At 46.0% G+C, this 467,055-nt stretch overlaps 2 protein-coding genes and 1 long non-coding RNA gene across 11 annotated transcripts; all 3 read left to right on the forward strand.

The window, feature by feature from the left end:
* Nucleotides 1-22,540: 22,540 nt before the first annotated feature.
* On the forward strand, nt 22,541-46,714 carry RNASET2 (ribonuclease T2). Its single transcript, XM_070602929.1, has 10 exons — nt 22,541-22,727; nt 22,977-23,076; nt 25,589-25,649; nt 28,892-28,947; nt 30,559-30,616; nt 34,323-34,390; nt 38,068-38,181; nt 42,164-42,209; nt 43,624-43,698; nt 45,449-46,714. The coding sequence occupies exons 2-10, from the start codon at nt 22,988-22,990 to the stop codon at nt 45,650-45,652; spliced, it is 771 nt and encodes a 256-aa protein (XP_070459030.1). The 5' UTR covers nt 22,541-22,727; nt 22,977-22,987; the 3' UTR covers nt 45,653-46,714.
* Nucleotides 46,715-61,895: 15,181 nt separating this feature from the next.
* On the forward strand, nt 61,896-69,418 carry LOC139080758 (uncharacterized). Its single transcript, XR_011535499.1, has 2 exons — nt 61,896-66,094; nt 67,164-69,418. It is a non-coding gene; the product is annotated as an uncharacterized lncRNA (long non-coding RNA).
* Nucleotides 69,419-83,887: 14,469 nt separating this feature from the next.
* RPS6KA2 (ribosomal protein S6 kinase A2) lies at nt 83,888-452,490 on the forward strand. 9 transcript variants are annotated; one of them, XR_011535604.1, is made up of 24 exons: nt 83,888-84,331; nt 88,027-88,086; nt 143,168-143,218; nt 348,878-348,994; nt 357,249-357,330; nt 372,970-373,050; nt 375,891-375,970; nt 378,981-379,087; nt 382,253-382,290; nt 384,970-385,112; nt 392,662-392,732; nt 394,422-394,510; nt 405,103-405,167; nt 415,974-416,076; nt 422,330-422,460; nt 423,766-423,891; nt 436,765-436,854; nt 438,737-438,895; nt 440,555-440,716; nt 443,556-443,632; nt 445,213-445,330; nt 448,658-448,795; nt 450,880-452,127; nt 452,231-452,490. XR_011535604.1 is itself a non-coding variant. In XM_070603175.1 (23 exons), the coding sequence occupies exons 1-23, from the start codon at nt 84,269-84,271 to the stop codon at nt 451,003-451,005; spliced, it is 2,277 nt and encodes a 758-aa protein (XP_070459276.1). In that variant the 5' UTR covers nt 83,888-84,268; the 3' UTR covers nt 451,006-452,490. The 9 variants fall into 9 exon arrangements, 7 of the variants coding, with proteins under 7 accessions (XP_070459276.1, XP_008514020.1, XP_070459277.1 ...); XM_070603175.1 differs by having other exon boundaries at nt 450,880-452,490; XM_008515798.2 differs by lacking the exons at nt 83,888-84,331; nt 88,027-88,086 and adding an exon at nt 142,908-143,075 and having other exon boundaries at nt 450,880-452,490.
* Nucleotides 452,491-467,055: the final 14,565 nt, after the last annotated feature.

Consider the following 467,055-nt stretch of genomic DNA (forward strand, 5'->3'; position numbering starts at 1 on the left):
AAAATAATAAAGAACATAAGTTTCTAAAAGTCGGTCAGAGACTGTAAGACATTTCTTTTGTAAAACTGTTATTCCCCAGTATGATATTATGTATACAGAGGGTCTTCAATAAAAGTGTCATTTACCATCCACAATGAGCCACGATTTAAGCTCCATACATTAAACCATTCAATTTTATCTGCATAATAACCATGAACATTGTATATTATTATTACTATTATTATCGTTATTAAGATGAGTCAGCTGGGACTTAGAAAGGTGTATCTAAGATCAAATAATTACTCCGAAAATGAAGGGATAAAATGATACAGCCCACGTCGTATAACAAGTTGACATAAATTAGGGAAAGATGAGAACTTTGCCAAATACTCTGAATGAACAGCAGGAGCTGAATGTTACATAATCAACATAAACATGCTAAGTAATGAGAAGTGAAACTCTGGCCGCAGTAAGAGGAATGTGCGTCCAGCATGTGGCAGGGGCTCCGTGAATATGTTCATAAGGAATGAAAAATGGAAGAATGAGGGACGGAGGGGGCGGGGATGCTGGGGAAGGGATGGAGGGAGGGAAGGGCCAACCAAGAGGGGAAGGAAGGAACTAAGTGGGCAGGCAGGCCCGTCACCTTGGTTTTTATTTAGTGGTTCCTAAGTCTGCAACTAGAGTTCCTTTTTCAGCTAAGCTACAATCCTCCATTTCATTTCTTTTAGCAGCTTAAGAAGGTAACTCCTTCTAAGTCACTAGGGTATAATTTCAATTACTAATTCCTCAAAAGAGGTAATGTAACTCCTTATTTACTGCCAGCGAGTAGTTTTACACTGTGAGGGAATTGGCCCTAAAATTCATGTGTTTTTTCCTATCATAAAATCAATAAAATAGAAGCTCAGTCCAAAAACATTCATTTCCTTGAGGAATTTAAGGCTGAAGATATCACTCCTTATACACTTGTCAACGTGGGATTTTTAATACTGTGGCTTACAATTCATTTTAATAATGGAAGGAAAACACTATTAAATTCAAAGAACCCCCCAAATAAATTAAATTAAAGAGACACTCATAGGAGGGAGAAACGGGGAGTGAATCACTGATGAGCTTGGGAGGTAGAGAGCTATTAATTTATTAATCTTCATATCTCACCAAAACTGATGGATTGAAGTTAAACTATATTTAAAATAAAACAATGAAAAGATGCCCTTAAATACGTTACTAATTTTGGGGTTCATTAACCAATTTAGTCTCCATATATTATTTAAGAATGTTATAAAGAAGAAACAACTGCACAATTGACAGTTTTACATTGTTAACTCATCTCCTTATCCAAGCCGTTTGATGTGTTGCTCTCTTTTTCACAGCTTTATTGAGAAATAACTTACATACCATGCATTCATCCACCGAAGGTGTACAATTCAATGATTTTAGTATATTTACAGAGTTGTGCAACATGACCACATTCTAATTTTAGAATATTTTTGCCCCTCCTAAAACAAATCCCACACCCATTAGCAGTCACTCTCCACCCTACCCCTCAGTCCTATGCAACCGATAATCTACTCAGGTCTCTGCCATTTTGCGTATTCCAGTAAATATCTATAAATGAAATCTGTAACATGTGGCCTTTGTGACCGGCTTCTTTCACTTGGCATAATGTTTTCAAGGTTCATCCATGTTGTAGCCTGTATCCGTCCTTCACCTCCTATTAATGCCGAGTAATATTCTGTTGTATGTATGTACCATATTTTATTTATCTATTCATCAGTGGATGGACATCTGGTTTATTTCCTAGTCTGAGCTATAACGAATAATGCTTCTATGAATACGCGTACAAGTTCTTGTGTGAACATATGTGTATTCAATATATTTCTGATTGGCACCTAGAAATAATGAAAATTTGCCTTCAGGAAAAAAAAAGGCAGGGAGCCTAGACTCATGCTGCAGAAGTGAAGGTTCAGAGAAGAGGATGGATTTGAGAAATATGAATGTGTTATAGAAACAAACTCTTTAAATAGCTAGATTCTGATAATAAACTCAGGAAGTTAGAATAAAGAAATGCCTGTGAATTCCCACCTGTATATTCTTGGCATAGAAAGTTCCTGATTCCTTAATATTAAAAAATTGAAAATGTAGATTGAACCACACAGATAGTCTTTCAGTCTACCCTCAGGAGCATGAATGCTTTCTCTCTTGAGGTCAGCCATCCTTTGCTTGCAAGGGTCAGGATAGTTCAAATAGAGGTGGAGAATGAGTAAGGTTCTTAATAGCCAATGAGTCTCCATAAATATTTTATAGATTGTGCAAAAGACAGTAACATGCTGGGAAATTTCCTCTGTTGGGATATTCATCATACCTTATTGAAATTACTTAGTTCCTTATTTTAACAAGGATTTATCCATAACCGGATTTGTGTGGTGGTTGCAAGTATTGGCTTCTGAGCCACATTGCATGGGTTCAAATCCACTTACTGGTTGTATTGACTGTAGCAAGCTTCTTAATCTCTTAGTTTCCCATTTCTAAATGGGGTCAAAGTCTTCGTGTGTGTGTGTGGGGCGAAAGGTGAATATGTACAGTTAGAAAGACTGCTAAATAGTCTTCAAGTTCTGAAACATAGAAAACACGATACGAATATTAGCTATGATTATTTTTTTAGTCATTAGCTGTTTACTAGCTATTAGTTATTTTGTATACACAGCCTCACTTCATTTTCCCCATGACACACTGAGCTAGTTTTTTTTTGTTTTTTGTTTTTTAACTCCATTTTCTAATGAGATGGCTAATGCTCAGAAAAGCTAGGTATTTTACCTGCAGTCACACAGCTTGGTAACAGCCAAGATTAACCATCCAAGTCTATTTTGTTCCCAGCCCATTTTCTTTCCATATTTTGCTTCTCTCAATATTTATAGAATGTAACTTCATCAAATCAAGTCGAATTAAATAAAATAGAAGAAAATGATTGAATGAGGGAGATATGGAATGCAAGAGATAGGAACGGTGAGTCTATCTTGCCAAGACACGTTCAGTGCCACCAGGGGACAGTGTGCACCAGGACAACAGCAGGGATCCCCTTTCTCATTATTTTTCGTTAACTGCTCAAAGATGTGACATGGAAGTGGACAGCTATTACCATCAGTTAGTGGGCTCTCCGTTTAACGGACACCTTTAAATTAGACACGCCTCGATGCTGAGAACAATATGAAAGTGGTTTTCTTCTACTCTGCTGCTTCTCTGAGGTTTTATTTATTTAGTTGGCTTTGCAATGCCTAGCTCTCTTTATGAATTTAATTCTCTTCTTGCTAAGTGCATGTCTGTGCATAATCCATTGGTACAAACACCATAGCTATCATACCAGACTATGGCGCATTCAAACTTTGGAAATGCATATCCTCAGTGTGTCCAGAAATTGTGTACTACTCAAACTTGAAGAATGGGGACTTTAAAAATTACTTTGAATTGCTGTTACTATTTTGACGTACTCTTTTAATGCATTAATTAAATATCTTCAACATCGAAGCTCAGAATTTGACCAATATACCAGGGCTAAGACAAATTAATTAAAACCATTAGATGCCAGTACTATTTTAATTCCAAAATGGATGTGAATTCATTCTCTAAAACATGGGTGAAATAGAAAATTAGGCCGATTTAATTGGTGAATCAAAAAAATACACGGGAAGATTAAAATACACACAGCACACAAAGATTGGGATATGTCCACCAACAGAGACCCTGAGCCTCTTAAAACGTCTTTCACTTATATATGTCTATGTACGTACACCAGCTTCCTCTTTTTGCTCTGACTTTTCTATAGCACTGACTGCAACAGTGGTTCTCAGTTGGGGCCATTTTGCTCCCCCAGGGGTCATCGGGCAATGTCTGAGACATTTTAGTTATTGGGGAGGAGGGGTCCCTGCTACTGGCATCCAATGGATAGAGGCTGGGGATGCTGCAATGCCCAGAGCCGCTCACAACAAAGGATTATCAGGCCCCAAATATCAGTCAAATCAATGTCGAGAAACCCCACTGTAGAACAGTACCCTAATTATTAGCATGATGTAAGTACAAGTTATCTACCAACTTTGTGGCCTTTGAGTAAATTTTTTGGTCTAGGTTAAATTCCCTTTGCCTCCTAATATAAGTCCTCTCTTTCCCACCCTGTCAAGTGACTGCCAGCTCTTCTTAGCACCTCTGAATTCAGAACCCAATGAAACTTGGCAACTTTAATTCCAAAAGGAAACAAAATGACAACTTAGTTTTTAACAGAAAAATTTACGTGTAACCGATTATTTTTAAAATATAGAAAGTATTCACAAGGGGGCCGGCCCCGTGACAGAGTGGTTAAGTTGTCTCGCTCTGCCTCGGTGGCCCGGGTTTTCGTCAGTTTGGATCCTGGGCACCGACATGGCACGGCTCATCAAGCCATGCTGAGGTGGCATCCCACATGCCACAACTAGAAGGACCCACAACTAAAATTACACAACTGTGTTCTGGGGGGCTTTGGGAGAAAAAGGAAAAATAAAATCTTTTAAAAAAAAGTATTCACACATTAATTTTATCATAAGAAATTTTAAAGAAATTTTTAAATTTTTAAGAAAAAGCCACTTCAAGCCATCACGAGAGCTTTGGATCAGAGATCTACATTCCGTGTGACTTTGAGCAAGTCAGTCCTATTTCCCGGACTTAATAACCTATGAACATTAAGTGTTACAAGTTTTTTGCTTGACTTTTTACTTTGAAAAAATTTAAAACTTACAGAAAGTGGCAAGAATAGTACAAAGAACTGTTTCCCCTGATTTACCAATGCTCACTATTTTATCATATTAGGTTTATCATTATCTATCATCTATCGATCGATCTATTGATCTCTCCTGAACCATTTGAGAGTCAGTTGCAGACACTGAGTCCCTTTACCGTTAAATACTTCACTGTGTATTCCCCAAGAACAAGAACGTTGCCCTCCACAGTATGATGATCAAAATCAGGAAATAAACATTGTTACAATACAACTGTCGACTGGCATTGCTGGTACCCCGGAGGAGGAGGAAGCTGATTCACAATATTTGCCAGTTTCCATGGTAAATGGCTCCTCATGGCTGATTTCAGGTTACCAACAGTTTAACATCAAGTTTTCAAAAATCCTGAATATTTAACAATCAGCTCTGATATAACTGGGCACACCACTACGGACATCTAATCGACCGTTCAGATTCAAATTTTGCCACTTGCTCCAATAACGTTCTTAATAGCAGATGTTTTTCCCAGTTCAGGATTCAATCCACAATCATCACTTGTCAAGTCTCCTTAAATCTGGAGTGTCTCCAGCCTTTCTTTGTCATCAAGACATTGTCATTTTTGAAGAGTACAAATCAGATATTTTATAGAATGTCCTTCAGTTGGGGTTCATCTGATGTCTTCTCATGATTAGATTACATTATACATTTGGGGCAGGAGTATCACATAAGTGATGTGTCCTCAATTCATGAGATAAGAAGCACGTGATGTCAGTTTGTCCCATTATTGGTGAGGCAAATTTTGATCGCTTAATGCAATGGACTGAATATTTGGGTCCCCCCAAAATTCATATGTTGTCTTAACTCCTAATGCGATGGTGTTAGGTGGTGGGTCTGTAGGAGGTGACTAGATCGTGAGGGTGGAGCCCTCATGAATGGGATCACCCCAGAGAGCTCTCTAGGTCTCTTCCCACTGTGTGAGGATGCTAGGAGAAGTTGTCAGTCTGCAACCCTTGGAAGCAGGTTCTCACCAGAACCTGACCATGCTGTGCCCTGATTTGGACTTCCAGCCTCCAGAACTGTGAGAACATCAATGTCTGTGGTTCATAAGCCACCCTATCTGTGCTAGCAGCCCAAAGTGACTACGACTCTTGGTTAAGTGATATTTGTCAGGTTCCTCCATGGTAAAATTATTGTTTTCCTCTTTGATTAATAAGCATTTTATGAGCAACATAGTGCAAATATCTTCTCCCCCATTAAACTTTTACTGACTAATTTTAGCATCTGGTAGCCATCCTCCAAGATGGCCCCAAGGATCTCAATTCCTGGCACTCACATCCTTGTGTGATCCCTTCCCACACCGAATAGGGATGACTTGTGCAACCGGTAAGATGTGGAGGAAATAACGAAGTTTGACTTCTGAGGCTAGGTCCTAAAGAAAGACCCTCTGCCTTCTACCTTGCTCCCTTAAATCGCTTGCTCTAGAGAAGCCAGCTGTCATGCCCTGAGGACACTCAAGCAGCCCTAAGGAGAGTGCACATGGTGAGGAATTGAGACCTCCTGCCAGTAGCCATGTAAGGGCACCATCTTGGAACTAATCCCCAAGTCAAACCTTCAGGGAAATGCAGCCTCGGCCACCATCTTGCTGCAACCTCATGAGCCCTGAGCCAGAACCACCCAGCAAAGCTTTCCCCAGCCCTAGCCCCACAAAAACTGTTAGGTATCCCCTTATCCTTTCTCTACCATGGAGGGAAATACTGTTCCATATTTTGAGTTTATTAATCCCTTCTTTTTTTTCTTTATGTAGCTTTGTCACATATGTTTGTACACCTACACGATAGTTTTGAGCCTTATAAAAGTTATATCAGGGTATAAATTCTCCTCTTGGAGTTGCTTTTTTCACTCAACCTGTGTCTCTGATCTCAGTCCACGCTGTTGTGTATAATAATATGCTCCTCGCTGCGTATTATTCTGTTATTGAATGGATACGCCCCAACATTGTTATCCATTCCCATGGACTGTTTTTCTTTTCTTGCTCTTTTGAGCACTTTGACAATTGTAGCAGAGGAGAAGACTTTGTTCTAGGTTCTGGGTGGTCTACAAACTAAAATTGACATAAGACAGATTAACAGCCAAAAAAAACTATTTTCATTACCTATGCACAAGAGTTTCACAAAATATGAGACTCAATGAGACAATGATGCTTATCCTGCTAATACTTAGTATTTTCAGAATGGCTTAATTTTTGCCAAACTGGCGGGTATAAAATGATCTCTCATTGTGTTTTACATTTTCATTTCCTGATGAATTGAGATCGTGTGTCTGTCCATCTGTTTATTAGCTGTACACGTTTTGTCTTCTGTGAGATTCTCATTTGCCCATTCTCCTATTAGGTTGTTTGTCTTTTGCTTATTGATTTCTAGAAGTTCTTTATATATTATGGGTACTAATCCTTTGTTGGTAATGAGTGTTGCAAAGATTGTGGCTTTCTCTTCAATTTCTTTGTGTTGTCAGGAATTTTAAATTTTAACATAGTCATATTTACCCATCTTTTTATGGTTAGTACTTTACAGGTTTTGTTTTTTAAAAAAATCCTTGCATAGCTCAAGATTAGAAATGTATTATTCTGGGCCAGCCTGGGTGCCCTAATGGTTATGTTTGTGGCTCTCTGCTTTGGCAGCCCGGGTTCAGTTCTCTGGTGTGGACCTACACAACTCATCTGTCAGTGGCCATGCTGTGGTGGAGGCTCACATACAAAAAGTGGAAGATTTACAGCAGTTGTTAACTCAGGGGAATCTTCCTCAGCACACACAAAAAAAGAAATATATTTTTGTATGTATCCTTCTAAAAGTTTTAAATTTTTCTTTTCCTATTTAAATCCTTAATCTCTCTGAAATGGATTTTTGGGTATGGAGTAAGGGGCTCTGACTTCATTTTTCCACATGCATAACCAGTTAACGCAGCATTATTTGTATTAAACAGTCCCTTCTTTACCACCTGCTGCGATGCTGTCTCTGACACAAATCACAGCTCTGTACATATATGAGTTTTTTCCTGGGCTCTCCATTCTGCTCCATTTATATGTTGGTCTATAATGGCACTGGTAACCCACTGTAAAATTACCATGGATGCTTTTTCCTGGCTGTGGTGAGAAAGAGATACAACTACAGCAGGGTGAGGAGTGAATGCAAGTCCTTAGAGGACAGGTGTCCAGAAAGGTGACGGAGAAACCTGTTTCACCTGCATCAGAATGATAGGATGATCCTGGAAAGAGCCTAAAATAATAATAATGGCCAGCTGATATGCTGATAGACTTGGTCATTTGGAAGGTAGTAGTTAGGTTTTTTTTTACACAATTCTTTTGGAGAGCCTATGAGGAAATGATAGAAGACTAATAAATATTTTAAAATTGTTAACTCTAGGAAAAGCAAAAACTGTACAAGAAAGAAATAAGAACTTGTCTCAACAGGCAAAACGACTTACATTTTCATATAAGGTAAATAATTAATACTGTTTAACTCCTACTGCGTGAAAAGAAAGTGGAGAATTTGGGGAGATGATTACATAGCCGTTAAATCCTTGTCTTCCATCATTGGAAGACAATGGGGATGTCTTAAAGTGATCTATGAATAGACGTAAGTGTGAACACATTTAGAATGAGGGAGATAAATATTTGTAGACACAAAAGGAAGAAGTCGAAAGAGGCTGCCTCTGGGAATAGTAATATACAATTGGGAACTATTCATAAATCACTTGGGTAAAAAATAAAAGATAACTTTAAAGGGTAATAAAATAAATGAATATTTTTTATATTAGACACAAAATAGGCTCCACTTTTCTCTCTCTATGTAAGATTTTGTTTTTCTTTAAAAATATTTCTTCAGAAAGTGAAAATACTGTAACAAGTGATATAAATGTTATACTTACACTTTTTAATTTGCTAACTTCTTGTGTTTAATGTGTCTTTTATAGTAATTTTCATGTGGCAACATCACTGACGTCTAAATGTCATGACACAGAGAGTAACATTACAGCTAATTAAAGTATTATTTGGATAGATAATCAGTCATTTCACGCAACTCAAAACATTTTCATTTTGGGGTTTGATTTAAAATTTTTTAATATACTTTTGTCCATTTGGGGTCATAATTCTGTGCCTGATTTTCCGTTAGAAACCAAAGTTTATCTTTTAACATGCCCAGCATTCTAGAACAGCTAAGATGTGTGAATTTAATTGGACTGACATGAAGAAATCAGAAGAAGTAGTTTTGCACTTGTAGATTTAAATTTTTAAAAATGCTATTTCTGTTTACAAAAGTAGCTTGTCGTCATCATAAAACATTTGAAAACAAAAAAAGTGAAGAAAATTTTTTTCAGAGTATTTCTCTGGCCTTTTCTTCTATACACATATATCATGGGTACACATACATGTTCACATCAGCTATTTAAGATGAAACAAGCATTCATAAGAACAGCACCTCCAACATGTCACTTACATTCAGTCAACCCCACTATAAGTCACGTACATCTATAGTCTAGCTGTTTGCCAGAATTGCTTCTTACCTCTCTGCAAAAGGATAATGGCTTGAATTTTGCACTAAAAGAAACTGAAACTAAGAGAAATGCAGCAATGCTGAAAATATGTTATGTTTCCAGTTACGTGTGTCCAGGAACTTCCTTTTATTTAAAATGAGAATATCATGTAAAGTAGTGTATACTGAGTCAGCCTCATATTCTGAACACGTTGTACGGAGTCATAAGTTATGTAATACTAGCGGCCAAGAGTCCTAAAAATGCAATTGACCAAATTGTTGAGCACTAAATTGAGGGTGAAAAGGGTCAATCATTTCCTTAGAAGGTTCTTTCGTAACTGACTAATGAGCAAGTACAATCTTGCCTTAGAATATTTTTAATTTTTTCTAATGAAATTAACTATAGAGATTAACCGCTAAACAGGACATATCCTTCTGTGTTTTCATCATTTTTTTTTGGTTAAATTTCAGGAAACTACAATTATATAGTTCAGTTTGGAAGTTATGTGAATCTTCACGAGAAGCGTATACACACTCACACACACACAAACACAATAATGTGTTTGACAGCATCTGAATGCTTCTGTCCATATCTGCTCCTTAATCTCAGAAGTGATTTTCTTTGAAAGAGCAGCCTTATATAAGCTTTAAAACCCTAATTATAAGCGGAGAAATTCAGCTTTGAATGACTTAAAATACATAAAATTGATACAAATCATAAGGTGCGGAGAACTCAATTTTCCTGTTCTGTTTGTTGGCCTAGGCAACTGTCTAAAGTGCTGCTCAAATGTGTAAGGAAACCGCAATAGAAACAGGAAGGAAAGCTGTAAAAATGGTGACGAATGAAAAATTTTCTATTTGTCGTCTGGTTTGTGTTGCGAAACATTGCCTGTGAGATATACACACACACACATACATATACACACACCATGGGTGTCTGTGTGTGTGTGCTGATTGAAAAAAAATCTTTTCTAAACATTATGACAGTGAAGTCATTTCACTTATCTCTTCAGTCAACGAATTTATTTCCTGCTCTATGTCAGGCATCCATTTTGGGGAAATAAATAAGAAAAAAAAAAGATGGTCTCTTTCCTAAAATGGTCTGTGATCTATTAAGAGACAAACACTTGAAAGCATTTAGAAGAAATAAATAATTGTAGCCACATGGTAAATGTTATAATAGAACTATGAATTCACTGCTTTGTGGACGCAGAAGAAATGGCTGAGTTGTGGGACAATGGAAGGTTTCACAGAGTGACAGCCTTTGAGCTGGATCTTAAAGGATGGGGAGGGTTTTTGGGTGGACTACATGAGGAAGCATGGTCAAGGTGGAGGGGATGGAGGGTTCCCAAAGATCATCCTGTGTTCGGGGCACTGGAACGATAACTCAGCATGGCTGGGAGCAGAATTCACACAGGGCATGGGGGGGAACTAGATTGAACAGGTGGTCATCATGAAGGAATCGCCAGACCAAGAAATCTAGAATTTACTCAGCAGTTGACGGGAAACTGATGGCGGTAGGAAGGGAAGTCATAGGGTTACATTGAGAAACATACTCCCAACTCTGGTGGGAGTTGGTTTAAGGATGCTCAGGATTTGTTTTAATCACGTACAGTAAGTCACGGAGACACGAAAAGGAGGGTCACGAAGGAAGAAGTTTATCCTCACTGAGGGCTAGAAGCAGGGGGCAGGCGGCACCATGCCATGCCATTTGTGCCACGCAGGGAAGCATGGGGTCAGTCAGGAAGCGGAGAGAGCTGAACAAACATGGGAAAGAGCCTTTCCTGTGGTTTCCATGGGAAGGAACAGGCGAGGCAGGGTGAGCAGCCTCAAGACTGGCTAGTTTGAATAATCTCAGTGGGCTCTGGGACACACTGGCTGTCCCTGGTTGTCTGGTACCTGGCCCAGGGGTGAATAGGGCAGGAGGACAGTGGTCCTGAGCGTGAGAGCCCCACGGAGGAGGTGGTCACGGTTCTGGCTCTGGATTGGTTGGTTTGCAAATGAAAGCCATGCTAGAAGGTGAGCTGTCTATCTCTAGAATTTGGCTACCCTGGGAGGGGCAGTCTCTCCAGGTCACCAATGCCCCAGACATCAAAGCCTCAAAAAAAGAAGATAAAAAGACACGGCTAACACAGGAATGTGGATGAATTGGGAGAGGAACGGACCGGAGCACAAGGACCAATTAAGAGGCTCAATCAGTAATCTAAGCAAGTATTGATGGAAGCTTTAGCTCAGTGTGGCGGTTTTAAAGTAAGGCCCTCAATTCTTTGATACTGCTGCTGTTCAGACATGGGATCTATGTCTCTTTCTCTTGAGTCTGGGCCCATGGGGACCACTTCAGCCAAAGGAACAAGGCTCAGTAATGCTGTGTGACGTCCGAGGTTGGCTGGAAAAGCTTGCAGCTTCCATCTAGTTCTCCTTGAGCCCCTATTCCCTGGAGGCCCTTCCCAGAAGAATTCCTCTTGGAAGGGGCTGCCACACTGGGAGGAGCCCAACGGTGAGTAGAGGCCACCTGTAGGGGCTCTGGTGGATGTCCCAGCCTAGCTGAGCCATTCTTCAGCCATCCCAGTCCAGGTGCACAGCTCGGAAGTGCATCCTCCAGCCTCAGCTCTCCCAGGATCCAGCCGTGGGAACAGATTGAAACAGAATGAGTCTTCCCAGCAGAGGCCCCAAATACCATGAAGCAAGGACAACCCTCCCTCCCAACTCGCCTTTTTCACCCGATTGTGTGGGCAAAATAAAATCATTGTTGGTTTATGCTACAAAGTGTGGGGTGGTTTCGTAAGCGGCAAAAGTAACAAGAACCCTCAGACGTTGGTCCTGAGCCTGGAAGGGAGAGTACAGAACCCAGGGACATTTCTTAGCTGAAATCGACAGGATGCATGTGACTAGTTCAGAGCAGGAGTTAGGGAGGGGGCTTGGGTATGTCCAGCTTAGCAGATTTTGCCTTAGGAAAACAGTGGTGCCTATGACTGAGACAGTCTTTTACTTACAACTTGCATTTACCTAGTGCTTTTCCACGCATGATTTTGTGCATTCCAACCCACAGATCTGGGGAAGCCACAGGGCGGGCTGCCACCACGGGGATCAGGCTCCTGGACTAAGTGACCTGCTCCAGAACACAGTCAGAGGCAAAGCTGGGTCTAGAAGTTCGACCTCTTTTCAGGCCACACACTACTCACTTTTAGGTTTGCATACAATTCAGTATGACATGTATGGATTCATATCTCATAACGATAAATCTTTACTTAATATTTCTATATATGGACCCCTCAAGCTGGAGAAAGGAGATTTGCAAAGATGTGAAAACAATGCCACTCTTCTCACTAAATTGTTTTTGTTTTGGAAAACATAGTAATATTTATTGACAATAGGTTACTTATGTTAATACATAATGGGTTTATCATTACTTTTAAATTCTTTTAAGTGTTCTCAGTTTTAATTTCAAATAAGGTAAATATTGTTAAATACACCATATTTAAACAAAAGTTCTTGGTAGTCCTCAATAACTGTTTTCTCTCCCCCAAACCCCCCAGTATATGGTTGCATATCCTAGTCGTAGGTCCTTCTAGTTGTGGCATGTGTGACACCACCTCAGCATGGCTCGATGAGCGGTGCCTTGTCCGTGCCCAGGATCCGAACCGGCAAAACCCTGGGCCACGAAGCAGAACACGTAAACTTATCCACTCGGCCTGGGGGCAGGCCCCCTGGAGTCCTCAATAATTTTAAGGGTATAAGGGATCCCAAGACCAAAAAGTCTGAGAACTGCTGTCATAAAGAATAAAGTCACCCTTAGGTGTACCTGAGAAATGATGTTCTGGGATGACAGTGGAAGGACCTGTAATTATCTTTTGGCATTATTCCCAAGTTTTGGGTAACATTTCTTAAGTATTTTCTAGAACCACTAGGATCTAGGAGAAAGTAAAGTCTATGAGGATTCAGGACACCGGGCTCACCCACCGATGAGCTGGCTCCTTCAACACACGCTAAACTTCTCAAGGCCTCACCCTCCTCTGGGAAATGGGCATAAACACCTGTTTTGTCTACCTACAGTGTTGTTAGAAGCCTAAATAAGAAAATTAAAATAAAATGCTTTCTAATCCAGAAATTGCTATGTAAATGTAAGTTGGGATTTTTTTATTTTTAGCATATATAGGAGGATATCTGTGGACAAATTGCTTTTGGTTGAGTGAAAGAAGAGGTGCTAAAACAAGAAATTAGCAGGTATCTGTCAAATTTGTACCCTAGTCACAGCGCAGGGGTGGCATGCCAGAATTATAAGACACAGCTCTGTCCTGAGGAGTTTATAATTTTGTGTTAGAGTCATAAAATCAATATATAAGAGTACGTTTTCAATGGCTTTAGGCTACAAGAGAAATTAGAGTTTAGATAAGGAACTGGAGGGATTAGATGAAGACAGTCAAGTTTCCAGAAAAAGCTGAAACCTGAGTTGTGTTTTGACAAATAAATAGGATTTGTTTTTTTTAATTGAGATATGATTAATTGCCATGTAACATAATATTAGTTTCAGGCGTACAACATAGTGATTTGATATTCGTACACATTTGGAAGTGATCACCACAATACATCTAGTTAACATCCATCACCATACATAGTTACAATTTCTTTTCTTATGATAAGAACTTTTAAGATCTACTCTCTTAGCAACTTTCAAATATACAATGCTGTATTATTAACTATGGTCCCCAGGCTGTACATTTTCCATGGGTAGGATCTGACACACAGGAGGAGCAGCAGCTGCTGGCAGAGATGCTAAAACGAAATGCTAGCATATCAGTAGGAACAGATAAAGACTGAGTAGGAAAAAGCACGATTTCTGGTATTCCTTTTTTTAAAAAATTATTCTATTGAGGTCATATTGGCTTATAACATTGTGCAAATTTCAGGTGTACATTATTATATATCAGTTTCTGTGCATACTGCATCGTGGTCACCACCAATAGTCTAGTTTTTATCCATCATCCTACACATGTGCCCCTTTACCCCTTTTGCCTTCCCCCCACCCCTTTCCCCTCTGGTGACTACTAATCTGTTCTCTTTGTCCATGTGTTAGCTTATCTTCCTCATATGAGTGAAATCATATGGTGTTTGTCTTTCTCTGCCTGGCTTATTTTGCTCAACATAATACCTTCAAGGTCCATCCATGTTGTTGCAAATGGCACAGCTTTGTCTTTTTTATGGCTGAGAAGTATTCCATTGTGTGTGTGTATATATATATATATATATATATATATATATATATATATATATATATATCCATTCATCTGTTGATGGGCAGTTGGGTTGCTTCCACGTCTTGGCTATTGTGAATAATGCTGCAATGAACAAAAGGATGCATAAATCTCTTTGAATTGTTGATTTCAAGTTATTTGGATAAATACCCAGTAGTGGGATAGCTGGATCCTATGGTATTTCTATTTTTAACTTTTTGGGAAATCTCCATACTGTTTTCCGTAGTGGCTGCACCAGTTTGCAATCCCACCAGCAGTGTATAAGGGTTCCCTTTTCTCCACATCCTCTCCAACATTTGTTATTTCTTATCTTGTTAATTATAGCCATTCTGACAGGTATAAGGTAATATCTCGATTGTAGATTTGAAATGCCTTTCCCTAATAATAAGTGGTGTTGAACACCTTTTCATGTGCCTGTTGACCATCTGTATATCTTCTTTGGAAAAATGTCTGTTCATATCCTCTGCCCATTTTTTGATCAGGTTGTTTGTTTTATTGTTGTTGAGATGTTTGAGTTCTTCATATATTTTGAAAGTTAACCCCTTGTCAGATATATTGTTTGCAAATATTTTCTCCCAGTTGGTGGGTCATGTTTTCATTTTGTTCATGGTTTCCTTTGCCTTGCAGAAGAAATAAAACCACACATCTATGGACAACTAATCTTTGACAAAGAAGTCAAGAACATATAATAGAGAAGGGAAAGTCTCTTCAATAAATGGTGTTGGGAAAACTGGACAGCCACATGCAAAAGAATGAAAGTAGACCATTATCTTACACCATACATGAAATTAACTCAAAATGGATTAAAGACGTGAATGTAAGATCTGAAACCATAAAACTCCTAGAAGAAAATATAGGCAGTACATTCTTTGACATCATTCTTAGCAGCGTCTTTTCGAATACTGTGTCTACCTAGGCATGGGAAACAAAAGAAAAAATAGACAAATGGGACTTTATTGGATTTCTGGTATCCTGAGCCCAGATGGCTGCCTTCACACTCGGGGCGCTCCTAGGCTCTAGTCCTGCTGGTCTAGCAGGAGGCAGCCTTCACTCTCTTCTCCAGGACCTACTTTTAACTTTTATCCCTCTGCTGTGTTTGATGTTGTATTAACAGACATATACAGAGGGTTACTATTAACGATGAGACACATGACTCCCCCACAACACAGACTTCTTCGGACAATGAGGAAAGCCAAATTATGATAAAATCTTGTTTACCTTAAGCTAGTTAAGACAAGCTATGAGTAGTTATTTTAACCAGGTCTAGGTAAACTCTTTTGTGGTTTTATCAGCTTCCCAGGCCAAAATCAGCCCCAGGGATGGGGAAAATTACTTTAATGACGAGCTATATTTTGAAGAAGGAGCAGGATAGCATTTAGACTAAATAGAGTCCCCTCTTTAATCTGTGGCCAAATAAATGCTTGAAAGAGATCAAAAGGGGAGGCAGAGACACATCAAAATAGGAAAACAAAAGAGCAAAATAAGAAAGCCCCTTTCATCCTAAATTTAATTCATAAATGCCAGTATGAACTCATGATGTGTTTCCTTCAAAACAAAAAAAAACCAAACAAATGGATGAACACAACTTATTTCCTGTCTCTGTCCACTGAAAAGGCCTAGAAACACTAACCCAGTAGCAATAAGCACAGGGACAACAGTCTTGAAATACAAATTTCCTCTTAAAGGAACTAGGGTTCCTGTTAACAAAATAAGGCAGGAATAGCAATATATATATTAACAGATGCAGAATTTGAGGCAACTATGTCATAAAACAAAAAGGGACATTTTTTAATGATAAAAGGGAAATTTTATAAAGAAAACCTGAAGCTATAGCACCAAACAAAAGCACAGCACCCACAAGTATAAGATCATGGCACACCTAGTCCACAGGTGATGCTGTGTTTCCTGTTGCCTGCAGTCGGGAGGACATCATGTCTGGTTGTCTCTCTATGATGTCAATGCTGATTGTGGCTCCAGGTCTCGTTAGACTGATCTGCCCATTGTAAATTTCCCTCTCGGCTCTTTCTCTAATGGTTCAGCTTCTGTTGATGATCATCACCCAGATTCATTATTTTATTTTGGGTGGCAAAATAGTAACATGGTAATACTATTATTCCTTCTTCATGTTTTAGCTGGAATTCTATAAAGAAGAACCTTCCTCATCAATTATTCGATTAACTTGAGGTGTCCTTCATAGAGGAAGGGAAGAATAAAGGAATGATTCTTATTCTTTATTCACAAGTTTTCAGAATAAGGAATTGGTTCCCTGGCAGTCCCTAAAGGTGACCATTGAGGATTTTTTTCTGGGGGTTGTCATTAAACATTCATGGATTTTAACATATTTGATGAGTTTCAACCCATTGCAGTTACTATTCTTTTGATGCTCAAAAATTATTCCATTTTGCCAATGGGAGCCCCTCAAGTCAGCTTCTGAATGCATTTGGCTCAGCCCCAGCAGTGTTTGACAGCGTCCTTGCTCTCAGATGTGACAATGGATCCCTGGCTCATGTTGAATGTTTCCTTCTCCAGACCTGGAAGCAGCCATTTCTCCAGGGAGCCCTGGTTTCTTTCAGGGAACATGTGCATTTAGACACCACAGTCCCGGTGCTTCTTGGTCCTGGGCTGGTCAATGCTACTAGGACTTTTCAGTGGACAGAGCTGGGTAATAAGGTTTCTTGTTTGTCTGTTTGCCGGAGTCTAGCTCCAGCAGAGTCCAGGTTCCTGAGGGAGAGACGGAGTCGGCGCAGTGAAGGAGGGGACGTGAGACTTGAGTCGGTGCAATCAAGTCTGTCTTTACTGTGCACAAGTGTCATTTTCATATTTTTCAGGATTAGTACAGAAATAGCTCTACAAATATTCTCAGAGAGATAAGGAAGTACAAAGCAAGTCTGTCTTTACTGGTTTTTACAGCATTTTTATATCTTTTTTAGCAGGGGATAAATATAGCAGTACAGATGTTCTTGCAGAGTAAACCAAAAACCAATCATTGATAAGTATAATCTTACAGGGAACAGAGTTAACTTTTAGGGGGGCAGAGGTTAACTATCTTTTCCTGCACAAAAGCGACTTCAGCAATAAGAAAAGACTTCTATAATGTTTTGCCAAACACATGCAGGGGAATAATATATTTTTCAATAACTAACATATGGAGGAATATTCTAATTAACTACAGAGGAAGAGGTATATCTATTCTTATCAGGGAAACTGGGGGAAGAGCAAAACGTCAACCAGAAGGAGGCAGCTGCTTTGATCTAAATACTCTCTTCAGTACGAACCCCTCATTAGGGACAAAAGTTCTCCCATTATCTATGTGCGTCAGGGGGAACTTGCCCCTTGCGATATCCTGAAGGTTACGTGCAGGTGGTCACATATTTTTCTCAGTACCAACTCCGCGGGGTGAGCATGCCCTTTTCTCTAAAGCGGCCATCTGGAAAAATTACAGCATGAGTAGGAAAATGGGGTATAAGACAAAGAGAAGAAAAACAAGTTTTTAAAGTTCAGTGTAGCTTGGGGGAAGGCCGGCTTTTCATTTTCTTGCGGAGGGGCGCCCTGCACCCCTCGGCTCTTCTCAATTGGCTGGACCCTGTCAAACAGCCGATCAAATGCTGCCTCAGCTCCCGGCAGCTGTTTTTGTTTTTTCTTTTTTCCCTTTACAGAACACATCTCATGAGTTCATACCAAAATTAGCAAGACAGAACTTTTACTTAATTTGTAATACATTTTTAAATTTCTTTAGTTTTTATTTTTGCATTTTCTTTCTCTTATGCTTAAAACATCCCTAGTGGTGTTAATATCACTCCTTATTTGCTTTGTTTATTTTATTTATTTAGTGTCACAGTAACAATACTCTGTACTTACTAACAAAATGGAAACAAAAGACATTTTAAGCCTTAGCATACGTCTCCCTAGGAACCACAGTCAAATTGCTGTTTTTTTAAAGTTACTTGAAATAATTCTTCTCTGTGTGTTTAAGCAACCTACTCAACACCTCATTACATACATTTCTGCCACTTTGCTTTCAATTATTAGGGGTTGTCTTTTTAAGAATTAGCTTGTGTTTCGGAATTATGTAAAACATTTATACTGTTCTAAAGTTAAATCTACAAAATCTTTGAGAATTCTGGCTACCATCCTTGTCCCCTTGTTAGTTCCCTCCACGGACAAGCATTTGTTCCCGATACTAAGGCTGGGGGACAAATTACCCAAAACTTAGTGGCATGCACAACCATTTATTATACTCAGCAATTTTGTGGGTCATCAGTTCAGACAAGCTACAGCAGGATGAGTTAACTGCTCGTGATGTCGGGGCCTCAGCTGGAAGAGTCCAGGCTGGGTGCTGGGTCATCTGAAGGCGGTTGCTTGGGACTCTCACTTCCTTTCCAGGAAGGCCTTTCCATGTGTCTCTTTGTACTGGCAAGTTTGCGCTTCCTCACAGCCTGCTGGCTGGTTTCCTCACAGGGACCACCCAAAGAGGGACAGAAAGAAAGCCAGCGGAGGCTGTATGATCTCAGAAGCCCCACAGCATCCCTCTGCTGCATTCTACCTGGCAGGGCTCAGCAATCCCACCCACGGTCACGGGGAGGAGGCATCTCCATATTTCGATGGAGTAGGACAAAGTTCTGGAAGAGTCTCTGGGCTGGAAAGAATGCCATGGCCACTTTTGGAAAATACAACGTGCCACAACATTTTAATTAGGTTTTGGTTTGTCTTTCCATTTTAAATGCCTAAAGACAGCAGGAGCATTCCATGAGGCAGTGGGTCCGGGGAGAGACTTGGAAAGATGGATGGGTGGTGGTGGGGAGAAGGGTCAGGAGCCCTCAGAAAGAGGAAGTGTGGCATGAGCAAGGAGCCCAGAACTGAGCTGTGTAGGAGGCCCACTTTTCTCCATTTTCTTTGGAGGAAAGAGGAAGCTTATTCCTGTTTGAATGAGCTGACTTTTTTTTTAAAATTGACTTGTAAACACTTCTATATAAGGGATAGTTATTATTATGGGACTTTTTCAAAGCACAAGCTTTTCTTTGCAGGCAGGCCAGCCTCCTATAGAATACACACGGGCTCCCACAGCCCATCTCTCTCAGAGGAACTCTCTCTAGGGAGAAGGCGGAGAATGAGTAGAATGGGTGCGATGTGCCAGGCCCTCTCCTAGTTGCTCATGGGCACATCTCAAAACCTCACGTGAACTTGTCTAAGGCCATGCAGTAGGTAACGAAGACGGTCTTAGTACCACCAGGTGGTTGGCTTGAGAGATAGACCCTTTCCAGTAGGTTTGAGCATTAGTTACTTGCATTTCTATTAGCTACAAAAACTATTAATCAAGACTCAGTGTTTACAGAATACCCACTACATGGGTGATTAATGAAATATTCATCTATTATTTGTAATGCAGAAATGCTTCTCTGAAGGAAAACAGCTCAGTTACGGAGTAAAACCTCAGAAGTCTACAGTAGCTTGCTTGTTTTCTTAAGATGAATAATTTTTAAAAACAGTGTAAGTAAACAGTCTTTTCTAATGTCCATATAGGAGTGTATATGAGTGTGGGAGTGTGTGTGAGTGATCTCATGTTTTTCTTTTCCTTTTTGGGAACCTTTTACGATAGGAGTCAGAAATATCACAAATAATAGACTGTTTAGGTAAAAATTTGTTGCTGGTTTCTTGGCCTTGAGGTCTAAAATTTGTCATCAATGAATGAAGGTAGCACCTTCCTTTATTTCACATTTCAGAACATCACGCTGTTGAATTTGATTTAGTCTCATTCTCTGTTCCAGAAAGTTTCTTCCTGTGGTTCTGACTATTGAAGGAAATCTTCAAGAAAAATGAGACTGTGAGAAACACTCAGCTGGGCTTTTTCTGTTCCTTTCCTGTCCCTGTTTTTTCATAGCCACAGCTCAAAATAAAACAGTTCCACAAAAAGGATACCACGGGAGCCAGGCTGGCGGGGCAAGGCCGCAGGTGCTAGCGTTATAAGAAAGGTCAGAGGGAAACACCCAGACAGTGTCCTTTCTCAGTATATAAATAATTTAGAACGCAAAGGAGTTTTTAAGGAAAGGTTCCCCAAAGCATGACAAAGCTGGTTAGAGCTTGAGGATCCTAAATGGATGTAACAGAGCCTGGGGACAAAGTCACTCTTCTTATACTGTTAACACACAAGGTCTGAAACCAACGCCCCAACGCCAGGCGCAGGCCTAAAGCAGAACCTCCAAGTTCCCACCCGGGGCCCCATGCTGTCCTTCCCTCCCTGCTGAGGGTCCAGAGGTCCCATAACAAGAGAGAAAGCAGCCCTGAGCTCCTAACATGCATCGGGCCCAACGGGCTAAACCACAACTGACATTTTGTCCTTTAATCATCACGACAGCTATTAGAGAGCATTGCTTTCCTATTTTACAAGCGAGGATGCTAGGTTTAGAGCAGCCGGTTAGCTTACCAAGTTTACACAGGGAACAAGTGGGAAAATCTGAGCCTAGACCCAGACAATCTACTGTCGGAGCACGTGCTCACCCCCTGCGCTCTAACAAGACGATTGACCCAAAGCCCGCGTTGGCCTGAGCCTCCGCTGGCCAGGACAGGGCTGTATGTTCGGAAGACATCTAAATGCGAGCTTTGAACCTAGTTAGCAAGAACCCTCCCTGGGCTCTTGCCGGCCATGACCCCGAAAACTCCCGGCGTCTGTTTCCTCGAGAGCACATACAGACACTGAGGAATGTAATGTTTTACAGCTTTGCACTCTGACATTTGGACGGCCAGCTGTTCCACAACCGAGTGTCCTTGTTTATCAGTTTGCATCTGACAAATTCCCCACCAACAGATGCTGCTCGCCCACACAGAGCTTCTCAGTCAAGCTGGTGCTTCTGCCGTGGTTCCTGTTACTCTGCCCCACGAGGCTGTCTCTCCCTGGGCAATGCAAAGGGCACCTCTACCCAGAAAATACAGGCAGTCTACCTTGATTCTCACCCCTCATTTTTCCGCTTGATTTCCGTAAGGTCTCAGTTCTGCCTCCTCATTTATGGTCGACCACATTCCCCTTCCCACTGATTTACTGCATTTCCCATCTGTCCTCAATGTTTGCCCTGTGGCTGCGATGCCCCCACTTGTGGGAGGATGATATTCTCTACTCCACTGATGCCAAGCTGGACCACGTGACCCATTTTGACCAAAATAATTGGAGTGGAAGATCAGACGTCAGACCGCAAGCCTTCAGAGCCACCCTGTGGTTCTGCCACCGCTCAGCCGCCAGAATGGCAGGTGCCAGCTAGGCCTGTTCCTCCAGCGAAAAAGACCACGGAGACGGCAGCTGCGCCTGACCCGCAGCCGGTATCGAACGCGAGCAAGAACCACCTCTGCTGGTGTAGTCAGTAAGCCACTGAGATTTGGGGCTTTTTGTTATTACAGCGTAACCTGGCAAGAGCTGACTCCGGAGTGGGAAACCAAGAGGAGTCAAACCCACAAGAAGTTGCACGATAAACAGGCTTAGTCTCCGAGGCATCCGCTTTAAGGATGATCTGTTCGTAAGGACACTGCTACCATCTCTGCCCCGCCTCTGTGGACACGGTTCTGTACAAGCTAAGACTGTGCATCTCTCACTCCTCACAACTCACCCTCTCTACACCGCGGTGTGGGAGCCAATAAATCACCCTCAGGTTCCTCCCGCCTCCTGCCTGCTGGAGCCATCCCCTCGCGTCCCTGGGACAGCGGGCCAGGCTCCAGAGGCTTTACTCAGCGTAAAGGAAAACTCAGTTGTCTCCTTCCCACGTAAGAAGAACTCAGCTCTTCTCTACTGTATATTCCCTCCCGAGGAGGGTCCTGGTCGTCCAGGGGCGTGTCCGGGGCCGGGAGCAGATGCGTCGCCCTGGTGCGCGTTCGAGCCAGGAGCGTGCCCGGGGCGGGGGCGTGTCCTGGGTGGGGGCGTGTCCTGGGTGGGGCCTGTCTGGGGCCAGGGGCGTGTCCAGGGCACCGCACGGATCTGTGGCCCAGGAAAGGGGGGCGGGGTGTCCGGGCTTGGGGGGGCGTGTCCTTGGCTGGGGGCGTGCCGAAGGGGCGTCAGGGGGCGTGTCCGCCGGCCAGGCGCGGATCGGTCGCCCTGGGGCGCGTTCGAGCCGGGGGCGTGCCCCGGGGCAGGGGCGTGCCCGGGCCGGGGGCGTGGCGTCGGGCGCCGCAGCCCTGAAACGCACCGCGCCTGCGGAGGGCGGGGTCGGCGCAGGCTGGGACTCAGCTGCACCTGGAAGGCCCGGGTAAGGCGGCGGGTCCCCTGGTGCTCTGGTTGTCGGCGGGGCTGGGGGCTGGGGTCCGGGGCTCCCACGGGACGGCGGGCTCGGGCCTGTGCGCGCACACCCGCCGCGCCCCGCCGCCCGACCAGGTGCAGAGACGGGCTTCAGGAAATCCGTCGGTTTCCAGGGAGATGCAGGGCCTGGCGCTGGCCGTTCTGTGCCCCGCGTCCTCGGAGAGCTGAGCGTTGTGCGCTTTCGTCTTCTCTCTTGCAGAAGTCGGCGCGATGAGGCCTCGGGCACCGCGGGGCGTCCTCCCGGGCGCGCTCGGCCTGGCGCTCTGCTGCCTGTGCGGCGCGCTGGGACCCTGGAGGAGGTGAGGCCCACCCCGCTCTGCGCGCGGCCCCGTGCGCCCTGGGGTCTCTGCCTGCCGCCGGGGCGCGGGGGCGCGCGGGCGGGAACTGCAGGGCGGAGGCGGGTGCCCGGTGGACCGAGCGTGTCCGTGCTCTGAGATTCTCCCCCGGCTCGTGGACGCGCACTGTGTTTGGGGTCGAGTGGCACTGGTGCAGTGGTGGTGGTTCCTCTTTTGAAGTTTCTTCTTCTGGCCCTTCCTCTCCCTCCCCCTTTTCCATCCTTTCTGTCGCAGCTGACGAATTAGGGGTGAACAGGCTGTGTTATAGAGGACTCTCATTTTACTTTTGTAGAAGACACCAAAATTTGAGTACCAAATTTTAATTTTTCTCTTTTATTTTATTTGGGTAATGATCGCGTTCATAGAAGGATTTCATACTTATATAGCACGTGTGGGAAGAAGTGAGTTTTACTTCTTTTTTTTTTTTTGCTGAGGAAGATTTGTCCTGAGCTAACATCTGTGCCAGTCTTCCTCTATTTTGTATGTGGGTTGCTGAGGAGTGATGTAGGTCCCGGCTGGGAAGTAACTCGGGCAGCCAAATGGAAGGGTGCCAAACTTAATCACTAGGCCACTGGCCGGCCCCTGGTTTTGCATTTTAATTAAGCTCCATTGCTGTTTTATCATATACTTTAGAAAGTGACATTATTTTTCAGTTTTCCCAGAAAGTGTTTCCTGAAAAAGAGCTACATTCATTCGTTAATTAGTTTTTGCCATCACGTTAAGAGCATATCACGGGAGAGGTATAGTGTGGGGTACTGGCTGAAGACCAGCCGCTAGTTCACATTCAGGTGTGAGACCTTGGAGCTCTCTGTGCTGTAATTGGCTTGTCTGTGAAGTGGAAATAATATTGACCCCTGCCTCCTCAAGGTGACGCAGGGAGAAATCAGTGAATGGACAGAAGGTGCTTAGAACCACACCTGGCCAATAGTAATCAATAAATGTCGGCTTGAGACCATAGGCTGTAATATGTGGCCACTCCCTTCTCTTGTAATTCATGCAGCTGGTGTAGTTGGACGGCCGCCCTGAGCAAGGCCTGGTTTGGGGAACCCAAAGTCGATCGAGGCCCATGAGGTCTTTGCAGGTCAACGGGCATTTTCCCAAGTACTGGCTGGGCTGAGAACTTTGTGATTCTCTTCTCTTCCTCTGCGTAGGGGGCCTTTCGCTTTACAGCACCTTCAGCTTCTCCATTGCTTTCGGGGGTTTCTCTATACTCACATCACTCTTTGGCCTGGATTGTAGGTCGAGAATCCTCATAGTTTTATTGTAAACAGTACACTGATGGTCAAGTCCTGCTGGCCGTTGCTTCACCTTCCAGCCTCAGGTTCCACCTACGTAAAGGAAGGTTTTTGCGCCCAGGGGAAGCTTCTAAAAAGCTTCTAAAACCAGCTGTAATTTTCACACTGCTCTCCATCTCTCTTTCCTTTTATCCCGGGCGCTTGCATCATTAGTTCAGACTTAAAACTCTGTTTTCATAACATTGTGAATCCTATACTTATTCAGCAGGTCTCACTTATCTGCAAAAGCTAACGTGTAAGAACTTAATTCTGCTGTACGCTTGAACCTTCCCTTCTAAAATTTATCCCGAATTAAGTGTCTGCTTGAATTATGTTCCCCTGTTGCTGGTGATGTTTTCTGTCTATAGAGTGAGTATTTTCGCAAGCTGCCCTTTTCGCCCCAGTCTCTTTGCACGCTAAGCCTTGCACACGTGGTTGGGGGCTTCCTGCTGAGAGTTCTGAGTGTGAACACAGCGCTACAATCCCTGATGTGACGGTCTGAGGGTCGGGTGAGTTTCACACGTGCAGGTAACACGGTGCGCGTGCCGCGTTCTGGACGGCGCCCCCGGGCGTCTGAAGGAGCACCTGTCATCAAACGTCACTAGCTCTGCAGAGAACACATGAAGCTTCACAGTGAGCAGGGCGGTGACCACATAGCCTGAGCTAGTCCAGATCATGTTTTGTTGCCAAATGAACTACAGGACAATTCAGTTTTCAGGGCCTGATGGGTTTCACAAGTGCAGCTAAGGGATAAGGGTCTGTGGCTGAACTGGGTGAACATCCTCAGGACGAAGGCGTTTGCTGGCTTCTTCCCTCCCTCCAGGTCTCTACTGCCCGTCAGTGAGGCCTTTGCTTACTGTCTTCCTCTGCTTAGAATTATAATCTGTAATTTCAACTCCCCTCCCCACCCCTGCATGCCTGTCCCCTTTCTTAGGGACATTCTTTATGACTTTTCGCTACATGACACCATCTGTGCTTTCTTACTCACCATGGCCATTGTCTCCCTCACTGGCGTGTGTGCTTCTGGAGGATGGGGACTCATTCCCTCCCTCCCAGCAGCATCCCTGTCCCACCGTAGTGCCTGGCCTGCAACAGGCACTCAGTGCTTCTTGAATGAATGATGGCGTGAATGGATGGACAGGTGAATTTTTCTGTAACTTTACAAAAGTTCTTGAAAAACAAGTTCCTTTGGTTTTCAACAGTGGCGACCACGGATGGAAAAAACTCATTATGGTTCACCACTGGCCTACAACAGTGTGCAAGGTGAGTTTCTCTGCCTCGACTGGCCCCTTTGGTCCAGTGAAACCTGGTGAAGTGTTGGCTTATGTGCCTGTTTCTGCCCCGAGTACCTCTGGCTGACAGAGCCTTCCAGCCTCTCCCTGCCCTGTGAGGTGCTGGTGGCTGGAGCTGCTCCAGCATCGCTGTGCCTTCGAGGCACGACACTGGTCCTCCAGGAGGGCCGTGCGCCAGGTTCCTCGGGTTCGTGACACAGGACCACAAACTGGGTGGCTCAGAGCATCACAAATTCATTCTCTCTCAGTTCTGGAGGCTGGAAGTCTGAAGCCAAGATGTCGGCAGGGTTGGTCCCTTCTGGAAATTTGGAAGGAGAAAGTGTTCCATGTCTCTTCTGAGCTTCTAGTGTTGCCTGCAATCCTTGGCGTGGCTTGTCTTGTAGACACAGCACTCCAGTCTCCGCTGTGTCTTTGCACGGTGGTCCCCATTCTGTGTCTCTCTGTTTCTTATAAGAACCCCAGTGATTGGATGTGGGCCCACCCCGGTCCAGTCTGGCCTTGCCTTCACTTGATGCCTCTGCAAAGACCCTATTCCAGATAAGGTCACATTCAGAGGTCCCGAGGTGAGACTTCAGCATGTATTTTTGGGGGACACAATTCAGCTCATCATAGGCCCCAACGTGTCTCCTCTCTTGTTATTGGAAATCTTATTAAAACGTCTCCTGTGAGAGGAAGGGAGCTCACGGCCATTCCCTGCTTGCCTTGCTGTGCTCAGTACCTTCGGCCCCCTTCTCCCCTTTGAGTTTGTCTCTGTGGCTCTGTCTCGCCCTGTGTCCCTTGAGCGTGTCATTTACTGAAGTTCTCGTGCGAGCCGAGCTGTCAGCTGGAGGGGGCCTCGCCTTAGCCTGTCCCCCACAAACCCCGTTTCCGCTCTTCCATCCTGTGGGCGGTTTGTAGAGCTGACCCTAGCACAAGTTGCACAGTTGTTTGAAGGCATTTCCTCATATTCATCATCTAAAAGCTGAGCTATGCCTAATTTTATTGACAGTGTTTCTGAAACTTTGCCTGGAGAATTCTAAATTTTGATGCCTTTCTTTTATCCCTGCGAGATGGAAGTCACCCATAATTGCTGTCTCGTTTGGGCATCTCCTGCCGTGTTAGGAGCACTCAGGCTTTTGTTTCTGCCTCCGGCATTTGGTGACGATGACATTCTTTTCCATTTCCTCGCTGGTTTATCCTTCTGTTGACAAATGAAAATGAAATTTCACTTGTACCCTCGCCAAATCATGCTCTTGATCCGGAAACTCATTTCTAACCGTGCATCTCTTGTGATATTAGACTGCTCACTCTGTTTTTGCTTTTCCAAACTTCATGTGTACTGTCTCTCCCCCCAGTGCCAGTTCTTTGCTCTGGGGGAGAGAGTGGAACACAGCTGCCCGGGACCAGCTGTCAGTGTCGTTGGAGATCCAGTTCTCTCCCTTGCACTCAGGGGTTGCGGGAGCCATTGGGTCATTGGGGAAGGACCTGTGCCTACAGAGCTCATATCTTGGGTAATGCCAGAGACAATGCCTTCAGGGCGTGGGACAAGGTCGACTGGTGGGGGAGGCATTTATATGATGAAATGTGAGTGTGTTCCTGGGCCTTGGCTATAAATATGCATGGAAGTGCATTTCTGCCTTGAGGCTTTAGAAAAGAGATATATTTTTTTAAAAAAACAGCTATACTAGCAAAATGGCATTATTGGGGAATTAACTTCAAACCAGGATAGCCGTGATGAGGGTTCTGTTAGTCTGGTCCAGGTGTCAGCCTGGGCAGCAGGGCACCTCTGGGCTCCTTCCCCACGAGTGATGGGGACATTACAGGTGCGGGGACAAGGCCACTGGCTGCACTAGTCCTCAGTGCTTAGCAGAGCCCCTCAGGCTCACGCCGGGGGCTGATGATGAAAGCAAGCTGCACCTTGGCCTCAGTCCCCCTGCCCCCACCATACAGGCTCGTCCTCCGAGACCCTGGATGTAGAGGTGGCAAAGACCCATCCTTGGGTCCTGGCATTGCTCTTCACCAGCCAGGCACCCCTGGGAAGTGAGCCCCCTGCTTTGGACTGTGGTTTCCTTGGGGGTGAATCTGGGGTGTGGGTGGCAGTGAGGTTATGCCCCTCACTCTGATCCCATGCTTGTCCTCTGCTGTCTGCCATTCTGTGGGTCCCTTTCAGCCCCCTCAGACCCTCCCTAATTTCCAGACCAGCCACAAAAAGACGCTGCCTCCCCTGAAAGGCAATTCAGAGAGGAAAGGCTTGAAAACATGAGCAGACGCCTCTCCTGTTCCTCCTGGACCCGACATCTATTTTTTATTTGCTTTTTCACTGTTGGGGCATGGGCACGAGTTCTGTCTCATCCGGCCTCATCGTGGAGATCTATTCTGGATGGTTGTTTGTTTTGGAAAAACTCTGTTTTAGCTAAGCCATTTGGAGGTCCCCAAAGGGTGTTACACTGGGATTTTTATCTCCATGGGTTGATCTTTATTATTAAGGATATGCTCTTATCCTTACCCTGGAATTTTTTTAATTTTTATTATTTTTTTTGTTGAGGAAGATTAGCCCTGAGCTAACATCCGCCACCAATCTTCCTCTTTTTGCTGAAGAAGACTGGCCCTGAGCTAACATCTGTGCCCATCTTCCTCTACTTTATTTGTGGGATGCCTGCCACAGTGTGGCCTGACAAGCAGTGCATAGGTCCGTGCTCGGGATCGAACCGGTGAACCCCAGGCCACCAACGCAGACTGTGCAAACTTAACCGCTGTGCCACCGGACCAGCTCCCCTTACCCTGGCATTTTTGTTGGCTCCAAATTCTCAGTACTTATTATTTCACTAGTGTGTCTGGTCCTGGTGCCTGAGCAAACTTGAGTTTAGCAGAGTATTATCAGCCTTTTGTTCTCAAATATTGACTTTTGATTATCTGACAAGAAAATTCTGGGCAAATGTGAATGATTCCATCCGCTTGACTTCATTGGAGAGCACATAAAAACAGCAAAAATGAGTTTTTAATTCTGTTATCTAAATTGTTGGAGGATTGTTCCACTCATTTCAGACGCAACATCCTGCCCCCTTGTAGTTTCCTCGTGCGTGTGTTGCTGCAATGAACTTTTTGTAAATTATCATGGAATTTATTTTGTGTTCATGCTGCACGACATCTCGTTGATGTTTGTCTCAAGGAAGGAAGGTTGCAAAATGTATTTAAATAAACAGTGAACCAATTGCCTGTGTTTTTTCTCCGCAGGAAATTGAAAATGCCTGCAGTGACCCTCCGGATTACTGGACGATACATGGATTATGGCAAGCGCTTAATGCAATTAAACCTTAAACACTCAAGGGAAGCTGGCTAATGAGAAACTCTAGTTTGGTGTGATCCTAATATTTATACTTCCGGTTTTTGTTAGGAGGTTATTTAATAGTGCAGATCCTTGTTTAGAAATATCTTTAGTCTTTCTAACATGACCCCGATTCTGTTGTCATTAGTTCTGTTTTGAGTAACGGTCCAGTTTAAATATGTATTTAGGGATTTTGGGTACATTTTAGGATCACTAAATTTTAATTTTCTCATTCCTCTCTTGGGGCAATAAGCAAATGTATAAAAATAAATAAATGTGTGTATATTACATACATATTGTAGGTATCTATGTTATACACACAGCACAGATACTGAAATTCGTTTTTCTGATTTTGCCTGCATTTTGTGTCCTTTTTTTCTTTTGCTCTTTGTGTGTATGTTTGTGGCGTTCAACTGTTCATGTCCCTTTCCCCATCAGAGGGATCCGTCTTGTCCCGCTGCTCCCATAAGAGGAGGTGTCATTCTGGCTTTTGCTGGCACACGCATGTTCCTCAGGCACAGGGGTTCCTAGGAAGCCAATTACGCTGGGGCCTGGGGACCGGCCTCTAGTCCCACCTTTGCCCCAGGCTTCTCGGGGACCTCACCACTTTTGTCTCTGGGACCTTGGCTTTCTCGGGTTTTACCGCTGTCCTCTGCTGCTGCATTTCCGAGCTGGGGTGCCAGTGCACAGCGCTGCTTTCGTCCCCGTGGGGGAATTGCTCTGGTTTCAGGTGGCTGGGCCAGCCTTTGACCCTGGAGACATGACTGGGGTGTAGAAGGTAGATTTGGTGACCTCGTGAACTAAGCTGCTTCTGAAGACTGAGGACTGACATGCCCAGAGTTAGATGTGTGAGGACAGACTGACGGTACAGACCAGGGGAGGGTGAACGGGCTTGGTATTTAAAAAACTCATACCAGCTGATCTGAAGGGGTTACTTTCCCAGCACGTCGTGCGTGTGGTCTCATTAACTCTCATCGCCATGGAGAGATGGAAACTTGCCGTTCTAGAGTGGAGATCTGCAGAGGGCAGATAACTTAGAGCCCCGGCTGGGAAACCCCCGTCAGACCTGGCTCCAGAGCTCCCCATACTGCGTTCTTTGTTTTGCTTCCTCTTCCAGAAAGTCAGCCTGTTTGTATTATGCCTGAACTATTTGTTTTTGTGTGTGTGAGGAAGATTGGCCCTGAGCTAACATCTGTGTCAGTCTTCCTCTATTTTATGTGGGATGCTCCCACAGCGTGGCTTGATGAGTGGTGTGTAGGTCCGTGCCCGGGATCCGAACCTGCAAAACCTGGGCGCTAAAGCAGAGTGTGCGAACTTAACCACTACGCCACCGAGCTGGCCCCTGCCTGCATGTTTTGAACACAACCCTTCCCGCTTTGAAAGAAACCCAAACTGTGACTGCTTGTACCTGAGCATCCTTTATTAAACAATTCCCGTGGCGTAAGGAATTCCCGGTTAGAATTTCTCTTCCTTTTGTCCTCTGCTGACCTTAGCAGAAGTGTTTTCTTGTGTCATTTGGAACCCATGCCAACCAAGACTAATTTCTCTTTATTTTTTTTTTTATTTTAATTTCAAGGCCTGATAAAAGTGAAGAATGTAACCGGTCGTGGCACTTTAATTTAGAAGAGATCAAGGTATTAACTTTTCATTCCACTCCCACTGCAGAGTCTGGCCCTAGACTCACGCTTGTCTTCACGGGTGTCTCCTCCAAGTCAGGTTGTAAAGCGAGCAGGTCAGGAATGTGCTCACCAGGATGGAATTCCTGGGGCGTTTTTTTAGTGTTTATTGATATCTAAGATAGTCTCACAAATTAAATATGACCACACCTTTCTCCTCCTCTGCGCTGAGCCCAAACCGTGTAAGTGAACCGTGTAAGTGAAGTCAGTCTGAGCCGAGCCGACCCGGCTCTCTCCTGCCAGCCCCGTCAGTGCCCTGTGAGTCCTGTGGGCTGGGCACAGGTTAGGTGTGTCTAGACAGCGCGGGCTTGGAGAAGAGGCCCGTGGTGGCCGTGCTGTCCTTTCCGGTGAGGCTGGGTTAGGTTTCTAAGGAGGGCCCGTGAGCAGGGGAAAGTGAAGGGTTTTTCCGGGACGAAGGCTCACATTACAGAATGACTCATGGCCCTGGAATTTATGAGAGTCTTGGCAGAAGGGATCTTTGGAGGCGCTCCTCCCTCATGTTCACACGCCCACATGTGCGTGCACACACACACACACACACACAAACACACATGCAGGCTCACCTTTCCTCGGGGTGCCGACAGCCCCTGTGTGTAACCAGTCCTTCGTCAGGGTAACTAGGACCTGGATTCACAGGGCTGGTGTGCGAGGTCGCCCTGGCCTCCTGGAAACGTGGGGCAGAATCAGGATTTGCTAGAGTTATGGGTCCTCCCCGGTAATCTACGGCCCCCAGAAGGACAAGGTGGTTAGTTCCAAACCCATCTCAGGTTCTAGTCCAAATGGAATTATTTCCTCCCTCCTCCTTCCTGTGAGGATGTTCAGGGGTGTGAGCCGGGAGTCCTGGGAGGCTGGGGACCCTCTGTAAGAATTATTAGTACACCCCGAAGTCTGGTGACATCTCTTGTTCCTCAGACCTACTTTCCTCTTCCTGGACTCGCTTCAGCTTCCCCTAATACCACGGGGACATTCCTGGTTAGAATCTTGTGATCCTAAAGGGGAACTAGAGATTAACTTATTCAGTGATGAGGTACTGAGCGCCTACAGTGTGCCAGGCACTGTGCCGGGGGGCTGGAGGCATGTGGGAGCAGAAGCACAAGTGGTCTCCGGCCCACATTGCTTATTTGGGGAGATAGGTGCTAATGAAGTCATCATCCACATACAGAATTACAAACTGGGTGCCTGGAGAGAAAAGTACTTAGAGCTTAGCACAGTGGACCTGAGCTAGGCTCCTCCGTAGAGGTGATATTTGAGCTGGAATCTGACTTGACTAGGTGAAGGGCGAGGAAGGCTGCAGAAGCAGCATGTGCAAAGGCCCTGGGGTAGAAAGTACAGAGACTTTGAGAAGCTGGGAGGAAGCCAGTGTCTCTGGGGTGTGAGCCATGAGCCTAGATAGTGTTCAGAGCCAGCTCATACAGAACCTTGTGTCCTGGTTAAGAATTGTTTCTTTGACTTAAGATCCAATGGGAAGTCATTGGAAGCATTCAAGCTGGAGAGTGAAGTAACCCAATGTGTCTTTTGTAATGGTCATCCTGCTGCCATGTTGGTGGTGAGAGTCATGTGGGGAGACGAGTGAGGAGGCTCCTGCAGGGTCCCACAAGGCGGCAAAGAGCTTGAATAAATGGAGGCCATGGAATTGCAGAGGGGAGAGGATATCCTGGAAGTAGGATGCACAGGCTCAAGGATTGACTGGCTTGGAGAGGAAGCATCAGGCAGGACCCGGGGCTTGTTGACGAGGTGGGCGTCAGTCTCCTTCCCTGGTGTGGGGGACACTGGCGGGGGCCCGGGCTTTGGCGGAGGTATGATGGAGAGTCAGCTGTGGCCACGTGGAGTTTGAATTACCCTGGAATGTCCAGGCAGGTTCAGTGTGTCAGAACAGAGGTCTGGGCTGGAGGTGAACTTGGGGCGTAGACGGCACACAGAGGGTAAACTGAGGCCGGCAGCATGCATGTGGGTGGAGTGGAGAAGGCGGGAGCAAGCCTCGAGGAGCCCCAGTGTTGACACGAGCGGGAGAGACAGGGCGTCTGAAGAAGGCATCTGAGGAGAAGGAGGACCAGAGGGGAGGTCCAGGAAGGAGCGCCAAATGGGCCCCAGAAAGGCAGGCGGCCACTGCCCTGGGGGTGGGTCCCTTAGAGGTGCAGGGAGGGAGGGGACCGTAAACCACTGTGTTCAGACCGTGCTGCTCTCCTTGTTTTTAGCACAGTGTCCAGTTTAGCTTTGATCCCAAACAAAAGCAGCCTGTTGGTCACCCTCCATTGTCACCCTGCCTCGTCCCCCAAGGGCTGGTGGGGGCTGAAGCCGGACTGTGGCAGGTGGAGGATAGGTGGACGTGGAGACAGCGAGGTGGACAGCTTCCTGAGAGAAGGGCAGCCATGGGAAGATGAAGACAGGGCTGTCTGGGTGGGGAGGGGGAGGGGAGTTAAGTTGTTTAATTACCGATGGCTTGATGGGGAGGATCCGTAACAAGGGCAGTGGGGGCGAGTATGAGGAAGAGAGGTCATCCTGCATCCCGTTGCACACCTTTTTTTTTTTTTTTTTTTTTTTGCTGAGGAAGATTGTTGCTGAGCTAACATCTGTGCCAGTCTTCCTCTACTTATGTGGGATGCCACCACAGCATGGCTTAAGGGGCAGTGATAGGTCCGTGCCCGGGATCTGAACCTGCGAACCCCAGGCCGCCAAAGCAGAGCATGCAAACTTAACGACTACACCACCAGGCTGGCCTCTGTACACCTGCTTGACACAACCTTTTTTTGGCCACATGGGTGTGCAGAAACTCAAAAGTAAACCCGAAGTCCGTTCCGTTTAGGGAGAGTCTGCAGCGTATGGAAGGGCTCAGAGTGCCCACCCAGACCCGCTCATCTCGAGCAAGAACTTGTGTGTTTGTTGTTTGTTTTAATTAGTAGACGTGATTTTTCAGTTTTAGAAACCCAAAACAGGAAAGTGAAATGGAGAGTACAGAGTTCCCATACACTCCCTGCCCTTCCCGGTGGCCCCGTTACAAACGTCTTGCATCAGTGTGATACATTTGTTACAAGTGATGAGTGAGTATCCGATACTTATTACCAGTTAAAGGTCACAGTTTACATTACGTTCCCAAAAGCCATAGTATTATGGATTTTGACAAATGTATCATATCATTGTATCCACTGTGATGGCATCCCACAGAGCATTTCACTGCCCTAAAAACCCTCTGTGCTCCCCCATCCCTCCCTTCCAACCCCTGGCAACCCTGACCTTTTTACTGTCTCCATAGCTTTACCCTTTCCTGAAGGTCATATAATGAGGATACAATATGTAGCCTTTTCACATTGGCTTCTTTCGCTTAGTAATATGCATTTAAGTTTCCTCCGTGTTTTTTCATAGCTTGATAGTTCTTTTTTTATTTTGTTAGCCCTGAATAACACTCCCTTGTCTGGATAGACCGCAGTTTATTTATCCACTCACCTGTGAAAGCTTGTATTTTCAAATGCAGTTTTATCATTACTCAAATTCTCCTTTTAGATGTGTCTTAAGAAGTACTTCGTGCAGAACGAGCACAGAATCATTTTACTCTCCTGAGCGTTATTAACAGAGCTCAGTTCTTTCCATGTATTTGTTTATGCAATTTACCTGCTAGGTTTTGAGCTGTTGGGTCCTACATAGATTTTTTTTTTTCAATCATACACAGGACCTTTTGCCAGACATGAAGATATACTGGCCTGATGTCACCCATCCACCGAATCACAGCCACTTCTGGTGAGTCTGAGTTCTAACGGCCATCGCGGGTCTCGACCCACAAGTGTGAGAGCTCCCTGGATGTGTTCTCAGACGAACTGTGGGAAGACAGGGAACAGATGGTATGCCATTTTTGGTGCCTTTGGGTAAAAGGCATAAATGGCCTTTTCTGGATAAAAAAATGAGGGCAAATGGAATTCACTTTACAAACCTCTTTTTAATCTGTTATTTCATTTGTTACTTCCTTTTAAAAATTTCCTCTACTGAGGTTTAACCAAACCAGATACTTGCCTATCTAAGAGGCCATCCCTCCAAATCAGACAGGAGGGACTATTTCTCAAAGAAATTGTGCTGTCTTGAAATACATCAGGGAAAAAGCAGATATAGTTAAGAAAAGAATTATCCCTTCATAGGAGAGATTAGGGAAGAGAGAAAGTGGGATTTTCACTCGAGGCCCCATCCATAGTCTGTTCCAGTGAAGCATCTGTAAGTTTAGCAGGAAATGCTGTTTAAGCCAAAACGGCTTTTAAAGTCACTTCTTTTACAGAAGACAAGATGAATATTCCTTTTATTTACATTATATTAACCCAAAATAATTCTTTATTTTCTCCATGTCATTCCGATATGGCGATTTATAATTTACATTACAACTAATCTGATTGTGTCCAAAATGATTAACTTAGCTTGGAAGTATTTTTGTGTAGAATTTTTAGGAAAAGAAGTTTAGAGAAAAGCTTTTTTAAACATAATGGAAAGAAGGTGATGCATCTTCCTGGTTCACGAGCGGTCAGTTTGCAGTTTCGTTCTTGGGTGTGTGACGGGGCGGTGGCCTTAGAATTCACAAAGCCTGGATCTGTAGGTAGAAATCATTCCATCGATGGAGAAGAGAGCCACTCAATGAAAACCGGGGAAATGCATGGTTCAGGCATCCAGGCTTATTCTGCACAGCCTGTATCGTATAGCTAATGGCCTTAGTGAGTTGAAATGGGGGCAAACAATGAAACCTTTCTATAGCACTTCACAGTATGCTTCGGAATAATGAATCTATGGCAACTAAGGATGCAAAACATAATTGTTCTAGTTGTTACAATGTTCCATGATGAGTCAATCAAATTGTTGCCAAGTGGCTTAGAAACAAATCAACAAACACACTTAAGCCTTCTGTGCGTTGGGGCCTTGAACATTTAATCAGAATAGTGTGGGCAGAGTTGAATTTCTTTTTGGGCTCTAGTAAAGGCAAGATGATTTACTTTTCTGGGTTGGACAGTTAAGGTACACACTTGAAAACTTTGGTTCTAAGTGGAAAAGGTAAACTACGCATGTTTTTCAGTATGTCTAGTTTCTAAAGCGCCTCAGTACGGAAGGGCAGACACGGGGACTGCCGATGTGGCACTGTCATCTCTGTCTCCCTAGTTAGTGGCCTTGGGCCACTGGTGCCCAGATTGCCTGTTTTGTGAGAGTTTCTAAGGTGCCCACAGAGGCGCCCCCAGCCTCTCCACCTCGGCTTTGTCATCAGAGCGGGAGGCTTCTGTCAGAAAACTTTTCTCTTTAAACCCAAATATGAATCCCGTAAGCAGAGTAGGGAGTCTTGGCAGTACTTGGTGCTCAAAGGATACCCCAAGATTAAATCTGTTAATAACTAAAACCACTACGTACACAGCCGTGTGCAAAGTAGGACTTTGGTTTGGTTTTTTTTGATTCTTGTAAGAAAAAGAACAGATTTGGGTCATGCCCAGTGTGGGGATGCAGCCTCGCTGTGGAGGTGTCCCTGGGCCTCAGCTGTCCCTGGGGAGCAGGCCAGGCAGTCACGGGAGGGTGACCCCGACACCTGCTCGTGTGCCCTGGTCCCTCCGTTTCTAGTAAAACAGGAATCATGATTCCAGGACCTACTGCACAGAGGAATCGGAGGGGTAATGAGCTGGAACACGCAGAACACTTTACATGACCCCAAATACTTCCTAGGTCATAATAAATATTCAACGAATGTCGACTGTCGTTTATTTCTGGAGCAAGCTTAACTCAATGGATGTTAGGGATCTGGATATTGAAAGTATTGATATGAACGTAGTTCAAGACATTTAATCACACATCATGTGGAATTGGACATTTTTCATTTAACACAAAACTGTCATGATTCCTGTTTTACAAGAAACGGAGGCACCTATAATTCAAGTTCCATTTTCAATTAGTCCGAAAGAGCCTCCTGTTTCTACTCTATAGAATGCAGAAAGTTATCAAATACTTCGCTCGGGGAACTATTCCAGAAGAAGAAAGTTAGTTGTTCGCCCATTTTTACCCTTCCTCAGAGTTTCCGCGGATCTGAGAGTCTCATGACTCATGGCCACCGCTGTTGCCTGGACCTGGCGCCCTGGAAAGAATTAACCTGAGTTAGGGCACATTTCGATTATATTTTTGAGAGATGGCAGATGAGTGCTTTATGATGGTGCATGAATGTTATTTAGTGAAACTTCGTGAATTAATCACGGGTCAAGCTGAGGAAACCTGACACCCGTTGTTTTCTGTGCTAACAGGCAGTAGCATCTGAATTGACAGGTCCTCGGTCAGTCGGAAGGTGGGTGTCAGTTACCTTTAGCATCCATGGGACGGCAGCGAGGCACACCCTGAACGGCCCTGAACATGGAGTCGAGAGCCGGGTTCAGGTGCGGGCTCTGGGATTGCCTGGCTGGGTGGCCTCCCACAGGGGGCCTCGCTAGCCCCTCGGAGGCTCAGTTTCCCCATTTCTAATCTAGCAACAGTACTCTTGCCTTGCAGAGTTGTGAGAACCAAATGAAGAATGTGGAAACATTTTGTAAAACTTTAATTTGCAATAAAATGTAGAGAATTTTTCTCTTGGGGCCAGCCCGTGGTGCAGCGGTTGAGTTCGCACGTTCCACTTTGGCGGCCCTGGGTTCGCCAGTTCAGATCCCAGGTGCGGACATGGCACTGCTTGGCATACCATGCTGTGGCCGGCGTCCCACGTATAAAGTAGAGGAAGATGGGCATGGATGTTAGCTCAGGGCCAGTCTTCCTCAGCAAAAAGAGGAGGATTGGCAGCAGATGTTAGCTCAGGGCTAATCTTTCTCAATAGCAGTATTTCTTTTGAATACAAATTGCCATTTGTTGGCAGACGTGGTGGGGCTCTGTTGTATTCCAGGCGTCTGTGTGGATGGACCTAGATGCTATCATAACGCTGTGATAATGTGCAGAGGCTGTCACAGGGAAGGGCCCCAGGTGTTCTCAGGAACAATAATTCTGCCTTTTCTTTGCTGGTTGCTTAGAAATGGCTGTGTGGCCTCTCTGTGAAACTCCCCGGCTGTCAAGCATGAGCCCGGCTGAACCCCCAGCGCTATGTGACTTTGTGGGTGCTTGAACGATGGCGTGTTCCTCGTTCTCAGCTTTGATGGGTTGTTAATCGTAGAAGTGAACTGGAATTGCTTAGCAGTGGAAACCTGAAGAGAAGATCAGAGGGCTCTTTGAAGATTGTCCTGTGCCCAGGGGGCCTTGTTTCTGAGCGTGGGGGACTCAAATGATTGCTGTGTTGCAAATAAGGAATTTCATCCTTCTGACTTTGTATAAGAAACAGCGCACGTCCCGCTCATGAAGCTGCTGCACTGGGAAAGAACCTGTGCGCGTCTTTTTACTGTGAATAGGTTTTGTTACTTTTTAACTAGAGATTTTTTTAAAAAACCTTCTTGCAGGAAGCATGAGTGGGAGAAGCATGGGACCTGTGCAGCCCAGTTGGACGTCCTCAATTCCCAGAAGAAATACTTCGGCAAAAGTCTGGATCTGTATAAGGAGCTGTCCCTGAACAGGTAGGGCACCCCTCTTGGTCCGGCCACTCCTCACGGGCGGTTTGTGTGTGTTGCAGCCTCGCCGTCTGCACCTCGACTCTCGAGTTTGACGGTCCCAACCCCAGGGAATCAGCATAGAGCCACACTGCCTGGGGCAGCAGCCCCTGCCTCGTGCACTGTGGACCCTGGTGAACCAGCAGTGGGATTGTTCCTAAGAATACTTGCGTCCCCTGCAGAGCCTTCCCAAATCTCTGTGGGTGATGACCATGCAGAGTGGACGCGAAGACTCAGGCCCCCTCTCTGGACACGGACACATGAGTAAACTGCGTTATCAGGGCAGCTTCTCTAAAGTCTGAATATCGGGAGTCTCTGGATCTTTGTTGCAGTGGTCCTGGGACAAGCAGGAGGAGGTGGTGGACAAAGACCCCTGAACCCTAGAAATTACCCAGACCCATGTCATCCCGCCGCTGCCCACCCCTCGCCTCCGCTCTGGAGACCGGGGGGACAGGTCACTGCTTGTGAACCGCCAAACTCATAAAAACCAATGGAGGGGCCTGCTGAGGACCGGGGCCCCACCTGCTCAGGGCCTGGCCCACCACCAGGGGAGCAGGGGCAAGGCCGGCCTTCCACTGTCTGGATGTTTCTGGTGTGCCAAGTGTGTGAGGAATTCTCACTCTCCTTCATCTGAGGGTCATAATAAACCAGTGAACTAGTATTAAAAACCGTGACAGATCGTACAGCTTGCGTTAGTCAGAGCCAGCCAGAAGACTATCGAGAAGCTTTGCTAATCCATGGTGTTTAAGCTGCATGGATCTAATCTGCTTACAAGATGAACAGGCCTCCCTCGGTTCTCTACACGCGCGCTCCCCTCCCTCAGTGTACAGACGCGTCCACAGGCCACGTGTCGCCCTCCCACACAGATGCCCTCCCGTTTCACTGTGATCAGAAGCAACCAGGGGGCCGGCCCCGTACCCGAGTGGTTAAGTTCACGCGCCCCACTTTGGCAGCGTGGGGTTCGCCGGTTCAGATCCTGGGCATGGACATGACACCACTCATCAAGCCATGCTGAGGAGACATCCCACATGCCCCAACTAGAAGGACCCACAACTAGGATGTACAACTATGTACTGGGGCTTTGGGGGAGAAGAAAAAAAAAAGAGGAAGATTGGCAGCAGATGTTAGCTCAGGGCCAATCTTCCTCATGAAAAAACAAAAACATACTTTAAAAAAAAAAACAAAACCGGATCTAATTGGGCCACTTCTTTGCTCAAAACCCCACTCAGAAAAGGGGCTTTAGTCATCTTAAAAAAAAAACAAAAGGGGCTGGCCTGGTGGCACAGTGATTAAGTGCGCACGTTCCACTTCAGAGGCCCGGGGTTCGCCCATTTGGATCCCAGGTGCGGATATTGCACTGCTTGACAAGCCATGCTATGGTAGGCGTCCCACATATAAAGTAGAGGAAGATGGGCATGGATGTTAGCTCAGGGCCAGTCTTTCTCAGCAAGAAGAGGAGGATTGGCAGCAGATGTTAGCTCAGGGCTAATCTTCCTCAAAAAAAAAAAGAAAAGAAAAAAAGGAAAAAGCAGTCCAACAGCTGGGATTAGATGGGGTGGGTCACATGCCAGAACAGGAGGGGCGAGCACCTTTGGGGACCAAGATTACGTGAAGAACACCCTGCAAATAAGGGTTACAGTCATCGGCTCACAGAGGTCATGCTTTCAAGTGTGCCTTTAACCCCACTTCTGACACTAACCAGTTGTCCAGTTTGGGTACCCGCCTCTTTGGGTCTTATTTCCCAGCTGTAGGATGAAGGGAGGGGTTTCCCTCAGCCTCTGAAGTCTCTTCTGGAAATCTGCAGAACTGGGCACCTACGCCAAGGAGGAGACGTGAACAGCAGCGTGTTCCGCATCCTGTGTGACGTGATTATCTGCAGGTTTTCTTGCAGTAAGAGCAAGGCCTTTGGAAACATTTCCTCAACCAAAAAATGTAGATAAGACCCACTTCAAAAATCCTCAAGAGAATTAACTGAGAGAATGGCTGTAGCACAGCTCCTGGGGCCAGGAGCGGTGCCGTGGAAGAGAAGCAAGACTGGCGGGACAGCATCCACGTGGGAGCCTTCGGAAGACAGGAAAGATGCCCTCTATTTCCAGATAAGACCTCACGGTGCTGAAGCTGCCACAAGCTATGAGTGTTGTGAGGTCGGGCTAACTCGACAGCCCAGCTTTTGTTGAATCAAACAGGAAAAGGAGCATAAATGATGCTGTTGGCACTTTTTAAATAAAATATCTAAACAATTCATCCCTTTCTCCCACAACTGCTTATTAAGTACCTCCTGTTTACACTTTCTGAATCTCAGTAGCTTTATGTATATACACACGTGCAAAGTCATCGCATCCCACCATTGCTGGAGTCTCAGCTGGCCCTTGTGATCGATGGGCGCTGATTCTCTTAGTGGTCCAGGCTGGTAAATGTTTACCGAGCCTGCGGGTGAGAGCACTGCTGGCAATAGGATGTTTGTTAGAAACTCTGTAGAACGATTATAGAGCGATTACCTTCTTTCCCGTTTTCCCCAAGGAAAATCTAAAATCTTAGGACTCACCAAATTGAACTTAAGAAGTCAAAACTTGAAATCCCTTGTATTTTTTCTCCGTATTGTAAACCATTACTGCAGGTTCTCTTTTTCCTTAAGCCTGTCCAATGAGCATAAACTAGCAGGCTGTTACTCACTTTATGATATGAAGGTGGCAAATCCCCCCAAAAAATGCAGACCATCTTGAACCAAAGTTCTCGGATTACCCACAGATGTGGGGATTAATGCCAAACTCATCTTAACTCAGTAGAAAATGGTGTAGACTCTGTTCTGGGCCAGATGTCAAGTCTCCCCACAGGTGTCTCTCCCTCCCTCCCTCTCTCTCTGCCTAATTTCCTTGATGACCTAACTCAGGAGGGCCCTAAAGCAGCCCTGCCCCATAGAAACAGAACACAAGCCACATGCGTGATTTTAAATTTTCTAGTAGCCTCATTAAAAAGAGCAAAAAGAGACAGACTAGTTACCTAATATATTTTGTGCAATCCAATGTATCCAAAATCTTATTGTTGTAAAAAATTATGGAGAAATTTTGCGTTTGGAGGGCCCAGAGCGAGCCTTTGAAATCTGGCCTTCCTCCTGCGCTGACGGCACAAGGGCAGGCGACGGGCAAGTTTATCTCTAGGGTTTTGGGGACCTTGCCCGCTGCCACCTCCTGCGTGGTCCAGGAGCATCAGCAAAGATCCGGACACTCCTGACGTTGGGTGTTCATAACGCAATACGCCTTTGTCAGAAATGGGGGCTGGAGGAGGCTCGTCCTGCTCGGAGCCGTGTTTTCCTCCGGCCAACTCACATCTGTTGATGTCAGGGCCCCCAGAGGTGGCCTGAGTCTGCGCGTTCCCTCTGATGGGTTGTAACCCGGATAATTCAGAGAGCTGTGATGGGGGCTACAGGGCATATTTTTGGAATTATCAATCTGAGAAATTTCATATCGTATTCCATAATTTAATAGGTAAGGTCATCACATGGTACTTTGATTAGGATTCATTATTGTTGGTTAAAACCATGCGCTGTAGGTGTCGAATGTATTTAAAGATTTGACCAAGTGCAGTTTCTTAGGATAAGGCTAGAATCCAAAATCCATTGCTGACTATCTTTTAGGATAGACGTGGCATACACGTGGCATTGTGTGTGCCAACTCCGGCTGGTAGTGGCCGTCTGGACACGTTGAGAAGGCTCCAGATGCTGGAAGGAGAACGTGGGTCAGCAGTGTGCGCTGAGGGTGAGGGGAGGTCGGGACGGCCTCCGTGCCACTTATTGGCTGTCTTTGTTAACTGCTTGATTGCCCAAAATAATAGAAAATAAGCACTGTCCTTTAAGAGCATCTTGATTTTTACTGTGAAATATGATGTTCTAGAACAAGAAAGGAAAATGGACCTTCATTATACAGCTAATTTTTTTCCCTTTAAATTTCAGTATGCTCCAAAAATTGGGGATAAAACCGTCTATCAATTACTACCAGGTGAGTGTTGCTTTCAGCCTCTTGTCAGATGTGTGTGTGCTGAGGACACCCAGCAGCATCAGTGTCACTTCACCCGTGAGCCACAGTTGGGTTCTAAAAGACCCAAACCAGCCACGCTCCTACTTGGCTATGTTTCTAAATAGATTTATTTAAGTTTTGTTTCCCTGTGCATATTGAGTATAAACTGAAGGCCACTTAAACCAATGACTTTGAAGCCCAGAGTCATGGTCCTTGTGGAGAAGTGTGTTCCAGGCTTGGACAGGGAAGGTGGAATATGCAGTTTGAAAAGTATATTCAGTTTTATAATATTTTGTTTGAGGAAGAAACATACAATTTGTTTGTTTTTGTTTTCATGATCAAAGTATAGAAATTTAGGCACGACCAGATCTTTCTGGCTGGTAAGCATATGTAAAAGGTCATTGTGTTCAAGCCACACCCACTCGTGTCACTGGTGGTTGTCCCACAGAGAGAGTGCGTGACCCCCCGAGAGCTGAAAGTATTTATCTTTGGCCCTTTACAGAGTAAGTTTGCTGGCTCTCACTTTAGAGAAACGTATCGAACTCTTTGAGAGAGTTTTTATATTTATTATAGGTATGGATTGAAAAAAGGTTTGAAGTCACTGATCTTAGCAGTTCCGAGGTTCCGGTCTCGTGGCTGGACACTGAACTGCTATTTCGGTCTCTCGTCAGTCTGTAGGATCAATGGCTCTCCCGTTTTTGCTCTCTGTGATGGGTATGCTGTGGCTCTGCGGCCGGTTTCCAGCTGATCCGTTTTCTTCCTGCCTGGAGAGCAGGGAGGGAGGGAGCAGTGACCTTGGTGAGGGGGTCAGTTCACCATCTTCCAGGAACCCGAGAGAAAGTGTGTTTGCAGGGCCCCTCCGGTCCTCGTCTGGTTTCCTGGTAGGGAAATGTATTTCACATTTTTGCCCAGAACTTGTTCAGAGAACTGGTTTCATTTATAATAAAGGCAATGATGAGCACCAATGTTCTCTGAGCTCCTTCTCTGTGCTGGGGGCCCTTGTTAGGGATCTGAATAGCATGACGCCTTGCTCAGACGGAGGTCCCCACCTATGCAAGTGGGTTTGATTGACTGTCTGGAGATTTCCTGCTTTTGCATCCAGCATCCAGGTGCTGGGTGTAGACAGAAGCGGGCAGAGAGGAGAACGGAAACCGTGTGGAGCAATGGGGGTGCCATTATGGTCTGGTCGGTGGAGGCTGAGGGGGCAACATCCCCAGCGGGGGCTTCTTTCTGGAGCATCTTCGAGTCCTGCGTGTGAGCCCGGCAGCGCTCAGGGAAGCGATTACACTGTTGTCAGCTGTGTGAGAGCGTAGACCAGCGTGTCAGGTCTGAATAGAACAGAACTGTTAAGTTGACTCTGTTGAAGTTTCATTTCTAATGCACTATTTAATTTCAGATTTCAGATATTAAAGATGCCCTCGCCAGTGTCTACGGAGTCATACCGAAAGTCCAGTGTCTTCCGCCAAGACAGGTCAGATGTGCTATGTTGTGTCGGTCTTTCTGTCTTTATCGGGAAGACAAATTCAACTCTGCCAACAGCTTTTTTCTCGCCAGGAGTTCCCAGGGTCGGAGTTGTGTGTGGGTGTGCATGTGTGTATGCATGCGTGGGTGTGCATACAGCACGTGTTGTGTGTGCGCAGGCCTGTGCGCATGTATTGAAATAACAGACTGCTCTTTGACATCAAGCTACGATGGGGTTTCTTTTCTTGACACTTAACCCTAACGAGAAGGTGCCTATTCTGGAAGGGAGGGTGGAGAAGGGAGCAGAAGGGAGTGTGGGTGTGTTCCTATCATTAAACATTTCTAAATTAGAAAATTTCTAAGTGTTTACAGTGTTAGTAATTTTAGTTGTAGTTGTCTGTCCACTTTATAGGTGAATTATAGTTTCTTTCATCAGCTGCGATACTGTGATTTATAAGAAATACATATTTGGTCATTCAGGTGACCAAAATATGTTTTTCATATATATTTGGTCTTTGTCTTCAGTTCCTTTCTTGCAGCTCCCAAAGCATTCTGAATTTCCCAAGTGTTGAGCGACAGAGGTGTCTTTTGTTATGTAAATGAGGTGACTTTTTGGGGCTGGTTGAAGTCAACCATGTGATGGAGGGTTGGAACTTCCAGTCTCACCCCTGACCTCTGGAGCAGGCAGAGGGCTGGAGGTTGAGTTCAATCACCAATGGCCAATGAGTTAATCAGTCGTGTCTTTGTAATGAAGCCTCTATAAAAACCCAAAAGGATGGGGTTCAGAGAGCGTCCGGGTTGGTGAACACGTGGATGTTTGGGGAGAGTGTCATGCTCAGAGAACATGGAAGCTCCGTGCCCTGTCCCCATACCTTGCCCTGCACATCTCTTCCATCTGGCCATTCCTGAGTTGCATCCTTTATAATAAAGGATAAGGGTGATGTAGTGAGTAAAATGTTTCTCTGAGTCCTGTGAGCTGCTCTAGCAAATCCATCTAACAGGGGCAAGAGGTCGTGGGAACCTCTGATCTACAGCCAGTCGGTCAAAAGTGCAGGTGGCAACCTGGGCTTGCCGTTGGCATCTGAAGTGGGGTGGGGGACAGTCTCATAGGACCGAACCCTCAACCTGTGGAATCTGATGCTGGCTCCAGGTAGACAGTGTCAGAATCGAGTTGAATTCAGGACACCCAGCTGGTGTCTGAGAATTGCTTGCTGGTGTGGGGAAGCCTAGACACACACACACACACACACACACACACACACACGTTGGAATAGAGTCCAGGAACCCTTTTATGAGCTGATAAAGACTTAAATTTGTTTAGCAATTCTGTTGACCTATTTATCTGCAAAAGCCATTTCTTCCCCTGATACTGTGATACATGTGCTATGTGCACACCTGTGCCAAGGCTGGACCCCCGGCACACCTGTGTCTGCATGTATCTGTGTGAGTGTGTAAATTTATAAGACGGAAACACCTCCCTTCACACATGGCTGCCAGGCTGGCGCAGGGAGGCATCTGGGTGTTGACTTGGAGCCTCCAGCCTCAGCCTGAGCCCACTGCCCACAGCCGGTCACTTCGGGCCCCTGGCCCCAGTTCAGCATTAGAGGAGGGGCTTGTTCTGGAGCCTGGAATCCTAGGTCTGGAGACGCTTCTTTTATTTTCTTCAAATTCTAAACCTTGATGATCCTAGATGATCCTTGATGATCCATGATGATAATTCAAGATCTGAGTTCTAGAACGTCTCTCGTTTTACATTTTAGGGTGAGGAGGTGCAAACCATCGGACAGATAGAGCTGTGCCTCACCAAGGACCTGCAGCTGCGAAACTGTACGGAGCACGGGGAGCCGCGGTCCCGCAGGTGGGGGGACGCCTGGCCGGCCAGGGCCACCGCCGAGGGCCCAGGGCTGGAGGTCTGTGAGGACGGCCCCGCCTTTTACCCCCCACCCAAAGAGACCAATCACTGATGCGTGAATTTTGGAAATATTCTGTGTTTTGAAAAGCAAGTGAAATCCACACACCACTGCTTTTTAAGAAGCATCTTTCAAGTGAAATCTCACCCCTTTTGGGGGCAGCTTCCTTTAATGTAAGCCTGTCAGTTTTGCTTTTCACTTTGTGTCTGTGAGTTGATTTTTGTGGCACATGTAAAGGGGGATGAGCATCGGGTGCATTGAAAGGAAGAAAAGCTCCCACGCCCGAGTAGCTGCTTTGTAGTTGGAATAAAGCGCACGGTTTTCCCTTTTTTCTCCTTTATTAAGCTCTTTGGCATCTTAGACCAGGCAGGTGCCCTTGGGGTTTCAGCAAGCAGTACAGATTCAGGAAGTTCTGGCCTGCGTCCCCCTCAGAGCGGCTGCTGTCTTGGCCTGGGGGTCGCGCTGGGAGCTGATCTCACGGGGAGCCAGGCCAACGTGGGGACGGTGGCAGGCATCTCCACCTCCCACCTCAGGGTTGATGGTTCTTGTTCCACGAGGGCCCCAGAACACGTTCACCTGCCAGCATCTCCCTCGGTGGCCTGGCGTGGGCATAGGTGTGTCCCCTGCAGGCCCCGGTGCTGGTGGCAGGCGAGATGCTCTGAGAAAGGGCTGTGAGTATCTTCTCTCTTCCTGCCAGAGGAAATCTGGGTGCATTTACTCAGTGCCTGGCAGCTGCCCCGGCTGGTCCGTGGGAGCTCTGCGTGCAAATTAAAACCTGCACGTCGGTTTAGGTCAGGTCTCAATTCCTTTCTATGGGAAGGTAGCTCGGGACCTGGGAAAGATTCGGGCCATCAATAAATCAGTACTTAGAAATACTGTGATTAAATGCAGCCCCTGGTGCCATGTTCCACCCTCAGATCCGCGCTCTCTTTCCTTGTGACGACAGACAACATGGTTTCTCTTGCCAGTGGTGGGAGAGCGCCAGGCTCAGGTGGGCGGCTGCAGCCTTACCTGCTGTCTGGGACTTGGTTTGTAAAATGAGGTTTACATTTTCACATTTCACCTAATAGTTTGTGAAATGACTTCCCGTGCTTTATTAAAACTACTTTACCATTATTTCTTCCTGGTCTCTGCCCTGTTTTAATGTTTCTAGCTGTGTGGGTTAAAATGTGACCCATCTACGTGTCTTAATCAGGTTGATAGTGTCCTATTTGTTTTATTTAACAAACACTTAAAAATAGAACTTTCTATTTGCCAGGGATGGGTTGAGCACTTTAAAAGATTAGCTTACTTTAATCCTAAGAACAGCCATATTTTCAAAGTAATCCTATCTTTAAAAAAAAAAAGAAAAGAAATTGGATGACTGTGAAAGGTGAGACTGTGAGGAATGAAGTTTCCTTTTTCAGTTTTTAGGATAATTGTTAGTGATGGGCTCCAGGTGGGCCACCCCAGAATGGGCCTCTTTGGTGTGTGGAAGATTTCAAGCTGAAGACAGTCAAGCCCTAGTAGACTCAGGGAGGAGCTTGTTACGTCTCCCTTAACTGTCTAAAAGAACTTAGATGGGAGCCTGGACCAGGAAGAAATCTTTTATCAGAGAGAACTTTTTACATCTGAGAGACTTCTATGCACGGCATGGCAAGCATTTGTTTACCTAACATTTTCACCTCCCATTGCCCCGTGAATTGTCTTCCTTCCTTTGAAGACCCAGACCCCTACCCCCTTTTCCTTAGCTCAGGAGGGGCATATAAGCCTCAGTTGCCTGACATGATGCCTCAGATCTTTGGGGTTCCCGTACATGCAAAATTAAATTTGTTTTTTCCCCTCCTGTTAATCTGTCTTATGTCAATTTAATTATCAGGCCAGACAAAGAACCTAGAAAGGAAGAAGGGAAAAGGTTTCCTCCCGACATTAGCTAACGAGTAGGTATGACTGACTCCAATAGCATAAAGATGAAAGAAAAATGCTGAATTTCTCATCAGAGGAAATCCTAATTTTGCTTTCCTGCAGGGTGACTCTCTAAGCCTTTTTGTGTGTTCCTGGGGCTGCCATAACAAATCACCACAAAGGGTGCTTAAAACAGCAGAAATTTGTTCTCTCACCATTCTGGAGTTCCTGCAGTCAGATCAAGGTGTGGGCAGGGCCGCGGCTCCCTCTGAAGGCTCCAGGGGAGAGTCCTTCATTGTCCCTTGCAGCTTCTGGAGATCCTCAGCTTGTAGATGCATCGCTCTGTCTATGCAGATAACCTATAACCATGCTACAGATGAGGAAAACAAGGTGACCTTAACTTGAGCCGAGCTTGATGACTATAATTGGGGACCAATAGCCGCTCTACAGATAAGAGAGAGAAGGTGAACTTTCCCAGAGCCGAGCCGAGGATTATAACCTGGGAAGACAGTTTCCACAAAGGAAGAAAGCATTCCAGAGAAGCATGGTTTTCAATACAGTTTTATACCTTTTTAGAACAAAGAACATACATTAAACACGCCCAGGATAAAATTCATCAGTTTCAAAGAGGGGTTCAATAGCAGATTAGCACGTCAACATGACCCTGAGGTCCAGGAAAGGATCTTACCTTCAGGAGCACTAACGGGCATTACCGATCCTGGTGAGCTACTGGTGGCCGTAGGAGGGGAAGTCTGCATTCTTATCTTCAAAGAGTGCATTCTTGTACTTTGAGATAACGTTTAAAGCACTCTCTAATGGCTAAAGCAGCTATACAGTGTATGTTTGATAAGCCACAACTCAGGCTTTTTAGTTCAGGCTGAATCAGTTTTGAACCAGAATAGCTACCCCATACACTTCAAGATATAAGAATCTCTTCTCAACTCAAATCTCTGCCTCCATCATCCCATGGCTTCTCCCTCCGTGTTTGTCTGTCTCGGTACCTAAATCTCCCTCTTCTTTCTCTTAAAAGGACACTAGTCCTATTGGATTAGGACCCACCCTAACGACCTCATTTTAACTTGATTATATCTGCCAAGACTTGATTTCCGACTAAGGTCCTGGGGTTGGGATGTGCACTTGTGTATGGAGGACACAATTCACGCATGACACCTACCAACAGGCAAGACCCATTGGCTGCTTGTCTTTGTGTTGATCCATCTTTACTGCTCATGATGTCTGATTGCCCCAAAGAGGAGCCCACGGACAACTTATCCTCGTAAGAAAATAAGGAACCTGGCAATCATTGAAGGAGGAGATCGTCGAAGAATCTCAACACAGGTGAAACCCATGCAATAAAGTTGGCTTTACTTGGTTGGGGTTGAAGGGATGTTTTGAACAAGATGAAAGTTATTCTTGGTAACTTTTGCCTTTCTGATAATGCACAAGAAATAAAATGAGATAAGACCTAATACATTCTTGACAGTTACATTGAGGATGTGTGTAGTTCGGTTACAGCCACCTGGAACTTCAGGTGAGCTCTGATAGATGCATAAAGAAACTTCTGGGAGAAAGAGAAGGGAGCAAATAGCCTAATGCTAGCAATGGAAGGTCGGGGAGGACGGAATGGTTGACAAGGGCCAGGAAGGTTAGTTCTGTGGAGAAGTTTTACTAGGATGTGTTTCACCGGATCATTCGGGATCGGTGTCTCCTGGTACCCACCAGGTCCTTTCAAATATGTAGATTTACATCGTTTACCTCTGGAATGTTTTCCAGGATGATAGTTTTAAATGTTAGTTCTGTTACGTCGTTATAATTTTCTTCTTTAGGGACACCAATTATACACACTGTGAAGGAGATACAACTTCCCTGAGGACCAAAATGAATTTTTAACAAAGCAAGGACACAGCAGAGGGGAAACAGCAAACGTAACATAGGCACACAGTAAGTGTAACCTGATCTAAATGACAGGATTGAGACCAAACGTAGCAGCCACATAAATATGTGTGAATGGGCTTCACTGGCCCGTTTAAAAAGAAGAGATTTTCAAATTGGCTCAAAAGCAAAACTTTACTCCACGGTGCATAAAAGAGACATGCCAGAAATGCAGTGATCAAAAAGGCAGAAAATACAGAGAGGGACCGAGATTGACCAGGTGGATGGGGACATTAGGAAAGCAGGTGTTGCAATCCTGACGCCACACTCAGTGGAATACAAGTCTCCCCACGGCAGTCAAGGAGGCGCAGGAGGGTGCTTGATAACGTGTACAAATGAGCACTGGTTTCCTGAGACAAAGATGCTACATGATAAGTGGCAGCATCCTTCAGATGGATCATCAAGCGACAGTATCAGGACGTTGATCAAAAGCGGTGCCTTTATTATTTTTTTTTTCTGTAACAGAGCAAGGAACTCAGCCCTGCGTCCCGTGTGCTGGGGGTGGGGGCCAAGTCCAGCCTTTTAGGAAGGCAGCTGTCAGGGTGGGCTCAGGGACCTTGTCCCCTCGTCCTTTTCTGAGCTCACTGCAGCTGTATGACCCCCACCTCTGTTTCCTGTGTTTTCTCCTGGTTTGCCGGCCCACAGTGCGTTTGTTCCTCTTCTGCTCTGATCATCTGTGTTCGGCTGTTAGAAAAGGGAAGAGGTGACAACATAAATAAGGGACTTTATCCTGTCTAAACTGGCACGATGTCCCCATTACCTTGTTGCCCTCTGCAGTGTCCTTGCTCAACGTGGAACCTTTATACCTCGGAGTCATTGAAAAGACGGCTGTTGTTTCTCTTGAGTCGTTCTGCAAACACATGGCTCAAGGCCAGTGTTGCAACTTCGTTATTCCCAGACGAGCTGGTGGATTTAAACAAACTTAATGTTTGGGTTGCATTTATGTTCCAGCCCTGGAGAACAGGGAGCGTGTCTGGTGGTGTCCTCAGACACTGGTCTGTCTAAAGCTACCTTCTTGGTTTTTAATTAGCTATTATTTTTTTAAATGAGATATATTTATTATGATACTAGTCTGAGCATTTCTTGAGGGCAGACGGGGACTTGGGATGGCGTGATGGTGAGAGGAGCGGTGTGGAGTGAAACGTGGATACATAAAATGGCGATGATCATGCTGGTTCCAGAGCTGTTAAGTGGACTAAATGGAACAGAACACACGAGAAGGCCTAGTGGTTCATGACACGAGCTTTGCTCAGTGAATGCCTGTGACGTCTTATTAATCGGCAGGGGTGCTCCAGGCCCAGGGCAGCCCACCAGGGAGTGCTGATGACTCAGAAAAGGGGACATAGTTTTTCCTGGGAGCATCTCGGGAAAGAGGACCCTTGACCTAGACCGAGACAGAAGTGTGCAGACCGTGGAAAGACACTGAACCGAAAGTGAGAAAAGAGACACCAAGAAAGCCTTTGAGACCACCAGCCCCTGTCAGCAGCAGTGCCACTTGATGCCTGCTCTGTGTCCTTAGAAGGTGGCTGGCTCCCGGCAGGGTGCATATCCAGCCCGACGGCAGGACATCACAGAGAAGCAGAGCCTCCCATCCAGCTACCAACCTGTGACCATCGTGACCGATGATCATCGTCACTAGCAGTTGTATCGCCTTCGACACTGGGGACTTATCTTCTCATGGAAACCTCTTCCCGCTCTGTCTCAGTCACTGACATCCTCGCCCCTCTCTTATTACACGTGGATCCTCGAGGTTGACTTGGAACTTCTCCTCTTCTTCATTCCATTTTCCCTCAATCACGAAAAGTATTTCCTAATGATATGCATTTTCTCCTTTCCATTACTGACTTAGTTCAGAGCCTCAGAGTTTCTCACGTGGACGGTGCGTTGACCCCAGACCAATCTCTTGTCACACTGCGCATCAGCGCCTGTGTTTCCATCGCTCTCCTGACCTCAGCCGTTGCTTCTCTGCCGTAGGATCAGCCCTCCAGTCCTGAGAAGGCTCTGGATAGGAAGCTGCTGTCCGCTTATCTCCGTGCCCAGAAAACGGACGCACATGAATCGTCGAATTATCTGTCTGTCTTCTCTCGCTGTGGTATTTTTGTGAACTCTGGATCAAGAACACAAAGATTTTAATCCAGGTCCTCAGGCCATTGGAAATTGTACTGTAAATATTTTCTCCAAATTCAACTCTGTTGGCTGTATCCGTGCCTGCAGAGGGCTGAAAGCACTCAGGGGAAGTTAAGAAAGCTGGTTTCCTCACAAGATCTGGTTCATGAAATGAAATTGGTGGGACACAATCCCAGATTCTTTTTTTTTTTTTTTTTTGCTGAGGAAGACTGGCCCTGAGCTAATATCCATGCCCATCTTCTTCTACTTTCTATGTGGGATGCCTGCCACAGCATGGCTTGCCACGTGGTGCCGTGTTCACACCCAGGATCTGAACTGGTGAAGCCTGGGCCGCTGAAGCAGAACGTGTGAACTTAACCACTGCGCCACTGGGCTGGCCCCCACCATCTCAGACTTTAAATCAATATTTGTACTTCTGTGAGAAGATGAGCCTGTTGCATTGTTTATGGGATGAGCTACGTTTCCCATAGAAGTGGGGGCAGTAGCTCGGATATCCTTATCCCAAGCAAAACCTTTGCCAGACAATGAGAAATGCTGCAATTTTATATAATTTTTGTGATGGGAATTCTATGTTTTCTTCTGAGCAACTGTAATGAATCTCCCGTTTATTTTCGATAGAAAGGACACAATGAGCGTTTCGGGCTGGGACGATACTAGGTTATGCAAGAGCTGGAGATGGATGAGGTTGAGCTCTATTCAATGCCATGCTGGCTTTCCGTGGACTCGCCTCGAACATCTCAGCCCTGTGCAGCTTCCACACACTCGCCATCCCTTTTTTTCTCAGGGAGCAAGAATCATGCAATAACTTTTCCTGTTCATTTTGGATGTTGGGAAGTCTGCAGAGTCGCACGGGCCCATTGTTACCAGCAGACATTGACCCTGGCTGGTACAGCTTTGGTGGGCCAGTCACCACCTGCTCTACCTGATACCAAACTTCTTAATCTCAAGTTCTTGTGCCTAATGTATAGCAAGCCAAACGCTGAGACCTCGGTGCCTGGAGATGGAGAAAGCTTTATTCAAATTGGCCAAAATGGGAAGGAGGGAGCCTGTGTTCGCTCAAATCTGCCTCCCCAAGGACAGAAAGCAGAGAGGTTAATGGGGCTAAGGGGCTTGGCGGGAGGAGTTTTGAGGAAACAGAGGGGTCACTCCTGAGAAGCCCCTGGGCAGTGTGATTTCTGGGCATCAATGGCTGCTGAGGGCTGGCCATCCAGATTATCACAACCTCCCCAAAAGTATTCTCTTTATTCTGCAAATCAAGCTCACACATCCTCTGGAAAACAAGCTTACAAATCCTGGAGAGTGCTGAGTCACCCCTCAAGTTAGGAAAACAGCAAATTGGTTTCATATCCACAGTGCCCCTCAGGTACCCGGCTTCGCGTTCTCTTGATGACTGGGATACCTTCTGGGCTCCAGCACGGGATGTGAGCTCCCGGCAAAGCCACGTGCCCGTGCCCTGCCTGCTGTATGGACATGGGAGGAGCTTAGTAAACGGTTAAGTGGATTTGGGGAAAGACAGTCAGCAACTCCCAGAGATGGCCATGTTCATCACTAGCCACCGAGTAGCTAAAAATGTAAGATCCAGCCAATCACCAACATGCTCCCAATATTCAGGTGTGTGGCACCCCATTATCACAGACTTGAATGTCTCCTGAATGGTTTTTCTCTGGGTGTTTTAGAGCAGAACAGACCCAGGCATAGCAAGAAATATGTGAACGGTCCCATCCAGGGCCTGGGAATCTTGCCCAGGTGGACCGCTCCATGTAAATCAATGAATATAATTTAGCATTGCTACAAATGAGGATCTAATCTATGACAATCCCTAGAAACTAAGCGGTTTGGGATGTGGGGTCCAGTGGGGTGCCACTTACTGATGGCAAGAGACCTGTGGTGTAGGAAATTATCAGGCAGGCACCAGGGAAAGAGGATTTACTAGAACTAGGAGATCCTTGACTTTTGAGTGAGTTAGTGATCCATGATCGCATTTCCAGACATTTCTTTCACATTTATAATATATATCACCAACATAAAGATAACATATATTCATGGAAACATGACATACATATATGCTTATCAGTTAGGACCTTTACAGTTATAAATAATAAAAAATGAAAGCTATCTTTAAAAATGAAGGGAATTAATTGGCTGAAGTAATTGGAAACTTCAGCCTTCAGGTACAGTTTGATCAAGGGTCCAACTCAATTACTACCCTGTTTGCTGAGCTCTGTCCTCCTCCACATGGTAGCCTTTCCCTCAGCCTTGCTTCCTTCCACATGGAACAAAAAGGCTGCAGCTGTGCCCGCCTGTTCAGGAGAAGGTTCCGAGTCATTCTCTTTGTAAAGCAAAGCGACTTTCCCCTAAACCAAGTCTCCCTAAACTCCTCGCTCTCATTTTTTCTGTACAGGACTCAGAAGAACAACTGATCTTCTCACAGGAACTATTCAGAGCTGGTGGGGAAGGAAATTAATCACTGAGCAATTTCTTTCACATTCGGTCAAATTTGGTTTGTGGTGATGCTTTTTTCTCCACCATTTTGTCTCAGAACAGGAAGCAGGTGGTGACTCCGGCCTGTAGTATCTGCTCGGGCCCCTCACAGGCCCCCAGCCTCGAAGTCACTGAGTCGCAGTGAGTGAGAATCGAAGGGAATTAGGACCACTGACATTGTGTTCTGGGGACAAGAGCCCTGAAGCCAATTTGAGACTTTCTTGAAACAAAAGAGCATCCTGATTGTATCCTCTTTGCCTCATGCCACAGTCCAGTTTTCTTATATCTGAATTATACAGAGTTTTTGACAAAGAGGACCCTGACTCCAGTGAGTTGGCTTGAGTTTGAGAAACCAGGTTTGGACTTGGACCACAGGCCCTTGTCTTGTCTCCCTTCATCACAGATGCTTGGGAGCAGAGTACCACTCGTGAGGTTGTTCAGGGTTCATTTTCCCATATTGTAGATTAGAAATCACAGATGATAATTTCCTAAGGTTACGACCAGGAGGCAGATGGCAGTTAGAGTTTCACTTAGGTGAGTGTGGCTTGTTGCGTATAGAATTAGGAGGCCTTAATTCCTCCTCCCTAAGCTTTATTGTGGCTGTTACTTCTCTCTGTCTTTAGTTTGAAGATTTTGGACTTGTTAGCTGCCATGATCATGTGAGCCAATCCTTAAACCAAATCAGTCTCTCTCTCTCTATATATACACACATATACATATATATATGTATACACACAAATACTACAAATACAGGCTGTGATTGGAAAAATTAATTCTGAACAACCACATGAGTGGTGCATACATATATCTATTGCTATCTATCTATCTATGTATCTCTGTACCCATCCATCCATCCATCCATCCATCCATCACACATCCTATTGGTTCTGTTTCTCTGGAGAACCCTGGCTAATAAACCCACTTTGAGTGAGGGCAGCATCATCTGTTGGCACAGGCAAGGCTCCCACCCAGCTGAGCTCCTTGGTCCCTCTGTAAGCTGGTTGTTTTTCTGGTGTCCTCCTTTTTTGGGGCAAATGAAGAGGCAACATCATCCCTGCATGCACTGCTTCCTGGAGAGTTTCTATCTCGGAGAAAGAATGAGTGTGCACGGATACAGATTGTCACTGGGCTAAGGGACGCCCAGATAGCTGGTAACACGTGATTTCTGGGTCTGCCTGTGAGGGTGCTTCTGGAGAGATGAGCATGTGTTTCAGGAGACGGAGTAGAGAGACCTGCCTTCACCACTGTGGGTGGGCATCGCCAGATCCAATGGGGGCCCGAATGGAACAAGTAGGTGAAGAAAGTTCCAATTCCTCTTTCTCTTCTTGAACTAGGACGTCCATCTTTTCCTGCTCTCAGACATTGGGTCCCCCAGTTCTCAGGCCCTCAGTCTTGGACTGAATCATAGCACCAGCTCTCCTGTGTCTCCAGCTTGCAGACGGCAGATTGCAGGACTTCTCGGCCTCCATAACCGTATGAGCCAATCCCTATTATAAATTCTCTCTTCTATGTATCCATATCTATCCTATAAACCTCCAGGTTTCTCTGGAGCCCCCTGGCTAATACACAGATGTTACTACCAACAGGAACAGAATAGGTGGAAACGGGCAGAATTTGGAGCCAAAGCACGTGGTGAGCACCAGACCTCCCTCCCAATTCTGTCCCTTCGTCACTCAGAGACCCTCAGCCACCTGATCCATGTCTCTTTCCTTTTTAAAGAGTTTTAGGTTACAGGAAAGTTGTAGGAATGGTGTAAAGAGTGCTTTTCTCCCAAAGCCTTTGAGAGTAACTTGCCACCATGATGGCCATCCCCCCCAAACATTAAGGGAATGTTGTCTATAAAGGACAGCCTTTTACATATTCCAGGCCCTGACACTCCACTGCCGCCCAATCCATAGACCTCATTCTGTCTTCACCAATTGCTCCAGCATCACTCTGAAAACAAAACCATCTACCCAGGCTACCTCCTACATTTAGTGGCCATTCCCCTTATTTCCTTCAAGGTGGAAGCTGCCTCAGGACTTCTGTGACCTCAGGTCCTCAGCACTTATAAAGTTACAGGTGGGTGATTTTGTAGACGGTTCTTCCACTTGGCTTCACCTGACGTTTCCTCAGACCGTGCCTCGTTGTCAAGTCCACCGCAGAAGTGATGGCAGGAGTGTGTCCTGTTGGGTGGCGCCTGATCTCCGTATGTCCTGTTAAGCTGGTGTCTGTTAGCTTCCCCACTGTTGGGTTTCTCCTTTCTTCTTTGTAATTAATAACTATTTTGTGTGTAGATGGACTCCGAAGTTATGTAAATATCCCATTCTTCATCATACTTTGAATTTATTCATTCAGGAATTTAAGTCCGTAGGGACCCAAGGCTTCCTATTTCATTCCATGAGTTATAATCCATTACTTTCATTATTTATATCAATGCTCAAATAGCCCCCGATTTGGCCAGCAGAACCCTTCAGGCTGGCTTCCGGGTCCTTTCACGTGTGCGCATCATTGCTTGAGCATTTCCTCACTTTCCCACCCCAAAGCGGGCCCCAAGTTCCTGTCGCACTTTCCAATGCTGGAATCAGCCATTTCTCCCCGGAGAAAACTGCCTTTCTACTAGTGACATCTACATTCATTCCTACGTCGATCATTCCTACGTCGACATATTGCAAACCATAAGTTCACAGCGACACTTGCAACTCCGATGAATAACGCCGAGATTACGCTCATCTTCTCCTTTCCGTATTTGTAACGTGCTCTAATATCGGTAAACCTGGCTCCCGTTACCCTCAATATCTTTGCTTATTTGACCCATCTGTCTCTTGTCCCTGCTGCTGTCCCCGACGTGGACGGGGATGCCTCCTCACCCCGCAGGAGCTCCAACCTCCAAGGAGGAAGGAGGGAAAAAAGGAGGGAGAGGGAGGGAATCTTCCCACCTTTCAGAGCATCACAGTGTTGCCTTTTTAGAGTGTATAAAGTCGATGCATGTGCGTGTTTGTGTGCTAAAATTCTTACGGAGGATGTAAAATATAAGTGAGATGAAAGAAAATGATGTACGTTCAGGAATAAAAGCGTTCGAACAACTAACGCTCAAATAATTATACCCCAATTATCCGCTGTGCGAATCCCTGTAGAGGACTGGCAAGGGCCTCAGCCAAGGATTAAATGAACACAGAAGGCTGCCGCAGACGTCTCCCCGCCAGGCAGAGGTCCAGCCCACTGCAGCCTCTGAGGCCATGAAGTTGCCTCCTCCTGCGGAGTGAGAGGTCATTTCTAGTTCCCTCCGTGCTGGATTTTTTTGTGATGCTACGATCACACCTTTTAAAAATAATTTGTTTTGCCACATCTCCTGCTTTTCGTGCTGATGCAGCCGGAAGACCCAGGACGCTGCCCCGGGATGTGTCGGCCTCCGGCAGGAGAGTGTGTGTCTGCTGCAAGGCTGCGAGGCAGCTGAGCAGAGTGGGGAGCTTGTTGCCCAGAGGAGCTGGGAGGAAAATGGTTCAGGGAAGGTGGCATGACAGGTGACGATGTTCCTTCTTGAAGAGCTGGCATGAGAGGACCGCCCTTGAGCTCCTGGGAGAGATCTCATTGCAGCACTTACACGTGGGCTTCAAGGCACTCCGAGGCTGCCAGCAAAGCTAGCGAGGTGGCTGTGCCCTGAATACAGCTTTCTGTGTCTGGCTGAGGACCACATCTTTTATTCAGCATCCTAGCTTCCCGGGACGAGTTCCCAGGGGCCGTCCATCTCTTCTCAGAGTTCACATAGCAGATTAGTGTAGCAGGCAGTTTTCATTTTGAAAACATTTTCTTCTCCCTCTCTGCTTTGCCCCAGAAATCCCCATGGGCAGGAGACCAAGAAAGCAGAATTTCTGAGTATGAAAAATTCCATAGCTCGACACGATAGACCCTTGGTACATGACAGCTCTACTGTTTATATGACATCTTCTGTTGGTTTCACCCCCAATGAGATGCCGGCAAGGGGCAGACTGTCATTCCTTTGTGAGTCATGAGAGGGCAAGGCAGACTCTCAGACTGACCCTGGATCTCAGCCAGCGCTCCCCCCACTGTCAGGTCAACAGCTGCTCCGTGGTCAAGAGCAGACACAGAAAGTGGCCACCAGAAACTGCCACTTCACCACCCCCGGGGTTCCTATGACTGTGCTTTATTCCTCTTAGATGAGGGTCCCACATGCTCCACGTTGGTGCTTGTTGAACAACAGGTCAAACTGAGGCGGAGGAGACCCCCAAACAGACAGGATTGTCTCTGAAATTTTCAGTCCACACTGATCAATAACGATGTTCTTTACTGGAAATAGAGAAGCACCCAAGGGCTATTCTAAAATTAAGACTCCTAAATCGATTGTTTATTAACCTTTGGGAGTGATGCTTAGCTAGCACCCCAAGTAGGGAAGGCCGTTTGCGGGGTGGAAGGATAGCATATGCGCTAGGGAGCAGAGGATGAAGACCCCCAGCAGAGAGGGACATTCAGGAAATTAGTGAGCAAAGTCCTCTTTTAAATTTTTTATATTATGAATAATAGTCTTTTAGTTTAAGAGAGATGTCCATGGGGGGCCAGCCCCGTGCCTGAGTGGTTAAGTTTGTGTGCTCCACTTCAGCGGCCCAGGGATTCACCAGTTTGGATCCTAGGTATGGACCTAGCACCGCTCATCAAGCCATGCTGGGGCGGTGTCCCACACAGCACAACCAGAAGGACCTACAGCTAGAATGTACAACTATGTACTGGGGGGCTTTGGGGACAAAGGGAAAAAAAAAAGAAAGATGTCCATCTTGATTTTCATGTTGACCATGAGAATCTATTGACAGCACTAGCAAAGTGCAAGATGTGTTAAATTAAGATAAACTCACAGAAAGTCGATCCGTTAGGATTCACTTAAGCTGTATTAAAGAAAAGCATTCAGGAAGAATTACACCCAAGCAAAGTGACAAGAGGCAATAGGGGTATTAACCAGACTCCATAAATTTGAAGCTAGTGTGTAGCCGGCCTCAGTCCATGTGTTTAGTGGCTCTGACACGCTCTCTGCTTGTCATCTGCTGGGTCAGTGCTGCGAGGGGACAAGGGCACACAGCCACCTGCAAGGGCACAATGGTTTCACCCGAGCTGGAACGAACATCCCTTCTCAGCCTCTGCTTCTGGAAGCAGGCAGATGCAGGAGACCAGCATCTTCACTTAGTTCTAGTCAGAGACTCTAAGGAGCTGTCATCATGGCCCCTCCTCTCTCAGGGGACCTCAGACTCTATCCTTGTGGAGGGTGTGCTTCCCAGAGCCTCCAGTTCCGGCCTTCCCAGAGCTTCCCTGGTCCCTACGCCAACCAGGGCCTTAGCCCCTCTTCCCATTTCTTCCATATCCTTCATTATGCACACTGCCCCCTTGGTCTTCTAATCCTGTTGCTATAACTTTTTATCTGCCTTTTTGGTATGGATTCTGTGATTTTTATTATTAATGTGTTACTGGCACTCATTGAGCGCTCGTGGTGTAGAAGACACCTTGTCTTACCCCTGATTTCGCAACACACAGGGTGTCTGTATGTATGTCTAAGTAGGTGTTATGACAGGTGAGGCAACAGCAGCTCGGGAAGGTGAGGGGATCTGACCCAGGCCACATGGATGGTAAGTGCCAGACCAGGAATTCAAGCTCAGGTCTGTCCGAGCCTGGAGTTCAGCCACCGCTTGTCCCATCTCAATGACAATTTTCATCTCTCCACTTACGTAACCACACATGCTCATTTTTACCGACTTGTTGTGGATGAATCAGTGGCTGGACATGTTCAGAAATTATGGGCATAGATTCAGTCAGAAGTGAGGCCACTGAGAAAGCATCGCCGTGCAGTGGACGCACCACCCAAACCCTGTGGTTGGGAGCTGCCTCAGTCCGTTCAGGTTGCTATCACAAGACACCACAGACGGGGTGGCTTATAAACAACAGCCATGTATGCCTCACCGTTCTGGAGGCTGGGCGTTCAAGATCAGGGTGCCAGCAGATTCAGTCTCTGGTGAGGACGTGCTTCCTGGTTCATAGACATCCATCTTCTCTCTGTGTCCTCACATGGTGGAAGGGAGGAGGGGATCCTCTGGGGTCCCTGTTATAAGGGCACTAATCCCATTTATGAGGGCTCCACCCTCACCATCTAATCAACTCCCACAGGCCCACCTTCTAACTCCATCACATTGGGGGTTAGGATTCAACCTGTGAATTTTTGGTGACACAAACATTCAATCCATACCAGGAACCGAATCCAGCTGAGTCTCCGAGTCCAGATAAAAGTCATCTTGGGGGAATCTAATCCCTTAATCTAAAGAAAGTTTTTTCCATCTAGAAATCTCAGAGCCTCCTGTGAGGTATTTGGAGGGTGCCGGTGGCCCCAAGGGCGTTTCACCAGGGAATGCTGTCGGCGGTGTCCCCACCCCATACGCCCCACTCACCAGAAGAGCTGGAAGGTTGCAGTTTTCCCATTTTCAACAAAAGTGTTGAGTTGCTCTTCGTGTTCCCCTTCTTGTAGAGGGACACACATCTCTGCACAAGAAGAAAAGGATCCTGAGTATTACTATTAATAGTCAGCAATCATAACTTCATTAATTTGGGCTTAGTTGAGTCAGGATTGAGATGTAATCGTTTCTTGAGTAATCACTCAATGAGAAAGGTAGGTCCAGCTCATGAGCTCTAGTTTCTGTAAATGACAGGGCCAAGAAACGTGGCTATAATTAACTCATTCATGCTTACTATGATGGAGTATAGTTTGCTGAAGTGTACGTAACTCAGACTTTTTGCTGCCTCCGAGAGGGACTTCTCTGCTCCCTCCCTTATTGTGTCCCCATATTCTTCTGAGTGAATGACATTTTGGGCCTGATATGCCCAGGGAATGCTTAACTGTATCTTCACAATGAATTAATGTAATAGGCCATTGTCTTAAGGAATTGGAAAGACTACAAAGAAAAACAAGACATGGTCCCAGCCTGCTAGGAGCTTAATATACAGTTGGGCAAATAGTACGTTCAGAAGAAATTATGGTCTGTACAAGGAAGGAAACGAGAAATGCCCCATAAATGGTGCAGACGGTGAGGAAGGAAAGATTATATCCGATAAGGGTCTGAGCTGGCTGTGGAGGATGTTGACAGGTGGGAAAGCAAGGCAGGGGCTCCCAGGATGGCTGAACGGTATGAGCAACCACCCAGAGCAGGAAATGAAAAGGGCATGCAGAGGGTTTAGAGCATTGGGCTGGAATGGTGACTTTGTAAACAAGAGGGTAAGCCTGGCAAAGGAGCTTAGAGGCCTTGACTGAACACAACCAGTTACTAGAAGTTTAGCAGGAAGCAACATTTTCAAAACCAGGTTTCCAGAATGAGAATCTAGAACGCAAGGCTGAGACCTCTAGTGATTGCTAAGTAGCAGGTGGAAATATACCAGCCAGAGGTCGGGCACTGGCTGGTGTATTTTTTATTTAAGCTTTTAAAAACCCAATATTTATTCCTTTTAAAATTCTCAAGAGGCTTTAAAAGGGTCCAAAGGCCTAAAGATACCTAGGTTTCGGATAAGATTATAGGCAGGCGCTGCTTGTTGCTTTCTCCGTTGCTAAAACCTAAATTTCGACCTGTTCAACTCTATACCTCTATGATTCTTCTAGTTGAGAGTGGTGAGTTCCTCTGACTTTTGGCGTACTTCCTCAAAGCTTACCACTCCAATAGCAGTGAGAAAAACAGTCACGGTAGCCATCATTGTCATTGCAAGGGAGGAAGTTTTAGGATTCGAGGAGAAAGCTGCCACAGCAATTCCAAAAGTCAAAATTATTAATCCAGTAAAGAAGAAAAAGAACCACTTGCAGAATCTATAAGAATACTTTTCTTGGATTATTCTCTGCACTGAGGTCCGCTGACCATAAGCTTGAGGTGCCGAGATCATGTTGCATCTTAGCTGGTATTAAATGTCAGAACGGAACCATGGAGGAAAGACGGTGAAGAAGGAAGAAACGGGACTGAGGCCTGATGATGTGGGAGGCACAGACAAGGCAAAGAGGGACCTAGTGCTGGAGTGGACTATTATCCACTGCAGAAGTTCAGAACTTGCTCAAGCGGCTGGTTGAGTGGAGGGAGAAAGTGGGACAGTGGCTATGCTGAGTGTCAGGGGCCTTCGGAAGGTCTGTTGGGAATGATTGAAAGGCCATGAAAAAGGTCTTTCTAGAGGGCTCAGAGCTGAAGACATGGATCTGAGAGTCGCCAGGATTCCTAGATGACAACTATTTCACTCGTGTCCTATATGTCCTAAAGAAAAAAGTACATAGATGCTCAGGGGGAAAGTGTGTATCAGATACACACGGGGTTATGCTTTAAGTTTCTATGATGGGAAGAAACACATGCATGTGTTGTGGGTGTATTATTTATGGTAATAGAAAATCTCCCAGTGAAAGAGTCTGGTGCTACTGCTGTCCTCTGCCACTCTTGTACGTCCCATTCAGTTTCTCCTCTATTTATTGATCGATTTATTCAACAATTACTCAGGGAGTGCCTGCTCTGGGTTGAGGATACCATGGTGAAGAGGAGCAATGTAGTCCCTCCCTCCTCCTGCCTATCAAAGGCAGATGCTTAAATGATCCATTGAGATGGGGCAGCAAAATGCAAGACCAGGGGTGCTGTGGAGCATAGGAGGCCATTGAAGACATTGCAGGTCATTCTTCATGGTCCACCTTCCCCCATGCGTCTCCCTTCTCTCCGCTTCTGCATTCGATTTCATTTCATGAGTAGAGAATTTACCCCGCCCGTGTTTCTGCAGTTTCCAGAACAGAAAAAAATGAAATCTCCTCACACTAAACCCCCCAAAGAGTCTCAGAAGGTCAAGACCCCGGGATGTCCTTGGTCTTCTGCGGTGGATGTTACACCGCTTGCTTTTGTGTGCGTCCAGAGCAGAGCGCTGTGTGAGTGCGCTGGGGACCGCGCTGTGTGTCACACCTCCGCGGAAACCCAGCTCGCTCAGCCGCCTGGTACCCCGCCCGCCCGCTACAGTCAAGGCTGCGGGCAGAGGGAGGGAGGAGGCAGGCCAGTAAAAGAGAATGTTCTGTATTGTGGCATGCAACACAGAGAGCCACACGCTGTACTTTTTAATCTCGGTGCTGGGAACTGTGACCTGAGGGTTTGACGCCTACGTCTAGTTAGGATCAGGCTAGAATCCCCGCGTTTAGAGCCCGAGACAGTAACTCCATTAGAATGCCCCCATGTTCCTTCTGTTGAGTCCTGTCTTCCGTGTTATCTGCCAGCTGTGTGGTTAGCTTGGAGCTGTGTTATCGGGTAGACCAGAAAGCCCAAGTGACTCCAATTTCCTCTTCAACTGGAATTCACAGGGAGGTGTTCGGCGGCTCTTTCATTTAAAGTTATAACCTTCAAGGAGCAAGGAAGAGACAACAAGCATCACACCTTTTGCATCCTTAAATTACATCCCAGCTGAGATGCTCACCAGGATTCCCCGGCATCCTTTTGTCCCTGGCACTGTAGCGTGCTGTGCTGCTCTGAGCCCATTTCACCCATGTGGAGAGCCAGGCAGGGAACCGTCAATGTCTTTCTGGGGCTCGTGTCCTGCTGTGGCGCCTGCTGTCTTCGTCCTTTTCCTCTTGGGCCGGACAGCCAGCCAGCCTCTGCTGTGGGCACCTGTGAGCTCAGATCTCCCCTCTGGTTCCACAGGGACCAACAGCAGGAACCCAAAATGTCCCCAGGCAATAAGTCCCTTGGTGTGAGCTATGCTTTATTGGTCAGTGTCTCCTCCTGCTGTTCCTCCCTTGGCCCTGGGGAGGTGAGCTGAGCAGTATTTCACGCTTATGTTAAAGGTCACGAAAATCAGTTCCCACAGGTCCGTTTTACCCCAGCACGGACCTGGCTAGCAGCATCAGTGTCACCGGGAGCTGGTCAGAAGCACAGAGTCTCTGGCCCTTCCTAGACCTGTGGATCAGTCTGCATTTTACTAGGGTCCCAGGTAATTACTGTGTTCCATGAAGTGTGACAACTGTGGTTTCAGGTGATACACTGAGGGCCACAGAGCTGGGCAGTCCCCTGGCCCATGTAACACCCTCCCCCTGTCCTTCTGGAAGGAAGGCCCAGAAATTTCTTTACTGCTGTACACGTCTCCAGTCAGACAGATCAGGACTAGGGTCTATATCTGGGACACAGACCCAGGTATATTCAGAAGCCCTGCAACGGCAGCCGAAAGGCTGAGTCTGACCAGTAGGGACAGACGGGGCGGGGTGGGTGAGACCAGCCACGAACCCACAGGCCAGGGTGTCAGGGTACCAGCAGAGAATGCAGAGTCCTGGGTTCGAATCCCAGCCCTGTGGCACCCTGATTTCCTGACCGTGCCTCACTGCCCTCACCTGTGGCAGGCGAGCCAATGCATACGAAGGGCTTAGAAGTATGTCTGGCACGCTTGAAGGTCTCCAAGGTCTAGCAGCTGTCACTCGCTGAGAAGCCCCTGAGGCAGGTGAGATGCCTTCGGGCCTGGTCAGGGAAGCAGCTGACTCGCTGGCTGGCCCAGGGGCCATTCTCCCTGACTCGTCCTTCCTTATGGCCTCCTATTCCGAGCTCCCCTTGGATCCAACATTCCTAGTACGTGGCTGCGTTCCCTGGGTTTGGCTGCCTGTGAGCTGCTGGGGGAAGAGAGACCCTGGTTAAACAGCACTGGATTCCCTCGCATGAGAGGGAATCACCCTACAAGCATTTTCAGCTGTTGTACAGCCCTTGCAAAGCTAGCAGACAACATGACCCATGGCCTCCTTTCCAAGGCCAGGACGATAATGACAAAAAATGTTTGGCATTGAGTCTCACTGAGAGAAAGGTTAGATGGGGTTGAGGAAGGGGCAGGAGAGCTCTGCGGACCTGCAGGAGGAACCCTCAACTCTGCCTGACTCAGACTCCCGGCCTGGAACTCCCTCCAGGATGGCCCCGGATGGCCCTGCGATGCAGAGGAGGCCAGCGAAGAGAATGGGAGATCGGGCCTCCACGATGCTGCCTGGACCACGTTGGTCTATTCTGCAGAGACTCATGCTCTCCTCGGTTGTCCCATATGTTTCTGTACCAGCTGGGGTGATGCTAGCCACTATAACGAATAGACCACAGCATTGCAGCCCCTTACCACACTACAAGTCTATCCATCACTTGAGGATGTAGCGATGTCCCTTCTCATCGGGCAGCATTCCACACGATGATTCGGGGATCCAGGGCCCCATGGGTGGTGGCCCTGTTGTCCCCCTGGCCCCTTATTGCTGGGCTTCATCATTTTGGGTGCCATGGACCTCTTTGGGTGGTCTGATGAATGGGCTTTTTCTCAGAATAATGTCTTTAAACTAAACATAAACTAAAACACACAGGATAACGAAGAAGGCAACATGAAAACGTGATTTCGAGGAGTAGCAAAATCACCGATCCTGACACAGCCACCATGTTTTTCCACCTGCATTCATAATTGAAGGAAATACTGAAAATCAGAGAGAGGTTGGTTAGTACAAATAAAGACATAATTTTTTTTTCCCATTCGAGTTCACGGGCCCCTCCTTGAACTCTGACCCCAGGTTTAGACGTCCAACCAAGAGTCACGGGAGAAGGGCAGGTGAAAGGCTCAGCCACTTCTTGACGCCTCTGCTGGAAAGGACAGCCACCCGTTCACATGCATCGGCCAGAACCATGGACAGGGCCCGGTCTACCATGTGGGCGTGAGGAACGCTCTCTGTCTAGAGAGTCTCTGGTTTCAGCATCTCGTGTCTGTTGTGTCCCCAAAACATGGGTGTTGAGTGACGGACCCAGCCTATCCCCTCTAAACTCTGGAAGGAAAAATTAAATTTGGGGGCCTGCTCATGTTGGCCCATAAACCCACCAAAAGCTGTTCTCAGTAATATCTGTTGATGCAAATAATCAATAACCCGTTTATAGATTAGAAAGATAGAGCGATGTTTTCATCAGAATTGAACAGTTTCTGGGCCTTTTCAGAACTGCAGCCGCTCTGTGCTCCCTCTGCCACCACCTCTGTCCCCTGTCCCTCTGCACGGGAAGTGACACTGGGACGAGACTTCCTAGTATGCAGGAATCGCTGGCGATGAATCAGGTTGGTACTCCAGGCATCAGGCCAGCTTCCACCCACGTTATGTGTTAGACGAACATTCTTGGAGGCATTAAGCTCTGCCTGCGAGGGGAGAAGCTCCTGTCAAAGGGAGGAAGATGCAGGGGTGGTTGTAAGAACACACCCCAGGGGGCTGATGCTTTAACTCTCACTCCCTGTTTCTTTGCATGCCGAGACTGCAAATCTGTCTGTCAACACGGAGAACAGGAGCTGGGAGCTGTAGCTTGAACACAAGGTCTCATTTGGATTAATTTCCTGGGGCTGTACTAACAAATTACCACAAACTGGGTGCCTTAGAATAATGGGAATTTATTCTCTTCCAGTTCTGGAGGCCAAAAGTCCAAAATCAAGGTGTGGGCAGAGCTGGGCTCTCTCTGAACGCTCCAGGGGAGAATCCTTCCTGCCCCTTCCAGCTTCTGGTGGCTCCAGGCATTCCTTAGCTCGTGGCTGCATGAGTCTAGTCTCTGCCTCTGTCTTCACATGGCTTCTCCTCTGTGTGTCTGTGTCCAGAGTTCTCTCTTCTTATAAGGACATCAGTCATTGGAGAAAGGCCCACCCTCATCCAGTATGACCCATTTTATGACATCTGCAAAGACCGTATTTCCAAATAAAGTCAGCTTCATAGGTTCCAGGTGAACCTGAATTTGGGGGAGGGTACCCTTCCACCCAGCACTCAACACCAACACCGGTTTTCAGTTATTCTTACGTGGGGGTGGGCATGCACGTGTGTACCTGTGTGCACTGTGTTTATCTCCTACTAACTGAGCTGAACATGCCCATGCCTTTAAAAGATAAAATATGAGCTCTATTTCTCTTTGGGCTGCTTCAGTTGCCCATTTCCCCCTCCAAGCGGAGGTCATACTTTCAGAAGAAAGTGAGCAATAGTGATAATAACAGAAGGATGCTATTTTAGCAATCGTGTTTTCCTGTGCTTTCAGAACAGACAGGTCTTCAGCCAACGCTTTCTTAGGACCAATTCTTTTACAGGAGGGTGTTTGCTGGAAAGTAGAATGGAAGGATCTCAATTAATTTTACCCTTATTTTCTCTCTTCAGAAAAGAGCAGAGGGTCTCTTGTTTCCATGTTCTTCAGCTGGGACCACAGGCATGAAGAAATATTCTGGATGAGAGACAGATGATTTGAGTTTTCGTTCTGCCACAGACATGAGTGATCCTGGGCAAGTCGCGGAACCATCCTGAATGTGGAAGTGAAATTGGTAAAGCAGGGCTAAAATCCAGACAAGTGGGGCTCAATAAAGTAATGCTGAGTTGGAACGGGCTTTGTGAGGTACAAAGTTTCACCTGACGCCCCGCCAGGCTAGAAGGCAGGAGCTCAGTCTCTGCTTGTTCAACATTTCTGAGGACCTACTGAGTTGTCCTTCCCTGGGCCCTGGGCATGCAGAAAGAAGAAGGCATATCTCCCGCCTTGAGGGGATCACAGCCACATGCGGAGGACAGCCATGCAAACAAGCAAACCCAGTGCTGCTTCCCGCCCTCCCGACTCCTTACTGCAGGGTGTCCTCGTCAAGTGACATTTCTTCTGCGACTGTATGTCTCCGCTCAGAGACCCCATGCAACGCTTCAGATGAAAAGCCTTTAAATTCCAGCGTCACGTTATCAATCCTTATGCCTGTATCATACTATGTTGATTACTGCTGTTTTATGGCAAATCCTCAAGTCAGATAGTTTAAGCCCTTCAACTTGGTTTTTCTCTTAAGGGATTTCTTTGGATATTCTAGATCCTTTGAATTTCCATATAAACTTTAGAATCTGCTTACCAATTTTTTTTTTAAAGATTTTATTTTTCCTTTTTCTCCCAAAGCCCCCCGGTACACAGTTGTGTATTTTTAGTTGTGGGTCCTTCTAGTTGTGGCATGTGGGATGCCGCCTCAGAATGACTTGACCAGCAGTGCCGTGTCCACACCCAGGATTCGAACCGGTGAAATCCTGGGCTGCTGAAGCAGAGCGCTCAAACTTAACCACTCAGCCGTGGGGCTGGCCCCACCAATTCTTATTTTAAAAATCTGCTGAGATTTTGATTGTGACTGAGTTACTGAGCTGAATGTATAGATCAATTTGAGAAGAACTGGCATCTTAACAATATTGTCTTCCAATCAACGAATATGATGTATCTCTTCATTTACCTGGATTTTCTTTAATTTCTCTTAACAATGTTTTATAGTTTTCAGTGTAGACGTCTTTTACATCTTTTACTAAATTTATGCTTAAATATTTTACGTTTTTGAGGGGATTGTAAATGGACTTGTTTTAAATTTAATTTTTCAATTATTTGCTACAAATATATACGTATGGATTTGTTTATTAACCTGATAAACTACCACTATTTTAAATTCACTTATTAGTTATAGTAATTATTTCATAGATTCTTTAGGGTTTTCTACATACACAGTCATGTCACCTGCAAATAGAGACAGCGTTTTTTCTTCTCTTGTATCCTTGTGCCTTTTATTTCTTTATCTTACCCTACCGCACTGCCTGGAACCACCAGGACAATGTTGAAGACAAGTGGTAAGATAAGGCATCCTTGTCTTTTTTTTTTTATCTTAAAGGGAAAACACATAACAATTTATCATTAAGAATAGTATTAGCTATAGATCTTACACAGATGCTTCTATCAGATTGAAGAAGTTTCCATTAATTTCCAAGATTTTTCTTAAAAATCATGAACAAACATTGAACTTTGTCAAATGGTTCTTCAGAAGCTATTAAAACAATTATGTGTTTTCTTTTTTTTTTAAATTAACTTAGAAATTACTTTTTTTACGTCTTGTTTGCTAACGTGGTGATTGATTTTAAAATGCTAACCCAACCTTGCATTCCTTAGACAAACCGTACTTGATAAGTATATATTCTTCTTTTCATATATGTTTAATTTATACTTGCTAGTATTTTGTTAAGAAAATTTGTGTTTATGAGGGTTATTGATCTGTGCTTTTCTTCTTATTTTGTTTTTGTTTTTATAACGTCTTTGTCAGGTTTTAGTATTAATGTTAGACAGGACTCATACAGTAATTGGAGTGGTTTTTCCTCCTCTGCTTTCTGAAAGAATTTAGGTGAAATTCATATTATTTTTTTCTAGAATATTTGACTGAATTCACTTGGAAACCATCTGGGCCAAATATCAAAAACCTTTTTGATATTAATTCTGTTACTTTAATAGATATAGGGTTATTCAGATTTTCTGTTCGTCTGTGCCAATTTTGAAAGTTGGTTTTTTTTTTTGGACATTTGTCTATTTCATCTAGGTTGTAGAATTTGTTGGAATAAAGTTGTTCATACGACTCTTATTATCCTTTTAATGTCTATAGGATCTGTTGTGATAACCCCTCTGTGTTTCATTTTGGATAATTTCTATTGATATATCTTCAAAGTTCATAGATATTTTCTTCTGCAGTGTCTAATCTGTTTTTAATCCCATTCAATGTGTTTTTCATTTCAGATATTTTATTTTTTCATCTACAGAAGTCCCCTTCAATCTTTTTTATAACTTTTGTTTTTCTCCTCATTACATTCATGCTTTTTTCTCCTTTTTAAACATATCCTATATATTTACAATAGCTGTTTTTATATCTTTTTTATTATTACTATCATCTCTGTCATTTTTCTTTTTAAGATTGGCACCTGAGCTAACAACTGTTGCCAATCTTCTTTTCTTGCTTCTCTCCAAAGCCCCATAGTATATATAGTTGTATATTCTAGCTGTGAGTGCCTCTGGTTGTGCTATGTGGGACGCCACCTCAGCACAGCCTGACGAGCGGTGCCATGTCTGTGCCCGGGATCCAAACCAGCAAAACCCTGGGCCACTGAAGCAGAGTGCACAAACATAACCACTCAGCCATGGGGCCGGCCCATCTCTGTCATTTCTGACTCTATTTCTTCAATGATTTTTCTATTGATTATGGGTCATATTTTTCTGTTTCTTTGCATGGCTGACAATTTTTGGTTGGATGGTGGACATTTTAAATTTAACATTGTTGGATGCTGAATTTTGTTGTATTAATGTTGTTGAGTGTTGTTTTGGGATGCAGTGTATGGTTTCTTATAATCAATTTAATCTCTTTAAAGCTTACTTCAAAACACCGAACATGGGTTCAGGTCAGCCTTCAGTCTATGGCTAATTTATGCCCATCACTAAGGCCTTTCTTGAGGACTTTACTGATGCCCGTGCATTAGGAGGCCTTTCTACTCAGCTCATGAAAACATGAACTATTCTCCGCCCTGTGCATGCTCCACGGATTGTCCCACCTGCTTCTTTACGACGGTCCTTTCTCTGGCCTCTGATACTTTCCTTATATACATGCACAGATCAGTATCAGCCACATTTTCAGGGTGCTTCTTTTCATATTTCTGGAGCTCCATCTTCAGTGACTTGAAAACCAGAAACTCTAGCTGCCTTGCTCTTCCCAAATTCCAAATTCTGTCTCCTCAATTCAAGGAGGATCACAAGGCTCTGTCTGGACCGCTTCCTGCTCTGTCACCCAGAAACTCTCTCCAGGCAGGAATGTGGGATGTCACCTTATCTGTTTCACTTCTCTCAAACAAATGGTCAATGGGATCTCTGTCCTGAGCTGAAATTTAAAATGTCCAGCATCCAATCAAAATGATCAGCCATGCAAAGAATCAGGAAAATATGACACATAGCCATTGTTTCACATATTTTGAAAAATATATTTGCTTCATAAATCTTCTCCTTTAAGATAGGAGGGTAAATCCCACCTCTGTTACTCCATCATGGCTGGAAACAGAAGTCTCTGTGGGTTTTCAATCAGAGTTTTTAGCTGTACCATACCGTGGCTGACTAGAAATAGTAAAACAAGAAACTCACCATGTGGTATTTCTTTCTTCCAAATTTTGTCTTCCTTCCAAAATCTGCCTGATTTTGTTTACTCAGAGCCTTGGGTAGTTGTTTTTGTACTTTGTACATAGTCCATGATTGTTACTTTCAGGAGGCTGGTCCGTTAAGAGATGAAACCAAACTTTATCTTTTCTTTAAAAAAGATGCAGTTTACTTAATCCCTAACATTATCCCTATCAATACTGTCAACCAACGTAAAAATCCCTCTGGTCCATGCTCTGGTTCTTTTAGGCTGGACCCAGTCTAGCTCCAGCCTGCAGACTCTCCCAGTAAACCCATGATACTATCCTTCTCACCATCCGGTCCAGATGCATGTCTGTTTCCCGACCTTTGCTAGCCCTTGGATCACTTGGCACACAGTCCCACCTGAAAGGAGGTTTGATCGTTCTCTGATGGAAGCAGCCTTCAAGTTATAACACAATGATAATTCACATTATTAATTCATTATGCAAATTCCCAGGCACTCTGTAGGTGTTAGAGATAAAGTCAAAAAGTCAAGGTCTCTGTTCTCAAATCATTTGATTCTAGGTTAGAAGAGTGAACAGATGGGTATAAAGCATCCAGGAACAGGTGTGAAAGTAAGTGGAATGCACTTAGGTAATTGTTATAAAGGTCCTGATGAAGTCCAGTGTGGATTTAAGAGAAGTATCGTACGAATCAGCATAGGGGGGTAGGGGCTACAGACAGTTGTGTAGGCACAGGACAGTGCCAGAGGCTCCCCTGATATAACAGCCCCTCAGAGTTGTGCAGTGTAACACCCGCACAACAGCACACAACGGACTTGGAAGAATACAAAAAAGCCTCAAGGAGAAGAAAATTTTGAAGGAAGACTTGAGGGCTGAATACCCCTTTGCCAACAATGATAGAATAAATTAATCTTTGTACAGTTGGTTGTGATTTATAAAAACCCTCCGCTCTTTCACAAACATTGGCATCTATGATCCCCATGACAACATGGTGAGGCTGATAGAGGTGGAAAGATTCCCATCACTACACGCCCAACTGGGGCTCCCATTCACGAGGAAGGCCCATCATTGAGAACACCACTCTCTCAACCCAATAGGACTCATCTCCCCCAGTTATTCCAAACATTCCATGTGCTTAGCTCCCTCACCTTCTGATCCACAGCCAGCTTTCAGGGGGAGGGGGCTCTTTTGCCTCCTTCCATTTGGCATGCCCTTCCTTGCTGGGTTCCAAGTTTATACCATTTCGTGGTGTTTTGGCTGCTTGCAGAACAAGCAGGAGCTGCTCCTTCTGCAGGTCCTGGAGTTGGGGAAGCTCACGCATCACCCTGGGGCAGTGGTATTCAGACAGGTGTGGTTGTTATTGCTGTTGATGAGAATGCCAAGATTCTCATTTTTGTGGAGGAAACTGAAGCTCAGAGAAGGGAAGCCATCAACCCAGGTCACGAGATGATTAAGTAAAGCAGCCAGAGCGTGGACAGTGGGTCTTTTTACCCAAAGCCCCATGTTCTTTCCATAAGTGGATTTCACACCTTGTCCTTGTCCACACTCAGGTGGCCTGCTGAGTCATCTGCTCCGGTGGTGGTCACTGATTTCCCCCATCTTCCTGATTCTGTGTGTTGTTCTGTGAGTATCCTGAACAAGTGTGCTCTTGCCCTGATCTGGCTTAAGTGAATCTAAGCCACTTGAAAATCTTCCTCAAGGCCACACGGTAAGGTACGTTTCTGTTCTCTCAAAGATCTCTGTGAATGTTAGCACACACTTGTACACTGAGCCTGATTATCTTGAGTTGCCTGCGTTGGGTATTATTTCCAAGCCCGTCATTGCCTCCTCGTTTCTTGGAACATTTAGCTCAGATGCTAACCGTTAAAACACAACCAATAACATAAGCATAAACAAGTCTATAATTTACCCAATTACTAATTTCTCAGTTTGGGGAAATAAGTTTTGGACAGATGGTTCATTAAAATGTAGTAGAAAACATCAAAAGTGATACAGACACATAATGAAATATATGGATAATGCTTCGATTTCATGTTTAGAAAGACTCCCTCCCCCCAAGTAGGGAGAAAGGTGGAAATTTTTGTTTCTAATCAGAAAAGAAAGGGAATATTTCATAAATATGTTCACGGTAATGAAGATCTGGATTTGTCTATTTCAAATCTTGTAATAACGTGAGTTATGAAAAAGTGGTTGTTGCAAACCTTTATTGTTCACTTTACAACATTAAGTACAGTCTTTAAATTTTATGTTGTCTATTATTCCATTCCTTTGTGATTCATTCCATTATTTATGCTTAAAAAGTTATTCCCCAACCACGTCAGACAAATACTCACCTATATTTTCTTTTTTGTTGTGATTTCATATTTTACAATGAAGATTTTAATTATCCCTAACTAATTTTGTATATTTGGGAAGAGAGACTTTGAACTATTTTTTTTTTCCAAATGGTCCATTTCCCCACAATAGTCATTAAATGATCTTTTTCTTTGTAATTGCTGCTCAGTATTTTTTCTATCTAGTTTTTGTAGAATATACATTTACCTTTTTCAGCTTTTCTAGCAAGAAACATGAATATTATTTAATTTACATCAATAAATCGATCCTTTTAATGCTCTTATATTTGCTTTCATGAAAATGTGACAAAATGGAAAGTATGTTTGAGTCACGAGGATCTTTCAGGCCACTTTTAAAATCACCCACATAAGCAAAGCTCATTTTTCTTATTTGTAAGATGAACCTCGCCTTGAAAATGTTTTATTGTTGCATATAACAAGAGGCATGAGACTGTCTGGACCCATTTGCCCAGCAAGCCCACATTTGGGAATTTTCCCTAATCACACTGCTAAGCTCCGGGCACAGAGATGCTCACCCAGGCAAAGATGTGCTTCTGTGGGGAGTGACTCCAGGAACCGCAGGGAACCCTACACAGAAATTCAAAATGATTTTGAGGAGGTAATAACGTTGGAGAACATTTTTAATATGCTGTGTGCTCAAAGATGACTGCAAGAGGGGATATTCTGGGTGAGCGTTTCTTCTTAAGCTTCCTACTGCCTTCATTTTTGCTCCCGCTTCACCAGCCAAACCCACCTCCTTGCTGTCTTTCCTCCTCGACAATGCAACTGGGTACGTGCCCGAGCACATGTCTGAATGCATGCCTGAACATAGGCCTCAGTACATGCTTGAATACACACCTGAGTACAGGCCTGAACATAGGCCTCAGTACACGCCCGAGTACACACCTGAATACACACCTGAGTACACCCCTTAGTACACCTCCGAGGACACCCCTGACATCACCTCCGAGGACACGCCGAGCACACTGCCGCCTCCAGGTGCTGCGCTGGCTGGCCTGCCAGGGCTGCCCCCATGCACACAGCCACTGGGCCAGCTCCCTCGTGGTCTCCAAGTGCTGGTGGGGATCGTCTCGGGTGTGGCCCTCCCTGACTGCTCTGTCTAGAGCGTCCCCTGCCTGGCGTTGCCTGTCCACATGCCACACTATGCAGGACTCATTTGTGTGTTTCTTGTCAGTCTCCTCCAACCAAAATGGGACCCGGACAGGGAATTCTGTCTACTTCCTTTGGGTTTTACGCCCAGGACATATGGAACAGTTCCTGGCACACTGACAAGCACTGTAAACAAATCTGACATGTCAGAGGGCCCAGGGACATCACTTTATTAATTTCCTTTTCTTTTGGCTGTAGCTGCTTGTCAATAATGATGGAAAAGGGCTATCTGGGCTCCTGCTGGAAACAGCTTTGCCCTCCTATCTCGGTTAGTTAGTTAGTGAGGAAATCTAATAGATAAGAAGAAAAGTTGGGTGAAGGGACGGGGCTAACCAAGAGAGGCTACAGTTCAGACCGGTTTCTTGAGGGCAGTCTCAGAAGAGCTGGGAGGGCACTGGTTTCCCGGGTGGGGTTGAGATGGGCCTAAGTCCTGCCCTCTCCTGGTCCCTCCCCGCCCTCACTCTGCCTTGGGATGGAGAAGTTCTGGGGCCTCAGGCAAGTGTGGCTCCTCTTGGTGTCACTTCCCTGCTCAGTCACACTCCACGCCCCCAGGGTCTGATGACGCTGCATTGGTCAGGGGAGGGAGAAGGCACATACGGAGTGAGGGGGTCAGGGCCCCCCACGTTCTGTGTTCACTTGTATCCCGCTGGCCTCAGACTCCAGCCGACCTCTCAGTCCCCTCCGCTGCCCTTCCCAAGGAAGGCGAGGTCGACAGACTAGGCACATGTCTTAACCACCGTCCCCGGGGTCCCATCTACCAGCTAATCAATGACACAAGACCTAGAGGACAGGAAAAAATTCTCTTCCCTCTCTTCTGGCTGTTCAAAAGTTCATTTAGAAAACATCTCTGAAGAGAGAGCAAAGCTTTATATTGATGAGGGACAAGCATGTGACAATGCAGAGAAAATTCCATAAGCTCCAATCAGAAAACATCTATTTTTACTGAAGAAGAAAAAAAGAGTCCAGCCAAGCCTTCTCAGCTGACAGAAGCGCCATCTAAAAGGCTGTGGTAATCAGCTGTGTGGAAGAAAAACATATTCAGAACAGGAGACAAAAGGCTGTTTTTAAAGAAAATCAAGCCAGAGAACCAAAAAGCTGCACGCAATAAACAAATCAGAAGGTTGCTGAGATTGGTTTAAATAGCTGAGAACTCAGTATTTTTATAGGAAAGAAATCCAGGTCTATGAAAACACACAAAGAAATGAGATTGCTGGCAGAAAGAGCAAATGTTCTTGTTCCCCCATCCAGAGCTCCAGGCGGGCCCCACTCAGGCGGCAGGTGCACAGAGAGGTGGGACGTCGATCTGAATTACCATGTTGATTTTGACTACGTTGTGGACACTACCCGCTGAGGATCAAATATTACAGCTGGGGACAACAGCACAAAGTCATTTGCTTTCATTGTCAAGCTGGCCCAGCTCCACATGCAATGTTATTCTTCAGGAAGCCCCTGAAACTTCACGGCTGTAAGATCACGTCCAGGGCAAGCATGACCCCCCGTCCGTGGTGAGGAAAACCTAACTTGTGTTACTTCCTTGTAGGAAGAAACTCAGCCCATCGATGCAGTTGTGCAGAAACTGTCACATTTCTTCTCTTCAAATCTAATAAATTCTGAGACCCAGTTCCAGTCACCCCAGACTCCTGGGGAGCCCTCAGAGGCCTCCCTCAGTTATGCAATGACTGTATAACATTGGGGGCCACTCTGGCCACCCGCTGCCCCATCTGCCTGCTCCTTCCGGGTCCAGGTGTTTCTCTGAACATCTGTGTTCATCCATGGGCAACCTGCACAGAGGTGGGAGGTGCAGAAGGGTCTGGCTGGGGACTCGGGGCTGTTAGGAGAAGGCAATGGGGGGCTCCTAATGCCGTGAGTCCCTGACACACGCTCCTGTGTAGGCTGAGGGGGCCACTCACAGTGGCTGGCTGCCCCAGCACGACCCAGGAGCTCCCTCTGCCCTATCTGGGACCAGGGCCACACACTTTCCATCATAGTGTGGGGAGAAGTCCCATTGGGGATTTAGGGGAGGAACCAGAATCGATTTTTCCCAAGACCTTTTTGACCCTTCCAAGAAATACATCCTACTTCATTCCTTGCACGAGTCTGAGAACACAAGGTTAGGTTGAACTGTTCTCAAGAAATAACCTAGTCATACAAAAGGGACATTTGCTTTTTAAGATAGTGTCCTGCTCTGAAGATTCCTGACCATTGTTCACATGGACATACTCCAGATTCATGTTAAAGAGTTTGCATTTAAAACCAGGAAAAAAAATCACCAATCTTCTACCCCTACAGCACGTTGGCAAAATCAATAATCAATATGCTCATAGTGGGAGGTAGATTTCTTTGGGTCCTGTCCATCGTTTTTATGTACGCCCTCTACCACCCCCAACCTCCGGCACCTCAAATATTCCTTTATTTAGCAAAACCTTGTCCAGAGACTCAATGTGAACCGAGCGCTCTGCCACACCGCTGAGACAGCAGGGACGGAGCAGGAGGCCTGCCCTTGTGGCGGGAACCATGCAGGACTCAGAGCGCACGTGAGGTTTTTGCTTGCACGAGCAAAGAATCAAGTCAAACGGGGTAGGGAGTACTGGACAATTCTGTACTCTTTACTTTTTCCAGGAAATCAATGTGTTCCATGTACACACACACACAAACACGGACATACACAGTTTTGTTGAAACCTTAAAAAATTCCCATAGCAACGAATCAGTTATCATCTCTTAAGCACTAAAGCGAGTCCAGTGCTGCCTTGGGTGTTTGATGAATACAGAGTAACTTATCTTCTAGGATTGCATCAGTGCTTTGCTTTATGTGAATAAATAGAAACACTGTTCACGAAAGAGTGACAGAGTCACCCGCCTGTGGAAGCGAGGCTGTAGTCTGGTACCCGCCCACGGGATGCCTCCATCCTTGACTTGTGGAGGACTGTCATTTGGTTCATCGTCTTACAAACTTCCTGATGTCCCAGCCTGAAAAGGATATCTCTCTGGTTCTACTCACTACCTAGACAGGCTAGTTTCTGTTCACTGACATTCTGCATCTGTGACTCCCAATTCACCTTTTAAAGAAAAGGAATTTTAATGCACTGATGGAGATTAATCAGGGGAAATGCTAGTACAGTATCTGGTTTGTTGGCGCCAACAACAAAGACTGTATTTAGTTTTGTTAGTTTATTGTCTTAAGGGGTATCTTCCCATGTGTTTCCTCTGATAATTCTTCTCATATCTCAAACATTGATACAGAAAGGGTTATACATTTCATTTTTATTGCTGTAGTTATTTTTTAAGCTAAACACTTCATGAAACACTATTTCTTCTTACAAGATCATTTGTCAAGGTTAGCTCGTCCGTCCTGTACTTACATTTTCCTAACAAGATAAACAAGCATTCGTCTTTTTTTTTCTTTCTCAAACAGATGTAGAAATTAAAGTCAAGGGCACGAAGAAAACTAGTCCATGGAAGGAGAAGAACCAGAATTGGGGCTTCTGGTACTTGGAATTTGGTTGTGTTCTTGCAACTGGAAATTTGCATTTCACATAGTAAATTCTCCTGTCCTCAATTTCGTCTTCTCAAGGAGCCTCGTTCACTTCTGGATTCTAATGACACACCACATGTCAAATTTCTCTTCTTTTATAAAAGAGAATTCCATACCACGATAGTCATTATTCTGTAATTATGAATACTGTGATGTACTTCAAAAGCTTTTGCCAGGAGAAGGCATTTGATTCTGTAGGATTTTTTGAAATTTCCTATAAATATCATGTTTTTAGTGACTGTTTATATTCTAAGAAAATAACTACCATGGTTTTAAGAATTTGCCACATGTCACCCATGCATATGCTTGATTTTCTCAAGTCAGTACAGATTATGACTGGTTCCAATTCCTTCCAAAGCCTAGTGTGGAGTCTAGGAGAGAACGATCTTCTAAGTTTTACCCCTTATAGTCTTTGGTCGTTTTTATGGATTTATTTCTTGCCTTCTTCCTTTCTTAACCTGATAACGGGTGGTCATTTCTTTCTCAGTAAAGAGACTCAACTATTATTCAAACTTAAGGAAATAATAGTAATGATTATACACTGTATGCCAGTGACCTCGGGAAGGATGGAAACGAAAGAGCATCTCGGGCATTTCCTGGGTCATCGCTCTGTGCTGGGCCCCCGATGCCCTTCGCGTCTCCACAAGGCCACGGGTTGCGTGTACAGTTTCCATAGATTTCACACTGTTTTCCTTAAAAAGGCATTTTATGTTGTCAGCTTAGATATCAACATTAATATTTTGTCTTCAAAAGGAACTTGAGTTGGCCCAACAGGGAATGCTTTTTATTTATTTATTTATTTATTTTTTGAGGAAGACCAGCCCTGAGCTAACAACCTCCGCCAATCCTCCTCTTCTTTTTGCTGAGGAAGATTGGCCCTGAGCTAACATCCGTGCCCATCTTCCTCTACTGTATATGTAGGATACATATACTGTATATGTAGGTCCACGTCTGGGATCCAAACTGGTGAACTTAACCAAAGCAAAGTGTGTGAATTTAACTGTTATGCCACTGGGCTGTCCCTAGGGAGCACATTTTTAAGAAAATCTAGAAATATATTTATTTTCCTTTAAAAATCTATTCATGTGAATCCAATAGAAACAACACCTGGTACACACGTGCTACCCTCTTTCAGGTGAGGTGTGGCTTAGGGGAAATGGCAGTGGCCACATCTTCTAAGTGACATTTTGTTCCTGTGGTATTCACTGAACTGCTGTATGATTAGCCTTATGAAAGCTGAAATAAATTTTGGAACAAATATGTTTGGCTTGAGACTACATTAAATAATTTCCTGGACATTCCTTAATTGACAATTACTGCAGAGTATGGCCAATCAGAAAAGAGTTCAGCTTTTGTCTTCCCATCTCTGCAGGACCAGCAAGTTAGAAAGACTCAGCCAAGAAGCCTGGTGAACCCCATTCAGTTTTTTTTTTACAAGATTGTGCTAACTTCTGGGAAGTATTATATGTGGGCAAAGAAGATGAGTGAATCGAAAAGGTGGACGTAGATGTTTCGTCATTTTGACTCCTTCTGTTCTGTGTGTTTGTGTTCTTCTGGTCTTAAGTACGAGATCCATGCACCTGGAACCAAGAAGTATTTACCCAGGGCTGTGTTTCTACCCCAGAGATGAGATGCCATCAAACACAGAAAGACCCGGGGCCCAGCTGGAGGCGACTTGAGGACTCACTGGCCAGGTCACATTGCCTTTTCTCACCAGAGAGACGAAAAATTGATTGGGAAGACTGCAAGAAAAGCTTCTCCCTTAAACTGTCCTCCTAGCATATAATTTACTTTTCATAACAAAGAGAGGCTGTTTACTCTGTACTCAGCCTTTTTTTCTTCCTTGTGAATAATTTCTTTTGGAAAAAATCTGCTGCTAGGGTTCAGTGTGTCACGACTCTGTTGTGTTGGAAAGAAGGCTTGGAGTAGATCCTGTAAAAGGGGCTGGTTTGGACTCCAATGACCTTTTGTGTCTTTCTGGACCAAACTGCAAAATGTTAGGACACAAAGTGGTTTCTGGAAGCCTCTGTTAGCTTCTCTGGAGCTTAAAAGTTGGCAACTAAAATGATGCCCCCTGTACCCTGGCTGGTCCCTGTAGAAAGATGTGAACAAGGGTCTTTAAACACCAGTCTTTTCTGGATCTCTGGTTTCTGATCGTTGTGGAACTTCAGCCTTCTAGAGCTTTCTGATTTACGGTTATATTTTCTCCTCGTCCCCCAGTGGGTGTTTGCTTGGGCCGCCATAACAAAGTACCACCAACTGGGTGCCTGAAACAACAGAAATTTGTTGTCTCACAGTTCTGGAGGCTGAAAGGCTGGGATCAAAGTGTTGGCAGGGCCCCGCTTCCTCTGAAGGCTCTGGAAGAGTCTGTTCCAGGCCTCTCTCCAGCTGCTGCTAGTTCCTTGACTTGTTTTTGAGGTTTTTGGAGAATTTTATGAAACTCTGGAGAGTGAAAATCCCAAGGCTGGTGATGACACCAGTAGAAAGGAGCAATTCTCTTCACTTTACCAAATCCTTTGGACGTATCAACTTGCAAAATGGAAAAGCCCAGGATACACCATTTGGGTCATTTAAAAACACCAATGGCGTGGATTTCAAGCCCGTCTTATCACTTCAAGCACCAGACAATTCCGATTTGGCTGAGGTCTCTTTCCTTAGATCACAGAACACATTGACACACACGATTTTATTGTCGTGTCATCTGACAGCTCATAGAAGCCATTGTTCTCTCAATTATGTGGATGAGAAGATGCTCTGCAGAGAATTTGGTCTTAGTGGCAGAATTGGGGCCAGGATCAGATTTCCTGATTCCCACTTTGGTTCTTGGGAAGACTCAGCTTTCCTTGGGTCACGGGAAATCACAGGGTGAAGGGGCTCCCTCCCTCCCTCCTCCCCTCCCCTTCTCCATCCTTCCCTTCTTTCTAAGAGAAGAGACGCTTATTAAGACTTAAGGGGCCATGTGCACGCAGAGTCCTCAGATTTTCATTTCAGGAGAAGAACAAGTTTTACTGGGGGCCAGGTTTCAATGAATTTGATGCCAACTCACACATCTCATTTCACAAGGATTTTGTGACCAGGGACTCTTGAAACATTTCCCACTGCTTTTAGCCTGCAGGATTCTCTTCATTAAAGACTCATTTCAACAAGTAGGCTTCAGCCGCTATTTCTTCTTGGAAATCGATGATTGTGTGGGGAGGTTCCTGGAAACTGACTTTTTTAGGTGTTGTTCCTGTTGAAAAAGCTGTTCGAGTTTTCTTGGGATTCAGTTGAACACTCTTATCCCAACGCACACAATTTCTTCGGTCCTTTATTTGAAGCTTTATCCTGCTAGGGATTTAGATGTAATCATTATTTTCTTTCAGGGCAATTGTCCTTCTCTTCTCTAATTGTTCATGGTTCCTAACGCAAGCTTTATACGTGGGGCTAATATTCTCCTGGATCGATATGCCTTTTTGAAAGTTGTTTTATTTTTGGGTTTCCTAGGCAGTCTGGCTTCATGTCCTTCTCCCCTCTCTGTCCTGCATGCCTGGGACTGTGTCTTCCCAGATGTTACCCATGGAAGTGGTGGAGAGATAACTCACTGAGGTGGTTGTTTGCTTTTAAACAAAGATCTTAGGTATTTCAAAAGGCAGAGTTAATCAAGCATGGAAGTATGAATCCAGAGCTCCTGGTTATGTTAAATCTCTCGGCTGCCTCCTTATGGGGTCACTTCATTGCTCCAGGCTCCTCTGCTCACCTGTGAAACGACTCTGTGACGTTCCATCCCTTTATTAGTGTCACATTTGCATAGTTTGAAAAAGAGACATTATGCTAAATTATGAACCATATTTTCAGCAATTCCTAAGATATGCCTTATAAGAATAGCTCTTTTGTGTTTGATGACAGCTGATTCTGTAAGGTTCTAGCCATCACCCCAGAGGCTGGGCTCCATCAACTCTCTCAGCAGAGGTCATGTCTCCCACCTCAGCCAAAGGCAGGAGGCACAGCCAGTCCCAGGAGGTCCCGTCCAACATTCTTTTCCTCCATGTTCCTTCCCTAAATGAAAGGACCAATGTTTCCCTTCAGTCTGCCCCATCTCAGAGTGCTTGCAGAAAATTCTAGAAAGTGGAAGTTTTATAAACACACAGAAAGGAGTCCTGTTTCATTCTCCTCCTCCCTGCCTTCAGGAGCTCTGTGGTTTCCAGTCCTTCAGACTAAAGAATCTTGACATCTCTTCAGTACAGTTTTTATATCAGTGATTTCTCTATCTTCATTACAAAAAGAATTTCATTTTATCTGTTATTAATCTGTGACCTTTTGCGTGGTGCTCCAAATTACCTTATTATGGTGAACACATTGGACTCCTTCACTCTGCTCTGTCAGTCAGGTCAACCGGTGAATGTCCACTTGGAAAACAAACAATACTGGTATCATTTTTATTTTGAATGGAATTAATTTTCAAGATCCTCCTGGCTTCATTTTGCGGAAAGATAAAATGATTCTCTTAAATCAACACTAAGAAGGGAACCCCTTCTGTCAACTCTGACTCTACTCTTTTTGCTCTGAAATATGAACTATCTGGGATTTCGGCTAGTTGAGTTTCGTTTGTTTGTTTGCCTTTTTGCTAATGAACTGGATTTCTTGGTGATTTGATAAAGATGAAAAAGACAAAGGGATACTAATAATTTGGGGGAGCAGTAAGCCTTTTTTCTGAGATATTTTTCTCGAAGATAAAAGAACTTGCTGCAGAAATGAATACACTTACTCCAGAAGCAACATTAAATTGTACTAGACTTTAACACTATTTCCTAAAAGAGAGAACCAAAAATGCTGTCAGACTGGCTGTCAGAGGCCTGCGGAGATGAAAGTATTTTCATACACATATGTCTTTTATTCTAAGATAGAAATGAAGTAAGAAGAGACCAAAAAAAATGGAAATAAAGGATGGAAATTTTCCTCTAGAAAATTGTACTCACAGTGTTTCCTCTTGTAAGAAACTGAGCTCATCAGTCCTCAGTTTGAGTCAGCCACACCAGGACTTCATTTCCCGTTCTGCCACTCGGGTGTGTGGCTTTGGGCAAGTTCCTCCTCCCTGAGCCTCAGGTTTTCTCCTCTATGAAATGGAATTGTAAAATCCACATTAGATGGGAAATTAAAGGAGAAAATGTGAGTGATGCACATGGCATCATTCCCGGAACTTGATAAACGATTGATGTTATGTTGTTGGAATGACTACTGCTCTGCCCTAAATCCCCATCCTGACTTCAACAGATCCTATAATTTGGGAGATTAAAAAGCCCACTTCCTTTTCACTCTCTCCCAGTAGCAACAGTGCTGCCATATTCCCAATACCCCGAGGTCGGAGTTCTGCCTCAAAACAGCTCCAGCTGGAGCAGGTCAACTCAAAGACTGTAGTGAGAGGCAGCAGGGTGCCCAGAGAAGCCAGCCAGGTCTTGACTTTTCTCCTAGGGTGCAGTCCTAACGCTTGTGGGAGGTTGCGGGGGTGGGGAGGCTGCTGCTTCTGCTGCCTGGTCAGCAGAGTTCCTTAAATATTAAAGCAGGAAAAACAGCTCCACTGCACCTGGCTTCTTGCCTTGTCCCGTAATATTCTAGTGGCTAAAGGTGGTTGTGTGGGCTTTCAGGAGTCGTTGGCAAAGGATGGGAGGGGGTGTGTGTGTATATGTGTGTGCGCGCACGGGGAGGGAGAAGGGCAGAACCTGCCACCCCGCCCCCCCTCCCCGCCCCCTCTCCTCCCCTCTTCCCCAGCCCTTGGTTGCTATGCAGTTTCTATGGCAGCAGCATCCTCAGACCCAACTTTCACCCATCATTTAGAGCCAATTAAGGTAAAATGGTGGGGGAGGGGGAGGGAGGGAGTGGCCACGTAAGGGGGAGGGGGCGAGGGAGGGAATCCAATCTGATGCCGCAAGGGAAGCGTTCACTCTGCTCAAGTCGCAGCACAGATTCTTAAGCTGCAATTTTGTCTCCTTGCCTCCTCGCAGCCCGAGCGGGAAGCAGCAGCAGCTCCTTGCGGAGTCCTGGGGTTGGCGGGGAGAGGACACGCTGAGCAGCCATATTGAAGACCCCTGGGGTTTCTCCCCAGACCCCAAGGACCTGAGCGCCGGTGCCTGCTGTCCTCCGGGCGCAGACTCCATCCTCCCCATCTCGCCTCCTCCCAGCACGCCTGCTTCTGCCTCCGGGGCTCTGACATTCCCGTCTGGCCATCTCTCCGTCCTCTTTGGCGCCTCTGATTATTTTCTTTCTTACTATCAATACTTGATCAGAGGGAGAGGAAAGTTTTTAAAAATGCCAATTGCACACTTGCTGGAGCTATGGAAAAAGATAGAAGTGGAGCCGATGGAAATAGAGGTGAGTACAGACGAGAGAAGAATGTACTTTTTCACTGTATCCTGGAAAATCCTAACTCTGTAGCAAACCGGATGTTTATTTACCATAATGAATTCATATTTACTGAGTGACTACTGTGTGACAAACTTGAGTATTTAATGTATCTAGATGTATGTATTGTTATATATGTGTATGTGTATATATATACATAACACACATCCACACACATATGGTGTTGTGTGTGGTGTAAATCTCTAAAAAGAAATGAATGAATTGCAGAAAAAAATTGTTGCTCTTAAGCCAAGCTTCAGGATGCTTCTCAAAGTATGTGTACATCTTCAAAGTATTCATGTCTCCAAAGTAATCGGCCTCAGTTTAATTCTCCTTCAACAAGTGGCTTTAATTATAAGAATTGCCTTTGCCACAGCGAAGGATGAAGCCAGGAGGCAAAACGCCTGACGAATTCTTTTTTAAAAAACAGAAGGCGTAAAGATAAGGCAGTCTTAATAGGGTATATATTCAAATAAAGAGGCGCGGCTAAAGAGGAAGAAAAGATAACGAAATGAAAGTGTCAGTGGCCCATCCCCAGGGCTGGCTGGAGTATAGGAGACACTTCCGATATTAACTGTCTGCTTCCCAAGGGCTATGGAACTCTCTGGTCCATGGAATTGGATTTGCTTAATTTCAATTATACATGGTCAACGTATTTCCTAGAAAGGAAAGTTCCCCAAAGTTATTAACACTTCCTGAATTACTAGCTATACCTGTGCTGTGTTTATACGGACTCCCATTGCATTTGAAAATGGCTAATTTTAATAACTTACTCCATCTTCACAAAATCCAAGCTTTGATTTTTGCCTTATCTCCTATGCCCAGCATCCTGTCTATAAATTCAATTCTCCCTATTTTAAATGTTATTTATGTTTATATAGACATACTATATATTGAGACCTTCACATATCATAATTTTAAATTGAAGGAGAGATTCTGTTTTAGAAGAGAATTTACTTAATATTTTATATTTAATACTTTTTTTTGGAAGCCAAACGAACTTAATAATGCTGGGGATGTAGATTGGTGTTCAATAGAGATTGATGAACATAGCGTAGCTATTCAGCCCATTTTTCAGTTGGAACAACATAGACACAGGTCCCTATGAGAAGCCCCTAAGCAGAGACAGAGATGACACCACAGCTCTTTATTGCTATTGATTATCCAGTTTGTACCTCATGTTGTTCTTGGCGTTGAAGGCAGTGCCTTAGAAAGAGCTTCTCACTTACGAGGGTTGCCAATTCAAGTTTATTTTTTCTAATTGAATTAATGAATTGAATTAATGATTGGCCAGAGTCCTTTTCCTATTTCCCTGTGCTTTCTGAAGCCCCCATGCTTATCTGAACTCTGTTTGTGGTGGAGACTCAGCTGTCAGCCCCTCAAGAAGTGGGCCCCACGAAGGAAGCCCTTCTGTTGTGGGCAGGGGAGGGCGGGTTTGGCTGTGGACTGAGAAAGAAGGACGAGAGAGAAGAAGTGAAGGGGGCCTTGTGAATTTCTCATGGGACTCTGGCCTTTCTGTTCCTGCCACTGCCCAAAGCTCGGAGGAGCAGCTTGTGTTTTCAGTGTTTCTAAAATTGATTGAAAATGAACCAGCAATGAATATACTCATGTTATTTAAAAAATACGTCATGATCCCGGGAAGAATTTGCAAATTGAGGGAATTTGAAGCAGAGTTGACTGATGGACCGTGCTGCCCTGCCACCCCATTGAGAGGGCAAATTATAAAAGTGTTGAGGTCAATGCATATGTAACAACAAATAATGAAAATTGGATAATCTGGATGGTCCTGAAGCAAAAGAAATTTTCTTCAGGCTTCCTGGGTAAATGTTTTAGAATAGTACACCCTCTGGAGTGCGTATATTCAGATAGATAGATGGTTAAGATACCCTATTTATTTGGAACCCGGAAAATCAGAGCTCTTTCTACAGAAAGAATAAACCTGAAATATTTGATCCTGAGGTTCTTCGAGTCCTGAGGAAACTCCGGAACCCACAAAGATGTGGAGTCTTATCTGTTTTGGAGCTCAGAGGCTGAATGTACTTTCCAGTTTTGCCTGTGTTTTCTGTGGTATGATGTTAAAAATAACTCACATAAGAAATTGGGCAAAACCACGTGGAGTACCTCTGGCCTCTGAACTCCAGATTGAACATCGTGAAACCCTTGCGTGAAAGCACGCATGGTGTTCTCATGGGGAAATCTGCTATGCGAGGTCAGTGCTTACATTATGTGCTTTTACGCAAATTAAACTTGACGGAGGATTGGGTTTCCGGGGACTGGCAGCCGGTACTCTCAGATTCTCGTTTTATTTTGTCTTTGTGAGTTGCTTCCCCTCTGTCGTCTGAGGGAACCGGACCAAGTTGTGTTTGAGGTTCCTACAATAGAGAACAGTTTCTCCTTTATAAAAACCGTCTTTGCTTCAGCACGTTGACCAGGGGCAACTCGCTTGACTGTCTGGGGAAAGAATTTGTGGTTTTAGGAATTCTTTTGAGATCTTTTGGATGGTATATTGTACCCATTAACGAAGCATGTTGACGAGGAATCGTACGCTGATTAAAAACGGAGACCTGTGTAAAATCCCGGATGAATCTGGCTTTAAAAAGCAGCACGCAGTCTTGTGTGAATTACGTTTTAGCACGTTAAACGCACGACTCAAAAGCAAGACTTTGCAGGCATGGCTTTCAGCAGAGTTACAATGGCCAAGGGTGTGCTTCAAGGGGAAGGTGAGAAAATGAGAGATGCAATGAGCGAGGCCAGTGGTACGCCAGCCCACAGGTCCGGCTGACCCATTTTCTCTGTGCTCTTTCGGAGGAGTAAGCATGATTGTTCTTTCTGCGATGTCATCATGCATTAGAGAAAAGAAGAGCCCCCAGTTTTAAACCACGCAGCTCAGACATGACTCCCTGAAGTCTCACAGTCTAGCTTGTATAATGATGATGATTTTACGGACGCTGGGCTAGAGGACGGGACTGGAAATAGTAATGACAGCAGCTCACTTGAGCGTCTGCCACATGACGGAGCCCCAGCTGAGTGCTCTGCTGGCATGATTTCACTGAATTCCCTCATCTCCAGCCTCCGGTTGATACTACATGTTCCTGATATTATATATGGGGAAACTGAGGCCCAGGTTAAGCCATTTGCCTGAAGTCAGTAGCAAAGACTCAGACCCAGCCCCTCCTGGTTAAGCTTATGTTACGGAAACATTCTGCTTTATGTTTTAACGGGCCCAGGACTTCGCTCTCTCTGATTTCATTCATTCTCTGAGCGAAGCCCGAGACTGATTTGTTCCATTCAAACCGGGATGGTTAGAACTGCCTTCCCTATCTCTTCTCTGTTTCCATCTTATCAGCATTAGTCTTTGAGCCCCATGTAAATCCACCCAGCATCTTTCTGGCCAGGGGATTACATAAATCACCTTGCTTCTCCTTTCACTTGTGGTCTACGTTACACACAATTGGTTTAGTATCTTGTAATTGCAGATGTAAACACCCACTGCCTTATTGGCCGCCTGTTGTATAGACGATCCGGCTCTGGCATGAAACTTCCTAGGGTTACAAGTAAATTCAGGAGGAAGGGGACCTTGGTGCAGCCCCCCGTCCTCCTGTGCTAATGCTGAGTACAAGGACGTTGTCGTGCTAACACTATTTGATATGTACCTTTCTTATCAGACCACCGAGGAGGATCTTAACCTGGATGCAGAGCCTGCCATTGAAGACACCGCGGAAGAAGTAACTATACTTGTTTTATTTTAGCCCGATTGTCTGGGGAGGAAGGTGGGGCGGAGGGTGAAATTATTGAAAGATTGAAATTACTAACCCATGAGTGGTTATTTTAGTGAAATATGTCTGTATACACACACACGCAAACACACATATGCGCACGTCTATGTTGTGTGCATATTATGGTCAAGAATTTCCCTCAAAAGGATACTTAGAACGTAGGAAGAAAAATTACAAACCATGATAAAATTGACAGTCTTCTGGACTTTTTTAAGCACGTTATAATCAATAGACAGCCGTGAAGACTAAGCAGCTGGGGCAGCGAAGTGATGGATCATTCTACCTGCTGGAAGTTAGGTTGTGTGGGCTCTTGAAGTGTGTGGGAGCGTGTTATCAGAGCTGTGGGAGAGGAGCAGATTCCCTTTGTGGCAAGTCAGGGTCCGTCTGCAATATGACAGGTCGAGCGGAAGTGCTGAGGCCACTTGGATGGGGAGAGTGACATTGGCTTCTTGCTGGGAGGGTAACATCCTGAAGTGGGCATAAAATGAGCTGTCGCTGACTGTGTATTTCTCCATTTTCATGCCACGTAGGAGTGCGTTTCTGACCCGGGCAACAGAAAACTGGGTTAGACTTTCACAGAGTGGAAAGGTCCAGGCAACATTGAGATCCTAGAGGAGATTGTGGTAACCACAAGCGTTCCATGAGGGGGCCTGGATATTACAAAGCTAAATTCCACAGATGAGTTGAAGCTACTGTAGTAAAGGGATTCTATTTAAGCAGCCCTATTTCTATCACTGATAAAGAAATTTTCTCAAAGGCAGCTGGAGCCAGGGAAAGCTGACAAGCAATTAAGAAGAAGACATAGCAACCTCCTGAGCTGCTCAGCCGTGCACCACTTGGAACCATGAAGGTTATAAAATCTGCAACTCTGTGGACTTTTAAAAATAGCCGGCGAGCGGCGGTAGGCTGGGAGGGGTGGATCCACGAACACTGCTGGCTTTACAAAATGGTCTGGTCAGATCCTGAAAACTGCATTTCACATCCATACACCAGCCAATGCACATTTTAAGCCCCGTGCCACCGGATCTTATGATGGCGTGAAATAAATGTTGGTTAAATAAAGAAAAAGGGGACGAAGCTGCCTCGTCTTTAGCTGGCTGCCGTTCAGTCTGTGCCTTTGTCGCTGATTGGGGAGTGTGGAGCCCAGCTCCATTCCTGGCTTTGCAGTGATCTTCTTGCTTTCTTGAACAAAATGTTTGTCCTGGCTGTGTACCTTTTGCGTTCCCTGGGAGAGGAGCGGTTGCCTGGCTTTTGCCAATTCCACAGAAGTCAAGGGTAAAGAGACACGTGAGCCAGTGACTCTCCTGAAAAGATGGATATTCCACTTGGTACCTGCCCAGTAGCAGAGGTAAATGAGCAAGGAGGATGCTCCATGCAAATTAACAAGGTCGGAGACCCAGGGTCTCAGAGAAACTGAGCCACCCATGGGCCCACCACTTTTCATAACACTTTGCTATGTGCTTGTGGGAACTTTGATTTCCAGGGATCCTTCGGTGCATTTCTTGCAGGCAAATTAATCTGGTACTTTTGCAGTTAGGCTGAGGAAGCGGACTGTCTAACACTGAGCCAACACAGGTGTGCAGACTGTCCGCTTTGACAGGCCACACTGAGCATCTGGACTGTAACAAGACAGGCTCACGGGTGCTCACGCAACTAACAGAGTATCATTTAGTTCACTGACAATATTTATTTCCTAAGACCTCCTCGTCTCAAGTGGGTCATCCTCAGCATTGTTGATGGACACGCGGATGTTCATTTGTTGCAGGAGTGCAGTAAAACCCACCCACCTCTTTAAAGTTATTTTTGATAATGGAAAATCAGGTGGAGGAAGTGATCATTACTTTTTGATGTTGCCTTATCTGAATGATAGGAAATCAGCATACCTTTGGCTCTTAATAAATGAAGGAAGAGAGTGCCAAACAGATTTTAGGAGTATTTTGCAGGACCTGGTGTTAATACATGGAAACATTTGTAGTGTTTATGGGAACATTGAAAAATACCGGGGCAAACCAGTTGTGTACTGATGTTTCTGAGAAAGGAGCTGAAAACTCAGCTTGCGGATTTTCAGTGTGGCAGCCGATGACTGTCTTCCCCATGTTGTATGTGGTCTGATTTTTCAGTGGGGCCAAGCTTTCCCCTGTACGTCCTCCTTGGCCTTCAGAGTGGTAATTGACAGAGCTGTCTATAACTGAAGGATTTATGGCTCGGATAAATGAGGGAAATGAGATGGTAACTGAGCTGAGTATAGAAAGTTTCACGCCCTTCACCGGTCTGAATGTGTATGATGACTAAGAAATCTTTTTTTTAAGGTATGCTTTTGGTGAGGAAGATTGGCCCTGAGCTAATGTCTGTTGCCAAACTTCCTCTTCTTTTTTTTTTTCTCCCCAAAGACCCAGGACATAGCTGTGCATCCTAGTTGTAAGTCCTTCTAGTTCTTCTATGTGGGATGCCGCCACAGGGTGGCTTGATGAGCGGCGTGTGGGTCCACGCCAAGAGTCCAAACCAGCGAACCCCAGGCCGCCAAAGCAGACGTGTGAACTTAACCACTTGACCATGGGGCCGGCCCCTAAAAAATCTCATTTAGGAAAAAAAGTCATTCAAATCAACAGTGCTGCTTTTTGTGTGTGGGGAATGTTATTCATTGATATATATGTGAAGTATAAACACATTTGGGAATTTGGGATACTTTATGTGTAAACATCTCAGTGTGTGATTCTCGTCCCATTGTGTCTCATGTCGTGGCTCTGTCCGACTTCTGAACAGAGAACCCTAGTGCAGGTCTAGAATAAAGATTGAAAAAAGACAGGAAGTCGGTGTCGGAACCTGGGTGTCAATGCAACATATCGTTTCTTCTCCACCATGGAGAGAAGAGAAGGACTGACTCTCCGGAAGTCAGTGTCAGCACAGGGAGTTCGTGTCAGAAATGCACAGCGGGGCTGACCCTTAATCTAATTTTACATAACACTTCAGAGGTGGGCACCCTTTATATTCTAGAAAAGAACCTCAAAAAACCCTCATCCCATCATAAAATATTTCCCCAACTTGGTCTTTAATGGATTATTGGAAGGGGCTCGGCAGAGAGACAGGTCACAGTCGTGGAAGGAAAATCTGGAGCAAAGTTTACCCCGTGAGCACGTCTGGGGCGCCTGCTTTGTGAGGTTTTGTGGTTCTATTTCCTGCCTCCTTTTTGCAGGTTACACATAGCAAAGCCAATCGAAATGCTGGGAAATTGGGACACCTAACAGAGTTTGCAGTTTAAGGCAGAAACACAGCCTCCTTTGGCTGGGACACTGCGGTGTCCACAGGTGACCGCGGCCTTGGTTGGTGTCTGGGTAGCTCCTTGGGACCGATCTCACGGCATAAGAGCCCGTTCATTAATCTCTGGGGGAAATGGTGTGGTTCGGGGAGCAGGGTCAGAGCAGCGAGTGTCCGCAACACAGATGTTAAATCTCTAAATAACAGTCACCCCCAAACTCCGGCATCTCTGCACCATCATTTAGCCCTCCATCTCTGTGTATTCTAGACACATGGGTGATTTTTAGGTGAGTTTCTCATTTCACAGAACCACCTGTGAAAAATATCAGCATCATTGTATGTGTTTTTCAAAGTGCTTGGATTTCAGGGTTATCTTTATTAATAGAGACCCTTTTCTTGTCTGGTCAACCTTAGAAACCAGATCCAGAGAAGCTAGTCACGACATTAGCATGGCTTTACTTTATTTCCTCGTGACCACTGGGTGTTTCCCTCTACCCCTGCCTAGAATTCTACTCTTGGTTTTGATATCAGAGATGCTGGCATCTCTAAGGCAGAACAGAGCAGAGAGGGTGGCACCCCTTGACCAGCCATCGGTTGGTGGGAGAGCTGCAGGCAGATCACAGGAGACCTGTCCCCAGGGGGTTGGCAGAGGGAAGTCCAGTCCCTGTGGCCGTGTGAGATGCTAGAAGATGTAGTCCCAGCTGCCTGGCCCCTGGCTTCTTCTCGGGGGTCATGTGGACCAGTGGGCGGGGCCTCGGGTCAGAATGTTCTGTGATTCCTGAGCATCTGTCAGCATGACCTTCAATGACCAGCAACATGACTTTGGAGTGGCAGCTGCTTGGACCTCTCCATTTCTTTGCTTGGGGAGAGAGGCGTGGAGCAAGGCCGGGGAAGAGATTTGGGGGAGCGTGAAGAACCCTTCACGCTTGCAGGAGAGAACAACCCAAGATTATTCCATTTCTCTGGATCAGAGTCAAGGTGACAGCGGGCTGTTACCCAGTTCAAGCCTGGGGCACCTGAACCCAGATCATCTGTAGATTCCAATGTGTTACCTCTTACCTGTGTCGCCCCAGGAATCTAGAAAGAGGGTTTCATCGTTCCTTTAAAAAAAGTAAGAAAAAACAATCGGAACGGGTTTGAATAGAAATGAGACAAGAAGAATAATGAAGCCTGGGAATTAATAAAGCCATTAAGAGCAATGCAATTACAGTTTAAAGAGATAGTTAACAGTTTTGCAAAGAGATTGATGAAACAATCTTTTAAGTCCTGCTTATTATCTGCTATCCATCTGCCTTCAAAACATCCACCGTGTCTCTAAGCTGGTGTCATCTAAGTCATGTCGACTCTGTCAACCCGTTTAAATTTGTGTTTCTTATTGTTTTTCTGTCCAAAAGACAGGAATTACTTTAATTCTTAACAGAAATTCTAGAAAAGGGTAGTGTAAACATAGCACATTTTGGAGAAAGGGCAATGTGGCTAAACCGTTGAAAACCCCATCCGTGTTTAAACACACTGCAGGGTGGGTGACAGTAACATTGGCTTCACCACCTGTTAGCGTTTACTGAGGCAGAAATGAAGGAAAATGTACAATTTTGTGATGAAAATCGGTACAGCACATTACTTGATGTGTCAGTGGTGATTATTTGCAGGAATCAACGCGAGATGAGACGTCTGGCTCTTATCTGCAGACATCTGTTGTTCTGGTTATCTCATTATTGTTTAAGCGCCGGCCGTTTATCACCACTGAACGCTGAATATGGCTATTTTCGGTTTCTGGGATCCTCATCTTTGCTTCTGTAACAAAGTCATCAGTGAGTTTCCAACAGTGCTTTCTCTCTGGAAAAAAAGAAAAAAAGGATTACTCAGTTAGTGCCAAGGGGACATTCTCTAGAACCCTGGGCACAGTTGGTGACCTGTCCCACTGTCTTAGAACTCCACATCAGGAGGCGACATTGTCCCACATTTGGGCGAGCAGAGCAAACTGTTCGCGTCTTACTATGTGCTGGCTCTAGCCGTGCGAACAGGCAAGCGGCCGGCATCAGCTTTGTCACAGCATCTGTCCGGTGCAGCACAGTGATTTCAGGGGTGGTCTCCTAAAGAAAGCTCTGGCTCTGTGGAAAATGTGCTTACCCCATCACAGCTGAGAATAACCTTCGGTTTTGAGATCGTTGCTGAACCACAAAGCAAACACCTCATTAAAGCTGAATTTCCCTGTTCTTTAACACAGAGCCGTGGGCTGGAGAAAGCCCTCAGATCAAGTTTGGGGTGTCTTTTAGGGCCTCCTAAAAGGAGTTTGCACCCCTTAGGAATGACGGTGCACCAGTCCTGCCTGCAGAGGAAACCCAATAACGGGAGGAAATAAGAACCCTACCTTTTAACGCACTTGTTTTATAGTTTCTTTCATCCTTCCTGAACTCTGGGGGGCAGCTGGGAGGTCTGTTACTCTCCCTCTGTGTTTCAAGTGGTGAAATCGAGGCATCAAAGATGCTGTAATCTAAGTATAGCAGAGAACCAACAAATAAGGGAATTTCAAACCAAAGCTTTTTCTACTGACATATTTTCTCTTTCTAGAATCTCTGATTCCCCGCTGACGTACCTGATGTGGGGTGGTGGATTTTTGGCTGATAGAATCAGGGCTCTCGGACTCAGAGCCATTTCCCTGGGCCATCGGCCCTGTGGAGCTCACGGACCCTTCGCTGTCACACTGTGATCCTCTCCCCTAATCTCTTTTGACAGTTCTCTCTCCTTTCTTCAGATTGGGAAAGTACAAGAATTGTTGTTTTTTGTTTATGTGTACAAAAAAACCCAGGGGAGCTTTAGCTGGAGATGCTTTTGAAGATTATAATTCCCCTACTTTTTTTGTTTTTTTTTTTCGCCTAATATCTCTGTCATCGGTGGGACGAAACAAAACAAACTTGCTCTCGTAAGATAGATGCAGCTCGGAGCTGGGCGTAGAGAAATAGACTTTGCAATTTCTGTGAGTCATAAAAATCTCTAGGGAATCATTGAAACATATTTTTTTCCCAAGATGTAGTACCAAAACACCCACAGTGCCAAGTGCATCGTGAGTAACCAACCAGCCCTGTGTGGGCGATGCCTCCTCTCCCTTCCTCCCTTGTTGGGGCTTCCATGGGAACACCAACGAGGGGCCAGGTTCCCTCCATCCCTGAACTCGGTCCTCCCCTTCTGTCTCAGATAGGATGAACGGAGCCAACAGTTTGTAACTTGTATACAAAGAAAACAAAGGTGAGGATTCAAGTCTCTTTGAGGAAAGTTCTAGAAACATTTGCGCATCTGTGTTAGGCTTGACGCTGTATTGGGCACATGAGACAGAAACCCTGTTCTGCAGGAAGTCACAGTCTGTTTGAGACTGCAGACACATAATTGCATATTTCCAAAGTAGTAGGATAAATCCCACAAGAGGGCAACTTCTAGTGTCCTTGAAATGATGGAAGGTCTCGTGTGCATCCTCTGGTGGGGGTGGCAGATTGCCTTGCGCATCACTGCTCCCAAACGACACCTCTGGCTCAGGTCATTTTCCCCTTCCTTCCTTCCTCCTTCCTCCTTCTGCCTCCCTTCTCCTTCTTAATTCTGTCAGCTAATGTCTACCGAGTGATTGCTCTGTGCGGGGCACTGTGCCAGGCTCCAGTGAGTCAGTGATTCAGATAAAGGAGACAGACAGAGTCTCCGCAACCTCACATTTCAGTCTTCTTGCAAATAAACAGCTAACTAAACAGGAACATTCTGTATCGTGATAAGCGCTATGGAGATAGAGAATAGGGTCCTAGAGAGCGACCTGGGGTGGGGGCTGTTGTGGCAGAGCGGTGGTCCCGGAAGGCTTCTCCAACCAGTTGGGGTGGAGGCTGGGACTTGAATGATGGAAGAGACCAACCACCGACTCCTGGGGGAAGATGGTTCAAGGCAGAGGCAGCCTGGGGATCACCAAGCTTGCACGCTGCAGGGACACTGAAGAGCCCTGTGTCTGCAGCAGGCTGCGGGAGCTGAGGGTGGAGAAGAAGGCGTGGTGTAGAGATGTGGCCACCAGGGGTGGGTCTCTGGGTCCTATTTTAGTTTTCCTGGGAAGCTACTGGCGACTTGTAAGTGGGAAGCTGGTGTGGTCTCATTGATGTTTTTTAAGGCCAGTCCCTCTGGTGGTTGGATTAAGAAGCGTGGAGTTTGCGGGAAAGTCTGGTTAGGAGGCTGCTGTGGTTGTCCAGGCGAGAGGCGGTGGTGGTCCAAGCCAAAGGGAGCAGGTCCTTCTGGCAGTTACTGATACAACATGGTCTAACTTCTGTACTGCATTCCCTTCCTAGGCTGCCGGAACGAAGTTCCACAGACCAGGCAGCTTAAACAACAGAAATTCATTCTCTTGCAGTTCTGGAGTCTGGATGGCTGAGATGGGGGTGTCAGAGTGTTAGTTCCTTCTGGGGTTGGGGAGGACACTCCGCCCCACACCTCTCCCCTAGACTCTCGTGGTTTCCGGTCATCTTTGATGTTCCTTAACTTGAAGATGGTCAGGCGGTCTCTGCCTCCATCTTCACATGGCCATCTCCCTGTGTGTGTGTCTTCCCCTGGCTGTCTTCTTACACAGACATCAGTTATGCTGGATGTCCTATATAATGACTACCCTAATGTCCCACCCTAATGACTTTCATCTTTAACTAATTATTCCTACAATAATCCTCTTTCCAAATAAGGTCACATTCTGAGGTACTGGGGTTGGCACCTCAACATATCTTTTGGTGGCATCCTTCAACCCATTGCAATCTGATGCTTGGGGAACTTAGTTTTGTTGGTTTCATGGGTCTACGTCTCAAAGTCTGCCAGAGACCCTGCTTTTTAGGCCATGAACTAAAATCCTTGCATCCGATGCTGACTGGAGTTTTATAGCAATTTCTGCTTCTTCCACCCTGGCCGGGCAGCGTGTGAGGTTCCCTTCTCCTGCGCTCTGCTCGGCACTTGCTTTAGCTCAGGAGATTGCAGGTCCTTTGAGACTTGGCCAAGGGCACCAGAGCACAGGTGAGCCCTATGGGGGACTTTGAGCCATGCCAAACTCCCCATGGTGGGGATGCCCAGTTTGGGACCAGAGAACTCTTTTGGGGTGCTTTTGCATCAGCCCACCTGTTCTCTACCTGCACAACCCTCGCCGCTGGTCAGTCCTTGTCCTTTTCAGAGGGTGGGCATGGGGTGTCACACTTACACCGTGTCAAAGGGAAGGCATATAACACAAGTCGTATGACTGCAAGAGAACCCTCTCACCTTTTCTCAGCAAAGAAGCCCCTCTCTCCGGTCCTCTTCTGACTTAACCACTGTGCGCCTCTGGGAGGCGGATCAGTCCTTGCGTTGTCTAGATTACGCACATCTCAAGAGCCACAGCCTCACACCTTTTTATTTTCTATCTTTTCTTGCCTCTGCAATTAGATTCCATTCTTGTGCTCTCATCTTGCCTTCCTGTAATTTGAAAAACCGTTATCTTCTGCAGCTGTCCTGACGCCTGACTTGCTCATCCTCTGCCTTCGCTGGCTGTTCATTGTGAACCTGGAGACTGCTGCCTCCCGAGGAGCTGGGGGCAGCCCGTGCCTCCTGCCTCAACGACAAGAAGCAGGTGTCAAGAGTCTGGACTTCCAGACATCAAGCTCCTTCTTCCACAAATAAGACAGTATGGAACGGGAATATTCAGGAATACTCAGATTACTTTTTCAACGACAGGAGACGATGCATTTCCTGATTGGTGATTAGTGAAGACAAGGCTCATAAAGCAACTCCTTGGCATATTTATTGTAATAAGTGCATGTGGTCACTACAGGAATCAGAACACATTTAGTATTATGTATCATGAGTGATACTGATGAAGATGAGGAGCATTGGAGGTCCCATACATTTGTGTTACTGTTGGGTTCCAGCGGCACATTTAGAACTCAACTTCCAAACCACCCTTTGCTCAGCCCTGGCATAGGCTTTGCTGCTCAGGCTTTCTGTGTTTTTTGGGTCTGGGCTGCACCACAGAGGGTCCCCAGGCAACTCCAGCTGTGCTCGGCCTTAGAGAGGGGCCAAGAAGGAGGAACCTCCTGCTCCCTGGTGGGGCACTCTCACAAGGAAGTCTGATTCCCTTTGCTGGGCTCGGGGACCACCTGGAGATTTTGATAAAGCTGCAGATCTGGTTCAGTGGGTCTCGGTGGGCCTGAGATGCTGCATTTCTAATTGGCTACCTTCCCAGAGATGTGGTGCTTCTGGTCCTCAGGTCGCACTTTGAGTCCCAACAATGAGGAACCCTCAGAACAAGGGCATGATGCTCAGTGCTAGAGAAGTCTGTTCTGGAAGCAAGGGAGCACACTGGCGCAGTCTTTGAGAAGACTGTCTGTCATTGGCTTACAAATCCTATTTTTCTCCAAGCAAGTGCCATCTATTTTTTTTGTTAGTATTTACATTTATTGTTATGTCAGAAATATTTTCCTATATATATGGATAAAACTAATTTTGTTCAATAGTCCAACTCATTATCTATTGGGGAGGTAGATTTTTGTCTTTTTAAATTTTAATTATTATTATTTTTAAATGACACAAATTTATCATCTTAGAGTTCTCAAGAGCAGACATCCGAAATCAGTTTCACTGGGATAAAATCAAGGCGTCGGCAGGCTGGCGTTCTTTGTGCAAACTCCAGGGGAGAATCCATTTTCTCGTATCTTCCCACTGCTAGAAGCTGCCCACGTTCTTTGGCTCCATGTTCCCTGCCTCCATCTTCGAAGCCAACAGTGTGGCATCTTCTCTCCTCTCTGACTTCTGTTCCAATCCTCACATCTCTCTGACCATGCTCCTTCTTCCTCCTTCTAATAAGGACCCTGTGATTGCACTGGGATGGCATTTGTTTCTAAATTGGTAAATTGTACCACTCGAAAGTCTCCATTATATGACAAGAGATCAATTTAGTTTTGCATTTAGAAAATAGTAATAAATAAAAAGTAAATAGACTCTCGGATGTGGCATATTTCCCCATTCCTCCTCACTCCATCTTCTTTTACTTTCCTTAAAAGTTACTATGTGAATAGTAAACATTTATCCACGTATTTATCTAAAAAATACTTTTTCAGCATCTATCCTAAAAGAGACAATTTAGAAGACGTAGTGATGAGTGACACATGTCGCCTGGCTTCAAGTGTTTGTTGTATAGAGTGATAACTAAAGTACAAAGTATACAGTGATAAATTCATAAAACAATGCAGAAAGTTACTTCAAACATAACCAGCAAGTTCTAGGGAAAAGTGAATAGAGAAAGAAGAGGAGGAACACCATGACTTAGCACTCCTATAACCAAGCAGGTGATTGTATTAGTTTATGATCGCTGCTGTAACAAATAAGTGCAAACTTAGTAGCTTAAAGCCACACAAATTTATTATCTTACAGTTCTGGAGGTCAGAAGTCCTAAAGTCTAGGTGTTGGCAGGGTGGCGTTCCATTCCAGAATCAGATTCCTTGCTTTTGCCAGCCTCTAGAGGTGCCTGAATTCCTTGTTCCTTGCCCCTTCAGCCATGGTGCCATTCTGACTTGTGCTTCCATCCTTACTTCTCCTTTTCTACCTCTGACCCTTCTGCTACCCTCTTATAAGGATACTTGTGATGACATTATACCCATACGTGTAATCCAGGAAAATCTCCCCATCTCGAGATCCTTGACTTAAACACATCTGCAATTCCCCTTTGTCATGGAAGGTGACATACTCACGGGTTCTGGTGCTAACCATGGGGACATCTTTGAGTGCCATGAATCTGTCTACCACAGAGGTACCGTCTATGGGACAGCTGGTCTGGTCTCTTCATGAATCTGAAGCAAAAGATTAGGGAAGGGATGCTGTGAGCCAGAAGAGACATAACAACAAATGTTATGCATACTTCTTGGTTGAGTCTTGATTTATAGAAACCAACTATAAAATATATTTCTCAGGACAACTGGAGGATTTTGAACATGGACTAGGTAACATTTTTCTTGATATTTTTGCTTAAGTATTTTTGGGTAAAGTATGTAAACCATGCATTTCACTCCTAAATATTTCAACGTACCTCTCTCAAAAATAAGAACATTTTCTTACATAAGCATAATGCCCATTATGACTGACAGGTCGATGCTTTCATTCTGCCTTCCCCAAACCATTGAATCAGGAAGGTCAAAAGCATGTCGCATTATAAGTTAAAAGCTACCCACCCTTCTCTCCATGTTATTTTACTTCCTTGAAAAAAATCAATTATGGCTAAATTGTGCCTTTGTTGGACAGGGCATTGATTTCTAGCTGTTAATTTTAACAAAGAGCATTAGCTGCTGACATCCTCCTACTAGGCTTTAAAAGACTGAGGTACTCAGCCCGTGACTCAGGCATCCCTCGTTTACCAGGCAGGGATTTTGGGTTTGTGACCCAGAGCTTTGGCAAGCAGTGCTTGCTCCTGCACAGAGGCAACGTTATTTTTGTGTGCCTTGAAAGTAGGAAGAAAAACGAGCTCTTAAGCTATTTGAGAATTAGGACAAGTTCTGCTTCCTGATTGTCATTTCACATGTGAAAGCTTTGTTTAATTCTGAAGGGAAAAATACTTGGATGGGTAATTGGCAAAAAGCAAGTGAGCAAACACACAACAACAAAAAAACTTGGGTGTTCTGGTTCTGCTTAGGCTGTAGAAAGCCATAGAGAACATGGTCAACATTGAGAAAAAGCCAGATAACATATAGAGTCACAACTTTCCTTGAACCCATCAGAGAGCAAGAAAGACAGGTGAACTTTATCCTAAGGGATGCTAAGCCCCTTCGAGGAAGGCTGGGACGCGTTCTGTTTCACCTGTGGCAAAGAAGAGGTGGAAGACACAGTCACTGTGAAAGTGGGTAAAAAGAAGACAGCTGAGTATGGGCTTGTGTACCAGCTTAGAATCTGGGGACCACAGACACAGGGAAGCCCACACTCCCTCACATCTCCTCTCCACGAGCCTTTACTGGATGTATGTGATAAAGATTGGGGGCAGGGCACGACTTGAGAGGGGCCCCTCAGTGGTGCACAGCCACAAAACCCCACCCAGCTCCCAGCACTTCCCTCATATGCTGCAAAAACCTAAGCCACTGGTTGGTGGTGGGAGGGGGGGAGGGGAGGAAAACCTGTACACTCTGGACCCTGGCAGGACCCTGCCTGTGGGGAAGGTGTAGAAGCTAAAGCCAACTGCTCTGAGAGAGGGTCAGGAATCCCTCTCTGCTCCAACTGCACTTTTAAATATGAGCAGTAAGAATTGGAAATTGAAATTAAAATGATCTACAATAGCATCCCAACATTATAACACGTAGGGATAAATCTAACAAAGTAAATGCAAGATCTGCATATACTGAAAGCTATAAAAACACTGCTGAGGAACTAAAGGAGACTTACATTAATGAGAAGATATACTATGTTCTTGGATGAGAAGACTCAATATTATTCAGGTCTTCATATTCCGAACTGATTTTGTGACTCCATGCAACGCCAATTGAAATCCCAGTAGATTTTCTTTTCTTTTTAAGTAGACTTTATTTTTTAGAGCAGTTTTAGGATCACAGAAAATGGAGCAGAAAGTACAGAGATTTCCCAAATACCCCTTGCCCCCACATATGCATGGCTTCCCGCATTATCAACATCCCCCACCAGAAGGTACATTTGTTACAATTGATGAACCTGTATTGACACATCATAATCACCCAAAGTCCACAGTTTTCATTAGGTGTTGTTTGGTGTTCCTTGGGCAATGTATAATAACATATATCTATCTTATGGTATCATACAGAGTAGTTTCACTGCCCTAAAAATTCTTTGTGCTCCTCTGTGAATTTGTTTTACCTTCCTAGCTGTGTGACCATCTCTGTGGTTCAGGTTCATCATTTGTAAGTGAGGACAGTATTCATATCTACTTCAGAGGTGTGAGGATTAAATGAGCTAATACTGTGCAGGTGTTTGGCTGACTGTCTACACACAGTAAGCGCCCAGTAAATGTCCACTATTATGATTATTTGCATTATCGTGGAAGGAAAAATCTTGCCAAACATCCTAATTAGGCAAGTTAAATTGCTCTTACATAAGGGAGCAAGCTGTTTTCAAATACGTTGGCAAGATCTATTTACAATGAGACATTTTAATGTGAAAATTATAATTCTGCTCTTTAATGCATCGCAGACAAAGCTTTGGCTCAATGATGCTTTCCCGGCATTTAATTCCTTTAATTATGAGTGCTTGAAAGTAATAAATGTACTTTTAGAGAATATTTCATGTGATTTACAATTTCCATTAATTCAGACTCCATTTCTCCAGTTAGTTCAAATGAATGACAGTGAACATCAAAAGAAAAAAAGTTTGATAACACGTCTGTCAATTTTCTGGTCTTTATACATTTTTTAACATTTAAATTGTGGGACACTTCAACTTTCCTGGCATACTTCTTGAGATAGATCCAGGAAAATTTGTTTTCAAGATGAAATTAGTTTCTCTTCAGGTGAGTTGACCGGCCATAGAGAAAACGCCAACTTAATTCCCACTTTTGGGCTATTGTATTTAAGAGCTGTGTGTTTCCTGTGCACTGTGTTTTTGTTTCTAGAGGCAGTAATGGTGTATGAGGGAGTATTGCCCAGGGGTTCTGAGCCTGGATTGTGGGGTCAGTCAGAACTAGATTCAAACTGAATTCAAATCCTGGCCTGGCCTCTACAATCTGTGTGTCTTGAGTAAATCCAAATATGTGTCAACAGTGTAGATCTCAATCCCAGCTCCACCGGATGATGCTCGAGCATCACCGTCAACACGTGAAATCTGACTCATCTTGGCTCCAACTCTGCTTCTCTTCCTGTCTTCCCTAGGCTTGGCAATGCCCTCACCACGAACTATTTTCTTCCTGTTTACTCTCTTCCATTTAATCACTAAAAATATTCCAAAGTCTCTCTCAAGGCCAAACCAGAAATCTGGTATTCATCTTATATTCTACCTCTGTCATACCATGTACGTAACCCATTACTGTGTGCACAGCTTCTCTCTCTCTCTCTCTCTGTCTAATCTATCTACCTATCTATCTATTACTGCCTATCTATTATCTATCTATCTATCTATCTATCTATCTATCTATCTATCTATCTAACCTACCTAACTACCTACCTATGGTATGTAATTATGAGATTGTATATACATATGTATATGTGATGGGATATAGTTTGTTAAAAATATTTCCGGTTGCATTTTCTAGTCTCCACTTTGGAATTTCTCTCCATAACCTTTTGCTACTGTGACCAGGCACGGGGAAGGTGAGGATGAATATTGCCAGGGAAAGAGGGAAGAGAACATATGCCCTAAGGGAACTCTACCAGGAAGTGTAAAGGCCTTCTTCTGTAGGAAGAACATGCCTGTCAAGAGATGCAGAAAAAGACAAGAGAATAAACTCAAGGGTCTTTGTTCTTCTTTTCCTTAGAGCTGAGTTTTTTTTGGCTGGGGGGGGGGAGGAGCGCAGGGAAGGAAGAGGTGTGATGGTTGTGTAGAAACACATAAAGAGATTTAAGGATAAGTTTGAGAGGGAGGCGTATTCTTCGCTTCTCCTCGCCAGGCCTAGAGAGTTCGTTGCTTCTTGAGAGAAGTTCTGTGGTCATGATCTCTGCGGGTCCAACATGGCGGAGGAAGGATGCTGAGGGAGTGGATCTGTGACGGGGCCTCTGGTTTCAGCTGCCTGGCACTCAGATGCTGAGATGAAGAATTGCCATCAAGCGAGTTTCACAGGAGTGCTCTGGGGATCCAGACTTGTGGGGAGTGAAGGGAGAGATTGGGCAGATGGGGGAGTTGTGCACACACACAGCCACAAGAGTGTGGGGGAGTCCTAGTCTAGAAGAGAAGGGGAAAGTGGAAAGCATATTATGAATCTCAAATAAAAGGTCTTACAATTCAACACAGGAGTCAGGATGGAAGGCTGTGGTTCTAGGGTCCCATCCCAGGCCTGGAGAAGGAGTTAAGATAGCAACACAAATTCCAGACCTGCTTGGTGGATGGAAAGCGTCAGATCCCACAACAAAAGCACACCTTAGGAATGCGCACTAGTGTGAATTTACTACACTATGTCTCTAAGACAAGAATCCTTGTTTCGCTCACCTTGAGAAAGACTTCCATGAACTTGGTATATATTATTTCTTGTCTATGTATAGAGAGAGATGTTTTATACTCTGAATCTATGATGTCATTTGGCGGGGTATTTTTAAAATTGTGGTAAAATTACACATAAAATTTATCTTAACCATTTTTAAGTGTATAGTTCAGTGGCATTAAGTACACTCACATTGTTGTGCAACCATCGCCACCAACCAGCCAGAGAACATTTTTATTTTGCAAAACTGAAACTCTGATCCCATTAAACAATAACTCTCCATCCCTGCTTCCTTAAGGCCCTCCTTGGCACCCATGGAGATAGACACCATTCCCCTTTCTGTCTCTATGAATTTGACTACTCTAGATGCCTCCTGTAAGTGGAATCATAAAGTAGTTGACCTTTTGTCACTGGCTTATTTGACTCAGCATAATGTCCTCAAGGTTCATCCATGTTGTAGCATGTGTCAAATTTCCTTCCTTTTTATGGCTGAATAATATTCCATTATATGTATACATCACATATCATTTATCCATTAATCTGTTGATAGACACTTGGGTTGCTAGCATCTTTTGGCTATTATGAATAATACTGCTATGACTATGAGTGTACAAATAATTGTTTGAATCTCTGCTTTCACTTCTTTTGTGTATTCACCCAGAATTAGAATTGCTAGACCATATGATAATTCTATGTTTAATTTTTTTGAGGAACCTCTATACTGTTTTCCACAGCAGCTGCACCATTTTACATTCCCGCCAACAATGCGCAAGAGTTCTAATTTCTCTACATCCTTACCAACATTAGTTATTTTCTGTTTTTTTGATAGTTACCTTCCTAATGGTTATGAGGTGGTATCTCAGTGGGGTTTGATTTGCATTTCTGTAATGATTGGTGATGTTGGGCATCTTTTCATGTGCTTATTGACCATTCGAATGTCTTTCATTGAGAAATGTCTATTCAAGTCCTTTGCCCCTTTTTTAATTGGGTTATTTTGTTGTTGTTGAGTTGTAGGAATTCTTTACACATTCCATTATTAACCTCTTATCTGATGTATGATTTGCTAATGTTTTCTCCCATTCCATGGGTTGCCTTTTCACTCTGTTGTGTCCTTTGATACTCAGAAGTTTTAAATTTTGAAGTAGTTCAATTTGTCTGTTTTTTCTTTGTTGCTGTTCTTGTGTCATATCCAAGAAATCATTGCCAGATCTAATGTCATGAAGCTTTCCCATTTTCTTCTAAGAGTTTTATAGTTTTAGGTTTTATGTTTAGGTTGTTGATCTATTTTGAGTCAATTTTGGTGTATCGTGGTAGGTATGGGCCAAGATTCTTTCTTTTGCACATGCTTATCCAGTTTCCCCAACACCATTTGTTGAATCAATGATGTCACTTTTTACAGCACATTGAATCCATTTTGTCTCTTCCTAAGCTTTTATGTGATAAAGTTGTTCTCCTGAGTGAAGCACTCCCTCCACTTCTACCACGGAAATGGAAGAGCACAAAGAATTTTGGAAGGGAGGGTCAGGAAAGGCAGAGTATGGGGTGAGTCCAGATGATTTGTCACGTAGCCCTGGGGACCGTGGAATGGCAGCATCTTGCTTGAAGTCTGTCCCAGGAGGAGGGTTGGGGCGTGGAGTTCTGGAGGGAGGGCGGTGGAAGGCAGGCTGGTGGGTATCACCTTCCATGCCATTCTGGCTCCCGGGCATGGATTCTGCTTGCACACCCTGTGGCAATCGGTGGCCTGGGCTAAGGCTGGAGCGGGCAGGGTAGGCACTCAGCATCATGTGCCAGCTCCCAGGTGCTGATCTTCTCCAGCATGAGATTTTATCTGTGGGGGTTTATTTGTTTGTTCCCCTGGCATGTTTCTGCAGTTTGAGGTACCAAATTCTCCTAGGTAGACCAGCAGGATGACATCTCTTCTATAAAACATGCATTTTTATGGCTCTTAAATATATTTGTATGTAACCTACATTCCAGGAGGAATTTGAGGCACCTCATTAAAAATGCTCCCAATGCAATAGACTAAAACTAAAAACCTGATCAAGGTGACGGGAAATAAAGGCAGAAAAGTGAGAAAAAAAGATAAATATGTACCAGCCCATCCTCCCAATTGTTAAAGGTGGGCTTAGAATTCAGCTCTGAGCTCCCTAGAGGTCAGAGTAAAAAGGGAAACATGATCAGTTACTCAATTCCCAGCATCTATGCATTTAAACACGAGAGTCACCCAGAATATAGCCTTTCTTAGTACTGTAGTCGGAGGTTAATTTTTCCTTTATATTTCCATCAAGGGCATCCTGTGCAATCCAGTGAACGTTGGTCTCGGAAATAAATCCCCATAATAAATATAGTATTGAATTTCCTATACATCCTCTTACAGGACCTACAGATGTAATCTGGGATTATAATGGCAAAACGGAGGTCAATGAAAATAGTTTTATGGGAGACTAAGCAATGGAGGTGGAGCCTGTGATAACTACAGCTTAATTCAGGGGTCAGTTTTATAGTTTGCAGAAAAGTGCATGGGTAGAAGATTTTTCTGGCAATCTCTAATGAAAATGGTGTACCCCCTAAGCTTTTGTAAGACCTGAATCACAGAGTTCTTTGTGCAGGAAGAGGGAGAGTCCTCCTTGAGTTGTGCATGTGTGAAATGCTGCGCGCTACTGTGCACCTGGTCAGATCCTTGATCCTCTTTCACCGAGCAAGTCCCCGTGGTGTTAGCTAGGTTCCCGGTACACAACAGGAGCTGGACAGATGCTCTTCAAGTTGATTGTATACAATAGAATTTAACATTTGAAACATAGCTGCAATATGGAAATAATCATCATATATCACTTCTTTTCCATTTCCTCAGAACCAACAAAAAACATCATTATCTATTTTTAGATTAAAAATATAAACTACCTATTCACTTAGAAAGAGTTGATTTGAAGGACGAAGAGAAAAATGTGGGAAAACATTTTCTCTGCTCCAATTATTCCGGCCACTTAATAAAATTTACATCTGTTTTCCTCTCTAAAACTTAAAATACCCACCAACCTAGAAAATTTGCCAAAAGAGAACTTCTTTTTAAGTCCAAAGTGTTATTTAATGACTCATTGTTGTTATTTGCCCTGATTCATTCTTTCAGGTTAATTTAATCCTGTTTTCTTTATTTTCTACTCAAGATTGTTGATGTTAAAGGCAGAACGCTAGGGTGATGGTCACACCGAGGGACCTGGTCTTTCCAGCTGGGAGATCTCATTGGCAGGGTCCAGATCCCCCGTGCCCCCCACCACCAGGGTGAAGTCCGGTCTAGTCCAGGGGCTCTCTTGGTTCACAGCATTAGCTAAATATAAGAATTCCAAGTTACTTCTTTTCGGGGTCATCCCCTCCCCACAGCCCCGGCTCCCTGGACTCAGCCGTCACAGGCTGCGCAGAGAAGTGGTGCGTCCAGCCTTTGCTTCTGCCCTCTGAGGTTTGGTCCTCTCCCCGCTTCCCCACCTGGTCAGCAGGCTGCACATCCTCTTTTTCCTTGTCCGATTGGCATCCTCCAGCCCAGCCTCCTCCAGCCCAGCCTCCTCCGCTCACCTGGAGGCCCCCGTCACTGCTCTCACGTGGAAATGGATTCCTGATCATGATGTCAGCTGAAGTTTTTCAAAGGATTTCAAAGGCTCCTTTTATTCATTTGTGGAAAAACAGCACTCTGAAATGTTGCCGTGTGGGTGGAACTGGAAGGGTGTTCACTTCCCATTAGAGGCCACGCAGGAGGAAGGCAAACACACAGCCACAGACACGGGCCGGCCTGCTGGGGGTGTGAGGTTCTGGTCCAGGTGCTCCCTGGACAGCAGGCTTGGACAGTGGGGGTGCCGGGACCGGCAGGCAGCATGGCTTGATAAGTGGTACGTAGATCCATGCCAGGGATCCAAACGTGTGAACCCCAGGTTGCTGAAGCAGAGCACATGAACTTAACCACTAATGCCATTGGACCAGCCCTTGATTTTTTGTTGTTGTTAAGAATACCTCGCAGGTGGGGCTGCGTGCTGTCATCAGGATGTGCATGATGTCTGGCTGACTCTTTCTGCGATGTTGTCTGCCGTTGTTGGGCTTTACCTGGGTCCCTGCATCCATTAGGAGTTGTGAAATAGTGATACCCTCATGCCAGCACTTTTTCTTCATTTGCTAGCTGGTACACTTTCTTAAAAGAAACTTAAAAGTCTTGCAAGAAAAATTTGTGATTTAGGAACCATACAATTTTATAGAAATACATGGTTCCTTTTGGAAAGTTGTAAGATCTGGTAACAATGGGGCCCACATTCATTCATCCATTCCTCTATTCATTTATTCTTTAATTTAAAAATACTTCCTGAGGCACCGGCCCTGTGGCCCAGTGGTTAAGTTGGGTGCACTCTGCTTCAGTGGCCTGGGTTTGGTTCCCGGGTACAGACCTATACCACTTGTCAGTGGCCAGGCTGTGGCAGTGACCCACATACAATATAGAGGAAAAGTGGCACAGATGTTAGCTCAGAGCAAATCTTCCTCAGCAAAAGAAATACTTCCTGAGTCGTGTGTGACCAGGTTCTCTCTGTGTACACCTGTGTGAGGTCCAAGCAGAGGAGGGCGTAGGTGTGTCCAGGGAAGTTTGGACACAAAGACATAGACATGCACCCAGGAAGAATGCCTTATGAAGACACAGAGATACAGTTGTGTGGGGGACTGTGCAGGTGTTTCTCCGTGACATCGAGTCTCATGACCAGCATGGCCCCTGGAGTGGAAGGTCACCAGCGCTGGCACAGGGCCTGCACACCAAGTGTGGCTCTCCACCCCAACTCAGCTCCCCTGCCTTTTCTCAGGATCCAGCCGAACTGCCCCACAGCTCTCCTCCCAGCTCTCTTCCGCTGTCACCAAGGACCATGTTGCTACCCTGTATCACACAGATGCTGCCCTCCCTCAGAATTCCTCAATTATCAACATGCACTGGGCACATGGCAGATAACCCTCATGCCTTAATGGCCAAACAAGGGGACCTGCAGGCCGCCTAAGGAGGTTATCCCCCAGCAGAGTCTCATGACGAACAGTTTGGGCTGCATGATTCTGTGCGGCCGTTCTGTGCACTGGGGGCCACTGAGCAGCATCCCCAGCCTCCTCCTGCTTGATGCCATCCCTCAGTCATGACAGCCCCAAATGCCTCCAGGCATTTGGCAAATGTCCCTGGAGAACAAAACCACCATCCCTGCCCCAGTTTAGAACCAGAGTTACAGCAGAAGAGATGTGTGCTCAGTGTGGAGGTTTTGTGTTATGTTTAGTGTGTAATATAATTTTTAACAGACTTTATTTTTTAGAGCACTTTTAGGTTCATAGCAAAATTGAGTGGAAAGTACAGAGATTTCCCATATGTCCCCTGTCCCCACACATGCACATCTTCCTTCCTTATCAACATCCCCGACCAGAGTGGGACGTTGGTTCCGTTGATGAGCCTGCATTGACGCATCATAGTCATCCAGAGTCCACGGGTGACATTAGGGTTCACTCTTGGTGTTGTACGCTCTATGGGTTTGGACAACTGTGTGATGACGTGGATCCACCATTATGGCATCGTGCAGAGTGTTTGCCGTGTGCTGGAATCCTCTGTGCTCCATTTATTCATCCCACCTCTCCGGCAACCACTGATCTTTTACTGTCTCCATGGTTTTGCCTTTTCCAGAACATCATATAGTTGGAATCATACAGCGTGTAGCCTTTTCAGATTGACTTCTTTCACTTGGTAATATTCATTTAAGTTTCCTCCATGTCTTTGCATCACTTGATAGCTCTGTTTTTTTAGCGTTGAATCATGTTCCATTGTCTGGACATAATATGTAACATTTTTTAAAGGTGTTTTGCATTTTGGCGTGTGTGTGGGTTTTGATATCCTCACTGAGTAACTAAGAGGAGAGAAGGGAATTGTGATAAGGGAGGAGGGAGTGAGGTGTCAGGATGTAAAGGAGGCTGGACACGACCCTGAATCTCCACCCTGAGCCCAGCTCTCCTTCCTCCAGGCCACCCTGCCCCTCCATCCCATCCCCCCGACCTCCCACCTGCGAGAACCACACCTATGGCCCGAGCAGCTCAAAGGCCCCAACGTGGACAGTGAGAGCCTCCGCCTGAGGGAATCAAGCTATTGATTCAGGCTCAGGGCCCAGCAGAGTTTTCCCATCTCACTTGGCCTCAACTGTCCAAATTACCAAAGAATATGGAGAAAAGTGGAAAGAAACATAAGCTGAGTCTTGGTTTTTCTCAACTTCTGCCTAAGTGTGTATGTCACACTATTAATGAGGAAAAGACAGTTTATTGATTGTCCTGCAGGAGCACAATGATCATGGCCATCAATTCCCTCATCACGACAGTGGGCCCACCCCTCAGGTGCCCATCTGCAGACCTCCCTGGAAAGTTGGAAATTTCAGAGACCACAGGGCCCCAACATCCCTTCCCATTAACTAGGGGTTGGTATGACATAAACTTTCTCAGTTTGCAAGAAAAAAAAAGAGGGAGAGACAACTTTCAAAAACGTTAAATATAGCAAATCATTTGGAGGCTTTATGAGACTTGGTGTCATTTATTTGCTCATTGCCCATAAGGCCGGCCTGGGTGGGCAGCCCACACCCAGACACACAGTTCACTATCAACACGGCTGATCTTCAACAACTGAGAGGTGAGGTCTTGTTGCTAACGTAGAATTTGTAAATGATTTCCTTCACTTTTCAAATGAGGGGGGATTCAATCTCATCTGCATAATAGAAGACATTCCTGGATTATGCCAATTCAGTTCTCTTTGCGGTGTGCACCAGGGAGGTGCACAGGTCGTGTGAATATCACCTGTCATTCCTGGGGTGTATTGATGGAAAAAGAGCTTAAGAAATGCTTGTCTATGTGGTGTGTGGCCACTTCTATATTTTAAAAATAAAACCACTAAACAATTTGAAACAACACTTCAATTGTGCCTAATTTACACTATTTTATCCTAATCAATGCATGTAATTCATTTGTCCTAGCTCAGCTCACCATCAGTCCTCAAACCTCAATGGCCCTGGGCCAGCAGCTCCCTCTGTGATAAAATACTATTTTGTGCTCTGTCTAAAAATTCATCTGTTAGAAATGCTTATGATTTTTGCTTGCATAGAATTTAAGCAAAAAGGAGTGATTTCAAATACTCTTCCAAAACTGGTAATTAACAGTGCACTTTTAACTTAGTAATTGGTTCATTATAGTTAAACCAAAAAATTTGAGGCTATCATAAGTGGGTTAGTTCTTTTCTGTTTAGGAGGCAATTTGCTCTCTTATGACAAATGTAGTTTAAAATTTCACAAGCACAATTCTTTACAACAGATCTTCTGAGATACGTGGTTGCCTGTAACATACGTATATAATTCAAGGTTACAAGCCAACGCTTCTTGAAATCGTTGGAACAAACCTTTCAACATTGTAAGGAAGGCTTTTGGTCTTCACAGCAAAGAGACATACAGTTACTCAACTTCACGGTAACAAAATAGAACATTTGACTTAAATCGTATGCTAACAGGAATGTAAATGCTAAGGGGTTTTCTGACCTGTTTTCTATCTTTTTGACCAGCCCAGGGCTTCACATTCCCAAGGCAGTGCCCTTTGGTTGCTTAAGGCTTTTCTTTAAATTCCATTAACACAGCCTACGAGTCTAAACATGATTTTACCCAAGGTTGAATCAGATCATTTGGGACTCAAAGGAGAGGCACTTGAATCAGTCTCAGGTTGAGGTGGGGGAAGGAAATCGGGAAAATCTTTAAGGATAAAGGGGCATCAGAGTGAGGGTCTGCAGGAGGGCTAGGAGTTGGCCAGGCACGAGGGTGGTGGTCGGAGGGTGGGTGGGGGCCGGCCAGAGGTGGGGTACGGTGGGCAATTTTACAGACAAAAGCAACGGCACATGAAGAGGTCTAGAAGCGAGGAGGCTCAGACTTTCAGGGGCAAGTAGAAGAGGAGGATTTGTTCAATTATGTGGATATGCCCCATAGGAAGAAGGACAAAGAAACCTACAGATGACACCTAGAAAACAGTAAACAAATGACCCTTAAACATATTCATGGGATGAAAGATGCAGCTAAAACTACCCTGATATGCGTCTTTTCGTCTGTCATATTTGCAAAAGTTCAAAAGGTTGAATCTTACTCTGTTGACATTCTCATACATCACTGGTGGGATGCGAAATGGGGCCACTCTGGTAGAGGGAAATTGACATTATCCAGCACAATTGTAAATGCATTGACTCTTTGGCCCAGAAGTCCCACTTCTAATAATTTATCCTGAAGACACCCTCTACAAATACAGCATACAAGATTACTCCTGGTGGCATTATTTGTATAGCTGGTTATTAGCAACAACCTACATGCCATTCCTAGGAGCCTGTGTGAATAAACCGTGGTACCTCTATGGAGCCTTGAACAGCCCTGAAAAAGAATAGGAAGGATCTCTAGGAAACATTTTAGGATGGTTTTCAGGATTTACTTTTCAGTTTTTCACTAAAAGGCTTTGCAAAGTATAAGCAAATAGATACCACCTCCACACAGAGGGGATACACCAAAAGCAAATATAGGGTGAGTAGGAATGGGGTAGAAAGGATAAAATTGAGACTTCTCAGAGTATACTTTTAAAAATATATTTTTGGCTTTTGAACAATGTGTTTATATATTAACCACCATACATTTCTAGCTTTGTCCAGTGAAGGGGCTTTCGAGGGTGACACTCCAGTAGTCATCAGGAAACCTGTGCCCAGATCTTGGTTTCTAAGTCACATTCTCCATAAAAGGAACCAAGGATCCCTGGATTAGGGGCCAATTCCAGGTCTGAAGCAGGCAAAGTATAAGATGAGCCTGGAGAATTTTGTCAACATGCTCAAAGATTGGTGGGAACATGTAGGAAGGACACGTTTCTTTCAAAGCACATTTCAAAGCTGGTTTGAAGAAGATCCTATTGAGAAAATTTTGAAAAATTGTCAACTAAAATGAATAATGGCAACGGATTGTAAAATGAATAAAAAAAAAATCATTGATGAATCTATTGTGATAATAGAAGAGAAAAAGAATGGGGGCATGGAAAAGAATGTCAGTTAATAAATGATGCAGGAATGACAGTCAATGGATGTAAAAACCATCCGTGAACTGTTACAAGGGAGCAGGACAGTCACACAGTCTCCATGTGTCACCACACAACTTTTTACTGAGAAGTAGAAAGGGGGGACCATTGCAATGAGAGGTCTGATCAAACACAACATCATCAGTAATGTTGCTCTGGCTGTGCTACAGAGAAAGATACATGGCACCTCCTCTGTAGTGTTCTCATCAAAAAATTTTAATCTCCCTCTCATATGAGGAAAAAAATGGAAAAATTCAGATTGTGGAAGATTCTATAAAGCAACTAACCTGGACTCTTCAGAGTTAAAAAGTTGGTGGGAGGTATTTTAGATTAAATGCAGTATAACCCATGATTTGATTCTGGCTTAAAAAAAAAAGCTACACAGACATTTTAGGAACAATCGGAGAAATGTAAATATAAACTGTACCTATTATAATATTATTAGTTTTAAATGTCTTAGGCATAATAATATTATTGTGACCAGGGAAAATATCCTGGATCTTAGGAGAAACAGGCTGAAATATTCAGAAGTGAAGTGTCAAGATGTTTGCAAGTTACTTTCAAGAGGTTTGGCCCCCCCCCCCAAAAAAAATCATACAATATTATATATGGAGAGATAAAAGAAATATTGCAAAATAGTAGCAATTAGTGAACCAAAGTGAAGAACACATGGGTGTTCATTGTACTAATCTTTCAAGCTTTCTGTAGGTTTATAGTTGTTGAAAGTAAAACATTTGGAGAAAGGGTGATTGCATGCTAGAATTTCAACAGATCTCAAAGGAGATCATGATAGCTAGCTGGCAGGTTTTTAGTTTTACGTGTAGAGATCTGTGTGGGATTCTGCTCTGCTGTTTGTGGTTCATGGTGTGTGTGTGTGTGTGTGTGTGTGTGTGTGTGTGCTCTTCTCCCTTATTCAGCTCATGAGGATTTGTGTTCCTTGTCTGATTACTGTGGTCCATGCATAATGTATATCATGGCCAGTGAGCCATCAGGAGTAGTCCTGAATTTTGTGGCTTGGTGATATCACTGGCTCCTGTTAACATTTTCAAATTCAGTCCTTAAATCGTGGTGCTTTGGGAGAGGGACAGGAAAGGGAAGAGCTGTGTTTTGGGGCATTCAGGTCTGATTTCTGACTGGTATTAGATGCTATAAAAGTGAAATATATATTTTCTCTATTCCTTTTCACCCTTATGAAATGTGTGAAAGGCTCACACATTTCATCCCATTTGTGTACAAAATAAGAATCATCTTCTCCATGGGATTCATGGTTTTAAGTCACCACAGCTCCATTCAGAGGAAGCCTGTGCATTTGTGTTTTGGATGTGGACTCTGTATGTGAGGCCCGGGTGATTCTGCTCCACATTCAACCCCAGTATTTGTCAGCAGATTGCTGCTCCACTGAACAGCAATAACCTTGTAGGTTTTTTTTTTTTTAATTTAAGTATGTTTGAAATTAAAAGGTTGCTTTCTCCCCCGACCTGAACATTTGATAACCTCCTGAGAGATATTTTGACTTTAATTTTTTAATACTTCCTGTGGAATAACATATACAAGAAGTTCCGTTTAAAATATTTTGCAATAAGGCTGAGTCATTTTATATCCACTTATCATTAACTTTCCTCAAAGAACAAGTAATGGGGAAGGTGTTACCACCATCTTACAGTTCGGTTCAGTTCAATAATTTTTTAAAGTAAACACTATATGCGTGTTATGAAAACATAAACCCTGCAAGAACCTTGCGCTGTGCTATGTGTGTTTATGAAGGCAATGTTGAGGAGAACTAAGCAGGCTTTTGCCATCTAAGGTTATAGAAGAATTCTTCCTTTATTTTAAAATTTCAGTGTAAGTCTTTCAGTCATCCATAATCCACATTAGTGTTTTAAAAATTAGCGTACATCTTTTGCATGTCTTCATTTTTGACGTCTTCCGAAGAGGCATCAATATCCACAGCATTATTTTAAAAAATTACCAAAAGCTCTCTGATAGGCTTGCTGCTGTGTAGAAATAAATAGTACAGCTACTACCCCTTATGAGCTACACTTTGGTTTGAATTCACTCCTTTTATTTATAGAATGGATTAGTATCGATGAAAAACCAAGAGAAAGCAGATAAACGCGAGACCTCTGTCCATGGTACTGAAAGCTCTCGCTCAGGCTAAAAACTTCTGTGATCATTCCGTATGTATTCAATCAGCAATTCTTCTGAATTTCTCTTTTTACCGCCTCTTCCTCTCCAATTCTGTTGCCATGGATATATCTCAGGCCCACACTGCCTTCCTGAAAGGCTGTCCCATTAGTTGATCCCTGTATACTGGGGAGAAGAGACGCGAATGGAACCTCCAAGCCAACACTACTTCTCAGTGAGAATTTCTCCTTTTGTGCACTGGACTATTTCCTAAGTCACTTGGTATCTGCAGGCCTGTAAGTTACAGGCTAGATGATACAACTTTGGTAGCGTGCATTGCTTTGAATTTAGGTCTCAATAGTGTCTGAATCGTAAGGGTGTTATTGTATGTTAGCAACTAGAAAGCAAAGTATGCTAAAAACAGCTACAAAACTATCCCCATAGCTCAGCAGTTTGATGAAATAAATGTTGACTCCTTCCCCACATCATATTCAATAAAATATCTGGTGGGCAGCCTTCACGTGTAGTGAGGTGGCGGTCCTTTGCTCTGGTAGACCCACCATGCCCACCTTGCAGGTCTCCATGGGTCCCCACATCACTTGGAGGGGAAATGAAAGAGATGAACATTTTTCTAGACCATGTAGAATGGTGACTGCAGAATAAATTTTAAATTCACATTTCGTGTTCATAAAAAGTAATTTTTGATCATTGTTTCTTTAATAGACTGTGCATGAGAAACAGCACTTCCCTCAGAGTTCTCTTTTATTCTTTGTCGTGCCACAGAAGACCATCTCTCAAATGGTAGGGTAAGATATTTCTAGCTTAAATCAGTCATGTAAAGCATTAGCACATATTGCCAAGATATTTTCCTTTAGCTTCAGCGAACAATAATGAGCAATTTAAAAGAAAGATATTTTTCTTTGCTCTGCTATGCCTTTAAAGGAAAGGGCTCATATGATTTTTAGATTAGATTTTAAAAATATTTTCTCCTTGTTCTTCGCTTGTTAATATAGCCGACATTTAAAAATGGTTCTTGATTATAATTGGTTTTACAAAACAATCCTTTTTAAAAAACATGATGTCTTCTATGTGGTGACCCAGTAAAATGATCCAGCAATTAAAAGTTTTAAGCATAAAGCCATTCAGACTTTTGAAAAACTTCAAATATATTTTGTGTTTATTATTGCAAAATGTATGTACAGTAGTCACATGGAGTTGATCAATTACTATCAACCAATCCATTAATATTTATTTAATGCCTGCTGTGTGCTAGCTATAATACTGGGTGCCAGGCATCACTACAAGACAATCTGACCTAAATATCCAACATAAATGTGTTGGAAAGTAATAGAAGTAAAAATCTAGCTATTTCTCATGTTATTATCCTATAATGTACTCTAAATTCAATTATAATTTTAATATGCTTCCTTCAGAAAAAAACAAGAATGTTCAAAGAGTTTTCTTTATAGTGAAGCAAAAGTTCCTATACCATCTGTTATAGGTTGACTTGAGAGCCCCCAAAAGACGTGTTGTAGTCCTAACCTCCAATACCTGTGAATGGGACCCTATTTGGAAATAGAGATTTTACAGATTTAAACAAGTTAAGATGAGGTCATGAGGGTGGGCTTTAATCAAATGTGAATGGTGTCCTTATAAGAAGAGAAGAGACACAGACACAAAGACATGAAGAGAGGGCCGTGTGAGGATGGAGGCAGAGATTGGAGTGATGCATCTACAAGCCAAGGATCATCAGCAACCACCAGGAGCTGGAAGAAACAAGGAAGGATTCTGCCCTACAGGTTTCTGAGGGAGCACAGCCGTATCTATACCTTGATTTCGCATGTCTGGCCTCCAGAACTGTAAGAGAAGAGTTTCTGTTGTTTTAAGCTACCCAATTTGTGGTACTTTGTTATGGCAGCCCTAGGCTATTAGTACAATGTATTATAAATGAACTTGGAAAACAAATTATAAAATATAGAATAAATTCCTTTCAATCTTAGTAGAGTTAAACATAATCAAATCTAGAATTTTAGCAGAATCACTTCATAGAGTCAGCTGGTTCTAGGAAGCTGGCTGTGCAGGTAACACTGTGAGGTTTGATTAGAAAGAGTAGCGAGGGGCATTTGTCAGATGTGGCTCCTCATTCCTGCTGTGGGACCTTCCACTTCACCTCGACCCCTTGAACTCCGAACAGGATCAAGAGAACATACAGATGCAGGAGGGTCTCATGATTTAGTTTGAGTTATTTGAAAATAAAACCCATGAGACTATTTTTCCTCTGAATTGTCTTAAAATGATGTTCAGTTAGAGAGGGAGAGTTTTCTGACTTTTATAAAAAATAGTCTGCATCTGGGCACTGTTTCATTTTGAATGGGATCGTTGTCATTTATAACCTATCAAACATTCCTTGGCGTATTTCTCAGAGAAGCTAAAAGATGAAAAATGCCTGAAGCTGTTGAATTGATTGGCTCATTAGATGGCTTGAAAGCATGCAAATGAGTAAGGTCTTTTAAGGTATTTGAAGTTTTTAGTTTAAAATTATTCATGAAACGAGGTGTGAAGTCACAGGGAACAGGGACTGGGACCTGCCTGAGAAAACGCTGGAAGCGGACCATCTGAGCTTTTCCCTACTGACAGTTGAGTGGGGACGGAGGAAGGCCAGGCATTAAATGCACAGGGCATTGAAGATTTCCGTGTGTTAAATGCCTTGAGAGACAAGCAGAGCTTCGGCAGACTCCAAGAGAACTGCTAAAGGGGGCATCTCTCCACATTGAGTACCCGGGAGGGCCTCTCAGAGGAAGTGACATTTAGGCTAAGAACTGAAGAGAGGGCAAAGGGTCTGTGGGTTGGGGGCAGGAGTTGGGGGTGGGTTGCAAACATCTATGAGGCTCTGACACTTGCTTTCATGCCCTGGTCTTCCAAGATGAGATGATGACAACAAGGTTCTATAAGAAGTTCCCTCTACACAACTCAAAGTCTACAGTGAGCCAGTAACTATTGTTCAGCTTCGTAATTAACATCCTGAACGAGGTACTGAAATATCCGTGGATGACTTTGGAATCGCTAGAGAAAGAACGCATTGTGTTCAGTGTAATTTTCTTGTTAATTAAATTTTAATTTTTGAGAGCTATTTATTCCAGGAATTATATATATGATAACTTGATTAAGAGGAACAGGTGATTAACGGATACCACAGAAATACAACTGATTATAAGAGAATACTAAGAAAGACTATCTGCCAACAAATTGGATAACCTAGAAGAAATGGGTAAATTCTTAGATTCATCCAACCTCCCTAAAGTGAACGGAGAAGAAATAGAGAATCTGAAGACACCAATAAAAAGTAAAGAGACGGAAACAGTAATCAAAGACCTCCCCAAACACAAAAGTCCAGAGCCAGATAGCTTCTCTAGTGAATTCTACCAAATAGCCAAAGAAGATTTAATACCAGTTCTTCTCAAACTATTCCAAAAAATTGAAGAAGACAGAATGATTCCTTACTCATTCTATGAGGCCAACATCACTCTGATCCCAAATTCAGACAAAGACAATACAAAGAAGGAAAATCACAGGCCAATATTGCAGATGAACATAGATGCAAAAATCCTTAACAAAATATTGGCAAACCGGATATAGCAATACATTGAAAGGATCATACACCATGATCAAGTGGGATTTATACTAGGGACATAGGGATGATTCAACATCCACAAATCAATCAATGTGATACGCCACCTCAACAAAATGAGGAATAGTAATCACACAATCATCTCAATAGATGCAGAGAAAGCATTTGATGAGATCCGACATGCATTTATGATAAAAACTCTCAATAAAATGGATATAGAAGGAAAGTACCTCAACATAATAAAAGCCACATGTGACAAACCCACAGCCAACATCATACTCTACAGTGAAAAACTCAAAACCATCTCTCTGCTAACAGGAGCAAGACAAGGGTGCCCACTCTCACCACTCTTATTCATATTATATTGGTTTTGGCCAGAGCGATTAGGCAAGAAAAAGAAAGAAAAGTTATCCACATTAGAAAGGAAGAAGTGAAACTCTTGTTGTTTGCGAGTGACATGATTGTGTATATAGAAAACCCTAAAGAATCCATCAGAAAACTATTAGAAATAATCAACAACCACAGCAAAGTTGCAGAGTCCAAAATCAACTTACAAAAATCAGCTGCATTTCTATACTCAGAGAAAGACAAACACCGTATGATTTCACTCATATGTGGAAGATAAACTAACACGTGGACAAAGAGACAGTTTAGTCCTTACCAGAGGCTAAGGGGGTTAGGGGGTCGGCAAAAGGGGTAAAGAGGCACATATGTATGGTGACGGATAAAAACTGGACTATTGGGGTGAGCATGAATCAGTCTATACAGAAACTGATAGATAATAATGTGCACCTGAAATTATACAATGTTATAAACCACTACGACCTCAATAAAATAATTGAAAAAGGAATTTTTTAAAAAGTTAAAAAAAAAAAGATGAACAAGTGATTAACCAAGATGTCTCATTCCCTGATGATGCTAGTGTGGCAGAAACCAGAGCAGATTCACCTTCACAAAGACGCTGTTTTGGACTTAACTTTAAAAGGTCGGGATGACTTCCTTTGATCAAAGGATTAAAAAGAATTTTTGAAAATATAAATTATCTTTTTAAATTAGTAAATATTGGCTCTAGAGTTGTTGTTTTAATTTGTCCCTGTCTAGTTAATCACAGTTTTAACTACCTCTCCATAGGCTTGGTATCCACTCGGGTTTTCTCCTCTGAGAATCACCTGTCCATATCCTTCGCCCATTTCTGTTTGAATTCTTGCCCTTTTCTTTGGATTCATAGGCTGTCCTTATTTATTTGTGATGTTAGTCCCTTGTTAGTTTTAAAAATTGTAAATATCAAGCCAGCCCTGGTGGTCTAATGGTTAAAATTCCGCGCTCTCCTCTTTAGCGGCCTGGGTTTGTTTCCTGGTTGGGGAACCACACCACCCGTCTGTCAGCAGCCATGCTGTGGTGGTGGCTCACACAGAAGAACTAGAAGGACTTACAACTACAATATACAACTATGGACTGGGGCTTTGGGGAGGAAAAGAAATAAAAGAGGAAGATTGGCAACAGATTTTAGCTCAGGGTGAATCTTTCCCTGCCAAAAAAAAAAAAAAAGGGATAATCTAAAAAAATAAAATAGTAGAGTCCCGCCCAGGGGTGCAGCAGTTAAGTTCGCACGCTCTGCTTCAGCAGCCTAGGGCTTGCCAGTACGAATCCCATGTGCAGACCTATGCACCGCTCATCAAGCCATGCTGTGGCAGGCATCACAGATGTAAAGTAGAGGAAGATGGGCCTGGATGTTAGCTCAGGGCCAGTCTACCTCAGCAAAAAGTGGAGGATTGGCAGCAGTTGTTAGCTCAGGGCTAATCTTCCTCAAAATAAATAAATAAATTAATTTAATTTAATAGTAAATATCATCTCCTAATATATCTCCTGTAAGGTAATTTTGTCCTTCAGTGAATAAAAATTCTCAAGTTAATAGTATCAAATCCACTTCTTTTTTTCCCCTTATGGTTTGAACTTTGGGAATTTTTTTTGTTTAAACATCTTTTTCCATGCTTGAGTCACAAAGGTATACTGCTCTTCTGTGGAAGATATACTCTTTCATCTTCCGTGAGTTTTATGGCTGAATTTTCCACTTGGAGTTCTTTTGTCTTCCGGGACCCCATCATTAACACATAGTGATCCTAGGAATCTGACTTCACCTTTCTTTATGTGCTGATCCAGTTTTCCCGAAACCACTGTTTAAAGATGAGATTCAAGCAGACACCAAGACAGGGCTAGACTTACAAGAGATTGATTGGGGCGGGAGCACAGAGACCACCAAGCAGGTCTGACACCTGGGCGGGAGAGAAGGAAGGAAAAGATCACGATAATGGTAGGGAGAGTCTCTGATGGCAGCAGCCAGGTCATCAGCCCATTGTGCCCCATAGAGGAGATCTGAGCCCTGCATTAAGGTGGCCGCCACGTCAATGAAATTGTACAGTGTATTGGAAGGTGCCAAGTGTTGTGGAAGAAGGGAGTGCAGCAGGGGGAGGGGAACTGGGAAGATGGGAGCGGAGCAGTTGTCATTTTACACAATTGTATTCACTGTTTAAGACGCCATCTGAATAAAGACTGGAGGTGGTGAGAGTGAACCCTCAGGTCTAATGGAAGAGCATTCCAGGCAGAGGCAGGACAGCACTGGCCCGTGTGAGGACAGTAAGACTGAGGATGCGACGTGGCTGGTGCAGAGCGAGTGTGCGGGGTGCACTGGGGTGGGGCCATGGAGGTAACAGGACTGGATCGTGTGGGGCCTTCTAGACCACTGTGAGGTCAGGGCTGTGACTCAGTGAATGGAGCCTATGGGTTTGCATGATATCCAGCTTACATTCTCACGGTGTCACCCAGGCCACCACGTTGGGAAGAGACTGAGAGGGACAAGAGGAGAAGCAGGAGCCTTCTGCAATAATCCAGCAAGAGGCTGTGATCGCTCAGACCAGAGGGGTAGCTAGCTAGGGAAGTAGTAAGGGCATACGTGGGACGTAGAGCCAGCAGCATTTTCTGAAAGATTGGGGGTGGTCATGGGGACGAGTTTATGGTGCCAAAGGCCAAATGTTTTGAAGAAGTTTCGAAGAGTTTCGAGAAGGAGGGAATGATCTGGGTGCTGAGCAAGGTGGGGACGGAGAAGGGACCGCTGGATTCCGCAACGTGGAGAGCGGCTGTGGTTGAGGGGTGACTTCCAGAGAGATGGGGAGCAGAGGAGGTGGAGATGCAGAAGGGGAAAAAGGCGCCTGGGAATGGAACACAGGCAGCAGAGGAAGCCAAATTCCATCGCCAGTTCTCCAGCGGGAAGGTGGAGGCACAGGGACCTCAGTAAACCATCCAGGTGCACATAGCCAGGACCCACACTCAGCATGCCTGGGTTCCTAACCCGTGCCCCGTGGCCTCTGAAGGGCCTGTGCACCCTCTGGTAAGTCAGTGCCTGGAGGTTGTACAGCTTTGGTCATTGTGAGTGGTGCATTCTTTTTTATCGTATTTCTGGTTGGGTTTGGCTGGGATGGAGACATGTTACTGATTTTCATAAAGTGAACTTGTCTCAGACAACCCCACTTACCTGTCATTAGGCCCCCAGCCTTGTCTGTGGGTCCCTTAGTGTTTGTATGTGAAAGGTCATATCATGTGCAAGTGACACGCTATCCTTTCAAGACCGACCTCCTGTTGGGTGGGGGGGGGCCCCGTGGGCACTGGGTCCAGGGAGACGGCCTCACACCATGTGAAAATTCTGTGATTTCTCCTCTAAAGTTTTAATTTCTTCCTTGGGACTACTCGTGCGCTCTGAGGGTGACGGGCACGAGTTATGTGGACTCGCTGACTTGCCGATGCCTGGCCCGAGGTGGCCCCGTTGCTGCGGTGGGAATGGGCTCCATGGGGCCGGAGATACGTCGGCCCCCGCAGCTCACGACCCTCTGTAACGAGGCTGATTCGGCTCTTTTGGAAGAAGAGGCTTCGACGGAACCAGGAAAAAATGAAATTCCTGGACACGACTTAGGTACGTTTCCAGGAGCAATGGAATGAAACTCACTTTTAAGTTCAGGAAAGGGTCCAAGGTGCTGGTTCTTGGATGTAATTGCCTTGACACGTTTTCCTTCCGTATAAACTGTGCAGACTTCAGACGGTAGAGTCCTGAGCAGCGTGGATGGAATTTGGGACAAGCCACCGTTTCTGAGGCCAATTTATCACCCTCTATTGTGTGGTCCGAGGGCCCGAGGAGACCAGCGGGTGCTGTGCACAGCTGACCTGGGGCCCAAGAACTTGCAAGAATGCAACTTGGCCCCATTGCAGTGGGAGCAGTGGGGGAGGTGTATTTCCTGTTAATAATAATAATAATGTCTCAGGAGGACAGAGGGAAGCGTTTAGCCTGCCGCCTTGTCTCCTGGACCTGCTGGTGTATTTCCTTTTGCGATATCACAAAAGTCCTTCTTTTTTTTTTGATTAAAATCTATTTTGGGGGCCATGCTTTTTATCTTGTAGCTCCGGATCATGCTTCCTGTTAGTGTGGGCACACAGATCACTTATGTTCAAAGAGAGGATGACTTTTCATCTTCCCCCAGGGGGGTAGCAGAGAATATGAATGCACAGGATGCTTAATATCTTTGGTAGAATTTTTAAAAGTGATGGATAACAAGAAAAGGCATAAAACACACAGATATAGAATACTTATATATAGACAAACATGTTCTATTTAATGCCTAGAACCTTTTATCAAACTCTCTGTTTTTATGGGTCTGAGGGTCATTATTTATCTTGTAATAGGAAACTTTAGTCTTAACTCCAGCTTGATTAACTAACTTATTTCTAAGTCTATGTAGCATTTTAGTCATATTTCTTATTTCACACAGTAGTGTTTAACTTTTGAAAGCCATTACAGAAATCAGCAGTTGTAATCAAGTCAACAGCCAGAATCGTCAGAGACTTCAGACCCTGATGGAAATTTCCAGGGGAGAGTTTTTCAGAGGCTCACCCTTTCCCCATAGGGCGTCCACAGGAACAGACTGAAGGTGACATCAGCATTACGTTTAGCCGTCCTCTAACATCTGAAAGGCAATTTTCAGCCATTTTTGCTCATCCCCAAGGGAGTTTCCGTTTTTGAATTTTAGAAAATGGCTTAGAAACTCAGCTATGGGAAATTTCAGGGCAATTTTCTAGATTTTACATAAATTAAAACATCACATGCTTCCCAGCTGTTCACTCCGTGGTGACTATGAGTAACTCAGAGGAGAAGTACGGAGTCTCTCTTGAGGGTTTACTAGTCACAGATCCTGTGACGAGGGTCCCAAGTGTGGAATACGGTTTTGCCAAACCCCAAAAACATCAGCCAAGCATTTGGCATCCCCGAGGATGGGGCCTACAGTTGATGTCTCAATGCCTGGGCTTGTCAGGATAATTCCTGCCATGTGTTGCCAGGACTCAGATCTTTAGATTAATTTGATGCTCATAACACGGGAGTCATTCGGTTTGGTGTCCCCTTAGCACCTGCTTTCATGCAAGGGGATAGTATGACTCGCTTATGACCCCCTGGGTCTTTTTGCTGCAGGTCTCAGGAACGGCCACAGTCCCTGGGGGAGGAGGCAGGACCCTCGCCTGGGCCCCTCTTTCTCTCCCACGAGGCTTTTTACACTCAGCAGATTTTGACCTGCGCTTCCTTCTCCCACGCTGGTTTCTCCCCGTCTCTCTGAGCTCCTTCAGCGCGGCCAGGTCCAGGGTGAAGGGCAGGGACACCTGGCTGGGGTCCGCACCTCACTGATGGACCCGGTGAGGGGGGCTTGAGGGCTGTGATGTTTCACCTGGGACCAGCCTCTGTTCACCCAAACAGGACCACGTTGGGGTGGCAAGAGCAGTGAGTTAACACTGTAGCCTGCATCTCAGCATCACGTCGTGGTGGAATATTCAGGAACTGTGGGTAATGATGAAACTTGATGGTGAAACTTAGCAACTTTGGTGCACTTTGGCTGCAAATGTGAACACAGTTTACACATCCAGGTAACACCTAGCGGGCTTTAAAAAACGAGTTGCTCATCGTACGCTACACCCTCGGAAGCTTCATAGATCTCCCCTTTTGGGGGGCATTGAATCAAAGCGCATGATAATTTCTGCATCTCTGTTTCTGGATATTCTTTATTTTTCAGACCTCTGTTACTCTCTACAAAGTATCAGGACCAAAGAGACAGATTTTAGTACCCAGTATCTAAGGAGTATTGGTTAAAAGAAATGACATAAAATCAGTGTAGGTTTAAAAAATTATTCTAATTGGTCTCTTGTCATCATTTTATATACATAGCATCTCCCGTTTATCACTTGATCACAGACATTATCATTTTTAAAATGGTAACTATAATTTACGTAGCACAGTTTAACATTGTGGTTACATACTAGAAAATTATTTTGTCTTTATTAATACGGTAGCTTGTATAATTTTCTTTTCTTGTCTTTTTTTGCTGAGGAAGATTTGCCTTGAGCTAACATCTGTTGCCAGTCTTCCTCTATTTTGTATGTGGGTTACCATCACGGCATGGATACTGACATACGAGTGGTGTGGGTCTGCACCCAGGAACCGAACCTGGGCCGCTGAAGTGGAGCACACTGAACTTGACCACTAGGCCACAGGGGCTGGCCCTTTATCTCTTAATAAATGATAAGCTTCCAACCACTGGCTAAACTTCCTCTGATGTAATTTAGTCCAGGGAATTGGCTGGGCCACTGGCTGTCTGGTTGCCCCTGGACAGACCATCCAATTCTCCTGTCCAGTTTCTGCATCTGCAAGTTGGGGACGGGGTGCCTGCTGTACTCCCCTCAGAGGGACGCTCCCAAAACCCAGTGAGTCGACCTGAAGAACATCCTCTTGAGTGCCTGGTGCACAGCATCACCCAGCGGGGGCAGCGGCCATGGGACCGTCCCTATCTCCTTTTGTCAGAATTCTACCTTATTTTGAGGATCTAAGACCTTCCAAAATCCCAGACTGGTCTTATTTAAAAATCTTTTTTTGCATTGTCTATTTTCCTTGTATTTTTTCTTTTGTGAACAAGTTAAAACAAAGGATCACTACAACTCACTGGAAGCAATCCACTTTTACTGTTCTCTGATGTCTAAGGAGGGATTTTAAAAAACATTTGCTGAAATTTTCCCTCCAGCTTTTGGAAATTACACACCTTTGAGACTGATGAATAATCATTCCTCCAACTCCTTTTCCTCTAATCAGTTATAAGCTATTCACACAACTAATAAGTAATACAGCATAAATTTAACTAATTCAACTTCTCAAATACTGAATATTTTCTGCAATCAAATATACTCATTGATTTAAAATTATATGTGTGAGTATATGTATGCAGAACATATAAAAAATTAAATTTGGGGGGCCCAGCCCAGTGGCATAGTGGTTAAGTTTGCATGTTCCACTTCAGAGGCCTGGGGTTTGCTGGATCGGATCCTGGGCACAGACCCACACACCGCTCATCACGCCATACTGTGGCAGCGTCCCACATGCAAAGTAGAGGAGGATTGCACAGATGTTAGCTCAGGGCCAATCTTCCTCAGCAAAAAAAAAAATAATAAAAAAATAAAATCTTTAGCATTTAAAAGTTGAAAATAATAAGAAGCATAAAATTAGATTCATTAAAAATCATGTAAACCTTCTCTTCCCTCTGCTTTCTCCGTCTCACCCACTTCTATTTCAATGTCCTTCTCTCTGGCTGCTCTATTTATGTTTTGTCTTTAGATCACAAATTTTATCCATTACCTTTTTCAGAAGTCTACACATCATGTCCTTTTAAATGCTTTAAATTTCTTTAAGAGTAGACACACAGTTGAATTATTACAAAACTGATGACAACACTTTCAGCAAAACTACCTACAAAAGTTGTAATGCTCTGGGTTAAGTTATTTGCTTTATCTTCTTACTTCCACAGAGACCATGAGTCCATGAGAGCCTAGAGTTTCTCAGTTTCACTCTCATTTCCATTATATCGAAAACCTTGTCATTTATCCCATTCCTTTCGTAGAGTAGAAGTCGTGTTCCTTTTAGATTCTTCCTGTTTTAAAAGCTGAATTGTGGGATCCCATTTCAGTTATTCTATGTTGTAAATATTCTTTGCACTCATGGGGAAAACTGAAAGCTTGTATCCAGTGCCTGTTATGAAATAAAATATTTTCCCTGGGACAAATGATCCAGTTAAGGGCAATGAAATTTGAAATTATCCCGGGTAAAGAATTGTCAAATACACACATTCGTGCCAGTGCAATTTGGCTGATAGCTCATTCTTATGGCTTATATTTCCCTCCTGCATCCCCATCTTTTTAAAAATTGTGACCAGCCCCAGCTCCCGATTTAGCAGGAGACCAGAATGTAGAGATGGGCTGTGCCCGGAAACTGCCGGGAGCTGGGCTGCCCGTGTTCTGGGAGGGCAGAGGGCAGACATTGCCACAAATGAGTCAAAATCAGTGAAAACCTTTTCTGGGAACTCCCACTGTGTCGGCCTAATTGCACCAGAGTGTGCTCACATCTAGAACTCAAATGAGTCATTGACTTACAATATTTTTCTAGAACTCCTATGAAGTTGGCCTAATTGAAGCAGCGATCTGTTTCCCAGGGTTTAAATGAGTTTATTCCATCAGAGATTGCCAGAACCGCTACAAACAAACCTAGTACCTGATTTTTAAGGAGGGACCCCCATCGTCCCGATGAAGCTGCTGCTGAGCAAATGCCCCCACCAGACAGACCAAGGGGTCTCCTTAGCTGGGGTTCGAGGAAGAGGAGCTGCCGGGATGACACCTTCTAAAATCTTCATCTAAAAGTAAGTTCTGTTAGTTACAAAAGAGACATCTTCTGCCATTTAAAAAATATTGATATTTCAAGATGAAGCTATGGCAACCTTCTTAAATATTTCCCCTGGAATCTGAAAGTTATAGTGATTTCATAACCCCCACCATTATTTTAAAAATACATGGAAATGCTTTCCTTTGAGCAGGCAAAAATTTTTTATGACTCCTTTTGCTCCTTCAATCAGGATTTCCATCCACCGCCCCGCTTAGAATATTATCCTAGGGTGATATATACGAATATTCGCTAAAAACTCTTTTTGTCATCCTCTTACTTTTTGCAGTAAAAATCTGTGCGTAAATTGAAATTGATTTTTAAATTTAATTTTCTGTAACCACAACACTCTGTGTTATTTCTTTTGAATTGTTATTATGATTATTATTAGTATACAATTGGTTAAAATAAAATATTTTTAAAAATTGATAATTATTAAATATAACAATTACAATCTTGGAATTCAGAGGATATGAATGATAAGGATAGTCCCCCCCCCCCCCAGGTCCATGCATCCGTGGAGGGCTGCTACCATGAGAAGTACTCAGCATCAATATTTTCTCTAATTTTCATTCTTATGAGCTGAGGCAACCTGCTCATATAAATAGGAATGAAAGATGGAAATGGAAAAAGATTTGTTGTAATAACGTCACTACATTTTTTTTTTTTAGCTCCTTCTGAGCTGTATGCCAAAAATCACTTTGTGATTGTTATTAAGGTTATTTTTCATGCGCTGTTGGCTGACAGTTGGAATAGCTTCTCTCAATTTGTTGAAAGCAAAGAGTCGGAAACTGTCAGACTTACTGGAGGACTAGTTCCTTGGTCTTTCCAGTACAATTAGCTGCTAATACATCAAACAGGAGTCTGCCTGCAGCTCAGGACGTTTCCATCTCCCAGAATATTGCACTGGAGGGAGATTCGACGATGGGGGGCAGGGGGAGGTGTGCCTTTCTTTTGAAAAGGGGAAGCAGAGACCATGAATGGGGAGGTGGAAAAGGGCAACTGGCTAGAGGAGCTCTCGCATCACTTTTATGAAGGAGTTGAGGGTCTGGAAATTATAAACCATTGCTTTTAAAACATTTATGCCCGCATACCCCTGGGAAGGTCTTTGCACATACTCTGAGGACCGCTGAGATGGGATCTCAGCCCAAGTGCAGAGCCAGCGCACAGTAGGTCTGAGCACAGCCACCAGGAGAAGTGGCAGTCTGCGTCAGATCGGCAGAGGTCGTTTGGGGCTTTCTGGGGGAAGCTCGGTGATGCCTTCACTTGGCCCCACGAGTCCAAAGAGCTTTGCCCACATAAACTGCTGGTGGGTGCAAGTCTTAATCCTGGAGTTGTCTCTTTTCAGAGTGAAGGGCTCAGCCACGCCCTCCCAGATGTTTTGTGCCAGGTGTCACGGCTTGACGTTTAGGTGGTGGCAGATGGCATAAGTGTCGGGAGGTGACCTCTCTCTCGCTCTTGCACCAGGCCCTCCTCATTCTCCACCAGGACCCGTGAGCAGAACGAAACACAGCGGCACACGTCCATCCGTGAGATGACTGTTTACTCCAGGAGGCCAGGGAAAGAGTGAAGAAGCTGGCGGGCACGTTTCACTGTTCAACAGACACAGAGGTTTTAATTACTGTGCGATAAAGACGGGAGGGAAATTCACAAAACACGCGAATTTCTATTTGGCCAATAGTTTGATCTTCGCTCTGCTCGCACAGCCTAGATGGTGAGGTTGGCAATTCAGATGCTATTTCCTTCTGCCTCTTCTCACGTGGAACAACAAATCGGGGATTCTTTTTTGTCTCTTGCCTGCCTTTTACCCCAACATCCACTGGTCCGCAAGTCTTGATAGCTGTACCTCCCACTCTCTCGACCTTTCTCCTCTTCTCAGTCCAAGCACAGCTGGGATTCAAGCTCTGGTCCCGTGTTAACCAGGCGATTACGACTGTCCATCATTTCTCTGCTTAAAATCCTTCAAGGGCTTGGCCACAATGATATTTTTTTTCTAAAAGGAAATAATTATACCATGCCACTGATTTAAAAAACTTAATGAATAAAGTTTAATCTCCTTAGATGGCATCTACAGCATCTGTGAGCTCTGCCCTGCCCATATCATCCTCCAAAATACACAGATCTGCAGGCACTCCCTCCCCTGGGACACAGAGTGCACCTGAGGAAGGAGACACAGGGACACCGCGGCAGAATCTGTGATCAGAGAAGCTGATTTTTTCCAACTCATGGATGATTCTGCCTTCATCATCAGCTTTGTTCAGACCAGCAAAACAGTGGTGTGACTGGTTAGCCTGAGTTTAAGACCCACCCTTTACAAACTGCTCTCAGAGCTGCCCTGGAGAATGGAATGGCGTGTAGAGGAAGAAAAACTTTGCTCTATCCTCTTATGTGAAATGACTGGGGGCCTGTGAATTAAATTGACAAAAGACAGATTGGCAAGAGAAAAGAAAGAGTTTATTTATGAATGCAACAAGCATACACACGGGAGTGCTCAAGGATGAGTAACTCCAAGGGGTAATTAGAATTTGGGGATTTTATACATCACTTAGTAGGGAAAGGGAGGAGCAAGAAAAGGCTCCTGTGGGAAGAACAAATAGGTTTCTTTAGGAAAGATAAATGGGTTTTTTAGGAGAAAGTTCATGGACAACCATCTTCCTGCTGTGTCCTCACGTGGCAGAAAGAGGAAGAGGGAACTCCCTGGCACTAATCCCATTACTGAGGGCTCCAGCTTTATGACCCGATTGCCTCCCTAAGGCCTCACATCCTGACACCATCACATCGGGATTAGGGTTTCACCATATGGATTTGGAGGGACACACACACTGATAAGTGGATTATAGTCATCATGATGCACGGCCCAGTTTCTTCAAATCATAAAAAATGCCCATCAATGACTATTGGGAAAGGAACACTGACTTTTCTATTTTTCTCTGTCACATTTGTCAAAATCCCTTTGGTCTGAGAGTTAAAAAAAACAAAGCCAAATTTTATGTGCTCGATTATTGTTATCGGCTCCTATTATTATTTCGTTAGATTATTATTGACATTTTAGGACAAAAAGGAAGGTATTGGCAATACCTTATCTTTATACTAACATGTTCTAAAAATACACTTGAGTGCCTGAAATGTCATACAGACAAGACTAATGCAGTAAAATCATGATACTTTAGAAAGAAAAATGCCGGGAAGCAAACGACAATGGTTAAGGATACAGGCTTGGGGACTCTCTGGATTTTGGTTCAAATCCTCGCTCTGTGACTACTAGCTGTGTGACTGGGAAAATTGCTTACCCTCTGCCCGTCTTGGAGTTGCATCATCAGAATCTCGGAGCCGGCATCCTGTGGACTCACCGTGAGGACTGAGTGAGGGAGTTCTGAGGTCACAGCACGTGCCAGGTGTGTGTGGGCATCTAACCTGCTTGCTGTCCTTCAGGTGTTTCCTGGAACATAGTCTAGAGAAAGCAATTACTTTAGAAACAATCAACCTTCCGGTAAAGAGAAGAAAAGGGCAGTAGCTCTCATAAACCGAAAGAGCAAATAATATGTTTTTCTAAACCTCTGCAGGCCGACAGGCTGAAAACTCCAGCAGGAATTGATGCTGTAGTCTGAGGGCCGTCTGGAGGCAGAATTCCTTCTTTCTTGGGGAACTTCAGTCTTTTTCTCTTAGTGTCTTCAACTGATTGGATGCGGCTCACCCACATTATGAAAGGTCATCTGCTTTACTCAGAGGTTATTGATTTAAATGTTAATCATATCTTAAAAAATAGCTTTACAGCAACACCTAGACTGGTGTTGGACCAAACAACTGGTCACTGTAGCCTGGCCACGTCGACAGATAAGTTAAGCCTCCCGGGAACCAAGGGGCTATCATGGCTATGGGTGAGCAGACAGGTCTTGGGAGGGTCTCGATGTTCCATCTAGGGCAGAGGAAGAAGAACTCTGCTGAAAAAAGTCACAAATGAGCTAGGACTTATGAGTACGTTTATGAATGTGCGCTCCCGGCCTTGCACGCATTCTGCATTGACATTGAACGTCAGGCTGAGGGGGGTGGGGGACAGACCCTGAGGTCAGGGAGGCCAAGTCAAGCCTGGCCGGCCACTTCCCCTGGAGCACAGAGGCTTCCCCGCTGCAGGTCAGGCTTCGAGGCAATCCTGCCTGTGCCGAGGGCGGTCTGGGGAGGCTGACCTGCTCTCTGGGCCTCGGAGCCACGTCCCGTCTTTTCCTGGTGGCTCTAACCCTGAGCTGCAGTCTTGGCCCTGGGGCTTCTGAACTGTTCTTGAGAGCACGGCCTTGTTGAATAGTCCACCGTGTGCATGTGTGTCTTCTCCATACCTGGGTCCCCTGCCTTTAAAACCTGCCGGGACCCCCGAGGGGCTGGAGTCTTGCTCCCAAAGACACGGCCGATTCTCTGCCAGGGGTGACCTTGCCTCCCAAGGACATTCAGTGATGTGTGGAGACATTGTTGGTTGTCGTAACTGGGGGTGGTGGTGCTCTTGGCATCTATCTGGTAGAGGGCAGGGATGCTGCTAAACATCCTACAGTGCACAGCACGGCCCCCATGACAAAGAGCTATCCACCCCTAACGTCTGTAGTGCTGAGGTTCCACACACGGGACCCCAAACGCTGGCTCCAAGGAGGAGCCTACCTCTGGAACCTCCGATCCATGCGTGCTCCTGGATCGGCCGGTTGCACTGTTCTGCACATCTCTTGGCTCACGGCTCAGCTCCCCACCGACCTCTAGATGCCATCTTCACCCCTGGACCGCTCTGTCCTGTGATGCAGGAAGGTTGCCATTTGGCTCCTCCATCATTTGCTGCTGGGCCTGTTCACCAAGCGCCCACCCAGCCCAGTGTGTGCATGCAATTCCCGGGAGTTATGACCCGGATGGAGTTTGTGTCTCTATGTAGGGTCAAATCAGGACACACTCCAGTGATGAGGAGAAGCCCCTCATATTCATATTATCTCAAAAAATACCAAAGTGCATAGTCAATTTATGGATTATTGAGAATGAAAAATAGTTTCTAGTTTCTTTGGGAAAGTAGCTAGTGATGACCCTACTTGGTCTTAAATGCACTTCCTGGGAACTTTTTTTTTTTTTTGAGGAAGATTAGCCCTGAGCTAACATCTGCTACCAATCCTCCTCTTTTTGCTGGGGAAGACTGGCCCTGAGCTAACATCCATGCCCGTCTTCCTCTACTTTATACATGGGACGCCTGCCACAGCATGGCTTGCCAAGCAGTGCCATGTCCGCACCTGGGATCCGAACTGGCTAACCCTGGGCCGCCGAAGCTGAACGTGCGAACTTAACCACTGTGCCACCAGGCCGGCCCCTTCCTGGGAACTTTCTGTGTTGCTGGATCTTCTGAAGGGGTGGCCTTCACACGTGGAGGTGAAGAGGAGGTGACGCTGGTTTGAGTTTCTGCGGGAGGAGAGAGTTCCGATCTACAGTCCTGCAGTACTGTTTCTTTAGAGCGATTTCTCCTCCTCAAAGGCTGGGAGAGGAGCTTGACGTTCCAGGGCACTTCATAATGAGGAGTTATAGTAACACGATACATCTGAGTGGTTGTGATCTGAGTCACGTGGGCTGCTGTGACCGAGCGCTGTTGACTGCTTGGCTCAGGGAGTTACTGAATCGTTGAAAAATGCCTGGCCCCGTCTACATGACCCAGCCAGGCTGGTTTGCAAAGCAAGGTTGTGGACGCACCGTTTAGCCCGTGTCTCTGTTTAAGATGAGTATGTATTTTCTACAGGTGCAGAGAAAGGCTATAAAGATCATGTTAAATGCCCATGAAACAACCCCAGTAGACCCTTCAATGTCTGGGATTGGCTCATATTTCAAGTCCAGTTACTGCAACTGTTGAAGTACTCAGTGGCTATTTTGACCCGGTTCTCTGGCTATTCTGGAGTGGCCTGCAAAGGCACCCTCTGTCCTCTGTGGCTGTATTAGTCAGCTGGAGCGGCTGGAAGTCCCCTGTCAAGGTGTCGGCAGGGTTGGTGCCTCCTGAGACCTCCCTCCTTGGTTTGCAGGTGGCCGTTTCCCCCCGGTGTCGTCACACGGTCGTCCCTCTGTGTGCGTCTGTGTTCTCATTTAACTTAATCATCTCCATAAAGACCCAGTCTCTAATCTGGTCCCTGAGGTACTGGGAGTTAGAACGTCAACATATGAAAATTCGAGGGGACACAATTCAGCCCCTAACAGTCTCTGCCTACAAATGACAGGTGTGTTTTAAATTTTTACACAGATGGAATCGTAGTCCACGTTTCCTTTTGAAACTTACTTTACAAAAAACGCTCCATGATGCTTTTGAGATGTATCCATGGCCATCACATGGTTTGGCCTCATTTGTTTTCAGTTCTGTGTTGTCACGGGATGAGGAATGCCAGCTTTTTTTGCCATTTTCCCAACCCAGGAACCAAGTTAGATGATGTCCACTTTTTTTTTTGCTCTTTTAAGCAGTGCCCAATGGAAAACTTTGTCTGCGTCTCCCTGTGAACGTATGTTAGAGCTTTTCTCCTTGGTCTACATACTTTAGAGTAAAATTGTTGGGCTGTAAGGTACATGCATCTTCATATTAACTTGGTATTAACAAATTGCTCTCCAAAACAGTTAATTCACTTATTCTCCCTCTGGCTGTGTATCAGAATTCTTGTTTCTCCAAATACCCGCCAACTCCCCTTGTGCCAATACTGTTGGCCACACACACAGCGCTGTTTGTAGGAGCAAAGAATTTGCCTGTCTGATGAAGATGAAAGGCATCTCTCTTTTGCATGTATTCATCGTAACATATCTGAACGTGTCTCTGATGCTAATCCTTTTTGAATCTTGTGGTTTACAAGCATATTCTTCCAGTCTGTGGGCTATTTTGAATTTGTGGTATCTTTTGTCGTGCTAAATATTTTTTATTTAAATGTAGTCAAATCTAATGATCTTTTTAAAAAATGTATTTTTTTAATTGTTCGAAAAATCCTTTAGTAGTACAAGTAAAAACATAGTCTCCTGAAGGTCCTTTTAAAAATTTTGTAGTTCGGGGTCTGACCTGGTGGCATAGTGGTCAAGTTCGTGTGCTCCACTTCGGTGGCCCAGGGTTCGCACGTTTGGATCCTGGGCACAGACCTGTGCACTGCTCATCAGGCCATGCTGTGGCAGTGTCCCATATACAAAGTGGAGGAAGATTGGCATGGATGTTAGCTCAGGGACCATCTTCCTCAAGCAAAAAGGTGAAGATTAGCAATGGATGTTAGCTCAGGGCCAGTCTTCCTCACCAAAAAAAAAAAAGTTCAGCTTTTCCCCATTTTGGTCTTGAATTTCTTTTTGTCCATGGTATGCGGTTGATTAGTCAATTGGCAGCACCCTTCATTAAAGAGACCTGTTTCCCCAACTGTCCTTCAGTGTCAAGTCTGCCCATTACTGGGCTCTCATGGTTGGGTGGGTCTCCCAGGCTCTGTTTTGCTCCTTGCACAAATTTAATTACTCTGCCACTGGCGCAAGTGCTGATATCTGTCAGGCAGTGTGTGCCTCCTCCTTGCTCTTCTTCAAAACAGTGTTGTCTGTTCTTCAACCCTCGTGCTTTGGTTTGAATTCCAGGAAAAAATAATCCTGCTTGGATTCCAATGTTATTACATTAAATTTATAGATTGATTTTAGGAAAATTGGCATTTTTTTTTACCATATTAAGATTTCTATTCTTGAATATCATATTTACCTTCATTTATTTTGGTTTTCTTTTATTTCTTTCAATAAAGGTTATCATCTTTTCTGTAACGTCCTTGCACATTTTTGTTCGATTTATTACTTTCTACCATACAGGATTCTTTTCTTCTTTTGTCTTTTCCCTGCACGTTTCATCTCCTTCTTTTTCACAATGGCCATCCCTTTAAATTGTTTCCTGCTGATGTGCAAAACCACTATTAATTTTTTACTATTACTCTCGTATCCGGTAACCTTTTTAGACTCTCTGATTAGAACTAATAAATTGTCAGTGTATTCTCTTAGATTTTGTACAACATTACATTATTTGTAAGCCACAACAGTTTTATTTTATCCCTCTCAACTTGTTTAAATTTACCTTTGTTCCTATGTCTTTGATGAGTTTAAAAATACTCATTTTGTATTCTCTTGAACATTGTCCTTCTGCTCGCTGGAGTTCTCGGCTTAACTCTTGCTTCTTTGTGTGTCTGCTGTCTTTTCCTCAGGGTGGGTTGTTTCCTGGGGTTTTTGAAATTTTTGATTGGGATTATACTTAAAGTGCTTGCTCCTCCTGTGTGAATTCCCCATGTCCTGGTTTCAGATCGTGTCCCTTCAGAGGAGTCTGTGTTTGCATCGGCCAGGCAACTTTATTCCTGGCATAAGACCAGCCTTCATGTTAAACTTAACTTGAGCCATGCTGTCATTGCAGATCCACACTCAAACTCATGGAAGGCCCAGGCCTGGCGTTCTCAGTTATCAGGATGACTTAAAAAAAAATATTGCCCTGAACCCAGGACAAGTTAGATACCTTTCCTTATTCCTTTCTTATGCTGATTGGCAGATTTTTTTTCCTAGTCTCCCCTTTCACTAAGGTGCACCCCTTTGAGAGTTCCAGCTCCTCGCCTCCCAGGGGCCACGTTCTTCGTTCCTCTACCTCCATGGGTGTTAAAACCTAAGTCTGAACAACAAGAAGACAAACAACCCAATCAAAAACTGGGCAAAGGACTTGAATAGACATTTCTCCAAAGAAGACATACAAATGGGCAACAAGCACATGAAATGCTGCTCAACATCACTAATCGTTAGGGAAATGCATGTCAAAACCACAGTGGGGGCCGGCCCAGTGGCGTAGTGATTAAGTTCATGAGCTCCTGCTTTGGCAGCCCGGGGTTCACTGGCTCGGATCCTGGGTGTGGACCTACACACTGCTTGTCAAGCCCTGTTGTGGCAGCTTCCCACATATAAAGTGGAGGAAGATGGGCACAGATGTTAGCTCAGTGACAATCTTCCTCAGCAAAAAGAGGAGGATTGGCAGTGGATGTTAGCTCAGTGCCAATCTTCCTCACACGTGCAAAAAAAGAAAACACAGTGAGATACCACTTTGCACCCACTAGGATGGCTATAATAATAATAATAATAATAATTATAGAAAAATGGAAAACAAGTTTCGTGTGAAAACGTGGAGAAATTGGAACCCTTTTATATTGCTGGTGGGAATGTGAAATCATTCCGTTGCTGTGGAAAAAATCTGGCAGTTCCTCAAAAAAGTTAAACATAGGGGCCGGTCCTATGGCCAAGTGGTTAAGTTCGAGTGCTCTGCTTTGATGGCCCAGGGCTTCGTTGGTTCGGATCCTGGGCACAGACCTACTATCGCCCAGCAAGCCATGCTGAGGTGGCATCCCACACAGCACAACCAGAAGGACCTACAACTATAATATACAACTATGTAGTGGGGGGCTTTTGGGAGGAGGAAAAAAAAGAAGATTGGCAACATATGTTAGTGCAGGTACTAGTCTTTAAAAAAATTAAAAATAGTTAAACACAGAGTTACTGCAGGAACTAGAAAGTCTACCGCTAGATATATACCCAAGATTGTTGAAAATGGGAACTCCAATGTGTACTTGTACATGTGTGTTCATAGCAGCACAGTTCACAACCACCAAAAGGTGGGAAAAACCCAGTGTCCATCAACGGGGGAATGGATAAACAAGGTGTGGTCCATCCATACGATGGAGCATTATTCAGCCATGAAAAGGAATGAAGAACTGAAACATGCTACAGTGGAGATGAACCTCAAAAAGGATCATGCTAAGTGAAAGAAGCCAGACACGAAAGGCCAGCTATCATTTGATTCCACTTACGTGGAATTCCGGGGTGGGTAGATCCACAGAGACGGAAAGCAGATTGCCCGTTGCCCGGGACCGGGGTGGAGGGGAATAGAGACCGCCTAGTGCGCACAGGGTTTTCTTTGGGTGTGATGAAAATAATTCTGGAATTAGACAGAGTCTGAGGGTGACACAACGTCATGAGCGTACTAAGTGCCACTGAATTGTTGACTTCAAAATGGTTAATTTTACATTATGTGAAGTTCACCTCAATGATAAAAATATTTTTTAAAAATCGGAGCTCAAAGATTGCAGAAACTGAACCCCTCAGGGCGGCCTCCGTGGTAGTCCAGCCTCTTGGTCCCTGTCTTCCAGCCCCTGTGGATTCACTCCTCCTTCCTTCTTACCACTGGCTACTCACGAAGCCGCTTCTTTTCTTTTTCCGTCGTCTCTAAGCGCACAAGTGAGACAGTTCTCCATTGTTCTCATAGGCCATCTTGCTGGGGGTAGAAGTCCTCCCAGCAGCTCTCTCTGGGTCTGCTTCATCGTGGACCTGGCCCAGGAGAACCCAGGGGAACGGGGATGGAGCAGTGAGCTGCAATCAGGAACACGCTCGTCTGTCTAGTGGTGGCTTGGCCATCAACTGTGACTAGTCACACCCCGCCCTTGACCTGTTTTATCTAGAAGACACTCAGGTCACTACCCAGGAATCTGCAAATGGATGAAAAGGGCTGATTTCTTTGTTGATGCTGTAACATCACCTACCTAACGCTTTATGGTCCATAAAAATCCTAATACAGCTGATGGATCTACGGAGCTTCGGGTCCGCAGGGGCAGGAAGGGGAGGACCTTGGAAGGAGAGGCCGGGCTATGGAGAGCAAGCCCCGCCTTCCTCACCATTGGTCAGCGTGTGAAGTTAGCATTTTATTCCTGGGGGAGCACATCAGTCAGACCTCACGGAACAGAGACCCCTCTGCCCCTGTGCCAAGTGTCCAGGACGTCCCGGTGGCGCAGTCCTGGAGGGTCCCCTCTGTGTCGTGGCTGCTGATGCAGGTTGGGAGGGAGATGCCGCTGTGACTAGGGAACGACTAGGACACGTGGACCCTTAGACTCTCCCCAAACAGCCAGCCAAGCTGGGGGGCTGTGAGCCCTCTCAATATGAGTGTGAGGTGGGGATGGACGTGGATACGGAAACCACCCACCATCGGTAGGCGTTTGAGAAGCAATACTGCGGAGAAAGGGCTGGATAAACCCAGCATCTTTATTTTATTTTATTTTATTGCAGTAACATTGGATTATAACGTTATATAGCTTTCAGATGTATATCGTAATATATTTTGAATTCTGTGTAGATTACATCATGTTCACCACCCAGAAACTAATTATAGTGCATCCCCTCACATGTGAGCCTAATCAACCCTTGTGCCCTCCCCCTTCCCCTATGGTAACCACCAATCCAATCTCCATTGCTATGTGTTTGTTTGTCATTGTTTTTATCTTCTACTTATGAATGAGATCATATGGTATTTGACTTTCTCCCTCTGACTTATTTCACTCAGCGTAATACCCTCAAGGACCATCCATGTTGTCACAAATGGCCGGATTTCATCATTTCTTATGGCTGAGTAGTATTCCATTGTGTATATACACCATATCTTCTTTATCCATTCGTCCCTTGATGGGCACCTAGGTTGCTTCCAAGTCTTGGCTATTGTGAATAATGCTGCGGTGAACATAGGGGTGCATGTATCTTTATGCATTTGTGTTTTCAAGTTCTTTGGATAAATACCCAGCAGTGGGATAGCTGGATCATATGGTAGATCTATTCTTAATTTTCTGAGGATATCTCCATACTGTTTTCCATAGTGGCTGCACCAGTTTGCATTCCCACCAGCAGTGTACGAGATTTCCCTTCTCTCCACATCCTCTCCAACACTTGTTGTTTCCTGTCTTGTTAATTATAGCCATTCTGACCAGAGTGAGGTGATACCTCATTGCAGTTTTGATTTGCATTTCCCTGATAGCTAATGATGTTGAGCATCTTTTCATATGCCTGTTGGCCATCCATATATCTTCTTTGGAGAAATCTCTGTTCAGATCTTTTGCCCATTTTTTAATTGGGTTGTTGGTTTTTTTGTTGTTGAGCTGTATGAGTTCTTTGTATATTTTGGATATTAACCCCTTATCTGATATGTGGTCTGCAAATATCTTCTCCCAATTGTTAGGTTGTGTTTTTGGTTTTTTGATGGTTTCCTTTGCTGTGCAGAAGCTTTTTAGTTTGATGTAGTCCCATTTGTTTATTTTTTCTCTTGTTTCCCTTGCCCGGTCAGACATGGTGCTTGAAAATATGGTGCTAAGACTGATGTCAAAGAGTGTACTGCCTAAGTTTTCTTCTAGAAATTTCATGATTTGGGGTCTTACATTCAAGTCTTTAATCCATTTTGAGTTGATTTTTGCGCATGGTGTAAACCCAGCATCTTAAGTGAACTGTATTGGTAATTTCTAAGTGATTCCGAGATGACAGACTCTTTCATTGATTTATGGCCTAATTGTTTACAAGAAGGAGAATTCAAGTGGTGTGGAGCCCGGTCTCTGGTAAGTCATGCGTCCTGTACAAAGGTCTCTGGTGCCACCTGCTGTTTCTCATTTGCTGTTCCACCCTCATGAGCCGGAAGTTGGATCTGAGTCAGAAATAAAGGACAGTTCAGTCTATTTAGACACCTCGTCAATACCTAAGCAATCACAGATGGGAAACACAGATGCCAGTGTTCTCAAGGAAGGGCTGGATGTCTTGGGGGCCCTCTATCCTGCTCCAGCTTGGGGAACCCCTTCATGATCCTACATCATCGGCATGGCCAACATCAGCTGAGGGCTACTGCATGCTGGGTGCCTAACACGAAGCAGCTGGTTTCTCCCAGCTCCCCAGTAATACAGGTACCACCTTGCTTCAACTTTTCAAATGAGGAAATCGAGGTCGAGTGGTTAAGTGACTTGCCCAACATCTGGGGCCCGGAAACGAACTCTGGTCAGCTGCTCGAGAGCCTGAGCTCGGCCTTCGTTGCTGTCGAATCTCCTGAGAGTTCATCAGCCTCGGCTCGGGGGTGGGAACGAGGGAGGAGCGTGAGCCACAGCTCTCTCCAGGACCAACAGTGAGCAGTTCTGAGCACATTTGTTGATTAAACACAATAGCAATACTCCAACCAAATCAGGGCTGGAAAGTATCAAGTATTTGTAGATTTTCAAGTAGTGCTGACCTATCTAGATGTGGCTTTCGAGGACTGTGCACAAAGTCTGCAAGATTCCCCTTGGTCCAGTAAACAGAGACTCTGGGAGCTAGCCAGACCCCTTTTGCATCATAAAATTGGATTGTCAGCTTTATAGACATAAAGGCTAATATTAAAGCACCCACAAGCAGCAAATAAAGCTTGGTCACCCAGACTAGAAATCCCAGACGCCATCAACACTGCGGCGTGTGCCTTTCGCATTAGTCCTGTGGCTCGTGATGGCTTTCTAGAGCTTTACAAAAATACTCAATCTGCATTTTTTTCCCCAAAATGGTGACTGGTGATTTGTCTAGAAATTTCTGATGTTTTATTTCAAATCTATAAAACAGAAAAATATTTCCTTGCCTGTGCGCGTTTATTTTCCACAGCGAGTTGGACAAGTTTCGTTCCTCAGAATACACCTGGAGAACCATCCGTTTGTGCCAAGTGTGTTAGGTCATCTCCACTTTGGTTTGTTCCCTGGAGGAGCTAGCCACGATGGTACCAAAATCGGGTTGGATGTATTTTGATAAGAATGTGGTCGCAGGTATCCAACAGGATGGGGACAGGGGACAGGATGGGGCTACAAGTGCACTGATGCAGAGTCAGGATTTCCTGCTGGGCCTGGGTCCCCCTGTGATGGAAAACCTGTGTGAGGGTGTCCCCGGGAAGCATCAGCATCCTTTCTGTTATCCTCTTCCTCCCTCACTGTCTTCTCCATCCTCTTCCCCACCTGCCAGAATCCCGTGCTCCGGGATCCAGAAGGGGAATCCTCTCCACTCACGCCCAGGGTTGGAATGGAATCGTAAGGACCTGGGACTTCACCCTAGGAGCTGAAAGATCCTGGCTCCCTGCCCGCCCACATTTGGCTGGGTTGCTGAACCCCACCGCTGACCCCGAAGTAGAGGGCATGGTGGTGAAGGACAGTTAGGAGGGAGAGAAGGGGCGGCGTGGGGTGGAGAGAATGGCAGGTGACAGGACGGTGGGCGAATCATCATTTCATGTCTAAGGGATTTCCGATTCCTCTGTTTAATTCCCTGAATCTTATTTGCAAAGTGGGAGGCCCAGAAAATGAGAAGAGGGTTTGTGATTCTAAATGAGAGAATATGCAAAATATCACCCCCTGTCTTTTTCAGGGAGGGCCCCCGAATGCTGACTACCCTGTGTGTATAGTCTTGGGGGTTTGAGAAGGCTAGGGTGAGGACCACCACGTGTGGTGCATCCCTCGTTAGAAGGTGGTCAGGGGCTGGCTCCGCGACGTAGTGATTAATTTGAGGTGCTCCACTTCAGCGGCCTGGGGTTAGCAGGTTCAGATCTCGGGCACGGACCTACACACCTCCCATCAAGCCACACTGTGGCAGCGTCCCATATAGAACTAGAAGGACCTGTAACTAGGACATACAACTGTGTACTGGAGTTTTAGGGAGAAAAAAAGAAAAGAAGATTGGCAACAGATGTTAGCTCAGGGCCAATCTTCCTCACCAAAAAAGTGAGGGAAAATAAAGAGGGTGGTTGGTTGGTGGGTTGGTCATGGGGTTGAATGGGATCATGGGTGAATGCGTGACGTTGTGGCATTTAAGGATTTCCATTTCATGCTATTAGGCATTTATTTGTAAACACGTCATTTATGTTGCATGAAGTCTCACCCTCTTTTTCAAGTGACAGAAACCTAATCAAACTGGCTTAAGCAAGACGGGCAATTCATAGGCTCCTATCCTTGAAAAGAGATGGCTTCTGGCAGGTTTGAAGGCAAAGGTTCGAACACTGTCCATCTGACACTGACTCTCCATCTCTGATTCTGTCCTCAGGCAGGCACATTTCTGAGGCATACACCCCAGGCTCAGAGCAGCTGCAAAGCTGGCCATGGGTCCAGAGAGGGCCGCTGGGTCAGCCCCGGGCAGGCCTCACCTGCTGTGAGTTTCATGCCCTCTCTGAGCGGGCACTGGGCCCAGAGAGTGAGTCACGCCCCTGCCTGGGGTGATGGGGGATCGTGGCCCGGCCATCCTCACCTGGACCCCGTGGAATTCACTTCCCACAGAACGAAACGTACTATTCGCCAAGAAGGGAGAGGGTGTTAGGGACAAAGACCCACGGATGCTCGCTGTATGTCTGGAATTCTTTCTCTCTTCTGACCCTTGAACCACAAATGTTAGTAAGAGGAGAAAGAGATTAATTTGACGTATGGCCTCTTTCTTCATCTCTGACTTTTCAGTGGAGATGAGCCAAGGAGCAGAGAACAGAAGAGAAATGAGGAGGAATAAAGCAGAAAATGAAAAGTTAGCCCCTACAATATTGGGTGTGCGGAAATAAGGGGCAGCCATGCTTTCTGTGCTTGAGATCTTAACACCACATTGCTAAGTAAAATCGTCAAGTTACTTCAAAATCTTATTCTGGCCAAAGAGAGGCAGACAAAGAAAAAGGGAGTCCTAGATGGGGGCGTTTCTGGGCTCAAGCTCCTCGAGCTGAAGATGACCGGACGTTTAATGAGGTGGATGTCAGTGTGTTTACCCGTTAACTTCTTTGCTCTCCTATAGCTGGAATGAATATCTTCTGTATCATGGGGAGCCTAGAAGTCACCTTAAAACATTTGCCCAGCGCCATTAGTGATAAGCACAGCTAATTCGTTAAATACTGTGCATCTGAAGATAAAACAAGTGTCTTTTTTTTTTTTTTTCTGGTTGCATTTTGAGGTTGGTAAAGGGAACACCATCACTTCCTTTGGCTGAATTGTAAAAGTTGCACAAAAGTTTGCAAGTTCCCTTCTTCGGGCGTTTACCAAAGGGCTTCCTGAAAGCTAGAGAAACTCCTCAAAGTGTTTAAAACCATGTGGAGATTAATGTTTAGAAGCAAAAAATTCCAAGTCTTGGTGAGTGTCTGTGTAACCGTCCTCCTGATGACGCTGCTCACCATCGATGACGTCCTGACGCTTACAGAGATTCCTTCTTTCTGCTTCCACAGGGCAAGAGTGACGTGACCTCGTCTGAGACAAAACCCGCCGCTCCCATAGAGGTAAGAAATCCTCGCATCGGTTTATTTTTCTCTATGCGAAGATGAGTTTCATTTTTAAAACCATGTCAAACGTGAAGTCTTTTCTCGGTTTCTTCGGTTGTTTCATGCCGCCTACGGTCCAGCAGGGCCAGCCGTGGCGTGCGTTTAGAAGCTTGGAGCCCGACACAGTGAAATTGAAATTATCTGACGTTCTGGGTGAAACAGAGAAATGCCTTGAGTTGTGCAATACCGTCTGTGTACAGCAGGGGTCGCCCTTGTGCGCTAAACTGAGAAAGTCCTGCTGCTTGCCATTAAGATTGTTTTATTCTGCATTTGCGGCTCTTTGGGGATATAATATATATGATTCTACGTGCAATATTCCTTTCAAAACTCTCTCAAGTGCCTTCACAGTTAGCTGGAGCTGCAAACGGCAGATGAGAACTCCAAGTGAGACAAGGTCGGGAGTGGGGCTGGCCCCGGCTGTGTCTGCCTGTGGGATTTGCAAGTTGGTGGCCAGGCGGCTCTGAGAACCTACTGCAGGCAGAGTTCAGGTTCTCCTCGGAAGCTTTGCTCAGAATTAGGCCTAAAATGCATCATTACAGATGGAGGTAGAGTTCTCGTAATATTCCAAGCAGCTATGTGGTTTGACTTGCAATAGAAATAAGACATTTCATAAGGTAGTTTTATGGGTGTTTTGTTTCTTCCGGCTCCCGCAAGTCATGATGCTACGTGTCCTCGGGAAGCCATGGCATCTGTCATTATCGGGGCTAACTGTTCAGAGCACGCACAGCAGGTGCAGTGGGGCTGTTCCATAGAGATACCAAACAGGTCGTTTGAAACCTTGGTTCTGCTCAGGCTTCTTTAGTTTATGTGAATGTGTCAAAGTACATTCTGGTTGCTACTAACCTGTGCAGGTGGGGAGCTGCACAGAGAAGTGATGTCTCCTCAGTACTCCTCAGGGGGTCTGTAAATTCTGGGAGCTATGCAGAGTCTCTGCTGGTTCCAGGAGGCTGCAGTCCCAGAGGGAAGGAAGCCACTTCCGAGAATGTCCGTCTTGCTCTTGTAATGGTTGATTGCTGACATCCATGCAAACAATGCTTATCACAGAATTCCACTGTTTTACTTTTTACATACTTGCGGAACTCCTGTCTGGATCTGAATTTTTTTTTTTTTTTTTTTTTTTTTGGTGAGGAAGATTGGCCCTGAGCTAACATCTGTGCTAATCTTCCTCTATTTTATGTGGAATGCCACCACAGCATGGCTTGCAAGTGGGCTAGGGCTACGCCCAGGATCCGAATCTGCGAACCCTGGGCTGCCGAAGCAGAGCACACAAACTTAACCACTATGCCACCGGGCTGGCCCCTGGGTCTGAATATATTTTTATTAACAGCCGAACAGTAATTTGGTTGAAAAAAAGAGTTTCTCGATACCATTATCTTGTATGAATTTGATTTCCTTATTAGACATAAAAATTGTGTCAGTAGAAATGAAGGTTAATGATAACTGACTTATCGTCATACAACATCTCCAGGTGGTTCCAATTATTTTAGCTAAGTGACTAGATGAATGTCTGAATGCTATTTTGAATTTCTCCCTAATTTAAATAAACTCAGAGAGCAAAGCATCTTGTGGTGGCAGGAAATCGTCTTTTCACTCTTTTCTCATAACTTCTTTCAGTCTGGTTTATAAACTGTTCAAGAAAAAATAGGTAAGCTCTAGTCGGTGATTCTCAGCAAAACTTTATTTGGCTTTATACACCGAGAGGAACTGTGTCTCCTGGAAAGATAAAAAGTTTCATTATTCTATATGTCGTCATAATCCACGTTTAGACTGGCCGCTTGGAACAAGAATGCAGAGTTTCAATACTGCGTACGTTTCTCTTTTCTTGGTGGTAGAAGTGAACGTAGGCAAATGGAACAAGTACGTGCCCGGTGGGTGATGGGAACTGAGTACTGGGTGTGTGATACACGTGCGGTTGTCATTTGTGAATCACCCCTCAGAAATCGATGACCAGTCCTACAAGGGTGTTACCAATAAGAGCCATGGTGGGAGCCGGAAAGCCTTCCAAGGAGAGCGGTCGTTTCTATCAGGTCCTGCTTCCCCATCTAATCCTCGGTCCAGGGTCCGGGAGAGCCCCAGAACAATATGCAGCAGCTACCGCCAGCCTAGTCACCTCTGGTCCCCAGCTGTGTTTTCAGATTCACCTTGAATTTGATGGCAGGAGCCCCTTCATATGTTCAGGATGAAGAAAACACAAATCAGACCTCACAGAGCATCACCTGGGAACTCTCTGAAAGTATGGAAACGCAGTAAGATAGCAGCGAGTTCCAAGTCCCCCTTTTCCTCTGCAGTGCTCTCCCTCTCTGTGCACAGGTCTGTGCTAAACAGGTTGTGATACCAAGTGAGAGGATTACAGAGTCTTCTGTTTAAAATCCTAATGCAGATATAGCTGCTGGGGCATAAGCAGGTGCTACTCCAACTTTGATAAGAAATGTTGTAATATCTTACTGGCAATGTCACAGAGGCTGCCGAGACGGCAAGCCCAGCCATAAGCCGTCTTTTATACATTTGATATCTACAAGATGCTTCCAGTTGGACAGCTAATTGAATTCCCTCTTTCTCTGTTATGGTTTCACTCTTTATTTAATTTTATAAAAAGTAATTTAAAAAGGAAACAAAGGAGCTTGAAAATCCAAGGCAGGGATGTTTTCTTTCATCCAAGGCCCGGACCTTGACAGAACAGTGGGGGCAGCCGACTTAGAGCCATTACTGCCCCATTAAGGGCTGTTGTGTTTCCTCTTTTCTTACTGCATCAGAATGAACACACATGACCGTCTCTATGCAGTTGCGTTGCTTGGTGATCTGTTGATTCCGTGGGACTCTAATAAACAAAAAACTGTTTCTCCCTCAGACATCCAGCTGTGTGGGGCAGAGGAGTGTGGCCGCTCCTGATCACTGTGGTGTGGTGCCAGAGGGCAGGGTTGCATGCAGCTTTAAGTGGAGAAGCAAAGACAGACCATACAGTCCTGGTAAAGAGCGAAAAATAGCTCTCAGTCTTGAGCCCAGAGCGCGAGAACATGGGATGTGTCCGACAGGCGCTTGTCGACTGCCTGCCTGACGTCGGGGCGTCTGTGCGTGTTTATTTGTGTTGGGTGTGTTTTGGAGTTGTTTTAATTCTTAGTTTGTGAAACAATCTGTTCTTTTGTAAGATACATTGATATGCAAATAAAATAACGTGATGACTCAAACTTTATCATTTGAAAAGAAACTTAGAGAGTTAAAATGCTGATGTGCGTGGAACGTGAAGGCCACTCCCCAAAACTGGTTGACTGCTAACCCTGTCCAGCTTCTTTTTGCAAATTCTTGGCGAGTGGCGGCCCAGCCCAGAGGCTGCCTTGTAACACGCGGCCCCTGGTGGAGTCACAGAACTGGCTTTCAGATTAGAGTTTTGAAATTGAAACACGAGCTAGTTCTCCTTTCTGTTTTGCTTTCTTCTAACTGAGCTGCAATCTCCCCAACCCTGGACCAGCTTGATTCTGAACCTTTGGCGCCTCTGAACAAGGCTGACTTTTCTGTTTTCCTTTGTCTTTTTCATCAGATCTTTCCTGGCCTCTGCTTTGACTCCTGAAGCATATGAAGTGGTATTCACAGACGTAGTTTTCTCTTTGATGGTGTTGATAATGTGAAGGCGATAGGTGACATTGAAAAAGGCGTGAAGCATAGAGAATAAAATAAGGAACTCTGGCTTATCCGTCTGTTTTCAGGGATGAAAATTCTCCCATGGAGCTGGGTTTCTATGCAGAGTAGCTGAGCTGTCCCCACCTGCCGCCTGGGCTCCCAGTTAAGGCCTCTTCATCCATTCTCCCCACAATGACTTACTGTAGACACCTGTGTGGTGCCCAGATATGCAGAGGAAGCACTCCCACCCCTCAGAGACCTCGGCCTGGGAAACAAGGCATAGAGGGGTCCCGGGGTGGTGGGGAAAGTCACATCAGGACTGCAGAGGGCCACAAGGGTGGGTGGACTTCCACGGGGAAGGTTCTGGGACAGACAGGGCAGCTTATAACTAAAAGGAGCACAACTGCAAGCTCTGTGCCTTTTTAAAAAATTCCCTCTTTGAATAATCACAAAAAAGACAAACACAGTCTTCTAACATTTAACGATTGGACAGGCGCTGCAAGGCTGTGGAGCGCTTCAGGAAAAACTGGTTGAGTGTTCAGCGGCAAGTTTTGAGCTAAGAAAATCCTTTGATTGAGGTCGTACTTTTAAATTTCCTTTCAGGAGAGCTGGAGAAAAGCCAAACATTAACTTTTGGGGGGAAAAAATTGACCCTAAATTTTGCATATTTAGCTATAACCTACTTCCCAATTCTCAAACAAAAAGAGACAAGATTTATACAAAAAAAACCCCAAAATTCCCAAGGCTTTTCATTAAGTTCTGGGATCACAGGTGATTTTCTTTTTCTTCTTTTTCACACTTTACTACAACTCCTAAAGAAATCTAAGCTACCTGTACCATAATTGTTTTTAAGAAATTAAAATTAGTTAGGGCTCAACTCATCCTAAAAATATTAAAAATAACTATAATTATTGAGTGATGATTTATTACAGATGTCTTGGGTTTAGTAATATATAAATAACTCTCATATCTTGAGTAATTTTGCCAATTAAAGATGAAATCTGGTGGCATTTAGTGACAAATAGCACAAAAGGAAGTACTGAGTTCCTTAATTGACAAGTCATTGCAATTTACTATGCAGCATGAAAGATGTCATCATCATCATTATACACCCAAGCAGCCCAAAGGGAACTTTCTGTTTGAAATTTGTAATTCACCTTGTGAGTTTCTTATATCATAATGAGAGCCATGATGACATTGACCTCCAGTGAACCCAAAGAAGGAGGAAGCACTTTGCTTATTTTTAACAGGCATTCAGAACTGTGTCACTGGGAAGGGACAGCCGACTGACTTCCCATCAGCTCCTTTCACTTCTCAGGAGAAGAACTGATGATTGCTGGGGACCTGCCGTTGTCCCAGTTGACTTTATTACGTGGTAACTATTTCTTTATTGTTGTTCCCGCCTTTCCCAGACGAGAAAATGAAGGTCAGAAAAGTGAGGTAATTCACCCGGAGTCGTGCTAGAACGAGAAGGGGTGCTTACTTAGCTCCTGTCTGTCAAACAAGTAGGATGTTCTCTAAATTCTCTTTTATAAATGCCGGCTCAACATCTCACACCCTCTGTTCCAACTCAGGCCAGCATTTTCCAAGTTATGGTCTCAGGAAAAAAGAAAAAGAGCTATAGAAAATTATGGCTATCTTTTATGATCTACTAAAAGTTAAACACAGCTGTTTTTTTTTTCTTACCTATGAAGTAGGCACTATCATTGCTACTATCCCCATCTTACAGTTGAGGACACTGAGGCGGTAACCATTCAAGGTCACACAGCTAAGGGATGGAGCTGGACCTGAATCCTGGGCAGCCTGGGTCTGGGGTCTTAGTGCAATTATGATGCTGTGATATAGACATTTGCTGAAATCAAAGATAGTTTTCTCCTGTAATTTCTTTGGCGGGAGTAAATAACATTTTTACGTTCTCTGTCTTTTTTTTCCCCTAAAGATTGGCCCTGAGCTAACATCTGTTGCCAATCCTTTTTAAATTATTTTTTCTTCTTTCCCCTAAAGCCCCCAGTAAGTAGTTGTGGGTCCTTCTGGTTGTGCTACGTGGGATGCTGCCTCAGCGTGGCTGATGAGTGGTGCTAGGTCCACACCCAGGATCTGAACCAGCAAAACCCTGGGCCAAAGTGGAGCACGCAAACTTAACCACTTGGCCATGGGGCTGACCCCACGTTCTCTTCATATAACCCTTTGATGACTTAAAAAGAATTTAAAGTTACTCTTGGTCTTGCTTTTCCATACTAAGAAAATAGCATCAAACAGGGCTCAGCTGAGCCTGGAAATCAGTTTCTTCCTATGATCCTGTTCCTGTTCCTGGGATTTGTAAGTGAGTGAATCTCAAAGGTTTTTTAATATGAGACTCCTGGTTTAAAATAATAATCATAATAATAAATCAGAGATCCCACATCATAGTAGTTGTATTTTTGTTATCCATGCATCGAGGAAAGCTGCATGAATCCTGCAATTCTAAAGGTAAGTTTTATTCATCACGATGGTTTTCATATTTGCAAGCATCACACGTGCATGGGACACAACATTTGTGTGCCGTGTGCTCTCCAGCAATTCACAGTATCCTCTGTGTCCTCCGGTCTGCAATTCACAGCCCGGGGGCTGGTGTCCCCCGAGAAAAGCTTGGGGGGGGTCATGATTGCTCCATTTTCCTGTTTGTGCCTGGAAGTCACAGGAGCGGATGGAACAGCAAAGAGCTGCTTTTCCTCTGTGGAAGCTGATGGATTTTTACTAGAGGCTGAGCAAGTTTCTCAGGACAGGAGTAGATGGAGGACCCCAATACCAGCTCCTAGTCCTGGTGCGTGATACCTGAGTGATGGAGACCAGCTGTAATGTGGGGAGAGGAGGCAGCTTCCCCAAGGATGCTTTCCTTTCAAAAAATGTCTTGGGGCCGGCCCAGTGGTGTAATGGTTAAGTTCACATGCTCTGCTTTGGCAGCTCAGGGTACACAGGTTCAGCTCCTGGCCACGGACCTGCATACCTCTCATCAAGCCATGCTGTGGCAGTGTCCCACATACAAATAGTGGAGGAAGATTGGCACAGATGTCAGCTCAGTGACATCTTCCTCACCAAAAAAAAAAAAAAAAAAAGTCTTTACATATACCATGTGCTGGGTGCTAGGAGAGGTCTATGGGGGAATTTAGGACCTATTGTGACCCCCACCCCCCCCCCATTCTCATATGCACACACATGCACACCTATTACCTTTGGAGCACTCAGAGATTAGGCCAACATGGTAAAGTGATCAAGAACAATGACTGTAACACACATCTGGGGCTGCGCAGGTGGGCTGTGGGAATGAGGGGAGTCTGAGGGGGCAGTGTGGGGGACGTAACTCTCCTGGCACTCTGCTGCGTGGCCTCTTTGGCCCTCGCTTGCCTTCTGTGAAGCCGGACGATCCATCTGTAAGGTTCCCACCACTTGTCTTAGTCCAGATGGGACAGACGACCTCGTTTTATGCCACTGATAAACACCCGATGGCAGGGCCTTCCCACAGCAGGGCTCACTTTTTCCTCCCAAGGTCACCAAGCTAGGTGGCTGTCCTCGACAGCCACCCTCAGAAGTCCAGGGGGCTGGGAGCTCCGGGCTGTTTCTGTCTGGTGAGGCCACCATCCTGGGGCTCTTTGTTCCAAACACAGGGCTGGCACCGGGGCTGCATAACCTGTGCTCTCCTCATGTCCCTTCCCCTCCTGTTCCCAGCAGCGAGGACTCAGCCAGGCGGTACCAAGCTAACCACACCCGGCCTCCTTGCTTGGGCCCGGGAAGAGGAAGAACGTAGTGAACACATCGTGTTGTCCTGGACACCGCAGGTCCAAGATGCTGTCTCTGATGCTATGGGATGCAGAGACATGGAATTCTAGGTTCTACAGAGGAAGATGTGTTAGCGCTTCGAGGTTGGCGTTACGATATCAGACAGAAACACGAAACGGATGCTTTCTGCCGTGGCGGTGGTTGTTCATTTCTTGGGCCCAACTGTGCGGGCATTTTGGTTCGGCTGCTGGAGGACAGGAGCCCGACATGGGACAAGAGCAGTTCCTTTAAATCAGTGGCCGATACATCGTGATAGCTGTTTTTCAAAATCATTTCTTTTTAATGCATATTTGGAAGATGAGTAAGCCAGGGTGGTCATAACGATGTTCCATGGCACAAAATAAAAGGCAATTTCTTGCCACGGTCACCATGACAACATTCAGTTCATATACTTACATACACCTGCATTTGAATCCCACTAAAAATGAGAGGTTTCTATGGCAAGGCCAGCAGATCTAACATGGCGGCTTATTTAGCCAAAGAACAAAGACCGGATCTATTTTACTAATGTGTTTTCAAGAGCGCTAAGCCTTAGATAATTGCTTTTTGATTCCTGTGGAACTTTGAATTGAGTCACAGTTAGAAGAACTCAAAATACTGCTGCAAAAGGCCTGATAACGTTAGGTCAGGGTGATCCAGACTCGCTGCGTCTGTTTCTCTCGTTCTGTACTGACGCACACTGCCGCCCGATGATGACAGGGAACAAGAATGGTCAGTGGACTGTTTCAAGCGATTTGACAAAATGCGTGGTGCAGGAAAGATGACATTTTTGGCTGAACTGTTTTTGAGGGTTCCTGTGGCTTGTGTTAACCTAACCCAGGCTAGTGTCCTATTGCCAAGAAAGACAGAGCACCCCTCATGTGCCTCATTATTACAGCCAGACCAGCTGCTGGAGGCTCTATTCTGAGCAATCATCTTATCGCCCTGATGTTCAACACAACGCTTTGGGGAAGCTTGTTTTTTGTTTCTGTTTTTTTGGTGGGGAAGATTGGCCCTGAGCTAACATCTGTTGCCAATCTTCCTCTTTGTGCTTGAGGAAGATTGTTGCTGAGCTAACATCTGTGCCCATCTTCCTCTATTTTATGTGGGATGTTGCCACAGCATGGCTTGACAAGCAATGTGTAGGTCCATGCCCGGGATCCGAACTTGCAAACCCTGGGCTGCCAAAGTGGAGTGCATGAACCCAACCACTATGCCACTGGGCTGGCCCCTGGGGGGGCTCTTGCTTTTTTTTTTTTTTTTTTTTGAGGAAGATTAGCCCTGAGCTAACATCTGCTGCCAATCCTCCTCTTTTTGCTGAGGAAGACTGGCCCTGAGCTAATATCCGTGCCCATTTTCCTCTACTTTATATGTGGGACACCTGCCACAGCATGGCTTAACAAATGGCACCATGTCCGCACCCGGGATCCGAACTGGCAAACCCTGGGCCGCTGAAGCAGAACATGTACACTTAACCGCTGTACCACCCGGCCGGCCCCGGGGTTTGTTTTTGAGATTGCTCTGATGCTTCTTGTTTAATTCTTGGGCTTTCTTCTTTTAGGTGGTAGACCAGCTAGATGCACCCTTAGAAGTAAATGTTTAAGCAATTTCTCAAGAAGCCTTTAATTTTATTCTTCGTGGAAAATAGTCTAAGAAAATGTTTGTTCCCCTGAGTAAGCCCACTCTCCTCTCTCGAAATAACCATTCCCGAGTTGAACGGATGTTGGTTGTGCTGTGAAAATTCCCCACATGAGATAAGCATCTTTTTCAAGGGGTTAAATAGGTTACAGATGGTGAAAATAAGTAAGCTTTCCATTTGTATTCCTGTGTATTTGAGATAATACCAGAGCCCCAACATCCGCCTTTCAGACAAAAGCTCAGTAAAAAATTCTAAGTTTCAATCAAGCGCAGATACTGTAGTCTTTTGCTAAAGCGAAGGACTATTAAAATAATAAAAACAAAATACCCAGGAAGGACCATAAGAGCCCAGGTTTTAAGGAAAATATTTTATATCGTCCTCCTTCAATAACTCAGAAATACCATGGAGTAGGATTTGCAGCAGCATAAACTTCTCTTTTTACAATGTTCTCAATGCCCATGACAGCAGCCCCTACGAGAGGACAGGATGGGGTCCCGGCCGTGTCCATAGTGCCAGCTGAGTCCTCTGTTAGTGGCGAAGGGTGTTCCCAAGAGGGATTGCTTATTTCTGTGAAAGACTGCATACAGATTTTGAGATCCAGAACTTTTCAAAGGGGTGAGACGGATTAATTTTACGGAAAAGGAATAGCACTGGAATTCTTTTTAAGCTTCCAGTGCTTTGGCAAAGGGAGAATTTAAGACTGAAATGTGCAGGGACCGCCTAGACCGAAACAAAAGAAGCCATAAGAAGTTCAGTGAGAATAGGGAGAATATTAGTTCTATTAATTTCTCTATGTTACTATTTTGTGCCAGCTTTCAGGAGCAAAAAGTAATTGGGAGAGTTTTAACAACAGAGGTATATTCCCCTGTGGCCATAATTTGGTCTCTGAATGATCGTTCTGCTTTAGAATGTATTAATTACCAGTGGCTCCGGAATAGAAAAAAAATGCGTATATAATGGCCGATGTATGGCGCATGTTTTTAAAAGTCCTATGTTATAGGTTCCTAAAAAAGTTTTTCTCATGGAAAGTATGGTTAATAAAAATTCTACCTTAGGATGCCCTCCCACAAAGGGCTGACCTACTAATTACTCTGCCCAAAACCCTCTTATGTGCTGTTTGTCTGAAACACGTGTGTATGTGTATATGCATACACGCACACTTACACACAAATACGACATTTACATGGATAAATGCGTATTAACCAATTCTGCCATTCGAGAATGAGAACCCGCAGCATATGTGCTCCAGAAGCCACTCAGCGAATGGAAGTTGTTTTGGTAGAAAATACTTCCTGGAATAGCAGCCACTTGAGAAATGACAACGATCCTTCAACTACTTTCATTTGATTGGAAAAGACATACTCTTTATTTTTACATTTTAGCACGAGGAAGAGACGGACGGGGCCCTCCCTCTGTCACATGCACTGCCCTAAATCAGGGCAATTTCTCTCCATTTCAGTCTTGAATTTCCTCTTTGTCTTTTGTTTTTTTAAAGATTGGCACCTGAGCTAACATCTGTTGCCAATCTATTTCTTTTTTCTTCTTCTACCCTAAGCTCCCCAGTACATAGTTGTATATCCTAGGTAGGTCCTTCTAGCTGTGGGATGCCGGACGCCACCTCAGCATGGCTTGATGAGTGGTGCCAGGTCTGCACCCAGGATCCAAACCAGCAAAACCCTGGGCCGCCGAAGCAGAGCATACGAACTTAACCACTCGGCCACGGGGCCAGCCCCTTCTCTTTGTCTTTGATTCCTTCTTTTCATGTCCTATATTTTTATACCAACTTATTTCCACACCCACATCCATAACCACGACTTCCATTATCCGCCACCTAAAAGCTGACTATTAGGTGGTAGACTTTTCATGTTGCCTCTTTAGGTCTTCAGAGGAGAATCCTATTTATATACTAACAAGGAGCTTGAAATAAAATAAAAAGGGAAACTTTTGACCAGTGTCACAGGTCCCGCTCTGACCTCCTGCTCTACCCTCAAAGGTTGCTTTCCTGCTAAACTTAGCATGCTTCTGGCTGCACCAAGGCAAGGCTGGATGCAAGTGACAGCCAGAAAGAGGCCGATTGTTCTGGAGGAAACATGCGAGCTCAGTTTTCACAAGGAAGGCAATGCAGGTGTTTCGATTACCCACATGGGACATACTCCAAGTTAGCCTGTAGTGGTTAGTTGGAGAGAAGAAGCGTGTCTGTGTAGGAGAGTGTGTACCTGCGTGTGCACATGTGCATGCATAAGAGTTGTGTGTATGCATGTGCATGTACAGGTGTGTGCATGTGTGTCTGTGGTGGAGGCATTTTTCAAAGCAGTAATACAATGGATAATGCGATCCTATAATCGGTGTGCGTTAGTTGACCCAGTGCCACCTAAATAAAAAGCAACCATTTTTATTTATTCACCTCCTGTTGTCCCCTCCTCTCAGTGTACACGACAGGTAAGAAGAATGAGGGAGGGTGCCTTTTCCTGCTCTGGCGGTTGGCAGGTTTGCCCCCCACCCTCCTTGGAGTGTCTCCCAGTTTTGAACATTTGACTTGTTCCACATGACAGATTCGGAAGTCTGTTAGGACTCAGAGCCGTGTCTGTAACTTTGCATTTAGATCAGGAGGAGCGGACAACCTGAAGGCTGGGTTTTCCCCTTCTTTTCCCTTTCCACAGTGGCGAGTTTGCAGGGCTCAGGTTCTGTCTGCAGCCGGACATCTGCTGGCGCGGGTGCGCGGGAAGCGGAGTGCAGACTCCTTTGCCGGGATCTGTTGCTGCCGCTGAGCAGAAAGGGGCGCGACCAGGGCGGGAAGATGCGCGGGCAGGAAGATGCGCCGGGAGATGCTGCCGGTGACGCCCGCGGGTGCCGGCTGCTGGGAGCTGATAACAGAAGGGGCGGCGCGCCATGGCTCAAACGCCAGCGCACCCGGCCCCCGGGCTGCCGCGGATAAACGATGATCAAGCTGCCGCGCAGGAAACTGCAGAAACTGTTCCTTAGGAAGGTAGGGGAGAGCTCTGGCGCTTGAAGTGGGGATCCTGGGGAAGTTTTGATCATTTTTATTTATTGCTGGGAAGCTGCAAACGTGATGGGTCTTGGCCAGTGAGGGGCAAGTTCACAAGTTGTTTTCTGGGGTGAGGTGAGATTCTGTGCATCCTTAGATGTTAAAGTGTCACAGGTCACAGGTGGATGCAAAGAGCAGGTCACCAACTCCAGTTAAAGCTGTCGTTGTTTTTAATCTGTCCTGTTTTTGAGGGTGTGTTACAGCCGAGATGAATCTAATGTTATTGCTCTCACGTGTATTTTCACAATCAAGGAGAATGGGGCCACTCGGGTCATTTTCCTGCAATTTTAGAAGCAAAGGGAAGAAAATGTGACATAGTTGATTATTGAAACTTTTGCCGAAAGATGAAGTTTTAGGCGAAGGGAATCATATTTAGCAGTTTGCCGTTAAAAATTCTGTTTTGCTTTTTAAAAACTTTTTCATTGTATTAAAAATATATACAACATAAAATTGACCATTGTAACCATTTTCAAGGGTAAGTTCAGTGGCGTTAAGGACATCACATTGCTGTGCAGCCATCACCACCATCCATCTCCAGAACGCTTTCATTTCCCCAAACAGAAATCTATACCCATTAAAGTGTAACTGTCCCATTTCTCTCGCCCCCCTCCCCCAGTTTGGTCAATTTTAAGTTAAATCATTCTAACACATTATTTTCATATGCAGTAAGTATGTATCAGATTACGGTCCAAACCAGGTCATGCAGAATAGCTCCTACCATCTGTTTGTTGGGTGTGTTAGAGAAATTACTTTGAATTATATCTCACATAACTCTCCTTAAAAAGGAGAACTATGAAATACAGGGATTTAAAAATCACTGACATACCCATGAGTATAGGATTTGTGAGTCTTATATTTTTTGAAGAAAATCTGTGACTTTCCAGTTACGTGCATATAATTTTTTTTTTTAGGTAAAGCAAGAAGTGTTCTGATTCTCTTGTTTAGTAAATGTCTCTAAGGGTGTATGTGCTTAGTTATATGCAGGTTTGTGGTTAATAAATATTCCTATATTTGTAGATCTTTATGCATAAAGTATAATTTTAAGGTAAATTTATGTTTCCCCTTAAAGTAACCCCTAAAATAATATTTCCAATGATTTTATAGAGTAAGTGAAAGTTGTTTCCTTCTACTTTTCGGGTTAAGAAAACTGAGGTATTCAGAAACAAGGGGCATGTTCGCTTCTAGAAGCACAGACAGATTGACACGTAGAAATCCCACCCCCTGAATCCCGGCCCTTACCTGCCCAGTGCTTGAGTCTGCCAAGGTGCCCACGGTGGTCCTCGTGTAAATGATGTAAGTGAACATCACATCCGTGGACTGTGTCCTTCGGGATCCTCCTTCCTACTCCTACAGACTTCAGTAAAGTTAACAAATGGTTTCAGTGTGAGATTAAGAAATAAGTAAGAGGGGCCAGCCCTGTGGCCGAGTGGTTAAGTTCACGCGCTCCGCTTCGGTGGCCCAGCGTGTCTTGGGTTTGAATCCTGGGTGCAGACATGGCATCACTCATCAGGCCATGCTAAGGTGGCGTCCCACACAGCACAACCAGAAGGACCCACAACTAGAATATACAACTAAGTACTGAGGGGTTTGGGGAGAAGAAGGAGGAAAAACAAAGAAGATTGGCAACAGATGTTAGCTCAGGTTGCAATCTTTAAAAAAAAGAAAAAGAATTAAGAGATTAAAAACAAGTAAGTGCATGTGTTGAGGTGAAGGAAAAAAGGTAGAAAACGTGAATCTGAAGCTGTGCATGACATCAGTACCCCGAGTGGAGGTGAGAAGGTCCAGCGTGCTTGCAGATGGCGGGCCACGGGTCTGATCCTGAGATTGCTGGCTTCCCAAGGAGTGGGTCAGCGTAAGATTAAAAAAAAGCAAAACTCACAAAAACCAAAAAGCAGTTGTTCAGATGAACACGTCTCTTTCTGTCCCTGAGCCCAGAAAGAAAGGTCTCCCGCGGGTCCTCCCAAAGAGGGCACCGTGTAAAAAGCAATGGACAATATCCCCAACAGTGGCCTCCGGTGAGTATAGCGCATTTCTTAGTAGCATTTTTTTGTGATGTCCTGAATTGTGGGCTTGAGGGGACAACACCAAAGTACAAAGCAGAAAAGCAGATCCATGAGAACTCTGCTCTCTGTGGTCCACGCAGACAGCTGTCTGCAGGGCGGACTTCACCCAAGGACCTTTGAAGCCATCTTCAATATTCAAATATTCAAAATTCAATATTCAAATATTCAAATATTCGGGGATGCCACCCCCTCAGGCAGCTCTCTCACTTTGGAGAGGGAATCCATACCTTTGGTTAGAATTTCGTGGCCCTGAGTTTGGGTTCCTTGACAAGTACAGGAACACAGATTTTCTGCGTTGCAGGTTACCAAGAGGCGCTCATACGATTTGGGAACTGGAGGGGGTCTTAGGAATCACACAGCCCATCCGCTTCATTTTCTAGATGAAGAGACTGAGGGTCTGAGAAGTTGGAATGCCTTGCCCAAGGTCAGAGGAGGAGTGAGTGGCAGAGCGGGGACCAGGCCTGTGGTTACAGCTACCTGCTTCTGAGCTGTTTCCTTCATACTGTGATGGGCAAACATCCATTGGAGAGGATTCAGGACAACGGCCAGAGAATTGAGAAAGTGGCCTGCGCCTGCCTTCCTTTCAACGGTCGTGGTGTGCTCAGACTTGCAACCCGGAGGCCGTCTCCTCTGCATGAAGTTTCCATCCTGTTAACCCACGACCTTGGGTGGTGGCCCTACTGCCCAGTTTGCTAGGCTGGCCCCTGTCTGGAGGATCACAGGTTATCAGTAACTAAACTAGTTAGAAACAAAGTCGTTATTTAAAATAATAGACATTGATTTTATGTAACTTCTAATAAATGCACCTGAGCCATTGATGTAGGCTTTGCAGCAGGATTTTAAAGACATCGACACCCTGGTCCAGATTAAATACTCTTTAGACTGGATGGGAAGAAAGAGATGAATCAGAAAATCCACAGACCCTGCCTGGTCTTGCCCGTCTCTGATCTTCAGGGTCCCTTTCTCATGGGAACACTGGCTTCTGCCTTTCAAGATTTTCTTTGACTAGTCATGAAGAATGTTCTGTTTGTTCTGAAGATTTCCAGGAGCGTGTGTGTCTGTTTGATTTTGCATAAAATCTCAAAACTGACTAAGCGTTAGAATCCACTAGTGATACAAATTTCGATCCTACTGCCTTGAGCAAAAAAATGGGAATCTGTAAGTTCACAAACTCAAAATTCAGAAAGACCTTGATTCAGAGCTCAGAGATGCTCGCTCAGACCCTTCTCTGCAGACTCCCTGCCTGGGTGGGGTTGTTCCCGGGCTCCACATGGTGGCCCCTGGCTGTTCCCATGGACTCAGGTTGCCACAACATCTAGTCCAGCAGGAGAGAGGATCCTTGTCCCTGTGCCCCTGTCATCATCTATCTGTCACTGAAGGGCAGTTCTCCCCGGGGACAGGCCCTGAAGCAGGCGGGCCCGTCCTGTCTACAGGCTTCCCCTTTGAGAGTTACAGGCAGGGGCTTGACGATCTCCTGCATCGGAAGAGACCGCAGCCAGCAAACCTAGAGAAAACGTCCCCATGACTGGTGTGGCCGACACGGGGACCAGGCACTTCTCTTCCCTGCAATTCATCAGGCCCTTAGCCTGTGGGACCCTCCAGAACTCAGAGGCCAGAGGGGGCCGGTCTCTGCACACCTCAGAAGGATAACAGGCAGCTCTGAAGTCACATCTCTCAAGTTTTCAGGGCAGCGTGGGGTTAGCAAAGCCACCTGCTGACTTGCAGAAACGCTGCTGTCACATCTCAGCTCTCTGTTGTGTCCCCGCTGACCCCAGGGGGCCGCCATAACCCTGGCTGCAGCAGCTGTGTGAGTATTAACGTGCAGCCTTTGGCAGGGGTAGGCAGGACCGTTCCCATTTTTACGTGTGGCCAGGCTGTGGCCCTGCCTTTTAAGGCAAATAGACTTTGTCCCCGACAGAGCTGTGCTTTTCTCTCTGAAGATGCTCCGTCCACACAGCATGAGGGAGGTCTCAAAGAGGAAGGGCTTAGATTTTCCGCATTCCAGCTTCTGTTGCTTCACACCAATTCACAGCTCGAGGCACAACGCGACAGGAAATGCGCATCGTCCACGCCCTTCCTAAAGACCAGGAATGAGGCCGTCGTGGCAAGGCCCAGTCAGCGAAGCTCTCCATTACGCTGTTGACTGGCTTGTTCCGGGCCCGAGGACACGCTGGGAACACAGCAGGGTGGCTGCCTCATCTGCTGACCGTCTAGACAGGGAGACAACCGTATATGCGAACCTGTGTCACAGCGCATGGGGACAGCGAAGGGACAAAGAGAAGCGATGTGGTCAGGAGGAGGCTGTGCTGGGAGGACAGAGCCCCGATGAAGCCACAAGTCGGGGTGTCTGGGGAAGAGGAGGGAACCATGCACGTGTGGGGCGTGGAGAGAGTGAATGCGGGTGGGGAGGTCACAGGTGTGTGCGTGTGTGTGCACGCATGTGTGTGCACATAGGAGTGGGGGAAGGAAGGTGGGGCCTCAAAGTCCGTGGCAAGAACAGGTGGGTCCCAGGTCCTGGAGGGAGGGGCCCCTGGCCAGCATTTACCTGCCAGGAAAGAGGCTGCAGAGGGGATGGCAGGGAAGGTGGCCAGCGTTTTGGAGCCCTACATGCCCACCCACCGACGTCTCCCCAGAACAGGCAAAAAGCCTGTGGTGGATGGAGTCATGGTCTCTGGTTGAAGAGAGGGGCTCGGGGGAGTTGCCTCGTCTGGTCACCACTCAGGGTTGCTGGGCCTGGGCGGGGCCACCGCCGCCCCTCGGCTCCTGAAGCCGGACTCGGAACCCTCTGGCCCTTCTGCTCTCAACACTGCTGTGTCCCAGCCTCTGTACCTGCCTCTTCGTTTTTCTTCCTGCCTTTACCTGCAAAGCCTAGAATGGAGAGAGAAGCAAGTCATAGATGCAACTCCAGGCAGGCCAGGCGGCAGCTGAAAATCGGCAAAATGCAGGGGAGGGAGGTGGCCCAGGCCGCCCAGGCAGACCACACCTCTGCCGCAGGCTGGGCTCCACCGGCTGGAACGCCTCACCATCTTCCTGGGTGAAAGGTCCCTTCCTCTCGGGGTGTGGCCAGGTTCTGATGGGGTCACGTGTGCAAGCTGCTGACACGGCTTCTGGCGTAGGGTAAATGCTGCGGGAATATTAGTTAGCGATTATTCAAAATTTAGCCTTTTCTCATCTCACGACTTTGTGCTAGTGCTGGTGGGTGCAAGGATGAGCATCTGGAAGATCTGAAGACCCCGTGCCCACCGGGGACCCCTGGCTTTATTGCTGAGGCTTCTTCTAAGAAAGGAGTGGCCGGGTTATGCAGCTCTTCATCTAAAGAGCTCCTGCCGTGTTAAGGTAACTCTCTCCCGCCCCGTCCACCAGCACCGCGGCCTCCCGTCAACAAACGGCCATGCCTCCACTTTCCCGTGTCTCTTTAGGGACAGTTCCTGCATTGACAAGAGTCCATAAGTCGCGGTAGCACCCCATGCATGCTTTTCTGCATAACGCCTTTTCCCGTCAACGATACACTCTGGGCATCACCCCGCATCAGGACACCAGTGCTCTCCTCCTTGCATGTGGCTGCAGAGTGCCGAGAGCCTCTTTAAGGCTGCCAGAGGAGGCTGCCTGCCACCCTTGATTAGGGAGCCTGTGTTTGCAACAAAGAACCCCAGCCAGATGGGAATTCTAACCTCGGGTGGAGCCAATGTGAGCTTGCACCTGGGCATCTGCCCTGTCTACCCTGTGATGAAGCGGTCCAGCAATTAGAGCGGCTCAGGATTGTCATTCTGAAGAGACGGGCTCCCATCCCTAGGAGCTCAAGGACACACGGATGTGCATCGGTGAGGGATGTTGTGGAACATTCTCAGTGTGCAAGCGCGTGAACTAGACAGCCCCTAAGAGGTCTTCAACTTCATCATTTTGCGATTATTGTTGAGCGCTCCTCACAGTCTCGTGCCTGGAGTCAGGCGGTACCCTCGATTTAAAGATGGGAATTAGACTCAAAGATGCCTTTGGATCTGGTCACTACTGGCTGGCAAAGGAGCTCTGAGAACCCACACTTTTTGGCTCCCAGACCATTGCTCTTCTTGTCCTATGGTTGCCTCTCCCGCTGAGGGGAGCAGCATCTTCGGGCTGGCCTGCACATGTTCAGAGCCACATGCCACTTACAGGTCACTGTCTTCTTTACTGAAATGAGCATCCAAAGAAAAGTTGTGGAGGCAGGAGGTCAGCAAAGGCAAGAAGAAATGTGTACCGATAGCCACGGTATCAGCAATCAGTAGAGACGCAAAGTGGACTGCTGGCTCTGAGCCTGAGGGATGGAGGGAGGGGAGAGGGCGCCCCGAGCCGTGGTGTGTGACATTCTGCACTTGGTTCTCAGCATACTTCCTGGACAATTGCAGTGACACCGTAAACATGCCCTCAGACCCGACGGCTCCTTTGCAAATTACTCTCTATTTTCTGAGTCGTCAGTTGCTGTAGAGATGATGGATTATAACCCCCACATTTTGATAATCCTGTTATACAGTGATGTGCTAGAGGGTTTTTGGCAGACGTGAAAGTCCCCTGGGCCTTGAAAAAGCCAAGGTAGATAGAAAAGTGCTGTCCACACAGGGCTGGGAGCTTGTTGTACTTCCACCGGCAGTCCTGGGCCTGTCACTGTGCCCCCTTGTTCTCTGAAGGATGCTGGTAGAAACCCAGCGTTTGGGATTCAGTCATTGGTAGGGGCTGAACGGTGTCCTCCAAAATTCACATGCTGGAGTCCTAACCCCCAAGGACTTCAGATTGTGACCGTATTTGGAGATGAGGACCTTTAAAGAAGTGGTTAAATTTAAATGACATCATTAGGGTGGGCCTTGATCCCATATGACTGGTGTCCTTGTAAGAAGAGGAGACGAGGACACAGACATGTGAGGACACAGGGAGAAGGCCAAGGAGAGAGGCCTGAGGAGAAACCAACCCTGACAACACCTGGATCTCAGACTTCCTGCCTCCAGGACTGTGAGGGGATACATGTCTGCTGTCTGAGCATCACACCCGGTCTACGGTATTTGTTACGCAGCCCTAGCTGACTCATACAGCAACGTGCACTGAGGAGGAAGGCAGAGGGCAGACAGCACTCCCTGTGCCGGGAGGATGCTGTGGCCTCAGGGGTTTAGGAGGGATGGCCTCAGTCCTGCAGCTCCTGAGTCCACGGTCTCCAGCTGGAGCCACAGTGCAGGCTCCTGTCACTGAGTGAATCGGGGTGACCACTCCTGCTTCCTTCTGCAAGTGGGCGTGGAGCACAGCCCACAGGATTAATAAAGAGCTGGACCTCTCCCAGCACTCTCCCCAGGTGTTCGCTTGTGTCTTGCCTTTAAGGAGACACAGTCATGTCTGAGCCAGGCAGGAGGATGCCACTGTCCCCAAGGCTCTCTGGGCCGGTCTTCCACCCTGAGGGCCATGATGTGAGCCCTGGTGTGCGCCTCTCTGCCCTCTGGCCCTGCTCCACTTGACCTGCTGCTTCAGCCCTCCACGGGGGCAGAAGACCCAGCACTATTCTTTCAGCATCCTGTCGCCATAGACGCCGTGTTTTGAAAGGAGGAAGATTCCCCTGGGATCCTAATTACACCAGAGGGCCCTCTCTGGGCCGTGTGGCTCCTCTCCCAGGCTGGTGGCAGCAGTTGCCAAGCTTCCCAGCATTCCCATCGGTGGCCACCATGGCCCACGACCGGCCGGCAGTGCAGCAGGCAGGGCGGTGGCCGTGATCAGAGGCCTTCGCCCCCCCCTGGCCGAGGGTGAGAGACCCCGCCGTGGGGCTCAGGAAGCCGCCGCATCTGCAGGGGTGCGTGTCCTCAGAGACTTTATAAAAAGGAAGATGCAGGTTGGTGATGGCATTTCGTGATTGTGAGGTGCTGTGTGAGAGGGAGCAGCCGTGCCCGGTGCTGTAGTGTTTATTCCTGGATGGAGGGTTACGGGACCACCTCCAGAAATTCAGGCACTCAGGGGACCTGGAGAGAGATGCAGACTTGCAATCGCGGTGATGTCTCCGGGCCCCAGTGCCACACTTGGTGGGTGATGGGGAAGATGGACCTTCGGAGAGTGCCAGAAGCTGGTAGGAAAAGGGAAATAGTCAAAACTCTAACGTCCCTCTCAATCTCCCATTTTCTCACCCTGTATTTCTGCTGTGAAGGAAGAGGGGCCGTGCACCGAGTGGGAGGCCAAGGCCTGCCTGATGTCGGTCTGGTGTGTAGTTTGGGTCATATGAGTGAAAAAGGTAAGGAGGGGAGACGGAGAACCGCTTGCAGCATCTGGGTGCAGAGGACGGTGTACAAATCAGCCAGATGTGTAAGGATGTCGTCAAATCCTCGTGCATGTCTCGATATTCCAAGGGTCCCCAGGGAGCCGTGGTGGCTCCCCTGGGTGCAGGATGGCAGTAATGAGCTCTCTGTAGAGTAAGCAGCCCTGTTGTTACAGCAACACAAGGCCACAGCCTTCTGCTGGATGTTCGAGTATGTGCGCTTCGCGCGTCTGCCCATCTCCTCTTTTATATGACGCCCTCATTAAGCAGTGTGACACGGCTAACCAGCTGGAATTTGGAAGGAATACGCTCTGCTGGGCTGAGTGTCTGCGTCTGTGCGTTTACCCAGGGTGGCGTTTTCAACAAGTCCTTCCCGGCCAGAGCTGATGTTGCAGTGAGCTGCTGTTGGCCATGCGGGGTATGCCACGAGGGTCCTCATCCACTGCCCGGGTACGGGGAGCCTGAGGTCCTGCAAAGTCAGTTTTTTTGGGCAGCGTCCCTCATGGTGGTGGCTCAGCCCTCGCCAAGGAGAGCGTGCCTCGAGTTTTCCTTGTGAGTCCTGTTCTGGGGTTGGCAGTTCAGACCCAGTGCAGGAGTCTGGTGCTGGCTGGTTGCCCTGACTCCAGGAGCTTGAGTGTGTTGCTAGAGAAATAAGCAGAAATGAAGTACAGAAAAGCCAGTTTAGGTGGCAGTGGAAACAGCTCTTTCTTGTCCTTTTTTTGTTATCAGAATAATCTTTGGGGAAATACATTAGCATTTTTCATGCCAGGTCTTTAGCTCCATGGTAAACATCTTGGGAAGAATTCTGGCTCTCTGCTGGGCGGATGCTCATGGTCTTATTCCAGCACCTTCAGCCAGAGCAACTCCTGCTTCATTGTGGGAACTACCCTGTTGTATTGGCTCCTGTGTGTGTGTCCAGCCCGTTTCGTGTTGGCACAGGCACGACCTGGGAGGTGGTCCACCTTTGTCCTCTCATCCGCAGGGTTTGTCCAACAGTCATTGAAATAATGACAAACCCCTGCCCGCATGGAGCTTACATTTGGTTAAACAATTAAGTAAACAGTATAAGTAATTAAGTAAAAACAGATGATGTGGGACAGTGATGCATGCCATAAAGAAAGATAAGGTGCAGAAAAGGAACAGAGCGCTAGGAGGGAGGGCGAAGGGATGACGGAAGGAGTGAGTGGTCCATGGTACGAGTATAGCTTAGCAGACGCTTCTCACCGCGCACATGTGGCACGGGAGGGCTGGGTCTGCTGGGTTTGGCTGTTCCTCGCTTGCACACTTAGGGCGTGTGTAAGCAGCCACTGGGTCATCAGCACGCTATTAATGACACGAGGCTTCTAATTATCCTAGTTCAATTAGGTGGTGTGCGAATTGGGGGCTGTGAAGTTATCCACTCAAGTGTCAGCTTATATTTATGTTTGTGCTTTTCCTTTTTCAATTGGAAGGAAATTAAATTTAGGAAAGTACAAAGGACGATTTGACATTCAACATCCAAAACTTAGATATAACACTTGGGTACCCGCCATGCGAGAATAACATTTGCTTCACATGTGAGCACATTTGTTTCAGATGGTGTTAAAATCAACTTCTTTGACAACCGCCCCAATCCCACCTGCCACCCCTCGCCCCTCCCGCCAAAGGCAGCCACTAGCATGAGTCTGGTGTGTGGTCCTTCTTGTCCACATCTTCCTGTTTTACAGCACGTGTGTAAGCAGCGTGTGTATAAACAGCAGTGGGATTACAGCACACGTGTTATATGCAACCGCCATTTTCCTTCGACGTGTTGCTGACTTTCCTTGTCTTACCCCTTCTGGCGGACATTCACTTTATCTCCAAATTTTGGCTATTAGATGTCACAGCAATGGTGGTCTGAGTTTCTCGAGGTCATTCACATCCAATGGAATTGCGTTGTAATGTATGTACATTTTCAATTTTATTCGGTACTACCGATTTCTCTCTATTTTGATTTCTACAGAGTGGGAGACTGGATGTTTTCAGACGTTTTAAACATTTTGCCAACCTTTGTGTGACATATTTTAATTCGTGTTTCTCTGTTACTGGTGGGGTTCAGCATTTATCGAAATATTTTGTCGGCTATTTTGATTTCCTTGTTTGCTATTCACCTGTTCACATCCTTTGTTCATTTTTCTCTTGGGTTATCTGTCTGCTTGTTAATGATTCTTGACATTCTTTATAAATCCTAGGCATTAATACCTTGTCACAATGCTGCAAATATCTTCAAGCGGTTCGTTGACTTTCATTTTGTCTATGTATAGGGTCTTTTGTAATAAGGACGTTTTAAGCTTCTTAAGCCAATCAATATTTTTGTTCCTTCTTTTGTTTTGTTGTTTAAGAAGTTCTTCCTACTTAAAAACACAAACACTGTCTCTCTTTTCTTCTGATACTATTATACTAAATTTGATTTTGTGTATGGTGCATACAGGAACACAAATTTATTTTTCCTGTAGAAAGACAGCTATTCTCTGTGGATCAATCTAACAGCTCACCTTTGAGTAGTCTATCTTTTTCTCTTTGCTACTTGTATATATAGACATTTTGTACTGCTTGTAAATGTACATTTTAGGTGCTATGAGCCCCTTAGCCACCAGTAAACAGATTATTAGACTGAAAATTATTTCTGAAATAAGCATTGGGACAACTTGTTCCTTGTGAATCACAGTTTTCAACAATGCTGGACTTCAGGTCAAATTGTTTCTTAGCCCACTGCAGAGGAGGCATTGGATCTGGACCACAAGAAAGGTCAGCCCACACCCGATTGCTGTGTTTAGCTCCCACCCTGCGCTCTACAAGGAACAGAAATGAGCGGGAGCATTTTCCCAGAAGAGGTTTTAGGGACCCCCTTCCCCATCCACTGGAAGGTAAGGATCATAGACATGGATCTCTGCGCCTGGAGCAGGGCTTGGCCCTGGTAGGTGTTCCGTAAATATTTAGTGGATAAGTTATCATAAAGCATGTCCTGGAGGAAACAATGAAGCAGCTGGTGTCATTCACATGAGAGGAAGAACAGAGTAGAAATAGGGTAGCTTTCCAAATACTTGACCATCCTGTGGAGAGGGGCCTCCCAGTACTGTGGGACCAGTGGGTGGAGGCTGAGAGGACGCAGATCGCTTCACACGTAGCTCTTCTCACATTCAGAACCTTCCAAGGATGCCGTGGCTTGCCTGAGTGGACATGTGTGTGTCCTGTCATTGGGGGTCTCATATGGGGCTGCGGCCAGAGGGAGGGCTATGTGGAAGTGTGATTGTCCTCCATGACTGTGGGGTCCCCGTAACCTTTGGCTCCTGATTTGGTGACGACAAGCTCTTTGTGTGTCCCTTATGGGATTAGTAGTATCTGTGCTATAGTTTCAATTGCCTGACTCAGGCAGGGGCAAAATCACGGCAAATGAAACCTACAGTCTCAATGGCAGGGCCCAGTCTTTAGAAAAAGCTCTGAGAAGGATTTCCTCAATAGGAAGCTAGAGTGTTTCCACAAAGGTTTAGGGTTATGCTTTTGAGCTGACAGCTGTGTTCAAGTAATTCATTGGGGGATCCTTGTACATACTGAGTAGGTTTCTTGGAGTTCATATTTCTAAGTTTACCTGCTTCAAGTTTTTTGTGTTATAGCTTTAAGTGACTTAAAGATTTAGAAATATTTAAATATGGAATAGAACCAGGAAAAACATCAAGGAAAAGAGGAAATGTTAAAATCATTGAAGGCATGAGTTTAGACAAGTTAAGTATGGATGACTCACGCAGACACTAAGCTTGTCATGACTTTTAGAAATATCTGCTAACTCTTGTAAATTTTATTTCTGATGTTAAGGTATGTTTTCCCCCCCTCTCTCTGTTTAAAAACAACTCTTGATTTTTTTCTGCAATCTTCGTTGAAGCAGGTAATGCCGGCATTTGCATGACACTCTTCACATTTCCAAACCTAAAATGTGTTTTCACAAACTCTCGTCTTGCAAACATACAAAGCGATGTGCCCGGGCTCTCACTGTGTACCTGTTGTGGGAACGTCTTGTGGGACTGTCTCGTGGGAACCATTGGCGGGAAAAGGATGAATAACCTCTGTCACCTTTGGATGTTTTCTTGGAGCTGGATCCCATTGCTGGAATTAAACATTTCTCCATCAAGGACTCCATGGATGGGTACCTCCCACGTTCTGTGTAGAAGTTTGCTGTCCCCCTGCAGATTGCATTGTATCAATCAGATAGTTTTTTTTTTAACTCAAGAAAACCATATTCTCTTTCATCTGTAAAATGGGACCAATACTGGTAACTATGCCTAGGGCTACAGGGACAATGGAATTAGTCAGCTTGAAAGATAATTAAATATGCCAAGTTGTAAGGCGGCGCCTGGCTCAAAGGCACCACGAGAGACTGTAAGTGTTGGCTGTGGCCGGGCTGGTCTCTGGTGGCCGTGTGACCTTCATAGTGGATCCTTCTGCGTCTAAGGTCTGTCTTGGTCCTAATGCTGCTCCGTCTCTGGCTCTGCTCTCGAATGGCCCTCATGTCTGGCCCTTCCCTCCTCCCTGCACCTGTTCCTCTTAAGTCTTCCTCCAAAGCCGGCATTCCCACCCTGTCTGCTCTGCCGCCTTCCAGCAGTCAATAATGGTTTGCAACATAATGTGACTGGGGGACTAGGGAATTTTCTGGAAGAGTTTCTAAAATGTTGAGGGTCTTCCTCCCAAAATAGTGGCTTTTAGGATTATTGAATTATAACTTCCCTTTCTGTCATTTTATTTATTATAATAATAATGAACTGGAAACAACCTAAATATACATTAATGCAGGATTGGAATATTCAACAATAAAATAGGTGTTCAAATATTATTGATAAGAAAAATATCCACATGTATGAATGCAAAAGGCAGGTTATGAGACAGTGATAGAGCAAAAATTATATTTTAGTTAAAAATGAGTATGTTATGTATGCATATAACTTCCAAAAGGACATAAAAGATAACGTCAAAAGTGATTCTCTATGAGTGATGACATTATGAACTATTTTTATTTTACTTGGCATACTTTTCTGTATTTTCCATTTCTTTTGCAATGAGAAACACTGGGGTTTTTTTAATAATCAGAAAAATAAAGTTATTTCTCTTTACAGAAACATTAATATAAAAATTTTTTAAAAATTTAAAAAATTAATAAATAGGGCATAAAAAATGGGATTTGAGGTTAACTTAGGGTTCATCTAAATAAGGAATACATTATTTTCAGAGTTTTTCTAACCAGTGAGAATGGTGATGGCTGCCCCTGGTCCTGTGGATGGGCTCTTGTGTACTCTAACTGCCATGTGCCTCCTGCCCTAAATTTTCCAACAGTAGAGGAACATTTTTTTATCTCTAAGTTAAATCAGCTGATATTTGAGCTTTTATAGTGTGCATAACCACATTGGGGCTAGAAGAATGTTGGGATTGATGCCCTTGGCTAATATAATGTAGCTGGAGCCATAAGCTCAAAAATTTTAAGATAGAGCAGAAAAAAGAACAAGTGTGGTGATGACGAGAAGATGGACGTCATTGTGTGAAAGCACAGAGGAAGGAAACATTATTTCCAGTAGGGGCATGGGGAGAAGGTGTGTAGACCAAGACATTTCCAGGGAGAAGGTGGTATTTGGACAACGCAATAAAAGATAGATGTATTAGTTATCTACTGCTGTGTAACAAATTACCCCAAAACTTAGTGACTTAAAATAACACACATTTATTGTTTCATAGTTTCTGTGGGTCAGGAATCTGGGTCCTAAGCTTCAAGGTCTCTCACAGGCTGTGATCTGGGGGTTGGTCAGGGCTGGTCTCATCTGGAGACTCAGCTGGGGAAAGACCCACTTCCAAGCTCAGTGGTTGTGGGCAGGATTCAGTTCCCAATGGGCTGTTGACTCTAAGACCACCATTCCTTGCTAGCTGTTGGCTGGAGGCTGCCCTCAGTTCCTTGGCATTCGAGAGTCTCCAATGCAGCAACTTGCTTTGTCAAAGCAGAGAAGCTGAGAAAGCAATAGATTGCTAGCAAGACGGAAGTTACAATCTCTTGTAACCTAATTGCAAAAGTGACATTTCATCATCTTTGCCATATTCTGTTGATTAGAAGCAAGATCCTAGGTCCAACCCACACTTGGGGGAGGGGATGTCACAAGGCGATGCATCCTGGGAGATGTGCTCACTGGGTGCCACCTCAAAGGCTGCCTGCCACATGGGGAGTTGTATGTGCAGATTTGGGGGTGGAGACCCAGGAATAAGCTTAAACAAAAGCAAGTAACAGTGAATAAAACGGTGAGCCTAATTTTAGAAATATGACCCTCTTCACAGTCCTTTTGAAGAAAGTGTATCCATTTTCAGTCCTTTGTTCTTCCTTCCTCAGAAGAGAATGACAGATTTTCTCTATTCTTCGGCCCTGATTTTCCAATGTCAAGGTCATTCTATGAAGGGAGAAAGAATGATGAAATGCTGAGCTTTTGGATAACATTTAAAGTTAGAGCCTCTCTTTCCCAACATGCTCCTGGGGAGCTTTCTGTTCCCCGGATGCAGCATTTGTCAAGTTCACGACCCTCAGTGGATCCATTAGACCAAGAGTCAGACCAGGGACCCCCACACCTGAGGGCAACTGTCCTGGCATTGGGGTCCACAGTTGAGGGGACATCCCTCCCTCAGTGTTTGTCTCAGTAGCTTTACAGGAGTAAATAGTTTCCTATGCGAGAAAACTCCTTCTGTTTTTGAATTAATCATTTGCAAAGAGGAAGTTTGGAATTCTCTTTAATACCTCTGGACTGTACGGTTCTCTCTAATTTACAGATTTTTCACTGTCTGCGTGATGCTGATGATAAATGAGATGGATAAGGTATGAGTCATTTCACAAGGTGTCTGGATGCACAAGCCTAGGAATCTAAGGGAGACAATTAAGCACTTTTTGGAGTAAAAAGCAGACTGTGAGTACACACCACTTATTACACCAGGCTGCTCGAGCTGGAGCAAAGGGTCATGGCCAAGCGCCATTTATCAGGTAATGAGAAGTTGACAGCTTTGCAGATCTATTTGTTTCTAAATAATTTTACAAGTGCAATCCATTTCTTTGTAAATTAAGCACAGAATAATCACTAGCTGGCAACTGACAAGGAAGGACAGTTTGAAAATTTTTTATCTTAGGATTTTGATAAATTCAAGATCTAGAACCTTCTTTGCAATAGGTGACAAAAGAATGTCAGACCTTTATGTCTGTCCGTCCTTTCTCCTCTGTCCCATTCCCCTCCTTCCTTTGTCCCCCCTCTTCCTCTCCTCCTCTTCCCCTGAGCCCACACTCCTGTCTCCCCTCCCTTCGGTCAGTCATGCTTCTGGGAGTACCAGTCGTTAGGGATTTTCCAGTTTTGTCAAATTGGCCTGGAGATATTTTTCATTTCCTCTTGCTGTTATCACCCTGTCAGCTAGGCAGTGGTTCGGTTCATGAACTTTATAACTGGAAGAAGGTTTCGTCTCCTCCCTCTGAAATTCCCAGCATCAGTTATCCACCCTGCCCCCTCTGTGCTTCCAGAGAGAGCCCGCTTCCTAATAAGCTCATGAGCCACAGAAGTTGTTACAGAGCTTGGGGGTGGCCAGGGGGACGAGCCTGGGTGAGCGTCGGAGAAACGAGACTGCTGTTTAGACGGGATAAACTGTTGATGGTATTTTAAAGTTTTCAGGGTTTTGAAGATTTTGGAATGGGTTTTCTGGTGGCCAGGAAAAAGTTTTGAGAGGTCTTGACCTTCCCCACTACGTACAACCTTGATATTTTGTGCCTCTTTCTTGAGTTTGGATAAATTTTCCTGGAGAAATGAAAAAGAATTGGAAGAAAAGGACAGGAAAAACAGGACAGAATCCAGTCCGTTGATGCCACTGAAATGGCAGGTGGCAAGGGTGGCGGAAATAAAATTTTAATGTGTGGGAATCAGCTGAGAATAGCGTGCAGGCAATGCATGATGATGATGTGCTCTTCTGACACTCGATCATGTCACGTGACTCTTGAGAAAAATCGCAACAGATCACTTCTTTGAAGTAACATCCAAAAAAACCCCGGAACAGAATGACTCAGTGGATTAAATATGTTTAGAGACAAATAACTTTAATGTGAAATAACTTTCACATCTTGTAAGATGTGAAATATGGATGCCTTTGGCTCCACAAGCTTCCAGAATTTTCTGGCAGTAAAATAGAGGTAATATTACACATGTAGATTTAATATCTCAAATTATTTGCATGTGTTCTGTCTTCTTTCAGTGATAAACAACCGAAACATCAGTGGTTCAGCGTTTTTTGATGGGTCTGGCTGTTCTGGGGAGTTTTACCATGAACTTTGTCATTTGGGAACCTACGTGTTTTTAACAAAACAATCAGTACTTTATTCAATTGGGTTCAATTTGTACTCATAAATCGTACATTATCCTGCCTCTTTCTTACTAAGTTTTCCAGGGCTGTCTGTTATAGAGTTCCCTGAAGTGTGGAGTAGTCCGTGATGAGAGCATTTTTATCAGTTCTCTTACCTGTAGGCATTCATGTTTTCCCCCTTTTTTGTGTGTTATTATTTTGCTTTGCAAATCATTGCCATGGACATATTTTCCTGTGCATCAGTGGCGTGTGCCAGGAAGTGGAATGGCTGGGGAAGAAAGAACCATCATTTCCAGCTTTGCTTATGCTGCCAAATGGTTCTCCCACATGGATAAGTGAAGTGACTTCTCGAAGTTCTTGCAGGTCTGTTGGGAATTTAATCTGAGCTCATCTTACCGTGAACCAGGGCTCAGAAACTGGATCTGAAGGAGCGCAATTGACGCGGGCGCAGAGTTTTACAGTTTGTGAACTGAGGCTCCGTTCTGTCTGAGTGATGTCTCACTGATGTCGATGATGAGGGGCGATGAACTTTCCGAATCCGTGGTAATTTATCACTCTGCGTATGAAGACTGTCATGAGAAAGGTGAGGTTGTTTAATATTTCATGAGACAAACTTATAAAATATTTAAATGCCTCTGAAGGAGAAATCGCTTCATAAATAAAACATGGCATTGCTTAGCCCCGGCTCAGCATCCGTCCGCTCGGCTGTGCCAAACCCTGGCAGCATGCGAGCCCATTCACGGTGGACATGGCAGCTTCGCAGGAATAATAAACCTGCCAGCGGTTACTCTCGCTGTGCTGTCAGGCCTCATGTACTTGTGCTTACATTCATTAGGCTTCTTAATGCTCTTAACGAATAATGGCTGAGTGTTTTAATTGGTGTATAAAAGAACTGATAGCTCCAACCTCCTAATTACTTTACAACTATCAGCCACGGCTTGCGAGCCCGGAGTAATTACATCCTCCCGAAGTGTCAGATGCTGATGCGATCGCTGCTAACTTCTGTTTATTTCCTAGAGTCTCAATTCAGAAAGGAAAACCCATTTATCTTCCGTTTGGGTAGGTGGCCCTAAGGGAGAAAACCTCTGTTTGTAATCCATCTCAGTTTAAACTCTCACTCCCAAGGGTCCATCTTGAAACAGACCTCTGCTAAAGAGAGGAAGAAAACTCGGTGGCGAGGGTGTTGAGGTTCTGTTAAAGGGTATGGTAACATAGCAGTCAGGAGAAGGAACAAATATCTGTCATCTGTAAGCTCGAGCTGGGCACCACTCTCTTCCTTGCTTGTCAGTGGCCATCCTGAACTTTCAACTCTCTCCTTAAGGCCCTTCCAACTTCTGAATGGGTGAGCTCATCTCCACTTGTTTGAGAAAACGGAAGGGATCCATCAGATGATGTCAACTTCCTGTCTCCCTCTCACAGAAGTATCTTTGCCTGGACCCACGTTCACTGACTCTCTGCAGCCCCTGAGGACCAGAGATTCTCTTCCTCTTGGAGGTCGACCCTCCCTAATGTGGCAACTCCATGTCTACCCCCACAGCATCCTCTGAAATCTTAGTTTCTTCATTTTGCCACCTCTCCTCTGTCATCACATTGCTCTCTTTTTATTGGTGCACCCTGTTCATCCTAGAAGCTGGCTTAAATCCTTTCTCACAAACAAAGAAACCCAGAAACTTTCCTAGGACCATACACTTCCCTCTGGCTGTCACCTTCCCAGCTTCTCTCCTAAGCAGCTCGGGGATGACACCTCCAGGGGCACCCTCTACTTCCCCCATTGGCTCCAGAGGTAGCTGGGAACCCGCAGAGTTAGCTCCAGAACCCAGTGATCTGTAAGCTGGGCCACAGCTGTTCCTCAGAAACCATGCCACAAGGGAACTAGCGACATCTGTGTCTCCCAACAACTGTCCATGTTTCCCCACCTTGTTCCCCAAAAGAGTGACATTGGGTTACACAAGTCCACGCTTCAAGATAAAATCAGAAGCATTGTATGAAGACGAGACCAGGAGGATGAGTGTGCGCGATCAGATGAGAAAAGATCAGGTAATACATCTGTGAGGTCAATGCGCACGGTTCCTACCATCAGGGTCTCTGTCCTTCAGGAAGAGATATACACTCACCCTTGTTTGCCTCCAGATTTCCTAGATGACAATGCAAAGAGAACATCTCAATTAATTGGGCGGTTCATAATCTCCAAGCGATACGGGGATGGAGGTAACTCAGACTACTCTTGTTACTGACTGGGTAAACTTCACTCCTTCGGGTCTATAAAGAACGTAATCTGTGCCTTTAGGAACAGCCCAATTAAGAATACCCCTGCAGCCTGATGGCAGCAGACTTTTTCTTTAATATCCTTTCCCGTGTAGGCTGAGAATGTCGCATCCAAATGTAACTCCACAGAGTCCTCAAGGCACAGAGTGATGTGGGTGGTCTGGTTCGGCCAGGGGTGCTGACTCACCCCTCTCCAAGTCAGGGCTTCCCGCATTCAGGCTCGTGGAGACAGATGCAACATTTGGTGAATGCGTAGGGTGCATTTTCTGGGGAAAGAAGACAGAAAGTGTTCATGGGACTCTCTGATCTGTCCGTGATGGATTTTGAGGAGTGTTAAGTGACTGGGTTTGAGGTTATGCATCCTGAGAAATCCCAGATAAGCAGAACTTCTGGGTTACGCACTAAAACCAGAGTCACATGTCCATAACCCCTCCCACCCCACGGTAGGACTGACCTGAGATGCGAGGGTCCAACCAGGGATGTGTGTCTAAACAGAGGGTGTACTCTCCAGGTCTGTTGCCACCTGTCTGTGTGTGCCCTGTGTGTCCTACCTCATGCCTGTGCTCCAGACACCTCCAGGATTCCTCCACCCTTTGTTTCGGCCAATCGCTGCCCCTTCCTTGGCCAGGCTCACCCTCCCGATGGCCTCAGAGCTCACCCCCTCCATTGCCTCTCCAGGAAGAGGTTCTGCTGGGCCTCCCATGTCCTCTTGGCCCTGAACACAGTTTGATGGGGCCCCTGTGATTTGCACACCCCAGATAGCATTTCCCCCGAAGGCGGCCCCGTCCTTAATTACTACTGAATATTCATCGGCCTGGAATGTAAAACAGTACTGTTTGCTGAATGGAACTGAGATAGGTATGTGTTTTCAAACCATGTTAACTCCCACAATGGTCCTAAGACAAGGTGTCATGATTTCTGGTTCACCGAGCCACGGCTGACGGCGCTCGATGGGGTCACGGCCTGCCGAAGACTGGTGGGGGTCAAGCTTGGTCTGTGAGGTCCCAGGAGTGACTGGCTGTCTCCCATATGGTCAGTGGTCTCGGAGGATTAGATCCCACAGCAACTGGCTTTGGGGTGGACTTTGGATATTTCTGAGAGCTACTTTATCCCAGTGGAGGGAAATATTCCTAAGAATTTTTCATACTTTTTTTTGGTGAGGAAGATTGGGCCTGAGCTAACATCTGCTGCCAATCTTCCTCTTTTTCCCTTGAGGAAGATTGTCCATGAGCTAACATCTGTGCCAATATTCTTCTATTTTATGTGGGATCCCACCACAGCATGGCCTGACAAGCAGTGCTAGGTCCACGCCCAGGATCCGAACCTGCAACCCTAGGCCACTGAAGCAGAGTGCATGAACTTAACCACTATGCCACCAGCCTGGCCCAGATTTTTTCTTTTAATTTGGATGTTTTGGAGGGAACCATACAAATATAGAGAAGTTCAGGAAACTTTTAACAGATACGAGGATCCCAGCATCCAGTTAATATTTTGGCATATTTTCTCAGTCTTTCTTTTTCAGTAAAACAAAAAGGGAAAGGAAAAATTAATTAAAATCTTGGCAAAAAAGTATTTTAACTGTATTATTTCTTCCCAATTTCACTCCCTCTCTGTCTCCTCACAGCCACAGCCAGCAAGAATGTGGTATGACACCTTCCAATCCATTTCTGTACTTTTTGTTAAGAATATGTATGTATTTAAAAATACTGTAGAGAATAGTTTTATGTAGTTTAAAATTTATGTAGATAAAATCATGATGTATGTTATTCTGGAGGTTGTATACTTCACTCCACCTTACATTTCTAAGACTTACCTATAGCTGTAGTTTGTTCCTTTTTTGTTGTTGTTTTGAGGAAGATTGGCCCTGAACTAACATCTGCTGCCAATCTTCCTCTTTTTGCTGAGGAAGACTGGCCCTGAGCTCACATCCATGCCCATCTTCCTCTACTTTATATGTGGGACGCCTGCCGCAGCATGGCTTTTGTCAAGCAAGGCCATGTCCGCACCCGGGATCGGAACCGGCAAACCCCGGGCCACCAAAGCAGAGTAGGTGAACTTAACCACTGTGCCACCAGCCTGTAGTTCATTCCTTTTAAGTGCCACACGGTATTCCACCCTGGGAATGTTTCTGATTTTTTATGATAAGAAGTGCTGCAAAGACCATTCGGTGCACATTGGCAAGGGTCTTTCTCTTCCCTTCTCTCTCCCCACGTGCCCAGAAGAGGAATCTCTGAGTAACAGAGCAAAGATATTTTTGATGTTATTAGGTGTGGTCAAACTTCTCTCTAAAAGTTTCTTAATAGAACTGTCTCCTGTGCCCAGACCCGTTATCTATTGATTGGCCCCAAACAGAGTTTAGAAACAGACAGTGGGTTTGTTTGGAGGGTACCTCACCGTCCAGATCTCCTTAGTGAGGCCTTGGAGCTGGGAAAGCACCATCGTGTGGCCATCCTCCGTCCCTCGGCTCAGGCAGGTGGGCCTGTCCCTGCCTGTTGGACAGTGTAGCCCTGGGGCTGTGGACCCATAAACAAGAGTAGGATGGAGGCGATGCTTAGCCCAGCTGGAGCCAGACTATTCAAGGTCAGTCTAAACACCAAGGGTTGGGAGAGAGGCCTGGCCAGTGGCAGCCCATTGGCTTGAGAACCCTCAGGCTCTGACTTAGTCCACAGTGCTGTGTTTAGGCTCTGTGGACGTGAGTAGGAATGTCTGCACGCAGGAAAGGGAGGCGGAGGTGGAGAGAGAGGAGCAAAGAAAGCCTGGACTGCCAGAACTTTTTTAAAGTCAGGTTTCAAACACGATTATTTCATTTTTGTACTACTTTGCTGAGCCGTAACAGCACCCCAGACAGCGTGGCTTAAACCACAGAAGTATACTGCCTCACACTTCTGGAGGCTGGAAGTCAGCGATCAGGGTGTCAGCAGGGTTGGTTCCTTCTGAGGCCGTGAGGGAGAATCTGTTCCAGGGCTCTCTCCAGCTTCTGGTTTGCTGGCCATCCTTGGTGTTCCCGGGCTCGTGGAGCATCATCCTAATTTCTGCCTTTGATAGTGTTCTCCCTGTGCGTGTCTGCATCCAGATTTCCCCTTCTGATAAGGACACAGTGACACTGGATGAGGGCCCACCCTAATGACCTCATTTTAACTTGATCATGTCCAAATAAGGTCACATTCTGAGGTTATGGGGATTAGGACTTCAGCATCCTTTGGGGCGGGTACACAACTCAACAATTTTCTTCCCCTTGGAAGCTGGCTTCTAGGCCCTTGGCCGGGTTAAGACAGGAGAGTTCTGCTCTGTCCTCTGTGTTTTCCTCTCTGATCATCCTACAGCCTGACAGGCTCAGAATGCTCTTCTCCCAGGCTATATCGATTCTGAGTAGCTTGTCACACTAGTCAGTCAAGAGGGAAGGATTAGAAAGTTCTAGGAACTTTTTTTTTTAATTTCTAATAAATGTATTAGAAATAACGTGCAAAGCTTGTTTTCTTTCTGGAAATTTTGGATGTGTAACTAGGTTTGTTTATGTCCTCAGCATTTGATGATTTTCCATGCCAAATATTTATATTTGAGAAGCTAATCTTGTCCGCAATTTACTTTGAATTTTATTTAGCATGTTAAGAAAGACACTTATTCCAGATAACAAGCAAACGCTGTGTTTATATTATGTTGTATCTACCCCCCTAGGTAGGCTTTAGAAAGAAGAGCAAGCTACAGTTATGCCCCAACAAGTTAAATATTTAGGGAATGACGCATCCTGTGAAGTTCATCAAGGTCATCGTCATGTATTTGACGCCTGTGTTAGAAAGCTTAGCATCATTTTTTAAGTGGAGAGCTTTTTCTTTACAATAAAAAAGTGCTTTTCTTGGTTTATAAACGTGCAAGTGGAACCTGCTCAAGAAAGGAGAGGTGGTTCTCTTTGCTGCTAACTCATCTGGGTCCTTCTTGGCCAAGACCTTGCAGTCTAAATGTGAACCAGACAGCCTGCCCACCGTCAGGGTGTCTGCCTGGTGGTGATGGGGTCGGCTGATGGGGGCAGAGTTGGCGGAAGTGACAGAGAAGCCACTGGGAAGGGTCGGCTTGGACAGACTTTCATTTCCTGAGCGCTTGGAGGTTGAGTAGAGTTAGATGCAGATCGGAATTTATTATCCCTGAATTTCACACCCATTCAGTTCATTCATTTGGCCATTATTGATTGAGCACTTGCCTATTCCAGGCAGGAAGGAGTCTGGACTCCACCCTCTGGTCAGTGGAAAGTGGGTGAGCCCAGCCGAGATGAGGGGCTTGGAGGAATCCATGGCTGGGAGATGGAAGGGTGATCCGTGTGAGAGAGACTTGGCAGGTGGACTTGATAAGGGTTTATGACTAGTTGAATACGACAGTGAAAAAGAAAGGCGAGTCAGAAATTATACTCAGATCTCAGCCAGAGCGAGTGGGAAAATGGATGCTCTTTAAGATAGGAAATCTATTTTGGGGGGAAAGGTGGTGAATTTAGCGTCAGGCGTGTTGCTTTTGAGGTCTCGGAGGTACCTTCTTCTTGTCTGAGTCTCCAGGTGACATTTCGAAATACAGATTCTAGAACTTGGGACTTAGGTTAGGGCTTGAGGCGAAAAGATGAATTTTTAACATGCAGTGGTGGTAAAAGCCACACCCTGAATGGATGTTACCAGGAGAGCAACAGGTAGACTCTGGGGATGGGGGGACCGTAAAGGACTGAGATGGTGACGGACATGGTGAGGCTGAAGGACGAGGCCGAGGAGCGGGTGACAAAAAGGTCAAAAGGATGAGGCTCAGGAGAGCCGTGGGAATTGATGGTGGGGATGCCATGGGAGCGCTGAGTGAGGGCTTTCAGGAAAGGTGGGATTAGAAGTCACATCCTGCAGGGTGTGAGGGGTGAATGGGCAGTGAGATGGGGAAACAAACGTGGTCCAGTAAAGCCACCACATAGGGATGCAGAACTCAGGAGAATTATAACATGAGGGGATGTCAGTGGATTACAGTCGCAGGCATGGGACAGAACAGAATTAGGAGTGGCCAGAGTGGTACAGCACAGGCAGAGATGGGGATAGAAGAGTCTGGAAGAGTCTAGAAGAGTCTACCGTGCAGAATGAGCAAGATGATGAAGGTCATGCCTGCTGGCTTCTATTTTCTCTGTGAAGCAGGAGTCTTGGTCAGCAGGTGAGAGCGAGCAAAGGATGCTGGTTAAGTCAGTTTTACTCTGGCCACCTGTCAGCACTTCTGGGTCAACATACTTTATTTAGTAGAGGATTGACTTCTCCGATTCTGGTCTACCTATCACTCTTAGACTAATTCTGTGATGCTATTTTAAAAGTGATTGCAAATATTTTGCTTTCATTAACATAGTCAGACATAAAGGCAATTTGAACATCTCACAAGATCTAGGTCTTAGGAAAGCTAAAATGATTTTTGTTCATAATAGGACATTGAAACAAGCTGAGAATTGATCATATTCACCATGAACGTTTAAAATTAAATGCAAGTTGGAATATTTTTCTTTTGATGTGTGAGATTCTTAAACTGTTATCTAAATTTTGAGATTATCTCAGATGATTTTTGGTCATAAGTTTCAACAAATGATAGTCGTTCATCTTAATATATTATAAACAAGCATAAAAAATAAGTTCTGGAATTTAGGGCGTTGAGATACATACAGTTTTTCCAAATATGTTTAAAAGAGAAAACGTCATGTGGCATAGAACTGAAGAATTTAATACTGAGCCAAGATTGTCTTCGAGGACAAAGAACATTGAGACATTTCTAAATATAGGTGAAATCAGATAATGGAGCAATAGTAAGCCTTTTTTTCCAAAACAATTTTTTTAAGTGAGTCTAGCAAACCAAGAGATTATTGGAAAAGCCATGGGAAAAAGGAAACATTGAGTCTATTTAAATATTTAACCAAAGCCAGAGAACTGTAGGGACTTGGTTACAGAGGAGAATGTAAATTTCATCAACTGTAAACACATAGAATAATAATAAGAAAACACTATGATGGTAGAAAACGAGGTGAGAAAGTGTGTATCTATTTCCTCAACTCTCAAAGCAATGAGTCAGGAGGGAGTATTTCAGCTTGATAAACCAAGCGTAAAGATATTGAATTACTAAGAGAATTAAATATTGTAATTTAATGGGGCCAAACAAAGGGAGTGGGGGAGGTAAGTGAGCATATTTGTCTTTCATACGGAGTTATGAAGGGAGTCTGCATAAAGTTGCTGTATCAAGGGATAGATGTTTCCATTTATCATAAGGCATTTTAATTAAAACAAGCTATAGATGGTCCAAGCTAAGAGAATAGAAACAGACGCAAAACTAAGAAAACAGACCACATGGAAAAGATAGAAAATAAGGAAGCAGAAAAGCCAAGAAATATAGGTGAAGTATGACAGCAAAATGGAGGTTCAGGATTATGGTCATTTCAAACAATATGAATGGGGTAAACGCAGATTAAAAATAATTCTCAGACTGAGTTAAAAGACAAAATTCTTTGTCTGTATAAAAAATTGCATCCTAAATACCATATCCATAGAAAGATGGACTCTAAAAGTGTGGACTAAAAGGATTTGAAATAGACAAGGAAGCAAAGTTTGCCATGTGAATAGCAAGCAAGGTTAAATTCAAATAAAAAGCATTCAGGGACCCTATTGGGATGATAAAAGCATAGTGCACAGTGGAGGTCTGACCGTCATGATGCTGTCCATCACATGGCATCAAATCTCACGAAGCAAAAGCTGCAGAAAATAGGAGAAGAAAAAGAATCCCAAAGTTAGGAAATTGATCTCACCTCCCTTAAGGTAAATTTGCCTCCACACCGCCCTTCTCACCCCAGAGTCAGAGCTGCGTGCGCAGCGGGGGTCTGGAATCAAGTAACAGCAGGAAACTAAACAAAAGACCGTTATTTCTCAGTTATTGCACTGTGGTCAGAGACTATGGCCTGAGAAATGATAGAGAAAAAAACTAGAGTACATGTTTGTATGCTTTATGGATACCTGAAAGGCAGGTATAGTCTATTTCAGGGTGTGGATTTCTCTCTCTTCATGGATGTATCGTACGCATGGATGTGTGCAGGTGATGTATGTATGCTCCCACATGGCACCTCGCTTGGTTCTGAGGAGCTAGCACTTCATTCTTCCAGAAGGGGAACGCAAAGATTCTGCAAGCAAGCCAGGGCTAAGAAGCTACAGAAGCAAGCTTGAACCCGGGATGCTGGGCCATGGCCGGGCTCTTTCCTCTGGGCTGGGTCCAAGTTAAGACACATCTGCCCTAATTCAGCCCTGGTCTTTTGGACAGCCCTGTTCATCTTCATAGAACATTTATGTAATTTCCCATGGGGGTATAGGCCCCGAATACCGCAGTCAGCTCAAAGACCTTCATGAGGAGCCAAGCACAGGGACGGGCAACGTTGGAGGTGTTGGTGTCACGTGAACTCACGAGGAGTCATGTGAACACACGGAAGTGGGGTTGCTCAAAGAAGAGTAAATGAAATTATTCCAGAAATAAACTGAAAATAAAGAGGTTGATCCTGTAGGAACTGGAGAGTCATTGGAAGGAAAATCAGAATAGACCAAAAAAAGTCACATCTCCAAAAGGGATGCTATGCGTCGCTCAGAGAAGCACAGAGTGTCAAACGCTTCAGAGGATGAGATGGCAGAAAATGAAAAAGCTCCCCGTCTACCACACAATTCAGGCAGCCCCCACTGAAAGGCGTGACAGCGTTTTTCTTCTAGAACTCCAGAGAAAGAATAATAAAAGGGTAAAGGATGAACTCAAAGTCGAATGAGCGTTCTGCCCCGTCTGCTGGTGGAGAGGTGATGCTGAGTTCAAAATTGTGACCCCAGTAGTCTGCCGGTCCCTCGTGATGCGGGCGATGGTATTTTTAGAAGCATGACCTGTTTGTCCTCATGACCAAATGAGGGAAAATCAAACGAGGTGAGGCCTCCTCCCAGCTCTGCCTTTCCCGTGTTTCATAACTAGGATCTATGAAGACTTAGCCCCTATGATTTATTATGCTTATATTTTCTGGGTTTTGTTTTTTTCCTGATTCTATTCTATTTTGATTATATTTTTGTCGTGATTATATTTGCCTCCTCTATTTTATATTTACTCCTCCATGACATTCTGAATAAAACTGACTGTTCTAGTGACTCTGTCTGTGCGAAATGGGGAGCTCGTGTTTCGCAGAAATGGTGGCACCCTCGCAGGCAGTCGTGTAATAGGAGTAGGGCTATTTTTGAGTTGAAGGACCTGGCTCTGAGAGTCAGCCTCAGCACTTAGCTTTGCCCTCTGAGTTGGTAGTTCCTGAAGCCAGGTGGCTCAGCTGATGGACAGAGGTTGCAAGACAGAGCAGGGGCTTCAACTAAACTTCTGGTAATTCTGTTCCCGTCCAACGAAACATTCCCAGAGCAGCTCAGTGCGTCTGGCCTTTCCATGGGGTTCTGCCTTGGGATGAAAGGGCTTAACTGCAAATCCACCGTGATCAGCCACCATTGCCAAGAAAACATCCTATTGTTCTGTTCTTAAGAAGCTCTAGCACGTTCTTCTGTGATTTTTGCTCAGAAAACTAGAATTGTTCTTTTTTTTTTTTTGCATTATCTTTTGGCTTAAATTTTGTTTATATCAAAATAATGCAAACATAGTTTTTCTGTAATTTTACTATTTTATTGAGGTCCTATTGGCTTATAACATTGTGTAATTTCAGATGTGCATTATTATATTTCAGTTTCTGTGTGGACTGCATCGTGCTCACCACCAAGAGTCTAACTCTTATCTGTCACCGTACATATGTGCTGCTTTATCCCTTTCTCCCTCCTCCCACCCCCTTCCCCTCTGACAACCACTAATCTGTTCTCTTCATCCTTGTGTTTGTTTATCCTCCACATATGAGTGAAATCATCTGGTATTTGTCTTTCTCTGTCTGACTTATTTCACTTAGCCTAATACCCTCAAGGTCCATCCATGCTGTCCCAAATAGCATGATTTTGTCTTTTTTATGGCTGAGTAGTATTCCATTGTGTGTGTGTGTGTGTGTGTGTGTGTGTGTGTGTATACATATTTATATATATACCACATCTTCTTTATCCATTCATCTGTTGATGGGCACTTGGGTTGCTTCCACATTTTGGCTATTGTGAATAATGTTTGATGAACGTAGGGGTGCATAAATCTCTTCGAATTGTTGATTTCATGTTCTTTGGATAAACACCCAGGAGTGGGATAGCTGAAGCATATGGTACTTCTATTTTTAGTTTTTTGAGGACTCTCCATACTGTTTTCCATAGTAGCTGTACCAGTTTGCACTCTCACTAGCAGTATATGAGGGTTCCTTTTTCTCCACAACCTCTCCAACACTTGTTATTTCTTGCCTTGTTTTAAGAAAGAGCCGTTGAAAAAGCTAGATCTTCTAGGAGCTTTTTTTTTAAACAACAAACCCCCTCTAGGGAAATCCCTGGTGAGGGAGAGATGGAGAATGGAGTGATGCTATGGCCACATATGCCTCCTGCCTGGAAGGGGTGGGAAACTGACTAGAGGTACAGCTCCCTTTGTGGTCGTCTTCACTGGATGATGAAAGACAGAGTTGGAAATTAGAATGACAAGCTATAGCCAACTGCACAAATAGCAAATTCTCTCCAGAAAGGGGCAGAAAGATTTGACAATGGGCCCTATAATATTGATATCAGCCCGAGGACATATCTCCTTTCTTCATTGCTCTCCATGAGAGCAAAGACTGCATCTTCCATGGCTTTCTGACCTCTACAGTTCTCAGCAAAGAACCTTGCAATGTTGGAATAACTGAATGAATGAATGAAGTTCTCGCAGGTCCTTTAAAACCTAGCCTTCCCAAGTACCCACCAACCAATGCAGCAAGTGGTAAGCAGCAGGAATCTACGAGAGGAACAAGGCGACCCGTGGACTTCCCATGTGCTGAATTAATCACAAAGCATCTTGGAAATGTACAAGAAAGTCCCAATAGTCTCAGTAGTGTGTGTCCTTATAGTAGGTGTGAAGACCAAGGTTATGTTCTCTTTCTTTATGATAGCTATACAGCACTTGCTATGCGCCAGGCACTGTTCCAAGTAGTTTATAAGTATTAACTCATTTAGTCCTCGTAACAACTTACGAGGTGATGACATCGCTATATTTTACAGAGAAGGAAACTAAAGAGCAGAGAGGTTAAGTAACATGCCCTAAGGTCACCCAGCTAGTAATAGATGGACATGAAATTTGAATCTGAACGATCTTGGCTCCAGAGTCTGGCCTCCCAACCAGGACTTGCCTTCCCGTAGTGACTGATAACATGTGAGTTTCTCATTTATTGCAAGACTGTTGGTTTAATCCATTGATAAACTGGCCAACTTCACCAGTATTTCCTTTTCATCCTGCCTGCCCTATGAGGGCATTGGTATCATACAGCCAACTCTTTCCTGTTGACTTCCCATTACTCTGGAATGAGAGTGGTAGCTTTACAACGTTTTCAATGCTTTTAGGAAGTCGGTGTTTGGTTGCAGATGCATAAAGAGCTGTAGAGTCTATGGCTGGCGTTCCTGTACGTTATCTCATTGATTTCTAAATCTACCGCGTGAACTATAAATGTGGTCATGATGACTCACATTTTCCAGACGAGGAAACTGAAGCTCAGAGAATCTACCCCATGTCCCCGAGTGCCCACGCTAGTCCAGTGCACAGCTCAAACTCAGATGCCTGCTCTGTAGTTTCTTCTTCATTAAACACAAGAGTGGGGTTGTCAGGGCCCCAAAATCCTCTAGGCGCCCCCATGCCTCCATTTAGTATACTTCTTCCACCTCTCAAGGTCCCTCAACTTCCCAAGCCCAACTGACCGTGACCCGGGCTCTGTCTATCTCCAGGGTCTCCCAGCTGGACCACGGTGGGGTCCTGCAGGCCGGTCCCAGGGTCTGGGCTGTGCATCCTCACCCTGACTCCACATCTGCTCAGCGAAGCTGCTCTAGAGGGATGTGCTGGCACAGACAGAGCCTGAGGGTGTTGTGGGTCCTATGGAGAGGCTAGTTTCATAGGACCAGGTTCCCAAATAAACCTGAACCACTGCAGCCTGAGGGGGGTACACGCGTGTAATGAACACCCCAATGCCATTTATTTGTCATTATTATTTGAATATTATGTTCTTCTAAAAAATATAAACATACATCAGGCAAAAGTCTGCTAAGACCATAAAGGATCTCCCATCCCAATTCTTGTCCTACCAAAGGCACCTATCTTGAGAGTGGTCTTCTTCTTACATGCAGAAACTTATATTTGCTCATATAAAATATGCAGTAGCATTTTGAAAGGGTTCATTACAAGCTGCAGCTTGTTTTTCCGCTCAGCAGCGTGTCTTGGAGGTAAATCATTTTTCTTTTAAACAGCAGCGGGAATGTGCCACAGCGTATTAAGTCATTTCCTTAGAGATGGGCATTTGAGGTTTTGTTTTTCTTTTTTCTGTTATAAACAGTGATGCGTGAGTATCTTAGAACCATTGTTCTGCTAACTGCCTTCCTAGCGCCAGCCCTAACTTGCCCAGACAAGTCTCCTGCCTTCGTTTTAGCCTTTAGAGCTCCGGGATGTCAGAGCTGGAGAGGAACCCCAGCAATCGTGGGCTCTAACTTCCTCGTTTTAAAGATGAGCAAAGTCAGACATGGAGAAGTGACTGTTTACATCCACCCGGAAGCAGACGGACTTCTGCCAGCTCCATTGAGCCCCAACTGAAACCCGTGGCGTTGGTTCAGCCTCCCCGGGAACATAATCTCCTTTCCTGCCAGATCCAGAATATCCATGGTGGGGCTTAAGAAAATAATTCAAAACAGAAGTGGATACACAGAGAAGTCACTACAGACAAGCTGTGTTGTTCAAGCGACAGACAGTGTGAAACGGGAGAGATGGCACAGTGTGGCAGCACACACTTGACTTTGAAACAAGCGTAGATTCATTTATGGTTCTTACTGGCATCAGACCTGGCATCCACTGGGGTTATGTGAGATGTGGAGAAGGAAGAAGATTCTGTGAGTGCCTGGGGCCATTTTAGGAAGTGGTACTTAAGGACTAGGCAGAAACAGAGAACAGACCAGGAAGGGAAGAGCATTAGTACCCACCGCCCCCAGCAGTGGGGGGACCACGGTGGGGGGCCGGCTCTCTGGCCCCAACACCTCTCTCCAGGAAGGAGCTGGTACCCTCCCCTTGGTCTCTCTAGAATTACTTCCACAGGTTGTCCGTGCTTCAGCCTCGATTTCACCATAGAAATGGTCCCCCTTTGTTGACCCTCAAAGGATGCAGACGCCATGGTCCAACCCCATCAAACCACAGCCCACCACCTGTCTTTGTACGGTCCTTGAGTGATTTTTAAGAATGATTTTTACATATTTGTATGGCTGGGAAAAAATTCAAAAGAAGAGTATTGCATGACACATGATAATTGTATGAACTTCAAATTTCAGTGTCCATAAGTGAAGTACAATGAGAACCCAGCCACACTCATTCATTTCCCTGTTGTGTACGGCTGTTTTCCCGCTGCAGTGACAGTCGAGTGGTTGTGACAGAAGCTTGGTGTCCCTTAAAGCATTTACCATCTGGCCCTCTACAGGAAAATTTTGCTCACTGCTGCCATAATCTGTTAGCTTTGTTTTCAGTGTCAGCCTCTGGTCAAAATCTTGAGGATTTCTTCCCTCAAAGTCTGTGGCTTCCTGCAATTCTTAGTAACTTTCAAATGTCCAATTATTCGTGCATACGCATATGCACATGTCCACAGACACACACACAAGAAAGGAAAAATCTGATTGGCTGGATTTTTAACCTGATCAACCTTTTTTCTCCTCTAATTTTGTTGACGAGTGAAGGACCTATTCAGTGTGTTTAGAAATATTGGGATCTCACCCTTCATGAGCTCAAGGTCGGTTGTTGAGACATAACTGCCCTCAAAGTGTTTGCCGAGCTAATGTCACTTGTGTGTGTGTCAGCGTGCAAGTATCTCACAACCATGGGTGAGATTGTGAGAAATCTCTGGACTGAAATATTTGCTAGTTACTTTCTTGGAAACGTATCGTCATTAATCCACATTTTGGGGTCAAGCTATTGTGCCCATTTTGAAAGGAATGTATGCACAGACAGATGTATTTGTATTTTATTGTATGATTAAAAAGTCACTACATATTGGTTTAAGTTTTGATATGGCCGTAAGATTATTAATTTTCTTCAAACAGGAAATGCTTAGTCTTTTTTTTTTCTTTTGAGGAAGATTAGCCCTGAGCTAACATCTGCTGCCAATCCTCCTCTTTTCGCTGAGGAAGACTGGCCCTGAGCTCACATCTGTGCCCATCTTCCTCCACTTTATATGTGGGATGCCCACCACAGCATGGCGTGCCAAGCAGTGCCATGTCTGCACCCGGAATCTGAACCAGCGAACCCTGGGCTGCCGAGAAGCGGAAGGTGCGAACTTAACACCCCACCACCGGGTGCTTAGTCTTTTTAAAGGGAAAATTATTTTCAAAGGCTTTTAGTTTTTCCTGATGGGTTGGTTTAGGTGTCCTCTTGGAGACTGAAATACAGCCCCGTGAAGAAGGCTGAGGACTGTTTTCTGTGGAACGGCTGGGCTTCCTCCCCAGGCTGCAGGTCTGAGTGGCAGCCTGTGGCAGATAAGATCTCTGTGCTAGCTCCCTTTGTGCCTGTGACTAAGGAAGCTCTGAAGGGGAAGTGCAGGCTGACTCACAAAGCTGTTTTTGTCTTTGTAGAAAAATCACAAATAAATCAATGAAACAACCACCAGTGAAAAATCTCTATCAAACGTACCGGCCCCGAGTACAAGTTAATTATGAAAAGTGCTACTGGTGAAATTCCTGGGGCGTCTCCAGCATGCAAATTTGTATTATTGGAACATTCTGAAACTTAGGCAAGCTCTATATGTTCAGAGCTCCCACTCCCCTCCCATACCCCACTGTTCTTGAACTTCCACCCTTGTCCTCTTTCTGTCTCTCCTCCCAGAATTTGTCCATCCGCCCATTCTCCATCCTGGAATTTCAGGCCCTCCCACTCCCTGGGTCCTTCTGCTCAGCTTGTAAACAGCTTCATTGTTCTCTTACTAATTTGTATAAGCTCTTTATGTGGCACATTAACCCTTTGTTATACATGGGGCAAATTTTTTTTTTTTGCAGTTTACTTAAATTTTGGTTATAGTGTTTTGACATGCAAAAGTTTTCAGTTTAGTCTGGATTTCAGGCTTAGAAAAGTTGCATCCATCAAAAGATGACATGAACATCCAGCCTTATTTTATTCTAGTACTTTCGTGTTTATTTTTCATATTTAGACTGTTAATTTTTCTGGCGTTTTGCGTTGTAAGAAGTATCCCAGGAATTTAACTGTTTTTTCCAAATTGTTCACGTTTTCTTCTCTAATCACTTATTATAACCTTTCCTTTCTGTTCTGACTTCAAATATCCCTATGTCCTAAACTCTTACATATACCTGGATCTGTTTTGGGATTTTTCTCTTCTCTTAATCTGCCTTTTCGTTCTATTTTCCCCAGATGTATTCAGATGTAATTGACATATAACATTGTGTAAGTTTAAAGTGTACAGTGTGTTGATATGATACACTGATATATTGCAAAATGGTTAGTTAGTTACCACCTCCATTGCATTACATAATTACCATTTCTTTTCCATGGTGAGAAAATTTAAGATCTACTCTCTTAGCAATTTTAAAGTATATAATACAGCATTAACTATAATCACCATGCTATACATGATATCCTCAGAATTTATAACTTATAACTGGAAGTTTGTACCCTTGGACCAACATCTCTCCATTTCCCCCACTCCCCGGCCCCTGGTCACCGCCATTCTACCCTCTGTTTCTGTGAGTTTGGTTTTTTAGATCCCACACGTAAGTGATGTCATACAGTATTTGTCTTTCTCTATCTGACTTATCCGACTTAGCCTAAGGCCCTCAAGGTTCATCCTTGTTGTTGCAAATGGCAGGATTTCCTTCTTCCTCATGGATGAATAATGTTCCATTGTGTGTGTGTATATATATACCACATCTTCTTTATCCATTCTTCCTTTGAAGGACACTTAGGTTGTTTCCCTTTCTTGGCTATTGTGACTAATGCTGCAATGAACATGGGGTACAGATATCTTTTTGAAATCCCGATTTTACTTCCTTGGTGGCTAAACCAGTTTGTATTCCCACCAACAGTGCACCAGGGTCCCCTTTTCTCCACATCCATGCCGATACTTTTCTCTTGTCTTTTTGACCACAGCCATTCTAACAGGTGTGAGGTGACATCTCATTGTGGTTTGATTTGCATTTCCCTGGTGATTAGTGATGTTGAGTACCTTTTAAAATGCCTGTTGGCCATTTAGATATTTTCTTTAAAAAAACTATCTATTTGATTTCTCACCCATTTTTTAATCAGATTGTTATTGTTTGTTTGTTTGTTTGCAGTTGAGTTGTATGAATTCTTTGTATATTTTGGATATTCCCCCTTTTTTAGGTATATGGTTTGCAAATATTTTCTCCCATTTGCTAGGTTGCCTTTTCATTTGTTGAGGATTTCTTTTGCTGTGCAGAACCTTGTTAGTTTCATGTAGTCCCATTTATTAATTTTTTGCTCTTGTTGCTTGTGCTTTTGGTGTCATACCCAAAAATTTGTTGCCAATTTTCCTACTATTTTTAATATTACATTTTAATATTTACTAGGATAAGCTGCCTCTCATTCCTCTTCTTTTCCAGCCATTCTGGGCTATTCTCACAGATTTAGTCTCCTGAATAAATATAATCCTTTTTATTTTTTAAATTATTTTAAATTGAGATTTCATTGACGTAACATTGTACCAATTTCAGGTGTACAGCAGAATGATTTGATATTTGTATACATTGCAAAAGAATCACCACAATAAGTCTGTCACGACACGTAGTTACATTCTTTTTCTTGTGATAACTTTTAAGATCTGCTCTCTTAGCAACTTTCAAATATGTTACAAAATGTTATTAACTGTAGTCACCATGCTGCACATTCCATCCCCAGGACTTATGTGTTTGATAACTGGAAGTTTGCAATTTTGCCCACCCCCTACTCAAGTATACTTCTATTCATTTATTTATTTTGGTGAGGAGGATTGGCCCTGAGCTGACATGTGTGCCAGTCTTCCTCTATTTTGTATATGGGATGCTGCCACAGCATGGCTTGATGAGTGGTATGTTCGTCCACACCCGGGATCTGAACCCATGAACCCCAGGCCACGGAAGCAGAGTGTGTGGACTCAACCACTGCACCACCAGGCCGGCCCTAGTAAACTCCTTTTTAAAAGGCAGCTGTCGAGGGCCGGTCTGGCTTCCTTAGCCGTCTTCACGTGTCTGCCTGGTCTGATGGGGAGAGCTCCTCATGTGTTGCCCTCAAAGAACTGTGATTCAGGAGGGGAGTATCAGTTTCCTCCTTCGGAAGTAGAGTTTGCCTGCCTTCTCTGAGCCAAGGTGGCGAGAAGGGCGAGGACGAAGGATCCCACTGGATTCTCGTTTGCAGCTTCAGGTGTGGCCGAGGGGACCTGGAGAAGGCGTTCTGTCGTATGTTGTGTACCTCCTTCTTGAGGTGCATTGTCCTTTCCTTTCTCGCTGTCACAATGCAGAAGGCTGTGTCCAGGGCTGTCATTAGACCACTGTGTTTGATGTGGTTGGGTGTTTTTGTTATCAGGTCACTTGGCTGGATGCAAAGAAAGAAAACCACATGACAGGACACGAGGCCTGGTCTGGGACAGCCACTATGCAAGTGCCAAGGGCAGCATGCGACCTGGGCTTTCAGCCCGAAGAGAACAATCTAGAACACAGGGTTCAACACAGGGTGCTGAAGCCAAACTGCGCCTTCTGACAAAAATTTTATGTGGGCCAAGCATTAGCTTCCCAGGGCTTTCTGGAACAAAGTACCGCAAACGGGGTGACTTAAACAACAGACATTTATTCTCTGACAGTCTGGAAGCCGGAAGTCTGAAATTGAGGTGCCAGCAGAGTTGGTTCCTTCTCAGAACCCTGAAGAAGAACCTGTTCCATGCTTTTCTCTTAGCTTCCAGGGCAGAGGGCAGTCCTTGGTGCTCCTTGACTTGTAGACGCGTCACCCCCATCCCTGCCTCCTCTTCACGCAGCCCTCTCTCTGTGTATCTCTATCTTCTCATCTTATAAGGACACCAGTCATGTTAGATTAGGGCCCACCCTAATGAGCTCATCCTAGCTTAGGACATCTGCAAAACAGGTCTTGATGACCTTTTTCCAAATAAAGTTGCATTCACTGCTTCTGGAGGTTCGGGCTTGAACATATCTTTTATTTTGGGGGTGAGGGGGCTGGACACAATTCAACCCATAACAGACTAATAAATAAACGATTTTCTTTCTCCTCCTATATCTTCCATCTCATGGCTGTGTCTCCCCAAGACCTGAACCTAGAGTACCAGGGCTCACTTGACTATCATGAGAATCAAGTGTGCTTCAGCATGAGAATGCATTCCGTGTGTCAAGCCAGTAGCACACACGCAAACTTGAGTGCAAGACCCACCCCAGCCTGCCCACCGCAGGATGTTGAGGATAACCTTATAGTGTCGTGGGGACTGGAATTAGACTTGAGGTGAGGGGAGGGAGGGATCCATCATGGATGACTGACCAGGGAATTGACATGGTTGGAGCAGGATGTCAGGAAAACTAGCCCAATAGAGTTCTTGAAATAAACCGGAAGGGAGAGGCAGGGTCTGACAGACTCTGTGGGAGTTGAGGCAGGAAACTGTGGCTTTGAACTGGGCAGTGCCACAGTGATGGGTTAATGTGGGTGACAACAGAGAGTGACTTTGTAGAAAAAATTGCCAGGATATGGTGACTGGCTGTGATTGGCGCACAAATGAGCTGGTCAATGTTTTCTATTTTTAGAACATCACACCACGACTCCAATCACCTCTACAAAGAACACGGCCCAAACTGACCGGGATATGCCAGGCAAGATGCATTTGTTCTTTGCCGCTGGTTCCACTCTGAATATTTCACAAAACTCAGTTTTGTGGTTTGTTCTTGCTCGTCTAGTCAATCTGAACACATCGCTGCATTGGATCAGGAACGATTTTGCTTCTAGGACTCCTAATCCATTCGCTGGTAGTTCTTTTTATGTTTTCAGCCCTTCCCGGATATTTCCATCCTTTGTTCTCCCTCCACATCATGCATGGATGTTTCTGTATTTCTGCCCAGGGCAATGACCCAGATTGCTAGACATTGGTCATTTAAAAGAACAGGGAAAAAGCAGTAGCTGTTTCCAGTATTTTTCCTTGCGCAGTCCATCTGCACAGATATATCACCCGTTTTTCATAAAAGTCTGCTCTTTCCACACACTGTATGATTTCACTCATATGTGGAAGGTAAATAAACACATGGACAAAAAGAACTACTTAGTGGTTACCAGGGGGAAGGGGGTGTGGGGTGGCCACAAAGCTTGAAGGGGCACCCCTATATGGTGACTGGCAAATAATAATGTACAACTGAAATTTCACAATGTTGTAAACTATCATAACCTCAATAAAATAAAAAAAATTTTTTAAAAGTCTGCTCATTCATTCCCCTCAGTATCCCTTAGATTTCTTTTTCTCCTCATTTTATCCAATCAAGTATGATTTTCAAAAGCTTCACATTTTCTCAGGTGTGAAAACCAGCCATGGGTTTGTTCTATTCTTCTGGTTTATGGGAATCCAACTGGCCACAAGGTCAACTATGGAGCCAGAGTCACGCGATTTGAAAAGAAACAAAATGTAAGATGTTTTCCTGGCCTGGGGCCGTGAGTAAAACTCAGTGGTGGGAAAGCGAGGCTGGTGCCACAGAGGAAGCCTGAGTGTGTGATGAGGAGGGGGGGATGGCCTCGGGTCGTAGGGGGATGATGGAAGCTTGGGAAAACCGAGATGGGGAATGAGCCCTAGAGAACATGGCAGATGAGGCAGCTTCGGGAGAAGGATGGGTCATTTCAGGCGATCATATGACTCTGTTTTCTTGAACTGTGCCTGTGATTTTTGGCTTAGTTTCTAAATCAGCTGTCAGGAAGCCAAACCTCCTCCGTTGAGCAATCTCCCTCCGCTGACAGCAGAACCTTGACTCCCACCTGGGAGTAGACGAGCAAGGAATTCAACATAAACAGCTGTTGCAGAAATAACCGCCAGGTGGAAAATCCCTGATGGTCAGCTCCCAACCCTGTACTGGGATGTTCTAATTAACCCACCTCTGTGAGACACCGACCAGCTTACCTCCCTGCCAATAAAAAAAGGAAACTCGGGGTAAACTTTATGTCGTAGTAGTTGATACGGGCTCCATGAGTCGAGGAGTCGAAAGAAAGATTTCTTGGACTCTCAAGGTCTTGTACTAGTGCTCTTTTATTCAGAGAATAGTATGGGGACAGGACCCAGGGGCAGTGAAGAGCCTCAATGTGTTGAGGGGTAGAGCTAAATTTATAAGACATAGGTATGTGAGTTATTTCTTTACAAGACAAAGGAAAGATCATGAGAAAAATCGCTAATATGGTATCAGTGCAGGTGGGGTCTGGTTATTGGGTGGTCCTATAACTTTGGATAGAAATCAGGTCAGATCAGGTCAGGATGTCCTGTGCTTCCGGGAGGACGATATAGATCGGCATGTAGGGCAGGATGCCTTGGATTTCTCTCCCTGGGGCAGGGGCAGCCTTGATCCTCATCAGTAGTTATGCAGGTAATGTTTGTCTATACATAGAACACGTGGCAACATATATGATGAGGAATTGACGATGCAGAGCCTGCTGGCTTCAGGACATTTTCTAGACATCTAGGGACACAGCAAACCTGTGGGCCTTAGTGGGACCACGTGGAGACAGTGTGGCAGAGCAGTGACCTCCCTAGGGTGTATCCTGCAGGCAGGTGGCACCTCTCTCCCCAGGCTGTCACAGCCGGTCTTGTGTGTCTTTCGACCACCAGACTCTAAGCTTAGCCCAGCTCCTGCTCATTGCAAGCACCCCATAAATACATGTTAAATAGCGACTGGTACACCTGCAAAGCCTCATATAAACGTATGCAGTGGGTGTTAACTCTGGCCCCAAGAACCTAGTAGTCCTCTGTATCCGTGAGTGTCATCCTCTCATCAGTAGCCAGAAAAAGAAATCTTTAATCAGTACAATATTTAGACCAGGACAAGTGGGGTCTTGTGCTGGGCCCTGAGCATTAGAAGCCGCCTCTGGCCTGTTTCTGGCCTTGGCTCTCACTAGGGGATGTGCTCATCCAGGTTCTGCGTCCCTACTTTCTAGACCATGCTCCAGGTGCCAGGATCCATGATTTCCTGCCCCAGTGACCCTGAGCCTCCTTCTGGAGTCCCTGTGGCCTCTTACTGAGGTCCATCCACCCAGATGGGATTGCTTACTACACACCTAGCCTGTATGGTACTAATGAATGGGACCACCATCACATACACAGCTCATCACTGACCGAGACGTTGTTATGTGACATATGACTATCATTCTTGGTTGAAGCATCTTTTTCATGGCTGTTTTGAAATCTTTGTCGCATAATTCTAACGTCTCTGTCATCGTTCTTTGGCATCTGTTGGTTGGCTTTTTAAATTCTGATTGAGATCTTCCTGGTTCTTGGTGTGATGAGTGATTTTTTTTATTGAAACCTGGACTTTTTGTGTATCATGCCATGAGACCCTGAATCTTTCCTTCGCCTCTGGATTAACAGGCCTGCTCTGACACCCCTGCAACAGAGTGAGTGGGGGTCCACCTCATTACTACAGGGAGGGTGGAAGAGATCCAGGTTTCCACGGCCCCAGTTGACTGTCTAGTGGTGGAGTCCTCACTGCTTGGCAAAGGGGGTGGTTCCTACTCCTTGGTGGGACATACCCCAGCCCCCTACATGGCCTCCACTGATACCAGAGGGGTGGCCTTGTTACCAGTTAGCAGTGTTTGGAGCCCTTGTGTCCACTGGGCAGTGGACAGCACTTCTCTGAGGGTGCTGGGGTGCCTCATTACTGCCTAACGAGGGGTCTCTTGGCTCCCCACATGAGAGAGCAGGATTTTGTTGAGGCTTCCTTCTTTTTGGCTGTGCCTGTTGGCATTTCTGGGTTGGTGGCTTCTTCATCTCCAAGTCTGAGATGTACAAGGCCAAAGGAAAACCCAGGGAACTCTCACCGTGTCTGTGCTTGGCTCCGGATGTCTTTAGCCAGCCTGCCTTCTCTCCACCTTTCAGAGTCTTATGTTCGTTTTAAATGAAATATTCAGGGGTTTTAGTTGTGCTTAATGAGAGGAATAGGGAAAAGAACATGCGCTCCATGTGCCTTCTTTACTTCCTGGAAGTGGAAAATGGATACCTGCAGGATGCAATACAAAGAGACGGTGTTTGACCCCACACACACACACACACACACGAGTGTGTGCATGTACACAAGAATATATTGAAGAGTGTAGAACAAAGTGTATTGTGCTGGGGAAACAATCACAGTGCTGAGAGCAGCGTTGGAAGGTATCTGTCGGATCTAACTGATTGAAAGTGCCAGCGTGCTACAGGCATGATGGCTAACGTTTCGTCTTTAGTACTCCAGATCTGAAATAAGGCTTAACCTAAAAAGCAAAATTGAACTGAATCTTTCAGATGCTCAGAGAGTCAAGCTACACGTTCTTTAGTTGACATGCCCATGAGGATACCATAAGAGTATTTTCACAGCAGTGAACCAGGAGATTCGTAAGGAAAGGACAAAAAGACATTGTGTGATGATTTAAGACATAAACAGGATTAAACTTAGGTTTCGTTGATTTGATTAGTATTCCATTGGGATATTTCATATTGCAGATTCTGGTTAAATATAGAATATGGCATATATGAAAATTGAAGCCCTCTCAGATTTTTAAAGATGTCCTTCTATTTTGAAAATGAGTTCTTCTGTGCACGATATGGACCTTTTCAACCCCGTGATGAGTCAGACGCAGATGCAGAAACTGAAGTGTTTATTTGAAAAATACTTCTCGATGATAATTAAATCCATCCTGGGGAACAGAGGGTACATTTTTGCACCTACAAATCCAGGAGATGGCGGAGACCAGAAGGATTAAATACAGCTAAGTAAAGAAGGCACCAGGATTTCATTTCATCGCTTTCTCCTTCTTTTTTGTTATTTGACATTTACTAATCCTCTCCACATCAGGTTCTTCACCAATTTCATTTGAGACTCTGACTTTCTTGAGAAGCTAGTGGTGTTAAGAATAACAATGATTAGAAATGGAATGTGAGTTGAGATTAAGGTAAACACATAGCAATCTGAAACAGTTGCCTCTTTTCTGTCGTGTATTTATCTTTAAGCACATGTCCTATTTTTATTTCTGGCTTCGGATGCTATTGTCCTTATTCCTTCATTAATAAAAGTAATGACTTGTTACGTTTGTACTCAGCTTAAAGAGCACCCCACGTGCATCATCTCTGTGACAAGAACAATCTTGACAAGGAGCCCGTGAAGTAAGCGGTATGAATTACTGCTCAGTTTTAAGGAAGGGGTAACTGAGCTCCAGTCAGGATGAGTGACATCCCAAGGGCAGGAGATGGTAAGTGGCAGAGTCAGGAATGACCGCTGTCCAGGCTCATGGCTTGGTGTGCATGTGTAATCCTGCTTCTATTTCTTCTTTGAATATTGATGCACTGAGCAGCATGTTATCTCTTATGTCTCCCAGTTGTCTACGTAATTAGCTCAACTCAATCCACAGAACTTAATAAATTTTAATTTGGGGGTACAATTGTTTCTATCATCTTTTGCCCGTGAAAATCCATGGTGGAGACTTCAATACAGAAGTCACCTATTCTGAGAAGGTAATTAAAGGTGACAAGGAAAAGATTTCAATTATTTTGGAAAGTAAGCCATTGTGGTAAAACTTCAGAGTAGATTACCACGTGATGATTTAAGTGGTAGTAAGGGTCTGCCTGTTTTACCGGAGCGCACAACCCTTGATTACGTGGGCTTCTGTTTGGTGCATTAAAAAGTTCCATCTGTAAGACGTCCTGGAACACCTTCTGTATTCCTAGTTTTATGCCCAAAGCAGAAAAAAAGGGGGAGTTTCAAAGGAGAGAGAGTCTTCGTTTACTCTGAAATTAGTTTTTTAGCATCCTACCTCTTTACAACATCCTAACAAAGGAGATTGTTGGATGCGGCTGAACTTTTTGACAGATGGAAATTTTCTGTGTGGAATCCAAGTCATTCTTCTTAAAAAAAGTGATTTAAGTCTATTTGGTATCAAGCGCAATCCTATTACGTTTCCAACAGAATTAGTCATCATGACAAAAATGTACTGAGTTAAATTAGTTTTTTCCCAGAGGCAATTAGAACACAAACATTTTAATGAACTCAATATGAATTTAAATGGAAATACGTAAACTTAATTAAACTAGAGAATATTTTCCCTTTTTTTGTGCTTGTATAATATTAGCAAGAAAAATTCTCTTCTTAAAAGATAAGCAATAATTATGATAAAGGAAATAATTAGATAATTCTTTAGTCAACTTTTCAATCCAGTTCCCCTTGTCCTCTCTGGAATTGCTCCCTCATAATTGTCCTTTATCTTGTTAGCATCTTTATTCTGTATTTCTTCCATCATTTAAAAAATGCCCAGATAATCACTATCTTTAAATATAAGCCAAGATGTTATAATTCTTCTAACTCCCCACTGCATTCCACCTGTAATCTGGCTTCGCCCCTCACCGCTCCACTGAATTGTTTCTAGAAGGTTCCTGTCTACCTTTTTCTTAATAAATCAGCAATATTTTCTCATGAAGAATAATGCTACATTTTGGAAACTGATCATTCTCTTATCTTGAAAGTCTTTCTGCCGTAAACTTCTAAACTCTATCTGGATGAGACAGAGCTGGATTCTAATCCTGCTGTGTGATTTAAGGGATGTCACCCCTCCATTTATATAAGGAGGTGGTACTGCCTACTTTAATATTATTGAGAACATTCCATATGTCAAGCTCCTGCTACAAGGTAGATATGTCGTAGATGCTGGTTTTCTTTCCCTTGTCCTACTCTCTCTCTTCTCTGAGCTTCCTTGACTCTCAACTTTTCCAGATAATTTTCTTCTTCCTGAAACTATTTATAGATATCTTGGGCCTTGTTCTATTTTTTTTTTTAATTATTCTTGGTGAGGAAGATTGGCCCTGAGCTAAAATCTGTTGCCAATCTTCCTCTTTCTTTTCTCCCCAAAGCCCCAGTACATAGTTGTATATGCTAGTTGTAGGTCATTCTAGTTCTTCTGTGTGGGACGCTGCCACAGCCTGGCCTGATGAGTGGTGTGTGGGTCTGTGCCAAAGATCCAAACCAGCAAACCCCAGGCCACCAAGCAGAGCACACAAACGTAACCACTCAGCCACAGGGCTGGCCCACTTGTTCTTTTTTAAGTAATACTCATTCCCTAAATTGAACATGTCCATTTGAGTGGCTATCACTACTCTGCCAATAATTCTAAAGTTCACCATTTAATCTTTTAGCGTTTTTTTTTTAAAACTTCACATACAGAGTTTCATTATTACTCTTCAAGGCACTCTATCACAGTTGTCCAAAACAAGGTCCCTCTCATTTAATTTGATTTTGTTTTCACCCTGACCTGCCCCCTCCTGGCCATGGGAGCATTCTGCTGTGCTCCCTCTATGTTCATAGATATGGATGGACCCTTTTGCAATGCAGAGTAATGGGCCACGTGTGTGATGTTTTAATTTACACTTACAGTTGTCCAGGGTTTTTCTTTTCCCCCAATGCTGTCTTTAAATTCTTCCTAAGTAGCTGTCCTCTTGTCCAGGTGCCCTTCCCATCACAGAGGAGGATCCCTTGGCCATATAATATGGGATGGACAGATCACAGATTAATACTCAATTTTTATCACTGCTGGGATGTTCCCCAGAGCTGTTCCAGCAGTTCACATTCCCAGAAGAGATGCATGAGGGTCCTTATTTGTCCCCATGCTCACCAACTCTTGGTTCTATCGTATATTTAGAATTTTATAAGTACGATGGTTGTAAAGTGGCATCTCCTCACTTTATTTTCTTTTTGATTATGTTTAGTGAGTTGAGGATATCTTCATATACTTGCCCATCATGTAAATTTCTCTTGCTCCAAGCTGTTTTCATAATTTGCCTATTTTTTGGTCAGGTTCCCCTCTTTTCTCATGGATAACCACATTAACCGTATGAGTACCTCTTGATACAGAAAAGGCATTTGATAACATTTCATCACATAAGCTTGATAAAAACTTTAATTGGTCACTGTCGGCAAAGAGAAATGCTATTAATTTTTAAGCTCATATCCATTAGCAATGCTGAACTCTCATTAGTTTTAATTTCCTCTCTTCTGTTGGGATTTCTGTGTATAAGATCGTGTCATCTGCTCTTAAGGATGTTTTTTCATTTTCCCGTTTCCAAACTTACACCACTAATTTCTTTTCTTTTTCTCCTTCCCCTCCTCCTTTGTCTCATCACATTGGTAAGGAACTATGTTAAATAGTTGTGATGTTAATGGGCATCCTTGCTCCTGATTTTAAAGGTTCTCCACTAAGTGTGATGTTCACTAAATATTTTGGGAAAAAAGCCTTTGCCAAGTTGAAGGTGATTTCCTCTAATCCTAGAGTTTGGGCAGGGTTAATGCAGAGGGTTGCAGTGTGGTCAGATCTGTGTTTCATAGGATCCCTTTTCCACTGTAAGGGGAGGAGCAAGGGAGGGGCTCCTGCAGTGGTCCACGTCCAAGATGATGGCAGCTTGAGTCAGGAGGGTGGTGGTAGAATCAAAGAGAAGTGGATAATTTGAACACTGCTTAAAATTGATGGGTCTTGTTGATGGACTGGGTGTGGGAAAAGAGGGAGAGGGAAATGTCAGAGGTGACTGCCAGTTCTTGGCCTCCATAGCTGGATGGATACCGTTTGTTGAGTTAGGGAATATTGCAAGAGGTATTGACTTTGCACTCATTGAGATTGGCATGTGTTTGAGATGTTCAAAGTAAGATGTTGAGTGGATATTGGATAGAGGGACTTGGAGCACAGAAGAGTAGTCAGTTCAGTCTAGATTTGGACATCATTGAAAGCTGATGGATATGGAACACCGGGAAATCAGGATGAACCTAGGAATTTTAGGTGTTACAGAAAAACAAAATGGAACAGCAAAAAACCCAAAAATAATAATCAGAAACATGGTTGAAAATAACTTCTTTGATCTAGGAAAAGATCGGAAGGACTAAATCAAGGAGGTCATTATGTTGTAGGCAAGTTGAAGAGGGTCAGCTCCAGGCAGAAAGTTTTGTTCATAAGACCAAAATGTTACATCACGAATTATAGCAATTGTACCTAAACGTCTGGATAAACAAATAGTTATCAACTCCCCAAAGTTTCAATAATAAACATGAAATATTAAGTAGCTAATGTATAATGTATTTTCTTGGTATGAATTATAACTCCATACATCACTACCATAACTAGAATAAAAGTTAGTGGGCCACTGAATGCAATGAAATGTTTTACCTCTGAAGTGTTCTCTAAGGGATTGGCAGGATTAAGTGAAATAATACGTGTGTTTCTGAGAAAGCTTGCATTGTGCAAAATCATCCACTGAAAATAGCGAGGGCTTGGGAAAATACTGGGCTGGGATAGAACACCCCAAACCTTGCGAATTTTGTAACCAGAGCATTAACAAAAAAAATAGCAATCCCAATTAAAAATCCTTACTTAGAAAAAACATATTAAATTCCTAAAATGAAATATGCTGCTGTAAATACAGAACTTTGCTGTAATAAAGAGCAAAATGAGGGCAGCTTGGTGAAAAAGCAAGTAAGGATGGATGGGGGTGGCTGACCTTGGAGACAAGAACAGAGATGGACGGTTGCAGGCTTTGCATGAAACGCAGTAATGGGTGTTGTGGACCATTGTCTGTGCTTGTCTGGCAAAGATGCAGCAGAGTCATGCAACGTAGACACTTTCAAGACTGAACATGCGGCCCAGAAGGACCCAGAGGAAAAGTGTGGGGCCAGAGGGCATCGTTTATAGACAAGTACTCATCTGTGTCTTGCCTGGTCACTTGTTTAGAGTCCTTTGTGTTCATTGTGGAGGCTTAAAACTTCCATGTGCCAGAGAAATTTGCCTACACCCCCTGCAGCCTTTACATGATACTCATACCTTGTCGGTTCCGACTCCATCAGTTACAAATGCATTTTACAAAACATACTCCTGTAGCAAACTAGGCTACGTTTCATCAGTAGCTTGCAAATGTCTGGGCATTGTTTATGTAAGGGGCCAGGTGGGTGATGGGGAGATGCCCACCATCTGCAGCTGCTTCCAGAAGAAACTGACCTTGACTCACCTTGGCGACATACTGTATGTTATCAACTCCCATCTTATTACTGTTTTAAGACCTTCTTGTAAATGTGAGGGGTATTTATGATCAGGTTGAATTTATCCTAATTATTTGGAGGATGGGGCTGTTCTTTTCCGAATGTAACCCTCACCTCTTATGCAAAATCAAGTTCTAACTCCTGTCGTGTCTGGGAGAAATGTGAGCCAATTTCTTCCAAAAAATGAAAAGAATATCTAGAATCAATTCAAGTTCTTCTGAAGGCAGCAGTTAGAAGAATCAAAGATAGATTCATGGAACAAATGTTACCTGAGGAAGATATGCCAGACTCTTCCATTTCTTTATCAGTTACCATTTCATTTCATAGTCTCCTAATTTCTCCCCTTCTCCTTTTCTTTTTCTTGAGTGGAAAAAGTTAACACCTTGAAGCAGAAAGGTACACATAAAGTTAATTGAATTGCAGAAAAGGAATCGGAAGCTGCCAGCTTTTCTGAATTGTAATCACAGTAGATACAGCTCTGAATTCTTCTAAACAAAACCCCAGCTCTTTGATTTCACCTGCTATGTATCACTTTTTTTTCTTCTTCATATTTCTTCCGCAAAGAAATTTTGAGCAACCAAGAGGAAGAGTTGAGAAGAAAAAATGATGTATTTTTGAAGACGTGGAGTGTGGAAGACCTGACACACTGCTAGATGTCTGCCTTTTTCGTGTAACCCGCTGCTGATCTGCTTTAGCTGTGATTATAAATGAACTCCTTTTCCAGGCTGTGTGTCTATTTGGTTAACATGACAACTTGGTAAAATCATATTCTCTGCCTCCTTATGAAGTTAATATGTATATTCTTGGAACTTAAAAATGGGTCTCAGCTAATGTGAATTGAACCCTGTCTATAAGATAGAATGTGGAGCTGGCCCCATGGCCCAAAGGTTAAGTTTGCACACTCTGCTTCAGCAGCCCAGGGTTTCCCCGGTTCACATCCTGGGCACAGACCTAGCCCCACTCATCAGGCCATGCTGAGGTGGCGTTCCACATAGCACAACTAAAAGCGTCTAAACTAGAATAATGACTATGTACTGGAGGGCTTTGGGGAGAAGAAAAAAAAAGAAGATTGGCAACAGATGTTAGCCCAGGGCCAATCATTAAAAAAAAAGTCATTTAAAAAAAAAGATACAATGTCAGTCTTGACCAAGGACTTAAGTCATAGAGAAACTTACCTGTCATATGACTTAAGGTATAACACAAAAAGATAATTAACATCTGAAATGTGTTTGTCATTCCCATAATTGCATAATTAGGAAAGGGAATTTTAATCAGTATGCATAACCGTTGACATCCATCTATGAATAAGCATTCCGTGTGGGTAGTGACATAACTCAAAGCTATAACATAGGTGATAATATGACTTTACCCATTTTGCTTGGTGAGGTGAGTCATAATTAGAAAATGGCTGTGGAAAGTCACACCAACCCAAAGAGACAGATATATTTGGGGATGAGACCAAATAATGCTGTATGTGCTGCCCTGCTACAAAAAAATGGCATGTGGTTGCAGGCAAATCCATGAGTCATAGAGTGGAGACCTATAAGAAAGGCAATGGGAGAGGTTCATCAGAGGGAGAGTCCGAAAGGAGAGCTGGAGGAGGCGGTCATGTCAAGGAAGAAGAGCCGGGTAGGTTGGATGTGTCCCAAGCTTTTGGGCGAGTTTGGAACCCATCTCAGCCTTCTTGGCCATTATGGTGATGCTGTCATGCTAGGTGTCCCCACATCCACATGAAGAATGCCTCTAATGACATTGCCTCTTAGCTCCTTTGTCTCCTCATCTCCAGTGACTTCTCCTACTCCACATGTGCCACCTCCTCTAACCTTTGTCATCCCGGAAACATAATCACTTCAATTTACACCACCATTCGACACATTCTCTTGCCTCCGTTTCCTGGCCTTCTAACTGGCTGGTTACAGAAGCCGCATTACAGATGCCTGTCTTCTTATTAGAACGTCTAGTCCATTGATGGGTCCACCCACGTGGCTCACCAGCCCATCACTTCCTTTCTGTCCAACAAAGACTAATTAATTGCTCTGCCGCTGTACCCTGAAATGTCGCGCCTTCAGCCTTCTAATTCTGGTCATCTGGGGAAAACACAACTCTGGAGGAATCAGTCATTTCCTGTTCTCCGTGTCTGTGTCTGTGTCTGAACTCTGACAACTGCTGGGGAAAACACACACTGGTAGATGTTACCCTAAAAATGCGTGGTACCCAACCCCATCAGCCGAGCCTTTAAGAGCTTCCCTATATTCTTAGTGTAGTCCTACATCCACTCTGCTTTCTGTTTCCCCACCATGGCTATCTCTAGCTTTCACCATTCCCTTCAACCTGACCCCCATTCTGACCAGCATTCTCTCCGCTGGTTGACCTTGCCTCCTACTCCATAGAAAAAAGAAGAAGCTATCATACAGAAACATCCTCAAATTCCTTCTTTCTGACCCTTCTGGTTATGCTTACACACACCCAACCCCTCCTTCTTCCCTTCTAGTAATATTAAGAAAGTATCTTACCTCCTACTAACGGTGATCAGGAGATTCACAAGGCTATTTAATCTATTTCCTTAGTGTGTCAATCCTTTCTCTTGTTGTATTCTTTCTCTTTTTGCTTAACTTAAAGGCCCCAGCCTTTCCTGTGTTACACAAACACACACACACACACACACACATATGCATCCATGCACATGCACACGCACACGGACCCTGGTTCCTTAGAGTCACTCTCATATCCCCGTCAGTAAATCTCTGTAACAGAGATGTGACCAGATAATCTTGGCCACTTCTTCCCTTTCCTTTCAAGTCCCACATGGCATTTACCTCCACTCTTCCTTCCTTCAGCACACATTCACTGAGTGCCTACTGTGCGCAGATACTGTTCAGTCTTCTGGGGCCACAGCCATGAACAAAGCAGACAAATGACACTTCTCTCCCCATTGGAGGGAACTGCCAGCAGTGACCCCCATGTTCTTAATCCAATGGATGTGTTTCAGCGGCAATTAGGATACAGGTGAAACTGCTCCAACAGAGAGACTCCAAACACTGTGACTGAGATGAGGGAACGTGATCCCTCTCATAGGAAACAGTCCAGACAGGACAGTCCAGGCTGCTGTGGAAGCTCTGCTCCAGGACGTCATTCAGGCACCTAGATTTTCTCCATCTTCTCGCTCCACCATCGTCTAGGGTGTGGTTCTTGTCCGTGGGGTTCAAGAAAACTGGATCATTTCCAAATCGGGTTCCCAGCCTTCAGAAAACAGAAAAAGAGGAAGTCTAGGATGGTGACTCTGTCTTTAACGAGATGTCCTGGAGTTACAGCAGTTGCTCTCATGTTCCGCTGATCTCAGCTTAGCCACATGGCCACACTTAGCAGGATGTGAGTCTGGAAGACAGGGCCTCTAGCTGGGTGGCTGTGCACCCTGGTGAAACTTGGCCACAGTGCCAGCCGACTTGATTTGAAGTCAGCTCTGCTCTCATTTCTGTTTCTGTTTACTCTAGAGCTTATTTAGAACATTGGGGTACCCATAGCTTATGTTATTTTTTGTGTGTGTATTTTGCTGTATACTTTATCTTCTTCTTAGACAGTATCATCCCTTCTTTGGCTGATATATTAGTCAGGATTCTCCAGAAAAAGAGAACCAGTAGGATATCTATGTATCTATCTATCTATCTACAGAGAGAGAGAGAAATTTATTGTAAGGAATCGGCTCATGCAATTACTGAGGCTGACAAGTTCCAATATCTATAGTCAGCAAGCTGGAGACCCAGGAGACCCTCTGGTGTAAGTTTTGGTCTGAAAGTTGGCAGGCTCAAGACCCAGAAAGAGCTGATGTTTCCATTCTGGTCCAAAGGCAGGGAAAGAGTGATGTCACAGCTCAAAGGCAGTCAGGCTGGTGGAATTCCCCCTTCCTTGAGGGAGGGTCAGCCTTTTTGTTCTCTTTAGGACTTTGACTGATTGGGTGAGGCCCACCCACATTAGGGAGGGCAGTCTGCTTTACTCTGTCTGCCAATTCAGATGCTAATCTCATGCAAAAACACCCTCACAGACACACCCAGAAAAGCTTGACTGAATATCTGGGCTCCCCGTGGCCCAGTCAAGTTGACACATAAAATGAACCATCACAGATGATTGCCAAGTGCTAGGAACACTTGCTATGATAAGGAAAAGTGGAGAAGGAGCTGTTAGTGGGTGGTTCAGGGGGGAAATGATGAGGAGCTCAGTTAGTTGAGTTTCCTGGGAAATTGTGGAGTTAAGGTTTCCAGCAGAGAGTGGATATGTTAGTCTGAAGGTAAAAGATAAGTCTGGAATGGAGATAAAAGTGGAGATGTCATCTGAACATGACTGATGCATCAGGTTTCCGACTATCGTTTCAACCTCTCAGTTTTCTTCACCCTACCTCTAATCAATCACCAACTGAGTGGATGGATATTCCCACCAACGGCAATCTCAGAGGGGTCTGTTGGTCACCACACCCTTGGTCCAAGCCACACCCATCTGTTTCCTCGGGGAATTACCAGCCCTTTTACTGCTCCTCTCACTTCGACTCTTTCTGGATCGGTGTCAGTTTTTACAGAATCTAAAATCAGAGAAACACATTCTTATTAAAACCCTTTTGTGGCCTTATTGCACTTAGGACAAAACCTGAACTTTTCAAGAGGAAGCCAGCCACTTTCCTCGCTGGATTCAGCCACATGGCTCTTCTCCTGGGTCTTTGAGCACACCAAGCTGATCTCGGGTCAGGCTCTGCTCATGTGGGGTCGGCTGTGTTTGTGTCTTGTCTGGCACTCTGTATTCTCTGTGTACGTGGCTCTCTTTTCATTTTTCTTTACCGAGATAATTCCTAACACACCTTGTGGGTTTCAGCTTTGATGATGCTTTCTCTGGGGAGCTCTCTGTGTCTCCAGCCTAGGTTAAGGTCTTCCCGCTATCCATTCTCATAGCAGCTCCTGCTTAGCAGTCTAAACAACTCTCTTTGCCTATTTAACCAGGTAGTTGTTTGTTGACTGACTGTGCCCCCACCAGAACCTTAGCTCCAGGATGCCCCCATCTTTCTTATCCCCCACTGCTTTTCCAGAGTTTATTTCACAGCCTACATGATTAATACATGTTTCTTGAATAAGTAGATGTTGCAAGCAGAACTGTGTAGACACACACCATGCTGATCACATTGGTACCTAAAATCAAGCTGGGAGGAATGGTAAATTCGTTAGGTGATGAAACCAGCATCCAAAACATTTTCTGCCGGTGACCAAGTGTTTACTTGTTGACGGGAAACATACCCTGAAGCTAAGATTTTCTGAGCAACTTGACATGTTAGTGATTGAATTTACTGTATCATCTTGATAGAGAAAGGGAGTCATTCATTCATTTCAGAAATTTTACTGCAATATTAAACAATTCACATTACTCTTAAATTTCTACGTGGGTCCCTAGGCATGTATACACATGCATTTCATTTCAGAAATGTCTGTTGAGCACGCAGACCAGCCAGTGGGGATGTGCAATCACAATTACCACTATCGTCAAGAGGACCCAGTAAGCGTATAAATGGAAGCCTTTGTATCATATATTTTAAAACATTTAAAAGTTATAAATGAAATATGTTATCTAGTCCTACCTCAACAAATGTAGTTGCTGAATACCAAAATTTAAAAAAAATAAGTGTAAAACCATGGTTTTTCTATGATTGAAAATCCATAAAATGTCAAAGACAACTAAATTTATTTATTCTTGCTCACATCTGGATGTTTATGAGTGAGTGATATTTGGATGAGTAATAAAATTAAAATGTACATAACTTCCAAAATATTATATGTTATTCTGTACATTTTATTTTTCTTGCCTTAAATTCAGCGAAATTATGTTGTTATAATCGTTTTTCATATACATTGTGTTTTATGAACAGCTGTGCCAAATCAGATAACCTTTCTTGAGTCAGTACAATTAGCTTATTATTAATTTAATTTAGAGAACTCTGCCAAAAGCAACTGAAATTGTCAATAAAATTCTTTAAGGAATACTTGGATTCAGATATAAACTGTGAATTTTGCATATCGTGCTCAAACTTTGTAATGAGTTGCTAATTGTTAGTCACAAGTTAACAGTAACTTGTTATCGAGAAAAATATTATGAAACATTTTATTTCATCATATAGATTGATATCACTCATGTTACTGTCTTCACCATTTGTTAAAGCAGCATCTGGTTAGATACAGTAAAGAGTCAGTAGCCTGCGCATGTGTGTATGTATATGTTTAGGGCCACCTGTGCAAATTTAAGAGGAATGTGAATTGTTTTATATTGCAAAACGTTACTCAGCTGCCGTGCACCAGTTTTGCCAGTCCCACAGTAGTTCCTGAGTACTTCTTAAATCATGAATTGGAGCATGAAGAGAGGCAAGAAAACGTGCCCGTGTCACTATTGGGAATGGACACTGATGTGCAAGACTCGGTTGCATCCACACTGAGAGAATGGATTTGATGATTAATTTACCTTTCTCTGACCTAAATGCTTCTGCTTCTCAAAGCCTGCCTGACTTCCAGACCAGCCCCCGCCTCCAAGGTTCCATGCACTCGCCTTCACAGCATTCGCCTCCCTGGGTTTCGAGGATGCAGGGTGGGAATTTGGAACAGCATTTCCTGGATCCCAAATAGTGCTGATCAGGACAGTGACCCTTCAGGGTTGTGGGTTGTGCTGTGCACATACATGCTTGAATAATTTGTTGTATGTTTGTGAAATGCGAAGCTCTCTAAAGCACAGAGCACAGGGCACCAGGCGGGGGCTCCTCCTTCCTGGGTCTGGGGGGTGCTATGGTAACGATGGTATGATACTCATCCTGGCCTCCAGGGTCCTAAAGACCAGAGCTGGCACAGAGAGAGACATAGCTGTTTCCAGACGGGGTAAACCGGGTGTCTGGAAGCATACGGGACGGAGACCTCGCCCCATCCTGGCCGGTCAGTGAAGGCCCATGGAGGAAGGGATGTCGCTGGAGTAAAGGAGCAGTGTTCCAAGACGAGGCATTGGCTTGCTGTGGAAGTCCCGGCTGTGGGAGAGAGTGAAGGCAAGGACGGGCTGGGGAGGGGCGAGTGAGAAGGTACACACTCCGGCCAAAACAGGTCAGGGAGCTCGTGAGCCCATTTTTTTTTTAAGATTTTATTTTTTTCCTTTTTCTCCCCAAGCCCCCCGGTACATAGTTGTATATATTCTTCATTGTGGGTCCTTCTAGTTGTGGCATGTGGGACGCTGCCTCAGCGTGCCATGTCCGTGCCCAGGATTCGAACCAACGAAACACTGGGCCGCCTGCAGCAGAGCGCCTGAACTTAACCACTCAGCCACGGGGCCAGCCCCTCGTGAGCCCTTTTAAGGTATTTGGGCTTTTTCCTGAGGATGACAGGGGTCCTGAAGGATTTTTAAGATTTTGGTTTTACAGTTGGTCTGGCTGCACCGTGGAGAATGGATCGAGATGGGGAGACTGGAAACAGAAGGGCCGGGTTGGGGTAGATGGTGCTGAAGAAATCTAGAAGAGACAGGAGAGTGCTCAGAAGCTTTGCAAGCAGCAGGCAGAGAGGAGGAGTTCACTGGGGGCTGTTTGGGATCGCGTTGCCCACTGGACACCCAGAGGATCTATTCCGCAGGTGGCTGGTGCTGCTGTCAAGAGGTCAGGAATAGTTGTCAGCTAGAGACTCAGTTTCCCTGCGTGTGGGTGGAAGCAAGCCCCACCTTCTTGGATCTTGGAATTGCAGCTTCAGTGACACCTGCCAGTGTCACCTGCCAGTCTGCCCAGCTGGGCACATCCTCAGAAAATGGGAGATGAACCCCTCTGAGGCCAGACTTTGGACCTGGCAGTTTCAAATATTTTTTTCCGTTAGATCAGGAGCTCCACCTTCAGCTCTTCGACATTACTAGAAATCTCTCTGCAATCTAACCAGTTAATGAATCCACAGTTGCCATGAGGTGATTTCATCCTTGAGTGGACAGAGGGGGATTTCGAAAGATGTGGGAAAATCTGAGCACATCCCCTGGGGGCGAAATTCTCCCGCTCCTCTGTGACCCAGGTGATCGCTTCAACATGGAACAAAGCCAACGGTTTCTGTGTAGGTCACATGAGCTGCCAAATGAAATTCTTTTGCAGATCTCTAGGTTTCCATGAGGCAAATGAACTGGGTGTGGGTGGTAAACAGCATTTGGGTGGGCTACCCCCTTGTAGAGATTTATGGACATAAAGATAGTTTGTGTCTTCTTGTTACAACTAACACATGAATTCCCAGTGAACAGTAATGTCAGGTAACGCATGATAGAGATGTTTATTAATTTTGTCATTCACTGGGATGGTGAGGCTCACCATTAAGTGAGAGAGGAATTTCCTAGCAGGAAGGACAGAGGGATGCCTATAACTAAGAGGTGTTGTAAACTGAAGTTCTGGGCTCTTCACTCGGCAGTCCGGGCCAGTGACTTTTGGCTAAGAGGCGTGTCTGAGCAAAAGCGTGGTGAGTGGGACTTCTTTTTTATGAATTGCTTTTATTTTTGTTGGCTTTCTCCCCAAAACTGCTAACACCAATTAAGCTGCTATTTGGGAAAGCACAGAACAGGAACCCAGTGGGTATGGATTTCAAACTGGTGGGCATGCTGTATTAACAGGGAATGCAAAAACAGTGTGTCAAATTAGCCAACCACGTCCCTTCCAGGAGCCTGGGGGGGGGGGGGGCATGTTAATGGTATAGACTTCTCTTTTTAAACTGCATCATTATAAAACCACTGGGGACATTTTATGGACTATTTGAGTCTACTTCAGATATTTGTGGCCCCGGATTTGGAGAGTGGTTCTGATTTAGGAGACTAGGAAATGCAGCCTGGACACCAGGAACAGTGACTCTGCGGCTTTGCAGTGGAGCTCTGTGGCCTCTGGTGTACGTATGGCTTACACTCTCCCGGTTTTGTTTCTTTAGGAGAGGCCCCACCAATGGTACAAGGAGGTCGGAGTTTTTAAATGACAAAGATAGAGCCTCCAGAAAAAAATGCATGAAAGCAGTGTTAACAACAAGAGCTACTTTCTTAGCGACCTGATTTGCAGGCTTCCAGGCGTGTCGATGGGACAGAACATCTGCATGTGGCCAGTAGGGTCTGGGGTGTGGTCCCATTGCCGCAGCGCCCGCCCGCCTGCATCCTGCACCCGGGGCTTCACTTTAGTGGCTCGCTCTGATTTGGGCTTTGCTGGAGACAGGCAGGCTCACAGCAGAACAGGTGGCCAACCTTGCTCAACTTGCCACCCAGTGGAAATAGCAGTCCCTATATTAAGTAAATGACCCCGAGGTGTTTGATTATGTCAGTTGCTAAAAGTGGGTCTGACTTGTCCCCGAGGCAAGGAAACGCTTCTTGCCCTCCACCGCTTTCGTGATGCCCGGTGAGAATGCCCGCATGTTTACAAACTTGCCCTGGAGGTTTGCTCTCTGACACGTGGAGGAGCAAGATTCTCGATGCTTGAAGAGGAAGGCGGTGTGGTTCCCTGGCCATAATTTCTAGCTTTGGCGATATGCTTTCTCGCTTCCGCCAAGCCTTCTCGAAATTCTATGGGGCACTGTTAGTAAGTACCTTCCTCTGTGTTTTTCAAAAGTGCTTTGAAATGTGTGGTTTTTGTTTTTTTTTTTTAAGATGGTCCCCAATCCTATTTGGAAGCCAAACTGGCCAGTCGGTTATGCAATTAATTTTTCACAGTCATGCATGACATTTGTCACCTTTTGGTCCTCACTTAACATTTTCCTTAATGCGAAACTGAGAGTAAGGTTTTCTGAAACGTTCGCTTTTCTCGTTTTTCCTTTGTTTAGGTACAAATTTGTTCTCCTATATTTCTCTGTGTCTTTAAACTTTGGCTTGCAAAAGTTCCCTGTTGTGTATCGCGTCCGTTCTCTGCAGCTGTCATTTGATCTCGGTCTTGGGTTTTCGGAATTTCAGTTACTGTCGTGTGTCATTCTGCCAGTGTTGGTCACCAGGTCGAGTGCCTACAGGGAACTTCCCCCGGGGTTTCTCTTTAGGAAGGGGTCATCTTAGTTCATCTGAAGCTTGAAGCACGAGGTAGACAGAGGCGCTGTGCTCACTTCTTTTGTGTTTTCCTTGTAGTTCTCTCCCACACTTTTCTTGGTCTTTTTCTCCTTTTTTTAATCCCACTTTTCTCCTCCCTATTCTTCCCTCCTTAAGGCAGCAGGTGCTAGGCGGGGTGACAGTCAGCTAGGAGGCGGGATCCGCACTCTACGCCCCGTCTATGGGGCTTTGTCACAAGGACTCTCATGCCCATCTCTCTGGTTGTTCCTCTTGAATGCCATTTAATTTAATTAAATCTTTGCAATTTGTCGGTCTTCTCCGGCAATGCAGGCTACCCCGTCCTCTTACTGATCCCGAATAAAGGGGGTGATTTTTAACTCATCAGCGGCTGTTCACTGAGCATCAGGAATAGCTGCACAGGAGCCTGTGGCCTGGCTAGCTTTCTTCTAGCCTTCCTTGATTCTGGATCGTCTGTTGTAATCTTTGGATAAATGCATACGTACATAAATAATGCCTGAAAACTACTTAGCCCTCTTCTTTGGAACGTTCCTTTGCCTCAAAGCCAAGGAGCATCCAATCCTTTTGAAGATGTTAAGATAACTATTTAGATGGGGATTCCTAGAAAAAGTCACCTACCTTGTATGTCATGCACATAACGGTACTAATGGTGGGGTGCAGACAAAATCTGGGGTGAAGTGGGTTTGGTGGTTGAGTAAGCATCCTGGAGAGGGCCAGACAGACCTCACTGGACTCTGCGGGGACAAAGACTCCCAATGGGGACATGCAGCTGAGAGTTCCATGGAGGTGAGAAATACAGAGGCCACCGAGCAGGGCAGGAGTGAGTAGTGGGTGGTGTGTGGGGGTGGGAGGTGCTTGCTCAGGGAGCCACAGAGGAGCAGAGTTACCGTGGGACCGTCAGCCGGGCAGGGCTCATGCCAGACTGGGGAGGAGATTGGAACCAGGACATCTTTTGGGAGGTGGTTATGGCGAGGGGGTCGTAAGGTGAGCAAGGCCTGAGCTGGCGTGGGAGCGGCGAAAGGAGAAAGGAAGGGAGGGATCCAAAAGAGCTGCTGAGGTCGAGTCCTGACAATTGGTTCTTCTCTCGCACAGCTTCCCTGTTCATGATTTCCATAACTGTCGCACATCACAGCCATCTATATATGTGCGTAAAAAAATGTATATATATATGTACATGTATATATAAATAAATACAACACAACAGAAGGCAGGTTTCCCAAAATGAATTGGTGACGCCTGAATCTTCTAGAATGTGAAGTTTTGTATTTTTTACTTTCATTATCATATTGTAAAACCATAAAGAATATATTACCTAGACTGTAGGCCGTTGGTTATCATAGATACTGTACACGGTTTATGACCAAGTTGACCGATTGTTTATTTAACATTTTCATTTGATTAATGTTCTTTATAAAACATTAGAATAGAGATGTTCTTGCCAAGTAGTAAGCTTCATAAACATCTCTCCATTGCAGGAATGTTCAGAGATCTCCATTAAAAAGTGAAAAGAACACTGGGGCCAGCCTGGTGGCATAGAGGTTAAATTTACGCACTCCACTTTGGTGGCCCAGGGTTTGTGGGTCCGGATCCCAGGCACAGACCAACATAAAACTCATCAAGCCATGCAATGGCAGTAACCCACATACAAAATAGAGGAAGATTGGCACAGATATTAGCTCAGTGACATCTTCCTCAAGCAAAAAGAGGACGATTGGCAATGGATGCTAGCTCAAGGCCAATCTTCCTCACCAAAAAAAAAAAAGAAACAAAGGAAAGAACAGAACTGTGTCTTCAATGCAAACACATGGTAGTTGTATTTATGCATATGGACATGTAAATCTGAAAGAAGTCGCTTCTAGGACTTACCATAGAGAGGAGCTGTGCCTACTAAATAAAATGTTTGTGTCCATTTTATAGATGAGGAAACTGAGGCTTATCTGGATGAAGTAACTGGCTCAGTTAGTTAGTGGTGAAATTTGGGGTACAGTCCAGTCACACCTACTGCAGAACAGAGGTGCCCATGCTGTCCTGCCCCAGTGAGTGACCTCACGCCTCACAGACAAGGAAGAGCAGAGCTCAGGGAGTCACACTGATGTGCAGGAAGACACTTGCCTCGCACGTGGCAGAGCTGGGGTGATGGTGTGCGTCTTCTAATCCCCAGCAGGGGTTCTCTCTCTTAAGAATCTTGAGGACTGTGTAAAGCTCTTTCTGGCCATCAAGACATAATTCCGGTGGCAAAGACCCATCAGTGTCTGATTTCACGGCAGATACTTGATGGGGACCCTGTTTGGCTTCCTAGTTGACGTGTCTGTATTCTGCATTAGCTCTGGGGCCGGGACGCTCTGGGTCCAGCAATCGTCGGAGTTCACCCTGATTCTGTGGAATGGAAAGCTTTGATTAGTGGTCTCATGGGCTCACTCTGGAGATAAGGACCATCATTGGCACACTATCCCACAGGAGTGGATTTAAGTAAAAACCACAGGAGAAAGGCCTCCATGGCTCCCAGAATAGACCATAACAATGGACCTGAGAGCTGTGACATGACCAATTCCATGAGTCCCAATTCCTGACCTGGGACTGTCGCATCCATGTTGCAGAGATGTGCGTCTTCTCGTCTTTACCCTCCATCCCTCCATCCCTCACTATGAACCTTCCCCACACAGGTCACATCCTGGGGCCCCCGAGGCCCCCACATCTCCCACCCTGCCCCCTCCATGGGGCGGGACGTAGTCAGGACTCCTGGGCCCCACCACCAAGATCAGGGGCCTTGGAGATGCTACTGGTTCCACCTCAACTTCTTGTCCGTCAACCTGGATGCTGAATATACACAGCGATGTGCCCTCCTCCTGCGCGTGAGGCGTCCTTCAGAGCAGGTGGACATTCATTGTCCTGGCAAACTGCTCTGGGATGCTGGGCTCAGCCCCGCGCGGGGAAGATGCGATGCCATCACGCCAGCTTCATGGTCGGTTTTGTTCAGAGGCCCCAAATATTTGTCTAAGAACTACAGGACAGTTTACTAAAATGCACAAGGCTTCTCGAAGCTATTCTGATGGCTGTGCTCAGTTACCCACACCTGTCCTACGCGGTCCCTCTGGCCAGCCTCGGGGGTGTTACACCCACAGGACCAGCAGAGCTTGCAGGTCTGAGGGTACAGCCTCGGCAATCTGATCCGGGAAATGTGCGGGAAACTTTAAAAAGTGGAATTGACCGTGCTCAATTTTGCCTCCACTCTTCTCGGTCCCCTTGTTCATTTGTTCATTCCGGTACATATTTATTGCTTTTTAATATGATGTGCCTTTTTACACTCTTTTCCTTGACAGACTGAGGGAACACACATATGTGTTTATGGCAGGCACACTCAGAGGTCTGTCGTCTGAGGTTCCACAGGAAACGTTACAGGGGCCATCGCCATCTAGGTTCTCTACCTGGTCTTGAGTTTCCCTTCATGTGGATTCAGATGCGAATTCTGTTTGAGGAAAGGGAGCCCGTGCTTCTGCCGAAGTAAAGAAACCGTGGCAATTCGTGTGGAAGTGCGAGGCACACAGGGTTGGGGAACCTGGTGTTCATAGTGGGAGGGATGTTTTTAGGGCAGCGGCCTTACAGACACAGAGCGGCTTCCGGGGTGGCCCCGATCTTGTAATAAATGAAAAGGAAGATCGCTTCAGGGTGAGTTGCCTTTGGTTGGGGGTCCTTGTTGTGTTTAAATGGCTTCAAAGCTGTTATTCAAAGTCATCGCTGAAGAAAGTGAATTGTATTTTCACTCCACGAAAGCATTTTGCTTCCATCCTGACGACGACATGGAGGAGAGAGCCCATGGGCAGACCCCCTTTCTCGGGAAATGTGGGTCATTGGACAGAAAGCTCTGAGGTTAAAAGCTGGCCAGCTGAGCGAGGCCCATTGGGGCGGTTGCATCTTTTAGGAACAGATGTTCTCTGTGGCCCAGAGGCACAAGGACCCTTTTTCCTCCAAGGGAGCTGAGCACCATGCATGTCCGGGAGTCACCGTGGCTGCGATATCGTGATGTGAAGTGACAGAACATTGTATTGTCACAGATGGAGAAACACGCTCCCTTGGCCGTGTCTGGGTACCAGGCGCTGCCGAAACACTCTCTTTATTTCCAAAAATAGACCCAGCCACTTCTTGGATCAGTGAGCTTCTCTGAGCAGGGGAGGACGGTGCAATGAGGAGGAAGGGAAGGTTCTGGAGCTTCGTGCAGGGGTCTGTGGGGCCGACCAGGGGATGCTCTGCAGCTAGAGGGACAGCACGCTGTCAGGGCACCCAGCTGGCACCCGGGAGGCGTGGATGCACACTCCCCGAGATTCGTTCCTTCTTGTTTCCCGCAGTCACACTTACTCTCTGATAATTCCCATGGATTCCATGTCTGCCTGTCTGCAGCCTGCACCTTGAAGGTGTTCCCTCCACTCAAGAGCCCACTTGCTTGCTCCAGGTTACACCCAGGTTCTCCTGCAGGTTGTGACTTCCTGGGACCTCAGGTGTGGGTGTATGTGCATGTGTCTGCGTGCATGCATGTGTATGTGTGCCTGCATATGTGTGCATGAGTGTGTGTGTGCATGTGTGTGCATGCATGTGTGCACACGTGTACAGGGGGCTGAATCCTGTCTCGAGCTCCCAGAACCCCCTGCACTGGTCAGTTTCCTCTCAACCTTCCAGCTCCGACCTTCTCTCCTGCAGCTGCCATGACAGATCTGTCGTCATCCCAGGTTGCTCCCTAATTAGCCGACTCAGGGACGTTAGCAAAGCCGGTTAAGCTCTTTGGGCCTCGGGTTTTAAATCTGGACAGTGAAGGCATTGGGATGAAATTCAAGCTTCTTTAACGATCTGAAATTCTGATTCCTCGTTTAAAAAATGGCTGTTTGGGGGCTGGCCCCGTGGCCGAGCGGTTAAGTTCACGCGCTCCGCTGCAGGCGGCCCAGTGTTTCGTTGGTTCGAATCCTGGGCTCGGACATGACACTGCTCATCAAACCACGCTGAGGCAGCGTCCCACATGCCACAACTAGATGGACATACAACGAAGAATATACAACTATGTACCGGGGGCTTTGGGGAGAAAAAGGAAAAAATAAAATCTTTAAAAAAAAAAAAAATAGCTGTTTGCCATGTGCCAGGCGCTGTTCCGTGTGCATTCCACGTATTGATTCATTTACTCCACGTAATTCTTAGGAGGGCAGTATAATTATTACCCCACGTTACAGATGAGGAAACTGAGGAACGAGGAGGTCGAGTGTTCATATGGGAGCAGGTTGGTGGGTCTAAAGCCCTTCTGAGCCCACCTCTCATGGAGGATTCATGTCGTGTCGCTCACCTGGGGCGTTTCCTGGACCCTGAACAAAATCACGATTACCCCGATGTTTTGTTTCTCTGTCAGCCCGCCTCCCCTCCCACCTGCCCGGGCTCCACTTCGGTGGCTGGAGCCACACTGCGTGCCCCTTTTGAGCCTCATCCCACAGGTGATGTGTCGCTTCTTGGTCCTGCTCTTTGCTAAGTGGCCCTGGTGAAAATAGCTTAGTGTGGGATTGTGGACAGTGCCTCCTTATCACGGCGCCTTCGGGAGTTACCGTCCTCCTCAGAGGTGAGGCTCTGCGGACCACTGTTCTCCCCTAGCAGGCGGGGAGCCACGCTGGGGCTGGGTGGGGCAAGCGGTCGGAGAAACCTTGTGAGATGCAGCTCACGGCCTCCGCGTCCCTGTGATCACAGTGCGGCTGCCAGCTGCTGACTCAGCACCTTTTCAAATCCCCCCGGAGACCCACTGAGACACAAACTATAGTGAATAGGAGAGACGTGCCTGGAGGTTTTCAAGGGCAGGCAGAGAGGGAGAAAGCTTACACCCACCCTCTCACAGGAAACCGAGCAATTCCCACCAGACCTCCCATCGTCCGGAGACCCCCATAAGCTGGTACCCCAACCAGGGCTTCCCCACCCCCCAGCACACACCCTCCCGCCTTGATGTCCAGAGCCTGGCTGCCTCCTTTCTCCTTTTGAATACTCCCTCCCTCTCCCTTCCGTCAGATTCCTCTCCCACGATGGTATGCAGAACAATTCTGCTCTGAGCTCTTGTCCCCAAACTGGAAAATCCCAACCAGCAATGAAACAAACCCCTCCCCAGTGGCACTTGCTGTCGCTGAGTTTATGTTCCAGGTCTCATTCCTCCCTGGCTTGGAAGTGTTTCTTTGAAGCACGTGCCATTCGAGAATAATTCTGGTGAACAACGATTTCGCATTTCTGTGCTCAACCTTGGGGCAAACCCTGATAACGGTCCTCACAGACCCATGAGCCCCTTCAGCTCGCGCCTAGGCGAGGCTGTGCCTTATTTCAACATTTCCACCTTGGATTTGTGTGGACATTCTGGATTTGCTATTCAGCACAGAAAATCAGAGTTTAGCAAGCCACATCTGAGCCAATAAAAATTACTGGATTCCTACAATCCGAATAATCCAGTGAACTAGCTTAAGAGGACGATAAATATGGTGAAGTCAGATGCGCACCGATAGTTTTATAGAATTAACAAACTCTTTTTCCTCCAAACCACCTCCTCCTTTTTCTTTAGTGGCAGGAGATCCTGCTGGCCTCTCTGAGGCTCCCCCGACTCTAAGGGCCACAAGACGGATGCAGATGCTGATGCTCAGTGAGGAAGGTGCCCTCTGTTCTTTCAGCAATGACTATTTCAATGGCACCAATTTCCACTGAATAACAGTGGGCCGTCCTCTCAAGCCCTGGAGCATATAGCTCTCCAGAGCAGTTTGCAACTTCATTTTCCTTGTCCGAAACTGGGCATAATGAGAGTGCCTGCCCCGTGGCCCGTCGTGAAGCTCTCGTGAGAGCCGGCAGGGGAAGCATTTGTTCCTGGCGCACAGTAGGCTCTCAACACATGGATGGCTGCTGCTGTTGTGATTATCATACTGTCATTATTATCAGAGATGCTGGTGGCGGGGGAGCTGAAGAATTGCTGTGCATGCATTTCTGTGGCCTGGGTCGGTTGTGGGCAGAAATACAAGAGATGCAGAACTCTCGCTCATTTTCTCTGTTCCATGTGGGTTGTAATAACAGCACAGGGTAGGGCTGTTGTGAGCGTGTCCTATGCTGTCTCTCATGCTGGAATCAGTCCTTCCCTGCTCATACTTGGACTTGATTTTTCCACTTTCCTGTCTCCTTCAAATCACTGATAGAGGAAAGGGAGTGTCATCCTGGAGTGTGTGCCTGCCGCCCCATGGCACCAGCGTTAGCAGTTGTCAGTCCAACAAGTATGTTTATATCTTTGCCTCCTGCAAAGATACAAAGATGAAAACACACATGCTGCCTGCATGGGGCTCTCCACTCGGTGAGGAGACAGCCTTATGAACAGAGCATCCTCATGCATTGGGGTCCAAGGCACTGACATAGTTGGTGTGGAAATGCAGACAAGAGGAATGGAATCCAGGGCAGTCAAGGTGGGCTTCCTGGAAGAAGTGAGAGGTCTCGCAGGACAAACAGGCTGGGCCAAGTGAGGGGAACGGAGGGCGCAAGTCAAAGCCACATTGGCTGAGGCATAAAATGCCGTGGATGAGGCTGAATCTGTAAGCAGAGGGCAGGCTGCGGTGGGTGTGGTGTGTGTGCTGGGGTGAATTGACCCGGCAGGGGCTGGTCTTGCACTGGAAGTGGTCGGCAGTGACACGTCGTGCTTCCATCTCAGAGTTCATTCCGAAGCATCTCATCAGCCTGCACCTGGAGTGTCAAGGATGCTCAGGAGTCTACCAAGTGACACGGATGTCAGCCTTCCCAGGTGTTGCCACGCGGGAGAGGTGGAAGGTGGTTTGTGGGGTCTTCACACATCCCTACTCCTAGTGACCAACACCAGCTCTGACTTCTCTTGCTGCCAACGATGGACCCTCCTGTCTCCTCTGAGTAGGGTTGGCGTCTCCACCCTATTCCCTCCACTTCTGTAGGGTCTGGAAAGGCACCGAGTTCCTCCAGTAGTTTGTTCGCTTGAGTCCCCTGACCTCAGATTTCAGATGTGGAGGCTTCGAGGCTCCTTCATCTCCCCTCCCACCTTAGCCCCTTGTCACCCCTTTCACAGCAGCAGCCATCCTGTGTCGCCGTGTTTGTTCTTGTCTGTCTCACTCCCTGGATTTCAGGAGGTGGCATGTTGTGATAGAAAAAACATCTGGAGCGTGTCCTCTGGACCTGGCTTTGAGCCTCACTCCTGCCACAGCCCAGCTCATAATTTCTCAATCTCAGATTTCTCCTCTTTGCTATAAGCAACAAAATGTCCATAGAAATATTGTGAGGATCAAAAGGGATGATATATGGGAGGCAATTTTTACGAAAGCTGGTACACCCGAGGAGCTCAAAAGATGCATATTGATTTGAGCTCGCGATCTTCCCTACCCCTGGATGAAGTTGCACTCCCAAAGATGCGCAGCCTGTGAGTCTGTCAGAAATCCTGAATCAGCTTAAGGTGGGAAGGAAGCCAGGGGTTGGGGCTCTGCCTCTGGTAGCCGAGGGTTGAGGGGGCAAAAAGGACAGTGATGGAAATGCCTGATGGATCATCGTGAGCACAGTGCTCCAGGCCTTTCCGTCCTGCCAGCCTGTGCACTCATTCCAGGTGCACGAAGTCCTCTCTGAGTGTCTTCGCAGTGCTCACTGCTGCCCGCTGCATAGGGACTTAGCACCTTAGCATCCTCTGTGTGAAGCAAGAGGCCCTGGCAGGGCTGGGAGCCACTGTCCCTGCATGGACATCAAGGGTGTCCCTGTGACGCTTACCTCTATGAGCTTCTTCTTGTCCCGGCTCTGTTACAATGTTTCTTAGACACCCAGCTGTGGATATTCAGACTGTTACAGCATTCTGTTCCTACAAAGTATAAAGAGGTAGAAAAAAATATTACACTCTTAACAATTAGGTCCAGAATTCCTCTTGTTTTGGAGGAAAATGCTTGATTAATGTTTGTGTTGGGAGGTAAAACTGATGAGGGCTGGAGGTGAGGCTTCCTGGCGGGCGGAACAGCACCGCGGATGCATCCTGGGGGGGCCCTGGTGGGGTTCCCGGGCTCTCTGGGCCAGGGAGCAGGAGCCAAGGGCGGAGGGTGGCAGCACCCAGCAAGACCCCACATCTGCCTGAGGGAACATTGAGCCAGGTCACCTGGACCTCAGACCCCGCTACAGCTAGGTGACAAGATCTCCTAGTAGATTCAGTTCATTTCATTAGGTTCTTACAGGACGTGTGAGGGGATTATGGTCCAAGATGGAATCTGGGTTTCGTAATCCTTTGCTATAAACTTTGGTGGATTCTGGGCCACGATGCAGGAGAAGCTCATGAGAAGAAGACTGGAACATTCTGCCACTGGATGCCTCGGCCAATCTGAGGGGCCAGGTGCCTTAGAGGCTAGGCACCCCCAAAGGACCAGCCACCCAGATGCTCCCTTTCCACGCTCTCCTCCAGCCTCCCACTTTTCATCTGAGTGCCAGCTTGCTCACAGTCTCACAGGTGGGAATTGTCTATGACCGTGTAAGCTGTAGATTTTGGTCCCTGAAGTTTTAAAGCTCCCGGATTGCATTCTCCTCTGTGGTGCTCAATCTGATATGCTCTGGCGGCATTTATGTGTGTATAGCGATCTGGGGGCATTGATTCCCTGACATGAGGCACTGCTGCGAAATAAGGGGTTATTGATTAATGGAGAGAAATACTTTAGTCCTAGATTGTCCTTAGATGAATCATTGATTTATTACAAATGAAATCTGACATGACATGACCACATGAGTAATTAATTAGGGAAGATCAAAACTAATAATTTAAACTGACAGATAAATTTAAACATTTCAGATCTCTAGAAATGAGAGACTGTTGTCTATAGATTGTAACGGACTCCTAGAAACAAACATTTTGTTTCTTGTTTACTCATTGCTCAATTTGGAATACATTGTTCCATTTCTTGCCTTTTCAAGGTCTTCTCCTGATTAAGAGAACATAAGTGCATAGAATTTATAAAATTAAAACCTTTTGAGGTTTTAGACATCTGCAATCTGCAATACTGTATACATACAGAGACACCTGCTATTAATTGTCTTTGAAAGTGCGTTTACTTCTGTTTCAAGCGTTGCCTCTGCCGCTGTGCGCAGCGGGGACCCTCCTGGGAGCTCCGTTGCTGTTAGTGAAACTGGACTCCTGGATGCAATGTGAGACTGCACAGTCCCTTCCTGTGGACACGCAGCTGGCTGGAGTGGCCTCAGGGTTGACTTAACCAAAGGCAAGCGATTGGTCCCGATGTCCACCCGCGGCCAGACCTTCCCATCATCTCTCATTTAATTTTCTCCTTGATTTTTTCACTTTGGAAACCTAGAGTGATTTCACTCCAAAGACTATATAAAAGTTAGGACTCGAATTACTAAAGGCCTCATAGAAGCAACAGTTAAAGAAGGGAATCAACGTCTTAGGATGCAGTAAAACTCGTAGCTGTATTTTTTCTTGCAGTAGGATGGCGAGAGAGCATTCTGAGGACAGACAAGGCAGTTGTCTAACTGGGAGTGGGGGCTTACTTTTGGTTCACGATTCCGTCTCAGAGTTTCTGAAGAATCCTCTTGCTCTGGGTGTGAAAAGATCCTTGTCTTCTTTGGTCCGAGTCATTGGTATTTATCTCAGGGCTCTCACTCAGTTTTCTTCTTGGGATCCCATTCATCCGACAGCTAATTACTGAGCTGCTACTTGCTGTCCCACTGTGACAGACTCTGGGGGCTCCACGGGAACCCCACAGCTTCAGCCTCTGCCCTCTGGAGCTCGCCCTCCTGCCCCACTTCCCTTGTGGGGTTTCCTTGCTCTGCCCTTTCACCCTCACCTCTGCACTGCTGACACTTTCAATGGCCTGCGGGAGCTCTGGGCTCTGAACAGAGCAGGGCGAGCAGATGGCATTTATAATGTGAGCAATAATACTCAATTTTGCATGATGGCATTTCAATGCCAGTGTTTTATTAAATTAACAGGACTGAAAGAAGAACATTATTTTAGTGCCTTTATTTCTAATCGAGCTTTTATGTTTCCCAATTCGTTAATGGAGAAAAAAGGAGCAAGCTGGTACATTTTATTGCCTGTAATTATTCCATGGAAGTTTGTTTTGAAACCTATTCCTGGCATAAATTGCCAGTAGGTTAAACATAAAAGCAACATCTGAAAACCCTTAGAACTCTGCTTAAGGATGAGCAAAATTTTATAATTAAACAATATACTGTGTAGGCCGTTTTTCTTTTATATTCTTGCTTATCACCTTGAGATTTAAACCTAAGCCCACCATCCTGGGAGACAATGGCATGGTGGTGGGTCGAGAGACACCTAGGAGGATCTGAGTATGGGGTCCCCTCTCAGGAGGGCTGAGGGACAAGGCATGCCCAGCCGGGGACCCCAGAGCATCAGTGGCATTAGCATCCTGGGAGGTCTGTTGGGGGTGTCAGGGCACCAGCTCCTAGAGGTCAGGACAGGGCTTTTGTCTCTGGGAGAGAGGCCACCACAGTAATTCCTACCTGTCATATTTGGGACGAAAATCTGGTGCAGAAACCAAGGAGAAACACAGTCCTGGGACCTAGAATCTCAGGAGGAGGGAGAAACTGAGACTGGGAGCCACCCAGGCACAGCTTTCCCCTATGAAGGCCCAAAAAGAAGGTTTAGCTTTCCTAGGGTCTGGGTCAGCAGTGGATGGCAGGTGTGAGAGAAGAATTGAGGACAGTCCTACAGGTGGAAGGTGCTGAGGGGGGTTGCTGATGAGAGACAAGCTTGGAACTGGGGCTGTCTTCCAGTGGGGCAGTGACTGGGTTTATAATATGGCCTCCCCAGCCATCCATTGTGCCTCATTTTGCTCAGGAAATGAGGGTCATTTGTATCAGAAATAGTGAAAGTCAGACGTGCAGTCCACTGGCTCTTTTCGTTCTGGAGAACAGCATCTATTTCTTATACTCAGATGGTCCTTCAAAAGTGTCGTGTTTTAAGTTGTAGAGTTTTGTTTATCCTTCATATTTTTCCTGATGTTTAAGGGTTGATACATATGGAATAGATCCATTTGCTCCTGGTCGAATTTCACCCCTTTTTCTTTCTGGTTTTTCTTTTTCTTTCCGTCTCCTCCTGTCTTTGTTCTTAACGGCAGAAAACAGACTTAGAGCAGAAGCAGATGAGGAGAGACAGGGAGACAAGTACTGATAGGAAAGAAGAGAGCTTCTGAGTCAGGGCTGCTAAACCTCGTCCCTCGTCAGCCTTCCCAGGATTAAAGATGAGAGCAAACTGTCATTGAGGCTGCAGCATCTTCTGGTTTTACCTCGGGCTGAAGCTTAAACTGTGTCGCTGGTTGTACCATGTCTTGTTCTACTTTTAGTCCTCTTTTTGGCTACGTCCTACGTGTTGTCTCTTATTTTCTGCATTTGTATTGTCTTACTTAAGTGGCAAATATAGGTGGAAATAATTATTATTTGTTATTGCGTCATGGCTTAAAAAGCGACGTCTCTCACTTCATTGTCTTCCTGTTTGTAGCTTTATTCTCCAGATTGACTATTTTCTTACCTATTTGTGCAGGTAGATGGTCAGCCAGGTTTTGTAAATGTGAATGAAATCCTAAAGAATTAATATTTATAGTAAACGAATATGGTTTCATCTACCAATGACCGTGATCAAAAAAAAATTTATTCAAATAAGTAATAAATTCAGTTGGGGAGTAGACATCTAAATATGCACAGTTCCTAGAGTGTTTAATCCTTTGACACACTTCAGAAATTCACTTGCAGTCAACAAACACCTGCTATGCATCTGAGCATTTGATATTGCTGGGCACGGGGGGGGGGGGGGGGTGGGCTGGGGGAGGAGCAGAAGATACAAGGAATTTAGAATTAAAAGACTAAATTTTGAGCCCCCTCTTGGCCACTTACTAGCTATAGTCTGATCAAGGTCTCCTGGCCACTTTGAAGCCCCATCTCTCTGGTTCTTTCTCACCTTGCTCCTCCCTCCTCTCCCCCCGGGTATGAATCATAAATCACAGTAATTTCTAGCTATCAGGGTGATGCATGAGAACACACTATAAACTGGAAAGTCTGCAGAAATGTTCCTACATGTTGGGAAAGACATTAAAACATTATCTCACCTTGTAGAGCTTAAGTCTTAGCTAGAAGAACCAAAATTTCTTATATGAAATAAAGGAGAGAAGAATTGAGGGCAGAAAATCAGATTTTTTATTTATATTGCATTTAAGTAAATTAAACTCAGAGAAGCGAACACTTCGGGCTAAATGATTGTGGAATAAAACTTCTGCTGTCAGCAAATTTGCCATGCATCTTAAAGAAGGCAGCTGTGGAGGGACGTGATTCCCCGGTGGAAGGCTGGAGACACATGAAGGGGGATAAGGAGACGTTTGAACAATGGAATGGACTTTGTAAGGAGCAGAGAGGAGTTAAGCCGGCCAAGAGTAGAATGAGTGCTGGAAAGTGGAGAGATGTAAGGTGACAAGGTGGGGGAGACCCGGGGCTTGACCCCCCAGTGAAGTCTGGGCAGGGGCAGGAGACGGCAGTGACATTTTACAGAGCATGTCAGCGGCATGTATTCCCGAGCTGGGCTGACAGTGTGAACATGGCACAAGTGTGAATCGATGGATGGGGTGCGTTTCATATTTGCTCAGAGTCACAGCGACATCTTAGCCCACCTGCTTTGAAAATACCTTATTTCCTGCTGCTCTGGGAGTAATTTTGTTGTCAGAAGCATTTTAAAAGTCATATTCTCTACAAATAATCAAGAACCACACTCAGTTGCTTGAGAGGTTAAATCCTTTCTTAAGGAAATAAATTTTATTGTAAAAATTGCAAGCACACAGAGAAGAAAAAAATTATAATAAGCCTCCATAGACCTGTCACAGATAGATAATTTCAAAGATTATCAGGGCTAGCCCCATGGCCGAGTGGTTAAATTTCTGCATGCTCCACTTGAGCAGCCTGTGTTTGCGGGCTTGGATCCCAGGCACAGACCTGCTCCACTCATCAGCCATGCTGCGGAGGCATCCCACATACAAAGTAGAGGAAGGTTGGCACAGATGTTAGCTCAGGGCTGGTCTTCCTCAAGCAAAAACAAAGAGAGGAATGTTGGCAATGGATGTTAGCTGAGGGTGAATCTTCCTCACCAAAAAAAAAATAAAATTATTGAGTAAAGGCAAGTATTGTTTTATTTATGTATCTACCCTCTCTGTATACCCAACCCCCCAGCTCCAGATTTTTGAGGCAAATCCCAGTCATCACATAATTTAATCCAGGGGCCAGCCCAGTGGCTCAGCGGTTAAGTTCGCATGTTCCACTTTGGCGGCCCAGGGTTCACCAGTTTAGATCCCGGGTGTGGACATGGCACCGCTTGTCAAGTCATGCTGTGGCAGGCATCCCACATATAAAGTAGAGGAAGATGGGCACAGATGTTAGCTCAGGGCCAATCTTTCACAGCAAAAAGAGGAAGATTGGCAGCAGATGTTAGCTCAGGCCTAATCTTCCTCAAAAAATAAAAAAAGATAATTTAATCCAAAAATATCCTCCCCCTCCCTTTTTTTTTAGGGAAATTGGCCCTGAGCTAACCTTCGTACCCATCTTCCCCTATCTTACATGTGGGACGCCTGCCACAGCATGGCTTGAAAGGCGGTGCATAGGTCCATGCCCAGGATCCAAATTGGCAACCCCTGGGCTGCCAAAGCGGAGCATGCAAACTTCACTGCTGCACCACTGGGCCGGCCCCAGCCTCCTCCCTTTTTTAAAGGGTAAAAACTGAGTAGCACCAACACCCACTGAAGGTTGGTAAATAAAATTGATACGAACAAGTTTATTTTTCAATTCTCTGTAGCGAGATTGCCTGCCTCCTTGTATGTGTCTGACTTAATGTTCTCCATTTCTCAGTACCATGAGGTCCTGCCTCCTAGTATAAAAACTAGCCCTTTGCCAGTGCCCAGGTCCTTTGGTTTGGTCCCCCTGGAGGACAGCAGCACTGACCGCCTCCCAGTCAGCACCAGCCCGGCTCCCTGGGGGCAGCTGTCGAGATATCCATAAGTCCTTTCTCTGCCAGGTTATGAAGTCTCAAAATATGCAAGCCACTATGTGGAAATACACGTATGTTTTGTAGAACTGTGTACATTTGTAACAGGAGATTTTTTCCAAGTTAACTAAGACCATGTCCAAGAGAAAATCCCTTCTTCCCAGCACAGCGAGCTTATATGTTGGGTTATGAGAGAAATCTTCCCAGAGTTCCAGTGTCTACAACTGATTAGTCAAAATGTGATGAGGACAAGAGAAATAGTTCAGTCGTAACGAGTAGATAAACTTCTATGTGCGATCATCCGTGCTCGATATTGCAGGGTATGCGCAAAGGTGTAAATTGACGGGAGTTTGAATCCAGCTGTGTGTAATGTGTAGACATAGACGTGTTCACACCACCGTAGGATATGTGCTGTGCAAATATGCATCACAGATCACTACGGAGTTAAAAAGGGAAAAGTCTTAGCAGCTGGGGGTCCAAGAAGTTGGCTCCACGTGGGCACACGCAGACACTCTCAGAGTGGTCAGAGCCAGAGGGAAAGCCGGGTGAGGTGGGAGTAGAACAGTCTGGAATCTAAGTTCTGCAAGGGATCAGGTGAGATCTTATTGCAGATAACTTTATTTGATAGAGTGAGGAATTAAAAACGTAATAGGGACGGGCTGGCCTGCTGGCATAGTGGTTAAGTTCGAGCCCTCTGCTTCAGCGGCCTGGGGGTTCACGGGTTTGGATCCCAGGCGTGGACCTACACACCGCTCATCAAGCCATGCCATGGAGACATCCCATGTGCAAAATAGAGGAAGATTGACAGAGATGTTAGCTCAGGGACAATATTCCTCAAGCAAAAAAAAAAGAGGGAAAGATTGGCAATGGATGATGGCTCAGGGCTAATCTTCTTCACCAAAAAAAAAAAAAAGTAATAAGGAAGAGGAGCCACTGAGGATTGGAGAAGCCAAATGACAAGGATGGAACAGCACTTTGGGTCACTCTGCTGCATTTTATAGGGAGACCAGAGAAGGACCGTTTCAAAACTTCAGGAGCAAAACAATGGATGAGGCAGCCTCTCAAGCTGGTCTGTCATTTGTGAGGCAATAAATTCGCTTATGGTGGCTAAACCAGTTTGCACACAGCTCCATTATTACCGTGACAGCTTCCTTTCCTAAAGAGAAAAAAGCTAACGAGTAGTGACCTCAGAGAAGCAGATAGAGCTCAGGGCACAGATGCCACTTTAAAAGCCTGAGAGATGTGAGAAAATATGGCACTAGAGCCATCCATCATGAATGAAATGAATAAAGAATGAGGACGAAATGAATAAGGAATAATCGAGGAAGAAGAAAGCACTCTTACAGATTTAAAATGACTGTCAAAAAACAACCAAACAGAAAAATTGGAAAAAATGTTGAGGAATTCTTCTAGTAAGAAGAACTGGAAAACAGACACAGAAAATACGATTGAAAAGAGAAGAAACTCCGTTAGATCCTCATCTCTTGTGTTGGTGAGTCCATCATATTCTTGACGCACCAAGAAGGAAGGTGTCTTCGTTGTGCCTATCCTTGGAGGCACCCGCCCAGGGTGCTGAATCTGGATCGGGGCAAAGGCAGGGGCCTTTCTTTGTGTCTCAAGCCTTTCGGGCTTAGTTAAGTCGGTGACCTTTTGCATTTAGGACCTGCCATGCATATTTTTAAAGGTAGCTTATGAACAGAGAGGAGAATGACAGGATGACAACTGGGGCAGGGAGCAGCGCTGGGAGAAGGTGAAAGTAAAAGAGGGAGTGAAGGCGTGTGATGGGGAAATGGGATCACCAGGGTTGGTCCTCACTGGTCGGGATGCTGTGAAGACGAAGTGAACCGTGCCTGCCCAGAGGCTCTTTGCTGTGTCTCTCTTCCTTTATCCTTTTAAAATAAAGAGTTAGGGGGCCAGCCCCGGTGGCATAGTGATTAAGTTCATGTGCTCTACTTCGGCAGCCCGGGGTTTACAGGATCAGATCCCAGGTATGGACCTACACACCGTTCATCAATCATGCTGTGGTGGCATCCCACATACAAAAAACAGAGGAAGATTGGCACAGATGTTAGCTTAGGGCCAGTCTTCCTCACCAAAAAATAAAGTAAAATAAATAAAATAAAATAAAGAGTTGGGTGCTGACACTGACCTTGGGTGCCTCTCAGTGAGCTGGGTGAGGCCATGGGCGGACAGCCCAGGCCGTGGGCTCAGAAGGAGAGAGGAGAAACTCTAGAACTGCAGGACCTGATTCATTTGTTTGCCACGGTTCGCTTTCCCTGTATCTGTAATGATGTCAGAAATATTTTGTAGAAACAAGAATTTAAACAATTTTCTTTGTGATCCTGATGCTTATTTCTGGTTCACTTCCCACTTCTTTCAAGTAGGAGTTTTGTTACTTCCATAAATAACCTCTGAGCGCCTTCCTAGATTTCTTACTCAGTTCTTCCTTGTTCCCAAGTGCTCTCCTCATCGAAGACACCAGCCCATTGTCCTGGGTGCCTCCTGGGCTGCACACCTGGCAGTCCCCTCAGACTCAAGGTGTTACAGCTGGGCCATCTCCCTCCCTCCTCAGGGTCAGCTGCCCCACCCAAGGCCTCCAGGACCTGATGGAAATTGCCAGCATATTTATCTTCCTCACCCTGTCCCTGCCAGGCAGTGGTCCCCACTGAGAGCCCACCTGCCAGGTTCAAAGCATCTTTATCCCTAATCAAAATCAACAAGTCTTTCAAATAAGAGCTTTCCTGTTTCCCATAAATAACTTCCTGAATGTGTCCCATTGCTTTCTTTTTTAAAAATAATCTATTTATTGACATGAATGACCGTCAAGGCTCATCTTGGTGAGGAACTCTTGACGTTTCCTGTTTTCAGACTCTGCAGCGATGTCAGACCACTGGTACGTGATTTTCTTTCTCAGAAAGAGGAGTCGCCAGTGTCATCCAGAACTCTTTCCCCGAGGATGCGGCTCTGATCAGTGCCCACTGGCACACCATGGAGACAGAACGCTTCACTGAGGAGAAAGATTATCATGGCTCTTTGTGTTTATTTGATGGCCACTTTTTAGAACAAGCGCATTAGGTCTGGGTGACAGATCAAAGCTATTTTTAGCAACAAATGGTAAAGAAATTGTGAACGCCTCGGAGTGTCTGATGGCAAGCGGAGTCGAGAGTTTGCAAACTCTTTTCTGCTGTTCCGTCGTGTGCCTTCCGAGCCAGCGTGGAGCAGCTGCCCATCACACAGAGCTCTGTGTCACTGCCAGGTGCTCGGGAGGTGGGGCCGGCGGACCCGTGCAGAGCCGCGAAAGAGCTCGGGGAGCCTCTGCAAGCCTGAGTCTCCATCATCTCTACTCCAGGGCCCTTGTGGGATGCCCAGGCAGCCCGAACGCAGCACAGCCTGGTCCATGGGCTCCCTTCTCACCACCCACCTCGCTTGGATGTAAGCTCGGGGCTGATGAGGCTGTTCTGCTCCTGGGTTGGGCATTTCCTTCCCACAGGCTTTTCCCAGCAGAGTCCCAGCTCTGAGGCCCACTCCCTCACACCCTAACAGCAGGAGGGGGAGGCTGAGCATGCAGGGGCGCAGAGAGGGGCTCTGTGTCCCCTGGCCAAGGGAACCAGCACTGCATGTGATCACAGTTCAACATTTAGCTTTACAATAAATGTGCATAGAATTGATGTGGTTTTGGCGAGCTGAGGAGTCAAAAGAAAGATTTCTTGGACTCTCAAGTTCTTGTACTAGTGCCCCTTTATTCAGAGAATAGCATGGGGACAGGACCCGTGGGCAGTAAGAGCTGCAGCATCGAGACAGGACCCATGGGCAGTGAAGGGCTGCAGGCATGGGGACAGGACCCATGGGCAGTGGAGGGCTGCAGGCATGGGGACAGGACCCATGGGCAGTAAGAGCTGCAATGTGTTGAGGGTTAGGGCTAAATTTATAAGGCATGGGAACATGACATTTTTACTAGACAAAGGAAAGATGATGTGAAAAGTCGTTAAAATGGTTATCAGTGCAGGTGGGGTCTGGTTATTGGGTGATCGCATAAATTTAGATGAATCCGGTGGTATAGATCGGCATGTAGGCCAGGACGCCTTGGGCTTCTGTCCCTGGGGCAGCCTTGATCCACATCAGAATGACTGATGGGGAGGCTGGAGGAAGTCCGGAGGGAGATGACAGCTGGGAAAGGACCGGAGAAGGGCTTGGAGGGCTCACCCTGGGCGTGGCTCTGTGCAGCTCCCTCTCCAGCACTGTGCAAAGGGCTCTTAAAGCCGGGCCACAGAAGAATGTGGGAGCCTGCTTCCGTGAAGGCGTGGCTCAAGGCAAGCGTTTCCCTCTCGGGCAGGAAGAAGGCTGCCCTCTTGAGAGCCAGGAATTTCCTGCCCCTCCAGGTGCAAAGGCTGAGGGCTTCCCGGAACAGAATGGGGACCGCGTGTCCTTAGATGCTCTGGAGCCCGGTGAGCTGACACTCTCTGAGATGTCCTGGAGCATCGTTAAATAGACGCTCCCATCATCATCACCACAGATGTTTTGGAGGAGTAGGCAACTTTTAGATTTTTCTTAACTGAAATCAAGCAAATGATTTGGAAATACCCACTTGGAATTACTGTCCACAGGTGAAGTGGTGGTTACCGCCTCCCCCGCACTCACGGAACCCAGATAACGATCTGAAAAGTTTCTGGGTACTAATAGCTTAGTGCTCTAAGAGGGGGAATTCAGGAAAGAATAGGATTTAGGTCTTGTTATTAGCATCTGTGGGCTAACAGATTAATTATGCTTATTAGCTGGTGTTAAACTAACAGCTGAATATAATCAGCTGGCTTTCCTTTTCTTCCCTGAGTTTTGGCCGTTTCAGTGAGATGTCACTTGTGGTTCAGGATTGAGGCAGCGCTGACACTGGACACCCCGTTCTCAATCCTCATTTCCCGATTGTGGCAGGAGCTTCCTTGTAATCCCTCTGTGTTTCTTTAATCTCCACTGGCAACATTTTTTTTCTCAATAGAGCCCATTTTATTTTACTAAAAATATTTTTTATTGAGATAACATTGGTTTATAATATTATGCAAATTTCAGGTGTACATCATTATATTTCAGTTTCTATATAGACTACGTCATGTTCACCACCCAAAATCTAATCACCATCCGTCACTGTACTCGTGTGCCCTTTAACCCTTGTCTCCTCCTCCTTTTGCCCTTCCCCTCTGGTCACCACCAGTCTGATCTCTGTGTCTGTGTGTTTGTTTGTTGTTGTTTTTATCTTCCGCTTATGAGTTATCCTGATCTGGATAACTACCGAGTTCTCATATCGCCAAGACACGTTTTCGTAATTAATCTGGATTCCCAACCTACCAGCTCCGGCTATATCACATAACTCTCCAAAACCCAGTGGCTTCAAGTAACAATTTTGGCTCCCCAGTTGCGAGGCTGGGTCTGCTTATGCACTCGAGGAGTGGCTGGAGTACCTTAGCTCAGACGGCAGCTCTGCTCCTCACGTCTCCCATCCTCCTGCTGGGGGCAGTGGCCAGCCCAGGCGTGTCCTTCTCTTGGTGATGGCAGATGTGCGAGAGATAAGCCCTATTCTGCAAGTGTCACATGGGCCAACGTCCCACTGGCCAAAGCAAGTCATGAGGCTGAACTCAGCATCAAGGGGTAGAGTTGCTTACCTGGCAGAGGGCATGGCTGCGTGGACGGGTGATAACCGGGAGCTTTAGTGTCATTACCCTCCCCATCAATTTGACATTGGGAGGGCTGCCCTGAGTGTGGGACTTGAGCAACAGGAATCACTGGACGTGTATATTCTCTGTTTTAAATTCAGCTAGCCTGTGAGTTACTTCTCTTGAAGTGCTCGTCTCTGGGGGGGCCCTGGAAAGGCTGGGGTCCCAAGCCTGCAAGTGTGAGGGCAGCCCTCAGACTGTGGGGACCGCTCCCGGGGGACGCCTGGGCCCGGCCGGCCACTCCTTCCTAAGGCACCTGCCTCGTGGTTGCTGCTTTCAAACCTTCACAGATGTCTTGTGTTCCCACGTGGCACGCCCTTCAGCTCAGCGAGAATCACCTGTGAACAATGAGAGAGGAGTCAGAGATCAGCCAGAGTCTTGTCCTCCATCCGCCCAGGGCCGCCGGGGCCTCAGGGCGTGGACCCACGGGCTGAGTGAATGCAGCAGGCCAGCTGTGGGAGCAAGGGGCTTCCAAGAGATGCAAAGAGCTGCTGTGTGGGGACGAGGACCAGCAGAGGAAGCAGGGAGGCACCCTGACGCAGGCTGTGACAGCAGCGTTTCTCCGAAATCCAGCAGGTGGACATCCTCAGGGAGGACCTGGCCGTGGCAAGTCGGGCCCCTTTATCAATGATGCCTGTTCTCGTGCAAGGTGCTTTGCCATCATGAACCACAGCAGGGCTTCCCATCGTGGTAAAGACAGGCAGGAGCCAGGCCGTATCCTGGGATGTGAACTTAGGACCGGATTATCCAGCTCCCGTCTCAGCTCACTGCCCTCTGGACTCCCCTCCCCTGGCTGGGACATGATCCGCTGCTCCGTGCCAGCTGCTCCCATGGGCCCTGCCCAGAGGGTGCCGTGGAGGCAGATGCTGGAGAAGGGAAAGTCACCGGCTCCTCCAGTTCTGCTTTTCACTCTTGTTGCTGTCACCCCATTGCAGCCTCTATTCTGATAAGAGCCATTGGAACCAGTCTCTGGTTTTTATTTATTTGTCACACCCCCAGAGCTGGCCTCACGGTGCCCTTCAGAGACGCTAACCCCAGCCGGGCAGGACTCCTTCCTGGGTCTCAGCTGTCCCCTGAGCTCCTGAGCTCCTGGCACCAGCCAGGCAGCACGTCCTCCTGGCTGAGTCCCGTCCCGAGGTTGTAATAACTCCAGGTTCTCTCTTATTTCCCTTCCCAAGGGGAATCGCTTCCTTGCACTCGCCTTCTCTGGTGGGCTCAGGTTCCCCTTCTAGGACTTATTCAACCAAGTCCTTATGATAAGCGCTTTCGGTTCAAATAACCAGTGTGGCTTCTATTATTCCAGTGGGCCCTGAGTCACTCAGATGCCAAGGCCGTGCCAGGCTGCTGCGGAGGCCACGTGCTGATGCTCTGTGACCTGGGCATGACAATGGCCACAGTCAGGCTGGAAGCCTGAACTGCCCTGTGAACTGAGGGGTGAAGTTCAAAGTTCCCCTCCCTATGCGGGGGAAGTGTGGATGGATTTGTAGCTTGAAGTTTTTCTCTTCTGGAGCCTAGAACGCCTCCTCACTTTGTGTTTTCTGCAGTTCTCCCAAATGCGCCAATAAACCTCACTTTCGTTGCTTGGTGGCGTCACGTTTGTTTCTGGATCAGTTTCCCAAATTCTTCATTGTCGCTCTGACTTTCCAGAGCCTTCGGTGTTTGTCTTTCTGTGTGAGCCCCATGCTGCTGCGTGCCGTCCAAGAATTTTGCTCTGTAGGCTGGTCAGTGGTCCCCAAACATCTCATGGGCTCCTACTCCTGCCACTGCTGCGTCCTCTGCCTCTAGCATCTGTGACGTCGTACTCTGTACATGGGCATCCGAGGACAGAGATCCATCTTTTCTTTGCACCTTCAGGGTCCGGGGGGCTTCAGAGTCTGACAGACACTCACTGCGGGTTGAGACTCTGGCAAGCTTCCAAGATGCCCTGTTACCTGGACCAGGTCCTCTGGGTCTCATCACCCAGATCTTCCAGATTTTCTCTCCTTTGAAATATGGAATCCATGTGCTAAAGGTGTGATCGCCGAGGAGCCGTTTCTTATGTACTGTGTATTCTGGTTTCTTCCTTTGGCATGTGGTTCTGCATTTCACAATAGTTGGGAAGGGGGTACAATATGCTCTTTTTGACCTATCCAAGGGGTCCACAGGTGTGGAAATTGTGAAAGCTGCTATTATAAATGTGACTTTTTTTTTTAATCAATGACGTGAAATCTGGCCTGTCTGTCTGTTCTGTGGAGACATCAGAAGGGTTTACATTGTATGCAAATGCACGCACCACCAAAAAGCTTGATATATATCATAAATTCAACTTATGGTTCAAGCATCTTAAAGCCAAATAGCAGAAAAATAAATCTTTTTTATAGAGTGTATCTTCTGTAGTTTTTAATCTTCACATTAAAAAATGTTTAATTGTGGTAAAATACGCATAACATAAAATTTACTGTCAACCGTTTTTTGAGTGTGCAGTTCGGTAATGTTAAGTACGTTCATATCATTGTGCAACTTTCACCCCATCCATCTCCAGATCTCTTTTCCTCTTGCAAAACTGAAACTCTGCATCCATTAAACAGTAACTCTCCATTCTCGCCTCGCCCACCCCTGGCACCTGCCATTCTATTTTCTGTCTCAATGAACTTGACGACTCCAGGAATCTCATTTAAGTGGAACCATACAGTATTTGTCCCTTTGAAAAGGGCGTATTTCACTAACATAAACCCTCAAGGTTCACCCATGCTGTAGCCCGTGTCAGAATTTCCTTCCTTTTTAAGGCTGAGAAATGTCCCATTGTGTGTACAGACCCCATTTTTTTATTCACCTGTTGATGGCTACCTGGGTTGCTTCCGCCTCCTGGCTATTGTGAATAATGCTGCTACGAACATGGGTGAGCAAATACCTCTTCGAGACTTTGCTTTCAGTTCTTTTGGGTGTATGACCAGGAGTGGAATTGCTGGATCATATGGTAATTCTATGTTCAATTTTTTGAGTAACTGCCAAACTATTTTCCACAGCGGCTGCACCATTCTACATTCCTGCCAACAATGCACAAGTGTTCCAGTTTCTCCACATCCTTGCCAACACTTGTTTTCTGGGGTACTTTTTTCTTTATCATGGCCAGCCTAGTGGGTGTGAGGTGGTATCTCACTGTGGGTTCGACTTGCCTTTCCCTAATGCTTAGTGATGTTGAACATTTTTTCATGTGCTTCTTGGCCATTTGTATATCTTCTTTGGGGAAATTATCCTCATGTTTTATAAACAAAAACAATTATTGGCATTTTAGAATGGTACTTTCTAGCATTTCTACAGAACACACAAATGTCAGGATTTGGGCACCTGACCAACCACATAACTAAGTGGAATATTATTGACGATACCGGAGGATGGATTGGTTTAGAAACCGTCGACAACTTTTAGAGAGAATTCCCTGGGCCCCTGCTCCCTGGGGAAGATGCCACATGATATCCCCTCTCTGATGTACAGGAGAACATCCGAGCTCTGTGGACGTGGACCACCCAGGCATGCCCTTCAGGGCAAATCTCCAATTTTAGACATGGTGAGAGTGCAGCTTTTGTCTTCCATGTTGTCATTTCTGGATCAATCAGCTGGAAGAAAATTGCCTTTCCATAACTTTTCTATTTTGAGATCACCCCACCACTGCTCTTTTCAGGTCACAAACCCACGGGAAGAGGAAGTGGACAATGAGTTCTCTAGACGTTTTCCGCTTCGATTTAAGTTATAAAGGTGTAATCGGGTTCATCATTATGATGGAAGGTGGACCCTCAGGACCGTCAATTTCCTTTCTGAATTTCTCACCCAGAGGCAGGGCGACACCGTGAGCTAAGTAACTTCATTGAATATTTTTACACAGATAGTTGGGATATTGGGAAGAAGGAGAGAGTTCATCTTCAAATCCTTGGAAAGGTCTCCTCGAACCTCCAACAGCAGCTTCAGGCATGAAAACTCTAGCCAGTCTTAGGTGAAATACTGATTTGCAGGACTTGGCATGACTTGCTTGAGTTGGTTGATCTACCGGCGATCATTAAGAGATTTTTAGCATCCATTTGATCTTTGCCATTGTTTTCTTTATTGATCCAATGCTGGCCTTGGACCTTCTGGCTCTGTCCAGGGCTGATTCCAGAGCAAACATCTGGCCTACAAGATCTGCGTGAGGCCAGTTGCTTAGGTTGTTGCTGCCATCACTCAGTCAAGGGGGTGTCCGTCAGCTGGTGGCCTTTTGCCCTAACCTTCCTCTGCTGAGCATGGCCAACTCAGTGTGTGCAGCCCAAAAGAAGTGGAAATCCCAAGATGAGACCAGGTACCACCTCGCACACCGTGACCACCGGGGCAGCCAGGTGCTCGGGAAAGCAAGGGCCACTGTGTTCTAGGTTATCCCAGACCCAGCTGGGAGCCCAGAGACCTCACCCTCCCATCTGCACAGGACAGTCACTCACGTGACCTCCTACACTTTTTCCACCCCAGTGTTGCGTGGCGAGATGGCGAGAGCACAGCAAGGAGTGAGGTCAAAGAAAGGTGACTGCAATGTTGTTGACCCACAACTTAGTACAGTGCAGCTGAGAGGAAAGCTTGAAATGATAAGCATGAAGTGAAATGAATGGCCCGCCCACTGACACATCTAGGAATCATGTCACTCATACCTGTCGGCAAAATGGACTTCCAAACGGGCAAGTTGTGTCCTAATGCCTCCCACACAGGGAACATCCAGGGTGTAGACAAGGACATCAGTATGTGCAGGTGAAAATGTGGTGAGTTTGAAGACCTGAGAGAATCCAGACTCTCCGGAGCATACAGAATGAAGAGAGACGAGTCTGGAGAGGAAGATGGAGCCCAGATTTTGGAGGGCCTCATCCATGGCAAATCAGTGAAGGCTTCAAGTGTGGATCTTTCTGACCACATGTGGAGAAGAGATGGGGAGAGCGGTAAGACCAGATTCAGGCTGCTGCTGTCAAGTCAGGAGAGCAGTGGGACCTGCCTTAAGGCGGCGACAGCGGGAAGACGAGAAATAGCGGATTCACGCATATTCAGTAGGAGATGTGGTTTATTGGAGAGGGGGAGGAGGAAACAGCCACAACTATGCTGAGATCGCTGGCGTGGTCAAGGTGGGTGGGGTACCACTGGTGAGGGAGGGAGAGCTGGAGAGGTGGAAAGAGAGGACAGGAACCGCTCCGTGTGGTCTACTGGGATCTGGGTGTGGAAAGTGTCCAGGGCTGGGTAACTGTTTTGTAGGTAAGGTTCGGAGACTTTCCTACAGAGTTGCTTTTCCTTAAATACCAAGATAAGATAAGGAAGGTTCTGGCCTGCAGTGGATAGCTAAAACTAGATATTAACAGCTGAAGCAGTGTTGCACCAGTGCAGGCCATGCAGAGGCCCGAATGCAGTCACACTGCTTGTCCACACTGCACTCTATTCGAAGAGCTTAACGATGCCACATTAGCAAGTAGCTTTCCATCTCCTGTACTTCTTCCATCTGGCAGGAAGTATGTCCTATTAAAAACAACAACAGGCTTGGGGCCAGCCTGGTGGTGCGGTGGTTAAGTTTGTGTGCTCCGCTTCAGCAGCCCAGGGTTCGCGGGTTTGGATCCTGGGCACAGACCTACACACCGCTTGTCAAGCCATGCTGTGGCAGCATCCCACATACAAAATAGAGGAAGATGGACACAGATGTTAGCTCAGGGACAATCTTCCTCACCAAAAAAATGAAAGAGAAACCAAAACACGCTTCTCAGAGAGAGGAAAGGGCAATGAAGTGACTTACGTCAGATCTCGAGAAGGGAAGTCACAGATAGAACCCAGGGTTCTCTCTGTCATTCCTCATGCGTTCATGTAAGGAGCGTGATTGAGTCCCAACCATGTGACAGGCACTTCAGCAAGGGCTGGGGAGGGTTGAACACAGGTCACCAAAGTCCCAACCTCAAGGTCTCCCTGTCTGTTTCGGATGCAGACACCAACCCACCAACGCTGAAAAAAATCACCTTTCCAGGGTGGTTCCAGGACCAAAACCCTCTGTGCGTTCTCCCTTTCCTGACGACCCTCCCAATCCCGCTAGTTCAAAGTCTTCGATGTTCTATTGAAATTTTGGCTTTAAAATCAGATCAAGATTTGAATTCTGGCTTTATGTTTACTAACTATGAAATGACTTGTGTTCTCTTCATCTCAGTGCCCAAATCTGTCACGTGGAGTTTCCACCCCCCAGGCTGGTCATGGGGATTATCTGAGTCAAGGAGAGAGAAAGCCTGCCATTGGCACGCCAAATCTAGGAGATGTTCTGTCAGTTGTCATTTCTCCTCTTTCTAATCCATCCCCCAGGAGAATAACCTCTCACAAATACCATTTAGCAAACTGGTTTCTCGTTCTTTAGGTTCTAATATATGATATATAAAATTGTCACCTTTATTGAAAAACGGTCAAAATTTCATGTGGCTCAGAGTCATAATTTATCATTCGAGAGTCTTTACCTGTAGCTTTTCAATTCCAATTCTTAAACAAACAAGTAAAACAATGAAACAAAATAAAACAGAAGTGTGTGTGTCTATAAATGCGTGTGTATGCTTCTGTTCCTCCAGGAGAGGCACAATTGCATCTTCTTGACGTGGCCCTTAAAATACGTGCTGACGTTCACATCTGGTACTGAATATACATTTTGGTGAGTGGTTCTAAGAAAATTTCATTGTAAAGTCAATACCCCAGACATTGGCCGTGACCAACGACTGCCCGGGTCACATACACTGTGTTTATTTCCCATTTATTTGGAGCTCTGGTCCCGTTGTGCATGCACTGGACTCTGTGGGAGGAGGGACGATGCCCTCTTTGTTGCTAAGGTTTACGCAGAGTGAAGGCCGAGGGGAGATGAAAGCAGAAGCATCTCGGTGATGTTACTGTGGTCTGGGAGGCTGAAGAGAACAAGGGAAATGAGATCAAGGACAAGTGGAATGCTGAAGGGGGCCTGCACTGTTTGCAACGTACGGATGGTCAAATACATTAACAACGGTTCTAACAAACTTCCTCCCTAAATTTAAAGTTTACAAAGCATTTTCAACCATTGTTGAACTTTCCGGAAACCTGTGAGATGGGTAGTCCTAGTCCAGATTTACCCGGTAATAAAACGGAGACATCACAAGTCTCAGTAGTTTGTTTAAAGTCCCACAGTTAACAGGGAACAACTTCAGAGCTTGAACTCAGGCCTTGCCGTGCACTCTAGTGCTGTTTCTCTGATACCGTATCCCTCCTTTTTTTAGCAATGAATAAGTGTGGCGCCTGCAGGCCTGTTTCCCGGGCACTCGAGCCAGTGGCCGTGGCCATGCTCCCTGCTCCCTGCTCCCTGTCTGCATGGCCCCTCCTTCCCCTGGAGCGCCCTTCCTCCGAAGCCCTCCGGGGAGGAGGGTGAGAACCTCGGGCACCTGCTTCTCCACAAGGGGCCGGGCCATCCTAGGTTCTTTGAGGGTTGGCAGGAATAATTATTCTCACCACCCGAAAGGCACACTGCAGAAAAGAAGGTACACCTTTTGGAGAAGGGGCAAAACCAAGCAGCTGAAGAGGGGAGGACCCTTCTGGTGCCCCCATCCTTCCGTGCATCCCTGAAGAACTCTCGGCATGGTGGGGAAGCCACTCTGAGTGGTGAAATGTCACCAAGCTTTCTGCTTCTTGAGTGGGAATCTGGGCTCTGGGGCGAGGCCAGCGACAGCGGGCTGCAGACAGGAGTAGCTGCAGACCCCAGGGTTCTGTCCTTCCTTCCTGCGCCGTCTTTTCAAAGTGCGTCTGATAGCTGTGTGTTGCAGCAAAGCTGCCCTGAGAGAAGAGTCCATTCTTGCGTCCAGAGTCCAGAGTGGGATGATCTCTGGGGAGGCAGCAGTAGAGACGTGCTCAGTTTTCTCTTATTCTATCAGTCTGCTGGAGCTGCCGTAACAAAGCCCCCAGACGGAGAGGCTTAAGCAATAGAAATTTATTTTCTCACCGTTCTGGAGGCGGGAAGTCCAAGATGAGGATGTGGGCAGGTTTGGTTTCTCCCAAAGCATCTCCTTGGCTTGTGGATGGCTGTCTTCTTGTTGCCTCTTCACGTGGTCTTTTCTCTGTGCGTGTGCATCCCTGCGGTCTCTCCGTAGGTCCAAATTCCTTCTTCTTATAGGACAGATTGGGCTAGAGCCCACGCTGATGGCTCATTTTAACTTAATCACCTCTTTAAAGGCCCTGTCTCCAAATACAGTCACATTCGGAGGTCCTGGGTGTTAGGGCTTCATTGTGTAATTTTGGATGGTGGGGACAAATAAGCCCACCACAGTTAATTTGGTTTAAAGGGTTAAGATGAAAAATTAGATTTATAAGCAAAATCAGTCCAGGTATATGCTACACAAGTCGGATTTATATGCCCCCAACATGGTGTCTGATTCCGTTCTCGTGCGTTAAAGTATGTCACCGTGTTAGGCTTATTTTTCGGTTTGTTTCCACATTTATGCTGAGTGCGGTGGCCAGGCGGGCACAGGTGGTTCTGCATGAGGCTGGGCTGGTTCCAGAGGAAATATTTGTTCACCTGTCGTGCTTAAATTAAGAAGTCAGCCTTCTCTTCTGTGTTTCATTTTTGATCTCTTTCCATATTCCCGCACCCCTGGGGCTGATACTGATGGATGGGTGTTGAATCCTAAATGACCCCTCGCAATGCTAAATGACGCTTCCCAAATGTGAACACGTGTGGCTGTAATGTGGGGGTGGTCTTGCAGGCGGGGCTGTCTTTATATCCCCTCAAAGTGGGCATTTAACTCGTGGGTAATTTGGAACCTGGTAAGTCTCTGTATCTCCTGGGCCAACAGTCTTTTACCAACCCTGCATCAAATGTGTCCCTTACCTGCCAATTGATGGCTAAATTACCTTACCGAAAAGGCTGCCGCTGCGCTATCGCAGCCACTCCTAGAATGACAATATCCCAGAAACGAGAGGACGTGTGAATCAAATTCCCATAAGGCTGTGCGTTCTACACTTAACGATAATCCTAAAAGAGAAAAAAGGAATTTTATAAAATCTAAGACCATTTCTGATTTTAAGATGTTAAATAGTTAGAAATAAAGAAATATTCATAAGATGATAAAGAAAAGCCATCTTCACTCACTTAATTCACAACCCCGTTAAATCAGGAACAAAGCAAGGATTCCCACTAGACCCTTAAGAAGCCGTGTTAGTGAGGTACCGCACAGGAGTAAAACAGCCTGAAATAGTTCTTTTTTTTTTTTTATTTTAAAAGATTTTATTTTTCCTTTTTCTCCCCAAAGCCCCCCGGTACATAGTTGTATATTCTTCATTGTGGGTCCTTCTAGTTGTGGCATGTGGGATGCTGCCTCAGCGTGGTCTGATGAGCAGTGCCATGTCCGCGCCCAGGATTCGAACCAACGAAACACTGGGCTGCCTGCAGCGGAGCGCGCGAACTTAACCACTCGGCCACGGGGCCAGCCCCCTGAAATAGTTCTTAATACTTAGCATGCTATAAAAGATGCATCAAAATTGGGGGAGATGTATATGATTCGATAAATCACGTTGGAAAATGGAGTATGGATAAAGAAGATCCTCACTTTCTCTTGTATCCCAAAACAAACTCTAGATGGATCAGAGTTAAATAAAAATAGCTAAATCATAAAGAAATGAAAGAAAATATAGTCGAATATTTAGCTCCTCTCAAAATGGGTCAGGGCTTTCTAAGCATACACGCAAAGGAAAGAAAAATCTCACAGAAATAGTTCATTTGATTTCACTTACTCAAATATTGAAAACTGTTTATCCAGTTGGCCCTCTATATCTGTGGGTTCCGCATCCACGGGTTCAATAGTGTGGTTGGTTGAATACACAGATGCAGAACTCAAGGACTGGGAGGGCCAGCAAAGGGACTTGAGCATCCACAGGTTTAGTATCCTCAGAGAGCTGGACCAATCCCTTGAGGATATGAAGGGATGACTGTATGTCAGAATGTATAGATAAAATGATAAAGCAATTGACTAGGAAAATATATATACATAAACTTTGATAAAGGCTTTGGTCCTTAATATATAAAGAGCTCTTAGAAAATAATAATCAAAATACTAACTCTGCAAAAGAAAAAACATGAGTCAAGGACATGGGCATATGTTTCAAAATAGAAAAATAATACAAACAACCACGAAATATTTTTAAACACTACTGATAATCAAATAAATGCAAATTAAAGTAGTAAATAATTTTTGGTCATGCAAAGTGACACTTTTTTAAGGACAATACTTAATACTAGTAGGTGTTCTTTGAGCGACGTGCTTTAACTCTGCTGGGGGAGTAAGAATTGATTCAACCTTTTGGAAAACAAGGTGACATATGTATTATTAACCTCAAAATTTTTGTGACTTTCAGTCAGTGTTCCAATTTGTGGGAATGTGTTCTAAGGAGATAATAAGATATTAATTAATGATTTATGTTCAAGAATGCTCCTTACAGTACTGTTTTTTACTTAAAAAAATCTAACAATGGTGGAATATCAAACTCTATTCCCCCAACTAATGAGGATATTATATAGCCATCAGAAAGCTTGTTGGGGGGCTGGCCCAGTAGCTGAGTGGTTGAATTTACACACTCCACTTTGGCAGCCCAGGGTTTACAGGTTTGGATCCTGGGCACGGACCTTTGCACCGCTCATCAAGCCACGCTGTGGCGGCATCCCACATACAAAATAGAGGAAGATCGGCACAGATCTTAGCTCAGGGACAATCTTCCTCAAGAAAAAAAAGAGGAAGATTGGCAACAGATGTTAGCTCAGGGCCAATCTTCCTCACCAAAACAAAAGAAAAGAAAACTTGTGGGAATGCCTGTTACATGATGTGAAGTGGAGACAGCAGGCTTAAATACTGTATGGACTTTGAAGTCTGGTGGTTTGGTGGGTGTTCTCCTGTTACACATTCTCTTGTCACCCAAATTATTCTTTGTACTACTTACCCTTTTGTGATTAAACCATTAATTGTGTAAATAATTGTTTGTGTTTCTCCAAATAGATTTATGCTCATGAGGTGGGAACCCTACCACTAGTGAGGGTATTCCCAGCATGCTCTGTTGTGGGTTAGGCAGGCACTCAAATGTTCGTTCAATAATCTCCCTCTTTCTTTCTCTCTGACACACACACACACACAGAGTGAGATGCGGGCGGACTCACAATCACTCATTGAAGGTGAATACACCAAAATAGTAGCACTGATTATCTGTAGACAGCAAAATTCTTTACTTTTAAACAATGGCATTGTGTTTCCATCTGATTTGTAAAACACTGATCTGTTAGAAGTACTATAAAGAAATTAAAACAAAGTTTAAGATTCCTCAGTTCTCCTACCAGGACTATTAATGCCTTGTACTAATCTAGTGTTTTCCAGTTTACAAAGTTTAATTTTGAATATTCTTAATTTCCTTTGAGTCACCCAGTATGATAAGAGCAGACATTCCCATCTTCCCCCTAAACGGATGGGGTCCAGGAAGTGCTGTCCCTGGTCACACGGCTGGTCCTGGAGCCAGAGGGCAGTAGGAGCAGGGCTGGGGTGTGAGGACCCCAAGTCTCAACCCTCACCCCCAACATAGCTCCCATCACCACCTCCGGGCACCGAGTCACCCTCCTGCTCCCTTTGTCGGAATCCCTGGCATTAATAACCTACTGCATTTGCAGGAAGCAGACCTTTAATAAGATGCAAATTTAAGACTCTAGCCCCCGTTAGGAAAAAAGAAAACGAAATTTGGAAGCAAATACTTTCTTTCCAGGGTGGTGCAGAAGAAGCAACAAACCCATGACCTCTGAATCGCTTGAGCTCTGTCCTTCTGCAGACAGGCCTCGGTGCAGAGCGCAGATCTTTCTGTGGCCGGCACACCCCCTCGGTGCCATCACCGGGAGTCCTGCCAGGACTGTGCAACGGCCAGCAGGAAACAGCTGGGGGAAATTTTTAGTGCAATTAGTTTTGTCAGCCTGTGTTTAAATGAAAGACTTAATTAGTGATCCTACATAATTTTAATTTCGGTTTTTAATTAATAGGGCTGAAATTGGGACATGGCACTTTTCTTCTTAATATAGTTAGCACATTTGACTTGTTTTTCTTCCTGCCTCATTAGTGCTACGTTTGGGACATCTGTTCAATTTGTATTTCGGCTGATGACTCTGTGGCCCCCACTTGAGTGCCACGAAAGGCCTTCGAGAAGTGAAATTGGTTTATCCATCACGTGCAGTGAGGGTGAGGAAGAAGAGATGAGTCACGTGAAAGGAGAGAGTTTGCAGGAGAAGCATATGTAATTCTGGAAGGGACGTGGAGACCTCTATGATATGGCAAGGGGGAGAATTGGCGTGTCTTTGTTGCCTGGTATTTAGTTATTGAGTCAAACGCCAGTGCTGTGATGTTGGGGCTACGAGGTGTGTTCCGGCGTGTTCTGGTCTTCTCCCCAAGTGCTCACGCATCGCACACCAGCACCTGTCTGCACACGGCAGATGAGGAAACGGAAGAGGGTTAAGCTGATCTTCGTGTGACGGAGTTTGCTCAGCTGACCGATGCCTTCACTGATTCCCTGTTTCCGGGCGCAGCCTCCACTCCAGAAACCCACACGGCTAGCCCACTTCCAAGGTCTTAGGAGGCCAGAGTTTGTCCACTCCAGACCCCCAAGGACAAGTTCCAGCCACGACTTTATACTCTAGTATCTTCTCTAATGGTGTTGAGGGACATGGAAGTTAGGGCCTTGGGTTGCTGGGGACGTAAGTAGTTCAGCAAGTTCCCTCGAGATGGGTGGAGGTCAGAATTGCCAACGTGAAAGCCACAGCCGCTCCTGAACCACGTGGGAACACCGGGAGCTCCCACTTGGCAGGCTTTCTTTGCTGTCACCGGCTCCTCCATTCCCAGGCCCTTGGATGATTCTGCCAGGGTTTCATAGCCCATCCTCAGATGGATGATGGCTCTTACTGAGTAGTTTGGCCTCTTTCTCTGAAAAACTTTGAGTGCATGATTTTCAAGTAACCTCTGACCCACGGATGCTGACCTGCCCCTGCTGCGTGTCATTCACGGTGTCTGCACCCAATGAGGGGTCAGGGAATGCAGGAACCAAGTGGTATGGAGAGATGCTAACGAGGCAGCCGCTGATTCGGTGACTGGCCCCTGTGAGATCTCCAGTGCTTTAACTCTCCCAGCTTCAGGCACCTGTGTACTATGGGCTGTTAGAAGAATAAAGTGAGAATCCACGGGAACTCATCACAGAGTTGTGGACACAGCAAGCAGTCAGTAATTGCTAACTCTTGTGATTAATCTGGGGCATCCTGCTTTACTGCTCCCACGTCCCTCACAAATTATGCTTGGTCAGGAATCAACCCTTGCTTCAGAACAGTAAATTAATCCCAACTCGCCTCTTTGCTGAAAGGCATCCACAGTTTCGGTTTTCTGTCATAAGATAAATATGTGCATGCCTGCTTGTCTCAGAAGCTGCATTTCCCCCTTGCCCTTTAGCAGACAAGATCTGCTTAAACACCTAGACAAATGAGCATCAACTCTTTGCCCCTTCCTGTTTCTTCTCTCCTGATCTCTTGGCTGCAGATGCCTTCTTTAGAAACCACACAGCTCTGGGTTTCATTCCTGTCCTTGTGGTCATTTGCTGAATGCTCTGTGGAACCTCCTACAACTCCCCAAAGTTTTGTGTCATTTGTTACAGGTCGTGAGGAATATTATTGTTATGCCTACGTGAGCCTCATCTATGCCATCTTTTGGTGAATTTAATTTTTGTTGTCGAAATATCATTTTTTTTCTCTCCTGGTGTCTATTGAAAGCTTCCTTGAAGTTTTTTTTTAGAAAATCAGCAATATTGGGGCAAATAATTATTTATCGTGTAACAGTTACCCAGCATGAGGACACTTGTACAGCTTTGCTCATTGATCTGTGAGTTTTCAAACCAGAATTGGTGCCCCTGCGCATGCAGTGGGTGTTGTGTCCTCTGTGACATTCAGATTTGCATCGTGGGGCTCCTGGAGCCCAGGACCTGATGGCAGTCCATTCCTGTATATATATATGGTGCTTTACAGCTTCAAGTCTGCTTTCCATCTGTTATCTTGCTAGCTTATCACCTCACCCTGTGAGACAGTGACTCCCATTTTGCAGGTGAGGAAACCGAAATTCTTAGAGGTCTTGCCAAACATCATGCAGTGAATTAGTGACTCAGATCCTGGGCTTTGGGCACCAAGAACACAGCGGCTGTCTTTTCCACTTTTCCTTAGTCAGACAAGGCCTAACAAAACCCAAATGCTGGCGAGAGTAGCTCTGTAATTGAGCACCATCTGTTTACAAGGGCATTTACTTCACCATCATGCATCCGGTCAACAGCCCTGAGAGAGGCCACATCTTCTTGGATAAAGAGGGTTGAGAGGTTCCAGAACATTCTGGCCTGTGCCAGAACCTGTGTTCTGGATCAAGGCTGCTGCCCTGCACATCCTGCCTTGCTCCACACTGAATTTTGGCCAGTGACTAGCAGAGATTACGTCTCTCTGTAGGCCTGTCATCTGCAACACAGGTGCTAGGCTTATGCTTCGTGTGTGAATGAATTGTTCTCCTGTCAACCTAAATTGAGAGTTCCTTGAAATCAGGAACCACATCGTATTGTCTTTTTGTCTTTCTCAGAGCACAGAACTGCATGCTGGCGATGGAGGAAACTCTACGCAAGCACTTATCGAACGGCTCCATAGTGTGCCAATCAATATACATTTGCTAAGTACATCCCACTGGTGAGCAGCTCTGTTTTAGGTGTCTTGCAGCCCCTAATTCAGGAAGTACACAATGTGGGGAAACATACACAATGTGGCTGAGTCATTCTTCGTAAGGCATGACAGATGAGCGCCAACTGCGATGAGCAAAGTCCTACCCATGTTCATGGCCTGGACAAGGCGCCATTTGAGCTGGGCTGGGGTGAAGAGCATTTCTGGTTAGTCTGAAATCACTTCACATACACAAAGTCTTCTGAAGGATAAATGCCTGACTTGAAAACCAGGGGGGCCAGCTTGACTGGAGCTCATCCCAAGAATGAGCCTGATGGGGCTACAAGAATTATTTGCATCCTCACTTAGGATGAAAAATGTGCAATGATGAACAACACAGTGGCAGGTTCTGCAGTTCAGGGCTACTCTGGGAAGGCAGAACCTCTGCAGCCTGGTGTTGGGGCCAAATCCAGGCTGTGCAGAGCCGGGGGTGATGGAAACAGCTTGGAGGGCCGGTGCAGCCCGGGGAGGAAGACACCGCACGCTGCAGTGTGCTCTGGTGTAGCTGATGACAAGGAGTGTTGAATTATGCTGCTTGCCTGTGTTAATTTAGCCTCAGAATGAGTTTATTTGGGAATAGCCAAAAGAATTGCAATTTGGGATGGGGACATGATGGCAAACCACAAGCAAATCCAGCAAACAACGCAGGGGAGCTGTTTTTATAGAGAAAAAGAGGAAGTAGGAGGGGCCATTATAAAGGAAAGTCCATTGCGGGAAAGTAACAGTTCAGTGTGGCAATGGCTCCTCATTGGCTGAGCTGCGGTGTTTCTCATTGACTGAGCCGTGGAAGCTTCTCATTGGCTGAGGTGTGGTGTTTCTCATTGGCTGAGCTGTGGAGGCTTCTCATTGGCTGAGGTGTGGTGTTTCTCATTGGCTGAGCTGCGGTGTTTCTCATTGGCTGAGCTGTGGTGTTTCTCATTGGCTGAGCTGTGGAGACTTCTCATTGGCTGAGCTGTGGAGGCTTCTCATTGGCTGGGCTGTTGCTAGGTGGGGAGAGAAATCTTCCTTCAGTAGCAATGTAGTTGTACTTCCTGTCCAAGATGCATGCATCTGTCTCTTCCTGTTTGGAGTAATTGATGGTGTGTGATGGGGTGAGAGATCTCCTTACAGGCCTTCTGCCTCCACTTTAGTTGAGGTTTCTTTTAGTAATTTCCATACCTGTTTAATTAAAGCAAGGTCCCTTTACTCTACGCTGATCAAGACTGGGCTTGAAAACCTCAGTACAACTCATAGCGACCAACAATTCTTCCAAGCCACCTGCCCCATCTGAGATTAAGAAGATGCTCGATGTCTTCTAATCCTGGGAACCCAAGTGGGGGCTCTAGGATTTTAGCAACAAGGTAAAATCATGTAGCATTTGATTATTTCATCCTCTGCCAAGTGTGTGAGTTGTTTTTCAATGACATAAAGAAGCTCGTTATGAGCAAAAATAGAATATAACTTGGTTAAGTCAAGAAATGTGTTGGGTTCGAGGTTGCACATGAAAGCGACCTCGGTGTGCCTTTTGCTAAATTCCTCAAAGAGAGCAAAGTGAAAATGATCAAACTTCTCATGGGATACACTTAAAGGAAAGTGGGCTAATTTCTTTCATATTGAAGACTAAGCAGTTTTAACCATCCTTTGGGTAAAACCAGTTGGTGTAAATTTCCCAAGAAAAGTGAGTTCAAGATGCTGAATAAAATTTTTAAAGTGAGGAGGAAAATTGGATGAAAATGCACGTAGAAATAAGTTCCTAGTGAGAGATTTTTTTTAAAAGTTTCAAAGAGAGATGAGAGGATGTAATACCCCAAAATGGCCATTGCTACGTGGAATTTGGAGATATTTTCTTTCTGAAACAATCCTCAGCTCTGGCTGGCCCTCTGACTTTGACTTTTTACATAGTAAAGATGCTCAGAGAACAAATATTCTCATGGAGTCTCTATTTTAACATTCTTTAATGTTCTTAAATTCTTTTAGCATCAGTAGTTGTCAAAACCGAAAAGCAGAAATGAACGAAGGTTAGTGAAAGTGTAGCAGTAATAAGAACGAGCTTTGAAAAGGTGGGTCTCCTGACCTTGAAATCTGACTGTGTGCATTGTCAGCATTTGGGGCGGTACAAAGAGTGAGGGACTGGTCTGGCCCACAACAGTGAGGGCACCTGAAATAGTAATGAGCAACAGCTTAAATGTGGATCCTCGGGAGCTATGTAGCTTTCCAAATGGACTCAGGAAAGATGCTCTTATGATGTATTAAACTGAATAGTCGGCTAACAGCATGATATATACCTACCTCATAAACCATACGTCCCTCTGTAAGTGCCGTCATCATCATTAACCAGCCAGTCAGACATAATATTTGAGAATCCTGCAAAGAGGTTGTTGTCATCCACATGGTCTCTAAGCAAGCTTAGTAAATGGTGGTATATTCGATCACTGTCACCAGTGTTTCAAAGTGACGGTGTAAAGTGCTTCAAGGAAATATTTTCTCCTTCTTAAGATAAAAGCATTCATGGATTTCCTTGGGTTTCCTTAGTCTTTCTGTGCAGAATTGTCTACTATTGATAAAATGTTAAGCTAAGCAAGAAAATAGCCTGGTGGGTGTTAGAAATCCTTTGCAAAGTTCAGAAACATGAAAGAGGTGAATCAACTACAAATCTCTGGTTTTATTGCCTGTAATAACCTGCTTTTGAGGTATACTTACATACTGCAGTGCGTTGACATAATTGCATAATCTAGTAGAGAAAAATCTTTGGAGGTTGGCACCAGGGTTGAGTGGTTAAGTTCACACCCTCTGCTTCGGCAGCCCAGGGTTTTGCTGGTTTGGGTCCTGGGTGCGGACCTGGCACCGCTCATCAAGCCATGCTAAGGTGGCGTCCCACATAGCACAACCAGAAGCACTCACAACTAGAATATACAACTATGTACTGGGGGCTTTGGGGAGAAGAAGAAGAAGAAAAATCTTTGAATTGCTGCCCACATGATACCACACTTTTCTGTACTTGCTGAGTTGTACGGATGGTTGCAGATGGTCAGTTAGAAGTAGAAGATATGTTCTGTTTTTCACTAAAAAAAAAAAAAAATTAAGATGTAACTATGAGATAAAGTAGAAAAGGTACCAATGTCAATCCAGGAGATGTGCGTTCTAGTCTAAAATGTGATTCTCATTTTGCTGGTGATCCTGAGCGAAGCACTGACATTTTCTGGTGGACAGTGTCCGCAGGTATAAAATGAGGCACTGGATGAGGGTGTAACGTGATCACGTCAGGTGCTTGTCCCAGTAGCCAGGGGACTTTTGCATGGGCCATAATTTTAGGTGCTGAAAACAAAAGCACGGCCTGCCAGGGTGTTAGACCCAAACCAACTTTAGCCTCCCCAGCTCGGTGCACTCCCCTCAAATTCCACTGAGCTGCCCAGATGCAGACGAGTCCTGTGGTCTTGACCGTGGTCCCTGAGGAAACCTTTCTGCAGACTGGTCCACGAGGGGAAATCATGTCGAATTTCAGCTGGGATATCAGAGAAAGAGAGAGAGAGAAAGAGGAAAGGGAGAGATAGAGAATTGGGTGAGGTTGAAGCCAACAAATTGAGCTTTCTGAACCCATAGAATGTGGACTATGCTTCTGTGCCTGACTCAGTTTACCTTTATGCACAATATTACAAGAATATGATGCTGCTCGACTATGTGTCTGAGGGAAGCTGTAGTGAATGCAGGACACAAGCCTGAAAACAAATCATCATTTCTTGACCCTCAAGTGATGGTAGGAAAAGAGGGAGATGAAAATGGACTCCTCTTCCCTCCCCTCACCCCCGTGCGACCAGGCAGCCAGAGAATATGCCCTCTTCTCAGTCTCCTGGTTCCTGAGGCAGATCGGATGCTTGTACTGCTTCAACATCTATGAGTAAAAACGTGGTGATGAAAGACTTCCCGCAGAGACCCCAAAATAGAAACCCCAGGGGAAGCCTCGTCTCGTTCCCGCCGAGGTAGAAAGAGAATCTTGCTCAGCAGCTCGGGGTGGGAGTAAATTGAGCATATTTCGTAGTTCTCAACAAAACAAACGAGCCTGATGCTGAGGGAATCCTCGTTGGAGCGTATACTGTAAATCTCCGATTTTAAGGAATGAGAGCCTGCCACATTACCCCGTCTAACGTTTCAGCCTTGAGGCCAACAGGATTTTTTTTTCTAATAAGAATAATTTAGAGACTGCCATCTTTCTACCCTCCGTGGTGGGTAGACCTTACAGCACTCCCCGTTGATGGAAGGTTTGACACACAATTCTGAAGTCTGTGCCAATGAGTCCCGCTTATGAAAGTGAGCAACAAGACAAGGCTTCAGACAATCCTGCTGTCCCGGTAGCACCAAGAATCCTGCTGGATGCTGGGTGCTCTCCTAGGAAGTCGCCGTGAACCCGCTTCCCATCACACAGGCTCGCTTGCCTGATGAAGTCCAAGGAGTGCCCTAACATCGCGTTTTTCCTCATCAGTCCACCACGGTGTCTGCAATCCAACCCAATTCCGTGATCCCTTACTGAACACCTACTATGTGCAAGATGCTGTCCTGGAAGTGGAGGCTGCAGAGATGAGTGGGGTGAATTCCTCCTCCCTAAGAGGCCGAGGATTTAACAAGAAGGGTAAAACACGGACGAATAAGCAAAGTACAAGTTAAAATATTATGGTCAATATTGTAGCTACAAAGTGCCATGGGTTTTACAGAAGAAAGAAGTTTTCTCCTACTGGGAAAAATGGAATGCATGAATAAAACGTCCTATTTGAGTTTGGCCTTAAAAGATGGAGATGCACAAAGATGGCGCCACTTTGCAAGGCTTCAATTTCTAATTCTGCTGGGTGAGAAGATGAATTCTCAACTGTGTTTTGAGAGTTTTCCTAGAGGCAAAAGGAGTTCGTTATTATATTTTAAGCATGTAAATGTAAAACAAAGGAAGAAATATCGATACACACATAGAAACACGCATGTACATATATATACACATGTATGAATGAATGGTTTGCAGTGATTTTGTAAAATGTTGAACTTGACCAATAAAATATACCAACACTGAAAAAAAAAGCATGGAGAGAATGCCCATAGGCAGAGACTGGGAGGAAGGAAGAGTGAGCAGGCCCTGGAGGCAGGAATGTGAAGGGCTGGTGTGGATACCTGGTCTGGTCCAACTGGGCTGGAGCCAAGAACACAGGCTGTGGGTAGTGGGAGATGAGCTTGGGGGCAGATGGGGATGAATGATGGGTGTTTGGAATGGCAGCTTGAATTTAGTTGAGTTAGCACTGGGTGGCACAGAGGCTGAGGGCTGAGCAGTGTAGAGGCACGAATCCACTGGTGATGTCTTGACTGGAGTGGAGTAAGGTCGATGGAAGGATATCAGCAAGGAGGGCCTAGATCTGGGGGCAGAAGCAGCACAGGCGAATTCCTTGGGGTCTGGCAATTGAAGGAATGCGTATTGGTGTGAAGTGGGAAGGGTGAACATATCTCATACGCCAGGCACCCACGTTCTGATGTATGGCTAAGTGGTCACGAGTTGGATGGTGCCATTACAAAGGTAAAGGCCGTGGAAGAGATGCAGGTGTTGGAGTAAACATTACAAGTACAGTTGGAATGACATCCAGATGGAGCCGTCCAGCAGACAGTTATAACTATGAGGCTCCAACCATTGAGAGCTACGGGAGCTGGAGACACAGATTTAGACGTTCTCTGTGTGAAAGTGATAGATGAAAATACTCAAGTCCTGAGTCCGTGCATGAGAATCACGGGGTTGCTGTACGTGAATTCGTTCCTTTGTTCAATCGAGAACATTGATTCGATGGGTCTGCCATGCCAGTTGCCTTCTTGTGAAATGAGATACGGCATCTGCTCTCAAGTGGCTCTTTGCCCAGTCAAGGACACAAAGGCACAGGTGCGATTGTGGTTATTGTAAGGTAAGTAAGGGAGGTGGTCCATCATGCTATAGGTGCTCAGGAAAAGAGCATGAAATCGGCAGTGGGGCCATATGCGTGTGTGTGATGGAGTCGGTATGTGTGCATATGTGTGTAGCAATGTGCACACATTGTGTGCAATCACATATGACTGGGTGTGTGATGAGTGTGTGTGTGTGTATGTGTAGGAAAGTTTCCCAGAGAAAATGGTTCTTAAATGAAGCTTTGAAGGATGAGAGGAAATTGGTTAAATGAACGTGCTATTTTAAAAAAATAATAACAAAAACACTACATTTGGGTAATTTAAAGTAAGTCAGAACAGCTACAGTAAAGAAGTCCTTTTGTCGAGTAGCATAGAAAGAGGTTGAAGAGGCATGTGGGGACCTCGTGGGGTCTCTAAAGGACCTAAACTTCAGCCTAAAACGTATGGGAAATGGTTGAAGTTGTCGATAGGAGGGGCTTGACCAGACCTGAGATGCACACTGGGCTGTGGACAGAAGGAAAAGCGGCTCCAACAGGGAAAGATTGAATGCCGGAAGCATGGATGCATGTCCTGACCCTCAGGGCTGGACCATCCCAAGATCATGCATTCCAAGAGGCCCTAAAAACAAAACAAAACAAAAACTCCTACCCGAAGAAGAGCTGTAGGAATCAAAGTAGAAAATTAAGCTGTGGCAACGACTGTCGGCAACATTGATCCTTTAATGGAGAAGTCCTAGGCAAGGGAGGAGGAAAACCCAAGCCGGAGTGGGTCTGATTTTGTTCCAGATGTTGTGTTTGTGCAGAGGGAGAACCCCCTGCTGGGACAGCCTACTGGGGGCTCACGTCTCTGCCTGGGGCTTCTCACACCAGTGCTTACCCCAAGGAAATTACCCTTGTAAGGCCCCACCACCACCCCTGGCTCTAACGGTCTCCTCCTGCCAGGATTCCAAAATCAAGATGTGGGCAGGGCCAGGGCCAAGCTCTCTCTGAAGGTTCGAGAGAATCTGACCCTACCTCTCTCCAGCTTTTGGTGTTGCTCGGATCCTTAGCATCCTTGGCATATAGAGGCATCACTCCAGTCTCTGTCTCCATTTTCACGTTGGGTTCTTCTGTGTGTGTGTCTTATGAAGACACCAGTCGTATTGGATTCAGGGCTCGCCCTAATCCAATTATGACCTCTTCGTCACTTGGTTACATTTGCAAAGACCCTAGTATTTCCAAATAAGGTCCCATTCACAGGTTTGGGGACGGGGACTTCAATATATCTTTTTGGGGGACATGAAACACAGCACCAGTCCTGTTAATACTACATGGAAATGACAAATTCCCAGAGCTTAATTTCTTTTGGGTTTTTTTATATTTTCAGGCTGTTATTTAAAATATTTCCAAGCTAAAATGCTTTTGCAATATACTTTCCTTTTTGCAACTTAAGTCTAATCCTCGCCTGAGAAGACGGGGAGATTTAGCTAAAGCAGCTGGTCCCCGGCAAACGATGACAGGGTTGGAGTCTCAGACTTCCTGAAAAGTCAGCAGACTCCCCAGCCAGTTGTCCCGGGAAGGAAGCAGAGTCACAAGAATAACCGGAAGCAGTGATGTCATGGGCTGGGGGAGCAGGCATCCTAAGTGGGACACACATTGGTTCAGAAACATGGGCTGGACACAAGGTTGACCTTCAGGATGTACCACTGTGAGTCCAACATCTGTTCTCTACTAAAGAATTCTATTTTCTTTTTAAATAGTGTATGGCGTATGTCCTTAGCGAACCTAAAAATATTACTCAGGGTTCCTAACTTGGCCCCTCAGTTAGGTGATGTGCTAATTACTGGCTGAATGAGAGGAAGAGGGAAGAGGGGGAGAAAGGGGGGAGGAGCTAGGCTTTCCAAGTCAATCCTCATTCTACACTCTGCCCCATGTCACAAAGCACGTTGTGCCGCAAAACCAACGGTGGCTATCTGGCTACCAGTTCACTGCCTGATTCACTCATCTGTCCTTTTAGCAAATATTTGTTTTGCATGTACCAGCCGTCATAACTGTGTGCAGTGGCTGGCAAAATAGACACAATTCCTGTCCTCACAGAGTCTGCAGTCCAGTGGGGGTAAAAGCATTAATTAAATGATCCCGCAAGTATACGTAAGTGTTCCAACTTAAGTAATTCCTGTTACCTTAAGAGGATCTATGTGGGGGCTTGGCTGATTCTGGGGGGTCATGGATAGCATCCCTGAAGGACCGGGATTGGCGTGAGGGCTGGAGGCGGGTTCTAGTCTCGGAGAGTGAGAGATGGGGTACAGCATGGTCCAGATGGGGGGAATTGGATCTACAGTGGCTCAAGACAGGGAGGAGTGTGGTGTATCTGAACAGCTGAGAGCGGGCCAGTGGGCTGGAGCACAGGTAGCAAGAGGAAGAGGGCAGTGAGGTGAGCTTGGAGAGCAGAGGTCAGTTTAGGTGTTTATATTGAGTCGGTTCCGTAGAATGGGGTGAGGGCTGGCAGCCTTGCTTGGGATTATAGGAAAAGGAGCATATCCCAAGGCATTGATCTGGAAATAGGTCCGAGATTTGTGTCAAAACATCATGGCTGTTTTGGGGCCTGCCTGGTGCCACGGTTGTAAAGTTTGCATGCTCTGCTTCGGTGGCCTTGGGTTTGTGGGTTTGGATCCCAGGCATGGACTTATACACTGCTCATCAAGTCATGCTGTGGCAGCATCCCACATACAAAATAGAGGAAGATGGACACAGATGGTAGCTCAGGGCCAATCTTCCTCAAGCAAAAAGAGGAAGATTGGCAACAGATGTTAGCTCAGGGCCAATCTTCCTCACCAAAAACAAAAACAAAACAAACAAACGTGGTGGCTGTTTTGTGAATCCTCTCATAGAACACCAGCTTCAATACATGGGAGCACTATTAAAATTATATTTTAAAATTTTCCAATCATATGAGGTTATTAATAATGAAATAAAAGTGATCTTTATGGTATGGAAGAAAAATCACTCTATATGGTAACAATTATTTGTGTTATTATTTTTTAGGTAATTTACTGATCTGTGCTTGTGGCCTAGATTACAACATGGTCAATTTTTGTAAATATTTTGTGTATACTTGGAAAGAATGCACAAGCTAGGTGATCGGATGTTGTGTATTATATGTGTTCTTAAGTCAACTTTCTTAAATTATTGTTTAATTATCGAAATACTTACTGATTTTTGTTTTTCTGCTTGATTTATCATTTACTGAAAGATACGTCAAGCATTTCCCCAAATGATAATGGATTTGTCAATTTCTCCCCTTGGTTCTGTCAATTTTTGATTAAGATATTTTGAAGCTATATTATTTGGTGTACACAAGTTTAGAATTATTGTATCTTTTGGCAAATTGAAACATTCATCAATATGTAGTGTTTTTTTATATCTTTGAATGCTTATGCTGTAACATATGACATTAATATTGCTTCATCAGCTCTCTTTTCGTTAGTATTTGCTTGATATATCTTTTAAAATTCTTTTATTTGAAAAGTTCTTTCTCTCTTGTTTTAGACATGGTTTTATAATTAAATTTATTTTAAACAAGTTTGACACTCGTCTTTTAACTGGAGAGCTTAGACCACTAACATTAACTGTAATTCTTGATATATTTTGATTTGTTTCTACCCTTTTAGTTTGTAGAGGCCCTAGGACTTGATTTTGCCTTACTTACAAAGTAATAATCAGCCTGTTACTGTTTCCTGGATGCTGGAAGAAGACATAAGCTCCCGGGATCAGAAAGAAGGGACTTCATCGCTCACGGCATGACTACCATATTTGCATTGGTTTCCTTTGCACCCAAGGCTCAAGGTGGCAGTGCAGGGGGCCCCAGATGGATGCTATGCTCACAGTGAAATTGAATCCCGATTGAACAACACTGAGTATGGGGATCCTGGTGTTTGTTAACAAGGGGTAAGCAAGCCTGCTGTTTGTTTTGGAGGAAAATATTACTTCATCCTTCAAAGTTCCTCATTGCAATCACAACCCTGAGAAGTGGCCTCAATTAAGATCAGGCAGTGCCTTGTGCTCTCCCTGTACTCAGCAATAAATAAATGAAGAATGCAGAGACACTCAGATTGCCACTCCCCACAGTTTGCCTATTCTACTTATGCCACTTTTTCTAAATTTCTTTCTTCCCTTCTTTCTTGCCCTCTTTTAGATTGCTTTTCCTGTTCTATGCTTTTGCCTCTATTTGTTTAGCAATTACACACAGGATTTCTATTTTTTTATGGGTTACTCTAGAAATATTAGCATGTACTCTTAACTCAGCCTAAAATTAATCCACATCTTTATCGACTTCCAGGAAAATTCTAGGACATCAGAAAATTGTAACTGATTCCCCTTCCTTCTGTATATGCTATTTTTTAAATCAAGATTTCATCTCTAACTGATGTACATCCACAAATCATGCAAGACTTTTATTTCTTTTTATTTAGATATGGGTGTTTAGCTTTACTCATAAATTTTCATTAGAAGTGGATTATCTCAGGTTGTTTATCTGGAAGTGTCTTCGTTTTGCCCTCATTCTTGAAAGATTTTCAAAGGTAGAGAATTTGAGGTTGAAATTATTTTCTCTTAGCAATTTGCAGACAGTATTCCACTCTCTTTTGGCTTCCGATATTGCTGTTTGGATCTTAGTTGACATTCTAACATTCATTTGTGGAAAATCTGTCTTTTCTTCCGGTTGCTTTGGAGAGATTTTCTTTTTCTGTTTTTGGCATTCTGCAGATTTAATATGAGGTATGTAGGTATGGATTTATTTCATTCTCCTTAGGATTTGGAGGCCTTTATAAATATGAAGATTGGTGTATTTTATCAACTCTGAGAAATTCTCATTATTATCTCATCTCTTTGAATAATGCGTGCCTACTTTCCTTTCCTCGCTCTCATTTTAAGACTCAGACGCAGGCTGGAGTTATCTCCATCTGTCTTCCATGTCTCTTAGCCTGCCTTTCATATTTCCCATCTTTTTGACTTTCTCATTTGCATTCTGTCAATTTTTGTCAGATCTAACTTCTCCATTATTGACTCTTTTTTTGGACTTGGTCTAAACTGCTGTTTAATCTACCTATTGAGTTTCTAATTGAAATTATTATAGTTTAATTTTTAAAGTTATGCTTACATTTCCAAATCTGCTCGATCATTTATAGTCTATAACTTCCTTGTAATGCTCTCCATCCCCCTTTTTGTTTTTTGAAACATATTGAACATATTTTATATTATTTATACAAAAATTTGAACGTCTTCAGTCTTTACAAGTCTGATTCTGCTAATTGTTATTTCTACTGACTCTTGCTTGTGGTAGCTTATTTCCTTGTGTATTCAACAATTTATGATTGTGGGCTCACGTCCCTTAGAATTTTCTATGTGTTTAAGCTTTGCGACATGTTTAAAGTATGTTCTTCCACACGACTTATATTTTCTTCTGCCTGATCCTCAGGTTACTACAGTCTAGGACCTTCAAATGGTAGATTTTTGGCTTGAAGTTTTTCAGGCCACACTAGGAGTGTGAATTTTGCCCTCGAACTGGAATGAGCATGAACTTCAGAAATCCAAGAAGAGAATTCTTTTTTTTTTTTTTTTTTTTGCTGGGAAGGATTTGCCCTGAGCTAACATCTGTTGCCAATCTTCCTCTTTTTTCCCCCCACCCAAAGCCCCAGTACATAGTTGTATATTCTAGTTGTGAGTCCTAGTTCTTCTATGTGAGCTGCCACCACAGCATGGCTGCTGACAGAGGAGTGCTGTGGTTCCATGACCAGGAACTGAACCCGCGCTGCCGGAGTGGAGCGCTCTGACCTTTAACCATGAGGCCATCAGGGCTGGTTCATGGGAATTCTCTCACCTTCTCTTTCTGGTGCTCACATCTGAATAGCAACTCTCCTCCTGCAGGGTGAGATTTTCCTTGCTCACCCATCAGAGTTTGCTCTCTAGGGATCCTGACCTGAAGCAGAGTGGCTGTGACCCCAGGCTTTCTCCAGTTTCCCCCTTTCCCCAAACCTTGTTAAAACCTCAGGTCTAGATTACAGGATTGACATAGCCTCCAGGACAAATTCTGCTCATAACACTGCTTGATCTTGGGAAATGTCTTCTTATCCTCATTTTTGGCCTAAAAATTTATTTTCCCCCACTTACTATTGGATCGGCCATAAAAAAGGTTTTCACTTTGTTTTATCCAGCATTTTTGCGTGTCTCAGGAATGCTCCTCTACATATGTAACCCATCATAGTCCCAAGCATGGTCCCCCCACCCCAGACTCCCCCTGTGCCCCTCTGATGAGAAAGATTAGGAGGATGGACCACAAGCACCATATTCCATGGGGCTTACACCCTGTTGTTTTGGTGTCCCTGAGTATTTCCTTAACGTGTTCATCTAGTTTCCATCTCTAGTATAAGTACTTAGTGCCTGAAATGCTCTAGATGTCTATGAAATCTTTTTTACAAGATGAACATTTCTTGCTAAAAAATTCTGGCAAGGATTTCACCTTCTCCTTTGTACTCATTCCAAGTCTTCAGAGAATGTTCTGTTAGAAGGGGTTTTTTTTTTTTCCTTTTTAAGTTACAGAAATCCTTCCTGCTATAGTTTTAACCTGTTTCCTCTTTCCTGCTAACTCCCTTCCTTTAAAAGTTCCCCTATAATTTAGATATAGGCTTGGGTTGACGAGGAAAAGCCCCTTATTTCTCTCTTCACAGCTAAGTTGCCTTGTACACTGTTAGATCAAGTGCTCCCTTCACCTGTGAGCCTTGTTATTGGTCATCCTCATCACGAAGGTTCACGGTAACCTTTGTGGAGTGACAAGTGTGTGTCGGTCCCTGGAGCTGCCATAACAAAGCACCACAAGCTGAGTGGCTTCAGACAGCAGAAATTTATTGTCTCACAGTTGCATTTCTGGAGGCGAAAAGTCTGAAATTAAGGTGTTGTCAGGGCCATGCTCCTCTGAAACATGTAGGGGAATTCTTCCTTGCCTCTTCTGGCTTCTCCAGTGGCCTTGACATTCTTTGGTGTGTGATTGCATTACTCCAATCTCTGCCTTTGTTGTCACATGGCCTTCTTCCCTTGCCTCTGCCCTCACATGGCCTTCCTATGAGGACATGGTCATGTTGAATTAGGGCCCACTCTACTCCACTGTAATCTCATCTTGTCTAATGACACCTGCAACAACTTTATTTCCAAACAAGGTCACATTCCGAGGTACTGGGGCTCAGGACTTCAACATATCTTTTGAGCGGGGGCACAATTCAACCCATCACGACGTGGGAACCACAGTAAAGCTCGAACCCAGACGTTCTGCAGACACTGTCGCCTCCCAACGAAAGAATGGTTCTTTTGCCCCTCTGTCTTTAAAAATATAGATGATTAGAAAAGACCAGAGGTAGGTTATAGCATCTACATTACATGTTTCTCAAATTTCTTACCCTGCACACATGCACTGGGGTGCCTTTTTCTCTTGATGCTTTTGCGTAGAAAAAGCCTCATTTTGGTGTCCCTCTTCTGTCTCATGAGTAAACTAACCTTGAACAAGAAAACACCACAGCATTCCTGCTGCCAAAGGCACTCACAGTGTCTGACCCCAAGGCCATAATGAAGCCGGCAGAGGCCGCCACCTGGGACTTCTGTCTGTGAGATGCGGTGTCCGCAGGATCTTGGCTTTATAGCATTTCTTGACCAAGCGTAATTATCTAGGGAAATGAGGATCCTGGCCTCTGGCCCTCTTGATTGCTACTCCCTCTTGGGATTTCTTTTGACACACAGCTAGTGCAGTGCTTGACACATTGAGAATTTGTGAACTCATTGACATGCAGACCTTGTAGGATCCCTTTTCATCTTGCTGTGTAAATGTAGATGGTCGGTTCACCTCCCTGGGCTTCAGTCTCTTCACCTCATTACATGGGGTTTACCATGTCTGTTTCATAGATTTCATGTGTATTACAGACATGAAATACTAATGTAGGACCAGCTCTTCATAACCAGCAAATCTCTGAAAATAGTCATCATAACATCCCTTTAAACAAACACATATGGCATGCCCTGGACAGTGGGTATCCTGAGTATTTCCAAATTGATGGGAGGGGCAGAGAGAAAAGGCAAGAGCTGTAATCCAGTGTGATTAGTAAAACGGGGACCCCAGGGAAGGACTCCCTGAGACAGCCTGTGGTGTGGATGGATTTTGCTGGGCTTTCCGGGGAGCAATACTGAATCTAGAAAGAGGGATGGCCAGTGGGTGGAGGCAGGAGGGCAGGAAGGATGTCCCAGCAGTGACCAGCACACACAGCATCATGGGGGCTGGAAGTTCATCTTCACACAGCATGTCGGCATGGCAGGCATAGCCCGAGTCCTGGGGTAGAGGTGGGTGAGGCAAATAGTGAAGCAGAGGGAGACGTGATCAAGAAGAATACAGCCTCCAAGCTCTGGAGTTTGCACTTTATCCTGGCAGACATGGGGAGCTATGGTGCATTGGGGGTGACACGACCTGATTTGCTTCTAGAAAGATCAGTTTGGGAGCAGGATTGCAGACAGGTTGTGGGGATGGCATTTAGCCAGTAATTGCTATGAATTACTGATGAGGGCCCCAACTGTGTTACTTGGAAAGAAGGGGAGAAATGGACAATATTTAGAGAGGATCACAGACAAGTCTAAGTAAGTCGTTAAACATAAGGAATAAAGAAGCGACAGAAGCGAATGGGAATTCTCACCTTCTGATTTGGGCAACAGGTCATGCCCTGCATAAGACAATATAGTTTAATAGAGACAGCTTTCAGATACAAATTCTAGAATTTGGGGTCTACGCCTTTCCTAGTCCTGTCATTCATTTTCTGTGTGAAACTCTGGGATTTTTAACAAATAACCTTGCTGAGCACTTTACAATTTGCAGAGCATTTGCGTATATTGGTTTAGCTGCATGAAATTGCCATTTTTGTAGGTAACAACCTTGTGAGAAAGGTGCCACAGGTTTCTTCTCCTCCTCTTCTCTCTCTGTCTCCCCTCCTCCCTCTGCATCGCACAGAGTGGGTTCTCTCAACCTCAGCAGGATGGCCTGCGGGACGGGATCATTCTTTGCTGAGGGGCGGTCCGGTGCACTGTAGGACGTTCATCAGCGTCCCTGGCCTCTGCCCACTAGATGCCAGTAGCTTCCCTCCTGTCGCCCCCAGTTGTGGGCGCCCCAGACATTGCCAAATGTCCCCTTGGGGGACAAAGTCACCTCCAGTTGAGAACCCCTGTTCTAGAGGCTCAGAGAGCTACAGCAAAGATCAAGTCGCAATCAGAACAGTGGGTAGAAATTTAATTCTAGATATTTCACTCTCCAGGGTACACTCCATCACGCAATACTTTGTAGCACTGTGCACTTAAGAGCCTCCACCTGTGCTCAGCTGTATCAAACGCACTCTCTCATAAAGAATACTTTTCTGTTCAGCTGTATCTAATCTGTGTCCAGTACTGCATTGTTTCAATTGCAGAAGGATTTTGTTCGTTTTTCTATTTCTTTGGTGGCTCTGAGAGTCTCTTGCTCTTCAGTCATGTTTTCATTTCTTCCTTGTATTTACTTAAAGATATTAGAGGTGATAATTTTATACACTACATCCGGTAAGTCCAGGAGTGAAGTCCACGTGTCTGATTCCGCCGTCGTTTGTCTTGCTGGCTTTGCCGATCCCTGTGTCCTTGTGGTCTGTGTGTTCAGTGACTGTGATCTCACCCTCCCTGGAACCATATCGCAGGGAGTTCTCTGAATCCTGGGTTTAATGTGGTTTCTGTAGAGAGCATTTCTGTTCACTTCTGCTAGGACCTGGGGTAAGAACCCTTCGAGACTGCATGCAATTCTCAAGTTGAGGTTTTGCTGTTTTTAGATTACATAGGAGTGAATTCAGGCCACAGGCTGCTTATACTCACCAATTCTCAGGAGGTAGTTCTTGCTCTGCCCTGCCCCTACTCCCTTTAGTACCAATGTTCAATCATGTATGGGGGGTGGGGGCGGTATTTTAATCCATCCTCACCCTGAGGGCAGAGCCTTGCTGAACCCCCACACTAGGTGGGTGTGCTTCTGTCCTCAATGACCCTCACGGCTGTCAGAATGGAATCTCAGAGTGGACATCATTCTTGACTCCTCCTTCTCCTCACTCACCACATCCAGTTGTGACTGGTTGTTGAATAAACTTGGCCTGTGATTGGATCAAAACACATCAATATTTGTCAGTAGCACGGACAACGGGAGGACCCTGTCGATTTCCAGGGCTTTTCTTCCCACCCTCGGACGACAGACAACCATATCTGCTTTAAAACACTCAATTAAGAAATTAGTATTTCCAGTCCTAAGGACTGGTCAAATGCAGACTCTCTGTTTGCCTGGCTTGAGTCCCCATCAGGCTGGAAGTCTGCAGTGTCCCTTGAAGGGTCAGTGCTGGGAGGAGAGGAGAGAGAAAGGGATAGTAAAGTCTTACTTGAACTGGGCCTGACCCAGCTGGCCTCACTCACGGGGCCCGGTCCTGGCTTTTCTCTCATGGAGAGCTGTCTCATCTTCTTCGGAGGTTACTGTACCTGGAGACCCCCTCCCCGCCAGCCTGCAGCCCACTTACAGGACAAAGGCTTCTCCGTTTGGGGGTTATTTAGAATTCTTTCCTCAGCCTGGGCCTGATGCCACAAGCGTCTGCTCCACGCAGGGTCTCAGAGACCTCCAAACTGCCCCCTGTCCTGCATGGCCACATCTGATCTGTAGGGAACTTCCGTATGTCTTTTCCCCACAAGCCCTGCATATACGGGTCCACTCAATGAACAGCCCCTCCTGGTGCCTCCCCAGAGTAATGGCCAGCCCTTCTCTCCTCTAGAAGGCACACCTCAGCTGCTCTGTCCCCAGCAAATCACAGTTCTTATAGGGCAGGAAATAAAGGAGGTAGCACTACCCCGCCCCATCCCCCCCATCTTTTGGGTGGAAGGCAAGGAAGGAGGTGACAGCACAGATTTTGCCCAAGTCACCTGCCTGACAAAAGCCCCCTCTCTTTCCTGGCCAGGGCTTTTTGTGTTATCAAAGATGGGGGGAGGGGCCAGCCTAGTGGCACAGTGATTAAGTTCGCACCTTCTGCTTTGGTGGCCCAGGGTTCACCAGTTCAGATCCCGGGTGTGGACCTACGCACTGCTTATCAAGCCATGCTGTGGCAGCATCCCACATATAAAATAGAGGAAGATGGGCATGGATGTTAGCTCAGGGCCAGTCTTCTTCAGCAAAAAAGAGGAGGATTGGTGGCAGATGTTAGCTCAGGGCTAATCTTCCTCAAAAAAATAAATAAATAAATAAAGATGGAGGGAGTCCCAGAGTATGGAACAGGCTCTCAGTTACTGTCTTTGAAGTTTAGAAATTTTGTAGCTCATGTGTCTTGAAGACGTGGTAGGAATTTAATTTTCATTAATCAATCATGAAATCCTGTTTGTCCTAAGTTCTCAACAGCCCTGTTCTTCCACAGCCTGGGGGCCCTCCTCCTCTGTCTGCCCAGGAAAAGTCTCCTTATCCCCAGGGGTCACCTCCTCCTTGGCTTCTCCCCTTGGGGTAGACTGCTCATTTATCTCTCTTCACGTAGCATCCTCTTACACGTTTCTTTCACAGTACACAAAAACTGTGTCGTATTTGTCTATTCACTTTCCTTCTCTTCCACACGACTGTAAACTTCTGGAGGTCAGGATCTATGTCATCACCATTTTTGCATCCCTGATGCAGAGAGCATAGTGCTGGGTGCTAGGAGGTGTGCCATGATCATTTGTTGAACAGAACTGAATGCACCCTGGCCAATCTGATGCTCTCTTAGAAGCAGCAGTGCCCACAGAATTCAGTCCAAGACTTACCACCGTGCGAAGTCAGGGAGAAAGTTGAGATAACCAGGGGGCTGCTGAGCAATCTTTCTTCTCTGCAGGCCCACTCACCCCTCTCTGGGCACGAACCTTTATTAACCTCACCTTTTCTCCTCCGGTATTTGGTAAAGATCATTTGGACCCAGGATAAAGTGGGCCCTCACACACATCCCAGTTCTGGTGGTCTGGAGGGTTTCCTTGTATAAGCACATGAAGTGGTGGTCAATGATTGCTAGAGATTTCAATACACTTTTATTTTACCAGGACAAAAACAAAGGCAAACAGATTTGTTCTACAAATGAAGTGAACTGCACGATTGACAAATGAAAGCTGATTTTTCTTTGGAGATTTCCAAGTTCAATAGAACTGTTTCATTGCACTCCAATTTGGGGAATCATGAATGTCCCATAAGATGCTTCCTTTCCAGTTCTGTTACACCAGGTCATCAAAATGCTTTTAGTGCTAAAACACCACCTTGACTTAGGGCTGCCCCAGGGCTTTGTCTGGAACAGGATGCCCCTGAGCTGGCATAGTTGTCATACTGCATTCCTGTCTCTGACCGGTTGTACCCGCTCTCCACAGTGAAGCTCCGTCGAATTGGAGTTGGTGACCAGCCTGATGTCCAACATCTGTCAGCTGCTGTCTTTGTCAGAGCAGCAACATGGCATAGCCCAAGCCTGTGTTTGCATTTGCTTAGAGCTGGCATGCCTGAGTGGTGGCAGGGGGCGACACAGGGTGGCAAAAAGCTGGCTCCCAGAGTATGAATACTCGCCCTCCAGCACAACCCTTGAGGGAAGCAGGAACTGGTTTTGATGGGTGTATTTTCCTCTTAGAGATTCAGAGTGGGAACACAAAACATGCCAGTGTGCTCAAGCTCACCAAACAAGGAAGTGGCAGTGCCCACTTCCTGATGCCAGACTCTCTGTGCTTGCCACTGCCGAGCCCGCAGCTTCCATTAATCCCCAGAGAGCATATCTGACCTCACCTTGTGACCCAGATGCGGCACGAACTTACCAGTTCTTATTTGGGGGCATAAACCCTCTTTACTCACTTTACAAAGATGGCCTATCACAGGTAGGGGGATGACAGGACACGTGGATTTCCACAATCTGCCAGCAAAAGAGCAGCACCTGTCACACAGCACTGAAGCATGGATGCTTCTGGACTTGTCAGGGGATGGCGAATAAAATCGTTTGACCCTATCTTAAACATAAACTCAACACGTGGACATTGCACAGGGGTAAAACAGAAAAAGGCTGCACAGAGTCCTGAGCTCACAGATCTGGAACTGCCTGCAGCCCTCTGGTGAGCATTTCTAGAAAAAACAAAACAAAACAAAACAGTATGTTCTCCTTTAAGGCAACTCCTCTGCAGCCTTCCAGCCAGCAGCTGGCCTGTGAGAGCCCTGCCTCAGGACGCTGTCTGTGCAGGCCCTGGTAGGGCATCCCTTTGGATAATTTTCTATATATGGAGGCGGAGGTCATGGAGAACGGATGTGTGCCTTTGTTCTCCAAAAACAGCCAAGGGAGGCTTCCGTTGCTGCCGGCGTCCCCGACCTCGTGGGGATGCGTTCATCCCCCGGGGCGTAATGAGTGGACCCCCAGGTCGGGGCGCCCGGGCTGCGGGGCCGGGGTCGAGGAGAGGGTCCCGGGGCCGGGAGCGGGTGCGAGGAGAGGGTCCCCGGGGCCGCGAGCGAGGAGAGAGTCAAGCGGCCGGGTCGAGGAGAGGTGCAAAGCGCACCTGCGAGGGCTCACGGTGCCCCCTGGATTTTGTTCCATTTTCTAGAAGTGTTTGCTAATCAACAAAGTTTTGTTCGGCCCAGGAGAGCATTGTGCCAAAGCGTCTATATGGATGTTTTAAGGAAAGAAAACCTAATGACACCCCCGAGCTAGAGAAAAGCCCGGCAGGCCAGCGGAACAGAACAGAGAGCCAGAGCAGGCACAGATGAGCGCCCGCCCAGCGCAGCGGTCCTCCGCGGGGCTCATTAGGCATGCGCCGCCGCGGGCGCTGATTGGCGGTGGAGGCGGTGGGCGGGACGGGGCCGCACCCAGCGGCCAATAGGAGGAAGGGAGGAGAAGGAGGCGGAGTGAGCGCCTGGGGCGGTGGGCGCTGATTGGTGGTAGTGGCGAGGGGCGGGGCCTCTGTGGGGCGGGGCTGCTCGGGGCGGGTCCTCGGAGGACAGGAGGAGGAGGAGGGAGCGCCTGGGGCGTCGCTGATTGACATTAGTGGCAGAGGGCGTGGCGAGCAGGCGGGAGCTGATTGGTGGCAGTGGCTGTAGGCGGGGCGGGGGCGGGGCTGGTCCTCGCCCGGCCGGAGCGGGAGGAGGGAGCGCCTGGGGCGGCGAGCATTGATTGGCGGTAGTGGCGGAGGGCGGGGCGGGGCGAGGCTGCCCGGGGCTGGTCCTCGCTGGGCAGCAGCAGGAGGAGGAGGAAAAGGAGGAGGGAGCGCTGGGGCCCGGCCGCTGGGGCCGGCTCGGCCTGCCCTTTGTGCCCGCAGCCCGCGCCCCGCGCCGATGGCCGCTGCGCTGGGCTCTCCAGCCTCGCACGCCCGCCCGCGGACCTAACCCCGCGCGCCTGGGATGCGCCGGGGATGCGCGTCCTCCAGCCCTGCGGCTCCTCCCGGCTGGGCGCGGGGCGATGGAGCTGAGCATGAAGAAGTTCACCGTGCGGAGGTTCTTCTCGGTGTACCTGCGCAAGAAGTCGCGCTCCAAGAGCTCCAGTCTGAGTCGGCTCGAGGTAAATGCCATCGCCTGTGTGCGCGCAGGTTCCCGGGTCCCCGCCGCGCCCTGGACGATGCTGCAGGTCTTGGGGCCGTCCCGAGCCCTTTCCCATTGTCACATGCACGGTTACCCTGAGACCCATGTCAGGGAGTTAAAGTTATTGGAGAGCTGGTCCGGTTTTTCTAAAATCGAACGTTATTGTTGGGACTTGGTAATAATTGGACCGGTTTTGCGGTCTTCAGCGGGGACTAAACTCTGCCGCTATTGAATTTCTAACTAATTTGGTTTCACGGTCTCTGTGCAGGATTTGGGGTAGGCACCCTGGGTGCGCCCCCATGTGTGCCTGGTTGAGGAGGGCGTTTCAGTCCGTGCAGCTGGACTGCCTAGTGTGGGTGGCAGCTCAGAAGTGCCAGTGCAGAACCTCCCCAGCCCTGCCCTCGGCTGGTGTTGATCGGGTTTATTTTACTGTGGCCCAGAGCCACGCAAGTACTACCGTATAGTGCAGATCGTTCGTGCGTTTAAATTCAGTGTAGAATTAACAAAAAAGGATGGGGGGGGGGGTGGGGAAGCAACAACAGTATCTACTCTGGCCAGTCAGAAACAGTGCTCAGTAGTGAAGTGCCTGATGCAACTCGGATTTGATATAGATTCATCTACATAGGATCAGAGGACCCTGAAAATCATGTCCTTTTCTCCTGTCCCTCATCTTGTCATCTTCAGGTTTCCGAAGTGGTCTGTGGCTGCTTCTCTCGTGTTTTTTATTTCAACAGCCAAATCTTATTCTCTTCATCCCAGTGTGTAAATTACATTGTTGAATCTATAGATGACCAAATGGTGAAACATGTTTAAATAAAAAAGAGACATGGGGATGGGGGTGGGGAGACTGATGACACAACCTAGAGATTTCCTTTGACTTTGGCCTCGCCTTTGCCACAAGGCTGGCACCTAGTGAGGTTTTGATTTGTTTGTTTCTAAAGAAGTCAAATCAATTGGAACAATGTCACATCTTTCATCTCGGTTTTCTTTGTCCCAGCTGCCATGATATTAGCTACAGGCGTGGGTTCTGTAACGATTAAAAGATCTTTAAGCAAAGCTCAGGAATAGACACGAAGGCAGCAGGGAATTAGGTGTTTTAAAAGTTTCTGTTACGGTTTCACCAAATCGGAATTTGAGGTACTAGGTAGGCTCTTGGTGGCGGGCTTCTGAGGGTAAAACGTCTTTTCAAACAAATAGAACTATTAATCAAATAATGGAGGAGGGTTTGCTCTAAACCTGATGTTGGCAGAAATCAAACCCAAGTTCATCGAGATAAGTCATTTTCCTGGGTCTCAGGCACTTTAAACAGCTAAAATCGACAAGGACAGAAACTCAGAACAGGATTTACCTTCATGCCCGATAAGTTTTTATTCATCAAAATGCCAAGTTTATTTTCCAGCTCCTTGTCTCCTTCCCTGTATTGTCTTTTCCAAGGGAGGGCACACGTGTGAGCAAATGCTCAATGTTGTTCAGGAAGACACCGGGCTAGACCCATGGAGGGTCACCCTCCTGTCACCACCATTCACTCCCCTCCGGTGTTATGGTTCAACAAGGAGAACTGGGTTGTGGAAGTGCCTCAAAACAAAATATAGTGGGAACCCAGCAGGGGGGATAGAAATGAGATTTCTTCAGTGTGAAAATTGAATTTCTAAAAACCATAAATAAACCATCAGATATGCAGAAGGTCAAACTGACTAGAGAGAAATGTAATCTGTCAGCACATAATCAATGAGGCTTCATATGACCCGGATGCCCGTGCTAGAGAGAAGTACCAGTGATGACAGCCCCATTGATTCATCGCTCTGTTCTCTACAGATGCATTCACCAGCTTCTATCCATGGCTACTTGTGAACATCTAGGCAGGCATGTTATACTATTCTCATTCTATTGCTAGGGGGAAAAATCCCTGGGAAAATGAGGGTCTTGCTAAAAGCTTACCAACTGGTTCATTCTGCACGTGTTTATTGAGAACCTGCTCTGTGGTCAGTCCTTGTCTAGGCATTGTGGGTCCAAGAGATATGAGACACTGAGGTCCTGGCCTCATGGTGCCTCCACTCAGTGGGGGATCTAGTGAGTGGCTGGCCCTGTGCTTCGTCCAGTAAATTCCATATTCTTGCCCAGCTACCTTCCCAGCTTTTTCCAGAGATGCCTGCGTATTCATTTGTATATTCCCAGCAGATGATAGGCCAAGAATCACTCCTCACAACATGTAAAATTCAGGAGGGGAGGTCCATCAGTAGTTTGAGGTTGAATAATAGGACATATAAAGTACTTAATGCCAATGTACATTTCTTCTGTTTGGAGTGATGAAAAAGGTTACTCATTTTATAAAAAGAAACATGGTTTTTTAAATTGTTTCTGTGAAATCTATATTTTAAAATGTGCATGGAGACTTTGGAAAAAAAATTTTGTTTTGAAATTCACAAGTTAGTGATATAAACAGGAAGGCAGCAAGTTTAAAACAATATCATCCTTATTTAAAAGGCTTTCAGGGAGAGAATTAGTCTTAATGTTTTCATACTTGCTGTTAAATTTAACTTTACGTCTGGAACCCAACATTGGGTAAACTCTAACCAACAGAGAAGCCAGGACACTTAATCAGATTTGGAAACAATTTATGAGTTACAGCTTAAATATTTTTATAGTGTATCAGCATTACAGCAACTAAGATGGCTGGGTAACTGACTCTGGCAAGAATGATTTTGGGGCTTCCCAAAGGGAAATTAGATGTCTTGCATTGACTTCTGTGTGCGTGTTCTAGAAAGGTATCAGAGCTCAGCGTCTGCCAGACTCTCACTCCCACAAAAGCTCTGATTTCAGGGCATTAACAACACTGCCTAAGAACCACAGCACTTAGCTGGAAGGTGTAACCATCGCCTCATTCAACCATCCATTTTATAGATGAGAAAATGGAGCCCAGGGAAGCAGAATGACTTCCTTATGCTCCTGCTCCTAAAATCTTTTACAGGAAGTTCCCACTGGAAGAGCATGTGCTGTCTATTATTAATTTTAGCCATTTCAGTCATGTGGTTATTGGAGTCCACCATGTATGAGATGAGGCGTGAAGGAGGGCTTGTGGGATTTTTAGAAGGACATCTCTCTGTAGGATATTTTGTAATGCACTCCAGAACCTAAAATATTTCTGGGGAACCTTTTCTGGAAGTTAGAAAGTTCCAGCTGAATTTTGGGGGCTTTGTCTGGGATGGACTGAAATTGGATTCTCACTTCTGCCTTTCACAGCAGGGCGGTTCCTTAAACTCTCTGATCTTTATTTTTCTCCCCGGTAAAATGGGGAGATAAGAGATCGTGCCTCAGAGGGTTAATATAACGATTATGAGCTACCATAGGTAAACTACCATATGGTGTCTGGACGATACAATTGCGAGTCAATAATAGTTAGCTGTGGATATTGATCAAATGTTTCCTCGGTTTACTGATGTTTTTCATATTGTTCAATGTCTACTGGTTCTGTCTGAACCTGAGATTGCCCCTATGGCCCACAGAACCCATGCCTTCTGCTATTGCAGTCAGCTCTCAGCCTGGTAATTAATTGTTTGGATGCCCTTCCTGAGCGCCTAGGGGAAGAGAAGGCTGAAGATCAATTCTCCCAGGCTGTGTTCCAGACTGTTCCATTCGATAGCACTGGCCCGGTTTGCTAAGATGAAATTTCTGTCATCTGGCCGGGATGGCGATATCCTTCTTCCTTATCTTGTGTGTCCCTCTGTGAGTCAGCTGCCCTGATCTGTGAATGCAGGTCCCCTTGCCATGGCATCGTGAGCTGAGGCGGCTTCTACAGCCAGAAAATGCCCTAGCATCAGCATCTCAACTTAGCAGAGCTTCCAGAAGGAACCCTGCCCCACTCAACCTTCCGGCACCCAGGAGAGTCTTCCACAGATGTGACATGAGAGTTCCAAAGCCCGACTTGGGGCTGTGGGAGGTTGAGGGGGGTGGCTAGGAGGGGTTTGGGAGGCAATATAGGTTTTAAATGAATGAGAAATGATATTATCTACTCAGAGTAAGATTTATCAACCAATTTGCTAAAGATTTCAATACTCAAAAAGTCAGGTCATTTAGGGAATGGTTATTTTGTTTGGGGCTGGTTCCCTTTGCCTATCATTTGGGACCTTTCATCTGTCTTGACATCGCTACAGAAAGACCATGGGGGTTAGTGAGAAGGGCAACTACAAGCCCTTGAACTGGGATATTGTTAACGGTAAACTATGGAGTGGAAGAAAAATTTCATTTATTTGCTTGATTGTTTACATAATTGAAAAATTTTGAACACGTGTTACGTGCATTGTGCTAAGCAGCTGGACTAAGGATGTGATCTTTATATGATCAGTGAACTCAGTAAAGTTAACATCTATTGAGAGAGGCAAACACGTAAACAGAAGCCTGCTGGGTGGGATGCAAGTCCTTGGAACTTCTTGGCATCACTGGACTTAAATGGTCTAATTATATCAATTGTCAATTCATTTCGATTTCCCATGGTGGCAGATAACCACGCGTTATCTGTGTGCACATATGTATATATTTTAATTGTTTACCCCTTTTTAAGGGAAACGTGGTGTCCTGATAAAGTAAAAGTTAAGAGACTCTCAGTAAATATTGTGAGCAATGTTGGCTCCCGTCATTGGAACAAAAGCAAGCTTCCTGGAAAGTTAAACGTTAGGGCTTGTTCTTGATGCTTGATAGGTAAGCTCTTCTTCTAGGTCTTGGATGGTTTCCAGGAAAACCATTTCTAATTAAAACAGTTTTCAGGTACTTTCCATAAATGTGTCCCAAGAAATTCCACGTTAATCCTGATTTTATTTGGCTTTTGGACAACAACAACAAAAAAATCAGAGAACACCACGATAAATTATCCATATTAGTGAATACTTAATTTGCTTTTTATTTTGCTTATTTATGCTTCATTCTCTTTTAAAGACACTAAATGTAATTCCTTATTTGTGGTCACTGTTTCTGTGATATGCCTTATCTTTGAGTTTCATGACACGCTTTCTCTCCTTACATCCAAGAAAACTCCCCAAAGTATTGTTGCTCATTCAAAAATACGTGAAAAGGCAACCCAAAATATTGAGATTCCACCTCTTTTTCTTTCTTCACCTCCTTTACCCATTCTTTCAAGAAACCCAGGTGCCTATACACCCCCAATGCAGCAAAGAGTATTTCAGTATATTTTTCATGCATTCAGAAGCAGAGGAATGAAATGAAAGGCCACTAAGTAAAAAATGGCTTATCTGTCCACATCATCTGGCTTACTGATTACGCAGGATTTCACCGTGTTTCTTGCATGCTTGGTGAATGATTTCTTAGATATGGCAACTTAGTAAGTGGGTAGGAGATGCCTGAACTCTCTGAGGCAGGGAGAGAGGTGGGGAGAGAGACTGTGGGGCGGGGGCAGAAAGATGAAGAGAATCCTGTTAACTAACATTGTGTGGATGATTCAGTACGTTCGGGGTGCTCCCACGGAAAGTGCTCCTTTGAAATGTGGAGAAACGAAGGATCAGTTCTTTTTGCCTGAAGTAGGATTGGCAGTCGTTTAGCCCAAAATGCTCTTTATCTTTTGCTCCAAAGTTCTGTGCTTGTCAAATAAATAAAGCTAGTCTAGCACTAGAAGCATTCTCTAGAATGCTCTGCTTTTATTTCTGATTGTGCTGGTTTACGTTTTGTTGTCTTTTTTCCCCCAGCATTCTGTGTTTGCTGATGTATTTTCGTGGGTCAAGCTATTAAATTAAACTCAAATAAATAAGAATTTTCAACAGATAGTCTGTGAAGCTACAGTGTGATTTAATCAAGCAAATGGATCCGACACAAATATATTCAGTATAAAGTATTGTTCATCTTACCTGATTTGCAGCGGTGTCCAAAGCCTTTCCTGCTGTTGAGTTAGCTAAGGGGACGTCGTGATGGTGCAGCTGTAATTAAACACGAGGAACCTGCACACCAGGGTGTGGAGGGTGAATTTGCAGTGACCACCTTCCTGTGGTTTATCACTAACCAGGCGCCAGTGGCTGGAGCCGCCTGAGATGTTCACTGACAAAGACTCTCCTTGACCAGACTTCAGTCAGGCTCTCCCCATCCTCCTGCTCAACCAGGCCCTGACCTTGGCCTTCCAGGTCGTCCTTGTCAGGCCCACAGCACCCAGTTTTATCAAGAATCCTGCTGAGTCTATTTAGAGAGAACCCCCGCCCTCCATATGTGATCACTCTCAACATCTGGTCAAATTCCTCATCCCCGCCATCCTCCGGGTGATGTCTGATGACCTTGACATGCCATCAGCAGGAAGCCTCTTAGTCATTTCCATCCACTGGCACCCCACCCTCCCACCTGCTCCTTGGCTGTAAATCCCCTCTTTCCTTTAGTATTGGAGTTAGCTCATTCTTTCTGCCCTACTGCAAAATCCCATTGCAGTGGTCCCTTGAGTAAAGTCTTCCTTACCGTCGTTAACAAGTGTCAGAGTCATTTTTCTTGAACAGCACCTGTTGTTATTGGTAATTTGCATATATTTCTTGAGATCCGTTAAAGGGCATCTCAGGAACATCACTGAGCAGAGAGCCTTACTTGATTCCAACCAGCAAATACACAGCAGCCGCTCTTTCTCCATGAGCTCCGGTTTGCCAAAGTCCCTGGGATTCACAGGCAGTGTTCCTGTCCCCCTGTGCCCCGCACTGAGCCCCCTGGAAGGGTCCTCCTCTCCCCGCCACCAGATATGCCCCGGCCTTGCTGGCTGCCCCCTCTCCTGGCCACCTCGCATTCCCTTCTTCCCCTGCCGTCTGCCTCCCCGGGCCATTGCATCCTTATGAGCTCCTATCTCAGCTAGAAAACAGGGAGAACCATATCATAATGCTATCCTCCAGTTATTAAATGCTTGGAAAGTGAAATGTGCCTTGTCAAGGAAGGGTTTGCGCTTGGCGTTCTATGGTGTTACTCACAGCTGGCTTTGGTTGGATGCTATCTCTAAAGGGTTTTGCACTACATTATGGGAGAATAAAAGCTTTTCCTGTCTTGCCAACCTCCTCTCCCTCGCCCTTCTGAGAGCACATCTGTTTCAAGTTAGTGTTATCACCATGAACTAGCTTTCCCTCGGTTGTAGCCATGTTAGGGTTACCGAGGGTGACGGGTTAATCAGCATTGCTGTGATTTTAAGTATCCGTCATGGAAATCACAGGTCTTGTGAAACAGAGACGCAAGTTCACGCTGTTCCGGTGTCAGCCCTTTAGCTCACAGGCCGACACAGAGTGGCCGAGGCTGGGAGTGTTGGGGGAGGCGGTGGGTAAGGAGCTGCTAGAAATTTCCTAGTTTCTTACAGAAAAGAATTGTTTTTTCTCTTGACTGTTCTGTTCTCCTATGTGGAATTAGTAAGATTCAAAAAAGTGAATCAGAGAGTGAGTGTTAAGGCTATTGGCCGGCGTGTTTCCTTCTGTTGCCAGAGAAAAGAAGGTTCTGAGTAAGATTGACAAGCTAAGAAAAGTATGCTTCACTCTCCTGGCATGATACGTGTGCCATATTTTCACAGTCTTGGGATTTTCAAATGGACGTTAACCAGAACACAAGTGTGGGACCTGCCTTGACTTGTCTTGCTGTCAACATGAGCTGTGACATTCTTTGCAGCTAGAGGTCCTGGCCACACCATCCCACCCAAAGCCCATGGGCTTGTAGATTTTCCTCGTTACCACATGCAGCCAAATTTATAAGGCAAAGGGATGGAGAGATTTTATTTTGGAAGACTCTGTTTTGGAATGGTTATGGTAGAAATGTTCTAGTAACTACTTAAGAAGTTGCTCATTTGGGTCCCAATTTTAACACTTTTGGCCCAGAATCATTGCCAACTTTCTAGAACTAAGGTTAGATATAATATTAACTACTAAATGTATTTTTACATCCAAAATATAGTGTGGACAACCCCTTTCTAAGGATGAAAAAATAAGAAAGCTCTTTACTCTGAAGTGTGAGTAAAACCCAAGGGGAGTGGAGAGGGTGCCTTGAGAGCCTTTGTGCGTGGGAAGACGGGAGTGAGGCTGGAAAAGCGGAAGCCAGGCCACGAGGAGGCTGCAGCAGCTGGTGCAATGGGCAGGCTCTGCAGCGCCCGTGCGCCTCCCCATCGCATCGTATGGCTATCAGCTCGCTTGGGCACTATCAACCGGTGAAATGCTGGACAGACAGCGGTGTGTCACATCCCACAGCCGCACACGAACGTGCAGAGGGACCACAAGAGATGCTCCTGTCCTGTGACTTGCCAAAGTGACTCCGTTTGGTTGACTTTGAAGATAAAGGAAAGAAAACCAGACACACAAAGCAGAAAAGAGCGCTTATTTTTAGAACAGCTTTGGCTCCTTGCATTCGCTTGGTTTGAACTCACGTTGGGGACCGGGGCAGACGGGCCGTGGGAATAGAGTGGCAGTTACAGCTAACTGCCTTCCTCCCAGAGAACCCCATGGAGCAGCAGGAGGTTAAGCAGCACGTTTCTATTTCTAGACCTTAGCAAAAAGAGAATGCATGCATTTCATTGTCAGACTCAACCAAGACTTCGTAGAAACCACCCGGGTAATGAAGTGAATAAAAATCTCCAGGCTGATGGGACCTGCTGGAGCTCGTGGGCACAGGGCTCCCGTGCCCTTCGACGGCCATAAATGTTTAGACATCGTCTCACAATCTTCATCAGCGCATCTCACTCTTTTCTTTGACACCCTGTATTGTTGAGGCTCCTGACAAGAACTCCAGGAATTGATGTGAAAAAGTGAGTGATTTGTTAACGTGAATGGCTGTAGTCGTTTTGGTGTGTGCCTGAGGGAGGGAGAAGAGCCATAAATTTGAGACGCTATCTCTACCCTGATGGAGCTTCTGCTTAATAGTGGGGATGGACATTTGCCCAAATTATCGTGGGAGTTCTGGAGCAGGCCTGTGTTTTCATGTTGGTATCTCCACATAGCGCCTCTTACCATCTGTGAGGCCTGTCTTCTACTGTTACTCCTTATCCTTCACTGCAGCCCATCCCGTCTGTGGACCCTCCCTTGGTGTCACCTTTCTGCCCTACTAGTCATCCCTTCCCCTGACCGTTTGTCACTCGGGCCCACTTCACCCACGCCCATCCACTCAGCTCTCCCTCCACGCCCAGGCCTCCTGCTTTGCTCTGAGCTCATCTGTGACTTGAATTTAGGGGACCCTGGCCCTGGAACACTCGGATTTGGACAGAGAAGATGCATGGGAGTTATGGAGGAGAAGTGTTCGTTGCTGTGTGACCGAGGATGGGGTGGAGCGTGCTACCTGAGTCCTAGCCTAGAGGGGTGGTTTGTATTCAAAATCACATCCCATCAGAGAGAGGAGTGTGAGTTCCCTGTGCTGTGGGCTCGGTCTCCCATTTCTTTAATGTTCTGGATTTTTAGAAAGTTCCTTGAATCACATATCCTCCTGCACGGTCAGCTCAGGTCTTGGGAGCTCAGTGCTCCCTCAGCTGCTGGGGAGGATGCTTGTCCCCCGTGATGGTGTTAGCAGCATGCACCTGACTCCTCTGTGCTAGCTCAGTCCTTTGTGGCCATGTGTGCACCTGTATAGAACCTTCTTGAGCCAACTTGTTGCTGACCTGGAGCACATCAGGCTCTTCTCTGGGTGGCTTGTGTCCAGGGACAGCCATAGGCAGCCATCAGGACTGCTGCCCTGCTGTGTCACACAGCCATTCTCTGCGAAGTATGTGTCTTCTGGATCAATGTGTGGGAAGGCCCTGGAGGTTCTTTGAAACTTCTCTCTTAGGTATTAACTCAGTGTTGACCCTGTGCCTGGAAATTATCTACAGAGCTTATGTTTGGGGGGTTAAAATGTAGGAAAAAGTGGTTGTGACCTAAGATGAATGTGGGGAGATTGAAAGCACTGTGTGAGTGAAATAACGGAGAAACTGTTACAAAACCTTACACATCAGCTTGAGGTGGTCCTGGCATCGGGCAGCTTACAGACTGTAAGTGTACTGTTTGGAGTTCAAAAATGTTCCATGGAAATGCTGTCTAATCTCCCTATACGATATAGCTGATGTAGCGTCATCTTGCGGTAAATATTGTGGAAAAAACAAAAACAGATCATTATTATCACTTAAAAACTTTAAAAGCCATAAACTCTCTTAAGGAGCTGAAAAACGTTCAACATTTTAAAAGCAAATTCAGAAATTTCAAAATGTATTAAGGCAAGCCACTTCTGAAAACTGAGAAACGGTGGAAGTCAATAGGATTTTTATTTTAAAAGCTGGTGCTTATGGAAGAATAGGTTTAATTCTGAGAAGATGCATTTGTGACTTCTCTGAAGGCAATTTCCAATGAAATTGAAAAGGTTTTGCACTCCTAACATGGATCTTTTGCGATAAATAATTTCACTCTAAAGCTTACAAGCCCAGGACTGCTTTCTGGCTCATCGGGGTGTGGGTCACACACACCCTCGCGGGAGGAGAAGGGTTGGGCCAAGGATTCCCTCTGTGCATGTGGCCGAGGACCTTCCTGGCTCAGTTCTTTCTCAAATGCTCATTTTCTTCCTCTTCTCAAGTGCAGCGCACCTTCAGTCAGGGACCCTGGGCACCTTTGCATAGGGACCATGGAGCATCTTACCTCGATATCAAATTCTCGAGCCTCCATCCGCCCCTTCTTCACATCCCTACCCTGATCTAGTTCAAGCAGAGGCAGCCCTTTGTGGGTGAGGATGTTTATGCCATTACTTCATGTTTTGGGCAGGAAAGTCACAGTTTCCCTAAAGTTCCAGGTGGTCAGCAGTTCATTCCGACACGACCTGAAATCTCATCCTCACCTGCATCCAGGACTTTCCTTAGGTAAAAAGAAAAAAGGCATCATGTCCGATATCTTCAAAAGTCTTAAAGCGCTGTTCTCTCTCCTCCCTCCATCTGGATCCACTCCCTACTCGTTTCCCTCTTCCTTTCCCCATCTCTGGCCCACGTGATGTGCGTGATAAGTAATGGCGCCCCGGGAAGCAGCCTGTGAGCGTGCGAACGTTGTGTTCTTTACAGCTGACAGCGGGCTGGTGGCTCGACACCCAGGGGAACGGGCAGGATTGTTTTCCAGTCAGGTGAGCCGACCGAGATGGAGCATTCATTTATTAGAACTGAAGATCTGAAAAAAGGTGCTAATGAACAATGCCACCGTGTCCTGCTGGGATTCCAATGGCCGGAGATAAAGATAAAGTAAGAAGAGTTGGGGTCTGGGCCACAGGGCTCAGGGCTGCCCACTGATACCCCACATCCAGCCCGTGGAGTTTCCAAGGGCCCAGCTGCAGTGTCCATGTGATGAGCTCCAGCCAGGTGCACTGGTGTGGGCCAACAGCATCCTCTGTGGTTTGGGCCAACAGCATCCTCTGGTTTGGGCCAATGGTATCCTTGATGGGTTGGAAGGCTGAATAATGGTCCTGAAGGAGATCCATCCTAATCCTGGGAACCTGTGAATGTTACTGTATATGGCAAAAAGCACTTCACAGATTTGATTAAATTAATGATCTTGATATTATCCGGATGGGCCCTAAATATAATCACAAGTGTCCTTACAAGATGGAGGCAGAGCGACACTTGACTCCAGAAGTGCAGCAGATGTTGTGATGACGGAAGCAGACACTGGTGATGAGGAAGGGGCCACTGGAAGCTCAAGAAGCGAGGGCCAGATTCTCCCTGGGAACCTCCAGAAGGCACCAGCCCTGCCGACCCTGGTGACACTGATTTCGGACTCCTGACATCCATGACTAAGAGAAAAGTCTGTGTTGTTTCAAGCTGCTAAGTTCGTGGTGATCTGTCAGAGCAGCAAGAGGGAACTGACACAGCCAGTGGGTCAGTCTGGTTTTAAGGAAGATCCCAGTTTGTGGAAGAGGCGGGGCCAGGTGAGGGGCTGACCTCTGGTCTCCAGTGGGATAGGGCGCGTCAGAGAACAGTGGCAGGGCTTCAGGCTCAGACCATGAACATCTCATGGGGGTGTCGCTGGGCCCATGGGGGTCAGCACGGGCCTGGAGGTGTTACAGTTTGTGCTGGACCCCACCGTGAGCATCTCCGTGGGATTCTAGGAATCTTGCCTGGTATCCAGCCCCCTATAGTTACAGGAAACTGAGCTGCAGTCAGCATTCATTCTGTAAACATCTCTCAAGCACCCTCTCAGGGGTGAAGGGCCTGTCCTCCTGGAGTTTGCCTTCTAGTGGGGAAGAGAAAAAAGCCAGCATCACATAGAAAAATGTACCAATTTCAGTAGCGACAAGTGTTGGGGAGAGAAACCATATAGAGCGGGTGGGCGTCATGGGGGAACACAGGAGAACAAGTTTTGATAGTCTGGTCCAGGAAAACGTCTGGGGGTCGTATTAACAGAGCTGGATGAAAAGGGGGCGTGGCTCGCAGCATTTCTGAGGGAGAAGGCGTGAGTGCCTGGGTCCTGCGTGGTAATAGCTGGAAAGCTGGTGTGCCCGGAGAGCAGGAGGAGGGGACGGGTGCGAGGGCACAGGATCCAGAGCCGCTGAGCCTTGGGAGCGTCGTACTGCAGCCTAAAGGCAATGGAAACCCTGAAAGCTTTCATACGGGGCCCCTTCTGGGTGGAGTGTGGGAACTGGGCCACAGGGCAGCAGGAGATGAGCCGGAAAGCTCCCGGAGGTGCCGTTTGCCAAGAGGATTGGCAGATCTTGCAGCTGACCCGGACCTGGACCCCAGCATAAATGAGAGAGGAATTGTGGTGATCCCCGGGCCTTTGAGGATGAGACAGCTACCCCATAAAGGCTGTGCCTGAAGCGGGTGAACGGCGGGGGGAGTAGGTGAGAGAGGCGTATGGGGAACTGCCCATCGTAGGTGCTCTGTGCAAGTCCTTCAGACAGCGATTTGCTTTGCAAGTTAAAGCAGTGGACACGTTTATTTTTAAAAAGCTCCATGTGTCCCTTACTCTGCGATCTGTTCACTCATTGAGTCCTAACTTCTCTCAACACCATTTCTAGTCCTGTGCCCCAGCTGCGGGCTTGGCAGCAGCCTGACGTGCTAGAAATCGGTGGATTTGCTAAATACGTCAGAAGCATGAGTACAAAATTGCAAATGCCGCTTAAAGCAAAGAGCTCCAGGCAGAGGCAGTCATGTTTCAGGGCTGGGATTTTTCCTGGTTACTAGGTCAACCTTCCCTTCCAGCTTAGAAAATTCAGACACACGCTTTTCCACTAAAGGCGTGAAATATAAGGAGAGGTCTGAAAATGTGATACCAATGGATGGCTCCTCTTCCTCTGGCTGAGCCTTCTCTGAGTCCTGATAACACCCAGCAACTACTTATTTTTAAAAAGAAATGAGGAGTGGGAGTAGAGAGGGAAAACAAAGGGAAGGGAAAGGAGGGCAGAAGAAGCCAAAAGGAAGCAGGACAGGGGGACCAAGAGACAAAGAGAAAGTTGCCTAAAAAGAAGATGGGAGACTGACATTAAGAAGAGTTGGTAGTGGCCACTTCAGAAGAAACATCAAATATGGGAAGGAATTAACATCTAAACTATAGAGTCATGCTACCCTGACTCCCTGAGCATGAGAGCAGCATCGCCTGGCACCGTGGCAGAGAGGGGGTGTCACCTGTGGGCTCTGCAGAGTCATTTCTAACCTAGATTAGAGTTGCAGGATTAGGGGCAGTTGAGAGGAAGAGGACAGTGGGCATCGATCAGGGATCCAGGATGAGCTCCTCGTTTCGGGTCTCCTCACCCTGGTTTATAACCGGGCACAGAGGAGAGTTCCAGGACTCGAGCCTGCAGTGAATTCAGCATGTCTACAGGTGTGTTCTCCTTTTCCATAGGGAACCCAGCGGTGCGTGAAATCTTCCTCCAAAAGAAGAGCTAGGAATTCAGGAGTCCACCAAGGCGCTGGTTATAAGGAGGATAAACCTCTGTTAGCAGACTGCTGAGATGCCAGAAATACTGGAATCATGGTTTCTTTTCTTCTTTCACACCTGGTGGACACAGGATGCTGGGGAGGTGGTGAGCCCTGAGCATCCTAACTGGACCCCCGGATCTCCTCCAAGCTCCTCTTAGGAGGAGGGCAGAGTTGCTTCCTGCTGCCCTGAGCCTACACCCTGAGACAGGTGGGCAGGGCCCTGGCGTCCAGGGGCGGGAATGCCAAAGAGAAATTGGAGAGAAATAAACCAAAATGGGACTTGGAGAGGGACCCTGAGGGGAGGTCGCCTGCTTAGCTACTTGGCAGGGTTTCTTCTGAAGTTGGAGAATGGGGCAGGCAGGCAGAGAAAGCCAAGGATACCAGGCTTTCAGAGAACGGTTTTGTATTTAAGCAACTGGCTGCCCGTATGCCCCCAGGGAGATCGGTGCCTGAGGCTTCCCTCACACCCAGTGGGGGTGTCCTTGACCGCTGGTGGGGGCCAGAGGAGTTTTGAAAACTATTTAAAGCATTATGGAAATGTGAGAAGTTTTTGTCATCCACGAGATAGTGGAAAATATCTGTTAGGCTCTCACAGGGCTGACATCATAGCATCTTTTTACAACATTTTCGCGATGTCTGTGATGGAAGATTCCAGAATGGCAACTTACAAGATCTTGTTTTACTTCCCCAAATTCTTCACAACCGATGGACTATGAATTTCACTCCTGGACAATAGCGTGTCATCATTGGCAGCTCACCTTTGCGTTTGAAAAGACGTGGTTATCCGTAATGACTGTTCAAGTGAGTTTCATGTTTCTAAATACGCATCTGTCACTGAAATAGTGACAGATATGGCACGCTCCCAGAGCTCCTCCATCTGGGGGGAAAAAAGTAGAGACAAAACCAGGATTAAAACGACTATTATTTTTCCCGTCAACAAGTCCTTCATGCATTTCCTAGTTTTTAAGATGAAGGGGGTTGAGCCATTTGAAAATTAAATAACACAAGTTTTCTAGCTCAGCAAAGATAAGTATGAAATATTCCCTTTGACAGTCTGGGGAATAAGATAAAATGAGCAGCTCTCCATAAATATGTAAGTTTATGTGTGTATTTTTTTGTAAGTATATGCATGTGTATATGTCTGTGTGTGTATGTATGTGTGTGTGTATGTATATATATATGTGTGTGTGTGTATGTTTGTGTGTGTATGTATATGTGTGCAGGCACATTAGCTTAGAGTTGAGCATGGCCTGAGACAGTCAAGATAGTATTTAACTTGGGACCTTGGTTCATTGGCTGTGGAGGAATGAGGAGGCATGGGACCAGGCAGCTTTCTATGACCACAAGATAACCCAGCCTACAGATGGAACCAACATACAGAGGAGGGCAGAGCCAAGAAAACCATAGAGATTGGAGCCCTGATCAGCCCAAGCCTGAAGTCCATGTTCCCTTGGGACATTTAGTAAAAACCAATTCCTTCCATTGTTTAAGCCAGTTTGATTTGGGTTTTCTCTTATGCAAATAAAACCATCCTGACACACATATATGTTCTTTACAAGAACCCTGAAAAGTAAGTACAATTATACCCTTTTCATAGGTGAGGAAATTGAATATAAAAACGTCAAATAGCTTACTGAGGTCACACTGAGAGTAAGTGGGGAATCAAAAATCAGAGTCAGTTCTCTTTGCCCCCAAAGCTTGTGCGCTTTCCCTGCTGTGATGTATATTAGACCCAAAACAACTAGCCTAGACCAGATTACCTGTTCTGTTCACACTGGCCAAGAAAATGCCTTCCTAAAGAAGTTTTCTATCGTGAGGGGATTTGCTTATGAGTCATGCATTGTGTTTAAGTTTTGGGCTCCCTCGTAGCAGATGCCTGGGACACATACGTGCTCAGGTAATACTCCGCGAAGGAACGAATGCGAGGATGCTTCTCAGTCCTCCCCCAGGGGGACCTGAGAGGTGAGCGGGTCCAGCTCCTTCCTGAATCCAGGATTTCAGACCCCAGAGAACGGATCATGCCATTAAACCGCAGTGCCTTTGATGCCATTGTAATTACAGAAGAAACCTCATTTTCCCTTTTTCACTTGTGTTTTGTGAATACATTATGCTGAAAACTACAAGTAAGGCTGAGCGGATTCCCAGAGGTAATGACAGCCCCTTAGGATTCTCTGAGAGGGGGGCAAGGGCCTGCTAATGCCTTCACATTATCAGTTCATTGAGATAAATAGACATAGGTGGTATATCCATTTTGGAAATATTGGTAGAATTCTGCCCAATGGCTCCCTATGCAGAATAGGGACATGTCTTAATAGGATGTGTATTTGGAAAATGTAGTTGTACTTTTAAATTTATGTTTCAAAACATAGTAGAAACACTTCTTCAGATTTTCCAGTTCAATTGAAATGGTATATTGAGAAAATTACGATTAGATTTTTTTCATTGAAAAAAATGAAATGTGTTATTTTTTGTTTGCAATTGTTATATATGTATGTATTTTTTCGGAAGTTTAGCCTACCCCATCAATCCTCCTCTTTTTTGCTGAGGAAGATTGGCCCTGAGTTAATATCTGTGTCCATCCTCCTCTGTTTTGTATATGGGATGCTGCCACAGCATGGCTTGATGAGCAGTGTGTAGGTCCATGCCCGGGATCCAAACTGGCAAACCCTGGGCTGCCGAATCGGAATGTGAACTTAACTGCTATGCCATCAGCTGGCCCCATTGTTTTATTCTTTGGTGTGTTTAGTGGGTCTAAGGATACTTTCGTTCCTTTTCTGTCTACTTTTCTTTCTCATGATAATCTCCAATCTAAAGTCTAGACGATGTAAATAATAATTTAAAGACAGAAGGATTCAAACAAGTTAGAAATAGGTATCGATTCTAGAAAAAGTATTTTATTTATTATACTTAGCTTCCCTTTCTTAAAAGTATTCAGAGTTTTAACTCTATATCATAAATGGAAATGCATGTATTCATTTTATGGAACAAATTTTATGAAAACATTGCAATATTGTTTTCTTGACTATTACATCTCATGTGCTTTTATGGCCAAATTTTTGCCAGCACCACCTCTTCACTGTAGTGATCATATTTTGGGAAATTACTAGAAGGAATTTGTTATATAAAACAATGTACAAAACTATGACGTCCAAGATAAAGACTCTGAGCGAGCAGGTTTTTCTACCCTAAGGTATGCGCAAACTTTGTCCTAAATGCATTTTTAAGTGCTTGGCATCATGAAGTGTGTAACCTAATTGCTCAGGGTTTTATGTGTGTTAATGATTGAGTTCTTTCCTTTGTACTGTGTCCTTGACTTTTGCTTCTATGTGGTGGACGGCTAATTCTTTCAGAATTCAGGACATTCGCACGAATTTGCTGCCCCTCCCTCTGCCACCATTGTCTGTGTTGGCTGGATTATCTTTTATTCACAGGGAAGAAACAGCCATTTGCATTTACCTTCCGTGATACTGTCACGCTGCTTGAGTGTGAAAAAATGACTCGCTTTTTATACACTTTTTAAATGATGTGTCACACATTGTAGTAATGCCTGGCATTCTTCTATAACCATTTCAGAGTACTTCTTTTACGTGATATTTACCATTAAGTATTGCTGTTTCTAGCAAGCTGCTTGGTAGTAAAAGATATTGTGTTGAAATAAATAGGAAGAGGTATAACAAGGAGGTAGGAGAGGAGAAAAAAATCAAAACGAGCACAAAAGCGTAAGAATGATTAGAAAAATATATCGTCATGCGTCACTTAATGACAGGAATGTATTCCGAGAAATTCATCGTTTGGCAATTTTGTCATTGTGCGAACATTGTAGAATGTACTTACACAAACCTAGATGGTACAGCCTGCTACGTACCTAGGCTCTGTGGTACTAATCTTATGGGACCACCATGATATATGTGGTCTGTCATTGACCGAAATGTTACGGGGCCCAGCACTGTATAAAAGAGAACAGGAATAAGCAATTCAAAGCTAATAAATTCTCTTATCTTGGAATAAGTGCAGAAAGCTGTTTTCTGATTACCTGAATATTCTAGTTTGTGAATTCTCCATTTTCAAATAATTACAGATTAATGAGATACATTAGACACTAAAACTTTTCTAAATAAAATTAAGCTTTCGATAAATCAGATATACTTTACAATGTTTCAGTGTTCCTAGGTCATCAATATAAATATCAAACATTGTGGTCACCACGGTAGCTATAAAAATATTGTATCATAGAAAAATGATGGGGTCATCTCATCCAACTGCTGAACAGCCCAGCGGTTCTTTCTGTAATAACCCTGAAAGTTTATTTACGTTAACGTTTTTCCGTTCGTTTCATACGCTGGAATCCTGTTTTTAAACATCTTGCGCAGAACTACAGTATATGAAACAAATTTTGAAGAAGAGCCACTCTGGCTGTGTGAGGATGGGAGGGTCTTGCTCTCCCTGTGGCCTCGCCTCTCCCCCACTGAGGCTGAGGTCCGGCCACGGAACCCCAGGGTTCCAGAGAACCCAGTTTGAAAACCGCCAATCTAAACAAAAACTTGTCTCTGGGAGAGAGACTAAATAGCAGCCTCTTTATCATCTCCACCCGTTAGTCCTAGAGCAGAGGAAGCAAAACACCGCTGCCCGCCCTCCTGCCTGACAATTTTCCAATTGTCCACAGAGAACAGGTAGAATTTGGCTTCATCCTATTATGTATTCCAGAAGTTGCTCTTCAGAGTAAATCCCCGTCTTAAATTATTTTGTTATTCATGTGTAGCTCATTTTTCTCTTTCATAAAAATTCTACTTTTACACAATGTCCTTAGCTTCCTGGTTGCTTGGATTTGGAAATAAACGTGATTTGGTGTCTAAATATGTATCAACTGTGATAGAATAAACCCTGAAGAATAATTCCACATCACGAGGGGCCAAGGTCAAAGGCTAACAAAGCTGAGACGGTCTTTCCTCGAAGAAGAACAGAACCAGAAAACGAAGGACGGAAAGTTCTTTAAGGCTCATAGGAACAGAGCATTAGACTCTCTTCCCGATTTCTAGAATGTTACTTCGAGCTGTGTTGTTGGCAGAAACATTTCCTTTAATATGCCTTTTAGGTCCAAACAAGAGTCAAAATGTTACATTTTCCCTGAGACTCAAAAATCACTCCTCGTTTTCTCTCCCTCACAGATGGAAATAATCTGGAATCTGTAACTGGAAATTCTTGGATGGGGATTTTTTTTCTCCCATGTACCGATAGATGGTTAAATTAGATGTGAGAAGTTTGAGCCAAGCATTTTTCATTTTTTGTAGCACCGAATTGGATTAAGTTTATGTGGACATAGAGATACCTGTTAGCATCGTACAAATAAAGTGGTCCAACTTCTAAACTGTCAGTAGCTGTTCATACGGTGGCTAAGAGAGCATGGTTTAGACCCCATGGGACTCCATTTCTGAAATCTGTTATGGGTCCCATCCTAAATTCTCTTGCATTGTTGGCAAGCAAATATCCTGTGGAGAGTGCCTTCTGGAGGTCTTTGTGAAAAATTCCAAAAATTTTCCCTGAGAATTGACTCAGAATTAAAGTTAGATTTAGAGAAGAATGTACCCTGCTCCTTCGTTAGGTTGCACCGTCGTAAAAGGCACAAAGAAAGATTCTTCTCTGAATCACCTCAATAGCTGTTTTGTTCTAAATTCCCCTGAATGCCATGACTTTTTTCTTGTTTTTGTGAACAGCTTTATGAGATCTAATTCACATACAATACAATTCACCCATTTAAAGTGTGCAAGCCCAGGTTTTTCGTGTGTTCACAAAGCTGTGAACACACCACAATCTAGAACTTTTTCATCAGCCCAAGAAGAACTCTGTACCTGTTAGCTGTGACCCCTCCTTTTCTCCTTCCATGGCAGTCCTCATTAACTACCCACCACTCTCTGTCTCTAGATTGACCTGTTCTGGACCTTTCATATAAATGGAACCATCCAAAATGTGGTGTTTCAGAACTAGCTTCATTCATTTATCATAATGTTTTCAAGGTTCGCCCATGTTGTAGAAGGTTTCTCTTTGCTGTCAAATACTCCATTGTATGGCCATAGCATATATGATTTATCCAAGGATCCATTGATAAACATTGAGGTTGTTTCCGCTTTTTGGCTCTCGTGACTAATGCTGCTATGAACATTTGTGTACAAGATTTTGTGTGGACATATGTTTTCCTATGTCTTGGGTATATGCCTAGAACTGGAATTGCTGGATCAGATGGTAACTCCATGTTCAAGCTTTTGAGGAACCGCCAGACTGTTTTCCAAAGTGGCTGCAGCCTTTTACGTTCCCACCAGCACTAATAGATGCTCCAGTTTCTCACCAACACTTGTTGCTGTTCCCCTTTTTGGCGACAGCCATCCTAGTGGGTGTGAAGTGGTGTCTCATTGTGGTTTTGAGTTGTGTTTCCCTAATGACTAGTGGTATTCAGCATCTTTTCATGAGTTTGTTGGCCATGTCTTCCTTGGAGAAAAGACTGTCCAGATCATTTCACCGTTTTTAAATATCAGGTGATTTATTTTTTTATTGTTGAGTTGTAAGAGTTGTTATATATTCTGGATCCAAGTCCCTGGTCAGATACATTATTTGCAAACATTTTTCCCCATTTTTTGGGTTGTCTTTTTGCTTTCTTGATCGTATTGTTTGTGGCATAAGTGCCATAACTTTTTTGTTGACCATATTATTCCATCATGTTATGCAGTCATTTTGAAGGACCTTTGCAACCCGGCTTAGACATCCAGATTTCCAGTAGGGTGTTGTGTTCAGGATATATTTGTGCCGAATTAAATTCCCAGTGCCACTGACTTCTGTTGTATAATAAACCCAGCAAGGTGAGGGGTCTCTTTAGTCCGATTCCCCCACAATGAGCAGGTAGGCGTATTTCAAAGGAATCAACCTTAATTCTCTGCAAGCACTCACGTCTGTGGGTCTCAAAAGAAATAGTACAGATGGCTGAAGTCTGGTCTATTTAAGTATTCTTGTACTGGTTCACCATTTTATTTTCGTATGGGCAGGATTTGCAGGGAACCACAACCCCGGGCTGTAGCTATAACAAAATGTATTGGAAAATCTAACGTGGGGAGTCCACCTCGCTCCCATCCGTGGGGTCACCTTGTGCTGGCATTGCTGTCTTGTAGATATTTAAAGTTCTGAACCTGCAGTAAGGAGTCGGGACCCCATTTAAAGTTCTGAACCTGCAGTAAGGAGTCGGGACCCAGGGGCCAAGGATCTGATAACAAGCGGTGATTTCGTGCCTTAGGCTAAATTCCCATCAGCATGCCAAGGAAATAGCTTTCTATTTGGGTTGTCACGTCTTGGGCAGGATGATGTCTTTCTATCTCAGCTATTGATCACAGGTTTTCATTTCAGGTCTTGTTACCACAGAAAGCAATCTTTTGGTTTGCTCTTTTCAATAAAATTGGGATGCTATTTTTATTTTTATATCACCTTTGAAACATCTCAGTTGGATGCATAAAGGCGAGGCTATGAGTGTGCCTGCATGCATTTCTATCTGAAATGCCACCCCCACACAGCCCTTTTACAGTCAGAATCATAGTCTATATGTTAATTTTTTGCTATAATGTCATGTCAAATTTTAAGTGCTTAGCTAGAAAGTGTGATATTTTAAAACTTAAATAGGAATATCTACTCGAGACTTATAAATTCTGATTTCTAATCGGATTAAGACATTACAAGCAATGTTAAATTCCAAGCCAGAACTCTAGGACCCCGTATTTAATCTCATCTTTTAGGCCAAGTGATGACCTCACAGTCACCTTTAAAGGAACTTATAATCTAATTAAGAAGACAAGAGTAATAGTCTTGAAGTAATTGTGAATGCTGTAGGATTTTATGTCACATGCGTGGCATAGATGACAGTAGGACTCGACTGTAAAACCATAGGGTTTTAGAAGAAAGGAAAGTCTCAGATGGCTGGAATCCTCATTGATATAATGAACAGATGTCCAATGACCACGTCCCTGGGCCTTAGGAACCAGGACCCAAAGGCAGATGACTTGGTTGCAAATTGCAGCTTCTACCCAGCCAGAATCGTAGGAGAAAGTCTGATTTGGGGCCATTCCCCAGACCTCACATGCACCAGGCTCTAACCGCTCTCCACATTTACATTTGATTTTCATGACAACCCCATCATGTAAGTACTTTTATTAACTTGGCCTTGCAGAGGCAATGAAGGCACCGAATTACACGACCTCCAGATGATCCACAGGACCAAGCATGCAGGCCAGCCTGCATCCTAGTCTCACCTCCATCTTAGGTAGCCCCAGCCCAGAAGGGCCTTCCCATCCTCTCCGACACAAGTCTACTGTTTAACGCACTAGTTGAATTAGCTCAAGACTGTTTCAGTCACCGCTGTCAGGAGCCACGGGCCACACTGGACAATATTAAATGTAGAAATGAAGAGTTCATTCCTTTATTTGCCTCTGGCTTTTTTCTTTTCTTTTTTTTTTTTAAGTTTTCCATAAGCCCACTCCAAACCCCCCAAAAGGTCACAGAAGCAAATTCGTGTTAGGAGAAAGTTTTAAAAAGAAAGAAAGACATTTTTCTTACTTTCTATTAATGAACTGTGATGTTCCCATTTAAGTAAACTCTGAAACTTCCAAACACTGATTGTAATTATTTCCTAGACCGTTTGTGCAAATCAAATCTCAATGCCAGAGCTGTCTGCACGGGGGAAGTATTCGCATACACGTCTTTTAAAAGAGCAGGGCTCACAGTTAACAGCTTTCGCTTGGACAGTCTCCTCCTTGGGGATGTTTTCGTGGAGGGTTGGTAAGAACAGAGCTTTTCTTTGTGTGATTATTATTGCGTCTTTTTGCCATTCAGTTTGGGCATTTGATTCCTCTTGTTTTGTGGTCCCTCCCCTTTTTCCTTAGTGACCTTTAGAAGGAGGGGTGCGTGGGGACGGTTGGAGAAGTTCTTAGCTACAGCCTCACCCCTTCCGACATGTAAACGTGGCAGTGATCCAGTTTCTGCCTACAGCGGCACCGACTGCTAGGTTGGCGGGTGCCGTGGGGGAGGGGTCTTTGGCTCCTCCACCATTCCTGACGTTCCGTCCTGAGCAGTAGGGTGAGGGCGTTCATGTGGTCCACGTGGGCCACAGCCGCCTCCCAGACCACCCCACCTGGGGCTTCACCACGCTGAAGGTCCTTGGTGATGCTGTGACTGGCTAACTTGCATCTTAGATCAGCTTGAACTTGCCTGCCGTCTTTCACGGTGCCCTTCCAAGCTTCCAAGCAGGTGTAGGGCAGTGGGAACACCCACTGATGAAACCCTCCTGGCAGCCTCTCATGCTGGAGCTCTTTACCCAGCGTCCTCCACTCCCCAAGGGAACTCAGACAGTGGCCGTCTCAATGCTGATCCCATTCTGAGCCAAATGAAGCACTGAGGATCCTACGTTGGACACCAACCCCAGTGTTTTTGGTGGCTGATGAGTTGGAAGCTGGCACAAGCCCCTCTCTTAGCTGTGCCTTCAACCCCCCCATGCTCTAAGATTTCATTAAGTTCCTGAGTAATTATACTAAGGGACACTATCTTTTTTGGAAGTGCCATGGACCATATGAGGCAAGAACGGATACAGTGCATCTCGGCATAGCTTCCTTTGTCCCTCAGAAACCAGAATGTGGTTGTACAGAGAGCTCTCAGAGAGAGAGGGAGTTGGCAGAAGGAAAGCTCTTTCTGGATCTGGAATGTTCCATTTTGATATCCCGGTACCTTTTATACTAAGAGCTTATCCCATCATTTCGGAGAAACTTAACATTAACCACCTGTGTAGATTGCAGTGCATGTTTACATTTACAAACATTGAGATCTCTTAGTCTCTGAACAAACTCGTTCAGGGTGAAAGCTGGATGAGTTTCAGGGTGCCCCTGAGCATCTTTCTGTCTGCATTTCCATACTCTAGGTAGCCCATTGTGCTGCAGAAAACTTCCTCAATTCAATAAGCAGACTTGACTCCTCTTCAGATTTTTATTATGAAATATTTCAGACACATATATAAATTTAAAAAAAAACGATAACAAACACCTATGTACCTATAATTCAGCTTAAGAAAAAAAATGTTATCAATACGGTGGAACACCCATTTACAATTTCCCACCTCATTCCTGTCTTTCTCACCCGGAGGTTATTGTTGTCCTGGATTTGATATCACCATCCCTATTTATTTCCTCACGTTTTTGTTGTATATAACCTAAACACTATATAATATTGTCTTTTATGGTTTACACATTATATAAATGGAATCACATTGCATTGTTCTAATAATAATTAGAATAATTATTGCTCAGTATTATATCGATGAGATATATCCATGTTGATCACTATGGCTTAATTCCTTGCATTGCATCTGTGTGGTATTTGCTATCTACTATATGAATATTCCTTTATCACTTCTCTTGGGGATGGGCTCTTGTGGATTCCTTCTATTTTTATTTTCAGTGATGCTGCTCTGATGATCTTGCCCATCACTGCTTGTGCACATGTGGGAGGGAGTTTTCTCAGGTGTAATGCCTGGGAGTGAAATTGCTGGGTTGTGGAGCACATGGTCTTCAATTTCACTAAATATTACCCAATTTCCCTCCAAATTGGTTGTACAATACACGCTTCCACCAGCAATAGAGGCAAGGCCCGGTCTCCTCATCCTTGCCTTCAGCAGGGCCTCAGCAGTGAGGTTTCTGCCCTCTGAGGCATGTGGGGTGGTGTCTCATTGTGGCTGTAACTCACACGGCCCAGTGACCTGTGTGGCTGCCACCTTTCACACTCCATTGATCATTTGTATTTCTAGTTGCATCGCCCACTCGTGTAATTTTCCTACTCTCTTTTTCTCTGTGTCTTTTAATTGATTTATGGGAGCTTTTAATATATCCTGGATAATAATTCTTCATCAGTTATATGTATTGTAAGTGGCAAAGTGTGTGGCTCTTTGTATTTTTATGTAGCTGAATTTATTTCTTTTCCTTATGGTTTGTGCGCTCTGTGTTAACATCTGTCCTTACTCTGAAGTCCCAAAGATAACCTGTTTCCATCTAAAAGTTTTAAAGGTTTATTTCTTAACATTTTGGCCTTTAACTACTTGAAAGGAGTTCTTTGTGTAGTGTAAGATATGGAACTAATTTTGTTTTCTGTCTTTTTAAATAAGATAACCAATGTTCTTAGCCCCACTTATTGAATTGTCCATCCTTCCTCCACTGCCTTGCGTGGCCACTCTGTCACAGTGCAAAATTGTCTAAAAGGACTGGGCTATTTCTGTTCTGTTTGTCTAACCTATTCCAAAACCCACAGTCTTATTTACTATTGATTTGAAATAAGTCTTGATATCAAAAGTCTTCCTGCCTTTCCATGGCTCTTCCTCAGTATTAGCTTTACACTGTCAATAGCTTTTAGAGACAGTTTGTCATTGGCATAACTCTTTCACATAACAGGGTTAACTTACTTTCAAATTAAATAAGATGTTTTATTTGGAAGTGTTTTTAAGCAGTGGAGTGCTATATAGATTTAAGTCGCGCATATTCACATCACGAAAATGTTGTGATTTATATGGATTTAAGAGCAGTTTATGCATTCCATATCTCTATCGTATATAACTTGCTTACAAGTAAAGAAATACGGCTTGATTTTTATTACTTTCTCTTTATAATGTCGTGTAGCCTCTGGGTGCTCAGTAAATAGTATCTGAATGGAATCATCAGTCAGTCAGGCTCAAGGTAGACCAGTTAGCTGTTTTTGCTTTTTATTTCCAACTCTTTCTTCATTTATCACCATCTTTTTGAGGTGAGGACAAGAGATTTTCTGCTCTCTTTTTCTTTTAAGAAGCACTGGATACACAGGGTATTTTAATAAATTGCTCCCTATGTCTACTAGGCAAAAGCAAGACAGATTTCAATAGGAATAATATAATAAAAATGACTTCAATTTAAAGTTTAATTTCCTACTGATTTTGATAAGACCGTTTTCCAAATGCACGGGTATTCCATTTACCATTTCTATTACTTTGTGAAATAGAGATTTTTTTCACTGGTTTCTACACATTTGAAATTTCGTTTCACTCTAGACAGGCTACATGCAGCTTTATTATGCAGCTTTAGTCCTGAAAATGGGATGAGTACGCAACTTTTATGTTAAAGGAATTATCATTTTGTTCGCCCATTCATTTATTCAACTAACCTGTGGGCATGATACTCTTGTAGGAGCTTATTCAAAGATTAATTAGGCATGCTCCCTGCCATAAAGGATCTTAACTGCATCAAGAGGAAGAGATGTCCCTGAATTTCTAAGGCAGTGTGTCCAAGACGAAAAGTTAGATGAGTTCAGATAGGAAAATACACATCTGACTGGAGTGACTCATTCATTTCTTCATCGAACAAGGCTTTATTGAGTTTCTACAACATGCCTTGAAAAAACTCCAAGAATGAGACAGAAACAGTCTCTTCCCTTGGAGCCCATGGTCTACGTGGGAAGACAGACATTAAACCAGCAATTTTAGTGTCACGAGTGGACAAAGGAGGTGTAGGGATTGCCGTGGCGCATGTCACAGAGGGACCTAATTGAACAAGTGGATCAGGAAAGGCCTCCTGGAGGAGATGCCGTGTGCCCCAGGTCTTGACAAGAGAGTGACTTGTCAATGGGTGGAAATCATAGGGAGGAGAGGACTGTGAGACCAAAACAAGCCGAAGTCGAAGGACTGTGCCTGGGAGGAAGAATGGCAGTGACTTATTAGAAATGATCTGACCTGCGCAGAAAAGACTTCGGCTGTCATCTCCTTTGTTTCACATCATATTCATACTTATTATGATCACAATGTTGAACTCATGTTGGGTTAAAACCCCTCGCTCGTCTGGCTCTTCATTCTGCAAATTATTTGTTTAACAAGAGTAAGACCTTACATTTATTTTTGTTATTTTAGTTGGTTTTGTTATTAAATTCACGATTCCAGCGTGTCACTATTTTTAGAGATGGGTATTCCGTCTTCCTGCAAGCCCGCTGCCCCTTCAGAAACCTCCTTACTGGTTGACGTGGATTGATTAATTACTCCGCTTTAGTTGAGTCAGTCAGGCAACTATTAACCCACCAATCATTAGTTCTTCATTTTATTCAATGTAGCTGTGAGAAAGCCTTATTAAATGTCTTCCCAAAGACCAGAGACACCGTTTGCCCTATCTCCCCCATCTACGCGTCTGGAAACCTCATCAAAGAAGAAAACGAAATCAGCTTACTTTTAGTATAATTCTCTGGTCACCGTTGATCCCAGCTTCCTATCTAACATATTCTCAACTGCCCTCAAGTCTCCTGGCCTGTAGTTTACAGAATCCCCCTTTCTAGAAGCCTTTGCCCGTGTTCAGTCATTGGTGTCAATTCAGCTTCTTCAAAAGTCACCAAGAGTGGGTCGTCAAGTACTGGTCACTGAGCCGTGACACTGTATAATCCTGGCTGGGCAGTTACAATGCCGTAGGTGTGCAGGTGACGTTGGCCATGGCCTCACACCTGCTCCCCAACCATCCGTCCGCTGCCTGGGCCATGAGAGACTAGACATCCTGTCATCTGAGAGCGGTAGAAGTGGAGTCTGTGGGGCTGAGTCTTGGTCAGCTGGGAGCAAGGATGAGGATGGAGAGAAGAGAGAAGGGAGACGGAAAAGAGTAATGCTGGGTGCTTAGACAAAGAAACCCCCTTTTTGCCTCTGGACTGCTACAGAGTCCAGTAGAGTCGGACATGATTCTTCTTCCCTGCCTCCCTTCTCCCAAAGAAAACAGGCTTCCTTTTCCTGACGCAAGAGGAAAGAATGTGTATAAACAGAGACACTTAGAACCAAAATGTTTAGAGCTTTTACCTACACAAACCACCCATGATTTAGTTCATGAGCGGCAGACTCCAGGTTGTTTAACCACAGGTCTTCAAGTTCAAAGGGTCATCTGCTTCCAACTTCTCCATCCAGAACTGGCTTTGAAATTGCATTCGCTCCGCCTGTAGCCTGACTCTTCATTCCTTTGTTTTCCTGTCTACATTGTGGAGAATCCATCCTTTAGTCTCTCTAAATTGTTCCTGTAAGCGCATAAATGCCTACAAGAAAATAAAAACGTGGTCTGTCTGCCCCCATTGACTTCTGGAGGGAGCCCTTCGCATCAAGCTGAGGAGGAGGAAGGAATGGTCTGCACAGCGGGGAGGTGAGGCTCCAGCGGAAGTCAGAGCCTGCAACAAAGGCAGCTCCTGGGCTGGGCTTCAGCCTCACCGATGCTTTCTCTTCCCTCCCTCTTGAGAAGTATTTTGTTTACTTTCTGCACGAGAGATGAACCATGAGGGGAAATAATGGCAACAGTACTGATAGGTGCCCATGTGACAGCAGACTGTGCCCCAGTGCGACTCGAGATGTCTCTGGGACCGCTCCTGAACCCACTTAGATGGGAACAGAGTGGAACACTTTAGCGGAGGAAGAAAAATACCCTTCTCACCAAAGCTCTGTCTGCTGTGTGAGTGTGGTGGACCTATTAGGTAGGACAAGTGCTCCGCATCAAGCAAGAGGAGCTGGGGATGAAAGCCAAGGACACAGCCAGGCGGACACACTAGAGCAGAGCTGGGCACACCGGACCGTTGCCACCAGCTGCTGCCTCTGCAGGTCTGTCTCTCTCCTTGCCAGAGGCCGTGCCCACTTGGGTATTTCCTGGCTCTTTAGGTTTAATCATTTGAAAGGGTCATTTTGATGCTACTGGTTAAATCCAGAGAAAACTCCGTGAACATTTTGGTTTTGCCCAAATTATCTGTTAGAGCTACACCCCTGCGTATCATCAAGATCATTGCATTATCTTTCTAAAGTCACTGACATTTTAATTTAACTTTCCCTTATGTATTGAGCATTTTTGTCTGTGCACCAATATTTCCTCTTTTTTTTTTTCCAGAGGAAGAGAAATTCTTCCTTCTTTCTTTACCCATTTCCCTTCACCTCCAGCCCGCTTGTCTACACTGGCTCTGAGTACTCACTTCCCAATCAGTGTTCCCCTTCTGCATTGCCAGCTGGTCCTCACCTGGGTTCCATGTCCAGGCTGGAAAGAGACTCAGGTCGCCATGTAGGAGCTTGTTTCCATCTGTCTTCTGTGCCCCCCTCCTCCTTTCACTGCCAGCCTCTCAGACCAGCCACCTGCACCTGCTGGTCTCCATCATTCCCTCACCTGCACGCTCTGGAATCACACGTGGTGATCCTGACTCTCTTGTGGTCTTTACCTGGAACCACCTTTGCTCCCCAACTCCCTCCCTTTACTGGCGTGTTGCAAACTGTCTTGTTTCTCCCCCTTTCTCGCTGAGATCTCACTCTGTCTAGTTTTTCACTGATTTTTCCTTTCCCTCCATGAAGGTGGGCAAACTCCATAGCTATGTCCTCAGATCCTGGTTTTCCACACTCTCTGCCTTCTTGCCCTTCCCCAGCTCATCTACTTCCACGGCTTTGCTACCACCTCCAAGGGGCCGTCACCCAGTCCTCTCTCTTGAGCTTCTGCTCAACATGTCCATGGAGAGTTACCACATTCCTCTCAAAATCTCCCCTCCTCCTACATCGCTCCGTCTGTTGGTGGTGTGACCATTCTCCCGGTCAGAGTGAGAGCCTCAGTGTTGGAAATCCTCCCCCTGTTCTTTCCCATATCCGGGTCCAGTGTTAGTTCACATGGTGTGTACCATCAACCTCAAATATGGTCCTCACTTTATTACCTTTCCCACGGCCCGCGACCCAGCCTTGAGGTTGTTCCATCTTCCAAACCATCCTGCACATCAACTCCGGAGCATCATGGTGCAGTTCACATATTTTAAACCCACCAAAAGCCTTTCTCTTCATAAGGTCAGATACCAATTGCTATTCAAGGATTTCTATGTCCAGACCCTGGTCCACACTTCCACACTTATCTTCACTGAAGCTTTTCAAAATTGGTTGAATACCATTCCAGTAAATTCTAAGAGACATTCCACTTCTAGAGGTCTTGATCTGCGATTGGCTTGGATTTGTCTGCCTCATCAGACCGGCCAATAAGATCCCGTTCATTGATTTGGTAATAATCAGTTGAAAGGAATTCCCTCCAATTATATTATAAGCTCCCCCATCCTTCCTTCTTCTTTTATATCTTTCTACCTGCCTTCACCAAATAGTAGATTGCGTAAGTACAGAATGGCCCCCTCAAGATCGTTTTACATTAGATCTAAAACATATGGGATAGGTCGTCCTAAGGAGACTTCTTAGAGGTGTGGGTCTCAGTGTAGTTAGTCAGACAGTTTTTTCTGAGGTTATTAAGATTTCTAGCTATTGCTCACGTATAAAAATATGTGCCTACATATCAATGGCAAAATAAAACCAGCTATGGCTGCCCACTTTTCCAGATTTCAGAGTGGAAGAGGGGTTTACAATTAAGATTATTTGGGAGGGGGGCTGGCCCCGTGGCCGAGTGGTTGGGTTCGCGCACTCTGCTGCAGGCAGCCCAGTGTTTCGTTGGTTCGAATCCTGGGTGCGGACATGGCACTGCTCATCAAACCACGCTGAGGCAGCATCCCACATGCCACAACTAGAAGGACCCACAACGAAGAATATACAGCTATGTACTGGGGGGCTTTGGGGAGAAAAAGGAAAAAATAAAATCTTTAAAAAAAAAAAAAAAAGATTATTTGGGAAGCAAAGTCCCAATGGACAGGCCTTTTCTCTGAGGACCCAGGATACAACCCACCCCCAGCCCCCAGGCAGCTTTCTCATTGTTGAGCCCAAGCTTTTCGGAATTATGACGCAGCATCATAGAATTTTAGAGTACACAATTGTGTGAGAAATTACCCATTTCAACCTCTTCATTTCCCGGGTGAGGAAACCAAGACCCATGACTTTTTGGCTGAGGTAATTTTTTTTTTTTTTTTTTTTTGCTTGAGGGAGATTCACCCTGAGCTAACATCTGTGCCAATCTTCCTCTATTTTGTATATGGGTCACCCCCACAGCATGGCCGCCAATGAGTGGTGTAGGTCTGCACCCAGGAGCTGAACCCAGACCACTGAAACAGAGCACACCAAACTGAACCACTAGGCCAGGGGCCAGCCCCGGAACTAGTCAATTTTAAAACTAACGCTTCAATCCCGAACACAATGACTAGATTTCTTTCTATTATATTATTTTTCCCCTTTTATCTTTGTGCTGCTTTTATTTGTCTGTATCTCAATAAATATTTTATAGGAATAACTTTGGGGCTCTGAGAGCTAAGTGCTATTCTTGCAACAGAAAAGCAATATAAAAGTGATATTTTAGGACAGTTCTTTCAAAAATTCATGTGCCTGCCATGGAATTGTTTTTAATATTTGACACAATTTTTTATAAGATATTTTTGTTCTGTTTTCTAAAATAACATATTTATTGTAAAACATTATAAGGGGAATAAATAAGAGAAAAACTAAAATAATCTAAAATCTCCTACTCCAAAATAATGGCTGTTAAATTTTTGGTGTGGTTTCACTGGTCTTTTCCTCCTATTCACATATGTGCAGTTCTTACAAAATTGAATCACTCTATAGACACTGCCCCATAATCTGCTTTTGTCCCTTACTGCTATCTTTTTAGGATTTTATCTGTGTCATCAAATATTCCAGACACTCAAAAATAGTAGTCACACATCAAATAAAGTAGGTAGGCTTCATTTAATTTTCCATCTTTAATATTAAATTTATTTCAATTTTCATATTGTTAAAAATGCTATGGGGAACAGTCTTATACACGAGTTGACCATATGTCTTTCATATTCTTAGGATAAATTCTCAGAAGTGGATTCTGAGAATTCTGAAGTCAGGTCAGTGGCACAAACAGGAGCTCTTCTACCCATTTACATTTGTATGTGTTTTCTGAGATTTTTACCTTTCCATACTCTCAGAACCCTTCATATTCTCATTTTATTACTTGCAGTTGGATACATTAAAAATGATATTGTTTTGTTCTTTAAGTATCAGTGAGTTTGAAATTTGTTCATATGTTTATTGATTGTTTATCTGTTTGTGTTAATCATCTGTTTGGATCCTTTGCCATTTTTAATAAAGCTGTTTGTCTTTTTCTTAATAGTTTGTAAGAGCTCTTTACATATGAAGAATGTCAGCAGTTTGCCTTTTGCAAGCAATTTTTTTTATCCAGTTTGCCTTTTTTCCCTCTTTTATGGAATGTTTCGACATGAGTATGTTTCAAATTTTAATGTAGCCAAATCCATAAATCATTTCCTTCATAACTTCTGCCTTTGTTCTTGTACTTAAATAAGAAAGTTTTATATCACTGTGAGATTTAAGGAACTAGTCACCTCTATTTATGCTAGTTATGTTACCATTTCACTCTTTTAACACTTTATCACAATGATTCCAAATGCTTGTATAGTGTGAGACAGCATCTCTTTTTGTAACTAGCTGTCTATTTACCCACAATTTTAAATGTTCCTTTTGTCCTACGCTTCTTATAGATAGTCTCAGATTCACTTCAATTTCTATTCTTTTCTATTCTGCTCCATTCTGTTCTATGGATCTTCCTTTCTCTTTTAGCACCAGTCTAACCTTTAAAGTATTTTTCTTCCAAACACTTGGAATTCATTTTCAGGGTCCAAAAATACACATTGGGATTTGGTTGGAATTAAAATAAGGGCGTCAGTTATTTGGGAAAATTAACTGTTAAGGCTCAGAGAAGTCTCTTCTGATTCCTCATCGCTGTCTTTGGCTCTCCCATCGAATGCTGCAGCTTCTCTGTGTCACTCACGTCCCACTTCTCCTCTGTTCTTTCGCTCAGCACTTCTTTCACAGAGGCTGTATGAGTGATCAGCCCTGAGGCCTCGGATGACTGAAATGTCTTTGTTGTGCCCTCCCATGTGATTCCTATTGCAGCTTGACGTTGACTTAGAAGGTCTAACTATTTCCCCTCAAGATTTCATGCAGATCTTGTTTCTGTTCTCGGATATCTAATGATCCTTTGTTATGGGTTCATACTTCTGGATAAATGAATATAATTAGGGTAGGCTGCTGGTGTGGTCTGTTCTCTCAACAAGCCTATTCTTTAAGTAAGGAGGACACGTCCAAGGTCAGTGTTCCCGCAGAATGCAAGGTCAGGTGGCAGGTGGGCGGGGACCCTCCCCACCCCGCGTTGCCCAATAAAAAGGCTTCATTGACAGCAAAGTGCTTTGTGCAGTTCCCTCCTGAGGGGCTGCCTGCCTGCTCTCCATCACCCCCTCTCTCCTTCCCTTTCTGTGCCTCTGTCCTCTCCCTCGGGGTCTGATGTAGCGACAGGCATTAACTCACATCCTGATTTGTATCAGGCATCGGAGTCGACTGGGCAAAAGCACTGACTCTGGCTCCTGGATTCAAATTCCAGCTCCTCACTTACTAGTTAGATGAGGAACTAGTCACTTACTTCAATTCCCTGGTATAAAGTGAGGTTAACAAACACTGCCCAACTCGTAGGCTTGTGTTAACTGGTTAGTGCATGCAAAGCTCTGAGAACAGGGTCTGGCGCATAGTAGGTCATCAGGGCCAGCTGTTACTGTCAGCATGCCGCAGCTTCCTTCTTTCCTGAGATACCAGTTGTCTGCTCTTTTTTTGTTTTTGTTGTTAGGAAGATCAGCCCTGAGCTAACATCTGCTGCCAACCCTCCTCTTTTTGCTGAGGAAGACTGGCCCTGAGCTAATATCCGTGCCCATCTTCCTCTACTTTATATGTGGGACGCCTGCCACACACAGCATGGCTTGCCAAGCGGTGCCATGTCTGCACCCGGGATCCAAACCTGCGAACCCCAGGCTGTCGAAGTAGAATGTGCGCATTTAACCGCTGCACCACCGGGCCAGCCCCAGTTCTCTGCTTTTAATTGGAGGCAGCACCCAGCTGCTGCTCTCTGCAGCCAGTTCTTCCAAATGCAGTTGCTAATCAATTATCCTGTTGATTTCCCCATGACCCACGCCTGCTGTTTCTAAGTTTTGACCTTGCCGATTCTTGGGGAAATAGTTCTCTTTCTGCTAATTTGGAACATCAGTTTCCCTGAGCAGCCCATCCCATCTCTCTTCCACCTCTCAGGATTTCTGCAGACTTTGGTCCACAGCTGCATCCCAGCTGGTTGTCCAGCAAGGTTGTGGCGTCATTATTTTTTTGTAAGTCTCCCATCATTTTCTCATTTTCTATGCTCTGAACCATTGCAGATGCTCTGTCCCTTGAAGGTATGAAAGGTTCCTGAGACCTTTCAGGTGGGCTGGTTTGGGTTTGGTGGCTGTTATTATCTTTTGTGGTACTAATTGTACCATATAGACAAATTTGCGGGTGTCACAGTGGGTCGCTGTGGGGTGTTGGTGAGCTGGTGATGTTTCAGTGAAAGTCACACTGTTTGCTACGTGCTGGAGTAGTTTCCTGTGGCAGTGGTAACAAACCAGTGCAAACAGGAAGGCTTAACCAACAGAAATGCATGCTGTCGCGGCTCTGGAGGCCAGGAGGCTGGAATCAAGGTGTCGACAGGGCCGTGCTCTCTTCAGTCCCCAGAGGAGGTGCCTTCCTTGCCTCCTCCAGCTTCTGGTGGCCCCAGGCATTCCTTGGCTTCCAGAAGTATCACTCCCATCTCTGCCTCTGTCGTCACATGGCGCCGTCCTCTGTGTGTCTCTGCCTTCACGTGGCTTTCTTACAAGGACACCGGTGGTGTTGGATTAGGGCCCACACTCCTACAGCGTGACCTCATCTTAACTAATTACATTTGCAGTGACCCTATTTCCAAATAAGGTCACGTTCTCGGAGACTGGGGGCTGGGGCTTCAACATCCATTTTTTGAGGGGACACAATTCAACCCCTAACACACACCAATTACCGTTTTGACTGAAGCAGCCCCACCACTGCCCGTCTAAAAACATTCTGCGAGGGGCCAGCCCTGTGGTGTAGTGGTTAAGTTTGCGTGCTCCACTTTGGCAGCCTGGGCTTCATGGGTTCAGATCCTGGGCGTGGACCTGCACACAGCTCATCGAGCCATGCTGTGGAGGCATCCTACATACAAAATAGAGGAAGATTGGCATGCGTGTTAGCTCAGGGACAATCTTCCTCAAGCAAAAAAGGGGAAGATTGGCAGAAGATGTTAGCTCAAGGGCCGGTCTTCCTCACCAAAAAAAAATTAAAAATAAAAATAAAAACGTTCTACTAAAACAGCATAGAACTTTTCCACTGTGGAGCTTTTTGCTTTGCTCTGTGTCTCGATGACATTCAGATATGCCTTCAGTGCTTCTGGAAGAAGAGGGCACGGTCAGTATCTTTGCTGAGCCCTTGATATTAGCTTTCCTTCCATTGCCTCCATCTATTAAAGATTAAAGCGATCCATTTTGGGTGCTCCGTGCCCTGAAATAGGATCTTTTCTCTCCCAAATGTGAGGAAGATTTGAGGGCACATCTGAGCATCTGTCATCTTAAATTGATGTTTTGTCTGCTAGACCCTAATGGCTGTCATTCCTATCCATTCTCGGGTGGTCCTTGCTCCTTCAAGCCCATTGATGTGGGATGGATGTGGAAACTAGTAACTTACTATTCTGATCTTATTTCCCACTGTTTCCAAGTTTTGTGCAAAAAGTAAAAGCAAAAAAAAGAGAGAGAAGCAGCCCGCTCTAGTCGGACACTGTCTTTGTTGTCCAGTTGATGCCAACTCCAGCCCCTCCATCTTTGTCTTGAGGTGCTTTGTCCCACTGGAATGTCCTCTCCCCACTGCAGTCTTTGATTCCTCAAACTACCCCACTTCCTCCTGGAAGCATGTCCTAATCCAGCCAGCCCCGCCCCACCCTCCTCAGACCTCCCTCCCCTGGCCTCGCCTCTCATCGTCCACGCATCCCAGGTTGTGTGCCTATGACCTTGGATGTCTGTGTTTGGGGATATGAGTCCTTGTCTCCCCAATTCGATTGCAAGTTTCTCTCCATTCCATTCGCATTACAAGAGTTCAGTTTATATTGTGTAGAAAGTAAGGGAGTGAGATGTCTTGAAAATTTTCTAACAAATACAATTTGTACGGACCTAAACCTTCCAGGAAAGTCTTTCCTGAGACTGCTGTCGCATGCTCTGCTTTTAGTGAAGAGATGATGGAGACGTGAGTGATGTGTCTCTGAAACACAGCATTGCTTTCCACTACATTTCTATTAAAGTCAGCATTAGGGCCAGGATTGAAGCTGCCGGCCTCCTAATGTACCTTTAGGCACGTATCGTCCGTGACTTTGAAAAAAAGTAAGGATAAAACAAAAGGCCTGGGGCTGGCCCAGTGGCATTGTGGTTAAGTTCACACACTCTGCTTCAGCAACCAGAGAGTTAACAGGTTTAGATCCTGGGCACAGACCTAGCACTGCTCGTCAAGCCGTGGTGTGGCGGCATCTCACATAAAATAGACGAAGATTGACACAAATGTTAGCTCAGTGACAATCTTCCTCAAGGAAATAGAGGAAGATTGGGGGCTGGCCTGGTGGCATAGTGGTTAAGTTCGTGTGCTCTGCTTTGGTGGCCTGGGGTTCACCAGTTCGGATCCCAGGTGCAGACCTATGCATAGCTTGTCAGGCCATGCTGTGGCAGGCGTCCCACATATAAAATAGAGGAAGATGGGCACAGATGTTAACTCAGGGCCAATCTTCCTCAGCAAAAAGAGGAGGATTGGCAGCAAATGTGAGCTCAGGGCCAATCTTCCTCAAATAAATAAATAAATAAATAAATAAAAAGAGGAAGATTGGCAACAGATGTTAGCTCAGGGCCAACCTTATTCACAAAAGAAAAAAAAAGGCCTAAGGCTAGAATGGCATTGTTAATACAACTTTTCCTTCAAACATGACGCATTTCAACTGATTTCTAGTCTCCGGACACAGCCCCTCCTGTAGGAGCAGAGTCGACTCTGATGGTGGAGGCTGGGTCATTGGCCCAGTGAGTCAAGCTGGCCGACTTTGCAATTCCAGTGTGAGTGTGTAATGGTAATAACTTAGAACACGTGTTCACAAAACCACACACTTGGGCGAGGAGTTCGGCAGACTAGTCCTGGCCGTTCCTTTGCTTTCTTCGTGTGAAAATGAGCAAAGGAGGGCCGAGCAGGGGCCTGGAAAGCCCTCAGCTCCTTGTTGAGACGTTGAGCTGATTGTTTCCCGCACGGGCTGTTAAACCTTCCTGCCTTTTACCTTTGCTGGTGGTAGGAGGCGGTTGGCCTCGTGGCCTGTGTTTTCTTTTCAATCTGCCCATCTGTTTCCAGAAAGCCTGGGCTCTCTTTTAAGGCACTTAACTTTTGAAAGTGGTGACAACTCAGCGTCCTTGGGAGGTACGTTGCTAATTTTGGTTGTGATTCATCAAAGACTTAGAGCTGTTTTCCTCCTGTTCTGTGTAACGGCCCCTCCCTGGCCACCCACCTCCTAGATTCCACCCACTTAACCACCCACTCCTCCTCCTCCCAATTTGGAAATAAGCGCCGAGAATGCGACTGTATTCCTTTCGCCGTGACTTGTGCATAACGGAAGTAGTCGCCCCTAGGCCTCTGTGGACAGCCTGCGGCAGTCATGTTGACAGTGAGCAAGGACACGGTTCCCAGCCCTGTGCTGGGTATGCAGCATCATTTCTACCAAGGCGCTGGCGCCTCACCTGCTCTCCCAGGGCTCTCCTGGGCTTCCGGGAACCCCTGTGTCCATTGTCAGGGCCTCAATGGAAAGCCCAGGCTATGGGGTGTTCCTCAGTCACCCCAGCAACAAAGTCAACAGTCATGAGACTTGAGATCTCAGGACCCACTCTGCCCTTGATTGTCTTTCTGGAAGGATATGAATCATGTACGTGCAGAGTGACAAGTCCCCAGATGGAAGGCTGCTCACAGGCCAGGCACCACCAGCCTGGCCAGGGCGAGAAAGAGGAGACAGAACCTCCCCAGAACTACAGCATCCCAGCCACATGCTGGGGGTCCGCACGTTGGGGCCCTCCCTGCAGAAGGGCTGTGAGGGCGTCTGTGTCAGCAGGGAGAGGCGTCCTCGGAGCCCCGGAGGTCTGGGAGCGAGATGCCCCAGATCCACCAGCGCCTGGCTGACTCAGTTCCCCCACCCAAGACTGCAGTGACTCGCTCTTCCCTCGCCTGGGAATAGTAACGCGTTGTTTTGAGCAACTACCTTGGGGCAAGTCTTATAAATGGCGCTTTGGCTTTAAAGCTTTGATTTTTTATCTAATCCTCAAAAGCATCATACTGTAAATATCATCGTCCTCACTGTCCTGATGAGGAAGAAAGTCAGTTCAGGGAAGGTAACCGGTTTACTCAAGGTTCCACGCTGGTAAGTAGTGGAGGCGATGAAATTTAGCTTAGATGCGTTTGATCCAAAGACTGGGTGTTCTCCACAAAGTGAAAATGCCGCCTGGTCTGGTCTCAGTGCCCTGAGTGGTGTCAGGGAAAGTGGTGCACATGCACGCACACACATGAGCGCGCACACATGCACACGTGTGTACACACCATCACACATATGCGCATGCATGTGTGCATACCCTCACACGTGTGCACGTGCTCCCACATGCATACATACCTGCACACATATGCACATGCGCATACACACACATGCATGCTATTTCCATGAGAGGATTTGATTCTGTGCTCCCCCTCTGAATGTGGAGCAAACTTTTTGGAGGTCTCTGTCCCTCTTTTCAAATCTCACCCCCAAACTGGGGCGAGGCTGAGTTCCTGCCTTCTTCATGGGGGCACGTGGGTCGCTTCAGATCTCGACTGAAGGTTTTAAATTGGGGAGCAAAATTAAGGTACCTCCTGTTTCTTTTGAAGTCCAAATGTAGTTCATGGCACTAAAGTTCTCTGACCATCCAGAATGAGGAGGGGCGCAGCAGGCAGAAGGTTTTCCCTCTCACCTCCTCAGGAACCCCACAAGGGCAGGGAGTGGGGTCTTCCCGACACTGCAGGGAGACAAGTTTCATGAAATCCTGCCCTATATGACACTGTCACCACCATAAGAACCAGGAGAAAGTCAGACTATTGAAAATTCCAGTGAAACCAAACCTCTAATTTTTTTTTTTGAGGAAGATTAGCCCTAAGCTAACAGCCACCACCAATCTTCTTCTTTTTTTGCTGAGGAAGACTGGCCCTGAGCTAACATCTGTGCCCATCTTCCTCTGCTTTCTATGTGGGACGCCTGCCAGAGCATGGCTTGATGAGCAGTACATAGGTCCACACCCAGGATCAGAACTGGCGAACCCTAGGCAGCCGAAGCAGAGCATGCAAACTTAACCACTGCGCCACTGGGCCTGCCCCTTTTTTGCTTTTTTTTGTTGAGGAAGATTAGCCCTGAGCTAACATCCATGCTAATCCTCCTCCACTCTATATGTGGGATGCTGCCACAGCATGACTGACAAGTGGTATTGGTCCGTGCCCAGGATTTGAACCGGTGAACCCAGGCCACGGAAGCAGAGTGTGCCAAACTTAACCACTAGGCCACCCGGCAGGTGCCCCAAACCTCTAGTTTTAGCATCTCAAGATTCAGTTTTTTTCTGAGATCCAAACCCTCCATCTTATTCTTCCAAATTTGTTTTTATATTATGTTTATTTTACGATGATTTGCTTTCTTGATCTTTTATTACAGAAGCACAAACTTTTTCAAGGAAGATGTTATATCACCATATCATTATATATCAGATATTCAGGGACAATAATAACAATGTTTATTACGACGAGTACTATTTTGAGGGCCTACATGTGCCAGGTGCTGTGACGAGTGTTTACATCTGTTAGTTCGTCTATTTCCCACAGCAACCAATTAAGGTGGGATCGCCCCATTCTGTCGAGGAGGGACGGGAAGAGAAGTAGTGAAGTGGTTGCCTACTGTCTCATGATTACGACGATGATAATTAGAATGGATTTTGATGACACTGTTCTCCTGCAGAAGCAGATACAAACTCTAGTTTGTTACTTATTCTTTAGTCGCTTCTCGCTGCCCTGCTCAGTTGTGAGCTTAGAAGATGCCAGGCTAACCCATCATTTCTTGGGCCTGCAGAGGTCCCCAGAGGCTCTGAGCTTTGTTGGCATTATAGAGCAATGCCATATATGATATTGCAATGAGTTAATAAAAGGAAAATTCATTTCTTGCTCAAGTCTCAGTCTAATGTCAGGTCAGCGGCCAGTTTTCTTCTGCATGGTGAGTGGGGGCTCCAGGCTCCTTCATCTTATAGCTCCACACGCCCCCCCCCACACCCCCCACAGCCCCCCCACCCCCCCACCCCCCCACCCCCCCCCCGCCCCCGCCCAGGGCCTGGAAGGGCTCTGAATCCCCATAGAGGGGGAAAGACTGAAGAAGGAGGCAGCTGCTGCTTACAGACACACCACCCACTCTCTTTCCATTGGTCAGAACTAGTCACATGACCACACCTGGCCTCAAGGAAGGCTGGGAAATGTAGTCCTGGGCTGGGAGGCCCTCACAGTGCAGCCCACATATGGTGGGAGAAGATGGATTATTATTCACAGTGATAACGAGGAAATTTGACTTCATGTGTACTGATTTTCTTCAAATCTGTCATTACTTTGGAATAAACCTTGGTAATTCTGTGGAGTAGTTCATAGGCCTTATTAATAAATATTTTGGTACCATGTTCGAGTTTTTCTCTTTAATGTTAAAAAGTCAGCCTGGGCAATTGCACACATTTATAAATAAATTTCAGAGTTAGGTTCTGTACTTAGATTGACAGGTAGACGTAGTGGAGAACTGGAACTGGTCAATCCAGATACATGAGCAAGTCTCAATTCCTCATTCTCCAAAGGAGAAAAGTCCTAAGTAAGAAGCGACAGTTGCTGGATGTGTGAGAATGAAATGCCATCCTGGTGGGGATGCTCTCGATTTCTCATCCCCTTGTAGCCAGGTCTGTATCTACTTTTACCTACTTTGGCACATTCTGGGTGGAAAGAAAAATGTGTTTGTGATGATCTTCTTTTGGGACTGAAGCTCCCAGAGCCCCACCTCTTGTAGACATTCATCCACGTGCGTGCACACGGCATTCAGTGGGGCAGAGACAGCCGGGGAGCCCACAGTTGTCGCACATCAGTTGCCATAGTAGAGCTCTGCTGTGTTTCTAAGACACTGTGACGGGCCACCCCCTCCCAGGGTCTTAAAATATCCCCAGATTGAATCTTTAGTCACTGTTGTTCCTGCAAACCCTCAGTTCTGCCAAATGTGTCTGAGTTTCTGGACCAATATCCCGTTTCAAATGGATCGTTCACGATCCACTCAGTGGGAAGCGAATCCTGTTGGAACGATTTCTGGGTTCCCAGCTCTTCGAAGAATTTACTTACTGAAAGCTTGGCATGGCCGCGTAGTGCCTTCATTGCATTGAAACTTCCAGTGGTAACTACTGTACAATAAGGTGGAAAAGAGTGACAGGTATACTCACAATCACATCTGAAAATGAGCACATTGGGGTGCACTGAGTGACACGGTATGTCATTTACATACTGGAGGGCTATGTGGTGTCCATGGGATACCCGGATATTTATCATTTATTAACAGTATTTCATGGCATAACTGGATAGTATATCCTGGCCGTAAAATAAACTTCAAGATGTAAATTGTTATTGGCCTGTAATTGGGGTGTCTCTGTCACCACTGGGTGAGCTTATGAAATTATAAATAAAACAAATATATTGACTGCGTTTCTCTGTGAGCTATGTCACCATTAAGCAGGACCTGCAGTACATTATTAAAATGCTGTAGGGAAACATGAGAACCAGCACATTTGCACATTTCTTCTTGGACAGATTCGTTCTTCGTTTTGCACTGTGCTTCCTGGACAGAAATGAGCCTGGACGAGCATCCTGGCCGCCCAGAGCGGGAAGCTGGGAATCTTGTGATATTTGGTGTCTCTTTTGGCTTTTAATAAGAATCTCAAAGGAATTTGATGGGCTTAGCTTGGGTTTTTTATGACAGATTGTCACATGCAAACATTTCTCGGGGTTGCAAAATGTCTAGTTACTAAGGTATATGAGAGGAAAAGTGGGGGGAGTCATTTTTGCAGGTTTAAGTTAACGATGTGATGGTCCTGCCAGGACGCAGGTGTGTAGACCCTGGTTGCTGATGCTGGGCATCAGGCCCACGGACAAAGTCCTCATGCTTTCTAAACAAACACAGTTCCTACACGTTTAGCCCACAAATAGCAATTTGGTAGTTTCCAGGAACTAATTACTATGCGTAATATGATGCTTTGAAAAAATGCAGATTTAGAGTAAAACTTATCAAATTGCTTTGTCTTCCTTAGAATGGATGTTGAAATAATTATTTTGTTTTTCCAAGTTCAATATATGTGTGTATGCTTTAATTCTGTTTTTCCCAAGTGAATTTTCTTATCAAGTCAACAGTCAGATTAAGATAAGTTGAGTGAATTTAAAGCAGGAGAAAGCAAGGAGGAGAAAAATAGAAAATAAAGGTATTTTTCCTTCAAACTATTATCTACATCAAATTGCAAAAAGTATTTGTATTAAAACCAGCTTATAATTACACTGCTGTATTTTGTAGTTTTTAGTATTGAAGAGGTTCTTTGCCTACTCTGTAAATTGAATGCATAATGGCATTCATTACATAAGAACCTTGATTCTTTCAAAGTAGTCTGGCTTTTTCAGTTAAGATGCAAATCACCTCTAATTTGTGTGTGTGTGAGGAAGATTGGCCCTGAGCTAACATCTGTTGCCAATCTTTCTCTTTTTGCTTGAGGAAGATTGTCTGTGAGCTAACATCTGTGCCAATCTTCCCGTATTTTGTATGTGGGATGCTGCCACAGCATGGCTGATGAGCAGTGTCTAGGGCCACGCCCAAGATCCAAACCTGCAAATCCCACACCACTGAAGCGGTGAACACAAACCTAACCACTACACCACCGGGCCAGCCTCACATCTTACATTTTTAATAACAGAAATTTTATTACTCTCTGTTTATTTTTTGGCTCTTTTTTCCATAGAGAAGATAAGTGCCTATTAAATTTTGTATGTGTTTATGTTATGATTTGAATTTGGTAAAAATTAATTGCTGGGGCCGGCCCTGTGGCCAAGTGGTTACGTTCGCACGCTCAGCTTCCCGTGGCCCAGGGTTTTGCTGGTTGAGATCCTGGACACAGACATGGCACCACTCGTCAGGCCATGTTGAGGTGGCGTCCCACATGCCACAACTAGGGGGACCTACAACTGAAAATACACAACTGTGTGCTAGGGGGACTTGAGAGAAAAAAGCATAAAAAAAAAAAAAAGATTGGCAACAGTTGTTAGCTCAGGTGCCAATCTTTAAGAAAAAAATATTAATTGCACACTATAAAACTTGTGATAAAAGAATAAGTCTCTCAGATTCATGACACATTGAAGTTGTGAAATGTAATTTGTGCTTGAAAGATTGCTGCATGGTCGTCGACACCTGATCAGTGAGGTCCCTCGTGCCAGGCTGCTGTGAATAAACTCTGCAAAGGATTATTAGATGGTAATTTAAAAATCTTCCACTCTCCCTAGAAGTTTGGGTTTATTGGACATGTCCCTGTTCAAATAAAAAAGCTTCATTTCAAAAAGTTCGTGCCCTTAGAAGCCAGGCTAACAGATCTGAATAACCATGATGGCTCAGTAGTTAAGATGGGCAGTGAACTCGCATTCTCCTGTGTCCTGTTGTCTGTGCCCTCCTGCTCCAGGCTGCACCTGCTCAGCTGAGATTCAAGGGATCGTTTCTAGGAGCTTTTAAAATCTGAACGAGTACGCATCTAAAGCCCACTTCTACGTAATTCAAACTGAAACGTTATGTAGAGGCCTTTACAGTGACAGACGCGACTGCGCCACCAACCGGAAGCCCGCCTCTCCATGGCCTGAGGTTCTGCTTCTGTCTCTTCCTGGGTTTGTGGGGAATACTGAATCCCACCCTGGGGACTAAAAACTCCTGAGAGGGGACATCAGCTCCCTCCTCAGGGGGCAAGGTGGATCCACGCTTCTCCATGGGTTTTGGGCTGGGGCAGAAGGTGGGGAAGTCTGGGGGTCAGAGGCCAGAGGGCGCATCCGGCTGGGCACACGGGAAAGGCGAAGGCTCCTCCATCCTCATTCCTGGTAGCTGTCCCCGAGGGCAGGTTTTCGTAGTGAGAAAAGTAAATAATGTCAAAAGTAGAATGGCTATATTTGAACGAATTTTCAGATAGAGAATCGAGGCAGGATGAACGCACGTGAGGATGTTTTCATTGCTGTGGGATTTGTGGCTTTAGCCATTTGAAAGTCTAATGTCTCCTTCTCCCCACACCAGATGCAACATCCATCCGATGCTCGCTGATGCTAGGCGCGGTCATTGCCCAGGACAGGGAGCCAAGAGGGCGCCCGGCCCGGTGGAGAGGGAGCTGGGGGTGTTGTCTCACGGGGGATGGAAAGTGCCTGCCGCCCTGGACCTGTGCTGGCCCCCTCAGTGGGAATATTACTCAGGAGCAAGGGGTGGGAATGTGGGGGCAGAGCTGGTCACTGGAGCTTATCAACTCATCTTAACTTCATTTTGTAAGACACCTCAGGGTTTAGAATGCTCTGGAGTGCCCAGCCTATTCCCAGGCCCGGGGAACCCCTATTCCAGGTGCTTCTCTCTTTCCTGACACCAAACCCTCCAGGAGGGGCTGCCTGTCTCGTAGGAAAGATACCTGGTCTAGCCACTCCCCCCACCCTGGGGCCCCGCAGCCACTCTCCTGAGGCTCCCAGTCCAGGAGACACGGGAAAGGCCTGGATTGTAGGAGATGCACTTTCAGCCATGTTTACTGTGGGGGAGGAGTAAGGATGGGGACAAGGGGACGTCAGGAATAGACTGGAAACCATCACGTATGTTCAGTGACCACGTCAGATCTTCCTGCTTCGGTTAAGTCGCGCACAGTGACATGCGTGGACTTGGTGAAACCTCAGGTGTTTTCAGACCTGTGGGCACCCACAGGCACGTTAACCAAGGTGTGTTGGAGCGGGGGCTTTGAGGCCCATCTCAGGCCAGGCACAGTGGGCACCTGATTGCCATGGTCCACTCCCACTTTCCTGAGGACCCTGGGCCCTTTCACCTCCAGCTCCTCTAGATGCTTCGTTCTGGGTGGGCCCGCCTCTGGCCCGGGGGTTTGGCGACCGGCTAAGTGAGGACGTCCTTGGTCATCAGAGCCAAGGGGCAGGACCACTGTGGTGATGAGAGAAAAATCCAGAACCACTGGTGGTAAATCAATAGAAAAACAACTCTTTTAAACACTTTAAATGCTACAAGTTGATAAAGTGCCTTCATCCTAAAGGTTACAATTAGGAATACCTTATAATTACGCATTCCCCAATCTTTTTAGCTGGGACATCAGAGAAATTGTCCTCAAATTATTTGTCTATTTTTTCCTTCTTAAAACAGTATTTGAGTTATTTGCATCATCATACAAGTGGACTTTTTAAAAGGCCCCTTCTTAATCTAGAAAGGAGATTATCATGTGACCTTCCACATCGCAGAAAAAGAAAAAACGTAGAGAATGTTAAATCGTGAAATGTAGTAGCATTCAATACCACAGAACTGGTGTTTTTATGCCTAATGAGTTGCCTCAAATTTACAGGCCTGTTCCCTCTCATAACGTGCGTCTGTTTCCTAGTGGCCTGATCGTAAATATGCCAGTTTCACGGTGACACCGGGGTTCATCTCCTCCAAAAATGATTTTGTACTTAGCAACATTTTCAGTGAAATTTTTTCTCTAAATTTTCTTTGAAGACAGTCCTCTTGTAACAAGCCAATGCAAAGATAATGTATTTTTAATAATCACAGTAGCATTGCTGTCACCAAAACCCTCTGAAGCATAGGATTCTCACAGACGTTTCTTCCTCTCCCTGGGAGGTCAGCAAACTGTAGGGTGAAAACCAATGTGTGAAGGGCAGGAGGAACCAGCCCTGTTCTGGGAGAAACTCTGCTTCCCTCCCATTCTGTGTGGAAGACAGTTATCGTTTCTTGTGCCCATTGCAACCTGGGTTTTGTAATAACTTTAAAAGACAATATAAATGTTACTCAAAAAAGGGTGAAGCCGGAAAACAGAACACAACTACACACAGTTTACTAAACCACAAAAACAAATACTTATAAATGTTCACAGAACCCTCACGCAGACATGGCCTAGGTCCACGGCTCGGGATAGGTCTGGCTAACCCGGCTTCTCGTGGCATCTTCTTGTTTGACACGTTTCACAATCTTCTCTATTCGATGCCGCTCGACGTCAGAATTATTGTTTCTTTCTGCCTGGGCTTTCCCACTAAATGCTGAATGTGATATGCAGAGGGGTTTTTTGTGTCTCTGCATGCACTTGAATCAAGTTTGAATTTTAAGTCTAGAATTTCTTAAGTCGCATTTCCAACCTGTCGCACGGCTGTGTCTCACTTGTCTCTGTGTGGACCCTTGCAATAGCCTGCATCTGTGGTTTTACACTTTTGTCTGTATAAAAACATGAGGTGTGAGGCACCTGGCGAAAATTCACGCAGCTGAGCCCAGAGGACCTGGTTTAGCCGGCCGGGGCCCAGTACCCTGCATTTCAGGAAGCTCCCCTGCAGCTTCAGGCGCGGGCCATACCCTGAGGACCAGCTTTGCAAAGCCTCACCCCTACCTTGGAGTCTGATGGTCAAGAGGGAATTTTTGAGCCATGACCTTTTAAGAGAGAAGAGAGAGCTGTAGGACAGTAATAGCCAAGATTCTTCAAATGCTTGCTTTCCTCCACATCATCTCACACTGTTCAACTTCCCTGTTGAAACATTCATCTCTGCTTTGCAGAAGAGGAAATAAGGTACTCGCTGGCGTCACACAGCTCCTAATACTGGCGTCAGGATTTTAATCCAGGCACCCCCCCCACCCCCCGCAGTGTCCACAGGTCTAAGTGCTTGCAGGCTGCCTCGCTCTCTTAAGGGGAATCTTTCGGACTCGCTGTTTTAGGAGCTTTCTGTTTCCTGATTGCTAAATTATAAACTCTTCCTATCAAATTATGGTACCTCTGTGTGTGTGGCGGCCACATATTCAGGACAGAGATGAAGGGTCCATGGCACATCCTTTCTGATAGAAGGAGCCCTAGGTGGAGCATTTTGGGGTTCGGGAGTCTGGGTTCCAACCCTACCTGGTCCTATTGGTGACTTCAAGTCATTTCCTCTCATCTTTGGGATCCATTTCTACATCTGAAATGAATGGATTGATTTCCCGGCGAGCTCCCTTCCATCTGAAAACTTTATTCTTCCAAGTCAATTGATGGAGGGAATTCTACTTATAAAGAGAGATGGTGATCCTTATTTATAAAGAGGCAAGAGACCCATTAATTTTTTTCGGTTCATCTGGTGGTGGGAGTTGTTCTGAGCGCTTAGTTGTCCTCAGGTAAGCTGTTTCATAGTGAGAGCATTCCACTTCTGTGAAGTCAAAATGGTGGGATATTTCCAGATGTAGAGAGAATAAACAAAATGCTAGACTCACTGGCCAATCAGTGCATTTTCGTTAAAAACAAATTGATTTTTCTCTGAAAAGCCCCACTTCTCACAGTAAACAAAATAAACAGGAAATAAACAACCTTGCCATCATGAAGTGCTGTCCGTCTTGGCCATAAGATGTCTGCTCTCTCTGGATTTGTCAAGTCTGGACCCTTGCAGAAGCCAGTGCTGAAGATAGCTCTTCTCGGTCCATTCCAGAGAGTTCTCCACCAAGTCCTGACCAGACACATAACCAGGGGTTATGCTTCTGACTTTTTAATGTAGAGACCAAAAAAAAAATCATGTAAGCCATTACAGTTCTGCAAAGTTTCACTTCATTTTATATTATTAAAATCATCCCAACCATGTGCTATGAGAAGCCTTTTTTTTTTTTTTTTTTTTTTGCTGAGGAAGATTTGCCCTGAGCCAACATCCACTGCCAATCTTCCTCTTTTCGTATGTGAGCTGCCACCACAGCATGGCCACTGACAGATGAGTAGTGTAGGTCTGCGCCCAGCAACTAAACCCAGGCCGCCGAAGCAGAATGCACTGATCTTAACCACTAGGCCACCAGGGCTGGCCCAGAAGCTGTATATCTTTTATCAACACTTAGCTTGTAGAAGCAGAAGCCATGTTTCAGAGAGCCGGTGGTTTACGTTTATAGTTTTGATGGTGGCAACACCTGTGGTTGTTGGGGAACTCACTTCCCACTCAGCCAGCGATGGTTAGTTAGTATAGAAACAGTGGGGCAGACAAGGGGAATTTCTAAGTCTTTGCTCCATCTTTATTTGCCAGTTTAAAACCGTTCTTATCTGTTGGCAAAAGTAGGACCTCAACATGGAGCTCTTCCTTGTTCTCAGCATGTTAATAAGACTTTTCTATTTTAAAGTTAAAAAAGTTTTATTTTTATAAAGTCTGTTATTTAGATATTTTACTACTTAAGAAAGTCCTGCTTTTCAAGCCACCTGATGGGTTAACGTGGTTTTCCTGTAATTATTTGTATGCTTCCTATTTCCTTTTGACCCTTATGTTTATATAAGGTTGTACCTAAAATACTCTTGTGGTCAGCCATGGGTCAGTATGTTAGGACTTATGAAAAGAGTGAGGAGTCTATGCTTTACTAGTGTGAGCGAGAGATGTACAGTAACCTGGGCTGTTGCAAGTGCATCTTCATTGGCCTGAGTAGAAATGGTTTTATTTTGATTTGATTAGAACTGAAAATCTTTTGCCTTTGAACTCTTTAAGTTTTTTTTGTTATATTTTTCTTTATCTCAAAATTGGCAACATCCCAGACTATTTCACTACCCGGCTGCTTGATTCTAGCTTGGATTTTTCACCCTCTCTGGCTCTCCGAGAGAACTCCAGTATTTATGAGAACAACCATGGGAATCTTAAGAAGTAATTGCACCAGGACAGTCAGCAGCTCCAAAATGTCAATGTCATAAAACCTATACAGGCTTTAGAGAGTCGAGCCTGCTTTGTAAACAGTCAACCATGCAGGACGGTTCAGGGTCACGTTCTGCACAGAGACAGCTGGACTCCCTCCCCGGTGGGTTTTCTGTTGCTCCACAATTTAAATGAGGAGCAATCTATCTCCCAGCCCTGGTGTGGGATATGCAGGTGATATGCCGCCCTTGACACAGAAAAAGACAAGTTCACCCCGTAAGCCTTGCCGTTCTCCGCAGCGAGCATCCATCCCCTCCGAGACTGCAGAGGGATGTTCTGCGTCCGTGCGCACGGAGCATACCGTGCAAGAGGAACTGAGCAGAAGTAAGGTGGTTCTTCTGCAGTGGAGCGTAATTCCCTTAAGAGGTCATACGCAGCCTGGCTTTACAGGGTCGGCCTTGTCTCTGAAATGGACTTTCTGCTTCTGGAGCAGCTTTAGAGATGAAGGGTAAGGAGGCACGCTGCCCTCCTTCTCTCCCCGGGCAGCCAGCGAGGGACACTTCCCACGTGGCTCCTGACAGTCCCTGGGCACCCGTGGGTACTGCTGTCTCCTGGTTGGGGGGAAGGGGCTCTGCGTGCAGAGGCAGCCTGTCTGCCCCCACCCTGGCCTCTGTCCCCTGACCCCTAGTGGACTCCTTTCCCCTTGCTCTTGCCTCCAGTGGGCAGTGGTAAGACCCCCACGATGCGATTCTAGGAGTCCAGGGGGTCTGGGAGCTCTGAGCTCCCTGCTAGATGAGGATAGGGGGCCCCGAGCAGTTATCAGTGACGGGACCCCATGTGAGCACAGCTCTTCCTCTGGAACTCGGTGGCGGGAGGAACAGGAGCGCTGGCAGGTCCACACCCCACGTCCCCTAGCATGGAGCACAGTCCAGTGGTGCGAGGACAGGGCCATGAGGCTTTACCAGAGGGGTCGGCCACCAGCACAGTGGTTCAGGGAAGTGCTCGGCCGCATGCGCCCCGACAGCAGTGGTTTCACACGTGATCTGTAAAACTCATCTCAGAATCTTCTAGAGAGCTCAGAGGAAAAAGCTGAATGTGTGCCCTGTCGCTGTGTCCTTTCTGTGAAATCTGGCAAAATGGAGCGTCCCCCTACACTCAGGAGGACGGCGAGGTGACAGGCCACCAGCCCTCCGTTTTCTGGGGGTAGGGGGAGGAGAGCAGGGGAGTGCCCTCTTACGCCAGTAATTTTTAAATAAATTTTTGTTTTATAACATGTTTTCGTTCCTTTCTTAATGTAAAGTTAGTAATTGTATATGTTTGTCAGAAATTTGACATACTTTCCTTCTTTTCACCGATATTTATGAGCTGATGTGTGGAAGACAGAGGACCAGAATGCAGAAAACTATCAAGAATGTTAGAATTTGGGGCTGGCCCCGTGGCCCAGTGGTGAAGTTTGGTGCACTTGGCTTCAGTGGCCCGGGGTTCACCAGTTTGGATCCCAGGCACAAACCTACTCCGCTCATCAGCCATGCTGTGGAGGCAGCCCACATACAAAGCAGAGGAAGACTGGTGCAGTTGTTCACTCATGGTTAATCTTCCTCAAGTTAAAAAAAAGAAAGAGAGAGATGGAGATTGTTAGCTCAGGGCAAATCTTCCTCACCAAAAAAAAAAAAAAGAAAGAAACAAAGTTAGAATCCCTCATAAATCCCACCATTCACTAAATATATAATATTTGGGGACATTTTCATTCTTTCTGAAGTGTCTACCTACATAGGAATTTTGTTATAATTCTGAACATAGAATTTTGTGTCCTTTAAAAAAATTTTATAAGTATGTTCCCATATCATTAAATATTATTGTAAATGAATTGCATTTTATATATAATGGTGTGTTGTATGTCTTTATTTGAATGATACAGAATATGTAGGGTTCTTTTTCCCTGGTTTTTTTTACTATAAGTAATGCTAAGATGGCATCTTTACACATAAATATTTGTCCTTACTCTTGGTTATTTCCAAAAATCCTGAAACTGGAGTCATTTGTTTCGAGATTAAGGTTTTTGGTACAAAGATGCCAAATTGCTTTCCAGAACGAGTTTTTCATCTGTGTTTGCACCGCCCGTTGCCAGCACTCCCTACACTTCAATTTGGCAAACATTGGATATTTTTATTTTCAGCATGCTGGTTAGCTAGATAGACAAAAAAAGTGTCTCATCTATTTAATTTTGTCTCTGTGGTAACTGGTGGGACTATTTCAAGAAATACATTTCTTGGGGGCCAGCCGGTGGTGCAGTGGTTAAGTGCGCACACTCTGCTTTGGTGGCCCAAGGTTCGCCAGTTCGGATCCCAGGTGTGGACCTACCCACTGCTCATCAAGCCATGCTGTGGCAGGCGCCCCACATATAAAGCAGAGGAAGATGGGCATGGATGTTAGCTCAGGGCCAGTATTCCTCAGCAAAAAGAGGAGGATTGGCAGAAAGTCTTAGCTCAGGGCTAATCTTCCTCAAAAAAAGTACATTTCTTGGATTTTTAATTTCCTTACGTGTAAACTGTCTGCTCATTCCATTGACCACTTTTTCTTTTCGGTGCCGGAACACACACACACACACAAACTATTATTTTAATTCTGAATATTTTCCCCATTTGTCATTGGCCTTTTCATTTTGTTAATGAGCTTTCAAAGCCTGGAACGTTTTATGTAGTTAAATATTTGTCTTTCTGTGTTACCACTGCTTTTAGACTTTCCCTCTTCAGAAGGCAGTGACGTCTTCACTTACTTTTCTCTGGGTTTTCCATGTTGTGCGTGTGTGCATGTAACATTAAACCGCCTGGAAGGTACCTTGGTATCTGATGTCAGTGGAGATGGACGGGATGGTCCCAGATACTCAGACGATCCTCCCCTTGCACTTGCTGGCGGACCCAGCCCTTCCCCCATCTGTGTGCTGCTCCTGCCTCGTGTCTTAAGTTCCTGTGTCCTCAGAGTCCACTCACAGCCTCAGACCTGACCCATTAACCTGGCGGTTATTGCATCTGTACATACTGTTGTGACTGCTGTAGACTTACAACATAGTTTAAAACCAAGAGGGCAATTCCTCTTGGAATGCTTTTTATATTCCCCAAATCTCTATGCTACTCTTTATTGTTTCATGTAAAGCTTAGAAAAATTTTGTCAGTTTTGAATTCCTAAAGATGCCACTTAAACTTTGGATTTGAACTGGGCGAAACATCTATTACATTGGAAAGAATTAACCACACTCCATCTTCCCAGCACTTCTTTCTACGTATTCAAATCCACCTTTGCGTCTCTGTAAGGCTTTAGGCTACTTTTCTACACACCGTTTGTTGTTATTGTTCATATTTATGACTCGTTTGAGTGTTATCTGGTTTCCCTGTTGTAGTCACTGTCTCACTAATTTTGATTTACCAGAATTGAACAATTGAGTCATGTATTTTGTTTTGCATCCAAATCCTCTATTCTCAGATCTAATGTATTTATTTTAGTTTACGCTCTTAGGATGCTAAATATACATGCATACTGCTTTCAAGCTACCTTGGTAGTTCTTATTTCTATTTCTGTGCTTATTGCATTTTCTAGAATTTCCATGGGGACTGTTAAGTGATGGTGGTGATTATGTGTGTCTTTCTAAGTCCTATAGTTTCGAGGGGTGTTTTGTCTTTGTCTTTTGCAGATAAAATACAGGACACAAAATCGCATCATTGTCGCTGCGACGTTAATTTCTGACTGTGGAACAGTTGTAGCTGTCCGTCCTGTCATGTGGGTGGGTCGCAAGCGACGGAGACCATGGTGAATGACCCCTTCTGTGCCTCTTAATGAGGAGACAGTCATGGCCTGTGCTGAGACACCCCTGCCCTCTCTTTGCACGGTCGTTGTCCCCAAGGGTTTGGGGGCTTTTTCGGTGTCTCCTTTGGGGACAGACACCAGATCAACCCTCAGCTCTGTCCCTAGTGGTTGGCACAGCATGGAGCAGAGGTGTCAGTAGATATTGAAAGAACAAAGCACAGAGGCTCCATCTGGGTAGCATGTAAACATGTTCTCAGGTCATCCCCTTCCTCAAGTCTCTGAATATGATTTCCTGAACTTTCTTCCACATGATAACTGTCAAACCAACACTTGTCTCATGAGCTTTAGGACCCCCAAGTAAAACCTAAGAAAAAATATCTCCTGTGAATCTTGTCACTCTGGGTGCAATAATAGAGTTGAAAGTACAGACAAGGCTTTTCTCCTGGGGTGGAAGAATTCGAATATAAGCCACAGCTCCCGCTCAGCAGCTGTGGGACGAGGCGAAGATGCTTTTCAAGGAAATCGCGCCAACTCAACACCAAGGAAATGTGTCATTTCTGAAGGGAAGTCTTTTCAGAAACGTTTCACCAGTGCTTCCTCTCCTGAATCATAGTGGCGGGATAAATATCAGTGCCGAGAGGGATCGTAAAGACCTGAGAGTCGAGAAAACAGCCTGGGAGGTACGTTCCTTCTAGTTTATGCAGCTGCTGACACATGTGACTGGTGTTGATAGAGGAATCGTAGGAGTAGGCCCCTCACAAAAGAGTGTACCCACTGAGGGCGCCACCCCCGGAGGACCAGGGCACCTGAGAGCTTCCGCGGGAGGCCAGAGAGAAAGCTTGGCCTCAGAAAGTTGCCCAGGCAGCTCAGACGGGAAAACCAGTGACAAAGCACAGAAGGGACCTCCCAGGCGACCCTGAGCAGGTGCAGCTGATGAAAGGATGGCCCTGCCTTCTCCAGACTGCCCAGGTCCTTCTGTGTGAAAAGACACCACATACCAAGATACGAGATGCGTCACGAAGAGGAATGGTCTGAAAAGTATGACATTTGGAAGCAGCCCCCATAACTAAGGCTGGGACGTCTTACAAAGCTCCAGGCCTTGCCCCTTCCCAGAAGGGACATCTTCAGGTGGGACGTGGAGAGGGCGGCCCAGTCCAGGACCAGCCCCAAGCTTCTGAGTTACAACTTCTTGGTGCCTGCGGATCAAGGATTGTGTTGCCCTTTGGGGAGAAATTCACCTTGAAAGAAAAGAAAAATGCATGATGCCCTTATGTCTGTGCTCCCTGATTTCTAGTAAACTTATATTTATCTTACTGACGGACTTTCCTGTTTCTTGTCAATGAATTTCTTTGTTAATTCATCCAGAATATAATATGTTTACATATATTTATTAAAGTAAGTTTAATTTTTTGATATACTTTTAGCATTCATTATTTGGTAAATGAGATTAAGAAACTTACTTGTCCAAAATCGTAAAACCAGGAGGAAGGAGAATCGAGAGTGAAACCGAGATTTTCTGATTTGAAATATCATGTTCTTTGCACAAAGCACGCTTGTGATTTGCTTGTTTTCCAGTATCTTGACTTTGGCCAAAAACCTTCAGCAGCCCCCCTCAGAGAGGACTTGAGGTCTGTGCTGTTGTCACCAGCAACCCAGAGACTTGTGACCATCAGACGCCATGTCCAGACTCTAGGTTGAGTGAATTCTCTAAGTCTGATGTTTCAGAGACCCTGAAATGAATTCAGCCCTAAAATATAATAGTCAATAATAGACTCTGGATTCAATTTTCTTTTAACGGGATCCTCTCCGAACAGGCATTCTTAACTTGGGGTCCTATGGCTGGGTCTCAGGAATGCTGGGCATTCTGTGGCACATTTCATGTGCAAGTGCACTTCTGTGGTTTTCTGGGAAGAAGATGCTACGATTTCATCATGTTCTAAGGATTTCTCTCACTCCAGGAAAATCGAGGTGTGTTACATGCAACCAAATTCCCTTTGGTGGTTGCAGAGAATGGGGAGCAGTGGCTAGGGGACAACAACTGGGCCAGCAGGTGGGGCACTCTCGGCAGTGGGTGTCTGTCCTCCGTCCTCCTAGACTCAAGATGTGGTCCTGCCCTTGGGTTCCCAGGAGGCGTGTCTACACTGGCATGGATGCCGCAGTATGGAGTAATTCCATTTTGGTGGTGTGCTCATTCCCCAATGAGTTGGCTCTTAGATTAAGAAGAAGGGAATAGATTTCTCTCAGCCTTTATTTCTAACAGACTCCTGGCAAATTTAAGTTTATCTTAGCTACCCTGAGAGAGGTGTGCTCTCCTGTGCACCACCGGTCTGAGAAATTCTGCACCTTCCATTGCAACACCGTGGGTTTCCTCTGAGCAGACTCTCCAGTTCAGGCTGGGCATCGAGCATGCGTCGTGTTATCTCAGGCTCAGCCACAGTTTTAGCACAGGCTCCATTCAGTGGTCAGATAATAATTGCATAATTATTGCAGTAAATGACATGCCATCTTATAAGCACATCAACCTACTGCCAATGTTCTATTCTCTCGGATTTAGTTTCGTGGTCAAAAATGATTTTCCTAGAAACCTAGTATTGTTAACATGTCAGCATTTCTCCCTAGTTGGTCGGTCCGAGTCTGCATTCTTACATTAAATTGGAGCCCTGGGAAATGGACCGAAATTAGTCATCCTTTTCCTATTTCCCCTTTGAGTGTTTGCTCGTCTCTTATGGTCTCTAACGCGGCCACCCATTTTTCCTTCTGGTTTTTGGGTCGCTGGTGTGAATCTTCTGGTTACATCCTTGTTAATCATTCATGCCGAGGGCCACGTGTGGAAAGTGGATACCAGGAGTATGTCAAGACATGGGGTTTGCAGTGGGGAGCGGGGCAGTGCTGCAGGCAATGGCAGAGGACCTGGTAGGGACATCTTGTCGCATGACTTCTCAAATCATCCTTCAGAAAGAACCTCAGATTTGCTGCAATGGATGTGACCCATAGGCAGTTCAACCCGGAGTCTGTTTTTACAGGTAGCAAAGCAGGTGTTTGTGGAAGAGGACCACTGATGTTGCCATGTCTTTCTAACTTACTTCAATAGCTCATCATAGATGTTTTTTATCCATGAGTTCTTCTGACCCATTCTGGAAGCTCTTTTCAGCATCTTCCCCACTTTTTGGACTAATAAGTTCCTTCAGTTTACATTTGCCATCTGCTACATGCAAAGGACTTTTCTTCTGTAAGCCATTGAAACCTGAGGGAGCATTCCTTTTGTTCGGTCTACCCTCTGTGACGTGACAAGCCTGTGCTCTCTCTAGCCCCTGCACTACTTCTAGTCGGCTGTGTGACCTTGAGCTGTCACTGAGCTGCTCTGGGCTCAGTGGGTGCAGCGGTGAGGAAGAAGGCTCGCCACTGATGAGGGGAGGCTGACCGGTGTCCATCTGTCCCCCTCCAGCCTCTAATGTGGTGGAGCCCCTTGTCCAGAGGCTGAGGGCTGGAAGTGAACAGAACTCCTTTTCTTGAAAGGCTTGGTGAGATTCCAGACAGGGGTGGGGTGATGTTCAGAAACTGATGAGACTGGACACAAGTGAGGACTTGGGGCGGATGATAAAATATTGCACAGAGATAAGGAGAAAGCCATTGTCCCCGTCTGGTGGAGTTCTGCTTCCCCAGAGATCCCCAACGGCTGACGCTTCTGAATCATCCAGAGACAGGACCTCTGTCTCTCCTTCTGGAGGCAGGATCTGTGACACCAAACAGTGAGGCTGTCGAGGCGATGGAAGTGTGGTAGCCGTCGGCTCCTCCATCAGTGGCCCTGGGTAGGCAGGGCCGGGAAGTGGGGGAGAGCTAAGCCCTTGGATGCTCACACTTGTCAGACTGGTACACCAGTGTGTGTGGGTCCCTTTGGAGATGCCAGGAAATAGCCCGTGAACACATCTCGGGGGGACGTTCTGGAAATCACGCTGATGTAGGCTCCTCCCAGTGTTGTACGATTGTAAAAAGGAGAGTGGCCTTATCCTACAATCACGGGCAGCAATAAGGCCCAGAACACTGGGTTCCAGGAGTGGAGGAACAGTCTGTTCTCATCTTGTGCACACCCTGATGAGACAATAAGTTGTCACAAAGCTCAGACTTAACTTTGCGGGTTAATTCCTAAATTCTAGTCTGGATTTAGGTGAAAACCTTCTTGTTCTTTCTCCCTACCCCAAGCCCCAAGTTCCATGTGTCTCTCCTGAGAGGTGGTTATCAGAACTGCATGGTAGTTTTATGCCCGGACAGGAAAATGTCCCTCGTGGTGATGTCTCAGCCTGACATCCTTGGCTGCAGGAGCTCACAGACAGTGTCTCCTGAAATGCTCCGAGGTGACTCCCAAGTAGATCAGAGCACACCATCCTCAAGGACGTTGCCTGGGGGCGTGACTTCACAGGGTCCTGCTGGTTCTCCCACGGCTGTCATACCACCTGTCTGGTCTGGCACTGGCCTCCTCCGGCCGGTAGTTTCCTGGCTCATGGCGTCAACTTTGGATTAAAGTCTAAAGCGTCTGGGACAGGCTCTTCTCTCCTGCAAGATCCCAGCACAGCTGAGGAGTGGAGAATTGGCCTCAGGCGTGCTGTTCAGCACTCGGGGATGGGCCAGGACGGATCTGCGGGAGCACAGTTCCTGTGGCCTGCATACCCAGGGAAGCCCTTCCGACAGGCAGGGCCCACGGTGACACTGAGACCATCAGTGATGTCACCAAGGCGACTGCTGGACAGGTGCTTGGAATCCTGGGGACTGATGAGCCAGAATCAGGCACGCATTGCATGCCCCCTGTGGGAATCTGGAAAAAAAGACAAAAGGACAATGCAAAAGAGAGAATTCAGGACTTCAGTTTTCAAAGCCGATTCCTTCTCGTCGTCATGACTGTCTTTCAACTTAAACAATGAAGCTCTCTCTCCCAGTCTGAGTTTAATGACTTGGAATTGGTTATAAATTAAATTATTTGGAGGGAGGAGGTTGGAGGAGCCAGGAATCCCTCAGGAGGTGGCTGAGCACCGTGTCATTCTGCACCTGCTCCAGTCTCACAGCCCCGTGTGCCGGGGCCGGTCTTAGGATTTGTCTGCTCTTAGAAGCCTCCCCGCTAAGATTCGCCGCTTAGGTTCATTTTAGCATTAGAATAAAATTGGCTTCTCCTAAGCACATCACCATCGTTTAAAACAATTTTGTGCCATAGAACATCAAGCGTGGCTTTTGGTGAGATTTTTGTAGAACGCTCATTTTCCTTGTCTCTTTTTAATGTGAGGGATTTACTGCAGGAGCGTTTGAGAGGAAGAAACCCGATTCCATTGATTCACAAGAGGCAGTTTCTATTTCTTAAAACCCCGTAATATTGAAGTCCTGATGGATAAGGAGGTGCTGCCGACCTGATATGAACTTCAAGCGGGATTCAACCCATAAGAGAGTTTAGGATTTAGAATAAATCCTAAAAACAGCCCTCTCCCGCCTTATCCAATAGCCTTTGGTTGTCTTTGTTCCTGCCAGAGCCTCTTAATGGGTCACTCAATAAAGGCCTCTTGACAGGTCATTAAAATGATCATCTTGAAAAGATTTTCACCACCCACACGTGGATGTGGACAGCTCAGACACGAAAAGGGGGTCATTTACCCCACAGCGTCTACCCTCTCCTTGACACTTGGGTCTGTTGAAAACACGAGCTGGCCACTTAGGGCCACTCAGGAAGGTGGCACGAATCAGAAGAAAAGCGATCCTCGGTCACAGTGAACGGACGCACTAGTGGCGACCTTGATCAGGTGACCTTGAGGAGATCATGCAAAGCTTTCCTCCGTGGAAAGTTCCCCAGTTCTGTTTTCATCTCTCTAGACTGTGTCATCCGTATATCAGAAAAACACCCATTTTGATAGTGTCAGATGAGAACTCCTGCAACAGAAAGGAAATATTCAAAACACTGCATAGTAAAGAACTGATGTGAGATAGACGCCTAAAAGGTGGCCCTAATGAAGAAAAATTCCTCTAGAAATTTGTCAGCTCTTATTTGCGTTTCCTTCAGAAACTCTTTAAAATTGGAGATGAGACAGAGAAAAAGAAGAAAGGGAACACGTGGGACAGACAGCAAATATCTTAAGTGATAAAATGAATAAAAGGAACAAAAGCTGCTTATAACTTGTCAGGGGCTCTGCCAGTGGGAGGTATAAGGCTTACTGGGTTTGGCTGTGAGGGGATGGGTGCTTGAGAGAACTGAGGGAGAAAGGGAGGACGGACACAAGGCCCTTGGTGACACTGGGTCCCTCCAAATTCAGCCTGAGATGCGTCACCAGAAAACCCACAGTGGCTGGAAGCTGGAAGTGCTCATGAGCAAGAGGGTGACAGTGGTAAATGTGAGACATTATAGCCGAGCTCTGATTATGTTGAGACAGTTTCAGGCGACATAGACACCTGGAGGGGGAAAGTGCAAAAAAGTGGGCCTGATTGCTTCGTAAAATGAATTTTGCACTCTTCCTTGGGAAATGTTAATCGGCTGCTTCTCTGAGTCAATCAGTGTCCTTAGGGCACAAAGCATAAGGCAGAGGCCCACGTGGTTAATTACTCCAGCAGGGCGCCAATGGTCTGCAAACTGACCTAGTCATAAGCACAGACCCCTGGTGTGGAAGCATTTGCAGAACTGAAATTTGTCATTTCTTCATGTCGAGAAGCAGAAAGTAATTGTTTCTTCTTTCTCCCCATCGCTGTCATGTGTTGGCAGCATGTAATTTACAAATAGGCAAAGGTCATTGGTAAATTGGGTGTCAAACATGGGAAACACTCTTTTCGTGGAAACATTATACATGCTATTATAAATATTAAAATAATATGCTGGCGTCTGGCCCTGTGGCCGAGTGGTTAAGTTTGTGCGCTCTCCTTTGGCAGCCTGGGGTTTGCAGGTTTGGATCCTGGGCAAGGACCTAGCACCGCTCATCAAGCCATGCTCTGGCAGCATGCCACATAGAGGAACTAGAATGACTTACAACTAGGATATACAGCTATGTCCTGGGGCTTTGGGGAGAAAAAAAAAAAAAAGAGGAAGACTGGCAACAGATATTAGCTCAGGGCCAATCTTCTTCACCAAAAAGCATACCTTAAAAAAATAAATAATAGTATGCTTATTGTAAACAATGTTCTAAAAGTCCAGCTCGTAAAAGCTGAGCCCACTCATCACATTGCTGAAGATTCAAGTTGGTTTGAAGGTTTTCTTCGAAAGTAGGGTCATCGCCTTTTAGCCGGACAGATACCCACCAGATCTGAGCAGGGCTGGGGATCTTGACCCTTTGGGCTGATGAGCCAGGGGCACCTGATCTGTAGGGGGAGACGGAAGGCGGGGACTCAGGGTCAGTCTTAGTGACCAGTCAGCCTGCTGACCAAGGCAGGGAGGAGAAGCAGAGGAGCCTGTGGCCCATGGGGGGCCCCTGGTGACTATGAGGAAGGAAGAGCAGCTCGTGAAGGAGAAGGAATTCCACAGACTGGGCAGCCCAGGTGAGGAAAATGGAAGGAAAGGCGAACCTGAGCACAGAGAAAGGAATTGTTCCAAGCAGGAACAGGGGTCATCCCACTAGCCTTGGCCAGGTCGGGTCATTGTGCACCCCTCTCCAGATCTGTAATGTGAGCAGCCATGTCTCCCCCGTGAGCTCGCTCTGCAGCCTCTTGCTACTGCAGAACGGGAGTCAGTCACTTCCTTGACTTCCCAGAACCTCCCTTTCCAGAAATATGTGTGTAAGCAGACTTTGCTGAAGTGTCGGGGCAAGGTAGGGGCTATGTCACAGCTATGACAACAACTTGAAAACAAGTAGGAGGCAGCCCCATTCTTAAAGTCCTTCAGCCATCTCACCACTTGGAAATTCCCACTGGATGGCTTTTCCGGGAACTCAGCCTCCTGCTGGGTGAGTGAATGAAAGAGCCAGGACGACTCCTAGGTATGAGCTCCACCAGTGGCAGACAGGTGCCAACCATGAGGCGGGAGCACAGGAGGAGTCCCCAGGCCCAGAGCCAGGCAGGGGCTCAGAAAGTGGGTGTGGACCAAAGTCAAGATGGCAAAGGACCAAGGCAGAAACTTCGCTGAAAGAGAGAGAGCAAATGTGCAGCTGATTGATGAGGAAACAAGCACACTGATCTTGTTGGTACCTGGGAGGGAAGCGACCTGTTTGCAGGTGGGAAGAGCCGGGGAAAGTGGGCAGGGTTGAAGACCGATGAAGGGGAGGGTGGGGGGAGACCTTGAGTGTCAGAAGGTCTTCGTTCTCTGAGGCAGGGGCGAATGTCTTGAGAACGGGTGAAGATGAAAATGTTTTCAGGCTGGGGTAAGCATCCACCTCGTGTCTGATTGCTTCCCAGGATCTCCTGAATGAGAGAGTGTGTGTGCACGTGTATATACTTGTGTGCACGTATATGCACTTGTGTGCACACCTTCAGCTTGGAGGAAAATCCACTTACATTATGATTACTGCCACTGAAAACAACAGTACTGGGTTTCTTTTAAAATGGTCAACAAGATGAACCACTTCTCTGATTGATGTCTCCCTCAGGGTCATAGTGGGGGCATGAATCACGGATGCGTACGCTGATGAAAGGGCAGTTTCCTGGGGGAAAAACACCATGTTGGGCTAAGAAATGCCCCCAAGGACCAGAGAACAGACCCCCTGCATGGGAGTGAATGACCTTGATGGCATTTCTTTGGGCGTATGCTTGGCGAAGGTCAGGGAAGGAGAAAAACAAATGAAATAAGACAGTTGTAAGAGTGGTGCAGACTTGGGGCCTGGAGGCTGGTCTTCCCGTTCCCAGGGTGGGTGGGTGGGGGACCCGTGAGCCCATCCCCCCACGGCACCGGGCAGGCCACACTGGGCACCCTGGATGTTGGTGACTGCTCCATTCTCGTTTACTTCTGCTACTGCTCCCCTGCCACCGTGCACGTGCGTTTGTGATTTTTTTCCCCCAACAAATGTCCCTTGGGAGTATCAAGGCCCTGGGCCCCGTCTGAATCCTGGTCACATGTTTCAAGGGACATGCATGTAAGTCGTGGTGGGTCCTTGTGCCACCTTCTGACACAGTGTCTCAGAGTATTTACTTCTTCCCGGAAGACAATGGTACCTCTCTCCATGGAATGATGAGGTCTTAAAGTATCTTTTCATCTTCCTTCTTTGTGTTTGGTTGTTATTTATCATGCTGTACAGTACTTGTAAAGACCTTAAAAGAAATGCTAAGACTAGTTTTTCTCTAAAATAAAAATCTGTTATTTCGTTTAAGCGCATTGAAATATGTGCTGAAATCCCAGGAATCAGACAATCTGTAGTGACCCTTCCCCCGGATATCTAGGGTAGGAGTGTGTGGTCACAACATGTCAGCGTCCTCGTGCGTTCAAATCATGCGAATATGACGATGGGTGTGAAAGTGTCGGTGGTCCGAACTGAGCATTAATCTCCGTCTCAGTAACTCTGTTGCATGCTTGGCTAACGGATACACATTTGGAAAATGAGGCAGTGCCAGTAAAATTCATCTGTCATATACACCTGCCCGTGTGTTTTCTCCTAAGTTGTGTGCCTCCAACCCCGCGTGTTGAGAAAGAAAATACAAAACTTTTTCCTCAACTGAACCCCTACACTCCCTGCCCCACTGCACCATGAGATCGTAGCACTCATTCCCAAGGCCTCCGTCTTTACCCAAATCTAACCCTTCATGAAGAGATGGGGGATAAGTTTTTGAATATCAAGAGCCTATATTCCTTTATTTTCAATGGCAAAAATTATAATATGTTCCCAGCTCAAACAACTCAAAACCACAATCCTTTTCCCCAAATATCACTAAACTGGCTGACACTCCAATAGGATAATTGCCTAAGGATTTCTGCCTCACGCAAAGCACTTGAAACACCCGATGTCTCTTTAGTTCACACATCCATGAACTCACCAGTGGTGCGTTGACACGCAGGGTCTGTCTTGGGGGCATGCGCATGGCCAACATTCCGTCTTTCTTGAGCTTCCCTCTTGCAGGACTTTAAATTTCTCTACTGTGCCAGCTTCTCTGGGCCTCTCGGGCTCACCCACTTTCTCATGGGGTATCCCATTCTCTTAGATAACATTTTCCTTTAACAGGATGGGGGGGAATGGCAGCAATGTCCCACAACACGTTTAAACACCCAAGCATGGCCTCCATCCCGTCTGGAGACTACCTGAGACACCGTGGGTCTCACACCCTTCGTCCCTGTGCTCCATCCCGTCTTGGGTGTTCTCATGGGTGCCCATCTGTGGTCCAGGCTTGGACTGGGTTTTCTGCTTGGTTAGTGAATTGGGGGTAAAACATTCTACAGGTGAAATAGGAAATGTTAGAGAAGAGAGGGCTCAGAGGGGAGGAACCTTGTATATAAATTGGAGACTGGAATGATGTCAAGCTTTATTCTGATCTCTTGATATTTGCCTGGGAGTAACTTGACATGCGTATAATTTATCTCTATTATTTTCCTTACACATAGAAAGCCCTAGTTGCTTTAGTAGATGGTGTTAGATCTTTATTAACAACACTTTTTTTTTCTTTGCTAACACAGATACACAAACCCCAAAGCGGATTTTTTTTCCCATTCAACTTGGGTGACAGAAAAACTCTCAGGTGCGATTGTATTACTCAAAGAGGATGCTGGGTAGAGGAGATATTGGCATAACTCAGTCCATGCTTTTCTCCCCAACCTCTATAAACAAATCTTCAAGTTGATTTGAATGAGTCGTGACCAGGTATTAGGGGCCGTGGTTCGGTGTGAGGACCATCCAGTTCCAGAGAGACCCAAGCTGCCTGACCATTGAAAGTCTATGGGGGCGTGGCCACCAGCACTCTGTCTGTGTCAGTCAGAGAGCTTTCAGGAATTCGTCTCTGCAGGCCAAACCTGGAGAGAGCCCTCTGCACCTGAACTGTGCACTCGCAGAAGTGTGCCCTCGCACGCTCAGGCTCCAGATGTGTGTGGAAGGGAAGGAGCCGCCCTGCCCACTGCCCAAGCGTGGACTGCATGGCCCACTCGCTCTGGACTCTTCTGTTTGGCGTGATCAGCACCTCTGGGCAACTGAAAAAGAATGCATAGGGTGAGAAAGGATGTAATTCGTAGGCGCTGGTTAATGCACCAGGCGATCTGGGTATTGGCTTATAAGCTTCTTGGTATTTGCCTAACTGGGAACACATGGAGTGGCTAGGACGCAGGACTGGAATTATACACCGAGTTCACACTGGTCACCCTGAGCCTCCAGCAGGCTCCTGAGTCGGCCTTGGTGAAAGAGTAGAGAATGTCTATTAGAGCTGTGTGCTTTTACCAAGAGTGGCCATGACACGTGTTTTGGTTTGGTTTGGTTTGGTTTCTGGTGGAACTTCTCAGAAGACTGTAGATCCCCTGCCTAGAATAACGATGCTCAGTTCAGACAGCTGGATGCAGAAGTGTTCCATTCCACACGAAAACAGTAACTTCAGATCCTCTCTTGAATTTTGTTATTCTGGTTATAAAGGAAGGTGTCGTTTATGTGTCCATTTGGGTGCCCGCCTCTCCACCCATGAGTCTGTTCCAGAACAAACCTGTCAGTCCTCACTCCTGTGGGCCAGTGATGGGTTCTGCTGGCCTCTCAATAGACAAGTGACCTTCAGCCACAGCTCCCTGTGGAACGTCACTTTCTTCCGAGATGAAGGTTAGCTTGTTGAAAAGACGGATTCACTCAGAGGTGGAGGTGAACATGGTTAGGTATTTTTCATGACTGTAGGAATGGCTTTTCCTGTAATGCCAAGTAGTAAGAGGAAAGTCAAGGACTCACAAGACAAGAAAAGTGAAAATGCAATAGCAGTGGCATCAAGAGTCAGGAATCTATGACGCTGAGGAGCCAGGATAGATGAATTCAGCACCTAGTGAGTAGGATTGTGCCTCCAATCTGAGTCCCTAGACAGCTGTTCAGATGAAGCCAGGGCAGTGACAGGCACTTAGGAGCTGGAGAGGAGAGCCCCTCTGATTTCCTGTTGACCTAGAACTTGAGAGAAGGACAAGGATGGCCCAGCAACAGGCTGTTCCCTGAATCCCCAGAAGCAAGCCCTGGATGGAGAATATATTAATCATTCCTGGATTACAGGAGAAAGAGAAGCAGAAATCGCCTTCTTTTTCAAGATTTCCACACACAGCCCTTCTATCTTAGTCCCTGCTCTCACTGTCCCCACACGGTTGGACCCTCCAGAGCCCCATCTACCAACTCTCGTGTCTGTCTTAGTCCCTTAGTGCTGCTGTAACAAAAATACCAGGGACTGGGTGGCTTGTAAGCAACAGACATTTACTTCTCACAGTTCTGGAGGCTGGAAGCCCAAGATCAAGGTACCGGCAGAGGCAGTGTCTGGTGGGGTCCACTTCCTGGTTCATCGACGGCCGTCTTCTCACCTTGTCCTTGCATGGTAGAAGGGATGAGGGAGCTCTCTGAGGCCCTTTTATAAGGGCACTAATCCCATTCATGAGGGCTCCACAGTCCTGTCACCTCCCATGGCCCCACCTCCTAATGCCATCACCTTGGGGGTTAGTGGTTCAACATGTGAGTTTTGGGGGACACAAACATCCAGTCCACAGCAATGTCCTAGGACTTCTCCCATCACCTTCACTCTTAGTGGTCCCTATCTGGAGGCCAGCATTCCTCAATCTCTCTCTTTTCTTTGAAAAGGATGCTCTCGCTCCATGATGCCTTTGTCCTCTATCAGAATAAAGAAATCTCAGATATTAAAGGCGCTGAGGGGGAATATTTTATAAAGAGATGCATAAATGACTAAGATTGGAGAAGATGCCCTTTTCCCGTTGTAAGACCCACTGGGTACCTGTGAGGAAAACAATTCTGCTCAAGCTGAATGTTCCTGGTTCAAGCTATTTTAGTATATTTGAGTCCAAATTGATAGAGAAATCGATAATTTTTACATGGTGTTTGTTGAATGGATGTTTTCTGCCGTCCGTGGAACAGTATTCTAGCTACACAGGAAAAACTTCCGGGAGCCGTAAATCCCTAAACTCATTTCAAAATCAGGTTTTCTAAAGTACCAATTTATCTTTGTGAAACTCACAACTGCTTTTCATTTGGTGGGTCCTGAGTATACGGGAAGTTTGTGTATTTTTAAGACGCAGTAAAGTTGCTGGTGGATTTGTAGAGTCAGAGCATCTCCTCAGTGGTCCGTCAGAATTCCATCATAGGGGGCCGGTCCCGTGGCCGAGTGGTTAAGTTCACACGCTCTGCTTCAGTGGTCCAGGGTTTCACCGGTTCGGATCCTGGGCGCCGACATGGCACCACTCATCAGGCCATGCTGAGGAGGCGTCCCACATAGCACAACCAGAGGCACTCACGACTAGAATATACAACTATGTACTGGGGGGCTAACATCTGTTGCCAATCTTCTTTTTTCCTTCTTCGTCTCCCCAAAGCCCCCCAGGGAGATCAAGCAAGCAAACCAACATGCTGCCTGAAACAGTTGTTGTTTTTAAGAAAACAAGGGTGATCTCCCATCTGGAGTAAAGCCAACTTACAAAAAAAGAGAATTCTATCATAAGTTGGCTTTACTCAGTTGTTGTTCTTGACCATCTCTCCGCTCCCCCGCACAGGATGCACACCCAGAGCCGAGAAGAGCAATGGCAGTGGAACAGAAACTCCTGTGGGGTTTTTATTCAGTCGGCAGCTCCTAGTCCAGTTGATCATTCTTTGCATGCAATTTTCACAAAAGAAAAAGGCAGGTGAAGCTTTGTATCATATGCAGCTTTAGAAAGCTGGCCCAGTGATCGGGGAATACCGTGGTCATGAGACGTGAAGCAGAAGTTAAAATTTGCGGGAACTAGTGAAAATCTTCAGAGCTCTTACTTATGGAAAAGGGGCAGTAGTAATTTCCTGGTAACTATTATTTGAAAAGTTTGAGGGGTAAGAAGAAAAATATTTCAGTCTGTGGGAAAAAGTAGCTGAGGACTGAACTTAGGAAATGCATCAGCTGCTTCAATGATGGCAACTCCAAGGACACAGATCATTCCATCCACTCCCCTTACACACCCACTCACACATATACGCACACACGCACACACACAGGATTTGGTACAATTTCAGCCACTGCTTCCCGGCAGCCTGTGGTGAGAGCTCCTTCTGAGACGTGGACACTTGTTCCCGTGAGCAGACTCCGACCTGCCCATGTGTATTTTTCAGTGGGGCTCAGTTCTGGGCAAGATCCAAGAACCCCATGTAAATCTCAATGGGATTTGCACGAATGTTCCAAAGCTGTCATTTTCAGAGAGAAGAGCCATTTGGAAACATTCCAAAACAGATGACAGTAGACTGGTCTTCTTTTTATAATTGCCGCAGAAATCAGCCAAGTCCACTTAAAACGGTACCCTGTGTTTGGCTCAGTAATAGTGTCATCAATAGTGGCATGAACCAGACGTGTGATAATGTAACGGCTGAGTCAGGGCGGGCCACAGCAGAGTGGGTGGGGAGGGGGTACTGTGCACTGGGAGGGAGGGCTGGCTAGCTGAGTGTCCCCGAGGGTCCTTCCTGCTCTGCCCAGGATGCTTGCTACTCATGGACACCACCAGTGGTTGCTGTTCCATTTAAGCAAGTCCTATTCCTTCTGTTGTCTTGTAGCCACGATTTTAACCAAAAAAAAAAAGAGTTTGAATAAACATGAGTAAGTGACCTACTTGATACCTACAGCTTGTGAGTTCAGCCTACTGTGAGAATTTTAAATTCAGCAATGTTATATTAGTGTGCTCATATGCTAATGATTAGGGAACTATTCTGATTTTAAACTGCTGATATAGCCTGGAAGTTTGCATATCAAATCTTGACTGCAAAATTAACGGAGAGAGCCGTTGAGTGCCTGCAGCTGTGGCCAGGACCCCAGCCTGCATCCCAAGTTCAGGGATGATGAGTAGTCCTGCGTCCATCACTGATATACCGCCGAAAGAACTGGTCTTCTCTGTGCATAGGAAGCAATAGGACTTCTCCTCATCAATTCAGAATATCCTTGACTGACGACATTTTCTAACCCAGTTTTCAAATCATTTGTTCTAGTATAAATAGTTAACTTTTTGGCATATGACTACCAGAGCTTCAGAAAAGTTGTAGGATTTTCCCCACCATCACTTAAGTCTGTTACGGACAAAGTGCACAATCTCGATGGCCCATAAGATACTTGAAATTGTTGAACGTGGCTGAAGCCTTTTAGCAAAACCCCCAAGTTAGGATAGACTTTTAAAAACTTTTGTAATTTGATTTCTTTAAATTTAGAACTATATATAATGCGGGGCCATCCCAGTGGCACAGCGGTTAAGTGCGCACGTTCCGCTTCGGTGGCCCGGGGTTCGCCAGTTCGAATCCTGGGTGCAGACATGGCACCACTTGTCAAGCCGTGCTGTGGTAGGCGTCCCACATATAAAGTAGAGGAAGATGGGCATGGATGTTAGCTCAGAGCCAGTCTTCCTCAGAAAAAAGAGGAAGATTGGTGTCAGACGTTAGCTCAGGGCTAATCTTCCTCAAAAAAAAAAAAATATATATATATATATATAATGCAAATAATGACTCAGAGTGTGAAATGTTCCCAAGCTTGTATCTCACACCGTAAATAGCATCAGCTCGCATCGTGTTGGCGTGGTCACGGTGCACGTGTGGTTCTGCAGCCTGATGCCTTGAGCAGAGAGAGCATCCCATGGAATGCCACACATGGGGACGTTTAATACGCCTTCTTAAACCACCCACAAGGTATTCCATGATTCCTGCACAAACACTTATTGAGTAAATACTGTGTGTCAGGCGCTTTGCAAGGTAGGAGAGTACAACCACAAACAAAACAGGTATTCGCACCAAGGGGCCAGGCTGATGGGGATTCAACTGATAATGGAATTGACACTGTATTTACCTTGCACATGACCTCTAATTTTTCCCGGAAGCTTTTGCCAAGTCCGCTGCTTCTTTCAAACCAGCATGGCAGGTTGTTGGTTAACAAGGAGCTTTAGGCAGATGAAATCCATCGATTGTGGAGTAAAATTTTAATTGTCCGGATTCCTCAGTGGGCTCTACAGTGGATCTCTAGAGTCTCAGTTTTTGGTGTTTTGTGAACAATGGCAATGCTGCAATGAGCTGCATTATAAGAGACAGTCAAAAAGGACGCTCTGCTGTGTAAACCAATTCAGTTTGTCATCTTGCTTGAAATCCGTCATCTGTGCTCATGACTGCTTGGAAGTCTATGGTCTGGAGCTCAAACTTGCCGAAACTGACGTCTGTGTAGATTTCAACGGTTAGCTTAGTTCCGTTTGAGTTGATCATTTTTCGAGAGTTCTCCCACTTCTGACAGTTCTGCAGGCTCAAGGGTGGAGGGCAATGGGATATGGGTGGGCTGGCTGGGGCACTTGAAAACTTTAAGCCGTATCTGATTTTTTTTTAGTGGAGTGTTTCATAATCCTTTAAGTTGGTTTAGAAAAAACACGAAAGGGACAGTTATTCAGCTAACTTCCTGGAATGAGCTTTTTGTCCAAAAGTTTCATCTTTTCTACAATTTTGGAAACTGGTAAAAAATTGTCTGCACATTACCACTGATATTATTTAAACTTAATTCTGAAGTTTGCGATTGTTTTCTGTCTGGATTCTCTTTGTTAGAATCATTGGGATGGGAAAGATAGCATATACATTGGCCTTGTATAGGGGAACACTGCATGTGAACTTAAAGATTAAGGAATTATATATTAATGCAACACACACACATCACAAACGTGACTACAATTGATTTTCCTTAGATTACTACTCATGACTATTCAAGAAAAAAATATAAACCCTTCATATTTATATCTACAAAACTATTTAAGAGAAAGAAATTTAAAACACTCAACTTGGTTGTCTAATTCACTATAGCTGTCATCTCTAATTTCACTTTTAAGCCATTTTTTTGTTTGCCAGTTTCCTGTAAATTTATACCACCCAGCCCCAAACACCCCACCCCCCAGGAAAAAAAATCTATAAACTGACTGGCCACCTGCCAGGCCGCAAAGTTTGTGTTGGTCGCCATATTGCACGTCTTTGTACTGACCATCTGTACCTTGATTGGAAATTCTGTGTTAATCTACAAGATGAATCTTGCATGTTGAGTATAAAAATTTTAATAGCTTTAAAAATATTGCGGCTTTCTTTTTCACCAAAGAGTAGGTTTATTCTTCGCATCCAGAAATGGTATCCAAGTTATTTAGTGTTGGCCTCCATCTTTTTGTTTTCTTCCAGCAAGTTATTTGATCTTATTTGCTTTTCAGAACTCGCAATTAATTTTGCCTAAACTTTCCATTATATTTCAGTGTAGCTGGATGTGACAGCAATGGGTAAACATAGGAATCCCACATAGACAGTTAGTGAGGTGACTTTATTGTATTAAGTTTCCTTATATAGAAGCCCGGGTCTTCTTGATCATTTTTACATTTCTATATGAAAAATTTAGAAAACAGAGGAAGGAAAATTATCATTTATATTCCTCTTTTACTATCACTGTTAATATCTCGATATATTTCCCATGAATATTTTTCCTACAAATCTTTTAAATGTCATGGTAATCATCATTACATAAAATTTATTTGCTGCCTTTTTAAATTTAACATCTTATAAGAAGCCTCTTTCAATGTTGACAAATAGACTTCAAAATCACTTAATTTTTTTTTTTTTTTTTGGAAATACCTATACAGAGCTCCTATCTGCCCTTCACCCACTTTCCCCCATGGGTACTAGCTTGCATAACTATACTACAATATTAAAACTAGGAATTTGACATTTGATATAATCAACAGACCTCATTCAGATTTCGCCAGTTTTACATGAACTCATTTGTGAGTGTGTATGTGGGGGAATCTTTGCGAGTTCATCTCACGCGTAGGTTCGTGTAACCACCACCACAATCAAAACACAGAATTGTCCCATCTCCACAAAGATCCCTCCTGCTACTTTTTTTTTGGTTTTTTTGTGAGGAAGATTCACTCTGAGCTAACATCCATTGCCAACCTTCCTCTTTTTTTGCTTGAGGAAGATTCGCCCTGAGCTAACATCTGTACCATTCTTCCTCTATTTTGTATGTGGGATGCCTCCACAGCATGGCTGATGAGTAGGGTAGATCTGTGCCCAGGATCCAAACCCGTGAACCCGGGCTGCCGAAGCTGAGCGCACAGAACCCTAACCACTTAGCCCCAGGGCTGGCCCTCTTCCTGCTATGTTTTTATGGACACACACACAAACCATCCCTTACTCTGGCAACCACTAATCTGTTCTTTTTCTCTATAATTTTGTCATTTCAAGAATGTTATACAAATGGAATCATATAAATACAATCTTCTGAGGTTGGCTTTTTTTACTCAGCATAATTCTCTGGAGATTCACCCAAGTTGTGTGTAGCAAGAGTTTGTTTCTTTTTATTGCTGTGGGATGGTGATCTCAGTTTGCTTAACCACTCACCCGGTGGAGGATGTCTGGGTTGTTTCCAGTTTGGGTATTATGAATAAAGCCACTGTGAACTATCATGTATAAGTTTTTCTGTGGCTGGAGTCTTCATTTATCTGGGATAAGTGCCCAAGAATCCAAATGCTGGATTATATGGTAAATGCATGTTTCATTTTATAAGAAACTACCCGGCTGTTTTCCAGTGGTTGTACCATATTCCATTCCCACCTACAATGTATGAGAGATCCAGTTTCTCTGCGTCTTTGCCAGCATTTGATGTTATCACTATTCTATTTTTTTATTTTAGTCATTGATAGGCATGTAATGATATCTTACTGTGGTTTTGCATTTCTCTACTGGATAATGGCAGTGAATCTATTTTCATGTGCTTATTTACCATCTATATGTATTCTTTTGTGAAATGACTGTTTCTTTTGCTTGCTTTCTCGTTGGATTATTTATTTTACTGTTGAGTTTTGAGAATTCTTTATATGTTATAGGTACAAGACCTTTGTAGGATAAGTGATTTGCAGATATTTTTTCCCACTCTATAGCTTTTCTTTTCATCTTAGCAGAGTCTTTGCAGGGGCAAAAGTTTTAAATTTTGATTAAATTCAGTTTATCAATTTTTCCTTTTATGGACCATGCTTTTGGGGTCATGTCTAAGAATTTTTCCCCTAGCCCTGCATCCTGAAGCTTTTCTCATAAAATTTTTATGTTTTACTTTTAAGTCTGTGATCCATTTTCGGTTCATTGTTCTATAACGTATGGAATTTAGGTTAAATGTCTTTCTTTTCTTGCCTTTGGAGGTCCAATGCTCTGGTACCATTTGTTGAAAAGACTCTCCTCCGTTGAATTCCTTTTTCCTCCTTATTGGAGATCCATTGGTACATTTGAATGAGTCCCTTCCAGGGCTCTTTGCTCTGTTCCATTGGTCCAGGTGCCTGTCCTTCCACCAGAACCACACTGTCTTGATTACTGTAGCTACCCCGTAAGCCTTAACATCGGTAGAGTGACTCCTCCCATTTTGTTATTCTTTTTCAAATTTGTTTTTAGCTATTCTAGGTCTTTTGCATTTCCATATAAATTTTAGAGTAAGCTTGTCTATATCTACAGAAAGCCTGATCAGATTTGAACAGGAATTGTGTTACACCTGTAGATCAATTTTTGGAGAATTAAACTCTGCTATCTTGAGTCTTCCAATCTATAAACACGTCTCTCCATTTAGCTCTCCTTTGATTTCTTTAAGTAGTGTTCTGTAATTTTCAGCACACAGATACTATATGTGTTTTGTTTGTTTTTCCCTACGTATTTCATTATTCTGGGAGCAATTGTAAATGGTGCAGTCATTTTTAATGCCTGTGTAAAATTTCATTTAGTGGATGTGTCATTTACTTAGTTTTTCCGTGTTTGCTGGCCATTTCCATTGTTTCTCATTTCTTCCCTCTTATAAAAAACATTGTAACAAACTGCTTCCCGTATTTAATTTTTTTTTATAAAGCCTGAGGCGTGCGATCCCCGGGTCAGATGGTATGAACATGTTTTGGCTCTTGCTAGACCATGGAATTTATGGATGGAGTAAAAGCATCTGTTCCGCTCAGTGCCCAGGAGTCTACCCAGTAAGACAGGGTGCTTTTCAATTCATAGCGGCGTTTATTTTTCTAAACATGGACTCAGTGGCTCTGTTAGATCTTTTCCTGTCTTATGGCTGATTACTCTCTATTATAATATAAAATTCTTTATAGGGCACAATTATTGGTTTCCCAAAAATATGACCTCCTCCTGCACACTTGCCCCTATGTTAAATGATGCTGCCATCATTCTGCTCACCCCAGTGGTCTCTTATGATCCTTTTGCAAATTATTCCCATTTACCAAGATGTTATCAGTTTGGATAATTCATTCCTTATCTGCACCCTACAGATTCTGCTTTTCCTGCCCTCATGCAAATCGCAAACATATGCCTTCTGTTTGAGTGGCATGCCCAGTACCACTTCTGGGAAAGGCACTTTCCATCCCTACTTTCAGAGCAAGAGCTATGAATGTAGAATTCATAAAACATATGATTTTCCCAAATCATAGCAATCAGTTTCAATAGTTATTGCTGTGTATTTGTGGGGTGATTAAAAAAAATCTGTTACTTAAGCCACTTTTACTTTGTAGAACCTTATGGCCTTTCTCTGTGGAGATGTTGCTGAGACACGCTCAGCCCGTGTCCCTGTGCACACTCCTTTCTCTGCTCTCTAGATAGGAGCGGGCATTGCACCCATCTGTCGTCCGTGAGACAGGTGTCTTCTAATGGGCTCCTGATTGATTGGATGAATACAGCCCATAGGTTTTGCCCAATACTTTGATATTCACCCTTGAGTCACTTTTTAGGTCTTCTTGCCTGTGAATGCGGGAGAATCTGTACTTTCATTACAGTTTGTCTCTTTGGCTTAAATGTCCCCAAGGACAAATTTACAGCGATGGTCTTCCCAGTATAGCAGAAAAATACAAACAATCCATGTTGACTTTGAATATGCACATTATCTTCAAGAACATTCTTTGCCCTTTTGAAGATTCGAACCTGCGACCTGCCCACTAGCCTCGAATGTAAAGTCATTCCTCTTGATGGTTCTGGAGAACTTTGGTTGCATACCTCAGCTTCTCTTTTGATGAGAAAAATCAGTAACACCTCCATAATGACATTCACAGATTTGTCTTCTGCTCTGGTTATTAGTCCTGCCGAGAGTCTGTTAACTTTTATCAGAGAGGGAACAAGAGCTGGCCATGTGCAACCACGAGAATTGACGTCTGGCTATCAGTACAGTTGGCTCAGCACATCAGCATTTCCTAATTCTGCTCTATCAGAAACATCACAGTTGGGGACAACTTATTCTGGTAGAGGCATTTATCAAATATTTGCTAAAATGTTGATTTTGAAACAATACTGGAATATCAAGTCAGAAACATAAATAAGTCTCAGAGAAGATGATACTCAGACAAATGCAGTTTTCCCTTTTCTGGAAAAAACGTGAAGCCAGTCCCAGGAGACCTCACTGGGATGTGATTGTAATTTCTCTAATGATACTGATCTTGAGCTTTATCATAATGCGGGTTTTTCGTTTGGGGTTTTAAAGCCTGCATTGTTCGTTTTCTCCCACCTCTTGGTGTATCCTCTCTTTCATACACACATCTCAAAGCCAGAGTGAAAATGTTCCAAGTGTGAGGAGGGGACAGAGAAAAGTGTGGTCACTGCCTGTTCATGCACAGCAGGTGTGCAGCCTCGTACTATTATATCACACTCTGCAGGTTTTTACCCGGCGCTATTTTAAAGTCTGCTAAAGATAAAGATTTATTTAGCCCCCATTAGGCACACGTCCCACTACCCTGGAACAGAGATTGTCCCATACAGAGCTGTTCGTTCCATAAGGAAACTCCTCTGTGGCTGGACCTAACAGTGTGCATTTTCCATCCACTCTCAGTTTTGAGGTTCTTTAGACATTCTTCTGTGCATCTTAACAAATTCACATCGGTAGATAGATAACGACTTTCTCATCCCCTCGGGTTAGAAATGACTCCTCATAAAGCACATCCTCGAAGGTCGCTTTGGAGATGAGATGGAAATGGTCAACAGGCCATATTTAGAGCCGATGCCTTCAATACCACATCGATACCAGAATCTCGCGCCCGTCGTTGTCACTTCACAGCTAGTATTTCACTGGTGCTTTCTCGGGGAGCTCAGGTTTGATGGAACTTACTAGAATTAACCCACCCTGAAGGATGATGAGTTATTAGGAGTCGGGAGCCTGCAACCCATGTGTTTGTGGGACGCCTGCATCCTCCACTCTTTGCAAGTCTTTTCTGGGTGAAGGAGGCCCCTGCAAAGATGCTGCTCCATCTGTCAGTCACCATTTATAATCACAGCCTTCAGGGAGTCCGATTTGCATAGACCGTGATTTGTAAAAATACCAGCAGATCCACAGGCTTTCAGAAGGATGGAAGGGAAAATAATTAAATCGGACAAAGCACAATGGGGTGAAAAAGACAGAACCAGTGAAGGGGTGGAGCTTCCATTTAAAGGCCACTCCTTGCTGATTGCCACTGGGTGTGAGTTACTTTGGTGACGTCTCTGTATGCTGAATCGCTGCTTTCTTTCTCAAGAAAAAGGAAAAGAGTATTCCAGGATGGATGAGAAAAGAGTGCCCTGCATGTTATCCACACTTCCGTCCTCCGGGAATTCTGCTGCATCCAGTTGAGCATCTTGTCAAAAATATCTGTAGGTCAAGCGCTGAAAATTACCAGGGGTCAGAAACAGATCTCGAGAGCCAAGCAGGGCTCCTCCCCCCGAGTCAGGTGTAGCGTATCATGCTCCTGAAATTTCAGACCTCCCACCTCCCATCTCGACATTTCATCCAACATTTTCCTTTTCCTCCCCCATCCTTTATCCTTCCTGCTTCCCTCACTCCTGTGACTTCATGGAGGATTTATTCTTCTTTGATAAAGCCATCCTCGTTTTGGCTAGATTCCAGCTAGTGCCCCTCGAACCAGCTTGATTTCCACTCTCGTTGGGAGTGATGCCACTGTCCTAAATGGCTCGGCTTATATTTAGCCCTTTAGAGATGGAGAGGAAAGTTTTTATAGAAGTAGTTTCCTGGGAAATTGATTGGACAAATGCAGCTGGTCCTATAATTTTACTTTGCGTTTGCTCACACCAGCGAAAGCAGACACATTTGCTGAGATGCGTAAAGGGCGATTTAAAGAGCAGAAAAGACGCCAGAATTCACCAGCCACTGCTTCTCAAAAACTGCCTGAGGCCCGGTCAGGAGGGAAGTGGGGCTGTGTGGAGGGTGGATCCAGGCTCAGGACGTAGGGATCTGTTTATGGCTCAGCTCCCTGGGCTCCCTTGAAGAAGCCGCCAGCCTGTCTGAAAGGCGGAGGTTCCTTCTGTTCTTAGAGTCTGTGGTTTATTTGTCCAGCCATTCTCACTTTAAATTCGTAATATGTGCAAAAACCACCCACGCTAGGATCTTTGTAGTACACTGCATGTTTATTGGTGCAGTAAGCTTTACTGGTAACAAGAGACCCAAAACCTAGCAACACTGTAGACTAGGTGTGGTGAGCCCTCGTGCTAAAAACAATTAAAAGTACTGGATAAAATATCTTGTTATTTATTTTTTAAATTTTTTTTGCTGAGGAAGATTCACCCTGAGCTAACATCCGCTGCCAATCTTCCTCTTTTTGTATGTGAGCGGCTGCCACAGCATGGCCACTGACAGATGAGTGGTGTAGGTCTGTGCCTGGGGAACTGGGGCTGGCCCTAAAATATCTTTTGAAAAATAGTTAAATGCAGGCTCTGGCCTGGTGGAGCAGTGGTTGAGTTCACGCGCTCCACTTCAGCAGCCCAGGCTTGGTTCATGGGTTCAGATCCCAGGCGCGGACCTACATACCACTTTTCAAGCCACGCTGTGGCAGGCATCCCACATATAAAGTAGAGGAAGATGGACATAAATGTTAGCTCAGGACCAGTCTTTCTCAGCAAAAAAAAGAGGAGGATTGGCAGTGGATGTTAGCTCAGGGCTAATCTTCCTCAAAAAAAAAAAAAATAGTTAAAGGCATTCATAAGTTGAGAAGTTAGCAGGAAATAATCAGAGACCAAAACCTGTGTTAGAGCAAGAACCCAGAGGAAGAAGACAGGTGAAGTTGACTGCCTCCTTGAGGGCAGTCGACAAAGTGAACTGAGGTTGGTGAAGTCATATCCTCACAGGGCAGGGGGACCGGTGACAAATTCTAGCACTTGCCCCATGGAGACCTCTTACCCACCCCTGCATAAAGCTGAGGCCTCAAGGAGATCCACCTGTCCCTGGCCCCTTCAGATCTCTCGCCCACACACACGTGTGCACACACACAGGACAGTTGTCTGTGATGAGCCTCTGGGACTGGAGTTCTGGGGAACGGTCCGGCTGCAGATCCAGACTTGGGAGTCATCAATGTTGAGATGCTAACATAAAGCCTGAGGTCCCAAGGAGGGTGATTACACGGGGCAAGAGGCCAGGGACCGAGCCCAGGCGTGAGGGGACATTGGGAGGCTGGGAGATGAGGACAGAACCTGCAAGAGACAGAGGAATGGGCAGGTGGGGGTACCGGTAGCACAATGTCCTGGAGTCCAAGTGAGGAACAGGGAGTGATGGCGCGTCCCCAGGGCCAGGAGCACTGAGATTTGACCACTGAATTTAGCAACGTGGAAGCGTCTGATGAGTCGACAAGAGCAGTTTTGGTGAAATGGTGAAAGCCGGACAGCGGTAGGTTCAGGAAAGGAGAGAAGGACTGAAAAGAGTGAGTATGGAAAATCCCTTCAGAGAGTTGTCAGGAAGGGGACACGGTGGTGGCTGGTGACGGGGTAAGGGAGCAAAGAAGTTTTCATTTTTACTGAGAAGAGCATTGACCGCCTGTTTGTAAGCTGGGAATCATCCAGTAGGAGAGAGAAAGGAGTGGGAGTGTGAACGGGACGCCACCTGAAGCCGTGTTCTGAGCTGGGACCCCGTCCTTCCCAGACATTCCAGACTCAACAGCCCTCATCCAGGGCCTGGAGTCTGCATTTTTAGCAAACTCTCAGGTGGTTCTGATGCAGAGGGGCACCATGGCCACGTGGAGAGCCTCCGGAACAGGATGTTGTTCCTGGGCAAACCCATCATGTTTCTGTGTCTAGAAGACCAGCTGGTGGTGCTGTGATGTGAAACGGTGATGTCAGCGTCTTGCTGCCCTGAGCTTCTGCAGGACTGTCAGAGCTCTGAAACCCAGAGTACGGGTTACCTGTCGCTGCTGCACGACCCACATCAGAACTGGACCAGGTTCACTTCGCAGCACTTGTTCCTAGCAAATCAGAGTTTAGGAAATTTCTTTGTTCTTTTCTACATTTTGATAAACCACCTGTTTCATCACTTATTCTATAACCTTCCTGGGAATTGATATATCCTACATGTGAATTGGCGATTTCTAGAATGATCTCTCCCCTTTTTTGGAGATAAAGCTGACACTTGCCCAGTTTTTATTTTCTACGTCTTCATCGGTAATATTTCACAACCTTTACCTTGCGTTTACTTTTTATAAATACTCGCCTTTTACTGATGTCAAAAGCAGAGGATTCAGAACAGAGGGATTCTGTGATGTTAGCTCAGGGATAATCTTCCTAAAAAAAAACAAAACACCCAGATGGAAGCAAGAGGGGAACCTGTCCAGGCAGATCTGCTTCTAAGTGTCTCCAGACAGGACAGTCCTATTTTCTGGGTCATTTCATGATTATTGAGCAACTAGAATTAAAATATTAGCCATGCCTCATTTTGAAATAAATGCCTTTTCTCATTTATGGGGCGGGTCTTTTTATGTAGGACTCTGTGGATTTTAATGCCATTCCCATAAGAAAGAGAAGCTGGTGAGTTGGAGAGACTCACACAGTAGGACACATCACCCTGTCTCTTCGCTGCACCAAAGTTGCACCACAGCAAGAATCCACACGAAACTTGAAATGTTAGGAGAGATTTGTGTCCACACCTTTGATTTGAAATGTTAAGGTGATGACTCAAGAAGGTGAAATACTGACCTGGCAAGGGAGTGGGGTGGACTGGGCAAGAGAAGGCAGCCTGGGATGCTGACTGGATGTTCTTAGAAAGGTGTGAAGCTACCTTCAGCTATTGACATACAGGTGCAGGGACCATGGATGCAGAGCAGATCCTAAGGTTCTAGGGGTGAGATGCTGGATGCTGGACGCTGCGGGCTCCCGCTGTAGGAAAACTGGCCGCCTGCTGGGCAAACCTGTGTGATGATGGGTCCACAGAGGCGGAGAGGGGCCCACTGGTGCCCTGGCAGGTGGATCGGCCTCATTTACCACAGTGGCAGGTGTCTACCCTCTTAACAGAGCTGCTGAAGAATAGGCATGATCTGGAAATCCTCAAGAAATGCACACAGGTGCCGTCAAATGGGCTCAGGGATGAGACCTTCAGATTCAGAGTCCACGCCCCCGTTGTCACCTGCCTCCTTGGCCGTTTCATTGATGCCGCATTCTCTCTCCCACCCTGCATCTTGGGATGCTGTCAAATTTTACTTTCTATTGGGCAGTGTGACCCTGAATGTGTTCATGTTACCAAAATGACGTCACAGAAAAGTGTGATTTGGTGAACTATTACCTTTCTCATAACATGGGAGTGGCCTTAACACAGCTGCATGATTGAAGTTATTATAGGAGTGAATTCGGGATTCTGGGTGACTCACACAGTGCGGTCCTGAAGGTAGAGGATGGTAACCAGCCCATTGCCAGGAAGGTGCTTCATTAACAAGAAAGGGGCATTTTCTTCTTATTTAAGGGACAAATAAGCTTCCATTTCTTGCTTCAATTGCTAAGTCAATGGCAGAAAAGCATAGCATCTATGTTTCTGTGGGGACTTGGGGAATTTTTTTGAACTTCAGCTTTTGGCCTTGTTTTCTAAGTGGGAAATCAGAGTCTGCCAAATGCAGTTCTGGAAAATGCAGGTGACACAGTGAACCCTGAGGTTCCCATTTTCCTCTTTCTCTCCCTGTTACAAATAGAGATTTCCCTATAAATACTGCACAGTCTCCTGGAGCTGAAAGGGTCCCTCAGTTCCAGAAAGCCTGGTGTAAAGCTGAAATGTCTTCAAATGCGATCTCCGCCCATAACTATGATCTAAATACAAGCCCATTCGTTGGCTTCTGCCCCCAGCATCCTTACTTATTTATTCGAGAAGTAATTACAAAGCAATGACATAATTCTTTGTCTTTTAACTGAGCTCACATAAGCCTCATGAACTGACCAAAGGGAATCCATCTTGGCTGTATTCGCTGTTTGTTTTCACAAATAGAGAAAACATTGCTTTTACAAAAATGGCAAATAATTCTTGAAGATGTAAATATTGAAGTGTTTCCTTTAACCATCAGAATAAAAAAGCAAAAGATAACTGCAGAGGCCACTGACGTGCCCAGGGAGGTCTTACAGAGGGTCCAATGTTGGTTCCATGGAGATAAAATAATAAAATGTATAACTGGGGAAACTGAGTTTTTCATCCATTTTAGCGAGAGCCCACTGTAAGGCAAATTATTGCTATTATGATTTCGTTCCAAAATATTTGCTCTTCGACTAAAATAGAGAGAGGAAGTGTGTGGCTTTAAAGGAGTCCTTCACTGGAAACTGAACTCTGGCACTTTTCTAGCTGTGTAACCTTGGTCAGAATGAAATCTCCGCTTCCTAGGGTTTTTTAAGGAATAAAAGAAATAATGTATGAAAAGTCCTGAGTGCCCGGTACACAATATGCCTGCAGTTACTGGTAGCTATTTTTGGATGAACTTTTTAGCCAGCCCATTCTGATGTTCTCCATTACTCTGCCCAATGCCAAAACTTTAGCAAGGGACCAAGGGTCAGATCGGTGGCTGGAGTGGGAAGGGAATCTCAGAGATGCACAGAGAAAAATGCAAGGAACGGTTGGGCTCTGACGTCAGGAAAAACACCTCCTTTTCAGTTTTTCTATTTCAAATTTCTGGCGTTGGGTGGATAGCCTGCCCCTCTACAACTGAAGTAATGCATCTTTGGGGGCAGGAAGCTCTCTGATGAACATTTGTAGTGATTTCGGCCAACGTTTTCATTTAAAGATCATTGGCTTTTTTACCAGCTGGGAAATCTTGCTTCTGGACTGGCAGAAAATTTTATCCAAATGCTTCTTTGGAAATACAATCTCTAGAGTGGCAATGAAACATTCTTTGTGTTAGCTGTGGCAAAAAAAAATAAAACAAAAAAAAAATCAGAAATAGTATAAGAAAAAGAAGGAGGAGGAAAAAAATCCTCATTTCACAAACTACATCCACATATGGAAACTCTCTGACCTTTCTGAGCACGGCAGTGTAGACATTAAAACAGCCATTCTCAGAGGGTCATTTTGTTCCACAGTTTCCATTTTCATCCCTGTCCAGACGCAGCATAGATTTCAGTGACAGTCCCTTTAGATTTCCTTGAGATGCTGGTGCGAACAAATGACAAAAATCCATGGAGAAAAGAAACAAATTTGCCGTTTGCCTGCAAAGGGGGTAATTGGCACAAATAGGCAAGTTAAGTAAAATTAAGTGGCATCACAACTTTTAAACTCCAATCCTAAAAATCTGTAAAATACCCAACTAGTCAGAACTTCCATGTAGGATGAGACTGTGATCAATTCAAAGGAACCTCGTGATTTGTGTTTTTATTGTGTGTTACGCTGTCTTGTAGGAGGAAGGCATTGTGAAGGAAATTGACATCAGCCATCATGTGAAAGAAGGATTTGAAAAGGCCGACCCTTCCCAGTTTGAACTGTTGAAAGTTTTAGGACAAGGATCCTATGGAAAGGTAAGTTAGATCTTGGGTTCCCTCTGGGTGAGTCCCATTGCCCTGTGGCCAGCCCCCATCTCAAGGAGGCAGCCCTTGAGTGTCCGGTGACCAGAGAGACGGTCAAGATGCCTCCTGAACACAAAGGAAGCTGGCCCTGTGGCTCGTGGAATGAAAATGACAGGCGGTCCTCCCATTGCAGCGTCCTGAGTTGACTGGAATGCATGTCAGAACCGTGACCTCACTTTGCACGGCTAGAACTTCGTTACCGCGGAGCCGTGCAAAGCGAGGACTGTCTGCACCCTTGCAAATACCACCCACGCTTTCCCTCTTCTTACAGCTTCCCTCGGCTCTTAGTTTATCCCCATGGAGAGTAGGCTTGTTGAACGTGAGCCAGTGCATCTCTGGAAGCACATACTCAACAGGTATTTTTGAAAAAGGAAAAAAAAAAAGAAAAGAACAAGAAAGAGTGAAAAGGAGAAAATAAGCCCTTCAGGACTGGTCCCCGTGACTGTCACTCAGGAGTCAGGAAGGCGGGACTTGCAGTCCGGCTCCTCCCCTTCTCCGCCACATCAATTCCACAGTTACTTTGCCTCTCCAAGCCTCAGTTTCCCCATCTGTTGATCTATTTTATTAAATGGGGATAATATAAACTATGTAATTATTCTATGGTTTAAATACGACCTGAATCGCATCTAGCACTTGCCTCAGATGTATCTGTGCGTAGAATTCTTAGTTTTCTTTTTCACCTTCAAGTTACAATAAAAGCTAATTCTCAGGAAATGAGAAACAGTTGGCTCTTCATTTAGGGTCACATCCGTATACAACAGAACGTCAGTAAATCTTTTCAGTTGTGATGGTGCGTGAGTTATCCCAGTGCACTGCTCATTTCTTTACATCCTTGCTGTAACTTCAGGAAAATACAGACTCTGATAACAGGATTTCCAGAACATAAGGGCCGGAGAGAAACCTTGAAGCCGACCTTTCCTAGAGGGTAAGCAGATGGGTCCTGGCCTTTAGTGTAACTATTTTATACGGGATGTGGACATTCACCACGTCTCTCCATGCCTCACAGGACTCGTGCCAAGACGCACTGTGGCTCCTGTTGATTTCATGTAGGATTAATAGTACGTTAATGATGTTCTGGAAAATCTCTTACAGACCATGAAAATTTGATTGTTTGCAAAATTTATCTTTTGGCGTTCTTATAAGGTAGAATATCTTTTTCTTTTCCTTTTTTCTCTTCCACGTGCTAATATGATAAGGAACATGTGTTTATAATGAGGTATGTACATAAACATCTCAGTTTGAACCATTTGAAATTTCCAGTGTTCAAACTTTTGTGGCCTCTAAAAATGGCTATTTCATATGGTTCCTAAGGTATTTTTAGAAGTAGGGAGATGAAAATTGAGTCTCTCACTGGGTAAATAGCCGTGACTAAAGAGAGAAGCAGGACCTGTTTCTGTGGTAGGGGAATGTCCTGCCGTTAATTAGAAATGTTGGAAAAAGGGAGAGTGGCACGTTCTTTCCCTAAGAATCATGATCTGGAAATAGAGACAAGCAAAGGTGTTTCCCTTTTCTACCTTCAAAGATGCTGCCCTCGTGTTGTTCCTTGAGAACGAATTCAGCCTATGTGAGCACACGGTCTGCTGAGCCCTCTTGGTCTACACTGAAGGCGATCGGGGTGTGCCTCACACACAGGCCCAGGACGCGTTGGCCAGGCATTGGTGGACGCGCTCCCTTGTTGAGGGGCTCATTTCTTTGTGGATCCCTCCATCTCAAGGTGTCTGGAAACACCAGAGATGGGAAAATGCTTTCTGAGCTCTATGGAACCATAGCTCTGAGGCTCCGGGTGTCCATTCAGAGTCTCCACTGAACAAAAGCCACCCTTGGAAACGTCCTCCTCCGAGACCTGAGGGCTTAAAAATAAAAGGAGAAAAGGCTTTTTCAAATTCCATACAAATTTCAAATTTTGAATTTCAATTTTGCTTTGAAAAAACATTCTTTAGGGAGCCAGCCCTGCGGCCGAGTGGTTAAGTTCGCGCACTCCGCTGGGTTTTGCTGGTTCGGATCCTGGGTGCCGACACGGCACCGCTCATCAGGCCACATTGAGGCAGCGTCCCACATGCCACAACTAGAAGGACCACAGCTAGATATATAACTATGTACTGGGGGGATTTGGGGAGAAAAAGCAGGAAAAAAAAAAGATTGGCAACAGTTGTTAGCTCGGGTGCCGACCTTTAAAAATAAACAAAGAACCAAAAACCATTCTTTGGAAAGCAAGTGAAGTAATGGTGTTTGGCAGAATCCGTTTGGAATGATAATCTTCATCACGTTCCATCCTTTTCCTTCCCAGTCCTTCTCACAACTTCTCATTTATTATTCCATGAGGGATAAAAAAGCAAAGTGCAGAAGGTAAAAAAGGGCAAGAGAATTCAAAGGACAAAGCAGTGGTAACGCCTTCGGATATGTATCCTCCATCAACTGCTTAACTCACCAACTCAAGCACTGCTTGTGTGTTGGCTGGGTCAGCCAGGTCAGAGCCATCGTTGACCTTAGAAGTGAAGTTTGGGGGCCGGCCCGGTGGCTCAATGGTTAAGTTCGCACATTCCTCTTTGGTGGCCCCAGGTTCACCAGTTGGGATCCCGGGTGGGGACATGGCACCGCTTGTCAAGCATGCTGTGGCAGGCGTCCCACATGTAAAGTAGAGGAAAATGGGCATGGATGTTAGCTCAGGGCCAGTCTTCCTCAGCAAAAAGAGGAGGATTGGCAGCAGATGTTAGCTCAGGGCTAATCTTCCTTAAAAAAAAAAAAAAGAAGTGAAGTTCAGGGTTCCCGGTGGACCAGGGGTGCTGTGTTAACACAACAGGAGCCTGGAAAGAAGAGGCATTATTCTGGAAAGCTTAACTCAGAAGTCCCCTGGGAATGGCTCAGAGCCAACATTAGGCACTAGAGAGCCACAAATAGAAATTATAGGGGCCGGCGCCGGTGGTGCAGCGGTTAAGTTCGCATGTTCTGCTTCTTGGCGGGCCAGGGTTCGCCATTTCTGATCCCGGGTGCAGACATGGCACCGCTTAGCAAGCCATGCTGTGGTGAGCATCCCACATATAAAGTGGAGGAAGATGGGCATGGATGTTAGCTCAGGGCCAGTCTTCCTCAGCAAAAAGAGGAGGACTGGTAGTAGTTAGCTCGGGGCTAATCTTGCTTAAAAAAAAAAGAAGTGAAGTTTAGGGCTCCCAGTCTACCAAGGGTGCTGTGTTAACACGACAGGACTCTTGAAAGAAGAGGCATTATTCTGGAAAGCTTAACTCAGAAACTCAGAAGTCCCCTGGGAATGGCTCAGAGCCAACATTAGGCACTAGAGATCCACAAATAGAAATTATATTTGTCCACACAGGGCTGTTTGTTATGAATTTTTTATAAAAGCAAAACTAATGACAAGAAAGGGAAATGCCATATGTTCTAATGCCCCGTTTATTTTCTTCTTCATCTCTTAATAAAAATTGTATGTCCTATGCAGGAGTAATCTTCATTTTGCTGTCTATAAGGGAAAGACAGGCAAAGCTACATGTTTTCCTCCTGCAGGAAGCTCCTGTTAAACAGCTTTCCACCTCCTGTCTCTGCTCCGAAGAGTAAAGAGCTGGTGTCAATCTGGACTCCAGCCCCCCCGGGGTCATATTCACCTGTCACTGGGTTTCTCATTCTTTCATGCATTCAGTGACTGCTGATGCTGGAGATGCAGAAATGAATGAAATGCAGTCTCTGCCACTTAGACCTTTGAGCTAGTGCCTGCTTCTGATCCCAAACTGGTCCCTGACCTTGACCAGTCTTCTCCGCGTCCACCACTCTCTGCTTGTTCAGCCATAGGACTGTTCCTCACACAGAAGCAACACTAAACCCCAGAGGAATGAGTCACTGGAGGAGCATCTCTTACAGGCACAGCTGAGGCTGGGAGCCTCAGGGTTACCCCCTGTACTGGACCACACTAACGGTGACATGCACTGTCATCTCCAAAGTCAGTCCTGCAAAGCAGTGGGAGCCTAGAAACCAGTGTGCGGGAGCAATTTGCTGGAAGTAATAGATACAATCTCTGGTCATTGGTAATTTGTTCAAACCATCATGATTTCAGTGCTATCCAGAGAGCATGGGGGAGCAGTCGTACAAAGGACAAGAGACACACAGCCTTACCCTCACACCGAAAGGCGATCTGAACGTTGAATTGAGAAAGCAATGAAACGCTTTGGAAAATCTGGCAAAGTGCTTTCAAGCGTTGAAATGAGTGATCCAGACCCGATGTTCCCGTGAGTTTAGAAGAAGGAGAGATCGGGGAGCTGCCCCCCCCCAAAAAAGCGATGTGCCTTGGCCCTCTCCCCATCTGCTCGCATGCTCCTGTGCTCCCTTATCTGGATAATCAACAGGGGTCAGTATGGAAACATTCTTAAAAACGTTCTGGAGAATGGTCCATACATTATGATTCCACATTCTGAGAAGGGATCAAACCCAAATCAAAAAATGTCCTTGCCTTCCTGTGACTTAATTGGTGGCATCGTAAGAATGTGTCTTTAAGTGTCTTTCTTTGGGGGAACATTATTACCCCAAGGTCCCTATAGGGTGCACAGCTGCCATCCACTTGTCTCGTGTGTTAGAGGCCATTGCAGACCGATGGCGATGTTCCAGATCTGAGAGAGAGCTGAAAATTCTGCTCAGAGAAGCGGGTAGTGGTTTTCCTGATGACAGTGACGCATGAAGATTTGGGGCAATTTAGAATGCCATAGCATCGATCTCCACGTGCGTTCTCCCGTCACGTCTTTGCAGCGTCGCGGGCTGAGCTGCTGAAGAAGCAGTTCCAAAAATGAAACGAGGGCGCATAGAAAAAGCCAACTAGATTAAGTATCAAAGATTCAGTGACTGTATCTGCTGAAATTGTCAGAGTCGTTTGGGAACTTATTTCACTGCATCCAAATGTATTCCTAAATTGCGTAAGGATGACGGAAGAAGAGCAGAGAGAAATGCTAGATGCAGCCGTCCAGGCGTGCCATCCCTGTGGCTGGTAGAGCAAGTCTCTTCACTCATCGTTCAATTCACTTTTGAAATTGACTTTTGCCATATGTTGTTGTTTTGCAAGATGTTCCGTATCTCCTGTTGGACACTCTGCTTCTTAACACTGTCCTTCCTGCTCCACTACTTGTGGTAACTTGCAGGACCTGACGCATGGTAGGAGCTTGACAGATATTGACAGAATGGAATTTTGTCCTGTTCTTTTCAAAAGGAAGAGTAGAACTCTTTTTTAAAAACGCGTAAGTGTAAACAGCCATGACTGTCAATCGTCTCGCGTTTAAAGCTGGAAACACAATAGAGAAAAGAAGTTTTATATGCAACTATCTATGTGAAATTTGACATCATTTAAACTACATCTTAGCTGATGGCTGTGTGAACTCGGCTTCCAGCGTAGACGTACGTGGACTAGGGTTTCCCTTCTCCTTGAGTTCATGTACGTGCCCTCATCTGTATTCGCACATGCATGCACTTGGATCCTCCTTGTATTGTTGGGGAAGGTCCTGCAGGGGGAAAAGGTAGAGAACGGAATGAAAAAGGAGACAGAAAAGATGGTTCTGGATATTCCAAAGGCTGGACCTTCCAAACACAAATCCTTCCTATTCTTTTCTTGCTTTTCTTCAGCATTCCCCATGAAAGGGGAGTTTATCATTGTTGCTAGTTCTCTGATTATAAGAACGCCTCATCTGGGGGCTAATAAGTCGGTTTCACTGTGATAGAATGGGGAGATGAGTCTGCCCCCCAACCCAAGCCCTCTGTGGGTTTCAGCAATGATCCACGGCACCTTCTCCACTCGGTGACTCAGGGACCCAGGCTGCTTTGCCTGTGCAGCCCCGCACATCTGTCCTCATCGCCACATCAGGGAAAGCAGCAGCTGGAATGTTCTGTGCCAGCTCTTCAGTTCTCTGGCCCACAGGGTCACGCTCACCCCCTCACCTAATGCAAGATGACTGGCCAGCAGCCACAAACACAACCATCCCTCACCCCCATCCCTTTCAAGGAGCAGCTTCCATTCCCATGTGCTGAGACACTGGTGCTCTCATCCGCGTCCCCGCAGTAGGGCCCCCAGCCTCTCCCACCTGCTCACTGGGCTGTGCTCATCACCCGGACTCCTGGCTGCTCGCCTCCTCCCACCTGCCTGCACTGGCCCAGGAGGGACAGGGCCGGCCACACCTCCCTGCTGACCCCAGTTCCCCACAACACTACCAATCAGGTTGACATCAGGTGCCACGGAAGGGCTGGAGAAATGAGAGGACTTACAACATCATTTTCTGTGTGCACAGCCTGTGACGTCCCATAATTCAAAGAAGGGCTCAAAAGTCAAACGCGAACGTTTCTCTCTGTATCCTACTTCTGACCACTGCTGTCACAGCTCTACCTGCCTGTCGGGAAGCTCATTCTCAGCAGGATATTCCCCAGACAAAGCAACTCCCGGGGCTGCAGGAGGCCTGTTGGCGACAGAAGGGCTTGTGCCCCACGTCCTGTGCCTGGTGAGGGAGAGGCCCAGACTCTCTCCCCAGGAGTCTGCGCCACAGGCTTATTTATCCGGACGACAAGCAAAAACCCGTGGACACACACGTACACACAGACACACCACGCATCTCCCAAAGATAAATACTAATTCTCAGCAACAGTGTAGTCCAAAACCCAAGAGAGAAAGGGGAAACCTATTTCTAATTGCACAGGATTTTCTGGGACCCTCACTCCTGGAGGCAGTGTCTGTCCTAGGAGCCCTGCCGCCCTGTCCTCCTTTGCCCCCACTGGTGTCTGGGCAGAGGGGAGGGTGTTTCCGTTGACACAGGATATTCCCGTCTCAGGAGGGAACTGTGATTTGAGTGGTGACAGCGATCAGGAAGGAGCAGCGGGAGCAGTTCCAGGTCAGGAGGCAGCTGGATGTCTCCAGGGCACGCACTGCAGCCGTGAACTGATATGGTGCCCCCGTTAGCCCCCGTCCATGTGCTGGGAGTCCGTGTCTTCCAGGTCCGCCTTCCCTGTGTCTCCAGAACAGACACTGCGGTCTCTGTGTGGAAGGCAGGTTCAGTTTGCACCAGCGGACACTGTTCTTGGAGCTGCTGCCCTCGGTCACTTTCTTCCCATCCTCTCTCTCTCTCTCTCTTTGTCGTCTACGGTGGGAAGCTGAGAGTGCAGAAATCCACCTGCTGTATCTCTCTCTGCACAAGTGGAACTGAAGCCTCTTCCACTCATTGCACACTTAGTCTTAGTTGGCGTGGCTCCCAGGGCTGGAATCCCTGGGTGTGTCTATACTGGCAGGTCTTCCTGGCTTTAGAGGCTCGGTGAGGAGGCGTTCTGGGAAGAAGTGAGTCATCATCACTCAGGCGGCACCTCTGTCTCCCGGACACAACTCCATCTGCGCGTGTGGTCTCCAACAGGCCAGCTGATTTTTGCATCTACTGGGAAATATTGTTAGGGAAAGCAAATAACTATATTTTTTTCATTTTCATGGAAGTTATATATATATATATATATATATATATATATATATATATATATATATAAAGGATATCCCAGGTTTGTTTTTGGGGTTTTGGGGCTTTTTTACTAATTTTGTTTAAAAGTCATTAATATGATTTTAAGCTCGGCCCCTCTCGATTATCTTTTCTTTTTGGTTTTCCTCCATGATACGCCTCAGAAAGTGTTTAGAAAGTGTCGTGTCCACATGAGTATATTTAACAGCCATTTGGAAACTAACTCTATCTTTAAGCTGAAGCTACTTGAAGCTAAAGTTTGGGTGAGGAAAGCTCAAAATAAGCAAAACTCTTTTATCTTGGGAATCGGAGTCAGTTCTGTGTGATCGGCAGTAATTCTCACAGTGGGGACTTCACCTTAAACCAAATGACCTCCCTTAAAGCTTGTGAATATTGTCTGTTTTTCTAAACAACTGGTCTTTTTTTGAAAAAGGAAGGTGGTGTTCTTCCTGATAGAACATGTTGAATAGAAAGATAACGGTACCAAAAACAGATAATTCTTCTCACAAACACGTCCTGATGTTCATCAGAGAGCCGTAGTAAATTACATGAAACTAATGAAACTAACCCGTCAGCCTAAGTGTCGCAGAAAATTGTAAATGTAACATTTCCCTACAGCGTATTTGTTTGATTGGAACTTTCTAGACTTCCTGGCGTATCTCCTTGTCAAATCAAATAAGGAAAATGAGTTTGAAGTTTTATCAACTTCGGATGTTGTGTCTTCTCTTTCGAAGGTGTTCCTGGTGAGGAAGGTAAAGGGATCCGACGCTGGACAGCTCTATGCAATGAAGGTTCTTAAGAAAGCGACCTTAAAAGGTGAGAATTTCCCAGAGGGGCTGGCTGCGTTTGAGACCTGCAACTGTGGCTTATGCTCTGCTCGTTATTGGGGAAAATATCCATGCTATTGAGTGTTGTGTGATTTGTGAGGGTGTCTCTACAGGAGAATATCAGGCACATACCCTCTATTTGATAATAAACAGTGTAAACATTTCCCTGAATATTTAACATACCCTGCTCAGTTCCACAGTCTTCAGAGAGAAAAGCCATATTGCGTAAGTACCATCCTTCCACACATGCTCTGCGCTGAGCATTGAGAAGGAGAGCATCAAGCAGGCTGGACGGCCGTCTGTGGACAACAAGTCAGCTTAAATATCATCCATCAGACTGGATTGCTCAGTTTTAAACAAAATGTGATTAACGGCTGCATTCTTTCCCTTTTGTCCCGGTGACTGGGTTTCAGGAACACAGTCCAATAGCGCATCCCCACTCCTCTGTGCTCGTACCCTCTGGTAAAGTATATGCACTAAACACATGGTCAAAATAAAGCTGTTACGTAAAATCTGTATTCCAAGCTCATGGTCATTTGGCCAACAGTACATACGAACTGAGCGCCCACTACATCTGTTCTGATCACTTCCTCTTCACCCGTTGGTGAGGAAGGGATCCCACGCCCTAAATAGTGTGAGATGGCCGAACCCATGATACGTGGCACTGGGCAGGTAAGGCGATGGAGCTCGTTAGTCACATATACCAATCATCCCCTGGGGAGGAGGGCACATGCACCACACTGGGCCCTGTGGGGCTGCACTCAGGAGCATAGTGAACAAGCAGAGACTGTGGGAGGCAGGCTTTGTAGCACCAAGAAGATGGGGTGGTCCCTGGTTCCACAGACGATGCAGTGGGCTTATTTGAATAATCTGAGGGCTGACAGGGAACTGAAGCCTGTTAGGTTGAGGACAAGGTGGGCTGTAGCTGGTCTGGCTTATGGGGGAACCAGCAGGGTCAGGTGCCTTTCCTGCCAGGTGGGGGGCACACCTGTAAAGGGCGGGGGAACTCACGGTTCCTTCCGAGATGTCAAGGCAACATGTGAAGTTTTAGGTCTTGTAACACAGTATCCTCAGCAAGTGTTAGGGGGGACAGTGCAAAGAATATGTCATTCTCGGTGCTCAAGTCACTTGCCGTCTAGCTAGGGAAATAAGATATATATTTTTTGAACCACATGTAATCCACAATGTAGGGCAATGAATGAATAGACCAAAGATGTGCAGACGTAAACATCTTAGATAGACGAAGAAAAAAAAAGAGGTCCTCCAAATGAGGTCGTTCAAGAAGGACTGAGAAGGTGAGTGAGACTCAAGACTGAAAGGATGGAGGAGTAAGAGACAGGAGTCGGGTTGACATTGTCAGCACAGCCAACAGTAACCGCTTTGGCCAGGCTGGAGCCGGTACCAGATTCACCTCTGTGTGTGTTTGGGGAAAGTTGTTAAAAATCGATTCCCAGGCTTCTCTCCTGATCTGGTGAATCATGATCTCTTAGGGGTGGAGCCTAGAATTTGACTTTTTTCCGAGTTGTCCCAGTAATTCTTACGTTCACCAAAGTTTCAGGTTCTCTGATCTGGGCCTTCTGCTTTATTAGCAGACGCCTGAGTTTTTAACTCAGTGTTATCAATAGCAGCATAATTTAAACCGTGCTCTTTATAATCAACCTTTTTATTGTAGCCGTGATAACATTTCTAAACCTGTTTGTCTGTCAGACTTGGCCAAATATTCCAAGATTCTCATAATAATGTAATTTTAAAGAACTGTTCTTTAAAAATATATAGGAGACAAAGTGACGTATGGGAAAATGTACAGGAAACAAAGCAGATTTTGACTCTCTATCCCCAACTTTTAGCAAAATAATCTCTTAACAGTAGTTCCGTGGAAATAGAAAATTAAATTAGACATTTGTTAGTTCAGGGTCATCTGAATGTCTGAAAAATGAACAGCTGCTCTGGCACCTGCTCAAAAGGTTAAACACCAAGTCACCATATGACCCAGCTATCCTGCCCCTAGGGACGTGACCAAGAGAAATGAAAACACACGTCTGCACGAAAACTTGTATGTGGGTGTTCACAGCAGCACTGGCCACTTCACAACAGCCAGAGAGGGCAAAAAACCCAAATGTCCATCAACTGATGGATAAATAAAGTGTGGTGTAGCTATACAATGTTCCACTGTTTGGCAATAAAAGAAACGAAATACTGATAGATGCTACAATGTAGATGATCCTTGAAAACATTAAGCCAGTCACGAAGTTCCCCATTGTATGATTCCATTTATGGAATGTCCAGAACAGGCAAATCCATAGAGACAGAAAGTAGATTAGTAGTAGCCTGGGGCCAGGAGGTTAGGGAGAAAGGGAATGATGGTTAATGCGTATGAGGTTTCTTTTTATAGTGATGGAAAATGCTTTAAAATTGAGTGTGACGATGGTTACGTAACTCTGCGAATATTCTAAAAAACCGTTGAATTGTGCCCTTTGAGTGAATTGAATGGTATACAAATTATCTCTCAGTCAAGCTATTATTTTTAAAAATGAACAGCTGCTAAATAACATGGCTATTTGCTTAAACCCACTCTTTCATCCTCAAAGCATTGAAATTTACTCTCAAACACAGAGCAGGCAGCTTCCTGTGGTTGAAGAGAAAAACAGGTAGAAACGGGAAGCTGTGATGGTTCAATCTTATAATCAGATCGTGCCCGGTGATCGCAGACCATCTGACTTTCCATCTGAAGATTCTGTTTTTACCTCATCAGCGTGTGTGCGGTGACCTTAAACGGTTCCTTTACTCCTTGAGTCACAACTGTTCCCTCTTTCCCCTCAAAAATGACCTCACCCTCTCCTGGGCCTGAAAGGAGAAGAAGGAAAAAGTAGGACTGAAATTGGAAGCACTAGGAGAGACCCTATGGCTGCCTAGCCTGCTCTGGAGGAATGGAAGAAAATCCGGGCGCTGGAGAGTTGTTGTTTGTTTAACCTGTTGCTAAGCCTGCGCTCCGTCAGCATTGACCTTGACCTCTGAGCTCACGTGCGAAGCTCTCCCTCTCCATGCCTTCACACTCCGTGGGCACATGAGCCTCCACGTTTGTTTCTTGTTCAATCCAGTGCCCGTGAGAAAGTGTTCCTGCTACAATGTTACACAGACTGGGCAGAATATTTATATATATGAAACTGTGTATACAGAGCCATCATACTGTTGTTAAATACACGAGTTTCTCCATCGGCACAGGTAGAGGCATATATATGAACACACATTCAATATATGTCCTGCTAGTCGGAAATATGCCAAAATGAAAACGGTTCTAAGCTTATTGGTAGCTTTTATTTTCTTCTCTATACTCTATATTAAAGTTTTCAACAGAAATCAAACATAGTTGACTTTTTATCATGTCAAGTTATTTGTGAAATATTCCAGAACAATATGCTTGACTATGTAAACTCCTTTTTACATTGTGAGAATGAGCCATGGAAGCATACAAGAATAGAAAATTTTCCCATTGCCCTATGCTCCTTTTAAACCAGCTTTAAAACCAAACATTGTTGTACATCATAGACTTTTTAAGTTTTCCATAACGGTCCATCACGAAAGAATATTGTTTTCCAAAAATGCAGTTGGAGTTCATTTTTTTAAGAGAAAATTAAAAATCTTTACAAAACAGTCCTCTCCGCGAGGTGGCTCTTGGAGGCATCATAGGAGGACCGAGTATGTACAGAAAGGAGGCCAGGTCTCTATGTACATCACTGACCAGACTTCCCCTCGGAAAGGATGCCTGCCCTCTCTAAACCTTCATTTCTCCTCACTCGCGAAAGAAGAGGGTTGGTTCAAAGGATTATTTCAAGTTGCTTTAGCTCCAACGCCTCTGCATTCCATCAGCCTGAGTTACTCAAATATTCCATAACTCATTCTCCATCTTAGACCATCACCAGTTTGCAAACGAGTTAGTAATCCTGAAGGATGTGGAAGGAAGAGGAGTGCACTGTGACAACGGCGGTGACAATCGCCACTCCCAGACAATGGAACCTGGAGTTACAGCCAGCCACTCAAAGGAAAATGCAAGGAGTTTGAATAGTGAAATTATTTTGAAAAGGGAAAATGAACAGGGGGGCGGAGGGCTTGTGGGAATAATTGTAAAACTCCAGATTGTTTCTCAAAAACACGGATGCCTGTCATGTATGCAGAAGTGAGAATTGTTGTCAGTGGGATTCCAAATACTTGACATAAAAGATAATAGTTTCTGACAGCTCTATTTTATCCTTAAATAAGTTAGGAGTTGTCAGGCGCCTGCCCCCTCCTTTCTTTAAGGAGGTTGCACATCATTTCTAAGGGAAATGTCAACTGCTCCAGCAGCTGAAGGTGCGAGAAGCTGGCAGGCGAGTGCTCGCTCCCCCCGGTTCCCGGCCCCCTCATCTCAGCGCATCCTCCCCGCCTCGCGTGGATGGTGTTGCTGTTCTCCTAGCTGTTTAACAACCCTTTGAAAATGTTCAACTTCTCTAATTGACAAAGTTTCTGCATTGGTGACTCAACATTGAGTTATTAGAAGTAACAATTCTAGGTAATGTATTCCAAAGAGAATGAATTCCAAAGGGGGATGTCCCGCTTTGAGTTGTAAGGAAGTTTGGTTTAAAAGACTGCGAACGTATTCCCAAGCATGAGACCAGAGAGGAAGCATTGCCATTCCCTATGTGGTGAGTTGGCAAGTGGGCACTGTCACCCACGTGGATGACAAGGGTTCCCAATCTTGGCTGCAAGCTGGAAATGCCTTCGGGACTTTCACAAAATGCTGACGCTCGGGGGCCACTCCCCGGGTTCTACATTAGTTGGTGTGGGTGTGGGCTGGACGTGAGAATTTGGAAACCTCCCTCTTGTGCACTGCCAATGAGGGGACACCCCCATGCAGTGGTTCGGAGCACAAACTGGACCCTGGGGCCTCATGGAGTTTAAACTCTACTGGCTGTGTCACCTTGGGGAACCTCTACTGCACTCCTTTTCCTTCTACTTAGAATGGAACGATGTCAATAATAGTACCTACCCTACAGTGTTGTTGATGTGAGGATTAAGTTTCTTATTGCATGTAGAGTACTGCCGGCTCAGCAAAGGCTGGGTAAGTGTCACCTGTGTTCATGTTTGCTCCTTTTCTCCATGAAAATTGGCCTTGGAGTTGTTAGGACTTTTCTTGTCTGGGTTTTGTTTAGGTCCAATTGAGTGGGGGAGTGAGAAGGAAGGTTGAACGTTAATTACCATCTGGTTAGAAAGAATGATGCCTTAGTTCAGCCCTATCCCCTCCAGCTACACCCTGAAGAGCCTACGATTGTGTCAGTTACTAAGGATGACAGCAAGACCTATAGGAGATCCTGAGCAAACAGATTTCTTTTTTTTTTTTTCTTTATTGAGTTATTGATAGGTTACAATCTTGTGAAATTTCAGTTGTACATTAATGCTGAGCAAACAGATTTCTTGATGGACACAGGCACCTTCATAGAGACCACAGACACCTACCCACAGGAGGGTCCCTAAGTACAATTCTCTTGTTTCCATGGACCATTCTCCACAACGCGCAGAGAGTTCCTGCTATGAATATTTTTTGCAATGATAATTTTCTCGTAGGACTTCACCTGTGTTTTCATGCCTGATTAATTTTTCAACCATTTTCCCTGTAAATCAACTTTCTAAGCCCAAAGGGGAGACACTCCCTGCTTTGAAGGAAATCAGTTATATCCTGTTGATTCTAAAGGAAAAAAAGGTACTCTGGCATAATCTCTTTTGTTTAGCAAGTTAAGTAACTACTAGGCACTTATGGTCATTTCGCATATGTTTCTTGTCAGCAGTGGGTGGGTTACTGTGGTGGCCTGGCCCGCGAGGAAGGAGGCAAACGGACCAGAACAACGCATTCTGAGCTTGTGGGATTCAGTCGGAGCCCCGTTTCTGTTAATCCTCATCCTTTCTTTAAAAGCAGAGCTCTGATGACATCACTGGGAATGTCAACAGATGTGCTGGGGGATGCAGAAGTGTCTGTGGTGACGAGGATGGAAATGCATGGATTACATTCACTTTGATTACAACATCTTGAAATAGTCCCCAGTCGGAGTTAGCCCGGTTGCTTTCAAACCTCAGGATGTTATTTTCAGCACCATTTTATTTATTTCCTTTTCTCTTACGCTGAGATGCTTCGTTTAAAAACACTGACTTACTCAGAAACTCAGCTTCCATCAGTGCCTTAGTTTGAACAGATCTTTTTTCTACCCTAATGGATTTATGTCATTTGATTCACCTTTGGATGACTGCAGATTCCTGGGGGCGGCGGGGGAGAGGGGAAGGAAGGTGCATTCCAAGCACACGTTTTAAGCGCTCCTATTGGTATTATTATTAACCTTACTTTACAAGTGGGGAAACTGAGGCACAGAGCAGCGAAGCCATGCACTCAGAGTCACATGACTTGGAGGTGGGGGAGTCAGAATCCCGTGCTCTTCCCATGATAACAGGCACCTGGGACCCAGCCCCTCCCTGCCACACCAGGGCGTCATTTCCTCATCAGAAAGCCACATCCTGGTTAATTATACTTAGGATATTTACGTACTTAGAGGATATTTACTATTCAGGGGATTTATTCTCTAAACAGATGGTCAAGACGAAAAGTAAAATGGAAATGACTCCCCTTAACATCTTTGACTTCTCTCTTTCTCCCGCCCTCTGGGAGATGCCTGTACTGTAGGTAAACATCATCCTCATGTAAGAGGCACTCCAGTTCATTATTATACGCCACCTGTGTGCCCTGGGGTCCTTTATATGTTTGTTTCTACCGGAATTGCATTTCTTGAATTGTATGTAGGTAAAAAGCAGGAAATCCATTTTTTTTTCACTACTTGTCATCTTTAATGCCTGTGCAGTATAAATACAGAGGAGAAATGGGCTGAGGATTTATCCAAGGAAAGATTCTCTGGTCAAGAAGTTAGTTACATAACCACGTCAGTCTTGTTTTAAATAATTTAGTATAGAGAAATAGACAAATCTTGGGGAGTTATGCCTGATATGGTCATCAACGTGGTTAACATTTTTTGTTATTTATGGTTTTCTCCCTTTCTTTTTTCTCTGGAGTTGTGGACAATACAAAGTTCTGGCCACCCCATGTTTAGCAATACAACTTCTCACAAGAGGCCCCTTTTTGGTCTGAATTAGACCTTTGGAGGCTAACAGATGTCAGGTGAAGGTGGATTTTTATTTTGCATCTGGGAGACTTCTCAGGATGTAATTTCCGACCTGGTAGGTTCTTGTGGGCAAAGGAAGGAAGTGGCTAGCAGTGGTCACTCAGCCAGGCAGAGCCTGCGTTCGTCACCCACCTGGTATACGGACTCCACTTCTAAGTCTCAGGCCCACACTTTGTGTATCTGCTCAGTCTTCCGAATCCTTACAGCTGTGCTGCCTCGAGCACCAAGATGTCCTATGTCATCGCCGAGCTTGCCTGTGACCGAAGCAGTCCACAGAGCGCTGTGTGCAGCTGCCCACAGCAGTGTGTGCAGAAGCCTGTCCCCTGTCGTCCCTAAGGGCTGCACATCCAGCATCCCTTCCCACGACCCCATGCTTTCCTAGGTGTACTTACTAGCTGCTCACTTCTCATCTTCACAGTGACTCAGAGTTGCATTTATTCTTATCTTACCCTTAATTTTTCTGGAAATACCATCTCTATGTAATATTATGTAATGTAATGTAATACGGTATATAATGTAATATAAAGGTAATGTATCTTGATGGAAGTAATTTAAAAATCAGACAAATTCAGGCAATGGTGTCCAACTCTAAGGAGAGGGTTTCGGGCCCACCCTCGTTACTGATGGAGCCTTCCTAGGTAAATCCATCCTCCAGAATAAGTTCATTGTTCTTGCCAGGGATTCTTGTGAAGCTGGCAGTTGCCAAGTCTTCCGAGATCGATTTCATGAGCATTTGCCCGCCTGGCTTTATAAGATGTGTTGGCCCTTTTACAGGGAGTTTTGGTGGCTCACATGGTGGGGGGGATGCAGCTGCTCAGAGGCAGCCCCGAGGTTTACAGCTGCTCAGCCCCAGTGTGCGGATCACCAGCTGGCTGGCAAAATGGGGCCTGCTTGCATTTTGGTTTCTCCCTTGCCAGGAGATCTCAAAGGGCTATGGATATTGAGATATTTTGTTAGGACTGAAAAGAACATCAACCAACTTTTTAACTCCTAAAACTGCAGAACAGGCCAAGTAGTTAAGGAAGTGAAATCAAAAGGATGGAGCGTCTTGAACCCTAAATTCCTCATGAGCACAAAGGAGTAGGTGCACCTGACATTGGCTGAGGGAGTGTGGGGCTTGGAAGTTGTGAAGACGCGGGTCTGACCCCAAAAACAAAAGGGCTTCCAGAAAGTAGCTCTAGTTTTGTGCTGTGTGGTGTCCGGTGGGATCATCTCACCATGTGCTTCCTCCCCGATTTTCCTGGGGAGGAAACCATGCCCTTCCCAGAAGGATGAATTTATAGATTCCTCCGCCTTCATCTCAGCCCCAGGGGTGGCCATGGACTATGATGACTGAAGGACGCATGAAGGTCACTGCTGGCACCAGGAGGTGCAGATTGCCCTACAGAACAGAGCAAATTGTCAAAACCACATCACCCTAATCCTGTATGTCACAGGTCAGCCAGAATTACGGGGTTGGTTCGAAGTACAAAACAATTTTAATTTATCCCCAATGTCTACAGTTTTATAGTGAATCTCAAAATGGCCTAGAACATTTTTCGTTTTACATCCATAGTAGCAAGCCCCACTCAATTCCAGACTCACGTGTCAAATACCAGAGAATAAATACCACAGAGAGGCCACGGCCTGGCTCCAGATTCTGCATGAACTCCCCAACAGGAGATTGCTGGCGACGTTCTGCTTCAGGCTGACATGGGTGGTCTTTGACTCCCGCCTTCCTACAACTCTCACAATTTCTACAATTCGTTGACTCAGTAGCAATGGAAGGATGAAGGAAGCATCTCTCTGGGCTTTCGTTTTCACGCGTCTAGATCTTAGGACTCCAAACCCATCGGGAACCCTAGCTGTCCACGAGGCAGCTTCAACATACTCAGCATCAGAAAATGAAGCATTTGCTCTCAATGGCTGTTTCTGTTGGTGGAAGGACCACTCCGTGGTTACCAGTCAAAAGCCAGGCGTTTCCCTCCATCTCTGGATCTGGCCCACCAGTGACTGCCGCCATGAAGAGCAGGCAGTGGTGAGGTCAGCGTGTGGAGCTCTGCCCGGCAGAGCCAGAATTTGCACAGACCTGGAGATCTCCCCCATAACCTCTGGAGAGCCAGTCTCACACGAATTGTTTCACATATGAGGGGCACTGCCTGGGGTGATGACTATCCTTTGACATCTTGTTGGCTTGTTCCTGCCTTGGTCTATGGAAGCTAGGCACGCTCAGTTCTGTAGCTGGTTATCAGCAGCGATAAAATCCTGCCCTGGAGGGAACACAGCCTTTCCCCGTCTCCTCCTCCCTGGACCCCATATATGCTTGGGTTTGGCCAATTTATGCCTGGGGAGTCAGTCTTACAAAACACGTTTGTGAAATGTCTTCCCCGAAATGATGTGTTTAATCTGCATTACATGACGTTCACTGTCAGGGCTGGATTCTTGATTTATTTCTCTATTATTTCAGATATGATAAGAGTATTTAAATATTGTGTTTATTTAGGCTCCTGGCCCTTTTTTCTGTTTGTTTCAGATAATCTCTAAATTGTTTGCCTTTTAATTTTATGATCTTTTTGGATGGGCAATTTGTAGATGTTTTGTAACTCAACCTATCACTCTTTCCTATGTTATTTCTTCCATTGCTTTTATTAAAACAAGATTCCCACCCAGGCCTCAGATAGGTATTCATCTTTGTTATCACTTTTATGGCTTGATTTATTTTTTAACACTTAACTCTTTAAGCGATCTGGGATTTATTTTTGTTTAAAACGTAGGGAGGAAATGTATATTTATTTTTCCACTATAACTAGACAGCCCCTTGGAAATTTGAATGTAGGACATCTTTTTCTAATTTTTTCACCAGGCTTACTGTGGCCTTTTTGGTTTCCATTACAAATACTATAATCAGATATGTGGCTAAACGGTTTTCATCATTCCAGATAGACCTGAACTCAAAGATAATAACTTCAATCTTATTTAGAGAATTTTTAGAGTATCTTAAGCAGAGTCAAAGACTAAGCCTTGTAAGGAGTTGGCAAGATGGGTGTAGGAACACAATGTCCCCTTTCCTCTGCCACCTGCTTCACCAGATCACGTCATAGGGCAAGCAGGGGACAGGCTGGTGGAATAGGGACTTCTCTCTAGAACAGGATGCACCTTAGGGCGACAGGAGACTGCTCCCCATGGGTCCTGTCAGCCTGGTCTGCTCTCACGAGATAAAGGGCACGGCCCTAGGAGCCTGGCCAGGTGCATTGGATGAGGTTCTCACCATAAGGATGCAGCCCAAGTCCGGAGCGTGGCAGAGCCCATGGGTCCACACAGCAGGTTGCTCAAAGAGGCTTCTTGTCTAACAGCATTAGAAGGGGCAGTCCCACGGCCCCACTGTCACTGACACTCTGCCCTTCGCTTCCTGTAAGCCTGCCAACCGTTCCATCCAAGGTCTCCTTCTCAGCCTGTGCATTTGTTGTGAGAGCTGTCTTTCTGATTCCACTGCTTCACATGTCCGTTCCGCCTTCGGGTCCTCAGCTGGCTCCTCTATATCTTTTATTGAATGAGGGGATTTCCGTTTTTGCTTCAGTTAACTCTCCTGAAACCCTTTCTTTGGTGTTCACACTGGCAGTCGCCATCGGAACCTTTAACTAGGGATGGGCAGAAAGTGGAGAGATTCCTTGTACCCTTCTCCCTGTGAACCCTTTTGCTTCTCCCCCTTGGTTCCTCCTCCTAAGCGGCAAAGCCAGGGTGGTAGATACGAGAGACGTCCGGGAGTCTACAGCATTTCTAATCCAAGGGAACGAGCTGAGTTGGGAGAGCATCCTGATGAAGTCACACAGCCGCTGCCATAGAATTTTCTCTCTGGTGTGTAACTGCGGTCATGTTTAATATCAAACTCTCTTATTTCTATCTATGTCATAAACTACTTTTTTCAAGAATCAGTGGATGAAATATGTTTTCATTAAGAAGTATATCAAAACTTCTAAAAGTCACACCGAGAGAATCACCCAGAGATGTGACATCTTCTCCGGTTTTATTCACCCCACTGCATCCCAGACCCAGCTTCCTGCATCTCTCCAGGGACAGACGTGGCCACAGCAGCATCATTCCCTGACAGATGACTCGCTGCTCTCACAAGGCCAGCCGCGACCGCCTGAAGGAGGGGTCTTACCCACAGACAGTCTCTCGGGCATTTGCTGCCGCCGGACTCGCTTTCTTTCACGTTTCTGGAGGTCTCTACCTCCATCTTCTCCTGATCATCCACACTGCTGACCAGAGAATGGTGAACCACCCCCCCACAATGAGCCACACCCCCCATGAGATCCTTGCATGGACCTCTTCCCATCCTGTGCGTCTCCTGGGCTGGCCCCTGGAAGCCCACAGTGCTAGCTGGGAGATGAGGCCTGTGAGCCCACGTTGCAGCACAGCTCCAGGCCGACCTGTCTTACTGACCCTTGCACGTCCCTGTCACCCTAACACGACCAGCCTGCAGGTGGCCCTCTTCTCTCCCCACCTAGAGCTTCTTCCCTACCCATTGCCCAGGCTGGAGGGCCAGAATGATACAACTCTCTCCTAGTCCAAGCGGCTAAGAGGTCACTAGGTCTCTGTGTTCTAACCCCCTGGACTCTGGCCCCAGGTCCCACATGCATGCAGAGGTGATCAACCCTCCAGGGGCCTCCCCTGCTGCCTTCTTTACAATCTAGCCCCCAGATTCTTACTTCCTGGGGTCAGAGCCTGCAGCTTTGTGGGCCTCATGTCGCACGAGAAAGACTGATAAATAGTGGTGGAAAAGGCACAGGATGAAAGAAGAGAGGCGGGAGGAAAAGGAAATCCAAGGCCAGGTTGCAAGAATTTTGACTTCACCGTTCAGTTGTCCAGTTTCTAAAGGAGCTGGGAAGACCCACCCCATCTCTGGATCCGTGTCTTCTCACCTTACAAGGATCCCTTGCTCTGCCTTCAACACCTCCACCAAATTTGCTGTTGTAGGACTATTTTCTGGTTACTTTACATAGAAAAGAAAAGGTCCACTGACCAAAACTCGAATGCAGATCACTAAGATATTAACGCACAAATGATAAACAGGAAAGGCGAGATTAATTCTACGACAGAGCCCCCTGAAAAGGTTTTCACGCAATTACTGTGATCAGAGAGAGAAAAGGAATCTCTGAGCTCAGGGAGCATTGCTCCAGAGACAAAACCAGCGATATGAAATTGCATTCAGTAAAAGCGCTCAGCAACCATCTGAACCCCAAACGCCGGCTCCACTTCCGTCACTTGAGTAACAGTTTCCATTCACAACCGTTGCTCATGAGACCTTTCCAGCCGAGATTGCTTTGTTTCTCTGTGGTCCTCCCCGAGTATCTTGTCTTCTGTGCTGGCATCTGCTCCGAGTGGTGACAGTGCTCTGCCACCTGGTGGGTGCACCCAGTGGAAAGGTGACTGGCAGGGATCTGCTCCCTGCTGCGCCAGCCAGCTGTCTGGCTTTGAGCACCCGCTTTTCTCTACCACGAGCCTCAGTCTGCTCTCCTGTGAAACAGCAGGCTTGCATTATGTGCTCCCCGAGGTCTTTCCAGCAACAAAGTTCTATTCCATTAGTCTAGCCAAAAGGAGGACCCACCATGTGTCACCCTGGGCGTGGACGATGATAAGCTGGACCCCACACCCCTCTGCCTGGTGCTTTGGTCCTGGGGGATCATAGCTGCATGGGACACAGAGCAGGCTGGCGATGGGCTGTGGAGATGCTGCTGGGTGACCTGCAGATCTGCCCACAGCTTCGCCTCCTGTGTGCCAACTCTCAGCCCTTCCAGATTCTGAGGGATTTGGGGCCACTGTGATTACAAGGGTCTGGTGTTACTACAGGAACAGACGAGCAGTGGGGCAGAACGGAAAGACCAGAGCAAGCCGTGGAATCTTATCATACAGTGAAGCTAACTCCACCAATGACAATAGATGGAGCACAGCACTTGCTGTGGGGCCAGCACGGTTGTAAGTGTTTCACACACGTTAATTCATTCCCTTCTCACAGTATTCCTGTGAGATGGGTACCCTATCATCCCCATTTCACAGATGAGGAAACTGAGCAGAGAGCAGCCCACAATGTGTGAGTGACAGACACAGGATGTAAACCCAGGCTGGAAGCTCAAGAGTCACCCTCCACCACCAGGCTACTCTGTCATAGACTGTCGGGGAGCGTACCATGGTCATGGCACCAAAGCTCAGCTGGACTCCGGAAAGCCTGGACACCTGAATGCAAATGGTGAAACTAGAGTTAACAGAGCAAAATGTAGCAGGCTGTCCTTGTGACCCGGGAGTGAGGCAGGACTTCTTTTCTCTTTAATTGTGATAAAATATGTATAATATAATATTGGTCCTTTTAACCATTTGTAAGTGGCATTAAAAACATTCTCAATATTGTGTAACCGTCACTACTATCTATACCCAAAACTTTTCATCTTCCCAAACAGAAACTCTGTCACTATTAAACAGCAACTCCCCATTCCCCCTCCCCCAGCCCCAGCACCCACTGTTCTGCTTTCTGTGTCTATGAATTTGATGACTCTAAGTACCTCATCTAAGCAGAATCATATAATATTTCTCCTTTTGTGTCTGCCTTCTTTCATTTAGCGTAATGTTTTCAAGGTTCATCCATATTGTAGTGTGTATCAGAATTTTATCCCTTTTTAAGGCTGAATAATATTCCATTGTATGGAAGCACCACATTTTGTTTATCCATTCACTCACTGACGGACACTTGGGTTGCCTCCATCTTTTGGTGGTTGTGAATAATGCTGCTGTGAACACGGGAGTACAAGTATCTGTTAAAGTCTCCATTTTCAGTCCTTTTACATAAATACTTAGGAGTGGAATTGCTAGGTCCTATAGTAGTTGTATGTTTAACCTTTTGAGGAACCGCCAAGCTGTTTCCCACAGCAGCTGCACCATCTTGCATTCCCACCAACGGCTCCACAGTGTTCCCACCGCTCCATGTCCTTGCCAACGCTTATTTTCTTTCTTTCTTTCTTTTTTTTTTTTTTATTATAGCCATCCTTAGACAAGGACTTCTTAAATAAAACTTTAAAAGTATATATCACAAGACCAAAAAAAGGGTGAATGTAAATGCCTGGCCCAGTGGTGCATTACTTACCATACTTGTCTCACTTGTGAATGCTTAAGGAAGTTTCTGCCAGCACTTACATGGGCCCGTGTGAGGTCACTGGATGCTGCCCTGGGTGGACCAGTTCACTTGTGGGAATTTGCAATTGTTCTTATTCTCAAATGGTAATCCTTCTTTGTTTATTTTTGCCTCAAAACTAATTGCATCTGTATTGCCAGATGGCTAAGCTTGGGACCATGTGAGGACCAAAAAGAATCATGTTGTAGCTGGTTATAACACACTAAATTTTAAAAAGTCTACATAGTTATCCTCAGGGAGAGAGAAAAAGAAGGACTCTTCCTCTTGATTTCCAGTTCCATCAGAAATGAGAAAAATGCATTTTGCAGCCCTAAATGACTCAAGCAAGGATCACATGAGTATGCTGACACTCCCGGATGAAGGACTGTTAGGAACCCACAGCCATTGGAGGCCAAAATGTCATGCTGCAGGTGACATTACTTACAAAGGGCCATGTGGGTCTTTACAATGAAAGATCCGTGACTTGTCGCCTTAACCACGTCATCCAGTTCAGCTTCACTTAGCAAGCTAACACAGCATCGTCACCGCGGCTGCTGCAAGCTTAGGTGCACAGCATCTCCTGGCAGGTATTTTTGCCAAAAATGTTTAGCCTCAATCTTATACAGCCTCTGGACCTAACCTTGGTCTACAGGAAATAAAGGATTAGAGCAACAGTAAAGCAACAATTGGACAAACCCAGTGGACCAGTCTGCAGGAGAGCTCGCCTGCACTTATTGAAAAGTCTACGAAAAAGCACAGGGAGAAGAAAAGAAGTGCAACTCTTCTATCCTAGCAGCAAAAAGAATAGAGAAAGATAACAACCGAATATAATGTGTGAACCTTTTCTGGATCCTAGGTTAGAAAAAATTATAGCAGCTGTCAATGACATGGGCCGGGGGTGGAATATGGATTGGATATTGGGTGATATTATGGAATGATTGCTCATTTCCTTAGAGGTGGCAGTCATGTTAGTTATGTGAGAGATTGTCCTTATTCTTAGGAAATGCTGTGTGCAAATGCACCCAAGGATCGAGTGGCATTGTGTGGACAATTTATTGTCAGATTTTTTACCAAAATGTGTGTATGTGTGGAGACAGCACAAATGTATTAACACAATTCTTGAGTCTAGTGGAGGATTTAGGGATAATCATCATTATTTCTGCTTTTGTACGTGTTTGAAAATTTTTGTAACAATCAGTTGGGGGAATTGTTTATATCTGATGTTTTGTATTCCATGTTCTCCAGAACTCTCATTCCTCCTCTTGAAAGCCTTCGTTTTCCTGTTTTGCAGTTCGGGACCGAGTGAGATCAAAGATGGAGAGAGACATTTTGGCAGAAGTGAATCACCCTTTCATTGTCAAGCTTCATTATGGTAAATAGCGTAAAAAATAACCTACTTTTGAGAGAACCTAGGGCAGCGTTCCCCAAAACAAAGGAAATTGAGGAAAAAGAATAATCAGATGAAAACCCTCCCTATGTCAGAACGTCAGTCCTGTCTGGGGAGGGTTATCTCCTCTCCTACTTCCTTAATCTCTTGCCTTCTTCTTCTCTGAGGGAGCAAGACACGTGATTTTCATCTCAAAGACCTACTCCGAGGGGCTCTATGTTATCATTAATTAAATTATCGTCATTGATAAAGTGCTAAAATAAAAAAAAAACGGTCTCTTGACCTACATGGGAATGAATCTGTGACACATTTTTGTATTGTTTCAGAATAAAATGCTTTATCACCCAATAATTTCTCTCAACCAGAACGGTAACACGCCCTACATTTTAAGCAAATCCCATATTTCAAGCATTTTAAAGACCATAGCTCATTGAACCCTCAAAACTTCCTTTCCGGGTAGATAAGTGTTTCCATTTTCCCAAAGAGAAAACTGAGGCTCAGATCACATAATGGACCCCAGGCCACATGTCTGTGGTGCCACACAAATCCTCTTAGCTTGCTTTCTGCCTTGTTTTTTTTTTTTTTTTTTTTTGAGGAAGATTAGCCCTGAGCTGACACCTGCTGCCAATCCTCCTCTTTTTGCTGAGGAAGACTGGCCCTGAGCTAACATCCATGCCCATCTTCCTCTACTTTATATATGGGACACCTACCGTAGCATGACTTTTGCCAAGCCGTGCCATGTCCACACCCGGGATCCGAACTGGCAAACCCCGGGCCACTGAGAAGGGGAGCATGCACACTTAACTGCTGCGCCACCGGGCCAGCCCCCTGCTTTCTGCCTTTTTATGTCCTCAGAGAAGCAATAGTGAAATCTTCAAATTAAAAATGATTAATGAAATGGCAACTCCAGCGTCGTGCCAGACTGCCTTAAAGTTTACTACCCAGTTGAGTAAGGGATGTGAGTCCAGTACAGAAAGAACAGAAGGAAACTGTGCCTGTTGTTTCAAAGGCACCAGGGGAGGGTGGAATGGTGGGAGATTGTCGTGGGACATACACAGATCGGCAGCAAAGGCATAAACACGCGCCCGAAGGTAGGAGAGCGGAGACTTCTAGCTCTTTGCTGGCTAATTTCTGATATTACTAAGACAACTGTTCAGTCTTGTGGGGAAGTTCTGTGGCCTCTGGTTTCACAAATAATAAAAGCAAATATGGATGTGAGCTTGCCGGAAGCCGGGTGGTGACCGTTACCCCCAGGCCTGTGCGCAGGTGTCCTGGGATCTGGTCCCACGGCGGACGGCTGGGAGGCTGCCCCCCCCCCATTACATTGCTGCCTCCACCGCTGCTGACTCACAGGTGTCAGATCCAATCCCGGGTGTCATTTCAGTTGGTTTCCAGGGTGTTTTGCTAAAGAAGTTAAGAACTGGGCATCTTACAAAGATGTTTATAGGCATCCCCTCTGTTGCCTCTGTGGTTGATCAGAAGACACTTCTTCTCCTTCTGCCCTTCAAGGCTCTGATAGAGCATGTAATCCAGGCTTCAGTTCTCACCATTCTGACAAAGAGTTTTCTGGTTAGAAGCCAAACGTTTCTAAAACTCCAACATTGATAATGCTTCTAGGACTTACTTTTAGAAAACTAAAAGTTTTCAAGGACCAAGGGATATTAGGACCCCTTCCAGCCATCCTCCCTACGTATATAAAGTAGACGGCAGATGATAAGTCATCAAAACATTGAACTACCATCCAGTAGTAAGAGCGAGTGGTTTCTCTTGACCCTCACATGGCGTGCAGCCCCCTCTTGACGCAGGCATGCCCTTGCTGAGTGGTGGGCGAGAGCTGAAACAAGCAACGCACTATCACTGTGGCACACAGCCGTCAAACCCAGACCCCAGGGCCATGAAGTACGAGTAGCCGTGCCAGCCGGTCACCAATGCCGCCGTCCAAGAAGGAATCAGATGACTGATGCCTGAACCCTGAGTCCTACAGAATGCAGTTCTGTTGAAAGGAGAGGAGACTGTCCAGACATGGTCAGGGCTGTCATCCTGCGCCTCACCAAGCACCCACAGCAAAAGCCGACTCTGCAGTGAGACCCAGCTGAACCCAAAGCCCTGTATTAATAGTGGCGATAGTGAGAGCAAGTGGGAACATCCAAATACTTCTCTCTTCTGTATCTTTCAATCCCCTTTGTGATTCAAAAAGGAAAAAGGGAAGGAAGGGAGGAAGGAAGGAAAGAAAGAAGGGAGGGAGGGAGGAAGGCAGGATAGGAGAGAGGGAGGGAGGGAAGGACGGGAGAAAAAAGAAAGAAAGGAGAAAAAAATCTCCAGACTCTTTAATAAAAGTGAGCAAGACAGATGGGGGCTGGCCCCGTGGCCGAGTGGTTAAGTTCGCGCGCTCCACTCCAGGCGGCCCAGTGTTTCGTTGGTTCGAATCCTGGGCGCGGACATGGCACTGCTCATCAAGCCACGCTGAGGCAGCGTCCCACATGCCACAACTAGAAGGACCCACAACGAAGAATATACAACTATGTACTGGGGGGCTTTGGGGAGAAAAAGGAAAAAAATAAAATCTTTAAAAAAAAAAAAAAGTGAGCGAGACAGAGCTCATTACCGTCCGCTCCCTTTCCCTGGTTTCTGCCCGGGAAGCTGTCTCCAACCGGTTTGGGTCCCGTTTCTGAAATGACCCCGCATCACAGACTACACAGTATTATTTGAGTCACAGAGAGACAGAGACAAGCTTTTTGCGCTGCAAAGAGACGGAACCCAAGGGAACATGTCCCCCAGGGGACCTCCTTAACGGCCGAGACGCTCAACTCTTTCTCCTTCCGCAGCCTTTCAGACGGAAGGAAAGCTCTACCTGATTCTGGACTTCCTGCGGGGTGGGGACCTCTTCACCAGGCTCTCCAAAGAGGTGAGCAGCCCTCCAGGAGGCGGCAGGCTGTGGGTTTCTGTCTAGAACCCGAGGGACAAAGAGGGATAGAGAGCGCTGAGGGGAGGAGGGTATGTGGTGTGTGCGTACGTGGGGTATGTGGGGTGCGTGGGAATCGTGTGTATGTCTGCATTTGCCTCTGGGTGTACTGTGTGATATGTTTGAGAGTGTATGTGTGTACACACATGCATGTATATGTGTGGTGTGTGTGTGCAGTGTGTGTGTTTGGTGTGGGAGGTGTTGGGGGGTGTGTGTGTGTATTCGTTTTAAAGAAGTCACACGAGTTGCACAAAGAAGAAATCCGTTGTCCTTGAAAGGTCTTGAGAAAACTGACTCTTCCGAAGACCCCTGTGAAGCTCTAGAACCTTCCGTTGCACTCTGTTCACTGCCCTTGTAGAGCAGATGGCAATGGAAACTCAGTTATGAAACACTGGGAAAGACTTTATTTCACAGTATCTTGCTTGCCGTGTAGGAAGATGCTGTTGACACGCTGACCGCGCCTCCTGGGAGCTGCTCCGGAAGCCTCTAATCGGGTCTTCAGACATGAGGTCTCCATGACCACCAGCCGCTTCACAACCCTAGAGTTTATCCTTGACCTTACCCTACCTAACATGGAACTTTCCAGAATGTTAGGCAGCGCAACATGAAAGCTGTCTGGCCCATAATTGACTTGAAGAGCTCTCTGCTTCATGGGATGGAAAAAACTAGCATTCTGCCCATGGCAACTCGAATACTGGGCTTTAGTCCTGATGATTCTGTGCAGGATGGCGGGATGTCCCTTCATCCAGAACAGAGGGTGGTGGGGGTGTCCCTTTATCCAGAACAGAGGGTGATGAAGACAGCACGTGTTACTACCACGCACAGGACAGGTTCCAGTCCTTCTGGCCCTCACCCCAGCATGGCAGTTTTCACTGGACTCTTAACAGTGGGTTCCAACTGTCCTCTCCCCTTTCTCCCCCTCCCACCTTTTTAGCAGGTGATCCCTCCATTCTGCAGGAAATTCTGAAGTGACCAGTAGATTGAGGTGGAGCCGGGTGGGTGTCCCAGAGACCTCGGGCTGCCCTCGCCCTGTTTTCAGACACTCCCTTTGGCAATGGCACAGCTGATATATTGGGCTCCTCGCAATATAGGTTGAAAGCTTGGGGCTGGAAAGATCAGATCCAAGTTCTACACAAGTCCCTGTGGGAGCAGGTGTCTGCTCGTTTAACGTGCCTCCTGCCTGTGCTCACACTTCCAAAGATGCCGAGTCCTTGACACCTGCCAGTTGTCATCCGATATCTACTGATCTGACGCCTGCCCCTCTCATCTACAAGAAGTCAGCCCTTGGGTTTGGTGTTGTCCAGCATCCAGTATGACACAGTTATTGGGCTTCTTGACCAAAAGGCTACAATAATTAGCAAAAAGCCCTGTCACGCCTCACAACGGAGATATGGGTCTCCCATCAAACCCTTATTTCAGAGGAAAAGGAAAGTTATCAGGCATGGGCGCCCCAGATTCTTGGAGTTCATGGAAACACGTGGAAAGGATTTTCCTTTCGTTCTCTCTTTCAGTGAGTCCATTGGACAACATCCTTCCACATGTCGGTCACTATACTAACTGCCTTCAAGAACTCACATCAGTGGGTGTTTCATTTCTATGGAGACAGTATTTGTCAGCTGTACTTGGGGACACACTGAGAAGTCCCCTAAGACATGGACAAGTGGACAATTACAGTTGCACCAGAGCAGTAAACTGCAGACACGCCCATGTTGGTTATATAGATAGATAAATCAGATGAAAGAGAATTTGCCAGCCAGCAGAATTTGACTCTAAGTAAGCCCACCCAATAAATTAACCAATTGAGAAAAGAAACACCCAACCAGGAAAGGTGCTGGTTGAGTGTGGAAGATGGAACAGGAGATCCCAGTGGCCGGAGGGGCAGCGAGGGTCGGCAGCACCCAAATGTCTCCGTCCAGGACCATGGGGCATATGTCCCTGCCCCGTGGGGAAGCATCCTTTTTGTGGAATGGATGCACTCCCTCTGCATCAGTCTGACGTATTCATCCTTCAATTCTCTGAACTGCCATCATCCCAATTCCATGCTACCAGGCAGCCTTCTGATTAGGCAGTGAGTTTTCATGTGTCCGCCTTCAGAGAGAATTCAGTGATGATATGGGCTTCTGGTCTCTGTGAAGCTGATTTCTCATGATGAATGTCAAAAATGGTTTCTGATCACCATCTGCCTTCCTAGAAGGTGACTGTAAAAAATGATGTGCTGGTTCTGACACCCCTGGGGAAAGGCAAATGTCACTATGAGACGATGACCGTGACGTCTGCCGGGCACTGTGGCCTTGTGTATGATTAGCTTCCTTGAATCAGAGTGTCCAACCCGTGGACCCTGACACCCCACGTGCCCTCTCCAACCAGCCTCCCCCAACTTGGGGCGCTCCCGCTGAATCTACACCATCTGTGTGTTGTATTTAGTAGAACTAATCCCACTTTGGGTGACCAGCAGTTACTGGTTTGCATCAGCCAAGGAGATGTCAAATTGGAGGGAGAAGGAATGAGATTTGAGATGCATTTTCCACGGCTCCTCATTGGGCCTTCACAGTGCGGTTTAGGTATTTGTATTAAAATGTGGTGAATTCACATCGGAAGCACTCATATTAAAATATAAACCCAGAAAGCACTCCAGAGCTGCATGATCTGTGGGGGCGAGAGGGATGGGGTGGAGAGGACTCTATCTAAGGGCTCCGCTCACAAGGCTAATTAAGGCATCTTTGCAAAGAAGGGCTCGTCTTCCTTTGCTGGTCTTAAAACTGTATAGAGAACACATGTTTCCAGGAGAGGAGGCAGCAGAGGATGGTTGGGGGGCCCCACGATCTTCTTCAGAGCAAAACCGACCCGAGGGTGTACTTAGAGGGGCTGAGTCGTGCTCTCTCTCTGGCAGAGTTCTTTAAAACAAGCCAATCGCAGGATGAGCTCAACAGCCTTGTTCTCTCTCACTCGCCAGGTCATGTTTACTGAGGAGGATGTCAAGTTCTACTTGGCTGAGCTGGCCTTAGCTTTAGATCACCTCCACGGGCTGGGCATCATCTACAGAGACCTGAAACCTGAGAAGTAAGTGAGAAAACAGGAGGGCGCGGTCCTCAACACCCCCCTTTCTTGCTGGCCCACATCGGTGGCCATTGCTCTGTATTTATGTCCCACGTCAGTGCACATCAGGAAGTTGGCTGGAGACATCCTCAGGCTGGCACGTCCCACGCAGGGATTCCAAAGCGGGTGAGCAGATCCACCTGCCTGTCCCTGAAAAGGTGCTCAGACACAGGTGTGGCTTACACTCATTTGTAGGGGATGGTCCCACCCCATTCTTACCTAATGCCCATGACAACTGTGAGGGAGGCAGGGCCAGGGCCCATGTCCCTCCTGTTCATGTAAGGCTGGGCACGTAGGAAGCCTGTCCACTACTCCCCCTTCTATATTCACTGCCCCTCCCTGCCATGAGGCTGCCTCCCTCTTGTAGGTTGGGCTCACCCTGCCACTGGGAACATCTCAGACATGGCGACCTCCAAGCTACTTTCTCTCTTCCCTTTCTGTCTCTTCTGCATCATCCTCTAGATTTAGGAAACCCTTTCAACTGTTTCAACAGGCCCATTTCTAGCTGACAAGTCAGATGAGCTTTTCTGAGAGCTTTTCTGAAAGACAGTGGCACCAGATTCCTAAGCGAGATTCTTGTATCTTTAGCAATGATCATCTGTAATGTTATTTCTAGGATATTTTGCTAATCTACTCTAAATTAAAGAAATAAAGTCCCTCCAAAAGAATAGATTTCCCATTTCAGGTTTTTTCTTGTATTTTCTGAGTGGAGCTGATACAAAAACTAGGAGTTTATCCACTTGAAAAAGTAGAAATCTAGTGGATGCGATTTTAGGTCCAGTTGGCTGACCTAAACAGGGTCCCTGATTTCCTCACTCACTATTCACTGTCCTGGGAGGCGCATCATACCACCCACTGAGCCTGAGGTCTACACCTGCCCCTGGAACAGGCAGGACCTGGTGGGACCCAAGCCACACTAAGACCTCATGGCCGAGGGCTCAGAAGTGGGATTCACCCATGCTCCAGATCCTTACTCTCACCCACACTGAACTGAGGAAAACACAAACTCTCTCTCCAGCCATTTGTATTAGATGTGGAGTCATTTATGGGAAGCATCTGGGTTTGCCCAGAAACCAGGTCATGTTATGTACATGCGTGATGCAAAGTGTGTGTCCGCCTGTGACCAGAGGGAAGAGCGTACCACACGTGGCTTTGACATAACCACCAGCATGATAGAACATCACCAGCTGAACATGTAAATAAACTTCTTAAAATTTTTTTTGGTGAGGAAGATTGGCCCTGAGCTAACATCTATGCTGGTCTTCCTCTACTTTGTTGGTGGGATGGCACCACAGCTTGGCTTGATGAGCAGTGCATAGGTCCGTGCCTGGGATCTGAACCTGCAAACCCCAGGCCGCTGAAGCAGAGCGCACGAACTTAACCACTACTCCACTGGGCTGGCCCCTAAATAAACATTTAAATCATCATAAAAGGCCCTCTCTTGAGTGTCCCCACAGAGAGAACAGTATCCTATTAACTACAGCATCTCCTTAAGAGAGCGGGAGCATGAGGCAGATTTCAGATCCAACTCAGCCACATGCTCATGGGTGAGCCCTGGGCCCCCTGGGTCTCTCTCTTGTTAAAGGTCAAAAGGATCTTTACAGCTAAAAATAGTAATATGCAATTGCAGCGTTGAAGGGCAAAGATTTTGTTAATTTGGACTCATAAGGAATTAATTTTGAAAGTTGCTCATTTCTGGGCAAAGATTAGGTATGACTGAAAAGTGAAGATAAGAACATTTGCCACTTTCATTACAAATTGTCATCTTAATTATAAGCTGTAACTCTCTCCTTCCCATTTCCATTAAATTGTAGGTATCTTTTTTCATCCCATGGCAGATTTTTTAAGCCATGGTGAGATAAACGTAAAATTTAGCATCTTAACCATTCTGAAGCGTCCAGTTTAGCAGTGTGGAGAGTGTTCACATTGCTGTGTAGCCGTCCCCACCATCCATCTCCCCGGCTCTCTTCTTCCTGCAAAATTGAAACTCTGTCCCATTGAACGCTAACTTCCCGCTGCCCCCTTCTCCAGCCCCTGCACCCGCCTCTGCTTTCTGTCTCTGTGAACTGCACTGCGCTAGGAGCCTCGTGTAAGTGAAATCCTACATCCTTTGGCTTCTTTCACTCAGCATAATGTCCTCCAGGTCCATCCACGGGGTCGCAGGTGTCAGCGCTTCCTTCCTCTCCTAGGGTTTTTGGGGTATCACATATTAATCCTGAAAGCCTTGCTTTGGTTTTGCTCCAGTCCACTCCCTGGGCTCTTTAGGGCTGGGCTGCTGCCTCCCAGGAGCTGGGGCAGTGGGACTTAATTACAGCAAACAGAGAAACCGGGGCGTTAGGAGCCCCAGGCCCTGAGGGTTGATAGCGTCTTGGGGTGCTCGCCGGTATCCGCCCCTTGCACACTCTCCCTGCTCCCTCCAGTGAAGAGTGTGCTGTGCCCTACCACAGGTGGGCGGAGCAAGGCCACCGCTCCCTGCCCGGGCATCTGGAGTCAGACGCTGGCGTGAGTAGGGCTTGGACCAGCGAGCAAGGCAGGGACTCCGTGGGACCAGATCTTATAACAAGATGAAGGCGGCAGAGCCCCAAGGCTCCTTGGTGCTGAGGCCTAAGGGGTCACAGGCCTCCCCAGAGGTCAGGTTGGTCCCAAGAGCCAGGGCAGGGCTCACAGAAAGATCGGGGGAGAAGGAGCCAGGCCTCTGGCCAGCAAGGGCCTGCCTGGGTACAGAAAAATCCCCTCCAAGAGGCTCCAGGTCTCCACAGGCCAGGGCAATCCTGGACCCTCCCAGTCCTGTTCTTCACGCAGGACCGTCTAGAAGATTCCTGAACCTTCTCGGTGGGTGTAAGAAGGTCTCAAATGTGCTGTCCCCTGCGTTTGCCTGGTTAACCAGACACAAGAACATAGGGAGCCCCTCTGCCTCCCCAGACACCGTGGATCTGAATACGCTCCTGACTCAGCAGGAGCTGCAGACGAGGGAAACAGTAGTCTGAAAGCCCACCTCTGTGAGCTCGAGGAACCCCCGGCTGGGGACTGCGGCCCTAGTGGCCCTGGGTGTGTCCCCCTGAGGTCCACGTACCCCCCCAGCATGTCTCGTCTCTTTTAAATCATCTCTTTTCTTCCTCTTTCTTTCAGCATCCTCCTGGATGAAGAGGGACATATTAAGATCACAGGTTTGTAAAAGACGACAGTCTCCCTCGGTGACCTCATTTCAGCCCTGGTCATTCCAGGGACCCACTCAAAGCCAAAGGTGTTATCACACCGGCCTTCTAGATGCATGTCTCTGAGTTGGCTGATTTCTCCTAACTATGGACTAGTTATGTTGGTGTGTGTCCTCACAGCATCTCGAAATGCTCAGACTTCCCAGGTGGGCCCTCCTTTCCTTCTCTCCTCTGACCTAAGACCCTTCTAGTACCTTCCCTGCAGACTCTCAGCATCACTGGATGTTGTGTCCAAGAATCTCGACGCACAGCCCTGATCTTAGGGCAAATATCCGTGATCTCACTTTAGCACTTTCCAGCCCCATGGTCCTTGTCACCGCCATACCCTTCCTGCCTTCATCATTTCCGAGGGACCAGTCTCCCTACTGAAACCCCAGGTGCCTCCCATCACCACCAAATTCAACCAGACTGAGAGCTTACCCTCCAGTTCCATGACGCCTACTTGGCATTGGTTTCCTCTTGCTGCTGTCACAAATTACCACACACTTGGTGGCTTCAAACAACACACTTATCTTATCTTTGTTTTGTTATCTTATCTTATGGTTCTGGAAGCCGGAAGTCCAAAGTCAGTCTCTCAGGGCTGAGATCCAGGTGTCAGCAGGGCTGCGTCCCTTTCCGGAGGCTCCAGGGGAGAATTCTTTCTCCTTCTCCAGGCCCTAGGAACTGCCCGCATCCCTCGGCTCACAGCCGCATCCTCCACATAAGAGCCTTGTGCTTCATGGGCCCACCTGGTCGTCCAGGATAACCTCCCCATCTCACGGTTCTTGACTTCATCACACCTGCAGGGCCCTCTTTGTCACGTGAGGTGACCTATTCACAGGTTCTGCAGGTTGGAATGTGGATGTCTCTCGGAGCCCTTCTGCCGGCCACCCCGCTGACCTGATCCTGGCCCCATCTCTGCACTCACCCGCTCCCGCATGTCCATCCCTGAATGAACACTGTCTCCTCACCTCTGTCAGGAAGCCATCCCTGCTTGGGGCACCTGGTCGACCTCCGTTCTACCTTCACTGCTTACCCCGGTGGCCACTTCTTCCCCAGGCCTCCCCATCTCTGCTCCGCGTCCCCCACACAGTCTCACAGCTGCTCGGTTACTTAGCTGCATGTCACCACACCCTCTCTTTTCAAGAGCAGGTTTCCCGGTCCTCCTGGGTCCCCAGTGTCTTGCGGAGTCCACAGAGTAGCTGACAGTAAATGTCAGTAAATATTTTTAAGTGCTTGTTAATGTTGCAAAGCCAGACTCTTCAAATTTCTCGTGAATTCGGACACAAGATTGTGGCTCTCCGTTTAACAGAGCCTCGAGACCACACGCTCCTGACAGGTGAAGGACAGCTTCTGGGACACCTGCAGTGTCACTTGATCAACAGTTGTGGCCTCTTCAGCAGCTCTTGGGAGCTGCGCCCCCGTGCTGATTCTGGTTTGCTCTGTTGTTGATGTCTCTGTGCCTTCCCACACCTATGACAGCAGAAGAAACTAAACCCTTCAGGCTGAGAAAGTAAAATTAACTTCTGCACCTGGTCGAGCTGTTTCGGGAAGTGTCCCTGTGGCATTTTGTGGAGATTTCACATTCTGCTAATTCTTTACAAGTTTTCTCTGCTGACTGAGGGTCTGTGCGTGATTCTCTAAATCACGCGTGTGCAGCCGTAGCTGGAATAAGTATGGAGCTGCCATGTCAAATTTATCTGTAGTATTATAGAATTTTGGCTTTCTCTGACCTAATTATCATGGTCTCTGTTGCTTATGCATGACCTCAAGTTAATAATATGCAATAATTTGTCATTTGGGCCAGGCACAAATTACAAACAAACTCCCAAGACCCTAATGTGCAAACAAGTCACTTAAGCAACGAGTGAGCAACACCTCCGAGGGTGTTTGCTGTTCTCAGTCAGCCTGCGATCATGCTTCATCCTCACATGGCCTGGAAGGAAGTGACATCATCCTTATTTTCACAGAGAGGTGCTGGAATCGTAGAACCCATGCGTTCACTGTGTCCGTCATCCACAAAGTGCGTTAACGCACAGGCACTGAAGGAGGGGAGAGCTGACTGAAGATTTCAGGAGGGAGTAGATGGGACGATGCTCATTGCATGCCCCCCCAAATGCTCTAAGATCCTTATCAGACTTGTCTTCTTCCCCTTTGTGCCTCACCAACCAGGGACCTCTTTCCCAAGTAGCCTTCTGCCCATAACACCTTTCCAGTCCTTTTCTTCAGAGCCAGCACCTTTCTTCCTATCACCACATGCTTCTCTCCATCCCGGGCCCGCTGACCTGCAGCGTCAGAGCTCCACATTCCACCTGAGTGTCTCTATTAACAAACGGATCTCCCGGGGGATCCACGTGGTCACTAAGACATACAACTTCTTGATATTGTTACAAGGCAGTCCTGAATTTGCAGGTTCCTAAAGGATTTTGACTTGGGGAACTTACCAGGCTTTGCCCAGCGTGCGTGGGCATGATGACGCCTGCATGCCAGGAGGGTTCTGTTGCTCCCAAACAGAGTGGGTAGGAGAAGGATGCCCAGTCAGGCAGAGTTCACGTCAGTGACGCTGAAGCTCATTGGTTAGGGGTCAGCGTGGGAATGGTCCTGAAGGCCACTCTAAGACTGATGAGTGCTGTGTGCTGTGTTCACCTTTAGACTTCGGGCTGAGTAAGGAGGCCATCGACCACGACAAGAGAGCCTATTCATTCTGTGGGACGATAGAATACATGGCTCCCGAGGTGGTGAACCGGCGAGGACACACGCAGAGCGCAGACTGGTGGTCCTTCGGTGTGCTGATGGTAATGGCCCCCCCTCCTCTTCAGTGCCGCTTGTCCTGGTTCCCCGTGAACTTTCCCATCCCCGGGTTGGTTCAGAGGTCAGGAATGACCCGAGGAAAACAAGGCTTGAAATGTAGACAACCAGTGCCCGTTAATGTGACTCAGGACACGGAGGAGGCCCCCAAATTCCTGACGCTTGCACTTCCTGGCAGCCTCCTTCGCTGTCCGTCCCAAACTTCCATCATCGGGAAACGGAACTGGGATTCAAATAAGGATGCCAATGTGTGAAGAGTCAAACCTTTTTTATACTTAGTGCTCTTACTGATTTAACGTGAGGATTTTAAGGCATACAACCATTTCCATATGAAAGATATTTTTCTTGTTTCAAACACAAAATCTTCCCTCTGAGTCATAAAAATTAACATGAGCCAAAATATACATGAAATTAAGTATTTTTACATCGACATCTAGAAACATGAATTTTTAGATCATGTGTTCAAAAAGATAGGGCATAGAACGGAACACCGTCTAGACAGGGTATTCTGTAGTCATAAGAGAAATGGTGTGGGCTCCGTTTCCCCAATCCCCACATGGCCCCTCCTCTCCTCCCTTCCTTGCGCCCTCTCACTCTGCCCATCCTCCCAGCCGGGCACTGTGCTCACGGCCCCTCCGTGCTCACCAAGCCCTCAGCATAGACCAGACTTCTGACACCATGGAATCTGACACTGGGTGAGCAGCATCGTGACTCTTTAGGGTTGTCCAAAGCCCTCCATTGTGGGCATTTAACAAGGAAACTGGAGCCACAAGAGTTTCAGTAGATTTGATGAAGGTCACTCAGCTAGCACTGGGCACAGCCATGTGCATTCCATACCCAGCTTCCATCAGTGTCCAGGCCAGCTCTCTTCCCACCACACCACACGCCTCATCCCCGGACTGTGGTACCACTGGGCTGCGTCCTGTACCCACGGTCCAGAGGTGTTGCCTAGAGAATTAGCCTGGTACCCAGGAGGACTCGTGGAGCAGTGGTCACTTGGTCTCTAGGTTCTGGTCCCGGCCCTGTGGGCTCAGAAATGTTGGCTGTGGTCGACTCGTCAGCACACAGACCGCTAACCTCTCTCTGCGGGGGCAGATGTACATTAACCAGCTCGGGAGGCCGGCTTGCAGGGCTTGAACCAGAAGGCCAGTTCACAGATTTATGACAAGAGATGTCTTCATCACGTTGGTGGGAGTGCCCCTGTCTCCGGGGTCAGCACATTCTCTCCTGTGTCAGCCACCTACAAGGAAAGTCAAATTATAATGAGAAGGCTGCTCCGTAAAACGGAATCACAGCAAATTGAACAAGTTAATACAAGCGAAGTGATTGAAACAAGTCTGCAACATTATAAGGGCTCCATAAATGTTAGCAAAGAGGATGATGGGGACGTCTATTGTGTTGATGATCATTCAGGCATTTGATGGCATCTGCTCAGAGACAGTCCATCTCCATGCTGGAGACCACCGAGATAAGCCCCCCACAGCTGTCGCTAGACTCTTTCCTGCTCTGCTCACCTTCTGGTTGAATGGTCCTTCTTTAGATATGTTAATGAGACAATTCATTAGCTTTGCTCTCTACAAGTTGATTTTTGCATCACAGCCCTGCCGATCCATATGTGTGGTTTCCTGTGTTTCCCTGTCTGGAGGGTGTTTGGTGGGGGTGGGGGTGGTCCGCCTCATGGTACCTGCTGCAGCCTATACTGGAAGTTTGATGTCACCTTCCTGACACTGGGTTATAGGTCCAAGGTTCCAGGTCTGCCTCTTCAGGAGCAATTCCACCTCTTAAGCCCCCACCTTGCTGAAAAGCACATTCCTCTGGAGGGCAAGGTGGGCTCCCTTAGGGGACCCCAGGCTTCATCTTGTTGCTGCCTCCCATCTCTACACTCCCTCTGTCCTTCCCTGGGTGACCTCCAGCTGTTATCGCTTCCTCTTGAATCCAACCCAAAGCCCGTAAAGATGACAGGTAGCGGATAAACTGGGGTTGAGAATGACCACACAGCCTTTCTCCAGGTCACCCTTTTTCTGATGAACTAAAGTCACAAATTGCTGCCACGTGTATCTCGGTGTAACCAGTGTTTAAAAGAACAAGAGGCCAGCCTGAGACTGGAGAGAAGGGCTGTCTTGGCCAGCCGACACAGCAGAGAAAACTGCACCCAAAACCGCACACCCGTCAAAGGTCGCCTGATTTAGTTTTGTGAGGTTTCTAAGGGAAAGGAGAAGATGATATGCCTCTAATCTGTTTCTGTATATAAGATGATGGACCATAAAATCTATCCCACATATATACAATATACATATATACAAATATAAAATATATATACACGTATATAGAAATATAAAATATACCTTAAAATTTTTTTTCTGGTCAAAATCATTGGATACTAAAGAAATAAGTGGAAAAGCTGAAAGGAAAAAAAGAACAGCAAAGACATATAAAAAAAAAAGATTGTAAGAAAAACAACTACACACACCCACACAAGAGAGAGACAGAGAGAGAGAGACATTGAGAGAAGAAATCCAGAGATAGAGAAACAAAGAGGGACAAGAAAAGAAGAAATAGGACTTATTTTGAGCTGATCTCCTTTCCTCAAGCTTCTCCCCAATTTTCTCCCTCCACATCCTCCCTGACGAGAGCACAGTCAGTTCTGGAACCTTCTCTAATTCTGCCCCCGGCCGAGCTGATGGGTCTGTGTTTCATGTCTGCTTGGCACTTTAATGTGTTGCTGTTACAACGTCTGGCCTCTTATGCTGTGAACATCCATCTCTGCCAGCATCTCCCAGGCACAGGGCGGTTCCTAAGTACCAGGTGACCGTCACTGTGGTCCCCAGCACAGATGCAGTGCCCGTGCCCAGGAAGGTCTGTGCCCCGCATGCAGGGCTGACACGACTGTGAAAGCAGAGAGGCGCCTGGGCTCCCCTGCCCTCACCTCTTCCCTGGGTCCCCTGTCCTTCCCATCACAGCGCTCTGGGAAGGCTCTGAAGATTGGTGTTGACGTGGTGAGATGGCTCCATGCTTTACTGAAGGGGGGCCTGCTGCGGCTGCTGTCCGGCACGGTTGACACACGGGAATTGTCCAGCCACCTTTCTCTCTGGGCACAGGGCACTTCTCACTTGTTTGCTGAAATAGTCCAGTCATTTTAGTCTAAAGGACTCCACGTTCAGTGTCTCGTGACAGCTGAGGAAGTGGATGGCGCCAGTTCCAGGACTGTTATCTCACTCACTAGCGTGAAGGAGGAGTAAGTGGGTGTCCCAGTGATGACAGATTGAGTCTGTACAACACACAGTTAGAAAGCACCTTCACATTTGATTGAACCAAAAAATCTTTAAGTTACAGAGGAAAGATATTCTTTCTGTTTACAGAAGTGGAAACAAGGCTCAAAGAGCATAAGAGATTGCTTTAAAATCACCTCATTGCTCTAAAAACCCCTTCTCCCTGAGTCCTTGCCCACCTGACCCTCTTGACAGCACGCGGTAACCAGCTTGCAGGCAGATGTCGAGACTGTTGCTTGCGACACGTCCTTGGGCAGCACCAGGAGTGACTTCCAAATTCCCATTTGCCATAGAGAGGGGTCCAGTGGGGCCTTTAGTGCGGCATCTTAGCTAAGCCTTGGGAGGAGATGAGGTTAGAGCATGCTGTCTTTATAAGGATCCCTCCACTGGCTTTTTTGAAGAAGGTGTAGACCATGAAGGGAACGTATCCACAACTGAGGGGTCACGCCCATCCTTTCCTTGAATGTCTTCATCGAGGAACTAAACCCGTGTCATCTGCGAATCCACGGATGGAATCTCAATCCATCTGAGAATCCCTCCACAGAGCTCGAAAGAAGACACCTCACACTGAGGGAGGAAATCTCTGTCCTTGAACAAAATTGAATATCCAGGGGCTGGCCTGGTGGCACAGCAGTTAAGTTTGCACATTCCGCTTCGGCAGCCCAGGGTTGGCTGGTTCGGATCCCAGGTGCGGACATGGCACTGCTTGTCAAGCCATGCTGTGGTAGACGTCCCACATATAAAGTAGAGGAAGATGGGCACAGATGTTAGCTCAGGGCCAGTCTTCCTCAGCAAAAAGAAGAAAGATTGGCAGCAGATGTTAGCTCAGGGCTAATCTTCTTCAAAAAAAATTGAATATCTGAAGTTAGGTACTTATAATGGGAAAAGAACTTAAACAGATAAGACTGGGCTCCATGTGATAGTGAATTACCAGCCCATCTCCCCCCTTGTCTGGAAGTCAGTTTTTGGGGGGGGGGGTTGTTTTTTGAGGAAGATTGACCCTGAGCTAACATCTGTGCCCATCTTCCTCTATTGTATGTGGGATGCTGCCACAATGTGGCTTGATGAGCAGTGCTAGATCCACACCAGGGATCTGAACCAGCAAACCCCGGGCTGCCAGAGCAGAGCGCTTGATCTTAACCACTTGGCCACAGGGCCGGCCCCTGAAAATCAGTTTTTAGAAGGATATTTGGGTTGTGTTTTGTAGATTTTTGTAAACATCTCCTGATCGCTCTTGTTTCATACGTGAGACCACCTCACGTTCTCCTTGCCTTTCTTAACCACTGGTGCTGCATGTGTGGGCGTTCACACGCAGGTGACTGGCCAGTCGTTCTTACAGTGCTGTGACAAATGTGGCTGGGTCAGGGCTCAGGGGCCACCCCCGTGAAAGGGTCTGAAAACCACACGTTCCTCCTGAGGCTGTTGGAGGATCAGGTCGGCGTAGACATCTAACCCACTCCGAGTATGCGTGGCACATGGTGAGTGCTCAAGAGGTGTGAACTGGCTAGTCTGTCCCGTACGCTCCAACACCCCCCAACGCCCTCAGTCCTGACCATCGAAGCTCTCCCCAGACATTGGGTAATGTCTCAGAATTGTCCCCAGTTGAGAACCACTGCTTTAAATTCATCAAGTTATTCATCTTCCTGGAAGCATCGTAACTGCTCACAGTGAAGCTGCACCCGCACCTCATCTGGTCCCCTCTGTACGTTTCTGAGGCCTGCCCTGTTGCTGATTTGTGAATGTATTACTTGGGGTGCCCCCCAGCACGTGTATTTGAATGTGGGACCCCACAATGAGCTATGACTTTTATCAGTTTGCCCTGGAAATGTTGGTCAGTCTCGGGATTGTTCAACACTTGAGCAAAAAAACACGTATTATATGTAATGTCCCAGGGATGCTCATCAGTAATACACTGATTTAATGAAATACCTAAATACAGAGAAATTCCTGAGCGGCTTTGTTCAAAACAGAAATGCTGAAATGATCTTTCTCCACATCTGACAGAAGGGGAACTCTTAAGGGGGCTGGAAGTGAAGCCAAAGTACCATGAGTGGGGTAGGCTGAAAAAATAAATAGCTTCATCGTCATCACCACCACCACCATCGTCATCTTCATCATCGAGAAGCATTTATTGAACACCCATGTATGCCATTGCGTTGGATGTTAATAAATGGTTCAGGACCTCCCACTGTGTAGCTAATTGCATGGGATGAAACAATGTGGACGCAAAAAGGGGATGGAGAGAGAAAAGCACAAAGGATTTGTACCCTGATCGTTAGAGAGCCACAGTCAAAGCTTAAAGTAATCACTGAATGGATACATGCAAGATATTGGTTGATCTATAATAAATAATTAGATAATATACAGATGGCAGGTTGGGCACCATCTTTATAGCAAAGATAAATGGCCAGAGTCGAGTAATAGCTTTCTCATGTCACGTGGCCAGAAAGCATTTTTGTTGAAATGGAATTTCATTCATAGTAGACTCAAGAAAGAAAGAAGAGAAGAGAGAAAGAGAGAAGAGAAGAACCAAAATGGTCAGGGAATTTTCTTTGCTAATATGAACCTACTTTAAGAGATATTTTAATTTGTATGATCAACATACAAACTTTCGTCCTATTTTATCAGCTGAACAGCTCATCTGTAGTCAACATTCTAGCCTTGCAATTTAGTTATGTTTGTCTATTTTTAGATTCTCGTCTGGACTCTCTTACTCTCGATTTTTATTGCTTATATATTGATTGATTGCCTGCGGCCTGTCTGCTCTGTGAGTCTTCACTTAATGGGCGCACATGGGATGGTCAGCGAATGTTAACCTGATAGGGCGGCATTTCAACATCTGAACGGGCAGGAATTTCTAAATTTCTTTTAAAATCTGCTTTCAGAAAGTAGACCAATTAATACTAATAAAGCCTTAAATCCATTCATTTATTTAATCTTGTAATTTCCTTCCTAGTTTTATCATTAGGATAACTCCACATCTTAGGAAAACTTTATGTACATTTCAGTATTATTTATAATTGTGGAAAATTGGAAACATCATAAGTGTCCAGTGATAGGTAAACTATTATATTTTGGCATATCCACACATGAAGTGATATTACAAAGATTTTGTAATAATCATTTGAAGTTTTTATATTATTCTGTGAAAAGTTAGTATATAAAACCTTATTTATGTTTGAAAGATACACTTGAAGAAAGTACTAGAAGGAAATAAATGCTAATTGCGATTATCTTTGGGTAATGGAATAATGGGTGATTATTTTGGTCTCTCTGTTTTGATGTATTTCCCAAGATTTTCACAATGCAGAGGAAAAATACTGGAAGATAAGTTTAAAAGGGGCAGAGACATATGCAGTCAAGAATCAGGACCAGGGAAATTGAATAAGACCATATAAACTCCTGCACTGAGGCTGCTTTCTTATCATGTAACTGACATGAGGACCCTGGGAGGATGCGCACTTTAGCGCATTTCAGTTAGATGCAGCATCTTCTGCGGAAGAAAAGGATTTGCTGTGGCTGCCGCCCCAGTTCCTTTCCTCAGAAGTGGTCCGATGTGCACGTTGTTCGGTAAATTCTGTGATTCCAGGCCACTGCTTCCAGAGCCCTGTAATCAGGGCTGTTTGGGTGGGAAGGAAATCCCTGCTCAGGAAAGTCTACTCCCCAATCCTGCCTTTATCGCAAGCTCCATCCTGGCCGACGTCCACCTAGTATTTTTGGTGTGTGGCAGCCTGTATTGGAGAAGTTCTTGGTGCCATATTGTTTTTGCCAGATGTTGGTAATGGACTGAAGTCAGGGGCCGTTCCGCCCTGGTGAGCAGACGGCTCTCCACCCTGTCCTGATACATATGAGCATTTAGTACAGGTCAGCTCTCCTCCTCCTCGCTCAGCCCCTCCCAACAACCCACCAGAGAAGGACAGGGTCCTCAACCAGCACCCGTGAAGATGTGTGGCCCAAACTGCCGTCCCCTCCCATCCATCAGCATCCTGCGTATTTCTTCTCTCCGCAGCACCTAGCACCTTCTCACCTTCCATGGAGATGAATTATTTACTGTGTTTATCGTGTGTCCATCTCCCCAGTGAACTTGGAGCTCCTTGAGGCATTTCAGTTCACGGATGTGCATCAGGCACGTCGGCCAACGCCTACACTGAATTGATCAGGATTTTGAATGGATAAATGACTTCTGTGGCATTTTGATTCTGGGGCTCTCTACTGTTGAATCCGGTCAGTCTGAACACTCGCTCTCCCTGTCTGTGTTGCTCTGCAGTTTGAGATGCTCACGGGGTCTCTGCCGTTCCAGGGGAAGGACAGGAAGGAGACCATGGCCCTCATCCTCAAGTGAGTAGGAGACACCCACCCTTGGGGATCCACCCCAGTGCTTGTTAGCACCTTTGGATTTGAAGAGCTTCAGTCTTGAGAACTAGGATTGTTAAGTAGGCATTAGCAATAATGATAATAAGCATTCTTGGCCTTTTAATTAGAGTGGGCAAAGTAAATGGCCAACTGTGAATGGGTTCACCAAGTGACTCTGATGAACTCCTCTACCATAGATAAAGGTTTCCATCAGTAAAAATTAAGTTGTCCAATGGCAGGTTTTTAGATGCGATGATTGGTGACCTTCAGAAGCAAATTAACAGATTCAGAAGTGCAGAGGCCTTAGGGGCTCCAGGGAGAAGGCAGGGGCAGCGGTTTCCATCCCTTCTCTTCCTGTGACCCCATTCGTGCAGGTACCTGAGCTCTCCTGCCTGGTGTCGGCAGGAATCACATTGCCCATGTGACTGAATGCAAACATAATTTTCTGATTAATTCTCATGAAGAATCACTTACCCCGCAAATGGGTTTTGTTCTTAGAATCCTCGAAAGAAGTCTAAACCCAGTGCAGGTCTTGCTATAATGTCTTAAATGTGAGCAGACTCCATCTGAGCAAGAGGTCAGAAGGGAGAGATCTGGGAGGGAAGAAGGAGAGAGGAGAATGGACGGGAGTGGGGAAGTGGCCCCAGAAACAGGTAGACGGTGAACTCCAAGTCGAGGGAGAGAACTTACTGCAGCAGAAGGAGAAACCGTAAAGCTGCTTGTCCTCATGACCAGCTCTCTCAAACCCTGCAAATGGACAGGTGACTTTTATAAAATCAAGAGGCACATAAGAAGTTATAAATTAAGTTTTTGTAAATTTCATCATTCTGTTAATGGAAGGAGAGATTAGTGGAGGAAGCCCCGTGGCGAGGATTTAATCGGTGTCTTTCTGTATCAAGTGACCTTACATTGTGGGCGACATCTGTAGTTTGTCTTATTTTTGTACTGATTAACTCTGTTTCTTTTCATTTTAAGGGGGAACAAGATCTTTGCTTTTTCTCAAGCTGGAATAATTCCCTCCAGCTAGAATAGTCCCTAAGTCCCAGGTGTGGACTCGTGACTGGTCACTTGGGAGTGACAGTGTTTTCTGAGGGAGCAGCATCCAGTTGTGGTCCCATGGTTCCCAAAGGGTGGTCTGAGGACCCCTGGGGGCCTGAGCCCCTCCAGGCGCTTGCAAGGTCCTCCCTTCCCAGATTTTTTTCATAGTATTGCAGCTGACTGAATGCAAAGGCAGATAAGAGAATCCAGCAGTCTCCTATCAGACCAGGGAGAGATTCCTAAGTGAGAACAATGCCACTCTCCTTGGGAAAGACTGCTGTTGATGTCTTGGAAAACATAGTTTCCATTAAAAATATTATGTGAGTGGGATTGTTATTGTTTATTTTTTAGTGGCTTTATTATTTTTAAATGAATTATTAAATAGCCATTGTAAAAATTTCTCAGTTTCAATTTCTCATACGGTCAACATCACAGATACAACCCACATAAACCAAAGCCCTTCGGTAACTTTTAAGGCATGAAAGGGCCCTAAGAGCCAAAAGTTTGGGTGCTCCTGTTCTGGGTCACTTAGATTTGTCTGTTGATGCTGACTGAGCAGGATTGCAAAGGACTGAAGAAACTCTGGTCATTTTAGGGCTCGTCCTTCTCATCCTAAAAGCCACCTCTGTTTTTCAGAGCCAAGCTGGGCATGCCACAGTTCCTCAGCCTGGAGGCCCAGAGTTTGCTCAGAGCCCTCTTCAAACGGAACCCGTGCAACCGACTGGGTAAGACCCCCGTGAGCCCCACGCCACATGGGGATGCGCGGCCCCCTCCCTTCTCCACCAGGCTCCAGTCTGGCTATGTGGTTTCCTAAATTCACCTACAGTGAAAGGTCCTGAAGCAGGGGTGGAAATACTCTCACATGTTGTGCGAGCTCCAGGGCTTTCCAGAACACAAAGTCACTGCCCGAGTACTGTAAGCTATTTTCTAAAAGCCCCTGTTTTTACACAAAACAGTGGCACTTTCTTCTACCACTTTTCCTTCCCTTGATTTTGGGGGGAAACTACAGACAGAACAGTTGAAAATCTGCTTCTCATTTAATCCTTCTCTAGTTAAGAAATCTCAAGATATATGTTAGAATTGAGATTTCCGTGAATGTTCGCTAAGTATTAATTCACTTTCAAAATAACTCTTTACAAAGTGATTTCCCACGGTTGCCTTTCACTGGTTATTCTCCTACAAGGTAATCAGATACTTAAAAATTCCACAGGTGAGGAACTGGCCCGGTGGCACAGTGGTTAAGTTTGCACGTTCTGCTTCGGCGGCCCAGGGTTCGCCGGTTCGGATCCCGGGTGCAGACATGGCACTGCTTGTCAAGCCATGCTGTGCTAGGCATCCCACATATAAAGTAGAGATTTACTATAAAGTAGAGGAAGATGGGCACAGATGTTAGCTCATGGCCAGTCTTCCTCAGCAAAAAGAAGGATTGGCAGCAGATGTTAGCTCATGGCCAGTCTTCCTCAGCAAAAAGAAGGATTGGCAGCAGATGTTAGCTCAGGGCTAATCTTCCTCAATAAAAAATAAATAAAAATTCCACAGGTGAGCCAGCCCTGACAGCCTAGTGGTTAAAGTTTGGCACTCACTGCTTCGGCAGCCCAGGTTTGTTTCCTGGTCGCAGAACCACACCATCTATCTGTCAGTTGCCATGCTGTGCAGTGGCTCATATAGAAGAACCAGAAGGACTAACAGCTAGGATATACAACCGTGCACTGGGGCTTTGGGGAGGAAAAAAAAAATTCCACAGGTAACGCATCTACTGAAATCTTTGTCCGCTTGCCCAGTTTTCTTTCCTCCCACAGTCCGGTAGAATAATCCATCATTGTCACTAGTACTTCTGTATGTGCTGAGCATAGATGAGGGTGGTAGGTAATGACATGAATTCATCGGAGGCCGGGAAGAGGTGTCCCGACATGGCGCCACCTGTGTGAGAAGCTGGAAATGCAATTAAAACACAAGGCACCATTTTTCTGCCCATGATGGTGGCAAATAGTATAGATATCAGTAATGTCCAGGGTCGTACAGGTGTGGGCCCTCCTATGCACTGTTGTCCACAGAGCAGTTGGTGCAATATGTTGTCACTTTGGCAAAATCCGTCAACATTTTAATTGTGTATACCCTTTTACCGAGAAATTTTACTTCCAGAAGTCTATCCAGCAGAAATACCCATGCCATCATATGTTATATATATTAAAAAAAAATGCAAGTTGATGCTGTTTCTGTTTAGCAAATACCCAGAGACAAAGTTAATGTCAATTAATAACGAAACCTTTAAATGAACTGTGACACATTCTCACCAGGCGTACAGGGCAGCCATTGAACTGGGATGGGCTGTAGCCGGGTGCCTCTACCGTGGTACTGTTGACCTCTTGGCTGGATGACTCTTTCTCGTGGGGGACCATCTTGAGCATTGTAGGATGTTTAACAGCATCCCTGGTCTCTACCCCCAGAGGCCAGTAGCACCTCCCTCTCCCAGCTGTAGCAACCAGAACTCTCCAGACTTGCCCGTGGGTTCAAAATCCCCAGATGAGACCACTACTCTGTAGACACTGATCTGAGTGATGCCCAGGGTCTATCTGAGTTGCAGAGATGAGTTGCTGCCGAGTCTGAATGCATCCCGTGGTGGAACTTGTAGTCAATTCACACCAGAGTCTGTCCTGGGTAGGTCCCCACAAAGGTGGCCTGGAGAGACCCACGTGGGCCCCAGCCCCTAACACCAGCCTGGCGCTCGCCCCATGGTAGGGTCTGTTCAAACGACTGTTGTTGAGTGAGTTCGATTAAAATCAGTCAGCATGGTAACCACGCACGTCTTATGGGGCTGCCCCGAATAGAGGTCCCCAGAGGCCCGGCCCCGAGGGCAGAGACTGCTGTGTGGCTAGAGGCGGCTTTCCTGGAGGGAAACTCGGGCCGGTCAGAGAGGAAGGCTGAGGCCCTCCCGGGAGAGCAGCCCTGGGCACCAGGCTGCTGACAACGTCCGGGACACCGGTGGGGTGGCAATGAGCCCAGAGGTCCGGGGATGGGGCGCACAGCTGGTCTCCACAGTGGGGCTTCTGCTGGGGCCGATGGACATAGTGTGTGTGGGTTGGGTTCATGATTTGCAGGAACCTTGAGATCTAAACAGAATTTCGTCCACATTGTGGTTACTGGGGCTCCTCAGCAAAGCCCCGGATGGCACCTGAGGCCTCCTCACGGTTCTGACCTAGGCAAAGCCAAGGCCCTCGATTCTACGAGACGCAGCTCCTAAAGATGCTTGCACCACACCCCGTCTGTAGAAACTCCGCTGGCCTGTTCTTTGGACATTGTGCCTCCATAAACAAGCATCAGTTCAGGGGAGCAGCGAAAGGCTCACCTGAGGGTGGGGGTCCTGGAGACGGTGGGAGACCTCAGCCTCAGGTGGAGGGACAGCGCGGAGCTGGCGGGACGTGGACAAGGAGTAAAGGACACGAGGACCTTTGGGTCTGACCCTTTGTCCTGAAATTGCAATGTTGTCAAATGCGGTGTGGGCCAGCCCAGGGGCCTCCCCAGGTGTGCAGACCCTCAGCTCATCGCTGTGCTTTCTGAGCAGGTGAAGCGGCGTTTCTTAATCGTGAAAGCGCATTTTGAGACATAGAACCAAGTTAAGATAATAGACGTGGCCCTCAATTAAGTCTATTCGTTGCAGTTCCCTCTAATTTGTCTCTAAATGTCACACAAAGATCACCCTTGTTTGCCCATTTCTGATCTTTCCTGGGTCAGGAATTAATTGATTGCCTTTCTTCAATGTCTCCATCAGTGTCGGAGTGACGCTGAAATGACCCCTTCCCGGTCCAAAATGGACTCGCCGTGCAGCTCAGCAGATCTGAACCCGCTTCAGAACACAGCTGCCTCCGAGTCTGGAGTGCAGCACTGTGAACCGCCCAAGGAGACGGGACACCTTGGCCTATCCCTTCCCCTCATTGCGGAGCCCTCTCGAGACCCTTCTCCAAGCCTGTCTTCACACTTTCCTCCAAAAAGAGAGGTTTCGCTTTTTGAAACCGGACGAGTCCATGAAGTTCATTTTTCTAATTTTGCTTTTTCTTTCTCCTCTAGTGACTGAAACCTATTTTTCCCCTGCGGGATCAGCCTGAGGGATACACATCCCTTCCTATTTGTTCACTGATGCCCAAAACATTATATGATCAGCGCCATGATCATGCAGGGCCACCTAAAATGAACCTGGGAGTTCTCTAACCTGCCTCTCGTTTTCAAAGATAAAAAAAATACATAAATTATTTAGAAAGTGATTTCTTCCCTCCATGTCTTAGGAGAGCGTAAATATTATAGTTCCCACGCGTCCACTCTCCAGACTTCATCCTATTTACTGGGACAACCCCACCACCACCAGCGAGTGCAGTGACATTGTAAAGGAAAGAGCAGCATCTCTGGAAAAATCACTGATGACACTAGATCTGGAGATCCACCCTTTATCTAGTCAGAGCACATTTGGCGCTGGGACCACAAGAGCTGGCACAGAATGTCCTGCTAGAAACTGGTGACAACCCAAACAGCATAAGAAGGCACTGTATCAATGTGCATGTGCACACACACAAAACAAAGGCAGGTTATGTGTATATAATATAGAAAGTCTCCATTTATGACCTCCTCCAGGAAACGCAATCCCAGCCTTCCACTCTGGAGCAAATATCGTAAGATCCATCCGTTCAGGTTCAAAGGGGCTTTGACTTGTTCCTAGAACAATGTCAGACATCAGTATCCAGTTAAAAGCCATAAATTAGAGCTAAGCATTCATAGATTGTTTATTTCTAATCTTTGCCACAACAAAGGCCATGTTCAGCTTTTCTGAGTCTTAGTTAGAAATTGAAAAGATGTTTCGGGAAAATTCCCTGTAACGCTGCTTATATTTCTAAGAGAAGCACTCTCATGGGACCTGTCAGACTTGAGAAATGAACTGTCTTCAGCTCACAACTTGATTCTTTTTCGCTCTAATTTGGGCTGGGGACATGATTTTTCTCCTTTCCTCTGCAGAGAACTCCCTGGAATTTCACTGTAATTGGATTTGATGAATTGTGCACAGTCTCAACTTGTCTTCATTGAATTTGATACAGAATTTTCATTCAGTAGAAAAACTGGACAGAAAGTATCAAGATTTAGAAGGAGAAAGATAATTATATAAAATCACAGTCTTAAGGAATAGAAAATTGTCTTTATCAGACCCAAACGTGGTGAGGGTTTCCATTTTTACCTAAAGACCTCCCTATGTCGTGAAGGGGCCATTCAGAGCCGTTATTTTTTTGCCTTCCATAAGTATTTTTGTGCTTTTTAAGCAGTCAATGCCTATACACTTCTTTGTGGTATTTTATCCCCTTCCTATCTTTTTAAATTTTGGTAAAATACACGTATGTAAAGTTTACATCTTAACCACTTTTAAGTGTACAATTCAGTGGCATTAAGTACATTCACACTGTTACACAGCTGTCACCTCCATCCATCTCCAGAGCTCTTTAATTTTCCCAGACTGAAACTCTGTCCCCATTACACAATAACTCCCCATTCTCCTCTTTCGCAGGCCCTGGCAACTACCATTCTACTTTCTGTCTCTATATTTTGACTACTCTTGGTGCCTCATATAAACAGAATCATACAGTATTTACCTTTTTTATGACTAGCTTATTTCACTTAGCGTAGTGTCCACAAGCTTCATCCATATTGTAGCAAATGTCAGAATTTCCTTCCTTTTTAAGGCTGGATAATAGTCCACTGAATGGATATACCACATTTTGCTTATTCGTTCATCCAACAATGGACACGTGCTGTTTCCCCCTTTTGACTATTGTGGATAATGCTACCATGAACGTGGGTGTACTGTTATCCCTTCAACCTTGAATTCTTCTGGGTATATACCCAGAAGTGGAATTGCTAGATCATATGGTAATTCTGGTTTTAAGTTTTTGAGGAACCTCCTTACGATTTTCCATAGTGGTTGCACCATCTTCCTATCTACAGGAAGAGTCCTGGACCATTTTTATCTCTGGAATGAGCAAGGAGGCAAACGTTTGTACTGTCCAGTGTCGGTGAGGATGTGATGGAAGTGGATCTCTTCTGGTAAAGATGTGCCTTTGTCCCACTTTTCCATAAGTCAACTTGAAAATGTCTATCAGAATATTTAAAGCACATACTCTTCACCCAAGTAGCTTCACTTCGGGGAATGTTTCCTCCAGATGTATTCGCACAAGTGCAGACATATGTGGGATGCCAATGTAGGAGGGAAGAGAAGAAAGAAACCCATGTTCCCATCACAGATAGATGGTTTCTAGAAATGCGGTTGGTCTACAGGGGCACTAAGCAGCTCAGAAAGGGAGGCAGTTCCACACCCACTAACATGGGAAGGTCTTGCAGCTGGAAGAGAAGAGTTCAGTGAAAACAGCCAATTCCAGAACGATCCTATTTTTAGACAAGAGGGGGGAGGTAAGTAAAGAAAATTTCTGGAAACATTTATTTGGACAAACAAATACATAAAAAAGTGGAGATCATTGGTGTGCAAAGACCTGAAGTAGGGGAGCATTGCTTTCTACCGGTTGGACCCTTTTCTCTCTCTGCCTCTTGGCTGCTGGACAGACCAAAGGAAAGTTATCTGATGCACAATTACTGGTAAACCATGATTCTGTAAGGAAAACTATCATTTTGCGGGATACGTTTTAACAGATATTGTTAAACCCTCTCCCGAGAACATTACAAAAAGGTAGAATTGTTTGACCCGCCTCTGGAAAGTGCTACATTACTTGACAGGAAGCATTAAGACCTGAATTTGTCCTAGAAGGAGAACAAGTCCTCTCCGGTCTTACAGGAAAGAGGGGCCTCCTGGGTCTACCCCCGTCAGGATTCTCTACACATTTGCCACCAGTAACATTGCTGATGGTGGAAACTCTTCTGTCAATACCAAGTTTTTGATATGAAAATCTGTCCAGTCTCTGCCTTGTCATTCTTGAGTGCCAGAATAAAGTCCAAACACGTATTAGGAATGGGGGAGCATATGTGAAAATTGCACACTTCCTAAGGTAGCAGGCATTGCCACTCACTCCATTATCGCATCCTCTTGGTAACTCCCGGGGGAACCTCCCCCAGGCCTTCAGGAAGCCGCCAGTCACTGCCTGTGGGAGCCAAGTGTGTGAGGGTTTGCAACGCCCTCGGGGCGGAAACTGGAATCAGGAAGGAGAAATTAAGACATAGGACGCGTTTATTCATTTAAACACACACCTGAGAACAATTCTGGCTCATCTTTTGCAGCGATTGAAGAGAGAAGAATTTTGTCTTGGGAGTCACTTATTTCAGTCAAATATCGTTGTTTGATGGGGAGGATTTGTCACAGCGAGCCGAACGAATGAGACTCGGGGGGCCGTGTTCGTTCTCCATTTATCCTGGAGGAAGGAAACAATTTTCTAAATGATCTATATATTTTTTGTCTTGAGATTTCACATCGCAAAAATCATAGTTCTCCGGCCCAAAATATTGTTTTATTATTTAGTTGAAATAACTGATGAGAGAGAAAGATGGACTCATCTCATTGGGAGGCTGGGGCCTCGAAGCACAGACGTGGTGCAAATTCTCACTACAGCGGAAGAAAGAAGGTGCAGATTAAAATGTGCCGATGGAGTGTCTGTAAAGAGCCAGCATGTGCTAGCAAAGAATTTGTAGTCACACGAACACCTGATTCCCTTTGCATCTCACTTTGTTTTAATTCTTGCAGACTGTATTTGGAAATGATGGGTACAAATGGGTACAATGTAGTGAATACAAAATGCAAAGTATATTCTTCAAAGAGATAGAGCCAATGAGTGACTCTGCAGGTGCGTGACTCCCGTGTCTGCTGTCCATAGTGCTTCTGACCACAGCGTATCAGCAGTCACCAAAAAAAGAGCTGGGGCCAGGTACAAATTGGAGGTGGTTTTTCATTTTATTTAAATACTTATGCTCAGAAGGATTTTTCAATCTAGAGTTCTGGTCTTCATCAAAGGAGGCCAGCGCGCAGGACGGACATGGAGGGAGGGCGGCATCGGAAGGCAGACCGTTCGTTTGTTCTCGAAGTTTAACACAGCAGCTGTTTGGGCACCCATCAAGAACTGCTGGGCACTGGGGCTGGGATCAGATCTCGGGGCTCAGGTCAGGATTTATAGAACAAGGAAGACAGACACGTGAATCCAGGGGGTCGTCATGGTGAGGTCCTCGAAGAATGAAAGCTGTTTCTCTCTAGTCTCACCAAGACCCCTAGACACGATGTGTGGGTTTTTCCACACCAACAAATTCTCCAGTTCTCAGCAGACACCAGCTTGGTGTCTTAGGATTCAGTTCAGTTCTGGCTCTAACCACCAGAGTCAGCTCAGAACCCACAGGTTAGGGGCTCAGTCCCACAAGACGCCCCCACTTCAGATGGCAGACTCAAGTCCCAGGTTGTCACCTGTGCTTCCAGCTGACCAGCTGCGAGCCAATCCGGGGTTCCCAAGACCCCCTCGTCCGGTTCTGTAATTTGCTAGAACAGCTCACAGAACTCAGGAAGGCACTTTACTTACTATTGCCAATTTATTACAAAGGATATTTTAAAGGATGCAGATGAACAGCCAGATGACGAGGTGCACAGGGGGAGGTTCAGAAGAGTCCAGGTGCTTCTCTCCCCTTGGGGTTTTGGATGTCCCATCCTCCCAGCACATGATACGTTCACCAACCCAGAAACTCTCGGAACACTGTTGTTTAGGGTTTTTATGGAGGTTCCAGTACATAACACGATTGATTAAATCATTGGCCCCTGGGGATTGCCTGCCTCCAGCCTCTCTCCCCTGCCTGGAGCTGGGAGGTGAGGCTCAAAGTTCCAAACCCCTCATCTCCTGATTGGTTCCCCTGGTGACCAGCCCCCATTCTTAGGGGCTTTCCCATAGTCCCTTAATTCACATAAATTCAGGGGTGGTTAAGAAGGGCTTGTTATGAATTCCAAAAGATGCTCTTTTCACCTCTGGAGCTGTTTCTGGACCTGGTGACAAAACCTAAATACAGAAGTTGCTTCTCTCTCTCTCATCCCTTAGGAAATTCCAAGGTTTTGGGAGCTCTGGCCTGGAGCCAGAGACGAAGACCAAAATATGTATTTCTTAGTATACCATAATATCACAAGTCCTCAGAAGAAAGATCCAAATTGGATCTGAGGGTCACGGTGGAGTCCCAGCCCAGGGGACACGTTCACTAAGTTTGATGGATGCACCTCAAATCCCAGCTCGGCTCCCAACTCTGGTTCGACCTTGAGCAGATTCCCCAGCCTCCACCGGCCTGTTTCCTCGTCTTTAAAGTAGGAAGAATAACCCTAGGCACTTGGTGTGGTGGCATTAAGGGGGAGAGCCCGTGTGACGTGTCCGCCCCACGGTGGCCTCCCCGTGTCCTCACGGAGGAGAAGCCCCGAGTCCGCGACCTTCCTCCCTGCCTTTACATGTTCATTTCCGCATCAAAGTGCGATAACCACCCCCAATCACACCAGGAGTAATAACGGTGTGAGAATGCCAGCCGATGTTCCCTCCAAGCATGTGGGCCTGGCCAGGCTTCCGGGCAGGCGTGGCAGCTGGCCCTGGGCCTTGGTCCACCTGGAGACATCCCTGACCAAGGGCAGCTCTCCAGCCTCCTTTTCTGCCCGTGTCACCGTCAAGACCAGAGTCAAATGATGGCGACATGAGAGTATCCAGCCCATAACGGGCTTTATCTCCTGGGACCCCTGTGTCCTGTGGGGAGGGTCCCCCTCCCTTACCTCTCAGGCCAGGGCTGGCAGGGGATACCACAGTGACCACAGCAGTCACAAGGCCTCGTGCTGTCCTCCACATCTTCCCGCTCCCACGTTTCTTCGGCATCACCCAGCCGCTACCCGGCCGCCTGCCTTCCTGGGCAAGAACTGAGATGGGAGGGGGGCTCAGCCCCGTGGGGACGGAGGGACGTGAGATGGATGGGGCTTTGATCTGGAGCAGGGCTGCACCTGGAAGCTCAGGTGCAGAAAGGGGAAGGCCGTGCCTCTCACACCCGGTGGATGTTTGAGATGCAGAACCCCTTGGCCCAGACTTGGGACAGGAGCTGGCTGGAGTCCCCAGTCCATGGCTGCCACCTCCCTTCCCAAGTCTGGGCCCCCCCGGGGCTGGGCTCCTGCTCCCTCCCCGACTCCCCAAGGGACAGAACTTGCTCCTCTCCCACCTTCCCGTCCTGGAGAAGATGCAGAGCTCTTAAGGCCTTAGGGTTTTGTTGTTTTAATTAATAGACATTTTTAGAGCAGTTTTAAGTTTACAGAAAAATTGAACAGACGGTACAGCGAGTTGCCTTATACTCCCTCACAGCCTCCCCTGTCCCCAATCCCCACCGCCCTCAGGCATGTGCACACATGCTCACAGTTTCCTTTAATATTAACTCTGCATTAGTGTAGGGCATTTGTTACAATCGATGAACAGGATTGCAACATTGTTATGCACTGCATGCCCTCCACAGCTCTCATTAGATTCTCTCTCTGTGATATACTAGGCAATGTACAGCCATGGGTTTTGGCAAGTGTTTAATGACATTACAGTTATCAGAACAGCGTCACTGCCCTAAACGTCCGCTGTGCTGCGCTGCCACTCCCGACCCCCAGGGCCTTGGGATCTAATGTCAGGAACAAAGAAAGGAGAGAGGAAAGGTGGAAATAAGAGACAAAGCAGGAATATTGGGAACGGTCTGGGGCTGAAAGTGAGCGTCCGCCGAGCAGGCCCAGGTGCTCGCCAGTGTGGACACCGGCCAACTCCAGGCTTTCTGCGGGTTTCTGTCCTGCTGCGTTTGCCTCTTGAGGTCCTGGCTTTCTTCCCTTCCCTGTAAACCCCAGCACAGCCTTACAAGGCGCCCTGCACTGCAGCCTCCCCTCTGGCCCTCGCCTGTACTTTCTCATCCTTCTGGAAGGCCCCACCTGATGCTAGCATTAGCGAGCATCTGAAGTACAGCCGGGGTGTGAGGGGCCCCCAGCTTCCTCTCCCGGATTCCCAAGCATCCCCACACCTGCAGAAGGAAGCTTCCAGCACCTCCCACCTTAATCCTTCCCCGCTCCGACCCCACCCCTGCCCCAGGCCTCTCCCGTCACAGCCCTGCAGGGCTGAAAGGCGGCCACTCTGGGCTATGAGGCAGGGAGCAGGGGCCACTGGGCAGGACCAGGGGACAGTTAGGGTGCCTTCCCGCAGGAGGAATGCATCAGGACCCATCTAAACGTGCCCTCGCCCCTCCCCACTACATCAGAAACTGTCAGGGGTCGCATCCTGGTGGATGCGCGCTGATGCTTGTCTCTGCTTTGTTGTGACGACAGGTGCTGGCATCGATGGAGTGGAGGAGATCAAGCGCCATCCTTTCTTTGTTACCATAGACTGGAATGTAAGTTGCCCACCCTGGTCCCCGACTGCACAGGAATGCAGGGAGGTGGGGTGGAGGGCACGGCAGCTGCTTGTTACCAACCAGAGGTAAGTGTGGACCTGTCACCTGGAAGACACACTCTCTCAGGAGCCTTCTGAGCCGGCTGGCATTTCACAGCACAGACCAGAGACCACCGCTTCCCTGCAGCTCAAGGCCTGAAATTCCTTCAACTCTTTGCCCTTTAGAGACAGGTTTAGATGGCAAGGTTTAGATGGGTTTAAACAGAGACAGGTTTAGCTGGCCTTTAGCCACTCCCAACCCACTGAGGACAGCGCAGAGATCACCTTCAATGCAGCAAGAGGCTGCAGGAGCCCTTTGGGGTCCCTAGATCAGGCTGCAAATGCCGTTTTAGTACGAGGGCCTCTGGGCACCCTAGATTCTGAATCAGATTCCCAATCTCCTTTTGGGTTCAGCCTCATACACTTAGCACTCTTGTAGAAGTCGATAGAAAAAAAGAACTATCCAGACTGTGAAAGTATTAGTGCCAATTGTTAAAGGTGAAAGGAAGATCTCATTCAAGGGGGCCGTCTCCGTGGTTGCAGGGACCACTGTGGTGGGGTCCTGTAGATGATGAGAGAGGTGGGGCTCAACTCTGAACACAGCAGGGCCAAGTGGGGTGTATAGCCAGGGAGTGGGGTGGGGGTCGGCGGATGGACAGTCACTAAACGGAAGCATCCAGGCGAGGCGGGCTTTGGCGAAACTGACCTGCAGGACTCTTGAAGGCAGGCCAGGTGGCCAGACATCACCTGGGGCGAGGGGGCGGGCATGAGGAACCCATCAGATATCGAAGTCATCAGATAGCAAGGGTGGGGCTTCTGGCTAACCTGACTTAGGATTCTTGCTAAAATTGGACAATGCAGAGATGGACTGAGAAATCCGAAAGTCAGGCCTGGTGGAAAAAGAGCTCAGGGAGCCAAGTAGTTTGGTCAAAGTCACATACAAACACCAGCTCAGGGGCTGACCCTGTGGCTGAATGGTTAAGTTCACGTGCTCCACTTTGGTGGCCTGGGGTTCGCCGGTTTGGATCCTAGGTTCAGACCTACACACGGCTCATCAAGCCGTGCTGAGGCAGCATCCCGCACAGAAGAACTAGACTGACTTGCAACTCGGATATACAGCTATGTACTGGGGCTTTGGAGAGAAAAAAAAAAGAGGAAGATTGGCAACAGATGTTAGCTCAGGGCCAATCTTCCTCACCAAAAAAGCATACAAAAAAACCCCCAGCTTTGCATTGTTAGATGATAAACTGGAGCTCCCCTGAGGGGGTGACGACGATGCCTGTGTCTCCAGTTGTCCGAGCCACCGGACTTGATGCCACCTGGAGCTGGACACCAAGAAGTTCCCAACTCTCACTTCCCACAACCCCTCTGTTCTAGCTCTCTTGGGTAGGATTAATGCGGTCAGCTCTCGATGCATCAGCGACTACAGGGCTGCAGAATGCAGTGTGTCTGGACAGCTGGGGCCGATCTTCAATCTTTGAATCTGAAAGAAGGAAGACCTCCTTTGATCTCAGTTCTTTTAGTCCTTTCCTTGCAGTTAACACAACAACAATTACATTAGGGGTTTTCTTTCCCTGAGCCAAAAATTAACCTCGGGGGATTTTAACGGAAAGTAAAAAAAAAAAAGAAAAACTTAAATATTCTTGATAGTACAAAGGATATTATCTATATTTGGCTTCCCCTCCGTCGTCTTCATGTCCCGGTGGAGTCTGGTACCTCCCGTGAATTTCAGGCAGGTGTGGCTGAGACAGGTGGGCGGCCCCACTCCGGCCCCCGTGGCAGCTGTGTGCAGCCAGCTGTTGACATAGCTTCCCAACCTCACTCCCTCGCTGCTCCCGGACTCCCCTCCTCTCTCATCCTGCGCCCCAGGAAAGCGTTCAAGCTGCGAGAATATGGGGATTTTTTAAAACTTAGTCTTATAGTTCTGATTCTAGAACTTCTGTGAGATTAGACTTCTTTTTGAAGGTAAGATTAGAGAGAAGCAAGTGGAGGTTCAGCGTATCCATGACCTCCCAGCCAGCTACAAAAAGCCTTGTTCAGAGATCAAATAGACGTCAGATTGCATCCAAAAAAGATGGAGAAGAGAGGATCTCAAGGAAGTGAAGCCACTGCCTCCCTTTGAAATCTCTTTTCACTTAGCTTTCCTGAAAATCTAGGCTCCCAAGGAGCTGTGGGCATCCTCAACTCACAGATGGGCACCTAAAGATCAAGTTTGGTCGATTGTGTATGAGTTGGAATCATTTTCTAGGGAAACGAGGCTGCGTGTGGTAATTAGGTCTCAGCCAAGCCTGTTTGGTTGACGGGCGGCCTGTGTGTTACCCCACAGGATGCTAGTGCAGGGTAGAGAGCCCCAGAAGCTGACCCCTAAGGGGACAGCACCTCCTGTGAGTACGTGCACTGGTGACTTTGGTGACGGGATGGGGGCCCCGCCATGTTGCGTCCCCTCCTCCTACCACAGGCAATCAGAGTAGAACCATGCAGCCATCCAGTTATTCCTCATTGATCCATTGATCCAGCCCTGCTCGTTGACCATGTATCAGGCATGGGGACAGAGCAGAGGACGAGGCCAGTGACGTCCTACACCCGGGGGCTTATGATCTGGTTGGCAGAGAGGCAATAGACTAAGGGGTATGCACTTTGTTACAAAGAGAAGGCCACACCAGGAGGAGCTGTGAGCCAGGAGGACGCAGAAGCGAAGAGCTGGGGAGAGCCGAGGCCCCCCCCCCACCGCCCCCCCCACCCCCCCCACCATGCTCCAGGCCTTGCAGCTGCTCTGTCCTCCTGGAACCGGAGTCCCCAGGACCCTAATAGCTCACTTTCCCTCCTTCAGGTCTCCTCTTAACTGCCCTCTTCCCCCTGAGACCTGTCCTGCCGGCCCCTCCAACACTGCCACGCCTCGCCCTGTGCCCCTGACTCTGCTGGCCTTGCTCTGTCTGTTTCCCACGTCCTTTGTCCCCTTCCAGCACGCTACCGAATGTCGTTTATGATGGTGATTATTATTTCCCATCTCCTGCCTCTGGGATGTGAGCTCCAGGAATCTCTGTCAGTTTGACTCAGGGATGTGTCCCACGCCTCTGAAACAGGGCCCAGCTCAGAGGGGGCCCCTGGTAAATATCGAGTGAGTGAATGAGTGAATGAATGAGGGAGTGAGTGACGGAGTGAGTGAGTGACTAAGTGAATGAATGAATGACTGAGCGAGTGAGCAAATGTAAGGGCCAGGGCTCTCAGGGTGTGAGTGTCAGGTGTGGCGGCATTCTGACTCCCTTCCCTCTCTCCGTGGCCCCACCAGCCCTTCCAGCAAAGCCCATGCCTGGGGAAAAGAGAACGGGGTTGCTGGGGTGGGGTCAGACGGCTGCAGCTGGGAGGAAGGGAAGTCCCTTCCACGCTGCTTCAGGGGACCCTCAACACCAGGACTCAGCTCTGGCTGTTGGCAGGTGCTGCCGACGGACACTTATCTCAGCCGAGAAGGGGCGCCCCTGAAGAAGTGGGCGTGTTGCAGGGGGAACTAAGACAACTTTGTGAAATGCATGGAATTTTAACAGCACAGTGGCCTTAACACTCTCCAAGCTTGGGTTGACATGCATTCCAGAAAGCCCAGGTGTATGTGAGCTCTGCGCAGAAGCCTGTTTTCTTTCTCCAGCCATGAGAGCAGGGCAGTGAGGGCCAGCAACCAGCCCAGCTCCTTCAGGGGTGCATGGCTTGTCCTGGTTCTCTGTAGCTGGGACAGAGTCTCTGTACAGGCAGACGTGGTCATTGGGTTTCTGCACCAAGAAGGTGGCATTTCTGCATTACTTCAAAGCAATCAGACTGAAATTAAGGTTGGGAAGTTTCTTGTGTCGCTTTTAGCATTTAATTTCATTTAATCTTGTTTTGCTTGGTTTTTGAGAGAGGCCTTTCAGATTCCTTAGGACCAAGCATCTTTACTGTCATTTCTGTATTTGCCAGAGGATGACAGGGAGGGGCTGGGGAAATGGCAGAATCATGTTCTATCCCGCGTTCTGAATGAAAGCAGCCAGTGGCTGGTAAAGGAGCGCCACGTGCCACGTTTGTGCAAATTCACTTATTTAATAAATAATACTCAGCGCTTGCCCGTGTCAAGATGAGCAAGGTGTTCCTGCTTTAATGATCGAAAGAAACAGCTGTCCTCAAGCTGCTGGCCGTCTGAACACTGCACAATCATGTCACCATCCGGCCACAGAGGAGGGGTGCAGTGTGGGTGTCCGGTCAGAGAGAGAGGAGATGCTGCAAAGAATGGAATTGGCAAGGAGACGGACCCGGAGGAGAGGAGAGAGATTCCCAGCGAGGATGTACTGGGGACCACAATCTTATTTAGCCACTGTGGTCTTTCCTGGGGACTAGATGAGTCCCCCGTCTCAGCCAGTCCTCTCCCTGCATCAGCCGTTGAGCCCATTCACGCTCCTCAAGTCTGTCAGCCACATAGGAGCTGCTGTGTTATCGTGGCCAAGCTGGGCCCCCAGTCACACATGCAGGCAAGCGACCGACCATTGCTTTAGAAAGCAGACACGACAATGGGAGACGTTTAAAGGTGTCTAATAGGTATTGATACTCAGTGGTGTATTTGTCCAGATGTGCCCATTCTGTTTTCAGCAGCTCAGATAACTGAAAATCACAGTAGAGTGGCATTTGCAAAAACTGTTAACCAGGAGGCAGCCCCTCTGCCTCGAAGATGCTCAGAATGACGATGAGAAGGCGTTTCTCCAACCACTCTGTCTCTGCTGTGTGCTCTCCCCCAGTGCCTGCCTCAGGATCCAATCTGGAAAGTAGAAGGATGTTTATTTCACTTTATGCTTCCTTCTACAACCAAAACTGCCAGCAGAAGTTTTTTGTGTTTTTTTTAAGTAAACACCTATCATGCAATATTTCTCTCTGGGGCCTTTGGGTGACCTCCAGGAACAGAAGCCCGCTGACAACAGGAGTGAGGGGTGCTGCCCCAGTCTGTCCTGCTCTGTCATCTAACTTGCCTATTTAACGAGCCCAGCAAATGAACGCCTGCTCAGGAGGCATTCTTCCTGAAAGCTTGCTTGGTTTGACCAGCTGAATGAAAAACTACAAGTTCATTATAGACGGAAAGCCTCAGTGGAGGGTTCCGGGGGAGTCCAGTCCTCATAGCTGCATTTGCTTCTCCCCTGTGGCTGCAGCGGAGAACGTAGAATTAGCACAAACCCAAAATAAGCTTCATGAAAGTTAATCACCGCAGGCCACAGGAGCCGGTCCCAGGATGCCCTCCAGTGGGAATATGCCCGCCTAGACGCACAGGCACCGGTGAGGGACATCTGCTGATCAGCATCCTCATTTCCTGGCCAAAGCCAAGTCCTTCATTGTGACCATTTAGTACTCATTATTGTGACAACTCTTATTAATGCTAATAGCTTCTGCTTGCATTATCCTTTTTATGTTTCCAAACCCTTCCAAACATATCATCAATCACTATGCTGTGAGGTGGGAGGGACTCCTGGGAGAAACCGAGGCACGGGGCAGTGAAAAGAGTCCTCAAGGTCACTGAGAGACCTAGCAGCATGTGCCAGAGGCTCCTGACCTTGCCTGTTGTGTGTCCCGAAGGAGCAGTGTGAAGGCCCCAGATCTGCGGGGTGCTTCTTGCCCACAGGTGGAGTTTGCACAGGCTGCATGGAGAATGGATTTTAGGGGTCTGCCTCCCAGGAGCTGTCAGCTGCTGGTTGGTATCTCCCAGCACCCATGTCAGCAGCACGAAGCACTTCCTTCCACTGCCCGTGAGAGAGACTTCTGTCATTTTATTCCCATGTTACATACACCAGGAGAGCTTCTTTTCAGGGAACCCAACAGGACTCTGGCCAATAATCCCTTGGGTTCAGCAGTTTTGTAAATCCAGACACTTTTCTTGGCATCGCTTACACTGGCAGTAACCTATGTGTCAGAGCTCCGCTCTGTGGACCACCAACGCATCAGAGCCACCCATGGTGCACTGCAATCATTTAAATTCTTCCTGCTACTCCTTCCATCTTGTCGTCACTCAGCGTCTTGCTCTGCCTGATTTCTGCATCGCTATTTTGGGAATAATCTATAACTGTGCCCTTTGGCCAATTGGAGAGGGTTCATTCTGAAATGCCTGGAGCCAAACCTGCCTGCAGAAAACGGATGTCAAGTGTGTGACCCTGAGCTAGGATCAGTTTCATGTTCCATCATCCAGTCACTGTTTTTGTTTGACCCCCTGTGTCCTTCTCTTAGTCATCTGAAGGGCTTTTATGTATAAATAGAACCCTAATGTTCCAGCTCAGAGCTTCCTAGTGGATACTTGTACACTGTGAAATCCATCCCAACGTTGCTACAACTGTGTGATCCCAATCTCCTGGGACAAATGAGATGATTTAAAGTGATGCCCGGTGAATATGATCACGAGACCCCATTCTCTTTCGTCAGCAAGGGATGGATGGTTCCAGGGACTCAGAGAGGGAAATGCAGGTCAGAATCATAATGCATCTCATCAAGCTCAGAATCCTACGCACACGGCTGCCGCCACCTCATTCTCGATTCAACCCTGTGTGCAGCAGGGCACATGACAAAATGAGAAGCAAGATGTTTTTTCCCCGAAAACCTCAAACCCACTCCTAGGTTTGGACACAGAGAAAGAAAAGCATGTATAATAAGAACACATGTTAGCACTTTCCAAAATGTTTATCCAGTAACAGGAAGGAATTGACTGGCTCTTAGCATTGCACCGAGCATAAGGGAGCCGTCCAAAGGGCAGGGGGACCAGCTCCAAATGCCCCAGGTGGCTGTGTGGTCCTTTGCTATCTGCTTGAAACCACAGCAACCTCTGGGGGACAAAGAGGGCAGTGTTCTGGGGCTGCCCCTGGACAGATTATGCCCATAGGCATGATGGGGACCAGTGTTACCAGGGCAGAGGGGCCCACGTGGAAGTTTACCATTGCACAGACGACGCCCCCGCCCTCCAGCAAGCCCCCGGTGGGCTCACACACACTCTCCCTTCTGGTCGGTTAGGAACTCCTTAGCTGAAGCACAGGCTTACCGAGGACGTTTGGCAAGCACTAGAAAAAGCAGACATGTGCTTGCACAAGCTATCATGTAAAGCTGGAGGTTTTACATCCTATACATGTGTTGGGTGATTGCCCGGTTCTGTGACTGGCTCAGTGGGTGTGCACTGAGTGGCTTCCAGCAGCACAGGGCTGGGCATGCAGTGGGGAGAGGAAGGAACGGAACAGTGCACAGGGCCAAGCAGGGCAAGCATGAGCTGAGCCATATGGTGCAGGGTCCTGGGACGGGGGGCACCAGGGTCCCTGTCGTCTCTCGCTCCCTGAGTTATTGCTAAATACTTCAGTTAACAGGATGCACAGCTGTCCACCCAAAGGAAGTTTGCAGCAGCCCCATTGTTTTTTTGTTTTTGGGGGGTTTTTTTGAGGAAGATTGGCCCTGAGCTAACTACTGCCAATCCTCCTCTTTTTGCTGAGGAAGACTGGCCCTGAGCTAACATCCGTGCCCATCTTCCTCTGCTTTATACGTGGGACACCTACCACAGCATGGCTTTTGCCAAGCGGTGCCGTGTCTGCACCCGGGATCCGAACTGGCGAACCCCAGGCCGCCGGGAAGCAGAACATGCGAACTTCACCGCTGCGCCACCAGGCCAGCCCCAGTCCCATTGTTGGTTACAAATCTGATTCTGATGAATTCTTTTTCCTCATGGGTATACACTTGGAAAGAGGGAAGCTGCGTCTCCCAGCAAGGGGTCAGCCTCCCAGCCTGGACCGCCAAGCTGCTCTCGGGCAACGGCGTGGAGAATGTGGCCCCTGGAGTCTGCTTGGTGGGAGGTGAAACCTTTGCTTTCTTGGGCAGCTTGAATTCTCAAGGCATCGATTTCCTCATGGGAGGGAGGGGTGGAGGCGATGGCAGAGAACGAGCAGGGCTGAGTGGGTTTTCACAGGGAGGAGAACAGGTCCCAGGAAAGTGCCAGTGACCTCAACATCCCAGCTGTGCTTCTTAACGAGTATAACTGGTGTTCAGTTAGACTGTTGATGGTCGGAGGGGAAACAAGGCAGTGGGTCATCCTGAGCATGCAGGACGGCGAGCAGCATCCCTGGCCGCTACCCACTGGACGCCAGTAGCATTCACACAGTTGAGACGACCCCAGGTGCTGCCAGATGTCCTCTGGTGGGCAGAAACGCCCCCAGTTGAGAAGCACCAGGTTAAGGGGATTATTTCGTACCCCGCTGTGAAGCTGGGGGCAGGCATGGGAGATGGCCCTGCGCTCCCTCCTGCTCCCATGGGTCCCTTTGGCGGTGGAGTTGGGGCGAGGAGAAGAACTGAAATGTGTGAGCTTCAGCTTTCCAGATGCAAAACAGCTCTCGCTTGGATTAAGCCAGCTCTGTGTGTGTGCTTTTGGTGAATGGAAACCTCTTGTGTAAATTCATTCCCCCTTCATAATGACGGTAGGATTCCCGGCCCTGTGTGTGCATGGCAGAGACGCCACTCGCTCTGCTCTCTGTCTCCTTCTCCTCCCTCCCTCCAACCTCCCTCCCCAAGCAGCAAGAGAACACATGCACGCAGAGGGAGAGGAGGTGCATTTCACTTGAGCAGGACAGACATGTGTTCAAAAATCCAGCTCGAATATCGCAGAAGGAGACTCGTGGGTGCGAGGGGAAGGGCTCTGAGCCCCACCGGGCAGCACCGGGCGACCAACGGTCTCCGTGATGCCCAGCATTTTAATCAGGGCATGGAGCTCACGTCTGCCTTTTAGCTTTCCTCTGACAAGTGCATGTGTCAGGGAAGTTCATATCCCACCCCACCCCACCCCCAGTGAGCGCGTCACCACTGAGAGCAGCATCTGTCTGTTTCTGGAAAGGGCTAACTCAATTCCTAATGCAATCTATTCACCCAGGGCAGGAAATCACCAAATAATTCAGGGCTGAATTAACTCGTTTCTTCTCCTCTGATGGCTCCCGATTGCGCACCCTGAGACCCCACGGAGGCACACGCGGCTGTGCTGCTCGTTAAATCAAGTGGGAGCCATGGCCTCCTGGGCGCTCTATCCCTGGACGTGGCTGTTGTGCTGACAGCCACACGTGCGGTTTCCAAAGCATCTATGGTTTCTGGAAGGGTGTGCTCCAGGCAGGGGTGGGGACGTCTGGGGCCCTCCTGCCTCTGGACTGGACCTTCCCTTCCGAGAGCTGTTGTAATATGAGACTCAGGTCCCCCTCCCATCTGCCCCTTAGTCACTCTTGACCTTGGACAACTTACCTAACCTGTCTTAGCCTCAGTTTCCTCGTCTGTAAGAGCAAGGTGACAAAATCTGCATTTGGGCGCTATTGAGAGATTTAGAGCAGCTCTCAGTGAGAGTGACTGTGTCCGTTTCCCAGACTTGCCCGTCCACTGGGGGCCCTGACTCCAGAGCAGAGCTCCAGACCTATTGAATCAGAGCACCAGGAAAGGGCCTGGAAATTGGTGTTTTCAGCCAACACCTGGCAGACCCTTCTGATCAGGCAGGATTGGGACAACTCATGCTAAATAGTTACAGCAAGACCCTCTGCCTGGTTCCAAGTCTTGCTGCTGGCATGCCAGCCTGCCAAGTGGACGGCCTCTTGGCACGTTGGCCATCGCCCATGACTTATGTTTCCAAGGTGATTTAAATAAACCCAGATCCTCCATGTCCTGAAATCTACCTGGACGGAAACCCCTCTCAGCCTGCATCTGAGGTGGCGTCGCTGTAGGTCCTGCCCCCCACGATGCCCCACAGCCACTCTGCTCTGGAGCCCACCTCCACAGACTGGCACCCCAAACCTCTCGGGGTACCCCAACTTCCTTCCTTCCGACCACACTCGCTCCTGCACCATCTGCCACGCTGTCCACCTCATTGCCAAGCCTGATCCCAATGCCTTCGTGTTGCTCCTTGAATTGAATCATGGAATCAAGGAATGAGTTGTTGCCCTGCCGAAGAGGATGGAAAATAACCTCCATTGGGTTAGGAAGGCATTTTCAAGAAGGCAGCTGTAAGACCCGAGCGATGAGGGGTGTGGATCCTCTGTGCTTTCTGGGAGGGGTAGCCCCAGGGAAATAAGTTTGGGACCCCCACATGTAGCCCGTTCTCCAACTAGATGCTGGTATTCCCATGGGTTCGTTAGCATTCACAGGAGTGTGTTAGTGTGTTGCAGTGCACAGATGTGTGTAAAGGAACATGACCCAACCCACCTGCGCAGAGGGGTCTGGATGCTGACAGCCAGAGTCAGTGTCCAAGGGAAGTGCCATGGTCCCCCAGAGCACACACAGATCCCGGGATGTGTGGGCGAGAAAGGACCTACGTGGGCATTTCCACAGTGTCCCCACAGAGCTGAAGGGTCCAGGGTGCTGGCTCCCAGGTCACCGGGGAGGGAAGGAGGCACCCAGGAGCAGGGCTCCCCACTGGGGTTGCCGGGGGTGAGGGGGAGATGTGGCTGTCCTCTCAGGTTTTAGCTGAAGATGAAAATTCTACTGCCCAAAAACTCAGTTGGAAACCATTGCCCTAAAATGAAGAATACTTGGCATGTCCCTGAACCCTTAGACCTTGAACTATGACTCTTATATATTTTCATAAATTAATTATATATCATCTATATCAATATAAGATGTATTTTACCTATGTACTCACAAGTATGTCAGGGTGTTGAGCGGGGCTGCTGTCAGATGGAACCTGAGACAGTGCGTGTACAGATATTTCTGCTGCTCCTCGGCGTTCTCCGGTGTCTCAGTGGCTCCTCACTGCCCTTTCTTGCTCTCCCTGCAGAAGCTGTACCGGAAGGAGGTCAAGCCACCCTTCAAACCTGCAGTGGGCCGGCCCGAGGACACCTTCCACTTTGACCCTGAGTTCACCGCACGGACGCCCACAGGTGTGTTCCTACAGGGAGCATTCTTTCTAAGGGGCCGTCCTACCCGGCCAGGGAGGGGCAGATACTAGGAACCAGAGAGTTATGTGCAAGAACACTTTCATGGAAAATCACAGTCAGTTCTGTTTGATTTTCTTGTTTCCTTTGCCCAATCATAAAGACGTAAGTCATGGAATCAGTTCTTGGTTATCCCCCACGTGACAACCAGTTTGGAAATATCCAGGTGTTCTATAGACACTAGCCCCTCCTGCCTCTTGGTCTGCGTGGCCAACCCAGTGACCACCTCTTTCAGAGGGACACACACGGGCTAGCACGGGAAAAGAAGCTGGAGACACTGGAAATCTCTCATTTAGAGAGTTTTTGTGGAAAGAGGAAGGCCATCAGTTAGGTCTATAGATTTGGAAAGTATAGATCTTGTTCGTGCTAAAAGCAAAGACTTGTTTGAAAAGTTGTATCAAAACTGCTGGATCCCAGAAAAGCAGATGGACACGTAAATTTAGATTTCATGGTTTGTCTAAAATTACTCTTAGGGTCTGCCAAATTTAATCCAAACCGGTCGGCTCCTTTTAAAAGTTATCCTTTTGTGATATTAATGAATTAATATTAATGAATTATATTAATAACAGCTTTTTTAAAGATATGATCCTTGTCTTAGGCTGCTCAGGCCTCCATAACAAAATACCGCAGACGGGGCGGGTTGAACAGCAGACGTATATTTTGGCTCCTGGTGAGGGCTCTCTGCCTGCCTTGCAGACGACCACCTTCTCTCTGTATCCTCACTTGACCTTATTCTGCACAAGGAGAGGGCAAGCTCTGGGGTCTCCTCCTCTTTTTATAAGGCACCAATCCTGTCAAATCAGAGCCCCCCTCTCATGACCTCATTTAATCATAATTATGACCCTAAAGGCCCCCTCTCCAAATACAGTCACATTGGGGGTTAGGGTGTCAACATGTGAGTTTTGGGGGACACAGTTCAGTCATAACAGTAATGGTAGGGTGTCAAGCCCCTTCTGGAGATTTGGGTGAGGCAAGTTCAGCCAGTTGGGGGTTATTGGGCTGTGTGATGTTTATCCAGGGGGGGTCTTTTCTTACTACTTTTGAATACGAAATTTTCTATGATTTTTAATCATGAAACAAATAAAGCATCAAATACAAGATATCAGGTAGTTGAAGCTGGAACAGAGAATCTACCTTGCTCTCTGTGGGCGTAGGGTGTCGGGGGAAAGCCCATTTCCCAGACCACGAATGAGCTGTGTGCCAATGGAGAGCATAGCAAGCCTTTCGTGGGGCTTCTAATGTACCCGGAGCAGCTCCTGACCTAAGCAACATTGGCTCCAAGAAGAGGCAGGAAGCTGATTCTGGGCGCTATCAGTCAGGGAGCCATGAGACAGACTGTTCACTAATTTCTTTTGGGTCCTCCTGCAGTGCCCAGATAAAACCAAGACTGGCATCAGTGACAAAGCTTGAGTGATGCCGGCCATCAAAATTTTGGGTAGTTGCTGCTGCCATGTTTGATGAGGCTGCCCAGGAGGAGGAAACATCTAGTCTGTTCTCTCTAATAGAGGTGATGGGACTTCCGTCCAGTTGTCATCTTCCTTAGAAAGTATTCGTGTGTCGGGGTTGGTCCTTATTGTTGACAGTTGACCCAGTTCACGGAATCGGGTTACTTTTTGGCTTCAGAGGTTGGAAGAAGAGGGCGGGATTTGGGGATCCCATCTTGGCTCTGCCCACAGCTCACCTGAACAGGTCATTTTATTTCTCCTCCTGTGAATGTGAAAGGAACACAAAAGCAACCGGCTCAAAGGACACCTCCTATGAATGCTTATGCAAACCTCCCCGTCCTTAATGAAATGTGCAGTGTTTTATCACAAGCCTCCATCCTTTGGAGCTAGGCGTTTAAAATACTGAAATAAGGACCATCCTTGTGCCGCCTGTTAAGGAAATGCTAATACAGCCAACTCTGAATTATTCACACATGCCCCCTTTTTATATGATCCACGAAGAATTTAAACTCCAACCTAGTCGGCCAGTGTGACCCGCAAGCTGTTTTTTGAGCACCTTGTAAGTCTTTTGTGCACATAGAGAATTCAATTTTATTTTAATATTAGCCTAAGGGAAACATAATTAGACACAAGTCATTCTAATGGCTTTTTTATTCCTTACTATTTTGAATTCTCCAATCAATTTTACTTAAAGTTAATTTATTACGCCATATGGTTTGCCTTTGAGGTAGGTAGTAATTGAAGTGCTAAGGACACAGAAAAATCATTCACTCTGTGTTGACATATTTATAAGAGGGTAGGATTTTCTAAGCACATGAGCTGGGTGCAGAGCTGGGTTAATGGGAAGTGGGAGCGATGCGATTCTGAAATGGCAGATACGCCACATCCGTATGTTAGGCTTGGACGCACAGTGGGAATTTCTTATAGGAATCTTACTATCTTTTTTTTTTTTCAACATAAGCCAACGCTAAAGTTAGTTGATGTCCCCGATCACACATCCACTGCCCATTAGAGCACGCTGACTGCCGAGAGATGCCCGTTTAAGATTTAAAAACCCATAAAACATATCACACAAGTCAATCAACAAATGTTGATCGTACTATGTTTAAAATTTCCTTTTGTCCAACCCATATTTTTGCTCTTCTTTAAGTACTGTGCTAAAAATCAGCATCCCCTGGGTGATTATCAAACATTTTAAATCCTATTTATGCCACCCATCATTTAGTCACCTTCTGGCCACATCGATCAAACGTTAGCTGATTTAACCTTGTGTAAAGATCCGTCTGAACTTCAGGAGATTGCTGAGCCTGTCAGCCACCTCTCCTCTGTCTGTTCAGGGAGAGCAGCCCTGGGCAATGGAAGGCGTGGCCCTGCACTTCACGCCTCCTTATAGTTAAAAGTCATTGCTTATTTGATCTACAGATTTTCCACTCAATAATGAAAGTGTATCAGTTCAAGTTAACAGGGCTGTACCCTCCCCCCACACACACTCTGAGATGCTGAAAATGAGCCTTCAGATCTACTCGCCCTTGACATTCGCACGCTAATTCCCTAGAACGGGCTCAAATTCTTCAACCTAAAACCCTAGGAGAGGACACCAAACCATCTCTGGGGGTTGATGATTGACTTATGATGTACCCATTGTGCTTGGAGGTCACTGCATGAAGCACGTGGTAGCTTAGGGGATTTTTAAGAACAGGCAGACCTCCAAGCCAGAATTCTGTGCGGGGTGGGAGAAGAAGACACAGCACAAAGCGAAGCTGTGAGCCAGAGCCCACCGCCTGGAGCTCCCGGAGCCGCTGCAACCCAGCAGTCTTCAGACGGCACGTGCATTGCCTCTGCTGTCTCTGAGTGTGTAATTTCCAGATTCTAAAAACTACTCAGGTGAGCCTTCTGTTTTTTAATCAGCTTCCCTCATCTTGCACATTGGCAGTTTCTTTCCTAGCAGAGTTGACTCTGATCACATTAGTGACTGTGAAGTCCCTTGTGATGTGACAGGTCAAGGGCTGAGTTTTGTGGTCCATGGTGAATTTGAGCCCAGGCACACGGAGCCTCCCCCACACACACAGGGAGGCGAGGGCTCCCTGGAGGGACAGTGTGGGTGCTCACTCCTTCATCTGTAGGGAGGGCACAGGGCTGAGCTTTGGGGCATGGAAGGAGCCACTTATCGCCTTTCTCCCCAAAACACTATGCTCAGGAATAAAAGCCGCGTTCTCTGCGACAGCCCACCCCCTCACCCACCTGCTCCACCGGGCAGGGATAAAACTAGAAACTGGACTGTACTGTTTCCATGTCAAAATAAAGTCTCAAAACAAAGAAAAAAGATAAGAAGTAGAAAAGCAAAGACCCACTCAGAGGGCCTCTCCAGGGCTGTATATATAAGATGTACTTAGAATTCTTTGCATTTATACGTTGTCGGAAAAAATTTGAATACGTATATACTTTATATATTGTTCTACATTTATATATTTACAATGTATACATTATAGGAGTTATGTTATATTGTTTTATATTGTTTATTATTTTACTGTAATATATATATTAAAATATATTTTTTTTTAATTTTTCTTACAACGTGGATGTTCTCCAGCTTGGTTTGTCTCTTTGGACCTGACAAACTGTTGGGACTATCCTCCCATGACAGCGTGTCTCATTCCAGTTAGGGTAGACTTCCTGGCCTTGCATCCTTTCCCAACAGAGCATCCGGATATGGATGCACCATTGCTGGTCATGCCCATGATTTTTTTTTTTTTTCATTTTTTTTTTATTGAGTTAATGATAGGTTACAATCTTGTGAAATTTCAGTTGTACATTAATGTTTGTCAGTCATGTTGTAGGTGCACCACTTCCCCCTTTGTGCCCACCCCCCACCCCACCTTTCCCCTGGTATCCACTAAACTGTTCTTAGTCCACATTTTTAAATTCCTCATATGAGTGGAGTCATACACAGATTATCCTTCTCTAACTGGCTTATTTCACTTAACATAATTCCCTCAAGGTCCATCCATGGTATTGCAAATGGAATGATTTTGTTCTGTTTTGCAGCTGAGTAGTATTCCATTGTATATATGCACCACATCTTCTTTATCCATTCGTCTGTTGCTGGGCACTTAGGTTGCTTCCATGTCTTGGCTATTGTAAATAATGCTGCAGTGAACATTGGGGTGCACAGGACTTTTGGGATTGCTGGCTTCAAGCTCTTTGGATAAATACCCAGTAGTGGGATGGCTGGATCGTATGGTAGTTCTATTTTTAATTTTTTTAGGAATCTCCATACTGTTTTCCTCAGTGGCTGCACCAGTTTGCATTCCCACCAGCAGTGCATGAGGGTTCCTTTTTCTCCGCAACCTCTCCAACATTTGTTACTATTAGTTTTAGATATTTTTGTCATTCTAACGGGTGTAAGGTGATATCTTAGTGTAGTTTTGATTTGCATTTCCCTGATGATCAGCGATGATGAGCATCTTTTCATGTCATGCCCATGATTTTCTAATGGTAAATATTTACACTGTCTCCAATTTTTTTTGCTGTGTCAGATATTCCTAACACAAACATTTGTAAGCACTTTTGAAAGTAGTTCTGTAGGATAAATTCCTGGATGTAAGAGTTGCTTTTCAAAGGACACGTGAATTGTAAATTTTGATAATTTTGAAACTTCCATACTACCAAATCAACCCTCCTAAAGTTCATGCCAGCTTCTGCTCCCGCCTACCGTTATGACAGCCACCCTCTTGCCAAACTGGGATGTGACTGATGGCTTTCATTTTTGCTAATTGGTTGGGCAAAGTGGCGTCTCAGTTGAAAGCGTACACACCTGCTCATCAGAAAGTACTGTTTTTCTTCCCTATCGTAGCAATCAGCACCCCATGCTTTCCCCGTTTTTCTGATGGGCACTTTGCTCTTTTCTCATTGATCTCTGGGAGCTCTTTGCATAAGAGAGAATTTAGCCCCTTGCCTGTTATATTTGATGCATATATTTTCTCCCTGTCAGTGATTTATCCTTCTCTTTTTTTTCACTTATTGATAACTTGAAATGGGACCAGTGTCGCAGCAGTCAAGCTTTCAGACAAATCATACAGAGCTTAGAGAAGTCATAATCGAAGTAAATCCCTCGGTTCACACTCCTGTCCACTGTGGACAGGAGCGGCTTTCCCCGAATCTCCCTGAAGAGCAGAGCGCCGACTCGTGCTGCACACAGAGCTGTGCAGGCTGTGGGACAGATAGGGCAGGAAGAGTCATTTATGCCCCCAGTTCTGTCCCGGCACACAGTTCCTGTTGAACCTAGAAACCCGGAAGGCGGCCTCCATGTTCATTGGTCCAGGAGCTGACAGCTCCACCCTGAGGTTCCTAGTGGCCTCTGTCTCAGTGTGGAGTGGGGAGGGGCAGAGGGTTGTGGTTAAGAATACTAAGTTTGATTTGTAATTATCCTAAAGTGTTTGTTCTAGGCATTTTTGCCATTTAAAAATCAAATTGCTGAAACCACCCAAAATAAAGTGTCGTTTCATATGGTTCAGCATTTCTAAACCTTTGTTTTATCTCCTGTTCCAACACACGCATACTAAACAAATGCACACCACGTGCTCATATGCGGGCACACACACAGCACACGTTGTACACTTGCACATATATCCACACAGCACACAAACTCCCTACACACACAAACACACACTCACACCGCACACTCACAGTGTTACTGCACCACACAGTCACTCAGCTCCTCCTGGAAGGCTGAACTCTCTCATTGTCACTTGCAGACTCACCTGGCGTCCCCCCCAGTGCCAACGCTCATCATCTGTTTAGAGGATTCAGTTTCGTGGCCTCAAGCCTGGTCCAGGAGCCTTCGCAGCAAGATCAGCACAAAACCACGGTTCCCCCCATCGTGCAGGTAATCCCGTGGGGCTGGACTCGTTTGTCTCCTGCAGCAGGTTGGGGTGAGGAGGCACCAGCCCCGATGCTGCAGGTGGACTGAGAGCCGTCTCAGCCGAGGCGGGGGCACTTTCCATCACAGACTCTTTCCTCAGCCTCCCAGGTGCTAGTGTGTGTCTGCCGTGTGATGTGAACCTGGCCCTTAGCCCTGCTCCACATTCTTCCTAAGGAGGGGAAAGAGTCTCAAGACGGGTGTGACCAGGGTCGGTCTGTGGCCGGAGCCCCCAGGGGGTCAGACTTGGGCATCTTCACTGTGCAGAGTCAAGGCGGTACCCCAAAAGAGTGGTTCAGTTTGTGGGTGCCATTTCTCTGTTGTGAAATGTGCTCTTTGGGAGGTCAAAGATGACATTTTTATAAGGAGAAATGTAATCAGAAATAGGGAATTCTAAGAAGGAAATATGATATATTTTACTTAAGAACCAAGTCGAGGGGCCCGCCCAGTGGCGCAGTGGTTAAGTTCGCACGTTCCACTTCGGCGGCCGGGGGTTCACTGGTTTGGATCCCGGGTACGGACATGGCACCGCTTGGCACGCCATGCTATGGTAGGCATCCCACATATAAAGTAGAGGAAGATGGGCACAGATGTTGGCTCAGGGCCAGTCTTCCTCAGCAAAAATATTGGCGGCAGTTAGCTCAGGGCTAATCTTCCTCAAAAAAAAAAAAAAAGAACCGAGTTGAGGTAAATTGGATGGCTTTGGAGTTCCAAGGCATTTCTCTCCCTGAGGCCTTTTGGAAACACACAGCATCTGTAAAGGGGACACTTGGTGTGACGGTGAATACCCTTCTTGGTGGCTTTGTGTCTACACTCAGAGCAGATAGGATGGAGGATTGTATGTATGGGCAGATGTGGGTGGTGAGTGGGACATCATGGGGTCAGATTTCCAATTAGATGTTGACATCTAGATACCCACTCTGGACACAAGGGTGAGCCCCACACGCCCTATATCTACCACAGCTTCTGTCCTTTCTCCAGATTCTCGGTCTCTCAGATCTTTGGGGAAACATGGCCGGTCAGCTGACACAGTGTATATGGTGTCTAAAAATTCAGTCACAACCCAAGAGGTCAGGGAAGTTGGGATTTCGATCTGAGACCATCATTCACTAGCTCCGTGCCCTTGGTCAGAGGACTGTAGTAACTCCTGGCCTCGGTGTCCTCGAGTGCACAATCTGGAACCTTCCTTTGTACTGCATTCTCTGTGCTGGGCTTGTACCTGGGCATGAGAGAGCTCTGACCACGCTCTCTGCCCTTGGTCTCTCTCTGCAGCAGTTACACGGGAACAACATCCACTTCACCGATGGCTATGAGATCAAGGAGGACATCGGGGTGGGCTCCTACTCCGTGTGCAAGCGGTGTGTGCATAAAGCTACTGATGCAGAGTATGCCGTGAAGGTAAGGCCGAGCGCGTGCCGTGGGCAAGGGTGTGTGTGGGTACGATGTGCACCTGTCGCCACTCAGGGTGCCCTGACCCCAGCAGGCGCGACTGAACCCTGGCCAACATCCTCTCTGGTCACCATTTTCCAAGCTCTGATGCGATGGAGTTCAGTTTGCTCTGATCGCAGGCCGCCTGTTAAAATTATCGTGCAAATCATGAATATTTTCAGTTCTATCCAACATATAGGTACTGATCACCTTTAGTAGCTTTATATATATATAATATACACTGGAATAAAAGCTTTGGACACTAGAGTTGGGGACAGGCATTGCATTTGACAAAGCAAGGGCAGGAAAGAGGAAAGGAGGGAGGGAGGAAGCTGTAGTCACCAAAAATTAAAGACAGAAATAGAAGCACAAATTGGTGGTATTTGCAAACACTTAAGCAGAGAGCTGGCATTTTTAGTATCAATCTTCAAGAACAGTAAATAGTAACCATGATCCATAATCCGACTTGGCAATCTCTGCTTAGTACCTTTAGCTTCCGTAATTGTTGCTAGATTCAATATTTGATCGGGAATCCAAAATCTCAGTTTCTTGAGTTTTCTGGTTGGTAAAATGTGGGTTGAAGCTCAAACTTCCTGCTAAAATTGGAATCTAATTTATGTAAAAAGCATAAGTGGTACCTTCTCTCTACAAGAAAGTGAGAGACCCTCTGACTTCACCGCTCTCCTGCTAAGCTGAACTCGAGGCTCTTGAGGAACCGGGTCCAGCCCTTGGGGTCATCGTGACCAGACACACTCTGGCTTATCCCAGACATGTCTGTGGCACACGGCACTGCTCCTGCTCTGCGAAGAGCATTTGGGGAAAGATGGAACCTGCGTATCAGGCAGTGGTGTAAAAGGAGTAGTCCCATCCATTGTGATTTTCCTAACCTTTGAAGAAATTGTTCAAAATGCAGACTACAGTAGGATGGCCGCATTCCATTGTAGCTCACCCACAGCTCCACTGGCGTTTTGTGAAAAAGGGTTTTTGAAAAAGGTAGACCCTCAAGAATAGCATGCATATCCACGGGGGACGTCTACCTGGTGTTTCTTGCACTGAGAAAATGCTGGGCCCTGTCACAAACAACACCAGCCCAGAAAACAGGCCCCTTGGTTTAGTTTGGGTTGGAAATATGTGACGTTTTGGCAAGTTTATCTTGAAATCCTCAAACACAAAAGAACGTTTAAATACGGAAGAACAATTAATTTGTTGAGTTCCGCTGATAGATTCTCCATGTTCAGCCTGCCCAGCGTCTTGAACACACGGAGGGGAGGTTGAAGGAAGGTAATACAGCATGATTTACAATTCCCGCGAGAACTGGGTGGGGGTGACACTGAGGGTTACCGTCTAACGGTGGATTCATGCACAAGGGAAAACTAGGTTGTGTCATGAAGTGGTTCCCTCTACAGCCTGGGCACGTGGGTTTGATATATTTCCAGGATGTGGACTGTTGTGGAGTTTTATTTTTCCTCATCCTTGGAAGGGTTTAAAGGAGAGCTTGGATGGACGCCCACCGTTTTCACATCCAGATGCTGTTTCCATGTACGGCTGTGAGGATGGTGGAGGGTAGAGACCTGCATTCTGCCTCAGACGAGAGAATTTCATTTGTACTTCGAAATATATTGCACATACGCTTCATAAGCATGCATGAGCTTCTTAGAATTTTTTTCCACATGAGTCACTTCTCATGGAATTTCTTTAGTTTATCGGGTGACCAGCAGCAATCCTAGAAAAAATGGCTGCTTCCAGGGAGCGCAAAGAAACAAATCTATTGTTTGGCCGGCTGAGGGACCACAGTGCCTTCCAGAAAACAGCCTGCTATTATGAGGCTGATCAGCTAGTGTTTTGTGCTTCTGAAAATAAATCTCCTGTTAACAAAGGCAGTGGTATGTTTTCCACTAACGTTCTCATATCCAGCTCTCGTAAAGAGACACCATCTGAATTCGGCTTTGTTAAATGGCTTATAACTCAGTCCTCAAAGATGCGGTTGAAGCCAAACCCCGTGATGGCAATTTCTGAGGAATTTCAGCTACAGTTCTGTCCAGGCAGAGAAGCCAGGCACTGTAGCTGCAGCCGATGGTAGAAGAACCAGGTCCTCCTGCTTTTGGACAAGCCTCAAGCTCCTTGGACAAATCAAGCTGGTGGACGTTACAGGGATTTCCCTCATCCTCTCTGAGACTACAGTGGCTCATTGTTTACTGTCTGGAAGATGCTTCAATTAACCAAGCACAGGAGGGCACGGGACTGCGCGAACACCAGCGAGTTTCCAGTGAGGTGAAGCTCCTTGCGCAGCACGACCCCAGGACCTGGAGCTGTTTCAGAAGCACGTTTAAGCTGCTTATTGGAAAGATCCATTTATCCAAGGACAGACACCCAGGTTTAGATTTCCCTCAAAGGTGAAAGAGCTGGCAGGAATTTTGTGGCAAAGAACTCATCATTTCAGATGGCCCATTTGTTACCCAAACTGCCCACATGCCACAGATCGCTATGCTGTTTGGTGTTCAGCATTTTCCGGGTAGAATGTAACTGAAATATTTTTCTGCTTTTTTCTGCATCCGCTGACCTGTTGATAAGTAGCAGTATTCTCTCTTAAGATTGGAGCAACTAGGAAACAGCAAAATGAAGTGTGTTTTCTAATGTAACACAGACGGAAGAACGTGGCGCTCAACGGCTTTGGCCCCTGAGTCAGATTTCCGTTTGACAAACGCCCTGGAATTTGGCGGCCCCTCTCTCCGCGACCACGTGAACAATTTGCAAACCCAGCTATCCAAATGCTTGGATGGAAAAGGGTGTCTGTTTCATTTGGAGAAGCAGTCCATTCGGAGCCCGTCAGGGCCTCCTCATGCAAGGATGTGGGTGATTCAGAAACTCCCCCACTGAGTAACGAGCAGAAAAAAAAGTCTGCAATCTTGATTGAACAATAGAACTGAGGCCAGAATACGGTGGTTTTTGCCTGGGGCAGTCATGATCAGTCAGGGTGATATGGCCCCCCCTGCAGACACTGGGCAGTGTCTGGAGACATTCTGGTTGTCACAACTGGGGTGTGAGTCACTGCTGGTGTCTAGTGTACAGAGGCCAGGGCTGCTGCCTCATATCCTGCAGTGCACAGGATAGCCCCCCAGTGCTCCCACAAAGAATTCTCCAGCCCAAAATGTCAGTGGTGCTGAGGTTGAGAACCCAGCCTAGAGCATCCTTCTGGGAGTCAGGGGATGGGTAGCTCAAGCAGATAAAGTCCGGCAGGCTGATATGGGGGAGATGAGAGGGAGGTTTTCCTTCTCTGTTCAGCCTCTGCTTATTGTTTGATAGCAGAATGACAGTCTCACCAACAGCTTAGCACTTCCCACCCTCTATGCAGGGGCAGGGCAGCCCCTCACTGTGACGGAGCCGGGAATCCAAGTGTGGGTCCTTCTGAGAAGGGGTCAGGGCCAGCTCTTAACTCCACGAAGATCAGACCAGCAGCCTCAGAGCAAGTATGGGATGCAATACTTTTCCTGTTCTTGGAAATATCATTGTGTTTTGCTTTGTCTATTTCTGTATCTTATCGGTACCTAATTTTGCCACTCTAATTACTGTCGTCCTATTGACCACGTTTAAGGCTCCATTTAAACCAATCTTCCCAAGTTGATTCCCAGTGAACTCGACTGCTGGTTGGCCGTTATTCTCAGCTGCATTTTTATACAAGGGCCTAGAGTGAGTGAGACCAGTTGTAGCTACCGCTTAACAGAACTTTTAGCCCACGGAGAGTAGGGACTCAATCAGAGTTGGTTCAATCAGAGTCTGAACCCTCAGGATTGTTCCTCCCTACGAGCTATGGCAAACAACACGACAACTCTTCTTTTGGCAGAATCTGGCCTCAGACGGTGGAGATGGGGTACTGACCCTCACTTCTTCACAAACACCCCTCAGGTCGGACATGGTGTGGGACCTCCCGCCAGCGCACCCGCCTCGTGCATTCTGTGCTCTCAGTGCCTCCTCTTCCCTTTGTCAGACACGCTACAGTTGAACGATGTGCCCTCCTTTCTAAGAACTCAGAGCTATTTCCTCGGGACAAAACAGCTCGGTGGTCTAATGTAGGTTTTCATAACCAGCCACGTAAGGCTCATGGTGGGAGATGAAATTGGACCCGACTTAGAAATAACATGACATAAAACTGCATAGATGCCCAGGCGTGAATGCACCTTTCATTTAAAATAGCATTAAAATGGAGTCAGTTCTTGAGTGCAGAAGGAAACTACGACTGCATAGGATTCAAAGGAAGGAGAGAGGTGCATCTGAAAGGAAACAATCGTTGCTTTTCTTATTCAATCAAGGGTGCTGGACTCACTTTGCGAGAATTGAGTGAGAAGATTGCTTTTATTTTGTTTTTGAGTCTTTGTGGCTTAATTTGATCAGGCATATATTGTAGACAGTGCCAATCTGTGTAAAAGGAAGGGCTCCTGGCATTGTGTTGGCTGGGGGAAGTACATAGAAATATGTAAACGTATATACACATGTCGGAGCTGACTGACTACACGAAAGTTGCCTTGTGTTGCTTATGTCTCAACTTCTCCTAAGCTTACGTGGGTGTACCTCGAGAGAGTGCTGGACAGTGTCTGCTAATGACTCAAGTTTTTATATAGTGCAGGGTGTAGCATCAGAGGCATAGTGCTAACTTACATACCTGAGGTACCAATTTTGCCACCTTGATCCTCTTTTGCAAAACACGAACCTCATAAACTTATAGGCAGCAAAAGGATCCAATGACTGAAGCTCATGAGACCAGGAGCAGCTGACGTTAGATAGAATTCAGATGTCGCAAATTGTATTACGTTGTGTATTGCATCGTATAACAATGATGAGGAAGAGAGTAAATAGCGCTCACTGTATGCTACATGCCGTTCTAAATGCTCTGTATGTGTTAAGTCATTGACTCCTCAGAACCCCGTGATGTAATTATTTTCATCGTCCGCTTGAGGGAACGGAGACCCAGAGGCTAACAACATACGCAAGGACACCAGCTAGTAAATGGGAGAGCCTGGTTCCCATCCAAGCAGTCAGATGCAAGCGCATGCCCTTCACCTCCACAGGGCACCGCCTCTCTGCTTCTGAGGAGCGGGAGCCCTAATGCACCACATCAGCGACCAGCTACTCTCTCATGCATCTTGCAATGCCCAAATCACGAAAGAATGAGACAGCCATGCAGATCAGATGGGCTGAGATTGTAAAGTCGGGCTTCAGAATAAATTCAAAGCATACATCATGGGACCTGCAAGAAAAATTCATTGTTTTTATAAACATCTAAGTTCCTTAAACTTGAAGGTGAAGTTGTACCTGGTAGAAGTGGAAGTCTGTGTGAAATCAGATCTGAGTTCCTTTGCTTGCAAGCTCCCTGCTGGTGGGGTGGTGGCATGGCTGCGTAAGAGCTGAGTGACAGCAAGGCCGCCCCCTCAGCTTTACCTGCAAGCCCACTGTGTGCCGTGGGCTTCTCACCAGCACCGTGTAAGGCCCTCCATCCAGGGCCTCCACCCCAGTCAGCTGCTCCAGCCTGTTCCCCACAGCCTTTTGGATGGTCTGAGTCCCTTCTGACCTATGTTTCAGTTCTTTGCTCCAAGGTCGTAGGCATCGCTAGGCCCGGCTCCTATCTGTATCCACCTGCTCATCCTCTGGGCAACTTTTCAGAAGCTGCATCCTGAAAACCCCAATGACAAAGTTGGGAATTCAACCTGAGACTGATGGGGGACACCTCAGGGGAACCTTCCCTCAAGGCGACTCCAGGATATCAGGCTCCAAGAAGAATGTTAAGTCGTCGAGAAAGCAGAGGGTCACCCCAACCTGAGACTTAAGAAATAACATCTACTTTAAGGGAGAGGGTTGTTCTGCTGGAGAGTGAAGGACGATACTGATCCTCACATCAGGATCTGAAAACACATTTATTTTATAGAAATCATGTGGAAATGTGAAGCAGTGAGGAATAGTGGTTGAAGGTTTGGAGAGCAGGTCCTACAAAAGAAGTCACATCCACCAGCTGAAGAAGCATGCATTCGAGGAGACGAGATCAGAGCCATAAATACCTTCCCAGCCCAGCGCAAACCAAGAGAAAGAATATTACACGGCACAGAGGCCGGACGAGGGGCGGCAGGTTCCAAATAAAATAGAAAAGGAAGAAGGCAACATTTAGACTGACAAGGAAGGAAGAGAAGGGGCAGTTTTGTTGGCAAAGTGCAGGATTGAGGAAAATAGCAGGGACAGACTTCTCTCCCAGCAGAAGAAAGGGATTCAGAAAAGATGGGGAAATAGTGGTGTTTCCACCCTGTCCCAGCGGAAGGCGGCTCTGCCGTGCTCGTGTATCAGCACAGCCGTTTTTCTCTGATCACAGTTCCTGGGTGGAATCAGGCGGGGATGTGCATTCTCCGGGAAACACGTATATTTAAATTAATATATTTAAATTAATGGTTCAGAAGATGTCTCAAAGGTGGTGGCTGATACATGGATTTCTCCACATTGAGCACCTCCTCACGGGCTTGCTGCTTAGGAAGGTTCTTCGGGTCATGAGTAATAAACATCCATTGCGTCTGCCTAATTACTCACGATGCCCCCATGTGTCTAACTGCATCTCAGCTCATTGTGGCCCAAACGTGATTCCTGATCTCGCACCACAACGTCTCCCTCCGTCTTCCTCCAAGTATTAGTTTCCCATCGTTGATGTTGCAGGTTATCATGAATGTCGTGGCTTAAAACAACATGCATGTATGTCTTGCAGTCCTGGAGGTCAGAAGTCCAAAATTGGCCTCCCTGGGCCGATGTCAGGTGTCAATGGGGCTTGTTCCTTCTGGAGGCTCCAGGGAATGAGAGACTGAGCACACGCACAGACAATGGTCAGACATCTGTACAGATGGAGCTGTCACCACAACCTGCAGCCACCTGCCTAGGAAAACAACCCCTCGTCTACAGTGAACATCCCAGGAAGCCAGCTGCCTGCGTCAGACTTGCAGGAAGCCAGGCTGCTGTCTCTGGTCACGGTCCAGGAGGCTGCACAGTCACTTTTGTAACAATCAGCCCCAAATAGCTGGAACTTGATCAACAACTGACAGCTGCCCTAATTTTCTTCCCTGCTTCTAACTCAGGACCAACCAGTGAAAGCCGATTGTGCTCTCCTCGCCAGCCACATCAGAGCCCCACTTCTAGAATGCCCTCCCCACCTCCCCCAGGCCCACGGCCTCCATCAGGGTGCTCCTGAGCCCCCCTCTCCACTAGGAGGCTCCCCCACTCCTCTGCCTGCCTGGGGTCTCTGCCACACGACCCCCCTGCTCCAGCAGCTCTGAGTGGACAGCCTCTGCTTGTTCCCTTGCGTGGTCTTCATTGATTTCCATGGCAAGGATCCATTTCCTTGCCTTTTCCAGTTTCTAGAGGCCACCAGCATTCCTTGGCTCATGGCCTCTCCTGGAATCATTACAAATGCTTGCTTCCAGGGCCATGTCTCCTGCTACTAGCTCTATCCTCATGCCTTTGCGATTAGATCGAGTCCACCTGATAACCAGGTAATCCCGGCATCTCCACGTGCTTAACCCCCTCTGCAGAGTTCCTTCTGAATGAAAGGCAACGTACTCACACGTTCTGGGGGTTAGCATGTGGACGCCTTTGGGGGCCGTTATTCTGCCTCCTACACTCCATCACAGTAACAGCCTTTCCATCCTTCCAGTTTCTCAGGCTGGACCGTTGCGTCCTGTGCCTGCTCGCTCTCTCTCTCTTATCCCCTCCAGTCTAGAACCCGGCCGGCTCTCTCGACCTCCTCTGTCATTACCCTAGTCCAAGCAGATGTCATCTCTTGCCTGCTCTGCTTCCCGTAGCTTCCTAACAGTCTCCCAGCACCATCTTTGCCCTCTACCGTCTCTTCCACACAGCAGCCAAAGCTAAACCTTGACGATATACATTGAATCTCATGATACCTCTGCCCCAAACCCTCCTCCAGTGGCTTTCCATCTCAGCTGGAACCCACCCCTTGCAGGAGGCAGCAAGGCCCCATCACCCCATTCCCTATGATTTTCCAGCCCCTCCCCTCACCTCTGTCCCCTGCCCACTCCTCTCCAGCTGCTCTCAGCTCCTCCAAGCTGATCCTAGAACACGAAATGCTCCCACATGAGTGAGGGTGAAGTTCTTACCTTCCCCGTGCCCAGAACTTTCCTCCTCGAGACCTGGGTGCCTGCCTTCTCATCTTCGCAGGTCTCTGCTCTTGTCAAGGGTCCCTGACCACCCTGTGGTTCCTTTCCTGTCCCTCTATCCTCCTTGGCCTGGGGTACCTTTCTTTATGGCACTTGCTGCCCCTGACATGCTTCCTAGCTTTTTTCCTGTCCCCACACTCCCATTATAATGCTTGGTGGTGACAAGGTTAAGTGTTATTTAAAAGAGAGAAATATCAGTTAGGAGCTTTTCTTCCAATTCAAAACCACTTCATCCCTTTCGTTGGCTTTCTTATCGTCAGGGCTGACAATACAATTATTCAATAGAGCATTTGTTGTCTATAAGAACACATTTCACTCTGCCTAGATTCCCCCATCCAGTAAGTGGGTTACTTTCATTCATTGACACGATCTTTTTATTGAACGCTTTTCTATGGCAGACACAGTTCTGGGTTCCAGGAGAGAACACAAACCTGTACTCAGGGAACTGACAATCCAGCCGTTTAGGAATTTTATTGACCACAGAACCAGAAGCTAGAGCCAGAAGTACAACATAACTGAAGAATCTGATACTGAATGAGCTTTACTGTCATCGCTGCTTTTCCTCTTGGCCCATTTTAGCGTCAAACACACAGACACACAGACATCCCTTCATTCAGAGTTCCACTTTTTAAATTTCTTCTTTGTCTGAAAGGTTCCTGCAGGGGATGGGCGTACAGCATCAGCAGTGGCCCAGTTTTCCTGGAGGGAAGCTCGTGCCTTAAGAGACAGCCACGTGTTCTTTTCAGTTGCATATTTTTGCTACAGTATTAAAAATACCTTCGTTTGCTTTTGCAATAGAATCAGGTAAAAACAAAGTGATTATAATTGTGCAAGAGTCTGTGTCACCCAATTCTTAATTCTAGTGACAAAGTGTAGCCGATAGGGGCACGACTGAAGCTGGGGCAAGCTCTCCCGAGAAGGAGCCCTGATTTGTATTCACAACAGACAGAGTAAAACAGCGAGAGTGTTTCTGTGCTCATTTTCATACTGTGCATGTAATTTGTCAACCAAAAAAGCAGTGGAATTAAGACAGATGCTCAACATGAATAGACCTTATTTTTAGAAGGAAAACTCATTGGCATGGAAATTTTAATTTTTTTCCGGCAGGAAAACTTGGAGTTCTTTCTCTGTGTCATTTGTTTAAATTAATTGTGCAGGAGAAGGTGTCTGTACAAGTGATTACATGCTCTCCTACCCTTGTTTCAAATATGGTGTTGATCCTTTCGCAAGTCGGCGGAACTACCCTGCCTACTCAGGGGGTTTTGCAAGCCTGTGAGTTCACTCCACATCTTGTTCGGTTAGCACCTCAAAGTCCATTTCCCCAAGCTAGTCAATGTCCCAGGATGGCAGTGCTGTGCTGGAGAGAGATGAGGAAGAGGAAGATGAAGAAATACAGATGCCAAAAAGGAAGAAGAAAAAGCGTGTTAATGGTGGTGACGTCCCGTCCAGTCCTGTTCCCATCTTCAGCCACCAGGAATAAAAATGTATTTGATACATTCCTATATGTTTCACCTGCGAAGGAAAATCATTGTTGCCTGCCATCCATTGTTGGGGCCAGACTTGTTTTCTGGGGATTCCTGCTTAACCTCCCTACAGAAAGTGGAAATGTAAAGCTCGTTACATAGCACCATGCAAAAGACTTATTTACCAGCCATGGTGGGTGGCTGACCTCTGGGCAGTGTCCTGTGCTCTGTGGCTTTTGCCAGAGGAGAATGAGAGCGAGACCATTCCTCTCAAATCCTTTGTGGTCCGTCATTATTTTTTTTTTTTTAAGGTTGGCACCTGAGCTGACATCTGTTGCCAAATCTTTTTTTTTTCTCTCCGTCTTCTCCCCAAAGCCCCCCAGTACATAGTTGTATATTCTAGTTGTGAGTGCGTCCGGTTGTGCTATGTGGGACGCCGCCTCAGCATCGCCTGATGAGTGGTGCCATGTCCACACCCAGGATCCAAACCAATGAAATCCCGGGCTGCCGAAGCAGAGCGCGCGAACTTAACCACTCAGCCGCGGGGCTGGCCCCTGTCATTATTATCTGAGCTTCAACACACAGAGAAAGCCTTGTTCATGAACATGTACACTGAGAATGCTCCCTGGGTTTTGCTGCATAAGAAAGATTATAAGGTGATTTTACTGTCAAAACAAGGAACTCGATCCACCAGGACTTGCTTGAACTAGAAGCAAGTCTAACAATGACAATCCCGAGAAACTGACCCCACAAAGAAGAAATTCATTCCTTGACGTGTCTCAACAACGTCGGAACATTTCTCCAGGCTCTGCCATCCCCCAGCACAGACTGCGGCTTTGTGCTTAGGGACCAGTAATGGCGCCCCACTGCTCAGCGTCTCTGTTAGCACTCTTCTTTCTTACCTTTGGCGAAAAAAAAAAAAAAGATTTGTGGGTAAAAGCAGACAGCACTTGCTGACACCAGTCAGGATCAAAACACTGGGTGTGAACAGAATTTGCAGCTGTGTGTCAGACCCATGTCAGCTCAAGTTGGGTTTGAGATGGCCCTAACCAGGGGAGAAAGGCGGAAAGCCAGAAAGACAGGTGTAAGAAACTGCTTCTGCCGCAGTGCTAGAGGGGACTTCCCTTCTGGGCTGACTGTCTCATTTCCTGTGCAAACCCTCCTCCCCACCTCCCTGTGCTGGGAGGCCAGGAGGTTGGCCATTAGGGCCCCCTGCCTGCTCTCTGGCTTCATGTGAGTTCTGCCACGGGGAGACACCTCAGGAGGGAGGAGGGGGGAGGAAGATGAGCCTTCCCCTGCCACAGCCCCCAGCTCCTGTTGGACACCCTCTCCCTGCAGCCCCTCCTCTGGTCCAGTAACTGCCACCTGCCCTGCCCCCGGGGCCACTGGCAGTAGAGAAAAGCCTTCCTCTTTCTTGTTTATCCTGCACCCTATTCCACTGTGAGGGTGATAAAACAGATTTATGCTAAGAAGACATCTCTTTTATCACAAAATTTTATTCGAAAAAAAAAGAATATACTACTAATTTTTTTTTAAATCCACTAATGCATTTTAATCTTCTCAAATTGCAAAGAGAAGATCACAGCTCATAAAGATTGCATGTCCCTGCAGGCAGCTGGGGCAGAGAGAGTTCCAGAACCCTGTTGGTCAACATGCAATGCAAGCAGCATAGATATCTGCCTCCCAGCAGCCCGCTCTGCACCAGCATATTAAGAAACCCCTTTCCCATTGAAGGAGCCTTTAAAAATGTTTCTTGGGGCCAGCCCGGTGGTGTAGTGGTTAAGCTCACACACTCTACTTCGGTGGCCCAGAGTTGCCAGTTCAGATCCTGGGCACGGACCTGCACACCGCTCATCAAGCCATGTTATGGTGGCATCCCACATACAAAATAGAGGAAGATTGGCACAAATGTTAGTTCAGAGCCAATCTTCCTCAAGCAAAAATAAAACACACATGTTTCTCCTCTCGAAGGTTGCATTATCTGTTGACTTATTTCAATGATAGAAGTAATCCTGGTCTCAGTGTGAAAACTTTAGTGGAATTAAATGTAGCAAGAAGAGAAGAATGCTGTGTCAAGGATAAGAATCAAACTTTCTGCCTGTTGGACAACATGTGTCATTGGATTCACAGCCCCAGGGCACTGATGTCGTCAGAGCTTGGCAGTGGACCAAGATGGAGAGAGAAGAAAGAAGATAGAGATGGGGAGAGAAGAACTGGCCTTATGGCAATCTTTCATAACAGTGAAAGGGAGGGAAGGGAGGGTGACCAGCGCAAAGCGCCAACAGCGGGTCGAAGGCTACCCAAGCATTTTGTTCATCTAAAGGAAAGAGGTTGCGTTTTATGCAGAGTTCCACTTAGAGTTTTTGACATGAAAGAAATTGAAAGCAAACCTCCATTATACTCTAGAAGTAAAATGATTGCACATTCTCCAAATAGTGAATGTTATAAAATTGGGTGGAACTAATGTACGAGAACAGTATGAACGACTCTTCTATACTGAATGTCGTTTCCAACATGTGCTGGAGATTTCATATGAATGGGTCCACTACCACCACCAGGTCCATCCCCATAAAAGAGGGGCAAGGGCATAATGAAGCTACTTCCAGAGGTTTTAGCCATTATCTAGCAACAGATGACTCTCTGTTTCAAGGTGGGCTTTTATTCATGACACCCTGTCATTAGAAGCCATCTGTTTTCATGGGGTAAAATGATTTTATCTGTTATCCTAAGACATGGGACACAAATGCTGAGTGATGGAGGGGATAGAAACCAGAGAGAGAGTCTGTATGTCTAAGCCACAGCAGCAGATTCAGCATCCACGCCAGCCCAGTGTCCTTGGTGAGACCCAGGCCCTTGACCTCACAGGAGGGTCATTTTGGACGGAGCAGAGAGCGCAGGCCCCCAGTCCAGAGCCACTCATGGTGGTTGAAAAGCACATTCCGTTACTGGGTGGTGCCTGTGTGAGCTCCCCAAACCCGCCCTTCTCCATTCAACGCTGTAATATCTTAAAACTAATATCTGACAGGTTGTACCCTCTGTTTTAAAAATGTTGATCTTATGCAGGTTGGGAAAGAACGGATTGCAGTGAATTTCTAGGCAATCATGAGTTATCTTGACTGAGCATGAGCTGGAGGGGAGGAGGAGGCAGAAAGGGCCCAAGCCTCATCCCATGCTGTTTGTTCCAGATAATCGATAAGAGCAAAAGAGACCCCTCGGAAGAGATTGAGATTCTGCTGAGGTATGGCCAGCACCCGAACATCATCACCCTCAAAGACGTAAGTGGTCTTCGTGCAGCGACCGTGTCGCTTGTGCTTTCTGTTTCTTCAACTGGCACCGAAAGCTAGCTTTCTGCAGGTTCGACCACTGCTCGCTGCGTCCAGGGAGCACGTGCCGAAGCCGGCTTCTCCCGCATGCTCTTGGAATCACACGGCAGCTGGTTAGCCTCTCCGGCTGGACCGTTTATTTGCATCCCCGTTGAGAGCACACAGCCTCTACTCCTCCCAAATCACGTAAGGTGCTTGAATAAAAGAGGAAAAGACAGCTGGTGTGAATTCTGATCCAGATGTGTTATTTTTCCTCGTCGTTCCTAAATATGACAGAGGTGGAGAGAGTGGAGTTGATGAGCTGGGCTGGGTCAGATCTGAGACTCCGGATCTGGAGTTCTGGCTGTGCTGCTCTTTAATGCTTCCTCTGCTTTCTCTGTCGGGCGATTGGTGCTCCTTTCTCTGGGAGAAGGAAGGGGCAGGAACCAGCCACAGGAGCCGTCAGGAGGCGCCACAGCATACCATAATGGCCCAGAGTCTGAGTATTTGGGGTCAGGGAAGGGAGAAAGGCTTTCTTCCTCTCCATCTTTACCCCCAAACTCCAGAATGATTCCAGAATCATGAACCCAAACCCTCAAGATATTGGGGCTGCCTCGATTTCCCTTCGGGCCCCGTAAATTCCTGGAGTAGGTGACCTTCAAAATGCCAGTTCAGTTCTGGGAGATCTTGAAACAAATTCCTTATGTGAACAAAGCTTAAACTGCAGCCTCGTTTGATTCCTATTGGGTTGCAGTCACCTCCACGCAAGGTCACTTCCCTTGCCATTTTGTTCTTTATGTATGTGTGAGGATCCACAAAGCGAAATCAACTAATTTGAATGCTCCCTAAGCATTTCCGGCCACTTTTGTTATGCTTGGGATGAGCCATTCCAAATCCATGATGTGCTCATGTGTACATTCTCAAAAGCAGAGGCTTTCAGTTCATAAACTTGGAAATAAATAACGCCAAGATTAACTTTCCATGTTTTCTTGAGTTCAGAGTCAGGCCAATTATTTTAGTAACTTGTTCTGAAAATTCATTGATTTGTAAACTAACAAAAGTAATCGTATTTAGGTGCTTTCCTCCGTTTCCATCAAGTTCTTCGCCACGCTTGGGCACCCACAGGCAGGGCGATTGGTCCACACACAGTGTGACATGAAAAGAAGCAGAGCATAGTTTTGTTTTTAAGTTCATGAGATTGAAGCTAGTATGGGAAAAGCTCTCTTTTTCTATTGCTTTTCTGAAATAAAAGCACAACGGCAATCTGGTAAATTCGCTCTGACTCGGCCCCCCGCTCCTGTCAGGACTCCAGGGGCTGGCTGCTCCATCTTGTCCAGGACTGTCAGAAATGCAGGGTCAGGCTCCATGCAGACCTGCTGGGTCAGAACCTACCATTAACAAGATCCCCTCCAAGGTGATATGCACATTAAAGCTTGAAAAGCTCTGCCCTGGAGAGCTGCTGCTGCATCCACGTGCTCCATCTCTGAGGACCTCTCCCTCAGGCAGCCAGGGCAGGGCCAGGATTCATTTCAGCTAAAATCCCATCCATGCAATTATTAGCTCTTGGCCTTGCTGACTCATTCCCTGCTTAACAGCAGATTATTAAAGCTGTTTTTGTCCTAAGAAGAGTCACGTCTGGTATAACTACAATGGCCATTCGCTCAGTTTCTACAGAAGTCTTGTTTTTACTCCCAGGGGAGCACTGTGACCCCAGGCTCTGCTTCTTGACTTCCCCTTCTGCCCCTTCTGGAGCTGCCTCTGCTTCCCAGGAACAAGGGACCTGCAAGGGCAGGGTGGCCATGAGTGGCTGCATAGTCCCTGAGGTCTGCATGCCCTTCCTTTCTCGACCTCCCAGGTCTACGACGACGGGAAGTTCGTGTACCTCGTGATGGAGCTGATGCGCGGTGGGGAGCTCCTGGATCGCATCCTCCGGCAGAGGTACTTCTCAGAGCGGGAGGCCAGTGATGTCCTGTGCACCATCACCAAGACCATGGACTACCTCCACTCCCAGGGGGTAAGACCGCCCTCTCCCAGAGCTGCCTCCTTAGGAGAGGGGACACGGGACACGGGAAGCTGAAATCAAGGAGGATTCACGAGCTCAGAGCTGGGAACTCAGGTCATCCTTGGCTTCTTCCCGTATCACAATCATCCCTCTTGTGTCTAAAATCATTGTACACATAGTGAATCCAGGAGCCCGGTAAAGAAATTACATCTGCCTGGCCCACTTATAGCAAAAAAAATGCTTTGGGCTTGATAAAGGGGAGTGTTGGAATTTTCATCACTTGCCCTATTTAAAATTGAATTCTTTAACCAACGCACAGGAATACTGTCAATAAAAAGGGCAGTAATAGTAAGGTTCACATAGCCCCCACCACGTTCCAGGCACTGCTCTAAGCTCTTCATTTCTGCAGTCCTCAACTCTGGATTACGCCCATTGTGCAGATGGGGAGACTAGAGCACAGAAAGGTCAAGCATCTTGGCCAAGGACGCACAGAGGTAGTGAACGAGCCGGGTTCCGACTTGGCACTTGGCTTCCAGACTCCAAGCTCTCAGCCCAGACTTGGCCTCGCCAGGAGGCAGTCACATGGTTCCCCACCTCTTCTCCTGCCCTCAGCTCTTCTCAGCACCTCTCTTGATGCACGTGTTACTTCCTTGGCCAGCTGTGTGCCTGTGGTCATAGCTTTTAAAATGCAGCCGCCTCTGCACAGGAGGATATTCCTCCAGGACCATACCACGGGTCCATTTTGTGTGCTCACCTGGCGGTCGGGCGTATTAAGCATCTCCTGGTTTTCCCAGGACAGTCAAACTCGAGAGGAAGCCCTGTGGATGATGGTTTTGCAGATTTGCCTCTATCTAACGAGGGGAAAGATGGAACTGGAACCAAACTCCCTCATGTCCCTGCCCTCAGGGCCTCTGTAAACCAAGCCAGCTGCCTGCATGTGCCCTTTAATTTCCCTCCTACATCCTCTCACTGGATTGCAACAGGACAATGGAGACGTGCAGGTTCCAAGCTACGGGAAGGCACGCCCGCCCATGTTCTGACAATCGGCCTCTGTCCCCTGCAGAAGAAGTCGCTTTGTGTCCTAAATAGCTGCTCAGCTTTGAAGTGTCGCTGGCCTTGCCATTGTTACAGCTTTCGCTGATCCCGTCCTTCGTGCCCAGAGCACCCACACCTCACTCAGTGCAGGTGCAGCTTTAGGGTTTCTCTGCGATTTCTTGATCCTCATCCTCTGGTCATATGCCCCGTGACAGAGGTTCCTGGTCTGCGTCACTCACAGGGGTACCTGGCACCTCCCCTTGCTTGGAACATGTCAGGCACCTGGTAAATACTTATCTTTAGAAATCTTTATTCGTGTTACCTGAACTCACCCCATTTCCTTTTATGTAATGACCCCAGCAAGCTGCTCCCTCATCTTGGATAGCTGCTTATTTATTCATTCATTCAAATTTTCTATTCACCGTCAGAAGGGTTTCTGCTGGGTCCCCGAATGGAGAGAAAGAGAGAAGGGAGGACCCCTCTAAGGGATAGCATCCAAGCTGATTGCTCCCTGCTGCAGGACCTGCTCAGGATAACAGATTCCAGAATAAACCCTTATCTTGGGAGTGTACCCCCTTCTCCTTCCTGCTCCGCTCTGGGCCCCCGAGTTAGGTGTGATTCCTGCTGCCTTTCCAGGTCGTGCATCGAGACCTGAAGCCAAGTAACATACTGTACATGGATGAGTCTGGAAACCCTGAATCCATCCGAATCTGTGACTTTGGGTTTGCCAAGCAGCTGCGAGCCGAGAATGGGCTGCTGATGACACCCTGCTACACGGCAAACTTCGTTGCCCCAGAGGTAAGAAGATCCATTAACCAGGGAGAGACAGGCTGTCAGTCCCCCGAGAGGGCGCGGGCTCTCCCCTACTCACGAAGTAACCAGATTGTTGGGTAGATTAGAGGCATTTTGAGTTAGTTCAGCAGTGATGTTAGAACGAGAAGCTTCAGTCTTTTTTGAATCAGCCACTGATCTTGCTGAAACACAGCTATTTTACCATTTTATTTTCCTTTTTGTAAAATTTGTAATGGTGACGTTTTCCTGTAAAATTGTCATGGCGCTGTAGACTGGGTGGATTAAATCTACATAGTTGTTAGGAGTTACAGTGAGAAATTGTGCCTTCGGTCTCCTATATTCAGGAAGGGGGCTAAGGGGTCATCTATGATCAGAAATCTACCTACGACGGCACTGAGAGAGACGGCAAAGTTTATGGACTTTGTGCCAGAATTCTTACTCCTGACTGTTTTCCATGACAGAAGCAAGTCAGCAGCTATGGAGTTTAGCAATAGGGTTCCCTAGTGATTGGCAGATGAGAGCTCCTGTAAATCCTAAGGGCTCTCTGCTCCCACCCCTCATCTCAGAGAACCAAGAACCTCGGCCGCAGCATCGTGAACACTCCTCCCTTCCCAGGCTCCTGGATTGTCCCCATCAGGTTCTGAAGTCACTGATAGGTTTATGAAGACAAGTCCAGTTTCTTGCTTTTCAGAAGAGCAACCAAACTGGAGACGATCGTAAGTGCAAGACTGGAACAGTAGAGGCTGCCATTGCTGAGTGGGTGGAGACGGGTCAGGAAAATGAAAACAGACGTTAGAGTCTGTGTGCATCCTTCTGGCTGTTGATGAAACTGTACCAGAGTTGTGCTGGCATGGGCGCAATAGAGCGAACAGCCAGTCCTAAGAGAAAGGCATGCTGGCACCTAGTGGTGGGTCTACGAGCTGTCTGAGAGATTTTAGTGATTATGGAATGCCTTAAATTGGTATGTTACTTTACCGTTTACAAAGCTGTTTACTGCGGCCGGCCCCATGGCTGAGAGGTTGAGTTCGCGCGCTCTGCTTTGGCAGCCCAGGGTTTCACTGGTTTGGATCCTGAGTGCGGACATGGCACTGCTCATCAAGCCATGCTGAGGCAGTGTCCAACACAGCAGAGCCAAAAGGACCTACAACTAGAATATACAGCTATGTACTGGGGGGCTTTGGGGAGAAGGAAAAAAAAGAGGATTGGCAACAGATGTTAGCTCAGGTGCCAATCTTTAAAAAGAGAAAAAGCTGTTTACCAATATTTCTTACTATTATCCTCATGCACCATGTGAAGTGGACACGGTAGATACTATTAGCTGCATTTCACAGGCTAAGAAAACAAACAGGCTCGGTATGTTGAAGTGACTTTCGAAGATCGCCCAGCTAGTGAACTATGAAGAAAGAGTTTGACAATGAACATTCGGTTCATTCACATATGCTTGGTTGAACTACCACGCTCCAGGCACAGTGCATGGTGTCAGGGATACAAAGAGGAAAGGCTGGAATCCTTGCTGTCATGTCTAAGGAAACTGAACGCAGCTCTCCTGACTCCACATTGCTGCTAAATCTAATGATCTACAGTAATCCAGGAGCACTCATGCTGCTCACTTTCTTGTTATTCAACTATGAATACATCAGAGAATTGCTCTCTACTGAAGGATGTCATCCTGGGACTCACAACAACTCTTCTGTCTTATCCATTCCTCCAAAAATTAAACATCACCATGCAATCCAGCAACTCCAGTTTTGGATATAAACCCCAAAGAGTTGAAAGTAGAGACAAGAACAGCTGTTTGTACACCCACGTTCAAAGCAGCATTATTCACGATAGCCAAAAAGGTGGGAACAACCAAGTGTCCATAGACAGATGAATGGATGAACGAAATGTGGTCCATCCGTACAGTGGAACACGATTCAGCCTTAAAAAGGAGGGAAATCCCGTCCTTTTTGGATGGATGAGCCTTGAAGACGTTATGTTAAGTGTGATGAGCCAGACACAAAAGCTGTATGATCCACTTATATGAAATACTGTGTGATCTGCTTATATGAAGTGTCTAGAGGAGTCAAATTCATGGAGACAAAAGTGGAGTGGTGGATGCCAGGGGATGAGGGAGGGAGAACGGGGACAGACTTCAGTTTGGGAAGATGAAAGAGTTCTGGAGACGGATGGTGGTGATGGTTGCACGACAATGCGGATGTGCTTAATGCCGCTGTACGGCACTCTTAGAAATAATTAAGACGGTAAATTTTATGCTATGGATATATAATAAAAAAAATTCTTCTGCCTTAAGAAATTAAATGCTTCCTTTTCAATCTATCTGCCATGGGTCCTTCAAGAGCTGTGGCTCCCCGTGTGTGTGCTAGTCTTTGGTAAATCCTACTGCAGGGCATTAGAGGGCCTTTGCCTTAATAAATGATAATCTCAGGGCTGGCCCCGTGGCCAAGTAGTCAAGTTCGCACACTCCACTTCAGTGGCCCGGGGTTCACGGGTTTGGATCCTGGGCACAGACCTACACACCGCTCATCAAGCCATGCTCTGCTGGCATGCCACATAGAAAAGCTAGAATGACTTACAACTAGGATATACAACTATGTACTGGGGCTTTGGGGAGAAAAAAAAAGGAGGAAGATTGGCAACAGACGTTAGCTTAAGGCCAATCCTCCTCACCACAAAACATACCTTAAAAAAATTAAGAATAAAAAAAATAAATAAACGACAGTCTCCCTGAAGACATTCCCCATACCCCCACCCTGCTGTGCTCATGGTCCCATCAGAACAACATACCATGAGCTTGAATTTTCTTCACAAAGTGCTTATCTGTGCTCCACTCTTTCCCTCCCAGGTCCTGAAGCGACAAGGCTATGATGCGGCGTGTGACATCTGGAGTTTGGGGATCCTGTTATACACCATGCTGGCGGGGTAATGCAAACTCTCAGAGAGATGGCAGTATTCAGTGGCATTCTTGCCTGAGGCAGAGGTCCCTACAGCTGTCCCCAGTGCAGGGGTGTGGGCAAACCTTCACAGGTCTTCAGTGAACTCTTTCAGAGTTCCTTAGTGCCTTTCAGGACACCTGAGAACAAGGATAAGAAATTTAGCCATGCATTTTCTTTAAAATGTGTCCCCAGAATTGGGGAACTGGGGCTAGAGAATGCAGCTCATGAAGAAAAGCCCAAGCCTCTGACCACGTGTCCACATTCTCTCCTCGGCACGACGCCACTCTCTTAAAAGGTCTCACCATCTTTCCTTAAAAACATCCTCTTGAGCCAGGAAGTACCCATAAAATCTTCAAGGTCAGACAGCATCTTGGAGAGAGCAGCCGGTTAACAGCTCTGTGACCGACTCTGGTGGCCACAAGACACACGAGACACCTGCTATTGTAGAAAGAGGGCGGGTCTGCCATCTGCGCATCTCCTTCCAACCTGAGCTCAGTCCCTCATGAGCTCTGCTCCCGGGCTGAATCCTTGGCCTTTATTGACCTCACTTCCCCGACTTTTGAATGAGAAGAGATCGTTGCATAATATTTAAGGCTGCTTCCAGCCAGGAAGATCTAGAATCCTAAGAAATCCACTGGTCCCCAGCGTTTTTAAGTTTCATGAATACTTGAGTGGAGGGAAAAGAGAAGGGTGCTCTAGATCCTACAGTGCTGTTTCCTATGGCAAAGCAGGCAAGAATGAATGAATGAATGAGAATCACCAGTGTTCTGTGGCCTTCATGAGGTGTTTCATAATAAATGAGTAATTAGTGTCTGCAGTGAAAGGAGAGCAGCTCCTGAGCCTGGAGCCGTGCCTGGAGGTCTGCCACACGAAGGGAGGCCTCACAGTGCCTTCCTGATGGCCCACTTTGTCATTCTTCTGAAGCTCGCTTTGCCTGTCCGTAAAACAAGAGTCGCAAACTTTGCCACTAAGGGAAGTGCTGTTAGAATCGCACGTAATTCCTTTTCTAGGAAGGCAGAGACTGACATGCCCTGGTTTGTGCTATGGGGTGACGGAACAAACATCTGTCACGTACTAGCAATAGGACAAGTACTGTACCCATGTTATGTGTGTCTGTGCCTATCACTGCCACAGAGCCCTGTGAGTATATTATTCTACCATTTTGCAATTGAGGCTCAAAAAATTAATTTATCAGAGAACCCGTGGATCTCTCAGACTTCACATCTCAGCTCTCATCGTTATAGCACAGTATCAACATGGAGACCAAATCACTGGGCAAGCCACTCTAACACACGGTCAGCAGGGAAGCCAGAAATGGTCCAGAAGGGCTCTTCATTGGGTCCACAGAGCTGTTTCACTTGCCTTATCAACCTAGGGCATTGACCATGTAGGAAAATGGGTATAGCATTAAGAAATAAATTATGCTTTACCACGAATCCTGGATTTGGAGCATAACGGCAATGGAAAAGCTCTTGTTTTTAACAACAAAGTGGCAATATCAAATTGTGAACTTTATTTTGGACTATAAAATGGAAGCTCATTATCATCAATTCTCTCATTGCCCAGATTTACCCCTTTTGCAAACGGACCAGATGATACCCCAGAGGAGATTTTGGCGAGGATTGGCAGTGGGAAATATGCACTTTCTGGGGGAAATTGGGATTCCATATCTGATGCAGCCAAGGTGAGTTCATTTCCCAATATTCTTAATTCTTAGGTATGGAGATTCTATAGTAACCATTTTATCTGTGAGGAAGCTGGAGGACAGCTTTCACATAAATAATATACATATTTTATCCTTATAGATTTTTTTAAGCCACTCAGCTAAAATAAATTATTTTCGCAAAAATTTTATAGTACTTTTCACGTTTTCTATAGTCTTGGTGTATTAGTGTTCTCCAGAGAAATCAAACCAATAGTTGTATGTGTATATGGAAATATAGAAATACAGAGACAGAAAGAGACAGAGACAAAGAGGTTTATTTTTATGGAATTGGCTTACATGATTGTGGAGGCTGGTAAGTCCTAAATCTGCAGTGTAGACCAGCAGAGTGGAGACTCAGGGAAGAGTAGATGTTGCAGCTTGAGTTTGAAGGCTGTCTCCTGGCAGAATTCCCTCTTCCTTGGGAACTCCAGTCTTTTTTTTCTTCTTAATACCTTCGACTGATGGGAGACAGCCCACCCACATTGTGAAGGATAATCTGCTTTACTCAAAGTCAACTGATTTAAATGTTAATCTCATCTAAGAAAGACCTTCACAGAAACATCTAGACTGGTGTTTGACCGAACACTGGGTACCACCACGGCCTAACCAAATGGACACGTAAAATTATTCATCACATTTTTAGTGACATTGCAAAAGGATTGCCCCAAATGTTCGCAGACTGATGAAGTAGAGCTCTGGTATAGAAGCGTATTTCTGTTATTTTAAAATACTTTGCATTTGGGCTTCTCTGCAGCTGCACTGTTTGTGACCAGCCCTATTTCTTTGGTCCATCAGACTTAGTCTTTTTTCGTTCAGATCATCAAATTCTTCTCTAATCAAAAAGTGAATCATAGGGCTGGCCCCGTGGCCGAGTGGTTAAGTTCGCGCGCTCCGCTGCAGGCGGCCCAGTGTTTCGTCGTCGAATCCTGGGCGCGGACATGGCACTGCTCGTCAGACCACGCTGAGGCAGCGTCCCACATGCCACAACTAGAGAACCCACAACGAAGAATACACAACTATGTACCGGGGGGCTTTGGGGAGAAAAAGGAAAAAATAAAATCTTAAAAAAAAAAAAAATATCATAATCCAACCAGTAGCAAGAGGCAACATCAACAGTCTACTTCGTGTGTTAATGTAAAATGGCTGGAAGAAGAGTAGAAGATCTTGGGTCCTGATCCCAACTCTGCCATCACCATCACTGTGTGACCTCGTACAGTGATGGTGGACGAGATGGCAGAGGTGATGATGGAGGAAATGGCAGAGATGATGATGGAGGTGATGGTGGAGATAGAGAAGATAGCAGAGGTGATGGTGAAAGAGGTAGTGGAAGTGATGGAAATGACAGAGGTGATGGTGATCGAGGTGGTGGCAGAGACAATGGAGGTGATGGCAGAGGAGATGATGGTGAAGAAGATGGTGGAGGAGATGATGGAGATGGTGAAGAAGATGGTGGAGGAGATGATGGAGATGGTGGAGATGATGGTGGAGGAGATGATGGAGATGGTGGAGATGATGGTGGAGGAGATGATGGAGATGGTACAGATGATGGTGGAGGTGATGGAGGAGATGGTGGAGATGATGGTGGAGGAAATGGTAGAGGAAGTAGCCAAGGGGATGGTGGAGGAGATGATGGAGATGGTACAGATGATGGTGGAGGTGGTGGAGATGATGGTGGAGGAAATGGTAGAGGAAGTAGCCAAGGGGATGGTGGAGGTGATAGCGTAGGTCATGGTGGAGGTGATGGCAGAGGTGATGGCAGCTGGCATTTAGTGAGCACTTCCCATGTGTCAGAGCCTGACACTCCCAGTGCCCCCTTCTATCCACTCTGTCTCAAATGGGTATGGGAATTGTCTTACTTCTGGTTCCCATAGCAGAGCCTCAGAGCAGGACTTGGGTGCTGGTGGTTTCTTTGGGAGGTGATCTCTGAAGTAAAAGTTGGGGACAAGGAGAAGTTGTCTGGGAAGTCAAGGACAAGGATGCGTTACCAAGGTCGCTGCTGTGGGCAGAGGGCCTCAGGGCCTCCCAGGACCTTACCAACTTCTTCCTGCCCCTTCACCACCGTATCTTCTCCTCCCTCGCTCCCTCTCTGCCTTTTTCCCTCTCTGTGCTCACCATATAACAAAACCTTCAGTACTCCAAAAACAGGGAAAGCCTATGGATTCTTATGTTTTTACTTTATCTGCATTCTGCATGCACTGTCTTGAGCAAGTCAATAAGGATCTCTCAGTTTTCATTTTTACACCTGGAAAATGAGAACAACCATACTTCCAAGAGATATTTGTTTCCAGAAGTTACCAAGATTAATATTATCAAATTTTTAATGGCATTGCCTTGCTCTATAGAAAAAGGATATTGTGTTAGTACATAGTATTTCTTTATTGTGGTTTATGACCAAAAATTCTGTTGAGTAATTCAACTTCACATTACACATATACTCCAATTCATTTCATTTCATTTCGAATGTGGTGGGAACACTAAAGGGAGGAGAGTAGGCTAGTGGAAGAGTCTGGATTCTCCTCGTGGGTCTTCCTGGGCACTGGGTCAACAACTATAAACATCAGCATCTTTATCTACAAATAGGGAAAATAATATTTGCCCTCTTCCCCCAAAGATGATCCTGCTGACTCCCAAGGACAGGTACATCACGTGTGAAGATGCTCTCATGAGTGCTCTGCAGATGCAAATCACAGGTGTGATTGTGTGTATGTGTATACATATGTACACATACGTATGTGTGTTGCAACATGTAAAGTGGACCTCTGTCTTCAAGTCAATTTTAGGAGTTTTTAGTGTTAGGACTTTACAGTCAAATGAGAGAATCACCTCTGGGACAGGAGCTCGTTGCACATACGTGATGGCTACAGAGTGTCAGTTCTGTGGTTGGTGATTATTTGTAGCAAATATTAGTGAATAGTCCTGATAAAAATGCAACTATGTACATTGTTATGAATTGGTTTATATCTGTGGGATATTCATTATTTCAGCTTCTCTGTTTGGAAGGATATCATTTTTACTAATATAGTATTCAGTAACTTACACGCATCATTAACATTTCCACGTTTGGTTTCTCTTTAGACATAAAATCTTTAATACAGTACAAGCCCCGGGTGAACTGCTAAGTTGGTGCTGGTTAAAATTTAAAAACCATTCACATACTTATAAACCTGAAAGTAAACATTTGACCCCAAAATGCAAAGACTCGCTCTCAGAGCAGTGGTGAGGTTTTGCCATAAGGGAGAGAAAAGGAATTTTGCCAGCAAGACTCTGTGAACCAGCACCAATTATAATTATCTCCCTTCCTCACAGGACGTTGTATCCAAGATGCTCCACGTGGATCCTCAGCAGCGCCTGACGGCAGTGCAAGTCCTGAAACACCCGTGGATTGTGAACAGGGAGTACCTATCCCAAAACCAGCTCAGCAGACAAGACGTCCACCTGGTTAAGGTACCGACGGTGGTCATGAGACCAAAACGGTGGGCGGGGGGGGACCCAGAAAAGTTGCTCTGATCCCTCGCAATTAACCTAAAGAAGTCAGAGTAGGCAGAAAGGGAACCAATAACAGGCACAAATAGGTATCCCTAATTTATTTACTTTTACACATTTTGCCAGCTACGATCAGTGACACACAAAACTCCGTAAGTTACAACTTCTGTTAACATTCCTTAACAGCTTCATTGTGTGCGTGTAAGAAAGAGAGAGACAGAGACAGAGGGAGAGAGAGAGAGAGAAAGAGAGGGAGAGACAGAGAGAAAGGGAGAAGAAGAGACAGACAGAGACAGACAGAGAGACAGAGATAGAGAGGGAAGGAGGAGAAAGAGACAGAGAGATGGAAAGAGATGTGAGAGGCAGAGGGAGGGAATCTCAAGCCTGGACCAACTCCAGGTTCCAAAGCGCTCGATTCTAGACCAGAGGTCTACAGACTTCTCCATAAAGGCCAGACAATCAATATTTTAGGCTTTTTCAGCCAAATGTCTGTTTCGGCTACTTAACTCTTCCATTGTAGCACAGAAATAACCCTAGATAATACCTAAGTGGATGCATGTGGCTGCATTTCAGTAAAACTTTCTTTACAAAAACAGGCAGCTGCTGGGTGGGCCCAAGGGCCCTGGTTTGCAGACCCCAGCTCTGCACGCTGCTCTCTCACTTAATATTCCTAATAGACTTCCCATGGCACATGCAGCGTGGAACCTGGCTTTGCCTCTTAAATTGGTGTCCTGAGACCTAGGGGCCATGGAACCAGGCTGGAGATGGAGCAAAGACCAGGACGCGCCCAGCAGTGCTCAGAGCAGACGTCAGCAAGGATGTCTTATTGCCAGGATCAAGAGCTTTTCACCCACGGAGTAGCTGCTTGTTTCTTTAATGTGTCATGGTAGACCTTGCCATCTGACAGCCCCCAACCTTATTTGTTCTGACCTTGTGGCACAGCTATTACTTCCGAGTCACTGCAGTCGTGTGTCCTTGAACTGACCTAGAACAGGGCGGTGGCTTCTGGTCCCCTCAGTCATGATGCGCTGGTGCCCTCTTGTGCCATCCAGATAGACTGACGGACATCCACAGGGCTGGGGGGGTCTACACTGCAGGAACAGGCAGGTCCCACCTCACGTGTTTGGTGGTGGCTGCTTGGAGCCCTGTGTGGAGAAGGACTGAGGCCACACCACCCCCAGGTCTCAGGGTGGCCCGTGGAGGGCTGAGGCCAGTCTTGTATCAGATCCACTATTGTGGCAACATACCACATTAGCACATTAGGGCTGCTTATCAAGCTGCTCCATCCCGTCTTGTACAGCCTTCCAGAAACATTACGCTCACCTCTTAGGTTACGATTTTAGTACTTCCCTGTGAACCCTTCATCTCAGTAGAATGTGTGAGACCGTGGGCCCCTGGTACCACGCTCCAATATTTGACATAAACCCTGCCGAGGCTCCTATTCTACAGATGATCACATCATCTCACGGGTGGCCCTGTATTCGGGGTAGGACCCCTCTTCTGAGAAGTGTGGACTGCCCCCAGCCACGCAGGCCTTGGGGTCATGCAGTTAGGAGCTGCCCCTTCTAGACCAGCCCAAGGCTTCAGAGCTATTCCAGGATAAACCCAGCCACCCATGGCAGTCCGGGCTCCTCAGAATGGCAAAGCTGGGGGTGGACAGACCCTGGCCATTGTCACGGCTGTGTTCCTCTAGACCCAGCAGGCCGCAGAGCAGACCTGGCCCCATTGCCAGAAGTGGGGGTCTTTGACTTCATCCTGGGGGGCTCCATGCGAGTCTGAAATATTTACCCCAAGTCACAAGCACAGTGCGAGGTTGGCATGGGGTGGTAGATGGACGCGGTAATGAGAGCAAAGTCGCTGTTATGGAGGAGGGCCCCATAGTGTGCTGGGGACAGAAGCCAGCTCACTGCACTCAGCACTCCAGTGGCCCAGCAGGGGTCTTCCCCTCCCGCCGTGTGGAGGGGAAACAGGCTCAGAGAGGTGCCTACTCCAGGTTCCCAGGAGGTGGGCACCGCGCTCAGCAGGCTTCTCCCTTCGTTTTGCAGGGCGCGATGGCCGCCACATACTTTGCTCTCAACAGAACCCCTCAGGCCCCACGGCTGGAGCCGGTGTTGTCGTCCAGCCTGGCTCAACGCAGGGGCATGAAGAGACTCACATCCACGAGGTTATAGCGGCCAGCAGGACCGCGCACGGCACTGGGCTGCTGATGCTGGCGGGGACCCGCTCCTGCCCCGCTGGAGGGACTGCGACCCGCCACCCAGGCCCGGGCGCCATGGCTCGGTCTAGTTTCCTTGCTCAGCCCGGAGAGGATCCGGACGGGGACCTCCCAACGCCTCGCTGTGCCAACCTTGCCACCTCCTTCCCCCGCGAGCAAACCAAAAGGACTCATTTCACCGCGCACCCCTCTGCTGACTGCCTGTAGGGTTCCTTCCGACTCTGTAGATCTTTTACTATTACGGCTTATTATATTTATATGGAGAGATATTTTTTCCACTTATAAAGCCAGTAACTTGGTCAGATTTCCAGCACACGCGTCCTAGTTATTACGATGAGAAGATGCACCAACCAGTGTGTGGCACAGCCTCCCTGGGCGGGGCCGGCTGCTCGGTCCTGGTGTCGCCAGCGGGTGGAATGATGGGGTGGGCATCTGGTTTCCTCCAAATGATCCAAAGCTCTTGTGTCCCTGCCCCTCATTTCAACTGCAGTGCTGGGCGTTCTGTGTCATCGCAGATCTGAATGGGGAGGAGCAGCCACATTTCATGAGAATCTCTGCCTTGGCAGCCACGTTTCCTAAGAATGGCACGTAACCCCAGGAAGGAGCCGGCTGGAGCCTGTGCCCGCCCGTTTCCTCATCCCGTTGGAGGGCCGGGGCTGCAGGACCAGCTCCTCCGGGCTCCTGTCCCTGGCTGGAGCAGTCGCCAAGGCCTACCCAGAGCTTCCGAGAGCTTTGGGCTTTCCCGCCGGCTGAGGTCTGCGTCAGCCCATGTGTTCTTACCCGAAGCCGTGGCTTTGCTGTGTTTGCTTTCACTTTTCTGGTCCGTGGGAAAACTGTGACCGCTGGAAACCCTGAGCTCTGTTGCCTCCCTTCAGCGCTCTCTGGGTCCCACCGGAGACCGGAGGGAGATGTGAAGCCCTGCCCATCACCCCGGGGGACTGGAGGAGACCGAAAGATGTGTTAGCAGAGGAGCGATGCACTTTGTAGAAACTGTGCTTTGTGTTGTTTTGTGTTTCTGTTGCACAGATAGATCTGTTCTTTACCAGATGTTTCCATGATATTTAATGTTTCCCTGGGGGTGTGTGCGCACAGGCCTGGGCATGGTGCAGAGCGAGCAGGGCTGTGGGATCCTTTGTGAAATAGGATCGTGACGGGCTCAGTGCCACTGCCCAGGCCTGGAGGAGAGAGCACACGTGTCCTTCCACCCCCTCCTGGCCGGGCCCCAAACCAGGGGAGCACCTGCCAGGCTGACAGGAGGACTCTCGCCCGCAGCTCCATGACTGCTGTCCAGCATCGCTGAGGAGCCCTCTGCCCTCAGATGGGGCTGCAGGAGGCACTTGTGGGTCTCAGCCAGCTTTTCACCAAAAAGACAATATTTCATTGTTTCTCCCTCCATCTCAATTCACCCTAGTACCCAACTCAGAAAAGAAAAAAAAGAAAATAGTACACATACTGAAAAATAACTCTTTCGTTTGGTCTCCTGTTTTCAGACCTGAAAATATAAACTCATTTCAGAAGCTTTAATTATTCCACGAGGCTTTTGTTTTTCCCTCAAAGAACCAGAGGAATAAAAGATGGGGCACAGATTCCTGCACCTGTTTTCCCACCGGCCCCATGAGGTGTTGCTCATATTTTCTCAATAGAAAATGCTTTTTCCCAAGGCTGAAAAGACTTCCACCCACAGTAGTTCTGTTTTGGGTCTGAATGATTTCATTTCTTGTTAGAAACTTAGGAAAAACCAGATGGTCCTGACATCCCAGGTTTTGCCCTCCTGGAAATCCTCAAATGTCATTATAGCTTCTGTTTGCTGTGCAGGCACGTCTGCTCCCACCCGCTGCCGGGGGCTCTGGTCTGGGTCTGTTTGCCTCAGGTCCCTGAGTTCTGAGGGAGGGAGAGAGATCTGAGAGGAATAAATAAGAAAGCATGGCGGGGAGAGTGGCGGGTGGATATTCTGTGTGTGCATCCATCGCACCAGCTCACCATCTCTTTCAGTTCTTCCAGTGTGTGCAGCCTTACATTCTGAACTCAGAACTCCAAAGGGATCCATGAGGCTCCCATGGTACCAAACTCTGCCCTTAGCATGTGGCTGATGTGTGTGGCAGCAGAGGCCACTGGCTCTTACCTGCTCTGCTGACCCAACTCTACTTGAATGTCCACGAGATACCTCTGCTTTCTCACCCTTATCCAGAACAAAGTGATACTTGAAACCCTTCCACGGAGAAGTCAGGAGATGATATTTTAAACCGAAGTTAAGTGAAATAGCGAGTGGCTGGGCTTTGTAAAGAGCAGTTGGTGTGGGAAGAAAGGTATTCTTACATTTTCAGGTCACCTGTACGCTGCACCTCCACCCTGAACGAAAGGCTCCGTAGGCTTTGCACAGATGGTGTAAGTGCACAGAGAGATCAACAGCTGCCCCTGCTCACACATAGACTCATACCCCCTCTGGATCATAAGAACCACAGACTTGGTCATGGGAAATCCAAGCCCTGCATCTCAGGCCTCCCGACCCACCACCAAGGGGGTCCCTTCCTGGCGCCATGGCAGCCCCCCACCCCATTTGAGAGAAACACCTGACTCACCCTTTCAGTGGGAGAGCTTGCACAGATGCCCCACTACCATTCCCCAACCCCAGTCACACTGGACAGCGCTGAGATTTCACGTCCATCCTTAGGTCAGAGTGTCCGTGATTTTGAACTAACTTTGTGTGCATTGCTGTTTGGAGGATGGTTGGGCTTTTCTCGGCGATAGTAGCACTTCCTGCTAGCCAGTATTGTTTATTAAATGGTGTTACTCCTCAAGCCGCGCGTCGCGATTTGTACCTCATGCTTTCCTGCCTCTTAGGCACAGGATACGTTTGATTTGCACTCCGTTCTCTTTCCGACGTGGTTTTGTTGCCCTGCACCTCTCATAAAGATGCTAGAATGGAAAAGGCCCCCCTGCGTGGTGAGGGGAAGAGAGAAGTGAACCCAGTGTCGCTGCAGAGCCCGGGAAGTCACAGGGCAGAGATGCCGCCTCTCCAGCGCTCGTGGCCCCACACGGAGCACGCTTCCGCCTCGACCCCCAACTCGGCACTTTGTTTACAGCCCGCGTTATGTTTACAGGTCATTCGTTTGTTCACGCTGTGTATTTTATGTTGGAGATGGGCGGCTGCTGTACAGATATTTATTACGCTTTCCAGACTTTCTGAATAGATTTTTTTTAATAAACATGGGTTTTATGAAGTGTAAGATTTTTCTAGTATAACAATAACCTTTGGACTTTCTACATTGTTACCAGTAATAGTCTGCAAATAAGCTTCTTCCCCCGGACCCCTCCCACTGTCTTTGGTTGCTGCCAGCCTCTGCTGCTACGAGATGGCATCTCCATGGGGGAGGCCAGGCAGAATCACCACCTGCTCCACACTGAGAGCCGCGTGTGCATGCCTGGGTGCTTGTGCATGCATGTGTGCTGTGTGTGTGAGTACATACATAAGTGCATTGTGTGGTGTGTGTATATGTATATGTGTGTGAGTGTGTGCATGTGTGTGCACGTGTGTGTCATTGTGAGCATGTATGTGCATGGGTGTTTGTATGTGAGTGTGTGTATGTGATGTGTGCACATGTGTGCATGTTCGTGTGAGTGTGTGTATGTATGTATGATGTGTGAGCTTGTGTGTGCCTGTATGCACATGCATGTGTTGGTGTGTGAGAATGTGTGCATGCGCATGTGTGTGGTGTGCGTAGTGAACACACGTGTGCACGTGTGTCGTGTACGTGTGTTTGCATGTATGCAAGCATGCGTGTGCAAGTGTGGTATATGTGTGTGCACATGTACTCTGCACAGATCCCAGCCGTGTGATGGGATGGGAACGCTGGCGGGAGACAGTGGATGGTCTTGTTGGTAGCGAAGCAGCCAGCCCAGGAGTGTGCTGCTAAGGGCCATCCACGCTGTCTGCTTCTGTGCGCTGCCCCTGCATGCCATCCTTTCTTTATACAGAGATAAAACAAAGAGCTACACTGCTGGTCTGCAGCTCTCCAACCTAACTTCTTCTTCCCATTTGGTAAACTCCTAACCAGCATGCGTCAGCAAGTGAGACACACACACACACTTTTCTGCCTTCATTTTCTGGGCTGCTTCCCCAGCAGAGTGAGGGAAATCCTTCAGACTCACTGTACAAGCAGGAGCTTTGAAACCACTGAGGAACTTCAGGGCCAAGAATTGATGCACGAGAAATTCTGCCTCCTGCCACACCAGAGTGCTTGGAAAATGCCAACTGAAAAAAATGTGACTTGGCAAAAGCATCTCTTACATCCGAAGTGTCTTATTTTCTATGCTGCCATGACAAATTTCCCCCAAACCTGGTGGCATGAAACAATTCGTTATGTTACAGTTCTGGAGGTCAGACGTCCAAGATGGGTCTTCTGGGGCTAAAACCAAGGTGTCGGCAGGGCTGGGTTCCTCCTGGGGGCTGTAGGGGGATCAGAACCCTGCTTCTCCAGTTTGTAGAGGCACCTGCCTGCCTTGGCTCCTGGCCCCTTCCTGCACCCGCAGAGCCAGCCACAGCGGGTTGTTTCACTCTTGTCACATCATCCACCCCTCCTCTGCCTCCTCTTCCACTTATGAGGACCCTTGTGATGACATTAGCCCAACCAAATAGTCCAGGATACTCTTCCTATTTTAGGATGAGCTGACTAGCAGCCTTTATTCCACCTGCAACCTCAGTTCCCCTTCACGCCATAACCTGGCACATTCCAGGGACATGACATGTTTTGGGGGGCCATTACTCTGTCTGCCACACCATATCGAGCTGAGCTTAGATCTGCTGATGGTTTTCAGCCTGTGTATCTGTTCAGAGTGGGGAAGAAGCTTCTAAGACTTTTGCACAGTCACCCAATTCTAGGGCCAACAAATCCCTGACATTTTATGTGGTCTGTGACCTTTGAGGTAAAATGAGTAAATCTGGTTTTTGAGTGCAGATTCTAACGCAACTCACAACTCAGGATCCAGAGTTGGAGGCCCGTGTCAGGTCCAGTTCTGCTCCCCACGTGGTCTGGACACATCCCCATCCCTGTAGCTTGGTTTACTCGGCCTAACAAAGAACGAGTGCACCTCCCTTCACGTGACGGCACCCCTTTCCGTTTTTTTCAGCTTGCCAATATTTTTACGTGGTGACAATAATTTCAGAATTGATGCTGGAAACTCAATGAGGTGGTCCCTCACGGCAGAGAGTCACTAAATCAGAAAACATTTTCTGAGCATGGACCACGTGCCCACCGCACTCCTGGGAGCTAGAGATTAGCTGCAACAAAGGAAAGCCCTTTTCTGTGAAGCTAATCTTCTGGGGGCAGAGAGGGAAAATGAACAAGTAAATAGTAAAATACTTGGTAGGTTCCAGCGTGATGAGTGTTATAAAGAACAAAGCAGAGAGGAGCAACGAGATGGGAATTCAAAACAGAAATGGTTACCACACGGGGTTCATTTTTGCCCACTGCGCGGAAAACCAAACACTGAGATGACGAGATTGCGGCAGAGAGAGTTTAATCACAAGGCAGCCATGTTAGGAAGCGAGCATGAGTCTCAAATCTGCTTTCCCGAAAATAGGGACTCAGGGATATTTACGGGGTGGGGAGGCAAGGTGGGTCTGAAGTGTGAGATAGGTGGTTGGAGGTGAGGAGAAGTGAAGGAATTGATGGTCTGCGCAAGCGTAGTCAGACTCTATGGCTCTTCATAGGACCCATTCACAAAATGGCGGCGTAAGCACGATCTGAGGGTGGAGTTTGTAGCCATTTGACATCAAAAGGTCACTTCTCAGACATTTGCGTGGGCCCAGTCGATGGGTTGGTGGTCTCAACTGGCCTGAAGTGGACAAGGGATTCTGATTCCTGAAAAACAGCTCACACACCCATTACCATGGCGACCCAGGCTCCAGGGAGATGTTATCTATAGGAGCCCAGTGGGAGTCAGAGAGCATGGTGCCTGATCAGCGCAGTTAACAATGGGCGGTTAAACAGCTGAAAGCTATAATCAGTGATTGCAAGAAGGAAAAAAGCCTTTAGTTCCTAGCTACTGAATCATCAATGGCTAACCCTTTGCCGGTTTCAAAATCAATACTTAAGATTTGCCAGTGCGTCTCAGCAACAGATATTAATAACCTTTCAATGTTGAACCCATGACCTTTGTAACTTTATTTAATTTATTCCCCAGTGATGGCTATAATCCGGGATCTACACTCCAAAGCACTCATTTGTGACCTATGTCCAATCTGGATATATGTTTGTCATTGTACTATGATGAGGAAAAGCATCAGATAAATATTTGGCATAGGAACAGTCTTCCATATGTTGTTTTTATCCACCTGACCTTAAGCAAGAAGCCACATTTTCTAAATTATAGCTGCGGTTTCATCTTAGAAACATCATTGCTGACAATGAGTTCCGTTTATTTCAGTGTTTTCCCATGAATTTTTTTTTTTTTTTTGAGGAAGATTAGCCCTGAGCTAACATCTGCTGCCAATCCTCCTCTTTTTGCTGAGGAAGACTGACCCTGAGCTAACATCCATGCCCATCTTCCTCTACTTTATATGTGGGACGCCTACCACAGCACGGCTTGCCAAGCGGTGCCATGTCTGCACCTGGGATCTGAACTGGCGAACCCTGGGCTGCCAAAGCGGAACGCGTGCACTTAACCACTGTGCCACTGGGCCAGCCCCTTCCCATGAATTTTATCCATGTGTTTTTCTTTTCTGAGGGAATAAGATGCCAATTCACCCCTTAACTGGACTTTCCTCGGGTTCTGCTTTGGACGGAAGGGTAGATTGTGAAATTGGAAACTTTGATCACACGGGAGATTCGGCAAACCCCACAGACTTTCAAACTCGGCTTCTTTATCATTTAAAACTGTGGACGTCCAAACTGGATCCACCAGGTTTTGCGTTTAGTCCTAAATAACAGCTGAAAAGGTAAGCATTCAGACAGAAGGAAAGGTTTTTTATTAAAAAAAAAAAAAAAAACAGGAATTAAGATCAGAATTAGGCTCTTCGCATGAATTTAAAACACATTTGTAGAGCCTAAAGTTTCATTAACAACGTAAACTCTAATCTTGTTACAAAATATCTCCACTGAAACCTAGAAAACATCCAAAGAAATCTAAAATTACGTAGAACTCAATCTAAAAGCCTTTGATATGAATAGCAGCGAAAGTCTAATTTCTAAACCCTTGAGAATATTAATGATAAAACAATGGTTTGGCCTCACAGCAACCTGACAAATGACTGTCCCTGACGTTTTACACAAAAGGATGCCAGACATTGTGACCTGGCAAGGACTTGCCACCGGATGCCACAGTGGCCAATAATGTGGTACACAGGTCTTTGATGGAAAAAAGTTTATTATGCTGTCAATTAATATGGAGACGGAAGGAAAGTCTCTCAACTCTGTCTCCCTGATGCGGGGTATGGGGTTAGGTTTAAGGTATCAGGGAGGGCAGGCTGGAATGGGGAAGTGCTGGCAGGATGCATTTTGATTGGCAGATCAAAATTTTCTCTTGCAGCGCGCTCCTGGCTGGTGGCCACCCCTGAGAAGTAGCTTTAACATTCTGTTCAGATGAGGTCAGCCCAGCAAACAGGGATAAGGTTGTTATGCAGATTTAAGTCATTGCCTTCTCAATTGATAAGAGTTTCTGCAGATTTAGTCGTGCTCTCCTTCTGGGCACAGAGAAGACGGCACCTTTACTAATGGAAATTTCTCTTATAAATGTAAATTTCCCTTAAAATGGGTAACTTCGGCTAGGTTTTCAGATCTTTCCCTGTGTCTCCTGTTTCTTACAAATAATCAGCCTAAAATGATTCTTAGGCCAAAGAGGCATATTTGGGGGTGGCCAGTTCTGTTCCTGGTCCTGTGGTTGCAAGGTCACTAAGTCCTCAAGACTGCATTGCATCAGAGCTGGGACTCCCATGTCCCCTCAAAGCTCTAATATTTTTCAGACAGCCCTTTCCTCCCACAAAGCCTTCCATGGCCCTCTATGTAAATCGGAGAAGGGAGGATGGCTCTGGGTGAGGCGGGTGCTAGGGCTGCACCATGCGGCTGTCCCTCTGGTCTGGGGTCTCAGGACTCTTGATGGCTGAGCGAAACATTCAAAGGAGAAACCACACAGCGGCAGGTGCCCAGTGCTGTCCAGAAAAGACGATGCCCGGAACTTCGGTCGAGAAGGTTATACCTCGGAGACGGCTCACCGAGCTCATCATTCATCCCGACAAATATTTATGACACCAGCTCTTCTCCAGGCCCCACAGGAGCCGCAGTGACAAATCAGACAAAACTCCCTGCCTTCCAGTCAGCTTACATCCTAGTGAGAGGAGATAGAAACGAGCAAATAAATAATGCAAATGAGGTGGCCTGTCAGAGGGTAATGAGTGCTGTGGGGGACATGGCGAGGGGTGGGGAGCGACAAACCCAAACAGGGACAGAGAAGGCTTCACTGAGAAGAGACTTGAAGGAGCTGGGAGGTGGTGAGCAGGGCAGGGAGGGGACAGCAGAGAGGGGAGGGGACTGCAGGGCCGGACAGGGAAAGGCTTTCAAAAGTCCAACCTGAGATTCTCTGTGGAAAGTTCCAGCAAAGCAGACTTTAAAAAAGAGCTTATAGGGGCTGGCTTCGTGGCCGAGTGGTTAAGTTCGAGCGCTCCGCTGCAGCAGCCCAGGGTTCGGATCCTGGGCACGGACATGGCACTGCTCGTCAGGCCACGTTGAGGCGGCATCCCACAACAACCCACAACTAGAAGGACCTGCAACTAAGACATACAACTGTGTACGGGGGGGTGGTTGGGGAGATAAAGCAGAAAAAAGAGATTGGCAACAGTTGTTAGCTCAGGTGCCAATCCTTAAAAAAGAAAAGAACATTGGCAACAGCTGTTAGCCCACGTGCCAATCTTAAAAAAAAAAAAAGAGCCTGTAGGGTCAATCACCATTCTTGCTGCAATTACATTAATAATCAGGCCAAGCTTAATGAAACTAGACTTATTTTACAAACAAATTAGTCTTACGGTAATCATCTTTGGTGCAAATGGGAGTGATTGTGGAGAGAAAAACTACGTTTCAGTAGAAAATTATAACACACCCTCGTGAACATCAGATTCTAGTCCCATTCACTGTCACTGAGGTTTTGTTTTCTACCCGAAACCCAGACTGGATCCTGAATTCTAGTTTCCTCAATATCCGGCTACAGCTCTCCAAACTAACAATTCCAATTTTGCTCCACCCTTCTGGCTTGAAGTCACTACAGACAGAAACTGCTTCTTTCCTTACGAACCAAAGCTCCAAGACTTGATATAAACCTCAGGGAAACGGCCACAACAGCTCATGCGTGGCAGCCTCTGTGCCTGTTGCTGCGTGGGCCACAAAGAAAGTTCACCAGAATACCCGACATACTATTGAACTGAGCTGATCTGTTCTCAGGACTGAGAGACGGTTCACCGAGATGGAGGAATTCGCCAACTCAGTTTCCGGGCTGTGAAACTTCTCGGGGAAGTTTCAAAGGCAGGAATGAAGGGGAGCAGAATATGCCACCCCCAATTATGCCTCTTTGGCACAAGGAGTATTTCAGGCTGATTATTTTTAAGAAACAGCAGACAGAGGAGAAGCTCTGAAAAGAGAGTAGAAGTTACCCTTTGGTAAGGGACATTCACATTTATAAGAGAAATCTCCCATTGGTAAGTGTGTCTCCCCCTCTGTACCAGGAAGAGGAGGATGGCTCGAAATCACAAGAGACGCTTGTCAATGGAGAAAGCAGAGACTTTAATCCGCATGACAGCCTTACCTTTGTTTACTGTGCTCATCTCGGGCACGTCCCATAACTGATCCTCCCCCCCCCCCCCCCCCGCCAATATCCTTTTCTTGATTTAGCTAAAGATGGTATTTAAGGTGATGGCCTGGCCATCTTGCCCACTGTAAGTTGGTTTTCGTGGGTCCCTCCCACATATGCAGGAGGTATACATGTTATTAAACTTCTGTTTGCTTTTCTCCTATCTGTCTTTTATTGCAGGGGGTTGCAGCAAGAACCTAGAAGGGCAGAGGGGAAATTATTTCCCTCCCTTACAACAGCAAAGCTGACCTGAACTCTTGTGGAGCAATGGATGGTCCTTAATTACCCTAGTTTGCATGAATATTCATGCTTTATGCAGAATGTTCATGTTTTCCTGCAGAAATATTTATTTTCGGGGTTTTAAGGTGCAGCCCCAGGTCACATGGAGACTCTAACATAATGTGCAGTGTTTACACCACATGACCTGCCTACAATCCCGAACGTTCTGACTTCTGAACTACACAGAGTCCCAAGTATCTAGGACGAGGGATTACAGATGGTGTGTCCACTTTCTCTGCCACACACTTAACCTCTTTTCCATTTCCATTCACATCTTCTAATTTTTCCAACAGCAGAAAGTCACAGTTGGAAAATAACGGAGCCCAAACCCTCACAATTATGGAAGTAGCATTTAGAAATCAATTTGAGAGGCCAGCCTGGTGGCGCAGCAGTTAAGTGCCCACATTCCACTTTGGCAGCCTGGGGTTCGCCAGTTCCGATCCTGGGTATGGACATGGCACCATGTGGCAAGCCATGCTGTGGCAGGCATCCCACATATAAAGTGGAGGAAGATGAGCACGGATGTTAGCTCAGGGCCAGTCTTCCTCAGCAAAAAGAGGAGAATTGGCAGCTGATGTTAGCTCAGGGAAAATCTTCCTCAAAAAAAAAAAAAGAAATCAATTTGAAAGCCAATCCATTATGCCCTCCACACTCAGCCTGTGGCCACCCAACATCCTTGCAGCCTTCTCCCTGTATTTCACCTCCAAGCAACAACAGCAGCAGTAACACACCAACAAAACCACTCTTATAAACAGCGAAAACATACACACCCTTCCCCAGAGAAAACCCAAAGTCGCGCCAGCGTGTCCATTCATGGAGCTCTGGGCCATCTTTTTTTTTTTTGAGGAAGATTAGCCCTGAGCTAACATCTGCTGCCAATCCTCCTCTTTTTTGCTGAGGAAGACTGGCCCTGAGCTAACATCTGTGCCATCTTCCTCTACTTTATATGTGGGACGCCTACCACAGCATGGCTTGCCACATGGTGCCATGTCCACACCCGGGATCTGAACCAGTGAACCCCGGACCGCAGGAGTGGACTTTGCGAACTTAACCACCGCGTCACCAGGCCAGCCCCTCAGGGCGATATTTCTTTCCCTTCCAGGTCAGTTCATATTGACAGACTGAAAACTAGGGCAACATATAAAGTTGACCACCATCAGCACACCCCATATACCAAAATAGGGAAACGAGAGAGAGGAAAAGGAAAGTTATGATAAGACCCAGGAAGAACTCGTGGGTAGTTACTGTTATGGGTCGAATTGTGCATCCTCCTCCACACCCCAAAAAATTCTTATGTGAGAGTCCTATCCTTCGAGTCCCTCAGAATGTGACCATGTTTGGAGATGGAGTCTTTGTGGAGGAAATCAGGGTAAGATGAGGTCATTAAGGCGGCCCTGATCCACCATGACTGGTGCCCTTATAAAAAGGGTAGATTTGGACCCAGAGACAGACACACACAGAGGGACGACCATGTGAGGACACAGGGACACGCCAAGCAGAGGCCTCAGGAGAAACCAACCCTGCCGACACCTTGATCTTGGAATTACAGACACTAGAACTGTAAGAAAATAAACTTCTCTCATTTGACCCAGTTTGTGGTACTTTGCAACCACAGCCGCGGCAGACTAACGCAGCTGCTCCAGCCCGCATCCCCGAAGCAGGTCCCGGGGCCCTGGTGACACCCCAACTGCCTCCCTTGTGGCCCATCCATTCTCCTTCCCCTCTAAGTAGCTCCTGAGCTGGTTGGGAGTTCTTGTCTTTGTTTTCATCTGGTTCCGTCTCTGGGGGTCTACGCCTGTGGCAGCCCCACAGGTGTGGTGGTGCCGTGTCTCCACTAGTATTTCCCCCCAAGTGAGCAGTGTGGGGGTGCCTCCCCCGGACCCACGGCAGCCAGAGCCCTAATTTCCCCCCTTCATCAAGAGTGAGTGCCCCACGGTGACGCCTCTTGGCCTGCAGCTTTCGGGGCAGTTCAATGGAACCACATTTGTGTCCCCGGGGCACAGATTCCTCCAGCAGAGCTTAACAGCATGGAAAGGAAACGAACATTTTGCTGGTGAGTCATTGGGTGTAAACACTCGCCTGATCTTCAGTCAGTGGAGTCTGACGAGGGGAGGAGAGGCACAGTCATGACTGCAGTGGCTCAGAGCCCACTGCCTAGCCCGGGACCACACCCTATGCCCCTGGGGCTGTGGCCAGCCCTCAACTGGCCACTCCCCCATCCTAACAAGGCTCTGCCCACAAGAGAGCAGGGCAGGACTCCTGAATCCTGGAAGCATCAGCCTGCTCATTCCCTTCTTCCGGTCTCAGCTCCGGCTGCTACAACAAAATAGCATAGATCGGCTGAGAGAACAGGCATTTATTTCTCAAGTTCAGGAGGCAGAGAAGTCCAAGATTAGGTGCTGGCCGAGTGGGTGTCCGCCAAAAGCCCACTCCTGGTTCATAGAAGACTTTGCTCTCTTCCTCTTCTTATAAGGATGCTAATCACATCCTGGGGGTCCCTTGTGATTTTGTCTAAGCCTAATTACCTCCCAAAGGCCCCGCTCCAAATCCCACCACATTGGAAGTCAGGGCTGCACCATCTGGTCGGCTCTGCCGTTTCCTCTGCCAGCAGCACCTTCCCCAGGCCTTGGGAGGGCTGGCTCCTGCTCATGGTTTAGGCCTCATCTTCTCAGAGAGGCTTTCCCTGATGATCCCACACAAAAGAGCACCCCCCCCCCCCCCCCCCGCCCCGCCCCACCCTGTCTAAGTTGCTCTATGACATCACCCGCCTAGCTCCCTCCTGGCACCTTAGCATAACTTTGCATCACTTTACTCTCTCTCCCTCTGCCTGTTTCTCCGGTTGGCCTGTGAGCACAGCGGAATCCTTATCTGTGTTTTTCTGGACCCCAGACACAATACCTGCTGTCTCTTAGACAACGCCTGTGGAATGAATGAAAGACTGAAGGATGGTATAAGAGCGAGGAATAGCACAGAGTCAAGGGTGGGAGCCCACACATGGGAGCTGAGCTGGGTTCACTTAGAAACAACTTCCGCTTCCTCCCGCTCCACACCCCACCCCACCCCACAAGTCACTGGAAAACTTAATTTCAACATGTGGTTCGGGCAGTGTGTGAAAGCAGAAAAATACATTCACTTTGGCACCTGGCAGTGACGGGTTCAAATTCTAGCTCCCGCCATTTTGAGCTGTGTAAGGACCAACCATTGTCTCGGAGCTTCAGGGAAGTGAACGTAGACTGAAGAGTCGATGTGCCACTTCTTCCCCCTTGAGGGGAGATGGGTGAACTCGCAGGGAACCCAGGAGGTGCTGGGAGATCCCTGTGCCCTTTCTCACTTGGTGGAAATGTCAAGAGTCACTTTTACTGTAGCCAGTGTCCCCTTCCGGTAAATGATCCCACAACATGAGAGTTTGCTTGACCAGCATAGTCTTCTGTAAAGCTGCATCTTCTCTTTTTAACAGAGGATAAAGGCCAAGGATAACGGATGAGGACAAACCAAATATTAGCTTTCAGATACGCCGCTTAGAAAGGCAATCCAGACCACAGCGACATGGTCCACGTGGAAGTTTTTTTGAGGTCAAGCAAACAAACTTCACCCTGTCAAACTTTAACCCATTTTGTGGGTGAAGTTTTCTGAAGAGATAGACTGATTCTATTCTGTGTTTTAATGTTTCTGACTAATGCGTGTAACAGTATTACACTCACAGTGTATTCGCTTCAAATACACCACAATTCAACTGGCTATTTTAATCTCCATCACTGACATCATGTTTAGAAAAAGAGTCAACACTGAGGCCTAGACAAAACCCTGGAATTCAAGTTTCCATCCCACTGACCTCACGCTGAGAGGCACCAGTGTGGAAAGCTGGCCGAGCTTGCTAGGAGTTATTTAGGTAAAACAAGAGGAAAATGACATAATTGCAATGACCAGGAAGAAACCAGAATGGAGCATCAGAGGAAACAGTCTGTCACGTGTCTTCAGGAAACTAGCAACTGACCACATATAGAGAACGGCAGGAAAGGCACCACAATTTATAATAGCTAAAGAAAATTCATATTCATAGAAAACACGTTAAGCTGATATTACGCATTCAGAATATACATAAATTTTTCTACCATGTGAACAAAACTGGGACCCTTCTCCTTGATCTAACAGGAGAATCTACCTAACGAGCTGCATAGGCTTGAGGTCAGTACAATAAAAATCTCTGCTGTCTGTGAAGCAGCCATGCCAAACGCACAAGCCTGTGTCTAAATGGCCTTGCAACCTCTCATCTCATGACACCAGCAGGATGAATCAGCAACAGGAAGAGATAATGGGGACCTCACTCGCATATTTCCCAGCTGCCTTTCTTAGAGACTGAGGGAAAATTAATGACCCTGATCCTTGCCTCCCTCTGCTCATAGATAACACCAACATCACAAGCCTTGTCTGACGTTAAACCGAAAAGTTCTTGTTATCTTTGCAGTACATGGCTATTGGATGGGTAAGCCGTTTGCTGCACACACACTGCTTTGTTAACAGGTATATAAACAGCATCTGCTCTGTAGACCTCAGGGCAGTTCCTCAGAATACTCTGTAGGACTGTTTCCCAGGATTCGAATTCCTCACCTTGATTATTGAATAAACTCCTTCATTTAACCTTTACCTAGACTCTTTATGTCAGTGGACAACTGCTTGAAACATTTAGGTTAAACATTTAAAAAGCAATAATAACAAACTGATTAAAAATGCACCTAAGCCACTCCAATACGGAACAAGATAGGAAATGAATGAAGACCCCTCTGCTGGTCCATGGCCAAAAGCAACATGGGCCCCAGACCAACAACAGACTTTCAAACGTAAAGAGAAACATTATGGGGGGCCAGACCAGTGGCTTGGTGGTTAAGTTCTTGCAATCTGCTTCAGTGGCCCAGGGTTCACAGGTTTGGATCCCGGGCATGGGCCTATGCACCACTCATCAAGCCATGCTGTGGTGGCATCCCACATACAAGACATGGAGAAAGATTGGCACAGATATTAGCTCAGCAAAAGTCTTACTCAAGCAAAACGAGGAAGATTTGCAACAGGTGTTAGCTCAGGACCAATCTTCCTCACAAAAAAAAAAAAGGAAAGAAAGAAAAGAACATTGCCAGTTCATGGCCTGAAAAATAGAATCCATGGAGTGAGTACTTTTGAGTCTTTTAGAGTCAGCTGGAGGTGAAAAACTAATTTCCATCACAACAGATGGTGTTCCAGCTATGTTAGGTGAAAATTGGGATTCATTGGAGTTTTAAAACAAGACACTGATGTTTCAGCTCTATTATGTGATACATATTGAAAAATATTTGTATTCATTTCTCTGAAGCAGACCCTATGAAGTATCACGGATAGAGTTTTTTAATTGTTCAGTAAATACATGCAAATGATATGAATCATTATCGGTTTTTGGAACGGTTGAAAGAAATAAAAGACAATCAATATAATGATATTTGCTAGCACTTGTTGGCTGAGTAGTGAAAGAGTTCTATCAAGATTCATTATATTTATCTCTAATTCAAGATTTCTTGAAATAAAGGGGATGTTTGCCCAACATTCAATGATCAAAGACAACGAAGGCAGCGTGATTTATGTTTTCTTACCAATATCACAGTGCATAAGAACGAGCTAAACCTAAAGTTTAAAAATTTCATTTAAAAGCTTATTTGTGACCTAGCTAGACAGGGAGGAGAATTCATTTGCAATTGAAATTTTTGGAATAAAAATCACTAATACTGATTTTACAAGTTCTTCTAATATGAATAAATACAAAGAACATTCTAATGGTAATAAACAGCACTGCGTAAATTAGCTGCAAAAACTACCCCCCAAATTGAAGACATGTTTTTCCATTTATGCAATAACTAATCTGTGAATT

This window comes from Equus przewalskii, chromosome 32, assembly GCF_037783145.1.
Source record: "Equus przewalskii isolate Varuska chromosome 32, EquPr2, whole genome shotgun sequence".
NCBI lineage: Eukaryota > Metazoa > Chordata > Mammalia > Perissodactyla > Equidae > Equus > Equus przewalskii.

Bases quoted from the DNA above. Each gene is read 5' to 3' on its own strand.
- RPS6KA2 (XM_070603175.1), top strand. From the start codon at position 84,269: ATGCCAATTGCACACTTGCTGGAGCTATGGAAAAAGATAGAAGTGGAG. The intron at 436,855-438,736 runs GTAAGTGGTCTT...TCGACCTCCCAG, and splicing joins ACATCATCACCCTCAAAGAC to GTCTACGACGACGGGAAGTT. The intron at 440,717-443,555 runs GTAAGAAGATCC...TTTCCCTCCCAG, and splicing joins CAAACTTCGTTGCCCCAGAG to GTCCTGAAGCGACAAGGCTA.
- RNASET2 (XM_070602929.1), top strand. From the start codon at position 22,988: ATGAGGCCTCGGGCACCGCGGGGCGTCCTCCCGGGCGCGCTCGGCCTG. The intron at 30,617-34,322 runs GTATTAACTTTT...AATCATACACAG, and splicing joins TTAATTTAGAAGAGATCAAG to GACCTTTTGCCAGACATGAA. The intron at 38,182-42,163 runs GTAGGGCACCCC...TTTAAATTTCAG, and splicing joins AAGGAGCTGTCCCTGAACAG to TATGCTCCAAAAATTGGGGA.